Raw genomic sequence first — 576,716 nt, 5'->3', positions numbered from 1 at the left:
TCATGATGCTTCAAATGTCATCTGCTACTTCATTTGTATATATTGTCAACAGTAATGGTCCTGTGAAATATCCCAAAAAATTTACATATGTCTGGTTGTTTCTATACGTGCGGATGGATATGTGTGTGTGTGCGACTGTATACCTGTCCTTTTCTCCCCCTAAGCACTTTCCGCTCCCGGGATTGGAATGACTCCTTATCCTCTACCTTAAAACCCACATCCTTTCGTCTTTCCCTCTCCTTCCTGACGAAGCAACCGTTGGTTGCGAAAGCTTGAATTTTGTGTGTATGTTTGTGTGCCTATCAACCTGCCAGCACTTTCGTTTGGTAAGTCACATCATCTCATATATATATATATATATATATATATATATATATATATATATATATATGAAACATTCCACGTGGGAAAAATATATCTAAAAAGAAAGATGATGAGACTTACCAAACAAAAGCGCTGGCAGGTCGATAGACACACAAACAAACACAAACATACACACAAAATTCTAGCTTTCGCAACCAACGGTTGCCTCGTCAGGAAAGAGGGAAGGAGAGGGAAAGAAAAAAGGATTTGGGTTTTAAGGGAGAGGGTAAGGAGTCATTCCAATCCCGGGAGCGGAAAGACTTACCTTAGGGGGAAAAAAGGACAGGTATACACTCGCACACACACACATATCCATCCGCATATACACAGACACAAGCAGACATTTGTAAAGGCAAAGAGTTTGGGCAGAGATGTCAGTCGGGGCGGAAGTACAGAGGCAAAGATGAAAGACAGGTGAGGTATGAGCGGCGGCAAATTGAAATTAGAAATTAGCGGAGATTGAGGCCTGGCGGATAGCGAGAAGAGAGGATATGCTGAAGGGCAAGTTCCCATCTCCGGAGTTCTGACAGGTTGGTGTTGGTGGGAAGTATCCAGATAACCCGGACGGTGTAACACTGTGCCAAGATGTGCTGGCCGTGCACCAAGGCATGTTTAGCCACAGGGTGATCCTCATTACCAACAAACACTGTCTGCCTGTGTCCATTCATGCGAATGGACAGTTTGTTGCTGGTCATTCCCACATAGTTACAGGACTGGAATAGGTGGTGGTGGGAGGGTGCATGGGACAGGTTTTGCTTATATATATATATATATATATATATATATATATATATATATATATATATATATATATATATATATATATATATATATATATAAAAAATAGAGGGAAACATTCCACGTGGGAAAAATATAATTAAAAAGAAAGATGATGAGACTTACCAAACAAAAGCGCTGGCAGGTCGATAGACACACAAACAAACACAAACATACACACAAAAATCTAGCTTTCGCAACCAACGGTTGCCTCGTCAGGAAAGAGGGAAGGAGAAGGGAAGACAAAAGGATATGGGTTTTAAGGGAGAGGGTAAGGAGTCATTCCAATCCCGGGAGCGGAAAGACTGCCCAAACTCTTTGCCTTTACAAATGTCTGCTTGTGTCTGTGTATATGCGGATGGATATGTGTGTGTGTGCGCGCGAGTGTATACCTGTCCTTTTTTCCCCCTAAGGTAAGTCTTTCCGCTCCCGGGATTGGAATGACTCCTTACCCTCTCCCTTAAAACCCATATCCTTTTGTCTTCCCTTCTCCTTCCCTCTTTCCTGACGAGGGAACCGTTGGTTGCGAAAGCTAGATTTTTGTGTGTATGTTTGTGTTTGTTTGTGTGTCTATCGACCTGCCAGCGCTTTTGTTTGGTAAGTCTCATCATCTTTCTTTTTAATTATTTATATATATATATATATATATATATATATATATATATATATATATATATATATATATATATATACCTAAAAACAAAGATGATGTGACTTACCAAATGAAAGTGCTGGCAGGTCGACAGACACACAAACGAACACAAACATACACACAAAATTCAAGCTTTCGCAACAAACTGTTGCCTCATCAGGAAAGAGGGAAGGAGAGGGAAAGACGAAAGGATGTGGGTTTTAAGGGAAAGGTTAAGGAGTCATTCCAGTCCCGGGAGCGTCTTTAAATATGTCTGCTTGTGTCTGTATATGTGTGGATGGATATGTGTGTGTGTGCGAGTGTATACCCGTCCTTTTTTCCCCCTAAGGTAAGTCTTTCCGCTCCCGGGACTGGAATGACTCCTTACCCTCTCCCTTAAAACCCACATCCTTTCGTCTTTCCCTCTCCTTCCCTCTTTCCTGATGAGGCAACAGTTTGTTGCGAAAGCTTGAATTTTGTGTGTATGTTTGTGTTCGTATGTGTGTCTGTCGACCTGCCAGCACTTTCATTTGGTAAGTCACATCTACTTTGTTTTTAGATATATTTTTCCTTCGTGGAATGTTTCCTTCTATTATAACTATATATATATATATATATATATATATTTTTTTTTTTTTTTTTTTTAAGGAAAACCTGGAAAAATTGTAATGAAGAAATGCCCTCAGCTTGGCACAGCTTTTGCTGTAAACACAAAAATTCTGAACTCTGTCGAACATTTTTGGTCAACATCATCGAGAACATCTTTCCTCACTTTTCGATGTGCGAATAAAAAATACACATTAATCAATGTTCACGCTCCCACAAATGACAAGAATAATGCTAAAAATAGGGAAGAAACAGATGAATTCTGGGAAAACCTTAAGGATCATATATCAGAAATCCCAGAAAACAATGCAAAAATACTTCTAGGAGATTTTAACGCTCAGATTGGAAAGGAAAAGAAATTCCGCGATATTGTCGGTAACTTTCCCGCACACAAATGAACCAACAAAAATGGAGAAAGGTTAATTATGCTCTGTAAGCAGTTTAAACTCAAGCTAATGTCAACTCGTTTTAAACATCTTCCCAGAAAACAAAAAACCTGGGTATCTCCGATAAAGAGTATCGGAGAATTTCAAATAGATCACGTTGCCATCTCCTCCAAATGTGAAAAAGAAATATTGAACACATGTGTCCGAAAATCTCTAAACCTCGACTCCAACCACTATCTCACGAAAATAAAAACTAAACTGATCCCACAAAACAAACAGAAAAGCAGAAACGGTGAATATAAAAACAGAAATAAAATAAATTTTGATCTTACAACCCTGAGAAATTACAACCTTAAGCCCAACTCTAACCTCAAGGATTTTCAGAAAAAACTAAAGACATTCTCCCCTTCACAAAACCTCCAAGAATTTCAGAACAACTTGATTGAGGCAACAGAAACAACCTTTCCAAAAAAGAGCAAACCGAGGCACCCATGGTGGGACAGCAACTGTAATGAAGTTCTGCATGAAAGACTTAAAGCCTGGAAAAAGTGGAACTCACATAAAACTGAAAACAACTTTGATGAATTTAAGCAAGCCAGAAAGAATGCCTCGAAAACTATTCGCAACACCAAGAGACAATATGAAAAACAACAACTGGACTCAATCGAAGAGAATTTCAAGAAATGCAACACGGCAGCTTGGTACAAAACATTCAACCAGAAACTCCGAGGATACCAGTCCCCTTGCCTAAACCTTATGAGAAATAATAAGACTCTCGCCACCAACAATACTGAAAACTGTGAAATCCTGGCTGAATATTTTGAGACACTCCTAAACTGCCAAACACCCATCCAGACTCTCAGTTTTACGCAACCAGAAACATTACCAACACATTCAACACCTCCGACACGAGAGGAAATCACAAACATAATCAAAAATCTCAAAAACAGGAAAGCATGTGGAGAAGACACAATTACAGCAGAAATGCTCAAGCTTGGGGGAGAAACATCAGTAGAAGCACTACACAAAGAACTTGAACTAGTATGGGAAACCAAGAAAATCCCAAGTCACTGGAAAACTGCCCTAATTCACCCTTTGTTTAAAAAAGGTGACAAAAGGGATGTTAACAACTATCGTGGAATATCGCTTCTCCCAGTCCCATACAAAATTCTATCAAAAGCCCTGCTCAATCGTGTATCACCAATTATAGAGGGAAAACTTGGAAAATATCAAGCTGGCTTCAGACCAGGAAGATCCTGTGCTGAACAAATTTTTAACCTCAAAACAACAATGAACTATTTATCTACAAGGAGCAAGAAATATTTCATAACATTCATTGATTTCAAAAAAGCTTATGACTCAATCGATAGGGACACACTCATCAAAACACTTCGAGAATATGAAATAGATGAAACAACAATCACCATAATCAAAGAAACATTAACAAATACAACATCAAAAGTAAAATTCCAAGGAGAAATTTCACGGCATTTTGAGGTCAAAACCGGCGTCAGACAAGGAGATGCGCTGTCCCCGGTACTCTTCAACTGTGTTCTTGATAAAGTCATAGCAGAATGGAGAAAACTCACGCAAAAACATGGAGTTGAGAAAGTCCAAATTGGAGGGAAGTGTTACAAAGCCATTGAAACCAACTGTTTTGCCTTCGCTGACGATCTCGCCTGTTTAGCTTACACACAAAAAGACACAATAAAACAAATAGAATTACTTAAAGAAACTGCTGAAAAAGCAGGCTTGCAAATTTCATTTGAAAAGACAGAAATCATTACAAATATCAAAAATCCACCAAAGAAAATAACTACGAAATATGGGAAAATACAGGTATCTAAACATTTTAAATATCTTGGTGAACTAATTCAGCCTGTGGCAAAAGGCCATCCAGCCTGCAGGGCTAGAATACAAAAACTAGAGACAGCAACTCACTACTGCAGACAAATGTATTCAAAAAAATGTATATCCAAAAACATTAAACTCAGACACTACCAGACTGTCATTAGACCGCAGATACTATATGCATCAGAAACACTGGCAAATTTTACATATGCAGAACAGATAGAAAATCGTGAAAGAAGAATTGTGAGGACAATTCTTGGACACAGGAAAATAACAGATGATCAAGGCAAGCCTGTACACAGACTAAAAAGCAACAAAGAAGTGTATACGAAGTGCAGCAAAATTACAGACGAAATTAGAAAAAGAAGATGCTCCTTTTATGCTCACATCATGAGGATGAACCCGAATAGGCTTACAAAACAAATATTTTCGTACATCGCAAATCTAAAAAATAAAAATTTATGGTTTATCAACACAGAAAGAGATCTAAAAGAAATGGACATAGATCAGGAAACAATATTTAACAGAAACCTTTTTAGAAAAAAGCTGAATTCATTCACGGGTTTCGGTGTGAAAATTAAGAAGACTTGTGGAACTAAATGGTCTGAAGAGAGAAAAGCCGCCTTCAGCGCAAGAATGAAAGAAGTGTGGACTGAGAGAAAGAAGACTTCCCAGAAGCGCAAGAAATAACTGTTTTCACGGTCTATATATATATATATATATATATATATATATATATATATATATATATATATATAAACAAAGATGATGTGACTTACCAAATGAAAGTGCTGGCAGGTCGACAGACACACAAACGAACACAAACATACACACAAAATTCAAGCTTTCGCAACAAACTGTTGCCTCATCAGGAAAGAGGGAAGGAGAGGGAAAGACGAAAGGATGTGGGTTTTAAGGGAGAGGGTAAGCAGTCATTCCAGTCCCGGGAGCGGAAAGACTTACCTTGGGGGGAAAAAAGGACGGGTACACACTCGCACACACACACATATCCATCCACACACACACATATATATATATATATATATATATATATATATATATATATATATATATAACTCTTTGTCTTTAAATATGTCTGCTTGTGTCTGTATATGTGTGGATGGATATGTGTGTGTGAGTGCGCGAGTGTATACCCGTCCTTTTTTCCCCCTAAGGTAAGTCTTTCCGCTCCCGGGACTGGAATGACTCCTTACCCTCTCCCTTAAAACCCACATCCTTTCGTCTTTCCCTCTCCTTCCCTCTTTCCTGATGAGGCAACAGTTTGTTGCGAAAGCTTGAATTTTGTGTGTATGTTTGTGTTCGTTTGTGTGTCTGTCGACCTGCCAGCACTTTCATTTGGTAAGTCACATCATCTTTGTTTTTAAGTATATATATATATATATATATATATAAACAAAGATGATGTGACTTACCAAATGAAAGTGCTGGCAGGTCGACAGACACACAAACGAACACAAACATACACACAAAATTCAAGCTTTCGCAACAAACTGTTGCCTCATCAGGAAAGAGGGAAGGAGAGGGAAAGACGAAAGGATGTGGGTTTTACGGGAGAGGGTAAGGAGTCATTCCAGTCCCGGGAGCGGATAGACTTACCTTAGGGGGAAAAAAGGACGGGTATACACTCGCACACACACACATATCCATCCACACATATACAGACACAAGCAGACATATTTAAAGACAAAGAGTTTGGGTAGAGATGTCAGTCGAGGCAGAAGTGCAGAGGCAAAGATGTTGATGAATGACAGGTGAGGTATGAGTGGCGGAAATTTGAAATTAGCGGAGAAGGTAATCCCATTCCTGATGTCCAGGCAGAGCTTCAAGGAATCCTCAGAACCTTAGGCCCCCTACAAAACCTTTCACCTGACTCCATCAACCTCCTGACCACACCGACACCCCGCACCCCTACCTTCTACCTTCTTCCTAAAATTCACAAACCCAATCATCCCGGCCGCCCCATTGTAGCTGGTTACCAAGCCCCCACAGAACGTATCTCTGCCTACGTAGATCAACACCTTCAACCCATTACATGCAGTCTCCCATCCTTCATCAAAGACACCAACCACTTTCTCGAACGCCTGGAATCCTTACCCAGTCCGTTACCCCCAGAAACCACCCTTGTAACCATTGATGCCACTTCCTTATACACAAATATCCCGCACGTCCAGGGCCTCGCTGCGATGGAGCACTTCCTTTCACGCCGATCACCTGCCACCCTACCTAAAACATCTTTCCTCATTACCTTAGCCAGCTTCATCCTGACCCACAACTTCTTCACTTTTGAAAACCAGACATACCAACAATTAAAGGGAACAGCCATGGGTACCAGGATGGCCCCCTCGTACGCCAACCTATTCATGGGTCGCTTAGAGGAAGCCTTCTTGGTTACCCAGGCCTGCCAACCCAAAGTTTGGTACAGATTTATTGATGACATCTTCATGATCTGGACTCACAGTGAAGAACAACTCCAGAATTTCCTCTCCAACCTCAACTCCTTTGGTTCCATCAGATTCACTTGGTCCTACTCCAAATCCCATGCCACTTTCCTTGATGTTGACCTTCACCTGTCCAATGGCCAGCTTCACACGTCCGTCCACATCAAACCCACCAACAAGCAACAGTACCTCCATTACGACAGCTGCCACCCATTCCACATCAAACGGTCCCTTCCCTACAGCCTAGGTCTTCGTGGCAAACGAATCTGCTCCAGTCCGGAATCCCTGAAGCATTACACCAACAACCTGACAACAGCTTTCGCATCCCGCAACTACCCTCCCGACCTGGTACAGAAGCAAATAACCAGAGCCACTTCCTCATCCTCTCAAACCCAGAACCTCTCACAGAAGAACCACAAAAGTGCCCCACTTGTGACAGGATACTTTCCGGGACTGGATCAGACTCTGAATGTGGCTCTACAGCAGGGATACGACTTCCTCAAATCCTGCCCTGAAATGAGATCCATCCTTCATGAAATCCTCCCCACTCCACCAAGAGTGTCTTTCCGCCGTCCACCTAACCTTCGTAACCCCTTAGTTCATCCCTATGAAATCCCCAAACCACCTTCCCTACCCTCTGGCTCCTACCCTTGTAACCGCCCCTGGTGTAAAACCTGTCCCATGCACCCTCCCACCACCACCTACTCCAGTCCTGTAACCCGGAAGGTGTACACAATCAAAGGCAGAGCCACGTGTGAAAGCACCCACGTGATCTACCAACTGACCTGCCTACACTGTGATGCATTCTATGTGGGAATGACCAGCAACAAACTGTCCATTCGCATGAATGGACACAGGCAGACAGTGTTTGTTGGTAATGAGGATCACCCTGTGGCTAAACATGCCTTGGTGCACGACCAGCACATCTTGGCGCAGTGTTACACCGTCCGAGTTATCTGGATACTTCCTACTAACACCAACCTATCCGAACTCCGGAGATGGGAACTTGCTCTTCAATATATCCTCTCTTCCCGTTATCCACCAGGCCTCAATCTCCGCTAATTTCAAATTTCCGCCACTCATACCTCACCTGTCATTCATCAACATCTTTGCCTCTGCACTTCTGCCTCGACTGACATCTCTGCCCAAACTCTTTGTCTTTAAATATGTCTGCTTGTGTCTGTATATGTGTGGATGGATATGTGTGTGTGTGCGCGAGTGTATACCCGTCCTTTTTTCCCCCTAAGGTAAGTCTTTCCGCTCCCGGGACTGGAATGACTCCTTACCCTCTCCCTTAAAACCCACATCCTTTCGTCTTTCCCTCTCCTTCCCTCTTTCCTGATGAGGCAACAGTTTGTTGCAAAAGCTTGAATTTTGCGTGTATGTTTGTGTGTCTGTCGACCTGCCAGCACTTTCATTTGGTAAGTCACATCATCTTTGTTTTTAGGTATATATATATATATATATAGTTATAATAGAAGGAAACATTCCACGAAGGAAAAATATATATATACCTAAAAACAAAGATGATGTGACTTACCAAATGAAAGTGCTGGCAGGTCGACAGACACACAAACGAACACAAACATACACACAAAATTCAAGCTTTCGCAACAAACTGTTGCCTCATCAGGAAAGAGGGAAGGAGAGGGAAAGACGAAAGGATGTGGGTTTTAAGGGAGAGGGTAAGGAGTCATTCCAGTCCCGGGAGCGGAAAGACTTACCTTATGGGGAAAAAAGGACGGGTATACACTCGCACACACACACATATCCATCCACACATACAGACACAAGCAGACATATTTAAAGACAAAGAGTTTGGGCAGAGATGTCAGTCGAGGCAGAAGTGCAGAGGCAAAGATGTTGTTGAATGACAGGTGAGGTATGAGTGGCGGCAACTTGAAATTAACGGAGATTGAGGCCTGGTGGATAACGGGAAGAGAGGATATATTGAAGAGCAAGTTCCCATCTCCGGAGTTCGGATAGGTTGGTGTTAGTAGGAAGTATCCAGATAACCAACCTATCCGAACTCCGGAGATGGGAACTTGCTCTTCAATATATCCTCTCTTCCCGTTATCCACCAGGCCTCAATCTCCGCTAATTTCAAGTTGCCGCCACTCATACCTCACCTGTCATTCAACAACATCTTTGCCTCTGCACTTCTGCCTCGACTGACATCTCTGCCCAAACTCTTTGTCTTTAAATATGTCTGCTTGTGTCTGTATGTGTGGATGGATATGTGTGTGTGTGCGAGTGTATACCCGTCCTTTTTTCCCCATAAGGTAAGTCTTTCCGCTCCCGGGACTGGAATGACTCCTTACCCTCTCCCTTAAAACCCACATCCTTTCGTCTTTCCCTCTCCTTCCCTCTTTCCTGATGAGGCAACAGTTTGTTGCGAAAGCTTGAATTTTGTGTGTATGTTTGTGTTCGTTTGTGTGTCTGTCGACCTGCCAGCACTTTCATTTGGTAAGTCACATCATCTTTGTTTTTAGGTATATTTTTCCTTCATGGAATGTTTCCTTCTATTATAACTATATATATATAATCTCCAGTAACATTGTATTCAGTTGCTAGGAACTCTTCAATCCAGTCAAAAAACCCCACAACAGGCTACAGCAGTCCACTCACCCCACCACTACCACCCCACACCAAATCCAGGGTTATTGTACAGTTCGGCCCCCAGTGGACCCCCCTCAGGAACGTCTCGTTCCTGACAAGTGTAACCCCAATGTTTGCTTGGTAGAGCGATTATGGTGTACGCGTACATGGAGACAGGGTTTGCACAGCAATTGCCGACATAGTGTAACTGAGGCAGAATAAGGGGAACCAGCCCACATTCGCCGAGGCAGATAGAAAACCACCTTAAAAACCATCCACAGGTTGGCTGGCACACCAGACCACAACATTAATCCACTGTGCGGATTCGTACCAGGGACCAGCACGCCTTCCCGCTTGGGAAGCAGTGCATTAGAACGTACGGCTAACCAGGTAGGGAGATTTTTTTTCTCATCACTAGGAATGCTTTGCTCCTCCATGATCAACATTATCAAAGTGAACTTAGAATCAGTGTCATCCGATCAAGCCATCTTTTATCTGTGGAGCTAGTTGTTTAGTTGATTTTCTATGCTGAGGTAATTTATTTCAATACCTGTCAGTTTATTGTTCGTAAGACAATTATTAGGAAGAACCACAAGACAATCTTCCTCAGTGAAAGAATTTTGGAAAAATGAATTTAGTATGTTGGCTTTTTTCTGTCACTCGATTTCAATGGTCACAGTGACAGCACAGATGGCTTTAATCTGTTTACTGATTTTATTGCAAGACGTTGAAGTCTGTTAGATTTTTAGACAGACTTTCATTTACAGATTTGTTGAATGCTTCAAGCATGGTTCCCCGTAACACTAACTTTTGCAGTATTCAGTGTGTTTGATTGTTTACAGGGTTATTGCTATGTTTAAATCTGCAGTGAAGATCTCTTTGATTCCAGAGCAGACAGGTCTTTCCCAACATTCAGCACATTAGTTGGCACATATGTTTTTAAGGCTTGATGTAAATACTCTTGAATGTTATCCAGTAATAGTCAACATTTTCAATCTCAGAGGTGAATGGCATTAACTGCTGAAGTAATCTGAAATCTGTTTTTGTTGCATTTGTTAAGAAGAAATATCTCCCTACCTTCCTTTATTTCCCTAGTGATACCTATAGTCAGATATGCTGTAATAGTCTGCTCTATGTTAACTGAATTGAAAAGTTTGAACCTGTTGCTATGTAGTAGGCAATCTACGGAATTATCCTTGCAAGTTGTTTCTCTGGTTACCTGCCCAAGATAATTTTCAGACAAGGTATCTACATGTTTTTCACTTGATTTCTTGACTGTACTGCCCACCATAATTTCTTAAGTCTTCCAGTTTACAGCTGTAAGTTGAAATCTTCCCCTATTATTATGCCATGGCCAGGATATTTATACTCCACTTTTTCCAAGTTTCTGTTGAATTGTTCCACCATTAAATTTTGAACTCTGTATTAACCTCACTAAATATTATTGTGTTATTTAAGGCTATAAACATGGATCCACCACTGGCATGCAGCCTACCTTTGCCATATACAAGAAACACATAATTTAAGATTTCATTTCCATTAACATTTGGTTTCAACCAACATTTTGTTGCTAGTACTGTACTATGCAAGCATTGTATTACCAGTTATAAGTGAGTTAAGCTCTGAGACCTTCCATGGACATTTCTGCAGTTGAATTACAGTTTATTAACAGTTTGTTTCTTCGATCTGCCATGATGAATGCTACTGTGTAAATGAAGGGGGTTCCTTTTCTGAAACCAGACCATAACTTATCATGGCTGTAGAAAGGTTTTTCTATCCTAAAAGACCCACATATGCATGCCACACATATTCAGCTAACCTGGTAGTCAATTCCAGTGTGTAGATCCCACAACTGTTTGCTATTCATTTGCAGATGAATGTTGACTTGCCTGGTTGAACTTATCAGAAGGCACTGCTACACCTGGTTTCTATGCGATGATACAGGCACTACGGGCACCACAGCCTTCATCCACCATCTCTTGGTGCCATCACAACCCAGCCTATCTTCCTACAGCCCTTCAAATGTGGCCAATTCAACTTCTAACTCTTTATGGACAGTGGTCAGTTAAACCTCTGCATCTGTACACAACAAGGTCAGTCCCTATCCATTCTTAAACTAAGTTTGTCTATAAGACAGTGAATATAAGGCAGACCCAAACAGTTGCTACACATAGATCCAAGCAGTTGCTAGACACAATTGAAGTACTGCTGCTATGCTGCTTCCAGCTATCACCACTAAGTCAAATCATGTTAATGCTTGAAAAATATGTGACCACACACAAAAAGTTAAGAAAACTGCTCAACACAGGTAGATAAATGAACAACATTCACGTCTCCATACAAGTAAATATGAGAAAAATAAAACTACATGCTGTGCACAAACAGCTTTGATCACTGCTGCTGTTCTCAACTCAAGGGAATGTCTCTTTCCCTTAGGCCCAGCTTACAAAACACAAAAGTGGTATGGTGCAGAAGTGCCGCACCGAAGTGACACACTGTAGACACATTCGAGTGGTGCGTTGCTGTTTTCATTAATTTGAAGTTCAAAATGCAACAAAATTTTGAGTTTTACGTGACATTTAGTGAAAGGAAAAGAGATTATATACCGGTAATCACAATCATGCAGATATTACAAAAACAGTGAGCAACACAAACTATAGCAGAACATCACTGGAGAACTAAACAAAACACGTTAGCCAATAAATTTCATAATTAATAATTTGTACACGATAGGGCATAACTGAATCATTCACTCGAACAATGTTGCGAGTAACAAAATGCAATTTTTACAGGGTAACAAAAAGAACTATTATTCTTACCTATTTGGTATTTCTTGATGCAGACATTGTATATGAGGTGAAACACCATTCTGCATATTTTTGTAACAGGTATTACATAACTGCTTATGTTATCTTTGGAAAAAATAGCACATTGTATCTGTGGAGTTATAATGCTGTGCTGTTGAAACGCATTGGTTTTTCTGTGTTGCTTATCACAGAAAAATTATTACAAAATTGTGATGATGCAATGAAAAAGTAAATAAATGAACAGTAAATGAATAAAATGGAGTAGACAGGAAAAACTTTAACACAAAATAGGAATAGATGCCTACATATCAATTTCTATTAATAATCAAAACTAATAAAATAAAATAAGTACTTGACAAGGCTACTTCAGAAGGTAAAAACATGGAGAGTGATACACAAACCAATTAAAAGAAGAAACAATTATCAGTGTAATTGCAGAATACATACGGAACTTAAGCAATATCAGTAATATAAACAGAAATGAATAGCTCCAGGAAAATGGAGGTGTTTGAGGGAACATACAGTAAATGCAATCTTTGAGAGTGTGGTGGTACTGCATTTTAAAAGATAAAAAAGCTGAACAATACACAAGTACAAAAGGAGCAAAGAGGAAAAACATTAACATTATATTCAAAACTGTGGCTAAGTAATAGTTTGCATTCAATAAATGAAACAAGTAAAATATAAACAATATTTGATGAGACAACTACAAGAGGTATTAAACATGGACAGTAATACAAGTACCAGTTGAAAGAAAGCCTTAACAATTGAAACTATAGTCTATATGGAATACATAGACAACTTTAATAAAATAAAAGAATTTAATGAATACAGGAGAATACGAATGTGTAGGAACAGACAGTGTGAGAAGTAATGAACGACAGAGAGAATTATATGAAGTTTAGGAGAGGGGAAGTGTTGAGCTGTGCCTGGTCACTTAGGATTAGATCTGGACTGTGAGCTAGATGTTTTTTTAATTTCCAGTACTTCCAGAAGATTGAGTTTATGGCCTTTGTTTGCTAATTGGAGTACATGTGACCCTCCCTCAGCACATGCTCAGCAAAAGTGGAGTCAGAATTCTGCAACCTCCAGCTGCATTCATGTTCAGCCAGCCTAGTTGCTATGTCTCTGCCTGACTGACCAATGTAAAACTTGTCACAAACAGAACAGGTAATTTTGTATACCCCACTGTTGGTTAATAACTGGATCTTATCTTTGCTATTGAAAATACTCTAGGCTGTCATGTTCTTAACATAGTAGGAAAGCCTATACTTGCAGGCTTTCAGTGCTTTGGCTACAATCTCTGATACCTCTCCTAGATATGGTAGTGTACACCATTTCTTGCAGACAGTGGATGGAGAAGAATATGGGGCATGGAAGAAGAGTATAATTTTCCGTTTTTGCTTCCTATGCAAGATGTTTGTAAGATGGAGCAGTGTATGATGATACAACTGGATGAATAGGAACACCTTGTTTATGCAATTTAGGAAGCCCTTACATTATAGGAGGCACTGGGTTGATATTAGTTGACAGTTTTACTTAAAAACCAGAGAATATGCTTTTGCAGAATTGATTGCACATTTAACATCCTTTTTGAATAATATCTGAAGGACTCGGTGAAATGCTCGAGAAAAATGCTGTGGCTGCATTTTCAAAAGACACCATCTTATATCTTGTTTTACAAGCAATCTCTCAATGAAGAGTGGGAACATTTCCAAAGTGTTAACAACATGAAAGCACATCATTGCACCATAAATCTAAATTAAAATATCTGAAGTACAGAGAACTACAGACTCTACTTCCGTTCGTGCTACCTGAAACTTCCACACCATGAAGGTGCAAGAACATTGAAGCCAGTTAATCAAATTCATGAAGAATTTGATTGTTGTTCAGAAAATGAGCACAACAGGAGGTTAAAAAGAGAGTGAGTTGACTCATAATTGTGTCCAAATTGAATATTAAGTTAGTGCCTGCCATTAAAGTCTTCATATTATATCATTGTGATCCATGATTTTTAATTAGTAATAAAAAATTGCTGAGAAGATTCAGCATTGATTGTTCTGGATAAGGTACACAATAAAGCTTAAAAAGTTTGCAAATAATTATTTTTTCATTAAGTTGTTCATCAAATTTTCTGGAGTGTCTCAACATTGAACATCATTTGTTCAAAACTTGCATTTTGTTACTTATACCCCTCGACTTGTAAGGGTCGCAATTGAGAAGGAGACCATTCACAGAAAACCAGTCAATTACATTGTTAAGAATACTGTTTACCATTTCTTCTCTTGCTGTATGTATGCTTGGACTGATTACAATACTTGTCATCTGCAAAATGGGCTAATTCTGCTTGTTGTAAATTAGACAGAATATCATTTATGTATGTTAGCAACAGTGGCAGATCTAAGATTGAGCCTCAGGGAACTCCATGAATCATTTCTACCTAGTCAGAAGAATCTCCCCTAACTGCCTTGGTTAGATATGTTATCCATTTGTTAGCTATACTATCACTTCCACAAAACCTCACAGTCAAATGTGTTAGGTAGGTCACAGAAAACACCAACTGGTGCTATTTTGTTATTTGATGTTTGTAAAATTTGGTGAGTGAACATGTAAAATACACTCTCATAAGAGCAACTGTTCTTAAATCCAGACTGCAATTTGCTGGGTATATCATGTCGATCAGGTGGGATAATATCCCAGAATATATTGTCTTCCCAAAAATTTTGGAAAACGATGTCATTAGCAAAACAGACATATTTCCTACCACATTTTTTTGTACAGGGGTTTAACAACATGATAGTTCAGTCTTTTTGGGAAAATGCCTTGAGTTGGTGATGCATTACACACATTTGAAAAGATAGTGCTTTTTAGACGGGAACACAACTATCAACTTCAGATGAGCTTTTATTTCTTAGAGAATGTGTAATTTTCTTGATCTCGGAGGGAGAAGCTGTTGATACATAAATATAATTGAATTTTATGAGAGTTCGTTTTTCAACATACTGCTGTAACTTTTCTCTGGAACTGTTTGTCTCTACATATTCCACTATCTTTCAGAAATGATTATTAAATGCATCTGCTACCTGTGAGTCATCATTTAAAGCCCTTCCATTTAATTCAGCAGTGATGTTATCCTGCTATTTGGCCAGTTGCCCTGTCTCATTTTACTACATTCCATACAGCTTTAAGTCTGTTGTCAGACTTACTGATTTCTGACAATGTGCATGTTCCTTGAATTTTTAATAACTTTTCTTATTCATTTTGACAAGCTTTTGTACTGTGCAACTACTGCATGATTTTTGCTTGTTTTGCCAACAAATGTTTCCTTTTCACAAGATACTTTCATTTCCCTACTGATTCATGGTTTTTACACGGCTGTTTAATGTCCTTTCTGATAAGCTTATATGGAAAGCTATTTTCAAATAATGCCTTGATTTGTAAAGGAATAGATTAAATTTTATTTCAGCATTTGGTTCCCTATAAATTTCATCCCAGGCTATCTCTTGTAAGCTATTCTTGAAAACATTTGTTCCATGGTTATTAATTATTACAACTCATTTTCACTGTAATGCAATATCTTATTTATCCTAACTAACTGTGCATTATGATCAGAGAGAATATTTGTACTGGCTAAGTTATTTTCTTGCTTTGAGCTTCTTGAAAGAAAACATTAACTGGGATCCTAACGTCTTCATCCAAATGTGTCAAAAAGTGAATTACCGAGAATAAACTGTGTAATCCAAATACGGTTTCCAGATTATTTTTCCTGTCAGAATCTTTTAGAAAATCTACCCTTAAATCACCACAGAATATTAACTGCTTGTTACTGTCTGGCAGGTATCACTGTAAGGAATTCAATCAGCAGTTGTTACAGCACATCAGTTGTGTTCAAATGATCTGTAGTTTTCCTGTATTAAATAGATGATTAGCAGTTTTGTGATGTATGTTATGCAAAACCGTAAACTTGTTCTGTGCTTACATTTCCTTTAAATGTGTTATTACAATATCAATACAAGCACCATACACACTACCACTGCCTCCTCTGCAACAACCATAACTACGACTCTCTTTACCATTGAAGAAATAAATGGCAACAATCTGTACCTATATGTTTTGTGTATGTGATTGCAGTGCATGTGTGACAATCTATCGGATGAACCTGTGTTATGCACCAACAGCAGGATCAACCTAGCTACTACCATTTAAAAACCAAAGTTGTTTTGATCATGGTGCAGTCCAACAAGCACAGATCATACTGACATACTTCTCATTCACAACGATTAGAAAAATTTGTAATGATGCAGTCACTTCAATGACTAAAAAACACCACTTTCATGGAATAAATTTAGCGAAGTCTACTGGATCACAATTAGCAAAAGAAATTTTGCAGCTCACGTAACCCACGTCTACTGTTTGGTGATGTAACAGCAAATATAAGGTCCAATGGTAAATATACATATATTAATATATATTTCAGAAGTTAAACAAAAAATAATTTCTCAATATACATGCAGTCTTACAATTTCAAAAAGGGAATGGTATGTATAAATCAGCAGTACAATAATGTACAAGCTTGATAAAACACTCTCTCATCTGTCAGAATCAAACACAAAACCTTTCTTCTTGAGATCATCTTTGGCTTCTTGGATTTCCTGAAACCAAAGACAAAGTTATTTTAAAATATTTTAATATCTGATAAGCAAAAAGTAAGTGTTGTACTGGAGGCATCTTAATTCTACTTAACTAAATCTCAGCTCATTACATTAAAATCATATCCAATTCTACAATGTCTACTGGGGCAGCACAATCACCTTATCTGAGGATAAACATGCAAAAACTTTGTTAAAAATATTACAAAAATGATTTTGTGTGTGTGTGTGTGTGTGTGTGTGTGTGTGTGTGTGTGTGTGTGTGTGTGTGTGTGTGGTGGGGGGCAGAGGTGGAGTCATGCCATACACACCAGCGTTAGTCAATCTGCAGTAATGAGTAATGATGCACACTATGTAGGAGCATACTTACAGTTTCACTTTCTTTTCACAGTCATGACTTTTCATTTGATTCACCCTTACATACAGTAACATGAGATACAACTCACATTTATCATACGATGTGTTCACTATATGCCTTTACATACAGAAAAGGCCATTGCTAAACTAGTATAATGTATGGAAAGTTACAGAAAAACTGTCTGCTTTGGGAATGTCCAATACTCAATTGACGGGCATAGACTACAGCGTGACTCAAGGTACAAGAGTACCTGTCCCGCCATACCATATGGGCCATTTGGGTCTTCAAACCCAGAGAACATCTCCTCCCAATTCCAGATATGAGAAGTTACTCTACAACATATTCTCCCATCCTGTCCTCACCTGGTCTTAAACCCCAAACCAGCACCCCTTCCCCAGCCATTTCTTCCTCCAGATGTTTTGCAAAAAATTATTCATTTGCTTAATTCTTCTTCTTGTATATTTTTCCATCCCTTTGTCTCCAATTTTGTCTTTTATTTATTATTGCAACTGCATTATTTTTTCACTTGTCATTTTCTGTTTCTCCTCTTATCTGTCTCCCTCCTTATGGTACTAAATGATGCATATTACATTTTATTAGACTTGTACTGAGGAAATGTACTGAAACAAGAAATGACCACTGCTACTTTCACCTATATATCCAGTCATGCAGCTAAGGTGCCCACCACACTGCATGAAATATCAGAAATCAGAAGCAACATCAGCAAGGAACTATAGCTAACTCAGTGTAAGTTGATTCCTGACAGTTACAGTGGGGTGGACAAGGCAACTTTGTGGGTACACTTCAACCAGTAACTTAACATGATTTTGTAAAATTCTCTATGGCAAAGCCTCAGTGTTGTTACAGCTCAGTAGTGGGCTACTGTTTTTGCCTGCAGCTTCTTTGTGTTTTGCAGCTGAAAGCTGGCAAAAGCATTGCAAGCTGTTAGGAATCTTCTTACGCCATCTCAACTATAGAACAAATGTTAATATCACCACCTCGTCCCAAGCCACAATAAAGAATGCAGAGTTAAAAATAAACCAAGTGCTTAATTCTGTCTATTAAATTCATTTAAATTAATGAAGATAACTGTATGAAATGCATACTATTGTAATAACAATCCACTGCAGTATGCACCTTCAAGAAACTCAACTCTCTACAGTGGACATAAGTACTGATCTTTCCAGTCTTCCAGCCTAAAAAGGAAGCTACATGAACATCTTAGAGGAAATAGAAATCTACACACATCTGGCAAGAAATTCAGTTAACTTTTCAAGTGAGCAAACAGAAGTTAGAAATAAAAATTATGTTGAGAACTTTGACAAAATTCTTATACAGGACAGTATTCAGAACAAAACAAAAACCTGAATTTTACATATGATATAAATCAACATTCATAAAAGATGTATAGATTTAGTAACAAATTAACTGTTTGAGACATAAACTGTTATTGTATCAGCCATGCACAAATATGGAAAAACAAAAGTATTTCATAATTAAAAAATAACATATAAGATACTATACTGCAAGTAAAAATATTCATACAACCAAAATTGTACATTGATATGTAAATGCCGATAACATGTTGAAAGTATCTAGGTACTGCTTGAGACAGAGCTATTGCGCAAAAGCAGTACTCTCTCTCTCTCATGCCCCCCCCCCCCCCTCGCACCAGTTTACAGGCTGACTGGTCACTCGATTGTTTTCTTGTACAGTTGGTTTTTCTTTCATTCACTCTCCTAGTTCGAGAGGTTTCACTTAATGTAAGATAACTGGATGACACAAGTATCTGATAATTACATCAGTTATATGTATACTTCTTCAAAATACATGTATATATTTGCTTACATACAATTTTTTTTTTACTTTTTCGATTTTAATAACTGTTGCTACACTGTAAATATATGTTTAAATAAATAAACGATGACTTTTGTAATTTAAATTTATAAATAGCAGTCAAATAAAAACACGACAAATGAAAAAAATAAGTAAGCCATTTATTACTTCAAAAGTAATCACTGTAACTGTTAATACATTTATCCCACTGTGAGACAAGATGGTCATTCCTTTCACAGAAAAATGTCTGCAGTTGCCTACAGAACCATGATTGTACCTTGACGTGCCTCCTCATCTGAAGGAAATTGATGACCAAGAATGTCTTGCTTCACAGATCTGAAATATGGAAACACATGTAGAGAGATGGGGCCTGTGTGAAAGATATATAAGGGATTCCCAGCAATACTTCTCCAGTGTATGCAAAACAACAGGCACACCATGGTACCAAAATTAACTTACAGTGGTACGTGAACACTTTCCAGAGACTGAAGCATTCCATGAAGTCCAATCACCCAGGAATGTTGATGGATAGCATCATTCTGTTGTAGAGTAGTGCCTGCCTACATGTTCCCAAGTTTGTTTCAATTACACTGCAGAAGTTTCACTGGGAAGCCATTATATGAGGATCACTCCAAAAGAAATGCATACTATTTTTTTTAAATCCATCGTTTATTCTACATGTTTGAAAGTTTTACAGTGTGTAGATACGTTCTTTAGGAACAATATTTTCATTTCTCCACATAATTTCCATCCCTGTCAACTACCTTACGCCATCTTGGAACCAGCGCCTGTATACCCGCATGGTAAAATTCTGGACCAACCTGTTGGAGCCACTGTTTGGCACCGTGCACAAGGGAGTCATCATCTTCAAACCTTGTTCCAAGAAGAGAGTCTTTCAGTTTCCCAAAGAGATGAAAGTCACATGGAGCCAAGTCAGGACTGTAAGGCAGGTGTTTCAGTGTTGTCCATCCGAGTTTTGTGGTTGCTTCCATGGTTTGTTTGACTGACATGTGGCCGTGCATTGTCGTGCAACAGCAAAACATCCTACTTTTGCCGATGTGGTCAAACACGACTAAGTCGAGCTTGAAATTTCTTCAGTGTCATCACATATGCATCAGAATTTATGGTGGTTCCACTTGGCACAGTGTCCACAAGCAAGAGTCCTTCGGAATCGAAAAACACTGTAGCACAGCTTCCCCAGCAGAACGTGTGGTTTTGAATTTTTTTTTTTTTTTGTTTTGTGTGAATTTGCATTATGCCACTCCATTGATCGCCTCTTCGTCTCTGGTGAAAAATGATGGAGCCGTGTAAATTCATCTCCACCATTCTCAGTACGAGAAAGTTCGCTGCATACCGTTTTCCTTGTTTCTTTGTGAGCCACTGTCATCATCATGGGAACCCACCTGGCACAAACCTTTAACGTCAACACTTTCAGTATTCTGCAAACACTTCCTTCCCCTATCCCAATGTAGTGTGACAATTTTTTCACTGTGATGCGTCTGTCGGCAGTCACCAATTCGTTAACTCTCTGCACATTGTCTGGAGTGTGTGTAGTACGAGGCCTGCCGCTGCGAAGACAATCCTCAATATTGCCTTGCCCACTATCATCATGTAACCTGCTTGCCCACCGACTTGACTTTACTGCGATCGACAGCAGCATCTCCATACACCTTTTTCAACCTCTTGTGGATGTTTCCCGCTGTCTCATTTTCACAGCACAGGAATTCTATGACAGCATGTTGCTTCTGACAAACGTCAAGTGTAGCACCCATCTTGAAGACATGCTGTGACGGCGCCACTCACGGGAACAGGTTGAACCAAGTTTGAAAACAAGCGGGAATGTACACACTGTAAAACTTTCACACATGCAGAATGAAAACTGTATTTTTACAAAAATAGTGTGCATTTCTTTTGGAGTGACCCTCGTACATTCTCCATACAGTCTCAATCTCTCTCCATACGATTTTTGGAGCCTTAAAGAACGGTATTCATGGCCATCAACTTGCTTCAGATGAAGAGTTGCACTCCTGGATACAATCATGATTCCATAGGCTACTGCAAACATTTTTTCAAGAAGGCATTGACCTCTTGTCTCATAGGAGGATAAATGTATGAACAGTTATGATGATTCCTTTTTCAATTATGGTGATTCTTTTTGGAATACAGTTTACTTATTTTTTTCCATCTGCGATGTTTTCATTTGATTGCCCCTTATACTAAAGCTACCTCTCTTTTTCTGTCAGTTCTCACTCGTCACTGATAACTTACTTTCAGTAAATTCTATGATGAAAAGAACAGAAAGTGAATAGGATACATTTTTTAATTGTTTGGTTATTTAATCACTTGATTTTTAAGTATATACACCTGCTTGTCAGAAGTATTTTTTGCAAAAAGTGTCTGTCAATCTATGTTTAATTTTATTTGAATTTCTTTAATTGAAATAGTTTCAGAAAATGAGAAAGCCTTGTAGATACTGTGTATCACTTTGAATTTATCTTGAGGATTACTTTTTATTCAGTCATATGATTTTCGCAAGCCCCATGCAAATCAGTGTTTCAGGATTGTGATCCAGACCCAAATGTCACTACTAAGCAAATCCACTATTCATAAACATGGAAGAAAAATTGAACTAAAAGCTAGTTATTGGCACTAAATAAAAAACAAATATCAGAACAACAACAATAGTGTCAGCCTATTATAACAGAGAGCGGTCAAAAGTGATGATTTGATAACACCAAAAGAATTGATTGTTTCCATCCAGGACTAACTGCACTGGGAATCGGGTGAGTTCAGTTGTCACTTCTAGCATTCCAGTGTGCTGCAAACTTGGTTGCAGACTGTTCACGGTGTTGCCTAGATATAGGTTTAACTGTGAAAGTAAAGTACCAATGTGTGAATGTGAACAGTTTTTTTTTTCCTCTCATACTTGTGAAATACTATACTTGCTGCTTTACACAGGCTGAGAAATGTAAAAGGGTTTGTATGTGTGGGTGTGATTAGTAGATAGCCAGTGATATACTGCAAAAGTATTTACCCTTCCTACAAGTAAATGGCTGAGCAAAAGTTTAAGATCTAGATTAAAACGATTTTCAATTCATGGGGATCACCACACCTTTTCAGTACAACAGAAAGCACTTTTAGTGGAAGTTTTATGCTCAACTTTGTAATCCCAACATATAAGCTTCATTAGTGGTGCATTAATTGTGTCTAGAATTAGTTAAACCACAGCAATATACTGTTTTAAATTATGAAAAGAATTTTTCTACTCAGTACACAATGAAATGAACATGTCAAATGCTTATTTTAGCATTGGCATGCCCCCATGATGTCTCCAGTTTCCCCAGGGGTGGAGGGGGGTGCACTCCAAGGGTGTGACGCACTACCAATTGTGTATTGCTGCTCTAATTCAACCAATGAAAGCACTACAGACTGGTTTCACTTAAAAAGAAAGAGTGAACAATTCAGTCAATATGTAAAATCAAATGGACTGTGTTAGTTGTTTTCAACTGCTTGGTTCCATAGACTGGACTGAATCTAAGGAATGAATGAATAATAATCCATGCAACACACAAAACAACTCATTGAATTGATGGTTTTTCATTTAGTTGTTTCCAAAGACTATTTTATGGCAGACATTTTGCACATTTGTTCTAAACCGATTTACTTCCCCCTTCCCTGTGCATTATTATACGGATTCACCATCTCTTTCTGTTTCATTTGCCTGAGATCTCTTTCTGTTTCAGTTGCCTGAAACTGCAGTCGCGCGCACGCGCTGTGTGTGTGTGTGTGTGGGCGCGCGCACTCTCTCTCGTTCGTGAGTCTATTGTTGATGAAGGCCTTAATGGCCGAAAGCTTTAATTGTGAGAGTCTTTTTGTTGTGCCTATCTGCAACTCACCATCTCCTCTATATGGTGAGTAGAAACTTTCCTTCTTATAATACTGTTCTTAATTAGTACTCATTCGAGTACGAGACTTTCTGGCAACTCACCCATTTGGTCCACTGGCATACACCAGCAGTCATAATTGTATTTTGGTTACTATAGACTTACTGTCTAAACAATTCAGATTATTTTTACTGAGAAAATCCACAGCCAACAATCTAAAAGGAAAGTATGTAACACAGGCTGCCAAATACAGAGCATCATCTCTCAGAGTACTGTTCACTTCATCCCATCTCATGGAAGTGGATGGACACATTAGAAGAGATGAAAGTCAACATATTTACATCAGTAAATATCATCCCAACACTGGTTGTGACTTTTGTGTATATAAACACTCTACCACGAAACTAGACAGACAGAAGTGGTACTCTACAGAAGAGTTTGAATGATCTGACAGATCCACACTAAATGAGCTGTGCAAAGTTGCATCTAAGAAATTACCAGCAAACCTCACATGTGAATGCACTAATTGCTGAAACAGTTAGGGAATGGAACTTCCTGCTGTCAGAAGAAAGTCATGGGAAATGCTGGCTAAGGTAGCAAAAAGAGCAGAATGGATTATGTAAAAGTAAAACAGATTATTTACAATATAAGGCACTTTTTTGTGTCTCAAAGACTGAACAACCTAGTTGAGCACTATGTCCATAAGGTATATTACGCAGTGTAGCGACTGGAGCTCTGATGTAGCCTGTAGCTGATAACTGATTTTAATGGGATTTAATAGAATAAATTTGATGCTCAGTTTTCTTTTAATTCTATACATTTTATCCTTGCTTGACAGCCAATTTGCAATCTTGGTGTATTTCTTGGTCCTTTGCTGATGTTGCTTCTCGTATTTCTTGTGGTGTGGTGGAGGTGCCTAAAGCACGTCCACACTAGGCCAATGAATGACAGAGACTGGATTCAGCTGAACATTGGTCGGCAATGCATTTGCTTTTGGCTTCTCGTCCACAAGAAATTAAGGGCTTGGGGTCAACAGATTCGGACATGTGGAATCACAGTTAGCTCTTGTAACTTGCTGATGTTGCTCCTTCCTATTTTGTTATTAAGTAGTGCTTTAATTACAATTTCACCAGCCAGTATTATGAGGGAAGAAGAGGCTTCTAGCAGTTGTCGCATGTGCAGCATTTATGTTACTGCAAGAAGCAGATCGTGAGAAAAGAAGACGGAACAATGGTGGCAGACGACCTCTCTTTTATAATGTAGGAAGCAGTTGGTTGGGACAAAACTGTCTGCCTTAAAGCTTAATTGGAATAAGGGCTATTCCGTAATTTTTTCTTTAATTAAAGCTACTGATTTCAAATTGTTAGTGAATTGTGTTGGCTCTAAAATTTCCAAAGATAACATCTCTTTTAGGAGAGCTGTACCTGCAGCAGGAAGTTAATAGCCACTCCCAGATGATGATGATGATGATGTTTGGTTTGTGAGGCGCTCAACTGCGTGGTTATCAGCGCCCGTACAATTTCCCAACCTTTGCTCAGTCCAATTTCGCCACTTTCCTGGATGATGATGAAATGATGAGGACAACACAAACACCCAGTCATCTCGAGGCAGGTGAAAATCCCTGACCCCGCCGGGAATCGAACCCGGGACCCCTTGCTCGGGAAGCGAGAACGCTACCGCGAGGCCACGAGCGGCGGACTAGCCACTCCCAGTTTTGTTTGTTTCTGTTTGTTATTCACAATGGAAAGATGTCAATGAAGACACCATTTCCTCTTTTCACATCGTGAATATCACTTTCTAGTAGCTGACTGATTTTCCCTCTAAGTGTATAGTCTGTTCATTTTGTTTTTATAATCACAGCTTGTAGGAGTCCACAAACATTCCCATACACAATGTAACTATGTCAGCTTTAATGCTCTCTCCATATTCCACTCTAGACTCTGGTATTTTTAAACACTCAGGACAGCCATAAGTCATTGTCAGTATGTTTTATTGATTGGCTTCGCTCTTTAATTTAACAGTCAACTACTGTACTTTAAACTGCATATTAAAGAGTTTCTGATGATGTTCTTGTTAAATTAAACAGCTGAAAAACTTAAAAGCACCCATTCTGGAGACAACAAATCGCCACTGAACCAACAAACATTTGACCTCATGTCCACATTAGGTGAGGGGTCCCAACATCAAACAGCTGCCATCACTTTTATGTTACTGCGAGCAGACCAAACTGCAAAAAGGCCATCGCTCCTTTGGCTCCAATTTTCCACTTGTACACACCAATGTAAGCAACTCTTGGCCAACAAAGCAGTTGTCTCTTGTTCACTGGCCCATTGTGTACACACCTTAATGTGTGACACGGTAGCAGCAGGTGTTGCTTGAATCTATACCGTGTAAACTAGATTCACAGAACTTAAATATACATGCTTACCACCCACAACACACATCCTTTTTACACCTATTCTGCTGCTGCTCCTTTACTTCTTTCTTTATGCTTCTCTTTTGTTGTTGTTGTTGTTGTTGTTGTTGTTGGTGGTGGTGGTGGTGGTGGTAATGGTCATCTTCAGAATGAAAACTGGTTTGATGCAACTCTCTATGCTAGTCTGTCCTGTGCAGCTCTTTACTGGAACCCACATCCTCTTGAAGCTGCTTACCATAATCAAGCCTTTGTTTCACTTCACAAACTCTACACCCCCCCTTCCCCACACTTCTCTATATGACTCACAAACTAACTAACTATTCCTTGCAAGTCAATTCCATTAATTCAGTCATTACTTATCCAATCCACCCATCTAATTTGCAACATTCTACTGTAGCATCACATGTCAAAAGCCTCTATTCTCTTCTCATCTAAACCGTTTATGGCATATGTTTCACTTTCACACAAGGCTATAGTCTGGACAAATACCTTCAGAAAAAAATCAGTAACACATAAATGCATATTAGATGTTAACATGTTTCTCTTTTTTGATATGGTCAGACAATTTAACTTTTAATATGGTACAAGTTTAATCTTTTTTTTTCCACAGATCATTCATTTCTGGTTTTGGGTAACTCAAATTCATAGAAAAGTATTTTACCATCTGTAATTCTTTCGCTGCGTCCTCACAATTGTTGAAGTTGTAGACCCTCCACAATATTACAGCTATGGAGTAAAGCTGAAACATACATAAAAAGCTGTAACAGCATATGCTTTCAATTGCTAATGCAAATAAAGAAAATATATTATTTAACCCGTTAACTGCTCTGGATGTGTTAACACGCGCGTCTTTGTACATGTCCCTGTGTGCTCTGAACATATTTACGCGCACCACCGGTCCTCCTACCTGGTACTCTGAACGTGTCGACGCATAGACATGTTCAAGAGTACCAGGTAGAAGGACTGTTGGTGCACGTAAACACATTCAGATCACACAGGAACAGGTACAAAGGCACGAGCGTTAAAGCATCCAGAGCAGTTAAAGGGTTAACTTTGAAGTGTACATGAAATGTTGCAATTTCTTATATAATTATTCTGCACAGAATGTACTGTTCTAATAAAACTCACAGTAACTTAGTATCCAAAATCTTCAGAACAGTAATAAAACTGAATGGATTTTTAAAATCTTTGGAACAGTAAATTTGTCTCATAGTGTGACACAAACTGCTGATGATACTAATTTTCCCTTAGCTCAGTTCTGTCAAGTTTGAGAAGGAAACGATAATAGGATACATAGAGCAGGGATGATGAGTGTGATAAGGTTCTAATACACCTGTCATCAAAATCATTTATTAAATTGCCATTATTTGGGACATAACCTCCACATCTAGTTAAGAGATAACAAATCTAATTCTTTCCTGTTAAAGCTGTCTCCAAATTCCTAACTAATTCAGCAACTTGTTGTTGTACATCCCAAAGGCATTTCTCCAGCACATAATAAAAATTATAATTTGTTCTTCCAGTAACAATAAATTACGCCTCCTTCACAAGATTCCAAATGTGCAAATCCAGAGTGACTACTTCATTATCTTTCCAGCTTAAATTACAACCAATTTTATAAGCTTTGTAAATTTGAATGAACAAGTCAGTGTGGTAAAACTGAACTCCACTCACAACCAGTTTCATTAAACCGAAGTTACGATCAAAGTCTCACAGGAAAAACAGGGGACAATATGTGACTGTGACTCTGATGGAGGATGGCTATTGATGCATTATGGCTCGTGACCACATATTTGACAGTGTGGTCCTTCTTCAAAGGTGGCATATATTCTGCTGGTCATCAGCCGTTATGTGAAAAAAGTAAAAAAAGACAGCTCATGTAATCATGTAACAAACACATATCTTAACATGCAGTCCAACTTGTAAAATGGTTTACACATATATTGGGTCACAAATACAGGTAGCACGTGTCACCAACTGCAAGTAACGTGCGCTCTGATCAGTACTAATGAACAATGGTAAAATCGCCTTAAACGAAAACACATACAATCAGAGTTCCAGTTCAATGTTCACATCCAGAAAGCAAGGTATCAACTGATTCAAGTATACGGTGGCTTCAACAACAAGATACAGACTGGACACTTAGTAACAGGGCTGGCTATTTATTTCCTGCAAGTGCCGATAGCCATCCATGTGTTTTTGTGTGCCCCAAGAGTTACGGTCATCAATTTCCTGTCTGTGAGTCTCCAAATTGCTGGAGTGCCAGTGCATTATACATACATGGATTAGAATATTAGTAGTGAGTCTAAGATAAAGATGGTACAAACAATTATGTACATTCAGCAAGAAGTAAAGAAAATCAAGGGAAAATTTGGAAAAGGAATTCAAGTTCAGGAAGAGGAAACAAAAACTTTAATGTTTGTCAATGACATTGTAATTCTACCAGAGATGCTAAGGACTTGATGGTCGTGACAACGACGACGATGATGATGATGATGGCACTTAACACAATGGTTTTAAGGAGAATGTGAACTAAATGCATAGTGAGAATGATGTTTTCCCTTATAAGCTGTCTTGCTGGGACAATAAAAACATACTAGGGGTTTGAAAGGATATATGGCAATGACAATATAGACAATGGTTGCTTTTCAACATATTAAAATGGATAATAAACATCATGTGTAGAAGTGTGCATTTCTACATGAACATCCACGCCCTTGTCCTCACAGTGAGTGTAACATAGAATAAAACATCATAAATAGAGAATCCACTACTAAATGTTACTCCCTCATACATATGACTGGCTGACCACTAATAGAAACAGGGAAAATGTCAGTCATTGTGAGTAAAAGGAAATGGTTGACACCAGTTTCATGCATGGATGTTAGACGTTCTTTAACAAAAACTCAAGTCTCAATTTAAAAATATGAATTAGAAGAGAAATGGACATACAATCAAAATTGTACAAGTGATTCAGATAATCAAGACTGGCTTGATCACTGAATAAAATGGGGACCAGCCATTCTGAGATACATTAAAACATCCCATCCAGTGATTTGTCCAGAAGTCTGGCCTATGCACAAAACTAAAACCTTTTCCACACCTGTCTCACTTACTTAAAACAGTGGACAGATTGTTATCTATAAAAAGTAAGATGTCATACGATGACACTGATATGCCACAAACATCTCATATTTGTGGGCGGTTAAGGAATTGAAAGATCAGAAGAATAAAAGTGTCTCAAAACGGGTTTATACTGTGAATTTTTAGGGTGATCAATAGTGATGGCATTACCACCACTGTTGCAACAATGCGAGACAAATTTTATTAAAACGGGTAAAACGAAAAGTGTATAAAATACAAATTCACTTAAAATCACAAACATTCCCCCATTTTCACACAGATTCCCCTATCATTTGAAACCCAATCACGCATACTGTCAAAATTTCTGATAGAACTATAAAACAATGATTGAAATAAGTGCGACAGACTGATCACTTACCTAAATCTGGATGAGTCAGTCACAATTAAACACTTCTCCCTATTAATTTGGCTGACAAGATTCTGAAATGTCTTCCCACATTTGTCTTATACTCTATTAAAATAAAGGACAGATCAGCTTGTAAACTACTGTATGTCCTTTCATCTGAATATAAAATACATTCAATTAAAATAAGGTGTTCAAGATCTGAATGCCACAAGTACTGCAATTTATGGGTCCTCTCAATGAAGTAGGAAGCCACATATCACCCAGTATGTGCCCTATCCATAGTCAAGTGAGGTGGCCTTCATGTCTCTTATTGGCCTGAAGGAGGTAAGTTGAGGCCAGGTAAGTACAAACACTTTAAAGTGGTAGTTGGCTGTTAGTGTAATGAAGTAAGGACCTTGACTGCCATGAGGAGAGGAGCAATGCAGGGGATGAAACCCTATCTCCCCTTGTGAAGCTAGCAGCCTCCAATCATGACTTGACTTGACTTAATTCCTTTGGCCCCTATGGGGGCATAGGGCATCCAGGAGAACTCGTCATCCATCTCTGTCTTTGGCCATTTGCCTCAATTCTGCCCAGGTCTTGCCAACTCTTTTTGCTTCCCCTTCCGCTGTCCTCTTCCATGTGCCCCTTGGTCTTCCTCTCTTCCTTGTTCCCTGGAGATTCCATTCCAATGCTTTTTTCTCGATGGCTCCATCTGGTTTTCTCAAGGTGTGCCCCAACCAGCCCCACTTTCTCTCTCGTATCTGGTCTTCTATAGGTATCTGGTTTGTTATTTGCCAGAGCTCCTCATTACATATTTTTTCTGGCCACCAGATATTCATGATGCGTCGAAGACATTTATTTATGAAGCTCTGTAACTGGGTTGTTATCTTTTTATCCATTTTCCAGCTTTCACTGGCGTACAGAAGGACGGTCTCCACATTTGTATTAAAAATACGGATTTTTGTTTTGTATGTGATATTTCTATTTTTCCATATTGGATACAATTGTATGAAGGCAGCATTTGCCTTTTTAATGCGGTTTTTCACGTCATCTCCAGCTCCGCCTTCTTCCGCCACTATACTACCCAGATACAGGAATGAGTTGACAGTCTCCACTCGCTGCTCACCTATTAACAGGGGCATCTCCATGTTACCTGAATTTACTCTCATTTCCTTTGTTTTGCCTGTATTTATCTTGAGGCCAGCAGTCTCTGCTTCTTCTTTCAGCAAGCTTAATTTAGCTTGCATATCAGTCAGCCTTGGAGCTAATAAAACTATGTCGTCTGCAAAATCCAAATCCTCCAGACGTTCGTGGATCCCCCACTGGATTCCTCGTCTCCTGCCTGCTGTGACTCTTCTCATAACAGAGTCCAGAATGAGTAGAAAAAGTGTTAGTGACAAAATGATTTGGGCTTTTATGGAAGCATAACTGATAGGAATCATTGATCCCTCCTCCATCTAGCAAGTCATACCGAAAGTCTGAGATGTATCTGAAGTAGCCTTTTCACTCACTAAGAAATCCAACACACAAGACACAGCAAAGTGAGGTATCCGACACTTTCCATAACAGTGACCACAGACACTTGTTATAGTTCGCAGGGCCATAAATGATACAGTGCAAGCTTGATGTCTACTACCTTATGGAACCATAGTTCAGAATACCCTACCTAAAAATGCCATGTTGAACTGACCACACAATACCTCAACAGTGAGATATAACATGTTAGGGAATAATGCAATAAGCACCCAACTTAGGGTAGACACTTCATTGGCTGGCACATCTACTTATTCATTTCTCTAAATTCCCATGACCCCCGCTAACCATTATAATCATACTTCCTTCCGCAGCCTTTCAGGCAGAGAAGGGAGTCTTGGAACATTGTGTGTGTGTGTGTGTGTGTGTGTGTGTGTGTGTGTGTGTGTTTGGGTGGAGGGGGGACTATAGATTAAAGGGCAGTAAGGGAGCCCGAGCAGACGTGAAATTTCATGGCAGAAACACCTACCACCTTGTCAAGCACCATCAGGGTTCCAGAGGGCACTCTCAAGAAAAACTACTGAGTTTGACAGAAAGCTGCTGTGCCCCCCCCCCCCCCCTCCCCACTTAGACCTATTAGAAAGTACAGCTGTGTAGTTGTAGTGTGTATTTAAAATTAAACAAAAACACACACTCCTGGAGGTGCAGTTTACCCTGTACGTCAGTAAAATCACTCTGCACACCTTCAGTAGCCAAGGTGATAGCCTGCTCCAATCTGGGGTTACAGCTGCTATTTGTACTGCATCAAACTGCCAATAACTTGTGCTTTATATTATTCCCATACAGCTTCGTAACTTGTGGACAATTTGTGAAGATTGCTTTGGAGCAATGGCTCGATAAGCAGATGGCTGTTACAGTAAAGAACATGTACACCTGATAGCATGAGGAGCTTCCATCCAGATAGTAAGTGGTGTCTCCCCAGCCTCAGCATAAGTTTAATCTTATTGGCTCTTGTGGACTGTGTCAATAGTCTTGATCAGGGGCGGGCATGAATCCAGCACGTGTGCGGTGCACTTGCACGCGTGCAGTTAACAGGTGTTCTGCGTGCACGCAGCGGCAAGCTGGTCACCTGCTTACCTCCCCACCCCACCATACCTTCTGTCCACTCCTTCCTCTGTAATGCGTTTTGCTTTTCTAGCTTGCTTTATTGAATGATGGAATAAGGTTAGCAGGAGTGCTTGAAATAAATCATGGTTTGAAAGAGTACCTATTAACTACGATATGTTTTATTTAATTATCACAGGTGGAGTTTAGAATACGTTTAATATCTGGAACAAAATTTCTGCATACAGACAAACGCAAACAGTTACGTAAATTTTCATCACTTATGTTTGCTCTTAACCGAGCCTTATTAATTCAGCAAATGGTTTTCCAGCTCTCACTATATTAAGCGCAATTTTATAGCTTGCACGTACCGCTGGGCTATTATTGTTGTCGTCCTGAAAAACTGAAAACAGTGCTCCATAAAATGTTAAATCAGCTGGGAGACATGACGAGAGAAAGTTGCAGATCTCTCGTGACAACGGCAACTAGGGCAGATGGATCTAATATCGTCAGGTCGCTCTTGTTAAGCTCGGTCTGCAGCTCGTGGTCGTGCGGTAGCGTTCTCGCTTCCCACGCCCGGGTTCCCGGGTCCGATTCCCGGCGGGGTCAGGGATTTTCTCTGCCTCGTGATGACTGGGTGTTGTGTGCTGTCCTTAGGTTAGTTAGGTTTAAGTAGTTCTAAGTTCTGGGGGACTGATGACCATAGATGTTAAGTCCCATAGTGCTCAGAGCCATTTGAACCATTTTCTTATGCTCAGTCAATTTCTCCATCCACTCAGAATCCGACAATAAATTGTACTCGTCCTTGTGAAATTTATTATAATGGCCTTCAATACTAAACTTCCGCTGACCAGCGAGAATACTGCCACATATTAAACATTTCGAATTTTCACGTTTTTGCACAAAGAAAAAATGATTCTCCCATTACTTTTTAAAAGATAGCAAATCTCCACATCTGTGTTTCCTTGATTCACTCTGCATTTTCCGGTTCTTGAAATACAACGTTCACTATGTAGTGGTCGCTTCGCATCAACGTCCGCGGCTTGGTCTTGTACTACACTGCCGCAACCTGCCGGCTGTCGCCACTGCCCCATTCGACGATTGCACGCGAGCAGCACACGTGCAGCGCTGTGCGCTCACGAGCCGCGTGCAATGTTTGCCCGCACCTGGTCTTGACTTAAGAGTACTGGACAAAATATTGGTCACCTCTCACAGATTAAATGAGCTCACTGGTCACTCTGGAGCACTGTGCACTGTAGATGGTGTAGAACTGATAGCATGCGGTCATTTGATCCTGCAGCACTGACATATTGCATTGGAGTGGTGTGCATGCCAGTCAGTCAAATGGAATAAGTGCAGTTGGATGGATCCACGTGCAGAACGGCAGAAAAGAGCTACCAAGTTTCAACACATCCATGATCATACCACAGTTGTATGGTTTTTCAGTGTATCAATGTAAATTGTCCAGTGTGTCTATTACTTGCAACCATGGAACACAGCACAGGAATAGTGTTCATAGAAAGATGTTACCTGACAGGTACCAGAAACTAGTGTCATACCTTGTCACTGAATATTGGTTTCAAACTCGACAAACTATAGATCCATCTTAACCAGTTTATGAATGAAAATTGTGAAGGAAACTGCATGTAACAGACATTTGTAATAATGTAATCCCAAAAGGCCATTACTTACACTGGCACCCACAGCTGCACATCTTCAATGGGCCTGCAGTGTTTTGGTGCCAGAGTTTTACATACCATGACTAGAGCCCACTCATTCAGATTACAATGAACATGCAACAGGATGTTTCAAGAATCTCAGTAGCGAAGTGTTGCCCTTTCTTCTACATGTTCATGAAGTGTAGGCTGGACACTCCCGTCTTCCAAGATGACAACATCCACACTCACAGAGCTGCCCACATACACACAGAAACTCACTGGAACTACCTGGGCCAGCAGGTGAAATGTAGCATGCAGCAGCCTCTATAGCCACAACTACTTTGAATCAAGTATCACTTTATATTGGTACGTCAGGTGACTATTGAAGAGGTACTGAATCAAACTAGGGAGAACTTGACTAAATAAAGGCACTCATTGATAGAACACATACTGAGGGACACCAGAGTTTGAATACTGTAAGCAGTTTCACATGGATGTAAGATGCAGCAGTTAAGCATAGATGAAGGGACTTGCACAGGACAGACTAGTGTGTACAGCTTAAACAAACTAGTTTTTAGATTGACAAAATAAACAATGCCTGTGTGTGTCTTCAAGGAGCTGGATTGCAAGCACTATCTGCCAGATTCTTCCACTCATGCTGGTAGGACTTGGTGCCAAGCAGAATAAGACTCCCATTCCTGTCTCTGTATGCATACACAAGTGTATTTTTTGACAGCAGCTAACTGATCTACTGCACACCTGTACTATACACCTTACTGTTAAAATATGTGAGGAAGTCACAATAAATCAGAATGTTATTGTCAGTATGCTATCTCAATTGCCATAATGGCTCTAGGTTAAAATAATTCTGCTTGGAACATGAAATATTCATTTCCTAGTCACGTTGTCCAGCACCTGTGGTGCAGTGGTAACATTTTTGATGTCCTCGGTCTCAGGTTCAAAACCTGCCACAGCTTAAATTTTGAATAAAAATGAACAGCAATGGCCACTGAAGACTTTGGCATAAAAAGTCACCCTCATCCTGCCAACAACCTTGTCAAAGAGGACAGAGGAGCAGACAGAGGTTCCTTGGGGTGGGAAACTGCTCCTAAAAAGCGGCAGAATCAGCAAAGATCAACGGCACACGAATGCAGAAGGCATTGGAGACCACTGCATTAAAGACAAATAACATGTATTCATATGACATGTAGACTACAACTGAACAAGTGTCAAGATGATCTCTTCATTGGTGAAAGATTCTGGACTAGTCCCCCACTTGGATCTCCAGGGAGCGGGATCTGCCAAGGGGGAGGTGACCAAGAGAAAAAAGACTGAAAAATCAAAGAAAAGATAATCTTCTAGGAGTGGGGATAGGAAACTTAAGGAGTTTGAAAGTGGTCAGGAAACTAGAAAACCTAAAAAGGTAAATTTTAAAGCTCAGTCTACATATAGTGGGAGTCAGTGAAGTGAAATGGAAAGAAGACAAGGATTTCTGGTCACATGAGTATAGGGTAATATCAACAGGAGTAGAAAATGGTATAACAGGAGCAGGATTTGTTATGAATAGAAAGGCAGGGCAAAGAGTGAGCTACTCTGAACAATTCACTGATAAGGCTGCTATCATCAGAATTGACAGCAACCCAACACCAACAACATTTCAGGTATGCAAGGGAATGTAACAAGCAGAAGCAGAAGAAATGCAGGAAATACATGGTAATATTGGACAGGTAATCCAGCATGTTAAGGGAAATGAAAATCTAATAGTCACAGGGGATTGGAATAAGGTTGTAGTGGAAGGAGTAGAAGAAAGGGTTATGGGAGAATATGAGCTTGGTACCAGGAATAAGAGAGGAGAAAGACTAATTGAGTTCTGCCATAAATTTCAGCTTGTCACAGCAAATACTCTGTTCAAGAATCACATGAAGAGGAGGTATACTTGGAAAAGGCCAGAAGATACGGGAAGAACTCAGTTAGATTAAAATCATGGTCAGCTAGAGATTCAGAAATCAGATATTGGATTGTAAGGCGTGCCCAGGAGCAGACATAGATTAAGATCACAATTTAATAATGATGAAGAGTACGCTGAAGTTGAAGAAACTAGTCGGCAAGCGATATTGCACAAAGACATGGCATATAGAAGCATTACGGAATGAAAAGATATGCTTGAAGTTCTCCAAGGGTACCAATTGTGCAAGAGATATCTAAAAAGGGCAACTACAAAAGATGGAAAGAAAAACACAGCGTCTAGGAAGGTAGCTGTGAAGAAATCACGGATAACATAAGGAATAGTTCAGTTGATCAACAGAAGAAGTAGTACAAAAACGTTTACGGAAATTTAAGAATACAGTCATACAAGTCACTTAGGAATGAAATAAATAGGACGTGCAGGGAAGCTATGGCAAAATGGCTACATGAAATATGCGAGGAAATCAAAAAGAAATGATCATCGAAGGACTGACTTTAAAACATTCTGTGAAATTAAAAGCAAGCTCAGAAACATTAAGACTTCAATTGGAATTCCACTGTTAAATGCAGAGAACAGAGTGAATGTGTGGATCGAGAACAGCGAAGGGTATATGAGAAGGAGGAGGACTTGTCTGATGACGTGACAGAAAAAACAAACAATAGTCAACAGGAAAGAGATAGGGGATCCAGAATTTGAAACAGCTTTGGAAGACTTCAGATCACAGAATTTCTAAAATCATTGATTGGAGTAGCAACAAAATGACTATTCATGTTTGTGTGTACAATCTATGGTACTAGCAATATGGTATAGACTTTGGGAAAAAACATAATCCACACAATTCTGGAGATAGCAAAAACCGACATGTGTGACAATTATCGCACGATCAGCTTAACAGCTTATGCAACCAAGTTGCTGACAAGAATAGCATACTGGAGAGTGGAAAACAAAATTGAGGATCTGTTAGATAACCAATCAGTTTGGCTTTAGGAAAGGTAAAAGCAATAGGGGCAGTTCTGACATTACAGGTGACAATGGATGCAAGACAGAGGAAAAAATCAATACACATTTGTAGGACTTAGAAAAAGTGTTTGAAAATGTAAAATGTGGCAAGATGTCTGAAATTCTGAGAAAAATAGGGGTAAGCTATAGGGAAATAAGGGTGACACACAATATGTACAAGAACCATGAGAGAACAATACGAGCGGAAAACCAAGAACGAAGTGCTCGGATTAAAAGGGGTATAAGACAGGCATGTAGTCTCTCACCCTACTGTTCAATCTATACATCAAAGAAGCAATGTCAGAAATAAAAGAAGGTTCAAGAGTGGGATTAAAACTCAAGGTAAAAGGGTATCAATGATCAGATCGGCTGATGACGTTACTATCCTCAATGAATGTGGATTAGAATTAGAGAATGTGCTGAATAACTGTCTAATAAGTACAGAATATGAATTGAGAGTAAATCTAAGAAAGGTGAAAGTAATGAGAAGTAGCAGAAATAAGAACAGTGAGAAACTTTAAAACAAAACTGATGATCATGAAGTCGATGACGCTAAGAAATTCTGATACCTAGGTGAGAAAATAACCCTTGAAGGACTGAGCAAGGAGGACATAAAAAACAGACCAGCCACAACCAAAAAGGGCATTTCTGGTCAAGAAAAATCTACTAGTACCAAACTCAGGTCTTAATTTGAGGACAAAATTTCTGAGAATGTACATTTGGTAGTGTAGCATTGTATGGTAATGAAACTTGGACTGTGGGAAAACTGGAGTAGAAGAGAATCGAAGCATTTGAGATGTGGTGGTACAGAAGAATGTTGAAAATTAGATGCACTAATAAGGTAAGGAATAAGGAGGTTCTCTGCAGAACTGCAAAGAAAGGAATGTCCGGAAAACACCGACAAGAAGAAAGGACAGGATAATAAGACATGTGTTCAGACAATGGAGAATAACTTCCTTGGTACTGGAGGGAGCTTTGGAGGGTAAAAATTGAAGAGGAAGACAGAGATTGGAATACACCCAGCAAATAATTTAGGACATAAGTTGCAAGCGCTACTCTGAGACGAAAAGGTTGGCACAGGACAGAAATTCATGACATGTCGCATCAAACCCGTCATACGACTGATGGGATGGAAAGGCAAGGTGAGGGGGGGGGGGGGGGGGGGAGAAAGTAAGTCAGTCAGGTCCCTAAATCACAATAGGTGCACGAGGATATGTACCACATATTCATCAAGGATTACCTCCATCCAAACTCACTGAGACTTATCTACTAACACTGTATTAACAAAATAATTGAAAAATGTTGTAGTTCAATCAACTGGGATCTATATTCTTGATGTCCAATTTCTATTGCCAGTTTCAAAGAGATGGTTTGCAGTGCAAATTTACATAATCTATACTGTTGAACAAGTGCATGAAGACATGATGGTCTCAGTTGTACCCAAGACAAGACTGGGGGAGAAAGTAATACAAGAAGAATTTATTAACATCTTCAGATTTGCTTGCTCAGGTGTTTGAGGAATTGTTGGCTATTCATATCCTTAACAATGAAATTTTAATTACTACAAGATATAGGTTAACTAAAGCTATCGATACCAGATGCCAGCTGCCAGCTCTATCCCATGACGTAATGGTGGCATGGCATGTGACAACATGTACACACAGCTAGAGAACAGGACACTGAAAATATTTGTTTGGTGTGTATATTACTTTTTGGAATGTAAGTAGTAGTGACAGACTGATATGTAGTGTAGCCTGATGCCAAGATTAGTTTGAAAGGTTTGGTTGTTTAAAAGTTGGTGGAGCAGTATCAAATGCTTCAGTTAATCCAAAATATTCATGTTAATTGGAATTTCATGCAGTGAGAGATGTTACACTCATGTTCAAGAGATGCTAAGCCTGCAGGTTTTAAGATTTGTAATAATCTATCATCAGGAATGAACAACTTCTTATAGTTAGGACATCTGTTCTGGCTCATTATCTTAACTTACCATTTTTTATTCAAATTATTGGCTAGAAACGCAGACAGGTAAATTTAATTAGCCCTTAAACGTAAATTTTTGAACTTGCTTCATAGACAATACAAAAACACTGCAAAAAACCTATACATTCAATTGGCTAACGTAAGCAGAAAAGCAGTTGTTGAAGTTTGGGCTATTCAGTCACCACATACACTACAGAAGATATATTTATGCTGTAGTTACATAATGAGCTGGGTGTGCATTGTGACTGCACACTGTAATTGGCTACTAGAAAATTCAGCTACAGTGATGAGAGACATTGGTAACATTGAACTTCTGAAGCCATCAATGAATACAGTATGCCTACTCAGTGTCTTATGCAACTTCATTACACACATTTAACCTCCGTCTGTTATCTGACAATTTCAGAGAGGTTTTCAGTCTTCTGTTAAAGTTTCTGTGACTCTTTAGCATGCTTTTTCCTTTCAAGACAAGCAAGACAATTGTGTCCAAATCAAGTACTTAACTCATCTGTGTATGAGACTCATGGTAATTCCTATTACTGACGAACTAAGATGCAAAAACCAAAGATTTCCGTTACAGTTGATTCACACTACCACAGGCGTCTGCAACGATCGAAGAGGGGGGGGGGGGGGGGGGAGGGGGCGCACTATTACACTTATCTTTATCTCACAGTCCATTCTGTGCGGATGGACACTGTTCTTATCTGTCTTTAAAGTTTAACGCAGCATAAACACCGTGACAACTAAGAATTGGGGGGTAATGAGCGTAACTTACTGCGAAATTCTTGAAACTATTCAAAATTTAACAGTACATAAATAATTTCATAAAATGAGATGCAATAAGAAAAATTAAAACTACACCAAGATATTAACGAAGTTAGACGTTTGTGAAAATACTACATCATTTACCTGATTACTGTCCAGAACCACCTGCCTGTCCATGAACTACTTAGAACACATGAGATCAAGAAGTTGAAGTGTCAGATAATATTACAATCTATCACTGTATTACCTTCTTTAAGCATCAGTATTCATTTGTACTACTTTGACTTACAAATGCATTAGAAGATAAATTAAATGTGGTAGTTCACAAATCAGAATCTAAGTAAAGTCAACCACTGCTTCAGATACGACTCTATCACGTCACAAGCACTTAGCAGAACAATTCAGACTACTTCAAATGGCATCATTCAGAATAAGTAGAGGTAACCGAAAGTTGAAATTCCACACTTCAGCTTTGATCAGAAGTCAACGAAATCGACAACGCACTCAGACCAATGACATTTAGTTATAATTACTCTCAACATAATTTAAAGAAATTGCTCTTTACACTTACACCAAACAGTATCAAGACGATTAGTGGAAGTGGTTTGATGAGAAACATCCATTCGTCAAGTAATCTCGAGTGGACTTGACGAGTTACGAGGGCAATCCATATGCTCGCGAAAAGGCTCACGCCTAAAAGCCACTCCATAAGCTTAGTCATTTTAACGTCTGCAAGAAATAGTCTTGTTACACCCACACTACGATTTCGAGACCGGAATACACAATTATCAACTCGCTTTATAATTTATCGTTTTCCTTTTCAAACAATGATACATTACACTGAAATATAGCCAGAAAATCGTCACTGAAGTCAGCACAATGAAGCCCCAGCAGTAAGGAAATCGCTACACATGACAACGTCAACATACAACCCATAACATTCCACACACATTCCAATCAACACGTTGTCAACATAACACGTTAACCAACGATGTTTATAGTACTCAATATTCAATTCAGAGATACCACAGTCTATTATTTTCCTTTTTTATTGGCTTCTAGCATACAAACTTTTTAGGCATCACAAGTAAATGGACTAACACATATAACAAGGTAACATTTTTTCTTCGTCATACATACTGTTTAGGGCATACATTCATATGTTTTCAGATCAAAATTACTGTAATCAGATTACGAAACTCAGTTGACTGCTAAAATTTTATTTGTTAATTAAGTTCTTTAGTTAAGTTCAATTCATTTTAGATTTTTATGTCTTCTTTCGCTGTAAACTGGGATATGGCATCGTATGTACTCCTGGTTGTGTCTCCGAGAATTGGGATCGTTCAAAGTGGCTGGCAGTGACAAAGTCTTAAGAGGTCCTTTAAAAAGTTACCTCTGCCTTCCTCATAGCGTCTACACTGAAATAAGACGTGATTTACATCACCAATTGTTTCCTCTTCATATTGACAGAGGGGTGTCTCTGATACGCCGATTATATGTAAATGGGCAGGGACAGATCCATGATTGAGACGCATTCTCACAATGGACGTTGTAATTTTCCTTGAATGTTTAAAGTTCGCAAACCCCCTGTCTTGATATGAATGTCTGTATACCTGCATAGCATTTACCTCTCGTTTGTTGGCTTTCATTCCATACTTCCTGCTATGAGATAATCGCTTGTTGTTTTACTTTTAAGAGGTATTCTGTCTATGGGAGTTTAATGTACAAGGCAGTCACAACACTCCGTCTCGTTTTTGTTACCCACAGCTGTAGCAGCGCTCCAAGGGGCCAGCAAGCGACACTTCTGAAATACGATGTCCGAATACGATATCCGATGAGTGCGAATATGACATAGTTTTTATAGAAGGGAGTGTATGTAGTGCCACGAAAACCGACAATAACTAAAAAATTACGCCACTTTTGTGATTATTTATTTTGCTAAGGACGTTGGGAGATACGAAACGGTGCTTTACAGGATTCTCCTGTAACGTAAAAACATTTACTGAATTATGTCGTTTTCTCCCAATGACAAAAAATGATAGTAAACACCACAAGACACGACATTTTACAGAAACACATTGTATACCTATCCGACAAGTAGAGTTTGCTTCCCTACATTTTTAGCCAAATCGGTGAATGTGGAACGTGGGAAACCTATATGGAATGCAGTATCTGTAGTTTAAGAGAAAACCACACAGACATGATAATAAATCCCAACACAAGAGAAGCCAGTTCTGTAATTGTTGCTAAATCTGAGCCACAAATGGCAAGAGTCTTCAACACATTTACTTTTGAAGCAAAAGTAACTACATTTACAAAAATATTCGTGACTTATAAAGTTGAGTGAAGTGTAAAACAGGATGGATCATAGGACTCCATAAAAAATTTTTAGAGTGTCAAGAAAAGTGCTTTTGATAATAACAACAAACAACAACAAAATTATATGCTTCTCATGAATTAAATGTGTTTATATTCTCTTACTTTCAGAGGAATAAGCTGCAAATATAAACATATTCTAAAGTATTTCTGTGGAGATTCTATGCTATAGAAGTGTGGACCAAGAAGGTTGCGCATGAATGGCAAATAATGTTTTGAATACAATCGAAAAATTTGTATGTATTTATTGCGTCTATGGGATTTATTACAGCTCCTTAATAAAATACTTCTAGGTAAACTTGAAGCTACGAATAATAGAGGTTTTAAATAAATGGTTTAGGTCTCATCTACAGACAGAGTGCCAAGGATAGAATATCGAAAATTCCAACTGGCTCAAATTAAGTGGTGAAACGTCTTTCAGATCAAAAATATTTGAACACTGCAGTCCCTCAAGGGAGTGTGTTTGGCACAATACTTTTTCTCATTTACATTAATGACTTCCCCTGTAGGTCACACAAGGAGAAACTTCATTATTTGCTGATGACACTAAAATAATAATTATAGATAAGACACCAGAAATGATAGAAGTAAACGCTGGAAAGGGACTTATGGCAGTCCACAACTGGACAAATAACAATAAAGTAACTCTTAATGCAAAAAAAGGGTAATAGTATAAACTCCTACACAAATGAAAACCTAAAGTACATAATGAAACCATAAAGTGTGTAGCTGCTGCAAAAGTTAGTTATGTATCGTGATCAACAATAAAAATGAGATGAACATATCAGGGTACTAGGAAAAGGAATTAACACAGCATGCTATGCCTTATGAATATCAAAGACAGCGTGTAAGAGCTCATGCCTAAAGGCAATATTTTTTGCACATATACGTTCTATCATCACTTATGACATAATATCCTGGGGTGTAACGTTCAGAATGTGTAAAATATGTTCAAACTGCAGAAATGAGTCATCAAATAATGAGCATGAGTCACAAAAGGAATCACTGCATTAAGCTAATCAAAAAATGGGGTATTCTGACAGTGCTAAGCGAATACATGTTTCAAACTGCAGTTTTGATACAAAAACATTGGACATTTATGCAGAAAACATCTCCATACATGATCATCAAACCAAATACAGCGATTGCCTGTACCTAGACAGGATGAACAGAGCAAAGACACAAACCACTATGTCTTAAAAAAAGTCAAGATACATAATAAAATTGCCAAAAGAGATTAGAAACATAAAGCAAAAAAAGCATCTCTCTAAATTTAAGACATACCTTAAAGATGTAATTTATTTCACGCAATCTAAAACCAAGATGCATTACCAGAGGAGTTTTATGATCTATTTCTTTTACTAGAAGTATGTTCTTTCAGCCTTATGTAATTCAGTACCTAATAGAACGTTTTACGTATATCCTGTTTTTCCATTATCTTATGTACCTCTGCTATAAATGACACATAATGTATGTCTAATGACGATATTCATACAAAGGAATTTGTCTACAGATGAATGAAGAAATAAATAAATTAATGACTAGCATCAACAATTTCTACCACTAGTCTGCTTTTTTATACTTATTTATTGTCTTCATCCCTGTTATCTAAAATCTTAGTATCTTGCAGAGAAGCAAGTTAATTCACTGGCAGTTCTACTGTTTGTGAGGGGATTTATATGGGCAGCACAGAATGATAGACAAAACATTTAATATCCCATACTGCAACACAAAACTCATCACAACCAACTGTTAACACGATATCAATTGGAAAAATTCAGTATCCGAACATACTTTCATCACATGAAAATAATTACACAACATGTACCAAAAAGAAATCGGAATATGATAATAGAATTTAGTAACTGGCTATGATGAAGTCGATTAATAGCTAAAGCAAACTTCGCAATGAATGACCAGAAATCTCTTGGGTTTCCAGGTGCCTGAGTGCATCAAAATGATGTGACATTTCAATATGTGTTACTCCTGTTATCTTATGGTGAGATGTTGACACTACTTTTTTCACCTCAAGGAACAGAGCAGCTCATTATAGTTAAGTGCACAGGTGCTGACTTCATGGCGTCTGAGGGGGCCCAAGCCCCTCAAAAATTCGTGTGCCAGTGCCCCCCCCCCCCCCCAATAATTTAAGAAAATTATTAGTTATATTATGCTTCGTGAAATCACAAAATTATGTTGGAATTTTTATTTTCCTGGTTTGACGATAGTTACCTTTTAAAATACATTCAGTAATCAGCTAAAGCAAATAATTATTACCGTAGTAAGCAGGTTAACTGAAAACGAGTGGTGTGAATCATAATAGTGCTACGGTGCTGTGAGCACACTTAGCATTGTCCGGTTGAGCGAACCTTAGGGGTTACGTCTGGTGCTGGCGGGCTAGCACTGTGACCACAGCAACATCAAAGGGACTGGGGCAGAAGCGCCTGAAACCCTCCACCTCGTGTCACCTTGACACAGTGGCTATATAAAGCCCACTCTGCTGTCACAGTCATTCAGTGTGGATATTTTCGCTCAGTGCATGCTGCAGACATGTTCAGAGTTCTGACTTTAGTGTCTAGTGGACTATTTTATGAGACTATATTATATTCATTTACTTTAGTCTCTTAGTGTATTGTGAATTAAGTTTGCAATGGATAAATTTGTTACCAAAAAGGCGGGCTTGGAAGTTGATGATACTGCAAGTCAGCCCCCAACAATTATTGTGTCGTCAGTTGCTTCAAAGTCTTCAGGTGAGAGCCATTCACAGCCGAAACCTGGACAATCTAGTAACGGAAGATAGTTTCAAAAGTCATGATTGATCAAATATATATGGCTAGAAATGAAGCATCTACCAAAAAATTTTTTTGCAAAACCTTCAAAGAGGCAGATGCTAAAAATCTACTACAATTTTCTTCAAAAAAAGAAGATGAACTTACTTCTGTAGGGTTCTCTAACTGGAAAAAGGTTTTAGAAAAATTCTGTCTTCATGAAAATACACCCCTGGAAATTGAAATAAGAACACCGTGAATTCATTGTCCCAGGAAGGGGAAACTTTATTGACACATTCCTGGGGTCAGATATATCACATGATCACACTGACAGAACCACAGGCACATAGACACAGGCAACAGAGCATGCACAATGTCGGCACTAGTACAGTGTATATCCACCTTTCGCAGCAATGCAGGCTGCTATTCTCCCATGGAGGCGATCGTAGAGATGCTGGATGTAGTCCTGTGGAAGGGCTTGCCATGCCATTTCCACCTGGCGCCTCAGTTGGACCAGCGTTCGTGCTGGACGTGCAGACCGCGTGAGACGACGCTTCATCCAGTCCCAAACATGCCCAATGGGGGACAGATCCGGAGATCTTGCTGGCCAGGGTAGTTGACTTACACCTTCTAGAGCACGATGGATGGCACGGGATACATGCGGACGTGCATTGTCCTGTTGGAACAGCAAGTTCCCTTGCCGGTCTAGGAATGGTAGAACGATGGGTTCGATGACGGTTTGGATGTACCGTGCACTATTCAGTGTCCCCTCGACGATCACCAGTGGTGTACGGCCAGTGTAGGAGATCGCTCCCCACACCATGATGCCGGGTGTTGGCCCTGTGTGCCTCGGTCGTATGCAGTCCTGATTGTGGCGCTCACCTGCACGGCGCCAAACACGCATACGACCATCATTGGCATCAAGGCAGAAGCGACTCTCATCGCTGAAGACGACACGTCTCCATTCGTCCCTCCATTCACGCCTGTCGCGACACCACTGGAGGCGGGCTGCACGATGTTGGGGCGTGAGCGGAAGACGGCCTAACAGTGTGCGGGACCGTAGCCCAGCTTCATGGAGACGGTTGCGAATGGTCCTCGCCGATACCCCAGGAGCAACAGTGTCCCTAATTTGCTGGGAAGTGGCGGTGCGGTCCCCTACGGCACTGCGTAGGATCCTACGGTCTTGGCGTGCATCCGTGCGTCGCTGCGGTCCGGTCCCAGGTCGACGGGCACGTGCACCTTCCGCCGACCACTGGCGACAACATCGATGTACTGTGGAGACCTCACGCTCCACGTGTTGAGCAATTCGGCGGTACGTCCACCCGGCCTCCCGCATGCCCACTATATGCCCTCGCTCAAAGTCCGTCAACTGCACATACGGTTCACGTCCACGCTGTCGCGGCATGCTACCAGTGTTAAAGACTGCGATGGAGCTCCGTATGCCACGGCAAACTGTCTGACACTGACGGCGGCGGTGCACAAATGCTGCGCAGCTAGCGCCATTCGACGGCCAACACCGCGGTTCCTGGTGTGTCCGCTGTGCCGTGCGTGTGATAATTGCTTGTACAGCCCTCTCGCAGTGTCCGGAGCAAGTATGGTGGGTCTGACACACCGGTGTCAATGTGTTCTTTTTTCCATTTCCAGGAGTGTATGTTTACACAAAAAGAACGTGTTCTGAAACTAAATTCTATCACTAACCGAAATGTGGCCTCCCAATTGAATGAACAGTTATATAGTGATATGAAGAAAGGCCGTTTATCTCTTGAGAGAATTTTTACTACCATTTAATTTCTATGCCAACAAGGACTAGTAACTAGAGGGCACGAAGATGTAAACTCAAATTTTTTTCAGTTGTTGGAACTCAGAAAGAATGACATACCTGAGTTTAAAGATTGGTTAGAGCGTTTAGAGTATAAGTGGAGATCCCATGATATTCAAAACGAGATCGTTGATCTACTAGGAAAGTGTGTGTTGAGAAAGGTATTGGCTTCAATCAAAAAGACTGAACAGTTTTCTATTATGGTTGATGAAACAAGTGATTCTTTAATTCACGAACAAGTGTCATTTTGTATATGTACTGTTGGTGATTCCTTAATCATCAATGAAGACTTTATTGGCTTATATGGGACCTCCAGCACTGATTCACAAACTCTGTTTAGTATTTTAAAAGATGTTTTTGCTCGTATTGATTTGCAATGGATAACTTAAGAGGACAGTGCTATGATGGTGCCTCGAATATGAGAGGTACATTTGAAAGGCCTAAAAAGGTTAGTTTTAGATATACACCCAAAAGCACATTATGTGCACTTCACTGCTCACAGTTTAAACATGCCAGTTGTAGACAGTCTCCACCATCTTACATCTATTAGGGATATTATAGTTTTAGCCAAAGACTTAATAAACACCTTAAGGGAATCCAACAGAAGGATGGGTCTTTTCAGAAGCATACACTGTGAGAGCGCCAATGACCAAGCTGGTCTATGACACCATTGCCTGACTCGATGGACTATGCTAGCTTCTAGTATCTTGGGTATACTGAAAAACTTTGAAGAACTTCTAGAGTTCTTTGAAATATTTTCTACAGAGGACAAAACAGAGGCAGGTTACAAATGTCCAGACTATCATGAGTCAATGTAACAATTCAAGACATATTTCTTTTTACATCTTTATTGCCATACAATGAACCCAGTAGAGGGTGTCAGTGAAAATATTCAGTGCACTCATCTAAGTGTTGCTGATCTGGAAAAAATATATGCAGGATTGATTTGTATATTGAATGGAAGGCTTGATAGTTTTGAACACTTTTGGGAATTGTGTTTAAAAGAAAAACCTTCACAAGCTGATGATCCTTCACTTCCTTGGAATTGTAGTATACCAAAGAAGTATGAAAGCAACGAAGCCAGCTCACCGCACACTTTCAAAAACCCAAAGGAGTACTTTTAAGCTATTTACATTGAAGTTTGTGAAATGGTGCAATCTTGCATTATTGAGCGGTTTGTTTCAATTGGACTCACACAGGTCATTGCATTTGAACAAGAGCGCTTTATTTTAGTAAACAGAGGTGAAACAAATTTGGAAAAATCAACTGAGTTTTTCAAAAATGATCTAGAAATTGAGAAACTGCACTTACACTTGAATATATTAGCCAATATCGCTAATAAAAAAAGCTGGTCTTAAAAACATGCATGATGCAAGAAAGTACATTACACAAGAACCTACAGTTGGAGAAATGTTACGTGAAGTGCATTAAGCTTCTCCAAGTAGTTCCAATCATGACAGCAACAGCAGAACAGTCATTTAGCGTCCTTAGACATCTGAAGACATATCGGAAACAAACAATGGGACAGAAGTGATTGAACAACTTGGCTGTTCTTCATGCCCACCTTGATGTTTTGGATGAATTGGATATCTGACCAGTCATCAACGACTTCATATTCAGTAATCCAGTCAGACGGTCAACATTTGCACCTTTCTGAAGACACTCTAGCCCTAATAATGGCCTTTAGAGAAATATTAAAAATCTTTGTACAATAGATAATTAAATACATACATGATGTTAAATTTTCAGTTTCGAAAGATTATTACTAGTTTACTACTGTATTACTGTATTAGTTATTTTCAAATACTTAAATGTTTTTAGGGTGTAAGACCCAATTAAAACCTGCTATTTGCATATTTTTTGACCAAAAGTATAAGGCATACTGTATTAACTTTATTAACTGCGTTAAAGCATTAACTTTGAGATATTGTTTTTATTTAATGAACCCTGAGCCTTATTCAAAGTAAGCTTAAATTAATTATTTCACTTATTAATCAAAGTGCTATTTCTGTGTGATAGCAGTATTTCATATTTTATTCTTTTAATGATAGTTTAGGATTCATTTAAATATAATTTCAGTATTTTCAGAGCTATATACTCATTGATCTCTAAAATGCCTAAAAACTTTAAAACTCACAATTTTTCATCTAAAATTTAGAAAATTTCCCTGGGCAAGACCCACAGTATGGGTCCTCACAATATTTTTTTTAAGTCGGCACCCTTGTCGGGTGTCTTGGCTGTATCCACTACAGCAAGACGAGCTACCTGCTTACTTGGCCCCTGATTAGGTGGTAGTAGGAGAGTGGCAGCACTCAAGTCCTGGTGTGGGTGTTCACTTGTGTCTAGCTCCTGACATGCCACCACAGCTCCAAACATACAAAGCAAGCTGAGCTTAGGCAGAAAACACGAAATCACTGATTTTAGTGTTTCACAAACATGAAGTTTACTTGACCCTTATTCCTGACAGCTACACTGTGTTATCATTGAACGAATATGTTAACCTACTGCAATTAAATGTATTTGCAAAAGGAACTTCTTTTACTATACATTTATCACATACTCAGTCTCTGCTGATGACACAAACTGATTTCAAAACTGTACTATACATAGTAGCTTCTTTCTCCATATCGTTGGAACTCAAGCCACTTACTGCCTTTTTTAATTGTTTTAACTAAGCTTTTAGCACAAATACGAAGTTTTAAGAAACAGATAGAAACACAACACTGTACAACATAAAGCAAAGCGTAAATATAAGTTCTCCAATAGAAACAAATTGTCCTTCCTGAATCAGATTTCCCACTGTCTTGTGCACTTCGGCTTTTCTTTCACTTAATTTATTTTTTATTCATATATTATTTTCTCTATATGTTGTCACTGTACCATGAAAAATAGTTCTCCCTGGTTCTTCCAGCTACAAAAGCCAAATATTATAAAATGAGATAGATAGTCAGATAGTTCGATATGTGTTCCATAGGTCATTTGATTGATACTCTTAGCAAAATGATGTGGAACAAGTGCTTACAGGAAATTTCATACATAAAACTTTCTGGCAGATTAAAACTGTTTGCTGGACTGAGACTCGAACTCGGGACCTTTCCCTTTCATGGGCAAGTGCTCTACGAACTGAGCTACCCAAGCACAACTCACGGCCCGTCCTCACAGCTTTACTTCTGCCAATACCTCGTCTCTTACCTTCCAAACTTTACAGAAGCTCTCCTGCGTACCTTGCAGAACTAGCACTCCTGAAAGAAAGGAAATTGCGGAGACATGGCTTAGCCACAGCCTGGGGGATGTTCCCAGAATGAGATTTTCACTCTGCAGAGGAGTGTGCGCTGATATGAAACTTCCTGGCAGATTAAAACTGTATACCGGACCGAGACTCGAACTCGGGACCTTTCCCTTTCGCGGGCAAGTGCTCTACCATGTCTCTGCAATTTCCTTTCTTTCAGGAGTGCTAGATCTGCAAGGTTCACAGGAGAGCTTCTGTAAAGTTTGGAAGGTAGAAGACGAGGTACTGGCAGAAGTAAAGTCGTGAGGACAGGGCGTGAGTCGTGCTTGGGTAGCTTAGTTGGTAGAGCACTTGCCTGCGAAAGGGAAAGGTCCCGACTTCGAGTCTCGGTCTGGCACACAGTTTTAATCTGCCAGGAAGTTTCATATCAGCGCACACTCCTCTGCAGAGTGAAAATCTCATTCTGGAAACATCCCCCAGGCTGTGGCTAAGCCATGTCTCCGCAATATCCTTTCTTTCAGGAGTGCTAGTTCTGCAAGGTTCACAGGAGAGCTTCTGTAAAGTTTGGAAGGTAGGAGACGAGGTACTGGCAGAAGTAAAGCCTTGAGGACGGGGAGTCAGTCGTGCTTGGGTAGCTCAGTTGGTAGAGCACTTGCCCGCGAAAGGGGATGGTCCCGAGTTCGAGTCTCGGTCCGGCACACAGTTTAAATCTGCCAGGAAGTTTCATATCAGCGCACACTCCGCTGCAGAGTGAAAATCTCATTCTGGAACTTTCATACATGAGCTGGCTGGTGTGGCCGAGCGTTTCTAGGCGTTTCAGTCTGGAACCGTGCGACCACTATGGTTGCAGGTTCGAATCCAGCCTCTGGCACGGATGTGTGTGATGTCCTTAGGTTAGTTAGGTTTAAGTAGTTGTAAGTTCTAGGGGACTGAAGACCTCAAATGTTATGTCCCATAGTGCTCAGAGCCATTTGAACCATACATGCTTAACAACAACATTAACAAACACATTATTTACTACTGCTACTCATGCAACTCCACTTAAAAACTATTTTTTTCCAGGAACCAGCTTTTAAAAATAAATTCGTCCATGGAATAGAGGGAGTTGTCCAGGAGAAATGATTTTTCGTTAGGTTTGAAATTTCCTTTGCTACCTGTCAGATATTGGGTAAATGTTCATAAACTTTTCTTGTTGCATAATAGATTCTTTTCTTAGCCACTGACAGTTTCAGTAATCAATAATAAATTCGTTTTTCCTCTAGTGGTGTATATATTATGGACACCATTGTTCTTCTCAAATTGTGATATATTATTTAGTATTAATTCCATTTCTAAATATATGTACAGTGACAGTGAGTTTAAAATGTTTTACTTCTTGAAGAGATGCCTACATGACGACTACAGCTGAAGACCACCACATATTACTCTGACTGCTCGCTTTTGGGCAATCAGTATTTTCTAAGTGATGAGTTACTCCAGAAAATTATTCTATGAGATATGAGGATTGACTGAAAAGTAATGCCTCCACCTTTGTAATTCTTCAACAGTTGGCAACACTGGTATGCGGCAGGTACTGGTTTGTTCTGTAGCCTCTTCTCTACGGTGTCAGCTGGCGGGAAGCCTCAGCAGTGAACGGTTGTGTTGTTGCAGTGTAAAGTAAGGAACCTTGCGCAGACGGTCGGTCAATGCGGTTTAAGCAAAGTGCAGTCATTGAATTCTCGACAGCAGAACATGTCACCCCAAAGGAGATTCATCAGAGAATGAAAGCAGTTTATGGTGATTATGTTGATGTGAGTACTGGGCGAGTAAGTTTAAAGATGGTGAGGCGGGAACATCTGACCTGCATGACAAACAAGAAGTTGGACGTTCTGTGATAGCAACCACCGAGTTTCACAAGCAAAATGTTGACAGATTGTTCAAAACGATCGTCGTATCACTCAGAGAGAAATTGCAAGCATAATTGGCATTTCACAAGAACGTGTGCGTCACATCATTGCTTTGCTTGGCTATCTGAAGATCTGTGCACAATGGGTACCCCAGATGCTGACTCCTGAAATGAAAGCACACAGACTTGAAATTTGGCAGGAACTCCTCTCGCATTACGAGAATGAAGGTGAGGCCTTTCTCCATTCAATTGTGACAGGAGCCGAAACGTGGGTACACCGTTACAACCCGGAGACGAAACGTCAGTCTGTGGAATATCGGCACAAAGACTCGCCCCAGTAAAAGAAATTCAAGACGCAGCCCTCAGCTGGAAAAATCATGGCCACAGTTTTCTGTGACGCAGATGGTGTTATCCATGTTGATTTCCTTGATCGTGGAACAACAATAAATTCAGAGCATTGCATCACAATGCTGTGAACTCTGAAACGACAGCTAACAAGTGTCTGAAAGGAAAAGGGAAATGTTTTCCTGCAGCATGACAATGCCAAACGATACACTTCAAGTGCCACCACAGCAGAACTTCAGAGACTGGATCTCACCACCATACAGCATCCTCCATCAGTCCAGATTTAGCACCATATGACTTCTATCTGTTCCCGATAATGAAAGATGATCTGTGGGGACATCATTATGCTTCTGATGAAGACTTTGAGAGAACTGTGAGGCTGTGGTTGCTGAAAAGGAGTGTTGACTTCTTCCGTGATGGCTTCAGAAAACTTGTTCATCGTTGGCAGAAATGTATCCAATTGGATGGTGATTATGTGGAAAATTGAATACTGGTTACTAAAAATTACACTCTAAGGATTATTTCTGCATTTGATTTATTACAATATTCCCATCCAAACACAATTAACGAAGGTGGAGGCATTATTTTTCATTCAACTCTCGTATTATTGAGATGATATATGCAAAATTTGTCAGAATGTTCATTTGCTTGTTCCCAAGATTGGCAATTACGTGAAAAGCAAAAGTAGCTGAACTTAATTGTTTGAGAAACTCAGTAATATGATGCTTTCAGTTCGAATTATAATCAGCATGTATGCCAAAAATTTTGGGGCATTCTACCCTATTTACTGAGTTCTGTTCATGTGCTACATCAGTTGTTGGCATGACTCAAGAATTGCAAAAGAACAAGTCTAACAACATTCTGCACATATCGACCACTGATTAGTTTGCCCTCCAGAAACACCAAAGATGAAAAAGAGTTCTAGCTTGTTGCACCTCAGACCAGAAGACCTGAGGTGGAGCTAGTATGTCTTGGAGGAATGCGCTCTATGAGACAACACTCACCAGGTCTACATTGTATGTGCAAACAAGCATCACTTGTGTGCAGATAGAATCTGCTTTCATCACTGACTACCATGACACCGCATTCCATCTTCCAAGCGACCCTCTGATGGCACCAGTCGAGCTGTGCACGTTGCTGACGCATCGTGAGTGGAAGATGGGCTAGAGGTATACACACTCATAGTCTCACTACTAATAACCGTGTCCACAACAATCTGTATTGACATGCCGGGCTCATAAGCCTTCTTATCTGTATTGAGTAGCTGTACAGTCCGCCACTGCCGTGCATATGACCATCCTGGCGGGCGTTTGTGCTGCGAGGTCATCCAGAACATCATGTAAGGGGGCAGAATGTTCATGTGATCACTGACACCAGCATCATTGCACAAATGATTCAGCACATCCAACTTGTGTGGCAATTTTCCGAAAGCCCATCCTGCCATTTGGAAGACCATAATTTGATCCTTTTCAAGCTCGCTCAGTTGGCTGTAGAAAGCATGGTGTGTCTACGTGAGTAGTGGAAGAAAGCAGAAGCTAGTACAGACTGCGTTGTTGCCAAATTAATTCAAGATGGCAGCTGTCCCCCACCCTCTCACCCTGGGGGTAGATAAGGCAATGTCACATTGTTGGCATCACCACCCTCATACGTCCTCCTCCCTCACATCCCTTTTCCTCCCCATTTTCCCCCTCCCTCCCCTACCCCCTTCCCCTCACTACTTGCGAATCGGTGGGAAAAAGTCTCAGGCTGTGCTGAGCTGCTGGAGAGGAAGGATGTAAGGTAGTATCTTTATTTATTTACTTTTAGTAGTTTTGGAGACATTATTTTGCTGAAGTGTTTCCTAATTTTTGGGGGAAACAGAGCTGATAATTTGCCCTACAGCCTTGATGTTTCAAATTGGCAGGACGATAGAAAAACACACACCACTCATGAAAAAATAATGGGCTACACATAGAAAAAAGCTCTGGAAATTGTTCTAAAACGATAACTGAAATAAAATTATAAACTGGGCTACACATAAAAAAACTCCGAAAAAGAATGCTTTATAAACTGTCTGATCATAACACAAGACAAAACCATGTATCACGTTAAAACTGCTACTAATGCAGTACACACAACCACACCCACCACCCTTAAACATGATCATATTTTTAAATAAAAATCACTTGGGGAGCCTTGTCTTCCGGCTGCCAGCATATGTCCAGCTGTATTCGTGGCTCACTATCGTCTGACACCTGTGGGCCACCACTTTGTAATTGGATCTGGCGGCCGCTACCCAAACTAGTGCACAACCGGTAATTCTATTGGTCCGCTACGGACTGTAACGTGGCACCTGCTCGAGCCTTTTGTCCCATTATCTGCTCGTGTCCAGCTAGCACACCTCTCGCCACATTCTGTACTCTGTTACCTGCTCAGGGCCACTTTGTCATGGCTCGGGCGTGTGTTTGTGAACCCCATGCTGTGAGACATCCGTCACAGCTGCTGCCACAGAAGACCGCCGTATCCTCCCGCGCTTTGAAGTATACACCAAAAAACTGAAACACAGCAAAACGTTGAAGATGATACCGATCTACCGGCTCCTTCTAGGAAGGAATATGGCGTTGGCTTCTTTACAAAGGACCCAGAGCCACCCTGGGAAAGTACGCATTTACTTCCTGTGTGTGTGGGAACTAGCAGTTTTGTTTGAAACACGAAAACTTATCTCACTAGCAATCTACCTCAAAGCTTTCCAGATCATCCAACAGAAGTCGGTAGCACTCTGCTTGTCAAACACGATGGGAAATTATGTACATCTAGCATTCATTTGTAGACTTATCCTAACTTGTCCACTGTTTCTGCAATCCTATTGGCGTTGTGGAAATAGTGGGGTGAGCAGAGGTTATACAAACCCTCGTCCTGATGCACTCGCCCTCATTCTGCCTCTGTCTACAGTTCTGCTCGTTTGGAGTTCTCGCCATCTAGATGAAATGCTCATCTTCAACATCTTCAATCACTGGCAGTGCCAATGGCAAATGGTCGAGACTGGATAAAGATGAATTCCCATCTAAGTACATACTTTCATCTTCATTGAGGGTTTGCGTTCAGATTTAGAAACGGGTAGCTCTCATTAAAAAAACGACTGTTATTTCTTCGGATTTAGTATCATGTGTTAAACGGGTGTTATTTCATTTTAAGGTTTTTCCAGAAGAATTTCTTTGCATCCCTTCAACTAATGTCTTAGATTGGTCAGAGCTACTCTTCAGTTCTTCTTACTGCTGAAACTTCTATGCCTATACCCAACAGAAACTTCTATGGTCTCTCTTTCATCTAATTTAGTATCATCATGTTGGATCCTAGTAGCTCTCTCTCTCTCTCTCTTTCTCTCTGTCAGTCTGTGTGTATGTGTGTGTGTTTTGAAAATGATCTCATTAAAAACAACTATGTTATTTGCACCATGCAGCTGCGTGTTTTTGTGTTTATTATACTATATTCTCGTTTGGATTTAGCAGTACTGTGTTCTCCAAATATTTTTTTTCTTTTCGTTACAGCATACATTCATGAAGTGCAGGAGCATCTAATTCGTCAGCTGGAAGCTGAAAGAGAAGTAGTGGTTGTACAGCATCAGGACTCCTCCAGCTGTGCTTCCACTGGTGCATCAACCATGGCACAACATATTTTTTTCGTTTTTACATCTTTAGTGCATATACATTAGAAGAAGAATGGCTTTACATTTCTTTTTCGTTGTGACAGTTCGTGTTGTTCTTGTTACAGTCGCCATAGATCAATGGCTACATGAGGGTGGCGAGCCACTGGAGGAGTTAGAGGATTAGCAATGACTTTCTTATGGTTCAAACATGTGGATGTGAGATGATCCTGGCGGGGGGGGGGGGGGGAGGCGCTTGGAATAAGGTAACTGCTATACATAATCGATGTTCTTGCTTTCTTTGTAGTAGTAGTAGCATACATACATCCTTATTCTCTCTCTCTTCACAGCTACACCATCACAGTACATTGTGCAAAGGCAGGCGGTAACACCAACAACAAAACGTGGTCCCATAAGGCATGTCTCTCACTGCAGGATGAGGCCACCTCCACCTCCACTGCTCCTGTACCACTCTGGTGTCCATGGGTGATGCTAACTTCTCTGGCTGCCAGAGCACCACCACAGGCAACTGGATCTGGGGTAGCTACATCATGTAGCAGACTTGCATCGCTCCAGCCTAGCTGTTCCCACCAGCCTGATGCAGGTGAATCCGCACCCCTATCATCCCAAAGACCTTCATCACCCAATCGCAGCTGTTTTGACTGGGGTAACGAAGACTACCGACAGCAACCCATGACTAGTCACAGTGTTTCAACTGTTCGTAGCAGCTCCCTCTCCTTTCCTAATAGTGATGGGCATCGTGTCAGTAACGTCATGACACAGCTGAACTATGTGGTGATCATGGATGCTTTTGATGAGCATGTTTGTTTCTCCAGGATTGAGAACCTAGTAGAGGGGTACAGAGATCCAATAGGATTTCTAAACGCTTGCTTCCTCCTGCTGGTCAATCATTGGCCCTACTCCTCCATTATGCGCAATGCAGTGTTGCTCTGCAAAGTCACACATTGCTCAGAACAAAGCAGTACTGTAGAGAAGAGCAACATTATCTACATTTGGGAGAGGACTGATGGAGCAGTAACACAGAACATGTCAGTCTCCCATGTTGTTTAAAGATTTCACCCTGAGTGCAATACGGGGCAAGTTTTCAACGATGGGACTTAGAGGTTTCGGTAAGACACTCAGCTGAATAACACGCCTCGACATCCATACAGTATCCATGAGCCAGGCAATGGTGGGTCCAGCTATATCAAACTCCCTGATGATATAGTTAACAAGAAGGCATGTATTAATGTCAACAATGACGATCAGTATTGCTTTGCATGGTCACTCCTACTTGTAAGAGAAATTATAAGTTGCGTCTAGAGCCTTTATCTCGGTACAGTCGTAATATTGATGTTTCTGGTTTTTATAACTTTGATGGTCTTAACGTCTCTGTGAAACCACTGAAATTCCTAAATTTGAAGCACAGGGTCATGATATATCAGTTCATGTTTATACCCTGGACGTTTGCAAGTCAGATGATGGTAAAGTTTCGAACCATGTTGTCAAATCTGTCCATTTTTCTAAATTTACAGATCAGCACAAAATGCGTATGAATATGCTTCTCTTCTCAGATGGAAAAAAATAAAGAGAAAGGTAGTTATTATTACTGGTGGATCAGGGACATGTCACATCTTCTTTCGACCTAACTGAGTAAATATGCCACAAACAACACTTTTGCTTGAAATGTCTCAAAGCTTTTTCCTCAAACGAGCAAATCATCAAGCTGACTGCTCAACCCAGAAACTGGTACATGTTGTAATGCCCATTGAGAAAAACAAAATCTTAAAGTTTAAGAATGCTACCATCAGGAGCGTTGCCCTTCTGTAGTTTCTGCTGACTTTGAGTGCCTCCTCGCCCCTGTGACCCCATTGTTTAACACCATCGTAGAGAAATCCATACCATATGTGGTAGAGCACCAGCTGTGTTCAAATGAGTCAACTCTTAGCTGCCACAAATCATATTTGGGGGATAAACTTGTGATTTGACTGCATACTGTGCTGGACAAACTTTCACAGGGGGTTGATAAGCTTTACAGCACCAACATTCCCATGACAGAGTCAAAGGAGAATGATGGTTTGTACAAGAAGGCAGTTAACTGTCGTATTCATAGGCAACTGTTTAGACTGGAAAGTTGTAACTTCTCACAGGGTCCTTTGTCATATAATGGGGAAGTTCTACAAAGGCGCCCATAACACTTACAACCTGAAGTATAAATTTCCACTACACACCACAGTCTAAGAGGATATGATGCTCACTTTCTTGATGAGCACTTGGATGAATTTGCTATAGAGAGGTTCAGGTCAATGCCCTGCCTGAGGGCACAGAAATATATTTTATTATCCAACAAATGATATCAAGAATTACTCCCCGCTTCCTGGACTCATAACGTTTTATGCAGACACTACTCCAGAAACCTGTTGGAACTCTGCCTCAGGAGGATATGCACACTACTCAAGGTGCATATTCCGATGACATGAAGTTTCAGCTTGTGACAAGGAAGGGTTTTTTCCCATACAAGTATTTGGATTATATGAGGAAACTCAACGAAACCAGACTGCCCAACATAACTGCATTCGCAAGTAACCATACAGGTGATGCCATATTGGATGTAGAGTGTGAGTATGCTGCGAATGTCTGTCATTAGTTTAACATCCCAAATTTGGGAGTGTGTGCAAAACTTTACATGGACATAGATGTGTGCTTGCTTGCTGATGTTTTCGAAACGTTCCGGAGTTTATGCATGACCACCAATCCTCTAGGCCCTGGCTTCTACTACACAGCATCAGGGGAATAAGCAGAGATATGTGCTACATTATCGTAATCTCCAACGATGTTTGAGTTTAGGGATGGAGCTAATTGCAGTTAGGCACGCTGTCTCCTTCAAGCAATCCCCCCAGCTGAAAGAGTATATTGATTTGAACACGAAACAGATGGAATCCGCGAAAAATGATTTCGAGAAAGAGTTTTTTGAATTAATGAAGAATGCAGTTTTCGCCAAGACGATGGAGAATTTGAGAAAACATAGCGAAATTCCTATTAGAACGAAATGGGATGGGCGCTATGGTGTAAGAAAGTGTATCTCCAGGCCAAATTTCAAATAGGTCACAATCTTCAATAAGAAATTTGTTGCTGTGGGAGATGGCGAAGACTACAGTGGAGTTCATGAAACCTGTCTGTATGGGGATGTGCATACTAGATCTCTCCAAACTCCACATGTACTGATTCCACTGTAAGTTGGTGGAAATACATTTCACTAATCCAAAGTTACTTTATATGGATACAGATTATCTGTTGGGTGATGGGCTGCAATCCATATGAAGTAATGAGGTACCACCCCAATGCATTCGCCATGTCTTCGTACACAGCCGATATTCTTTGCAATATTTTTCCACAGAACAAGAAGGCTATTGGCTTATTAAAGACAAGGCGAATTGGTTGTGGATCGTGGAGTTTGTGGGTCTTAGATCCAAGATGTATGCATATCGCACATTGGAATATGACACCCAGAGGCAGGCAAAGGGTGTGCATCAAGTGGTGTCATGGGTCCTTGATGTCGAAGATACTTGCAGGGTCTACAACCGGTGCACATGGTGCAGCAAACTAGTATTCAATCTCAAGTGTACAATCTGAAGTGTACACTGCGCTGCAATTTAGAATCAGTTTGTTGGCTTTTTTCAATGAATGAGAGAGAATGAATGAGAGAGCGAGGGTAGCATAACTAATGCGGAAGTATTGAACAGGATTGGGGAGAAGAGAAGTTTGTGGCATAACTTGACTAGAAGAAGGGATCAGTTGGTAGGACATGTTCTGAGGCATCAAGGGATCATCAATTTAGTATTGGAGGGCAGTGTGGAGGGTAAAAATCGTAGAGGGAGACCAAGAGATGAATACACTAAGCAGATTCAGAAGGATGTAGGTTGCAGTAGGCACTGGGAGATGAAGAGGCTTGCACAGAATAGAGTAGCATGGCGAGCTGCATAAAACCAGTCTCAGGACTGAAGACCACAACAACAACAACGAGTCATTTGTGAAGACGGCATTTAAACTCGCCCCTACTCACACTGTTCACTAGATAAGAATGGTGTGTGTGTGTGTGTGTGTGTGTGTGTGTGTGTGTGTGAGAGAGAGAGAGAGAGAGAGAGAGAGAGAGAGAGAGAGAGGGTAGCATGTATGTGGAATAGTATTGCTCGTTTATTATAGTGCAAATAATTTTAGTGAAAATAATTATTTTACACACTGTGTGTGTCTTTTGTTGTGTATTACGTGTAATATAAATATATTTGAACACCATGTGTGGTTTGTTGTGCAATATGTGCATGTGTTAATATATATATCTACACACCATGTGTGCACTGTAAATAGCCTAGTTTTTAAATTTCACCTGCTGCCAACCGTCCACTCGGATTACTTTTTAAGGTAGATACTTTGCAGTCCACCTAAATTTGTAAATATTCTTGTCCAGTCCTACTATGTCTCTGGAAAAAAAAAATTGTAAAAACTCTCAACCAGTCTAGTGAAAATTGTGAATATTCTCAACCAGTGCTACTGAAACAATTGCGAATATTCTCAAGTGGTGGTACTGAAAAATTATGAGTCATATTTAATAAAGTATCTCTGCATTGTAGTCCTAGCTATTCATGGAGGTGTAGCTATTAGTATCGTATCTGTGCATTGAACTAAATTGTATCTCAGAATTAAGGTAGTCTCTGGTATTATATAGCTTGCGATCATCAAATGTGGTGGAAGCATTTGCTAAATTCCTCTTCTATTGTTCTGAAACTCAAGTTCGATGAATCTTGGTATATCTCAAGAACTACATTGTATCTCAAGAACCAAAACGTATCTCTGATAATTGAATAAACGAAAAATTCGTTACCATGTGTGTTTGTTGTTGTTATTTACAAAAACCTTTCCTGGATATGAATAAGACACAAATGACATTAGTTTTGAACATGAGTGCTGCTGTTGTGTTTAAGATGGAGAATGACAAAATGCATTAACAGTTGCAAATGACTATGCCTATTGTGCAGCATGTGGGAGCACGTGGCATGTGACCATATTAGTTTCCAGAGACATATAACACTTATATCTAAAAATAAGTCTCCTGTACTTGAGGACAGCCACATACATGCTATTTGGGCAAAGTTACATAGTGAAAAAAAATGAACTTCATGTGAGGTAAAACTTTTTTTATTTTTATCCAACTTAAAAAATAATTTTACATTTTTTGTTTTGTTTTTGCTAGCAGACAGAACATTATTTTCACAGAACGTCTTCTTGTTGAGTTGATGAAGAGCAGAACACCTGTAGAATTCTAGGTCTTGAACAGCTGCAAACTTGAAGATTCGGTGCATCCATGTGATCTTCTCCTCACATTTCACACAGATTATGGTACCCACGTAGTCAAATAACGAAGTGATGTCACCATATCCTTGTGAGGCATACCGGCATCACCCCACTGAATTCCTTGATAGAAACAGGTTAACCACTTTGCACTCCTCCATTTTTAGCATGCTTTACATCCTTTACATTCTATGCAACCGATTATATGGAAAACAGCTTCGATCCAACAGTTTTGTGTTGCAGGAAAAACAATCCATTTAAATAGTACTCTATTCCCTGGACGTCTTACAACCAGTTCTATGAGAAACACATCTGGTTCTGAGCTCTTCTGCATTTCCTCTGTGTACAACCATCCTGAAATATCAATACCTTTTAAGACGTAAGTTCTGGGACTTGTTCTCTGAACTTTGGAATCAGTGAATAATCAGTTTGGGATGTACGAGTCTTCAAAAATTGTATTGTGTTTTGAGACACATACCAAATCATTCACATTAACGCTTTACCTACCATCATACCTCAAAGTCAAATCTGTGATGTTTAATATCTTCTCTGTTAGTAACTATACATTTTATTTTAATGAAGTTTTATGGCTTTTTCTAATTTTTGAAGTTGGTCATATTTTAGGAAGAAATAATAAAAATTTACCTATGCATTTGTGGTAAAGTATTTGTGCACGTTTCCTCCCATATGGGCCCCACAGACCCACGCAGTTAGAAGCAATTTTTCAACGACAAGGTATCTGTCTGTGCAGGATCTTTTGCATCTTTTTCCATTGTTGGCTCGCACTGTTGTTTTTTCAGTGTTCAGCAGTCCGCCTTATGATGAGCACATGTTTATTTTGGTGCATTATTTCATAACAGTTGTCTACTTGACACTGAAAATGTTATGGAGAAGAGGGTTACCAGATGAGGACATAAGGGAATCGTTGAAGCAGTCTTCTGATTCTGAAAAGGCACCTAGTGAATGTGAATATGATGACAATGAGGTAGATACCGTTGAAAATTCAGAACTACACGAAGATGAGATCATGAAGAATATCCCAAATAAAGTTGGAGAAGAACAATTTAGCGCAAATTCTGCTGAATGTGACTTATTGTTTTCTCGTAATAGATATGAAGTATGAGCCACAGTTTCTCAAGCTGGAATTTCTGGTAGGCAGAGCAAAAAGGATCTACTGAAAGAAGACCAAGGACTTAAAAGTTATTCGCTTAGCTACTGTGATAATGAAGAATCTTATTTTATGTTGTTCTTTCATGTACCCCTCACTGAAAAAGTGTATATGTGGACCAACAAGGAAGGTCGCTCGAAACCTGGCAGAAAATGTAAAGAGATTCTGGATGTATGTAAAGTATGCTAGCAGCAAGACACAATCAATTCCTTCTCTCCACAATGGCAAAGGAAATACTATCGACGACAGCGCTGTCAAAGCAGAGTTATAAAACACAGCCTTCAAAAATTCCTTCGCCAAAGAAGATGAAGTAAACACTCCAAAATTCATGTGAGTAACTTTGAAGAAGATATCCTCGGAATAGTGAAGCAACTTGAATCACTTAATACAATCAAGTCTTCTGGTTCAGAGTATATACCAGTTAGCCTTCTTTCAAGGTATGCTGATACAATAGCTCCATATCTAACAATCATATACAACTGCCAATTTGACAACGCATCCGTACCCAAAGACTGGGAAACTGCACAAGTCACACCAGTATTCAAGAAAGGTAGTGCGAGTAATCCACTAAATTACAGGCCCACATCATTGATGTCGATATGCAGCAGGATTTTGGAGCATATATTGTGTTCGAACACTATTTATTGCCTCGAAGGAATGGTCGATTAACACACATTCAACACGGATTTAGAAAATACCGTTATTGTGAAACACAACTAGCTCTATACTCACACGAAGTGTTGAGTGCTGTTGACGAGGGATATCAAATGGATTACATACTTCTACGTTTCCAGAAGGCTTTTGTCACTGTACAACACAAGCGACTTGTAGTGTAATTGCGGGCTTATGGAATATCATCTCAGTTATATGAATGGCTTCGTGATTTCCTGTCAGATAGGACACAGATCGTAGTAATTGATGGAAAGTCATCGAGCAAAACAGATGTGATTTCTGGCGTTCCTCAAAGTAGTGTTGTAGGCCCTCTGCTATTTCTTATCTGTATAATGGGAATTGGATTCGTGATGAATAGGAAGGTAGTGTAGAGAGTGTGTTACTGTGAACAGTTCAGTGATAGTGTTGTTCTTATCAGAATCGAAAGCAGACCAACACCGACAACGATAGTTCAAGTATAAATGTCGACATAGCAAGCTGAAGATGAAGAGATAGAGGAAGTGTATGAGGATACTGAAAGGGTAATACAGTATGTAAAGGGATATGAAAATCTAACAGTCATGGAAGACTGGAATGCAGTTGTAGGGGAAGGAGTAGAAGAAAAGATTACAGGAGAATATGGGCTTGGGACAAGGATGAGAGAGGAGAAAGACTAATTGAGTTCTGTAACAAGTTTCAGCTAGTAATAGCGAATACTCTGTTCTAGAATCAGGTACATGGAAAAAGGCTGGGTGATACAGGAAGATTTCAGTTACATTACAACATGGTCCCGAAATCAGATACTGAATTGTAATGTATACCCAGGAGCAGATACAGACTCAGATCACAACATAGTGGTGAAGAAGAGTAGGCTGACGTTTAAGACATTGGTCACAATGAATCAATACGCAAAGAAGTGGGTACAGAAGTACTAAGGAATAATGAAATACAGTTGAAGTTCTCAAATGCTATAGATACAGCAACAAGGAATAGCTCAGTAAGCAGCACAGTTGAAGGGGAATGGAATCTCAAAAAAGGGCCATCACAGAAGTTGGGAAGGAAAACACAGGTACAAAGAAGATAACGACGAAGAAACCATGGGTAACAGAAGAAATGCTTCAATAGCTCGATGAAAGGAGGAAGTACAAAAATGTTCTGGGAAACTCAGGAATACAGAAATACAAGTCGCTGAGGAATGAAATAAATAGGAAGTGCAGGGAAGCTAAGACGAAATGGCTGCAGGAAAAAAATGAAGACATCGAAAAAGAAATGATCGTTGAAAAGACAGATTCAGCACACAGGAAAGTCAAAACAACCTTCGGTGACATTAAAAAAATAAGGATGATAACATAAAGAGTGCAACGGGAATTCCACCGTTAAATGGAAAGAGAGAAAGGATAGGTGAAAAGAATACATTGAAAGCCCCTATGATGGGGGAGATTTGTCTGATGTGACAGAAGAAGAAACACGAGTCGATTTAGAAGACATAGGAGATCCAGTATTAGAATCAGAATTTAAAAGAGCTTTGGAGGACTTTAGATCAAATAAGGCAGAAGGGATAGATAACATTCTATATGAATTCGTAAAATCGTTGGAGGAAGTGGTAACAAAACGACTATTCACGTTGGTATGTAGAATGTATGAGTCTGGTGGTATACCATCTGACTTTCAGAAAAGCATCATCCACACAATTCCGAAGACAGGGAGAGCTGACAAGTGCGAGAATTATCGCACAATCAGCTTAATAGCTCAAGCACCCAAGTTGCTTACAAGAGTAATACACAGGGTTATTACAAATGACTGAAGCGATTTCACAGCTCTACAATAACTTTATTATTTGAGATATTTTCACAATGCTTTGCACACACATACAAAAACTCAAAAAGTTTTTTTAGGCGTTCACAACTGTTCTATATGTGCCCCTTTAGTGATTCGGCAGACATCAAGCCAATAATCAAGTTCCTCCCACACTCGGAGCAGCATGTCCCCATCAATGAGTTCGAAAGCATCGTTGATGCTTTAAACTGCGCATATCATCGCCGAATGGAGTTAGCAGTTGGTAGATCTTTGTTGAACTTCGTCCTGAAGTGTCGTTGCACTGTTATGACTGACTGATGTGAGTGCATTTCAAGCACGACATATGCTTTCTCAGTTCCTGTCGCCATTTTGTCTCACTACGCTCTCGAGTGCTCTGAAGTGCGGCTTCAGCCGAACAAAACTTTATGAGTTTTTCTACGTATCTGTAGTGTGTCGTGACCATATGTCAATGAATGGAGCTACAGTGAATTTATGAAATCGCTTCAATCATTTGTAATAGCCCTGTACAGAAGAATGGAAAAGAAAATTGAGGATGCACTAGATGACCATCAGTTTGGCTTTAGGAAAGGTAAAGGCAAGAGAGAGGCAACTCTGACATTGCAGTTAATAATGGAAGCAAGACTAAAGAAAAATCAAGACATGTCCACAGAATTTGTCAACCTGGAAAAAGAGTTCCACAATGTAAAATGGTGCAAGGTGTTCGAAAGTCTGAAAAAGGTAGGGGTAAACTATAGAGAGAGACGGGTCATATACAAAATATACAACAGCCAAGAGGGACTAATAAAATTGGACGACCAAGAATGAAGTGCTCGTGTTAAAAAGGGTGTAAGACAAGGATGTAACCTTTCATCCCTAATGTTCAATCTGTACATCGAGGAAGCAATGATGGAAATAAAAGAAAGGTTCGGGAGTGGAATTAAAATTCAAGATGAAAGGGTATCAGTGAAATGATTCGATGATGACATTCCTGTCCTGGGTGAAAGTGAAGAAGAATTACATGATCTGCTGAACGAAATGAACAGTCTAATGAGTACATAGTATGGATTCAGAGTAAATCGAAGAAAGACGAAGGTAATGAGAAGTAGTGGAAATGAGAACGGTGAGAAACTTAACATCAAGATTCATGGTCATAAAGTAGGTGAAGTTAAGGAATTCTGCTACTTAGGCAGCAAAATAACCAATGATGGGCAGAACATGGAGGAAATCAAGAGCAGACTAGCAATGGCAAAAAGGGCATTTCTGGCCAAGAGAAATCTACTAATATAAAATTTTTGAGATGTGGTGCTACAGAAGAATGTTGAAAATTAGATGGACTGATAAGGTAAGGAATGAGGAGGTTCTGTGCAGAATCGCAGAAGAAAGGAATATGTGGAAAACACTGATAAGGAGTAGGGACAATGAGATAGGACATCTATTAAGACATAAGGGAATGACTTCCGTTGTACTAGAGGGAGCTATTGAGGGTAAAAACTGTACATGAAGGTAGAGATTGAAATACATCCAGCAAATAATTGAGGACGTAGGTTGTAAGTACTAATCTGGGATGAAGAGGTTAGCACAGGAGAGGAATTCTTCGTGGGTTGCATCAAATCAGTCAAAAGACATGTGATCAATAAATAAATAAATGTTGTAGTAGACAATCTGAACAGCCATCTTAGGCTGTTTACAGATGATGCTGTCGTTTATCGTCTAGCAAAGTCATCAGAAGGTCAAAACAAATTGTAATACGATTTAGAAAAGATATCTGTATTGTGTCGAAATTGGCAGTTGACCCTGAGTAATGAAAGTGTGAGGCCATCCACAGGTGAGTGCTAAAAGGAATTCGTTAAACTTCGATTAAGTGATAAATCAGTCTAACCTCAAGGCTGTAAATTCAGTTAAATACCTAACAATTACACTTATGAAAATCCTAAATTGGAAAGAACACATAGAAAATGTCGTGGGGAAGGGAAACCAATGACTGAGTTTTATTGGCAGAACATTCACAAAATGTAACAGATGTCCTACGCTTGTCCGTCCACTTTTGGAGTACTGTTACACAACCTGGGATCCTTACCAGCTAGATTTAATGGAGTACATCGAGAGAGTTAAGGGCACCACGTTTTGCATTATCGCGAAATAGGGCAGAGAGTGTCTCTGACATGATACGGGATTTGGGGTGTACGCCAAAATACAAAGCCGTTTTTCGTTGTTTTGGAGTCTTCTCATGAAATTTCAATCACCAACTTTCTCCTCCAAATGCGAAAATATTTCGTTCACGCTGACCTTTATAGGGAGAAACGATCATCGTAATAAAATAAGGGAAATAAAAGCTCGCACGGAAAGAAGATGATGTTTTTTTTTTCCACACACTGTTCTAGACTGGAACAATAGAGAATTAATGTGCAGATGGTTCGATGAACTCTCCGCCAGGCGCTTAAGTGTAATTTGCGGAGTATCCATGTAGATATAGACGTAAGAATTATGTCTCACAACCGCTTCCGTGCAACTCTGAGGGTGTTGTGCCTTGACAATGCAGTAGCCCAAAGTGAATATAGGTCAGATGACAAATCGGAATCAAGCAGAGAAGTTATGAGATGTGGGAAATTACCATTAGGGATGCCTGCATTCCAGATGGTGCATGACCGTGGATCAACAGTTGGTCACATTTCAAGGTCGCTGTCCATTCCAACAATACATCCCATCAAAACCTGGTAGATACAGAATAATATTCTGAGCAGTTTGTGACAGTGGAACAAGCTACTGCTGCAAGATTGCAGTGTATATGGGGAAAGAGAAACTAACCAGAGCTGTGCGACTTGGAAAGAACGTTGGGGAAACCCTGGTTAGTGAACTTAAAAAATCTGGATGTAATATCATCTATGATCATCTTTTCACACCTCTAGTTTTATCTCATTATTTGCTGTCAAAAGATTTGACACTAGTCGTTACTATCCGGAAAAAAAAACAGGTGAACTGCCTCCCATTTTTATTACATCTAAAGGACGTGCAATATACTCCACGTTATTTGGTTTCCAACCAGATGTGATGATAGCCTCTTACATTTCTAAGAAAAACAAAGTTGTTACCGCCTTAGATCTCTTCATTACCTGTCAATGGTGCCAACATCACAAGTAAAGAAGCCTGAAGTTATAATGACATACAATGTCACAAAGGGCGGCGTTGACACCATCGTGCAGAATATGTGATGCTACAGTGTGAAGAGAAAAACAAGGCACTGGGCATTGGTGGTTTCCTTCAACAAGATCGCTGTAAGAGTAATGAATATGTACATCATTTGGATGATGCTGGCTGGCTACCAATAAAAAATAGTGATGTCAGACTTTCATTAACCATTTGGAAAAGCAACTAGCAAAGGTAAATATGTCAATGAATCCATTAATAGTCATGGATCCAGGAAGTGCAGGGAAACCAACAGCTAAGAAACAGAGTAGATGTGCATATTGTATAGAAAAGAAAGATAGAAAAAGTCAGATTACATATTGTAAGTGCAGCAAACCTGTAGGCTCGGAACATTCTTCTATTGTCTTCAGACCCTGCGAGAATTTGCAATTAGAACAAAAGCCACCATTAAAAGTACAAAAATAGTGTTTTTTAAAGTGTAAACTCTAAGTAAATAGAATTTATACCTCAAAAGTCATTCACGACATAATTAGTCAAAACAGTGCCAATTTATGTCAATTTAAACAATACAGGCCTGAGAGAACCGACAGGTGGGCCACCCTGTACAGATTTTCTAGTAAGGAGAGGGTTAAAGATCTATTTATACCGACCCAGGATTTTAATAAGATAGTACAACGTTTCTATGAATCCATTATCATCAACATCGATAGGTCTCATTTTTATTGTATGACATTTGGTTCGATTTGACATGTGTGATTATGTAGGGGAGGATATCTATTCATTTATATGGATCACAGAGATTAAACTACATCAACATATTAGTTTTCACTGTTGTGTTCACACGGTACTCAACTTCAGGTGGGTATATCCCATACTATTCCATCACACACTTGAAATATCTATTATAAAACTCACCACCATGATCGGTTTGAAAGTTGTCTGGACATTGATTCATTACTGTCTGCAACAGTTACTCAAACACCCATTCAACAACCCTCCCTGTTATCGTTTTAACAGATAATGCCCAGTCAAATTTACAGTATGTATCAATGAACAGTAAAATATATTTGAATCCATTATTGGCCTGTGAATATTCCTGCACATTAAAAGGTCAGCCTAACATAAGTCATCCAAGCCTTTAATCGCTACATGTATATGAGGCTATGTTTGTGTGCTGGTTTGTGCACTTTTCGAACTACTGTCTTACATTTATTCGATTATACATCTCTCTCTGAACTCCAAAAACACTGAAACAACCTGATTGGAATAAACAGTATTATCAGTGGTAGCTAATGCCATGAGCAGTCATAGTCCTTCTTTTAGCTCATTGGGATCTGCATAAGGTATATACTGTGGGGGTCGATTACTCTTTTAACAGAATGTCATAACCGTCACCAGTGCTATATCAAGCTTCTAATTACAGTTTTATAACGGTTTTGTATTTTTCGTTTCCTGCTTTCCTTTGTACACTGGTCAACTGATGCATTTCACCACACATCTCAAGATATTTGGGTGAATAATTTACAGTTTTTGCTGGTTTTAGAAAAATTAGGTTCATTAGACCAGATGTTCTTTGAAATTCCCTTTCACATATCTGCAATGTTTTTTTCTTTTAAACTACACTCCTGGAAATTGAAATAAGAACACCGTGAATTCATTGTCCCAGGAAGGGGAAACTTTATTGACACATTCCTGGGGTCAGATACATCACATGATCACACTGACAGAACCACAGGCACATAGACACAGGCAACAGAGCATGCACAATGTCGGCACTAGTACAGTGTATATCCACCTTTCGCAGCAATGCAGGCTGCTATTCTCCCATGGAGACGATCGTAGAGATGCTGGATGTAGTCCTGTTGAACGGCTTGCCATGCCATTTCCACCTGGCGCCTCAGTTGGACCAGCGTTCGTGCTGGACGTGCAGACCGCGTGAGACGACGCTTCATCCAGTCCCAAACATGCTCAATGGGGGACAGATCCGGAGATCTTGCTGGCCAGGGTAGTTGACTTACACCTTCTAGAGCACGTTGGGTGGCACGAGATACATGCAGACGTGCATTGTCCTGTTGGAACAGCAAGTTCCCTTGCCGGTCTAGGAATGGTAGAACGATGGGTTCGATGACGGTTTGGATGTACCGTGCACTATTCAGTGTCCCCTCGACGATCACCAGTGGTGTACGGGCAGTGTAGGAGATCGCTCCCCACACCATGATGCCGGGTGTTGGCCCTGTGTGCCTCGGTCTTATGCAGTCCTGATTGTGGCGCTCACTTGCACGGCGCCAAACACGCATACGACCATCATTGGCACCAAGGCAGAAGCGACTCTCATCGCTGAAGACGACACGTCTCCATTCGTCCCTCCATTCACGCCTGTCGCGACACCACTGGAGGCGGGCTGCACGATGTTGGGGCGTGAGCGGAAGACGGCCTAACGGTGTGCGGGACCGTAGCCCAGCTTCATGGAGATGGTTGCGAATGGTCCTCGCCGATACCCCAGGAGCAACAGTGTCCCTAATTTGCTGGGAAGTGGCGGTGCGGTCCCCTACGGCACTGCGTAGGATCCTACAGTCTTGGCGTGCATCCGTGCGTCGCTGTGGTCCGGTCCCAGGTCGACGGGCACGTGCACCTTCCGTCGACCACTGGCGACAACATCGATGTACTGTGGAGACCTCACGCCCCATGTGTTGAGCAATTCGGCGGTACGTCCACCCGGCCTCCCGCATGTCCACTATACGCCCTCGCTCAAAGTCCGGCAACTGCACATACGGTTCACGTCCACGCTGTCGCGGCATGCTACCAGTGTTAAAGACTGCGATGGAGCTCCGTATGCCACGGCAAACTGTCTGACACTGACGGCGGCGGTGCACAAATGCTGCGCAGCTAGCGCCATTCGACGGCCAACACCGCGGTTCCTGGTGTGTCCGCTGTGCCGTGCGTGTGATCATTGCTTGTACAGCCCTCTCGCAGTGTCCGGAGCAAGTATGGTGGGTCTGACACGCCGGTGTCAATGTGTTCTTTTTTCCACTTCCAGGAGTGTACTTTTCTACGTCCACCATGTATCGTTTTACACCACTGACGCTGAATACTTTTATCTATCCTAACATCACTGTGGCGGTTAATGAAAGCACCAACCTCGTCATCATTGTGTAGTTTCACCAAAGTTTCCCAAGAAATCCAGTAACTGATTAAAGGTTTCTCTCAGTGTCTGCTCTTGATCCAAAAGTCCTTATCTTAGCAGCTTTCGAAAAGCCTTCCATCTTTCGATGTCCTTACACTTAGTCGACATCTTGTTATACACTGAGCAGACTCCTTCATAGACTGCAACTTACATATGCTCTTTCCAAATCCAGCAGCCTTTGCAGTTAAGTTACGTACATTCATTTCAGTTCCATCAACGAAGTCATATACTTTCTTTCTCAGAATGATCCGGGTGTATCTCTATTTTCTTAACCCTAGTTATTGATCATTCTGAGAAGGATCTTGGGATACATCTCTAGGTCCTTAACTTTACATTCTTCTAGCTCCTTGACTTTACATTCTAGAGATTAAAATTTTCCATCTGTGTATTGACGTGATCTCTGACTATGCACACGTATGTTCTTGGGCTGAGTGCCTGACACACATGCAAACTTGTCCATGATGTGATGTAAACTAATGTATTCAACACTTTTTCCACAGATATATGTAAAGAAACTCCTGGAATTTCATTTAGTTTTCTTGATTTATCAATAACGAGAAATCCATACAATATGTGGTTCCAGAAATCTTCACATGTCTTTACAAATTCAATGAATGGTGTATCACTCCCTACATACACTTGGTAAATGTTTAAATTCAAATTGGCTTTTTTGGAAGCTATAATAAGGTTTAAATTATCTTGCACCATCTGTTTCAGGACTTTGGAATATGTCTGACTCAAATAAAGTAAGTCTGCACCCACATGAGAACCAAAACAGAAATGTCGTAGAATTTCATCCTGATTTTCTACAGCAATATCGACAAATATGAGCACAATGTTTGACTTTACTTTATTTGATGGAGGGATGTGACTGCTTTGACTGAATGTTGTGTATGTTACACATTTTACATCTTGAAGTATCTTCTGCAAGAGCTGATACTTTGGTTGAAACAGCGTTTTTCTACATACTTATATATGCTCAAAGTGGACTTCATCTGGGGGTGTTAGCAATGTCAATGGAACACTGCTGGATGTACCTACAGTTATAGTGCACGTGTTGTCAAGAAGGAGTATCCAATTCTTCTTCTTCTGGTCTCCTTCAGCATGACCACCAATAAATCACTTATAATAAATTCTTTGTGGTCAGGATGTTTCACTTACCCTGCCATGATACCGACTACATCAGGTATTGGTGTGCAATGGGCTTTTATAGACAAACAAATATTGTATGTAGCCACTATAGCGCAATCAGTAACTAAAAATTCAGCTACAATTGCTACAGTATAATGTGAGTGGGTTATGAAGAAAAGAAAAAATATACAATAATATATTTTATTTTCTGTTCAGCAATCATACACAGGATGCAGTACATCATAATAAAAAAAATCCACTGGTTCATTCTTTATATTGACACCATTACGGTATTTAGAAAATAATGGTTTCTTCTATGCACAAAATTAAACACGTATTTCCCTCAGCCTGATGGGTGCAACATAAAACTCAGGTATTCTACCCTTGAATTTATCATGGGTGGCTTCTATGTCTGTCGAGGTCGACTTTGGCACTGCATTGATCCATGAATTGAAACACTGTTCCAAATCGTCCACATGCACACTATGCACATATAGATAGTTCACAGCATGACTGTATGCATCTTGAATACATGGCAACTAGATGTTCAGTCTTTCCAACACAATAGATGACAAGATACGTAATCCAAATAAGTTCATAACAGTGGAATGTTGTAGATTTAGGGACATGTCCCTGATTTCATCCAAAGCTTAGCATCATCATACATTGCTGTGATGGACAGTGTCAGACCAGTACAATAACTATCAGGAGGAGAACGAGATGGATAATAATCCAAAGTCTTCTGTTGACTGATGTAGCGTTCTGCACGATACAATTTGTCCCATTCCAACTCAGTAAACAGCACTTTTACACTGTTGGTAACATTTTAGATTTCCATCACAACTCACCTGTCACTATCTGCTGCTGCTTCTGCACCAGTATTTAAACTCTTTGAACCGCTAGGTGTCAAATTTTAAGTTTAAGTGAAAAGCCGTAGAGCACTGGGAGCAATTAACAGCTTCTCATCCGTAGTACGTACACTCTGTTCTTCCAGTAACACTGGAATGTTCTGGGATGGTGCATAACTTAGAGCCCAATACAGACCTGCACCATGCTACTTGAGACCCCAAGCGCTCTGATGCTGCTGAGACACATGCTGGGTGCCTTCATTACACAAATCGATGAGTGGCACCAACTTTAGTAACTCACTGTTCGCTTCAACATGTAGACCAGGTGGATCCCACGTATTGGAAGAGGTGGTAGCCACACGGTCTGAGGCGCCTTGTCACATTCCGTGCGACTCTCCGTGATGGGGGTTCGAGCCTCCCTCGGACATGGGTGTGTGTGTTGTCCATAGCATAAGTTAGTTTAAGTTAGATTAAGTAGTGTGTAAGCTTAGGGACCGACGATCTAAGCAGTTTGGTCCCATAAGATCTTAACACAAATTTACAATTTAATTGGAAGAGGTTGAGGCTGCCATTGGTTCCAACATGCTGAAGGTCACCGTCACTGCTGTGGGTCCTGACAAACTGGAGCTTGCCACCACTGTTGCAGCTTCCAATATCCTGGGAGCCGATGCCAAATGCCAAAGCTGCAGGTCCTGACATACCAGAGGCTGATGCTGCTACTGTTAGACCCAACACCCCAAAGTTCACGGAACACAGAAGAAGACACAATAAGCATCCACACACACACACACACACACACACACACACACAAACACAAAGATACAGCGTTGCAGAAAGACATTTAATTTGTACTGTTTCTCTGCTTCTTCAGCATGCCTAACGATGATGGTATCACTTGCTGTCAGTTCTTCGTTCTTATTCTTCTTCTTGTGCTGACTGACTGAATGCGACTGAGACTGATGGGGCTACTGCATCAGCCTTACATCCCTTCAGGTTCATGGGGAAGGTACAGGGGTTGCACCCCTATTGGCTTCCAGGGGGAGTGGAGGGGGGAGGAGGACAAAACACGCTATGTGGCACTTTTGTGAACTAACACAGTCGAGCTCCACACACCTAGGTGAGCAGTCACACCATCTTAGCCATTGGAATAGGATGAAGTTGTCTCCTGTAACGTGGAGTGACTAGCCATTTCAACATGAACAACATGAATAGTTCCAAAATGGGCAGTAGTCTCTATGAGTTGAAAAATATGTCTTCAGTCCATACCAATCCGTCCCGCTGCATCGTCATTATTTGCAAAAAACTATTCTCCTTATGCTTATCCGTTACCACTTCCTTCCGTCCCTCTTGTAGGAGGCTATGAACACAGCCATCTGCTGAATGCTTATAGGTACACCTATGAGCGTCCTCTCTGTCCGACATCAGAATCACTTCCATTGAACACATTGCCTAGATCCTACCTCTCCAGCAGTTCAGCACATACTGAGCTGTTTTCCTGCCAGTTCCCAAAGGGAGAAGGAGGAACACTGCATTCGTATTGAGGGGAGCAGGGACAAACCCTTTTCTAACACACTCTGTTGGCTGTGTTGTGAACTAGGTCAGTGGTCTTCAAACTTCAAAGTGAACCCTCACACATGCACAATCGGAAAAAGTGGGGGCGGACAGACAGTGGAAAGTGGGGGTGAGTGGAAGTGGCTGTAGGACAATCTAGTAGCAGATAGCTCCCTCAAAACCGAATAAAGTATGTAAATAAAGAAACTATTTTACATCCTTCCTCTCCACCAGCTCAGCACAGATTGAGCCTTTTTCATACCAATCCAGAAATGGAGGGGGGGGGGGGAGGGCAACAAGGGGATGGGAGTGTGAGTGGGCTAGGGGAAGTGAAGGAGTTGCAGGAGCAGGGGTGGCCATGTCAATAGCGTGACATTGCCACACCTAACCACCCAGGGTGAGGGGGTGGGAGACAGCCAACATCTTGAATAAATATGGCAATGATGCAGGCTGTCCTAAATTAAGTTTTGTTCCATTACTTCCATGGCATCGTTGCCCGCTTGCTTCACACATCTGCACCACGCAGAGCCTTCTGGCTGTGAACATTCCCTGTCAAAGGGTAGACACAGATGGCATTCTAGTTGTCATGCCACTACTCTGTTGGCAAACAACGTTGAAACATTTATCAGTACATCTCCTATCCTCTAAGTGACATATGCCTCCATCTCATCATAATCGATATCGTCTTTCCAGGTATCCTGACTTATAATGTCCTGAATGGTGGCATAAAAAGAATTGCCGAGTGAAGGTATCTGAAGTAAGTATGGTTCACGCTTTTTTTATGATTAAGTAACATGTTTCTTTCAGTCTGCTGCTTCTAGTTACTGATTCTCTACAAAAACTCGAGTTCAGTCTCTTCTGAAGTGATCAACACATCGTGTTTCAATTTAAAGTGATCAAAACAGTATTTATGGGAAACCACTGATAGATTGCACAGTAGGTATTTTATTTTATTACAACAATCATTGTCTGATGCAAATGTGTTTCTTTTGTTGACATTAATTTATAATCTTGGTTAAACTGTGTTTCTCATAAATGACACTAATTTTTGAACTCTTAATTGTTGAGTGATACACTTAACTTCCCTGGATTCGCTTCGATACGTTTTTTATTAGCTTCATGTTGTAAGATTTGAATTTTTTATCTTCAATCACCATGTTTGGGATACTACAATCATTGTTATTGTCGTGGTCTTCAGTCCTGAGACTGGTTTGATGCCCTCCACGCTGCCCTCCAATGCTAAATTTGTGATCCCGTGATGCCTCAGAACATGTCCTACTAACTGGTCCCTTCTTTTTGTCAAGTTGTGCCACAAACCCCTCTTCTCCCCAATTCTATTCAATACTTCATCATTAGTTATGTGATCTACCCATCTAATCTTCAGCATTCTTCCATAGCACCACATTTCGAAAGCTTCTATTCTCTTCTTGTCCAAACTATTTATCATCCATGTTTCACTTCCATACATGTCTACAATCCATACAAATACTTTCAGAAACGACTTCCTGACACTTAAATCTATACTCGATGTTAACAAATTTCTCTTATTCAGAAATGCTTTCCTTGCCATTGACAGTCTACATTTTATATCCTCTCTACTTCGACCATCATCAGTTATTTTGCTCCCTAATTAGCAAAACTCCTTTACTACTTTAAGTGTCTCATTTCCTAATCTAATTTTGTCAGTATCACCCGACTTAATTCGACTACATTCCATTATCCTCGTTTTGCTTTTGTTGATGTTCATCTTATATCCTCCCTTCAAGACACTGTCCATTCCGTTCAGCTGCTCTTCCAGGTCCTTTGCTGTCTGTGATAGAATTACAATGTCATCGGCGAACCTCAAAGTTTTTATTTCTTCTCCATGGATTTTAATAGCTGCTTCGAATTTTTCTTTTGTTTCCTTTACTGCTTGCTCAATATACAGATTGAATAACATTGGGGAGAGGCTACAAACCTGTCTCACTCCCTTCCCAACCACTGCTTCCCTTTCATGCTCCTCGACTCTTAAAACTACCGTCTGGTTTCTGTACTAATTGTAAATAGCCTTTTGCTCCTTCTATTTTGCACCTCCCACCTTCAGAATTTGAAAGAGAGTATTCCAGTCAACATTATCAAAAGCTTTCTCTAAGTCTACAAATGTTAGAAACGTAAGTTTGCCTTTCCTTGATCTTTCTTCTAAGATAAGTCGTAAGGTTAGTATTGCCTCAAGTGTTCCAATATTTCTATGGTATCCAAACTGATCTTCCCCAAGGTCGGCTTCTACCAGTTTTTGCATTCGTCTGTAAAGAATTCGCGTTAGTATTTTGCTGCTGTGACTTAAAACTGATAGTTCGGTAATTTTCACATCTGTCAACACCCGCTTTCTTTGGGATTGGAATTATTATATTATTCTTGAAGTCTGAGAGTATTTCACCTGTCTCATACACCTTGTTCACAAGATGGTAGAGTTTTGTCAGGACTGGCTCTCTCAAGGCTCTCAGTAGTTCCAATGGAATGTTGTCTACTCCCAGGGCCTTGTTTCGACTCGGGTCTTTCAGTGCTCTGTCAAACTCTTCAAGCAGTATCGTATCTCCCATTTCATCTTCATCCTCTTCGATTTCCATAATATTGTCCTCAAGTACATCGCCCTTGTATAGACCCTCCATATACTCCTTCCACCTTTCTGCTTTCCCTTCTTTGCTTAGAACTGGGTTTCCATCTGAGCTCTTGATATTCATACAAGTGGTTCTCTTTTCTCCAAAGGTCTCTTTAATTTTCCTGTAGGCAGAATCTACCTTACCCCTAGTGAGATAAGCCTCTACATCCTTACATTTGTCCTCTAGCCATCCCTGCTTCTACTGTTCTTCTTTCCCCCATTCCTGTCAATTGTTCCCTTATGCTCTCCCTGAAACTCTGTACAACCTCTGGTTCTTTAAGTTTATCCAGGTCCCATCTCCTTAAATTCCCACCTTTTTGCAGTTTCTTCAGTTTTAATCTACAGGTCATAACCAATAGATTGTGGTCAGAGTCCACATCTGCCCCTGGAAATGTCTTACAATTTAAAACCTGGTTCCTAAATCTCTGTCTTACCATTATATAATCTATCTGATACCTTCTAGTATCTCCAGGATTCTTCCATGTATACAACCTTCTTTCATGATTCTTGAACCAAGTGTTAGCTATGATTAAGTTATGCTCTGCGCAAAATTCTACCAGGTGGCTTCCTCTCTCATTTCTTAGCCCCAATCCATATTCACCTACTGTGTTTCCTTCTCTCCCTTTTCCTACTCCTGAATTCCAGTCACCCATGACTATTAAATTTTCATCTCCCTTCACTACCTGAATAATTTCTTTTATCTCATCATACATTTCATTAATTTCATTGTCATCTGCCGAGCTAGTTGGCATATAAACTTGTACTACTGTAGTAGGTGTGGGCTTCGAGTCTATCTTGGTCACAATAATGCATTCACTATGCTGTTCGTAGTAGCTTACCCGTACTCCTATTTTTTTATTCATTATTAAACCTACTCCTGCATTACCCCTATTTGACTTTGTATTTACAACCCTGTATTCACCTGACCAAAAGTCTTGTTCCTCCTGCCACCAAACTTCACTAATTCCCACTATATCTAACTTTAACCTATCCATTTCCCTTTTTATATTTTCTCACCTACCAACCCGATTAAGGGATCTGACATTCCCCGCTCCGATCCATAGAATGGCAGTTTCTTCTGATAATGACATCCTCTTGAGTAGTCCCCGCCTGGAGATCTGAATGGGGCACTATTTTACCTCCAGAATATTTTACCCAAGAGGACGCCATCATCATTTAAACATACAGTAAAGCTGCGTGCCCTCGGGAAAAATTACGGCTGTAGTTTCCCCTTGCTTTCAGCCATTTGCATACAAGCACAACCAGGCCGTTTTGGTTAGTGTTACAAGGCCATATCAGTCAATTATCCAGACTGTTGCCCCTGCAACTACTGAAAAGGCTGCTGCCCCTCTTCAGGAACCACACGTGTGTCTGATCTCTCAACAGATACCCCTCCATTGTGGTTGCACCTGTGGTATGGTCATCTGTGTCGCTGAGGCACGCAAGCCTCCTCACCAACGGCAAGGATCAAATAAGGAGAATAATCTTGGTCCACACCACAGTAATTTCATGGGGTTTTAACAAAAGCTACTCAGTTAAAATGTACACAATACAGATACCTTGCATTACAAGGCGTTAATACTAAACCACTGAACAGCATGTGTTTACGTCTGCTGTCTTGTAGAGCTGTAGCTGTCCCTCTGAGAGATCAGTTCCTTGTGGAGCAATAATTACATGTAGACACCAGGGACCAGAGCTCCAAGGCCTAATGGAAAGCACTGAAGTTCAAATAGTTATAGGTACAGGAAGCTGGGAAATAAGCTCAGTAGAATTTTTTTCTAACGATCTAACAGGGTTCAGAAAGGGTAGATTAAATACAATTGGTGGTAGAGTTTTTATTGCCATCAGTAGTAGTTTGTCTTGTATTGAAACTGAAGTATATAGTTCCTGCAAAATAGTATGGGTACAGGTTATACTTGACAATTGGACTAAACTATTAATTGGGTCGTTTTACCGACCCCTGACTCAGAAGATGTAGTTGCTGAACAGTTCAAAGAAAACTTGAGTCTCATTTCAAATAAGTACCCCACTCGTGCAATTATAATTGGTGGTGTCTTTAATCTACCCTCGATATGCTGGAAAAATTATACTTTAAAGCCGGCGGCAGGCATAAAACGTCATCCGAAATTGTACTGAATGCTTTCTCAGAAAATGATTTTGAACAATTAATTTGTCAGCCCACTCGAAGCGTAAAATGTTGCGAAAGCAATCTTGACCTCTTAGCAACAAATAATCCTGGACAAATAGGGAGTATCATGACGAATACAGGGATTAGCGACCCAGGGCAGTTGCTGATAGGCTGAATACCATAAGACCCACAACAATCAAAAAGAAACGCAAAGTACATCTATTTAAAAAAGCTGACAAAAATGCTCTTAACTCCTCTTTAAGAGACAGTCTCCACTCCTTCCGATTTGATGACGCAAGCGTAGAAAAGATGTGGAATGATTTCAGAGAGATAGTATCGATGGCAATTGAAAGATATATACCACTCCTTCCGATTTGATCACACAAGCGTAGAAAAGATGTGGAATGATTTCAGAGAGATAGTATCGATGGCAATTGAGAGATATATACCACATAGAATAATGTGATGGTACTGATCCCCCATGGTACACAAACGGGTCAGTTCACTGTTGCAGAAGCAATGGAAAAAGCATGCCAAATTTAAAAGAACCCAAAATTCCGAAGATTGGCGTAGTTTTGCAGAAGTTCGAAATATAGCATGTGCATCAATGCGAGATGCTTTTAATAATTTCCACAACGAAATTCTGTCTCGAAATCTGGCAGAAAACCCAAAGAGATTCTGGTCATACATAAAGCATACCAGTGGTGAGACACAGTCAATACCTTCACTGTGCGATAACAAAGGAGAAGTCACTGATGACAGTGCCACTAAAGCAAAGTTATTAAACACGGTTTTCCGAAACTCCTTCACCAAGGAATACGAAGTAAATATTCTCGAATTCCAATCTAGAACAACTGCCGAGATGAGAAACATAAAAGTAGGTATTTTCAGTGTAACAAAGCAGTTAAATCAGTTAAGGGGAGTATGTATGGCGGAAGTGATCAAAAAGTGACATTTTCGGATTATTATCTCTTATTAGTATTTGATCTCTCCTTAATAATTTGATGTATTATTTGTCGAAAAATTCCAATTGGAAGTGTAGTTTTTAGCATTTCAAAGTTAATAGTACGTGTGTAAAACTATCCGAACGTTCTGCACTGACTTGCCTAGGTATCTCTATCTCTTGAACTATTCAACCTAGAAGGCTGTGGTTTTCAGCTATTTTTTCCTTTAAATCATGTTAATGTTTGTGTTAAGAGGTTGGATGCACTGTGTAAACAGAAATGGCTGTATAGCACATGCATTTTGTTTATTTACTTTGTGGTTGTCGTGTTTCATAAGTTTTGAACCGAAAACATAGTGGTTTGGTGTGTTATTATACCTCTTTTCAAAATGACGAAAAGAAAGGGTTGTTTTAAGACGCGACTTTTCCATGGAAATCAGCATATCACAAAATCTGAATCCAGTGTTTATCCTGAAATTGATTTTTCACAGAACTGTGATAAGGAAGAGGAAACTTGGAAACCATGAGGATTTATTTATTGGCAAAGATAAAAATAGTTTAGGTTATGTTCTTTTAGATTTGAGTGTGTTAGGACAAGTTTTGCAAGATGCTGTGTCATGTAAGGTTTGTGGTGGGCAAATTAGCATCTCTGAGGCCTCATCTGCAAGGACTGGACTGGCTAACAAACTTGATATTCAGTGCGAAGTTTGCAGGCTCTCGAAATCCTTTTGGATTTCTGAAAAGTGCAAGAAAGACTTGTTTGAGAGCGATGGTAGATTCCTGTATGGAATGAGGTACATTGGGAAAGGATTGACTGCAGCTGAAGTATTATGTGCAACGCTGAACTTGCCAAACCCACCAACCAGATGAAGTAAGTACACAGAAGTAATTGGTGAATGTGTCAAATCTGTTGCTGTTGCTTCTATGAGAGCTGCTGCTAAAGAAGCAATAGAATTAAATAACACAACAGACTTATCTGTGGCAGTTGATGGCACATGGCAGAAGAGAGGTCATACATCAAAAAATTCAGTTGCAACTGTCACTAGTGTTGACACATGTAAAGTTTAAGACATTGAAGTGCTAATTAAATACTGTCATCAGTGTAAATCAGTCGATGAAGCAAGTGAAAGCCATAAAACAAATTGTGCTAAGAACTATGAGGGAACTAGTGTGGGTATGAAGGCTACTGCAGTTGTTTCTATGTTCAGACATTCATAACAGGAGAGAGGTGTGTGTTACACTGAGTACTCGGGGGATGGTGATTCAAAAGCATACAAATCAGTCGTGGAAAGCCAACCTTATGGTAATTAGCGGATTGTTAAGATTGAATGTGTGGGCCACGTTCAAAAACGGATGGGAACATGTCTCCCTAAATTGAAGCAGACAAAGGGAAAAGAGAAGTTATCAGATGGAAAGAGCCTAAATGGTAAATAAAGACTTACAGACAGAAACATTGATGAACTCCAGCATTATTATGGAATGGCAATGAGAAACAGTACACATGACCTACAAGGGATGAAACGAGCAGTGTGGACTACGTTCTTCCACAAATCTTCCACTGATAATACAACTATACATGTTCTTTGTCCACCTGGTGCTGATTCATGGTGCAAGTACCACAAAGCTCAGGCAGAGGGTAGCGAGGAACAATTTAGGCACAAAAATAGCATACCATCTGCAGTGATGGAAGCTATTAAACCAATATATAGAGAAGTAGCTCATCCTGACCTTTCAATATGTCTCCATGGTCGAACACAAAACCCGAATGAGTCTTTCAATAATGTAGGTTGGGCTTGCATACCAAAAAATGTCTTTGTAGGAAGGAAAACTCTATGTTTGGGTGTTTGTGAAACTGTGATAACATTTAATGATGGTATAAAGGGAAGAATTGGGGTACTGGAGGAACTTGGTATCACTCCAGGTGGCAACATACTGCAAGCTCTTCAGCGAATGGATCGACTTATGATCATGAAAGCCCAGCGTGCAGCAGAGGAAATGACTAAAGAAGCAAGAGGCAGGAAAAGAAGGAAGCTTCTAGGTTTGCAGGATGGTCAAGAACAGGATCCATATAAGCTGATTATGGGCCTGCCTGTTTCTAGAAGCTGGCATGCCTCCATGCATAAGTTAATATCAAATAAAATGTTTGAACTTGATTTGCCGGAAATGACATTTTTAAAGTCATTTGACCCATTGTCTCAGAAACTACTACAGATACATACCTCTAATTTTACACTATGTTACCACATAGTATACTGCAGCTACTGAACCTCCCAAAACATTTCTACCTCTAACGGTTTTTTACTTAGGAAGAAAAGTCGACTTTTAAAAGAAAATATTGAACAACATTTCTCAAAATTCATAACTAGCTACTTATTTCTCTGCACATTTTGATTCTGGTTCAGTAATCAGAAAAGGAGTGATTCTATACACCCCAAAAATTTCATATCTATATCCATCACAGGTTCTGAGATAATGGGTCATCAATATTGCAAATTTAACACTGTGGGTATAGGACATACATACTCCCCTTAATAAAGGCAAGGCCTCCGGTCCAGATTGTGTACCAGTCAGGTTCCTCTCAGAATATGCTGATAAAATAGCTCCATATTTAGCAATTATATAAAACCACTCGATCACAGAAAGTTTCGTACCTAAAGACTGGAAAGTTGCATAAGTCACACCAACACCCAAAAATGGAAATAGGAGTAATCCGTTGAATTATAGGCCCATATCACTAACGTCGATTTGCAGTAGGGTTTTGGAACATACGCTGTATTCTAACACTATGAAGTACCTCAAAGAAAACGATTTACTGACACATAGTCAGCACAGATTCAGAAAATATCATTCTTGCGGAACACAACTAGCTCTTTATACTCATGAGTGCTATCGACAGTGAATGTCAAACTGACTCCATATTTTTGGATTTTCAGAAGGCTTTCGACACCGTTCCTCACAAGCGTCTTCTAACCAAACTGTTTGCCTATGGAATATCGCCACAGTTGTGCGACTGGATTCGTGATTTACTGTCAGAAAGGTCACAGTTTGTAGTAATAGATGGAAAGTCATCGAGTAAAACAGAAGTAATATCCAGCATTCTCCAAGGAAGTGTTATAGGCCCTCTATTGTTCCTGATCTATATTAACGACGTAGGAGACAATCCGAGTCGCCCTCTTAGATGATTTCCAGATCATGCTGTCATTTACCGTCTTGTAAAGTCATCAGATGACCAAAATGAATTGCAAAATGATTTATATGAGATATCTGTGTGGTGTGAAAAGGCAGTTGACCCTGAATAAAGAAAACTGTGACGTTATTCACATGAGTATTAAAATAAATCCGCTAAATTTCGGTTAAGCGATAAGTCACACGAATCTGGAGGCTGTAAATTCAACTAAATATTTAGGGATTACAATTACAAATAACCTAAATTTGAACGATCACATAGATAATATTGTGGGAAGAGGAAACCAAAAACTGTGATTCACTGGTGCAACAGATCTACTAAAGAGACTGCTTACATTATACTTGTCTGCCCTGTTCTGAAGTATTGCTGTGAAGTGTGGGATCCATATCAGGAGCGACTGATGGACGATACTGAAAAAGTTTAAAGAAGGGTGGCTCGTTTTGTATTATCGCGAAATAGGGGAGATAGTGCCATAGACATGATACATAAACTGGAGTTGCAATCATTAAAGTAAAGCGCTTTTCGTTGCGACGGGATCTTCTCATGAAATTTCAATCATAGTTTTCTTCTCCGATTGCGAAAATATTCTGTTGGCACCCACCTACATAGAGAGAAATGATCATCACTATAAAATAAGAGAAATCAGGGACTGCACAGAAAAATTTAAGGGCTCGTTTTTCCCATGTGCCATTCGAGAGTGGAACGGTAGAGAGACAGCTTGAAGGTGGTTCATTAAACCCTCTGCCAGGCACTTAATTGTGAATAGCAGAGTAATCACATAGATGTAGATGGTCAATAAGTTTCCATCTCACGTTCCATACAGATGTCTCCTGGATGGAAGTGCTTAGAGTGTATTGTGGCCTAATAATTGAGGCTATACAGAGGCTTCGTTGGTAGCCACCATAATTTCGTAATGGATCTTCTTAATAATATTTGTAACGCAAACCGTGAGACAGTGAAACAATATGAAAAGTGTCGTCCAAATATTTCAGAACATCATTTATTTTTAGAAAAAAATATATATATACAAATACATAAAACAACATTAAAATGTAATATAGAGCCTTTTTACCTTCTCCATGTATGTTTTCCTTCTAAGTACTAAATATTGTCGAAAAGAACTGTTTTTTCTTATTCAGTATAGCAGACCATTTCACAGTTTAACGATGTATTCAACAAAACCATTTCATCAGTATTTGTCGTTATTTATATGAAGTGTAAGCTTTTTCTCTGTCCAGGTACTATAAAACCGAAATTATTTTTCTATTTCAGATAGTTGGCCTCTCTTGTGGAAAATAGTCATGAAAAAATATCCAAGTCATCATGCAACATTTGCAGTGTGTCACAAAAACATAATAAAATAAAAATTAAGGAGACTGCAAAGCATAAATTCCATTACTATATCAAGAATGAGCACCGGAAATTACGTTAAATTCCCATGTTAGCAGATGATGAAATCGCCCACCTCTCACCCACCCATGTCAATGACAAAAATTTCTTCCTGAGAAACTTTGACATTGCATTTACATTCTGTTGATGGCCTGTTTGAAGAGCTAGTTTTGGAATACATGGCGGAATAATTTGATGTTCCGTCATGTGGGAATCGACCTTTAAGGCACAGGATACTTTTATGCAGTAACGTTCACAGCATGACTTACGTTAGATGTAAATAAAACAGTAGCATTACCTACTGGACTTCATATCTTGCACTTACATCCAAGTTTCATACCATTCCGATAGGCCATGTATATTCTCAATGGGTGATTCTTAAGATAAGTGGATCATACACAGCACAAATCTACAAAATGGTTTAGCAATAATAAAATTCTGGAAGGTCTAAAATGAATTATCTGTAATGGCAAGAGTAATGATAACCATTCACTTCACAGTTGAGTCACTGAGCACTTGACAGACATCTAAACAAGACTGAAAATCTCGTTGAACTTAAAGACAGTGTGCATCTTCTGAGCTAATAAACAAAAAATACACATACTTATTCACAGTCAGATATATTTTATTTATTTGATGAATGGCTACACCAATAAAAATTAGTATTTACAATTATCTGAAATTATAAACTAACTTCCACACCATGACTGTAGTCTATTGAACCCTCCATCGTCATCAGGAAAACTGTTGTATCGTCAGGAACAGTTTTCAGAGAACAGTTTTGAAATAAATGGTGACAATCTGCTTTTCAGCGCCACAGTCACGACTTGGGGAAGTTACTGTTAGGTTGTGACAGATGACTACATTCTCTCACCACTGCAGCATGAAACTTGGGCGAAAGGCTGCATCACATAAAGTGGGGAGAGAGAAGCAAACAAGCTGGGAGGGGTAAAATGGGAGGATGATGGCTAGAGTAAGGAAACAGGATAGAAATGTGTCAGAGTGAGTGGTAGGGGGAGAGGATCCAAATGGAACAAGCTGCAAAGCAGCCATTGAAGTCAAGTACATTGTGTTCCACTGCATTCTGTCACTTGGTGGTGAAACCTGTTCTTGGTCAAAGTCTGGCAACAGCCATTCATTTGGGAGGACACAAGGTTGGTGGCCATGCCAACATAAAAACCTGTGCAGAAGTTATAGCAGAATTGGCATATGACTTGACTGCTTTCACAGAGAACCTTGTTGGTGTGTTTGTGGATATGACACAGGGTATCTGTTTGCAGGCTAGGTTTGGAACACAGTACCTGTCTGTGAACATGACAGTTAGGTGTTTAGCACACTGGAGTAGATTTCAACTTTAGCTATTTCAAGCTTGGGTGGCGAAACTATGCAAGAGAAATTTTTGAGTTGGAGGGATGGCAGTGACAAAGTAAAGGTTTTGTGGGTGGTTGGAGGGCTACTGTTGGCTTCCTCTGAAAAGGTTCAACCTATTTTTGTGATAAGGTGAAATATTTTATGGAAAGGTATTGCCTGCTCATTCAGGCAATGGTCTCTTTTCCTGGAAGTCTAGTGTTTTTGTTGTCATCTAGAGACCTACCTATTGTTTGTGTTCATGGTGTTACCTCAGTCCTTAACTAATAATGTGGTATCTGTCTTTTGAAGGAACAGACATCATGCATTCTAATAATTAATAACAAGAAATCTCAAATACATAAACCCTGTGGATATATTTAGCTTGTTATAAGGGGGTTATTTGTGTTGTTGCCCCAGATGATAATTAGACAAAATATTAGTCAGGATTTCTAAGCTGTGGGTCCTTGAGGTACGGCAATACGTGAGCACTGAGACGTAAGTTTAAACAGTTTTACTAACAATGGCTGATTATAAAACACGCATCACTGTGTCTGACATCCTAATTAAAGTCGTATCGAAAGGCTCCATGGTGAGCCAAGAAAAGAGATATATTCACGTCCAAGGCCACGTTAGTTAATACGGCGTGCTGTGGACGGCGGCCAGATGCTTACTCTCTGTGTCGCACTGCGGCCGGGTACATGAGTACTGACCAAGCAAATTGTCAGCATTCCTGATAAGTCCGCTGGCTAGCACGTGTTATGTACCGTACGGCTGAGTGCAACCTGTAGACCCTTACATCACTCTCCCCAGATAAAATGAGCAACCATAGATGGGTGAAAACGACCTCCTGGGCATTACGAATCTATTTCGCCATTTGTAGCATCAGATGGCATTGAAACATGTATTTCATTTGCAGACACAGTAACGTTTGGTACAGAGGAGTGTGCCTTCAGAATGACAGTTTCATACATAACAAATTCTGTTGACAAAAGACAAATTAATAAAATCAATATAAACACAATACTGATAATCAAGTATGCATTAATATTACTGGATGACTCGAAGAACTTAATTCTATTTGCTGCTTCAATGAAGTTTAACTCATTATTGGAAGAAATAAAATTTTCATGGATATCCTTAATTAAATTATTATGTTCAGAAAAACTTGATAAGGCATGCTTTCCATATGTTAATATGTATGAATCATTGTAATAAACAGATAACATTCTCGTTAATGGCAAATGTCCAGTTGCATGAAATATAGTTGGCAATACACTAGACATATCAAACAGTTCACATGATGAATCACAATGTGTGGCATTGAAGATTAATCCACTGAGCCACATTCCCAACTTAATGTCCACACACTACATTCGTAGTGCTCCTACCCACTACACTCATTACTCATGGCAGACCAAGGCCTGTAAGAGTTCGCCAGTGCATGTGCATCCAGCACAGAAGAAGAAGGTCAATGGCCGGTTCTTTTAGACACAACAGATACCATCTTCATATAGTTAAGGCTAACCGGCCATTGACCTTCTTCTTCTGTGCTGGATACACACACACTGCCCGAACTCTTTTGGAACTCGGTAAAATTCTCTGCCACGATTAATGAGTGTAGTGGGCAGGGGAACTATGAATGTAGTGTGTGGACATTAAGTTGGGAATGTGGGTCTCACAGGGAGCGTGCAAGGGATAAATCCCTGTAGTCACACTATCCTCTGTGCCCTCGGTGGCTAAGATTGATAGAGTGTCTGCCATGTAAGCAGGGTTCAAGTTCCAGTTGGGGCACACATTTTCAACTGATCCCATTGATATATATCAACGCCTGCCGACAGCTTAGGGAATTGATTTCATTATCATCTCATTTTAATAATTGTTCTGTGACTCGCTTGACTCTTCCATTTCCATCAGGGTGTGCTGGTGTAGTCCTTAACTTAATTATTTGCTTGAGCTTACAACTCAGTTTAAATAATTCACTCATAAAATTCGTTCCTTGATCACTAATTATACTTAATGGTGATCCACACTTAAGATTCCATTCTTTTACAAAAACTTTAGCTATAGTCTCAGCGCTCTGATCAGGTATTGGTATCATGAGAAGGTATCTAGAGAAATGATCTAATATTGTCAATAGGTATTTGTTTCCATCTTTAGTCTTAGGCAACGGTCCTACGACATCTAGTCCTACTCCTTCAAATGGTTCACTTGTCTCTGGCAGTTCTTGCAAAGGTGCTCTACTTTTTCCTACATTATTCCGTCTGTTACAGGAACCACATTGTGAAACAAACTCGAAACCGTCAGCTTTGCGGCTCGGTCACCAAAACATTTGAGCTATATTAATGTCTGTAGCTTTTTAGTGCAATATCCTGATAATAAATAATAGTGTTGTTCTCTCATGATTTGTTTTTTCAAGCTTTCTGGAATATAAAGGCAGTTTCCTTTACTAGTGATTTTGTACAATAATCTATCTATTTCGACAAAACGTTGATCATTTTCCCATAATTTGCATTGTGGATCTTCTTCTTGAGCTGTCTTTAACTCTTCTTCTTGACTTATTGTAACACAGACATTGACTCACTGTATCAGCTTTCACATGTTGTTTACCCGGTCTGTGAATAACCTTAACTTGGCTCTCCCTCAGTCTTAATGCCCATCTTGTTAATCTGGAACTCAGATCCTTTAAGCTCAATAACCATTTAAGTGCGGCATGATCTGTAATAACTGTAAATTCTCTTCCTGTTAAGAAACATCTGTTATGTGTTATACAAAAGCAAAGCACAAAGCTCCTTCTCAGTAGTAGTGTAATTAATTCTGTTATGTTTAATTGTCTGGAGGCAGATGAGATTGGATGTTCATGACCTTCAACTTCTTGAGACAAGATTGCACCTATGTCAAAATTGGATGCATCTGTTGAAAGAAGAAAAGGTTTACTGAAATCCAGATAGGCTAGCACTGGGGCTGTGGTTAGAGCAGTTTTAAGCTCTTTTATTGTCATTTTGCAATCTATTGACCAATTAATGTGACTCCTTTCTTCAGTAGCTGTGTCACTGGACGTGCTATGTTCGCTTAACTGGCTACAAATAGTCCATCGGATATTTGACAATCCCAAGAATGATTCTAGGTCTTTCAAATTCTGTGGTTCAGGAAAATTCTTTACATCTTCAATTAAATTTGGATCAGGTCGAACACCTTCACTGGTCATAACATGACCATTATAGTTAACTTTTTTTGAGCAAAATGACATTTATCTATTGATAAAGACAGGTTTGTGCTTTTGATATGCTTTAAAACATCTTGTAGTCTCTCAGTACACTGCTTCATGTTATCACTAAAAAATATTACATCATCCAGGAAAACAGGTTCTTGTGTTGGGGTGAGCCCTTGTAACGCTGAATCCATCAGGCGTTGAAATGTAGTTGGAGCATTATGAATTCCAAGTGGCATATGAAGATACTTGTATAATACTGTTACAAATGAAGTTTTTGTTTGATCCCCTGGATGCACTGTTAACTGGTGATAACTACTTGTTAAATCACATACTGACAAAATTCGACATCTGCCCAAGTAATCCAAGGTTTCCACTAAATTTGGTAAGGGATAAATATCGGGTGTGGTCATTGCATTCAAGAGTTGGTAATCAACACAAAAACGGAACTGTGGTTGTCCAGAAATTGACTTCTTCTTTACAATTACAACAGGTGAACACCACGGTGGGTCTGAAGGATCTTTGGTTTTATAATTCTGGCTTCTAATTGTTAACCATGTGTTCTACGAACTGTTTTTGACCAAATGGTATTTGGTAAGGTTTCTGTGTGATTGGGGCTGCATTCCCTGTGTGAATATGATGCTGAACTAAATGAGCGACAGGTGTATTTGCACGTTCTCGGAATAAATCTGCATACACCAACAAAACAGGCGCTAAAATCTTCTGTTCATCAGTTGTCAAATGTTATATCTTCTCTCAAATCTTGCGCTTTAGTTCATTATTAGCTTCGTCTCCTCATTACAATATTGCAGTACTGTTGCAAAACTCTGTGTTTAGAGCTGCAGCATTTGTTACCTCATCTGGAATCCGTATTACGTCAGTTTTACTTATGCTCAGCACTTCAGCAACTTTCGTTCCTCGTGGCAAAACAACATCCTCATTGCTCATATTCGTTATTGTAACCAAGACTTTTGCGACATTCTGTCTCACCATTGTAGCGACACTTACACTGCTAGCAATATAACAATGCATTGTATTCAGTAACTCACTTTTCTTGGATCGCTCAATTAATAACAAAGTTCGTTCCTTCAATCGGGGTGACAACTTCAACGTAGATTGTCTTTCCTCCTCCCTTGGGAATTTGCTGAGGCTGATCAATTTGAACATCGACTTGGACGGTTTAACTGATGCACCAGTTGGGCGGTCCATTCCCACGATGTCAGTATTGCTTAACCCACGCTTTTTTAATAGCGGTGGTTTCAATTTATCCCGTTTATCTATGCCACACCACATTAATGAGGTCTGTGCTCCTGTGTCAATAAGTAGTCTGATGTTTCTCCCATGATATACAGCACCTATCACGAAGTCATTTTCGGTCTGAATTTCACAGGAACTAACAAGAACCACTGCCTTTGGCAAGAGGCGGACTGAGTGGTGGCCTGTACGACCGCTTACTCGTTTAAAGATCTGGCAGGGTGTCTGTTGTTTGCATTACCTTTCTTCTTGTTGCGACAATCTCTCGAAACATGACCCTGCATTCCGCAATGATAACAGATTCGATTCTCTTTACAATCCTTACGCTTGTGACCCAGCTTATTGCATCTGTGGCATTGTAGTGTTGTGTTGAAAACTGTGCGTTCTTGTTTCTGCATCTCATTCGGTCGTCTTAGCGCTTCAACGAAACAAACAGCTGATTCTACTGCTTCCTGAAACGTTTTACATAGTGCCAATTAAACACCTTTGCTTACTTCCTCTCTATGCAGCCCATGAATGAATGTGTCCAAAGCTCTCTGGTCAGCTTCGAACGACTGAATGCGATTTTCGTTTTCTTCTACTAACTCGTACGATTGAGTGTTGATGTTTCGAATTCTGTCGGCAAACTGCTCGATAGATTCGTCTCGTCGCATTCGCAAACTGTAAAGCTGCTCTCTGTAAAATCTGTTTTTACGTTTAAATTGTTGAACAACAATCGTTCTAAACTCATTGTAATCTTCTATTTTCACACAATTAGGTTGCACGCTATTGAAATCTTGCGCTGCTCCCTGATTTCTTAATTTGGCAACCACTAGCCTATCGGAATCTGTTCATGATCCTAACAGGGCGGCACCTTCAAGTTTACGAAAAAACACCTTCACATCATCTTCGGGTTTCCAGCTACGCTTGTACTGATGGCAATAACGAAAAATTCTTTATTTTAGTTGAACGTGACCGCATGAACTATCATTTGACAAGTCTTTCGAAATGTTCTGCTCACTTCTTTCTGCTTTTAGCTGCTGAATCTCTTTTTGCAGTTCGTTAATAACAATTTGTAGATCGACAACATTAGTGTGACTGGATTGCGACATTTCATCTAATTTAACGCCAATGAGTCACTCAAATGTAAAATAAAAATCCATCACTGCCTTTCGTATTCTAGCCATACTATAGTAGACCAACCTGAATTCCAGCGTTGGATGTCCCTGCGTAGTTGAAGATGTTCATGCTGCTGCTGCTGCTCGAAGTTCACGTTGTGCTACAGCTCTTCAGGAATTTAGATTTCCCATAATTGTCCCACTTCTGACACCACTTGTATAAGGGGGTTATTTGTGTTGTTGCCCCAGACGATAATTAGACGAAATATTTGTCAGGATTGTAACCAGTGGGCCCTTGAGGTACAGCAATACGCGAGCACCGAGAAGTAAGTGTTTTATTAACAAAGGCTGATTATAAAACACTCATGCTACTCGCACTTATCATCACTGTGTCTGAAATCCTAATTAGGGTCGTATCTAAGGGGTCCATGGTGAGCTAAGAAAAGAGACATATTTGCACCCGAGGCCGCGCTAGTTAATACGGCACGCTGCGGACGGCGGCCAGACGCTTATTTCCTGCATCGCACTGCAGCGGAACGCACGTGTACTGACCAAGCAAATTGTCAGCATTCCATGTAAGTCAGCTGGCGAGCACGTGTTACATACCATACGGCTTGAACTCGTTTGCTGTCCAGAGTGCAAGTTCTCATCTTCATCTGAATGGTAATATTTACGTTTGTAAGTAGCCTATTTATATGTTTACATGTTGGCGGCGTGACTGACTGCATTAATATCTCTGATAGTTCTGTGTGCTCTCTGTAAGAAACTCAGTGTGGCTGGTCAGACTGAGAGAAATTAATACCGAGCAGTGAGGGCAGATGGAGATGAATAGCTAGCAGCGATGGAAGTTAGAAGGGAATAGCCAGCAGTGATGGAGGTTGGACGTTCATAGTTAGCAGTGATAGAGATTAGAGGTCTGAAGTGTTAGTGTGAGCAAACCGTCTGGACCTGTCCGTCATGCAGATTTAACATAATTAATGATTATATAATTTTTGGAACTGGATGTCACAGACGATTATATAGTTTTTTGAACTGGCTGTCACATAAGCTAAAATTTCCTAAATACATTGTTTGCTCTGCAACAAAATCTTTCCTTTGCTAACCATTTGCCTACAGTAGTTAGAATCTTTTATTTAGCTGGCTGTATTGGTGCTTGTTGTATCGCTGTAGTTCGTGTAATGAAGATTTTCTGCAAGTGAGTTATGATATGTATGGGTTATTGTTAGGATTTCTTCTAATTCAGGGCCATTCTTTTGTGTTAATTATTTGTGCAGCCAGATTGATCATCGTTGTATATTGTGGGTAATAAATGAATAAGTTTGAGTTATATTTGACAAGAATAATTCTGTAGGTGAGATATGAAAATATGAAATGATAAAGTCAAGCAAAGTGACAGTACATTCAATTTCACTTGGCAGTTTAAGCAGGTTCTCTTGCATTCAGTTTCACTCAGCAGTTTCAGAATTAAATTAAGAAGTTTCAACTTCTCAGTTATTTCAGTCCAAGTGAGTAAAATCATATTATAAAGTTTCACATTTATAATCGAAAAACAAACACTTTGAATTATAATTAATCGTTTATTTACGTTACATACTTAAACAAGAACATATTGATGCACTGACCAACTGAATATGTCTTTGCCTCTGTGAGCCATTGTTGTGCACTTCGGCATAGGCAAAATCAATGTAACATCGTCTTGTAATCACATGCACCTCTCTCTGCCATTCTTCAGCTGATGCTGCTGCTTTTGTTCTAGGTACTAATGATGTCATTCCCCTGGTGTCAGACAAGCCTTGCATCAGAATTACAACATGTCTAATGATTCAAATTAAATATTGTGCAAGTTTAAACTATGGTGATGGCTAATAACACATACAGTTCGGTGCATCAAAACGACATTGAGGATGCCTCGTAAATTGGCAGCTCTGACTGCACGCAAATGGAGTTTATGGTACTTTGATTGAACTGAGTTAACAGTGATGGAAATGTCTAAACAATACGAAGAAGGAAAATCATTATAAAAATGCGAAAATAAAGATCTAACAGAGTGCTATCATGATGTACAACAAACGATTCCAGTTGATTAGAGGATTATAGAACAGTGCTTCGAATTTGTCTAGGCAAGTGTTATGAAAGTTATTGGTACTGGTATGTTTTTATCGATGTTTTCGCTAATGAATAGTAATTAATGCTTCCTCATTTAAGTGAAACTGGCGGCCAGAAACGAGGTAATTTGATATCCTACTTCGCTTGAAATACATTAATTGCTTCAAAATGTTTTTCAAAAAAGTGATGAAATTAACATGTGCAGATTTCTCACATCTGGTTTTGCAGTATGATTTGATGTAAGCCATCACCCATCTGAGTTCCAACACACGTTAAAAGAGCTGGGAATGAGTTCTAAAAGAGAAATTAAATACGAAAACTGTAACCACATGAAGGAAGCTGATAAAGTAAATGCAAGCAAAAAGATGCGATATAAAATGGAATGGATAATGTCAAGCAATTTTGTCTGGTGGCAAAAATTGTGAGTCTGGTACAACATAACCAATTTTTGCAATGTAGAATTTAACATATGACAAAGAATCGAGATTTCGCTTGCAGTGATCAATTTGGAACAGATCGATTGGTCACAGTCAGTCTCGGATTTACGAAAGGCACACCACATTAAATGAAATTCTGTCACAATCTCGTGTACAAATTTTTATTTGCTGCTAGCTAATTAGCCCTTCCAGGAGGGCCAATTTCAGGATAGAGTAGCATGGAGAGCTGCATCAAACCAGTCCGCAGACTGAAGGCTACAACAAAACAAAAAGAAATTTCCACCATTTGACTGCTAATTGTTCATTTATTTTACAAAATTATGATTTTGGCTTTGTGGCCATTCTCAAGTGCTTGTTGAAATGATAAAATATGTGTGACCTGTCTGTGACATGTCATTGTCGAAAGAAGGCACAGCTTGGATCACTTGAGTGGTATCATTTTTAGCCACACCACAAAAGTTAAAAGTGGTTTAATTTTTTAATGCCATTTTCCTTCTCCATCTTTGACAGTTTTCATATTTATAGTTTTATATTACGAAAATATGCTGTTTACATTACACACCACATTCAGGACCCCTACAAAATGAGTTGTTTTAATCATGGTTTATTATGCTACAGTGGCAAGCCAGATTTCCACATGCTTGAATTACTTACCCACCACCACTCACTAACCAAACTTACATGTGAAAACACTATCTACATTGTCATGCCAACTTATGCATAAGTTACTTAAGTTAAAAGGTGTTTAACTTTCTTCCCCCACCATCACCTATGGACTTCAGCAACTACAAAAGGTGGAACTGCTCTCAGCCTGCTCTTGTTTGTTCGACAGTACAGATCTAGAATCGCATGTTTATAAATGTCAAAAATTCGTGTTATGTCTGAATAATGGGCTTAGTCTTCAGATTAGTAAATAAATACTTCCTAAACGGGCAAAATGGTTTTAAACAGTGCAATAGAAACATCATTCTAGCATTCGCAACTACTTAAAATCGTTTATCTGTAATAGAGTACTACTATCTACGAAATGGATTCAAAAATATGGTATTTGAGAGGATATACTTGATGAGGTTAAAATTACTGCTGAACAGTCAACATTGTAAATGTATTTTTTGTTTCAGTGTAATGATAATAATTTTTTGTTTTAATCATTGAGTGTAAATATTACAATGAAATGGAAATTTATGTGTGGCTTTAGAGATTTAAAACTACTCTTGCCAATATTCAAAGTTATATATAAATATAACAATGTCTGTGTTGGCACTGTCATTAAATAATAACTGTTCTGCACAGTAGTACAAAGCTTGCTTACAAAATCGTGATACCAGTAAAACAAACACGTGTTTACAGCATGCGTGACCTATCAGAACTTCGACTAACCCTGAAAAAAAAAAAAAGCTAATAGTTTGGCCAAAAATCTTACTTTCCAATGTACCTTCAGTGTATTCAAGGTAACATAGAAATGAAGAAACAATTCTCTTTGGAATGCATTACATATTATATAGTAATGGCACAAGATGCAAAACATTTCAAAGTAATATAATGTAAGCTGGCATCTCGCATAAATGTATTAGGCTTTTGCACAGAGTTGGAAATGGCTCAAAAAGATTTCAAAATATATTTTACTCATTCGAAAGTGATTATCAAGCAATATGTCCTCTCAGCAGATAAGACTCTTATTAGTGTATTGTATGTTCCCAAACGATACTATGAGGTGCCGATTTCTTTACCCAGCATTTGTAGCTCCGTTTTTTTCATAATATCGCTATAAGCACTTCAGATAAAATTCCTGTATGAATAATTTCACTTGTCACCATATTGAAAGTCGCATAAACAGCACTTCCAACTCTGTCGTGTTAAAGCCCTAACTTGCTTGTAAGGGCAGTGGTTCAGCTGATACACATATAAGAAATTTGTGGCTGCGGAAAGAGCTGCAGGTTTTGCATCTTTGTTAGGTGAAGGTTTGACATTGCGGTTGTGAGCACATAATGGTTCATTTATGTGGTGAAAGTATATGATTTTTTATTGTATGATGCATGGATAAAATTTGTGTATGAGTGAAGAAGTATTATTTAATTAGTTAAATGTGGTTTGTGATTCTGCAGCTGCTCGCTTTATTTTATAATTGGTGTAAACTAATGCAGTGATGGCATTACATTCATATAAAGATACTAATACTAGAAACTTCAGTGCTCTTTAAACACTTGCCCAGTGTATTTGAGAAAAGTAGTAACAACAAGGTTTCCAATAGCTGTGTTACATTAGATTGTGTGTAGCTTTTAATTAAGGAAGTCAACTGTATTGCAGTGTCTTTTAATGCACTTGCACGAAGTGTATCTCCAAAATTTGGTATAGGATAAACTTAATATTTCATTGTATTTAACTAATGTTGGTTGCAAGAGTGGAAGTATTTGTTTTTAAATGATTATGTAGGGAAATATAAATGGCATCCAACATATCACACAAAAAATTTGAAATTATACTGTTGACAATGTAGTATATGCCTAAATATTGGAAAGATGTAATTAATATATATCAGATATCAGAAGTATCATTTCTAGTTTTACTTGAGATACGGCTGCCTCTTAATGTGAGTATCGAATTTTTTAGTAGAGCTCGAAACACTACTTTTCCAGTACTCGAAATTAGCTTTCATCATCTGAAAGTGTTTCACGTACAAGTCTTCATTTACGACTGCTACATCTGTTACTTTGTTTGACACCACTGTGTCATTTGTGTGTAAATTCCAGTTCCAGATCCACTATTTGGGATTTCTCCTTTGCTTATTGGATTTTGGCCTCAGTTCTAATATCATAACCCAAATGACGATTCTAATGTTCATAACACGTACGAATAACCCATCTAACCCCATATTGTAAAAAGTGTCACCACAATTTTGACAGGAGCATGTGAAAACAGCAGCACGTGGCATCACTGCCACACCAGCCATCAAGCCACCTGCTGTGGCATCACTTTTGTTGCACATGAAAACCTGGCTTAACCTACAGTTCACGACACTTCATGCACCCATGATGTCATTTTGACTTTATGCATAGTGTTGAAGACGAAAAGAGCTGTCTGCTGACATTCGTGTTTGTTTGGTTCATAAGACATGGGGTGGACATGTTATTCAGAACAAAGACATTTAACCCAAGTATAGAGAACTGAAAGTAACACTTCTTCTTTACTGCTGGGTACATATCCTCAAAGTTACATTGTTTTCAAATGTATAGAGTTCTACATTCATGTGGGCTGGGCAGTGATTTAGAGAGAGAGAGATGAAAGTGCTTGGTGGAATTAATTCCGAAACTTAATGAATAAATTACATGAACTATTTTTATTATTCATAAACCATGAAAGTGTGGGCCGAGCAGTAGTAGGCGCTTCAGTCTGGAACTGCGTGATCGCTACAGTCGCAGGTTCCAATCTTGCCTAGGGCATGGATGTGTATGATGTCCTTAGGTTAGTTAGGTTTAAGTAGTTCTAAGTTCTAGGGGACTGATGACCTCCAATATTAAGTCCCATAGTGCTCAGAGCCATTTGAACCATTTTGAACCATTTTGAACCATGAAAGTGTGATGACTTTCAGATTCATAGCAAACAGCAAGCTGAAACCATCCAGCATTGAATATAATAATGTATGTATCCAGCAGTGTTTATTCATGTTCTCAGCAGTTTATATGTACAAACTGTGAAAACCAGTTTCTGGAGTTGGTCTATAATTACGAACAACAGGTAGCCATTCTAGCAGGCAAATTAAAGCAGCAACTCATTCCTCTTATTCCCTATGTTTCAAAACACCAACACAATGAGGGTCTCTCGAAAAGGGGTCCATACTGGTAAAATGCTAGTAAAAACTATTGTACTGGTACGTCATGAGACACTACACATATAACAGTGAAATATTTTAAGTGCGTTTTATTTTTGTTCTACCAGATGATTACAATGTTTTCATACTGTCTTGCATTTGCGTGTTTCATGCAAATTTGTAAGTTGTTTAGAAGAGCAATTCACTCTTGAGTGTGTGTGTGTGTGTGTGTGTGTATGTGTGTGTGTGTGTGTGTGTGTGAGAGAGAGAGAGAGAGAGAGAGAGGGAGAGAGAGAGATAGAGAGAAAGAGTGTTAAGACTGAAACCACTCTTATATGTACATAAGGTCGAATATTACAGAACATACTTCTGTTAAATGGAAAGTCCCAACACCTTTTAGAAATGGGAAGGCGAAAAAAAAAATCAGACGTGGCAGGATGCAAAAGAGCTACTCGATATTTTTTTAACCCCACACTTATAACAACTACACCACAATGAACTTACAATTCAGCCTTTATGTCGTAACTTAGATCTCATGAAGGCTTTATCCACCAATACATTTAATTATAACAGTTTGCACCAGAAACATGTTTTCATGAATCTTAAGTGTTCCATTGCCTTGCAACGGCATACTTTCATAATACGCAAGTTACGATATGAAAACTATCAACTATGGAATCCATTATGGTGTTTCCCAAGCACCCTACATCGAACACTAATGAAAGTCGATAGCAATTCCTGCCTTCAAATACACTGAAGAGCCAAGGAAACCAGTACATCTGCCTAAAGTCGTGTAGGGCTCCTGCGAGCATGCAGAAGTGCCGCAACATGTCGTGGCATGGACTCCACTAACGTCTGAAGTAATGCTGGAGGGAGCTGACACTATGAATCCTGCAGGACTGTCCTTAAGAGTATGAGAGGGTGCAGATTTCTTCTGAACAGCACACTGCAAGGCATCCCAGATATACTCAATAATGTTCATGTCAGGGGAGTTTGGTGCCCAGCGGAAGTGTTTAAAGTCAGAAGAGTGGTCCTGGAGCCACTCTGTAACAATTCTGGAGTGTCGCATTGTTCCGTAGAAATTTCCCACGTCTGTCGAAATGCACAATGGACAAGAATGGATGAAGGTGATCAGACAGGACGTGTCACCTGTCAGAGTCGTATCTAAAAGTATCAGGGGTCCCATATCACTTCAGCTGCACATGCCTACACAATTACAGTCTCAACCAGCTTGACAGTCCCCTGCTGACATGCAGGGTCCATGGATTTATGAGGTTGTCTCCATACCACTATACATTCATCTACTCAATAGAATTCGAAACGAGACTCGTCCGGCCAGGCAATATGTTTCCAGACAACGGTCTGGACTGGCGGGCCTAGGTGAAGTATAAGGATTAGTGTCGTGCGGTCATCAAGGGTACACGATTGGGCTTTTGGCTCCTTAAGCCCATATCGATGATGTTTCATTGAATGCTTCGCACGCTGACGCTTGTTGATCGCCCAGCATTGAAATCTGCAGCAATTTGCGGAAGGGTTGCAGTTCCATCACATTGAACGATTCTCTTCTGTCGTCGTTGGTCCCGTTCTTTCAGGATCTCTTTCTGATCGCAGCAATGTCAGAGATCTGATGATTTAGCGGAGTCCTGATATTCATGGTACGCTGGTGAAATGGTCGTACGCGAAAATCCCCACTTCATCTCTACCTCGGAGATGTTGTGTCCCATTGCTCGTGGGTCGACTTTAACACCACATTCAATCTGGCTTAAATCTAGATAACCTGCCATTGTAGGTGCAGTAACCGATCTAACAATTGCGCTAGACACTTGTTGTCATCTATAGGCGTTACCGACAGCAGCGCCGCATTCTGCTAGTTTGCATATCTCCGTATTTGAATATGCATGCCTGTAAGTGTTTCTTTGGCACTTCATTGTGTAACTTCATGTGACATCAAAATGTTATGACATGTGCACAAGGTCTAGTGAACTGTAGATTAGCATGAAGCCATCATCACGTGACGAGGCAGCTAATGTTGATGGGCACATGGATAGGATATCCAACATCTCAAGTCAAAGCGCCATTGGCACAGAGGATGAGCTGGTTAACTTGATTTTGCGCTTTCAGCACTCTCCAGTGGTATTTGTTGGATTTATTAGTTTGCAAACAATGCAATTTTTTCACGAAAATGGACACATGTAAAATTCCTGTGTTAACTCTATTAGTACGCAGATTTCATCCCTTGTCCATATGCTGGTCATGTTGTTCTGTCTCTGGTATAGATAAATAAAAACATTAGTACCCATGAACATGTAATAAGATGAAAAGGAAAGACACGTGTCATAAGTAAGGACATTGGCTCATAAAAGTTCACAAATTCGAACAAACTCACTCCTCACAGATGTCATACTTATATTCACATGACATCAAACGTTACAGAAGTTATTTCTATTGCTTTCATAATGAAGTCCCACAACCCTTAAGAAAGCGTGAAGATGACAAAAAATAATATTGGATACAGCAGGATACAAACCGTTCTAGGCACAAACCTTGTTATTCCATGATGTGCCACCCCTTCCAACTATACTACATTGAAGCTCTGCGATGTTCAGCCTTAAATTTCATTTTACAGTATTCTAAAGGCTTTAATCGTGAATATGTTATTAATTGAAATTTAATCATAACAAAAGTTTGACAAGAACGACACGTTTTTATGATTCTTCGGCGTGCCTTTGCCTTAAAACGGCTTAGTTTCATAACAGACAAGCTATAACGTGAAAATAACTAAATAAGAAAATTCTTGAGCCACCAATATGAGATTTCCCATCACTTTATCACTACAAATCGTATCTATAACGACGCGTTCTCGACAAATTAAATGTTCTTGGGCTTAGAAACAGCATGTATTCATTAAACCCACCGAGTATGGGCCCGTAACAAACATGAAAAATACAATATGATGTCTCGCTTGTTCTGCTTGTGACATCAGACTGTTCTTGCTTCTTATTTGTTCTACTTTGTAGGCATGGTGCCGAAATATCTTAGAACTTATTTTATGTTTCATATGATGAAATGTCTCCTCAGTGTGAAATAGCAATAAGTGAAGTCACAAAATTCACAGAGCATCACATCAACATTAGCTAATGTGTCCCATGTGACGACATCCTTAGGAATGAGACGACTGACAAGCAATACAAGTATGGTTTTCCCCAGTCAGTAAAATCTTAAGAAAACCATGAAATACTGTAAAAACGTGGAGTAACAATAGCAATCAGAAGATTAGCCATCGCGTTTGTGGCAAAAAAAAAAGACGAGCAACTTAAATGAGTATGGTACAATTGGTGTTTAGCTGAAGTCCAGGTCATTCTCTTATCGCAAACTTTATTTGACAGTGACATTCGTTGGTTTTGCCAACGCCAAATTCAGTCATATACTAGTTGTATCATGCCCGTACTCGTTTTAGCGACTTGTAAACAACAGGTGTCAAAGCTACTGCACCTTTCTGTGAACACATATTGCTAAGAAATATGGATATCCTTGACACCACAATTATATTTAAGATACCTTGATTTTACACACCAGTCATTCACACTCTTAGTCAAGGTCTGCAGCAGTTTGTGTTGGAGGAGCATACATTTCATAAATCTTCTGATTGCGGGCAAAACAGAATACTACAAATCACGTACTCTCCTATGGAGTTTCTGTGGCAAGTAGTCCCTGTATTCGCTCATGTAAGCGTTGTTTGACAATTCAAGTTTGTCTCCATTGTGTCTTAAAATATGCTCTTTACATGTGTATATCATATGAAATAATATATTTTATAAGCATTTGTAACGATTACAGATGAACTTCAAACATGAAGCTATATTATCATTAGACTACTAATTTTCCATTTAAACCACAAGCGTCTTACCAGCATCATGAAACACTAAGTGAAATTATTGTTTTTCTTTATGTGTAGTTAAATAAGGTGGGCTACCTTTTGTATGGAATTAGAACTGCTAATATGCTGATTCTTCTTGGTGTCAACATTGTTGATCAAATGATATGGTGCACAGTGGGCCTGACAATATGGTCATTGTTGTTTAATACTGTGCTTCATTTCAGTGATAAGTAATTTGTAGCTGTGAATATTATTTTTGCAAGAACTCTTATACTATTATGTATCACTGATCTGACACAAGTAGTAATTATTCACTCTAAGAAAACCCTTGGAACAGTGGCTGACAGAAGCAGTTGTTTCAGTATAAGTCAAAACACTGGGTACAACTTTAATATTCAGTTGTTTCCGGTCATTACCAGGTATAGGTTTTAATATTGAATGTAAAAAATATCTTCATTGAACGTCTCAATAAATTTAAAAGATTGCAAATCCAAGTACATACGAAATTGCTGCATGTTATGTCTGCTTTTATTTACAAGTACTTAGATGCACTGAACATAGCATAATCTGCTAGCTAACGTTCACTGAATAATTGCATTTCTATATCTCAGATTGATTTGCAAAACTGACTTTCATTATTTTAACAAAACATAACATATCACTTAACTGATAATTTTACAATTTTTCCCTTTTTGTCGTTTCTTTCTTTAAGGCGCCAAGGGTCTCCAACCTCCAGGGATCTGTTGCAATGCCCCAGCCTAGTTACTCCCTTATTCCAATACTTCAAGCGGTATGTGGCCCTCGTGGAGGGACTAATTAGCTAGCAGCAAATAAAAATTTGCACACAAGATTGTGACAGAATTTCATTTAATGTGGTGTGCCTTTCGTAAATCCGAGACTGACTGTGACCAATCGATCTGTTCCAAATCGATCACTGCAAGCGAAATCTCGATTCTTTGTCATATGTTAAATTCTACATAGCAAAAATTGGTTATGTTGTACAAGACTCACAATTTTTGCCGCCAGACAAAATTGCTTGACATTATCCACTCCATTTCATATCGCATCTTTTTGCTTGCATTTACTTTATCAGCTTCCTTCATGTGGTTACAGTTTTCGTATTTAATTTCACTTTTAGAACTCATTCCCAGCTCTTTTAACGTGTGTTGGAACTCAGATGGGTGATGGCTTACATCAAATCATACTGCAAAACCAGATGTGAGAAATCTGCACATGTTAATTTCGTCACTATTTTGAAAAAGCATTTTGAAGCAATTAATGTATTTCAAGCGAAGTAGGATATCAAATTACCTCGTTTCTGGCCGCCAGTTTCACTTAAATGAGGAAGCATTAATTACTATTCATTAGCGAAAACATCGATAAAAACATACCAGTACCAATAACTTTCATAACACTTGCCTAGACAAATTCGAAGCACTGTTCTTTAATCCTCTACTCAACTGGAATCGTTTGATGTACATCATGATAGCACTCGGTTAGATCTTTATTTTCGCATTTTTATAATGATTTTCCTTCTTCGTATTGTTTAGACCTTTCCATCACTGTTAACTCAGATGGGTGATGGCTTACATATTATTATCCTACAATAGTGTTCATGTGGTCACAATCACTAAGTAATGACTGTTCTGTACACTAGTACAAAGTTTGATTGCAAAGTTAGGTTCTGCACCCATAAAGAAGATGTTAGTTGCAGCACTTTAAACCTATGAGGTTCTTGGCTAAATCTAAAAAAAAAAAAATGGAGCAGAACTGTTGAGACAAAACCTTACTTGTTGATGTACCTCCAGTGTATTGTATACAGAATCCAAGTAATTAATATAAAAAATTATAAATAGTGCTCTTCAGAATGCAATACATGTATGGCAGTGATGATAGTGTCTCCAGTTGCCAGATCTCGCAAAGTTACTTGTAATTTAATATGAGCTACCATTGCATCTCGCACAGATTTTTGTATAGAGCGAGAAATGTGGTTCGAAAGGAATTAAAAATTGATTTTACATTCAAAAATGGTTTTCATCCTCAGTAGATATCTCCATTATTAGCATACTGGATGTCTACAAACTATTCCTGCAGGATACCCATTTTCATTACCAACATTTGTCGGTCTGTCTTTTTCCTTCATCAACATCAATATAAGCTCTTTGGATAAAAGCTGTGCACACATATTAACTACAATATAGGTAAGGAAGAAGCGAGCTTCATCAGAAGTTTACTGGTAAGGTTTGGGTAACACTAGCTTCTCCCAACGAATAACTTCACTTGTTACCATCTTGAAAGTCATGTAAGTAGCATTTGCATATTCAGCATGTGCAAATGCTAACTTGCATGTATGGTTAATAGCAGGGAGATGCATTCATTTCATGGCTGTGGACACCCAGCTTGAGAGGTTGTTGTGGTCAGCTCGAGAGAGGCGCATGTGATTACAAGACGATGTTACATTGATTTTGCCTATGCCGAAGTGCACAACAATGGCTCACAGAGGCAAAGACATATTCAGTTGGTCAGTGCATCAATATGTTCTTGTTTAAGTATGTAACGTAAATAAACGATTAATTATAATTCAAAGTGTTTGTTTTTCGATTATAAACGTGAAACTTTATAATATGATTTTACTTACTTGAACTGAAATAACTGAGAAGTTGAAACTTCTTAATTTAATTCTGAAACTGCTGAGTGAAACTGAATGCAAGAGAGTTCGAAACATCAACGCTCAATCGTACAGTTAGTAGAAGATGAAAATCAAAATCGCATTCAGTTGTTCGAAGCTGACCAGAGAACCTTGGACACATTCAATCACGAGCTGCACGGAGAGGAAGTAAGCAAAGCTGTTTGATAGGCACGATGTAAAATGTTTCAGGAAGCAGCAGAATCAGCTGCTGGTTTTGTTGAAGCGCTAAGACAACCGAATGAGATGCAGAAACAAGAACGCAGAGTTTTCAACGCAACAGTACAATGCTATAGATGCAATAAGCTGCGTCACAAGAGATTGTCGCAACAAGAAGAATGGTAATGCAAACAACAGACAACCTGCCAGACCTTCGCGTAAGGGGTTGTACAGCCGGCCGTGGTGGCAGAGCGGTTCTAGGTGCTCAGTCCGGAACCGCGCGACTGCTACGATCGCAGGTTCGAATCCTGCCTCGGGCATGGATGTGTGATGTCTTTAGGTTAGTTAGGTTTAAGTAGTTCTAAGTTCTAGGGGACTGATGACCACAGATGTTAAGTCCCATAGTGCTCAGAGCCATTGAACCATTTTTGGTGTCGTACAGGCCTCCACTCCGTCCACCTCTTGCCAGAGGCAGTGATTCTTGTTAGTTCCAGTGAAGATCAGACCGAAAATGACTTCGTGATAGGTGCTGTATATCGTGGGAGAAACATCAGACTACTTATTGACACAGGAGCACAGACCTCACTAATGTGGTGTGGCATAGATAAACGGGATAAATTGAAACCACCGCTATTAAAAAGGCGAGCGTTAAACAGAAGAAAACTACCTAACAATGGAGAAGATGACGTAGAATTAATTCTTGGCCAAGGCCAAGATGAAGGTAAATATAAAGATAAATACATAGCAAGGGTGCAAGTAGTTCCAAATAACGAAAGGCGTTACGACGGTGTACTTGGATTTGATTTCTTGTGCGCAAACGAGGCAGAGATATTTGTCATAGAAGGAAAGATCAGAGTACTTGCGTCTAGGGGACGCCAGGGAATTGGGTCTGCTGATTGGTTGAGGCTCATGACGTCATCAGGGAGACGGAACATATGTAGCAGTGCCGCCTGGTGACAAGAAGTATAATGACCGCTACCGCTATTGACATTAGCAACGTCGCTCACCTGTTGTTTAAAAATTACATGTAGATTGCCCACAGCTGTCATTTTGGAACGTCAAAGAAGTCCAGATTATTCAATGGAGCTTAACTTATGGGAATTAAATGTAAAAACCTGGTTCGAATGCGAATAATCGATAATGCGGTGACAGACTAACCCGGTTGCAGCTCTGGCAAATGCGGAAATGCGGACCAAATATATGTAAAAGTTACATACATATTCCTTGCATTTTCTGCAGTTTATGTATGATATTGTTCATGATATGTATCAAAATATTCTTTGAATGCTTATTCATTAACTATATTTTCTGATTTTACCTTGTTCTTTTAGGTTTTATTGCGAGAAGTGCTATAAATATGGTACCTTGAAATATAATGCAAACGTAAATATTACGCAATGCCATATGTCCGTTTGTCACCATAACAATTATCCCGCACCCGATCTTTACAAGTTCCACAACTAACGAAATTATCACCCTTCAACTAACCTAGGTCTCGGACAACATTAGAGAGAAGTCCATAGAATAGATTTCCAGGGGGGTGTCCCAATATTGTGCTCCTGGCAAAGTATGTGTTATGCTTCAATTTTGGTCGTTGTTATGTAAACAAGGAACTATATGTCATTGTTATGCTCGAACTGCATCTTCCTACACCGTGTCTAGTTTTTCAGAATCCGTGTTATGTTCATATGGCATTGTGATAAACAATGCTGAATGAGGAATTAGATTAATTTTCTTTCTGACGTGCATGCTTCCATGCATTGCTTAATTATACTAATTAATTTGAAATTGTGTGAAAATATTGTGTTATATTCATATATGCTGCCTCATGTGCAACATGTGGTCTGTTCTTGTATTAAAAAATAGCAAATAAATAAACTGATAATTACATAGCCAGTGTGTATATTGTTGTGATCATACAGTCTAATTTCAGCTGCATCCGTAATTACATAGACCCAACAGCTAGAAATATGGGCCAGATCCTCATCTGCTTAAAGGCTTTCTTGCATTTACTCACTAAACAGTTCTCGGAAACTGCTGATTTTCATTTTTTCATGCTTGAGATGATGATCAACACAGCAATTAGCAGTAGTTTGTATAGTTAATAGATTAATAGGTCTAGACAATACTCACATCTCCAAATCGTGAGACTGTTATAGATATAGGTCACTGGTAATCACAGTTTATCATTTACAGTGAAATGTGTAACAAAGTTTCAGAGTGATACCGTATGTTTTAATGTATTAGACATTCACTCATAGTTCTTTTCCGTATTCTCTATTACAAACATAGGGCCTAGTCTGCTAGCTACAATACGGTATGTGGTGATGGGTACCTTGTATGACATTTCTCTAAATTTTCTCAATAGTGTTCCATGTAAAGAATATGTTTGTCCAAGGTTTTTTCATTTGAGTTCATGAAGCATCTTCATAATACTTGCATGTTGATTGAGCCTACTAGTAACAAATCTAGAAGCCCACTGCTGAACTTCTTGGTTTCTTCCTTAAACTGACCTGGTGGGGATCCCAAAAATTCAAGTGGTACTCCAGAATGAATTGCATCAGTGTTCAATACAGGTGGGTTTCTCTCAACTTGTGGTCTGAGTGACACTCCCCTCATTCCCAGTCTTCCCAAATGTATTCATCTTCCCAGAGGAAGGAAGTATGAGTACAGAAAGCTAGAAATAGTTTTTTTACTCAACTGTTGTTTCCTCTAATAGTTCATACAAACCATTTTATAATTTTTAGAGAGCACCATCAGCTGTTCATGTAACTGAAAAGTTAAATATCTGTTTAATATGAACATTACTGTTATCCAGTACATGCATCCTTGAGTCCAAACATTATGATTAATTATAGGAGGGGAGGCTAATGACATACTCTTTTACTTTATATTTATTTTGGATAATTTACTTTAAATCATTCTCGATCAAAATTTGATTTTTTTTTTTTTTGTCATTGGTTTTGGCCACTTATGTGGTCATCTGCAGACCCATTGGCAGTGGCTGTTTGTGAAGCAGAACTCCATATGGCAGTAAATCACTGTTTCAGAAGTAATGACATTTATTTAATATCTGGGGTTTCCAGTTTTCTGTCTGATGCCTGCCAGCAACCTGTTAGACTACAGGGTGTTAAATAAAGGAACAGTCTTGGAGATCAGCACCATACATCACGGATAAAATTCTGATTTTGCGCCAGAATGTAAATTTCTATTCTGAATCCCAGGCAGAGAAACAGACTATGCAAGTATTATGGCATTTAATTTCACAAATAATCCTAAATTCACACTTCTTATGAACACTAAATAAAATTAGGGGTTAATATATTGACATGAGAGTGTAAAACTCAAGGACAATGAGGAGGCTTCTGTAAGATGTCAAACTATCACTTTTACACAATAATCTTACTCACGTGGATAAAAAGTTATCTCATAAGATTCCACATTAAATCTGAATAGAATCCCATGCTTTTGATTACTGCCTCCATCACTACTGTCAGGGGCCAAGTCTGACTGTCATAAAATTAATGAGGTTCACACTTATGCCCAGTGGACACAATGCAGTTGGCTAAATTACATCATGGAGGAAGCATATGCTAAAGCAACACCCTCTGCATTCATAGGTCACATTTTTGCAAGCTGTCCAGCATAGCTTGCAGTGCCATCAGTTGTAATAGGTGGTGAACATGTGAAGTTTTCCTCTGTAATTTTTCTTTCCGACATGCATGCTTACATGCATTGCTTAATTATACTAATTAATTTGAAATTGTGTGAAACAATTGTGTTATATTCATATATACTGCCTCATGCGCAACATGTGGTCTGTTCTTGTATTAGAAGATAGCAAATAAATAAACTGATAATTACATAGCCAGTGTGTATATTGTTGTGATCATATAGTCTAATTTCAGCTACTTCCGTAATTACAGAGTCCCAACATCTAGAAATATGGGCCAGATCCTCATCTGCTTAAAGGCTTTCTTGCATTTACTCACTAAACAGTTCTCGGAAACTGCTGATTTTCATTTTTCATGCTTGAGATGATGATCAACACAGCAATTAGCAGTAGTTTGTATAGGCTGTCCCACATAACTGATACCATACTCACAAGGAATATTATAAATCCTTGGTACACTGAGCCTGAGAGTATGTTTGTCAGGTCACAACCTTTCCTTAATTTTCCTTGGTGACAGAAAGACTCATCTGACTCCTTGCCTGTTTACACTCTAACTTACCCATTGCACCACAGATTGGAAGCCATGCTGTGTCTTTGTCCTCATGACTTGGCTGATGATTTCTTCAACAGAATTGACGTAATTTCATATACAGAATGTTTGTTTGGAGGGAGGGGGGATTGTGAAAGTGCAGTGGGAAGATGAGGTATGGTCAAGGGTATAAGTAAAATAAATAGGGACTAAATGGTGGTGGCAGGGGGGTGGTTTTGAGTCATAATAAATGCAAATCCAGAAGAGATTATGTCACAGCATTATGACAAGACTACGGACTACATGTCATAGGCACGATCACAATTTATACAGTAATGTTCTATCTGAATTAATAGCAAACTTACTTCCAACTGGGAATTTGCATAGATAGCCAATACATATATTACATGCCTAATACTGCAAAGAATTCAAACATTATAAACAATATCATGCTTTTCTGAATATGCAAACACACACAACAATTCAATAATAATCATGAGGATAAAAAACATTGTTTGTACTATATATATATCAAAACAAGTGTAGAAGGAAAAATGTCTTCAGCTGATTCCAAAATCACAGAACAGACTAGTATCACAAAGACTATCATACTACACCTAATGACTGCCAATATCAATCATTATAAGATGATATCCAAATTTACCTATTAGTGTTGACATTGAAAGCCATCAAAACATAGAGGGTATTTTCTGGAATGTAGTTCCACAATCAAACAAAGATATTCCTCTCTTCTGCTCTTATTTTGTACACCTCCATGCCCCAACCCTCCTTCCACTGACCCTTTAATCCGTGTTCTGCTTACTTCTTTCCTTGATCATGAATGCTCACTTTACCATGTGCAGTCCACTCCCCCCATCCCAATGATCTGTCTCAATGTTGACCCTTTGCCTCAAGTGATGCAAATGTATTACCGACTGCCCCTCACCCTATGGTCAGGGCAGACCCACCACATCAGATACACTAGAAGGTGCCTCAACAGCAGAGCCTATGGTGAAACAAATGATACCTGAGCTGTTCCAAACAATACACCAGTTTCTCTGCCACCATTACACCTGAATGCAGCAGCCTGAAGACAGCTGACCATAGTTAAAAGCACCTTCAGCCAATCATGAACTGCAGCCAGCTCCTATTGTGTCCAACACACACCCTATCCATCCTACCATTTCTAACTTAAGAATTAAAGTATGAAAACAAACAAAAAAAGCTAAATATGTGACTCACTACTGTTTGACAGAGGCAGATGGCTTCTCCCCACTCGAATAACATTATATTGAATATATTGTGTGTTCTTATCTAAGTGATGGAATAATTTAATAACCTGTTTATGCACTTTAAAGAAATTTCACCTTCAACTTATTATGCGTATGCGCAATACCTAATAGACTTTCAGTAAGCCTCTATTCCCTATTTTAAGTTTATTAATACCAGAGATTGCTGGTTCTCATTTACATAAGCTGAGATTAGTTTGGAACCCTCTCACCACATCCCCCTTGCCCTTCCCTTCCCTCCATTTCTTGCCCATACCACCCATCTTAATACTGTTCTTTTGTCCCAGTGTGATCTTTGCACTCTCAATTGTGATTATTAGTTTTCCTAAAGGAATAAAACTCATTTAGCATAATGTACTGTTTTTATGGTTTTTCAGTTGATTTTTGTTAATTATCTGTCAAAATATGACAAATGAACTCAGCACTTCTACAACCAAGTCAATTAGTGGTATGTTATAACAGCTAATTATGTGATGGCAGAATGCTGTGAGTTGAGAGCTTCGAAGTTATGATAGATAACACTTGGCATGATACTCTGAAGTAAAGTTTTTTTTCTCTGGTATGTTAACTTAAATTTGCCTATGAATCTAAGTAAGCTTAATGTGTCATACATACACTCCTGGAAATTGAAATAAGAACACCGTGAATTCATTGTCCCAGGAAGGGGAAACTTTATTGACACATTCCTGGGGTCAGATACATCACATGATCACACTGACAGAACCACAGGCACATAGACACAGGCAACAGAGCATGCACAATGTCGGCACTAGTACAGTGTATATCCACCTTTCGCAGCAATGCAGGCTGCTATTCTCCCATGGAGACGATCGTAGAGATGCTGGATGTAGTCCTGTGGAACGGCTTGCCATGCCATTTCCACCTGGCGCCTCAGTTGGACCAGCGTTCGTGCTGGACGTGCAGACCGTGTGAGACGACGCTTCATCCAGTCCCAAACATGCTCAGTGGTGGACAGATCCGGAGATCTTGCTGGCCAGGGTAGTTGACTTACACCTTCTAGAGCACGTTGGGTGGCACGAGATACATGCGGACGTGCATTGTCCTGTTGGAACAGCAAGTTCCCTTGCCGGTCTAGGAATGGTAGAACGATGGGTTCGATGACGGTTTGGATGTACCGTGCACTATTCAGTGTCCCCTCGACGATCACCAGTGGTGTACGGCCAGTGTAGGAGATCGCTCCCCACACCATGATGCCGTGTGTTGGCCCTGTGTGCCTCGGTCGTATGCAGTCCTGATTGTGGCGCTCACCTGCACGGCGCCAAACACGCATACGACCATCATTGGCACCAAGGCAGAAGCGACTCTCATCGCTGAAGACGACACGTCTCCATTCGTCCCTCCATTCACGCCTGTCGCGACACCACTGGAGGTGGGTTGCACGATGTTGGGGCGTGAGCGGAAGACGGCCTAACGGTGTGCGGGACCGTAGCCCAGCTTCATGGAGATGGTTGCGAATGGTCCTCGCCGATACCCCAGGAGCAACAGTGTCCCTAATTTGCTGGGAAGTGGCGGTGCGGTCCCCTACGGCACTGCGTAGGATCCTACGGTCTTGGCGTGCATCCGTGCGTCGCTGCGGTCCGGTCCCAGGTCGACGGGCACGTGCACCTTCCGCCGACCACTGGCGACAACATCGATGTACTGTGGAGACCTCACGCCCCACGTGTTGAGCAATTCGGCGGTACGTCCACCCGGCCTCCCGCATGCCCACTATACGCCCTCGCTCAAAGTCTGTCAACTGCACATACGGTTCACGTCCACGCTGTCGCGGCATGCTACCAGTGTTAAAGACTGCGATGGAGCTCCGTATGCCACGGCAAACTGGCTGACACTGACGGCGGCGGTGCACAAATGCTGCGCAGCTAGCGCCATTCGATGGCCAACACCGCGGTTCCTGGTGTGTCCGCTGTGCCGTGCGTGTGATCATTGCTTGTACAGCCCTCTCACAGTGTCCGGAGCAAGTATGGTGGGTCTGACACACCGGTGTCAATGTGTTCTTTTTTCCATTTCCAGGAGTGTATTTTGTGATGTTTCTGGACAGATATTCTGATGATGGGCAATGTCTGAAATGCATTACTAATTAGTCATCAAAAGTGGCTAAAACATATACTGTTTGCTTAACATTTTCTGGTGATTTACCCATAATTATTTAATCCTTGCACACTATTTCCCTTTGCATTTATTTTAAAAATAAAACTAACTTCCTATACAGATATAATGGTACATTGTACATGGAAATTCAATCTTTATTTTTTGTGTCATGGTCCTGCTAGTGTTTCGCTTGTATTTATATTATGTATTTTTAACTGAATTATTAGAATTTTTTTCTGTTTTCAGTGTGTTCACTTAAATTATGAATAATTTAAAAGTACATAAAACATTAAACCATATAACCTGCTGAAATACTAATTGTAAGAAACACTTCCAGAATTTCTGTAGAATGGGTTAACACCATTATTCCGATCACTTTACAGAAAACTATCGAAACAATCATTTTAACTCTTTCACTTCACAATTTATTACTGTATTTGGTGGGATGAATTTGTATAAGATACATTACTTCTTGAAAAGCTGCTGGCAACCAAAACTTTTTTTATTGAAAATGTATGTACAATATTATGCAAGTGTTTATTTAGGCAAATAGTAATATTTAAATAAACTGAAAGTAAGTTGTTTCTGTACGCTGCAAGATTTTGAAATATTTTCCAATTAATTCACAAAATTTAGTTCCTTTATGCAATTTTCAAGTGCATCTTTACTTCAATGATACTTACTCTTTACTTTCACTTGCCTCTTTTTTTTCCATCACCTCAGTTAACTACCTTCATTTCTTTCTTTTACAAATGTCTGCCAAGTCATCTGGCATAGCCTATCTAACTGATAACCAGTGTGGTGGGTTAATACGGATGCCAGGGAATTTTGTTTATGTTTAGATTGAATGCTTGTAATTGGAGTGCTTTAGGTGTGCATACTTTGCACTCTGAACTGTGAAACCAAGTGGTTGTGTTCAGAGTGGGTAAGTTTGGGGCCAGACTGACCCGACCATACTGCTTGTGGGATTTCTATAGCGAACTGTTTCCTGTTCCTATAGATTGAAACGATGTTATATTCTCGTAAAGAAATGAAAATAAGTGATCAACTCGATGAATGGCTACAGTCTATCCTTGACTAAGTACAGCTACACACACTGATTAACCAGAACCTTTTGACCATGTACCTAATAGCCGGTATGTCTATCTTCGGCACGGATAACAGTGACGATGCGTTTTTGCACGGAATCAACAAAGCCTTGGATAGGTCGCTGGAGGGAGTTGGCACCACATCTGTGCACACAAGTCCCCTAATTCTTGTAAATTTTGGGGAGTGAGCTCTGATGCCACATTCAAGTTCAGTCACATGCCAGTCTGTGTGATGGGCAAAATCAAGTGTGTCTGTACGATCACCCTGTGTGAACGAGTTCTTAAATGCAAAATTTAGGACTTCTGTCTTCCTTTTGCCTTCTTCTACAGAAAGTAACCAGCTACAACTCTGAGTTGGGCCTTTAACCGGATTATATAGCAGCCATGACAGTAATTCAGAGTTAGGTGAAGAAGAAGAAAATGAAAACGAGGTAAAAAATGAAGAGGTGTTGGAAGAGGTCATATTTTGATCTAGCACTTACCAGGCATTGGTCCTGCTTAGGTCTCCAAAATTCTTGTTCTGAATGCAGCATCTGGTCATTCCATGTAATGGGTAATATTTTTGGAGAAATTCTTAGAGCAATTAATGATTTTTTCTTCTTTTTGTGAATACATCAGAGGTGGGATATAGGACTGCAGCTGGCTTCAAATTCTTGTGAAAAACCTTGTACCAAACAGCTGTTTTACTTTTTATAAATCCTTTACTATATGCAACTAGTTTTGGCATCCCATTAATCTTAAGGCTATACATAAACCACCAGATAAATATATCACATAGTTGGTCTGCATTATGCAGGTGCCACCAGGTTTTTTTACTAGATTCCACGGACTTCTTCAGACTGACGTGGACACCTCAGTCATAAGACAACTAGTTATATTTCTGCAATTATATGCATGGTATCCATTCTTCACCATGCATACAATTGTATCTATACATAGCCTAGCTTGGCATTGGAGAACTTTCTTCAGTTCAGATGCACTCATACACTCAGAGCCATTTGCAGGAATATCTCATGGATACGGCGAGTGAGATGGACTGCTGTAGTGAGGGTACTACTGCAGTAGTAGTGACATATGCAATTTTGGGTCAGATGGGAGACTTGCTGAGGTAATCCACATAGTCGTGATGGGCACTGTGTCTTGGTAGTGAAGTAGTCAGTGCAACTGCCTTGACAGCAGGAGTGACGGGTTCAAATCCCGATCCAGTAAAAATTTTCTTGTGTCACCATTGATATAGGTCAACACAGCAAGAAAGCATTTAATAAAATTATCATAATACTTTTATGTCAGAGACATCCACATGGAACTGAAGGAGACATTCACAGAATCTAATAAAAAACTGCTGGGACCTGCACAATGCAGACCAACTACATAGACATGTTTATCTGGTGGTTTGCATACAGCCTTAAGATGGCTGCCATTGGGTCACCAAAACTACATGCATGTAATAATGGATTGATCGTAGAAAAACAGCTGTTTGATACAAGGTTTTCCACAAGAACAAATGAAAAAATTCTGAAAAACCAGACTATTTCTCCAACAGAAAATACCTGATTGGTGATATGTGTCATGCAATTTAAGGCATCTTGAGATTATTATCCAATTCAGCTTTCTTGAAGTAAAAATGTATTTACAATGATGCCTACACAAGTTTATCTTGTTGTCCATCTTTTCTATATCCTTTGCAAGCTTTATAAAAAAATTTGTATGAAAAGTTTACTGTACATGTTTACTTATCCTATAACTACAGCTAATTGCTGCATAACATAATGCTATTGTGATGGGTTTACTCATATGTTAATTCAACCAACGGGTTTGGTTCTTAAGGTTTCAAGAAAACATAACAATTCCATATATTATGCACATATCAGAACCATTTCAATGTAAACATTTAAATTATGGTGAGGAGTATGTGATTTTCAACATGCTTCAAAAGTTTGATTTTAATTGCTTTAACCAAAGAAAACTAGTTTGAACTTCTCGCACAGCCCACTTTTGTATATTATCCTTTAAATGTCACAAAGTTGCCAGCAGCCATGGCAGACGGCTCTGGCTGGTGTTGGCCTCATAGCACTTACCATGTTAAGTAATCACCAGACATTAACTGAATTTTGGGCAAAAACATTCCATTAAAGGAAAATTCCTCAGACAGACATTAGAATTTTGGCTGCACTTTTTAAACAAGACTTTTAGATGCGTATACTTCACGCTCAAGATCCCGAAAAGCTGTTAACACATCGACTGCAGTATTGTCACTAAAAGACACACACCTGATGCCATATGCCTGGTGACAAAACATTCATCACCAAGCATGTCATAACCGACATGTTAAATATAGAAAATTAGACCAAGAAAGTCAGCAAAATAGATTCTTGGGAACTGTTTTAATATAAATAATAATAATAACTGGAACTGAATAAACAATGTTCAGCTTGTCCAAGCAAATTTTGCTTTTTGACTTCATTCAGTTGTCAACTGGAAAACATTCGTACTGTAGGATTCTGGTGAATACTCATACTTTACCTGTGAAAAATAGCAAAACCATTTGAAATGACTATGTACATAGTCCAATTAATGTTACAGTTTAGTAGATATTTCAGTTACATTTTGTTAACTATATGCAATAGGGTAAATGAGTCAAAAGAAACACACAAACAGTGACATTTTCTTTATTAAGTACACTCGGATTTCCGCATCAACCCTGAGGTACCGAGTATGATGCGTTACTCGTTTTTTTACATGGCGAGTTTCCCCAGTAGGCCTATAAACCATGATACCCAAACATGCACACACAACTGTAGGACAGATAAATTTAATTCTTAGAGTATATGTGATCAAAGCCAACATGTACACTCAACACTTCACTGTCAGGTTGCACCAAAGCACTAGCAAACATCTGACTTTTCAGCCAGGGTTGGTTTACCAAAGACACTTTTTGGACTGAAGTTCTGTTTGTTAGATGTTCATTGAACTGGCATCTTCTCATTGCTGGCACAGTGTTGGTTGACCTCCTTTCTTGGAGCGAGAGTTAACAAGTGACAGCAATTTCTTCCCACAGCTTCAGAATTTGCTCACTATCTCCCGGTGTGTCTAAATTGTTCCTTTTGCTACGAGAAATCTGTTACACATGAAACTGGATTCCAATCTGGGTTCCATGCGTTGAGCGATACGAAAAAGAAACAGTTTATTTACAATTTATGGACAGTAAAAAGGTTTGTTAATTACCCATTGTGGATTACAATGATTGTGACTTAAATGTCTTCTAAGACTAGGCCGTTAATACAAATAATCCTTTCATGTGAACTGAAAGAAACTTTGCAGTACAACATTGCACCAGATTACTGAATGCACAAAGAACGAAATTCTATAGTTTTACCAGAAACGATCCTACTATTGAATAGTAAAAACTTATTATTATGCGGTGTTTCTTACCGTCCATTGACTGGAATACAATCTTTTCATCCGCAGTTCGAACCATGTGCTTTTTCCTCCACATGTGCTCTCAAACTAGCCGATGTATTGAAGGAATAGCTGCAGTCATCTTGTGGGCACGTAATCTTACCTTCTGTATTTGGCTCTACATCATGCAATTTCCTGATGTGCAGGTATAAAGTTTTTCGAAGCTGAAATGCATTATCGCACACAAAACACGTGTTGGAATCTGCCATTATAAACATAGGCCTAGAACACACAACAGTGAAGTACTATAACGAGTTAGCCACATAATGTATCGACAGACGAATGGCCTTGTTTAAAGAACAGCACGTTTCAGAAAGTAGCAACGATCTGGATTGGCTGGTGTGAGAGACGACGTCATGGCACGACGTGGCCAATCAGCAAAGCCAATTCTTTGGTGTCCCCTAGATGCAGGTGATCAGACTTGGCCATAGCAACTACAACCTAGGAAATCGTTCTTCAGATCATACTCAAAGGAGCAGCAATACTGACATCGTGGGAATGGACCACCCAAACGATGCATCAGTTCAAACCTTCCGAGTCGATGCTCAAATTGATCAGCCTCAGCAAATTCCCAAGGGAGTAGGAAAGACAATCTAGAATCTACGTTGTAGTTGTCACCCCGATGCAAGGAAGGAACTTTCTTATTACTTGAGCGATCCGAGAAATGTGAGGTACTGAATACAATGCATTGTTATATTGCTAGCAGTGTAGGTGTAAGTAAAAGTAACGTAATACAGATTCCAGATGAGGTAACAAATGCTGCAGCTATAAACACAGATTTTTGTAACAGTACTGCAATATTGTAATGAGGAGACGAAGTTAATAATGAACTAAAGCGCAAGATTTGGAAGCGGATAGAACATTTGACAACTGATGAACAGAAGATTTTAGCGCCTATTTTGTTGGTGTATGCAGATTTATTCCGAGAACGTGCAAATACACCTGTCACTCATTTAGTTCAGCATCATATTCACACAGGGAATGCAGCCCCAATCACACAGAAACCTTACCAAATACCATTTGGTCAAAGACAGTTGTTAGAACACATGGTTAACAATTAGAAGCCAGAATTATAAAACCAAAGATCCTTCAGACCCACCGTGGTGTTCACCTGTTGTAATTGTAAAGAAGAAATCAATTTCTGGAGAACCACATTTCCATTTTTGTGTTGATTACCAAACTTTGAATGGAATGACCACACCCGATATTTACCCCTTACCAAATTTAGTGGAAACCTTGGATTACGTGGGCAGATGTCAAATTTCTTCAGTATGTGATTTAATAAGTGGTTTTCACCAGTTAACAGTGCATCCAGATGATCCAGCAAAACTTTCATTTGTAACAGTAACAGGAGTATACAAGTATCTTCATATGGCATTTGAAATTTGTAATGCTCCAGCTACATTTAACGCCTGATGGATTCAGTTTTACAAGGGCTCACCCCAATACAAGCACCTGTTTACCCTGATGATGTAATAATTTTTGGTGAAAACATGAAGAGGCATACTGAGAGACTACAAGCGGTTTTAAAGCATATCAAAAGCAAAAACCTGTTTTTATCAATGGATAAATGTCATTTTGCTGAAAGTAAAGTTAACTATATTGGTCATGTTATAACCAATGAAGGTGTTTGACCTGATCCAAAATTAATTGAAGATGTAAAGAATTTTGCTGAACCACAGAATTTGAAAGCACTACAATCATTCTTGGGATTGTCAAATTTCGACAGACTATTTACAGCCTGTTAAGCGAACATAGCACGTCCAGTGACACAACTACTGAAGAAAGGAGCCACATTAATTGGTCAACAGAGTGCAAAATGGTAATGGAAGAACTTAAAACTGCTCTAACCACAGCCCCAGTGTTAGCCTATAAGGATTTCAGTAAACCTTTTCTTCTTTCAACAGATGCATCCAATTTTGCTATAGGTGCAATCTTGTCTCAAGAAGTTGATGGTCAAGAACATCCAATCTCATCTGCTTCCAGACAATTAAACAAAACAGAATTAATTACACTACTACTGAGAAGGAGCTTTGTGCTTTGCTTTTGGTATAACACATAACAGATGTTTCTTAACAGGAAGAGAATTTACATTACAGATCATGCCGCACTTAAATGATTATTGAGCTTAAAGGATCTGAGTTCCAGATTAACAAGATGGGCATTAAGACTGAGTGAGTACCAAGTTAAGATTATTCACCGACCGGGTAAACAACATGTGAAAGCTGATACAGTGAGTCAATGTCTGTGTTACAATAAGTCAAGATGAAGAGTTAAAGACAGCTCAAGAAAAAGATCCACAATGCAAATTATGGAAAAATGATCAACGTTTTGTCAAAATAGATAGATTATTGTACAAAATCACTAGTAAAGGAAACTGCCTATATATTCCAGAAAGCTTGAAAAAACAAATCATGAGAGAACAACACTATTATTTATTATCAGGATATTGCACTAAAAAGCTACAGACATTTATATAGCTCAAATGTTTTGGTGGCCGAGCCGCAAAGCTGATGGTTTCGAGTTTGTTTCACAATGTGGTTCCTGTAACAGACGGAATAATGTAGGAAAAAGTAGAGCACCTTTGCAAGAACTGCCAGAGACAAGTGAACCATTTGAAGGAGTAGGACTAGATGTCGTAGGACCGTTGCCTAAGACTAAAGATGGAAACAAATACCTATTGACAATATTAGATCATTTCTCTAGATACCTTCTCATGATACCAATACCTGATCAGAGCGCTGAGACTATAGCTAAAGTTTTTGTAAAAGAATGGAATCTTAAGTGTGGATCACCATTAAGTATAATTAGTGATCAAGGAACGAATTTTATGAGTGAATTACTTAAACTGAGTTGTAAGCTCATGCAAATAATTCAGTTAAGGACTACACCAACACACCCTGATGGAAATGGAAGAGTCAAGATAGTCCACAGAACAATTATTAAAATGAGATGATAATGAAATCAATTCCCTAAGCTGTCGACAGGCGTTGATATATACCAATGGGATCAGTTGAAAATGTGTGCCCCAACTGGAACTTGAACCCTGCTTACATGGCAGACACTCTATCAATCTTAGCCACCGAGGGCACAGAGGATAGTGTGACTACAGGGATTTATCCCTTGCACGCTCCCCGTGAGACCCACATTCCCAACTTAATGTCCACACACTACATTCATAGTTCCCCTGCCCACTACACTCATTAATCGTGGCAGAGAATCTTACTGAGTTCCAAAAGAGTTCGGGCAGTGTATGTGTATCCAGCACACTAACTATATGAAGATGGTATCTGTTGTGTCTAAAAGAACCGGCCATTGACCTTCTTCTTCTGTGCTGGATGCACGTGCACTGGCGAACTCTTACAGGCCTTGGTAAGATTGTCTGCCACGAGTAATGAGTGTAGTGAGTAGGAGCACTACGAATGTAGTGTGTGGACATTAAGTTGGGAATGTGGCTCAGTGGATTAATCTTCAATGCCACACATTGTGATTTATCATGTGAACTGTTTGATATGTCTAGTGTATTGCCAACTACATTTCATGCAACTGGACATTTGCCATTAACGAGAATGTTATCTGTTTATTACAATGATTCATACATATTAACATATGGAAAGCATTCCTTATCAAGTTTTTCTGAACATAATAATTTAATTAAGGATATCCGTGAAAATTTTATTTTTTCCAATAATGAGTTAAACTTCATTGAAGCAGCAAATAGAATTAAGTTCTTCGAGTCATCCAGTAATATTAATGCATACTTGATTATCAGTATTGTCTTTTGTCAACAGCATTTGTTATGTATGAAACTGTCATCCTGAAGGCACACTCCTCCGTACCAAATGTTACTGTGTCTGCAAATGAAATACATGTTGCAATGCCATCTGATGCTACAAATGGCGAAATAGATTCATAATGCCCAGGAGATCGTTTTCACCCATCTATGGTTGCTCATTTTCTCTGGGGAGAGTGATGTAAGGGTCTACACGTTGCACTCAGCCGTACAGTACATAACACGTGCTAGCCAGCGGACTTATCAGGAATGCTGACAATTTGCTTGGTCAGTACTCATGTACCCGGCCGCAGTGCGACACAGAGAGTAAGCATCTGGCCGCCGTCCACAGCACGCCGTATTAACTAACGTGGTCTTGGATGTGAATATATCTCTTTTCTTGGCTCACCATGGAGCCTTTCGATACGACTTTAATTAGGATGTCAGACACAGTGATGATAGGAGCGCATAGCATGCGCGTTTTATAATCAGCCTTTGTTAATAAAACTGTTTAAACTTACGTCTCAGTGTTCATGTATTGCCATACCTCAAGGACCCACAGCTTAGAAATCCTGACTAATATTTTGTCTAATTATCATCCGGGGCAACAACACAAATAACCCCCTTACAACAAGCTAAATATATCCGCAGGGCTTATGTATTTGAGATTTCTTGTTATTAATTATTAGAATGCATGATGTCTGTTCCTTTAAAAGACAGATACCACATTATTAGTTAAGGACTGAAGTAACACCATGAACACAAACAATAGGTAGGTCTCTAGATGACAACAAAAACACCAGACTTCCAGGAAAAGAGACCATTGCCTGAATGAGCAGGCAATATCTTTCCATAAAATATTGCACCTTATCACCAAAAAGGTTGAACCTATTCAGAGGAAGCCAATAGTAGCCCTCCAACCATCCACAACACCTTTACTTTGTCGCTGCCATCCCTTCAACTCAAAAATTTCTCTTGCATAGTTTCGCCACCCAAGCTTGAAATAGCTTGAAATCAACTCCAGTGTGCTAAACACCTTACTGTCATGTTCACAAACAGGTACTGTGTTCCAAACCTAGCCTGCAAACAGATACCCTGTGTCATATCCACAAACACACCAACAAGGTTCTCTGTGAAAGCAGTCAAGTCATATGCCAATTCTGCTATAACTTCTGCACAGGTTTTTATGTTGGCATGGCCACCAACCTTGTGTCCTCCCAAATGAATGGCTGTTGCCAGACTTTGACCAAGACCAGGTTTCACACCAAGTGACAGAATGCAGTGAAACACAATGTGCTTGACTTCAATGGCTGCTTCTCAGCTTGTGCCATTTGGATCCTCTCCTCTTACCACTCACTCTGACACATTTCTATCCTGTTTCTGTACTCTATACATCAGCCTGCCATTTTTCCCCCTCCCAGCTTCTTTGCTTCTCTCCCCCCACTTCATGTGATGCAGCCCTTCACCCAAGTTTCATGCTGCAGTGGTGAGAGAATGTAGTCATCTGTCACAACCTAACAGTAACTTCCCCAAGTTGTGACTGTGGTGCTGAAAAGCAGACTGTCACCATTTATTTCAAAACTGTTCTCTGAAAACTGTCCCTGACAATACAACAGTGTTCCTGATGACGATGGAGGTTTCAATAGACTACACAGACACGGTGTGGATATTAGCTTGTAATTTCAGATAATTGTAAATACTAATTTTATTGGTGTAGCAATTCATTAAATAAATAAAATATATCTGACTGTGAATAAGTATGTGTATTTTTTGTTTATTAGCTCAGAAGATGTGGTGACGTTGCTGTCAGGGTTCCTCTGAGCCATAATCTGTAGGTAGCAGTCATCCACTGCAGTAGTAGCCCTTGGGAGGCCTGAGTGAGGCATGTCATCGACAGTTCCTGTCTCTCTGTATCTCCTCCATGTCCATACAACATCACTTTGGTTCACTCCAAGATGCTGGACACTTCCATTGTTGAGTTTTCAGATGTTCCTTTCTGATTAGCACAGTTTTAAAAATGTCTCTGAAATTTCTGAGGTTCAGGTAATCTTCTGTCTCATTATGATCTATGAAAGCTAGCTTCTGCTTACACAAAAGACTTATGATATCAATTAGCATTTTCATGATCTTTGTTGTGTCTGATTTTCATCAGCTTGTGATGTTCATTAAGTAGTTCTGAAATACTAAACATCTGTTTGGACAGCTCTTTAAATGAAATAAAACTACTTAGATGATCCTTACAAGACGAATGCCACACTAAACCTCTAGACAGATTCTTCAGATTTTCAAAAACCTCACTGGATCATTCAGTTTTACTTGTGCTAAAGACAACCTGGTCAGCAGACTAATTTTCCTTTTGCAGTGCTAGAATATGACCACTTGTGCTGCTCATACCATGAATGGACTTTTGAATGTAAGTGTTTTCAACTTATCTTCCTGAAGTAGGTGTGAATCTGGGGTTGGACATCCTTTCTTCAAATTTCATGTCATTCAGTTCCTTGAAAACAAAAGCTCCTTCAAGGAAGTAATGATGTTGTCACTCGAAAGCATTACATGAGTGGTTGTACAAGGCTGAGCATCATCCTTATTCAGTAAACACAGAACAACTACTGTAAGAGAAATCTAAAAAGATGACACTACAGCAACAGGCCTCTCATTTCATAGAAGCACATGGCAACATGGCTAGGACAGCCTGTATCCCATCTTCTGTTTCTAGTAGTGGCATAATGGTTGCCATGGCAGCAGAGCATTTATAGGTGGTCTCCTTGCCATATGCTTCATGCCTCTGTCTGTTTTAGTTATTAAGCTTTCACAGTTTGACTTCCCTCTAGTGCTGGTGATTTAGAAGAAATAACACCAGCTAATGTCTTTCACACTCACTGACAAAAGTGGATAAAGCTTTATTGTGAAAATAATCATTGCTACTACTACTACTAATAATACTACGACTACTTCTACTAAAGAAAAGTTATTGCAGAAGCATACTTTCCTTCCACGCTTTATCCATGAATGGAGGAGGTGCAGACATTAATGTGTGGTTCAGTAGAAAGTATGATCTAACATGTACTTTACAATGCTTTACAAAGTATCTCATTGACATACGACAAGAATTCTGGTCAATAAGGAAATCCATTTCATTAGCACCTTCGAATTTTGTGTGAATATCAAAGCTTACAGACTTCTTTGAAATTATTTATTCATTTTTGTTTTATCTTGGACCTGACAGAATAACTATGTGAATTTCAGGATTCTGGGGGTTGCTCCAGTCATGGATTGAATCTGTCTGGTGGATTACCTATGAGGGCCAGTGTCCCAGTCAGTCTGGATGTAGTTTTCAGGTTATTTCCTACATCTGACTAGTGGCATAGCAAGCATGGGTTGCACCTAGGGTGGATATCAGGTGTGTCGCTTCATGAATAAAACCACTTAAAATCAGTAAAACTGGATGCTCTAGCTTAAAGGATATTCTGGGTAAATTACTGGCTCACGAAAATACTTCAAACTTAGATTTAAGTTTTGATCTGTAGGGAATAGTTTCAATCTCAGGATGGCGGCTGGTAATTCTACTGGTAAGGACTGACCAGTCAGTGACAAAGGCTGGATCAACCCAGTTACTCAGCAGGTTTTACCTTAATGGTCATGGAACATGTGCCGGCAGTTCTCCTGCCCTAAGTGGGTGAATCTCGACACTGGCAAGACTTAAAGACTTACAAAAGATGAACACTCTTAAATATGCTTATGATCTGTTATGATTTGAGAAAAAATGGTAGAGTGAATTCAAGCATAGCAAAGTAATCTTTGCAGTATGATGCATCTCATATCAATAACAATGGACATCAGAGAAAAAGTAATAACATTTCTACAAACATTTCAAGTATTACATATTAAACAGTGAGGTTGATAACTAGGAATTCAAGTGGGAAGAACTGGGATCAGCTCACCCTACTGGAAGGATTGGGGTCACCACATAATGGGATCTTTATTACATATCTTGCTTTTATTAAAGTTAAACGAGTTTTAAAAGCAATTGACAGTAAAACTGACTGAGCAGACTTGAGAAAAATAACTTAAAAACAGCTGCCATTAATTATGAGCCACCAGCCATTCACTATACACCAAAGTACATATTTTTAAAAACAATTAACTACATTTAGCAAAATTCACTGAGCAGTTTCTTTAACTAAATGACCTTTAAACAGCTTCCATTACTTATGAATCCACTCAGTAGACAGAAAAGGTACAGAATTTTAAAAACAATTAACAGTCACTGAATAGGCAGCTACAGTTACTCGAAGTTCACTGATCAGATTTTAAGCAAATGATTTATCAATTATGGACCCACTGTCATTCAGTACACACCAAAATGTTGCTGTTGTGGTCTTCTGTGCAAAGACTGGTTTCATAAAGCTCTCCATGCTACTCAATCCTGTGCAAGCCTCTTCATCTCTCAGTAGCTACTGCAACCTACATCCTTTTGAACCTGCTTGCTATATTTGTCTCTTGGTCTCCCTGTAAAATTTTTACCCTCCACACTTTCCTCCAATACTAAATTGGCGACCCCTTGATGGCTCAGAGTGTGTCCTATCAACCGATCCTTCTTCTAGTCAAGTTGTGCCACAAAATCCACTTCTCCCCAATTCTGTTCAGTGCCTCCTCATTAGTTACATGATTTACCCATCTAATCTTCAGCATTCTTATGTAGCACCACATTTCAAAAGCTTCTGTTCTCTTCTTGTCTAAACTGTTCATCATCCATGTTTCACATCCATACCTGGCTCTACTCAATACAATTACTTTCAGAAAAGACTTCCTGACACTTAAATCTATACTTGATGTTAATAAATTTCTCTTCTTCAGAAACGCTTTCCTTGCCATTGCTAGTCTACACTTTGTGTCCTCTCTACTTCGACCATCTTCAGTTATTTTGTTACCCAAATAGCAAAACTCATATACTAATTTAACTGTCTCATTTCCTAATCTAAATCCCTCAGAATTAACTGATTTAATTCAACTACATTCCACTATCCTCGTTTTGCTTCTGATGATGTTAATCTTATATCCTCCTTTCAAGACACTGTCCATTCCATTCAACTGTTCTTCCAAATCCTTTGCTGTCTCTTACAGAATTACAATGTCATCAGCAAATCTCAAAGTTTTTATTTCTTCTCCCTGGATTTTAAACCCTACGCCAAAGTTTTCTTTTGTTTCCTTTACTGCGTGTTTCATGTACAGGTTGAATAACATCAGTGATATGATGTCTCACTTCCTCCTCAACCATTGCTTCCATTTCATGCCCCTCTATTCTTATAGGTGCCGTCTCTTTTCTATCACAGTAATTTTCAGTATTTTTTCTTCTTCGTGGGTTATTATTATTTCTGTATTGTTGCTGTTGCCATCCAGGGATAATCTGGTATTATCTGTTGCATACATTGCCATCAATGTGAGAATCAGTTTCTTTTGATGAACTTTGGCTATTGTTAGTGTGGTGTCACCGCCAGACACCACACTTGCTAGGTGGTAGCTTTTAAATCGGCCGTGGTCCGCTAGTATACGACAGACCCGCCTGTCGCCACTGTCAGTAATTGCAGACCGAGCGCCGCCACACGGCAGGTCTAGAGAGACGTACTAGCACTCGCCCCAGTTGTACAGCCGACGTTGCTAGCCATGGTTCACTGACAACTACGCTCTCATTTGCCGAGACGATAGTTAGCATAGCCTTCATCTACATTTGCTATGACCTAGCAAGGCGCCGTATTCAATTGCTATAATACTTCTGTATCATCAAGAGCAATGTTCTACAAATGTGGATTAAAGTTAAGTATTCCAGAAGCTACGTACTTTTCTTTATAGCATTCATTACGTATCCTGTTTCAGACCTCACGCCAGCCTGCGTGAGCTTATAGCATGCATTTCGGCCTCCTCTAAAAACAGTGTTGGCAATTCTGCCGACACTTCATATTGGCGACGAGGATGGGATTTCCGGAAAGACAGAAGACGAACATTTAGACAATCTCCGAACATTATTTCAGGTCTTGCGACAAAATGGTCTTCGCTTGCGGAAGGATAAATGTGTGTTTTTTGCTCGTGATTTGTCATATCTACATCTACATCTACATCTATACTCCGCGAGCCACCTTACGGTGTGTGGCGGAGGGTACTTATTGTACCACTATCTGATCCCCCCTTCCCTGTTCCATTCACAAATTGTGCGTGGGAAGAACGACTGCTTGTAAGTCTCCGTATTTGCTCTAATTTCTCGGATCTTTTCGTTGTGATCATTACGCGAGATATATGTGGGCGGTAGTAATATGTTGCCCATCTCTTCCCGGAATGTGCTCTCTCGTAATTTAGATAATAAACCTCTCCGTATTGCGTAACGCCTTTCTTGAAGTGTCCGCCACTGGAGCTTGTTCAGCATCTCCGTAACGCTCTCGCGCTGACTAAATGTCCCCATGACGAATCGCGCTGCTTTTCGCTGGATCATGTCTATCTCTTCTATTAATCCAACCTGGTAAGGGTCCCATACTGATGAGCAATACTCAAGAATCGGACGAACAAGCGTTTTGTAAGCTACTTCTTTCATCGATGAGTCACATTTTCTTAGAATTCTTCCTATGAATCTCAACCTGGCGCCTGCTTTTCCCACTATTTGTTTTATGTGATCATTCCACTTCAGATCGCTCCGGATAGTAACTCCTAAGTATTTTACGGTTGTTACCGCTTCCAATGATTTACCACCTATGGCATAATCGTACTGGAATGGATTTCTGCCCCTATGTATGCGCATTATATTACATTTATCTACGTTTAGGGAAAGCTGCCAGCTGTCGCACCATGCATTAATCCTCTGCAGGTCTTCCTGGAGTACGTACGAGTCTTCTGATGTTGCTACTTTCTTGTAGACAACCGTGTCATCTGCAAATAGCCTCACGGAGCTACCGATGTTGTCAACTAAGTCATTTATGTATATTGTAAACAATAAAGGTCCTATCACGCTTCCTTGCGGTACTCCCGAAATTACCTCTACATCTGCAGATTTTGAACCGTTAAGAATGACATGTTGCGTTCTTTCTTCTAGGAAATCCTGAATCCAATCACAAACCTGGTCCGATATTCCGTAAGCTCGTATTTTTTTCATTAAACGTAAGTGCGGAACCGTATCAAATGCCTTCCTGAAGTCCAGGAATACGGCATCAATCTGCTCGCCAGTGTCTACGGCACTGTGAATTTCTTGGGCAAATAGGGCGAGCTGAGTTTCACATGATCTCTGTTTGCGGAATCCATGTTGGTTATGATGAAGGAGATTTGTATTATCTAAGAACGTCATAATACGAGAACACAAAACATGTTCCATTATTCTACAACAGATTGACGTAAGCGAAATAGGCCTATAATTATTCGCATCTGATTTATGACCCTTCTTGAAAATGGGAACGACCTGCGCTTTCTTCCAGTCGCTAGGTACTTTACGTTCTTCCAGCGATCTACGATAAATTGCTGATAGAAAGGGGGCAAGTTCTTTAGCATAATCACTGTAGAATCTTAAGGGTATCTCGTCTGGTCCGGATGCTTTTCCGCTACTAAGTGATAGCAGTTGTTTTTCAATTCCGATATCGTTTATTTCAATATTTTCCATTTTGGCGTCCGTGCGACGGCTGAAGTCAGGGACCGTGTTACGATTTTCCGCAGTGAAACAGTTTCGGAACACTGAATTCAGTATTTCTGCCTTTCTTCGGTCGTCCTCTGTTTCGGTGCCATCGTGGTCAACGAGTGACTGAATAGGGGATTTAGATCCGCTTACCGATTTTACATATGACCAAAACTTTTTAGGGTTCTTGTTTAGATTGTTTGCCAATGTTTTATGTTCGAATTCGTTGAATGCTTCTCTCATTGCTCTCTTTACGCTCTTTTTCGCTTCGTTCAGCTTTTCCTTATCAGCTATGATTCGACTACTCTTAAACCTATGATGAAGCTTTCTTTGTTTCCGTAGTACCTTTCGTACATGATTGTTATACCACGGTGGATCTTTCCCCTCGCTTTGGACCTTAGTCGGTACGAACTTATCTAAGGCGTACTGGACGATGTTTCTGAATTTTTTCCATTTTTGTTCCACATCCTCTTCCTCAGAAATGAACGTTTGATGGTGGTCACTCAGATATTCTGCGATTTGTGCCCTATCACTCTTGTTAAGCAAATATATTTTCCTTCCTTTCTTGGCATTTCTTATTACACTTGTAGTCATTGATGCAACCACTGACTTATGATCACTGATACCCTCTTCTACATTCACGGAGTCGAAAAGTTCCGGTCTATTTGTTGCTATGAGGTCTAAAACGTTAGCTTCACGAGTTGGTTCTCTAACTATCTGCTCGAAGTAATTCTCGGACAAGGCAGTCAGGATAATGTCACAAGAGTCTCTGTCCCTGGCTCCAGTTCTGATTGTGTGACTATCCCATTCTATACCTGGTAGATTGAAGTCTCCCCCTATTACAATAGTATGATCACGAAACTTCTTCACGACGTTCTGCAGGTTCTCTCTGAGGCGCTCAACTACTACGGTTGCTGATGCAGGTGGTCTATAGAAGCATCCGACTATCATATCTGACCCACCTTTGATACTTAGCTTAACCCAGATTATTTCACATTCACATTCGCTAATAACTTCACTGGATATTATTGAATTCTTTACTGCTATAAATACTCCTCCACCATTGGCGTTTATCCTATCCTTGCGGTATATATTCCATTCTGTGTCTAGGATTTCGTTACTGTTCACTTCCGGTTTTAACCAACTTTCCGTTCCTAATACTATATGCGCACTAATTCCTTCAATAAGAGATACTAATTCAGGAACCTTTCCCTGGATACTCCTGCAGTTTACCAATATTACGTTAACTTTTGCTGTTTTTGGTCTCTGAGGACGGACGTTCTTTATCAACGATGATAATGTCCTCTCTGGTAAGCCGTCAGGTATTTTATCGTTTCGCCCAAGGGGGGGTCCCTCTAACCTAAAAAACCCCCGTGTGCACGCCACACGTACTCTGCTACCCTAGTAGCTGCTTCCGGTGTGTAGTGCACGCCTGACCTGTCTAGGGGGGCCCTACAGTTCTCCACCCAATAACGGAGGTCGATGAATTTGCAACCATTATAGTCGCAGAGTCGTCTGAGCCTCTGGTTTAGACCCTCCACACGGCTCCAAACCAGAGGACCGCGATCGACTCTGGGCACTATGCTGCAGATATTAAGCTCAGCTTGCACTCCGCGTGCGATGCTGGTTGTCTTCACCAAATCAGCCAGCCGCCGGAAGGAACCAAGGATGGCCTCAGAACCCAAGCGGCAGGCGTCATTCGTTCCGACATGTGCTACTATCTGCAGCCGGTCACACCCAGTGCGTTCAATAGCTGCCGGAAGGGCCTCCTCCACATTACGGACGAGACCCCCCGGCAAGCACACCGAGTGCACACTGGCATTCTTCCCCGACCTACCCGCTATTTTCCTGAGGGGCTCCATAACCCGCCTAACGTTGGAGCTCCCTATAACTAATAGGCCCGCCCTCTGTGACTGTCGGGACCTTGCCGGAGAATCGGCCACTGGCCCAACAGGCGAGGCATCCTGTGGTGGCTCGGAAACGATGTCATCACCACTAGGAAGCACCCCGTACCTGTTGGAAAGGGGTAAGGCAGCTGCCACGCGGCCAGATCCCACCTTCGCCTTTCGGCCAGGCACGCGAGAGCCCACCACTGTCCGCCATTCACCCTGGAGTGATGGCTGACCGGTAAGATGCTCACTGCCGGAAGACGCAGCGACATCAGGGGTTCCATGTGATTCCAAGGCCACCGAAGTAGGCATAGGTCTCACCACAGTTGCCCCAACGCCACTACGAGCCGATGCCTGCGCCTCGAGCTCGATGAGCCTAACAGACAAAGCCTCCACCTGCCCCCGAAGAGTGGCCAATTCTCCTTGCGTCCGCTCACAACAACCACAGTCCCTACACATGACTATGTTTACCCTACCCTATACGGTGACAAATTCCCAAGATAATCTTCTGATGAGCTACTCTGATAATCAAGAAACACTCACTGAAATACGAGACGCGAAAACTACGCTAGGTTTTGCCAGAAAAACTATTTAAAGTACATGTACTCAATGCCCAAGGCATACATCCCAGTCCAGAGCACCTTCGTGCCATACAAGACTTGCCTTCGCCGCAGAATTTGAAGCAGCTGCAGAGTGTGCTGGGAAAAATTAATTATTACAACAAATATATCCCCCATGCCTCTTCCATTTCAGCTCCGCTTCATCGCTTATGCCGTAAAGGTGTTCCGTTCGTCTGGTCGCAGGAATGCGATCGCGCCTTTCGCCGGTTGAAATCAGCGTTGCTTTCTAATACTTGCCTTACGCCTTTCGATCCCCAGAAACCCCTTTTGTTAATGGTAGATGCGTCGGAATTCAGGATCGGAGCTGTGCTTGCGCACAAAGATGGTTCGCATGATCGCCCTATTGCCTTTGCGTCCAAATTGCTCTCGTCAGCGCAAAGAAATTATTCACAGATCGAGAAAGAAGCTTTGGTTCTCGTATTTGGTGTTACAAAGTTTCACAATTTCTTGTATGGTCGTCACTTTACCATCATTACAGACCACAAACCTTTGACATCGCTTTTTCATCCGACCAAGCCTGTACCTCCACGTACAGTGCAGAAATTCATTCGCTGGTCTATTTTCCTCTTGCAGTACCGCTACGATATCTTGTATCGGTCCACTGCTAAGCACGGAAACGCCGATGCGTTGTCCCGTTTGCCTGTTGCTGAGGATAGAACATTCGATTCTTCCGAACTTGCTTGCGTGTTCATTGATGCGGAAACCGATGACGTGGTTGAATCGTTTCCGATTGATTTTCGTCGTGTAGCTACGGCCACAGCTGCAGACCCTGTCCTTGCTACCGTTTTGTGTTTTGTTGCTACGCAATGGCCCTTGTCAAAGTCACGGATCGAGGATCCGTTGGTTCGCCGATTTTTTGCTCACAAGGAGAGAATTTTTGTACGACTTGGTGTTTTGCTGTTGCGTTCTGATAATGATCAGTCCAGGGTCGTGGTCCCACGTTCGTTACAGTCCTCTGTCTTAAAGCTTCTCCACCAAGGACATTGGGGTATAGTGAGAACGAAACAACTTGCTCGTCAGCACTGTACTTGGTTTGGAATCGATGCTGCGATTACGGATATATGCTCTTCTTGCATGGCATGTGCCGAACAACAATCCGCACCACTGCGGAAATTCTTTGCATGGCCGAAAGCCACTTCCGCTTGGCAACGCTTACACATCGATTTTGCTGGTCCATTCTGGAATGCTCGATGGTTGGTTGTTGTCGATTCCTTCAGTAATTTTCCTTTTGTTGTCAGGATGTCTTCCACGACGTCTTCTGCCACCATCCAAGCGTTATCTGCTATATTTTGTATTGAAGGTCTACCACAGACTATTGTTTCCGACAATGGCCCACAATTCATGTCCGCAGAATTTCAGTCATTCTGCAAGGCCAATTGTATTCAACATCTGACATCCGCGCCGTTTTCGCCTCAGTCCAATGGTGCCGCTGAACGTTTGGTCCGGACTTTCAAGTCACAGATGTTGAAGTTGAAAGAGTTGCATTTTTGGGAGGATGCGTTATTGCTCTTTCTGTCCTCGTATCGCTCTCAGCCCAGCGATGGTCGCTCGCCGGCTGAGTTGCTCCATGGTCGTCCTCATCGAACCTTGATGTCTTTGCTGCATCCGCCACATCAGGTTCCTGTGCAGCGACAGCCACCTGCTTTTGCTCCTGGCAACGTTGTATACTATCGCGGTTCACGGCGTTGGCTCGCAGGGCGCATTCTTCGCTGCCTCGGCCGCGCTATGTTTCTGGTTTTGGGGGCCTCTGGTGAGGTGCGTCGGCATCTCAATCAGCTGCGCCGCTGTCGTCGCCCGGGTTCTGCCGCTCCCCGTCTGCTTTCAGCGACGGTGCCGTCCGGTCAGCGCCCTGGGGACCCATCTACTGGCTCGCCTCATCCCCAGGTGTTAGCGACACTGCCTTCCATTTTGCCCCATGGCGACGCGCCGCTGCCGCCGCCACCTGTCCTCTTCCTGGCGCTGCCCGCAGTGGACGCGTCGCTGCAACCGCCGGGCATCTCCCTGGGTCACGCGCCGCCGATCGCTTCCCGTGACCAGATGTCCTCAGTCATGGAACTCTTGCCCGCTCTGTACCAGCTGTCGTCTTCGCCAGTCGGGTGCTCCGACTCGATGGAGGTCGACCCTTCGGCCCCTCCTGACTATCTACGGGCGCATACACCTCATGTTGGCATGCACCCTGGACTAGGTTTCCAGGCGTTTCCTAGCTCCCCTCGGACCGAATGGTCGGGTGCAGGTGGCACGGCCTCGCCTGTTGTTAGGCTCCCCACCTTGTCGCATTTGTCAACATGGGGTCCTCCCCACGGCGGGCGGAAGCCTTCTAATACAACCGTACACCGATTTGCGGGGGAGGAATGTGGTGTCACCGCCAGACACCACACTTGCTAGATGGTAGCTTTTAAATCGGCCGCGGTCCACTAGTATACGACAGACCCGCCTGTCGCCACTGTCAGTAATTGCAGACCGAGCGCCGCCACACGGCAGGTCTAGAGAGACGTACTAGCACTCGCCCCAGTTGTACAGCCGACGTTGCTAGCCATGGTTCACTGACAACTACGCTCTCATTTGCCGAGACGATAGTTAGCATAGCCTTCAGCTACATTTGCTATGACCTAGCAAGGCGCCGTATTCAATTGCTATAATACTTCTGTATCATCAAGAGCAATGTTCTACAAATGTGGATTAAAGTTAAGTATTCCAGAAGCTACGTACTTTTCTTTATAGCATTCATTACGTATCCTGTTTCAGACCTCACGCCAGCCTGCGTGAGCTTATAGCGTCCATTTTGGCCTCCTCTAAAAACAGTGTTGGCAATTCTGCCGACACTTCAGTTAGTTTATTGAATGTATTTGAAGATGGCTGCTGACATGCTCTGAAGTGCATCAGTTTTGGCCTGTTTTGTTTTTTTCTCCTGAAATCCACTTTTTCTTTTAGATGTACCAACTCCTCGAGGCATATTTATATTTTTAAGGCTTTAGTACATGTAGCTTAAAAAAGAATATTCTCAATTAATGGAAGGTTCTCACATATTCAAAATATATTTATCTGTAGGATTGTAGGTATACATTTCATAATAAACATATTTTTAACAAATAAATACACTACCCATGTTAACAAGTTACTGTTGCATTCTCCATAAGCATTAGTTGTTCATATGTTCTGTGAAAATGGCTTAAGTTACTTTGTGAAGCCCATGTGCTGAAAGGCAGAGACAAACAGATACTTCTTAATGCTTTCAAGTTCCCAGAAAAATGTTAGGCATCAATACTTCATCCTAATTTCAAGACTGTGGCCTCTCATCAGGGCTACCTGTATTCCAACAAAGTGTGACTGCTTCTTGGGAAATTTCACTTACTTAGCCCAGCAGAAAGTTGGCGCACCTAGATGATTATTTCCACAGAATGAAATGAAATTCTTCTTGCTACATGTGTTAGGAAGCATAAGACTACATACCATAAATAATATAGTAATATTACAACCAGTTTTGGTTGGCATAAGCCATCCATTTTTTAAAAAGTTATATGTTGTGATTTATGATGTGTGTGCCTGGGTAGCATACATCACATTCATAAACTATAACAGAAGTGGTACTGTTAGCATGCACAAGCTTAGCACAATGTGCTTAATTATCAAGTGATTATTACCACTTCTGTTATGATTTATGTGTGTGACTGCCCATGCACTGGCAAGTCATGTTTTTTTATGTAACCTTTGAAAATATATAGCTTATCCTAACTGAAAATGATGAAGAATAAATTCCTTTCCAAGTGCAACTGGTGGCTATATTTTTCACTCTCAAATGCGTCACAGTTCCTGAAGCAATGGCAGTCATGTATGTCTTACTAATATATTTTGTTACAAATTATTAAACTATGCAGTCAACTTATCTTGGTTTTAGTTTTTTACAAAATATCTTTCAGCCCTTTTGTAAGACACTGTCAAAATAACAGTGATTCACATGATATCAGCCACAGTTCACAACATGAAAGAAACAAGAAATGAAACAACCAACAAGCAAAATGATTTTGGGATGACCCAAACCAAGCCACAGAGCTTTGAAAATAAAAACAACATGCAGGGTGTCCATTACAGTCTGTCCAATCTATAGTGAGCTCAAATGCTGAAGTTTTACTCCATAGAATTTTCTGTACTTCACGATTTGTATCACAGCTGTCAATCTTAGTGATCTATTTCTCGATATGAAGCATAGTTACTAGAATGCATTCCAGTAATGGGAGTACGAAGTATTGTGTGTGAACTATGTGTGTTGTTGTTGCTGCCATATTGTAAAATGTGAGCATTTTTAAAATGCACTTCCACAATTGTTGTAGTTCCATGAGGTATTTCTACCATAGCAAATGATCTGATGAAAACTGAGTTGTCAGTATTGCACAAAACACTATCACCCACACTGCAGTCCTCATGTTGGAGTAGATGTAATCTTCCCCTTTCTGCACAAAATCCATTAAGGTAACTCACTATAGATAGACAGACTATAAGTTTGGTTCAGAATTCTACCTACTCGGTGTGCCCTAAACAGAATGTCAAGCTTAAGAAAGAAGAAACACTGCTTAGTTATCATATGGGTGGCACCTGTAGATACACTATTGCATCTGACTAGGTGAATACAGGGCCCATATCCACATCCTGCTTCATTTACATGATTTGCAAACATTTCGAAAACATTCTCATACTTTTTCATGAGGTAAAACTAGATGCAGACAGATGGTGTGCACAAATTCTAACCTTGGGGGAGGGTAGAGGTGTCAGGAAAGGCATCCAGCTAACCTCCAGCACTATCATTGCCAAGTCCAGAAATTCACAAGTCATCTCTGTGAAGATATGGGATTAAGGCCAGGGAACAGAAAGAAAGAAGATTTTGTTTTGCCTTGCAGTACAGTACTACATATTATTTCACTTCCTTTGACATTATCCAGTTCTTATGTATTTATTCTGAACACAAGGAGATTATCTTACTGGTTAAATAAAGGTTCTTGTAAGAAACAGTTTGGTTGTGTGTTTAATTAAAATGTACCTTGTGTACTGTGCAGTATTTGTTATGTACAATTATGCATGGTCAAATAGCTGTTTTATGTTTGGATGAATTGGGGAAAAATTTTAAATTGTATCTTGCTTTCTCAGGTATTTAAAACACCGTAAAATAGGTTCTTTTTTTAGTTTTTCTCATTTATTTCATGTTTGACTCAAGTGGGACAAGAGCAGCTGGGGTGGGAACATTTTGTTGAATTGGGAAGAGGATTGAGTGGGTGTAGGTGTACACAATGGGGGAGGGAGCCACTCTTTATGTACTTGCCCTTGAACCTCTATGGTTATACTTACATCCCATCCTTAGTGTCTTTGTTGCTTTGACCTAAGCCTGGAAGAGAGAATTTGGTGAGTGTTGTGATTTATGAGGCTTCATATGAACAGAGAATTTTATGGAACCATCTGAGGGGTTAAGGCCAAGATTCAGTTTTGTAGTGCAATAGGCACGGAAGAACCATGTGAAGTGGATAGTACAGAAAGTGGCATGCTGTACAAGGAAAGACCAGGTGAAGTCGATAGGAGAGAAGATATTGAGGCTGTGGAGGAATTAAGATAAAGTCTTGCACCTCCCTCATTACCCAGTATCAGCCTGGACTGGAACAGCTTAATCAAATTCTTTGGTAGGGCTCTGACTAACTTTCAACATGACTTTTTCCAAAGTAGAATTCCACTGCCCATCCAATGTAAGAATGATTCTAGACCATCCCTATGCTACATCTATTCCCAACCTCTTTCCGTATTGCTCTTAATACTGAGGAAGATGAAGGTGCAAGACTTGTGTGATGTACCAATACAGAACAAATTATTGCATGCATATACTACCCTGTCAGAGGCAGGGCCCCCTATGAAAGCAGTCATGTTCTATAGTAACTGTACCATAACTTCTGGAGGAAGTTTGGACTAAAGTGCCACATGGTTCGGTCCTAGGTCCGTTTCTGTTTGTCATTGCAGTTAACGATCTGCCTGATCATGTAGGAGCAGATTCCATAGTGTGTTGTGCTGATGACACAACACTGCTCAGTACCACCATGACATGAAAGAACAGCATCTAGCAACACAGGAACAATTATGACTAGCAATGAATTAGTTTTCTTCCAATGAACTCCTATGCAATCCTGATAAAACACAGGAACTACTTCTGCGTGTGGCTACAGCTATGGGAAGTGAATCAGCAATGTTGTTAGGCTTCCACATTGATTTGAAGTTAAACTGTGAGGGACATATTAGCCACGTCTGCAAGAGAATAACAAGAGTAAGCTATCTCGTGGAAATTTACAGATGCAGTCACTGGTGACTTTCTGAAGGTTGCATATTTTGGCCTATTTCAATTGCTTATATCCTGCAGCATACTGCTATGGGGATCTTCCAGCTGAGTCAGGAACACTGCTGTCCCCTCTTTATCAAGCTCCAGATATTAACTGTTGTTAATCTGTACAAATACTCAGTGTTGCTTTATGCAACGTGAATGAGTTCAACACTAGAGAGATGATACACCCTTACAATGCCAGAGGCAAATCTTGGTATACAGAGACACAGACTCAAAGACTGCAGACTCACACAAAATAACACAAATTAAATTTTTTTAATAAACTTCCTGCTACTTATATATTTTCAAAGTTAAGATGCATAATTGGTTACCCAAACACCCATTTTACAAGAGAGCCAAAGTATTTGAAATAAGCATGATTCACATTAGTACTTAAAGGATATTTCTAAAAGATATGAAATTAAATTGTAAAAACTTCACTGTAAGATTTATTCTTAATTGTATATTTAATGTTCAAACCTATTTCACTGTAAGTGGTCAGTGGTGAATAAACTGAATACTGCATACTGAATACTGCAAAGTCTTTTATGTAGGCATGACTGCCAACAAGCTGTCCACCTGAAAGGAAGGTTACCGCCAGGCTGTGGCCACAGGCAAAGTTCATCACCCAGGGACTGAACATGCTATTGAACACAATGAGCTCAAGTTCAATGTCTGATTCATAAATTTAAACCACTGATTTAATTTAAAAGGGATTTAACATGTAAATTTTTTGAAAGGTCAACATAATATTAAATTAGGGAGGGGGAGTTGTAGGAACCCCCTGTGGTCTCATAAAAGCTTTCAATTTGGTAAGCTACACATTGACTATCCACAAATTAGACACATATAGTATCTGTAGAGTAAAACCGGTCCTAGTATTGTCATCTCCCTGCAGAGAGGCTGTAATAAGAGCAACAATGCACTTGTCCTAGATGATAGTGATATCTTTTAAGATGAGAGTGCACTTAGCAGTTGGACACATATTGCATAGGGCTGGCTGAAAGAAGATGGTGCAAACTGTTAGCGTCTTGATTAGGTCTCTAGTTTCCTGAAATCTACGATACTGAACACGTCTAAGGTTTAATAGAATATGCACATCAATGAGTCATAACATTTGTCAGCATGTTGTGAGTACAACAGGTTATGAGAATAGCATCTGGGTCTCTCTCTCTCAACCTGGAATCTGAGTAACCTGCCTCTTCCTCCTAAACTTCCCAAACCTCTCTCTCTCTTTCCTGTCTGAGGAAGGAACTAATAGTTCCAGGAGAAAAGTGGACATTTCTGCTATTATGTGTATATCTTAATACTTAAAATTTTACACACTGTAGGTAAATGACCATCCTGTCTTCCTATAGTTTTACAATTTCCTCAAGAGAATTTTCATTGAGTTTTTGGCATGTTTTGTTCATGTGCTTCATTCCAAGCTTGTATTAAGTGTCAAATGGAAAGCCTCACAGCCAACATAATTAGTTCATCAGAGTGTTCTAGCGCTCAGCCTAGAGGTTGTAAGTGGATCAGATTTCTTCTCTATAGAGTTTGGCCTCCAAGAGGAGTGGATATAGCAGTACAGAAGAGCCCCAATAATTTGAACTTACAGAAGAGCCCCAATAATTTGAACTAATTGGGGCTGAGGCTACCGAGAAGTACAAAAAGCTCTGATAATACGGAAATATCACTAAATCAGTGGGCAAATCAAGAAAAAAATGTTTAACGAGCGTGATAATGATTAAAAAAAACAATATAGTACATACCTGTGTTGTATGTACATATTTCCAAGTTGAAAAAATATGTTACATTTTACAGAAGTTGTGCATAGTCCTTTGATTTCAAAAATAGCTTCATTTTTTAGCAGCACTGTCATGCCATCTTCAAAAAAGCATGGAGTCAGTTGGGGTAGCTTCCACTTGTCACTTTATGTAATGCAATGCCACATCTAGCACTGCCAAACCCTTGGTGTAAGTGTCACTGGTACAATCTCTTCAGACAATTCCTCAACATCACTGTCTGTAACAGTTTCATTAACCAATTCAGAAATTGCAAGATTAGTCACTTCAAACTGTGCATCACTGTTCACCCATTTTGATACATCACTTCCATTCAATTTGGCACATCCAACAAGCTTTTTCATCAGTTTGCCAATGGTAGGTCATCTTTGCCAGTACAATAGATATCTGTGTCATCCTTTAAAATCTGGTTCCATGACTCTTTTGGAGTCTCTGCCTTTATTTCCGACAATAAACCAACTATCCAGCACACTACAGATTTTATCATAGTGTTTTTTAGAAATTCTTTGATGGTTTCTTCACCTTTTGTTATTTGTAGAAACATATGTAGCAAACAACAATGATACCTTTTTTTCAAGCATTGTAAAACACCTTGGTCCGTAGGCTGTATTAAACTCATTACATTAGGGGTTAAGAACAATGCGCATATACTGTCACATTGTAATTCTTCCTCATCAGGGTGTGAACCAGCACTGTCAAGCATTGCTTTGGAAGACAAGTGCTATTTCTTTACATATCTTTTGGTCTGTGGAACAAAATATTCAAAAAACCACTTCTTAAAAATATTTTTGACCATCCAAGCAGATTTTTGGTGGAGAAATGTAACAGGCAGTGCAGAAGCAACGATATTTTTTAATGCTCTAGGCTTAGCAGACTTCCCTATTACCAGCAGCTTCAGTTTATGGTCTCCACTTACTTTCAATGAAGCAAGAACTGTTAAACTCTCTCTCCATTTTTTGTAGCCCAGGGCAGCCTTTTCTTCTTTTGCAGCTACAATTTTAGATGGAAGCATTTTATGATTTAGCTCTGTTTCATCACAGTTACACAGTTGATCAGGAGTAAGATTTGCTTCTTGTATAATTTTTCTTAATTTCTCACAAAATTGTTAACAATTTGAGAATCAGCAGAAAGTTTTTCACTGCAGATTTCATGCTGCATTATGTTGTATAGCTTCTTCCACCTATATGACCATGCTGAACTTGCAATAAAATTGTCCTCATCTTCCTTTAACTCATTTCTAAGGAATACAGCTTTTTCTTGCAGGTCGTGAAATTGTATTTCCTTTTTGTTTTTGTTGTGCAAACCAAACAAATAAAGAAAGAACAACCACACTCCTCAAAACCTATTGTATCCGTTTGGTAATGGAAATGCATTAGCAGTCTGAGGCCAAGATTATTTTTGTATATTATGTATGAAAACCCTAAGTGGGACAGTTTTAACGGTATTGTACACATAAAATTGAAAGAAAGTTCAAAATGTAACACATTTGAATATGTTTGAAACATACATGTGAACAACGTATTAAAATGGGTTTTTACTCTAGTTCTATGTAAAATTTTAATTTTTTTAAGACCAGCTCTAATTACACGGAACCTCAAAATACTGGGTCCTCGAAATACTATGACTCTACTGTATACAATTCCTGATCATTAAAGAGTGCACCATTGTCCTGGTTTGAATACCAAACTTATGTCAAGTATCTCACTGAGTAGGGACACATCTCATTGTTAATGTGAGCAGTATGTTGTATGGAAACAGGAATCTTGATTGTTCACTTGGAGTTAATAAAGGGGAGCAGGCTGTTTGTCAGCATCGGCTTTTGCCATTTTCATTACTTGCATTGCTTACACATGGATTACTACACACACACACACACACACACACACACACACACACACAAACACACACACACACACACAAAACACTACAGTGCACCAGAATTCATCATAATACATATACACATTTGACACAATAGTAACAAGTTGTAGGAAGGGAACAGCAAACAGTCTCCACTAGGACCTTGTCTATGACAGCAACCAATGATTCCTGCATTTACCTTAAGTTCAGAAACACATGATTGATTCCAGTTTGCAAATTATGAAAGGTGCTGATCATAGTGGAATAGCAAAAAAACAGTAAACATAATAATATCGATATGTAAAAACATGTAATAATTTCATACAAGAAACATTATTTATTAAACATAACAGTTACAAATATTTTGAGACAGAATTCAGTTTCACATGTTTCCATACAAATCTGATTTTATTCAGGGAAACAAAAGGTGAAAAAAAAGTCATGGTACCTCATAACTGACAGTGATTAATGTTTTTGGTAGTAGTGTATTTTTGCATCTTTAATAAAAGATATTTAGTGAAAAATAATAATTAATTATTGGGAGGTGACAAATTTGATGGTACATGGTGTTGTTGCAGTGACAGTTTTATAGCAGAACAATTTAGAGTGCTGTGTGCTATAGGAGAGAACACCTTCAATAAACATAATGTAACTGGACAGATAAAAAAAATCTGCTCACCAAGTGGCACCAGGATAACACACACTTATAAAGGTTAAGGAAATATACATCCTTTCAGAGCAAATGGCTCCTTCTTGTGGCAAAAACGCAGAAGACAAAGGAAGAGGTATGATAAAAAGGACTGGTGAGGTTTAGGAAATAGGGAGTGTTTGAGAAAGTCGCCCAGAACCCCGGGTCATCAGAGACTTACTGGATGGGATGAGAAGCATCCCATCCTGTATATCTCCCTTGATCTGGGTTCTGGGCAACTTATTCAAACTCTCCCTGTTTCCTAAATCTCACCAGTACTTTTCCTTCATCCCTCTTCTTTCACTCTCAACCCCTATGCCAGGAGAAAAAGACACTGGCTCCAAAGGCTTGCAGATTTTCTTAACCTTTATATGTGTGTGTTCTCCTGTCTCTCCCCCCCCCCCCCCCCTCCACACCCGGTGAGTTGATTTTTTATTTATTCAGTTACACTACATTTTCAATAACTGATTATTTTCATTGATATGTTCAATAAACAGTTGTTCTACCACTTATTCACAATTTGACAAAACAATACCTCTTATGAAATATTACAGCTGAAATCGTTGGAAGCCTTTATTGAACTAGCTATGACAATATGTAAAAGTGATAATGCAGTGGCTTCTGGCACTTTTGATAGCAATGATCAAGTATGATCTATTACCAGGAAACTGTTATGCTGTCACTTGCATACGTTTCTCAGTGACAAGTAAATTATTCAAAACAATATGTAGTTTTCAAACTTTTCATTTTACAATAGATAATGAATCGTGCAGTGCTGCAGTAAAATGTAGCCTATTCCTTGCATCCTCTCCATCGCACAATACCATTACATAAAAACATGTGAGTAATTCAGATTGTTTACCTCAGCTTTTTTGTCAGCTAAATTTATTGATTATAAATGGTCTTGTGATAATGGAAATTCCAGGATGAAAACAACAAACAAATAAACAAAAAATGAGGACAGACCTACGCACATAGATGATGTGCAGGCACATAGGTACACTTAATAGATCACATAATAGATTTCCCTTCTTTCTGTGAAAACAAACAAACACACACACACACACACACACACACACACACACAGATATACACACATGCGTATCATTCCTTTCAGGTTCCATACATAAAATCAAGATTATTGTAAATATAGCCTTGTCCCAAACTGGATATGACTGAGAAGTAGGAAAGATGGAGAAAAGATAGGAAGAAATAATATTTCATTCTTCTTATAATTTGGAGCTGTTGTTCCTTAACATCCACCTCACTCACAAACATCTTGAAGAAAATGAAATCTAATTTTAAACATGCTATTGTAATAGATGAGATACTAAACATCTGCAAACAAAATCATCTCTAAAACAAAAATATAGTTTCTTTTAAGATGGATTTTTTTAAAATCTGCAAACTAGTGTTAAAACTGGAAGGTGTCACAAGTGAAAGTTAGAAGAACTAGGGTTTCAGTCATTCAGAAACAGAGTGTAAAAGATTTTTGTCTAATCTTATCCTGCTGTCTTCTCACACTGTTGACTTCTCTATTATTACCAGTATCTCAACATTTTTAGTAGTTTGCAAAAACTTGCAGTGTAGAATACTCACTACAGAGGCAGTACATTGTGTGTCTATTCAAACAGCATGAAGAAAATATATCAAACACATATTCTTTAATTGTATATTGAGCAGATACAAAACTTACAGGCATTATTATTTTTAAACTGTCTGTGCTTGAGCACCTGTATTTATTGGAAACATTATGAACTGAATAATGTTCCACACCAAGTAAAATTTCTAAAGACAAAGAAAACACCACATGAAATTGCTGACCTGTTAATCTGCTTTACCATGAGCTATAGAAAATGTGTAGATACAGATATTCATTGAAGCACACTTTTTGCTCGTAAATGAAACTGCAGCACTACCAGTAGGTATGTGGTAAGCATTTTGGGATGTAAGCTGCAGTAGAGTAATACACATTTCCATTTTTCTGATCTACACAGAAAGATGTTGTAAAAAGTATCCACGTAACTTCAAAACACAAAAGCTATTCAAAGAAAATTGACATCACCTTATAACACTGCTCATTACATTTCGTAGCCATGGGACTCATTTATGGATTGAACATGATTATGTACAATATTTACTTGGTCTCAGATGGTACAATGTGGAATTGTGGGAACAGTGTATCACCCCAATCTTCTACCCAAAGAGACCAAGTGTTCAAGTCTTGACTTACCATAATTGCAATCATAGGTCAGATGTGCAACATGTTTTTAATTTGTTTAAATTCATTTACTCCAAGATAAAATCTGCAGAGTAGCTACTAGAAAATGGTGTAATACAGTTATCATGGAAGTCTGGAAGTTCAGTTTCTAACTGGAAGTTCAGCAATCTCATGTAATAACATAATATTATCATACATTATGGTGTATAAGGTAGGTATGTTTCTGAAGTGGATGATACCTGGAAAAAGGACACTGACTAACTAATTCAACTTCCAACTCCATGTAAAGAGTTCAGTGTGTTCATATTTGTAGCCCAAGCATACTTAAAAATTAATTTTGCATTTTTGTTGGGGGCCATTTTTTCACATTAGGCATTCAACTATTATTGTTCAACACATTGTGAATTGATGATTATGTTGGGTATATTGGGGCAGTCTCTGATTGTAACAAAATACTCAAACAGTGAGTGGATTCTTTCCCTTAACTGGATCAACTGTAAAGAGCAAATCCTCATTTGGAATCTGCAAAATGTTAAGAGAATGAGAAGTGAGAGCCTCTGGCACTACAATAGATCTCATTTATTTATTCATCCTTTGATGTTCCAACTATGATCCTCTCTTGCTGCTTGTTGCGCCATGCTCTTGAAAGAGAGTTGGTTTTTACCTGCGCAAAATAATGAGTGTTCGAATGCAACTTGAATGTAGATTTATTGGACACAACTTATTCATGAGTGAATGTTTCAAATTTCAGTTTTTGCTTGTATGCTGCTTTGAACGCCATGGAGAAACCCACAATTATGACACAGTGAAAAAAGAAATTTCTCATTTTAGTCTGCAGAAAAATTATATGAGGTGTGGCACAGGTCTCTTCACAGTAAAAAGTCTGAAGGTTGGTGTACTGTTTTGAAATCAGCAATTGCTAGATCTTACTTTTTTGAAGAAGTAGGAGCAGCCACAGTAATGGTGATGTGTGTGTTCTAGTTGTGTGTTACAATTTTTTTATGTTCATGCTTTTTAAGGCTGTGGCTCTAGGAAGATATAGCCACAGCCCACACACATCATAAGAGTTGTAAGACAGGTTGTTTGATAAAGGTTGTTCAGTAAATATTTTCCCAACATATAATGAGGTATTTTGGTAATCCTTCTTAATATCTGTCTTCACCAGATGATTTTTTTATATAACTTCTAAATGAAAAAGTCTATAAAATGCAATCTACAATATACAGTAGATGAGCTAGAAGTTGTCATTTTTATTGAAATTCTAGCTATATTGAAAGTAATGCTGAGGTACAGGATTTGGGTCTTTCCAAAGAGGCTCTGAGTTAACTCTCTGGTGTAATGGCCTAAAATTGAGACAATATGCGTATCTTTTGCCAATTATTCTGGTTTATTAATAAATTTTATCAATAAGAATCAACTGCAGTAATCAAAAATCATGCACTTATTTTTCCCTTCTTCATAGAAACTTGCCTTATTTTTTCAAGTAACAACAGTATATTTAAGCCTACATAGTACAACAGATAGCATGTCTGAAAGTTTGGTGCAATTGTTTTGCTTCATGGCAAGGCACAGTCTTGTATTTCTGCTCAAACACACAAAAAAATCTTGTCCTCTGTTGCTTGGCTGACTCTAAATGTAACAGTGCACTAACTGTTAACTTGTCTAACAAAAATTACTTTCCATTACTTACATTATTTGTAAATTATGAAGAATTGTAAAAATATGTGAAATAAAGCATATTCCTTTAGTTGTGAATCCTGTGGACCGGGGTTATAAAGTAAGACGTGTGAGGGGGTCTATGGCAAAAAGTGAAAAAAAGAACATTTATGGAATCATATAAAATAATTTTTGTGCCTTATCCTTTATTTTGTCATAATTTACTTTTGGTCCATATTTTATACCATATCTTGAACAACAGTTCCATACCAATTGTACCTTAAAAACCTAATATGCCTCTTTGTCTATGAAAGCAAGATCATCAACATTACTAAACATTTGAAGAGACCTGATAATAATGTACTAGCTACACTGAAACTAACTAATGTAAGTCAGAACAATATACAAGATTTATCTGTTTACATTTGGCAACTGCCTGCATTACTGCAGCATCTGAGGGTGTTTAAATTGTAAGGCCTTTCAAGTTTACCTATCAAATCTGATATGTGGGATGAAATTAATAAGTGTGCTTCAGTTATATACCATATTTATAAACATACCATCTTCTCACTTTACTCTGCAATATTCATGCTGTAAAAGTATTTCAGATGGGCCAACTGAGTTCATGTAAGAAATCCATGTCTCTGTATTTGGCTAGCATATGTCATTCCCATCAAGTGGTATTTAAATTACTTTAGTTCATATGTCCAACAAATGTAACATAATTTCAGCTGTAGCAACAGGGTCATGGAGAAATACAACCATGAAATTCTTTGCTCTTTGACTATGTATCCTGTACTAGGATCCTTGGGTTACGTTTTAGATGAAGTGCTTCCAGGAAGAGTAACAGGTGGCTGTGCACTGTCAGAAAACTTCTGCAGCTCCTCCTTTATGGCAGCAATGAGAGGTACAGCAGGATCAGAGGGTGCAAGCCGAGAATCACAGAGTACTAGAGCACAGTCCACCTCTGGAGCAGTTGGTAAACGTGGACGGTGGAAAGGACCAGCACTTAATGGCCTTGAACGACCTGCACTTGAGAGTGGAGAGTGTTCCACTGTTCCCCAAGCTCCACGTGGCCTGGCTGCTGCAGTTAGAGGTGTAGATGCTGTTGCAGGTCGTCGAAGCTCCGTGGTGTGTGGCCGCTGCGCAGATACACCCGGTGGCCCACCCACTGGCCTGATAAGATAGTCATACACTTAGTGCTACACAGAGTTTGCTAACTAAATAAAATACAATTTAAAGTAGTAATAATTCTATAGTATATCTGTTGTCAACGGGTGCATAATTCCCGTTATAGTCTGAGATTCCGTTAAAATATAATACTGATAAAAAACAGTAAGATAGACAGTTAAAATCAGTGAAGATATGCTTATAAATTCATGTCTGGCACAGCTTGCAATGCAACTGTTAATGTTCCTTTAAGAAGAGGGAAAAGGTTGTCCAGCTGAACTGAACATATGATCAATTACTGGGGCACTGCACACTGGTCGGTCATGATATCAGGTAGAAAATACCACTGGAGTTCCCCAAAGTCTAATTTATAACTATGAATTCAATAACACTATCCAAAATCATCTAATCGTGAGGACAGTAATCTTATTCATAATCTTATGTAATGAAACATTTGGCAAAATGCAACTGAAGTGCATCAAGTCTTAGAAAAATCAGTAGAGTACAGAATGTTAACCCAAAATGTTGTTATGGAGTTGTGAACTCTGAGCACATGTGTTCGTAATACATAACCCACTAAGCTGAAAATAATATTACAGATGGTGGCGCAGAAAAGAGGCCATATTTTGCTTTCTGAAAAGTGAGGATCCAGCATACAGCCTTTGCATCATATTTATGCACAAAACATCATCACAGCAATAGACTACCATTATGATTATGAGTTAGCACTGGCACATATTCTCACCTCCACATTATCTGAAATGGTTATTTAACAGCTTGAAGGTATAGTAGCAAATATCCTCTGACCTTTTATTCAGGCATATGATATGTGTGACTGGTTATTTATTCTTTTTTATGGATGACAGTGCTCTTTATGGAGTGCATTGCTACAATGTGAGGGTATAATTTGAATGTGAAGGCCTTTATGTGTGTCAGATTTGTTTATACTGAACACTTCTCTCATTCAAGTGAAAGATGAGCATCAATAGAAGTTACCTTAACTGAAATTTGTCAAATTGGGGGAGGGATGCTGAAGAGAAATTATTATAGGAGTAAAAAATAAAAATTACTAAATTTTTTATTTGTTTATATGAACTGTAGTCAACAAAACATTGCATCCAATTAAATGCTAAAAACATAAAAGACCATATTTCCACGCCCATTAACAGAATCTCAAGTGAGAAATGCTATTAATAAATTAAAAAATAAAATGTCTAGTGGCATCAACAGAATTCCAGACAAGGTAATCAAACATAGTTCCATCAGTTTAGATTCTCAGCTAGTTGTTGTTGTTGTTGTTGTTGTTGTGGTCTTCAGTCCAGAGACTGGTTTGATGCAGCTCTCCATGCTACTCTATCCTGTGCAAACTTCTTCATCTCCCAGTATCTACTGCTACCTACATCCTTCTGAATCTGCTTAGTGTATTCATCTCTTGGTCTCCCTCTACGATTTTTACCCTCCACGTTGCCCTCCAATACTAAATTGGTGATCCCTTGATGCCTCAGAACATGTCGTACCAACTGATCCCTTCTTCTAGTCAAGGTGTGCCACAAATTTCTCTTCTCCCTAATTCTATTCAATACCTGCTCATTAGTTATGTGATCTAGCCATCTAATATTCAGCATTCTTCTGTAGCACCACATTTTGAAAGCTTCTATCCTCTTTTTGTCTAAACTATTTATCGTCCACGTTTCACATCCATACATGACCACACTCCATACAAATACTTGCAGAAACTACATCCTGACACTTAAATCTATACTCATTGTTAACAAATTTATCTTCTTCAGAAACACTTTCCTTGCCATTGCCAGTCTACATTTTATATCCTCTCTACTTTGACCATCATCAGTTATTTTGCTCCCCAAACAGCAAAACTCATTTACTACTTTAAGCACCTCATTTCCTAATCTAATACCCTCAGCATCACCTGACTTAATTTGACTACATTCCATTATCCTCATTTTGCTTTTGTTGATGTTCATCTTATATCCTCCCTTCAAGACACTGTCCAGTCCATTCAGCTGCTCTTCCAGGTCCTTTGCTGTCTCTGACAGAATTACAATGTCATCAGCGAATCTCAAAGTTGTTATTTCTTCTCCATGGATTTTAATTTCTACTTCAAATTTTTCTTTGTTTCCTTTACTGCTTGCTCAGTATACAGATTGAATAACGTCAGAGACAGGCTACAACCCTGTCTCACTCCCTTCCCAACCACTGCTTCCCTTTCATGCTCCTCAACTCTATAACTGCCATCTTGTTTCTGTACAAATTATAAATAGCCTTTTGATCCCTGTATTTTACCCCTGCCACCTTCAGAATTTGAAAGAGAGTATCCCAGTCAACATTGTCAAAAGCTTTCTCTAAGTGTACAAATTCTAGAAACATAGGTTTGCCTTTCCTTAATCTATTTTCTAAGATAAGTCGTAGGGTCAGTATTGTCTCATGTGTTCCAACATTTCTATGGAATCCAAACTGATCTTCGCCGAAGTCGGCTTCTACCAGTTTTTCCATTCATCTGTAAAGAATTCATGTCAGTATTTTGCAGCCATGGCTTATTAAAATTTTCACATCTGTCAACATCTGCTTTCTTTGGGATTGGAATTATTATCTTCTTCTTGAAGTCTGAGGGTATTTCGCCTGTCTCATACATCTTGCTCACCAGACGGTAGAGTTTTGTCAGGGCTGGCTCTCCCAAAGCTATCAGTAGTTCTAATGGAATGTTGTCTACTCCCAGGGCCTTGTTTCAGCTTAGGTCAGCTAGCTAACATTATTAATACTTCTTTCAGGACAGAGGTGTTTCCATCAAAACTAAAGTTATCCATTATAAAGTCACTCTACGAAAAGAATAGTAGAGTTGACTTAAAAACAATTATAGACCAGAGTCACAATAGACAGGTTTTTCTAAAGTATTAGAAAGAGTAATGAATGAAGGGCTAGGCAATCTCCTGAATAAAAATAAAATACTCACCAGTGCTCAGAATGGGTTTAGGAAGAACAAATCAATGGCAACAGCAGTCTTGGATAGGAATGAACTAAGCTGTGGGATATTCTTGGATTTATCCAAAGCATTTAACCTAATCAGTCACAATTTACTGCTTATGAAATTACATTTTTATGGGGTTTAAGTAATGGCTTTCAAATGGTTTAAATCTAATAGTCAACAGAGAGTACAAATATGTTACATAGGCAAGGATCACCTTGCAGCTTACAAAATACTAGATATGGAGTGTGTGAGGGCTCTGTATTAGGCTCTCTGTTGTTCCTGGTATATATATAAATGATTTAACAAACCACCAGAGTGCTGCAGACACAGTGATGTTTGCCAACAACATGGGCATTTTCATGAAAGAATATATGGAGGATGACCTACAGCAGAATGTCTCTAAGACAACAGATAAGGCAGGAAAATGGTTTAGGGTTAATGCTTTGGCCATAATGATAAGGAAAAGACGATATGGATAAATTTCTGTAATATTAGAAATTAAGCTAGAAGCAGCATAAAAGCTGAGTTAGGTAACTATGTTATCGCGTAAGCTCCATCCACAAAATGTCTAGGCATGTGGGTGGATGATCACTTGAGATGGAAGAAGCATCTAGAATTTCTGAACAAAACACTAAGCAAATGCTGTCATGTGCTAAGAATCCTTTGCGACTGCTGCAGTGTTGAATCACTGTTGTGTGCTTATTATGCTTAAGTGAACAGCTTTCTTAGATATCGTGTGATCTTCTGGAGAAATACAAGTATGGCAAGACAAACTTTCAAACTTCAAAAAAAAGTGTTGTTAAAGTAATGAAAGAAGTTCAGTGTAGAGAGTCATGTAGGGAAATGATGACACTCCTGGCTGACACATAGAGACGCTTTCACAGAGACAACCACAAAAAAGCTCTTTACCAGAAAGTGTACATTATCAACCAACAATATGTTTTTTTGTACATTGCCTGATACAATAAACAAAATTAAAGAATTTCATAAATTCAGAGTAGATCTAAAACAATTTTTAATAATGCATAGCTTTTATGACACTGAAGAACAGCTGAATGTTAAAAAATAAAATTATTTACGTATAATGGTGTAAGAAGATTGTATTTTTATGTAAGGGTGCAAACAACTTAAAAATAAGAAATTTTATTGTAACTAGCCGTAGCTATGTATTACCTACATCCATACAACATATATTGTTAATCTGTGGATAAAGAAATTGAATTGAATTGAGAAAGGTGTCCCAGGAAGAATCGTCAGTATTCAGGGATATGACAGGAATGATCATTTGGAGCAAAAACATCTACTAAACAAGGGCCCTAAATATATATACCTTAAGAGATACAACCATTTCTTCATCTTTCATACTGTGAAACAAATGTCTTCTACTACAAGCTCTTTGCTTTCCATATTTTGGAAGGAGGTTGTGTGGACCAAAGTAAGAAAAAATTTTCTAGTAAACAAGGGTTCTGAAATGCATGCCTTAAGGGCTGTGAACACTTGTTTTGTAGACGAGATGTGTTTCACAGCAGCAAAGATGAACAAGTCCTCATAGCTCTTAAGGTGAGTATTTTAAAGCTCAAGTTTACCAGACATTTTTTCTTGTTTCGGTCCATACTACCACCTCTCAAAATATGTGAAGCAAAGAGCCTGCAGTAGAAGAGATCTGTTTCATAGTATCAAAGATGAAGAAGTGTCAGGCTCTTAGGATATTCATTTCAGAAACCATGTTTACTAGACATTTTTGCTTCAAATGATAATTTCTGTCATTAACTTGAATATTGACTGTTCCTCCTGTGACTCACTATATAAATAAAAAAATTGGTTTCTTAGTCAACCAGTATTTGGAATTTCAGCTTTAAAAATAGAAATTTATGGAAAGGTAATAGTTATAGCCCCAACAAAAGTCTTGCTACTTTTATAAGCTCTTTCACTTCTAAACTGAAATTTGTTATACTGATTTTAATTATTATTTCCTCAATGATAATTATTCAAGATTTTTTTGTTATTTTGTATAATCTAATTCCCCTCAGAAACCCACAACAATGTTGTGAGAACCAGCTTCACTGATACTGACAATATTTTTTAGATATATCCACATTTCAGAATCATAGTTTAATATAGTTTACAGCCTCAACTACTAGCTTCTAATATCAGTGCATGACATAAACAACAGAAAAAAGTCAAAACTACATAATCACTGACTAATATGAAATATGTTGTAAATAGTCTTCATGGTTTTGCTGCCAGATCCCATAGCGCAAATTCCACAATATTTCCTTGGAGCAACTGTCCGACATCTTCAGGTGGTTCAACCTTGCTGGTGGCTAGGTATGACTGAGAAGAAGACTATTTACAACACATCCACCAGGAAAGTTTGAAGAGTCACATGAAACATGTTGTTTTAGAATACTAATATCCATATAAGTAGATTAAATCCTCTTAAATCTTGTGTTGTAAGTGGCATCAGACTGTTATGCAAAGCTAGAAGAAAACCACACTTAAAATCAAAGAGTACTGCTGAAATTACATTACAAATTTGGTTATAAAATTTTAAGAAAAGTGTTCAGAAGTTTTTGTAACAGTGAGATAATCACTATCTGTGACATATCTTAAAATGTGACTGGCAAAACAAATGAAAGCAATTAGGAAACTGCATTAAATGTAAATAACAGCTGGCCTCTTATAGCCCTCAAAATTTCAGACAATTTTAATATTTTTTTTTTCTCTCAGTAGAAGATAACTTAAATTTGAACAGTTCCTTAGTGGGTAGTGTTCAGTTTTTAAGAAGATTGTCCCAGAATATACCTGATAAAGCTCTGTATATTAAATCTCCAACACAGTTATATTTCATCATAGTCACCATATTGTGGATGTATAGGACACTCCATCTTCAAGGTCATACAGGCACTAAACTGTTAATTTGTCACTGTGTCCAGTGTGAATCAGGAGCACTTGATTTGGAGAAAACTGCTGCTACCAGAGAAAAGTGACGTGAGGAACAATGTTTTTATGACAGAGGTCGTTGTCCACTATAGTAAACTGTAACAGTAAATAGACCAACTGCACTGCAGAAAATAATACACAATTCAGTACTGAAGAACTGATGAGGATCATGTCATCCAGTACTGTTGGTTCTAGAAACCACTGCCCCACATACAAAAAATCAGCTCTTGCTCAATCAGACCTCAACAAATCAGATTTATTGGTAAAACTGAAGTAGTAGACCAGATCCTTGAAAAAACTTCAAAAAATCATTGAAATTTGATTGTCACTACAGAGTGCCAACAAAAACTCTATTATCTAACATTCAGTAATTCAAACTGTTTTAGTAAATTTCATCATTCAACTCTTCTTGACCCATTCATAACATACTACAGTACATACATCAGCTGCAAAAATGACTTCAAATATGTATAAATATTTGAATCCTGTAGAAAAGAATCAGGTAACTGACCCCTCAGAATATGCAGTGAAGAAGGGATGTAGTGAAAACTTTCATGATTCCACCAACCATGCTGTTTGGCAATCCTGAAAAATCAGATTGCTGTGTAAATATCATACAGTGGGAGGCAGTTGACCTGGCAAGGTGAGATCTTGTATCCTGAAGAATGATTCATGTAATGTGTTCAGTAATAATGAAAAGTAACTTTCTGAATGACTTCTTGACCAACCAATGATTTCTGTAGACAAAAAAATGTCACAGGTTAAAACATAAAAACTAAAATCAATTCTGATAGCAAATAACCAGAGCTGATTCCACCCTTGGCCCTGGAACAGGTAAACTCACAACTGGGAATGTTATTCATGTACATCCTTAAAATGGTTGGGACACAAAATTTCTCAAAGAGTTACATTGTGATGTTCTAACTGTGGCAGTTTATTTCTTATTGACTTTATTTTTATGTGAAAGAATGAAAGAACATGGAAGAAATTCTGGCAAACCGAACTCAGATCATCTGTTGCAAAGCAGCTGCATAAGATGTTAACTGTTATTCTTATATTCAATAATTTTATGACTTTTGTTTTTCATTTCAAACTAGAGTCCATATTTTGTACTTTACATTGCTCTCTTTATATGAATTGTTTGGCCTCTTTTAGGACCTTTATAAATTTACCTGCTTTTCCCATGAGAGAAAAAATTATTTAAATTGTTGAGATTTCAAGATTATTAGCAACACAGAAATATTTTAAATGAAGTTGAATGAAGTCTTTTTCTGGAAAGATTGAGATGAGATCAAGTGTACCATTCATGCAAGAAGACAACAGTGCAGTATACTATGATAATGAATAAAAAAGTTATGTTGAAACAGTCTCATAACTTTTCTGTCACAACTCATATACATTTTGCTTTGTACTTACATATTTGCATGCATCCACTTTCTGTACCGTTTTGTCTCACAGGTTTTTGCAGACAAATGGGTAGCAATAGTGCTTTCTGTGATAAGCTAGTGTGATTTAGTAGGTGCATTAAGCTTTCAGTGAAACAAATTTGATTGCTATCCTCACCTGACAATTGCTGAATGGACTCTGTGCAACATAGGAGGGCTGCTGGTTCCATCTTCCAGTCCAGGACTTTCACTGCGACTTCCAAAGAGGCTAAAAGCATCATCCAACAGCTCATGGAAACGACGCCTCATATGACCTACATTTGAACCTGTTGTCTCTGGCTGTGTTATTTCTTCAGGAATTTCTTCTGTATCTGTATTTTCTTCTGTGCCCCCTGGAATGTGAATGTGAATCTAAGTGATTACCTTTCCAGAGTCTGTGGTGTTCCACGTAATCTGGGAAGCTATGATGCTCGAAACAAGATAAGTTTGACTTCAGTGGCATGTTAATTTCAAGCAAGCGTGACCTCCATTTCACCTTTAAAAACATGCACCCATCGCAAAACAAAGATAAATTAAGAATAAAATGTACACCCAGCAGAAAAACTGTGCAACTGCAGACAGCGTGTAATCAAAATTAATACAGCACAATGCTGTCTGTGAAGGCTGCAACATCTGTCAGAAATGAACTGACAATACCATATCACTGAAATTTACAGTGTCAATATGTGGCATTGGTGTCTTCAAATATGTGCATTTGGATCATCGTTCATGTGGCTATGCAACAGTGGGCTAAAAGTGCCTATGCTGGAGTAGAAATAAAGGTGAACTGACGAAAATTATGTTCAATAAGTTCTCTAATGTGGCATTTTCCATTAAAAGCATGTGAGCCATTCAGAACAACTGGCTGATTCAGTACAGGAGAAGTGATGAAATGCAGAAAACTGTATTATCTGACCACCAGAGTGAGTTTACCATTGTCATCGTACATTTGTGTCTGCAGGTTATTTGTGTAGGAAAATGGGAAGGTAAAGGCAAAGTAGAGGAAAGGGTGGGGAGTTGTAGGACATCCCATGTTATGAAGGAGAGGACACAGAATATGTAAAATAAACAATTGAATGTGTTGAGTGGATTATGAACTCCAATATTCCCAGAGTAACAATGGGTGAAATGTGAAAAAATCAATGAGAAGATGATACTGACTGCAGCATCTGTGTAAGGTGAATTAAACAAACAAACAATAGCAACAATAAAAAGACATAAATGTTGTTGCCAAAAATTGCAAAAATTCAGAGTGATTTCCACAGATGATATTCTCGTGAATCGCATATAATTCCACCAATGAATGTTTATGAAGCAAATTACATGTTCATGATATGATGAAACTTCAGTTCTGATTATATGACTTTGTCTCAGAATGGGGAAGGGAAGTGAACATGCTGATGTTAAGGAATTTTGTTGGAATTTGAGTGCACTAACTCAGGGTAACTATTGAAAACTAAGAGAGTAGCTGAACTTGGTTGTGAATCACATGTCTCCTAAATGCAAGTCTTAAATATTAGCCAACAATCTCCTCAAACAGCATACACCCAATTCACTACTAATCTGTCCTGAGGATGCACATTGTGGGAGTGTCTTTCATAGGTACAATTGTCAGATAATATTTGCATTAATGTACTAGGTAAAAATATGAAAGATAAGTAAGTAATGATGGAACTTGATAGTACAATGGTAAAGTTGCACATTTTGTTCAATCATCACTAGAGTTAGTCTGAATCAGGGAGACTAACAGGAAAAGTATTTCACAAGCTTTCCTCAAGAAACTAAAGATTTATGATCTTGACTTTGATGGGAATTCCAAGCACATAGTTACTTCTAATTCACATTCTTGGAAGAAACTACAGTACAACTAGTGGCACTTCCTTCTTTCAATTCACCAATGAAAAAGATATGGTTATGCAAATAATGTGTGATGATGCAAACATCTGAACATGTAATCAGAAGTGTGGACTATCTTTGTGCCATGTGGCAAGCTGCCTAAAAGCAGCTTTGGTTATGTTTAACAACATTGATTCAGTTTCTCTCCATTTTTTCTCCTGAGTTTTTACTCCTTTATTTTTGATACAGTAATAAAATGTATAGTACTTGCAGTGTATTTATTCAGTTATGGATCATAGTACCCACAAATGATGACTCCTACCATGGGAGATGATAAGCAAATCAAGAGTGAAATCACTTAGCCAATTACATGGATAGTTGTCGTGTGTGTTAGAAGACCTGCAGACTATTCTACAACCAATGTTAATTTCTGGACAAGTGCTGGGCACTTCATGTTTTAAGCAGCTCACTGACAGTTCAACACCATGCTGCTTTGCACCTCCCAGGTCGCTTAGCAAATTCATTGCACTGCTGCACCTACTGCGACAGCTCTTGGGGGTAAATATACACACATCAAGAACAGTGTGCTTCACCGAGGGTGCAAACCTATGAACATCTACATTCAATAAGTACTGCAAACTGAAACTACTGATGACAAGGTTCCTTCCATTTTTTGGTATCACCTGAGAGCACTGGTTTCCACAACTGAGGTTTCTGATTCAACATTCAAACAGATTTGGGTGAGCCATTTACATTTTGTGGTGAAAAGTGCACTGATTTCCATTACGTACTAACCTGCAGTTACTGACTGCAAATCAAATTGTCATGTTCTATTACAAAATGATGCAAGTGAGCCCTATATATGGACAACGTGACATCGTGGGTAAGGTTACGGCCACTACCGCAAAGGAGCAGCAGTTTCCACTTGCAAAACAAGTGAGTGCTACAATGCAGCTTCAGTGATATCCAGTGGCAATTCCGAGGAGCGTGAGCCATTCCCAGCAGCACTCAACCTACCAGACAATGTGGCATATGAGGTAATGTCAGCCAGTGCACAAAACTGTGTTCGTATCATCCACGCTTCAGACAACTGGAATGTAAATGCACACTGCCATGCAATTACTAAAATTGAGACAGTGACTGAAATTAAGCACAACTGATCGCTCCACTCAGCAGTGCCTACCCACCACTATAAATGACTCTGCCTCTGCTCATACTCCACCACATGGTAAAAACATAGTCCTTTGTACTGGCAACCTAACTGTCTCAAACATAGCTGACAGGCAGTCTATTCTTCACAGCGTTCCTACATCACATGGGCTGTGAGGACATGTGTAACAAGCTGTTTCATTAAACTGACACAGGCTCAGACATCAGTGTCCTCCCTGCAATATAAGGAAAACTGTTAATCCATAAAATCATGGCCCACAGCAGTGAACAATATGAGAATCCCTACATTTAGTCACCAAGATGCAGTTGCGAATTTGGGATTCTCATAGAATTTTTGAGGGACTTTCTGGACCTCTTATGTCACTGAACCCATACTCAGATGGATTATATTCGCTGTTATAACTGTGTCCATATGGAAGGCTACATTTCACTTGAACAATGAAATCATACATAGTCTTGCAATAACTCTACAACAAGCTTCCGTGTCGCCAATAACTGCACTCTCACCCAAAAGATCTTCAGTTGTTCAGTGGTAAGTGCAAAAACACCACTGTTAAAGGAACTCCATACCTTCTCTAATCTAATTTCAAAAGTTACAACAATGAAAGAATAGAAAATACACATCCTTGCAGACATTGAATTCTTACACGCTAGTGACACCAAACATGCTATGGCTCAAGGACACCTATGTGCTCAGAGATGGTGTCACTATTGGTAAAACACTTTATGCAACAAAATGCCAATCCACGCCACAATTCCAAGTACAACATAAAACAGCATGTCATATTCCCACTATGCCAAGGTTGTCAGATACTTACAAGGCCCATCAGTTAGCCCCTGGTAAGTATGCTGCTGTAAATAAAGAGTTTGAAGGATTTCTGGCTCTGGGGGTTATCAGATGTTCTGAAAGCCCTTGGGTGTCTCCTCTACATGAAGTTCAAAGCAAAGACAGTCCATTGTGTGTGTGTGTGTGTGTGTGTGTGTGTGTGTGTGTGTGTGTGTGGGGACTATCGCACCCTAAATACATGCACCATATGGGCTGCTATCCTGTTCCCCACTTACATGGTCTGAGCACTATGGGACTTCCATGGTCTTATGGTAGTTCTTGTGGGCACTCAAATATTTAATGTCAGTGACTTCCAGAAGGCTTATCATCAAATTCCATTAGCATCAGTCGATGTACAAATGGCAGAAATAATCACACCTTGTGGCCTTTTTGAATATGTGTGGATACCATTCGGCCTTAAGAATGCCATGCAAACAGCACAATATTTCACTCACTAGGTCCTCTGTGGCTGGAATTTCTACTTTGCCTACATTGGCAACATGTTGATATTTTCTGCATCTAGTTCTGAGTGCAAAATTCATCTATGGGCTATTTTTGAAAGACTTTCTGATTATGGGGTGAAATTGAAGAGCAACAAGTGTGAAGTGTGTGCTTCACAGACATACAGTGAACTCTTTGGGACATCAAGTAAGTATTGAAGGTATTAAGCCCTTACACTCTAAAGTTGACTTGCTTCAGTTGATTCCCCTTCCTGAAACATATCAGCAATTGTGGCATTTCCTAGGTGTCATTAATTTCTACAAGTGCCACCTCACATGAGCAGTCCAAGCACCACTCACAGCAGTGCTTTCAAGCATCACTTTATGAGGACAACACTCTCTTGCATGGACACCTGAAATGTCACCTGCTTTCCAAAAAGTCAAAATCTCCTTGCAAGAGCAAAACTTCTTGTTCACCCTCTGTCTTCAACATCACTGGCTGTGGTCATCAATGCTAGTCAGACTGCTATAGGGGTGGTGCCGCAACAGATGGTAAAAGGTTCAAGGCAGACCCTCGATTTTTTTCCTGTAAGTTGTCTGACACACAGACTAAATAGGGTGCCTACCACCATGACATGTTAGTGGTCTACAAAGTAATTAGACATTTCCAACCACAAGCTGAGCCATGCTACTTCACTGCCTTTTTCTTCTTTCTTCTTCTTTTAGTGTTCAAACCTGAGGCTGGTTTGCAGCAGAGCGCCATTCCTCTCTTCTGCCTGCCTTCCTCTTCATTTCCATGTATGTGTTATATCCAACGTCATTCATGATCTGTTGCATGTATGATATCCTTGGTCGCTCCCGCCAATTCCTTCCCTCAATAGCTCCTTCTGCTATTGTTCCAATGATGTTGTTGTGTCGTAGTGTGTACCCTACAAGTTTGTCTCTTCTTGTTTGGATGTGCCTCCACTGAGATCTAGTTTCCTGTACTCTTCTAAGCACCTCTTCATTTGTTACTTTGTCTCTCCAGCTGATCTTCATCATCCTTCTATAGCACACATCTCCAGGGCCTCTAGCCATCTTCTCTCTTCTCTTCCAATTGTCCAAGTTTCACGTCCGTATAGGGCCACACTCCAAATGAAACCTTTCATGATACGTTTCCTTATTTTCAGACTGATGTTGTTGCTGGTGAGTAAGTTCCTTCTCCAATTAAATGAAATTTTAGCCTTTTGTATTCTGGTCACAATTTCTTTCCGGCTTCTACCATCTCTTGTGATTTTGCTTCCAGGGTAAGTAAATCCCTCTATCACTTCCAGCTCCTCTCTTCCAATTCTCATTCTCAGAGGTTCATATTCTGCTCCTGTACTGCATGCCGTCACTTTAGTCTTTTTCTTGTTTATTCTCATTCCGTACTGATTGCATAGAATTTTTTCCTTTGTTCTGAGACTTCCTCTAGATCTTCTTTTGTTCTTTTGTCTCCGTGACTATAGCAATATCATCTGCATAATGTAGCATATCTATCTTCTGCCCATTAATTTTGATCCCCACCTCAGTAGTTTCTCAAACTTGGTCTATAGCTTCCTGGATGTAAGCATTGAATATAAGAGGAGAGAGAGAGCATCCTTGCCTTACCCCTTTTCTAATATTTGCTTCTTGTTCTTGGTGACAGTTCCTAATCACGGCCACTTCATAGAAACTGAGTATCACACGGATGTCTTTGTACTTTATTCCACTTTTCCTCAGCACTCTGAACATCTCTTGCCAAATAATGTTATCAAATGCCCTTTCCATGTCTACAAAGGCAATATAAGTTGGTTTATTTTTCTGTAATTGCTTTTCGATAATGAGTCTAACTGCCAGAATTGCCTCTCTTGTTCCCAGTCCCCTTCTGAAACCAAACTGATCTCCACTCAGGATATCCTCCACCTTCTCTTCAGTTCTCTTCATAACTGTTTTTATGAGAATTTTTGATGCATGTGATATTAGGCTTAGAGTTCGGTACTGTTCGCATTTTGTAGATGCTGCCTTCTTTGGTATAGGAACAATGATACATTTCTGAAGGTCTGTTGTATCTCTCCTTTGTTATAGATGGACCTAATAAGTTTAAGCAGCATCATTATCATGCTGTCACCAGCATTCTTTATTAATTCTGCAGGGATGTTATTGATACCCGTTGCTTTGTTGTCCCATAGTTCTTTTAGAGCTCTAAATTCTTCTTGCAGAATGTCATCTCCCTTGTCACCATTGTCTACTTGCTCCTCTCTTCCTATTACTTCCACCGTAAGAGGTGTTCCGGCATACAACTCCTCTATGTACTCTTTCCATCTCTTCACCATGTCTTCACCAAACAGCATTTCCCCTCTTTATTTTCTATTGTGCCAGAGAATGTTGTTTTATGTTTGTTAAAAAATTGATTTGCTGTTCTGTAGGCTAAATCAGTTCTTCCATTTTGCATATTTTCTTCCACTTCTCTGCACATTTCTTCAAGAAAATTTTCTTTTGTTTTCCTACCTTCTCTATTAACTAAATTCCTTAGTCTTCTGTATTCAGCCTTTCCTTGTTCATCAGTTATATTTTTGTATAATCTCCTGTTTTCTATAAGCTCAATAATATCTGCCGTAATCCATTTCCTCTTGTTTTTGGGTTCAGTTCTTCCAACTATCTTTTCTGCTGCTTTGTATATACCAGATTTAATTTGATCCCAGTCTTCATTTACTCCACCACGTTGGAAATTCCTAGCTAGGTTGTCTGTTTCATGAGTGTAGCACTTTGCCAGTCCCTCAGTTTTCAGTTTTTCTAGTTCCCATTTAAGTTTTACTGGCGTCTTCTTCAAATGTTCGAATCTCAGTGAACTTTTCATGAGGACCAGGTTATGATCACTGCCTATGTCTGCAGATGGATAGCTCCTGCAATCTTTTATCAGATTCCTAAAATGTGCTTTCACTAGAATGTAATCAATCTGTTGTCTCCTCAGGTCTCCAGGGGCCTTCCATGTGTATCTTATTCGTTTGTGATGTTGTAAAAATGTGTTTGCAACAACTAATTGGTTCCTCCAGCAGAACTTGACAACTCAATCTCCTCTTTCATTTCTTCTTCCTAGTCAATATTTGCCAACAAATCCTTCCTCCAGTTCTTCACCTACAATCACTTTCCAGTCCCCCATGGCAATCAGGTGTCTTTACAGACACAAAACCATTTCTTTGGCATTTAATAAACCTCTCTATTCCTTCACTCCTTGGCAGTTTTACCATCTGGAGCTCATTGTGCAATTCACTACTGATTTCCTTCACCTGTAAGGAGCTGATAATGTGGTTGCTGACTATTTCTCGAGAATCAATGTACTCTCACCAAGAGTGGATCTAATCCAGCTAGCTATGGCACAGGAAACTGTTGAGGATTTACACGAGTTCCTTACGAAACAAATGATGGGAATGAAGTGGAAACAATTACCTATGGGCAACTTCCATGCCTAGTGTGATGTTTCTCAGTGGCAACCACAACCTTTTGTAACTTTCTGTTGTAGAAACAGGTTTTTGACGCCATTCACAGCCTCGCACATTCTGGAGCCAACACAACTATTCAGATGATAACAGACAGATATGTTTGTCTGAGGGTATGACAAGGTTGTCATTTATGGGTTAAAACCTGTTTACCTTGTCAGTTGGCTGAAGTCAGATACCATGTCCACAACCCTCTCGATTCTTTTTGAGAACTGATATGCCGTTTTTCTCATGTCTCATAGACTTTGTAGGGCCACTACTCCTAGTGCAAGGGTTCAAATATATTTTCACCACTACTGAAAGGTCTATCCACTGGCTGAAGCTATGACAATTATGGCTATTTCAGCAGAGACAGAACCCACCCATCTTGTTCATAAAGACCTTGCTCACTCTAGCTATGTCTGGCTCCATACGTATGCCATTAAAGCACCCTTGCAACCACCTCACATTGCCTCCTTTTCAGTCTTAGAAAGCGATGCTCACACAATGATGCTCTTAATTAACGTCAAACCAAACAGGGTTCCGATCAAATGAGTAAAACCAACATACCTGCTTCAGTCAAATGACACTGCACAACAGCAGCTTCTCTGTTGACCAAGCCTAATATGGCCGGGAAGCCATATTTTAACTATATATGACGGTAGTATCTGTTCCCGAAAGAACAGTTACCGTGGATGACCATGCAGCTTTGCTAGAAATGAAATGATAATTAAATGGACACCCTAGCTGCAAACAGACATTGATGTACTTCATTGAGGACATGTTGAAAATGTGTGCCCCGACCGGGACTCGAACCTGGGATCTCCTGCTTACATGGCAGATGCTCTATCCATCTGAGCCACCGAAGACACAGAGGATAGTGCGTCTGCAGGGACTTATCCCTTGCACACTCCCCATGAGATCTACATTCCCAACATGTCCACATCATATTAGGCGCACTACGAATGTAGTGGTGTGGACATGTTGGGAACGTGGATCTCATGGGGAGTGTGCAAGGGATAAGTCCACACCACTACATTCGTAGTGCGCCTAATATGGTGTGGACATGTTGGGAATGTGGATCTCATGGGGAGTGTGCAAGGGATAAGTCCCTGGCCACCAAACGACCCAGATTTAATTCCAATCGAGAATCTGTGGGACCACTGTTCACACCATTGATATTCAACCATGAAACATAGTGCAGCTGGCCATGGCACTGGAGTTGACATCTCCCCACATCTCTGTTGATCCCTAGGCACTCTTCCTGCATGTCTCACAGCAGTCCTCGCTGCAAGAGGTGGTTTTTCAGGCTTTTGATAGGTGGTCACATTAATGTGACTGGACAGTGTAATATCTGACATTTACCAACAAAGTATTACAGGCCCTCTGCTGTTCCTGATCTACATAAATGATTTAGGAAACAATCTGAACAGCTCTCTCAGATCGTTTGCAGATCATTCTGTCATTTACCATCTTGTAAAGTCATCAGACTATCAAAAGCAATTGCAAAGTGGTTTTTATCCTACATATCTGTATGGTGCGAAAAGTGGAAATTGCCTCTAAATAATGAAAAGTGCAAAGTCACTCACGTACTATTAAAAGGAATCCATTAATTTTCTGTTACATGATAAATTACACAAATCTAAAGGCTGTAAATTCAGCTAAATGTTTAGGGATAACAATTATGAATAACTTAAACTGGAATGAGAATATAGATAATACTGTGGGTAAAGCAAACCAAAGACTGTAATTTATTGGCAGGACACATAAAAAATGCAACAGGTCTGCTGAAGAGGCTGCTTGCACTACACCTGTCTGTCCTCTAGGGGAGTAGTGTTGCATGATGTGGGATGCGCATCAGATAGGATAGAAGTTCAAAGAAGGGCAGTTATCTTGAAGTAAAGGAGAAAGAGTGCCACAGTTATGATACATTAATTGGGGTGGCAATTTTTTTGTAATGGCAGGTTCTCCTCATGAAGTTTAACTCACCAACTTTCTCCACAGAGTGTGAAAATATCTCCTTTGCACCCACCTACATAGAGAGAAATCATCATCATAATAAAATAACAGAAATCAGAGCTCACACATAAAAATTTAAATGATAATTTTTCCTGTGTGCTGTTTGAGAAAGGAATGGTAGAGAAATAGCTTGAAGGTGACTTGATGAACCTTCTGCCAGGCACTTAATTGCAAATTGCAGTGTAATCATGTAGATGGAGATAGAGATTAGAGTACCCACAAATGGAAACACATACATTCTGGAGTACATATGTCTTTGTACGATGGTTACACTGACCGTTCAGTAGTTATGACCATTGTTTGCACTATCAGTGAAAACTGTTAGGTCAGTAGTGAGCCAGTGCCAATGCAGTTGGTTAGGCATAAGCGAGGCAGAATGGGAGACCCATCTGACTTCTGTCTTGTACAGACTTACGTCAAGATTGAATCGACAAAGTAAGAGGAGAAAACTAGTTCACAGAAAGTGGGGCTGTCAAGTGATGAACAAGACTGACAAGGAATCATACAGCTGATATGGCAATCTGATCCCCACAAAAGCACATTTCTGGCCACCAGGTATTGCATAAGAGTGACATGAAATCAGTTGAGACGTTACACATGAATAAATGAAGACTGGAAGACATTAATACTAAGTGAACAGTCATCCTTCACTTTGTTTTCAATAAATTGTTAGACTGAGGTATAATGGATGCTTAAAAAAGCTTATACATCTAGCTGACTTCCTGACATAGTTAGATTTATGGATTTGTAAAAATGTGTGCATCATGATCACAGTTTTTTGTTGTTTTCGTAAGTCAAGAAAGACAAACTATAGCTACAGATTTGTAGGCATTTTACTGAGCAAGATGATGCAATGATCAGGAAATGTATTCAGGAGCTGTTGACTTTAGATGACCATTTGGACATGCTGATCTAAGTTTTCCAAAAACTAAACTAAACTCCGTCCAAACAGGCCAAAGGACCCAGTGGTACTGACCGGCTGCCATGTCACCCTCAGCCCACAGGCATCACTGGAAACAGATATGGTGGGGTGTGTGGCCAGCACACTGCTCTCCCTGGCGTATGTCAGTTTACAAGACTGGAGCCGTTACTTCTCGATTAAGTAGTTCTTCAGTTAGTCTCACAAGGGCTGAGTGTACCTCACTTGCCAACAGCGCTTAGCAGACCTGATGGTGACCCATCCAAGTGCTAGCCCAGCTCAACAGTGTGTAGGGAAGCAGCCTACTCACGCCGTATAAAATTCATATCAGTCTTTCCATTGTGTGCCAGCCGTGCGCTGTAACTAGCTCTGACGTCATAAGTGTTGTGCAATACTTTAAAAATCAAGTAAATAACCTGAAACGTTTCTAGCATGTCAGGAGTAATACTAAATCAATATGTGTTGAAAATCAGTTCAATAACTTTAACCATTTTCGAAATTTGGACGTTTTTCTGTAAAAATCATTGGCGCAACAGAAAGGAGCTAGAAACTTAAAAATTTATATTTAGATTCCATTTGCATAATAATTTAGTAGAAACAGTATTCTGGATCTCACAAATTAAAATTTTAGTTGAAATTCATGATTTTCTGGTTTTTGTCTTAGAAATTAAGGAAGCAAGATAGATTAAGTAGGCGAATAAATAAAGCTAGGATGTTTAAATTTAAGTAGAAGGGAGATCCGCTATAATCATAAAGATGTGAGAAGTTTCAACTGAATAACTATAAAACAATAGCGATAGCGTATCTCCAAAGGGCAAGTTCAGAGCTCGTCTACTGCGTGTAGTGTAATTAAATTAATTCTCTCGCCCAAAATATTTGACTTAGCCACGTCAGACTTTTATTATGATTACTTACCTGTGTGTTGATTGCACATTTAAATTTAGAGCTTCATCAGCCTTCAGCAAAGGAAGCAATGATTTATTCGATAACTTAAAGTGGTGCATTACTGGCCCAGCGGCTAGTAGGGAGAGCGGATTTGATCAGGCATTCCCTTAGCCGTCCGCACCGTGGCTTTATATGTGTAGAGAAACATATAGAAGCATGTGCCTGTGAGCTTAAATTAAATAAAGGCACATTTATAATTGTAACTGTATATAGGTCCCCATCAGGAAATTTTCATCTGTTTCTGAAAAATTTGGACTCCTTGTTGTGCTATCTGTCAGACAGGGGGAAGCAAATTATTATTTGTGGGGACTTCAATGTAGATTCTCTGAAAGAGGGTAATAGGAAAAATGACCTTGAAGTATTACTCGGTTCTTTCAATTTGACACCCGTTATTGATTTTCCTACTCGGGTGGTAAAGGATAGCAGCTCACTGATAGATAACTTCTTTATAGACCAAGATAAGTTTAACCAGATAAATGCTCAGCCTGTTGTGAATGGTCTCTCTGATCATGGTGCACAGCTAGTTACAGTATATGACATAGCTCCATTCAGCAATACTAAACAGTCCTCCAAAGTAGTACGTTCAGTCAACGATTTAACAATTGCAAATTTCAGGAAAAGCCTAGAGCAGTTAGACTGGGATGAGGTGTACCGTGAACCTAATGCCAATTTAAAATATAATTTATTTCATGACATTTTTGTAAATGCATTTGAAATCTCACCCACTTCTCCCTCTGAAATTAGGAAAATAATAAACTTGCTTAAAAGCAAAAACTCACATGGAATTGATGGCATTTCCAGCAAAATACTAAAAGCTTGTTCTCAACAGATAAGTAAGATTCTCAGCCACCTGTGTAATAGCTCCCAAGATCATCCTGCAGACTGAAATATGCTATTGTTATACCTTTGCATAAAAAGGGGGATAGATCTGATGTCAACAATTAGCGTCCAATCTCCCTTCTAACAGCTTTATCCAAAATTTTTGAGAAAGTAATGTATTCAAGAGTAGCTTCACATATCTGTGACAATGAAGTACTAACAAAATGTCAATTTGGTTTCCAGAAAGGTTTTTCAACAGAAAATGCCACATATGCTTTCACCAATCAAATTTTGAATGATCTGAATAACCGAACACCACCCATTGGGATTTTTTGTGATCTCTCAAAGGCTTTTGATTGTGTAAATCATGAAATTCTGCTAGACAAGCTCAAGTATTGTGGCACGAGTGGGACAGTGCACAAATGGTTTAATTCGTACCTAACTGGAAGAGTGCAGAAAGTTGAAATAAGTAGCTCTCATAATATGCAAAGATCAGCACATTCCTCAAACTGGGGAACTATCAAGAATGGGGTTCCACAAGGGTCAGTCTTGGGTCCTTTGTTGTTCTTAATATATATTAATGACTTGCCATTCTATATTCATGAAGAGGCAAAGTTAGTTCTCTTTGCTGATGATACAAGTATAGTAATCACACCTGACAAACAAGAATTAACTGATGAAATTGTCAATACTGTCTTTCAGAAAATTACTAAGTGGTTCCTTGTAAACGGACTCTCACTGAATTTTGATAAGACACAGTACATACAGTTCCGTACAGTGAATGGTATGACGCCATTAATAAATATAGACCTTAATCAGAAGCATATAGCTAAGGTAGAATATTCCAAATTTTTAGGTGTGTACATTGATGAGAGATTAAATTGGAAGAAACACATTGATGATCTGCTGAAACGTTTGAGTTCAGCTACTTATGCAATAAGGGTCATTGCAAATTTTGGTGATAAACATCTTAGTAAATTAGCTTACTACGCCTATTTTTACTCGTTGCTTTCATATGGCATCATATTTTGGGGTAATTCATCACTGACGAATAAAGTATTTATTGCACAAAAGCGTGTAATCAGAATAATAGCTGGAGTCCACCCAAGATCATCCTGCAGACATTTATTTAAGGATCTAGGGATATTCACAGTAGCTTCTCAGTATATATACTCTCTTATGAAATTTGTTATTAACAACCAAACCCAATTCAAAAGTAATAGCAGTGTGCATAACTACAATACTAGGAGAAAGGATGATCTTCACTATTCAAGATTAAATCTAACTTTGGCCCAGAAAGGGGTGAATTATACTGGCACTAAAGTCTTTGGTCACTTACCAAATAGTATCAAAAGTCTGACAGATAACCAACAAGTATTTAAGAAGAAATTAAAAGAATTTCTGAATGACAACTCCTTCTACTCCATAGAGGAATTTTTAGATATAAATTTAAAAAAAAAATATATTAAAAAAATAAAAAAAACACAAAAAAATGAAAAAGTTGTTATATTAACTTAAGTATGTTGTTAAATTAACTTAATTATGTCATGTATTGGAAAATTTGACTCGTTCCACATCATTACGAAATATCGTATTCATGATCCATGGAACTAGTATTAATCTAATCTAATCCAATAAGAGAAAAGGCCCCAGTTCTCTCCAGACACTGGTTAGCGCACCACCTGTGCTGGGAGTTGCGTCGCGTCGGTATCATTGCTATAAACAGCCTCGGATGCCGTAATAAGTTACTCGGGATACGCATAACCATGAAATCGTTTTCGAGTGAAGTGTTAATTCTGGGATGACTTAAGTGATCTATCTTCAGTTTGCGTATGTCGTATTTTCACGCGCCGCTGCAGGACAGACATTCTACCATTATTTAGCGTGGCGTTTGATGAACATTATCATCAAATTATGGTGAGCATTCACTTAAACATTTAATTTGAGCCGGCCGCGGTGGTCATGCGGTTCTAGGCGCTGCAGTCCGGAACTGCTACGCTCGCAGGTTCGAATCCTGCCTCGGGCATGGATGTGTGTGATGTCCTTAGGTTAGTTAGGTTTAAGTAGTTCTAAGTTCTAAGGGACTGATGACCTAAGATGTTAAGTCCCATAGTGCTCAGAGCCATTTGAACCATTTTTGAATTTAATTTGAACAGTTATAGTTGCATCAGCGCATTAGACTCTGAACTGCTCTGGTAGTTGGATTGTGTGGATTCTTTTTGGTCTGTGACTTTCAGAATATAGTGAACATTTTAGAGAGAATGGTTTTTACTTATGAATCCCAGACAATCTCCTACTTCCTCAGAGTTATAAGCTGTAGCTATAAATGTATTTCTCAGACAAAGTGGGCACTAGGAATTCTAATTACAGGCTTCACGTTTTGCTAATCACTTTCTGGTTGCCAATATTGTAGTTAGAGAGCCAGTGTTGAGAACGGCAAACAACAGCAATAAATAAATAAAATGAACATTTTAAAACAATCATTCCACCCGCCGCCCCACATATGTTGCTAATCAGCTGGGAAAAACAAAACATTTTATAATTCAATTATCCCACCCGCTGCCCCACGTATGTTGCTAATCAGCCGGGAAAAACAAAACATTAATAACAATTATTCCACCCGTTGCCTCACATGTGGTGCATTGGCCGGGAAAAACAAAACGTTTATATTAACAAATATCCCACCCGCCACCCCACAAGTGCTTAAATTTGGTGATCTGATGGGAACCGGTGTTACCACTCTTGCAAAGCCATTGGCTCTACGTTTTCCATGGTTTTTCTAAATAGCTTCCAATGAAAGCCAGAATAGTTCCTTGCATGAAAACATAGCAAAATTCTTGCCTCATCTTCATCAACATATGCTAGATCTTGGCCTACAGTGACATAAGGTAGTTGGTACATTAAACTCGAACCTACCCTCCTTTCTGATGAGAGATGGAGGAGTACCTCAGAATAGAAAAGTGCATAAAAGGGAATATGTAGCTCATGTTCTTTTGAAAGAAACCATCACACCATTTGGCATATGAAGTTTAGGGAAACCGCAGTAAACTTAAATCTCAAATAAAACAACTGAATGGTAACCACTCACCCACAGCAGACATGTACATGGAATATAGGAACAGTCACTGGAAACAATATTCACACTAGCTTTCGAGCTCTCGCATTTTATCTACTAAAAGTACACACATTCACACACACAACCATGCAGATACACAAACACACACTCCTGTACCAACACTGAGACTGATATAATTTATTTTGGTGTCTTCGTGTACTTTTGCTAGAAAAAGAGCAAGAGCTCAGAAGGTTGTGTGAGCGCTGTTTCTTGTTACGTGTTTCTCGGAACCACACGTCAGTCCATTGTCAATGAGTGGTTGCCTTTCCATTATTTTAAGTACTGTTTCAGCATGGAATTTCCGTTATTGTTGTAAAACGTAAATCTTGATGGCTGGATGAGAATTTGAACCCCAGTCCTCCTTATCCAATAAGCCACGTCATGCGGAGCATCCAGTGTTACCAAACAAAGACACTGCCTTCCATGATGACTATGCACCATGATATAAAAGTGTATTTTGATCAGAATATGGGATAATAAAATACTGACAAGTCTCTGATGAAATATTGAAAGTCTTGCGATTTCAGCAGGCTGCTTGTGATTGTACCCACTTATTTAATCAAGTCATGTCTCAGTGGACTCATTGAAACTGACTGAATCCTGTTCTAGATCTAGGCCTGCCTTACGAAATAAAAATTTGATGTGGTCATAGGAAACTGAACTCGCTTCCGCTGCACCCACTAGACACCGAAAGTCTACTTCAGTACTTTCGAGGTCTTGCACCCTATGTTGTCCACAATTAATAATATCGATTGTCTACGGTGTGTTTGATAAGTTTTAGTTGAGAGAAAGCCCAGCACAGCACTAGGACACATTACTGTACACCCTGGCATCATCAGCAAACAACCACAGATTGCTGCCCACCTTGCCCGCCAGATCATTTACGTATACAGAGAACAACAGCAGTCCTATCACACTTCCATGGGGAACTCCTGACGATACCCTCGTTTCTTACGAGCACTTGCCATCAAGTACGACATTTAACAGTCTGCATTGGGGTACCCATGTCACATGTTTTAGGAAATGTAGGGATATGGAATCTACCTGTTGCGCTTCATCCATACTTTGCAGTATATCATGTGTGAAACTGATAAGCTGAGTTTCACAAGAGTGATGCTTTCTAAAGCTGTGGTCATTTGTGGACAGAAGGTTATTCAGTCTCGAGGAAATTTTGATGAATTCGAACTCACAATACGTTCAAGGATTCAGCAGCAAATCGATGTTAAGGATATTGGTCCATGGTTTTGTGCGTCTTTTCTTTCACCCTTCTAATATACAGTCCACAGCTCATGGTCTTGCGGTAGCATTCTCGCTTCCCGCGCACGGGGTCACGTGTTCGATTCCCAGTGGAGTCAGGGATTTTCTCTGCCTTGAGATGACTGGGTGTTGTTGTGTCGCCTTCATCATCATCATTCATCCCTATTATGGTCGGAGGAAGGCAATGGCAAATGACCTCCACTAGGACCTTGCCTAGTACAGAGGTACGGTTCTCCCCCATCGTTCCCTACGCTCCTCGGAGTATGGGACCTCATAATCGTCATCATCTAATATACAGGATGTTACTTAAAATTGCAATCAAGACTGATTTTAAGTAACATTATAAAATCACTGATTGCTGTTATCTCATAAGACATTATGTCTGTTTTTGCATAATATACAGGATTCAGATGCGCTTTTTTATGGTAATTTTGCATTTTGCACTGGGCGAGAGATTCGCGATAAATGCAAATTAAGTGAAGGGCCAATGGTAGAATACTCTTTGTAAAACCAAAGTGGGTTTTCATCCAGACCTCGCGACTTTTCTTTTTTTTTTTTTTTTTAAGCCTCTCAGTTGTTTCTCTCCACCAGCGATGTCTAATGGCTATGTCGTCCATGCCCATACAGCAGTCTGTGCGATGGCTTATCGATTCTCCCTTGTCAACGATATCTTAAAGGTAAATTTAAAACTTCAGCTTCTCTTTTGATATCTTCTACTGCACACAAGACTGGTCAACGAGTGACTGGAAATAAGCCTTAGATCAGCTTAGCGATTTTCGTGCTTGGTTTACTTTGCAGTGCAATAGATTGTGTTTTGAAGTCTATAAAATACAAATACGGTTCAACATTGACAGCCACTGAAAAAAGCACAAATGGCTTCTTCGTTAGTCCTCTTGCAGTCTGCATAACACGCACGCACGTTTTTGGGTACCTGGAGCTGAGTAGAATGGGTGGGTTATGCAGTCTGCATAACACGGACGCACGTTTTTGGGTACCTGGAGCTGAGTAGAATGGGTGACATTTTAGGAATGTTGTCTCCTAACGTATCCAAGAGAGACGCTAACCGTCAACAGGTATCCGCCATATTGGTGAGGCGCGTACTCACCGTGCTGCTGCTGTTGCTGCTGCTGCAGCTGGCGGCAGTGCAGCTGCCAGACGAGCGGCCCCACGACGCCAGGGTCGCCACCGCCGGTGCTGCCGTGGCGGGCCAGGCGCCTAGCCGCCCCTGGGGCGACGCCGCCCATCGCATCGCAGTCCAGGTGGCGCACACTCACCGGCTCCAAGACGCGTGCCAGCGGCTCCGGGATGTTGGCACCCCTGTAGTGAATGTAAATCTCTTCAGCTTACATTGCAGCCTCGCTGCTGACATTGTGGTGCTCGCAAAGACATGTATTACTAGACTGGCAATACCGAATAAAGTAGAGGTAGGGGTGTAAATGCGGAAACCCAGTTTGTTTTTGCTGTATAAAAGAAATGTTTACTTCTCTTTCAGCTTCAAAAATTAGCCAAAGCTAATTCATAATGCTTTAGCAATGAATGTAATATTATGAAACAAAAACTAAATGCGTTAAAAATAAAAAACATTTTCCGATTGAACAACAACTCATTAATTTTTCAAGAAGTGCGGGTAATGTGGAAACGCCTTAAATTTGTGGGAAACTGACTACTTCAAATGAAAACTATTAAAAATTTTAGGAACTATTTTATTTTATATTAAATTTAAATTACACAAAAATATTTTTAAACGCTACTGTAATAGAAAAATGCTTCATAAGCGAAGTTCACTTTCAAAACTCGCATATGTTAATATCTCCTTCATTTCTGGCACACAAAGAGTGACTCACACACTACACACTTAATCCACAATACTCCACAAACGTCTTCGGAAAATGCCCCTCCACAAAAAATACAGATGGCATCTTCTTCAGTAGGTTTTTCTTCCCCAACTCGGAGACCCAAATGCGGCTCACCTGAAGAGACAGTTGGTGCATTGGGCTCTTCATCTGAATCCTCAGGTAACTTAAGGAGTGTTTACTGTACGTAGCTTCCAAAATATCAAGAAACTTGTCTACAGCCTCTTTGTTGAACCCGTTTGCTCTCGAGAATGGCATCCCCATGTTGTTGTTGTTGTTGTGGTCTTCAGTCCTGAGACTGGTTTGATGCAGCTCTCCATGCTACTCTATCCTGTGCAAGCATCTTCATCTCCCAGTACCCACTGCAACCTACATCCTTCTGAATCTGCCTGGTGTATTCATCTCTTGGTCTCCCTCTACGATTTTTACCCTCCACGCTGCCCTCTAATATTGGTGATCTAAATTGGTGATCCCTTGATGCCTCAGAACATGTCCTACCAACCGATCCCTTCTTCTAGTCAAGTTGTGCCACAAACTTCTCTTCTCCCCAATCCTATTCAATACTTCATCATTAGTTATGTGATCTGCCCATGTAATCTTCAGCATTCTTCTGTAGCACCACATTTCTAAAGCTTCTATTCTCTTCTTGTCTAAACTATTTATCGTCCATGTTTCACTTCCATACATGGCTACACTCCATACAAATACTTTCAGAAACGACTTCCTAATGCTTAAATCAATACTCAATATTAACAAATTTCTCTTCTTCAGAAACGCTTTCATTGCCATTGCCAGTCTACATTTTATATCCTCTCTACTTCGACCATCATCAGTTTTTTGCTCCCCAAATTTTAAACTCCTTTACTACTTTAAGTGTCTCATTTCCTAATCTAATACCCTCAACATCACCTGACTTAATTCGACTACATTCCATTATCCTCATTTTGCTTTTGTTGATGTTCATCTTACATCCTCCCTTCAAGACACCATCCATTCCGTTCAACTGCTCTTCCAAGTCCTTTGCTGTCTCTGACAGAATTACAATGTCATCGGCGAATCTCAAAGTTCTTATTTCTTCTCCATGGATTTTAATACCTACTCCGAATTTTTCTTTTGTTTCCTTCACTGCTTGTTCAATATACAGATTGAATAACATCGGGGAGAGGCTACAACCCTGTCTCACTCCCTTCCCAACCACTGCTTCCCTTTCATGCCCCTCAACTGTTATAACTGCCATTTGGTTTCTATACAAATTATAAATAGCCTTTCGCTCCCTATATTTTACCCCTGCCACCTTCAGAATTTGAAAGAGACTATTCCAGTCAACATTGTCAAAAGCTTTCTCTAAGTCTACAAATGCTAGAAACGTAGGTTTGCCTTTCCTTAATCTAGCTTCTAAGATAAGCGGTAGGGTCAGTATTGCCTCACGTGTTCCAATATTTTTACGGAATCCAAACTGATCTTCCCCGAGGTCGGCTTCTACTAGTTTTTCCATTCGCCTGTAAAGAATTCGCGTTAGTATTTTGCAGCCGTGACTTATTAAACTGATAGTTCGGTAATTCTCACATCTGTCAACACCTGCTTTCTTTGGGATTGGGATTATTATATTCCTCTTGAAGTCTGAGGGTATTTCGCCTGTCTCATACATCTTGCTCACCGGATGGTAGAGTTTTGCCAGGACTGGCTCTCCCAAGGCTGTCAATAGTTCTAATGTAATGTTGTCTACTTTCGGTGCCTTGTTTAGACTCAGGTCTTTCAGTGCTCTGTCAAACTCTTCATGCAGTATCATATCTCCCATTTCATCTTCATCTACATCCTCTTCCATTTCCATAATATTGTCTTCAAGTACATCGCCCTTGTATAGACCCTCTATATACTCCTTCCACCTTTCTGTTTTCCCTTCTTTGCTTAGAACTGGGTTTCCATCTGAGCTCTTGATATTAATACAAGTGGTTCTCTTTTCTCCAAAGGTCTCTTTAATTTTCCTGTAGGCAGTATTTATCTTACCCCTAGTGAGATAAGCCTCTACATCCTTATATTTATCCTCTAGCCATCGCTGCTTAGCCATTTTGCACTTCCTGTCGATCTCATTTTTGAGATTTGAGGTTTGTGGATTGTGAGTTTATTTCTGTGTCGTCTAAGAAAACGGCCAAACAAAGCTCTACCTGCAACATTTGAAGTAATAAGATGATTAATATTATTTCTTTCCGCTAGCTGATATACCAATGTCTTGACATCTAATCTGGTAAGGCCATAGAAGCGATTATCCATTTGAATAAGATACCGTACCAACTGTTTCTCAATAGCATCAGGTAGTACATGCTTACGTCCAAGTCTCAAAGAAACACATTCTTCAGGTGACATGTCACTATGCATAAACCTTTGAAGTGTCGTCTGAGGTACACTGAAAGCTTTTACTGCACTTCTTAACCCCATCTGCTTTTCCCTTAAGGCTATTATAGCCTTAATCATGTTTCCAGCATCCCACTTCTTCACAATAGCTCTTGGTTTTCGATCAGTTAGCTTTCGTGGCATCTAGAAACAGACGCAAACGTATTGGAAGTAATGTAATTGATGTTGGTATTGTGGAAACGTTTCCACAATACCGTCGTATGTATGCTTCCACATTACCTACATAATGGCCATTTTAAATTTCGGTAGATTACATTAAGCAACTATCCATTTAAGGTTGACAAGCGACTGCTAAAACCTTCTATGCACCTCCATTCATAAGCTATTAGACGTAAAGAAAAGATAACTACAAAGTATGTAGATAAATGTAATACCAAAACTTAACTCGATAAAGGTTTAGAAAATGCGCGAACATAAACTGCATCATTGTCGCGGCGTCTGTTGCTCAACTGACTGCTAACCCTGTACCGTGACAAAAAGGAACTATTGCAACAATTTCTGGCTACCCCGCTACAATGCAGCACTCTGCAGGCCACATACTAGACGTTTCCACATTACCCACACGTTTCCACATTTACACCCCTACCTCTATCATTGGTGTCACTGAAGCCAGCACAGTAGATTCGTAATATGGCGGCGAGCGCAAAGGACGTTTAAACAGCGGTTTGATTACTGATAAAACAGTCGTAATAAATGAGGATAAACTGATATAACTTCCTTACCTTTAGAATTTCGACATAATGGTAAATACATGCATCATGTTTGACAGTAATTTTTCGTACAGCAGACACAAGGAAAGGAAAAAGTTTCAATGCAAGAGTAACAAGAAACATCTTACGTGTTTTTACTTTTGTACTGTATGTAAGCATAAGTACTTACATTACAGTTTGTCTTATCTGAAAACCGACAGTGTTTAAATAGGTCACTTATATTTCAAGGGGTTTAATCAATGTAGTATTAGCAGACGTAGCTCAGTGATGTGCTTTTAATCAGATCAACTTCGGCTTTTCTTCGAATAGTATAGTCGTTATGAAAGTGCTCCTGTAAGTAGAAAGTACTGTTTGTGGTCTATGACAAGTATCTTTATTCATTTGAGTGTTCTTACGAAATTTACAGTCTGCTCTGAAAGTGTATACATGTAGCCTGATATATGTCTCATAACACGACTCACGATTCTACAATGTCGGTGTTAAACTCAACTAGTGTACAAATATTTGCTCAACTGCAGAATTTGTTTGGATCACTTCGTAAAGTTTACAAAGCCATTTCGTTTCAGGAAATCGTAGTAGTACCGTTCGCAAACTTCCTGACGCCGCCATCTTACCTCACCAAACGTCAGGCTTCAGTAAAAGATGAGTCTCTGCCAATCTAGTTACGCTTGTCTTTACTGCTCGTGGGGGTATACCCGCAGACGTACATTACTAGACAAGCAAAGATGGGCCTTTTATAGGGAGTCTGATGTTTGGTGAGGTAAGATGGCGGCATCAGGAAGCTTGTATATGGTACTACTACGATTTTCTGAAACTAAATGTCGTTGTAAGCTTTACGAGGTGGCCTAACAAGTTCTGCAGTTGAGCAGATGTTTGCACACTAGTTGAGTTTAACACAAACGTTGCAGAATCGTATTATGAGTGAAACATAAAGTTACATATATACACGTTTAAAGCAGATTGTAGTTTTCGTAAGAACACTCAAATGAAAAAATGCACCTGTTATCAATGACAAATAGCACGTTCTACTTATAGGAGAACTTTCATAACGAGCATAATATTCGAAGAAAAGCCGAAGTTGATCAAAAGTGGTTAAAAATTCATCATTAAGCTACGTCTGTAAATGTTAGATTTATTAAATCCATTAAAATATACATCAACCATTAAAACATTGTCAAAGTATTCGTAACAAAGTTTCCGAATTTACTGCCCTCCAGGGAAGTTCTCGGGCTGAAATTATTCTTGGAACCGAGAGCTGGCTGAAACTCGAAGTGGAAAGCTCTGAGATATTTAGCAAGTCTTGGAACTTATATCGGGAGGGCAGATTAGAGACCATAGTAGGGGGAGTGTTCACTGCGGCTGACAAAAGTATTGTCTCTATTGAGGTCAAAGTTGAGTGTGAAAGTGATGTTATCTGGTACCGTATAAAAGGTGTAGGTGAAACCAAGTTAATTGTTGGATGTTTTTACCGGCCACCTGATTCCTCCGTGACAGTATTTCAGTCATTCCCAGAAAGTCTACGGTCATTATTGCATCAATACCCAGATCACAGAATAGTAGTTGGAGGTGACTTTAACCTACCGAATATAGGGCGGATGTCTATGGATTCATTGCTGGGGGTACAGACAGACAGTCCTGCGAAATGCTTTTGAAAGCGTTTTCTGAAAACTGTCTTGAGCAGCTAGTTTTGCAGCCCACATGCAGTGGAAATATCTTAGACCTTGCAGCCACAAACAGGCCAGACCTTATCGACAACATCAGTATAGAAAGGAGGATTATCGATCTTGATGTTATAGCAACTATGGTTACGAAAGTTAGTAAATCGGTCAAGAAGCCTAGGAGAAAGTTTCTGAGCAGATAAGCAGTTGCTGGCATCACACTTAGACAGTGAATTGACATCACTTAGTTCAAGTAAGTTTGACGCAGAGGATTCATGGGCAAAGTTAAAGCAGATTGTAAATCTGGGTCTGGCCAGTAATGTGTCCAGTAAGTAGATTAAGGATGGAAAAGACCCACCATGGTTTAATAACAAAATTCGGAAAATGGTGATGAAGCAGAGGCTGATGCACTCTCGGTTCAAAAGAGAATGCACAAATGACGACATGCAAAGGTTAGTAGAGATTCGTGCGTGTGTAAAAAGTTCTATGCGCGAATTATACAAGTACGACAGTCATACCTTAGAGGAAAAGATATGGCACAGGACCCGAGAAAATCCCGGTTGTATTTAAAATTGTTAAGCGAGTCTATGGCTGCCATTCAGTTTGTTGTTCACCAGTCGGGTGTGGCAGTTCAAGATAACAAAACGAAGGCCGAAGTTTTAAATTTGGCGTTGAAGAAATCGCTCACGTGGGAGAATTGTATAAACCTACCATAGTTTGGTCATTGGACAGACTCCCATATGGGCAACATAGTAATCAGGTGTAGAGAAACAATTGAAAGATTTGAAAGCAAGTAAGCCACCCGGCCCAGATGGAATCCTAATTCGGTTTTACAAAGAGTACTCTACCATTGGCCCCTCACTTAGCTTGCATTTATTGCGAACCTCTCGCCCAGCACAAAGTCCGAAGTGAATGGAAAAATGTGCAGGTGAATCCTGTATGTAAGAAGGGTAAAAGAACGAACCCGCAAAATTACGGACCAATATCTCTAACTTTGGCTGCTACAGGATCCTTGAACATATTCTCATTTCGAATATAATAAATATTCTTGAGACCGAGAAGCATAAGTCCACGAATCAGCACAGTTTTAGAAAGCATTTCCCATCCGAGACTCGGCTTGCCCTTTTCTCACGTGACACGAGCTGCATTCAAGTTCTAAGGCCTCCGATTGTTTTTCTCTGGACTGGAAAGAGATAGAAACATGCACATTGTTTTAAAATGAGGCCGCGTTCATTGTCAATATGTCCCAGAGATGGCAGCACCGTACGGCAGATGGAATTTTACCGCCAGCGGCGAGAATGAGAACTGTTTTAAATACTTAAAATGGCGACGTTTTCCTTACTTGAACAGCGTGCAATCATTCGTTTTCTGAATTTGCGTGGTGTGAAACCAATTGAAATTCATCGAAGGTTGAAGGAGACATGTGGTGATGGAGTTATGGATGTGTCGAAAGTGCGTTCGTGGATGCAACAGTTTAATGAAGGCAGAACATCGTGTGACAACAAACCGAAACAACCTCGGGCTCGCACAAGCCGGTCTGACGACATGATCGAGAAAGTGGAGAGAATTGTTTTGGGGGATCGCCGAATGACTGTTGAACAGATCGCCTCCAGAGTTGGCATTTCTGTGGGTTCTGTGCACACAATCCTGCATGACGACCTGAAAATGCGAAAAGTGTCATCCAGGTGGGTGCCACGAATGCTGACGGACGACCACATGGCTGCCCGTGTGGCATGTTGCCAAGCAATGTTGACGTGCAACGACAGCATGAATGGGACTTTCCTTTCATCGATTGTGACAATGGATGAGACGTGGATGCCATTTTTCAATCCAGAAACAAAGCGCCAATCAGCTCAATGGAAGCACACAGATTCACCGCCACAAAAAAAATTTCGGGTAACCGCCAGTGCTGAAAAAATGATGGTGTCCATGTTCTGGGACAGCGAGGGCGTAATCCTTACCCATTGCGTTCCAATGGGCACTACAGTAACAGGTGCATCCTACGAAAATGTTTTGAATAACAAATTCCTTCCTGCACTGCAACAAAAACGTCCGGGAAGGGCTGCGCGTGTGCTGTTTCACCAAGACAACGCACTCTCACATCGAGCTAACGTTACGCAACAGTTTCTTCGTGATAACAACTTTGAAGTGATTCCTCATACTCCCTACTCACCTGACCTGGCTCCTAGTAACTTTTGGCTTTTTCCAACTGCGAAAGACACTCTCCGTGGCCGCACATTCACCAGCCGTGCTGCTATTGCCTCAGCGATTTTCCAGTGGTCAAAACAGACTCCTAAAGAAGCCTTCGCCACTGCCAGGGAATCATGGCGTCAGCGTTGTGAAAAATGTGTACGTCTGCAGGGCGATTACGTCGAGAAGTAACGCCAGTTCCATCGATTTCGGGTAAGTAGTTAATTAGAAAAAAAATCGGAGGCCTTAGAACTTGAATGCACCTCGTATATTGTGAACTATGGATGAAGGGCAACAGGCAGATTCCGTATTTCTATATTTCCGCAAAGCATTCAACACGGTGCCCCACTGCAGGCTGTAAACGCAGGTACGAGCATACGGACTGGGTTCACAGGCATGTGAGTGGCTCGAAGACTTTTTAAGTTATAGATCCAAGTATGCTTTCCTCGACGGTGAGTGTTCCTCAGAGACAAGGGTATCGTTAGGTGTCCCCCAGGGAAGTTTGATATGAACGCTATTGTTCTTTGTATACATAAATGATATGGCGGACAGGGGGGCAGCAATCTGTGGTTGTTTGCTGATGACGCTGGGCTGTACGGTAAGGTGTCGTCATTGAGTGACTGTGGGAGGAAACAAGATGACTTAGATACAGTTTCTAGTTGCTGTGATGAATGGAAGCTAAAGCTAAATGTAGAAAGCATTAGTATTGTTCAGCTTGACACAGTCACATCCTTTAAATATCTGGTCGAAGCGTTGCAAAGTTATATGAAATGAAACGAGCATGTGAGGACTACCGAACAAATCTACGGCCGCCAACATACATTGCACATAAGGACTACTAAGATAAGATACGAGAAATTAGGGCGCATTCGGAGGCATATAGTCTTATTTGCGAGTGGAACAGGAAAGGAAACGATCAGTACAGTACTTCAGTGCACACTTATAACTAATGTAGTGCCCTTGGAACTTTTCTAAAGTAATTAAATGTTCGATGCCATCTAGATTTTAGCCAGACTTGAGCTGACTTTATTACGTTGATACGTTATTTCTTATCTACGAAAGCTTATAAAGATTGCTAATTGTCAAACACAGTTTTTCCGTAAATATCTGTTTCTACTTGCATTTAGATATACAGAGATGGAAAAAACCGCAACACAAAAAAATTGGAAGAGAAGTAACACATCTAGAGTGAAGTAGAAACATACAGTGAGTAACATCTTTGCAATGAAATAGTAAAAACTGAACAGTACATAAATAACAATGGAGTTGACAGGAAAACCTTTAGCACAAAATAAGAATAGCATGCCTACATAACAGTTTCTATTGATAAACAAAACTATTGAAATAAGATAAAATTAGTACTAGGCAAGGCTGCATCAAGAGGTATGAAACATGGAGAGTGATACACAACCAATTAAAAAAAAAAAAAAGAAGAGACAGTTGTCAATGTAAATACAGAATACACGAGGAACTTAAGCCATATCAATACGATAAACAGAAATTAATAAATGCAGGAAAATTGAGGTGTTTGAGGGAACCTACAGTTTGAGAGTGTGGTGGTACTGCATTTTAACATTAACATTATAATCAAAGCAGTGGCTGTATACCAGTTTACATTAAATAAATGAGCAAAGTAAAGTCTCATCAAATACTGTTCATATTTTACTTTGCTCATTTATTTAATGTAAACTGGTATACAGCCACTGCTTTGATTATAATGTTAATCTTAAAATGCAGTACCACCACACTCTCAAACTGTAGGTTCCCTCAAACACCTCAATTTTCCTGCATTTACTAATTTCTGTTTATCGTATTGATATGGCTTAAGTTCCTCGTGTATTCTGTATTTACATTGACAACTGTCTCTTCTTTTTTTTTTTTTAATTGGTTGTGTATCACTCTCCATGTTTCATACCTCTTGATGCAGCCTTGCCTAGTACTAATTTTATCTTATTTCAATAGTTTTGTTTATCAATAGAAACTGTTATGTAGGCATGCTATTCTTATTTTGTGCTAAAGGTTTTCCTGTCAACTCCATTGTTATTTATGTACTGTTCAGTTTTTACTATTTAATTGCAAAGATTTTACTCACTGTATGTTTCTACTTCACTCTAGATGTGTTACTTCTCTTCCAATGTCGTCTGCTAACATTTAACTTCTTTGGTGATAATACTCAGTAAATGCCTAAAGATGGCCTTGTAAGCCGAAAACCGGTTAGCAATAAAAATAATATTGTAGAACAAAAGCAAACTGGTGATTTTTATTTATTATTATAATGTTGTTCTACCAAGAACCGACGGAAGATTCTGTTAATATGACAAAAAAATTATTAATGTACGGTAATGAAATTTCGGGAATACATTTGTCTAGGTAACCTATTTAAGTTGTTAACATTGCAAGATCACTGGTAATTGTAAGCGCGATATAAGCCATTGCAAATGTGAAACGCTGGTACTTTAATAACCGGAGTAACCGCCAAAATTTGAATGCAAGCATGCAAACGTGCATGCATTGAGTTGTACTGGTGCCGGATGTTCGTTTGTGATATGGAGTTCCATGCCAGTTGCACTTCGTCACTCAATACAGGAATGCTATTTGTGGACGGCGCTGGCGTTGTCGTCCGATGATGTCCCATAGGTGCTCGATTGGAGACAGATCCGGTGATCGAGCAGTCCAAGGCAATATGTCGACAGTCTCTAGATCGTGTTAGGTTACAATAGCAACATGTGGGCGAGCGTTGTTCAGTTGGAAAACACTTCCTAGAATGCTGTTCATGAATGGCAGCACAACAGGTCGAATCCCCAGACTGACGACAAATTTGCAGTCAGGGTGCGTGGGATTTACACGAGAGTGACAAGTGTAGCTCCGGTGATTCTAGCACGTTGACAGGTTAGCTGCCAGTCTTCTAACCAACACACAGCCGTCACCGGGACTGAGTTGGACCAAGCTTTCAGCATAAAACACAACAGACCTCCACCCAGCCCAGCAATGAGTTCTAGCTTGACTCCACTGAAGTCGCAAATGGTGGTGGTTTGCGGTCGTCATTGGAATGCATAATACAGAGCGCCTGGCTCGGAGCTATCTTTGAGGTAACCGATTTGTAACAATTCGTTGTGTAACTGTGATGCCAACAGCTGCTCAAATTGTGGTGTCACCGCCAGACACCACACTTGCTAGGTGGTAGCCTTTAAATCGGCCGCGGTCCGTTAGTATACGTCGGACCCGCATGTCGCCACTGTCAGTGATTGCAGACCGAGCGCCGCCACACGGCAGGTCTAGAGAGACTTCCTAGCACTCGCCCCAGTTGTACAGCCGACTTTGCTAGCGATGGTTCACTGACAAATTACGCTCTCAATTGCCGAGACGATAGTTAGCATAGCCTTCAGCTACGTCATTTGCTACGACCTAGCAAGGCGCCATTATCATTTGCTATTTATCTTGCGATGCATGTACCGTCAGACCGACGTTCACCAATTATGAATTTAAGTTAAGTATTCCAGCAGCAACGTACCTTATTGGCTATATTAATTACATTGTCCCGTTCCAGACCTCACGCCAGCCTGCGTGAGCTTAAACGCGTGCTTTTCGGCTACCAATCATAGTGGCTTGGCTGTCTTGCCAAGTCACAACACAAATTGCTGCTGCAGATGCAGTACGATGCACGTCACACGCCGAACACGATGGTCTTCCCTCCCGGTATTGCCACGTGACCGTCCGGAGCCGGGGTTCTTGCGATCGTACATTCTTGTGGCCATCACCGCCAGCAATCATGTACAATGGCTACATTCCTGCCAAGTCTTTCTGCATTTCGCAGAAGGTACATCAAGCTTCTGTATCCCTATTATACGATCTCGTCCAAAGACAGCTGTGTTGATAATGGCGTCTTTAAAGAGGACCACACCGTGGTTCAGGTCGAAAAAAATCGATTTTTGGTTTTCATCATATTTCGATAGAGTAAGGTTTTATGTAAGTACTCTGAAAAGGATTTTGCTGAAAAATTTCTTTTCAAGCATTTAAAGAGCATTTTCCTATCACGTGTGTTTATGTGCCACGACCACTTTTCTGTTACCCACTTTTCTGCATATATTCCAGAGCTTTATATCCCCTACATTGCACGTTAGGGATTTTTTTTTTAATTCCCGAGTGTGTTGTCTATCCATGGAATCGGTCGGTATTATTTTGTTTCTGCTGTTCGTAAACAACACGCTTTCAAACACGCGGTTAGTTTTGTTCAAGTGCGATTGCGAATAGTTGTTATAGAAAACTTGCAGGTATACTGTGAGCAGGCAATTAGGAGAAATAAAGAAAATTTGGAGGCAATGAAGAGAGATGTTTGGGCCATATTCTTCCGTAAGTTCTCTACTGATGATAAGCAATGTAATGGATTGTGTCCATCAGGAGAAAATTCGTGGTGCAAATACAATAGGGCCCAGGCAACTGGAGAATCTTATTCTCAACAGCATTCTCTTCCTGCTGCTGTTATTACAGCAATTAAACCTGTTTTCAGAGACTTGGCTCATCCTGACCTTCTAAGGAAATGTCTGCATGGGCAGACACAGAACCCAAATGAATGTTTCAACAGCATAATTTGGAACCGCCTTCCTAAAACTGTATTTGTAGGCACGCATACAATGAAACTAGGAGTTCATGATGCTGTTATTACATTCAATTATGGTAATATTGGAAAGTGTCGGGTACTGAAAAAGCTGGGAATTAATCCTGGTGAGAATATGATCACTGGGCTGCAACATTACGATAAAATGAGGATAGCCGATGCAGACAGGTCTGCATCTAATATGGCCAAGAGGACAAGACAAAGATCCAGGAAGGTGGAAAAGAAGCTGGAAGACCTGCTAGAGGCCAAAGAAGGGCCATCATATGCAGCAGGACAGTTTTAATTAACGGTAAGTAACAAATTCCAAAAGTTTTTTCTTTAAAATCAGTTTCCCGGAAACTAGAATTTTCAGTACATATGCCCCATTATATCAGAAACTATCGTAGATAAATGAATGAAATTTTCAGAGACTCTGCATAACAAAAAAGCTGCCTCAGGTACTACAGTCATTAATATTTCCCCATTAGGAAGTTCACAAAAAATATTTTCTGCAGAAAAAAGTTAATATTTTTTGTTAATAAATTTAAAAAAGTATTTCTTTAAACTATAAAATGGATAAAGTAGATTTTAGTACAGTTGCCAGATGCCAGGGTAGTTTCATCGACATCTTCGTGACACTCTCCCGTAACTCAACAAACCTGTGACCATTCGTGCTGCCATTCTCTGTATACGTTCAGTAGGCCCCATTCGGAATGGATCCAGTACACTTGGGCAATGTTCTAAACTAGGTCACAGGAATGTTTTGTAAGCAATCTCCTTTGCACGCTGTTGCAGTTTCCTAATATTCTACAAGCGAACGATGTTTCCGAAATCCAAACTACTTTACCTACAGCTGAGCCTATGTGATCATTCCATTTCATATCCACACATATTGTTTCACACAGGTATATATATGAGTAGACCAACTGCAGTTGTGACTCTTTGTTATTATAGTTATGGTTTACTACATTTTTTCGTTTTGTGAAGTGCACAATTTTACATTTAAAAACATCTAAAGCAAATTGCCAGTAACCGTACCATTTTGAAATCCTATTAACATGCGCCTGAATATTTGTGCAGCTTTTTCAGACACTGCTTCAGTGCTGATAACTGCATCTTTTGCGACAAGTCTGAGGTTACTACTAGTATTGTCACGATTAATATATACCACGAACAGACACGCTTCCCTGGGACACACGTGAAGTCACTTAGCACTTTCCATCCGAGATAACATGTTTTGTCCCTCCTACCAAGAAACCCTCAATCCTGTCACAACTTCAGCTTGATACATCACACGATCCAACTATCGGTAATAAGCATGTTTGTGCACTGAGTCAAATGCTTTTCAGAAGTCAAGAAATGCTACATTTTTCTCTCTGTCTTGATAGATGGTTTTCAGGATGTCAGTTTGAGAAAAGAACGATTTGGGTTTCATATGAACAACGCTTCCGAAATCCAAACTGCTTGGCATGGAGGACATCATTCTGTTCGAGATACCTCGTTGCTTTTGAGCTCAGAATATGTCAATATTTTACAAGAAATGTGTGTCAAGGATAATGGACGGTAATTTTATGGATCCCTTCTGCTACCCTTTCTACAGACAGGTGTGACCTTTCTTCGAGCCACTGGACCGGAGTAATGTGGTTGTGAGAAAGCTGGCACAGTCATCATTTGCATGTTGCATATGCATTTACATATTTGGCTCCTTTTCACCGGTTATTGCATATTTTAACTAAAAACCAGTGACGATGCATGTTTTCGCTCTATTTTTACAATATTTTAAAAATTTTGACGGGCTGTCTCAGCTCGACCTAGTTTTGATGTCTCAGAGGTTGACCGCGACCTAGAGCTGCGTGCAATCGCTAACCGAGAGGTCACTGCCTAGCGAAATCATTACAGAAGAGGAACAGGCAGGCAGAGTCAATGATTCTGCGGCCGCGCCCCCGGTTAAGCCCCTCCGCTGTCATACCTTATGCCAGTTAGGCAGCAGTAGCCGGCCGAGACAGACGCAGCAACAGGGAAGTGTCATTTACGAGTTCCTAACCAGGAGCGAATTTTATTGTATCATCTGTGTGGTTCAATAGTTTAGTTTCTTGAGTTTCTACCTGTAAATTTAATATATAATAGCCACAGTTGTCGTGTTTTCGTTTGCGTTGGAAAGGAAACCGATTTTGTGACATATTACAAGTTCACAATCAGGGGCAAATTATGTAGTTTCACCTGAGTGCTTTGGTAGTTAGGTTTTCGAATATCTGGGTATTACTAGACACAGTTCGTGCGTTTTCATCGGGGTCTACAGTAGAGTTGCGCAGCGCGTGCCGATAGTCCGTTTATCTGTATAGTTTAGTTTTCCACGGTCTTTGGTATGGACAGGGACTGCGATTGTTGTGTGCGGATGCGAGCCGAGTTGGTGACACTTCGCTCTCAGCTTCAGGCTGTGATGGCTTCGGTTACACAGTTTGAGGCTGCAGTGGATGTGTACCACTGTTGTGGGCCGGCCGTGGGGATCCATCGGACGTCCAGCACGCCCGAGTCTTCCGATCGGTCCTCACTAGAGATGGGGGATCCGCTCTTGAACTAATTCATAGAGTTGAATCTTTCAAAGGAGTGAACAATCAGTGATTCAGAAAAAAAGAACGGTAGCTCCAAACGTTTCCCACGGCAGAGAGAGAGAGAGAGAGAGAGAGAGAGAGAGAGAGAGAGAGAGACGGAGCATATCAGCAGCGCCTCTGCTGGTCAGAGCACAGTGCACGCCACACAACACAGCCAGCGCCGGCCTCTGCCCTGCTTCTACCTTGGCTGCCTGCATTGTGCAGTGCCCCATTGGATTTTGTGTTTCACATATGCCGTGCCGTCTCTGTGCGTCGTCTGCTGTGTGCACTGTGCAATGTCTGGCGCAGCTTAACTTCACATCGCACTCTGTCGGCGATCGTTTCAGTCGCACGTCCTGCCCTCTGGGCAGTTGATGCGAGCAACAGGACAGAGAGCCACCTAGCGGATAACATAGGAACTACTTGCAAAAACCTGCTCGCAAGGGAACGGACGATTTGTCTCGGAGCAGGTGAGTTCACCGCTCCCCCCCACCCTCGGAACTCGCCCGCTCAACGCTCACCCCACCGTCTCGACTCTAGCCAGAGCGTCGAGCAAAGCGACTCAGGTGTCACTCTGGTCTCTGCGGTCTCAGCTCACGCAGTAATACAGCTCGCGACTCGACCTGCTCGACTCAGCGCCTCTGCATCGGAGTTCGTCCCCACTGGATATTGTTCTTCGTAGTAATACCGCTATGTATATTACATTATTATGTTATGTATACATCAATTGTTTTTATTTTATTTTTATTTGTTTAAACTGATTAGATTAGGTTCCTGATGACTCCTCTTACTATAGGATTTTTATTATGGACACTCGAATTTACGCTTTAATTACGAGCGAACCGATAAACGTATCGCAAAATGTGATACACCAATATTTTCCTTGTTTTATTCTGCGTAAGGCTATATGCAGCACTTTCGTTTTACAGTCAAATTTATATTTTTTTTCTTATTCTGGTACGGATTTTGCGATTTTAGGCGTCTTCGAAAGGAAACGTTCACTTTAAAAATATATGGCTTGCGATGTATTTGTATGAGGTTAATGAAATTTTAATACATTATAGCCAAATATATTGTTAATGTAAATCTCAAGTTACATTTTCCGATCACACAAAAAACCACGATAGTGCAAAATAAATCAATAATCAAAAACTTTGTCATATCGTGGAAATTTCAATAAACAATACAAAATTCTTACTCATTATCTGTGTTACTTCAAAATAGGATCAAATAAGATCAAAATACAGGTATAGTACTGGAATAAACCAAGTTTAAAGGGCAATGTGCCTTCCATTTATTTTCTATTGTAAATGAGTGGTGAGTCATGAAAAAGAGCTAATTCATTTCAGGGAGTGAACAGTTCTGACCCAATCTCTGAAAAGAACAGTTTTGCCCATCTCTAGTCCTCACCAGTGGCCAACCCACTTATGCTCGCAATGAGGCTGACCCCTCACCTGTGGTCGAGTGGGAGGTCGCCACGGGGCGAAGCAGGCGGCGAAAGACTTCCCAGGCGGCTGCATGTAAGGCCTCTCCGGTTTGTCTGACAAACAGGTTCCAGGTGCTGTCTGTGGCTGACACTGTTGCTGAGCCAGATGCTGTCGCCTGTCCTGTTTCAGAGGAAACCACTCAGTGTGCAAGATCCGGGCAATCGCAGAAGGTGGGACTATTGGTAGTTGGGAGCTCCAAAATTAGGCGCGTTATGGAGCCCCTTAGGGACTTGGTTGACAAGGAGTGTAAGAAAACCAATGTGCACTCCGTGCGCATACCGGGTGGAGTCATTCCAGATGTGTAAAGGGTCCTCCCGGATGCCATGAGGAGCACAGGGTGCAGCCAACTGCAGGTGGTTGCTCACGTCGGTACGAAGGGTGTGTGTCGCTTTGGATCAGAAGAGATTCTCTCTGGTTTTGAGCGGCTAACACAAGTGGTGAAGGCTGCCAGTCTTGCTTACAAGATGAAATCAGGACCGATTGCGGACCTCTGGTACAGTACCGAGTTGAGGGTCCGAATGAGAGGCTCAGACGGTTCTGCCACCGTGTAGGCTGCTGATTCCTCGACTTGCGCCAAAGGGCGGTTGGGTTTCGGGTTCCACTGAATAGGTCAGGTGTCCACTATAGGCAGGAGGCGGCTACACAGGTAGCAGGGGCTGTGTGGCGTGGACTGGGCGGTTTTTTCAGGTTAGAGGTTCTCGGCAAAACACAAGAAGGGCTTCAATCACAAAGGGTGCAGGCTGAACACAGGAAGAACGTAGATACAGGAACCATTGGTATAACAGTTGTAAATTATCGTAATTGTGTTGGGAAAGTACCAGAGTTCCAAGTGCTACTAGAAAGCATCGATGCTCAAATCGTTATAGGCACTGAAAGCTGGCTAAAGCCGGATATAAGCTCAGCCGAAATTTTGCGAAGAACCTAACGGTGTTCCGAAAGGATAGGCTAAACACAGTTGGCGGTGGCGTGTTTGTTGCTGTCAGAAGTAGTTTATCTTGTCGCGAAATTGAAGTATATACTTCCTGTGAGTTAGTATGGGCAGAGGTCATTGTTGGCAACCGGAATAAAATAATAATTGGATTCTTTTACTGACCTCCCAATTCAGATGATACAGTTGCTGAAAGGTTCAAAGAAAACGTGAGTTTGATTTCAAACACGTACCCGACTCATACGATAAGTTGGTGGTGACTTTAATTTACCCTCGATATGTTGGCGAAAATACATGTTTAATTCCGGAGGCACGCATAAAATATCATCCGAAATTGTGCTAAACGCATTCTCAGAAAATCATTTCGAGCACTTAGTTCATGAGCCCACGCGAATAGTAAACGGTTGTGAAAACACACTTGACCTCTTAGCAGCAAATCGTCCTGAGTTAATAACGAGCATCAAAACCGATACAGGGATTAGTGAACACAGGGTTGTCGTAGCGAGATTGAATACTGTAATCCCCAAATCCTCGAAAAATACACCTATTCAAAAAAGCAGATAAAATTCACTTGACGCCTTCCTAAGAGACAATCTCCACTCATTCCAAATTAATAATATAAGTGTAGACCAGATGTGGCTTAAATTCAAAGAAATAGTATCGGGAGCAATTGAGAGATTTATACCAAATAAATTAACAAACGACGGAGCTGATCCTCCCTGGTACACAAAACGGGTTAGAACACTGTCGCAGAAACAACGAAACAAACATGCTAAATTTAAACAGACGCAAAATCCGCAAGATTGGCGAACTTTTACAGAAGATCGAAGTTTAGTGCGGACTTCAATGCGAGATGCCTATAACAGTTTCCACAACGAAACTTTGTCTCGAAACCTGGGAGAAAATCCAAAGAGATTCTGGTCGTATGTGAAGTATGTTAGCGGCAAGAAACAACAATCTCTGCGCGATAGCAATGGAGATACTATCGAAGACAGTGCTCCCAAAGTAGAGTTACTAAACACAGCCTTGCGAAATGCCTTCACAAAAGAAGACGAAGTAAATATTCCAGAATTCGAATCGAGAACAGCTGCCAACATGAGTAACGTAGAAGTAAATATCTTCGGAGTAGTGAAGCAACTTAAATCACTTAATAAAAGCAAATCTTCTGGTCCAGACTGTATACCAATTAGGTTCCTTTCGGAGTATGCTGATGCATTAGCTACATACTTAACAATCATATACAACCGTTCGCTCGAAGAAAGATCCGTACCCAAAGACTGGAAAGTTGCACAGGTCACACCAATTTCAAGAAAGGTAGTAGGAGTAATCCACTAAATTAAAGGCCCATAGCATCAACGTCGATTTGCGGCAAGATTTTGGAACAGATATTGTGTTCGAACATTATGAATTACCTCGAAGAAAACGGTCTATTGACACACAGTCAACATGGGTTTAGAAAACATCGTTCCTGTGAAACACAACTACCTCTTTATTCATATGAAGTGTTGAGTGCTATTGACAAGGGATTTCAGATCGATTCCGTATTTATGGATTTCCGGAAGGCTTTTGACCGCACAAGCAGCTCGTAGTGAAATTGCGTGCTTATGTAATATCGTCTCAGTTATGTGACTGGATTTGTGATTTCCTGTCAGAGAGGTCACAGTTCGTAGTAATTGACGGAAAGTCATCGAGTAAAACAGAAGTGATTTCCGGCGTTCCCCAAGGTAGTGTTATAGGCCCTTTGCTGTTCCTTATCTATATAAACGATTTTGGAGACAGTCTGAGCAGCCGTCTTCGGTTGTTTGCAGATCACGCTGTCGTTTATCGACTAATAAAGTCATCAGAAGATCAAAACAAACTGCAAAACGATTTAGAAAAGATATTTGAATGGTGCGAAAAGTGGCAGTTGACCCTAAGTAACGAAAAGTGTGAGGTCACTCACATGGGTGCTAAAAGGAACTCGTTAAACTTCGGTTACACGATAAATCAGTCTAATCTAAAAGCCGTAAATTCAACTAAATACCTAGGTATTACAATTACGAACAACTTAAATTGGAAGGAACACATAGAAAATGTTGTGGGGAAGGCTAACCAAAGACTGCGTTTTATTGGCAGGACAGTTAGAAAATTTAACAGACCTACTAAGGAGACTGCCTACACTACGCTTTTCCGTCCTCTTTTAGAATACTGCTGCGTGGTGTGGGATCCTTACCAGACAGGACTGACGGAGTACATCGAAAAAGTTGAAAGAAAGGCAGCACGTTTTGTATTTTATCGCGAAATATGGGAGAGAGTGTCACAGAACTGATACAGGATTTGGGCTGGACATTATTAAAAGAAAGGCGTTTTTCGTTGCGACGGAATCTTCTCACGAAATTCCAGTTACCAACTTTCTCTTCCGAATGCGAAAATATTTTGTTGACACCGACCTACATAGGGAGGAACCATCACAACGATAAAATAAGGGAAATCAGAGCTCGTACGGAAAGATATCGGTGTTTATTCTTTCCACGCGCTGTACGAGATTGGAATAATAGAGAATTGTGAAGGTGGTTCGATGAACCCTCTGCCAGGCTCTTGAATGTGATTTGCAGAGTATCGTTGTGGATGTAGAGGTATGCGTCGGCAATCACTTAAATTAAACGACGCAAGCTTTTAGTCGCACGTTCATTGTTTCAGTTTAGCTTTCTGTTTACTTGTACACAGCTAACGTGTTTACTACGTGTAGTGAGTTACGTGTTGTGCGCCATGCCGCCTGAAAAAAGAAACGTCGTTTCGTGGACAGCTGACCATCCTGGAAGATTTACATATGACGAAATTGCTTTATATTGTCGAGTTTGCGAGAAAAACGTTCCGTGCAAACAAAAAAAAAAGTTTCAAATAGACGTGCATGTCAAGACAAGTCTTCATATCGCATGAATGCAGAAGAAAGGACCACGAGAACAACTCATGACAACAACAAGTTGCAGAAGCGGGGATTTGTTCAAAGGTAACCAAAAAAGTCGGTTTAGCATGGATCTATATGAAGCATTCATTGCAAGCAATATTCCTCTTCACAAACTTACAAACCCTATTTTCAAACGCTTCTTGCGCAAATATTGCTTAAATCAAAATATACCAGATGAATCAACATTAAAAATTACATACCAACAATTTACGTAAATGTTATGGAAGAAATACGCAATGAACACAAGGATTGCCCGCATCTCGTGGTCGTGCGGTAGCGTTCTCGCTTCCCACGCCCGGGTTCCCGGGTTCGATTCCCGGCGGGGTCAGGGATTTTCTCTGCCTCGTGATGGCTGGGTGTTGTGTGCTGTCCTTAGGTTAGTTAGGTTTAAGTAGTTCTAAGTTCTAGGGGACTGATGACCATAGATGTTAAGTCCCATAGTGCTCAGAGCCATTTGAACCATTTTGAACTCAAGGATAGTATTATCTGGATTTCAGTTGACGAAACTACGGACACTTGTGGCCGTTACAATGCAAATTAATTGTTGGTGCTTTAAAAGCAGTCTTCTTCTTCCTATTTAGAGGCCTGTAAACAACTTGGAAACGTAAATCATTCTACGGTCGCCATATTTGTGAATGGGGGTATTGGAAAAATATTTCCAGAATTTTCTGCTGGTGAAAGGGTGTTTTTGTTTATTTCAGATGCTGCTCTCTACATGATCAAAGCAGGAAAAGCCCTCCGAGTATTTTATCCCAATTTAATTCACATGACGTGCTATGCTCTTGGAGTACATCGCCTAGCTGAAGAAGTACGTTCCACGTTTGTGAATGTAAATAAACTGATTTCATCCACAAAGAAAGTGTTTCTAAAGGCTCCTGCTCGAATCAAGACCTATAAAGAAAAACTACCAAATGTGCCTTTACCTCCCAAACCAGTGGTAACTCGTTGGGGTACGTGGGTAAGCTGTGTCGTTTTACAATGAACATTTCGAGGCAATTAGAGGGGTAGTAAACGACTTCGATGGTGCAGAGGCTTTGGCAGTTTGCCAATGCAAGGAATCTCTAATGATTCGGGTATTTAAAAAAAGCATTGCTGTGATTAGCCCTCATTGTTCCCATATACCTGCAAGTATTAAAAAACATTGAAAATCAAGGTTTGGCGTTGAATGAATATATTCAGTTAATGAATAAAATTATCCTAGTGAACTCCTCACTGCAGGAGATATTCCCAAGAAAACTTAAAGAAAACTCTGAAAACATTTTCAACAATAACCTAGGCTTTGAACCCTGGTGCCAGATTGATAGTTTATTAATGGGACGGGTAATCTTTTACCAGGAACAATGTGGTGTCGTCAGTCATACGACCACACCGCCGCCTGAGAGATCGATCCGCTGGTTGCGATTCTCTCGATAAACGGAACAGAAGAACGGCTGTGTTTGCCAAAGAGTACACAGCCAGTCGCAGTACGTATGCTCGCCGCGAGGCGCCGCTAGGCCACTTCATGTGCAGCAGGTGACTAGTGCAGTTGTGTCACTCTATAGTTCGTAGCCGCGCTCAGTGGTCAGCCAGCGCCGATGTTAGTCATCGTCTGCAGCTCAGTCATTGCTGCCATCAAGTCTTTGTAGCTCCGTTCCAAGTTAGTCTTCCAGTTCACCGGATTCGACATTCAAGATTACGAGAGATTAATTCGTTACTGCATGATTTGTGGCTTGTAAAATGGTTCAAAGGGCTCTGAGCACTATGGGACTTAACATGTATGGTCATCAGTCCCCTAGAACTTAGAACTACTTAAACCTAGCTAACGTAAGGACAGCACACAACACCCAGTCATCACGAGGCAGAGAAAATCCCTGACCCCGCCGGGAATCGAACCCGGGAACCCGGACGTGGGAAGCGAGAACGCTACCTCACGACCACTAGCTGCAGACCTGTGGCTTGTAAATTATGTCATTCTACAGACGCTTAGTCTAGTCGCGTCTGCTATAATTGTCAACCAACTGATCATGGACTACAGCAAAGTTAAGTAATAAATACTTTTTATTTTGTACTCCTGCGAATTAATTGTGTTTTCCTGTTGTAGCTACCGAGCAGTCTTGGCATAGTAGAACCCACGTTTCCACCTCCTTGGCTACCTCATATTTGCCGCCTCATGTTGATGGACTCGATTATGGTGGAAGATCGAGAGCCAGCAAACAATAAGTGCCAACATAGCGCCCAAATTCAAATACCGCCCAGTTACCTCAGTTGATGTAGAACAGTCCTTCTCTGCTTGTAAAAATGTTTTGAGTGATCAAAGACATAATCTTACTACCGAACATTTGGAACAGTACTTGGTCGTTTATGTTTACAATAGTAGAAAAATGTAAAATAAATAGTAAATGATGCATGCGATCTTCACACTGCTCTCCTGGCCGCTGTCAGTTTCTGTGACTAGTGCTACCATCACTTTATCAAGTAGCTCCTCAACTGGCCTCACAAGGGCTGAGCGCACCCCAGTTGCCAACAGCACTCAGCAGACTTGGACAGGAACCCATCAAAGTGCTAGCCAAGGCTGACAGCGCTTAACTTTAGTTACCTGATGGGAACCCGTGTTACCACTGGGGCAAGGCTGTAGGGCCCCCTCTACATAATGCTTTTTTTTTAAATATATTTCTGAACAAGGAGAAGTCCCCAGGGGTACGATCGACATTTTGAAACTATCTGCATAGTGATGTAGGTTAAGATCCAATGTATAACACTCTGCAGCCATTCGCCCTGGTGGGTCCTCGTTTGCGAATAATTAACGAAAAAAAGAAATTCGGAATTTTGTGAGGCTCAATAGCATTAAAAGAAGTTGTTTCATGTAATGAATAAGGTGCTATACCACCAGTAGATCCTGCAGAAAGTGTCATCACTTCTGTCTCGAAGCTGGTCGTAGGTTGTGTTCCAAAGATGAACAGCATAGAGACAGAAGTGATGACACTTTCTGCAGGACCTGACCATCATTTTGCAGTACAGTGCTCACTCACATAAATGCAAGCTGTTACTGATTTGTTTCACTGATAGGGCTGCTACCACCTACTACACTCCCCTGACTTAAGCCCTCGTAAGTTCAACTCGATTTCTAAACTGAGGGAAAAACACGGCATTCGCTTCAGAACTGCTACAAATTCGTCGGGCAATAGACCGCGCCGCTCGAACTGTCAATATTTCTGGCACTGCTAAGAATATCCTATGACTTCCACATCGCTGGCAACGGGTTATACTCAATGTTGGTGATTACTTTGAAGGTCAGTAAAACTTTGAAACACGTATCTATTTTATACGAGCTGTAAATAGATAGTTGTCACTGTTAAAGTTCCAATCCTTGTATTTGCAATTGTAAAAATATTTGGATGTTGTGTGAGCTAGTATGATTCCAGAGCCATTGCACATGCACCGTATAATACCCCTTGGCCCGTACTAGCGATTAGGAGACGTGAACCGATCAGCTGAACGGTTTATAGCGACTGCTACTCACGTCGACTGCTGTATCCGCACACGTTAGTTCCGCTCGCGCCATCCACAGCTACAGTTATGTCGCGAATTCAGTGACTGCACGACAACAAATGAGTGGCGTAAACCACCAAGTTTGAATCCACCGCTTGGAGCGCTGAATAACGTTGTTGCCTAATCCTTGGAGCTATAACTTTTGTTTTTATGTTTATTCTGTTCCTTGGTTACTGTTTTGTTGTTTACAAGTTACATATAGCAACTGTGCTTCTTCTTCTGTAATACCAAGTAATAAACTGTTCAAGTATATTCTCAGTGCGTGTCTGAATATTTGCCGGCCGCGATGGCTGTGCGGTTCTAGGCGCTTCAGTCCGGAACCGCGTGACTGCTACGGTCGCAGGTTCGAATCCTGCCTCGGGCATGGATGTGTGTGATGTGCTTAGGTTAGTTAGGTTTAAGTAGTCCTAAGTTCTAGGGGATTGATGATCTAAGATGTTAAGTCCCATAGTGCTCAGAGCCATTTGAACCATTTTGTCTGAATATTTATTAAGAACGGGTAGCTCTACACGACGAAAATATATCCGTCAGTGGTGACCCCAGCGTGATTCGCCCTGAGAAAACCGGTCCCGCGACAAAATTGATTACAGAATGGAATCGGCTGGAGTATCGAGACTGACTGTTCTCCTCCCACCGTTTTGGCCACATAATTCAGTTCTATGGTTCGCTCAGGTTGAGGCCAGCTTTAGCTATGTCAGAATTACAGCGGATGCGACTAAGTTTGCGTTAATGGTAAGTCAGCTCGAGCAACGCTACGCTTCCGAAGTTCAAGATATAATCACGGCACCACCGACCGAGAATGCATACGAAAGATTAAAGACTGAGTTTATTCGTAGAGTTGCAGCATCGCAGGAAGATCGTATCAGACAAGTGCTGACTCAGGAAGATACAGGCGACAGAAAACCGTCTCAGTATCTGTGTCACCTCCACAGCAAGGTGGACATCGGAACAGTGCTCGACAATCTTGAACGTACGCTATGGAGCAGCCGTCTGCCGCCGCAGGTAAAGGCGATCGTCGCATCGCAGACAGAGATGTCCCTGGGCGCTGTTGCGGAACTGGCCGACCGCATCCAAGATGCCATCGCTCCGGACCAACAGGTTAGTGCTGTGACAGTGTCTGGTAGTGTCGCGTCCGTGGCCTTTCCCGTTTCACGAGTAGATTACGATGCTCTGTCTGCCAATGTTAATCCACTGAGCGCACGCATTGGCACACTCTTGTTACAAGGAGGTCCTAGTCGCTATAGAGGACGTAGCTGCAAACGATGTAGGAGCCGTTCCTGACTCAGTCTGTCACATGCTGGTCCGACCACTTGTTGGTACCACAGAAGATTTGGTGAGCAGGCTAAAAAGTGCACTAGCCCCTACGCCTACCCAAATACAAACGGCGGTCGGACGTTGGCGCCACCGACTGCTCAACTACATACCGGCGCCTGTTCATTACTAACAGGGTACCAGGCCGGAAGTATTTAATAGACACGGGGTCCGACGTTAGTATCCTGCCTAGAGCGTCACAGTACTGTTGCAGGCCACCCACTGCATTTAAATAATTCAGCAATTGCGACGTACGGCACGTGGCGTGAAGAATTGAATTTGTTGCTCCGCCGTCAGTTCACATGGGACTTTACTGTAGCCGTCGTGGACGAAGCAATACTCGGTGCTGATTTATTAGCTCACTATCAGCTTCTGCCGGATGTAGCGAATTCCCGCCTAATAGACAATGTTACCGGACTTACAACCACTGGGTGCTATCGTGATGCCAGAACATACAACATCAAGGTTATACAGGTTGTAGACGAGGAGTATCGCTCGCTGCTGCATGAGCATCTTCTATCCACCAGCTCATTATCTTCTCAGTGCTTACTCTTATTAGTCACTGATGGTCGACTGTTTTCTTCAAAAAGAAGTACCTGCGACGGGCTAGTGGTCTCCACGACGAACAGTCAAGGGCGGCGGTCTCCCAGTTGTTAACATGTATTAAATGTGACATTTCTTCATGTCAGCGTTAATTACATCCTTAAACAATTTCCTCAGACCTCTCAAACAGCTTATCACTCTTGACTCAGAATAAAAAACAACTATTTGGGACTGCCACTGGGGATGCGGAATATATGCCTTACCCATCGTAACTAGCGTTTCAAAACTATAGATTCCAAGTAGGTCTACTCTAAGAAGGTAGGACTCTGGAGAAAGAAGATATGAACTATGTACATTCTTTGAAAGAGGGTGGCAGTCTTCTAAGGAAATATAAGAAAATTCTTTACTGTTGTATGCTAAGAAAGATGTAATTATACTGGAATTCGTAACTGTTATGTTACAACGATACTCTCTGTATGTAAAGGACATTCCGGTATAGGTAAAAATGAGGATAGTGTAATATGGAAGATGGTAGGATAATTTCTCCACCAGCTGGAGATGGAGATCTTGAAGAGGAACATAGAACTCCAGCATCTTGGTTGGGCAGCGTCATATACTAGTTTAGCCCCCACAGTGACGATGATTTTTCTGAATTCCACGGCTCCAGGCGCGCTACAGCAAGTTTTGCACGATACGGTCCACCACATAACATACGGACGAGCCGCCTGTGTCTTGCCGGCCGTGACGACTGGCTCCAGCACGTCTCGCCATTGTTAAAACAGAATTCGACACGATGTTACGAGAAGGTATCATCCGACACTCAAGTAGTCCATTATCATCTGCACTGCATTTAGTAGCCAAAAGGGGAGGAGCCTGGCGCCCGTGTGGCGATTACAGAGCGCTCAAATCACGGACCGTGCCTGATCTCTACCCAGTGCGACCAGTAAAAAGACTATAGCCACGCACTGCACGCAACTATTGTATTCAGTGTTATAGGCTGCGAAAAAGCCTATACCCAGACTCCCGTGACAACAGAGGACATTCCAAAGACCACTATTATTACGCCATTTGGGTTGTATGAAAGCAAGTTTATGACTTTCGGCCTGCGTAATGCTGCTCAAACCTGGCAGAGGTTCATCGATTCTGTCTTGCGCGGGCTGAACTTTTGTTTTGTCTGTCTAGACGATGTGTTAGTGAATTCATCGTCCAAGGAGCAACATCGCCAGCACCTGAGAGAAGTTTTTGAGTATTTCGAGAAGTACGGCGTGGTGTTAAACACAGCTAAATGTGTGTTTGGCCAACATCATGTCGATTTCCTGGGTCATCGAATATCTTCATCGGGCTCATTACCACTCACTGAGAAGGTTGAAGCCTTATTGCAATTACCCAAGCCATCTACAATAAAAGAGCAAGGCAGGTACTTAGGAATGCTCAATTTTTACCGCCGTCATTTACTACGCACTGCCGAACAACAGGTGCCGTTGAACGCAGCACTGGCTAGTCCCAAGGTTGAGAGCAGTTCTCCTGTGCATTGGACCGAAGAGATGAATGCGGCTTTCAAAGTAACCAAAAAGAGCCTAGCACAAGCAGCACTGCTGGCGCACCACAAGCTCGAAGCTCCACGGGCATTACTGGTGGATGCCAGTCAGTTAGCCATCGGTGGAGCCCTTCAACAATGGGTGGACGATGACTGGCAGCCCCTGGCTTATTTCTCGCACAAGCTGTCACCTGCACAGCAAAGATGGTGCATATATGATCGGGATCTTTTAGCCATATATCAAGCAATGAAGTACTTTCGACCACAGATAGTAGAGGCATGAGAGTTTGTGATGTACACCGACCACAAGCCTTCAACATATGCCTTCAAGAAAAACAGCAACACTTGCTCTCCACGGCAGTGCAGCCAACTGGATTTTATTAGCCAGTTTAGTACAGACATCCGCCATATATCAGGCATCACTAATGTGGTTGCGGACTGCTTCTCTAGAGTATCCAGTATCTCACAGCCTGTGGACATGATGGCGCTTGCCAGGGCGCAACAAGAAGATTCCGAGCTACACACCATATTGCATGACGACTCTGCAGCACTCAAGTTACAGCAAGTCGACATTCCTGGCAAGAACATGAAATTGTGCTGTGAAGTGTCACATGGCAGATCACGCCCTTTCGTTCCCGTTGCATTTCGCAGGCCAGTGTTCGAGTCCTTACATAATCTTCGCCACCCAGGAGTCCTGTCGACATTCAAGCTAGTGTCTCAAAGGTTCGTGTGGCCAGGAATAGAAAGAGACTGCCGCGAATGGACGAGAACTTGCCAGCGTTGCCAACTTTGCAAAATCACTCGCCACATTCATCCCCCAATAGGTAAGTTCCCGGACATTTATTCACGCTTCCCCTATGTTTATCTTGGTGTGGTAGGACCACTTCCTCCATCGTATGGCCAGCGGTACATATTCACAATGATTGACAAGTATATGCGATCGCCTGAAGCAGTACCTACTGACAACGTCTCCGCGGAAACACTAGCCACTGCTTTCACACCAACCTGGCTGGCGAGATTCGTCTGTCCGCTCCATCACCACCGACAGAGGCCGACTGTTCGAGTCAGTTTTGTTCACACAGTTGGCGAAGTTCTGTGGCTATGTCCATCACAAAACGACCAGTTATCATCAGGCCAGCAATGGCATGCTTGAACATTGGCATCGAATGCTGAAGGCTGCGCTAGTGTGCCATGGGACATCTTGGACATTTGCACTACCCATTGTCCTGCTGGGTCTACGAGTCACATACAAACCAGCTGTTTTGGTTTGAGGCGAGACTCTGCGCCTACCAGGGGAGTTTGTCGCCACAGGCCTACTGTCAGAAACGGACGACCAACCAGAGTTCCTTCGCAACTTACCGGAACATGTAAGCCAAATCAAACACATAAAGGCCTCCAGCCAACACCTTTCGTGCATAACAACCTCGAAAGCTGTTCGCAAGTTATGTTACGTACAGACTGCGTCAAGCCACCACTGCAGCCACCGTATACTGGAACCCCATCGTGTCCTGTGCAGAGACACACACACGATGGTCATCATAGTAAATGGCAAACAGGCTACCGTGCCTCTTAGCAGAGTGAAGCCGGTTTACATTTTCAAGGAGGCATCACCCACCTTATGGTCAAGAGCTCAACGCCTGACAGATGCAACACCTCGACTTCAAGCACCACCGCCACAACACGTCGATGCAGAGCCTGCACGCACTACCCGTTCCGGGCGACATGTCCAAATGGTTCTGAGCACTATGGGACTCAACATCTGAGGTCATCAGTCCCCTAGATCTTAGAACTACTTAAACCCAAGGTTACTAAATAATAAGGTTGGGCAGTAAGCGCTCTGCTCTGCCATTGGCTGGCCTAGTGACGTCAGCGTGGAAGCAAGCGCTCACAAGCAGACGACACGGCATGCGCGTTTACGTCAAGTTTTTGGCGGAAGATTTTGTTTATACCAGAAATGAGATGTCTAAACTGCTTTTCTGCTGCTAAAATATTACAGTTAAAACTGATGAGTTATATTCTTTCGCAGCTTATGCCTCACACATCGGTAAAATGTCAGATCACAACCACACTGACACACACTTGAAATTCGAAACCTCGGCTCAAATAAATCAGAAACTATTCATTTAATCGCATTGAAATGAATTTACTTAAGAGCTCGAAGTTGCACACACTTGTTTGTAAGAACAGCATTCCTTCTTTCTAAAGCCGCTATATTATTCATCAAAGTAACTTTATCTGTGTCTGAAAAAAAAACTGTCATCTGTACATGTGCTCTTATTATGATGTTTCTTATTTGGTGACAGCTTTTCCAGAGTTTCCAGAGATTTCTTATGTAGTTCTCGTTTCTTATGCCGTTTGGTTCTGTCTTCTGTTGCTGGTGACACATTGACAGTCGCACTACTGCACGGCAAATTGCGCGAAGGAACTGCATCTGGATTGAGCATTCTTTTTCGGGACAAATTAAGCAATTCAGACTGTAAATCCCTGTTTCTTCGAAATGGCGAGAACATATTCTTGCATGCGCAACATTTACACTGTCTTTCCTACACCATTTCGACAACCATAGTTTTTGTAATGTTTCATTACGCGGGAAACTGTGATACATTACGTCAGTTCCCTTTGTGCTCCAGTTGGAGGAAAAACAGCACGTTACATCACAGCCTGGCATTGTAAAAATTAATTTTCTCACTCACTTGTAGAGTCTCCAATAAGAATTTCACAGGATGAACCATAAACTATAGAGCTGGCGGACACAATGTTGATTCCGCTGACCACTATCGCTAACTATTTCAGTTCCGAATCAAATATCAATTACAGCAAAAACCGTTAACACTCCCGAATTCCGAATGTTTCCGCTGTTGACTGAGTACCTCAGAAGAAAGAACTCAATCAAAATACTCCTTCAAACACAAAGCAACACAAGAAAAACAATCACACACAATTCGAACTGTGTACTGTTTGGCACAGCTGCTTCCACCGTAGCGTCATGCGCACAACTGAGAAAACACGTTGCTTTCTGCGCCGCCCTGCTTAAACCTACCTAACCTAAGGACATCACACACATCCATGCCCGAGGCAGGATTCGAACCTGAGACCGCGCGGTTCCAGACTGAAGCGCCTGGAACCGCTCGGCCACACCGGCTGGCTGACATGTACGCTTCCCAGACAGGCTCAGTGGCGTCCACACATCTTAGTTACTTTCGCGCCATCCATAGATACAGTTGTATCACCAGTCCAGTGGCTGCCTGCTTAAACCTACCTAACCTAAGGACATCACACACATCCATGCCCGAGGCAGGATTTGAACCTGAGACCGCGCGGTTCCAGACTGAAGCGCCTGGAACCGCTCGGCCACACCGGCTGAGTTAATATATATTGCTAGGCGGCATGTTTCGCCTGCGCGAGCGAAATATTTATTCTATGACTTATCGTTGCTTCACGGCAAGCGTGGAAATATAAGAAAATTGATATGTGACCTGACTTTGTTGCGAGACAGGATAACGAGAGGACGTGTATGAAGTGTGTGCAATGAAACAGTCATTGTTAGACGCCGTATTGTATAACTGGTGTTTTTTGAGATTCACAAGTGTGTATCGTTAATGTGGAGTTTAGCAACAGCCGTAATACAGTCTAGTGCATTTCAAAGGTAATTTCGTGTATTTAATTTTGATCAAAATATTCTGTGATGAACTGTAATGTACGACAAGCTCGTATAGGGCTTCGAACATTTGGTGGCCGATGTTTGCTGTAGAACCTGCTTCAATAACACGATCAAAAGCAGAGAGAAAATTTTCTCTGCTAAAAAGCAATCTTTACACTTGCAATCATCGAATGGCAGTATCCCAGTTCGAGAATACCCTATAGATGTTTTTTTCTCTTACATTTCAAGAATTTTACAGGCGACCGTCTGAGAAGGCAGCTGCTTCTACACCACGAGAGTAACTTGTGTACGTGTACTAAATTACGCACGCTGTGGGAGTAGTCGACGCCGCTCTGAAAATTGATATTGCCCTTCACAGATATACAAACAGATACACTAAACACACTATTACGGTATAGTGATAATTTTTACTTTATGGACCGTCTGATTACAACTAAATGAAACACAATTTTCGTGGCGTACGCGTTTCGCCTTTATTTTCTGCAACGCATCTTCAGTGGCCTGGAATATGTACATGTATGTACATATATACATATATGTAAGTACGGTTCAAAATATTATTACATAATAGCAAAAAGAACCACCAGAACTGTTTATAACCTATAGGCACATTGACCAAAATGTAAACTACAATACTGGTCATTAAAATAACTACACCAAAAAGAAACGCAGATAATAAACGGGTATTCATTGGACAAATATATTATACTAGAACTGATATGTGATTACATTTACACGCAATTTGGGTGCATAGATCCTGAGAAATCAGTACCCAGAACATTCACCTCTGGCCGCAATAACGGCCTTGATACGCCTGGGCATTGAGTCAAACAGAGATTGGATGGCGTGTACAGATACAGCTGCCCATGTAGCTTCAACACGATACCACAGTTTATCAAGAGTAGTGACTGACGTATTGTGACGAGCCAGTTGCTCGGCCACCATTGACCGGACGTTTTCAATTGGTGAGAGATCTAGAGAATGTGCTGGCCAGGGCAGGAGTCGAACATTTTCTGTATCCAGAAAGGCCCGTACAGGACCTGCAACATGCGGTCGTGCATTATCCTGCTGAAATGTAGGGTTTCGCAGGGATCGAATGAAGGGTAGAGCCACGGGTCGTAACACATCTGAAATGTAACGTCCACTGTTCAAAGTGCCGTCAATGCGAACAAGTGGTGACCGAGACGTGTAACCAATGGCACCCTATACCATCACGCCAGGTAATACGCCAGTATGGCGATGACGAAGACACGCTTCCAATGTGCGTTCACCGCGATGTCGCCAAACACGGATGCGATGATCATGATGCTGTAAACAGAACCTGGATTCATCCGAAAAAATGACGTTTTACTATTCGTGCACCTAGGTTCGTCGTTGAGTACACCATCGCTTCCTGTCTGTGATGCAGCGTCAAGGGTAACCGCAGCCATGGTCTCCATGCTGCTGCAAACGTCGTTGAACTGTTCGTGCAGATAGTTGTTGTCTTGCAAACGTCCCCATCTGTTGACTCAGGGATCGAGACGGGCTGCACGATCTGTTACAGCCATGCGGTTAAGATGCCTGTCATCTCGACTGCTAGTGATACGATGCCGTTGGGATCCAGCACGGTGTTCCATATTACCCTCCTGAACCCACCGATTCCATATCCTGCTAACAGTCATTGGATCTCGACCAACGCGAGGAGCAATGTTGCGATACGATAAACCGCAATCGCAATAGGCTACAATCCGACCTTTATCAAAGTCGAAACGTGATGGTACGCCTTTCTCCTCCTTACAATAGGCATCACAACAACGTTTCAACAGGCAACGACGGTCACCTGCTGTTTGTCTATGAGAACTCGGTTGGAAACTTTCCTCTTGTCAGCACGTTGTAGGTATCGCCACCTGCGCCTTGTGTGAATGCTCTTTAAGCTAATCATTTGCATATCACAGCATCTTCTTCGTGTTGGTTAAATTTCGCGTCTGTAGCACGTCATCTTCGTGGTGTAGCAATATTAATGGCCAGTAGTGTAAACAGCAAAAATATGTACAAAAAAATGGTTCAAATGGGTCTGAGCACTATGGGACTTAACATCTGAGGTCATCAGTCCCCTAGAACTTAGAACTACTTAAACCTAACTAACCTAAGGACACCACACACATCCATGCCCGAGGCAGGATTCGAACCTGCGACTGTAGCGGTCGCGCGGTCCCAGACTGAAGCGCCTAGAACCGCTTGGCCACACCGGCCGTCGAAAATATGTACATATTCCAGGCCACTGAAGATGCCTTGCAGAAAATAAAGGCGAAACGCATATGGCACGAAAATTGTGTTTCATTCAGTTGTAGTCAAACGGCCCACAAAGTAAAAATGATCAATATTCGTAATCAGTTTAATATTACCAGCTTAAGAACATTAATTTCTTTTTTTGAGCCACAATATTATAAAAATGGCTAAAACGTGACAGGACCTACAAGTAGTCAAACACAGACACAGTCTAGTGTTTCATGACCAAAAACAAATTGATACACGATCATTCAGTTATATGTATTTATTGTATATATTGTGATTTGTTGCGATAAATGTGTATTTTATGTTATGTGTATGTAGGCTACTAATGTTGTGCTTGGTACAATTTCATGTACGACCGATGGAATCATTCTTTATGAACTACATCCGACATTAGACAGCCACGACAACGCAGGTCCATTACATATGAACTTCGTGCGGTTCTACTCTGCAGTAAAGGCAAGCACAAGAATGACATGCTAACTCATTGCACACATTAGCGTGGTCTTTGTTGATAACGACTGAGTTAGGAATATTTGTAGATTTAGTTATTATATGTTTTAGTATATGCAGAATGATTTGTGCTTTTTGTTGATGTGTTCAAAACAGTGTAGAGATATTCTGGGATATAGAATCTGATGTGTATTTTCGTGGGGTAAAACTGAATTGTATCCAGAGTAAAGTAATTACAAGAAAAGTGAACAACTGAATTCTTGTGGTTAAAACCAGATCACAGTTTAAAATGCAGAGGGAACAGGAAGCGAATGTGCAACCCAGTGGTGATGAACAAAACCCAGCCGCGCGACTGCTACGGTCGCAGGTTCGAATCCTGCCTCGGGCATGGATGTGTGTGATGTCCTTAGGTTCGTTAGGTTCAAGTAGTTCTAAGTTCTAGGGGACTGATGACCACAGATGTTAAGTCCCATAGTGCTCAGAGCCATTTGAACCATTTTTGAACAAAGCCCAGGGCAAACGGTAGATGCTAGCCAAGGAGAATCTGCGGCTGAGCTCTTAAATCAAATGAAACTTTTGATGAATACCGTAGCTAGTTTAGCTTCAGAACAGTCTCACATGTCTGCTATTCAGAAAAAACTTTTAGCTGAGCAAGCGAATATGTCTGCAACTCAAGCGAATATGTCAGCTGCGCAAGCGGCTATTTCTGCAAATGTAGAAACCGTAGCTATGGAAGAGGCAAATATAGTGGCTAAAGTAACAAATGTGACCACCGCTGTGAGCAATTTAGATACAGAACAGGCAGAGTTAGCCAAGAAAGTAAAGTGTATAACCAATAAAGTGAACGAACTGCCCACAAGGGAAGATTTTGTTAAAGTATTCGCTGATGTGATTACTTTGACAAATGAACAGGAAAGAAATAAATAGTATGAAGCAAACCCACGAACAATTTCCGATCGAAATAAAATGAGTAAACAGTGTTATTGAAACCGTGTGGGCCCGCATCTCGTGGTCGTGCGGTGGCGTTCTCACTTCCCACGCCCGGGTTCCCGGGTTCGATACCCGGAGGGTCAGGGATTTTCTCTGCCTCGTGATGGCTGGGTGTTGTGTGCTGTCCTTAGGTTAGTTAGATTGAAGTAGTTCTAAGTTCTAGGGGACTGATGACCATAGATGTTGAGTCCCATAGTGCTCAGAGCCATTTTTTGAAACCGTGTGGGGGAGACAACAAACGGTAGAAGTAGAGGTACAAAACCTGTCCTCAACAGTAAAAGAAATAGCGTCCGGATGTGAAGGGCGAATGGAACAAAAGTTCCAAGAAAACACCCAGCAGTTTAAGCAACAATAAGACGACTGGGTAGTGGATAAGAAACAGCAAGTGATATTGTCTGTTAATAAAGGTATCAAGGAAGCGATAGAGAATATAGTGAGTGAAGGCCTACCGCTACCTCGCCAAATAGATCAAGAATTGAAGGAAGTTCGCGAGCAGATAGGAACCGAGTTCCAAAGATGGAAAGGAGAAGTTACACAGGATTTGCAAACGTGCATTCAAAGGATAGAAGAACTGTGGGGGGCGGCTACTGAAGAAAGAAAGGAGTAGAAATCAGGGCTCTATGTATAATTATGGTGGTGATGAGCAGTATCCAGACACAAGCCCAAACGAACAGATGTAGAAAGTGTGTCACCTGTGAGTGATTATACCAGATCTATCTTGGAAGAGAAAATGTTAAAGCACAGGCAACTTCAAATATTTTTCCGGAAAAGAAGACATTAAGTCCTGTCGTATTTATCAGACGATTCAGAGGAGTGTTACCACGAGTTCGGTCTGACCGACAGAAAATCGAATATGTCTCAGGTTAGATCCAAGGCGATGGTAGTCTGTGGGTGAGTGACGTAATAGACAAGTGTCACACCTATGAAGAATTTGAGAAGGCATTCCTCAATGATATTGATCGAGAGGCATTCAGGAGAGATTGAAGGAGTACCTAACCCGGAACCCTTCTCTTACCGAAACTGGAACGTATAGAGATACTTCGAAAAATATTTGAATAAAGCAATATATTGGGATCAACCAGCAGATCACAGAAGTGTGATAACGATCATCAAAGCTCAGCTTCTGATGAAGACCAGGGAAAAACTGCTGCTTGTTTCGGAAGGTAATCTGGAAGAATTCATGTCTGCAGTAGATTCAATCGATTTGCTACAAGAGGAACAAAGAGGAAGAAATATTTACAATAAAACCTATCAAATGGAAAATAGGCAGACAGGTTATAACAGTAATAACGGAAGAATGAATGGGAGACAAATGGATAATTTTCATCGAACCAATATGAATAATGGTTACAACAACGGAGCAAACTGTACGGAACAGCAGAATAACGGAAGAAATTATGAACCGAACAGAAACAGACAGAGGCGATTTGAAAGGAGGTACAATCCTGTATATAATGACCGTACAAATCAAGGACAAAGTAATAAACCACATACGAGGCGAGGCCAAGGCCAACGAATAATCAAGCCTGGCGAGAACAATCATTGGCCATAGTCGTAGCAACCGACGATAACAACGGACCAGCTACACCGGGCAATTTAAACTGGATCCGACCGGATTACGCCCCAGAGGTTCGGTCGATAAAAGAGTAATGGGGGGAAGGAATCACCTGTAAACTGTTTTAGGTACAACGATGGAATGAGGATCATTGGGGAGTTAACGGAAGACGTAAATCCTGGGGAACAAGTTTCTAATAAAGTGGCAGTATAAGCGTTTCACAGATGTGAAAATTAGCGAACTATCAGTTTAATAATTCACGGCTGCAAAATACTAACGCCAATTCCTTACAGACTAATGGAAAAACTGGTAGAAGCCGACCTCGGGGAAGATCAGTTTGGATTCCGTAGAAATTTTGGATCACGTGAGGCTATACTGACCCTACGACTTATCTTAGAAGAAAGATTAAGGAAAGGCAAACCTACGTTTCTAGCATTTGTAGACTTAGAGAAAGTTTTTGACAATGTTGACTGGAATACGCTCTTTCAAATTCTGAAGGTGGCAGGGGTAAAATACAGGGAGCGAAAGGCTATTTACAATTTGTACAGAAACCAGATGGCAGTTATAAGAGTAGAGGGACATGAAAGGGAAGCAGAGGTAGGGAAGGGAGTGAGACAGGGTTGTAGTCTCTCCCCGATCTTATTCAATCTGTATATTGAGCAAGCAGTGAAGGAAACAAAAGAAAAATTCGGAGTAGGTATTAATATCCATGGAGAAGAAATAAAAACTTTGAGGTTCACCGATGACATTGTAATTCTGTCAGAGACAGCAAAGGACTTGGAAGAGCAGTTGAACGGAATGGACAGCGTCTTGAAAGGAGGGTATAAGGTGAACACCAACAAAAGCAAAACGAGGATAATGGAATGTAGTCGAATTAAGTCGGGTGATGCTGAGGGAATTAGATTAGGAAATGAGACACTTAAAGTAGTAAAGGAGTTTTGTTATTTGGGGAGCAAAATAACCGATGATGTACGAAGTAGAGAGGACATAAAATGTAGACTGGCAATGGCAAGGAAAGCGTTTCTGAAGAAGAGAAATTTGTTAACATCGAGTATTGATTTAAGTGTCAGGAAGCCGTTTCTGAAAGTATTTGTATGGAGTGTAGCCATGTATGGAAGTGAAACATGGACGATAAATAGTTTGGACAAGAAGAGAATAGAAGCTTTCGAAATGTGAAAGAATGCTGAAGATTAGATGGGTAGATCACATAACTAATGAGGAGGTATTGAACAGAATTGGGGAGAAGAGGAATTTGTGGCACAACTTGACTAGAAGAAGGGATCGGTTGGTAGGACATGACCTGAGGCATCAAGGGATCACCGATTTAGTACTGGAGGGCAGCGTGGAGGGTAAAAATCGTAGAGGAAGACCAAGAGATGAATACACTAAGCAGATTCAGAAGGATGTAGGCTGCAGTAGGTACTGGGAGATGAAGATGCTTGCACAGGATAGAGTAGTATGGAGAGCTGCATCAAACCAGTCTCAGGACTGAAGACCACAACAACAACAACATCAGCGTTTCTTTCCGAAATATTAGACACACCTATCAGAGTAATCTTGGATATCGGAGCTTCGATAAATGCGATCTCCGACAATTAAAGAGCTATCGCCGAAGATAGAGTTACCGACGTTGCCGACACGAAACTGTAAGATTATTGGAGCCGTAGGCACCCGCTTGGAACCAGTCCGGATACAAATGTTGCTAGATGTAAGTATTGAAAATACAGTGATAAGATGCGTGTTCCTAGTAACTCAAAAATTAATAGAAGATCGTATCATCGGATTAGAGACTATGAGATAGAAGAACTTAAAAATAGACTTCTCGTCCGGTAAAGTCAGTTTTTGTGATAATGGGGAAATGGCACTAGTTGATCTGATCATGAAAGAAAGGAGCATTGGAAATTACTGTCTTGGGCATGGTATTAAGCTCATTAGAAAAGAAAGGAGATGAAACGTACAGAAGAGGTAAAGGACAGCAAGATACTCGGGACAGCAGAACAAGTGGAAGAAAAGGCAAAGGAAGCTGATGGATTGGAAAACGAACAAAATGATTAATTGGTAGATCTTTTGGATAATATTTTCCGATTTTTGAAGAAAGGTCAGGAATAATAATATAGGTTTTTCGTGCCATTTGGAGGTGTTTCCTCATGTGACGTATTGTAATAAATCATATTCAATTCCTTGGAGATTAAAGAAATCAGTAAGTGAAGAAATAAACAGGAACACCTTTGGGATATGTTAGCGCGTCGAATTTACTCGATCCTAGCAGCCAAAATGACTATCATCTCTGGCTTTGGCACTTGAGGAAGAATGGGCTGCCATTCCAACACAAACATTCAGACACCTCATTGTAAGTTTCCACAGCGGAGTTGAAGCCATCATAAAGGCGAAGGATGGACAAGGTTAACGTCCACTAACAGGTGTCTGGTGACCTTTGATCAGAATGCGCATTTCTATCGTCAATAACTTTTGGTTCTCACCACGTAGATGTTGTTTTATCGGAGCTGATTCAATGCTGTCACCAAAACGAGGTTCGATACTTGAAAAATTGTTGCGACCTGAATAAAAAGATGGTTTCGCAGTTTGAACAGTAAAGGCATTACTAATCGTTACAGTGAGACAGCCTTAACATTTATATACACCTAACTAGAGCTGTAGTATTTTTCCACATGTTATTTCTGAACTTTAGCCGGTAACTATCATTTTCTTACAAGGGAATGGTCCTGTCTGACATATCGAAACCCATCCTGCAATTTCTTATGCAGGAGGAATACAACTAAAGAAATGCACTGTCAAAATTTTAGCTGCTATGACGTACTGGAAGTATTTTTTATAAATAGTTGAGGTTACTCGTTTTTGTTGCATGAAGATCGCTTATAGTAGGGGTTTTCTACAGCTCTTCCTGCTTAGTGCGCTGTCGGCCCTGATAAGAGAACATAGCACCACGTAGTGCGAATATCCAGAGTGACACGTGAGAGTCTGAAGCAACTAAACCATACAAAAAATATCACGTATCAATAATGTTATGAATAAGAGGCATTTCATATCGACAACCGTACTGTTCCAGACGTAATTGTTACATAGATGACTAGCAGAGAAAAATAAATCAATGCAGAGTTTCTTGGTTATTCCCAATAGTCGACATAATGCAGTGAAGTGCCATTTGAATGACGAAGAAAAACTTCTTCCTTACACAAGCCACACCTGACGAAATAAAAATTAGTGCTTTCAGGCACTTCACAGTAATTATGGTTTTATTTAGACAGAACTGCGGCGGAGTAAGAAATGGTGCTGGCTGTTGCTCTGCTTATTGTGCTGCCTACCGGGCATACTTAAAGCAATTCGCGAAACGTGCCGATGCAAACTGATAACGCACAAATGACTGAAATTTAAGAATACTGTTCTCATGATAAACCTCAAATAACACGGAGCTATCGTAAATTACATTGTTCGACAGTTCCCGTAAAAATACTTTCCACAGTAGAAAAAATTCTGTATCAACAGGTGGAATCTGAAATACATCAACAGTTTTTCCGCTATCCTTCTCAAAGACAGACATGTCGTTATGTCCAGGCTAAGAGTCCAACGAAAGCAATGAATTAATTTCTTCAACTAGTTAGAAACAGTTTTGAATAAAATGTTAAAAATTATTCTTTCCTATTTTTCCAGATTTTAATCCCCGCCATGAACCATGGACCTAGCCGTCGGTGAGGAGGCTTGCGTGCCTCAGTGATACAGACAGTCGTACCATAGGTGCAACCACAACGGACCCGTATGAGAGGCCAGACAAACGTATGGTTTTCAGTCGTTGTAGGGACAACAGTCTGGACGATTGACTTATCTGGCCTTGTAACATTAACCAAAATGGCCTTGCTGTGCTGGTACTGCGAATGGCTGAAAGCAAGGGTAAGGAGGGGGGGGGGGAGATTGCAGCTTTACTGTATGATTAAATGATGATGGCGTCCTCTTGGGTAAAATATTCCAAAGTTAAAATAGTCTCCCATTCGGATATCCTGGCGGGGACTACTCAGGAGGACGTCGTTATCAGGAGATACAAAACTGGCGTTCTACGGATCGGAGCGTGGAATGTCAGATCCCTTAATCGGGCAGGTAGGTTAGAAAATTTAAAAAAGGAAATTGATAGGTTAAAGTTAGATATAGTGGGAATTAGCGGAGTTTGGTGGCAGGAGGAACAATACATCTGGTCAGGTGAATAAAGAAAGGGTTATAGGTACAAAATCAAATAGGAGTAATGCAGAACAGGTTTAATAATGAATTAAAAAAATACGGGCGTGAGCAAGCATAGTGAACGTATTATTATAGCCAAGATAGACACGAAGCCCACTGCTACCACACTAGTACAAATTTATGTGCCAACTAGCTCCGCAGATGTCGAAGAGATTGAAGAAATGTACTGTGAGATAAAAGAAATCATTCAGATAGTGAGAGGAGACGAAAATTTAATAGTGATGGGTGACTGGAATTCGATAGTAGGAAAAGGAAGCTCCCTGCCGCCGTTGGATAAGCAGCTGCAGCAGCAAGTCGTATACTCCTAGCTCACTCATTTGTTACATAGTTTAATTCTTAATTTCTTTGCGTGTTTTTGGTACTTGCATTGTTTAATTCATAAATTTCGGGCGTATTATAGTATTTGAGAGTTGTAGCATCGCGTTTTAGTACCTGAATAGTGTAAATTCGCGTAGTCGTCTGTCAACTGTTTTTGTTTTGAACGGCCAGTGTCGGTTGGTCACAGTCAGTGTGCTCCCTGCCGCCGTTGGATAAGCAGCTGCAGCAGCAAGTCGTATACTCCTAGCTCACTCATTTGTTACATAGTTTAATTCTTAATTTCTTTGCGTGTTTTTGGTACTTGCATTGTTTAATTCATAAATTTCGGGCGTATTATAGTATTTGAGAGTTGTAGCATCACGTTTTAGTACTCGAATAGTGTTAAATCGCGTAGTCTCCTTCCGCCGCCGAGCAGTGTGTCAGCAGTGCACAAGTGGCAGCATTACTGCATTTACTAGGCAATCTTGTATTTTAATAACCGCTTCAATTTTGTGTCGTTTTGTTTGCGCTCTCTGTAGATTAGTTCAGACGTTCTTTGCACAGTTTTTAGCATGGATAGGGACTGCAACTGCTGTGTTCGGATGCAGGCTGAGTTGGCATCCCTTCGCTCCCAGCTTCAGGCAGTGTTGGCTTCGGTCACACAGCTTGAGGCTGTTGCCAATGGGCATCACTGTGGGGGTCCGGATGGGGGTTTGTCGGGGACGGCCAGCTCGTCCCACGCATCCCCCGATCGGACTACGACTGTGGTTGCCCGGGATACTGCCCGCATTGAGGCTGATCCCTCACCTGTGGTAGAGTGGGAGGTCGTCTCAAGGTGTGGCAGGGGGCGAAAGACATTCCGGAGGGCTGAACGGAAGGCCTCTCCAGTTTGTCTGACGAACCGGTTTCAGGCTCTGTCTCAGGCTGATACTGATCTTCAGCCTGACATGGCTGCTTGTCCTGTTCCAGAGGTTGCCCCTCAGTCTGCAAGATCCGGGCAGTCGCAGAGGGTGGGCTTACTGGTAGTTGGGAGCTCCAACGTCAGGCGCGTAATGGGGCCCCTTAGGGATATGGCAGCAAGGGAGGGGAAGAAAACCAAAGTGCACTCCGTGTGCATACCGGGGGGAGTCATTCCAGATGTGGAAAGGGTCCTTCCGGATGCCATGAAGGGTACAGGGTGCACCCATCTGCAGGTGGTCGCTCATGTCGGCACCAATGATGTGTGTCGCTATGGATCGGAGGAAATCCTCTCTGGCTTCCGGCGGCTATCTGATTTGGTGAAGACTGCCAGTCTCGCTAGCGGGATGAAAGCAGAGCTCACCATCTGCAGCATCGTCGACAGGACTGACTGCGGACCTTTGGTACAGAGCCGAGTGGAGGGGCTGAATCAGAGGTTGAGACGGTTCTGCGACCATGTGGGCTGCAGATTCCTCGACTTGCGCCATAGGGTGGTGGGGTTTCGGGTTCCGCTGGATAGGTCAGGAGTCCACTACACGCAACAAGTGGCTACACGGGTAGCAGGGGTTGTGTGGCGTGGGCTGGGCGGTTTTTTAGGTTAGATGGCCTCGGGCAAGTGCAGAAAGGGCAACAGCCTCAACGGGTGCGGGGCAAAGTCAGGACATGCGGGGACCAAGCAGCAATCGGTATTGTAATTGTAAACTGTCGAAGCTGCGTTGGTAAAGTACCGGAACTTCAAGCGCTGATAGAAAGCACCGAAGCTGAAATCGTTATAGGTACAGAAAGCTGGCTGAAGCCAGAGATAAATTCTGCCGAAATTTTTACAAAGGCACAGACGGTGTTTAGAAAGGATAGATTGCATGCAACCGGTGGCGGAGTGTTCGTCGCTGTTAGTAGTAGTTTATCCTGTAGTGAAGTAGAAGTGGATAGTTCCTGTGAATTATTATGGGTGGAGGTTACACTCAACAACCGAGCAAGGTTAATAATTGGCTCCTTTTACCGACCCCCCGACTCAGCAGCATTAGTGGCAGAACAACTGAGAGAAAATTTGGAATACATTTCACATAAATTTTCTCAGCATGTTATGGTCTTAGGTGGAGATTTCAATTTACCAGATATAGACTGGGACACTCAGATGTTTAGGACGGGTGGTAGGGACAGAGCATCGAGTGACATTATACTGAGTGCACTATCCGAAAATTACCTCGAGCAATTAAACAGAGAACCGACTCGTGGAGATAACATCTTGGACCTACTGATAACAAACAGACCCGAACTTTTCGACTCTGTAAGTGCAGAACAGGGAATCAGTGATCATAAGGCCGTTGCAGCATCCCTGAATATGGAAGTTAATAGGAATATAAAAAAAGGGAGGAAGGTTTATCTGTTTAGCAAGAGTAATAGAAGGCAGATTTCAGACTACCTAACAGATCAAAACGAAAATTTCTGTTCCGACACTGACAATGTTGAGTGTTTATGGAAAAAGTTCAAGGCAACCGTTAAATGCGTTTTAGACAGGTACGTGCCGAGCAAAACTGTGAGGGACGGGAAAAACCCACCGTGGTACAACAACAAACTTAGGAAACTACTGCGAAAGCAAAGAGAGCTTCACTCCAAGTTTAAACGCAGCCAAAACCTCTCAGACAAACAGAAGCTAAACGATGTCAAAGTTAGCGTAAGGAGGGCTATGCGTGAAGCGTTCAGTGAATTCGAAAGTAAAATACTAGGTACCGACTTGACAGAAAATCCTAGGAAGTTCTGGTCTTACGTTAAATCAGTAAGTGGCTCGAAACATCATGTCCAGACACTCTGGGACGATGATGGCATTGAAACAGAGGATGACAAGCGTAAAGCTGAAATACTAAACACCTTTTTCCAAAGCTGTTTCACAGAGGAAGACCGCACTGCAGTTCCTTCTCTAAATCCTCGCACCAACGAAAAAATGGCTGACATTGAAATAAGTGTCCAAGGAATAGAAAAGCAACTGGAATCACTCAACAGAGGAAAGTCCACTGGACCTGACGGGATACCAATTCGATTCTACACAGAGTACGCGAAAGAACTTGCCCCCCTTCTAACAGCCGTGTACCGCAAGTCTCTAGAGGAACAGAAGGTTCCAAATGATTGGAAAAGAGCACAGGTAGTCCCAGTCTTCAAGAAGGGTCGTCGAGCAGATGCGCAAAACTATAGACCTATCTCTCTGACGTCGATCTGTTGTAGAATATTAGAACATGTCTTTTGCTCGAGTATCATGTCGTTTTTGGAAACTCAGAATCTACTATGTAGGAATCAACATTGATTCCGGAAACAGCGATCGTGTGAAACCCAACTCGCATTATTTGTTCATGAAACCCAGAAAATATTAGATACAGGCTCCCAGGTAGATGCCATTTTCCTTGACTTCCGGAAGGCGTTCGATACAGTTCCGCACTGTCGTCTGATAAACAAAGTAAGAGCCTACGGAATATCAGACCAGCTGTGTGGCTGGATTGAAGAGTTTTTAGCAAACAGAACACAGCATGTTGTTCTCAATGGAGAGACATCTACAGACGTTAAAGTAACCTCTGGCGTGCCACAGGGGAGTGTTATGGGACCATTGCTTTTCACAATATATATAAATGACCTAGTAGATAGTGTCGGAAGTTCCATGCGGCTTTTCGCGGATGATGCTGTAGTATACAGAGAAGTTGCAGCATTAGAAAATTGTAGCGAAATGCAGGAAGATCTGCAGCGGATAGGCACTTGGTGCAGGGAGTGGCAACTGACCCTTAACATAGACAAATGTAATGTATTGCGAATACATAGAAAGAAGGATCCTTTATTGTATGATTATATGATAGCGGAACAAACCCTGGTAGCAGTTACTTCTGTAAAATATCTGGGAGTATGCGTGCGGAACGATTTGAAGTGGAATGATCATATAAAATTAACTGTTGGTAAGGCGGGTACCAGGTTGAGATTCATTGGGAGAGTCCTTAGAAAATGTAGTCCATCAACAAAGGAGGTGGCTTACAAAACACTCGTTCGACCTATACTTGAGTATTGCTCATCAGTGTGGGATCCGTACCAGATCGGGTTGACGGAGGAGATAGAGAAGATCCAAAGAAGAGCGGCGCGTTTCGTCACAGGGTTATTTGGTAACCGTGATAGCGTTACGGAGATGTTTAACAAACTCAAGTGGCAGACTCTGCAAGAGAGGCGCTCTGCATCGCGGTGTAGCTTGCTCGCCAGGTTTCGAGAGGGTGCGTTTCTGGATGAGGTATCGAATATATTGCTTCCCCCTACTTATACCTCCCGAGGAGATCACGAATGTAAAATTAGAGAGATTAGAGCGCGCACAGAGGCTTTCAGACAGTCGTTCTTCCCGCGAACCATACGCGACTGGAACAGGAAAGGGAGATAATGACAGTGGCACGTAAAGTGCCCTCCGCCACACACCGTTGGGTGGCTTGCGGAGTATAAATGTAGATGTAGATGTAGATGTAGAACGAAAAGTACAAGGGTGAATATGGAATGAGGATAAGGAATGAAAGAGAAAGCTGCCTAGTAGAATTTTGCACAGAGCATAACTTAATCATAGGTTTAACAATCATAAAAGAAGGTTGTATACGTGGAAGAGGCCTGGAGACACTGGAAGCTTTCAGATAGATTATATAATGGTAAGACAGAGATTTAGGAACCAGGTTTTAAAATGTGAGATATTTTCAAGGTCAAATGTAGACTCTGACCACAATTTATTGGTTATGAACTGTGGATTAAAACTGAAGGAACTGCAAAAAGGTAGGGATTTAAGGAGATGGGACCTTGATAAATTGAAAGAACCAGAGGTTGTAGAGAGTTTCAGAGAGAGCATTACGAAAGATTGACAAGAACGTGAGAAAGAAATATAATAGAAGAAGAATGGGTAGCTTTGAGAGACGAAATAGTGAAGGCAGCAGAGGATCAAATAGGTAAAAAGACTACGGCTAGTAGAAATCCTAGGGTAACAGAAGAGATATTGAATTTAATCGAGGAAAGGAGGAAATATAAAAATACAATGAGTGGAGCAGTCCAAAAGGAATACAAACGTCTCAAAAATGAGATCGACAGGAGGTGGAAAATGGCTAAGCAGGGATGGCTAGAGGAAAAATCTAAGGATATAGAGGTATGTATCACTGGGGGTAAGCTAGATACTGCATACAAGAAAATTAGAGAGAACTTTGGAGAAAAGAGAACCACTTGTACGAATATCACGAGCTCAGATGGAAAACCAGTCCCAAGCAGAGAAGGGAAAAAGGTGGAAGGAGTATATAAAGGGCCTATACAAGGGCGATGTACTGGAGGGCAATATTATGGAAATGGAAGAGGACGTAGATGAAGATGAAATGGGAGATAGGATACGGCGTGACGAGTTTGACAGAGCAATGAAGAGCTGAGTCGAAACAAGGCCCCGGGAGTAGACAACATTCCATCAGAACTACTGACAGCCTTGGGAGAGCCAGCCCTGACAAAACTCTACCATCTGGTGAGCAAGATGTATGAGACAGGCGAAATACCTTCAGACTTCAAGAAGAAGGTAATAATTCCAATCCCAAAGAAAGCAGGTGTTGACAGATGTGAAAATTACCGAACTATCAGTTTAATAAGCCACGGCTGAAAATACTAACATGAATTCTTTACAGATGAATGGAAAAACTGGTAGAAGCCGACCTCGGCGAAGATCAGTTTGGATTCCGTAGAAATGTTGGAATACGTGAGACAATACTGACCCTACGACTTATCTTAGAAAATAGATTACGAAAAGGCAAATCTACGTTTCTAGCATTTGTAGACTTAGAGAAAGCTTTTGACAATGTTGACTGGGATACTCTCTTTCAAATTCTGAAGGTGGCAGGGGTAAAATACAGGGGGCGAAAGGCTATTTACAATTTGTACAGAACTCAGATGGCAGTTATATGAGTCGAGAGGCATGTAAGGGAAGCAATGATTGGGAAGGGAGTGAGACAGGATTGTAGCCTGTCCCCGACGTTATTCAATCTGTATATTGAGCAAGCAGTAAAGGAAAAATTTGGAGTAGGAATTAAAATCCATGGAGAAGAAATAAAAGCTTTGAGGTTTCCGATGACACTGTAATTCTCTCAGAGGCAGAAAAGGATCTGGAAGAGCAGTTGAACGGAATGGACAGTGTCTTGAAAGGAGGATATAATATGAACATCAACAAAAATAAAACGAGGATGATGGAATGTAGTCGAACGAAATCAGTTGATGCTGAGGGAATTAGATTAGGTAATGAGACACTTAAAGTAGTAGATGAGTTTTGCTATTTGGGGAGCATAATAACTGATGATGGTCGAAGTAGAGAGGATATAAAATATAGACTGGCAATGGCAAAGAAAGAGTTTCTGAAGAAGAGAAATTTGTTAACATCGAGTATAGATTTAAGTGCCGGGAGGTCTTTTCTGAAAGTATTTATATGGACTGTAGCCATCTATGGAAGTGAAACATGGACGATAAATAGTTTAGACTAGAAGGGAATAGAAGCCTTCGAAATGTGGTGCTACAGAAGAATGCTGAAGATTAGATGGATTCAGCACGTAACTAATGAGGAGGTACTGAATAGAATAGGGGGGAAGAGGAATTTATGGCACAAGTTGATTAGAAGAAGGGATCGGTTGGTAGGACATGAGCTGAGGCGTCAAGGGATGACCAATTTAGTATTTGAGAGCGGCGTGGAGCGTATAAATCGTAGAGGGAGTCCAAGAGATGAATACACTAAGCATATTCAGAAGGATGTAGATTGCAGTAGGTATTTGGAGATGAAGAAACTTGCACAGGATATGGTAACATGGAGAGCTGCATCAAACCAGTCTCAGGACTGAAGACCACAACGACAACAACAATTGGTCGATTGTAAGATTTTTACCACTAAACAGTCTTTTTTTTATTTTTGGTCCTAATATGTCTTGAGGTCCCTGAAGAGCGATATAAAGCTGCGAAAACAGTATTCCTCTCATATTTCTCACTGGCATTGTTGTATAGGAATGTGTCATAGCATTAATCGACTGCACAACTGACTCCGTCTTTTTTCGCCGTGAAATGATGAAGTGCGGCTTGCTCGCAGCTACAAATTATATGCCCCTTTGGAAGTCAGATCTGGAAGCTGGAGAGATCTGGAGTGATTGAATAAGAGTCTCTGACAATTCTTTCCACCAACCTGTCGTCATCTACAGTTGTGTCCCCAGCTCAGAAGCCGGTCGTGGAATCTTCTTCGGCGGAGGGTGCTTTGCTGTAATTTCGAACCTGTGATTGTGCTTTTTGCGGGATGCCACTTGCTCAGGTTAGTCTCTTATGTACAAAGTGTTGTAACTGCGACCGGGACGGTCTCGGGGTTGAATGGCGGAAAGAGCGGCGGGACCCGCGGTGTGGCCCGCAAACTACAACACAACGGGAAAGGACGGACACGACTAACGAAGGACAGAACGAACAACAACGAGATCGAACAATCACGAACAATCACGTCCACAGAACAAGAAAGTAAGTAAACTGTATAACGCGAGGCGATGTGTCCACAGACGTACACGAGATTAGACTGACTGGCTGAACGTTTTTCTCTTTTTTTCCTTATTGATTTTCAATTCCCCCCGAAGGAGGCGGGCTGGTGCAGCCTAGTACGCTGCTACAGCCTACAGACTTTTTTTAAAAACGGAAGGAGAAAAGAAACAAGAAAAACAGGCGATAAAACGGTGACTTAAAGTGTAAAATGGCGGAAAAATGCGGAAAGTTAAAACAGAAAGCAAAAGGGGTTGGCAATGTTAATAAAAGACACAGGAATCAGACAAGTAACATAGTACACACACAATTAAAAAACATGGCGACAGTCTGGTTTCTGTTCGCAAGAGATAAAAAATCACACCCAGCGACAGTATGATGGCCGTTCGCAACACTTCCCAAAGACACAACACGGAACACTCACTGTAAAACACTGCACGAAAATGGCGGCACAAAGATGACACTCCCGAGCCAAAGGCACATTGGGGGGGGGGGGGGGGGGACCTGGAGGAGGGGGAAAAACAAGGAGGGAGGAGAGGAAAAACGAAAAGGGGGGGGGGGACTGGCTGAACGAGAGGCAGGTGCTTAAGTACTGTAGGGTTGGGGGCGCCGCTATTGGCCGCTGGAAGCACGTGTTCCACTGTGGCGCCCTCACACTAGAAGCGGGCCAGGAGGCGTGCGCCGCCACGGCTTACGGCGCGATGGTGCAGAGACCTCTAGTCTTCGACGTCCATAAGTCTGGCGGGGACTGAAATTCCGCGGCCCGCGGTACCAGACAGAGGGCAAGATCTGTAGTACTGTCAATGATGGTAGGCGACACTTCTCATTAATTTATCCTGTTTGGTTATTATTCAAATATTCACACATTTATACTGCCTTTTACAACACTCGTCATAGATTTCTTAATTGTATGGTAACTTTCCCATCCAACTTCCGATATATGATACACGGATTGGACTGTTCCCTTGTTAGACGTTGTACAGACCTTCACATTCTGCACACTCACCTGGGGAAAGCCTTAATGGACGGCATGGAGAGGAACGAGTTGGGGCTGACAGCGCTGGAGATCCGGACGAGCTGCGCCGGCAGGTCCTCCGGCACGTCTGCGGCCGCGTCCTCGCCCACTGGGTGAGCTCCATCGTCCGCCATGTCCTCCGCCTCCGGCTCCTCCACACTTGTTGCGGCGGGGCGTGGCCGCTTCTTCGCAGCTCCTTCTACCGCCTGCTGCTGCTGCTCCTGCAGTTGATGACAGTGAAAATACCGCGAATCTAGTATCCGTGTTACAAGGCGTGAGATGAATCCATGAGGTCTAGTGTGATTACTGTGGACGTGATGATGGTCACAAGCTCACGGGAAAAAATATTAGTCACCCCCTTACAAGCGCACACTGATAGATTTGAATAGACCTTTTTTTTTGGGGGGGGGGGTCAAGGGAGGAGAACTACACTCTAAGACGAGAAAAGATGACGCACCATGTACATATTACCGAATGAGACGGTGATTGGTAGGTGCGATGTATATGTACAGAAGAACAAATCTCACAATTTCAGAAAAGTTAAATGACTTGTTCAAGAGGAAGGGCTTTACAAATTGGGAAAGTTAATAAAACGTTGGTCCATCTCTGTCCCTTATGCAAGCAGTTTCTTTATACAGTTGATGGATATTCTCCTGAGGGATATCGTGCAACATTCTGTCCAGTTGGTGCGTTAGATAGTCAAAATCCCGAGATGGTAGGAGGAGTGATGGTGATGTTTGGTTTGTGGGGCGCTCAGTCCAAACTAGCCACTTTCATGAATGAAGATGAAATGTTGAGGACAACACAAACCTTCAGTCATCTCGAGGCAGGTAAAAATCCCTGACCCCACCGGGAATCGAACCCGGGACCCCGTGCTCGGGAAGCGAGAACGCGACCACGAGACCACAGGCTGCAGATGGATGACAGGAAGGACCTGCCCATCAAGCTCTAAACGTTCTCATCTGGGAAGAGATCCGGCTACATTGCTGGCCAAGCTAGGGTTTGGCAAGCGTAGAGACAAGCAGTAGAAATTCTCGCCGTGAGGGTGGAGTTTATCTTTCTGAATTGTAGCCCCAGGTGGGCCTACCATGAAGGTCAACAAAACGGGGCACAGAATATCGTCTACGCACTGTTGCGCTGTAAGAGTGCCGCGGATGACCACCAAAGGGGTCCTGCCATAAAAAGAAATGGCCTGGTTGTCTGGTCGTATGGTGTGGGCGACAGTCAGGCTGATATTCGACCACTGTCTGGTGTGTGTCGGGAGACCTCCCCGCTGGTATCAGGGTCAGTTGGAGGCGTGACTCGTCATTCAAGACCTTTCTACTCCAGTAAATGAGACGCGTGGCTGATACGTCTATAGAGATGCCCGGACAGCTGTGGGATACCAACCTGATTGTCGCCCATCAGCCAGGAGTGACGGTCTGCGGTGCTACTTCATTTCGTTACAGGACCTCTTCGGGTGTCAGCCGAGCGTTTCTAGTGCTTGTCTTCGTACTTGCTAAATCATACCTTGGCCAGCGAGGTCGCCGGATCTCTCCCCAATTGAGAACGTTTCGGCATTATGGACAGGGCCCACCAGCCAACTCGGGATTTTTGACTATCTAACACACCAGTTGGACAGAATATGGCAAAATATCCCTCAGGAGGGCATCTTACAACTCTGTCAATCAATGCCAAGCCGAATAATTGACGGCCAGAGATGGACGAACGCGTTGTTGATTTTCTCATTTCGTGAAAGCTCTTTCTCTTGAATAAATTACCCAGTTTTTCTGAAATTGTTGTCACTTGTTTATCTGTACATGTACATCACATCTACCGATTTCCGCCCCATTAGGATAATTCCTTCTTGGTGTGACCTTTTTTTGTCTTAAAGTGTAGTACCAGGAGAACATGTGATCATCCACGGTGGACATAGATCATGGTAGTGAAGCAGCATGTATGTGTTGGTCGGTTGTGTGGAATCAGCTCAGTACGATGGGTCGACGTGAGGACATGACACAAACGAGCTATTGTGTTTGGACGGGCTAAGGACCATATCATGATTTAAGTTGCTCGATTTGCTGTTGTCCAACGTTGAAGAGCAGACGGTCCAATGTGTCTACAATGGATGGTGCGTCACTCTCAGCCATGTAACGCTGCGTAAGAACGGTGGCCGTAAAAAGTTCCTAAACCCAGAGACCAGAGACAAATGTCAGACTCGACAGGGATTGGTGTAGCCAGTGAATGCAGATCCGTCTCAACCAGTTTCCGAGCAAACACTATGCAGGGAACTGATTGCCATGGACATCTGGATGCATGTAAAGGTGCACGTCTTCGCTAGCCCAACCAATACAGAAACTGAATAGTAGCTGACAGGAGGCGTGTACTGTGGTCCAGTGAATTGCAACTTTTGTTCTTTCAAACGGTGGAAGGCGTCGTGTGCACCATGGCCCTATAGGGCATGTAACGCGCGGTGTGTGGAGTGTCTAGTTTAGGAGGACTTGGGCATTCTCATTCATATTACCGTGAAAACCAACCTGGCTGTTTATTTCAATATTCTCGGTGATCAAATGTTACCATTTTGTCTAGAAATAATGACTGTCTGCCTCGGACACTCCCATCTTGCAAGATGACAATAGTCGTGTTCACAGGTCAACACGAGCACGATCCAAGTTTCACAAATACTCCGCGAGCTTACTCGTGTAGAAAATAGGCTGTCTGGGAGTATAAAGAACATGAGGTAAAACGTAAATAGCTATAGGAGATCGGAAAAATATCATGCATTCAGTTCCGAAGATAGAAAGAGCACATAAGAGCGAGAACTATCACACAATCAGCTTCACAGCTCATGCATGGAAGTTGCGACAAGAATAATGCACAGAACAACGGAAAAGAAAACTGAGAAACTGTTAGATGACGATCAGTTTGGATTTAGGAAAGGCAGAGGTACTAGAGAAGCAGTTCTGACGTTGCTCTGACAATGGAAGCAAGACTGAAGAAAAATCAAGACACAGTCATAGGATCTGTCGATCTAGAAAAAGCGCTGGAATATGTGAAATGGCGCAAGATGTTCGAATTTCTGAGAAAAATAAGAGTAAGCTATACGGAAAGACGTGTAATATACAATATGTACAAGAAGCAAGACGGAACAGTAAGGTCGGAAGACCAATAACAAAGTGCTCGGATTAAAAACAGTGTAAGACAGCGATGCTGTTTTCGTCCTTGCTGTTCAGTCTATGCATTGAAAAAGGAACGACAGAAGTAAAAGAAAGGCTCAAGAGTGGGATTATAATTCGGGGTGAAAGGATATCAGTGATACGATTCGCAGATGATATTGCTATCCCTCGGTGAAAGGGAAGAAAAATGGTTCAAATGGCTCTGAGCACTATGGAACTTAACATCTGTGGTCATCAGTCATCTAGAACTTAGAACTACTTAAACCTAACCAACCTAAGGACATCACACACATCCATGCCCGAAGCAGGATTCGAACCTGCGACCGGAGCGGTCACGCGGTTCCAGACTGAAGCGCCTAGACCGCACGGCCATACCGGCCGGCCAAAGGGAAGAAGATCTGTCCGATGAGTACAGCGTATGGAATGAGAATAAACCGACGAAAGACAAAAGTAAAGAGAAGTTGCAAAAATGAAAATACCGAGAAACTTAACATAAAAGTCGGTGATCACTAAGTGCATGAGGTTAAGCATGTTTGTTACTTGGAAGCAAAATAACAAAAATGTTCAAATGTATGTGAAATCCTATGGGACTTAACTACTAAGGTCATCAGTCCCTAAGCTTACACACTACTTAACCTAAATTATCCTAAGGACAAATACACACACTCATGCCCGAGGGAGGACTCGAACCTTCGCCGGGACCAGCCGCACAGTCCATGACTGCAGCGCCCAAGACCGCTCGGCTAATCCCGCGAGGCGCAAAATAACAATAACAGAAGAAGCAAATTTAACGTAAGCAGATTTAACGTAAGCAATGAGGTAATTCCTTACTAAAAGGAGTCTACAAACACAGGCTTTTATTTGACGGAAATATTTCTGAGAATGTACTTTTGGAGCATAGAATTGTATGGTAGTAATTCGTGAATTGTGGGAAAATGGGAAAAGAAGAGAGAATCGAAGTGGTTGAAATGTGGTGCTGAAGAATATTGAAAATTAGGTGAACTGATAAAGAAAGGAATGAGGAGCTTCTCCTCAGATTCGGTGATGAAAGAAAGAAATGGAAAACACTGACAAGAAGAAGGGACACGTATTAGACCTTAGGGAATAACTTCCATGACCTAGAGAGAACTGTTGATGTTACAAGCTGTTGAGGAAGACAGAGACTGGAATACATCCAACTGGAATACACCCTGCAACTGTATAAGGCAAATCTGAGGAAGTCTGTGAAGTATCTTCCTCGTCGAAATAGAGCCATTACCATGCTTTACTCGGTATTAGCTGGTGTCTTCTGGAGGTGACAGTTTTCTTTCTGACGTGGTTATGTTTTTATGTTCTCGGACTTTTCTCAGAGCAGATGTACGCTTTTTGACACGGTACAGTCGATTTCACAGACAAATAAGAGCCCAAGTTAATCAAAGTTGCGTAACTCTACTCTAAGTGACTAATAACTGGATTTAGATAATGTTCAGAAAAAGGTGTATTTTTAGTAGTGCAGCTTTGGTGTTTAATAATACAGAAATGACTACGTTTACAGAGCTGTACACGACTTTTTAGAATTCCATATTGGCCGCAGCCTCCACGTACTGTGAATACAGCCTCTAAACTTCGTGGCCGAGGATCAAACATGTCTTGGACATGTTAATACGGAATTTCCTTTGTATTGGAGTCCTTAAAACATTAGCAGTAGTTAGTGGAGAACCATGACGAATAAGTTACCGACCGACTATACTCCAAACACGTTCGACTGGCGACATGTAAAGTGAATATTCCGGCCTGGGAAACATTGATACTGTTCGTTCTTTAAAGACCTGCATATATATCGTCATGTGCGGCCGACGTTTGAAATACAATCTGAATTGTTGGCCAAAGAAGGCGCAGGGATTAGGACTATAATACATCTTGACATATAATCGTGGTTCCCTACTTTTCTAACACTATTACCACTGACCAAGACCGTGTATCACCCAATATCCACAAAAAAAGTAGGGTCTATCTAAGAAAAAAATGTTTGTTTTTGAAAACTAAAATTTTTGCCAAGATGAAACGTATACAAGATTTAGTTAACCGTCAAAATAAATGAAACGCTCTTATTTTTGTTGCAGTATCATTAAATAATACACCTTCTTTTCTAACACTCTATTTTATATTCTTTTTGGATTCCGCCGATGTACATCGTTAGATTCCAAGTTTGTCCAGTTTCATTCTGTTGGTTGCCGACTCCAATCACTCACCGACACAGAAGTGCCGATATTTTTATTCTGTGTACAACAGATTACTCAAGTTAGATCTCAGACTGAAAGCTCGATAAAGGAAATTGATATTATCATGCAGTTTGGCCGTGCCAATTATTATTCCGATACCTTTATGCGTGACACTGAAAAAAAAAAGTCTTCGGCAAAAGAGATCTTCAGTGTCATGCAGCCTCAGAAAGATCACTTTATGCTTCTGTCTCTTATCCAGGACCACATAGTGAGACTATTGCACGGACTTTTAGGAAAGTGAAATTGCAAATTAATTTTCGTACGTGAAAAAATTATGTGTTTAGAAGCGAAATTCTGTTTATGTCAAAGGTGACTGTACAACAAGTCAGGCGTCTTCAAAATTAATTGTGTTTCCTGTGATTCAATTTATGTGGGTCAGACTAGAATAAACTTTGTAAATGGATTTCGTGAGCACACGCGTAACAATAATTGTGCACTTCGTTGCCATTCATCAGAGGGGTGGGGGCCAGAGAACCTTATGTTACCCAGAAATAAGAGGCCCTTCGGATACTCCACGTTGAGCCGAAAGGGCGTGAACTGGAAAGATTAGAGAAATTAGAAATCTTTACACATCAACAGCGTAACCATCTTTAATTTTGAACGAAGAGCTGTCTCCTAGACGCAATTGGTTTTTTAAAATATTCAGTGAAATATGGGGCCTGTAATTCCAAGCATTCCCGCATATATTGTCCTGTTGTTTATATCTCTACGTGAGTGCATCCGTTTCCTATGCTTATCGCTTTTGTTGTATGTATTTCTTGAGGACTCGAGTAACCGACATCCTTGATACCTAACTGATAACGATTAATACTTATGTGTCGAATAGGCAGTTGTTACCATTTAGCCTAATAGTTACGGAAATTTTATTACGTCTTCTATTTCCCTTTGCGTCCCTATGGTCTATTATTATTACACTATGTATTTTATCTTTTAATGAGTTTTACTTGCACGATCTCCCTCACATAATCTTGGGAGTGTTTGACCCCATTGTCCTATCTTAGGATTGCTTTTGTTATTTATGTTTTACTGTACCTTTTTAAATTGTTTTCCTTCACTTGTTTTATTCCTTTAGTTTTGTGTGAAGATATGGATTTATTTAACTGTTCTGGAATTTTTATTCCGTTTATCTGTCAGTTTACAAATATGTCTTTTTGTCAATAGTATTTTTTATGTAACTGCAAATTTCCCACACCTTGTAAACTTTTGTAAATGTTTAATTTTTTATGCTTCATGTCTTATGAAAATAACAAATTTTTCTGCTTTTGTCGCTACTATCGTATTAATCACCGCTCTCTGGCTCAAATTGTCGTCTTGGTTATTGCGTTGTAGCTAGTCAGTCTGTCATGACAGCTTTGTTTGTTTCATATTGTCTTTGTATATCTGATCATCAAAATGATCATGGGGCTGCTTTATTCTGACGGTACTTTCAGTTTCCTACTATTGTACATTCTTTGTATAGTTACATTTTCTGGTACTTGCTACGTACGTCTGGTGTGCAGACAATCTGATGATGGGTCCTACCCGAAACGCGTCAAATAAAGTCACAGGTTTATCAGATAGTAAATGAAATGAAATTATCGTATGGCATTGTTGGCCGAGAGGCCCCATGCGGGGACGTTCGGCCGCCGTATTGCAAGTCCTTTTTAGTTGACGCCACTTCGGCGACTTGCGAGTCAATGATGATGAAGAACACGCAACACCCAGTCATCACAAGGCAGAGAAAATCCCCGACCCGCCGGGAATCGAACCCGGGACCCCCTGCGCGGGAAGCTAGAACGCTACCGCAAGACCACGAGCTGCTAGCTTCTTGCTTAGTGTCCAACACAGCAATTGTGCAGTACCACTATTGCATTCTACAATATGAGAGACGATTGCTACAGACATGTTATCACAAAATACGACCGAGAACCCCGGGCTGTACGAATACTTGATTAGGGCCGCTGATCTAGAGCATTTATGTAGACTTTGGAGTAACCAACAGGAAGTCTTCTAGTCTACCATCGTATGATCTTGTGGGGCGTTCATCTGTGATGTGTCTGATGGTCTGTGGTTCTGATCAGTCACAAAGTGGGGATGATTGCTTACCAAATTTGTGTAAAAAAATGTATGTTGGGTTCTAATCTTATTTAACATTGACTAAGTTCTGCATGGCTTGTCAACTCCATTTTGAGTCCATGCATTAGTAATGCTGAAGTCGTCTTACACAGCGACCACAGCGGTAAGACATACATTGGGGAGACTATACGGACAATCGAAGGACACAGAAGACATACCGATCTTAAGCAACCAACAAAATCTGCGGTTGCAGAAAAGTGCATGGCTACAGCGAACTTCATGAAGTATGGAGAAACGGAAGTGCTAAGCAGATCTTGTCTTTTTGGGACTGTGTACTGAAGGAATCTATTGAAATACGAGTGGCGGACGGGCTGATCAACAGAGACACTGGGTTTACACTCAGCATAGCTTGGGATCCAGCACTCACCCAACTAAAATCACAGCATGGGCTGAGAGCAACTTCCGTGCCCGGCGCAGGCCACAGGAGTACTGAGGAACCAGAGTTAGTGCCCAGCTTCCGTTGGCGCCGACCACCCCCGCCCCCCCCCCATCCTCCCCTCCTCACCCTCACCACCAATCCACCCGTCGTGGCGTGCGACCGGCAGTGGAGAAAGAGTTGGGGAGGGGGCGGCGATGAGGGAGGCGGGATGTAGTAAAGATACTCATCCACAGGCGTCACCTGAAGATGACGGCATGGTACGCTGTCGAAATATCGTGTTACGAAAACGACTGCACCCGGCTGGACACCCGACAAGAGTATAAACATTATACACTAGTTTGGACAAACATCTGTGGTCATCAGTCCCCTAGAACTTAGAACTACTTAAACCTACCTAAGGACATCACACACATCCATGCCCGAGGCAGGATTCGAACCTGCGACCGTAGCAGTCGCGCGGTTCCGGATTGCGCGCCTAGAACCGCTAGACCACCGCGGCCGGCTTTGAAGCTACTGCCCTGGCAAAGTCTGTAACTCTTAGGATTAGAGCAGCACGATGACGACGACGAAGACCCGGACTTGTTGGGTTCGACCGTGACTGGGAAGGAAAGAAGGGAGGGACATATATTCCACACTAACGAAGAACTCAGGCCGAAAGTCCGCAGAAATTTGGGGACTTCACGACAATGGAAGTGTCTTGTTATGACGAGCTACTGCCGATAATGCAGGAAGGAATTCGCTCAATTGACACAGTAATGTAGAAGGAAATATCAAACACTCGGAAGTAAGCATTAAAAGATTTATTTATTCATTTTGTGATCGGATTCTCCCGCTCACTGTTGCAGTTTTCTTCTTCCTGGCATGCTGAAATAAAGCAAAAGATGCAATCAAACTAAACTTTCGTCAATTAAGGTGCGCGAAAATCACACACCTAAAGTTTTATATAAATTTACTCGAAATAAACGATGCCGACGCAACTCATTATGATACAATGGGTCGTGAGTATCATGCAGACATCTTTCCTCTCTAGCCTACTCGATTAGGACGCTTGATGATTGTTTGGTCCGGTCGATTTCTGCATGTAGAACACGATACGGTCAGTGAAAAAAATGTGTTGTGCCGGACAAAGAAACACTTGAGACATTCCCGCCGGAATAGCAGTGGGTTCTAGCAAGCCTAGATTTACTTTTGGAGGAGGTCGAGTGGATACTACAACACACATAAGATATTAGATGATTTTATTAAAACCTGAACAAAATACACACATCAAAAAAAGTTTTGCATCACCCTGGTTCCTAGAACTCCTGAAGACAGACGTTGACTGTGGATATTGTATCACAGACACAGTCCCTTTGACTGTTCAGAGATGTCACTAAACCCACCCAAAGATGTAAATAACCATGCATGAGCAGCGCCTATTAGACGGAGGGGGTTTGACAGCTGATCGGTTTCAGTCATTCCACCAGGAAGGAGGTACACGGCTCGTGTTGTCTGTAGTTCAACCATGCCTAGACGGTCAATAACGCGGATCGCGTACGCATTGTTACTTTGTGCCAGGAAGGGCTCTCAACAAGGGAAATGTCCAGGCGTCTCGAAGTGAACCAAAGCGATGTTATTCGAACATGGAGGACATACAGAGAGAGAGGAACTGTCGATGCCATGTCTCGCTCAGGCTGCCAAAGGGGTGCTACTGCAGTGGATGAGCGCTACCTATGGATTATGGCTCGGAGGAACCCTGACAGCAACGCCACCATGTTGAATAATGCTTTTAGTGCAGACACAAGACGTCGTGTTGCGACTCAAACTGTGCGCAATAGGCTGCATGATGCGCAAATTCACTCCCGACGTCCACGGCGAAGTCCAACTTTGCAGCCATGACACCATGCAGCGCGGTAGAGATGGGCCCAACAACATGCCGAATGGACTGCTCAGGATTGGTACCACATTCTCTTCACCGATGAGTGTCGCGTATGCCTTCAACCAGACAATCGTCGGAGACGTGTTTGGAGGCAACCCAGCCAGGCTGAACTCCTTAGACTCACTGTCCAGCGAGTGCAGCAATGTGGTGGTTCCCTGCTTTTTTGGGTTGGCTTTATGTGGGGCCGATGTAGCCGCTGGTGGTCGTGGAAGGCGCTGTAACGTGAATGCCATCCTTCGACCGAAAGTGCAACCATATCGGCAGCATATTGGCGAGGCATTCGTGTTCATGGACGATAATTCGCGCCCCCATCGTGCTCTTCCTGTGAATGACTTTCTTCAGGATAATTTTTTTTTAATCGTATGGCTAGGCCCCCCGCCGGGCAGGCCGTTCGCCGCGCGCCGGTCTTTCAACTTCACGCCACTTCGGCGACCTGCAGTCGATGAGGATGATAATGAGGACAGCACAACACGCAGTTCCTGGGCGGAGAAAATTCCCCGACCCTGTCGAGAATCGAACCCGGGCCCAGAGGATTGACAATCCGTCACGCACACCATTCAGCTTACGGGGCGGACATCAGAATAATGACATCGCTTGACTAGAGTGTCCAGCATATTCTCCAGACATGAACCCTATCGAACATGCCTGGGGTAGATTTAAAAGGGCTGTTTATGGACGACGTGACCTACCAACCACTCTGTAGGATCTACGCCGAATCGCCGTTGGTGAGTGGGACAATCTGGACCAACAGTGCTTTGATGAACTTGTGGATAGTATGCCACGACAAATACAGGCATGCATCAACGCAAGATGACGTGCTACTGGGTATTAGAGGTACCGGGGTGTACAGCAATCTGGACCACCAACTCTGAAGGTCTCGCTGTGTGGTGGTACAACATGCAATGTGTGGTTTTCATGAGCAATAAAAAAGGGCGGAAATTATGTTTATGTTTATCTCTCTTCCAATTTTCTGTACAGGTTCCGGAACTCTCGGAACCGAGGTGACGCAAAACTTTTTTTTTATGTGTGTAAAGTACTTACAAACAATCAATGTCTACAGGATGACAAAATGTATTTCTTACTGTTGTTGAACTGTATAACTTGAGGCAATACAGAACGGTAATTTCATATCTCAGTGTACACTACAGTTGACTATGAACTTCGATACAGTGCTGACTTCTAACACAACTCGTGCTGCTGGATCTGAAGCTAAACGATGCTGTCGTCGTCAGCGATGGTTGCAGATTGGGCTGAGCAGCACTGCGCTCTGACGTAACTACTCTTGCGGCAGCGGCGGTGGCGTATGGAGCCTCCTGAGGGATTTGTTGCTGCATCAGACAGCGATTGTCCTTACTTGTGGTTCCGTCGTGTACTAATTTTGATGTGGGACCTTGTTCTTCGGACAACGCCACAGAATGCTCTTCACAAACAGCGCGTACAAAAGAAATTTTGCCCGCAAAAAATATTTCTTTTGTTTAAGTGTTGCATTTGTGAATATTTACTCTGAAAAAGTCCATAGCTCGTGGTCTCGCGGTAGCGTTCTCGCTTCCCAAGCACGGGGTCCCGGGTTCGATTTCCGGCGGGGTCAGGGATTTTCACCTAGCTCGAGATGACTGGGGGTTGTTGTGTCGTCTTCATCATCATCATCATTCATCCCCATTACGGTCGGAGGAAGGCAATGGCAAACCACCTCCACTAGGACCTTGCCTAGTACGGCGGTGCGGGTCTACCGCATCGTCCCCTACGCTCTGTTACGGAGTATGGGATTTCATCATCACGACACTTTGAAAAATGTTCAAAAGCTCCAGTATGAAAACCTGAAGTTAGCTGCTGGGTACAGATATCAAAAATAAAACCGATAACAAGCAGAAATCACAACTGGAGTACTCCCTACTTCAACTGAGCGCGTACTGCCGTCCAATGCGCATGCGCGAATTCACGGGAGTTCAGAACTGATTTCCGTGCGCAGATGATGTGTCTGCTAAGTCTCTTAGTTCTACACGAGCAACCGCTAGGCGTCAGTCACGCTAGACCCATTTCGTTTGTGGCGGATCGTCATGTTATAGCCCCTTGGGGCCCACGAGAGGTACAGGCCCCTCACAACGAACTTGTGACGTCATACTAGTCGCCTGGTCCGCCAAACTTCGTGAACGCTTGGCACCGTGCAGGGGTAGGCAAAATAATGTGAACAGTGGTAGTACTGGGATGGTTGTGTTTGACGGTCAACAACGGAGCTAAGACGTGTCGCGCTGGACTGTGCAGTAGGGACTAGGAATCAGTGCAGGTTGTTTACGAGTAGTACACACTTCATATTTACATTCAGAGACCGAGGTCGACGTGCAATGAAAGACCTAATAGAGTTCCAGAGAGGGCAGATTGTGGGGGGTCAATTAGCTGGGGCATCAGTAACCACGGCAGCCAATTTATTGAATGTTTCGAGAGCAACTGTTTCAACAGCGACGATAGCCTACACAAAACATGGAAAGACATCATTGTGTAAAATTAATAGTAGGCGTACATCAAAACTAAATGACGGAGATCGTCGTACGAATTGTCTCAAAACAACACAAAACTAAGGGGGCTAAAGTGACTGAAGAGCTCAACAGCCGTCTTCGAAATCCTATATCTATAGATACTGTCCGCCGAGAACTCCATAAAGCCAATAGTCATGGACGAGCTGCTGTACCAAAACCATTAGTGACGACAACCAACGCAAAGAAGCGTCAAACATGGTGTCAGGAACATAAATCCTGGACGGCTGATCAATTGAAACGCGTCATAAGGTCTGACGAGGCAACGTTTTCGTTATTTCCAACATCGGGCTCGGTTTACATCCGTAGAACGCCAAAAGAAGCCTACAATCCTGATTGACAGATTCCAACGGTTAAGCATGGAGGTAGAAGTGTGATGGTGTGGGCAGCCATATCATGATATTCTGCTGGTTCCATCGTTACTCTGAAAGGCCGTGTTACAACCAACGATTATGTGAACATTTTACTTGATCAGGTGCACCCCATGATTCAAATGTTGTTTCCCAACAATAATGCATATTTCAGGACGATAATGCGCTCACTCACATAGCCAGTACATTACAATCGTGGTATGAGGAGCATGCAACTGAACTACAGCCTCTTCCCTGGCCAGCACAGTCCCCGGACTTGAACATTATCGAACCCTTGTGGGCGGTATTGGAGGGCAGAATCCGGAGCAGATTTCCGCCTCCCTCGTCACTACAGGAATTATAAGACGTTCTGATCGATGAGTGGCATAACATCCCACTGGAAACTATACAATCATTATATGCCAGTATTCGAAGAAGAATCGCAACTGTTTTATCGGCAAATGAGGGTCCAATCCTTTATTAATGAACCGTTCTCAAGAAAGTACAAGCTTTCACATTATTTTGCCTATCCCCTGTATACGTCAATGAAAAGGTACACACTAAAGGTCTTTACTTTGTCATGTGCTATCGAGAGCTCGCATGTATTTAAACGTGCAGTTAAAAGAGTTGTTATGGTTAAACACGCCTAAAATACACTATTGGCCATTAAAATTGCTACACCAAGAAGATGACGTGCTACAGACGCGAAATTTAACTGACAGGAAGAAGATGATGTAATATGCAAATGATTAGCTTTTCAGAGCATTCACACAAGGTTGGCGCCGGTGGCGACACCTACAACGTGCTGACATGAGTAAAGTTTCCAACCGTTTTCTCATACACAAACAGCAGTTGACCTTCGTTGCCTGGTGAAACGTTGTTGTGATGCCTCGTGTAAGGAGGAGAAATGCGTACCATCACGTTTCCAACTTTGATAAAGGTCGGATTGTAGCCCATCGCGATTGCGGTTTATCGTACCGCGACATTGCTGCTCGCGTTGGTCGAGATCCAATGACTGTTAGCAGAATATAGAATCGGTGGGTTCAGGAGGGTAATACGGAACGCCGTGCTGGATCCGAACGGCCTCGAATCACTAGCAGTCGAGATGACAGGCATCTTATCCATATGGCTGTAACGGATCGTGCAGCCGCGTCTCGATCCCTGAGTCAACAGATGGGGACGTTTGCAAGACAACAACCATCTGCACGAACAATTCGACGACGTTTGCAGCAGCATGGACTATCAGCTCGGAGACCATGGCTGCTGTTACCCTTGACGCTGCATCACAGACAGGAGTGCCTGCGATGGTGTACTCAACGACGAACCTGGATGCACGAATAGTAAAACGTCATTTTTTCGGATGAATCCAGGTTCTGTTTACAGCATCACGATGGTCGCATCTGTGTTTGGCGACATCGCGGTGAGCGCACATTGGAAGCGTGTATTCGTCATCACCATACTGGCGTATCACCCGGCATGATGGTATGGGTTGCCATTGGTTACACGTCTCGGTCACCTCTTGTTCGCATTGACGGCCCTTTGAACAGTGGACGTTACATTTCAGATGTGTTACGACCCGTGGCTGTACCCTTCATTCGATCCCTGCGAAACCCTACATTTCAGCAGGATAATGCACGACCGCATGTTGCAGGTCCTGTACGGGCCTTTCTGGATACAGAAAATGTTCGACTCCTGCCCTGGCCAGCACATTCTCCAGATCTCTCACCAACTGAAAACGTCTGGATAATGGTGGTCGAGCAACTGGCTCGACACAATACGCCAGTCACTACTCTTGATAAACTGTGGTATCGTGTTGAAACTGCATGGGCAGCTGTACCTGTACACGCCATCCAAGCTGTGTTTGACTCAATGCTCAGGAGTATGAAGGCCGTTATTACGGCCAGAGGTGGTTGTTCTGGGTACTGATTTCTCAGGATCTATGCACCCAAATTGCGTGAAAATGTAATCACTTGTCAGTTCTAGTATAATATATTTGTCCAATGAATACCCGTTTATCATCTGTATTTCTTCTTGGTGTAGCAATTTTAATGGCCAGTAGTATAGTTACTCCCTCCCCGTTGGAGACGGCTGCAGGCACTCTGCAATATCACATGGTGTGAGGTGCGCCTGCCTTTCCTTGAGCGGTGCGTGGTGTCCTACCTGCGCCTGCCGCCGGCGGTGGTGCTGGTCGTGGTGGTGGCGGTGCTTGCGGTTGTGGTGCGCCGGCTGGGCGCGGCGCCGGACTAGCGAGGCCCTGGCAGAGGAGCAGGCGCCGCTGCTGGAGCCGCTGGAGCCACTGGCGGGCCGCCGCGGGGTCTGCGTCTGCTCCTCGCGGACGGAGGCGGCCACTGGGGGCGGAGGACCCGGGGGCGGCGCCACTCCGGGCAGGCGCGGCGAGGGGCGTCGGCGGCCGCTCTCCTCGGCGCGCTCCTCCGTGCGCTGTCAGCAGACCGTACGGCGGCGGTCGAATCAAAAACACGTGTCTACATCTACGCCTATGCGATTACTCTGCAATTCACAATGAAGTAGGGCAAGTCCGGATAAAATGACATACCATTTTGTTTTTAGGTCATTATTACTTCATAAAACATTTTATTAAATAAAATTTGTATCAAGACCGTGCCTCATTCACTTGTAGATTTCGCCATCTTGGTGCCATGTTTATAAATTAATATAAACCGTACGTTTTTGATATTCTTGTAAAAAGTGCATAATATGTCATTTTAGTCCGATGTCAGGGTAAAATGACATAGGAGTTCGAAAAAGTAAGAAATTCAGATAAACATTTGATATTTGATATATTTAATACATTTATATTTAACAAATAAAAGACTACTCCTAAAAAAATTCTTCAACATCATCAGTTAAGATTTCTCAGTTCACTTTTACAAAAAGTGAAGACTGAAAGTACAATTACAAATGTGAATCCATGAAGCAACAAAATTAGTTCCGTTTTGGGAAAAGTAATTCTACCCAATTCTACATATCTGAAGACATCATAGCGCCGGCCGAAGTGGCCGTGCGGTTAAAGGCGCTGCAGTCTGGAACCGCAAGACCGCTACGGTCGCAGGTTCGAATCCTGCCTAGGGCATGGATGTTTGTGATGTCCTTAGGTTAGTTAGGTTTAACTAGTTCTAAGTTCTAGGGGACTAATGACCTCAGCAGTTGAGTCCCATAGTGCTCAGAGCCATTTGAACCATTTGAAGACATCATAAATAAAATTTATTATTCTGTGGCCTACTCCTGCACATTCAGTGTGTGCCCACAAATTACACTGCTGATACGTTAACCAGTGTTCTCAGGGTTTTGAACGCGAGCATAGGTCAAAGCAGTGCAAACAGTGACTGTCTTCGGAAGCAGCACTGCTGTCGCCAAAAAGGTCTTCTTTGTACGATATTTCTTTGGTTCAAATGGCTCTGAGCACTATGGGACTTAACATCTGAGGTCATCAGTCCCCTAGAACTTGAAACTACCTAAACCTACCTAACCTAAGGACATCACACACATCCATGCCCGAGGCAGGATTCGAACCTGGGACCGTAGCAGCCGCGCGGTTCCAGACTGAAGCGCCTAGAACTGCTAGGCCACACCGGCCGCCTCGATATTTCTTTCCCCAAACTAAGTTACCTCTTTGCTTTTCTAGGCTATATGGAATGCGAGTTGCCTCACCTCCTTTATAGTCATACCAAGCATGTGCGACTGCAATAGTTTCAGGTGTCGTATCAGTTCACGCTCCAGTACAGTGTTGAACGTTTGCTGGAATCTACCCAATACTTTCTGAACATCGTTGAAAATTTTGTTCGTATTCCCAGTTCATCTTCTAAATGTAGCCTGGGGAACTCGAATGCTTCCGACCCCCGCAGCCACTCCATCCCACAGCTGGTAGCAGCATCCATAGCCTGCTGCATCTGCACCGCATCCCAAGACTGTCTTGACGGTTTCCTTACTTTATTGTCTGGCATCGGAAAAGGAAAAATTCATGTTCTTGTATCTGGCTTACGTAAATTCACTGCATTTGTGTATCATCGCACATTTATATGTTCATGTTTTGTGCTTCGTTTAATTTATTTTATTACAGAATGACCTACTGCTATTGAGGTTAAATTTAAACAGATACGTACAGTAAGTAGCTACATGAGAGACTGCTGATCGAGAAGTAAACAAAGAAAATGTCATAGCACTCTACATTACTTGTTAGTTAAAGCAACAAATAATAACAGCAAATAATTATTTGAATTCGCAAAGGGGATTAACTGAATAAAAGTATTTTAATTATCTAAGGAGTCAGTAATTGTATATGAATTTTTGCAAGTTATTTACTGATAAAGCCGTTTCTCGCTACTCAACTTCTGTAGCTCATGGCCTTCCTAATCCCCTTCTCGGAGGTTCCTGGAGCTCATATTTGTTTATTTCTTTCTCACAATTGCAGTCGTTATTTCAGTTGTTATTTCATTATAACATTGTACCCCATCTGGCCCGAATGCAAGCACTGATTCGGTTGGGAAGCGTGTCATAAAGCCATTGTATCCTCTCCTGAGGCAAGCAAGCCTACAGCTGTTGTAACTGGTCCGTTATATCCTGGTTACTAACACTGGGGCAGAGATGACGTCCAAGCTGGTTCCACACATGTCTTATTGGAGACACGTCTGGGGTCTTGCTAGCCACTGGAGTATCTCAACATCACCCAGACAGTTCATGTAAACACTTGAAAGTGTGGACAAGAAATGTCCTGTTGGAGAGTGGCACTTCGATAGTGTCGTGTGAGATGTAACGTGTGAGGATGCAGGATATCCGTGATGTACTGCTGTGCCGTCAAAATTCCCTCAATCTCCAACAGCCGTGACTTGAAGTCATATGCGATGGTTCCCCACGCTAGGAGTAACATCGCTGTGCCTCTCGAAAACATTGAAAATGGGACCTCTGACCAGGTCGCCTCCATAGTCGCCGACAATGGTCACTGCGGTTGTGCAGAAACCCAAGGTTCTTCGTCACGGAACTTCTCCAAATGCACCCTTCTTGTGTTGTGGTGTTATCGGCCGCCTGTGTATAGCAGAGTAATTCCCCAGTCCGACTGTTGTTAGTCTCTGACCATTGTTGCAGGATGACTCAGAATGTTGGTGGCAGTCCATTACTTGTTCTCTAGCGGCAGGCGCATATGTAAAGAGTTTACAGAGTTAATTGGTGAGCAAAACAGCGGTTCTCTCTTGTGATGGTCAGACTTGGTCGACCAGAACGTTGATGACCAGTATGCCTGCCCTTCCCCTGCAATCCAACATCGGGCCACTGTGACATCCGAATGCCCCACATACCTGGATAATGCACAATTCGACCATCCGGCCAGATGGAGACCCACAATGACGGCCCTTTCAAACTATTTCAGGTGGTGATAATGCTGTCTCACACCAGTACGTGGCAACTCCGAATCCTTCACAGTGACCATTCAAGCGCTGTTCGCTCCCTTGTATACACTACCAGGCCTGGTAAGGACACTAAACACACACTCTCCACCATGGTAGCTATTCTGCCGGACACAGAACACTGCAACTGTAATTGCACTGCGCAGCAGAATTAAAGGATCAGTTTTTCTAAACCCCGTAATTGTCTCTTTTTGCAACATCTGAATTTGAAATTTGGCTCAAAGGTGCCCTCAGATGTCCTCTGTAATGTTACAACAGCGTGGCGCCCTGTGACGTCACCCTCGGGCTCGACAACGCTTCAGAGAGCAATGCGCAGTGTAACTGCAGTACGTGCTCTGGTGTATGCAGTAGAACCCCTAGGGTTTCAGACAGGAGGGCGGAAAAGGTGTAAAATGCCTTTGCTTCTTCATATCACGTTCCAGTTTCGTTTAATGGTTTGAACGGTTCCTAGCAGTCCCACCTTGTACATCAGAGCAAAAATTGCGATCGCTCTACAATCCAAAGGGGTCAGAATGCAGTAACTGGTGTGAGACAGCATTATCAGCACCTTACGTAGTTTGAAAGGGCCGTCATTGTGGGTCTCCATCTGGCCGGATGGTCGTATTGTGCATTATCCAGGTTTATGGGGCATTCGGATGTCACAGTGGCCCGATGTTGGATTGCAGGGGAAGGGCAGGCATACTGGTCGTCAACGTTCTGGTCGACCATGTCTGTCGAGAAGGGATGAATGGCCCAGGATGTGTCAACAGTGTCAAAGGTTACCAAGAGTGTCGTCCTGTTGCTCATCGCACTGCGAAATGTCTTGTGCGAATCAACGTCACTAGGAAGTGGGTGGTTTCATTGACGCACTTTATCCCATCTCCTGTGGCATTTTCTTGTAGACTGTGAGCGGCAGTTTGTCCAAAATATTTTCCTCGGCCATTCATACGAACATCGCGTGATTTAAACGCAGGTCGTCGCGGTTGTGATGTCCATCGCAGAGGCGTGATGAGAAGGGGTGAAATGTGGCTAAGAGGGACTGTGACACATCCAAGGTGGTGTTAGGCGATAGCCGAATTCATCGCAAACTGAATTACACTGCGCAGCAGAATTAAAAACTCAAGCTACAGCAACCGATATTCTGGTTTTTAGTTCATCAATGTCGCGAGGTAAGGGAGGAATGTAAACACACTGTTTAACATATTCCCACAGGAAGAAATTATATGGTGTTAAGTCAGGGGACCTAGGAGGCCAAGTCTCGCGGTCCTGTACGCCCTATCTAACGTTGAGGCACGTTGGCATTGAGGAAACTGCACACGTTGTTGTGCCAGTGCGCTGGTGCTCCATCTTGCTGATGATGAAATTGTCAGAGTCAAGTTGTGGGAATAACCAGTTCCGTAATATTGCAAGATATGATTGTCCTGTTACGGTTTCTTCCTAAAAAAAAAACTAGGGTTCATAAACCTTGCTTTGCGAAACAGCATAAAAAATATTCACTTTTGGTGAATCACGTTCGTGTTCAATTGTTTCATGAGGATTTTCGAGCTCTCAGTTACGCATATTATGACGGTGAACCTTACCGCTAATATGGAAAGTTGCCTCATCGCTGAATATCAACCATGACATGACATAAAAGCGTCATCTTCCATGTCCTCTAGAATAGCATTGCTAAAGTCCACTCGCTTCACTTTCTCACTATCTCGAAGAGCTTGTACCAGTTGTAATCGGTACGGTTTGAGGGCTAAACGACGCCGTAACACATGCCACACTGTTATGCGCGGTAACGCAAGTCCTCGGCTGGCATGACGCGTGTACTTGCGGGGAGGCTCCGCTCAAGTGCTTGTCGGATTTGTTCCACTGTTTGTTCAGGAACACGTGGCTAGCCAGGACTTTTGCCTTTACAGAGTTTCCCTGTTTCTTCAAGCTGTTTGTACCACCGTCGAATGTTCTTTGGTAATGGTGGTTTATCACGAAATCGAATATAAAATGTCCGCTGAACTGGGATCACTGATTGAGTACGACTAAACTCAATAACACAATATGCCTTCTGTTGCGCGGACGCCATATTGTGCGAGACTGGCTGCACGCTCCAGGTCACCGCTCGTAGCGACATTTAGCGGATTTTTTCTGAAACTCTAGACCATGCCGATTATATCTAGCGCTGTTTCAGTTATCTAGTGACATTTGTCTCAAAATTATTACAAGTTAAAATCAGTTCATTATTTTTGGGACACCCTGTATACAACACAAAACATAAGTATATAACAGTCCTTAAACGAAACATCTGCACTTTCATTACAGTGTCTTCAACGTGTCCTATGATTGTACAGTGCAATAGATATAAGAGGTGTATACCGGTCGCCTCTCCATCAGTAAACCTACACGTACTGATATGTACCACTATTAATGTGCAACTAACACTGCCGGAAAAACAAACCCGAGACAGACAGAAGAAGTACTGAATGCATATTTCAAGGCGAGGAGTAAAGTGGGTATTATTGTTACCAACAGCAAGTACTGTGAATGGAGGCGGCAAATTTATCTCGAAAGAAGATAGAAAGCATACTGCCGACTGTTGTGCAGATAAATTGCCTGAAAAAAAAAAAAAAAACTGAAGCATCCATCGGTGGAAAGGAAACGAAATGAAACTTTGCAACTAGAAGGGGTATGTGATATTATTTCAGTGATTACAATATCGAATCAAATTTACAAAGAACTTGTCTGTATATAAACATCAAGCTGACAGTTCATGGAGACACGTGTGGTATGTGGACGAGCATTGATCTATTGAAAAATGGCTCCTTGTTAGTGTCACATAGGAGATAACACACGATGGATGCCTATGATATATTGTTGTGTGAACAGAGTTCCCTCAGTCACTACCAGCTGTGACCTGAAATCATACACAACGGCTCCCCACACCATGATGGCAAGAGTAACACTGCTGTGCCTCTCCAAAATATTTGAAGAATGGAACATCTCCCTTGGTCACCTCCACACTCGTCAACGATAGTCATCTGGGATAGTGCTTCTCGCGATTCCTCCTTGAACAGAATGCGACCCCATCCATCAGCAGTCCATGCTTCCCAGTCATGAAACCACTCCAGCTGCAGCCATTTGTGATGTGGTGTTAACAGCAGCCTACACATGGCTAGCAATTCCATAGTCTGGTTGCTGCTAGTCTCGAATCAATAATGTGGGATGAAACACAATATTGCACGGAGTCGATTATTTGTTCTCAGATGGCAGACGCAGATGTGAATGGGTGATGATATGCTTGGTGCACAATATGGCGATTCTCCATCGTGGTGGTCAGGTGTATTCGACTGGAACTTTGACAACTAGCATGTCTACTCTCAAGTTCCCACTGCTACACCTGAATGCCCCAGAAATCCAGATATTGCACGATTCGACCTCCCCCTTTCACTTTCCATCTGCACCTCCTCTACCTCCTTTACCACCTGCCCAGTACCCTCTACAAATTTCACCTACCGCTTGCATATGCCCCCCTCCCCTCTCTCTGTCCATTTCCTCCTCCCCCTAGCTCTGCACATCCTCTCCTCTGTTTGCCACAACCTCACCCCATCTGTGCTCATCGACACATGTAGCCCCTGCAATACAATTCAATAAAGCAAGGTGATAATGCTCCAACTAGACTATCTATCATACAGGGCTGGCTACATCAGAGGATACAAAATCATTTATGTGCCCCTTACAGACAAGCGATCATGCAAGATCGATAAAGCAGACTGATACTACTTCAACACAAAATGCACATCATTCAGGGCAGCCTACCTGTTAGCCTGAAATACCTTTTCTTGCCGCTGACATGTAGGCTGCAAAGCAGATTGATTTGGCAGGCAGATACTTTTCCCACCCAACATACTTGTTGTGAAGGTGGCCTATACGCCAGGGGTTGGGTGAAACACGTTTTCGCCCAAATCTTCGCTCCTATCGGAGCTGATAACATGTGAGGACTTTTGTTACTGTGCCAAATTTGGTTGAAATTGGTCCGAAGATTTGGGAGAGATTCCAGACACATATACGTACACTCTGCTTTTTTATGAGGGTTGACTGGAAAGTAATGCCTCCACCTTCCTAACTCTTCAACAGTTGGTACCATTGGTATGCGGCAGGTACTGGTTTGTTCCGTAGCCTCTTCTCTACAGCTCCAGTTGGCGGGAAGCCTTAGCATTGAATGGTTGTGCTGTTACAGTGTAAAGTAAGGAACCCTGCGCAGACGGTCGGTCAATGTGATTTAAGCAACGTGCAGTCATTGAATTTCTTGACAGCAGAAGGTGTCACCCCAAAGGAGATTCATCAGAGAAAGAAATCAGTTTACCGTGATTGTGTTAATGTGAGAACTGTGCGTCGTTGGGCGAGTAAGTTTAAAGATGTTGAGGCGGGAACATCTGACCTGCGTGACTAAGAGTTGAACGTCCAATGACAGCAGCCACCGAGTTTCACAAGCAAAATGTTGACAGACTGACTCAGGTCGATCGTCGTATCACTCTTTGAGATTACCTGCAAGCACAATCGGCATTTCACAAGAACGTGTGGGTCACATTATTACTTTGGTTGGCTCTAGGAATATCTGTGCACGATTGGTACCCCGGATGCTGACTCCTGAAATGAAAGTGCACAGACTTGAAATTTGCCAAGAACTCCTCTCGCGATACGCAAATGAAGATGGCGCCTTTCTCCATTCAGTTGTGACAGGAGATGAAACGCGAGTACACCATTACGATCCGGAGACGAAACGTCCAGTGCAACATCGATACAAAGACTCGCCCCAGAAAAAGAACTTCAAGACGCAGCCCTCAGCTGGAAAAATCATAGCCACAGTGTTCTGGGACGCAAATGTTATCCATGTTGATTTCCTTGTTTGTGGAACAACAATAAATTCAGAGCGTTACATCATAGCGCTGCAAACTCTGAAACGACGGCTATCAAGGGTCTGAAAGGAAAAGGGAAATGTTTTCCTGCAGCATGACAATGCCAAACCACACACTTCTCTTGCCACTACAGCAGAACTTCAGAGACTGAATCTCACCACCGTACGGCTTCCAGATTTAGCACCCTCTGACTTCCATGTGTTCCCGATAGTGAAAGACGATCTACGGGGACATCATTATGCTTCTGATGAAGACGTTGAGAGAACTGTGAGACTGTGGTTGCGGAAGTGCGAAATGGTGACTTCTTCCGTGATGGCTTCAGGAAACTTGTTCATAGTTGCCAGTAATGTATCCAATTGCCTGGTAATTATGTGGAAAAGAGAATATTGGTAATTAAAGATGACATTCTAAGGATTATTTCTGCATTTGACTTATTAAAATATTCCCATCCAAAGCCAATTAACGAAGGTGGAGGCATTATTTTTCATTCAACCCTCGTATACACAATAGACAGATAAATAAATGTGTATGTAGTGTATGTATGTACAAATTTATGTTCCACATCTTCTAAACCACTGGATCAATTTTAACCAAATGTGGTAAACATACAACGAATTGTTTCGAAAGAAGTCACGTGAATGGAGGAACGACCTAGCTCCCATAGTGGTGGGATGGCGGTGGGGGGTTAAAATGATTAGTAATGTTTGATATCTAGGTTGCCCTGCGTAACTGGTTTGTTGTGTGGGTTGCATCGTAACGTATGTGTGTAGATGGTCATGGCTGAGTATAGACAAGGTGGAGATGGACAGAGATAGCATGAGGAGGAGATGGATGGAGAGAGGAAGAAGGAGATGGAAGAAAAGAAGGCGGAGAAGGAGGTGGACAAAGGTAGGGATGCAGTATATATGTCGTACATGTACAGGGGCGAAGTCATGGATAAAGTCTGTGCAAGGCACTGTACAGCGCATGAAGGAAAGTGCTCTCTGTTCTATTTCACTCCGATATGATTTGAAGAAAGAAGAGCGTTCGCCGTACCTCCGTGTGATTACTTAATATAAGCAGATCCCAAAAATGTTAAAAAGCATTTATTGTGATCGAGCTATTGCTCTGAAATAAAAGAGAAAAGAATTATTATCCTTGTACTGTTAGTTATTGTTAGCCTAATTAAAATTTTCCTGAAGCATTCTACAGCACTTTATAGATCTTCCAGATCTTTCTCACAGCAAGTCTCTGAATAATGCTATACCGCTGTACCTACAACAACAACTGTAACGATAGTAAATTTGATCAGAACTCTCAAACTTGCATAAAAAGTAAATTAAACAAGGAATTTAAGTTTTTAAAACAGACGTTGTTAACAGAAATTTACTTTTAACCAGTTAATATTTATGTTTTTCGGCTTAAATAAGGAACACCATCCACTATCTTCTACTCGTTTTCTTCTTTTTTCATAACATACTGTCACATGGCGGTCTTACAAAAGCAGCTGCGCTAATTACCAGTTACGAATGAATGCCTTTGCTTTCCGTAGAGCTACGGAACGGCGATTATATGTTGTTCCCAGACTGACTTGATGCACGGCAACGTGCGCATACCTGGTTCAAAACGAGCACGTCTTCTTTTCAGCATTCGGCAAGCATGCATATTGTGCTCGCCGAATGCTGCATGTCTGTCGCAATTTTCAACCTTTAAATGGGCACGATGAATGTATCCGTCCATGGCCTGCTCGTTCACAGTGACTTTGAAGGTTATATCCGTGCGCCAATGGGAATGACGATTTTGAGGCCGGCAGGTGTTATAATGATAGTGACGCTCCGTCTATTAGTTGGTACCTCTTATCAGTCAAGATAATTTATTCTTGGTCAGTTGTAAGGTTTTTTATGTTTATATTGCTAAGAACAAAAATTATGGTAGTCTATCCTGTAGAGCAAATAAGTTCTCGAATTGTTTTGGAGCTGGCTCATTATTTGCTCAGAAAGGGTTATTTTACAGAACTCGCTAAATGGAACACTAATCCACATTTGCTTGACAAGCTAAAGAGTAAGAATACTGACGTCTCGGCACAACGCTGCATAACAGAAAGTATGTCCCTGACTTCATTAAAAAAAACCTGAAGGAGGACGAATATGTAAAGGCGTCCTGAAAGAAGCAGATGTTGATGAAGTGGAACGACAAGAGAGACATCGTAAGGTCAGCACGTTCCATGACGAGACATTTTAAGATAAAAGACTGGCGCTGCGCAAAAGCCAAGTGTCGTCGTGGATGCCGACAAGAATACGGAGACATGCATAGGAGCGATACTTACTTTCAAAGCCATCGAATGGGCAGAAGCAGACAGAAAAAGTGTTATCAGGAGATTTTTCGCCATTTCTTGGACGTTTCACGCCTCAGAGCAGAGGATATGTAGCCAAAGACGCATCTTGGAATTATTGATCAGTCTCTCCGTGCAGCTCCATGTCTTAAAACATTTCACGCAGAAAACATGTAACTATGCGAAAATAAAATTTCATTCTCTTTATTAATACATAATATTCGATCCTAAACTAATTCAGTTTTGGTTCTTAACTCCTCAATCTCTACCTTAGAATTCATCAAAGAGAAGCTTATATTGGTGGTAAATGCACTGTTCTAGGACTAAATACGGCTAAAATACTAAATTTAAAAAGTTGATGTGATTCGCAAAAATTTTAGGACATGTTGTCAGTAAATCTACTTGTGTTATAAAATAAGTAAAACATACGCAGTACTCAGAAAAGTCAGTAGTAAACACTTGAAAATTATGAAAGCAATGCCAGTGGAATGTCAAAATGTATGTCGTTGCGGAATGTAGACCCAGTCCTACGTGCCCTTGTATTGTTGAGATGGAAGAAACATTATTTACTCGATAGTGTAGGATATATTAGCATATAACAGCATATGCTAAACACTTTCTATTTCAGAATTTCTAAAAAATAAACAAATTATCCCTATTTCTCGAATACACTGTGATAAACAGCTTCTTTCAAGCAGATAGAACCACCGGCTTGGAACATGCAATAAAAAAGAGATGATGCACAGAAAGAGGATGGTGTAGATTGTACGCTGTTTCATCAAAAGTATCGAGAAAGCTATTATACTCTCTATACTCCGTCAGAACAGGTCTCGAAAGACCCAACGGTACCGATGACTGTCTGTCATCAGCCGATAAGCGTCACTGGATGAAACTATGGATGGGCGTGTGGTCAGCACCCGCTCTGCCGGCCGTTGCCAGTTTTCGTGATCAGAGCCGCTACTTCTCAGTCAAGTAGCTCCTCAATTGGCCTCACAAGAGCTGAGTGCAATCCACTTGCCAACAGCGCTTGGCAGACCCGGACGGTCACCAATCCAAATGCTAGCCAAGTCCGACAGCACTTAACTTCGGTGATCTGACAGTGACCGGTGTTACCACTGTGGCAAAGCCTCTGGCGAGACAGCTATATTGGACAATAATATCGGACGTGTTCACCCTTCGCCTTTATGATGACTTGCACTCTGCTGGGGACACTTTCAACGATATTTGTGAATTTCTGTGGAGGAATGGCAACCAATTCTTCCTCAAAACTCGAAACCAGAGAAGGTGGTAATGTTAAACGCCGGGATCTGGAGGGAAATAGAAGTTCTGACACGCCCCAAAGGTGTTCCAAGGAGTTCAAGTGGGGACTCCGGGTCAGCCAGTTCATTTCAGGAATGTAGTGTCCACAAACCATTGCCTCATAGATACTACATTATGACGGGGAGTATCGTCATGCTGGTACAGACAATTAACATATCCGAACTATTCCTCTACTGTAAACAGTACATAATGCAGTAAAGTGTGTTCATATCCTTCCGCATTAAGCGTTTTCTTGATGGCAGTAAGGGGTCCGCGGCCTGATCACGAAAAACGCCTCCATACCGTAACACCAACTCCTCCATGCATCATTGTTGGCACTACACTTGATGGCAGGTAACGTTATTCAAGAATTCGCCAAACCCAAACCCTTCCATCGGTATTCCACAACATGATTCATCACTCCAAATCATTTGTTTCGAATCATCCACTGTCCAGTGGCCTCGCTGTCTGCACCATCTTAACTGTCGCTTAGCATTGGATATAGAATGTAAACAAACGTCTGGAGCACAGCATTGTATGGTAGTGGAGAACAGAAGAGAATTGAAGCATTTAGATGTGATGATAATGTAAGGAATGAGGAGGGTCTGTGCACCATCGGGACAGGAAAGGAATATATGGAAAAAACCGATAAGAAGAAGGGACAGCTGTTAGGACATCAGGGAACAACTCCCATGGTTTTAGAGGGAGCTGCAGATGGTAAAAACTATAGAGCAAGGCAGAAATTGGAATACATCCACCAAATAATTGACGACGTAGGTTGCAAATGTTACTCTGAGATGAAGAAATTGACAGAGGAGGAGAATTAGTGGCACGCGCGTGGCATCAAACCAATCAGAAGATTGACGACTTTGTTTTTTTTGTTTTTTTTTTAAATTGCAGCCGGAGTACATCCAGTAGCATTTTGGAACTCGCGAGTGATTCCTTCCGTTCATTTCATGTGATTTTTTTACAACCACCCTCTGCAATGCTCGATAGTTCCTGTCTTGTCAGTAGATGAGGTCTGCCTGGTCGCGGTTTACCTGTGATTGTTCCTTCGCGATTCCACTTCACAGACATATCAGCAGCAGTTCACTTGAGCAGCTTTAGAAGGGCTGAAATGTTCCTGATGGACTTGTTACTCAGGTGAAATTCAATGACTAGTTCACGTTCGAAACCATTAACGTCTCCTGACCGATCCATTGTGCTGTCGCAGCTTCTTTGCTGACAGCACAGTACTTACAGCGTCCATTATGCTGGCCATTCTATCTCTGGTGACATCTAGCGGTCAATTCCGCATTACCCAGGCGTGTCCGTACGCTACTGATCAGTCAGTGTATGCTACAGGAGTTGAGAGGTCAGTTTATTTCCTAAGCTCGAAAAAGGTAATAAAAGTCAGATGTAACGTATACGCTACGTAAGGACAGAGGAGTATAAACGAAAATCAGCTAATAAGGAAACAGTTCCAAGTGTAAGTAGATGGCCTTCATGAAACTTAACTGGTGTGTAGAGGGAGCAAAATAATGCAATACGTATTTTATTGTTATGCCCAATTTAACTTCTAAGTGTTTTTTAGTTTACCATTTCACGTACATTTGCTTTGCTAACTGAAAATAATTAGTAACTCATGATTACGATACAAAATCATTACAATAATGCCAATCTGTAAAGAAATGGTTAAAACGTAATTTTTTGAACGAATTTGCTTCACATAATACACACGACGGAGATCATAAGCAAAAACAAAATTCTGAAGGATCGCAGGTGCTCCTGTAAGTATCCTGATTTGTATCAGACATATTTCAGCATGAGTTAGGATCGGGAATTCGAGAATCTCTTTTTAAAGCAAAAATGTCCTGATAATGGCATCGAAATTTATTAAACGAGCGTCTGGCGAGGTCAAAAGATATGTGAAAGACGTTTTCATGCCCGTGAGGGAGAAAAATCTGTGTTATTTTTAGATTCTTGGTGTGGTCGATATGAAAAAAATCGCTTAGAGCATCGTACCTGAGGACAAGTAACTTTTTCATTTGGTGATCTCAAAGAGCTCGACGGCACAGGTACAGCCACGGGACGTATACGGCTTTCGGTGTTGGAAGCATTTTTTGAGAACATTTTCAGTTATAGTTTTGTTGGATAATTGTGCCGTCAGGTTCTGCTTGAGAGGCAATTAATCAAGCTGTAACCACTAATACATAATCAATCCTTTTTTTCGCCAAGGTTTTCGAACGTACTGAAATATGTCTGATACAAATCAGGATATTCAGAGTATCACCTGTGACAAGTTGCAATCCTGGCCAATTTCGTTTTATATTTTGTTCTCTGTCGTGTATATTACGTGGAGAAATTTCGTTAATTTTATACGTATGATGTAAAAAAAAGTTATGTCTTAAGCATTATCATTATGGCAATTATTTTCTATCATCATAATGAGCTAAGTGTAATCTTCAATTGACAAAATACACGTCTGTCAAACGGTAAGCAAAAAAACTATGATTGTAAAACTAAAAAACAATTTAAAACATATAGCAAATATAAGTAAAATAACTAATTAGAATAGTAATGAATGTTTAGATATTTTAATTAGGTATGTTGAAAGTGCACCTGTGTACAGCTTAGTTTCCAAAAATGGTATTTCAGAAACCTGCTTTATTACGTATGGATCTATGTGACTTGAAAGTTTATTTCATATATGTTGCAACAAAAGTTTTCATATTTTCAAAATTAATTAATTGTGGTGGAGTATTTTACAAAATTTCAAGTTATTACGAAAGTTGATTGTATAGTTTATAAGAACGTTAATCACACATCATATTTTATACGAAAAACATTTGTATAAAGAAACAGTCTCATCCGCAATGTTATTTTTATTGCAAAGAAAATAGTTTTGCAACTGAGACTGTTTCTTCGTGCAATCATGAAAAACGTTTGCTGTACCGGTTCATGGAGTGGAATGACCTTAAAAAACAAATTTTATGTATCATCGTTTCGAGATATTGTCTGTAAACCTAACATGCCACCTTCTTTTCTGGGTGTGTTTTACCCTTTAAAAGTGAAATTGGGCACAAACGACACAACACATATCGCATTACTCTGCCCCCTCTACACACCCGCTAAATTTCATCACGGTAGTTTATTCACACTGAGGTGACAAACGTAGTAGGATACCTCCTAATATCGTGTCGGACATCGTTTTTCCCGGCGCAGTGCAGCAACTCGACGTGGCATGGACTCAACAAGTCGTTGAAAGCGCCCTGCAGAAATATTGAGCCATGCTGCCTCTATAGCCGTCCATAACTGGGAAACTGTTAACGGTGCAGAATTTCGTGCACGCAGTGACCTCTCGATTATGTTACACAAATTTTCGATGCGGTTCACGTCGGGCGATCTGGGTGGCCAAATCATTCGCTCGAAATGTCCAGAGAGTTCTTCAAACCAATCGCCAACAAGTATGGCCCGGTGACAAGGGGGATTGTCATCGGTAAAAATTCCATCGTTGTTGGGGAACTTCCTGTCCATGAATGGCTGTAAATGGTCTCCAAGTAGCGGAACATATCCATTTATAATCAATCATCGGTTCAGTTGGACCCGTTCCATTCCCAGTAAACGCAGCCCACAACGCCATGGAACCATTACCAGCTTCGTCCATTATAATTATCCGGGCTGTTATGCCGTGGTCGGTTGATGAATTCTGTGGTGATTCCCAACGTTTCGTCTCCGACTGCGCGAGACATCTTCAAGGGGGTCCGTAGCTTGATGGAAGGTCCAACACACACACTGGCTCGCTACTGACTGCCGCTAAATTCCGTGTCCGCGCGCCCCCGCGCCGCGGCGTGACGTCACGTGTTTTGAAAACGTCAGTGCAATTGGCCGCTGTCCGTCGCCGTCGATCGCCGTTGCCATCACCCAGTAGTGGACGAGTGGTACACATCTTCTTTAACACCGGCATCCATATACCGTTTAATTTGACGCCCTCCTCCTTTCGGTTGAAATTATTTGGGTGTTTAGCGATTTCGATTGCCTCCCTGTAGAGCCTTTCGTACTATCCGCTCGTGGCCGCTAGTACTTGCGTCTCCTCGAAACGAATATTGTGGTTCCCTGGCTGGAAAGCATGCTCCGCAACAGCTGATCGTTCCGTTTCTCCTCTTCTACAATTTCCCTTGTGCTCTTCCAAACGTTTAGAAACAGTTCTTTTTGTGGTACCCACATAAACATCACCACAGCTGCATGGGATCCTATATACTCCAGATTTTTCCAATGGTTTACGAGCGTCCTTGGCAGGCCTGAGGTATTCCTGTATCTTCCTGGTGGGCTTGTAAATTACGGTAATATTCCGCTTCGTCAAGATCCTCCCTATTCTTTCCGTTACATTTTTAACAAACGGCAGGAAAACCTTAGATTTTGCAGTAGCCTGTACGTCAGTATGATTTCTGCGTGGCTGCCTCAACGCACTTTTTATTTCGGCGGACGAATATCCGTTCTTCGTTAGTGCATTGTGGATATTACGAAAGGCTCTACAGGGAGGCAATCGAAATCGCTAAACACCCAAATAATTTCAACCGAAAGGAGGAGGGCGTCAAATTAAACGGTGTATGGATGCCGGTGTTAAAGAAGATGTGTACCACTCGTCCACTACTGGGTGATGGCAACGGCGATCGACGGCGACGGACAGCGGCCAATTGCACTGACGTTTTCAAAACACGTGACGTCACGCCGCGGCGCGGGGGCGCGCGGACACGGAATTTAGCGGCAGTCAGTAGCGAGCCAGTGTGTGTTTTGGACCTTCCATCAAGCTACGGACCCCCTTGAAGATGTCCCCCGCAGTCGGAGACGAAAAGCTGGGAATCACCACAGAATTCATCAACCGACCACGGCATAACAGCCCGGATAATTATAATGGACATGATATTTCCGGCCATGAAAGTTTACATTTTAGTATCATTACCAGCTTCACCGTACCTTGAGGACAACTTCGGTCGATGGCTTCGTGCGGCTTGAGCCACACTCGAACGCTACCAGCAGTTCTTAGCAACTGAAATCTGCACTCATCTGACCACACCACAGTTTTCCACTCGTCAAGAGTCCAAGTAACATGGTCACGAGCCCAAGGGAGGCGTTGCAGGCGATGCCGTGCTGTTAGCAAAGGTAGTCGCGTCGGTCGTCTGCTGCCATAGCCTATTAACGCAAAAACTTCGCCACACTGTTCTAACGGATACGTTCTTCGTACGGCCCACACTGATTTCTGCAGTAATTTCACGCGGTGCTTCTTGTCTATTAGCACTGACAACTCTACGCAAACGCCGCTGCTCTCGGTAGTTAAGTGAAGGCCGTCGGCCGCTGTGTTGTCCGTGGGGAGAGGTAATTCCTGAAATTCTCGGCACGCTCTTCGCACTGTGGATCTCGGAATATTGAATTCCTTAACGATTTCCGAAATGGAATGTCTCATGCGTCTAGCTGCACCTATCATTGCGCGTACAAAGTCTATCAATTATCGTCGTAGCCGCGCGGTCTAAGGCGCCTTGTCACGGTCCGTGCGGCCCCCTCCGTCTGAGGTTCGAGTCCTCCTTCGGGCATGGGTGTGTGTGTGTGTGTGTTGTCCATAGCGTAAGTTAGTTTAAGTTAGATTAAGTAGTGTGTAAGCTTAGGGACCGATGATATCAGCAGTTTGGTGCCATAAGGCCTTACCACAAATTACCAATTACCAAATTATGATTGTGCGGCTGTAATCACGCCGGAAGCCTTTTCACGTGTATCGCCCGAGGACAACTGACGGCTCCGCCTATGCACTGCCCGTTTGTATCTTGCGTACGCGATACTACTGCCATCTATATATGTGCATATCGGTACCCCATGACTTTTGTCACCTCAGTGTTGTTCAAATGGCTCTGAGCACTTTGGGACTTAACTTCTGAGGTCATCAGTCCCCTAGAACTTAGAACTACTTAAACCTAACTAACCTAAGGACATCACACACATCCATGCCCGAGGCAGGATTCGAACCTGCGACAGTAGCGGTCACGCGGTTCCAATCTGTAGCGCCTAGAACCGCTCGGCCACCCCGGCCGGCCACCTCAGTGTACACTTGGGGAAGATCCCTTTTGTGAAAGGTGTTAATAAGTGAACGAGGCACGTGGCGCGACAGGCGAAATCAGCCACTGAAAATACCAAGTTAAGAGGTAAAGGAACACTGACGTACCTATCGAGGTGCTGAGGAGGAGTAACCGGTGCGTTGGTGAGTGACCGATGCGTTGGTCGGAGCGGAAGAGTCGGCGGCACTCACCTGCGCGCCCTCCGAGTCCACGAAGGCCGTGTTGTCTGCGCCGCCGGCGGGCGCCTGCGCGTCGCTGACGACGCGTCGCTTGCCGCGCTTGCGCTTGCCCATGCCGAGCGCGAGCAGCACGGCGAACAGCAGCAGCAGGCACGCCGCCGCCGCCGCCGCCCCCGCCAGCAGCCACGTGTCGCCCACCAGCGGCTCCGCCGCCGGCTTCAGGAACGCTGCACACGCCGGTACATCCACGTACACTCACACACTTACACGTGCACGTACACCGCATCGATCACAGGTGTGGAGGGGGCAGGGGGTAGGAGGGGGTGCGGGGGTGGAGACGGCCCGCGACGTCGCCGACCCTATTTATCTCATCTATCGATGGCCTATCGCGACACTACCTCACGATGATGCAGTGATTTTCCGGCGGAAGGAGAAGGTCGTATTCTAGAGACGACAACCAGTTATTGGGTATCGCACGCAACAGTGAACACTATTTACCAGACCATCTGGTCTCACAGTAAAGAGCTTCATTTAGGAAAGGCGTAAAGGGCAATGGACAGAAAGAAACTGGATCGAAACACTTCTTCGCACGCTGCTGCAATGTTTACATTTTCGTTAAAGAAAACTCTGCCCACATCACAACTGACTACCAACAAAATGTTTCCTCAGAGAGTATCGTAGATCTAAAACGTAGGTGTGCATAACCTTAAATCGGGAAAAGCCAGAATGTTCATGTGGAATGAAATTACTGTATGGAGGCGTTCACAGGAAATCGGTTCAAGCTCAGTCAGATATTCGGAACAGTGAAATATTCCACATCAAAGCGTTCACTTACAGCTGCAGTTGTCGAAACAAGAAACGCCATATTTGAAAATACTGGATGTGGTGTCATCGCCAGACATCACACTTGCTAGGTGGTAGCCTTTAAATCGGTCGCGGTCCGTTAGTATACGTCGGACCCGCGTGTCCCCACTATCAGTGATTGCAGACCGAGCGCCGCCACACGGCAGGTCTAGTCTAGAGAGACTCCCTAGCACTCGCCCCAGTTGTACAGCCGACTTTGCTAGCGCTGGATCACTGAGCCTTAAGCTACGTCATTTGCTACGACCTAGCAAGGCGCCATATTCAGTTACTATGTCTTCTGAACCGATAATATTGTGACTTATATACCGTCAAGAGCGACGTTCATCATTAATGGATTAAAGTTAAGTATCAAACTAGCTACGTCCGCTTTCTGAATTCTAATTCCTTGTCATGCTCCAGATCTCACGTCAGTATAGTCCTTCCCTCCTCACGCCAGCCTGCGTGAGCTGAAACTCGTGAATTTCGGCCTCCTCTAGTAACACGGTGTTGGCTCTTCTGCCAACACTACACTGGATGTACATCACCAGGCGAAATCAACATACACTGATCAGTCAGGACGTTATAACCACCTACCTAACAGGCGACATGTGCACTTTTGGCACGCATAATAGTCGCGACGCGTCGTGGCAAGAAAGCAATGAGGCCGCTGGAGGGAGTTGGCACCACATCTGCCCCCACAAGTCATCTAATTCCGTAAATTCCGGGGAATCCCAGATGTGTTCGATCGGGTTCAGATCTGGTGAGATGAGAGAGGGGCGGGGGAGGAGCATCACATCAATCGGAACTCGCCACTGCGTTCTTCGAACCAGTCCATCACACTCCTGGCCTTGTGATATGGCGCATTATCTTGTTGAAAAATGCCACTGCAGTAGGGAAACATGACCGTCATGAAGGGGTGTACATGGTTTGCAACCGGGTGTACGATACTCCTCGGCCATCATGGTGTCATGCACGAGCTCTGCCGGGCCCACGGATGCCCGCGTGAATTATAAAATTATAAAGAATGTAGCAACCAGTCGCGGAAACATAATTTATTTATCTCGTTGCAAATCGATTTCGACTGATATCACTCATCATTGGCGCATTTTCCGAACCGGTACTTGCCATTAGTCGAAGTACTGTCCTTGTCTGGTTTCTATCATGAATGTTCCCCAGAGCATAGTGGAGCCACCGCCCGCTTGTCTCTGCCCCGCAGTACGGGTGTCAAGGAGCTGTTCCCCTGCAAGACGACGGATTCGCGACCTCCCATCGGCATGATAAAGGGGGTATTGGGATTCATCTGATTATGCAATGTTCTGCCACTGAGCCAACGTCCAGAGATGATGGTCACATATCCATTTCAGTCAAAGTTGCAGATGTCGTGGTGTTAGCATTTGCAAATGCATGAGCCGTCGGCTGCGGAGGCCCATCGTTAGGAGGGTTCGGTGCCTGTGTATTCAGATACACTTGTATTCTGACCGTCACAGTTTGCTGTGTGCTGGAACGCTTCAAACCAGTCTCAGGTGCAATTCTACGGACGCATGACATTGTATTTCGCTGAATAATTCCAGAAACTGTGGCGATATTTTCAGGCGTAACTGCGGTTTGCTTGCGGCCAACATGCCCCACTAGATCATCAGTTACGCTGCCTGTTCGTTGAAATTTTGCGAAGAGCGTACGAATGGTTTTCGCATCGGGTCCTTTTGGAGCATTAAATCGTGCTTGAAAACTTCGCCTTGTTGCCGTAGGACTCTCTTCTAACCTGTGGTACTCTAGCACCAGAAAAACGCGTTGTTCAATGGAGTACATGGTTTTAATCTCTTCCTTCGGTACGCTAACCTACTTTCACGATTCAATAGTGGAACTGATCGCTCTGGGCTTCGGATCACTATTTATACTAGGCATTACGTATGACGATTACAGCGCCATCTGTTAGCAGCTTTTGTAACTATTATTTCAAACTGCTGTATAAACTTCTTACAGCTTTCACAATAAACATACCGTTTACTGCATTCCTCTATCGATCTTTGTTTTCGAGATATTTAATTTTGAAAAAAGCGAGTCCTTTTCTGGATACCCTGTATTTATTTCTCAACATTGTCACCCTCCCAACGAGGGACCAGTTTGACCATACCGTCACTGTAGAAAGTTTGAGGCACAACCTCACCTCTGCTTGCGCGGCTTCATCGTTATCAAAGTGAAGCCCTCGAATGTGTTCTTGAAGTTTTGGAAACAGATAAAAAGCGGAGAAGATCAAGTCGGGACTGTATGGAGGATGCTACGTTCACGTTGAGTGTCAGCGCATTAGCTCGCATCAACATTTGCGGTTACGAAGAGGGCACACACGTAGATACATACAGAAGCCGAGAGTGTCGACTAAAAACACATCCAGAATGTCACAATTTTAAACATGCCTGACGGGAACAACAACAAATTTTCAATAAATAAGACATACATTCAACTCGTTGTATAAGTCTATTTAAAAGTCTTGACAAGTTTCAATCCACTACGGATATCATATTCACAAGGAAAGTCACCTATAACCTTTTAAACATATTTTTTATTGTTATTTCGTAACCCCCCCCCCAGCACTCCATATCGGCGGGAAGTGGGCTGTGAGAGGTACAGGCAACCCGCTCTTCAGGCAATGGATAACAAAATGCTAAAGTAGACGATTAAACAACAGATAACGCAGATTTATACACTGATTTTAAAACTTTTTAAAGGGAAATGGAAATTTTGAGATAAACAATGGATGCCTTTATTCACTGTTAGTTAAAACCAGTAATAATAAAAGGTAAAATGAAATACAACAAGCGAACATTTAAAACATGTTGCCGAAACAGAGATATGTAAAAGAAGCACTTTCCCGTCACTAGAAATTGAAAGGACCTGCCACAAGATAGGGCAGTTTTTGATGGGGAAAATGTTGGTCGGTGAAGAGGGTAGGAATGTGGTGCTGTAAGGATGGAAGGCTGATGCTTTGCAGCGATGGGGTAAGAGTGGCTGTTGGGTTAGGAGAGGGGGTGGAGTAAATGGGAAATTTGAGACACTAATAGTTGTTGGGAAGAAGGGGGTGGGGAAATAAATGTTAACAGGAAAGAAAAGGGTAAATATATGTGGAGATGGGAGGCAGAGGAAGCCCTGACGCGATGTGCTGGGTGGTGGGGTGGTCCTACAGCTGATATGAAGGGTAAGTGTTGCGATGGGCTTCATCATCTGGGAGGGGCAGATGGGGTTTCTTTGAGAGAGCATGTGGATGGTGTGTAAGTGGAGGGTCGGTGCACTGTGTTGGTAAAGATGCGACAATGTATGAAGATTGGAAAGTACAGAGAAAAGGATAGGATTATTGGAATCAAGTTTGCGGATGGTGTAGATTGTTCGGAGGTGTCCAATATGAGTGAGGAGAGGTGGGAACGTGGTGAGTTGGTAACGGATCCTTGTGGAGGAAGGTAAACGGATGCGGAAAGCGAGGTGGAGGGGATGGCGTTTGAGAGTCTGGAGGGACATATAGAACTTGGGACCGGCGGATATCCATGCAACATTTGCGTAGCAAAGAATGGGGCGGATTAGAGATTTGTACGTGTGAAGAACAATGAACGGGTGCAGTCCCCATGTTCAGACATTAAGTAGTTTTTGACTATTGTAGGCTTTCTGTTGGATGGTTAGTAGGTGGAGTTTCCACGGTACTTGCCAGTCGAAGGTTAGTCTAAGGTATTTTAGTGTGTTAGTTAACTGGGACGGTCAAAAACAGTGAGGTAAAAGTCATGGAGACCGAAGGTGCAGGTAGTGCGTTCTGTAATTATTGCCTGGGTTTTGGTGGGGTTAACCTTAAGGAGCCATTGGTTGCACCAGGAGGTAAAGTGAGTGATGTGGACTTGGAGGGATCGTTAGGATTTCTGGAGTGTATGATAGAGGGCGAGGAAAGTGGCGTTATCAGCATACTGAAAGAGGTGCATGGGAGCAGGTGTTTTCGTCATACCAGCAGTGTACAAGAACTGAAGGAGGGGAGAGAGAACGCCGCGTGGAGTGGCCGCGCGGTTGGAGGCGCCATGTTACTAATCGTGTGGCCCCTCACGCCGGAGGTTCGAGTCCTCCTTCGGGCATGGGTGTGAGTGTTGTCTTTAGCGTTACGTTAGTTTAAGCAGTGTGTAAGTCTAGGGAGCGATGACCTCCGCAGTTTGGTCCCTTAGGAATTCACACACATTTGAATTTGAAATTTGGAGAGAGAACAGAACCTTGCGGCACTCCTGCAGTGGATGGAAGGTACGGGAATTGGTGTTGTTGATATGGACACAGGATAGGCGATTGGAAAGGGTGGATGCAATAAGGCGGACATAGTTGATGGGACTCTGGAGCTCGAACAGAAGACCGGAATGCCATACGCGGTCGTATACTTTCTCTATGTCAAGGGAGACAAAGGTGGCGGATTTACGGTTGCTGAGCTGTTGGAATAGGAAATGGGTGAGGTTCAGGAGTTGATCATTAGCAAAGAAGAAGGAACAGAAGCCACGCTGGGCAATAGGAAGCAGATGATGCTGGTGCAGATGATGGTGGATGCGACGGGAGAGGAGGGATTCATAGACCTTAAACATACAACAAAATAAACGTGTAAAATACTTATCTTTAGACACTGAAATGGCGTAGATGGAATAAAACTGGTACTTACGTAAATTACATGACGTTAAAATTGTAAACAAACATGATGATCTAAGATCAAGTCACACAGCAGAGAATGTAGACTACATGGGAACAGTAAAAATTGTAACACAGGTACAACTTGTTAAAAGAGAAGATTTTGGATCGAACGTGTGGCAACTAACTGCGATGCCAAGTGAACGTGGTGTAGAGTGCGCCACTTACTGAGCGCTAATAGCGTGACAAACGCTCAACCGTATAAAATACGCATCTGTTACAGTAAGACACCAGTATGATGCACATTTAGATGTTTTAAACAGAGTGAACTGTGTGTAGTATAAAAGAAAGGCTGTATAAAATCATCATCATCATCATTTAAGACTGATTATGCCTTTCAGCGTTCAGTCTGGAGCATAGCCCCCCTTATACAATTCCTCCATGATCCCCTATTCAGTGCTAACATTGGTGCCTCTTCTGATGTTAAACCTATTACTTCAAAATCATTCTTAACCGAATCCAGGTACCTTCTCCTCGGTCTGCCCCGACTCCTCCTACCCTCTACTGCTGAATCCATGAGTCTCTTGGGTAACCTTGCTTCTCCCATGCGTGTAACATGACCCCACCATCTAAGCCTGTTCGCCCTGACTGCTACATCTATAGAGTTCATTCCCAGTTTTTCTTTGATTTCCTCATTGTGGACACCCTCCTGCCATTGTTCCCATCTACTAGTACCTGCAATCATCCTAGCTACCTTCATATCCGTAACCTCAACCTTGTTGATAAGGTAACCAGAATCCACCCAGCTTTCGCTCCCATACAACAAAGTTGGTCGAAAGATTGAACGGTGCACAGATAACTTAGTCTTGGTACTGACTTCCTTCTTGCAGAAGAGAGTAGATCGTAGCTGAGCGCTCACTGCATTAGCTTTGCTACACCTCGCTTCCAGTTCTTTCACTATGTTGCCATCCTGTGAGAATATGCATCCTAAGTACTTGAAACCGTCCACCTGTTCTACCTTTGTTCCTCCTATTTGGCACTCAATCCGTTTATATTTCTTTCCCACTGATATTACTTTCGTTTTGGAGATGCTAATCTTCATACCATAGTCCTTACATTTCTGATCTAGCTCTGAAATATTACTTTGCAAACTTTGAATCGAATCTGCCATCACAACTAAGTCATCCGCATATGCAAGACTGCTTATTTTGTGTTCACATATCTTAATCTCACCCAGCCAGTCTATTGTTTTCAACATATGATCCATAAATAATATGAACAACAGTGGAGACAGGTTGCAGCCTTGTCTTACCCCTGAAACTACTCTGAACCATGAACTCAATTTACCGTCAACTCTAACTGCTGCCTTACTATCCATGTAAAGACCTTTAATTGCTTGCAAAAGTTTGCCTCCTATTCCATAATCTTGTAGAACAGACAATAACTTCCTCCTAGGAACCCGGTCATATGCCTTTTCTAGATCTATAAAGCATAGATACAATTCCCTGTTCCACTCATAACACTTCTCCATTATTTGCCGTAAGCTAAAGATCTGGCCCTGACAACCTCTAAGAGGCCTAAACCCACACTGATTTTCATCCAGTTGGTCCTCAACTAATACTCGCACTTTCCTTTGAACAATAGCTGAGAAGATTTTACCCACAACGCTGATTAAAGAGATACCTCTGTAGTTGTTACAATCTTTTCTGTTTCCATGTTTAAAGATTGGTGTGATTACTGCTTTTGTCCAGTCTGATGGAACCTGTCCCGACTCCCAGGCCATTTCAATTATCCTGTGTAGCCATTTAAGACCTGACATTCCACTGTATTTGATGAGTTCCGACTTAATTTCATCCACCCCAGCCGCTTTATTGCACTGCAATCTATTGACCATTTTTTCCACTTCCTCAAATGTGATCCTATTTCCATCATCATTCCTATCCCATTCTACCTCGAAATCTGAAACATTACTGATCGCATTTTCACCTACATTGAGCAACTCTTCAAAATATTCCCTCCATCTGCCCAAGGCATCCACAGGATTCACCAGCAGTTTTCCTGACCTGTCCAAAATACTTGTCATTTCCTTCTTACCTCCCTTTCGAAGACTGCTAATTACACTCCAGAATGGTTTTCCAGCAGCTTGACCCATAGTCTCCAACCTGTTTCCAAAGTCTTCCCACGATTTCTTCTTGGATGCTGCAATTATCTGTTTGGCTTTGTTTCTTTCTTCAACATAACTTTCTCTGTCTACCTGGGTTCTGGTATGTAGCCATTTTTGATACGCCTTCTTTTTCCTTTTACAGGCTGCCTTGACTGTATCATTCCACCAAGCTGTTTGCTTCATCCTACTTTTACACACTACTGTTCCAAGACATTCTTTAGCCACTTCTAGTACTTTGTCCTTGTACCTTGTCCATTCCTTTTCCAATGACTGTAATTGACTACATTCAACTAACTGGTACCTTTCTGAGATCGCTGTTATGCACTTGTGCCTGATTTCCTTATCCTGAAGTTTCTCCACTCTTATCCTCCTACATATGGACCTGACCTCCTGCACTTTCGGCCTCACAATCCCAATTTCACTGCAGATTAAATAATGATCAGTGTCATCAAAGAATCCCCTGTATACACGTGTGTCCCTCACAGCCTTCCTGAATTCCTGATCTGTTATTATATAGTCAATGACAGATCTGGTTCCCCTGCCTTCCCAAGTATACCGGTGAATGTTCTTATGTTTAAAAAAGGAGTTTGTGATTACTAAACCCATACTAGCACAGAAATCCAAGAGTTTTTCCCGTTCCTGTTGGCCTCCATATCCTCTCCAAATTTACCCATAACCTTTTCATACCCTTCTGTTCGATTTCCAATCCTGGCGTTAAAATCACCCATGAGCAGAACACTGTCCTTGTCCTTTACTCTAACAACTACATCACTGAGTGCCTCATAAAAACTATCCATCTTATCTTGATCTGTCCCTTCACAATGCGAATATACTGACACAATCCTAATTTTCTTGCTAGACACTGTCAAATCTATCCACATCAGTCGTTCGTTTACATACCTTATTGCAACTACGCTGGGTTCCATTTCTTTCCTGATGTAAAGCCCTACACCCCATTGTGCTATTCCTGTTTTGACTCTTGACAGGTAGACCTTGTATTCTCCCACTTCCTCTTCTTCCTCACCCCTTACCCGAATGTCACTGACAGCTAAAACGTCCAGCCCCATCTTACTTGCAGCCTCTGCCAGCTCCACCTTCTTCCCAGAGTAGCCCCCATTGATATTAATAGCTCCCCATCTCATTACCATTTGTTTGCCAAGTCGTATCTTAGGAGTCCCTGGTTTGTCAGTTAGAGGTGGGACTCCGTCACCTCCAAAGGTCCGAGGCATTTTGCTCTGATTATTGCCAGCATCATATTTAAAGTGCCAGGGAAGCAGGTTGCTAGCCTTACTTGCCCCGAGTCCCATTGGGTTTTACCCCTAACGGCTGAGGGACTAACCGGTGGATTTGGTAGTCTTTGCCGTATGAACACAAAGGTGACCACGACTCAGAATATGTCCGAGATGCCCAGTCTTATTCCAAAGTAACTGGTATCCCGACTGTCGGGACCACTTTCTTGGCCACTCATACGTTGTCCGTGGTTCATGAACTAGGACATGACTACAGGAACCCACACCATGCACCACGGCTGTATAAAAGACACAAAAAATAATATTTATAAAAATGACTACGACAACAGGTAGCATAAACTGAAAGAGTTGTTAATTACAAATATCTGTTGAGAATAAAGGACATATTATAGTAGTAGTTTATCAAGTTGTTACAATATGCTAGAAAGGGGGAATATGCTTCACATAAAATATGCGAACAGAATTGGTACTGAAACCTAGTCCAGATTTTTACAATACACTTATACAATCGGTTGACTGTATATCATATTTACTGAAATCATTCAGAACATACAATTGTCATTTGAAAATGTACGGTAAGATAATAATCGGCCTCACTATTCATAGAGGAAAGAAGTACCCTACTTCAGAATGCATATATGTATCTTAACAACAGAATCAGGCGCCATACATCCGCGCACAAAGTAGCTGCTACTCGACTTGAATATACCACCTGTCCAAAAGGTTCCGACATTGATTCTATTCCTGGTGTATAACCAACGTTAACGCAGTAACTAGGGTGGCGTCTTCAACTGACAACAGTAAACAAGAGATGTGCATTCTACTAGTCAGGTGTGAGGAGGCAGTGTTTAGTAGTGGACGTGCCGTCGTGGTGCCTCACGTCATAAATCGCACTGTCGTAAGTCGCAATATCCCTAAATCAAGTGTTCAAGACATTCTCCAGAATGCAAAGAGCAAAAATACACACGAAGAATAAACGCTTTGACGACATAACCGACGTTCAAGCCAGTGTGACGCATGAGTTGAACAATATCCGAAAGAGAGCTTCTCTGAAAGGTTCACATCGTTGTACAAATTTTCTGAGAGTTGCACTCTAGTGCGCAGAAGCTATGTAGAACACCTGATCAGTAAAACCACCACCTTTAATATTTTCTGCTTTTTATTAACCCAGCCTCGAAACTTTTTGGACTGACGATGCATGTTTTTCCAGCAATTTCCGCTGGCTCTGCGAAAAAAAAATTCTTATTGGTCTGACTTTACTGTACTGCCAATGAAATACTTTCCTTCCGAGCCCCGACAGCGTCCCGTGACAGGAGGTACGTGGAACAGTAGGCGGAAGCTTCCTGGACTTGCAGCATCGCGCATATTGTCTCATTTCCTGCAACCACGTCATCTCTGTTACGGAGACATTACCACTCACATACTGTTGTCACACAGGTAAATGAAAAATTATTTCTGGCACCTGCTTTAAAGAGTATGTCTCGCTATAGCAAAACGTTGTTGGCAAAAATCTTTGCACAAAATAATTTTTCAGGTTCAGCCATTTTTATTTACCAAAATTTATTGTGCACGGCGCGTTATGGCATTATGCTGTTTTCATTAGCTGTTTCACAGTCTGTATTCTTAGTGTACGTGCTGTCTTAGCAAATGGCAGGTTTTATCTTAATAGTTACGAATATCCGAAATGTAAACAATAGTACGTGTAAGTGTGAAATGACGGAGTTGTTTCTTCTTGTGCTGTATGTACCGGACAAGGATTTATTCAGCAACAACGTAAGTAGAGATATAACTGATGTTATCTAAATATGCAACACTCTTAATGGTGCACACAAAAGTACAATGTGTCCGTGATTAAAGTTCCAGTTTCAGAACGCTATAGAAAGAGAACCACTGCTCATAATGACGTAAAATTTGAACAGAATGTTTTTGACGAAGGGGTAAACGTCATAAAAAAAAACAATTTTACCTTTAGATGTCGCTGTAAGCGTTCGAACGTAAATGGGGCGGCTACAAATGACAGATGAATAGCAATGTGAACGCTATAGTTTGACTTGCACATTATACCATCCGTACTGTTCAATGTGCATGGCTGCACAAGTTCAGTAGGCACGATTGTAGCACTGTTAGTGAGGTAAGCCCATCCATCACGGCATGGTCGTACCGCATCTAATGCGCCATCTTGCATAAAAATGATCTTACACACTCACGCTGTTGAAGGGTTGGAACGACAGCCGGCCGCGGTGGTCTAGCGGTTCTGGCGCTGCAGTCCGGAACCGCAGGACTGCTACGGTCGCAGGTTCGAATCCTGCCTCGGGCATGGGTGTGTGTGATGTCCTTAGGTTAGTTAGGTTTAAGTAGTTCTAAGTTCTAGGGGACTTATGACCTAAGATGTTGAGTCCCATAGTGCTCAGAGCCATTTGAACCATTTTATTTGGTTCCACGACAAACGACGGCGTCAACCCGCACCAGAAAGTCAAAAAATGGTTCAAATGGCTCTGAACACTATGGGACTTAACATCTGAGGTCATCAATTCCCTAGACTTAGAGCTACCTAAACCTAACTAACCTAAGGACATCACACTCATCCATGCCCGAGGAAGGATTCGAACCTGCAACCGTAGCAGCAGCGCGGTTCCGGACTTAAGCGCCTAGAATCGCTCGTCCACAGCAGCCGGCACAAAGTCAGAATGTAGTGGTACCGGTTGATGAGAGTGCAGATTATCCGTTGCCCATATTCTGTAATTCTGTGTATTGACATGTCCTTGGAGATGGAAATGGGCTTCGTCTGTCCACAGAATGTTCTATGGTCATTCATTGTCTACTTCCAAGCGAGCAAAAAATTCCAGAGCGAACATTTGTCTTGCTGGCACGCCAGCAATAAGCAACTTCTGAACATGGGTGGTTTTGTATGGATAGCAATGCAAGATGTTTCGTAGGATTTTATACACCGCGCTCGTAGGCAGAATGCAGTGGTACCGGTTGATGAGCGTGCAGATTATCCGTTGCTCATATTCTGTAATTCTATATATTGGCATGTCCTTGGAGATGGAAATGGGCTTCGTCTGTCCACAGAATGTTCTATGGTCATTCATTGTCTACTTCCAAGCGAGCAAAAAATTCCAGAGCGAACATTTGTCTTGCTGGCACGTCAGCAATAAGCAACTTCTGAACATGGGTGGTTTTGTATGGATAGCAATGAAAGATGTTTCGTAGGATTTTATACACCGTGCTCGTAGGCATGTCTGACGTTCGGGTAATTCCCCGTGCACTGCAAGCTTGCACACCACCGCTCTAACCGCCCTGAAATGCTGTGGCTACGTCTTCGACAGACGTCGGATCAACTGTTTTCGTCTCTCTGCTACGTAGCACTTCAAAAGAATCCGTCTTTTCGAATTTTGTAACCATTTTCTCGAGACCCTTAGCAGACATCGGACCAATTCCTTTTTTCTTACTCTTGAGTGTCCGGAACTTCTGCGGAGTTACTGACACAGTGTCACCGTAATTGTAAAAGAGCTTTCCCAGTAGCGTGCGATCCTTCATGGAGCTAGTCATGTTGGGCGTTTTGGACGCAAACTGAGGAAGCGCCGTTTGCCGTGCGTCTGTTGCTGTGCATATTCTGTCACTTACAGCTTTATCTGTTGGGCAAATTTTCTTTAATCTCTTTTCTTCGATGATGTTTCTCCCTACGTGAAAAATATGCTGTTCAAATTTGACGTCATTCCAAGCAGTGGTTCTCTTTCTACAGTGTTCTGAATTAATAACATTTAATTGCGGACGCCCTGTAAATAAATCTTTCTGGACAGCGACAAATTTCTGTATATTGCCTAATTAGCACAATAAGCAAACAGATATCATCACACTTTTAAAAAATCTATAATTAAAAATTTGTGCAAGTGTAACTGTATGGCACCTGATGACGCCAGTGTGCTGCCGAAACGCGTAGTGCAAATAAATATTGCCAAATTAAAGTGTCTGAAGATGTAAAATCGTTTGATAAATTTTGTGATACATTCCTAGACCTTAAAAATTACATGCAACGTGGATTAATTTAAGTTTAAAATCTTTTTTGTGATATGTCATAACCAGGCAAAAAATGATAATTTCAGTATGTTCACAGCTCAAAAGAATTAGTGGAACATGACTCTGGGCGTCTGCCATACTCCACTGCGCAATAACTAAAGAATGGGTATGTTACCAAATTATACCTTTATCTTTCACACATTAAGTACCCAGCAAAACATAATTAAATCGTCGAACGTTGACATAAAGAGGGCTGAAAGGTCCGACAGGTGTCGAAAACACTTCCAGAGCTTCAATAACGTGTGTCTCTGTGAGCGTTTACCATTGACTCACGCGTACTTAGCACACTCCGTATAATTCCATGGAGGTCACCCTGTGGTATCCGTTCCCATTATTCAATGAGAACCCATGAGAGTTGGTGGAGAGTCTATGGTGGAACAGGAACGACTACGAACACGTCTATCGAGCGTGTCCCACATACGGACGATGGGGCTTATGTCGGGACCTACCGCCGGCCATTCCATTACTTCAAGAAGTTCAAATGGTTCAAATGGCTCTGAGCACTATGGGACTCAACTGCTGAGGTCATTAGTCCCCTAGAACTTAGAACTAGTTAAACCTAACTAACCTAAGGACATCACAAACATCCATGCCCGAGGCAGGATTCGAACCTGCGACCGTAGCGGTCTTGCGGTTCTAGACTGCAGCGCCTTTAACCGCACGGCCACTTCGGCCGGCACTTCAAGAAGCAGGCTTCGCAAGAGATCTCTGCTGACGCTCCAGCAAGATCTCTTCAGTGTACTGCTTGGCGGTAAGGCAACCATGACAACGACAAGATATTTATGACTGTCAACACGGATACCTCCCCACAATGCCAAGGAACCGTGGAAATTTATCCATTTCCTGTGGCGGCTACCGCTCACCACGGGCCTCCGCACACGAACGAGGCCATCACCTTGCCTCAGCGGATACCTGGATTCGTTGAGAATAACATGTTACGCCAGTGTCGAAGTTGCTAGCTGATAAGGGAGCTGCAGAACTGAAGGCGAGCTGAAAGATTCTGTCGTGTCAAGCGGGGTACTCCAACAGGACGTCTGGGTCATAGGGCTGCTTCTCGTAATTTGTTCATTGCAGTCTACAGTGCGTTTAAAATTAGTTGCGACTTTTGACAGTTCAGTACGGAGGGAGTGGAGGGAAGCGTAGTTGCCAGCGTGTGTTGAATGCGTCAGCAGGCTGCAGTAACGCCAGGTCTGCTCGGCGAGTAACCCATTAGCCGCGCAATCTGGCCGAACTGCGGTCTCTCTCTCTCTCTCTCTCTCTCTCTCTCTCTCTCTCTCTCTATATATATATATATATATATATATATATACTGTACAGTAATAAACTCTGACTCTCGTACATCTTATAGCTTCATTCGTCAGCTTCATTACCTGCCATTTCGTTAGTGGACACAGTTATTGTGATATTTCGGTATTAGCTAAACTACTGCGGGGAATTCTTAAAGTATGCAGTGAAAAACAAGTGTCGCTATGGATTTGCGTTTGGTGTATGTTAGGTCATACGTTGCAGCATATTAAATTTAGATTACATATTAAATTGTTCTTTAAACCTCGAAGGACATCGCTATCTCCAATGTCGAGAAAATGGAATGTGTGTAAAGGGCTCAGTCACGAACGCACTCCCCTGTGAAAAAGCTAGAATGAAATATTCATGAATCCCTCGTATCTCGTAACGGTCTGAGATATCGAAACAAGATTTAGGCAAATCATAGCACGCAAAGAGAACGGTATTTTTCCATATGATTGACATGCGAAACTTCCATATCTACTACGTATTTTTTAAACAAAATAACGTAATTTTTAAGGAACATCAATAGACTGTGAAACGCGAATTGCTGTGGGTTTTGCAACAATATAAGTAAAGAAGATGCACATTTATTTTTATAATGAGAATGGGCTTCCCCGCCCTCAGTTAATAGTTTAATAACACGCTGTATTAGGATTCTGCAACAATTCCAGCTGCATTAAAATGTTAGTGAGATGTCTACCTGTAAACACTACTGTATTTAAGCAAAATAGGTAAATGTTAACACAGCTGCGAGACAAGTAACGTATTATTCAAAACTTCACAATCTTTCATGAATCTATCTTCTCGACTACATTCTCGGTATGGCTGACAACTTGAGACCAGGCCTGTGATGTAATATTTGCAATTACTTCTTTTGTCAGCATTTCAGCCTCGCTGAGCGTAAATTTCTTGTTTTTTTTTGGCTGTTTACTTTTCACCTATGAAGCATATTCTAGTCGGATTTAAGTGAGCATGATGCGGAAGAAGCCTGCCTAAACTATACTCTTTAGCGTTAGCCATTTCGACGATCTGATAGCGTGGAGTTTAGAGTTTGTACAGTACTACAAGTTCCATTAACTTCGCGTTACACAAGCTAGGTTCAACTTTATCCAATCAAACATTTCTTTGTACCCAGAGAAAACTAACCGCTTTCCTCTGCTGCATTCTTGCAGCTTTATGCATCACAGCCGAGTGATATGGCGCATTGTCCATTACTATTGACGAATTCTAAGGAATATTTTGCAACGGAACGTTATCTTCACAGCCGGTAAACGTACTCTTGGGCGCCCACTTATAATGCGAATCTCGTGTTCGGACATGCTGCGCTGTTGTTATTAATGCAGCGCCAAAACGAATACCTGACGACTATAGAACACTTCAAGGCCAGAAAAAATCATTTCACAACGTGAGCTAATGAACGTAGGTGCCTCTAATGTGTGACACCACGTGGTACTGTTTACCCACGGAGTGGCAACAGGCGCACTTTAACAACCGAACTGCTGGCGGCGTGGTAGGTAAAGCCGGTTCACTATTGGTGTTACTTGGGCAACGGCGTCAGTTCACCTCCGGTGAGCCAAACGTCGAAAGTCGCAACTAATTTTAAACGCACAATAATCGGACATAGCGATTTGTGTAGCCTTCTGAGATAGTCTTGCAGTGTTCTGGTGGTATGTGTGTGACACTGCAACGCAGAGATGGCCGGTCCCAGAAAGCACAGTGATGAGCTCACGGAGTTGGGGCGGAATGACTTGTTATCCTACAGTCTGGTAGGAGGCCGTAACGATACAGATCATGGATAATTATTTCTTCGTCAGGGTGTTCACTTCCTCAAACGCACATGAAGAACAAACTTTACGAAACACTAATCACCCGGACTCCTGGCAATAGATGCAATAGATTCCGATGAGTGCTAGTGTGGCTTTGGTAGGCGAATTTAAAGCTGCGGTGTTAATACGAAGGTCAAAAACGTAAATAACGGAAGGCTTGCAGTTTCCTGACGAATTATTTGTACGTTAGAGGGGAGTCATAAATAAATTTGGTGAATTCGTTTCGAAGTGAATTTGTAATCCAATTGACTGTCCATAACGAGCAACGTAACATACGAGGGTTATTCGGAAATTAAGGAACGATCGGTCGCGAAATGGAAACCACAGTGAAAATCCGACGAAGTTTTGCACACGTGTGTTCGGCAGTGTCTCTAGTATGCCCATCGATTGCGTTAGTCGTTCTTTTCAGTTCTGAGCACACAGGGAGCACATAAAGATACCTAGAACAATAGTGTCTTCCCGCCAAGTACGAGGGCCTGGTGAAAAATTTCGCCTGAAGCTATACAGCCAACATTACATAACTGTCGTGCGTTTTCTCTTTCAAGACAAATCTCAGCTGCATTCTGCAGAGGCAATGAAGATGCTCCTGCATCGTTTTCAATTGGAAATGTTTGATTTCCAACAATACAGCCCGTAATTGTCTCCCTCTGAGTTTCATCTCTGCACACATGAACCGCTGGCTATGAAGACAACATTATGGCGCAGACAACGAGCTGTCGGCCAGCGTAGAGAATTGGCGGAAAGCGCTGGCGGCTGCCTTCTATAACGAGGGTATTGGAAAGTTGATACAACGTTACGACAAACGTCTAAGTCAGATCGGCAAATATGGAGATAAGTAGTTGAAAGTCATAGCTAACTGTTGCAAATAAAACAATTTTGTTTTTCACTATTGTTTCCATTTCGCGACCTATCGTTCTTTACCTTTCGACGAGCCCTCGTACGTCGGTCGATAGGAAAAAACTGGTAGCAGGAAGAGGGAGAGTAACAACTATAAAGTCACGACAGTAGTGATGCTCAGATGAACGGAAAGTGGAATCAATACAGTAGAGCAATTACAGCAGTCATACAGTTAAACAGTGAATATGAAGTGAAATCGAAGTTGAGATCTTTAGCCGTGACGTATGACCTGAAACAGGATTCAGGTTATCCAACTAGTCAATACAGGAAATATTGATGCCAATGGGAATTACATACACCGTTAAGGTAGAAGTTGTAACAGTAGTAGATGTTGTGTTACTTCTATCCCGATCGCTAGTTGGGTATTAATCATCACCAGACTGATCGTTACTAATCGCTACGATTTTCCTCATGATCGTGAACTTAGTACTACTTATTATGTCCGTAGCTTACGAGGTAGCTTAACACATTAGACATATATGAAATAAATAAAATATTCACGCATTTATTTACAATATGTACAAGTTCAAAGATTGCTTGCGCATCACTCTGAATGCTATGAGTCCTTCAGCAGTGCTGTGATAGGTCATCTTGTGAATTGTCCTTCATACAAACTGGTTCACTAGCTAGCGGTTATAAAATACAATCACTTGCTATCTGTTAAGATTAGTAGCATCGTACTGTAACGATGTATTCTGACTGCAATTTCCCGAGATCTGGCAACGGTGGTCAGTGTGCGGCGTCTTAAAAAGGACTTGCCGAGGCAACGGTTTGCAGACAGTGATGCGAGGACGACGTCCTCTAGTGGCGTCCGCGGTGCCATACATAGGAGCCGGGGAGTGCTGGAGAGACCGGGGCTTGAGGAGTCGAAAAAAAAATGGCTCTGAGCACTATGGGACTTAACATCTGAGGTCATCAGTCCCCTAGACTTAGAGCTACTTAAATCTAACTAACCTAAGGACATCACACACATCCGCGCCCACAGCAGGATTCGAACCTGTGACCGTAGCAGCCGGCCGTTGTGGCCGAGCAGTTCTAGGCGCTACAGTCTCGAACCGCGCGACCGCTACGGTCGCAGGTTCGAATCCTGCCTCGGGCATGGATGTGTGTGGTGTCCTTAGGTTAGTTAGGTTTAAGTAGTTCTAAGTTTTAGGGGACTGATGACCTCAGAAGTTAAGTCCCATAGTGCTCAAAGCCATTTGAACCATTTGTGACCGTAGCATCAGCGCGGTTCCGGACTGAAGCGCCTAGAACCGCTCGATCACAAAGGCCGGCTTGCGGTGTCGCGCTGGCGTACTGTTTTAATGTTTTCAATGGCGACGGTATCTGTGTGTATGCAGTGACAGCATTTATTACAACCCAATGTCCTTCAGACATGCAGGTATGTCTGAAGGAACAGACACTATCTTTAACGATTTGCATCTGTGGAAATCATGATATGGATTCACAGACTGTGAATTTGTATTAGCATCAGCTACTTGCGACAAATGAAAATTTGTGCCGGAGAGGGACTTGGACTCTAATTTCCCGCTTGACACGAGCGGTCGCCTTAACAACTACGGTTTGTCTGAACACGCCCCCAGTGCTGGTCGAAACCACCATATGTCACACAGTCTCAATCCAAATGCTTGTACATTCGTGAAACTATGTATAGGAAGATAAATATTTTTTTATATCGTCTTTTTAGTCACACTTGCACGCGTGTCTGAGGGAGACTGTGTTGTAATGAATGCACTTACTGCACAGCCACAGACACTGTCACTATTAATAGTAAAATCACGCCTGACGCCGGTAAAATGACAATACAAAAAATAAAATTTCTCTTCCTATGAGCCGGCCGCTGTGGCCGAGCGGTTATAGGTGCTTCAGTCCGAGACCACGCTGCTGCTACGGTCGCCAAGTTCGAATCCTGCCTCGGGCATGGATGTGTGTGATGTCCTTAGGTTAGTGAGGTAAGTAGTTCTAAGTCTAGGGGACTGATGACCATAGTGATTAGAGCCATTTGAACCATCTTCCTATGCTTACTTTCAAGAATGTGGAAGCATTTGGATTGTTATGTAAAATGAAGGAGGAGAGGGCAGAAAGGAAAGGAATTACTTATATCAGATGTATCAAGACTTTGTGCAGCATCAGCGGCGACGAATAGAAGTGTGAGTCAGACCGGGATTCAGGTCCGGTGTCTCGTGCTTAGTAGGCAGCTGTGTTAACCATTGCACCATCCGGACACTGCAAGGGCTACCTTGGCGCACCTCTCGGCCTTCCCACATTCCCACCTAGACCCACATATCTGCAGCTCCTGTCCACGTCCCCCATGCTCGCAACTATGAAATTCCCGCAGGAAGTAGGATGTAATTGCGCATTCGCACTGAATGTGCTGAATCCATTGCCCATCGAGGCAAATGAGTTATATGATTAGTTATATGTGGGTCGGCCGAGAGGCGTGCGGAGATTGTCCGCGCAGTTGCGATAAACACTGTGTCCGGGTGGCACACTGCTTAACGCAACTGCCTAGTAAGCACAGAAGATCCTGGGCCCGAATCCCGGTCTGACAAACATTTTCACTCGTCGCCGCTGCTGCCATACAAAGTCCTACAGCTGATAACAATCCTTTCCCTCTCCTTTCCTTCCTCCCCTCTCCTCATCCAACTTACATAATACACTGAAGAGCCAAAGAAACTGGTAAACCTGCCTAATATCTTGTAGGGCCGCCACGAGCACGCTGTAGTGCCACAACACGACGTGGCATGCACTCGACTAATGTCTGAAGTAGTGCTGAAGGTTGACACCATGACTCCTGCAGGGCTGTCCATAAATCCGTAAGAGTACGGGCGGGTAGAGAGCACTTTTGAACAACAAGTTGCAAGGAATCCCAGATATGCTCAATAATGTTCATGTCTGGGGAGTTTGGTGGCCAGCGGAAGTGTTTAATTTCAGAAGAGTGTTCCTGAAGCCACTCTGTAGCAATTCTCGACGTGTGGGATGTCGCACTGTCCTGCTGGAATTGCCCAAGTGCGTCGGAATGCAGAATGGACATGAGTGATTGCAGGTGATCAGACGTACGTGTCACCTGTCAGAGTCGTATCTAGATGTATCAGGGATCCTATATCACTCCTACACGACCCACACCATTACTGAACCTCCACCAGCTTGAACAAATCTCTGCTGACATGCAGGGTACATGGGTTCATGAGGTTGTCTCCATACCCACACATGTTCATCCACTCGATACAATTTGAAACGAGACTCGTCCGATCAGTCAATATGTTTTCAGTCATCAATAGCCCAATGTCAGTGTTGACGGACCCAGGGGAGGCGTAAAGCGCATTCGTCAAGGGTACATAGAGGGCTTTCGCCTCCGAAAGCCCATTGCGATGATGTTTCGGTGAATGGTTCGCACGCTGACACTTTTTGATGGCCCAGCATTGAAATCTGCAGCAATTTGCGGAAGTGTTGCACTTCTGTCACGTTGAAGGTTCTCTTCAGTCTTCGTTGGTCCCGTTCTTGCAGGATCTTTTTCCGACCGCAGCGATGTCGCAGGGTTTATGTTTTACCGGTTTCCCGATATTCTCGGTACACGCGTGAAATGGTTGTACGGGAATATCCCCAAGTCATCGATACCTCGGAGATGCTGTGTTCCATCGCTCGTACGCCGATTGTAACACCACGTACAGACTGTAGCAGCAGTAACATATCTAACAACTGCGCCAGACGCTTGTATTACATAGGCGTTGTCGACTGCAGCGCCGTATTCTGCCTGTTTGCAGAACTTGTAAGTAGGCTGTTTATGTTTTCTTATTGGTAACGTTACGTAGCGCTCTGTATGAAAATTACTGGCTGAGCTGTGTGCAGTCTGTGGCTAGTTTGCATTGTTGTCTGCCATTGTAGTGTTGGGCAGCTGGATGTGAACAGCGAGTAGCGTTGCGCAGTTGGAGGTGAGCCGCCAGCAGTGGTGGATGTGGGGAGAGAAATGGCGGAGTTTTGAAATTTGTAAAAATGGGTGTCATGAACTGCAGAACTTAGCTTTCGGAGGACGATACCTACGACACTTTCACAGAGATTATCTTACAACAAGACGCACAGTTTAGCGCTACAGTACACGTATTTGAGTGATTAATTTTGTACTTCAAACATTTATTTTTAAAGATATTTGAAGTACAATGATACAAAGGTTTTCTGTGATACATTTCATTCCATTGCTGTAATCTGTAACACCTGAGGGTATAATTACATTAATCCTCAGGGGGGTACACGCTTACTTTGTGTACCATGTGCGTGGCAAGCACAAGGAGCCCTAGCTAATATGGTATTTGCTTACACAACTTTACACATCGGTACCATATTTCTCCAACACAGAATCACACAGCTATCTGATTATTTAACAGAGAAACAAAAAAATTTTTATGTCAGTGACACATGTTTACGTAATTACACTGTTGTATAACTTCACACCTACGAAATTGTATTTTGTTTGTACTTTGTGAACTGTTTATATTTTTTCGGACCCATTGTGATATTACGAGAGCTTTGAATGATATATTTGGTATGGGATCATGATTTTTAAAGTACGTTTGAGGCAGATGACACTTTTGACATGAGCAGAGAATTTTTTTTAATTATTGGAGGAAGCTACGACGATTTTGAGAGTTGACTGAGGTGTTATGATGTTATTATTACGACGACGATGTGTATTATGCTGTTGACGTATGTTTATGATCAATAAGCTGATGCTATATGAGTTATTTGATTATGCTATGTATTTATTTTGATGAAATATTGAAGAAGTGTCGATGAATATGTATATGTGTAATAAGGTAAGGAATAATGAGTAGTGTTTAGGGACTCTGGTTTGTGAAAAAGGTTGTTGGAAACCAAGAATCGTACTTTAAGAATTATGAAATGTATGTAAATGCGTGAATGTATTACAATGCCGACGAAAATTTTTTGGACACTGTTATATCAATAGGATTTTGTTCCTACAGCTTTGTAACGCAAATTCTTGACCTGTGAAATATTTTTATATGAGGCTGTCACTGTATTGCAAACTGGTGTCGTAAATTTTTCGTTAAGAAAGCCAAGTGACCTTGACGTAATGCGTCTTGAGCGGCCAGCTGTGCGTCGCCTGGAAAAAAGCCATTAGTGTGTGACTTTCAGAGGCACAGGTAGAAAAAAAAGGGAGGCCATTATCCTCGCTATTGACATTCCTTTGTAGAAAGCATCGTAAATACGACACCCTCAAACTTGAAAACATGATAACACTGTGGAGCTCTTAATTTATGATATTTATTGCAATGCCTAATGAAATGACGAGAAATATTTTTATGTCTATACACCTGATTATGACTACTGTCTTTCTAGTTGAGAGAAATGCCATATGGCTTGCTTTATGTATTTATTTACTCATTTTGTTTAATATCTAGTTTCTAGCTGCCCTGCAGCATTGGTGAAAATAAAATTTTATAGATGTACTAATATAAATATTTTATGCCTACAGACCCAGTAAAGAATAACTTTGATGTACTTAAAAAAAACGAAGGAGCACAAAAACACATTGCCCTTCACAGGAATTGCATACAGAATTTTCTTTTCAACTACTTGGTAATTTTTTTTGTAGAATAACTTCTTGTGGTGCACCACTTTAATTACATAGACATTAAGATGTGAATATACATTTCCCTTATCTGCATTGTTGTCTTTAGTGTAATACTTTTTGTGCTTGAGCTTTGTCATGTTTAGATATAAGTTATTACATTTGCTGCGGCTGTTTGCCAGGCAAAGTGCTACTAAATTTCACTTTGTATTACTCTGTTAAGCTAGTTTTACTACTGATTTATTTTTCTTGTTTGCTGCACAGTGCTTTATATTAGTTGTAATATTGCAATTGCTTTGCCTATTTAAATTTTTTGTCATTGATGTTTGTGTTAATTGTTTTGTGCTGCTGCATTGCCTCGTCCCTTAGTTTAGCATCTGAGCTCAGTAGATTTAAGTTAGCTTAAGAGGGAGTAGGCTATAAGAGAATGAGTTGCGATGAATTTGAAGAAATGCACTGAGAGGTTATGCGAGAAAAATACAGAAAGCATGCTTGGATAGGATTTTTTTGGTGGAAGCAAAGGTTGAAATAAGACGAAAGATCTATGGAATGAAGTTTTGGGATGGACTGCAGTACCAAATGTTACACTGAAAACGAACCCTGTCCTTTCCTTTTGTGTTATCCCACTATGTGCTTGTGTACCCTTGTGTATTTGTTTTCTTCCTGTCTCTGTGTAGTTTCATAGAATTTTTTCTTCTTCTAATACTAAGCTACATTCACTATGATGTGGAATATTGTTATCCTCAAATATAATTTGCATTAATAATACGTTATTTACTTTGTAAAGATGTTTAGACATTATTTATTCTGTTTTGTTTTAATGCTCATGTGTAAAGTTGATGTTTCAAAAGTTATTCTGATCTTTTATGTATTTACTTATGTCATAATTCCTGTAACATTGATGTATATGTTTATTTCTATTCTGTTGTAAAGCCTGTACTACAAATGTTATCTGTATTGTTATGTTCTTTAATGGTGTATTTTGTACCTTTGTAATTGTATTCTTATGTTATAAAATTGTAATTGACACCAGTTCATCATATTATTAACTTGTAAGTTCCATTTCACTGCACACGTTTCTGTTGGTCATACTATATGGACAATATGTGAGATGTAGGGACTGTTAGTGTTTGCACGTGTGTTAATAATTCAGCAAGGGACTGGATAACAGCATTGCTGGTTCTAAGGACAACTCCAAAAACTTTGTGAGTGCACCTCTGGTGGCCCACCAATACCACAATCTCTACAAGGACTACAGTGGGTCTGCACCTCTGGTGGCCCACCAATACCACAATCTCTACAAGGACTACAGTGGGTCTGCACCTCTGGTGGCCCACCAATACCATACTCTCTACCAGGACTACAGTGGGTCTACTCTGTGATGACCTACCTACCAATATTCTTCAAAACGTTGAATGACTCTGCTGTTGGTTTCCTCTGTTGTGGCCCATTACCTGTCTGCATGTCAAGAGTCAGCACTGTCTTTCCGTTGTAAGGACAACACTACTTCTTCAAGATGGCATGGAAATCCACTACTTCCATGTGCATTCTCTTTTACTACTCAGACTTTGAGAAAAAAAACACTGTAATTTTACTGTGATGAATGATCAGGACTGTCTTTATGGGACTGTGAGAAAATTTTAGCTTTTGACCAACATTGTATCAATAAGTGTGTGCATTTGATTTCTTTGTTATTGTAATTATGATTATGAAAAATTTTAACAAATATGTATTGCCCAGTGCCCAAAACAATTTGTAAAATTTTTGTGGGGAGCATGGGGGCTATGTAAGTAGGCTGTTTATGTTTTCTTATTGGTAACGTTACGTAGCGCTCTGTATGAAAATCACTGGCTGTGCTGTGTACAGTCTGTGGCTAGTTTGCATTGTTGTCTGCCATTGTAGTGTTGGGCAGCTGAATGTGAACAGCGCGTAGCGTTGTAGCGTTGCGCAGTTGGAGGTGAGCCGCCAGCAGTGGTGGGTGTGGGGAGAGAAATGGCGTTTTGAAATTTGTAAAAATGGATGCCATGAACTGCTGTATATATTATGACTTTTGATGACTATTAAGGTAAATACATTGTTTGTTCTTTATCAAAATCTTTCATTTGCTAACTATGCCTATCAGTAGTTAGTGCCTTCTGTAGTTTGAATCTTTTATTTAGCTGGCAGTAGTGGCGCTCGCTGTATTGCAGTAGTTCGAGTAACCAAGATTTTTGTGAGGTAAGTGATTTGTGAAACGTATAGGTTAATGTTAGTCAGGGCCATTCGTTTGTAGGGATTTTTGAAAGTCAGATTGCGTTGCGCTAAAAAATATTGTGTGTCAGTTTAAGCACAGTCTTGTATAAATTTTTCTACGAGTAACCAAGATTTTTGTGAGGTAAGTGATTTGTGAAACGTATAGGTTAATGTTAGTCAGGGCCATTCGTTTGTAGGGATTTTTGAAAGTCAGATTGCGTTGCGCTAAAAAATATTGTGTGTCAGTTTAAGCACAGTCTTGTATAAATTTTTCTAAGGGGACGTTTCAAACTCTGTATTTGAACACGCATGCCTATACCAGTTTCCTTGGCGTTTCAGTATGTTTTACAGCTGCGAATTTTGCATGGTGTCTGTTCTTTCGGACACCACATCTGGATTGTGATTGCATGACATATAGAGGTCTGGACCAGCACTGGATGCATGCTCGGAAAGCTGAAGTGCTAATGAATTTAGCGACGTCAGGAGCAATGGTAATAGGCAGGGGCCTCCAAGAAGGGAATGTGTCCGCTTTCCGATCACAAGACACGCTTAAATGTTTGAAGACTGTCTTCATAAGCGACATCAGGCGGACTGCCGTGATTGGTTTACCCGCCTTCTTCAAGGGATATGCGCTAGCGTCAGAGTCAACTTGCTCCTGACATTAAACATGGCTAAAAGAGATGCTTATATCAATGTTCACCTGGCATCCAGAATACCGCATTTCGTCACAATTTTACCAGTGTCGAAGACGATGGGGCTTAGGTTGATGGTGGTCTTTGGCTACTTCGTCAGCGGGGGTCTGATACACACCAGCGACATCGGCCTGCGTCTGTCAACGTCCAAGTCACTGGGATGGCCCTCTAAGTCAACACGGTGATAAAGTTGTGAAGCCGACATCGACACAGCTTTTCGGGCACCCTCATGGAAAGAGCTGGCTGCCCGCTCCCGACAACTGCCCATTGCAGTGGGGCATATTTCCTCATCGCTTTCCCTGGTCAATACTTTTTCGTTGAGTGAAGTTACATCCACGCCCATCTCCCGTACCCCAGGACCCCTACAGCATGTGATGTTTACTTCCTGACGATGAGAGGACATAACAGGAATATGGTGGAACGCCGTCAACTTACTGTACAGGGTGTATACGTGGACAAGGAAAAAAATTACCGGATTTCCCGGTTAAAAATACACTTTCTCCCGGGTGACAGTATATTTTCCCTTATCAATCCTTTGAATAGTTATGGTTTTATACACGGGCGTACAATTTTCCGGCACTTTACAAAACGAAACTCAGGGAAAAAGTCACGTTTTGGAAGTATCTTTGATGTGCAGCTACATGTACGCTGCGTATTTTCGTGTTATGAAGGCATACAGTGGAATTCCACTAAACATTGCACGTTACTCTCCGAATTATTGAAATCGGAGATTTCGATGCGCTTTTGTAAGCAGTTCGTAGCTCATATCACGTGATCTCGCCAGCCGATGACAGCGGATATTCAGAGCAAAGGACACGTGATATAGTCAGCCAACAGCAACATCACTGTTAAGTAGTATGAACACACAAACCGGGAAAGTTAATAGTTTAAATTAATATACACAGTGTTGCTACAAGAAAAGCAAAGCTTTCACATATAATATTGGTCTCAAGCTGCAAGAGAAGTTAAGCTTTGACTGTTGATCTCATTTGCGCGTGTTACACTTTAAGATATATCACACAAATGTGCCAGTAAAATTTTTAATAATGACATAAAGGTCTGATCTTCAGGGTTCGAAATTCTTCTAAATGGCTCGTCATCAAAAAGTTGATTTTTAAATTAGAGTCAAACGCTCTGTGATTTAATAAATTCATGGTACATTCTTGCACATAGTTCAACTTACGTAAAAGGATATTTACTTTGAAAGTAACGCTTTTCAAACCACTATTCGCAATATCTTACCGCGATCTGTTAGAAATAGATTCGTTTCAGCAGTTGCCAGAGAGCGCAGATAACAGGCGACACCGCGCTTGGGTTGCTATCATGACGTAGGAAGCCCGTATGTACTACGTACGCGTAAAACATTGAAAGATCATGCATTATGTCATAAAAGAAACAAGACATCAGAGGATACTACAAGAGAATCGGAATTTCGTGAACCATATTAAAATGTGCACATTTAAAGTGCCTACTTAAAGGGCACATTCGTATGTCGGGATTCCCAATGAAGTAGACCTCGACCTGATATTAAGGTTTTCAGTGTGGTTTTCGGGACGTAAATTTTCTTAGAGCACCAGTACTGTGTTACATCATCTTGGTTTCTTTATTATGGCATAATGGCATACGTGCTAAAAGATGAAAACGTGCACTTGAAATGCAGCGAACAGTTGAAACTAGGCAGTACTGTGGAATCAAACATTTCGTTTCAAATACACTGACTACCTCTGCGGAAAAGGTTAACAAAAGTCAAATTTCTTTAGCAAACAGACAAAAATAACTTCATTGTTCCGCAAGGCGATTAATGCTTGACTGTCAGAAAGGTGGAAATAAAATAAAATCTGAAACTAATGACATATTTCAGTCTTCCGCAATTATGTCAATGTGTTTTAATTCACTTGATAGCTCCCGGCCGCAGATATCCGTTTTGTTTTCGTTTGACGTAAGAGTAAACGAAGGGGAAACAGCAAAATCACTAAATGTAAACACGGATCACGTGGAGACTATCCACTGTAACTCAGACTGATCTGCGCATCAGCCCCGGATCTACGACATTTGCGAACCGGGTCAATACTAAAAAAAATCGAATTTTCAAAATATGTTCATCTTGTAGCGCACATCTTTCTCAAAAGTCTGAAATATAAAACATATGTATTCGAGGAAATGTAAGACATATTACTTGGTCTTAGGTATGCCAAAGCGCAGTGCCACGCCTCTTGATAAAGCATTTTTCTACCGCACGTCCAAACTATATTTAGGAGAGTGGAAATTGAAATGTCCTGTGGTGCCTCTTCTGCTCCCAGTCGGCCGGTTTCACAGCCTGCCCCTCTTGAAAAAAATCTCGCAATTAATAGCGGATGTAATCGAGAGAACAAGAACTCTTCAGAAAATCTGAACTCTTTATTGCCTATTAGTTAATAACTTGCTGTTTTGTGTGACATAAAATTAAATATAGGATATATAAAACCAATACTGACAAGAGATAAGCAGAAATTACACATTTCTTCAAACCTTAGCTCCTAGCATTCTTTGCTACAGCTTTACATGGCGTGCTTTCCTTTCTGCGAAAGAGGCTATTACCTCATCAAAGTTCGTCAAACGTTTTGCTACATGAAAAATCGAAATGTCGTTGTCTAATACTGAAAAAGCTGTTAATACAAATAATACCCAAGAATGGTGTGGTTTCTCGCTCTGATTACGTCTATTTTGTCACTGTCTGCTAGATAAAACAAAATAGGCCTTTCTACTATGGCAGCAATTTTGTAACACACCAAATAAACGAGACTGTTTTGGTACAAATGGCCATTTTTAAAACACGACAGATTATAATCCAATAAGTACCAATATCAAATGCCCATTAGGCCTACTACAAGCAAAAAGCTTTATGTTAGGAAATAGTTTCACATTTCATTCATACGCACCAGCTTCTCAAGCATGAGATCGAAAAGTAGTATTACGAAATTTTTATATAAATTTGGAATCGTCTTATTCTTCCATAATTTGATCGATGTCCCCGTTTCTTCTCCTTCCTCGTTCTAACAAACAATCTTGTCATCACCAATTCTGTAGCTATTGCTGCCACTGTCAAAATTTGTTCGCTGATTAGCTTCACTAACCCTACCAGAATCACAGGTTTAGTTACCCCGCGAATTTTTTTCCGGTTTGGCGTTATTACGTGTTCAAACAACACGTTTTCCGCGTTACTTCCAGAATAGAACTTACGCGGCTGCTAGCCGGGGACTGTACTTCTGGTCCTTACTAGTGTAGGGATCTGTCCAAAAATTTTCTGTCAAAAATCCCTTTTCTTGGTTGCACCTAGAAGATAATACGTAATCTTTCTCACCTGTTATTCCTATCAGTCGTTTATTCTCATTCTGGTAGTCTGAATCTATGGATTTCGTATGTAATTATAGCAATGCTGATCATTCGCAAACCCAATCAACCACATAATCAGACAGCGATTGGCACTCATCCGTTCGGCTTTACTCCCTCAACTCGTATAGCTCCGTCACCTTTTGTCTGCGGTAAGTTTATTTCTAGATGCCACGAGGATTCTCCTGATAGAGACATCACGTACACTATGCATGCATTCAAGAGTCAACTATGATTCATTCAGAAATCAACTTAAAATGTGTTCAAAAATGTTCAAAAACCAACAGGGAAGCGTTTCAAAATCATATGAATAATCGATAGACAAACGTGCGCTGGGTGCTAGGTGCTTTGTGAAACAAGTTTTTTTTTCCTCAAGAATATGAATTTGGCGCCCCCTTTTCCCGGTAGCATCTAGCTGCTTGCTGCGACTACTTGCACAGCCAACAGCCACATTCCTATTGCCAGAAGCGGGAGAATCTACTGCTCAAACGTGACTCAACTGTGAATGCGCATGAGCCCGCGCGTAACTGCTAAAACAAATCGAATGTAAGCACTTGCGACTTCACGCTCATTGGAGGCAATTTGTTGTTATGGAGCACTGCATAGTCTTCCTAAAGCCTTTGACACATTTTCAATTGGCAGACGCTTGCATGAGCACTGTGTGTCGTTGTTGTACACGACGCATTTCCTTTGCATTTTAAGTTATTTTCGATTTTTTCTCTCGTTTATGTTTTATTGTTGAAGTATTATTGTGCAGTAGCGGTATACAGTAATATCCTTTCTTAGAGTATCGGTTCTTACCAGTCAAAATTACAAAAATTTAACTGAAAACTAAAACAATGAAAAATTCCCGGAATTCTAAAAATATCCCGGGGTTTTCTCGGTTTTCTCCTGGATGAAAAAATTGCCGGGTTTTTCCCGGATCTCCCGGTTGTCCCGGGTCGTATACACCATGCTATAGCTTGGCCCGTGGTGTGGCTTTCAATAACCAGCCCTTTCTCGGCTCGGACGTCCGGATGACATATGTGGTGGCCAACCAAGAACATGATGTTGCTGTGGTCTTCAGTCCAAAGACTGGTTTGATGCAGCTCTCCAAGCTACTCTATCCTGTACCAGCCTCTACATGTCCGAGTAACTACTGCAACCTGCAACATTCTGAATCTGCTTACTGTATTCATCTCTTGGTCTCCCTCTACGATTCCCCCCCCCCCCCCTCAGCCTCTGAATGTGTCCTACCAACCGATCCCTTCTTCTGGTCAGGTTGTCCCACAAATTTCTCTTTTCACCAATTCTATTCAATACCTCCTCATTAGCTACGTGGTGTATCCATCTAACTTTCAGCATTCTTCCGTAGCACCACATCTCAAAAGCTTCTAGTCTCTTTTTGTCTAAAATGCTTATCATCCACGTTTCACTTCCATACATGGCTACGCTCTATACAAATACTTTCAGAAAGGACTTCCTGTCACTTAATTCTGTATTCGATGTAAACAAATTTCTCTTCTTCACGAACGCTTTTCTTGCCATTATCAGTCTGCATTTTATATCCTTCCTATTTCGACCGTCATCAGTTATTTTGTTTCCCAAATGGCAAAACTCATCTACTACTGTAAGTGTCTCATTTCCTAATCTAATTCCCTCAGAAACACTTGGTTTAATTCGATTGCATTCCATTATCCTCAAAAAGTCTACAAATGCTACAAACGTAGGTTTATTTTTCCTTAATCTACATAAATCGTAGGGTAGTATTGCCTTGCGTGTACATATATGTCTCCGGAATCCAAACTGATCTTCCCAGAGGTCGACTCCTACCAGTTTTTTCGTTCTTCTGTAAAGGATTCGTGTAAGTATTTTGCAAAAAAATGACTTGTGAAAATGATAGTTCGGTAATTTTCACATCTGTCAGCACCTACGTTCTTTGTAATTGGGATTACTATATTCTTCTTGAAGTCTGTTGGTATTTCAACCTGTCTCATGCATCTTGATCGCCACGTGGAAGAGTTTGCTATGGCTGGCTGACCCAGGGCCTTGTTTCCATTTAGGACTTTGTCACATTCTTCAGGCAGTATCATATTTCCCATCTGATCTTCATCTATATTTTCTTCCATTTCCATAATATTGCCTTCAAGTACATCTCCCTTGTATAGACCCTCTATATTCTCCTTCCATCTTTCTGCTTTCCTTCTTTGCTTACGACTGGTGTTCCATCTGCGCTCTTGATATACATACGGGTGATTCTCTTTTCTCCAAAGGTCTCTTTAATTTTCCTGTAGGCAGTATCTATCTTACCCCTAGTGATATATGCTTCTACATCCTTACGTTTGTCCTCTAGCCATTTCTGCTTAGCCATTTTGCACTTCCTGTCGCATGCCTCCTTTATTGCATTTTTATATTTTCTACTTTCATCGATTAAATTCAATATCTGTTGTGCTACCCAAGGATTTCTACTAGCCTTCGTCTTTTTACCTACTTGGTCCTCTGCTGCCTTCAATAGTTCATCTCTCAAAGCTACCCATTCTTCTTCTACTGTATTCCTTTCGCCTGTTCTTGTCAGTCGTTCCCTAATACTTCCTCTGAAACTTTCTGGTTCTTTCAGTTTATCCAGGTCCCATCTCCTTAAATTCCCATCTTTTTGCATTTCTTCAATTTTAATCTGCAGTTCATTACCAATAAATTGTGACCAGAGTCAACATCTGCTCCTGAAACTCTCGTATGGTCCCGGCGGAGATTCGAGTCCTTCCTCGGGCATGGGTGTGTGTGTTTGTCCTTAGGATAATTTAGGTTAAGTAGTGTGTAAGCTTAGGCACTGATGACCTTAGCAGTTAAGCCCCATAAGATTGCACACACACATAAACTCTCGTAGAATTTCATACTTTTTACCGCCTACTTTTTCCTCTTCTGTCAATAACTGTATTGACTTAAGTGTGGCACTGAATGATTTTTAGCTGAATTTCGTTATGAATCTTCACTCATTGCTAAATTTGCACACTTTCATGGTAGGTCAGCAACAGTAATCCAGTATGACTGGTCTGAACGTTGACACGGACCGTTTCGCGTCCGAATGCGCATGTTATTTTGCTAATTCGTAACGATCTGGGGTACTTTGTATTACTAAAACAGTTACGTTATCTCGATAAGCTGAAATTCATACTAATTAGCGTTTCTTCTTTCATTTATATCATATATTTACGTGTTGTGTTTAACACACTAATCAGCATTAATATAGTCTTACACATGATTGCAAACAGTCTGACATAATTCGGATAGTTTTTCAATTTCACGCCTGTGTATAGTATGTTGGTAGCACTTCGTCTCCTTGCCTGTTATGCTGTGTAGCAGAATTCGAACCTCTGCGGATCAGCATAACGAAAAAACGAGGGGTCTCGCTCGTTTTGTCCACGACTGTACATGGATGCAAAATAAGGAAAGCAATGCTCTGCAAAAGGAAACACCGAAACATCCGCTACCCTGTCGCTGTGGAAGATGAGATTAACTGTACAGGTCAGCACCTTCGGATAGCTGTAGGAAACGCTCTACAAGACCGCAAACTTCCAGTTTCAATTATGCTACGATGCCTTCCATATAGTTGTCAGTAAGAAACATCGCATCTGTGTTTTATTTCTACCAACCTGCGTGTTCTGGGAGCTGCATAGTTTACAGAATGCAGTGTTCAGCTTTCTGTGAGAGCCAAAGGATCTAGATGTGTTAATGTTGGCTTAGCAGCAGCTGACGCAGACTTCGAAGTCATGACAGAAAAAAAAACAAAGTGTATGGCAGTGTACACTGATTGGATGTGTTAACACTGAAAAAACAATGAATTAAACTCCAGAATGAGATTTTTACTCTGTAGTGGAGTGTGCGCTGATATGAAACTTCCTGGCAGATTAAAACTGTGTGCCGGACCGAGACTCGAACTCGGGACCTTTTCCTTTCGCGGGGAAGTGCTCTCCTTTCTTTCAGGAGTGCTAGGTCTGCAAGGTTCGCAGGAGAGCTTCTGTAAAGTTTGGAAGGTAGGTGACGAGGTACTGGCAGAAGTAAAGCTGTGAGGACTGTGAGGACGGGGCGTGAGTTGTGCTTGCGTAGCTCAGTTGGTAGAGCACTTGCTCGCGAAAGTTAAAGGTCCCGAGTTCGAGTCTCGGTCCGGCACACAGTTTTAATCTGCCAGCAAGTTTCAATGTATTAAACTGTTTGTGAAGGAAGAATATAGGAACCCTCTCGTGGGATTGATAGTCTGTTGTATATGGTCTTTCTCCAATACAGACGACTAAACTTCATGCAGACCTGTGCAGAGGCTTCGAAAGCAGCTCCATTGGAGTGATGAACATTTATGTAATATGCTCGACGACAACAAGCAGACAGTAATTGTTTTTCGATATACCACAAGAGACGGATGCAGTAAATTACATGGAGCGCTATAACTGGTTAAAGTTTGGATGGAGATAATTCTTTCAAAAATACACCGATTTTGATCATTAAACTAACAGGAATTGGGTGCATCTAATCTCGTGGAATCATGACTGTTTTTATTAAAACTGTCACGATTGCATGTTTAAAAAATGTGTGTTACCGCACATTCTGTGTTATTTCATACTTGATAACATCTAATTATAAAGTAGACACCATATGCATTATAGCTCGTTGTAGAACCTAGAGATGATAGTGTTTCTTTTTTCCCGACATGTGAGCAGATTTCGTGAGACAGACTGTGATGATCAAATTGCTTACAAAACTAGAGAGAATCTGCTTCTGTATGATAGAACCTTTACAGATGAGTCGGTAGAGGTGACTCATGCATCAAAAATATAAAATGTAAGCATGCAGACAGCAACTGCTTTCAGTGTAACGGAAGAGAGAGACATATGGTAAAATCTTACAGGAGGTTCTATTGCAAGACAGGCTCTCACGATTTGTTTCATAAACACGAGTATGATACAGCATCACACTGGTAAAACGAGACCTGCCATAGTGTACAAAACAGCTACGTCCTCTTGAATTATAGTTTGTTGTTGCTGAACGTGAAATGATTGTGATTTCTTTCTGAAATGTGAGCAAATGGCGTGAAAGATTGTATTCGCTAGTGTTATTTCACGTGTCTGAAATGTTTGTAATACAAGCTTGCATGACAGTTTATTTACAGACACTGGTCTGAACACGAGAGATGCTCTCAGGTCGTGTAATTTGTCCTTCAAGCTGAAAGAAACTGCTTAATATGGATGTTTTTTCTTTGGATTTTAAATTCTCGCTTTTTCTTTACTCTGATTACAGTTTCCAAAAAAACAACAAGGACATTCTGTGGTGATCGGTAATTTTCGCAGCAAAATAGTGGAAGATATTTTTTTCCTGATTTTACAGAGGATGGAAATGTCCCTGCTGATCATTTGTGATCGGTGATTGCACACTTCGTTGGACATCACAAAATAATGAGAAGCGAATTGTATCCTGCAACCGAACGTAAAAGCTATACTGATTTTGCTCATAAAACTAAAAGAAAATGAACTGTGCCTATTTTCGTGGAAAGAGGACATTTATTATCGTCGCGATTGTGTTCTCCTTTTTAACAGATGCTAGATTACAAGAGATGCATTGACGTTAAATACAATTATCCTCCATCGCAGAACGGAATGCTGCTGGGGCATGGGGGGTCAGTCTGCTGAGGGTGGTCGCCGGACACAGCCGCTATCCGACCAGTGGTGGGGCAGTGCTGCTACATCTACCTTTTGTGTTGGCGACCTCGGAGATGAGATCAGTGACCACAGACAGGTGGCAGTGGGTCGCAGAAAAGCAGCGAAGCACTCAGCGAAGCAGCTAGTCGTTTGAAAAAGCGATCTGGAGCGTTCTCCGAAATATTGTTGTTGTTCGAGAGGAGTTAAGTCTTTCTGAAAATTAATTTTAATAGATTGCAAGAAAGAGTTGCGTTGACCTTAAATAAAAGCGTTCTCCGTTGCAGAACGACAGGCCTATTGGAGGTGTTGGCGAGGGTGTGCCTAGTCCGTATGATATCGCCGATGCAGTTGTACTTCCCTGACCAGGAAGGGCGGCTTGTGGGGGTGAGGCAGGTCGTTGTATTTTAGACAACTAGTTGCACTTGTGGCGGCTATCCATTTATTTCCTACTGTTTAGTTGATTATACATGCTTTTGTGTTGGCAAATGACAATTGCTTCAAAGCGGTCAGCATGTGTGGGTTATGGCGGACAGCCGGGTGCGGCAGCGATCGCAAAGGGATGGTTGGTGGCCACAGAAAAACCACTTGCCGGGAGCAGTTGACCGTATGAGAAAACCTATGTTCCCCATAGTTGGAGGGAGGGAGGAGGGGGAGGGATGAGGGGAGGTAAGAGAGGCCTCTAATTTTCGGCAGCTTGTGATCAAACATCGAGGACAACGCACGCACAACTATCGCACTCTTTACAATCTTTTATGATGACAATTTTCCCCCGTACATGTGTTGCATTATGACCCCTTCATCATGAATGCTGTTTTTTTTTTTTTTCAGGACAATCTCGATGCGTAATTAGAACAGTGATGCTTTTTCCATCAGTTGGGGTAGCGTGTATTGGCCTCGATTACTTGGGCTGCAGGGTGATTGTTGAGCAGGTATCTGTAGGAAACTCTGACGTCAAAAGGTGACAGATACAGTCCTCAGCTGTATGCTTACATGTGATACACTTGCATCTCGTCGGTTGAACATATTTCCCTCGAAAAAGAATGAAGATTCTACCTTACACCCCAGTCTTTTTCCCGCCAGTTTGTAGGTGAAGGATACAGTTAGAGTGTGGCTGTCACTAGTTTGAGTGATATTAAGAAATTTTTTCCCAGAAGGATAACACCAGTTGTATGGCATCATCAATTTTTGAGCTGCATTCCGATTTAGGCAGTCCTTTCGTAGCATTATGTGTATAGTTGTGTAATTAGGGCGGTATGTATGATCAATTACGTAATTAGGACCGATATTTATGTCAGTTTCCCAACAGAAAAAAGCACACTAACCTGACCTTCCTCTCCTGTTTCTGGACAGTTTCTATATGTTGGATGGAGCACTTGGGATTTCTATCCAGAAGGACCAGAGTTATAGTCCCAGAAATGGCACCGCCATTTTTAATTTCACGCCAATTTCAAGCGCCTCTGGTGGTGTAATTCCATTAGGGGGTGCACTTGGGCTTTCCTTCCAGGAGTACCACGGTTCGAGTTCCAGAAAGGGCACTCCTATTTTTAATTTCACACCATTTCCCGGGTGGGATGGGATGTGAGTACAACCCTGTAACAAAGAAATTCGCGCTAAAATTCGAAATTCCGGCCAAAATTCGGAATTGCCATGAAAATTTGAAATTTCCAGCAAAATTCGAAATTCCCACCATTAGGGTAGATTGGAGAATGTTTGGGTGTAGGACGCGGCTGGGACCCACGTGCAGGCTGACGAGAACACATGATGTCATCTGGGTGTGGGGGTGGGCATGGTTGTGGGGTAATTAATTGATCAATGTAATTAATTTGCATATCAATTTTTGCCCCCATTTCCCTACTACTATAACAATCTTCTGCCAAGACGATGTAGAGTGCTTTTTGGGACTGTCATGGTATGATGTTAACAGATTATGTTCTCAATGAGCGAAGTGTCATGTACATCTGTCACCGGAGACTGTCTAGACAGCATCACAGGGAGCTGTCCGAGATGGCCTTTTTGCTCCACGACAACGCCCCTGCACATTCTGCACAGAAAACAGTGAAATATGCTGCTTATTTGGTCTATCAGATTTTGCCTAACACCCCAGATTCTTCAGACATGAATCTGAGTGGCATCTTCCTCTTTCCTCGGATAAAAAAATCATTGCATGGCAGGCAGTTGCTGAATGACGTAGACGTGATTTTCGAGATGGATCGTTCCTCAAACAGCCAGTGCCTTCAAACAAGTCATCCATTGTTGGGAGAAATATGTAGCGTCTGGTTTCATGGTCAAGGATTTTTTGTTTTTTCGAGTTGGTGATTAAAACCGCTCATCATATGCCTGAAAGGAATTCAAAAGAACACCGTGATATGTGGGCAAACTTACAGGAAATGCCTCCTTCGAAGCAAAAGAAACTGCACAACGCACGTTAGGGAACCCTACAGGCATTATGCGAGCTCCTGAAATATTTACGGATTGTTATTTGTGTATTCTGAGATTTTGCTACCAACAAAATGGAAAAAAAAATTGAGAATCTTTTCGGTGATGATCAGTTGTGCTTTACGAAAGGTAGAGGCATTGGAGAGGGTATTGCGCTTGGTAATGGAAGCAAGATTTAAGAAAACTGAAGACATGTTCATAGGAAGCGTTCGGCAATTTAAAATGGTCCAAGATTTTCAAAATTCTGAGGAAAGTAGACGTACGCTATAGGGATATACAGGTAATATGCAATAGGTATAAGAAGGAACAATGGGCACGGAAGACCAAGAACGAAACACTTAGAATGAAAAGGGTGTAAGGCAAGGATGCAGTCTTTCTCCCCTACTGTTTAACATTTACATCTAAGAAGCAAGAAGAGAAGTAAATAATAGGTTCAGTAAAGGGGTTAAAACTCAGGCTGAAGGAATATTAATGATAAACTTCGCCGATGACATTACTACCATCAGTGAAACCGAGAAAGAATTACAGGAGATACTGACTGAACGAACAGTCTACTGGGCACAGAAAGAGTATTGAGAGTAAACTGAAGAGAGATGAATGTAACGAGGAGTGGCAGAAATGAGAACAGTGTGAAAATTACCATCAAAATTGGGGACAACGGAGTAGACGAAGTGAAGAAAATCTACTACAGTACGTTGGAAGCAAAAGAATGCATGATGAACGAAGAATGGAGGACTTAAAAGGAAGAATCGCACCGGCAAAGAGGGTATTCCTGGCCAAAAGCAGTAAACTATTATTAGACATTGGCTGAACAGAGGTGCAAGCAGTTTGTGAGAATGTGCAGCTGGAGCAAAGCATTACATGGAAGTTATCGTAGACTATGGGAAAACCGGAAACGAAGAGAATAGAGTCGTTTGAAATGTGTGCTATAGCAGCGTGTCGAAAATTTGGTGGGGTAATGACTCTGAGGATGTACTCCGTAGAATCGGAAAGGAATGAAATACGTGGAAAATAGTGGTAAGAAAACGCGACAGGGTGATAGGAAATGCGTCATGAGGTAATAACTTCCACGGTACAAGAGGCAGCTCTAGAGTTGTGAAATCTGTAGGGAATGACAAAGATCTGAATAAACTACTGGCCACTAAAATTGCTACACCACGAAGATGACGTGCTACAGACGCGAAATTTAACCGACAGGAAAAAGATGCTGTGATATGCAAATGATTAGCTTTTCAGAACATTCAAATGGTTCAAATGGCTCTGAGCACTATGGGACATAACATCTGTGGTCATCAGACCCCTAGAACTTAGAACTACTTAAACCTAACTAACCTAAGAACATCACACACATCCATGCCCGAGGCAGGATTCGAACCTGCGACCGTAGCAGTCGCGCGGTTCCGGACTGAGCCCCTAGAACCGCTAGACCATCGCGGCCGGCTCAGAACATTCACACAAGGTTGGCGCCTGTGGCGACACCTACAACGTACTGACACGAGGAAAGTTTCCAATCGATTTCTCATATACAAACAGCAGTTGACCGCCGTTGCCTGGTGAAACGTTGTTGTGATGCCTCGTGTAAGGAGGAGAAATGGGTACCATCACGTTTCCAACTTTGATAAAGGTCGGATTGTAGCCTATCGCGATTGCGGTTTATCGTATCGCGACATTGCTGCTCGCGTTGGTCGAGATCCAATGACTGTCAGCAGAATATGGAATCGGTGGCTTCAGGAGGGTAATACGAAACGCCGTGCTGGATCCCAACGGCCTCGTATCACTAGCAGTCGAGATGACAGGCATCTTATCCGCATGGCTGTATCGGATCATGCAGCCACGTCTCGATCCCTGAGTCAACAGATGGGGACGTTTGCAAGACAACAACCATCTGCAGGAACAGTTCGACGACGTTTGCAGCTGCATGGACTATCAGCTCGAAGACCACGGCTGCGGTTACCCTTGACGCTGCATCACAGACAGGAGCGCCTGTGATGGTGTGCTCAACGACGAAGCTAGGTGCACCAATGGCAAAACGTCATTTTTCGTATAAATCCAGGTTCTGTTTACAGTATCATGAAGGTCGCATCCGTGTTTGGTACCATCGCGGTGAACGCACATTGGAAGCGTGTATTCATCATCGCTATACTGGCGTATTACCCGGCGTGATGGTATGGGGTGCCATTGGCTACACGCCTCGGTCACCTCTTGTTCGCATTGACGGCACTCTGAATAGTGGACGTTACATTTCAGATGTGTTACGACCCGTGGCTCTACCCTTCATTCGATCCCTGCGAAACCCTACATTTCAGCAGGATAGTGCACGATCGCATGTTGCAGGTCCTGTACGGGTCTTTCTGGATACAGAAAATGTTCGTCTGCTGCCCTGGCCAGCACAGTCTCCAGATCTCTCACCAATTGAAAACGTCTGGTCAATGGTGGCCGAGCAACTGGCTCGTCACAATAGCCAGTCGCTACTCTTGATGAACTGTGGTATCGTGTTGAAGCTGCACGGGCAGCTGTACCTGTACACGACATCCAAGCTCCGTTTGAATCCATGCCCAGGCGTATCAATGCCGTTATTACGACCAGAGGTGGTTGTTCTGGGTACTGATTTCTCAGGATCTATGCACCCAAATTGCGTGAAAATGTAATCACATGTGAGTTCTAGTATAATAGATTCGTCCAATGAATACCCGTTTATCATCTGCATTTCTTTTTGGTGTAGCAACTTTAATGGCCAGTAGTGTAGTTCCAATTGAGGACTTGGGGTGTAAATGCTACAGGAGAGCAAGTCGTCACGGGCAAACCAGTCAGAGGACTGGTGACCCTAAAGAAAAATGAGAAGTAACAGTGCTAGTTGCTTTCTAGTCAGTGAGTCAGGAGACGTGATAATTGGTGAAGCGTACAGCATTTTCCTCGTAGCGTCGTGAGAAGCGTGGGCGGCGCGGTGTGTGAGTGCAGAAGCCAGGCTGCGGACAGTAGCGGCGGCAGCGGCGGGTGGTGGAGGCGCGGACTCACGCTCTGCCTTGGTGAGCACGGGCATGCCCAGCTCGGCGGACACCTCGGCGTCGGAGAGCAGCCGCATGTCGTAGGCGGCGGCGACGGCGGGCACGGGCCGGCCGCCCACGCTGACGGCGTACACGAGGCGCAGCGGCGCGTCCTCGCCGGCCAGCGGCGCCGCCTCCAGCAGCCGCACCGACACCGGCCCGGCCGGCGCCCGCCGCAGCCGACCCGCCGGCGCCGCCGCCGTCGCGTTCACCAGGCCCAGGTGGCGCTCCTGCTGCCTGCGCACAGCCACACGCCACTTACCTGCCGAACCCTTTCGCATGTTACGTATTCTGTGAATCTACGACAGCAGAGGTACGAAGTGGAAAAATACACTAAATGAAAAAGTGAAATTACAATGAAATGAACACCCTTAGCTGCTTACAGGCGTTGACATACGTCAACGGGGACAGATGAAAATGTGTGCCCCAATCGGGACTCGAACCCGGGACCTCCTTCTTACATGGCAGACGCTCTATCCATCTTTTTTTTTCACTGATGTTCGTCGCATCTGCTCGGGGCGGACGTCGTAAAATACCCTTTTAAGTTCGTTGTCGATCGATTAACTCAGTTTTTTTATTACAGAGGGCAGCTAACCCTCTGACCGAACACGCTGAGCTACCGTGCCGGCTAATCCATCTGAGCCACCGTGGACACAGAGGATAGCGCGACTGCAGGGACTGTCTCGGGCACGCGAAACCCACATTCTCAACGTATGAGCGGTGGCTCAGATGGATAGAGCGTCTGCCATGTAAGCAGGAGATTCCGGGTTCGAGTCCCGGTCGGGGCACACATGTTTATCTGTGCCCGTTGACGTATGTCAACGCCTGTAAGCAGCTAAGGGTGTTCATTTCATTGTAATTTCATTCTAACGAGCTGCATGGTCACCAATGGTATCTGTTCTTTCGGACATGTCCGAAAGACCAAATACCATCTTGGAATATATATGAATGAAAAAGAGCGCAACACCAAAAAATGTAGAGTAGTGAAATTTCGGCACTAGCGCCCCAGGGGCACAGTTTGGACGAGCCTGCTCTAGCGGGAAAGGGGGAAAAGTAGGATGTTCGCGTCAGTTTAGGAAGTGGCTGTGTGGCCTCTCGTGAAGAGTCGGGGGCATCAAAAAACCGCTTCTCTGCCGGTGCTAGAGGGACAGCACGCAGACCGCGGCATCAGCGTAAGCGGCGGCTCCGTGGTATGGGGCGTAGATGAAGGTGTAGAAGTTTTCCGACGACTAGTTTTTCTACGATTCGGAGCTACGGAGTATCTGTCCCAAAAAAAGTTCGGTAAATAGTGATTATTAAAGAGTTCACTGGGCCGTAGTAAAACGAGCTTTGAAAAGCGCACCGCAGCCCGTAGCGTGTAGCAGTCGCCCTCTGTTTTCTGGCGGTGGCACCGTTGTCGCAATTGAAGGCTTCGGTGTCTCCCTCTAGCGGGAAAGGGGAAAAGTGGGCTTTTCGCGTGGGTTTAAGAAGTGACTGTATGGGCTCTCGTGGAGAGTTGGCAGTGGGGGCATCAAGAAGCGACTTCTCTCCCAGTGCTAGAGGGACATCAGCGTAAGCGTCGTGAGCAGCGGCTCCGTGGTATGGGGCGTTAACTGCTCGTCGCGAAAGGAATCTTCCTGAGCGTGGGTCCGCAAGGGGCCTAATCTCCAGTTCGGCCGTATGCTGTCGACCGGCGAGGAGGTTCTGAAAATCGGCGCGCCTTCCTGCGTCCGTTGAAACGGCTGGCAGCGGGCGGCTCGCCAGAGCATTTGGAGGTGGTGCGTTGGTTCAGTCCTGGGACTCGTAACGCACCAGAAGTTGAGTACTGATTGTTAACAGATTATATGAAGTTTAATTGAATTCAATTTACTTATCCTTGTTAATTATACCAGCCGTATTTTTTGGGGGGTTTCCCGCCATTCATTCTTGTCTGCCCACCCGCGGGAAGGTGGTAATATTAGAAAGGGTGGTCCGTTTGTCCCCTTTTGAGGACGAAAGTGGGGGGGGGGGGGGGAATCAGAGTAAATCTGTGGTTCGGATTGCTTCTTTCCCCTCCCAGCTTACCTACGGGTTTATTCGACTGTTAGCCTCTGCCATGTCTGTGAAAGTCTAAGGCACCAATAACTGTACTGTTTAAAATGCAAGGCACTAAGACCTGATCCATTCTCTCGCCTGCCATAACTAATATTACTAGACTCACGTGCAAAAGGTACTCTAAGAAAGAAGAAAAATTCCTTTTGCCTCGTGGTGAGAACTAGTCAATTGCATAACGAATTCCTGCTCATCTGGAAGCTGTAACTTACGTAAATTTGTGTTTATGTATATTTGGCTATAATCAAGCAAGGTTAATGTACGCCATAGTGGATTTTTTATATTGTTTCTAGTCGGCAGAAACTGTTGTGTGTTTTTCAATTCAATACCTTTTAAGGCTTTTACTCAACGTGCTGATGTGTTTTGTACAGGTAGAGTGTGTTTTCTTGCCATGCAAAAGTTTGCCATTTCTTTACGGGTAGAAATTGTTGCATTGAAAGAAGAACGTTGTAAAAGTTCGCAAGTCCTACCTGGCGAGCATGTGTGTTTGTCGTAAGTTAACTGTCAGAAATTTGTAAAATTTATTTTTTTATATATATTTTGGAAAAGTTAATGTTACTAACTGTGAATGTCCCCCCGTGTGCATGACTCATGCGTTTTGGTTTTTCTAGTTTGAGAACTTTTGTAAACAGGATTGTCTTTATATGTTGCAGACAAGTTAGATTGTGCGCCATTTAATGAATGGAGTGAAATTGACCTGTAATTTAGCTGAGCTTGAAATATTATACAGCGTCGCGTTGTATACGTTAAATTGCTCGCCTGTACTTGCCTTTTACTGGCGTGAAATTTTTTATAATAATTTAATAATTTAAAAGACCTTTCCTATCGTAAATTGTGACTTATTTGTTAAATGATTGTTGTTTTTTTTTAAATATCGTAAGGTCTTGCACTAAACTTGAATAAAGAGTGTTACTCAAAGTTGTGTGTAATTGCACCAGTTATTCCTTGGCACCTACTTCCACTTCACATTTTGTGTACTGATTGAGATTAATAACCTTTGGTCAACCAGTAGTAATTTTACGGTTCTGATACTTATAAACATATACAATGCATTTTGTTTTTCGATGAACGGGAAACACAAAATTTTTTTCATACCTTTTCGTAGATGTTGAATATGCCCTCTTGAGATGCACAGCATACACTATGTGATCAGAAGTATCCGGACACCCCCAAAAAATACGTTTTTCATATTATGTGCATTGTGCTGCCACCTACTGCCACGTACTCCCTATCAGCGACCTCAGTAGTCATTAGACTTCGTGAGAGAGCAGAACGGAGCACTCCGCTGAACTCACGGACTTCGAGCGTTGTCAGGTGATTGGGTGTCACTTGTGTAAAACGTCTGTAAGCGAGATTCCTACGCTCCTAAGCATCCCTATGTTCACTGATTCCGATGTGACAGTGATGTGGAAACGTGAAGGGAGACGTACAGAACAAAAGCGTACAGGCCGACCTCGTCTGTTGACTGACAGAGACCGCCGACAGTTGAAGAGGGTCGTAACGGGTAATGGATAGACATTTATCCAGACTATGACGCAGGAATTCAAAACTGCATCAGGATCCACTGCACGTACTATGACAGTTAGGCGGGAGGTGAGAAAACGTGGATTTTTCATGGTCGAGCGGCTGCTCATAAGCCACACATCGGTAAATGCCAAACGCCGCCTCGCCTGTTTTAAGGAGTGTGAACGACTGAACAGTGGAATACGTTGTGTAGAGTGACGAATCACGGTACACAATGTGGCGATCCGATGGCACGGTGTGGGTATGGCGAATGCCTGGTGAACGTCATCTGCCAGCGTGTGTAGTGCCAACAGTAAAATTCGGAGGCGATGATGTTATGGTGTGGTCGTGTGTTTCATGGAGGGGGCTTGCACCCCTCGTTGTTTTGCGTGGCGCTATCACAGCACAGGCCTACATTGATGTCTTAAGCACCTTCTTGCTTCCCACTGTTGAAGAGCAATTCGGTGATGGCGATTGCATCTTTCAACACGATCGAGCATCTGTTTCTAATGCAAGGCTTGTGGCGGAGTGGTTACACGACAATAACATCCCTGTAATGGACTGGCCTGCACAGAATGCTGACCTGAATCGTATAGAACACCTTTGAGATGTTTTGGAACGCCGTCTTCGTGCCAGGCCTCACCGACTGACATCCATACCTCTCCTCAGTGCAGCAGTCCGTGAAGAATGTCCGGCTACTTAGTTGGGTGCCTCCCATGCACTGGGGCCGAGTTCGATTCCCGGCCGGATTGGAGATTTTCACCACTCGGGGACTGGGTATTTTGTTGTCCTCATCATCATTTCATCCTCATCATCGACCGCAAGTCGCCCAGAATGCAGCCGACTGAAATAAGACTTGCACTTGGTAGCCGAACACGAATGGAACCTCCCGGCCGACAATACCATACGATCACTTCATTTCATCTCCGTGAGGAATGGGCTGCCATTCCCCAAGAAAGCTTCCAGCACCTGATTGAACGTATACCTGCGAGAGTGGAAGCTGTCGACAAGACCAAGGGTGGGCCAACACCATACTGAATTCCAGCATTACGGATGGAGGGTGCCACTAACTTCTAAGTCATTTTCAGCCAGGTATCCAGATGCTTTCGATCATATTGTGCATGTCAGTCTGGTATTCAAATTGTTCCCACACTGCAGCGAGCATGGTATTCAAATTGTTGCAACACTGAAACGAGCATGTCCTGAGTTACAGCTTCCACAGCTGCTGTTACGCGATTTCTCGGTCCATTCATTGTTGGTAACGGAGGCACGTAAACAGAGTCTTTCATAAACCCCCACAAGAAATAATCAATACAGTCAGGTCCAGTGACCTTGGAGACCAGTAATGTAATGCTGAATAATTTGGTCCAGTGCGACCGATCCATCGTTCAGTAATCCTTTGATTTAAAAATTCCCGCACCTCCAGATGCCAGTTTGGAGGTGCCCCATCCGTTTGGTAAATGAAGTATTTCGAATCAGTTTCCAAATGTGGGAGAAGAAAGTTCTCAAGCATATAGAGATATTCGCTTCCTGTAACACTGTTCTCGGCAAAGAAAAATGGCCAGTACGTCTTTTCCCATGAAGCTGCACAAAACACATTAAATTTTGGAGAGTCCCTACCACGATGTACAACTTCATGTGGTTGTTCCGTACCCCATATTCTCACATTATGACGGTTGATCTGTCCATTGAAATGGAATGTCGCCTAGTCACTAAACACTAAGTGTGGAAGAAAACTGTCATATTCGATCTTGCCAAGAACGAAATTACAGAACACACGTTGTTGTTTGCCACCTTCACGAAGGGCTTGCAGTAGCTGAATTTTGTATGGTTTCATGTCTAAACGTCGACGCAACTCACGCCGACGGACGTCGGGAACATGTTGAGCTGTCGAGCTGCACGGCGAATGGATTTCTGCGGACTCCTTGTGAAAGTACGGCGGATGCATTCGACGTCTGTGTCAGGCACTCGGGGACGGACCGGCGATTTTGCTTTACACAAACAACCTGTTTCTCGTAATTGTTCAGCCATCATCTAATGCTCTGTGCTGTACGAGGATCCACACCGTACCTAGTACGAAAGCCACGTTGAACAGTTATTATACTGACCCACACTGCGCAAAACGTAGAACACAAAACGCTTTCTGTTGTCCCGACACCATTATTACTTAAACGGAAGTGGGCGCACACTGCTACTACCCAGCGGGAATCTTGTAAAACCCGAGAGTTTCCTCTTTCCAACAGTACGTTGTTCACGCACATATTTCAAATAACATAATAGTTATGACTTTTTAAGAATCGGATGATTCTTTTTGATACACCCTGTATTTGTCTAGGTAACATATTTAAGTGATTAGCAAGGCAAGATCAGAGGTTAGTGTAAACGCGAAATAATCCACTAGAAACGTGAAAAGCTAGTACATTAATAACCGACGATGCCAGATGAGAAAAAGCAGTTTGGTTAGATGCAATGAATTAGAAGTTACCTGATACCCACTGAAGATGCCTGGGAAAAAGGCGAATCGCGTCTGGGTGCATAAATAAAAATAAAAATTTCGATGTGCAGCATGCAAAAAAGGCATTTTCTTTGAAACAACTGCAATTTATATACAGCTGCTGCGAAAATGGCCACTACAAGAAACGTGTTAAGGATGTGTCTACTTGTTTATAACAAATTACATCATTCTAGCTCCGTTCGGTAATAATCTACCGGTAAACTCCAGAGCCCGGTGCTTGATAAAGCTACCAGCGTGTCGCCTGTCGAACGCGAAACAGACAGAAGACATTGTCAGAATAAAAACGTTCTAACCGACGTAACCGCCAGAATGTTGAATGCAAGCACGCAAACGTGCTTGCATTGTGTAGTACAGGTGCAAGCTGTCAGCTTGTGGAATGGAGCTCCATGCCTGTTGCATTGGGTAGTTCAGTGCAGGGGTGGTCAATGCTGGCAGTGGATGACACTGGAGTTGTCGTCCGATGACGTTCCATATGTGTTCGACTGGAGACAGATCTGGTGATCGAGTAGGCCAAGGCAACATGTCGACATTCTGTAGAGGATGTACTCTTACGACGGCGGTACTTGGGCGAGTGTTATCCTGTTGGAAAACACCCCCAAGAATGCTGACCCAAGAATGGCACCAAACTGACGTACAAATCTGCAGTCAGGGAACGTGGAATAACCAGGAGAGTGCTTCTGCTGTCTAACGAATCGCGCCCCAGACCATAACTCCAGGTGTAGGTCCAGTGTGTCTAGCATGCACACAGGTTGGTTGCAGGCCCTTCACTGGTCTGCTTCTAGTCAACACATGGGCATCAGTGGCACCGAAGCAGAACCAGCCTTTCCCATAAAAAACAACAGACCTCCACCCTGCCCTCCAGTGAGCTCTCGCTTGACACCACAGTAGTCGCAAATTTCGGTGGTTTGGGGTCAGTGGAATTCACGCTACAGGGCGTCTGGCTCGAGGTTGTCCTTAACGTAACCGATATACCAGTTTGTTGGTCACTGTGGTGCCAAAAGCTGCTGCAGATGCACTACGATGCGCAAGAGGCATAAACCCAACACGATGGTCTTCCCTCTCGGTAGTGCCAAGTGGCCGCCCAGAGTCCGGTCTTCTTGCGACCGTATATTCCCGTGACCAACGCTGCAGCAATCATGCACAGTGACTACATTCCTGCCAACCCTTTCTGCAGTTTTAGAGAAGGAACATACAGCTAATCGTAACACTATTACACGCCCCCATTCAAACTCAGCGGGGTATTGATAATGCTGTCTTTGTCACTTTAAAGGCGTTCTTGACTAACATCAAGTCGGCACGTCCAATTTCAAAGGCAACTAACGCTCACCAACATCATAGCGTGTATTCAAAGCAAACCTAATTTGCATTCTCAGTGTGGCGCTACTAGCGCCGTTCTTATGGGACTGGCGAAAAACAAAAATGAATACAAAACATCTTTCAGATGTGGAAACACGCCTACCAACTTTCGTTTATGTCACACAACTCATTTTTTTTTTCATAAGTGTAATCAGAAATTTATTTGTAACTATCGGCACGCTCCGGCTTTAAACAGGTAGCCAAATGGTTCAAATGGCTCTGAGCACTATGGGACTTAACATCTGAGGTCATCAGTCCTCTGACTGTGCGGCTGGTCCCGGCGGAAGTTCGAGTCCTCCCTTGGGCTTGGGTGTATGTGTTTGTCCTTAGGATAATTTAGGTTAAGTAGTGTGTAAGCTTAGGGATTGATGACCTTAGCAGTTAAATCCCATAAGATTTTACACACATTTGAACTTTCCTTTTTTCCTCAGTCCCATAGAACTTAGAACTACTTAAACCTAACTAAGGACATCACACACATCCATGCCCGAGGCAGGATTCGAACCTGCGACCGTAGCGGTCGCGTGGTTCCCGACTGAAGCGCCTAGAACCGCTCGGCCACAGCGGCCGGCAAACAGGTAGCCCTGAGATTCTATGGCCAGTCGACATGTGACCTGTGGGGGTGATTTTGAGTACAGACTACAACGTAGAGTTAGGGTCAAAAGTCAGAGGAAAATATTAGGTAAGCGTATTTTATCACTTTCATATAACCTAAACGCTTAAGCAGCCTTGCTAGGAAAGTTCTCAGAAATGAATGTTATCTGACAGTTTTAATGGCGATCGGAATGAATGTCGTGGCAATGATGAGAGCAGCGAGCTACCAAATTGCCCGGGTTGCGCCACAAGTTACATTACCGTTGAATCGTGCTGGCAGATCAAAATTGCATGTCGGACCGAGAGTCTAACTCAGGACCTTTGCCTTTCTCAGGCGAGCGCTCTACCGACTGAGCTACCCAAGCACATCTCACGACGACCAGTCCTCACAGCTTCACATCCGCCAGTCCTCATCTTACACTTCCCAAACTTTAGAGAAGTTCTCCTGAGAAACTTGGAAGGGTAGCACTCTTGCACACGGAGTAGCACTCTTGCACACTGTTTTGATCTGCCCAGGAAGTTTCATATCAGCACACACTCCATTGCAGAGGGGAAAAATTGCATTCGGGGTAAGTTACCATCCCCTTTCTCCTGCAGTGCTCATTCCTATTAAACTAGGGCCGGCCACACCGTCCCATGCCCTCACGTGCCGATGTGCGAGCTCCGGGCGGGCCGAAGCTCGGTCTGTCTCGGCTTTGTTCAGTCCTTCTCGGAAGTACCTCAAGCAGTGTGGCAGTGTGGCATATTCCGATCGACACAATTTCGTTCAGTTCGGCAGAATCGTAATCTCAGCACCACTTTCCCCTCGCTGTTCGCTGTATGAAAGACATTAACAGGTCCAGTGGCTGTTTGCATAAAAAGAGGCAGTCTCCAAAAGCCTTTACAATTGAATTGGGAATGACAAAAGAGAGGGACGAGAATTCTCATTATGTATTACGGAGTCACCTAATCGACGATTACTACAGATTTCATCTGTTCATTCTCTCAGCGACCGGACCGGCACCGAAACGGAAGATAACGGAGGGAAGGCCGAAATACTGAATTCTGTCTTCCGAAGTTGTTTCACCGCGGAAGATCGTAACAATGTCCCTCCTTTCAATCGTCTATGGGGCCTATAGCACTACCTTGGGGAACGCCAGAAATCACTTCTGTTTTACTCGATGACTTTCCGTCAATTACTACGAACTGTGACCTCTCTGGCAGGAAATCACAAATCCAGTCAGATAACTGAGACGATATTCCATAAGCACGCAATTTCACTAAGAGCCGCTTGTGTGGTACAGTGTCAAAAGCCTTCCGGAAATCCAGAAATACGGAATCGATCTGAAATCCCTTGTCAATAGCACTCAACACTTCATGTGAATAAAGAGCTAGTTATGTTTCACAGGAACGATGTTTTCTAAACCCATGTTGACTGTGTGTCAATAGACCGTTTTCTTCGAGGTAATTCATAATGTTCGAACACAATATATGTTCTAAAATGCTGCTGCATATCGACGTTAACGATATGGGCCTGTAATTTACTGGATTACTCCTCCTACGTGAGAACTTTTAACACTGTAGCGCGTCAGCAATCGTGAATAATTTAATGATTATAAAGAACCCGCTTCGATTGCAAATAGAAACCGGATGTTGACCTACGTTTCGGCACGGATAACCACACCTTCTTCGGAACACACATATATAGTTTCAGCCTATCCACGTTCTATAGTTCTATAAAATCGTTCTCGAGCTAGGACATTATACATACTTACACATTAACTTCCTGCGCCTTTGACCCGGTCATCGGATCATTCTCGTAACATATTTTATGCCAATCACATGGAAGAAGACGATTTCTCAATTTGCGCATACGCGTTCCTTTCCGACAATCTCACAGCATTGCTGTCGACGCCAACTCAGTTTACCTTAGAGCCCGCGGCCCACCGAACGTAGCCGGCACGGTAGCTCAGCGTGTTCGGTCAGAGAGCCGGTTGGCCTCTGTAATAAAAAACCGCAACGAAAAAAAAAAGAAGTTGGCTGAAGTGAGGAAGCACGCTTCTGATGTTAGAGCTTTTTTTTAGGTTAGAGAATCCCCTCCTTAGGCCCGACAAGACGCCTCCTGAGACGCGGCAAGGTAGGAGTAGGCAAAATGCAACAGGGAATAACAATATTAATGTGCTAATAGTAAACTGCAGGAGCGTCTATAGAAAGGTCCCAGAACTGCTCTCATTAATAAACGATCACAATGCCCATATAGTACTAGGGACAGAAAGTTGGCTGAAACCAGACGTAAACAGTAATGAAATCCTAAACTCAGATTGGAATGTATACCGCAGAGACAGGCTGAACAGTGAAGGAGGAGGCGTGTTTATAGCGATAAGAAGTGCAATAGTATCGAAGGAAATTGACGGAGATCCGAAATGTGAAATGATTTGGGCGAAGGTCGTGGTTAAAGCAGGCTCAGACATGGTAATTGGATGTCTCTATAGGCCCCCTGGCTCAGCAGCTGTTGTGGCTGAGCACCTGAGGGATAATTTGGAAAATATTTCGAGTAGATTTCCCCACCATGTTATAGTTCTGGGTGGAGATTTTAATTCGCCGGATATAGACTGGGAGACACAAACGTTCATAACGGGTGGCAGGGACAAAGAATCCAGTGAAATTTTTTTAAGTGCTTTATCTGAAAACTACCTTGAGCAGTTAAACAGAGAACCGACTCGTGGCGATAACATATTAGACCTTCTGGTGACAAACAGACCCGAACTATTTGAAAAAGTTAACGCAGAACAGGGAATCAGCGATCATAAAGCGGTTACGGCATCGATGATTTCAGCCGTAAATAGGAATATTAAAAAGGGTAGGAAGATTTTTCTGTTTAGAAAAAGTGACAAAAAGCAGATTTCAGAGTACCTGTTGGCTCAACACAAAAGTTTTGTCTCAAGTACATATAGTGTTGAGGATCAGTGGACAAAGTTCAAAACCGTCGTACATTATGCGTTAGATGAGTATGTGCCAAGCAAGATCGTAAGAGATGGAAAAGAGCCACCGTGGTACAACAACCGAGTTAGAAAACTGCTGCGGAAGCAAAGGGGACTTCACAGCAAACATAAACATAGCCAAAGCCTTGCAGACAAACAAAAATTACGCGAAGCGAAATGTAGTGTGAGGAGGGCTATGCGAGAGGCGTTCAATGATTTCGAAAGTAAAGTTCTAAGTACTGACTTGGCAGAAAATCCTAAGAAATTTTGGTCTTATGTCAAAGCGGTAGGTGGAGCAAAACAAAATGTCCAGACACTCTGTGACCAAAATGGTACTGAAACAGAGGATGACAGACTAAAGGCCGAAATACTAAATGTCTTTTTCCAAAGTTGTTTCACAGAGAAAGATTGCACTGTAGTTCCTTCTCTAGATTGTCGCACAAATGACAAAATGGTAGACATCGAAATAGAAGACAGAGGGATAGAGAAACAATTAAAATCGCTCAAAAGAGGAAAGGCCTCTGGACCTGATGGGATACCAGTTCAATTTTACACAGAGTACGCGAAGGAACTTGCCCCCCTTCTTGCAGCGGTGTACCGTAGGTCTCTAGAAGAGCGTAGCGTTCCAAAGGATTGGAAAAGAGCACAGGTCATCCCCGTTTTCAAGAAGGGACGTCGAACAGATGTGCAGAACTATAGACCTATATCTCTAACGGCGATCAGTTGTAGAATTTTGGAACACGTATTGTGTTCGAGCATAATGACTTTCCTGGAGACTAGAAATCTACTCTGTAGGAATCAGCATGGGTTTCGAAAAAGACGGTCATGTGAAACCCAGCTCGCGCTATTCGTCCACGAGACTCACAGGGCCATAGACACGGGTTCACAGGTAGATGCCGTGTTTCTTGACTTCCGCAAGGCGTTCGATACAGTTCCCCACAGTCGTTCAATGAACAAAGTAAGAGCATATGGACTATCAGACCAATTGTGTGATTGGATTGAAGAGTTCCTAGATAACAGGACGCAGCATGTTATTCTCAATGGAGAGAAGTCTTCCGAAGTAAGAGTGATTTCAGGTGTGCCGCAGGGGAGTGTCATAGGACCGTTGCTATTCACAATATACATAAATGACCTGGTGGATGGCATCGGAAGTTCACTGAGGCTTTTTGCAGATGATGCTGTGGTGTATCGAGAGGTTGTAACAATGGAAAATTGTACTGAAATGCAGGAGGATCTGCAGCGAATTGACGCATGGTGCAGGGAATGGCAATTGAATCTCAATGTAGACAAGTGTAATGTGCTGCGAATACAAAGAAAGATAGATCTTTTATCATTTAGCTACAAAATAGCAGGTCAGCAACTGGAAGCAGTTAATACCATAAATTATCTGGGAGTACGCATTAGGAGTGATTTAAAATGGAATGATCATATAAAGTTGATTGTCGGTAAAGCAGATGCCAGACTGAGATTCATTGGAAGAATCCTAAGGAAATGCAATCCGAAAACAAAGGAAGTAGGTTACAGTACGCTTGTTCGCCCACTGCTTGAATACTGCTCAGCAGTGTGGGATCCGTACCAGATAGGGTTGATACAAGACATAGAGAAGATCCAACGGAGAGCAGCGCGCTTCGTTACAGGATCATTTAGTAATCGCGAAAGCGTTACGGTGATGATAGATAAACTCCAGTGGAAGACTCTGCAGGAGAGACGCTCAGTAGCTCGGTATGGGCTTTTGTCAAAGTTTCGAGAACATACCTTCACCGAAGAGTCAAGCAGTATATTGCTCCCTCCTACGTATATCTCGCGAAGAGACCATGAGGATAAAATCAGAGAGATTAGAGCCCACACAGAGGCATACCGACAGTCCTTCTTTCCACGAACAATACGAGACTGGAATAGAAGGGAGAACCGATAGAGGTACTGAAGGTACCCTCCGCCACACACCGTCAGGTGGCTTGCGTAGTATGGATGTAGATGTAGATGTAGAGCTAAGTACTGCGAGTCTTTTGCCCTTTTGGGCGTTCTGCGTCAATGTTGGACCATGCCTCTTTAGGCAGTTCGTAGTTTTAGTGCGTTGCGAAGAAGGCGTGGTTATCCACGCCGAAATCTAGGTCAACATCCGGTTTCTATTTGCAGTCGAGGCGGATTCTTTATAATCATTGCCCCTACTACCTTTCTTGAATATTGGTGTGACCTGTGCAACTTTCCAGTCTTTGGGTACGGATCTTTCGTCGAGCGAACGGTTGTATATGATTGTTAAGTACGGAGCTAATGCATCAGTATATCCGAAAGAAACCTAATTTGTATACAGTCTAGACCAGAAGACTTGCTTTTATTAAGTGATTTAAGTTGCTTCACTACTCCGAGGATATTTACTTCTACACAGTGTGCATGTCGCTCAGAAGATTTGTCAGCACTGGAAGTTGCCTGCCAAATGGGCGTTATTAAAATATGATACCACTATCGTGAGACACAAAATATTGAAAGTTATTCTCGCAGTGGTCGCCCGTGGTCAACACCAGTACCTGATAACCACTGCCTGCAAGTTAAGGGTTGTAGAGAGCCCTAGGAGCCTGCAGCAGAACAGTGTGCTCTACTTTTGGATGTAACTGTGTGGGCTGTGTCTTTCCAGAAAGTATGCAACCGTCTCCTCGCGTTCTAATTGGTTCTGGGCGTCAGTTACGAATGACAATATAGATACCCCAGCACCGTGATGCTTGAAGAAGGCAGGCAAGGGAACCGCGAGAATGGAACCTGGACGAATGGCGTCAGGCTTCTCTTCATTGACGAGTGTCGGATTTATCTTATGCTTGATGACCATAGTAGTAGAGTGATGGGCAGCCAGGTACCAACTGATTTCTCAAGCACGCAAGCCATGGGTTAAGCGCAGTGGTTAGCCATATTTTGAGGTATTATCGTGTGCAGATGTCGGACGCCTCTCGCAGCTCTCGAGGGTTGTTTTCGAGCTATGCAGTACTAGGACACGATACTTTAACAAATTGTCCATCCATACAACTTGGCGAGAGGTTCGTCATTATTCAGGTGTTCTATGGAGCGCATGCAACAGCATCCACTACATAATACGTTCCAAAACGCCGCGCATAAAAACGGGATTTTTCCGAGGGTAGCCCTTGGGCTAGGGACCATTTGTGTACCCGACGGAAGGATCGTCTTAGTGTTACTGTCCTACAGTACAAGGTCAAAGTTGGAATATTACGCATTTCCTGGATCTTTTTGCATTATATGTGGTCTGTGGTGCGCCTTAAGGGGCTTATGGTTCAAATGGCTCTGAGCACTATGGGACTTAACTTCTGAGGTCATCAGTCCCCTAGAACTTAGAACTACTTAAACCTAACTAACCTAAGGACATCACACACATCCATGCCCGAGGCAGGATTCGAACTTGCGACCGTAGCAGTCTCGCGGTTCCAGACTGAAGCGCCTAGAACCTCTCGGCCACCCCGGCCGGCTAAGGGGCTTATGTAGGCACCATTCAATTTATGGACGGTTCCTGAGAAAACCAGAAAAACATTGTTTCTGAGTACCAAAACCGAGCCGCGAATTCCAAGACAGATATGCACAGCAAATAATTTTTACTGGGTTCCTAAGACCCCGATCTCGAATAATCTTGAAAAGTTTCTTGATATCGTTATCCGTTTCAGAGATACAGAGACTCAAAGCTCCTCTGCTTATACACGTAAAAATACGCACGTAAAATCCGTCCTGAGGCGAAAACATAGTTTATAAAGAGACGTAGCACGAAGAAATATGCGGTAAAGGGTCTCCCTTATTATCAGAAGGATTCTGGGAACACCACGTTGTTATAGTACTGAAACACATGCGACGTTTTTGTGCACATAACATCTGGTCCGAGGTGTAGAATTATATAGTTTTGGGTTATTTCAATTTCACATCAGTAAACAATCAAAATTTTACTGACCCGTCAACTTCTTTTCATATGAAAGACTTGCCTTGCTGTAGCAGGGAAAGGATGGGACCCAGCAGAAAAATGCCCCTATCGAAGCGCAAAAAAGGCGAATATGTTCCTGTTTCTTAAAAGACTCTGACTGAAACGTGAGTTACCAGCTACCTCATTCTACCTTCCTCAGCATGCTTAAAATCAACCAAAACTTTTGAAATGCGCACATATTCACTGAGAGGAGAGAGAGTTACAATGGGAAAGAGACGAAAAAGCAGTAAATATTTGAAGATAGCAGACAATGGTTATAGTACAGAAAGTGTGAAGAGGACAATGGCAGTGAGGGGGGAAGAGAGGAATACAGTGGCAGTCTAACACAGTTGACATCGACACAACAGTGCTAGAAAGAGAATGAAGGAGACAGTGCCAGTGAGAGAGGAACAAAGAGAAGGAGAACGTGGAAGTGGGTGAGAGCCAGCGGTAATGATAGACAGACTCTTTGACACTGACAACGAGGAAGACAGAGATAGTCGCAGTGACAAGAGACAGCAGTAATGGGAAAGAACGAATAAGACTATAGTGGCAGGAGAGAGCAAGGATACAGCGTCAGGGAGAGGAGACAGTAGTAGTAGGACAGAATGAAGGAGACTCGGCTGTGAGGCCGGACACATAGTTGTTAGAGGGGCACAAAGAGATAACGACAATGGGTTCGGCTGAGAGAGTGAGTGAGAACTGGCACGTGGGAGCGGACAGGTATGAGCAACTTACAGCGATAGGCAGATGGGTGTGAGCGAGTTAGAGTTAGGGGAACTGGTGGGAGAGACATCTGAGTTGTGTGTTTCTATGTCCACCTGCCTAAATTTTTGGGAATATCTTTAAAGGAGCTGAGGAAGATACAACGGGGCACTGGTACTCCACTTTTCAATTGGAGTTTTATAGTAACCAGCAGCTTATTCGCCTTTTTTTGCTCTGATAGGAACATATTTTTACTGGGTGTTTTACATGCAAGAGTTTGTCTCCTGTGCACATCGTTTTCAATCCTGGCTGCAGAATTATAACACCCATTTTGATGCAACTTCCTGCTTAGCTTTTCCACCTCTGGTGAATAATATGGAAAAGGATGTGGCAGACAACAATGCAATGAAGAACAAGGATTAACTTCATTATTACGATAAAATGTGGACCGATGAATGATTGGACGAAATGAGAAAAACCAGATCACAATAAATACCAATGCTCGCAGATAAAGAAAAACCAAAAAGCAACAAGAAGTGACAGTGTTAACAGCAAACTGATAAAATACTATTCGGTAGGATTTAAAACAGGGTTCCTTAGATTTCTATATCTCTGGTGCATAAGGAAGGCAATACCAAAATAGTAGAAGATAATACTCATGAAACAAATATTCAAGAATGGCGAGAGTTCAAATCCCGAAAATTATAGAGAGATAGAGTATAAAATATATGCTAGAATAACAATTGAAACACTGAAGGCCAGACTGGAGTGCATTCAACCGAAGGAACAAAATGGATTCAGAAAACAAACATGTTATACAGAGACTACATTTCTACTTCAACGAATTGTAGAACAACACAATGACTATAAGAAACACACATCCTTTTCATAGATTAAACGAGGGTTGACCAGAAAGTAATGCACCGCATTTTTTTCTCAGCCGAAAACAATGCTAACAATGCTACAATGCTGCGAAACGTTACATATGCATTACTTGAAGTCTCCTGAGTGAGCGCGCCAAGTTTCCGTCACTTCCGACAGATAGCGTAGCTGCAGAACGGTTTCAAAATGGCGTCTGTAAGTGATGTACGTTACAAGCAACGTGCGGTCATTGAATTTCTCACTGCAGAGAAAGAAACTGTGGGGAATATTCACAAACGCTTGTGCAAAGTCTGTTGTCGACAGAAGTACAGTTAGCTGCTGGGCACGGAGGGTGAGATCATCAGAAGGCAACTCGGCGGAGCTCCACGATTTGCAGCGGTCGAGAAGACCATCCGCAGCTGTCAGACCTGACATGTTGCAGCGAGCTGACCTTGTCATTCGCGAGGACAGGCGCATTATGTCTCGGCACTTGGCGCTCCATCTGTCAGTCAGCAAAGGAAATTTACACAGTGAAGCACTGGCTCCGCGGCAAGGACTGGTACCGACACGGTATACACGCCCTTGTTTCGTACTGGAGGAAAGCCTTAGAATGGGATGGAGATTACGTGGAAAAATAGCGTGTGTGGATAAAACACCGTTCTTTTATGTGTGTAATTCTCACTGTGTTCAATAAAGAATTGTTGAAGAAAAAAATGCGGTGCATTACTTTCTGGGTAACCATAGTAAGATATTTGACAATAAACTAATGAGACTGATTTTCTTTGCAAGATGTAGCAACCCTGCAGCCTTGCCTAGGCACAAAGGCTCTGAGCACAATGGGACTTAACAGCTATGGTCATCAGTCCCCTAGAACTTAGAACTACTTAAACCTAACTAACCTAAGGACAGCACACAACACCCAGCCATCACGAGGCAGAGAAAATCCCTGACCCCGCCGGGAATCGAACCCGGGAACCCGGGCGTGGGAAGCGAGAACGCTACCGCACGACCACGAGATGCGGGCGCCTAGGCATAATATCTTTGACCTTGGTCTATAAGCTGCTTCTAGTCCAAGCGGCACATCGATGCAACTGCTCAGTCATGAGTTGTGCTGTAATAAGTTTACACATGTTTGTGTCTCTCATCACGGAAATTAAACTGCATAACATTGCGCATTGGTATGTCATTTCTTTTAGCGTTAAATTGGGTGAAAACGCGATGACAACTTACGGTAAGCTTCAGAAGGCTTTTGGAGAGGAGGTTATGTCAAGAACTCAAGTTTTTTGTTGGCATAAAATGTTTAGTGAAGGCAGAACGAATGTTGAAGATGAAGACGACAGTGGACGAACATCAACCTCACGGATGGATGCCAACTTGGCCAGGGTATGTGAACTCGTACGATCTGATCGAAGATTATCTGTGAAAATGATTGCAGAGGAAAGACTTTGTAAAAGAGTTCTTTGTGTCCGTGCCAACATTGCTGATAATTGGATTCTGCATCACGATAATGCGCCATCCTATACTGCTCTGTCAGTACAGCAATTTTTAGCCTCAAAACAAATTTCAGTACTACCACAGCCACCTTATTACCAGATATCGCTCCGTGCGACTTTTTTCTATTTCCAAGAGTCAAAATGGCGGTCAAGAGACGCCATTTTCAAACAACACAAGATGTGCAAAAAGTTGTGACGAGGTTCTTGGAGGATATTACAGAAGATGAGTTCCAGAAATGTTACTATCAATGGCAGAAGCACTGGAAAAAGTGTGTGGAATCAGAAGGGAACTACTTTGAAGGAGACAACACTAAACTTGACTAAAGCGGTAAGCAACGTTTGTTTTCACATCAGTCTCAGTACTTTATTGTCGCACCTCGTATAATGGCCTTCAGTAAAGTAAATAGACAATTATTATGGAGGATTTTAAGTAGAAAAGGCTTGTCAGTAAATTTTATACAGGTAATCCAGAACATACCTGATAATACAAGAATCAATGGAATTGGGGATTACGAGAAAAAAACAGAGAATAGTAACTTATGAGTTCGGTAGTGTTGCAGCCTTCCCCCATTGCTTTTTAAACTACAGAATTAAACATACGATTTTAACCAACAATATTACATAATGACGATGCTATTTGCAGATGATCAAGTTTTAATCTTGAATAGTGAAGGCGGACTACGCAGAGCTGTCCATGGACTACACAAAATATCAATATGAATACAAAAAACTAAAGCGAGAAATGCGCACGCCCTATCTTGAGGCGCGCGCGTGCGATACCAGTAACAGCCGCTTTGTGATCAAGTCCCGTTGCTGGGTAAATGGTAGACGCGCTTCCGCAAAGAGGCAGCGATGTGGCGCAGAACGACGATACATGGGCGTGCGCAGCATACGTTAGGAAAAACTGCTTATTGTAGGGACAATGTGCTGTTCGGGGTTCGCTATTGCTGCAGTCATACTTACCTTCCCAGTGGGCTTATCATGGGGGCACAAGCGGCGGCCTGGTCTGAGGACTGCTGGTGCTGAGACTCCTATCTGAATTCGAGCCAATATCAGTCAGCCATTTGACGGGTGGAACCTGGCCTGGAATTTCTTCTCATCTAAAACCTTTTGGAATCTTTATGGCGAGCACCCAGCTCCATCATTGGGCAGCTACAGGGTGTTTCAAAAATGACCGGTATATTTGAAACGGCAATAAAAACTAAACGAGCAGCGATAGAAATACACCGTTTGTTGCAATATGTTTGGGACAACAGTACATTTTCAGGCGGACAAACTTTCGAAATTACAGTAGTTACAATTTTCAACAACAGATGGCGCTGCAAGTGATGTGAAAGATATAGAAGACAACGCAGTCTGTGGGTGCGCCATTCTGTACGTCGTCTTTCTGCTGTAAGCGTGTGCTGTTCACAACATGCAAGTGTGCTGTGGACAACATGGTTTATTCCTTAGAACAGAGGATTTTTCTGGTGTTGGAATTCCACCGCCTAGAACACAGTGTTGTTGCAACAAGACGAAGTTTTCAACGGAGGTTTAATGTAACCAAAGGACCGAAAAGCGATACAATAAAGGATCTGTTTGAAAAATTTCAACGGACTGGGAACGTGACGGATGAACGTGCTGGAAAGGTAGGGCGACCGCGTACGGCAACCACAGAGGGCAACGCGCAGCTAGTGCAGCAGGTGATCCAACAGTGGCCTCGGGTTTCGGTTCGCCGTGTTGCAGCTGCGGTCCAAATGACGCCAACGTCCACGTATCGTCTCATGCGCCAGAGTTTACACCTCTATCCATACAAAATTCAAACGCGGCAACCCCTCAGCGCCGCTACCATTGCTGCACGAGAGACATTCGCTAACGATATAGTGCACAGGATTGATGACGGCGATATGCATGTGGGCAGCATTTGGTTTACTGACGAAGCTTATTTTTACCTGGACAGCTTCGTCAATAAACAGAACTGGCGCATATGGGGAACCGAAAAGCCCCATGTTGCAGTCCCATCGTCCCTGCATCCTCAAAAAGTACTGGTCTGGGCCGCCATTTCTTCCAAAGGAATCATTGGCCCATTTTTCAGATCCGAAACGATTACTGCATCACGCTATCTGGACATTCTTCGTGAATTTGTGGCGGTACAAACTGCCTTAGACGACACTGCGAACACCTCGTGGTTTATGCAAGATGGTGCCCGGCCACATCGCACAGCCGACGTCTTTAATTTCCTGAATGAATATTTCGATGATCGTGTGATTGCTTTGGGCTATCCGAAACATACAGGAGGCGGCGTGGATTGGCCTCCCTATTCGCCAGACATGAACCCCTGTGACTTCCTTCTGTGGGGACACTTGAAAGACCAGGTGTACCGCCAGAATCCAGAAACAATTGAACAGCTGAAGCAGTACATCTCATCTGCATGTGAAGCCATTCCGTCAGACACGTTGTCAAAGGTTTCGGGTAATTTCATTCAGAGACTACGCCATATTATTGCTACGCATGGTGGATATGTGGAAAATATCGTACTATAGAGTTTCCCAGACCGCAGCGCCATCTGTTGTTGATAATTGTAACTACTGTAATTTCGAAAGTTTGTCTGCCTGAAAATATACTGTTGTCCCAAGCATATTGCAACAAACGGTGTATTTCTATCGCTGCTCGTTTAGTTTTTATTGCCGTTTCAAATATACCGGTCATTTTTGAAACACCCTATATTTGAACTTGTTAAACAGGTGTCCCGATCCGCTGTCATCCTGGACATGTGGCACCTTGCAAGAGTGTTTTCTGTGGCGTGCATACAGGCAGTATCTCGTCTCTGGAAAAGCGGGCTTCAACCGTGAAACGTAGGTACGCATGTAAGTGAGGATCGACTTGAAGACGCTGCAAGAACCATTGGCTGAAAACGACATGAGGTCTGAAGGCAGCAGGAGTCAAAGCATCCACTTTCTGTGGATCGTAAGAGTGTAGCCGCAATTCCCGCACCATTCGCCAAGCAGCATTCGGAAAAATTAATTTAACGTGCAACTGATCCATTATTTATTGGAGGCGTGCTATTCACTTGAGCAAGCACTGCATTTTCTAAGTCGGGGGACCATGTAGTTTGTCGTCCTCCTCTGTCGTTGTTCTGTGATACCACTTACTCTGCCCTGTCTCACTTAATTGTTGGAACACTCTTGGGAACAATGTGTGATCTACTCTACAGACTTTCCGCTTCTCTTCTGCTTTCATTTGCCTGCTCATATACGAAAATCCTATCTACAGGTTCCGTCATTGGGTACAACTACTTCTGGTTAGGGTCGATCGGCGTCAGTACATCTACTTGTAAACACAGACACTGTACGCCAGGACTGCTGATGTCAGTATATAGTACACCATCAATCTCTACATCTAAGTGCTTACTGGTTTTCCCTACCGTGCAATCTTAGCAACAACATTACTGGTACATACAAGACCAGGCACGTTAAGTGGGACCGATGACCTCAGCAGTTTGGTCCCTTAGGAATTCACAGACACATTAACGTGACCACCGCCTACGTTCGGTATCAGCGTGCAACAACCACTCACAGACGGCAGATGGCAGCATTAGCTGTGAAGAGTGTACAAAGTTTGTCGGGGGGACGCGGAAAATAGTGCAGTCGTTGTTGTAATACAGAAACGGAATGGTGTATCTGACGAGCAAGAGAGCACGATCACTGGCTTTCGGTCAAATGGGCAAGCATACCCGAAACGGCCAAGTTTCTAAACTGTTCGCGTGCTGCCATGGATAATGTATCCCGTGCATGGCAAAATGGCGCTGAGGCAAATGTGTCGCACCACGACAGCTGCGCATATGTGTATGGTCGAATAGACCTGCAACTGTTGAGTAACTGAACGCCCAGATGAATCAAGTGGCTACCAACTGTGTCTCACCTACGACCGTTCTGCGAACTTTGCTATATACGGGCCTCTGCAGCAGGCATCTGGCTCGTGCATCTGTTCTGTCTGTTGTTCATTGGCGACGAAGGCTGGAATATCGCAACTGAAATTCCAGTGAGGGGCGACAGGTGACCTTTCCAGGTGAATCACGTTTCATGCTCCATCGGACAGATGGCTGTTGGCGTGTACGGAGTGAGACGTCTGAAAGCAAACTGTCGTCGGCCGGAGGAAGGATCGTTAGGGTCTGGGGAATGTTTCGAGGTATTCCATGGTCGATCTCGTCATTGTGGAAAGCTCAACAGTATTCATCTATCCTTGGGGACCACACCGTCAGGGGCATCAGAACGATTTTCGCTTCGCCTAGATCGTTTCCGGACCAGGGCTCCTTACTTCAAATTGATACGTTTACCCTTCCCATCATCCCATATTCCGCAAGGTAAAAGATTCATCGGAAAACAATGCATGACTCAAGAAGAAGAAAAGAAGGTTAGTCATTCACGATAATAATACTCCAGCTCACAGAGCCCAGGTCGTGAACACCTGCATACGGGAGGCAAGAATCGACTGAATGGGAGGAAGACTGCAGATACAGTGGGGCCAGAGGACTGTAGAGAAGTGAAGTCACCTGTCGAAGGCGATGCGGTAGAGGCGAGCGAGGCGCGCCTCCAGCTCCCGCAAAGTGGGCGGCGGCCGGCCCGGGGGCTGCTTGACCACGGTGAGCAGCCAGTAGCGCTGCTCCGCCGTCCAGCCGGGGTCGGGCTTCGTGGGCGCCGGCGGCGGAGGCGGCGGGGGCGGCGGCGCAGAGCTGGAGGGGCCGCCCGGCGCCAGCGTCGGGGTAGGGCGGATGCTCGTCGCTGGCTGATCACATCACAAGCGTTTCAACACTTTCTTCATTCCACCTCATCAGGGCGTTCATGCCCTCTCTTTACATCACAGTAAGGTTTTACAGAAATCGTACCTTTTACGTCTTAGTTACTAAAGAAATGACAATAACAATTGTTTCCATACACATAATAAAAATGAATGTATATATTCGCGTATATTATTGTGTGTATGTTCCACATTTCCTCCTAAACAATGAACAGATTTCAACCGCTCTTGGTATACGTGTCGTTTGTTGACTGGAAAGAATCGCTGTTGGCGTAAGAACCATCTACTTATCAAAGAGCCGTGGGTGAGGGTGAAAAAGCAGTGTAGCCGACTACTCTGTCTCAGTAACTGCCGATGAGCCCGCCCGGCTAGCCGCACTGTCTAACGCGGTGCTTCCCGAGTGGGAAGGCATGCCAGTCCCCGGCACGAATCCGCCTGGCGGATTAGTGTCGAGGGCCAGTGTGCCGGCCAGCCTGTGGATGGTTTTTAATGCGGTTTTCCATCTGCCTCGGGGAATGCGGGCTAGTTCCTCATATTCTGCCTCAGTTACATTTTGTCGGCGATTGCTGCACTGTCTCCACGTATGCATACACCATAATTACTCTCCCATGCAGACTTTGGGGTTACCCTTGTCTGGTATGAGACATTCACGGGGGGGGGGGGGGGGGGTCCACTAGGGGCCGAACGGCACAATAACTCTGGTTTCGGTGTGGGGCGGCGGTGGTGTGAGTGGACTGCTGTGCCTGTTATGAGGGCTGCTGCGGGGACGAAGCCTCTCCATCGTTTCTAGGTCCCCGTTCAACACACACTACACAACTACCACATAAAGCATGACCTTTTAATTTATTACATCTTTACTATTAACTGTATTCATGACGCATGAATGTACCAACAGAAGAATATGATTGTACGACATATAACTCAGTAGATACCATATCATGAATATTGAAATGCGTGAAAATGAAGCAGCAGCGAGTAATGCCATACAGATATAGGTGAAATGTGTGTCCAAATACGTGTGAAATATGGTAAGTGTATGTTAAATATAGTTGACATGTGCATATGCGGGCAAAGCCATGGACAAAAAGTTCATCCTAAATCTCTGGAACAGTTTCAACCAAATTCGATACACATATTAGTTACATGACTAAGAACCACCAGCCTTTCATTGAGGTGAGGGTAGGAGGAGATGGGCAGACAGAGAAGGGGAAGGAGAAGATAGAGAGAGGAGATGAGGGAATGGACAGAGAGGAGGAGATGGAGAGAGACAGAGAAAGAGAGAGAGAGAGATGTATGACGAGGAGATGGGCAGAGAATGAAAAGAGAACGAGAGGCATAGAGAGAGGAGGCAGGAGGAGATGAACATCGAGATTGGGAGAACATGGACAGTGTGAGGACGGGAAGGAGGAGGAGATGGACGTAGAGAGGAGTGAGGAGGAAGTACAAGGGAGGGAGGAGCAACAGATGGACAATGAGGAAGGACCAGACGGACGGAGGGGGAGGAGCAGATGGACAGAGATGGGGGGGGGCGGGGGGTGAGGAGTAGATAAAGAGGGAGAAGGAGGAGGTGGACTATAGAAGATCAGAATTAATACATACCCACGCAAAACCGGGTATTCAGCGAAAAATGAATAAAAATAAAATGGTGTTAATAGAATTAGAGTGATATGAATGTAACTAATTGCAATCTCTATAACAGGTAATACTGCTGCTGCTAATCAAAATACAGGCTGTTTAACTACTATACAGAGTGACGAACGAAGGAGTCCCTGAGTTCAAAATTAAGTATCTCCAAAACTGAATTCGATGTACGAGTTCAACGAAAGATACTTTTATTGCGAAAGCTGTAAAAATTTTATACAAAGCTATACAGAAGTTCCGGGATAGTTCGAAAAGCTGCTAACAGATGGCGCTGTTCGCTGTGCAGCTCATACAGCATCAGCGTGCATAATTAAACTCGTCCTCTGCAAGCAGTCTTTGCAGTCATATCACAACCTTTTCGAAATGTCCACCACCGGCAGTACGGAGGTGGCGCAAAAGATCAGTCAAATTTGCCATGACATCCTGTAGTGTCTCAACGGAAACGGATTCAAATACCATACAGCTCGCCCATACAAGTTCGTGCAGCGTGGTGTCCCACGAAAGTAGTCACAAGGAGTCACATCAGGTGAATGTGGTGGCAACCCTGCGTCAGTAAATTTGCAGTAATTCACCGCATTAACTCTATTCCCAAAGTATTCATCAAGAAAGGGAAACCCCTGTTCGGTGTGATGTGGTCTGGCCCCATCTTCCACGAAACACTCGGTGACTGGTCGATTCTCCAATGATAGCTATGTGGCGACGAATTGTTCTAAAATTGCAACGTAACGTTCACTAATGATCGTTTCGCGCATGAAAAAAGAACCAATAATCCCTCTGTTGCATACCACTGCCCAAACAGTAACTGTTGGATAATACAGTGGTTTGGCTGCAACCAAATGGAGATTATCGGAACCCCAAAATCGCCAGTGTTGTTTATTCACGACTCCTTTCAGGTGCAAGGATGCTTCATCTCTGAACGAGATGCAGCCAACATCAAATCTTTCATTATCAATCATTGTGACAATCTGGTTCACAAAGTCAGCCCTCTGTCGCACAGCTTCTCAGGTATGGCCTAGTGGTTTTGAATTTTTAATGAAGACAGGTGTAGGCTCTGGTTCAGTTTTTTATGCGCGATATAACGCTTAAAATCAATCTCTGCTGCAATACTTCGGATGGATTTCCTTGGATTTTGCTGAATCCCATTCACGGTGGCGACTTATTCGGGAGTAACTACCGTCTGCATGGGGCCGATATTTCCCGCTAGAATCTTTGGAATTTGGCGAGGCTTGCGCATGGTTTTTGCATCCGATACTTTTGAAACATTAATACGTGTTTCAAAACTGTGCCTTGTTGCCGTAGGACTGAGTTCTAGCCTGTGGTATTCGAGTACCATAAATACATATTGTTCAACGAAATGCATGATTTCAACCTCTTCCTTCGGTACGCTAGCCTCCTTTCACGTTTCAACGGAAACACTGATCGCTCTGAGCTGCGGCGCATTATTTACAGTCACAACGTACTGCTATTTCTGCGTCATCTAGTAGCATAATTTCGAACTATTTCCAAACTTCAGTATAACCTGTGCAAAAAATTCTTACAGTTTTCGCAATAAACGTACCGTTTGTGTCCTCGTCTATCGATCTTAGTTTTCGAGATATTTAATTTTGAAATCAGCGACCCCCTAGAGGACAACAAAACAAGCAAATAGTCCTAACAACCATCGGTCTGTTGTAGAATTTGGAACATGTCTTATGCTCGCGTATTATGACATTTTGACATTTCTGGAGATAGAAAATATCCTCTGTACCACTGCAGGAACAACATGGGTTCTAAAACAACGATCGTGTGAAACACAGCTCGCTCTTTACGTGTATGAGATCCAGAATCTAGTACTTACGTGTTCCTTGACTTCCGGAAGCCTTTCGACAGAGTTCCGCATTGCCATCTAATGAACAAAATACGTGCGTACGGAATATCAGACCAACTGAGAGATTGGACTGAAGAGTTTCTAGCGAACAGAACACAGGCCGTCATTCTGAATGGAGAGAAGTCTACAGACGTGAAGTAACTTCAGGCCCGCCCCAAGGTAGTGTTATAGGACAATTAGTTTTGACGCCGGCCGGAGTGGCCGTGCTGTTCTAGGCGCTACAGTCTGGAACCGGGCGACCGCTGCGGTCGCCCGTTCGAATCCTGCCTCGGGCATGGATGTGTGTGATGTCCTTAGGTTAGTTAGGTTTAATTAGTTCTAAGTTCTAGGCGACTGATGACCTCAGAAGTTAAGTCGCATAGTGCTCAGAGCCATTTGAACCATTTTTGAATTAGTTTTGACAGTATTCATAAATGACGTAGTAGATAACGTCGGAAGTCCCAAGAGGCATTTCGCAGATGATGCTGTTGTATGCAGAGAAATCGCAGCGCTAGAAAACAGCAGCGAAAGGTAGGAAGTGATGCAGAGGGTCAACTCTTGGTGCAGCGAGTGGCAATTGACCCTTAACATAAACAAATGTAACGTATTCCGTATATATAGACAGAAAGAACCTTTACTCTATAATTACACGATTGCAGAACAGTCACTGCAAGCAGTTACTTCCATAAAACATTTACATGTATGCGTACGAAGCAATTGGAAACGGAAAGACCACGTAAAATTATTTGCGGGTAAGGCAGATGCCAGACAGATTCACTGAAAGAAAGGAAATGTAGTCCATCAACAAAGAAAGTATCTTAAAAAACACTCACTTGTTCGACCAATACTTGAATATTGCTCGTCAGTGTGGTATCCGTATCAGACAGGACTGATAGAGCAAGTGGAGAAAATCCAAAGAATAGCATCATGTTGCGTTACAGTTTAGTTTTGTAAGCGCGAAAGCGTCAATGCCGGCGGTGTGGCCGAGCGGTTCTAGGCGCTTCAGTCTGGAACCGCGCGATCGTTACGGTCGCAGGTTCGAATCCTGCCTCGGGCATGAATGTGTGTGATGTCATTAGGTTAGTTAGGTTTAAGTAGTTCCAAGTTCTAGGGGACTTATGACCTCAGATGTAAAGTGCCATAGTGCTCAGAGCCATTTGAACGATTTGAAAGCGTCACTGAGATGCTCAGCTAACTCCAGTGGCAGACGCTGCCAAGAGAATCGTTGTACATCACGTTATGGTTCACGGTTCAAAATACGAGAGGCGTGTTCCTACAACAGTCGACCAATGTATTGCTTCTGTCTATGTATATTTAGCGAAAATAACATGAAGATAAAATCTGACACATTGTGGACCACACGGAGGCTTGTCAGTAACCGTTTTTCCCGCGATCCGTACACATCTGTAATAGGAAAAAGGCGGAGTGACAATGACGCAATAAGTACCCGCTGCCATACGCCATAGGTGGCTTGCAGTGTATAGGTGTAGATCCAGAAACTAGTGATTTCCCGAATACAACTCATTATGACTGAGTTCATGAACACCTTATAATAGAGGCCCTGAAGATCCAAACTGCAGATACACACTTCACGACAAAATAATTGGTCAAGTGAATAACCGCAACTGAGGACACTATTTACAGAATAAAGATTTGCTTCAGTTGCCAGTAATTTCTTGATTTATTCCAAGACCGCTTTCGAAGCATGAAGCTTCATCTTCAGGTGCCACCAAATAATAACGGGAACGTAAATGTGTAGTGGTCGGGCCAATCAGTCATGGGGGTTCACATCCACGTCAAACTAACGCCTGGGAGCGTAGGACCAGCAACCACAGCACCCGCCCGGACAGCACGACATGCCGACCCCGACCGCCACAGGTTTACGTACCCATGTCACCTGAAAGTGAAGCTTTATGCTCCGATATTGCTCGTGGAATAAATTTAAGAATTACTGGCAACTGAAGCGGATTTTTATTCTATAAATACACTTCAGAACAATTACATTACAACAGTTGCTCCACAGGTAGGTTTCAGCACATTTCCTCATTGGTGCCTGTAGATGTTAAAAATACCAAGCGTGTTCCAAATCCTTGACAACCACCCACCATGCGTTCCCAGAATTCATCAACTCTGTCAATAGGGCTGAAATATACCAAAGTTTTTACATATCCACATACAAAAAAATCGAATGGTATAAACTCAGGGAAGCTGGGAGGCGATGGTATTGTCGATGCGTGACTGATACATTTCTTACTGAAAATTTGTGGTACATATTCCGAAACAGCAAAGTGAAAATGTTCTGATGCATCATCATGTAAGTACCACATATGCATTCTTTCACCATAAAGAACGCCATCAAATGCTTTGTAACTTTGGCACAACTGCACTTGTGCATTCGTCATATTAGGGGAAACCTTTGGTTTCCAGACCTATTCGTATTAAGATTATTTGCTTGTTTGATTGTCCTCTACTCGCCCCTTTCGTTTGTACCCATAGAAGGCAAAGACCATATATATATATATATAAACCCCTCAATCGATTACAAGAAAATGTGGCATGGGAACAGCAGGTCTCACAAGTAGCAGAAGTATGGGGCTTATGACCTCCTAATGTTCTTGGAGCCGCTATGTAGTAGTTCTAGACGTGTGGGGTGTCGCATTGTCCTGCTGGAGCTGCCCAAGTCCGTCAGAATGCACAATGAACATGCATGGATGCAGGTGATCAGACTGGATGCATACGTACGTGTCACCTGTCAGAGTCGTATATAGACGCCTCAGGGGTCTCATATCATTCCAACTACACACGTCTCACACCATTACAGAGCCTCCCCTAGTTCGAACAGTCACCTGGTGACATGCAGGGTCCATGGATTCATGTGGTTGTCTCCATACTTGTACACGTCCATCCGCTCGATACAGTTTGAAACGAGACTTGTCCGACTAGGTAACATGGTTCCAGTCATCAACAGTCCAACGTCGGTGTTGACGGCCCTAGGTGAGGCGTAAAGCTTTGTGTCGTGCAGTCGTCAAGAGTACACGAGTGGGGTTCCGGCTCCGAAAGCCCGTAAAGATGATGTTTTATTGAATGGCTTGCACTCTGGCACTTGTTGATGGCCCAGCACTGAAATCTGCAGCAATGAGCGGAAGGGTTGCACTTCTGTCACGTTGAAGGATTCTCCTCAGTCGTCGTTGGTCCCGTTCTTGCGGTATCTTTTTCCGGTCGTATGGGAAAACCCCCACTTCATCGCTACCTCGAAGATGCTGTGTCCCATAGCTCGGGCGCCGACTGTAACCCACGTTCAAACTCACTTACGTCTTTATAACCTGCCATTGCAGCAGCAGTAATCGCTCTAACAATTGCCCCAGACACTTGTTATCCTATATAGGCGCTGCCGACCGCAGCGTCGCATTCTGCCTGTTTACATGTCTCTGCATTTGAATACGCCTTCCTATACCAGCTTCTTTGTCGATTCAGTGTATAAAATTGATTTGGTTTGTGAAGTTTTTCAGAATTGCGACAACATACCGAAAATTTCATTTCTCAGTAGAAATGAACACCACCTTACTGGCGCCCACATGTAAGAGCATTCCTTAACAGGGAGCTACCTCAATGATAGTTTGGGCATAGGAGGTGTATGGATATCGTACTGCAGAGTTGCCATCCAAGGTCACCAAATATCATGGTATATAACAACAGCCCCTCATATTGTTGTTGTTGTTGTGGTCTTCAGTCCTGAGACTGGTTTGATGCAGCTCTCCATGCTACTCTATCCTGTGCAAGCTTCTTCATCTCCCAGTATCTACTGCAACCTACATCCTTCTGAATCTGCTTAGTGTATTCATCTCTTGGTCTCCCCCTACGATTTTTACCCTCCACACTGCCCTCCAATGCTAAATTTGTGATCCCTTGATGCCTCAAAACATGTCCTACCAACCGATCCCTTCTTCTAGTCAAGTTGTGCCACAAACTTCTCTTCTCCCCAATCCTATTCAATACCTCCTCATTAGTTACGTGATCTACCCACCTTATCTTCAGCATTCTTCTGTAGCACCACAATTCGAAAGCTTCTATTCTCTTCTTGTCCAAACTAGTTATCGTCCATGTTTCACTTCCATACATGGCTACACTCCATACAAATACTTTCAGAAATGACTTCCTGACACTTAAATCTATACTCGATGTTAACAAATTCCTCTTCTTGAGAAACGCTTTCTTTGCCATTGCCAGTCTACATTTTATATCCTCTCTACTTCGACCATCATCCGTTATTTTACTCCCTAAATAGCAAAACTCCTTTACTACTTTAAGTGTCTCATTTCCTAATCTAATTCCCTCAGCATCACCCGACTTAATTTGACTACATTCCATTATCCTCGTTTTGCTTTTGTTGATGTTCATCTTATATCCTCCTTTCAAGACACTGTCCATTCCGTTCAACTGCTCTTCCAAGTCCTTTGCTGTATCCGACAGAATTACAATGTCATCGGCGAACCTCAAAGTTTTTACTTCTTCTCCATGAATTTTAATACCTACTCCAAATTTTTCTTTTGTTTCCTTTACTGCTTGCTCAATATACAGATTGAATAACATCGGGGAGAGGCTACAACCCTGTCTTACTCCTTTCCCAACCACTGCTTCCCTTTCATGCCCCTCGACTCTTATAACTGCCATCTGGTTTCTGTACAAACTGTAAATAGCCTTTCGCTCCCTGTATTTTACCCCTGCCACCTTCAGAATTTGAAAGAGAGTATTCCAGTTAACATTGTCAAAAGCTTTCTCTAAGTCTACAAATGCTAGAAACGTAGGTTTGCCTTTTCTTAATCTTTCTTCTAAGATAAGTCGTAAGGTCAGTATTGCCTCACATGTTCCAACATTTCTACGGAATCCAAACTGATCTTCCCCGAGGTCGGCTTCTACCAGTTTTTCCATTCGTCTGTAAAGAATTCGCGTTAGTATTTTGCAGCTGTGACTTATTAAACTGATAGTTCGGTAATTTTCACATCTGTCAACACCTGCTTTCTTTGGGATTGGAATTATTATATTCTTCTTGAAGTCTGAGGGTATTTCGCCTGTCTCATACATCGTGCTCACCAGATGGTAGAGTTTTGTCATGACTGGCTCTCCCGAGGCCATCAGTAGTTCTAATGGAATGTTGTCTACTCCCGGGGCCTTGTTTACACTCAGGTCTTTCAGTGCTCTGTCAAACTCTTCACGCAGTATCTTATCTCCCATTTCGTCTTCATCTACATCCTCTTCCATTTCCATAATATTGTCCTCAAGTACATCGCCCTTGTATAAACCCTCTATATACTCCTTCCACCTTTCTGCCTTCCCTTCTTTGCTTAGAACTGGGTTGCCATCTGAGCTCTTGATATTCATACAAGTGGTTCTCTTCTCTCCAAAGGTCTCTTTAATTTTCCTGTAGGCAGTATCTATCTTACCCCTAGTGAAACAAGCCTCTACATCCTTACATTTGTCCTCTAGCCATCCCTGCTTAGCCATTTTGCACTTCCTGTCGATATCATTTTTGAGACGTCTGTATTCCTTTTTGCCTGCTTCATTTACTGCATTTTTGTATTTTCTCCTTTCATCAATTAAATTCAATATTTCTTCTGTTACCCAAGGATTTCTATTAGCCCTCGTCTTTTTACCTACTTGATCCTCTGCTGCCTTCACTACTTCATCCCTCAGAGCTACCCATTCTTCTTCTACTGTATTTCTTTCCCCCATTCCTGTCAATTGTTCCCTTATGCTCTCCCTGAAACTCTCTACAACCTCTGGTTCTTTCAGTTTATCCAGGTCCCATCTCCTTAAATTCCCACCTTTTTGCAGTTTCTTCAGTTTCAATCTGCAGTTCATAACCTATAGATTGTGGTCAGAATCCACATCTGCCCCAGGAAATGTCTTACAATTTAAAACCTGGTTCCTAAATCTCTGTCTTACCATTATATAATCTATCTGATACCTACTAGTATCTCCAGGATTCTTCCAGGTATACAACCTTCTTTTATTATTATATAACAGTAATGAATGCAGTAACTCTAGATATGCTTGTAAAAGTATGGGCTGTTTTTGTCTATTGTTCGAATGTCTGCATGCATCCATGGAGGGCACATTGAACATCTGTCAAAGGTAAGTGAAAACTGTCGTCTTGAATGTACTTGTAAAAAGTATACCAGTGTTTCATATGCCTTCATCAAAAGATGTAGCACTGTAAAGATTCTTTTGAAATTAAATACCATTTAGTCCCAAATATATATGCATAATGCTGCTGGGGCAAGTTAAGTGAATGATGAAGTAAACTAAGAGACGCACAATAATAAATAATTGCTGTGTCTGAGTACGATGCTGCGCAGCAATTGTCGTTGTCAAGTGTCAGATTATCATGCATAATTTCTGGCTGGAGATATTCGCCGGCACACTTACCGGGCTAACTACTGGCGAGCTGGTAACGACGACGACCACGAGCGTGGGCGTGCTGGTGGGGAAGACGGTGGTGAGCACGGTGGTGGTGCGGAACACGGTGGTGGTGGCGGGTGCGTGGGCGGCGGAGGCGCCAGGCCCCTGTGGGGGCAGCGCGCCGTCGCCGGACCCCGTCCACAGGAAGTCCTCCAGCCGGTAGGCGCGCCGCATCGGCCACTCGCCCTCCTCGCCCTCTGTGAACGAGACCGCTCTGCTCTCACGTCTGCTCCCCTACTCAAGTGGCACACTTTACGACGACGAAGTTGAATTTCTGACATTAGCAGAAATCTGACACTGAAGTAAATTCAATGGTGACACGTGAAAATTTGTGTCAGACTGGTACTCGAGCTCGAATTTCCCACTTTACACGAGCGGTCACCATAACAACTTCGGCTATCTGAGCACACTTCACGTGCAATCCAATTCCCCAACATGTCACACACTACACAACGTAAAATCTGTGGTTTTCATGAGCAATAAAAAGGGCAGAAATGATGTTTATACTGATCTGTGTTCCAATTTTCTGTACAGATTCCGGAACTCTCGCAACCGAGGTGATGCAAAACTTTTTTTGATGTGTGTATATCAAATACAGAGAGGTGACAAAAGTCATGGGATAGCGATATGAACATATACAGATAGCGGTAGTATCGCGTAAACAAGGTATAAAAGGGTAGCGCATTGGCTTGGCTGTCATTTACACTTAGATGATTCATGAGAAAAGGTTTCCGAACTGATTATCGCCGCACGAAAACAAATGGTTCAAATGGCTCTGAGCACTATGGGACTTAACGTCGGAGGTCATTAGTCCCCTAGAACTTAGAACTACTTAAACCTAACTAACCTAAGGACATCACACACATCCATGCCCGAGGCGGGATTCGAACCTGCGACCGTAGAGGTCGTGCGGTTCCAGACTGTAGCGCCTAGAACCTCTCTGCCACTCCGGCCGGCCGCACGAAGAAAATTAACAAACTTTCAACGCGGAATGCTCGTTGGAGCTAGATGCATGGGGCATTCCGTTTCGGAAATCGTTAGGATCCACAGTGTTAGGAGTGTGCCGAAAATGCCAAATTTCAGGCATTACCTCTCTCCACGGACAATGCAGTGGCCGACGGCCTTCACTTAACGACCGAGAGTAGCGGCGTTTGCGTAGAGTTGTCAGTCCTAACGGCCAAGTAACACTGCGTGAAATTACTGCAGAAATCAATGTGGGGCTGAACGACTAGCGTATCTTTTTCGATAGTGCGTAGAAATATGGAGTTAATGGGCTGTGGCAGCATGCGCCCGATGCGATTGCCTTTGTTCAACAGCACGACATCGTCTGCAGCGCCTCTCATGCGCTCGTGACCATATCGGTTGGACCCTAGACACTTGGAAAATCGTGGCTTCTTTAGACGAGTCCCGGTAGTTGGTAAAAGCTGGTGGTAGGGTTCGAGTGTGGCGCAGACTCAAGACGTCATGGACCCAAGTTGTCAACGTGGCACTTTGCAAGCTGGTGATGGTTCCATAATGGTGTGGGCAACTATTTTCTAACTACCTTTAAAACTGTAAGTAGGCTGTTTAGGTTTTTATGTTGGTAACGCCACGTAGTGCTCTGTATGAAAATCGCTGACTGCGCTGTGTGCAGTCTGTGGCTGGTTGGACGCACTGTTGGAATATTCGCCTGTGTAGTGCTGGGCAGTTGGATATGAACAGCCCGTAGCGTTGGGCAGTTGGAGGTGAGCCGCCAGCAGTGGTGGATGTGGGGAGAGAGATGACAGAGTTTTGAGAGGTTACTATGAGCGGACGATCTGGACGTGTGTCCGTCTGAAAAAGGAAATTTGTTCAATTCGATGTTATAAAATTACATATATATTATGACTTTTGAACGCTATTAAGGTAAATACATTGTTTGTTCTCTATCAAAATCTTTCATTTGCTAACTACGCCTGTCAGTAGTTAATGCTTTCAGTAGTTAGAAACTTTTATTTAGCTGGCAGTATTGGCGGTCGCTGTATAATGTATTAATGTAAGAAGAATAGATGCTGAATGATGAATGCATGCAGCTTGCCGCTAACTTTGTGTAATGTCTTGTCTGTATAGACGTGTATCTGTTGCCTTTAAGATCCCTTCACTTTCACACATAAATCTATACAGTAAAGTAAGGGCCTCCCGTTTTGTCTTTAGGCTGATCCGTGATAAGACAGGCGAAAAGTTAGACTAATGGAGGATTATGAGTATTTTCTCTAATTTCATTCGCTCTCTCTCTCTCTTTTCCAAGCGTCAGTTAAGTTAGCTCGTCGTAGTTCACATGAAACAGAGATCAAAATTATTTTAGCAACGTCCAAAAACGTGTCCTGTCACGGATTGGCCATTATAATGTATTAATGTAAGAAGAATAGATGCTAAATGATGAATGCATGCAGCTTGCCGCTAACTTTGTGTAATGTCTTGTCTGTATAGACGTGTATCTGTTGCCTTTAAGATCCCTTCACTTTCACACATAAATCTATACAGTAAAGTAAGGGCCTCCCGTTTTGTCTTTAGGCTGATCCGTGATATGACAGGCAAAAAGTTAGACTAATGGAGGATTATTAGTATTTTCTCTAATTTCATTCGCTCTCTCTCTCTGTCTCCTTTATCTATGTACAGTTTTAAATATAATATTTCATTACGTGAAATCAGCCCAATGGAATCTCTGGTGGAGCCCTTCGTCTTAGTATTCAGCGGCTGGCTTGCTGTAAGAGATCTTTACATTTATTATTATTGTTAAGCGCTGCATTCAGTTGGGAAAATCAATCGTTTGAACAATTCGTTCCTTTTACGAAAGATTTCGAATTCCAGATGTGTACGAAGCCTTTTTGGACGATTTAACAAAGACTCGGTGATTGCAGGCTCTCTTCGACACAGCTGAAACTTCCTCACTAATTACAGGGCCAACGCGATCGTCAATGATTCAGACAAAGAACTCATTCGTTCATTCACTCCAGAATAAAAGGGGTCACAAACCTTATTTATGAAGGAAATTGTATATTCCATCCATCTCCATTACATGTCCAGATCTCTGTTGGTTCCAAGTCTTAATTATTTTCGTTACAGTTTCTTTCTCTTCAAACAACCCGCTAGTGGCACAAATGTTAATAGCTCGCTTTAGCGAGAAGAAAAGCAAATATGTCTCTTTTAGAAACCCGTCAATCTTTCAACAGATACTTCCGAAGCTGTCCTAGTTACCCGTCTAACAACCTTGGAGAATACATACATGTATCTCTGTTATTCCAAAGAATAAACGTACTCGAAAATACTTTGGCGTCGACGAGCTGTCGGCGCATATATTACTAGAAAATCAGCTCAGATACTTTTCCAAAGTGAATGAATGTGGATGGTTTGATTGACAATGATTAATTGGTGCGTGGTAGAGGGTAATTTTCCGTGGGGAGATTACAGCTGTATTGCAGTAATTCGAGTCACGAAGATTTTTGGGAGGTAAGTGATTCATGAAAGGTATAGGTTATTGTTAGACAAGGCCATTCTTTTGTAGGGATTATTGAAAGTCAGATTGCGTTGCGCTAAAATATTGTGTGTCAGTTTAGTGATAATCAGAATAAGTAAAGAGAACACTGTCTGAGTACGTTGAGTTTTACTCAGCTGTTTAAAAACCAAATAACGTAAGAGTTTTTCCAGCACTGTCATTCTTTACGTACAAAGGGAAGTTTCAAAACTTGCAAATTCTCTTTCATGCAATAATATTTCGACTAAGCTAATAGTATCATGGTGAATCTTACTACCTATAATTTACGACATTCTCAGAACAGTAACTAAATATCGAAAACATTTCATGCTACAAATTATACCAAACTGTTGCAGTTTATTCTAAAATGTAGAAACAAACCCTGTTTTCCCCAAAGCCGTCATTTATGTAATTAAGTAAAATCCCACTTCATATTAAAAATGTCTGTTCCCTAACAATACTCAATTTTAATTGCTAATTCTGGAAGTCGTTTGAATACGCTGTTGACCCCACCAAACCAATTACTACAGTAAAATTCCTTTTACATCTAGTTTCACAATTAATGTCGCATTTTTCGGAAAAGGGTCATGCAATTCTAATTTCGCAGTTAAAGATTTTATTGAAAGTGCTATATAATCTAAGCACTCTGATAATATAACAATAACGCATGTAATTATTTTTCTGTAATTGACTGATGGTTTAGGACAACTACATCTCAAAGCCTAAGCCTTAATCTACTTTTAATAGTAATTTTCTTCAATATTGATACTGTTATAAAGTAGACTTCAAGAAATTTGAGGAAACTCATTAGATAAAGACGAATTACTAAGGAGTACGATATTTTAAAAATTTGCATCTACTATCGGCAACAACTGTAAGTATAATAGGTGGTCTTCCATTCCGTACTTCACCGTCACCATATTAATAAGCTATAATGCGTTTTCTTATCGTTTTATTACTCATAGTGTTTTCTCCATAAACTTCACTAATCTGCCGATGAATTCCGATTGCCTTCACGTGTTTTGCCAAAGGAAACAGTGCTGGTACAACTCGCCTTACCACTGCGTCCTCTAACAAATGGAACCCAAAGAATTTGATGTACAGTGTCTCCTTGGAAGTATCTAACTCGATCATACGAGAGCGTGCTGGAAAGTAAAGTCTCCGAATTTTTATCTGAAAAATCTTAAGGCTTTTTAAATAAAACGAACCATATTAGCATTCTAAATCTCTATTCTTTATGTCTGCCGCTAGAGGGCTCCGCATCGTAGTATGCAAAATGGCGGTGTGTCATGAAAACAATGTCTGCGCGTGAGAAATAGCGTGGTGTAATCGAGTTTCGGATTCGAAGAGTTTGTACACATATGGAGGACCCTCTCCTTCGGCACGATAATGTCACCACAGACAAGCGCTGCGACATCTGCAACAATCCGACGCCTTGGGGTCACTATTATTGATTATCCTCTATACAGGGTGTTACAAAACGGTACGGCCAAACTTTCAGGAAACGTTCCTCACACACAAATAAATAAAAGATGTTATGTGGACATGTGTCCGGAAACGCTTAATTTCCATGTTAGAGGTCATTTTAGTTTCGTCAGTACGTACTGTACTTTTTCGATTCACCGCCAGTTGGCCCAATTGAAGGAAGGTAATGTTGACTTCGGTGCTTGTGTTGACATGCGACTCATTGCTCTACAGTACTAGCATCAAGCACATCAGTACGTAGCATCAACGGGTTAGTGTTCATCGCGAACGTGGTTTTGCAGTCAGTGCAATGTTTACAAATGCGGAGTTGGCAGATGCCCATTTGATGTATGGATGAGCACTGGGCAATAGCCGTGGCGCGGTACGTTTGTATCGAGACAGATTTCCATAACGAAGGTGTCCCGACAGGAAGACGTTCGAAGCAATTGATCGGCGTCTTACGGAGCACGGAACATTCCAGCCTATGACTCGCGACTGGGGAAGACCTAGAACGACGAGGACACCTGCAATGGACGAGGCAATTCTTCGTGCAGTTGACGATAACCCTAATGTCAGCGTCAGAGAAGTTGCTGCTGTACAAGGTAACGTTGACCACGTCACTGTATGGAGAGTGCTACGGGAGAACCAGTTGTTTCCGTACCATTTACAGCGTGTGCAGGCACTATCAGCAGCTGATTGGCCTCCACGGGTACACTTCTGCGAATGGTTCATCCAACAATGTGTCAATCCTCATTTCAGTGCAAATGTTCTCTTTACGGATGAGGCTTCATTCCAACGTGATCACATTGTAAATTTTCACAATCAACATGTGTGGGCTGACGAGAATCCGCACGCAATTGTGCAATCACGTCATCAACACAGATTTTCTGTGAACGTTTGGGCAGGCATTGTTGGTGATGTCTTGATTGGACCCCATGTTCTTCCACCTACGCTCAATGGAGCACGTTATCATGATTTCATACGGGATACTCTACCTGTGCTGCTAGAACATGTGCCTTTACAAGTACGACACAACATTTGGTTCATGCACGATGGAGCTCCTGCACATTTCAGTCGAAGTGTTCGGACGCTTCTCAACAACAGATTCGGTGACCGATGGATTGGTAGAGGCGGACCAATTCCATGGCCTCCACGCTCTCCTGACCTCAACCCTCTTGACTTTCAATTATGGGGGCATTTGAAATCTCTTGTCTACGCAACCCCGGTACCAAATGTAGAGACTCTTCGTGCTCGTATTGTGGACGGCTGTGATACAATACGCCATTCTCCAGGGCTGCATCAGCGCATCAGGGATTCCATGCGACGGAGGGTGGATGCATGTATCCTCGCTAACGGAGGACATTTTGAACATTTCCTGTAACAAAGTGTTTGAAGTCACGCTGGTACGTTCTGTTGCTGTGTATTTCCATTCCATGATTAATGTGATTTGAAGAGAAGTAATAAAATGAGCTCTAACATGGAAAGTAAGTGTTTCCGGACACATGTCCACATAACATATTTTCTTTCTTTGTGTGTGAGGAATGTTTCCTGAAAGTTTGGCCGTACCTTTTTGTAACACCCTGTACAGTATCGGCCCCAACCGATTTTCAGCCCTTTCCAAAACTTAGAACACCTTCGCGGACTTCACTTTGATATTGATGAAGCAGTGCTAGCACAGGTGATGTGGCCCTGTCAAGAAAGTCAAACATTCTACAGTGACGGTACCGAGGAACTGGTCTGTCGGGAAAAAGTGTTCGTCGCCAGGGTGACTATATTGAGAAATAAATATATAGACATGAAGAATAAAGATATTGGCTGTTGACAACCTTTGTTTTATGTAGAAGGTAATAAAAGTTTTCACATCAAATCTTCGGACGTATTAATTTTCATTGCGCCATCGTACTTATAGGCGTAAATCAAGCAGTTAATATCGATTATCAAAGCTTGTCATGGGTATGTGCCCAAATTTGCCTCATTAATTCTACATTTAAGATTTATATACAAACAGTAAAACGATTATTAAGCTCCAAAGTCAGGAAGTAATGATGCACTATCAATATGTGGCATCAGGTTTCACATGTGATAAAACATCAGTTAAAAATAAAAGTTACAAAATGATATTCAGGTGGCCACTATAGGGTTGAGACGAGCGACAGAGAGAAATACTGCCAATGAGGAACAATGGTGGAGCTCTATGACGTGATACCTAGCCTACATGCTCTAGCATCTCGCCGTGTTATGCAGACGGCGGCCGATGGTTGTCTTTTGATCGCATGCATAACGCGGACCACTTACGGCTCGCTAATGGGAAACGTCATACCCGATTTTCACAGGCTCTAACTACAACTATTAAGTGCGTGAGGACTACAGCAATACCTTCGTCAATATGGCACCTTGCACGATTTCTTCTGTAATGGACGCTGACTGCTGAGGCGTAACACGTCATTTTTCGGAAAATGATGGGTTACGCTTTCGGTCTTTCTAAGCGATGAAAGATGATCGTGACATTTAACTAACGTTTTTATTAGTGGTTAAGCTTCGGACTCCATATTGTGGGATAAATGTTTTTTTTTTTATTATGTGCGGGTAATACTAGTTACAAGGATGCAGCATATCTGTAAGACGGGACGATAGGTTTTAGCGTGTCCATCTGTTGTGGGCAGCTTGTTCTTAGACGACGTGGCTTGGAGCTGTGTTACGATCAGGGAAGAACGGCGCTCACAGTTAGAATAGCGACATAGAAACAAGCACAAAAGAAGTTGTCATTCTGTCTCAGGTACTTGGTCGTTTTTCGTGTCAAAATATATTCTTGCTGTGCAAGACATTTGTATCCAAACATTTGGTATACGACTGTAATATACTTATCTAATGATAATTACTTGAAAGTATTAAGAAGAATAAACAGATTGATATTGAAGGAAGAAATGTTGTTGGTCAGTATGTAAAATCGAGAAGGATTCCATCTTTCTTTCGGCCTCTAACACTGAAAAGAAGTCTGCTAGCACGAACATAAGCAATTTTATCCAGATTTCTACTAGTTTGTCCAGATAGTAGTGAATTTTATGAAATACACGACTGCGGAGGACATTCTGCACAATGAGACGGAGTAAACCCAAAAATACATACATTACACTCCATTTTAGCTCAGTTTCGCAACAGGGCTGAGTAAAATAGCTAGCACCTGCGACAGGACTGAGTAAACAAATTTAAACTCCACCATCAGAATCATTAGAGTTGACTGCTCCAGGACACTGGCAAAAGTGAGGCTGAGTGACCCTACTGGATCAGGCCCACCAAGAAATCAACGGACTCTCATGGGAGGCAATATCTTCCATTGTCACACCATACGGGTCTTCCTACAGAAGCTATGTGTCCTAAAAAGGAGTTCTGAGGGAACTCTCCAGTGACTTTTCAACTACGTGTCTTATCCTCGACCGCGGTGGCCGAGCGGTTCTAGGCGCTTCAGTCCGGAACCGCGTGACTGCTACGGTCGCAGGTTCGAATCCTGCCTCGAGCATAGATGTGTGTGATGTCCTTAGGTTAGTTAGGTTTAAGTAGTTCTAAGTTCTAGGGGACTGATGACCTCAGATGTTAAGTCCCATAGCGCTCAGAGCCATTTGAACCATTTGTCTCATCCTAACCACCAACTAAATCCCCCAAAGGTGTCGCTGCGCTCCTGGGGTCCTTCTTCAAACCAAGGAGCCCCTGTAATGGTCATCGCCATCTTGCTGACCACCTATAATGTAAGAGTTTTTATTTTAATTTATAGCTTAATTCCCCAACGGAATAAATGCAGTACCACCAAACCAACCACTGCGCTTGTTCCATATTAGGCAATAATTTTAATCAACTGAGATATTTTAAATAAGCGCAAACAACCATAAATATGGACTAATGCTTGTGCTATGGCGTCTGTTAGCAGACAATAAATGAAATGATCGTAGCATAGCGACGACCATATTTAAAAACAATATTTACGTAAACAACAACTTTCATAGAATCCGGAGCGTTATATCTACACCTACATCTATATTCTGCTAACCACTGTGAAGTGCATGGTAAATGTTCTACAGAAACTACAATACCTCCGTGAAGCGTTACAGGACCTGTAATGTTTTCTATCCATATAAACGATTTATCAGTTAGGGTCAGCAGTATTATCAGCTGTGTCTACAGTCAAGTATCAAAATGGCTCTGAGCACTATGGGACTCAACATCCATGGTCATCAGCCCCCTACAACTTAGAACTACTTAAACCTAACTAACCTAAGGACATCACACAACACCCAGTCATCACAAGGCAGAGAAAATCCCTGACCCCGCCGGGAATCGAACCCGGGAACCCGGGCGCGGGAAGCGAGTCAAGTATCACTTTTAAAAAAATCTATGTGAGAAACAATGACTACGCAAAGTCAGTAATAGTGTAGGCTAATGAAAGACAGATTTTTTGGGAGAGGTTTGTGACAGGGTACTACATTAGTAAAAGAAAACACATAAAAAACTTTACTGCAACATCCTGTAGCACACTGTTCTGGCGTTTCGAGTCTCTATCAAGTAAGAATGACACATGACACAGAACACATTCAAAAACGCCTTACTAGGCCCATTAATACACTGAAGCGACAAAGAAGCTGGTACAGGCATACGTATTCAAATACAGAGATATGCAAACAGGCAGAATACGGCACTGCGGTCGGCAACGCCTATATAGGACAACAAGTCTGGCGCAGTTGTTAGAGTGGTTACTGCAGCTACAACGCAAAATTATCAAGACTTAAGAGAGCTTCAGCGTGGTCTTATAGTCGGCGCACGAGTGATGGGACATAGCATCTCTCAGATAGCGATGAAGTGGAGATTTTCCCGCGCGACCATTTCACGAGTGTGCTGTGAACATCAGGAATCCGGTAAGACATCAAATCCTCGACATCGCTGCGGTCGGAAAAACATCCTGCAATAACGGGACCAACGGCGACTGAAGAGAATTGTTCAACGTGACAGAAATGCAACCCTTCCACAAACTGCTGCAGATTTCAATGCTGGGCCATCAACAAGCGTCAGCGTGCCAACCATTCAACGAAACATCATCAAATGGGCTTTCAGAGCCTCGCCTGGGCCCGCCAACACCGACATTGAACTGCTGATGACTGAAACCATGTTACGAGTCTCGTTTCAAATTGTATCGAACGGATGAACGTGCACGGGTATGGAGACAACCTCATGAATCCATGGACCGTGTATATCAGCAGGGGACTGTTCAGACTAGTGGAAGCTCTGTAATAGTGGGGGGTGTGTGCAGTTGGAGAGATATGGGACCCCTGAGGCGTCTAGATACGACTCTGACAGGTGGTACGTACGTAAGCATCCTGTCTGATCACCTGCATCCATTCATGTCCGTTGTGCATTCCGGCGGATTTGGAAAATTCCAGCGGACAATGCGACACCCCACACGTCCAGAATTGCTGCACTGTACTCCGGGAACACTCTTCTGAGTTTAAACGCTATGGCTGGCCACCAAGCTCCCCAGACATGAACATTATTGAGCATGTCTGGGATGCCTTGCAAGGTGCTGTTCAGAAGAGATCTCCACCCCCTCTTACTCTTACGGATTTGTGGACGGCCCTACAGGATTCATAGTACAATTCCCTCCACCACTACTTCAGACATTAATCGAGTCCATGTCACATTGTGTTGCGGCACTTGTGCGTGCTCGCGGGGGTCCTATATGATATTAGGCAGGTGTACCAGTTTCTTTGGCTACTCACTGTACATTCATTTTTGTCATATTAGTGACAGAGGAGCACAACGAGGACATTACTTCTATGTTTTTTTCTCTCGCCTTCTGTCTATCGGCCTATCTATCTTTTATCTCTTCTATACACATATGAAGTCACCCGCTTCGGTTTCTGTGTTCGGGATAATTTCAGGAACTTTTTGGTGACTTTTATATCGTTTTCACTAATAGAATATTTCACGAGGAAGGGTTGCGTGTACAATTTATAAATGTTTTGTCTAAATTAGTTGAATTATGATGAAGTAGAGTCCCCCTCAAGTGCGAAAACAATGCCAATGGTATCTATCGATGAATGTCAGGATTCCTTTGAATCATTGATACTTAATCTGTTAGCACCGTGCCATGGCAGTTGAAAAAAAAAACAGTATAACCTCGCTGTTGCATGCCAGAAGGAACTTCGATCCGGTGTTACAGGGCAGCGGGTGCTTCGTACCAAAGTTATGTAGCGAAGTATGCTTTGTACTGATGTTGCGTAGTAGAGTGAGCTTCTTAACAATGTAGCATGGCAGAAAGTGCTTCGTACTGATGTTGCTTGGTAAAGGTACTTCACACCAATGTAGCGTGGCGAAGCATGGTTTGTACTGAAATTTCTTGCCATTAGGAACTTCTTCTCGATGTTGCGTGGCTCAGTGGGCTCGATGTCGCATGGTTGACTGCGCTTCATACCGATGTTGCATGCCACATGGTACTTCGTACCATTTGTAGGGTGGCAAAGGACGTTACCAATTCTTTGTGGTACATGGTGCTTTGAACCAAGTTTGTATGGCGGAATGTTCTTTACAGCGACGTTGCGTGCCGGATAGTACTTCGTACCAACGTTACACAGCAGAGGATGTTTGGTAACAATACTTCGTGGTACAGTTGCTTTGTACCACGGTTGTATGGCGGATGGTGCTTCATACCGACGTGGCGTGTCAAATGTTGCATGACAGAGTGTGCTTTCTACCAGCATTACGTGGTAGAGGGCACTTCGTACCAATGTTGTGTGTCAGAAGGCGCTTCATATTGATTTTGCGAATTTTAACCATAATTCTATGCAGTGGTCCATAAATAATTACAGCTATGCCAGAGAAGTCGTCCTCCCATAGATACTTGTTTAACAACAAATATTACTGCAGTCCAACGATCACATAAATTGTTTAATGTCTAAATCGCTTTCGACTGATATAAAATTTTCCGCACCCTCGGCAAAAATAGTATAAACTTGTGCTCAGTTTCATGTACACATTCAGAGTTATTGCATTCATGAATTAAATAACTAAGTCACTAATCGGCAGCATAAATTAAAAGTGCTTCCAAAGACACTCTCTGTATAAACACAAACATATATGAATGTCTGAAGAACATTGTATTGTGAAGATGTAGACTTTGTGTTAACAGAGCCATTGTAACAATCAGTGATGCACGATACTGCAGTGCTTGTTTCTTGTGTGTATCTACGATGTATCCATGCCATGTCGGGCTAAAATGACGATATAATATTTGCCTCGCTGTGCAGAAATCACGAACTGTGCGAGCATAAGGATAGGAAAGTTTGGATCGGTCCAGAGGGCCTGCTCTGACAGCCGAAGTGGTTAAGCCAACAGCTCGCCATAAGAGGTAAATCTGGGTTCGAGTCCCAGTCTAGCACATATTTTCATGTGTCGCAAACAGCTGAAGTGAATGCATATTCGCAGGGACACGAAACTATTTCGCGATCAGTAGAAACGCTACAGGTTCCCGACGTCCTCTTTGCTAGCAATCCCGGTACAACAGGGCGAGTGTGATCGCAGGACGGGAGTCTGCGCAGTGACTGGTTATACCAACAGTGAATCCACAACTGACGACGTTTTGACGTGACTTACAGCAAGAAAACAGCCTCCAGAAGCTTGTCTGCGTTTCACAGTGGGCTACCAATTACCAGCGAGCAGCGTAGCCCACGAATGGTCTGTTATGCATCCCCTCCCTTTCTCGTAAAGCTGATCAGTGGTGTTTTATGGACAATAAAATCGTATAAACTTCGTCAGTGGGCTTACGTCACCATTAGGAACGCAGTATATCGGAGTGCCCCACAGCTAAACTCAAGTAACGTTTTCAGTACTTTACATGATGACGCGACAGTACACCCAGGAAGCTGCAGAAGCGTACGTATTTATATCATTTGTGTAATTGCGTAGTCCACCTCCTAGCTGAGGTATCAGAGTAGATGGCTGCGAGCGGGTTCGATTCCCACTATTAGCAACGATTTATCCTTGGTAGGAAGACTGGCACAGGCTGCTTAGCTTCATGATGTCAATTTAGAAGCTACTTGACCGAGTAATAGCGGCTCCACGGTCTGGAAAGTGTGCAAAAGGACCGGGAGAGCGGTGTGCTGACCACGTGCCTCTCGTATAAACTAACATGAATAACGCATGTCACTTACCATGTTTTACATGCAATTACTCTATTTCTTACCAACAGGCTAATAACTACGAATAAAACATACACTGAAAGGGAACTATGATAAATTTGATGGCTCTGGTGTATACAGGATTGACTACAGTAACTGTGACAAATATTATATCGGTCTAACATGCCGCTCTTTTAAATTAAGGTTTAAAGAATACTCACAGCCACGAAACAAAACGGCTTTGGGACAGCATTTATGTGATACTGGTTATTCCATAGGGAGCGTTGAGAATTGTATGCGTATTCTTCACCGAATGGAAAAAGGCCGTGCTCTTACTTTTTTAGAAGAGCTGGAAATTTACAAAGCAAGAAATAGAGAACCAACCAAACCGCTCAACTAGCAAAACGACTTTGTGCCCAATGCCTACTTTGCTTTATTTGACGATGTATTACTCTAATCACTCCTTTTTTTTTTTTTTTTCCTTTATTGAATTTCAATTCCCCCCGAAGGGGGGCGGGCTGGCAGCAGCTTAGGACGCCGCTCTGCAGCCTACAGATTTTCTGACAACGAGCAGGAGAAATAATAATAAAAAACAGGCGATAAAATCGGGGACTTAGTGAGTAACAAGGTGAAAAGAAAATGGGGAAATTAAAACAAACAACAGAGGGATGATGAAGCGAATAAAAATACATACGGAGCAGACAGGGGAAACAATAGACAATTAAAAAAAAAAAAACAAAAAAAAACACGGCGACAGTCTGGATTCTGTTCGCAAAGTATATAAAATGCACACCCAGCGACAGCATGGTTTCTGTTCGCAACACAACACTGAATAGTCACTAGAACACAGCACGAAAAAGTCGGCAAAGGTGACACCACAGTCGAGAGCAGGTGGGGGGAAACTGGACAGGAGATGGGAAAACAAAAAGGGGGGGAAAGGAGAGTAAAAGCGAAGGGGGGGGGGGAACCGGGAAAGGAGCTGATGGAGGATGAGGACCCATAAGAGGGGTGGGGGGCAGACGCGACAGGGAGGGGGGTAGGCAGAGGGGGGGAATACAAAAGGACTGGGGGGGAGAAGGGAGGTAGGGAGAGGTGTAGTGGGGAGGAAACAGGACGGAAGGGGGGGGGGGAAGAGGGAGCCCAGGGAAAGGACAGAGGAAAGGAGGGGGAGGGAGGATCAGAGTTGATCTAATCACTGCACGCCTCTTACATGTAGTGTGTTGATAGGTTCACCTAATATTGAGTGCATCACACATTTACTTAGTTTTTATACGTTTTACGCATGACTCTAGTATGTCCTTGTTCCTTCTCTATTCATTTCATAGACTGCGTTAATCAGATAATGTGGGTCATCCACTGTTACGGAATTTTATCATTCTTTTCTTGCAACGGAGTGCCGCAGGGTACGAGGGGCCCTCTGGCGGTCACGTTCCTCCAACCACTTCCCGCCTGTGCGGAATTCTGGCGTTAGCGCTAACAGAGGGCGCTGATTATGTGCAGCACTATGTTTTCTTTCATTTGTGGCTCCTTTAGCGATTTGTTTTATGGTTGTTCAATATTATCCGGTGCACTATCAACGGTGCTTAATATTTATGTCATTATCTACAATATTGGCACTAGAGCACATGTCAACCACTGTTTCTTACTTCTCCCTCTTTTTAACAATTTTACTTTTGTCGTGTTCTTCTTTTTATTGCTTTTTATTGTTGTAATGCCTTTTATACGTTATAAGCTTATTACAGACTTCAACTATTGTATTCCCCCTCTATTTTCGCTGTTTCAATTAATTATTGAAAACTAGTGTATGCCGCCATTAGCGACATCTGGTGGCTACTGTATGGCAGCTTCTTTTAAACAGTAGTACTGTTTATTTATATGTATTTGACGATGCTGGTGTTGATTCCGCATTTATCATTTGACGATGCCACTATGGCTGCAGTACATTAGCACTTTGTTTTTATGAAACAGGTATGCCTCTTCATAGACAACGGCCATACCGCAGTGGATACATCGGTTCCCATGAGATCACCGAGGTTAAGCGCTGTCGGGCGTGGCCGATACTTCGATGGGTGACAATCCAGTCGCCATGCGCGGATGCCATATTTGGGGGTGCACTCAGCTTCGTGATGCCAATTGAGGAGCTACTCGACCGAAAGGTAGCGGCTCTGGTCAAAGAAAACCATCATAACGACCGGGAGAACGGTGTGCTGACCCCACGCCCCTCCTATCCGCATCCACAACTTCGGATGACCCGGCGGTCGGATGGTCCCGATGGGCCACTTGTGGCCTGAAGACGGAGTGCTTTATGCCTCTTCATATTTAAAGCGCACAAATGTAAATTTTGTCATTACTACTTTTCACTATGGTCTATTGTTCTTAAGCTGTATACAGTTTGCGAGTGTATTTTTTTCCTATTTTTGCTGCAGATCTGATGATGGTCATTAAAGACCGAAACCGGTAATCTGTTAACAAAAAGTTTGTGACCATGACGTAAATTAAAGGAAACTTCTTACCAACTGTTCCCTACCAATGTTGAAGTGGGAGGTCTTCAATTAACGTAGTTGACACGAACGTGATTTGAGACTCACCTTTTGTTGAGTTAAAATGTTGCAAAGAAAAGTGAGCGCGCTTTTAATTGCTTCCCCTTAATTCAACATTCACAAGGAGAAAACAAATTATGTCTGCCTCTCCTCTTTTCAACTATTTCAAGAAATAGAAAATAAGACGGTGGCAAAGATAAAATTGCCAAAGTGAGCACCTAATCCATATAAATAAATATGTTAATGTTCGTTTGTTCAAAATCGTATACCTCCGAAAGTTCTTTACCGATAGCTTTGAAATTTTGACGCAACGTTACATTGGAATACGAGCGTGTTTCTTTAAAATTTTGACACGACGTTACATTACAATACGCGCGTGTTTTTATATATCTACCGGAGCGCCATGGTATATATATATATATATATATATATATATATATATATATATATATATATATATATAAAAACATATAAAAACTGCCGCGCACTTCGTGTTAAAATTTCAAATGTGTGTATGTGAAATCTTATGGGACTTAACTGCCAAGGTCATCAGTCCCTAAGCTTAAACACTACTTAACCTAAATTATCCTAAGGACAAACACACACACCCATGCCCGAGGGAGGACTCGAAGCTCCGCCGGGACCAGCCGCACAGTTCATGACTGCAGCGCCTGAGACCGCTCGGCTAATCCCGCGCGGCATTAAAATATCGAAGCAGTCGGTAAAGAACTTCGTCAGATTACGATTTTGTACAAACGAACATTTCCATCTTTCTTATTTTAAAACGAGTAAATAAAAATATAAATATTTTTGTGCTCAGAACCTTATATCTTCATAAGTTCTTCGCCGATTACTATGAAATTATGACAAAATTGCATTCGAAAACGTGCGTTTTTATATACCTATTTTTAATATGTGTTATATATAAATAAATACGTAATATATAAAGGGGAAACGTTATTACCAAAAATTTCAAAAAGTTCTTGACCGACTTGTTTTAAATTTTTCACAATACTCCAACGAGCGTTCGGGGTAACACAGGCCATATATTTGTAATATACCGGGTGATCATAAAGTCAGTATACATTTGAAAACTGAATAAATCACGGAATAATGTAGATAGAGAGGTACAAATTGACACACATGCTTGGAATGACATGGGGTTTTATTAGAACAAAAAAAATACAAAAGTTCAAAAAATGTCCGACAGATGGCGCTTCATCTGATCAGAATAGCAATAATTAGCATAACAAAGTAAGACAAAGCAAAGATGATGTTCTTTACAGGAAATGCTCAATATGTCCACCATCATTCCTCAACAATAGCTGTAGTCGAGGAATAATGTTGTGAACCGCACTGTAAAGCATGTCCGGAGTTATGGTGAGGCATTGGCGTCGGATGTTGTCTTCCAGCATCCCAAGAGATGTCGGTCGATCACGATACACTTACGACTTCAGGTAACCCCAAAGCCAATAATCGCACGGACTGAGGTCTGGGGACCTGGGAGGCCAAGCATGACGAAAGTGGCGGCTGAGCACACGATCATCACCAAACGACGCGCGCAAGAGATCTTTCACGCGTCTAGCAGTATGGGGTGGAGCGCCATCCTGCATAAACATAGTACGTTCCAGCAGGTGTTTATCAGCCAGGCTGGGGATTATGCGATTCTGTAACATATCGGCGTACCTCTCACCCGTCACGGTAGCAGTTACAAAACCAGAATCACGCATTTCCTCGAAGAAAAAAGGCCCGATAACGGTAGATGTGGTAAATCCAACCCATACCGTGACTTTCTCGTCGTGCAATGGAGTTTCCACGACAGTTCTAGGATTTTCGGTAGCCCAAATTCTGCAGTTGTGGGCGTTGACAGACCCTCGGAACGTGAAATGAGCTTCGTCGGTCCACAACACGTTACTCAACTAATCGTCATCTTCCGCCATCTTTTGAAACACCCACACCGCAAATGCCCTCCGCTTCACTAAATCGCCAAGTAACAGTTCATGATGCCGATGGATTTTGTACGGATAGCATCGCAGGGTACGCTTAAGTGCCAACCAAACAGTAGTGTATGGAATGCCGGTGCGACGTGGGACTGCACGAGCGCTGACTTCCCCGTGCATACCGGTAGACGAACCCGCTACAGTCTCCATTTCTTCCTGAACTGTCTCAGCAGCATTACGCCTTGTGTTCGGTCGGCCACTACGGGGTATATCGTCTAAACAACTCGTGGCTTCGAACTTCGAAATCATTCTCACCACAGCTGCATTTGTCAACGGACCTTTACCCGTTCGTATCCCCTACCTATGGCGATGGGATCGTTCAAAATGGTTCAAATGGCTCTGAGCACTATGGGACTTAACTTCTGAGGTCGTAAGTCCCCTAGAACTTAGAACTACTTAAACCTAACTAACCTAAGGACATCACACACTCCCATGCCTGACGCAGGATTCGAACCTGCGACCGTAGCGGTCGCGCGGTTCCAGACTGTAGCGCCTAGAAACGCTCGGCTACCTCGGCCGGCGATAGGATCGTAACGCTGAACTAGTACATTCCCCATTCTGATAATACAGCTTCACTAAAAGCGCCTTTTCAGGTAACCTCAACATTCTGCGACTGCTGGCGCATCTGATTCTCTCTCTTTTTTCTGTATTGTTATTTCAACACCTTACATTAATAAGGTGGGCCGCTCTTCGGCCACAGACAGTACCAATAGAAACAAGGAAGACAGAGAAGCACAAAACATAACGGTGGACAAAAACGATAGACACAAGAGCAAAAAACACGAAGCCGTTCACAGGTATAGAAAAATAAAAAACTGTCAGCACTGTACACGAACACTGATGATGGAGATGACACACGTGAACGATGGAGCGTGGACGGCGAAAAACACTGAAGCACTAACACGACGACACACACACACAGAAGCGATGGCAATGATCTCCAGTGCGCGAATGTTCATGTGACGTGTGCGAGTCCGGGGACCTGCCAAAAGGGGAAAGGTGGGGGAGGAGGAAGAGGGGAGAGTGTAGATGCCAGTGGCAGAGGAGATGGGGGGAGGAAAGAAGGTATGGGGGGTAGGGGAAGCTCAGGGGGAGGAGAGGGGAGGAAGGGAGGAGGGAGAGAAGGAAGAGAGGGTGCCCTAAGGAAAAAACACAGGATGTGGAAGAGGAGGATCAAAGTTGATAGGAGGGGTAGATGGAGGGGATGGAGGGCATCATCAGGGAGGGGGAGCTGGTGAAAGCCACCTTGGGAGAGGGTATGGAGAGTGGAGAGATGGAGAGCAGGTGGGACGTGGGAATACAGGTGCAGCAGTGGACAGGGGTGGGAGAGGATGGGAGAGGGGGATCAAGTTTATGGGAGGTGTAAAGGATCTGTACCCGTTCAAGGAAAAGGAGGAGGTGCGGGAACGGAATAAGGTCATACAAGATCCGCGTGGGGAAGGGGAGACGGATGCAATAGGCGAGGCAGAGAGCATGGCGTTCTAGGATTTGAAGGGATTTGTAAAAGGTAGGAGGGGCGGAGATTCAGGCAGGGTGGGCATAGCAGAGGATAGGGCGGATGAGGGATTTATAGGTGTGGAGGACGGTGGAGCGGTCTAGACCCCATCTGCGGCCAGACAGGAGCTTGAGGAGACGGAGTCGGGAGAATGCCTTGGCTTGGATTGTCCGGAGATGGGGGGTCCAGGAGAGGTGACGGTCAAGGGTGACGGCAAGGTACTTAAGGGTGGGGGTGAGGGCGATAGGATGGCCATAAATGGTGACATAGAAATCGAGGAGACGGAAGGAAGGAGTGGTACTGCCTACAATGATCGCCTGGGTCTTAGAAGGATTGACCTTGAGCAACCACTGGTTGCACCAAGCGGTGAACCGGTCAAGATGGGATTGGAGAAGGAGTTGAGAGCATTGCAGGTTGGGGGCGAGGACAAAGAATGCGGTGTCATCGGCGTACTGGAGAAGGTGGACAGGAGGTGAAGGCGGCGGCATGTCCGCCGTACACAGAAGGTAGAGAAGAGGACAGAACCTTGGGGCACACCGGCAAAGGGGTAGAAGGTGTAGGAATCCGTGTTGTGGATGGTGACGTTGGGAAAGAAAGGAGCCGATCAGATGGACGTAGTTGATAGGAAGGGCGAAGGTTTGGAGCTTGAAGAGGAAACCGGAATGTCATACTCGGTCGTAAGCACGCTCAAGGTCGAGGGAGAGGAAGATGGCGGATCGACGGGAGTTGAGCTGTTCGGAGAGGAGATGAGTGAGGTGAAGGAGAAGGTCATCAACAGAGAAAGATTGGCGAAAGCCACACTGAGTAGTGGAAAGGAGGCGGTGCTGGTGGAGATGCAGGTGGACGCATCGGGGGAGGATGGCTTCCAGGACCTTGCTGAAGACCGAGGTGAGGCTGATGGGATGGTAGGAGGAGACAGCAGATGGCGGTTTGTCAGGTTTAAGGAACATCAAGGTACGGGAAGTTTTCCACAGGTCGGGGTAGTAGCTGGTGGACAGGACCACATTATATAGCCTGGTCAGGGTGGAGAGGAAGAAGGCATTAGCTTCATGAAGGTGGCGATAGGTGACACGATCGTGACCGGGAGCGGTGTTGCGTTTCGTGCGGAGTGTAGTGATTATATCCTGAGTAGTGATGGGGGCATTGAGTTTGTTGTGTGCAATGTTGTCCAAGTACTGGAAGCCAGGGACGAGAAGAGGGACAGAGGTGTCAGTTCGATCGTGGACATCCGGGAAGAGGGAGTAATCGAACTGGGGATCGTCAAGGAGGGTAAAGATATCGGAGAGGTAGGAGGCAAAGTGATTGGCCTTACTAAGGTTGCCAGGGGAGGGTTGGTTATCGTGAAGGAGAGGGTAGTAGGGGGGGGGGATTCTCTCTCTCATTACAGTTTCTTTAATACACGATTGTCATACACAGTCACTGACGTTTTGCTGTTCAGCGCCATCTGTCGGACATTTTGTGAACTTTGTTTTTTTTTTGTTCTAATAAAACCCTATGTCATTCCAAGCATGTGTGTCAATTTTTACCTCTCTATCTACATTATTCCGTGGTTTATTAAGTTTTCAAATTTATACTGACTTTTTGATCACCCGGTATATGATACAGTAATGTATATAAAATACGTAATAATGAAACGTTCTTACGACACAGGGTAGTTCTATTTACGACTTATCGGCTTGTGATTAGAACACTACTGCAGAAATTGAATATACACTAACAACAAACAAGGCTCAAGATCAGAGAGTGTAGGGAAGATGATGTGGACAGAGGGGTGGGAGGAAACGAAGATAGAACGCGGAAAGGGGAGATGGGCAGAGAGAGGGATAGGATGGAGAGAGAGGGGTGTAGGAGAAGATGTACATACAAAGGGGGAAGGAGGTGCTGGACAGAGAGAGAGGGGCAGCTGGAGATGGAGAGAGATGAGGGAGGAGAAGATGGACAGAAAGAGGGGGAGGAGGTGATGGAGAGGAAAGGGGGAGAGGGAGGGGCAGGAGGAGATGGAGAGAGGTGGGGGAGGAGAAAATGGACAAAGAGAAGGGGAAGGAAGTGTTTGATGAGAAACAGGGAAGGAGGAAGAGAAAGACAAAGGGAGGGGCGAAGGAGATGGACGTAGACGTGAGGGAGAAGGAGATTAGAACGTATATCCGATTGCCACACATATTAGAAGCTTATGCTGTCCCTTCTCTTTGTTTTCCATTTAATCAGACTCAGCCACAGCAACGCGTGGCTGAAAACAGCTAGGTGATAACGAAGATTAGTTGGCGAGAAAAATAAAGATGTAAACGTTACATAAACCATCACACTAAACTGAAAGTGTTATGTAGCACCCAGGGGTGGGGGGAGGGGTGTTTGTGTGACGTATCACACGATACGTCCGTAGAAAGAGGACGTGAAGCTAGTGGCTGATCGGATGCTGTTCGAGACGAAAAAGCCATGTCCTGGAATCGGAGTTTCATTCCCTCTCTTCTCTCTCGGCATCATCAAAAATGATAAACACGAAATTACACTTCGTACGTAATCATCAGATTCACCCAAACTAAACAGTAACACTTTGAGGATATTTGACACGCAAACTTCCACAATGGCCGCGCTAGAAGGGCTTTCATCAGGCACATATGAGCAGCGGAAATTCACGAAATATTGCGACTTGGCTGTAATGGCAGCCCGGGAGTATTTCATGATAACAAAATGCCTAATAAATCGAACATCGCTGCTTACAAGTCTCCGTTTTTATGATATCTTAGAATCCCGCTGCTACCAGTAATTAAGAAATACTGGAACATCGTTTGCTTGTCTTGCAAACCACAAATTAATCACCGCGGACGGAAATTAACGCAGCCAGACGGGAAAGCACTGAGGGAGCGGTTACGTTTGCGTGTCGAAATGGGCTGCGGATAACAACACGCAATGTCGGAAAATTAAGGCAGACTTTCAGCTACGAGTAACTTACGACCATTTGTTAGGGAGTAATCTCGGTGAGAGCCTCATGTCTCCGTTGCGTGGATTCCTGGGGGTTGCCAACGGGGGAGCCACAATGCCACGTGGTCCCCTCTGTCCCACGCAGCGACATCTCGGCCAGTACATCCTTGCTATTGATTGTACCTACGACCCCTCCCTCCGAAGGCACGACATCTCTCCTGGAAGTTTTCGTCGAGTTACTTAGACGACTCGTATCGTAAATGTTGACAAAACCCTGTGACTACCTTGGGTATGGATTGTTTATTAAGAACACTACTAACTGTACCATTAACAGCAACCGCTAATCAATATAGTGGAATATTTGAACCAACATGACCAATACGACGTGGGACAAACTTTAAAATGTCATAGGCGATCAGCTTATCACGCAGTGGGTACATACTGATAATATAAGGTGCAGTCAAATGAAAACCGAAAACCCCCCACAACGGAACCATGAAATGGTTCCAATCAAAAGTAATCACCACACGCGTTACCCCACTGGGAGAAGAGACGATCAATCTCTGTTTCGTAGAACGCGGTCGGCCGCTGACCTACCCACAACCGCACCTACTCTCGCACTTCCTGCGGAACCGCGCTGCTGCTACGGTCGCAGGTTCGAATCCTGCATCGGGCATGGATGTGTGTGATGTCATTAGGTTAGTTAGGTTTAAGTAGTTCTAAGTCTAGGGGACTGATGACCTCAGATGTTAAGTCTCATAGTGCTTAGAGCCATCTGAACCATTTTTTGAACATGGAAACGAACTATTTCCGGTCATAGGTTCCTATGCAAATCTTACGGGCTTTGCCTCCGCCTATTGATAAGTGCGAAATTGCTAGGTTCATAGGCATGGCGAACTGTTTTACGTGTTTTGTCCCAAATGTTGCTCAGCTGGCGGCACCCTTGAACGAATTGGGCCGGAAGGGCTTGCGTTTTGAATGGGGACCCGCCCAGGAGGCTCCGTTCAAGCACATTAAGGCAGCCATATCCAGTCCTCCGGTCCTCGGAGTACCAGACTTTAATAAAAGGTTTGATGTCCAAACGGACGCATCTAATGCTGGTATTTCAGCTGTTCTCCTCCAGGAGTTCGAAGGGCAGAGGCAGCCATTAGCTTACGCGTCTCGTCGGTGAACTAGTGCCGAACTTAGTACTCCGTCTACGAGTGCGAGGCGTTGGCCGTTTTGTTCGCATTGGAGAAGTACCGCGTCTACCTTGAACATCGGGTTTTTCGGCTAGAAACCGACAATCTGGCTTTGAGCTGGTTCTTGGCTAGGTCGCGTAATACTGGCCGTATTGCCAGGTGGGCATTACGCATCTCGGCATTTCAATTTGAAGTTAAACACGTGAGAGGCTCTGAAAATATCCTTGCGGATGTCCTCAGCCGGATGTTCGCCGAATCTACTCCTAGTGAGGGAACCCGGGAGATAGAGGGAGACAGTCTTTATTGTGTTGGGTGAAATTCCCCTCTTGTTCGATGATGTCGCTTAGCATCAGGATCAGGACCCTATTTGGGGCTCGATTAAGCAACGCCTGTTGGCAGGAGAGCTGTCGGATGAGTATGTTGTTAAGAGTGGTATTCCCTGTAAGAGGGTGGGGGATGCTAAGGAGTGCAATATCTGTTTGCTAGTAGGTTTGGTGCGCCCGGTCGTTCATTCTACAGCGACACCTTCAGAGGTGGTGGTCCAGCTTGCTGTACACGCCGGTACCTGTAATACCCAGTAGCATGTCTGCTTGCATTGATGCATGCCTGTATTCGTCGTGACATACTATCCACAAGTTCATCAAGGCACTGTTGGTCCAGATTGTCCCACACCTCAATGGCGATTCGGCTTAGACCTCTCAGAGTGGTTGGTGGGTCACGTCGTTCATAAACAGCCCTTTTCAAACTATCTCTGGCGTATTCGATAGGGTTCATGTCTGGAGAACTGCTGGCCACTATAGTCGAGCGATGTCGTTAGCCTGAAGGAAGTCATTCACAAGATGTGCACGATGGGGGCGCGAATTGTCGTCAATGAAGACGAATGTCTCGCCAATATGCTGCCGATGTGGTTGCACTATCGGTCGGACGATGGCATTCACGTATCGTACAGCTTCCATGGCCACCAGCGGCGTACGTCGGGTCCACATAATGCCACCCAAAAACAGCAAGGAACCTCAACCTTGCTGCACTCGCTGGACAGTGTGTCTAAGGCCTTCAGCCTGACCGGGTTGCCTCCAAACAGTTCTACGACGATTGTCTGGTTGAAGGCATATGCGACAATCATCGGTGAAGAGAACGTGATGCCAATCCTGTGCGGTCCATTCGGCATGTTGTTGGGCCCATCTGTACCGCGCTGCATGGTGTCGTGCTGCAAAGATGGACCTCGCCATGGACGTCGGGAGTGAAGCTGCGCATCATACAGCCTATTGCGCATAGTTTGAGTCGTAACACGACGTCCTGTGGCTGCACGAAAAGCATTATTCAACATGGTGGCGTTGCTGTCAGGGCTCCTCCGATGCATAATCCGCAGGTAGAGGTCGTCCACTGCAGCAGTAGCCCTTGGGCGGCCTGAACGAGGCATGTCATCGACAGTTCCTGTCTCTCGGTATATCGTTCATGTCCGAACAACATCGCTTTGGTTCACTCCGAGACGCCTGGACACCTCCTCTCTTGAGAGCCCTTCCTGGCCAAAGTAACAATGTGGACGCGATCGAACCGCTGTATTGCCCTTCTAGGCATGGTTGAACTACAGACAGAACGAGATGTGTACCTCCTTCCTGGTGTTGGGCGGGTTTAGTAACATCTCTGAACAGTCAAAGGGACTATGTGTGTGATACAACATCCACAGTCAACGTCTATCTTCAGGAATTCAGGGAACCGGGGTGATGCAAAAATTTTTGGTGTATGTATACTGCCTGTATCAAGAAAGCCGAAATATGTAAGTATAAAATAAATAAGCAAATAGGTAGGCCTAAGCCTAAAGCATCTAGGACACAGAATATTTTAGTTATATCAACAGCAAAATCTCATTTCTTATTCCTTGCTCCCGAGAACACACGACATTTCTTCGACAATATGTGAATGAAAATAGTTACTGAATGCTTCGCGAATGAAACTGTTAGTGTAGACAAAAAGCTACGTATGTAGTACACAGCTAAATCTGTCGCTGGATCGGCGTCTACCTCCTGTTTTAAAATGGAAATAGTTCTTAATACAATACTAACTTAAAATGCGATTTTAAGTGACTTCATAACCCACACACGAAAGATAAACACGAGCCACAAATCCGTCTAGCGCGACGGCCGTAACGTCGAATGTTGCGTGTCGTAGTTCGTCGCGGCAAAACTTCAAAATATTTCACTTATTTACTCTGATTATATTGTTCACTGTAGACTTATCAAAAAATGCCCAGTGGTTTTCTTAATCTCCGTACCTATGAGCTGTAACTAAAATAAAACCAATTGACTATCAAACGATGATGTCCGGCTATAAGTTGTTGAAAAATCAATTTTTTGCCTAATATTTTCATAAAAATGGAATGTGAAAGACTGCAAAGCGCGAATCCCAAAACAGTGGATTTTAATTTCTTACGCGAAAAGTTTTAATGAGAAACTGTCTACAGAGACCGATGTAGCTTCATCTCTACTCAAAACAAGTTTTTTAGGAACATCGTATAACTTTAAATTAATGGAAACAGCAGCGCGCTACTTGAACGTCTCTGTGAGGCATCCTTTCGATGTGCTACTCGTGGCGACAAACGGACGGCGCGGACCATAAGCGACCCGTCCCCGCGTTCTCTCTGTGAATTGCTTCATCTGAGCAACATGAAGGTGGCGCGAAAGAGTACCACGTCCCCTACATAGGCTTTTTACAAGAGAAACTCGCCATCGCATCCCCTCAGATTTAGAGGTAAAATGGCCCGGTGGATAGCTCATCAAAAACTGAACACAGATCAAGCATGATAACAGGAGAAAGATGTCCTAAAGTGTGAGAAAAAGAGGCAAAACCGAAACAGTTAGCGATCCAAGCCCAAGATGTGCAACATCGAGGGTACTGTATGAACCACGGCGTCGTGGTTGTGTTGTCACGGTGTGGAACTACAAAACGAGAGATCCGTTTTCAAACCTCCCTCGTGTCCAATTTTTTTCCCAAAATTATGAACTTTCCGTCCGGTCATTGACGTGGCTGTTCTCCTTAGTTGTCATACTAGACATTGTTATAGAGTAAGAGTCAAGTAAATGTGATTAATAGTGAGAGCAGGTGAGATGCCACATAGAACTCTCACAGAAATAAACAAGCAAATAAAAAGGTGTGATTTATGTTACAATGAAGGAATACAAGAATCAAAACTTCCAAAACGGAACGCAAGAACATGTGGTTGTTATGCAGAACAAAGAGGAGTTACCTATGTTTGGTGGTACCTTCATTACATCTCGCTGTTGTAAACGAACGTTACAGCAAGACACAGACACAAATTTGAATACAGCGAACAGACAAGTCAATGACCGGAAGAACAGTTCATAATTTTGTGAACAAAAATTACATATGAGGCACGAGCGAGACTTGAACACGGATCGCCTCCTTCGCAGTCCGCCACCATGAACGGATAATCACGAAGCCGTACTGTTCGAAATTGCTCGATGTTGCACATCTTGAGCTCGGACCATTCACTGTTGCCATTTTGCTTCTTTTTTCACAATTCAGTGCACCTTCTTCCTGTTTTCATGCTTGATCTGCGTTCCGTTTTTTATGGGCTATCCACTGGGCCATCTTACACTAGATCTCAGGGGGTTGCGATGTGGCGTTTCCCTTGGGCGTAGCGTTTGGTTGACAATAACGTCTTCCAATTGCCGCCCTGATGTATTCATGTGCGAAGAAGGTCTATTCAAACTGCGCACAAAGATCTCCCTTACAATCAAGTAAGCCGTCATGGTGAAATCCACTAACATCTGAATTAATTGCAAATGCAACCAGCAGAAATTACAGACAGTACCTCTACTTTGGGGAGTCATTACTGACTGTTTGGTATCTCTTGTTCACCCTCGTTACGTACACAAAATCATGAATGAAATCACAGTCAAAATTAATGAATATCATCATCGCTACCCTCAAAGGCTTGTTAATCTGTAATTAACGTAATACTGAGGTGACTGTAGTACTTTGCTTCCTCCGTAGAGTGTCTATATAACTGCTGCAGTCTACAGCCATTCGAATTTACTTTCTGGGTTCAAGCCTCGCTCGACCTCTGCAGGTGTCACCTGACGCATTTCCCGGAATTACCAAATTAACCCATTCTCGGTGTACAGAAATGAGCCTTACGCCCTATCCGTTCCTTTAGTGAAGTTGCATTATAAAGTTCTTTTCTTGTCGGTTTGATTCAGTACCTCTAAAAATGATACAAAACTACTGGCCATTAAAATAGCTACACCACGAAGGACGTGCTACAGACGCGAAATTTAACCGACAGGAAGAAGATGCCATGATATGCAAATGATTAGCTTTTCAGAGCATTCACACAAAGTTGGCGCCAGTGGCTACACCTACAGCGTGCTGACATGAGGACAGTTTCCAACCGATTTCTCATACACAAACAGCAGTTGACCGGCGTTGCCTGCTGAAACGTTGTTGTAATGCCTCGTGTAAGGAGGTGAAATGTGTACCATCACGTTTCCGAATTTGATAAAGGTCGGATTGTAGCCAATCGCGATTGCGGTTTATCGTATCGCGACATTGTTGTTCGCGTTGGTCGGGATCCAATGAGTGTTAGCAGAATATGGAATCGTTGGGTTCAGGAGGGTAATAGGCAACGCCGTGCTGGATCCCAACGGCCTCGTATCACTAGCACTCGAGATGACAGGCATCTTATCCACATGGCTGTAACGGATCGTGCAGCCACGTCTCGAGCCCTGAGTCAACAGATGGGGACGTTTGCAAGACAACAACCATCTGCACGAACAGTTCGACGACGTTTGCAGCAGCATGGACAATCAACTCGGAGACCATGGCTGCGGTTACCCTTGACGCTGTATCACAGACAGGAGCGCCTGTGATGGTGCACTGAACGACGAACCTGGGTGCACGAATGGCAAAACGTCATTTTTTTTTGGATGAATCCAGGTTCTGTTTACAGCATCATGATGGTCGCATCTGTGTTTGGCGACATCGCCGTGAACGCACATTGGAAGCGTGTATTCGTCATCACCAGACTGGCGTATCACCCGGCGTGATGGTATGGGGAGCCATTGGTTACACGTCTCGGTCACCTCTTGTTCGCATTGACGGCACTTTGAACAGTGGACGTTACATTTCAGATGTGTTACGACCCGTGGCTGTACCCTTCATTCGATGCCTGCGAAACCCTACATTTCAGCAAGATAATGCACGACTGCATATTGCAGGTCCTGTATGGACCTTTCTGGATACAGAAAATGTTCGACTGCGGCCCTGGCCAGCACATTCTCCAGATCTCTCACCAATTGAAAACGTCTGGTCAATGGTGGCCGAGCAACTGGCTCGTCACAATACGCCAGTCACTACTCTTGATGAACTGTGGTATCGTGTTGAAGCTGCATGGGCAGCTGTACCTGTACACGCCATCCAAGCTCTGTTTGACTCAATGCCCAGGCGTATCAAGACCGTTATTACGGCCAGAGGTGGTTGTTCTGGGTAATGATTTCTCAGGATCTATGCACCCAAATTGCGTGAAAATGTAATCACATGTCAATTCTAGTATAATATATTTGTCCAATGAATACCCGTTTATCATCTGCATTTCTTCTTGGTGTAGCAATTTTAATGTCCAGTAGTGTAATACTATTCATATTGTTTTTGGCATTCTTTTGTACTAAGTACTGCACAGCCACCAGATACGCAATCGCCTTCTGCGAGAAGTGAGTCAAACGAAAAATTAAAATACTTTTTTTTTATTCAATGAAAGTGTAACACAAGTGTATCATTTTTGACATAGCCTCCCTGTTGTTCAACATACTTCCTTCAGCGCACAGAAAGCGCACCGATTCCTGTGAAAAATAAAAAACATCATCTTTTGTCACATGTGCACTGCCAGTTGCACTACTCGGCCGGAACGAAATTCCTTTCCTCGCATCTCCTCTTTCAGTGGTCGAAACACGCGGTAATCACTCGGCGCGAGGTGTGGAGAGCATAGGGAATGTGGCAGAGCATTAATCTTTCAGTACTGGAGTGAGCAGCTGTGGCACACATCTTGCAGACACTTTGACAAACTTAACCACTTTGTGAATGATGTGATGCGCTGAGCCATGACTAGTGTTCAGATTTGCGGCTCTTTCATTCACCATCACACGGCGATTTTCCATCACTCCGGCTTCAGCTGTTGCAGTAGACGATGGTGTCACAACACCTGGGCGCTAAACGTCTGTCACAGAAATCACGCCATTTCCCAACTTCCTACTCCACTCATTCACTTACTGGAGCGACATACATGCATCACCATTCTGGACCTTCATTCGTCGATGGATTTCACTAGGTTTCGTACCTACACTCCTCAGAAAACTTATGATACAACGCTGTTCTTCTTTGGTGGGCGTCACAAACGGGACAGTCACTTTGAACTAGTATTGTTACTGCGTTTCGGTTGTCTGTAGTATGCTACCGCTTGTAGAGCCTTTCTTATATAATTGGTAACAGTTCACCCAACTTACAGAAGAAAGGTGCGAATAATAGATTTTAATTACACTTTTAAGGTGTACGTATGAATCCTCCTCGTACATGAAACACAAACGGAAACTTTGCTAGTTTGTTTGAGATAATTTTCAACAGATTTTACTTTGTAAACAATTTTTTGGTCAGTTGCTTTGTTTTCACCAGAGATATTGTTCTTTTAGACTTTTCGTTAGTCGACGGAATTTCGTGTAACAATAAACAAAATGTAACGACGCATCAACGAACACACGCTCAACAACTACCTGTGCCGATAACACGATGAGAAAAATGCGAGCGATCCAGATTCGTTAACGAGGGCGATGATGATCCTTGTTTCTGAGCCACTGAGCAATAGAGTCAGTGTAACGGAATTAAACTGATTTCTAAAGCACTGCCGAAGACTAAGAGAACAGGAATAAACGATGAATGAAATCACTTTATTTCAAAATGGGCTCCTGTCGAACCTGGGAAGCACTGCGGATTCGTCTATTACATCATAGACCTGGGAGTTATGGAGGAACTGTTTGATTGATCGAGCGCCACAGTCCGATAGCTATACTGCAGCAGCCAATTAAAACTGTTGGTGAACACCCCTCTGTGTGTGAGGCTGGCTTAAAAGTCGGAACAGCACGCAGCCACGCCCAGTGGGGAGCCGATGAACTACCCCTGAACACGCACTTGCCACTGCGTAACGCACTCCACGAGCATTAAACGACCGGCCACGGGATGGAATCCAGGGGATTAGCATTGAAGCAGACGCCGGGCGCTTTTGGATTCTTTCGTGTTTTGTGTATCTGAAAATACACAGGAGAACCAAAACGTTATTACCACTGCCCAAGCCGAGACTGACTGCCTCTTGGTGACGTTGCGGACGACGCCCACGAGAAAGACGGGCCACGGTTCGCACATCACAGCACGCGACACTGCAGGTCTTACCAATGCCAGCAGTCGAGCAGCCATCTCCAGAATTAAGCGAGTAACCATTTCTGACGAGTTCAATAACTCTTAATTGCGCGTTTACATGCATGCAAGCTCTCGATAGCAAAGTTACGACTTTTAGTCGGTATCTTTTCATTGACATATCGATTTTCCGTGGGCCCTGCACGGAGCCGAGCGTTTGTGGACAAGGCGACTAGTGTGATGTCACAAGTTCGTTGCGGGTCCTGTACTTCTCGTAGGTCACTGTCGAGTGCATGTGATGCAATAGTATGGAGGTTTCTTAAAAGACATCATAGTCGCCGTTGACTGTGTAAAATATTTATTATCATGATTGCAATTTCGGCCTTACGGCCATTTTCAAGTAACACTGCAAAAGTTACATTCTGTCAGAATATAAAACTATCTGACATGATATATTATATTTATATTCTGAAAGAATGTAACTTTTGCAGTGTTACTTGAAAATGGCCATAAGGCCGAAATTGCAATCGTGATAATAAATATTTTATACAGTCAACGGCGACTATGATGTCTTTTAAGAAATATTATATGACTGTGAATCCCAACCTTGAGAAGTTAATCAAGTATAGAGGTTGTTTAACAATTCAAGTTGTACGCTTCCAGAGGTTGGAGAGGGGACCTGGTTGATCAAGTTTTACACAGGACCCATGTCCGGAAAGATACATTTCCATGTTACACGAAAACAAAAGATATTCAATCGCGCGCTGGATGTTTTCTCCGCAGTTCGCCTGTTATGGTAGGCTACTCACATTTATGAATGGTACGATGTCACGTCATATCCTTTGTTTCCATTTGCTTTGTTTTCATGCTTCCTGGTAATGCGTCAGTTGAAATTACGGAGTCTAGTACGGCAGTAAAAGGATGCCTGAGTACATATTCGCAGAGGTCGCCGATATGTTGTTAGTTTATGGTGAAGCTCGTAGTAATAGGAGAGGAGTTCAACGACTGTACCACGAGTTTTTCCATATCGTGTGACTGCATCTCATTCCACGTTTGCAAAGTAGAACAACGGCTGCGGGAAAGTTGGAAATTCACAACCCATAGAGCAAACTGTGATGCTACAAGAAGGCGACGCATTGCTGAATTGGAAGAGGAAGTGCTTCATCAAGCTGAAGAGCACCCATCGAAGAGTGCTCGAGCCGTTGCACGTGACTTGCATGTGTCTCACTCTGACGTGTTCTGCAAGAACAGCGACTCTACCGATGTCACCCTCGGAAGGTACACGTCATGCCCCCGGCGAATTTTGTGCCACATGCAAATCTCTGTACTTGGTTCTTACACCACTGTGTGGATTTTCCTCAGCTCCCAAAGCGAATTTTGTTCACCGACAAAGCGCATTTCAACAGGAAAGGTGTTTTGAACTCTCTAAATAGCCGCAATGGGATCATGAAAACCTAAAACTCACGTGCACACGAAGATTTCAGCACACCTTCGGCGTCAATATCTGGGAAAAGATATCTGCGATGGTCGTATGATTGCACCGTACATCCTTCCTCCCCACCTAACTGTGCCACGTACTTGATATACCTGCAACAAGTACTGGTGGAATTTTTGGCAGATCTGCCACTGGACACGAATTGTGGTTCCAGCATGCGCGGCAGTACATTTTGCAGTTCGCGTCCCTAATCATCTGAGCGTGGTCTACAGGGACGGATGGATCGGTCGAGGTGGACCACCAAGTTCCTCAGATTTAACTCCAATAGACTTTTCCTCGTGGGGCCACATGAAGAGTCTTGTTTACAAGGCCTATGTCCAGTCGGAGGAAGATCTGGTTGCGTGGATTACAGCTGCGTTAGAAGTGCTTAACCATGCACTATGCCTGCTGGAAAGAGTTTACGTGAACTTACTGCGCAGATTTACTGTGTGCACCGACCTTGTTGGTCGTCATATCGGACAGCTGTTATAATACCACAGTAAATAGGAGTGAAATCTGTACATCATATTTTCCTTGTGACATAGAAACGAACTATTTCCGGTCATGGGTTCCTACGCAAATCTTGGTGTATTAAGTCCCCTCTACAACCTCTGAAAGTATGTATCATGAACTGCGAAACATTCTGTATAAACTCGACATTACACGACACACTTATCTTATACAAGCATGCACCAGCATCCCAAGTGTACATGGCGGAAACTATAAAGTTTTTCGTTACCCCTATTACACGATACACGTAATGTCTGAACCAGCGCCCAAAGGGTACATTTTCGGAAATGCAGACCTTTTTATGTCCATAAGCCATCTACTCATATTGAAACTTCTGAGAGATCTAGGTTCGTGTTTAGTAAACAGTTGCTGTTATCTCGTGCAGCTAGAATCAAATTACATTACTATTACACAGAATTATGCACTGAAGTATTCGTTTTGTGTCATGCTCCTAGAAGCAAATTGTTATCTATGCTTATGTTTCACAGCAATACAGACCTGGCGGATGCAACTGTCTATGCAGCATTTCCCGTGGCAGTGTGCGCCTCCTTAGTCGTTAGGAGACTGGCAGAACGACGACGTAATGCCAGGAGTAGGAATTGGGTCGTCTTTGACCGGGAAGATGGTCCTTGTTAATGAAGGAGCAGAGGCTCAAAGATCCATAGAAATTTAGGGATGTTGACGTGTCTTGTTTTGACAAGCTGCTATCGGTCGTACATGACGGTATTCGTGCAAGCGACACGATAATGAAAGTTCAAATGGTTCAAATGGCTCTGAGCACTATGAGCCTTAACTTCTGAGGTCATCAGTCCCCTAGAACTTAGAACCACTTAAACCTAACTAACCTAAGGACATCACACATCCATACCCGAGGCAGTATTCGTACCTGCGACCGTAGCGGTCGCGCGGTTCCAGACTGTAGCGCCCAGAACCGCTCGGCCACTACGGCCGGCGATAATGAAGGAAGTTATGTCACAAAAGTACAATCGGAAAGATGCAAAACGCCTTTTACAGTCCTCACTGGTCGCGGACAGCACAACTACTCGGAGTCTCATAGCTATTCGCACAACACTGTCCTTCCTGGCCCTCTGAAATAATACACAAGATGCAATAAAATCAAACACGTTCGGTACTTTCACCATTTAAGGTAACACGAGGGGTGTTCAGTAAGTAATGTAAGATATTTCTTTCTAAAAAAGAGGTTGGTTTTATTCAGTATTCCAATACACCATATTATTTCCCACTCTTTTGGTCACCAATCTCCCCCTTTTTTTCACATAATGCGACGGCCATACGCCACGGAACTGAGATTGGCTGTATGCCAGCATGGTAACATACTACAGGTCAACGTAGAAGCCAACGTGTTGCTGCATCAATAACCTTCCCATCCTCAACGTACTGCTTCCCATGGGGTCCATCCTTCATTGGGTCAAACAAATGAAAGTCAAAAGGTGCGAGGTCTGGGCTGTGGGGCGGATGAGGAAGAACAGTCCAGAAAAGTTTTGTGAACGCCTCTCGGATGCGCAGACTTGTATGAGGTCTTGCAATGTCACAGAGAAGGAGAAGTTCGTTTGCATTTTTTATGGTGACCAACATTGATCTAAAACAAATGAACTCAGAATCAGACATTTCTAGGCATTCCTTATTATGTTACAGCTTGTCTAGAGGATCACATGGACACCTTTCCTTGCTGTATGTCTCAATAAGCATGCTTATAGTTTCTTTGTTTCATTCCATTTCTATAACAAGAAGCAGTCGTTAGATACACAGTTGGTCTCAACTAAAATACAAAGCAGAGAATTTTCGTTTGTTTTATTGCTATATTTATAGAAAATTACTCAGTGAAAATGTTTCTAGTCTGCTGACCATAAGTGAAAGCAAATACAAGCATAAAGCCCACGCGAAATGCTGCGTACTGGTTCTGCGCGCATATAGTTCTTCTATGCGGATGCATGGATCGATGACAGAACACAAGAGTTCCTATTTCACGTAAATTGAAGGTAGAGGGGGAAAGGGAAGGGACTAGTTACGTCAGCTGCATCGGAAGTGATGCAGAATTAGTGACGACAAACGAAAATGTGTCCCACACTGGGATTCGAACCCTGAGTCTCCTGCTTACTAGGCAGTTGTGTGAACCACTGTACCACCCAGACACACTGTTCAACACACCTGTGTGGGCTACATAGTTTCAGTTTCTCCCGGCGAATAACCCGTCCGCTAAAATCGCAGCTTCACCCGTTCTGCTGGTAGGTGGCAGTCCGTCTACACATGACTTGTACATGTTAGGTGCATTGTGTAATACTGGCTTACGCAGAGCAGAGATGCATGGGGAATCATTTCCAGTGACGGTACGGGTCGTAAACTGGGATACTCAGTGACATATGTGACTTCGATAAAGAGCAGATTTCTATGGCCAGTTCCATGGAACAAGCATCTCGGAAAGGATGAAACTGGTCTGCTGTTAGTGTGCCACTTTCACAAGCAGCTATGGACAGTGATTGAAGCTCGGTGAAACCATGAGTAGGAATGCTCACTCTGAAAAGCAGGACAGGAAGCTCTGATATAGACATGAGTGTTTCGGAGAACGCACCATTTAGCATACACTGTTGCACACAGGGCCACGCAGCAGACGATCCGTGTGTGTTCCCATGGTGACCAACGAAACTGACAAGTACTATTGCAGTGGACAGGGTGTAAGGTGTAAAACAAGTAACACACATTACACTGAATTCCTGAAACAATTCCGGTTAACCCGATATGTCACACGACATAGTTACGTGTAATTGAATGAATTTTATTAATGTGCAGATGTAATAAATAAGCCAGCATTTCATGACTGTAAACCAATAACACAAACACTAGTAATTGCATGCAAGTGATTTCCTTGACCCGAGCTTAGAGGCGCAGTTTTGAGGGAAAGGAGAATTTTACGGCGGCACGCCATCCCGCGTAGCTAAAAAACTCACCAAGGGGTACCTAGCGGACACAATGAGGCGTTGCAGATACTGCGTAGGCCGCCGGCAAAAGCAGCCCTTGTCCCTGCTTTTAATGACGACCCTCCGGAAATCGTTTCTACAGGAACACAGTGGGAGATCCCAGATAAAATATCCAGAGAAACTCAAAACATTGGTGACTCATTTTAACCACCTGCATTAAAACTCGCATGAAATAAAATATCTCAGTATTACATGGCAGAAGTTCAGCTCTGCCCTACGAAAGAAACGATGCCTGTGATATGCTACAAAAACTCTAGAGGGTGGAGTTATAACAAGTATGAACGCCCCGACTGGCCAGACAGAAAACGCGTGGTCACCAGCGTTAAAATAGGCAAATTGCAGGCAGAGTAATTGGCTCTTCTCTTGCAGAAAATCGTCGATTGTTTGAGCAAGTCGACTTGCGCTGCACTGAGACGATTGCGAGAGTCACTACGTGAACACTTGTTCACAGGCTCCTCATTAGGAGTTAAACTGCCAAGTCTCCTAGTATGGAGAATCGCACCGAGCGCTGACAGTTAACGCTTGCGAATGATTTGAGGGCAACGACGTATGCGCTATTCCATCCAAATTGCGTGTACCATGCCAATTAACTTAGCTAGGGAATAACTAGGGGTCTCAGTTTCACCGAAGTCGTAGGAAATGTATCAGACTGCTGTTTAACAGCCGAGAGAGATTTAGAATAGATTCTCTTCTTCACAGCTCGCGCCGACAGACGCCAGTCTCGCCGCCGACGCAAGGTAAACACACACGCGCTCGCAACTCGCCATCAAGTGATATTCAATTGACACTCAGAACTGCAGTCGTCCCCGTCTGTGGCCAAACATTCACTTTTGTCGGGCCTAACTGAAGCAGAAACGCGATATGTCCGATCTAACGAAAGGGATTGATCAGCCACTGTAGAGTTATGAATTGTTTTAATTGTGGACTTATTTTTGATTGCTCTTAATCGACCCCCATTTATTTTAGGGTATTTCCATTGTGCATTTTAGCGTAATTTCTATCTTTGGCCCCAATTGTATTTAATTTGTTTGTATTTTTGTCGACCCTCAGGCATGGTCACCAACCATCTTTCCATTAAAGAACCTTATAATAGTTAGGAATTTCGCTTCACAGTTGTGAAAAACCAGTATCAATATTTCACGATACCGTATGGAATTATGCTAACGTTGCTACGTCATGAAGTCATACTTAGAGTAAAAATAAACCTTAATAACGAAAATCTAAGATCTTCGTTTTTTGCTAACATACACCTGAACCTGTACACTAATTTCTGTTAACGATAACATTTCCTTTACAGGGAGTGCAGTGGAACTGACATTTAGATCATGGTCTGATTACATCACTGTCTGTACTGCTGCAATCTTCTGAACTCTGCATGTGTGAGATGGTATCTTCCTACCTTCCAGACCATAAGTTCAACACTAAATTCCTAAAACACTCACAGACCGTCCTTGCACAACTGTGGTAGGAAGACAGATCAGAACCAGTCTCACACGTGTTAGAAGGGGATCATCAGGATTGGACTGTGGACCAATGGAAACATGTTACGTGGTTAAATGAATCACGTTTTTATTACAGCAGGTCGATGGTCGTGTCCAGATACACCGTCATGTAGGAAATGGCTGTTCTAAAGGAAAAAAAAAAAAACCACCGCCTCCAGGGTTTAGGCCTGTGGAACAATAGTATACTACAGGGCTGACATGGTATTTACATCTACATTCACATCTACATCTCTACATCTACATTACTACTCTGCAATTCACGCTTAAGAGCCTGACAGAGGGTTCTCCGAACCACTTTCACACTATATTTAAACCGTTCCACTCTCTGACGGCGCGTGGGAAAACTGAACAGTTAAATCTTTCTGTACGAGCTCTGATTTTTCTTTCATTTTATTGTGATGATCACTTCTCCCTATGTACTTTGGCAACAATAAAATGGCAACAATAAAATATTTTCACATTCACAGGAGAAGGCAGGTGACCGAAATGTCGTGAAAAGAACTCGCCGCAACGAAAAACGCCTTTTTTTTTTTTAACGATACCCACCTCAGCTCGCTTATCATATGTGTGACGCCCTCTCTCATATTTTGCTATAATACGAAATAAGCTGCCCTTCTTTGAACTTTATCGATGTCGTCCATCAATCCTATCAGGTAAAGATCCCATACCGCACAGCAGTACTCTGGCAGAGGACGATCAAGCGTAGTGTAGGCAGACTCTTTAATACACCTGTTGCATCTTAAGTGTGGGGTCCTGCCCACTCGTCCCGTATAGGGCGCCTAAAGGATGCTGCTGCGTTCTTGGAATGCTAATGTGCGGCCGAGGCTGCCAGGAGCGGCGCTTATATTCTCTTCTTCTAGAGGCCGCTCCTGTCTGTTGCGGTACTAGACAGTGGGCTATTGCCTGACGTCGTCTCCCAGCCTTCTCTACTCTTGTGTTCATCTTCGTGCCGGTGCTTGTCGATACGCCGTAACATTTAAAGTGTTCTGCCAATAAAAATCAATCTTCCGTTTGCGTTCCCAACAACATTCTATATGTGATTATTATAATTTAAGTTATTCATAATTGTAACTCCTAGGTATTTAGTCGAATTGACAGCCTTTCATTTGCCGTACTCATGTGGATGACCTCGGACATTTACTTATTAAGAGACTATTGCCACCTTCCGCGCCTGTGCCACCATCTATGTCCACTCCACTGCTCCTCTTCCTTATGACTTCATCTCCCACACTGACCGCACCATCTCCACCTACGTGATTCCTGCCGACCTCAACATCCATAGGCGCTCCACTGCCGCCCTTCGGCGGTGCCACCAGTTCCTCTCCACGATCCAAGGTGACCTTGTTCCCCTTCCCCAGCACCCCCATCCCGAAAGTGACACCACCCCTGATGTGTTGTCATTGCCTCCGCCAATCTCCTTGGGCATATCACCATCGACATCCTTGACCCCACAGGTAGCAACCACCTCCCCATCCTTCTCACTATAGCGTCTGCTCACCGCCCCCCTCTGGCTCCCCACCCTGCACCCCCTCCCAAGGTCGTCCATGACTACCATCGTGCCAACTGGGATGCCTACTGGAAATCCATCACCACCCACGTCGAAAGTCACCCTCTTGCCTATCACCATCCTGACGACATCATCCACGCCTCGTCCTTCCTTCAGAAGGTAATTACTGATGCTGTGGATGCCCATGTTCCTACTAATACCATCCACCCCCACCGTCCCACTCTCCCTCCGCAGGCTGTCCTCCTCCTCCGCGAATCCCGCCGCCTCTATCGCGCCTTCCTGCACACTCATGGCAGGGATACACTCCAAGGCCACTGGCAAATACAGCAACACGTACGGAACCTTATTACAGCAAAGAAATGCTGGGACTGGTGCTAGACCCGTACACGACTCAACATCACCCTCCAAGTACTGGTCCGCCTTCCATCACCTTAATGGTTCCCATTCCGCTCCCCACTACCCCCTTCTCCATAACGACCACACCCTTCCTGACAACCTCAGTAAGGCCAACCACTTCCTGACAACCTCAGTAAGGCCAACCACTTCGCTTTCCACCTTTCTGAGGTCTTCTCCATCCCATATGATCCCCACTTTGATTATTCTCTTTTCCCCACTGTCATGGAATGTGCTGATACCTCAGTCGCTCCACTTGCTACTATTTTCCAGTACTTGGGGCAACATCAACACTCCAATCATAGCACAACACCTTTCACTTATCCTCTGGTCCAAACGCAACACAGCCCCTGGTCATGACTGTGTCACCTACTGCCACCTTACAGAAAGCCCCTTCTCCTTCCTGACTGTCCTTGCCCATCTTTATAATGTTATCCTCTCTACTGGCTTCTACCCTGACCTGTGGAAACTTCCCACATGCTCTTATTCCTCAAACCCAACAAACCCCCTTCCGTCGCCTCTTCCTATTGTCCCATCTGCCTCACCTCCATCTACAGCAAGGTCTTTGAATCGATCGTCTCCTGTCATATCTATGAGCACCTTAATCAACACCGCCTCCTCCTCCTTACCCAGTGTGGCTTCTGACCCTCCTTCTTCACTGAAGACCAACTCCTCAACCTCGTTCACCTTCTCTTCCTCCCGCTTAACTCCCATCGCTCCATCATTTTTATTTCCCTCAACTTCCAAAATGCCTCTTTAAACTCCAAATCTATGCCGTGCCTATCAATTTTGTCCATCTGGTTGCTTCCTTCCTCTCGCGCTGTCCTTCCTATGTCACCCTCCACAACACCAACTCCCGCATCTTTTATCCCACTGCTGGCTCTGTCCTCTCCCCTCTATTTTGTATATGGCTGATATGCCCAAGCCAACCCCACTTGTCCACCTTCTCCAGTATGCTGATGACACTGCCTTCCTGGCTCTCTATCCTACTCTTCAATGGTCCTAACACACCCTCCAAATCCACCTTAACCAGTTCACCACTTTGTGTAACCAGTGGTTCCTTCGTCTCAACGCCTCCAAAACCCAGGCAATCATCATAGGCTGCACCACCTGCTCCTTCCGTCTCCATGATTTCTACCTCACCCTCCATGGTCATCCCATCCAGCTCACCCCTGCCCTGAGATACCTTGGCCTCACCCTCGACCTGGCCTCACCCTCGACCTGGACCCCTCACCTCCTGACCATCCAGCAGAAAGCCCATTCCCACCTCCACCTCCTAAAACTCCTGTCTGGCAGGACATGGGGATTGCATCCTTCCACCATCCTCCACACCTACAAATCCCTCATCTGTCCTATCCTCTGTTATGCCAGTGTTGCCTGGATCTCTGCACCCACCCACTTTTACAAGGCCCTCCAAATCCTCGAACGCCATACACTCTGCCTTGCCTTCCATATTCGCCTTCCTTCCCCCATATGGTTCCTGTATGACCTCATCTCCTTCCCTCACCTCCTCCTTTTCCTCCAACATCTCTGCATCCTTTACACTGTCTGCAGGCTTGATCCCTCGCACCTCCTGGTTCCCTCCATAATCTCCACCCCTGCCCATTACCGCACCTCTATCGCTGCATCCCTCCCTCTCTCCACCTCCACACCCTCCATCTCCTTCATCAGGGCAATTTCCAGCACCTCCCCACCTGGATGATGAACTTCGCCGTGACATATACCCTTCCTTCCAACTGTAACCTGGCCTTGTCCTCCCCCCTCCCCAGGGCCCTCCTTCCTCCTCTCCCCTCCTTCTCCAAGAGCAGATTTTCTTTCTTCCCCCCCTGAGTCCCTGCACCCCTTCCTCGGCTGTTTTCCTCTCCCGTTCCTTCCCTTCCCTTCCGACCCCTCCTTCAGAGTGCCTCCCACCTCATCCCCGTTTCTCTCCGCTCCTCATCGCCTCCTTTCCCCTTCTCCCCATTTCCCTTGTCCCCCATCCCTTCCTTGCAGATCCTCCCAGATTTTTATTCGTTATCAGTGTGCTACTTAGTGTTGTGTTTCAGTGCCGTTATGCTGTGTCATCTAGTGATGTGGGTTTTAATTGTGTGCTCGACCTGTTTATCGTCCATGACAGTTCCTTGCTACGCCGTCCGTCATGTGGCTGTTTTACTCGTTCTACGAACTTTTATGCTCCGGCCGTAATTTGCCTGGTGCCTTTTAATGTAGTGTGTGGTTTTTTTGTGTGTACATGCTTTTTTAGATTTTTATCTCTGATTTACAATCACCGCTTTGTATGTCTTCTTTGCTTCTGTTCCGCCTTTTTTGTTTCTATATTCCGCCATGTTATCTCCTTTATATTGTTTTTAAATGTCTTCCTGTCTATTAATGTCTCTTGGCTGAAGAGACAATAAAACAAAAAAAAAAACAATTTTCCGCCCCATTCAGATATTGTCTACAACTCACATCGCCATCGGTTTTGACCTTCTGATGATTTCACTATACGGCAAATGACAACACCATCTGCAAAAATTCTAAGAGGGCTGCTCAGATTGTCTCCTAAATCGTTTTTATAAATTAGGAAGAGCAGAGAGCCTGTAAAACTTCGATGGGGAAATCCGGATATCGATTCTGGTTTACCCGATAATTTTCCGTCCATTACTACGTACTGTAAACTTCCTGACAGGAAATCAGGAATCCAGTCGATCAACTAAAGTGTTCAAACGTAGCACCAGAGTCGTCGACGAGGTGCTACATCCGTAAAACGACATGATCACCAGTTGCTCGCAGCAGTTCCGGTGTAATCTGAGCAACGTGTTCCTGTATAATGGTCTTCAGATCAGGTAGAGGTCGAACGTATCCCTCGTAAATGCATTCCTTTAGATATCCACAGAACCAAAAGTCACATGGATTCAGATCAGGTAATCTTGCAGGCAATGCATCTAGAAAATCTCTGGGAATAACACGATCGTGGAAGGTTGTATTAAATAAATATTTCACTGGCCGAGCGACACTAAGTGTTGCCTATTTTGCATGAAAACAGTGGTTCTCACACAGTTGTGCTCTCGCAAAGCAGGAATCACGTGCTGTACAAGGAGGTCTGGATAACATTTAGACGTCACGGTACACCTGACTGACCCTCTGGGTGTATTCTCTTCAAAGAAGAATGGGCAAAGAATCCAGGTGCTTGTGAATCCATAACACACAGTCACCTATGACGAGTGCTATAGTTCTTCTTGCGTAACACACGGTTTAACAGCATACCAAAATCGGCATTTCTGTGTATTCGCTGTACCCTATAAGAGGAAATTCAGAACGTTGCTGCGGTTCATGAGGTTTCAGTTGCTGCGGGTCTAGGTCTTCTACAGGAACCAGTGTGAAATCGACCGCAAAATTATCCACACTGTTGATCCGGGGTTGGATAATTCTCTCGACATTGCACGAGCAATAGAACTACCCGGCGCACGTGCCGCATGATCAGTTACAGCAACAGCAACCTCGTCAATAACTTCCAGCGGGATAGAACGCCTCAATGACTTCGAGTCTGTCCTCAGTCCTTGTAGTCGGCAATGCTCTCGATGCAGCACTGTAATTGCTACCGTTTGCATAAAACAGTTTCACTAACAGAGCACGGTCTCTCTTCTCGATAGCCATATTCTTCACTCACATTATGACTGGTCAAATAGTGTGGATGTCATTTTCTTGTCTCAAACAAAGAACAATGAGGCTACAGTTACTACTTATATTAACGAGACAGACGTGTGAAACATACATGTGGAAAGAAAAAAACACGCAGAGTACGGTGCAGTGCAGTGTTGGGCGAGGCGTCACTGCATGAAGCCACAGCCAGGCCGATTGTGTGGGCGGCCACCGTGGGAAACTGTCGACAATGGCAGCGCGGCTGCAGCGCGGTCCCGCTACCAGCTACTGTAGCCGATCGCCTCCCACCGGTACATCGACAGCGTCCCCGTTACGCCATCGCGTCTCCTTCGCGGAAAGGTTTCATAACCAGCATATTTTCCGTAATAACTGTGTTTTATGACACACCGCATATTTCTCGATACGTTATGTGAGCAATTTCGAGTTAAAACGTTTATGTAAACATGTGTCCAGTATCTAATGGATGTTGAGTTATAGTTGCCTAAGTGTTACTCATAAACTAAGTTTCATAAAACTATTTTTCTGCAGTTTTTTTACATTTAGATTATCTGGTAGAGTTTTTACGAAGCGTGAATTGTACATAAGGCGAATGACCAATTAGTCCTGTGTGCGTATAATTTTTCTGTAAAGTCTTTCGTCCTTTAAAACTATATCTCCATTGCCAAAAAAATTCAGTACCCTTAAGGACAAGCTCATTTTATTGACAAGTGAGGCCACAAGCGGTTTATGGTTGTAGGAGTATGTGATAACACATTCAGAACAAATGAAACACACGTGTTACAGTACAGGGCACTTAAACAGTCGCATCAGTACGCAGTATATCATCTTTGGCGGGACCGCAGGCGTGTTTTATCGAATGCAAACGATCGTAAAGGTGGCGAATGGCTTATGGCGATAGATTGCCCCAAGCGTCTTGCGCCTTTTATTGCATAGCGGCACTATTTCTCGTAGGACCTGGAGAACAAATAAGTTCTCCCTTCCTCATGTCCCATACGTGTTGACCATAAACCTAGTGATGCACAGAAAAAAGAGCACGTTGTGTTATAACAGCCATATATGGACGTGCATTGTCCTGCTCAAAAAAGCATATCACCTTCCTTACTAAGAAATGGTGGTAGAACGGGGATAATTGTCTGAGCAATGTGTCCGCAGCTCGTGGTATCGCGGTCGCGTTCTCGCTTCCCGAGCACGGGCTCCCGGGTTCCATTTCCGGTGGGGTCAGGATTTTCTCCTGCCTCGAGATGACTGGGTGTTTGTGTTGTCCTCATCATTCCATCATCATTCATGAAAATAGCGACTGGACTGAGCAGAGGTTGGGAATTTGTAAAGGCGCAGATAACCGCACAGTTCAGCGCCCCACAAACCAAACAACATCATCATTGTTGTATCCACGGACCCAACCAACCAACCAACTCGCGCACGCGCGCCCTGACCGTGACCTCGCTGGCCACAGTTCCTGTCGCGGCTGTCGGCGTCTCAGGGCGTTACCGCCGACGGAAGAGGTCGCGCCATGGCTGAGCTCGGGTCCGCAGCGCCCTCTGCCTTTTGCATATGAGGAGGAGCGCTGGCCCCGAGACGGACAGTCTATTGTCGATTGTCTATTGCTAGCCTTTCGTGGAGTTTATAGCGGAGCCATTGCAGTGTGATATTTGCTATTGTATTCGACTAGGCCCAGTACACGGATTACTCTTGGATATTACTTGGACTTGTATTGCTGGTGCACGTTTCGTCAGAAATAAAGATAAGTTAGCTCTTCATTCTAGCTGGCGCAATTCTTGTCATTAATTATTTTTCGGCCAACAGACATAGCTACATCCTGGTCACTACCCACGCTTTATACAATTTGTGGTGGCTGCCCCAAAAGTACAGCCGAGGACCTTGGATAGGGAGTCATCACAAAAATCATCATCATCATCATCATCTGAGCAATGTAGCGGGCAACGTCTTGGAAGTCTCTTCGGGTTTGCTGCCGAATACTAAAGTAAACTTGATTCAATATTTCGGCGATCCAACTGTTCGTCATCTTCAGGATGCTTCTGCTGCTGAGTCCCACTGAGAACTGGTTACCCCGTGCCCACCAAGAAGCCTGGGATGGGACCTGGCTGTCGCGGGCGAATGCTCGCTGGAACGGACAGCTCGCAAGGTCTACGCCGTACACTTGTACGTCCCTCATTTGCATGTACATAGAACCTACTCTCATCAAATGGCTCTGAGCACTATGCGACTTAACTTCTGAGGTCATCAGTCGCCTGGAACTTAGAACTAATTAAACCTAACTAACCTAAGGACATCACACACATCCATGCCCGAGGCAGGATTCGAACCTGCGACCGTAGCGGTCACGCGATTCCAGACTGAAGCGCCTAGAACCGCACGGCCACAGCGGCCGGCCTACTCTCATCACCGAAGAAAACAGGGCGCCATTCCACTCTCCAGTCAACTCTTTTACGACACGAGCCTAGTCATGCTTGGAGGTATCGTGGTGTCAGCGGTAGCCTGACCACAGCCACACGTGATCTGTATCCTGCTGCAAGCAGACTTTTCCCAATGACCACAGATGACACAGCGTATGCAACACGTGCCCGGGTTCCTTTCCTGGATGATGTTCAGCCCGCCACCGCTGCTCGCACAATGCTTCGATTTTGATGTGCGTCTGCGTGGACGTCCAGAACCTGGTCTACAGGTGTAGGAATGTTCTACAGATCACTGCTGAAAGCGGCGACGCGTCACGGACACACTGTACCTAACATGTGCAGCAGACCATCGATACATCCATCCAGCTTCGTGCAGATCCACAACGCGATGTGACCCCATTCAAATCACTGAAGCTGTTCGACATGAGTACTTATTTGTTGATGGGGCATGGTTGCACCCTAGAATGACTGTCACACATTTCACCTTTAAACTTACCACAGTTGCTGCCTGCAGAGTCAAAACAGATAGTGCACTGACATGCCTCCTGAGCCCCATCTGATCGCCGATGCCAATGACAAGTGAATCACTAGCACCACAACTGCTCACTTCAAATGGCTCTGAGCACTATGGGACTTAACATCTGAGGTCGTCAGTCCCCTAGAACTTAGAACTACTTAAACCTAGCTAAGCTAAGGACATCAAACACATCCATGCCCGAGGCAGGATTCGAACCTGCGACCGTAGAAGTCGCGCGGTTCCAGTCTGAAGCGCCTAGAACCGCTCGGCCACCCGCCGCCGGCAACTGCTCAGTATGCGCATATTATACCACTGAACATAGTTCTTAAGGGTGCTGCATTTTTTCTAGCAGTGTGTATTTTGTGGGCAACGCTCTCTTATTTGAAAGATTGCGGTTTATTGGTAGAATCCTGAAGCGATGCAGTCCTTCAACTAAGGAAATAGCTTACAATAGGTTAGTTCGTCCAGTCTGAGGTTATTGTTCGTCTGTATGGGACCCTTACCAGTTGGGTCTGATTCAAGAGACTATGAAGGTCCAAAGAAGAGCGGCAAGATTCGTGACTGGTGCATTTAGTCATCACAAGAGCGTTACATATCTCATAGAAAGTTTGAAGTGGGACACACTTGCAGATAGACGGCGAGCTAAACGGAAGGGGCTGCTCACTAAATTCCGAAATCCGATCTTCACCGAGGATGTAGAGCATATATTATTACCACCAACTTTCAATGATCACCGTTCAAAGATAAGAGAAATTAGAGCTCGTACTGAGGCGTTCAGACAGTCGTTTTTCCCTCACGAAATCTGTGAGTAGAACAGAGTGGGGGGGGGGGGATATGATTTTGGCGCGAATTGTGCCCTCCGCCAAGCACCGCTTGGTGGCTAGCGGATTATATATGTAGATCGTCTGAATGGTCTAATCAAAGATCATTAGAAATGGAGCAGAAGCTCCGTTTCGGGGAAAGATATAGAACGAACGCGGCCGCGAGCTTTCAAAAGCATCAATCTTTCATTTGCGTTGTGCGATTTAGAAAAAGCGAGGATATCTCGTTGGCTGGATGATTTGAGGTACTCTGGTGGACAGGGAGATTTCATTTTCCTAGATTTCGCCACTATACTACATCGTCAAATACTAAGGTTTTATGATATGTATATGATATGGATATTCACACATACGCAACTGCCTCGAGGAATATTTGACTAACTGAAATGCGTACGTTGTACTGGACAGAGAATGTTCCACAGAAACGAAAGTAATATCGATTGTGCCTCAAGGAAGCGTAACAGGAGACCTAATGTTTTCAGCATATATAAACAATATATCAGATAGGATTAGCAGCATAAGACTGTTCGCTGTCGATTCATGTGTGTGCAGGAAATCAGCGTCGTCGGACGATCGTAAAGATTTGCAGAAGGTCTTGGACAACATTCACACTTCGTGTAATGAATTGCAGCTCTCCTTAAACGTAGAAGAATGTAAGATAACGCACCTACAATGAGAAAGAGCACTACTGCATCTGATAACAAGATTAGGGTGAACGTCTTGAGCAAGTATAAGTACGAAGAGCGTTCATGCAAAATATTTTTTTTTCTGATAGCAGGTTGGTTTTATTCAGGATTCCAGTACACCATATTGTTCTTCAATCTTTTGGCTAAAACTCCTATTTTTCAACATTATCTTCGCTCAATGCGACGGCCTCGCACCACCTTAACTGGGATGGCTCGAATGCCCGCATGGTAGCACTGTACTGGTCGACATCATGTTGCACCAATAACCTCTCCATCATCCGTGTAATGTTTCCCGCGGAATGCATCATTCATTGGGCAGAACATATGGAAGTCGGAAGGTGGGAAATCTGGTCTATAGGGTGGATGAAGAACTTTTGGATGAAGCTTTGTGAGCTCCTCTCGGGTGCGCAGGCATGTGTGAGGCCTTGCGTTGTCATGGTGGTCCGTCGAGCACCTCGAAAGAGAGTCCTCACGTTACAATATTGCAGGAGTCACAGTTGTGTGCGGCGGGCCGGCACGCGGGAGATAGGACGGGTCTGCGCGACCTTCTTAGGGTGGTGACAGACGCCTGGCACAACGACTCAGCGTGCTTTTGTTCACTGCCAGGCCACCGTAGACATTCTGCAAGCGCTTACGAATATTTACTATGCTCTGATTTTCCTTCAAAAGTAACTCAGTTACAGACCTCTGCTTGGAACACACTTCTGTTACAGACACCTGTTTGAAGACTACGTATAGCGCCGCAACCTATCGGAACGTCATGAAACTACAGGGGCTGAAGCGGTCATATTCCACAATGACTCATCAAAAATTCCTCATTTTTGCCATGGAAATTGGCCGAGAAAAAATATACTACTGGCCCTTAAAATTGCTACATCACGAAGATGAAGTGCTACAGACGCGAAATTTAACCGTCAGGAAGAAGATGCTGTGATATGCAAATGATTAGCTTCTCAGAGTATTCACACAAGGTTCACGCCGGTGGCGACATCTACAACGTGCTGACAGTGAGGAAAGTTTCCAACCAATTTCTCATACACAAACAGCAGTTGACCGGCGTTGCCTGCTGAAACGTTGTTGTGGTACCTCGTGTAAGGAGGAGAAATGCGTACCATCACGTTTCCGACTTTGATAAACGTCGGATTGTAGCCTATCGCGATTGCGGTTTATCGTATCGCGACATTGCTACTCGCGTTGGTCGAGATCCAATGACTGTTAGCAGGATATGGAATCGGTGGGTTCAGGAAAGTATTACGGAAAGCCGTGCTGGATCGCAACGGCCTCGTATCACTAGCAGTTGACATGACAGGCATCTTATCCGCATGGCTGTTATTGATCGTGCAGCCACGTCTCGATTCCTGGGTCAACAGATGGAGACGTTTGCCAGACAACAATCATCTGCACGAACAGTTCGACGACGTTTGCAGCAGCATGGACTATCAGCTCGGAGACCATGGCTGCGGTTACCCTTGACGCTGCATCACAGACAGGAGCGCCTGCGAGGGTTTACTCAATGACGAACCCGGGTGCACGAATGGCAAAACGTCATTTTTTTTGGATGAATCCAGGTTCTGTTTACAGCATCATGTTGGTCGCATCTGTGTTTGGCGACATCGCGGTGAACGCACATTGGAAGGGTGTATTCGTCATCGCCATACTGGCGTATCACCCGGGGTGATGGTATGGGGTGCCATTGGTTACACGTCTCGGTCACCTCTTGTTCGGCATTGACGGCACTTTGAACAGTGGACGTTACGCTTCAGATGTGTTACAACCCGTGGCTCTATCCTTCATTCGATCCCTACGAAACCCTACATTTCAACAGGATAATGCACGACCGCATGTTGCAGGTCCTGTACGGGCCTTTCTGGATAAAGAAAATGCTCGACTGCTGCCCTGGCCAGCACATTCTCCAGATCTCTCACCAATTGAAAACGTCTGGTCAATGGTGGCCGAGCAACTGGCTCGTCGCAATACGCCAGTCACTACTCTTGATGAACTGTGGCATCGTGTTGAAGCTGCATGGGCAGCTGTACTTGTACACGCCATCCAAGCTCTGTTTGACTCAATGCCCGGGCGTATCAAGGCCGTTATTACGGCCAGAAGTGGTTGTACTGGGTACTGATTTCTCAGGATCTATGCACCCAAATTGCGTGAAACTGTAATCACATATCACTTCTAGTATAATATATTTGTCCAATGAATACCAGTTTATCATCTGCATTTCTTCTTGGTGTAGCAAATTTAATGGCCAGTAGTGTAAGTTGTTTTACTTACCAAACGCCCCTCGTACTTAGGGGCAATACTAAGGAGCGACATGAAACGGGACCATCAGGTGAAATTAGTGTTAGGGAAGGCGTCTAGAAAACTATGATTTCTTAGAAGGGTTCTCGGAAACTGTGGCGCATCTGTAAAGGAACTCGGTAGTGCGATAAAATGTAGAATATTGTTCTAATGTTTGGTGTCCTTATCAAGAAAACATCAGATATTGAATGAATTCGGCGATGCGCTGTAGAAGGTCGGTTTATTTCATGCGAAAGTGAAACAAAAATGCTTGGAGAACTTGGAACATTGTGAATAACACTCCTGTTTAATGCGTAAGTTTCCACTAGATGCTGCAAGATGACATACCGGTACAAATCGCGCCAGGGAGTATTGTGTTGTCAGAAGGGAAGCGGTGGCAACAGAATGTGTTCAAATGGCTCTGAGCACTATGGGACTTAACTGCTAAGGTCATCAGTCCCCTAGACGTAGAGCTACTTAAACCTAACTAACCTAAGGACATCACACACATCCATGCCCGAGGCAGGATTCGAACCTACGACAGTGCGGTCGCTCGGCTCCAGACTGTAGCGCCTAGAACCTCCCGGCCACTCAACAGAATGCGTCGGTCATGGGAGTTCAGAGCACTAGTCGCGGGATATAACCTGAGTTACAAATCCATAAGGGATACTTCAACCCTTCTAAAGCTGGTGGGTGATCTGATTGTGTAATGGAACACAAAGGAGCTAAGGTTTGTTTTTTGGCGAATGCATGGAGAACCTTACCTGCCGTCACGCATAGTGCCAACAGTGCAGTACGGTGGAGATCGTACACGCATCAAAAAAAGTTTTGCATCACTCCGGTTCCAAGAACCCCTGAAGATAGACGTTGACCTTGGATATTGTACCACAGACATATGGAGGAGATACAGAGAGACAGGAACTCTGGACGAAATGCCTCGGTCAGGCCGCCCAAGGGCTACGACTGCAGTGGATGACCGCTACCTGTGGATTATGGCTAGGAGGAACCCTGACAACGAGGCCACCATGTTGAATAATGCTTTTCCTTCAGCCACAGAACGTCGTGTTACGACTCAAACTGTGCACAATAGGCTGCATGATGCGCAACTTCACTCCCGACGTCCATGGCGAGGTCCATCTTTGCAACCATGACACCATGCAGTGCAGTACAGTTGGGCTCAACAACATACCGAATGGACCACTCAGGATTGGCATCAGGTTCTCTTCACCGAAGAGTGTCGCATATGTCTTCAACCAGACAATCGTCGGAGACGTGTTTGGAGGGAACCCGGTCAGGCTGAACGTCTTAGACACACTGTCCAGCGAGTGTAGCAAGCTGGAGGTTCCCTGCTGTGTTGGGCTGGCATTATGTGGGGCCGACGTACGCCGCTGGTAGTCACGGAATGCGCCGTAATGGCTGTACGATACGTGAATGCCTTCGTCCGACCGATAGTGCACCCATATTGGCAGTATACTGGGGAGGCATTCGTCTTCATGGACGACAATTCGCGCCCCCATAGTGCACTCTTGTGAATGACTTCCTTCAGGATAAGGACATCGCTCGACTAGGGTGGCCAGCATGTTCTCCAGACATGAACACTACCGAGCATGTCTGGGATTGACTGAAAAGGGCAGTTCATGGACGATGTGACCCACCAATCACTCTAAGGGGTCTACGCCGAATCGCCGTTGAGGAGTGGAACAATCATGACCAACAGTGCATTGATGAACTTGTAGATAGCATGCCACGACAAATACAGGCCTGCATCAATGCATGAGGACGTGCTACTAGGTATTAGAGGTACCGGTGTGTACAGCTATCTGGACCACCACCTCTGAGTACAGCAATCTGGACCACCACCTCTGGAGGTCTCACTGTATGGTGCTACAACATGCAATCTGTGGTTTTCATTAACAATAAAAAGGGCGGAAATGGTGTTTATGTTGATCTCTATTCCAGTTTTCTGTACAAGTTCTGAAACTCTCGGAACCGAGGTGATGCAAAACATTTTTTGATGCCTGTATTACGTTAGAAGGTCTTTTTCGTTTTTAGGATTTGGCCCCCTTATTTCGCTTAAAACAATGCTAAATGCAGATGGATAGGAACATATTTCGTAACAATGTTTACTGCTTACAGCAGAGGAACAGTTCAAAGACGATGATTGTTTCTGTTAGCACGATCTTGCAGCCTTCAATAAAGCAGCAATGGACTGACCCGTTCAGAGTTCCGATCTGAACCCTGTGCAACACTTTTGGGGCGATTTAGAATGTGGACTTCACTCCAAATGCCAACGTCCAACATGACTACCTTCTCTGGTTTCGAGTCTTGAGGAAGAATCGGCTGCCATTGCTCTGTAGACATTCAGAAACCTCATTCAAAGTTTCCCCAGCAGAGTTTAAGTCGGGTCGTAAAGGCCGAAGGGTGGACACATATCATAGTAATGTTCACCAAGATTTATTCAGATACTTTTAATCACATAATGTAGTTCTCACGATACCGTACTGGATGAATTTACAGGGCCTGTATTCGAATATGATTGTGCGAACATTATGCTAACACCAACGTAAACCATTTATCAAATGTATCTGGACACCTGTTAGTGGACATTAATAAGGAATGTGTTCACCGTTCGCCTTTAGGACAGCTTGTATTTCTGCTGGGGACACTTTCAATGCTGTGTCTGACTGACTCTAGAGAAATGGCAACGCATTCCTCCTCAAGAATTGAAACTGGAGAAGGTAAGGATGTTGCAAGCTGGCATGTGAACCGTAGTCAACGTTCTATCTCACCTCAGAGACGTTGGATTGGGTTCAGGTTGGCACTCTTGGCAGACCTCTCGATTACAGGAATGCTCTTTCCTACAAACCATTGTCTCACAGGTGCCGCTTTAGGACATGGCGCATTGTCATGCCGATACAGTCGCCGGCTCCACCTCAGCATGTAGCGTTTTCTTAAGTGCAAAAAGGGGACCACAAGTTAATAGCGAAAAACACTCCCAGACCTCCTCTGTACTTTGCTGTTGGCACTACATCGTATGACAGGTAAGAATCGTCAGGCATTCGCCAAACCCAGACCGTTCCATTGGACTACCACAGGTTACTCACTCCCAGTAATACATTACCCTGTGGCAGTACTCTTTACACAACTTCAAGCGCCACTTAATAGTGAGTACAGGTATGTGTTGGCTTTTAAGGAGATGCTCGACATGAGCGCTCAATTTTTTTTAAGTCCCCCCTGCCCATCTGTTGTGCTAACTGGGCTGCTGGTAGCACTCGGTTCCTCTCCGTCAGTACATGAGGAGGTCTTATCTTGGTTTAGGTATGGTGTTCCTCCGCGTTTCCATTTCACAATCACATTATCAGCAGTCGACCTGGAGAGTTTTAAACTAAAAGCTAAACTCCTTCTGAACAGGCCATCAAGGCCCGACAGTACTGACCTGCCGCCGTGTCATCCTCAGCCCAATAGGCGTCACTGAATGCGGATACGGAGGGGCATGTAGTCAGCACACCACTCTCCCGGCCGTGTATCAGTTTCTGAGACCAGAGCCGCTACTTCTAAATAAAGTAGCTCCTCAGTTTGCCTTACAAGGGCTGCGTGCACTAGAGATGGGGGATCCGCTCTTGAACTAATTCATAGAGTTGAATCTTTCAAAGGAGTGAACAATCAGTGATTCAGAAAAAGAGAACGGTAGCTCCAAACGTTTCCCACGGCAGAGAGAGAGAGAGAGAGAGAGAGAGAGAGAGAGAGACGGAGCATATCAGCAGCACCTCTGCTGGTCAGAGCACAGTGCACGCCACACAACACAGCCAGCGCCGGCCTCTGCCCTGCTTCTACCTTGGCTGCCTGCATTGTGCAGTGCCCCATTGGATTTTGTGTTTCACATATGCCGTGCCGTCTCTGTGCGTCGTCTGCCGCGCGCAGTGTCTGACGCAGCTTAACTTCGCATCGCACTCTGTCGGCGATCGTTTCAGTCGCACGTCCTGCCCTCTGGGCAGTTGATGCGAGCAACAGGACAGAGAGCCACCTAGCGGATAACATAGGAACTACTTGCAACAATCTGCTCGCAAGGGAACGGACGATTTGTCTCGGAGCGGGTGAGTTCACCGCTCCCCCCACCCTCGGAACTCGCCCGCTCAACGCTCACCCCACCGTCTCGACTCTAGCCAGAGCGTTGAGCAAAGCGACTCAGGTGTCACTCTGGTCTCTGCGGTCTCAGCTCACGCAGTAATACAGCTCGCGGCTCGACCTGCTCGACTCAGTGCCTCTGCATCGGAGTTCGTCCCTACTGGATATTGTTCTTCGTAGTAATACCGCTATGTATATTACATTATTATGTTATGTATACATCAATTGTTTTTATTTTATTTTTATTTGTTTAAACTGATTAGATTAGGTTCCTGATGACTCCTCTTACTATAGGATTTTTATTATGGACACTCGAATTTACGCTTTAATTACGAGCGAACCGATAAACGTATCGCAAAATGTGATACACCAATATTTTCCTTGTTTTATTCTGCGTAAGGCTATATGCAGCACTTTCGTTTTACAGTCAAATTTATATTTTTTTTCTTATTCTGGTACGGATTTTGCGATTTTAGGAGTCTTCGGAAGGAAACGTTCACTTTAAAAATATATGGCTTGCGATGTATTTGTATGAGGTTAATGAAATTTTAATACATTATAGCCAAATATATTGTTAATGTAAATCTCAAGTTACAACATTTTCCGATCACCCAAAAAACCACAATAGTGCAAAATAAATCAATAATCAAAAACTTTGTCATATCGTGGAAATTTCAATAAACAATACAAAATTCTTACTCATTATCTGTGTTACTTCAAAATAGGATCAAATAAGATCAAAATACAGGTATAGTACTGGAATAAACCAAGTTTAAAGGGCAATGTGCCTTCCATTTATTTTCTATTGTAAATGAGTGGTGAGTCATGAAAAAGAGCTAATTCATTTCAGGGAGTGAACAGTTCTGATCCAATCTCTGAAAAGAACAGTTTTGCCCATCTCTAGTGTGCACCCCGCTTGCCAACAATGCTCGACAGACCGGATGGTCATCGATCCAAGTGCTAGCCCAACCCGAGAGCGCTTAACTCCGGTGATCTGACGGGAACCGGTGTTAACACTGCGGCAAGGCCATTAGCCTAGGGAGCTTTAGAAGGGTTAAAATGTCCCCAATAGGTTCGATACTTATGTGCTATCCTTTGGCTAGTCCACATTCGAAGTCACTGTACTCACCTGACCTACCCATTCTGCCGTTACTGCTGGTCTAATGAAAACACAGTACTCCCCGCCTCCATTTATACTGGCGTGTCCGCCTCTCGTGACCTCTAGTTGTCAATTCAGCTTCACTCAGGGTATACAGGTACCTTCAGTCTGGTACTGTATGGTAGAGGCGGATAGGTCTTATGTTTATGTTGCTTACGGAGAAGGTCGTATTCCTCAGAATAATACTCCGATGACCCCATTTCAAGTGAAGCCACTGTGGCTTTCGCAGGATTTGGTAGTTGGCCAATAACATAAGAGGAAATTGCTGGGCACGCGCTGCTAATTTCCGTGCATCGGTGCACGTCAGACCTCTGGCGCTGTACCGGCGAAAGTGGGGCGGAGGTGGAGGCGGCGTCGGCGTCCCCGTGTCAGGCGGAGACTCGCGGCGCCTAGCGGCCATCGATCTAGGCATCCACCCCACCCCTCCACCCCCGCCCCTGCCCCTCTTACCTGTTCGGAACAGTCGCGCACGCCGCCCGCTTGGAAGTCGCATGGGTCAGCAGACCACATCACCGCGTATAGGTTCTATAATACACACAGTCCAATCACATTAATGAACCCATTTATCAAAAGCCAGAACAACCACCTTTTGCAGTGCGGACCACTGCCAGACGTGCAGGAAGTAAGTAAATGACGTTCTGGAAGGTGCTTATAGAATGTGGAGCTATACTGACTCGAATGCTGTGACCAGCTGTGGTGGGTTTCCCGGATGAGCATCCACTGCACAAACAGCCTGATCGAGGTGGTCCCACAGATTCTCGATTCGGTTTTAATGCGGGGAGTTTGGTCGCCATGGGCGTGCGGAAATCTAAAAAAAATGGTTCAAATGGCTCTGAGCACTATGGGACTCAACTGCTGAGGTCATAAGTCCCCTAGAACTCAGAACTACTTAAACCTAACCAACCTAAGGACAACACACACATATCCATGCCCGAGGCAGGATTCGAACCTGCGACCGTAGCGGTCACGCGGTTCCAGACTGTAGCGCCTAGAACCGCACGGCCACTCCGGCCAGCGGGAAATCTCATCCTCATGCTCTTCGAACCACGCACGTATACTGTGAGCTGTGTGACACCTTGCATTGTCCTGCTGGTAGATGCCATCTTGCCGAGGAGAATAAAAACTGCATGTAGGGGTGGGCATGGTCCCCAATAATAGACGTTGGCCCGTTGTGGCTTCCAGAATGACCCAGGGAATGACACGAAAATATTTCCCAGATCGTAATGCTCCCTTCTCCGGGCTGGACGCTTTGATTTCAGAAGTTTCATGCGTCATCTGAGCAGTCAGTTGGTCAACGATTGCGCGTCTGTTCGCCCGCACACACTGCACAGCCGTCATTCACCCTGTCATCTATGGGCGTGGTGCACGACAGTTACCTCTGCTCCGGTTTTGGATAAAGGCGTTTTGCCATGTACGGTATACTTTAACCAAGGCGCCAAGCGAATTGTTTGCAAACTTAGCCGACTCGGAAATGATTCCACCTTGTCCGGAAAGTCAAGGATTATGCCCTTATGGATGTCAGATAGATCGCTGTTTCCGCATTACGACAACGAGTGCACTGTTTCCAATGCCCCCCTCCCCCCCTCCTCCCCGCTCCATTCTGGCACGCTTTACAAACGCTCCATAACTAGTGCTGCCACCTACCGTCTGTGAGTGGTTACTGCACGCTGACGTCGCACGTGGGCGGTAATCGCATTAATGTGAATGGATCATACACACAGAGTTAAATTTTAAGTTGGCAAATCAGGATAACTCGAAAAATAAGCTTCACACGTAAAAATGTGCAGAAACCAAAGCTGATTATTTTCGAGGGGGACATCTGCTGGTGCTAAAATTAGCCCGCCACCACAGCCCCTTGGGGTGTTGACCCAATGCGAATCTGCGAAAAAATTAATATTTGGGTCAACATTTATAAAACTCTAATTCCTATCTCTCAAACTCCACCCTATGGGCAGAGAGGGAGAGTTTTAGTTTTAGCGAATCAAAATTTACGAAGTAAATACGAATTTTTTATTCATCTGTAACCATTTTCCACTCAAAAATGAGAACATGGATTTTCTTGAATTACAGAGCCAAATACCAAGAATCAAAACAAATGTTTAACACAAAATGTACGTAGTTTTTTATGTAGAATCTGAATCTGCAATAAAAATGGTGGTTCCCATTTGAAATTTTAAAGTTGCCTCCCGCCCCACCCCCAAGGGGCTGGGGTGGCGGGCTCATTTTAGCACCAGCAGATGTCCCCCTCGAAAATAATCAACTTTGGATTCTACACATTTTTTCGTGTGATGCTTATTTTTCGAGTTAGTCTGGTTTGTCAACTTAAAATGTACACACTGTATACTGGATGGCAGCGATAAGGACTGCATTTACTCACAGGCAGTCTAGGACCCGCACCTTAAAAAGGGGCTCACAACAAAACTTTTTTATTACAGAATTTGGCCAATTGTAGATCGCTTAGGACTTAGACAAAGGTACAATCTTTTTCCTTTTATCCACCCAGAACTTTTTCATGCTTTGGCTGATGGTCTGCCTCTGTTCATTTGACATCACCGTCCTAGGTAGTGAATTTCGTTGTTGGACAGGTAATTCTGCTGTATTGATCAGTAGCCTGAAATTTTTCATACTGTGTATGGTGTTTTCTGCGATGCTTAGTTTTCTCAAGTCCTTTCTTGTCTCTTCCAACCATCCTGTGGCGGTTTTTTAAAGTTCGAAATGAAGTTAAGAACTGTCTTCGTTAATCTGTTGTCATTCATTCTGTACACGCGATCGTAAAATTTTGATCTCCACTTTCTTATTGTGTCTGTGATTGTTTCCATGTTTCTATACAGATCTTCATTTCCCTCTTCGTCCAATTGTTACCTTTGTTCTTTTGTGGTCCTAAAATTGTTCGGACTATTTTCCTTTTTTTCCCAGTTCTTCTTGTTCACCTCTTTTATTCTGTGTTAAGGCTTTCGGATCCGTAAAGTGCTTACTGTTTAATTACTATTGCGTAGTGTTTAATTTTTGCCTGGAATGATACTGATCTTTTATTATATCGGTTTTGAGTTTGTATACTAATTCTGTTTTCTTCGATCTTCCTTATTTGTCGTGTTATCAAACCCTTTTGATTGTATCCATTCTCCCAAATATTCAAACTTATCAACTCTTTTGAAGTTTCCGTGTTGCGTTTGTATATATTTTTCTTTGTGGTGTTTATGTTCAATGCACTCCGTTTTCTCGTATGATATTAGTAATCCGGTTTTAGCCTCAGTTTTGTGACGTGTTTTGTATCGTTATCTTTGCAATTGTTTTGTCCTTAAAATTACTGTAATATCGTCAGCAAAAGCGATACATTGCACCTCAAATCTTCCTCTTCGTTGTCCTAGATGGATTCTTTGGATGGTTTTCTTTTGTAGTTCTTTACCCCACTCTCTCATGACCTGTCTAAGGCCAGGTTGAAGGGAATCGGCGAAAGCGCATCGCCCAGCCAAACACCTGTGTTAATTCTGAAGGTTCTGAAACTTCTCCTAGAAATTTATTTTTGAAGTTGTGTCTGTGAGTGTTTGTTCTACTAATTGTCTGGTGGTTTTGTCGATACCTGCTTCTTCCAGTGTTAGGAATACTGTCTGTCTGTCTTTCTTGAAATCAATGAATCTAACGACTGTGTTAGTGTTCCGCAATGTTCTGATCCTGAGGATAGTTTTCAGGTTAAAAATTTGCTCTGGGCGCGATATATTTTTCTATGATCCCTGTTTGGTACTCGCCAGTTGTGTGTTCTGCTTGATCTTCTATCTTGTTCAGTAGGGTTTGGACATAATTGTGTGGGTGACTGGAAGTAGAGATATACCTTGGTAACTGTTGGTGTCTGTCCTGTCACCCTTCTTATCTAGCAGATGAATTATGGCTTGTTTCCAGTCGTCCGGTATTCTTTTCTTCTCCCAGGAATCTTTAATAGCCTCATAATTGGTTTCAGCTGCCTGTTTCCCTCCCAGGTTCCACATCTCAGCTAATACGCCGTCTTCACCTGGCGCTCTGTTGTTTTTCAGCTGGAAAATGTATTGTTCAGTTTGATGCAGTGATGGTGACTCTGAAGTATCTGATTGTTGTCTTGGTCGTTGGTAATCAGTTTGCCTATTGAATCTTTCAAATGTTGACTCATCGGCTTGTAGCCTGTTATTTCTTCTTTGAAAACTTTGTAGAAGTCCCTATTATTGTCCTATCGGAAACTTGTATCTATTTACTCTAATCGCTTTCTCTGTTCGAATAATTTTGGGTGCCTGCTTTCTGATCTCAGTGAATGTGTTCCAGTTTCTTTCCTTTTTGCAGGAGTTCCATTTTTTCCAGACAAATGGTCTATGTTCTATAGCTTCGTCTCATAACTTATTCCACCATCAATGTTGCCTTCTTCTTGGTTGTTATAGTTCTTTCGCAGTTTCTATCATTGCTTCTCTCGTTTCATCCCATTTTATCAAATTCTTTGCGTGAAGCTTTTCTTCAATTCTATGGACTTTTTTAGTTCTAGGGTTTGGTCTTTTCGGTTGAAATTTGTCTAATTTCTGTTAAAAAGTGGTCCGAGTCTATGCCTAGTTCTCTTCTGACTCTTACGTTTATGATTTCTCTATGGTTTTGTTTAGTTGCTGCCACAATGTGTATTAGGAGAAGACTAGGTCTCTTTTGTAGTTGGTAATTCCTGAATAAGGTTGACATTAGTTTTAAGTCAAATTGTCTGCATTAGTTTTAAGTCAAATTGTCTGCAGAAGTTGATGAGCCCTTCTTCATTCTTCGTGGTAAATTTGTGGTTAATTCCTCAGGGGCAAACTGCTGAGGTCATCGGTCCTTAGGCTTGCACACTACTTAATCTAACTTAAACTAACTTACGCTAAGGACAACAGACGCACCCATGCCCGAGGGAGGACTCGAACCTCCGGCGGGGGGCGGGGGGTGGGCAGGGGGGGGGGGGGGCGGAAGCCGCGCGAACGTTGGCAAGACCCCAAGGCCCCTCAGACCGTACGGCTCTCCATTCTTATTGGTGCGTTTGTGTACAGGAAAATTTCCTACATTCCTACATGTTGATGTTCAATGCGCCTAGCAGGTGCTTGTTCTTAGGCCGTATCGGAGAAGCTCTAGGAAGCTCCGACTCTTCCTTACAAAGTGTTCTAGGTTCTCCAGAATCCGACAGACTAGTTGCATCATTGTTTACAGCGAAGGAGGATTGTTTGCCTACTGGAGTACTTTTCCGTTCAGTGTTTACCATATGTCTTCGTTGAAAGTAAATTAGGAAGGGGTGTTAGCCCCTTCGTGGAATGTTACATCTGTGATCGAAGAGCCAAATGGGTCTTAACAAGCCGCCCAATATGGGAACAGACGCCTTTCGTAGCCGACCACTTTGGTAACAGACGCTACTGATTTTTGCACCAGCCATCAACATGAAGAGAGACGCTGGCCACGTAGCCACTTATAGCAAGTAAGACGCGACTTGGATTTTTATTTTGCTTGGTCGGTTGGCCATTCCACTAGATCCGCCATACTGAGGTCCTTCCTCTTCCCCTTTACACCGCTGAGGTATCACTGTCAGGAAAAGATGACTCGTCCCACTTCTTTACCCTTGAGATTAATATCTCCATTCGCCTTAGAAGCCGTTGATCTTCTTCATCTCAACTCCCACGTTGCTGAATAATTGGCTTCCTCTCTCCTCTTACCATGCGACCACCTGTCAGAAATTGACTGCCCCGCATTGGTCGTCTAGATCATTGAGAACTGAGCCCTCCACCACGTCATGCCTTAATCTTTGAGGGGGGGCGGGGGAGCAATATAACTGTTAAGAAATAATAATAACAATTCCGTGTGATACAACTGCACGCCAATATCCGTGGTCTGACTACCATTCTACCCTGCGACCTCATGCGCTTTACCATTGTGCCACACGGCCTGACAACTTTTAAATGAAATAGTTCTTTTTTATACCTATAACAGTAAAAGACCTAGATGAAATTATTTCGTGTGGTCTAAGTCAGCTGAATTTATCAGTGGACGGTAGATGTGAATTAAGTCAACAAAATGGCTCTGAGCACTATGCGACTTAACTTCTGAGGTCATCAGTCGCCTAGAACTTAGAACCAATTAAAACGAACTAACCTAAGGACAGCATACACATCCATGCCCGAGGCAGGATTCGAACCTGTGACCGTAGTGGTCGCTCGATTCCAGACTGTAGCGCCTAGAACCGCACGGCCACTCCGGCCGGCAATTAAGTTAACATTTAACTCAAACCTAGCGCTCCTTTCGCGTCGAATTTCCACAGGAACAAGGTAAAACGCGTCGTACTTCAGCTGTCAAAATCGCCAATACTTGCAAAAGAATAATACAAGGAATTTTGGCAGTCTGAAATGAGTTACCTTTTTCGGAAAGCCAATATCTCCCATACTTCGTTTCATCCAAACCTGTACGCACGGAACGTCAGAGATCGGTTTCGTAATAGAGCAGTATGTATAAGAAGGAACTGTCACTTGTGGTCATAAACGGAGGTGGAAAAAGGTCATCTTCAGATTTGAAATAGATTGAAAACAAGATTAGATTTGAAATAGATTGAAAACAAGATTCGAAGTTCTGTGTTACAACACAGGCTTAATGTTTCGGCTTTGTTCCGTATTTAAAGCGAAGTTTTCTGACAACTAAATTATGAAGATACTGCAAGTTGTAGTGTACGTCGTTAGAATGATGTAAAGGAGCAAACAATTTAGCAATCAAGATTTTAAAATTGCATTTTAACGCTGATTCTTTGGGAAAGTATTGTATTTGATCAAACAATGTAGTCTTTGGATTATATATAGATAATGTTATTCAATCTATACATTCAGAAAGCTGTGAACGAAACCAAGAAGAAATGGTGTTATGGCACACCTTGATTAGAAGATAGTATCGCCTGATAGGGCATACCCGATGTATTGTGGAATAATGTATTTGGTTATGAGACGTAGGTAGGGTAAAAGCTGTAGAGGTCTGGCAACAGTGAATGCCATAAAGTGGATGCTGGTTGAAATAGATATGCAGATATGAAGAGACTTGATACCACACGTTAGTATGGAGAGCTGCATTTTATCTATTTATTTATTTATTGAGTCATCAGTCCTGAAAGTGATTTGATGCAGCCTGTCACAAATACCTCTCTTACGCTAACCTCTTCACCTCAGAGGAGCACGTACACCCTATGTCTTTAATTATTTGTTGGGTTTATCCTAATGTGTGTCTAACCCTACATTTTTCACCGGCTACAGCAGGGTTTCCATCGACCACTAGGCTCAACTTGTGGCGCTGGCCCGACCCATTTTTCAGTCTTCCTTCGGTCTAGCCTTCACGCTCAACAATGTGGGGAGTCACCAGCAAAGACAAATGGTTAGGGTCCACGTTAAACAGCAGATTCCGTTTCCCCGGCTGGATAACTGGGGTAGATTAGGGACACGCAAGTCGCCCAGATCACGTCCAATTGAAAGATCTGCACTGGGCCATTCAGCCACGTACAGTTATTATTACCCCCGTATGAGATCTAATTTCTCTGATTATCTCGTTAGAGTCATTTCGTGAGACAAGTGGACGTAACATGTTGCTCCACTTCTTTTACAGCGCATGCTCTCGGAATTTCGACAGTAAACCACTTCGTGATGCACACTGCCTCTCTTGTACCCTCTGCACTGGAGTCTGTCGAGTATCCTCGTACACAGACTACAGGATACCTTGGCGAAACGTGCCGCTCTTCGTTCGATCTGCTAGTTACGGTCCCAGACTAACGAATAATACCCAAGAATCTGTTTAGCAAATGTTTTGTAAACCACTTCTTTCTGGATGAGTTACATTTGCTTAAGATTGTTCCAATGAATCTCAGTATCTTATCTGCTTTTCCTGCTACTTATTTAATGGTGTCATTCCACTGTATTTCGTTCCGGAAGGATCCTCAAGGTGTTTTACGGCTGTTACTGTTTACACTGAGTGTCGCCAATAGTAGCAGATTTCTCCGGCTATTAGATGAGACACGTCACATTTATTTAAATACAATAAGTTTTAAATTAACACACGACCATTTGACTGTATTGTTGTTTATTTAATTACGACGCAGGTTTCGGCCTTTTATGCCATTTTCAAGTGAATGAGTTTATGTCATTAACATACACTGCAGGACATCAAGCTCAAAATTGGCCATAATTTAAGAAAAATATTCCCTCTCCATGAAATGCCTGATGATGATTTTTACATCTGGCATTTGGTGGAGGCCGAACGTTTTTCTTAATTTATGGCCAATTTTCAGCTTGATGTCCTGCAGTATATGTTAATGACATGAACTCAGTCACTTGAAAATGACATAAAAGGCCGAAACCCGGGCTGAAATTAAATAAACAATAATACATTCAAATCGCGGTGTGATCATTTAAAAACATTTATTTAAGTTAAAGTCAGCTGCCAGTCCCTTCACCAAACACTGGTCCTCTGCAGATCTTCGTGAATTTCACTACAGTCTTGTAGTGTTGCTGCCTTTCTATTAGTAACAGAGGAATAAGGTCATAAGCAGAATACGACGAAGGAAAGTGGCCTTTGGCTTTCCAAAGGTACTATCCCGGTACTCACATTAAGCGTTTTAGAGAAATCTAAAAAAAAAAAACTAAACTTTTGAGTGGTCGGACTAGGATTTGAATGCGACTTCAGTGCCCTAAACTCGCTCGGTTTCAATGTAAAGTGTTAGGCGCGGGTGAGGCCTTGGTGAACTGCTGGAATAGCCCAGACCAGCGAATTTCTGGCGTTTATAGTCAGTCGTAAGAAGACGTTGTCAGCTTGACATTTTCGTATTGATAAAATTTGCTAAAACAGTCTTGATCGCATAAATATTTTATTTTTACTGGTGACCGGTTTCAAAATGTTGTACTTAGATCTTTTTCAGACCTTGAACTCCAGTGACAGTAGCGGGCTGGCTGAACAGACAGCTCTAGAGAGATGTAATCGACTGCATCTCTCTAGAGCAGCCAGCTCAGCCAGACCAGCTCGTTGTCACCGTAATGGAGTACAAGGTCTGAAGATGATCTAAATACAAGATGTCGAAACCGGCCACCAGTTTAAATAAAATATGTATGCGATCAAGAGTGTTTTAATAAATTTTGTTGATATACGTGAGATCGCTGTTTTTCTAAAACAATGTTCCAGAAAATATTTCCGTATTGATTATTCAACTGCTGTACAGTTCGTGAATTATGTCAAGAACCAGTCTGCAATTTCAGTGTTTGTCTCAACGATCAGACTCTCGTTCGCATCCACAGAAGTCTCCATATTACATCGATTTCACTTTAATTACGGGATTCCTAGCACATCACCCAAATTCCAACCATTTCAAGGCACCATGCCTCCGGGTGTCCATGATCTTTCAGCACCAGTTAGGTCTTTCTTTTCTCGATCGCGCTTTATCACCTACCATCTACTGACTGACTACTGAATTATTATTATAAGCCAAAGGAGTAAGTAAACGATATATTTTGGAGCATCCCGTCGCCAATCCGTCTTATTTACAGATAGGCTACACGTTCATAATTATCAGTTAGTCTACACAATTCAAAGGATAAATAGCATTGAGGTAAATCTGAGAGCTGCCCTTATTAGCTGCAACTTACGCACGTAATGAACAAATAAGAATATAGCCCGGTAGTCTATTTGCAACTCGCAATGTTCTCTTTGAAAGTTAAAATCATTTCAGATTTGAAATAACATAAGAAGAAACGGAAGGTGCAATAAATACCTAGTCACTGAAGTATGTGAATCTGTCATCTCGAACCAGCTTCCAGGAATAAAACAATCATAGTGCTAATCAAAATATCCACGGGTATGCTGCCGGTCTATAGTGTCCAACGGGCACAATATTTCGGCGATCAAACATGTCGCCATCATCAGGTGAACTGACGGACTGAGCTCCTGTGAACGTGCCGGCACGGAGATCCGTACGCTATGGCTGCTCAGAGGGAACTGGGTTCGGTCGCGGCGGCGGCCGATTTAAATACCCTCCGCCCGCGGCGCGCTCCCTCCGCCGTCCGCGCCCAGCGCCACGGTCGCGCGGTGGAACAGATTGCGACGGCGTCTGAGATGACGTCGGTGTGGTGGCTCTGTCCGCCGTGGTCGTCACAACTATACGTCTGCTCGATTTACTCTTGATTAACCCGATCGCTGGTTCCCAAGCCTTGCTAAGATTATAGCCACAGTCCCGGTTTATGAGGTCGTCATTGGTGCGAATTTCGATGGCCTCTCTAACAACGCTGTCCCAGTATCTCGACGTCTGTACCAGAATCCTCGTGCGGTCATACTCCATGGCGTGATTTTCCGACAAACAATGTTCAGCGACCGCCGACTTGCTCGGATACATCAGTCGAGTGTGCCTCTGGTGTTCACGGCATCGATCCTCGACGGTACGCATCGTCTGACCAATATACGACTTGCCACATTGACACGGAATCTGGTACACGCCGGCCTTCCTCAAACCGAGGTCATCTTTGGCGCTCCCCACCAGTGCACGAGTTTTATTTGGAGGACAAAACACAGTTCCGACCCGGTGTTTCTTCAGAATGCGGGCGATTTTCCCCGAGAGTGCGCCTGTGTATGGGGAAAATCGCCCGCATTCTGAAGAAACACCGGGTCGGAACTGTGTTTTGTCCTCCAAATAAAACTCGTGCACTGGTGGGGAGCGCCAAAGATGACCTCGGTTTGAGGAAGGCCGGCGTGTACCAGATTCCGTGTCAATGTGGCAAGTCGTATATTGGTCAGACGATGCGTACCGTCGAGGATCGATGCCGTGAACACCAGAGGCACACTCGACTGATGTATCCGAGCAAGTCGGCGGTCGCTGAACATTGTTTGTCGGAAAATCACGCCATGGAGTATGACCGCACGAGGATTCTGGTACAGACGTCGAGATACTGGGACAGCGTTGTTAGAGAGGCCATCGAAATTCGCACCAATGACGACCTCATAAACCGGGACTGTGGCTATAATCTTAGCAAGGCTTGGGAACCAGCGATCGGGTTAATCAAGAGTAAATCGAGCAGACGTATAGTTGTGACGACCACGGCGGACAGAGCCATCACACCGACGTCATCTCAGACGCCGTCGCAATCTGTTCCACCGCGCGACCGTGGCGCTGGGCGCGGACGGCGGAGGGAGCGCGCCGCGGGCGGAGGGTATTTAAATCGGCCGCCGCCGCGACCAAACCCAGTTCCCTCTGAGCAGCCATAGCGTACGGATCTCCGTGCCGGCACGTTCACAGGAGCTCAGTCCGTCAGTTCACCTGATGATGGCGACATGTTTGATCGCCGAAATATTGTGCCCGTTGGACACTATAGACCGGCAGCATACCCGTGGATATTTTGATTATCAAATACGCCGGGAGAAACTCAAGAATCAAATCATAGTGCTGCAAACTCCACATACAGATGCTCTCAAATTAAGGAAGACGCTCTTCAAAGAAAGATAAAATACTTTACAGTTACACTTAATGTTGGGAACCCACACAAACACCCCACGTCCTGCCACCGATCGATCAGATACCTCTAATACAGAATTGCTTTAAACGCTAATTAATGGAAGCCTAAAGCCTTTCGCGGACGAACAAAAACTACTTCCTGGGATACAAGTCGGATGTAGGAAGAACTATGCTTAGTTCGATTCCGTCTTACGCACACAAAGCCATGTCAAAGGAACAATTTGACAAATTTTACGACAGTACTATGCTTTGGAATAAAGAGAGACTTTTGTAGGGTATGAAATTCCGGCTTGCACTTAATCAAACTCGACATCCCCATTCAACTCATACCTCACTACAAAGCTATACATGTGGAGGTCTAGAGAAGAAGCTACTAGCAATATCTCCGTCACCTTCTTTCCAGAAGCAGGCGTGCCGCAGGCTGCAATAATTCCCCGCAGCTGTATAACCTTTTTACGGCTGGTATCCCTCAACCAACACGCCGAAACGGAGACCTTGGCCTATATGCAGATGGCACGATTCGTTGATGCCACTCCAACACAATAAAGAAAATCAATTGTCTGGTCGCAAAATATGTGTCAACAAATGACAAAACGGCTGCCCTCTAACACGTTAAGTCAAATGCTCCCAAGGCTCAGCTTGTGGTTTTCGAATACGGTCACTCTGCTCAGAAAAAAAACTCTCGCATATTTCACTCACACAAACGTAATCAAGCCGATATCTGCAAACGCATTTCCGTGCTGGGCGATTTGCCAATTTAAAACCAACAATTTCACAAGTAATATACCTCTATATGGAATGTCAAACAAAAAACTACACTACTGGCCACTAAAATTGCTACACCACGAAGATGACGTGCTACAGACAGGAAGAAGATGCTGTGATATGCAAATGATTAGCTTTTCAGAGCATTCACACAAGGTTGGCGCCGGTGGCAACACCTACAACGTGCTGAGATGAAAAAAAGTTTCCGACCGATTTCTCATGCACAAACAGCAGTTGACCGGCGTTGCCTGCAGAAACGTTGTTGTGATGCCTCGTGTAAGGAGGAGAAATGCGTACCATCACGTTTCCGACTTTGATAATGGTCGGATTCTAGCCTATCGCGATTGCGGTTTATCGTATAGCGACATTGCTGCTAGCGTTGGTCGAGATCCAATGACTGTTAGCAGAATATAGAATCGGTGGGTTCAGGAGGGTAATACGGAATGCCGTGCTGGATCCCAACGGCCTCGTATCATTAGCAGTCGAGATGACAGGCATCTTATCCGCATGGCTGTACGGATCGTGCAACCACGTCTCGATCCCTGAATCAACAGATGGGGACGTTTGCAAGACAACAACCATCTGCACGAACAGTTCGACGACGTTTGCAGCAGCATGGACTATCAGCTCGGAGACCATGGCTGCGGTTACCCTTGACGCTGCATCACAGACAGGAGCGCCTGTGATGGTGTACTCAACGACGAACCTGGGTACACAAATGGCTAAATGTCATTTTTCGGATGAATCCGAGTTCTGTTTATAGCATCATGATGGTCGCATCCGTGTTTGGCGACATCGCGGTGAACGCACATTGGAAGCATGTATTCGTCATCGCCATACTGGCATATCATCCGGCGTGATGGTATGGGGTGCCACTGGTTACACGTTTCGGTCATCTCTTGTTCGCACTGACGCCACTTTGAACAGTGGACGTTACATTTCAGATGTTTACGACCCGTGGCTCTACCCTTCATTCGATCCCTGCGAAACCCTACATTTCAGCAAGATAATGCACGACCGCATGTTGCAGGTCCTGTACGGGCCTTTCCAGATACAGAAAATGTTCGACTGCTGCCCTGGCCAGCACATTCTCCAGATATGTCACCAACTGAAAACGTCTGTTCACTGGTGGCCGAGCAACTGGCTCGTCACAAGACGCCAGTCACTACTCTTGATGAACTGTGGTATCGTGTTGAAGCTGCATGGGCAGCTGTACTTGTACACGCCATCCAAGCTCTGTTTGATTCAATGCCCGGGCGTATCAAGGCCGTTATTACGGCCAGAGGTGGTTGTTCTAGGTAATGATTTCTCAGGATCTATGCACCCAAATTGCGTGAAAATGTAATCACATGTCAGTTCTAGTATAATATATTTGTCCAATGAATACCCGTTTATCATCTGCATTTCTTCCTGGTGTAGCAATTTTAATGGCCAGTAGTCTATTACAAGAAAGATTAATTAATGTAACTGTGTGTTGTCTGTTCTGTGAGGCATTACTGTTGGACAAGTCTTACAGTAGCGACAATACTCGGTTACATTAATAAAAACGAGCTTGACGGCTCTGCGACATATGTTTCGGTATGGGTGCACAATATCGTTCTAACCCCTAAGGGTATCAAGAATTTGCTAGTAGGAGGTGCAATGGACAAGGTACGTTGCAATGCTGAGGCCGGTAAGTTGAGAATGTGGGTCGGATGGGAGGTGTGTCCGGCGTTTAAGGCAACCGTGCTAGATGATGATGACGATGATGTTTGGTTTGTGGGACGCTCAACTGTGCGGTTATCAGCGCCCGTACAAATTCCCAACCTTTGCTCACTCCAGTCACTTTCATGAATGATGATGAAATTGTGAGGACAACACAAACACCCAGTCATATCAACCGTTCTAGAGAAGCAGAGCATCCGAAGTTCGAGTCCCGGTCCGGCCCAAATTTTCGGCATTCGACATTGCTACACCGCAGTTCCCTGTGCAGCTGGGAGTCGTGATTTCCCACCTACCACTTTCCCTTTCTTGTCCCTTCTTCTATTTCAGAAAAATAAAGTTTAATAGCGAATAGTGCAAAAATACATTGCCTGATGCACCCAAGAGAGGAGGAAGAAACGAAAGGAAACTTTAAGGTTTGAGAGGGTATTTAACGTTAACGGCCTTGCCGCAGTGGTAACACCGATTCCCGTCAGATCACCAAGGTTAAGCGCTGTCGGGCTTGGCTAGCACTTGGATGAGTCATCGTCCGGGTCTGCCGAACGCTGTTCACAATCGGAGTGCACTCAGCCCTTGTCAGGCCAATTCAGGAGCTAATTGATTGAGAAACAGCGACACCTACTTGATTGAGTAGCAGCGAAAACTGCCATCGGCCGGGAGAACAGTGTGCTGACCACATGCCCCACCTTACCCTCATCCGGTGACGCCTAAGGGCTGAGGAAGAGGCGGCGGCCGGTCCTCAAGGCCTGTTCGGGCAGTGCCTGCTTGTGTATGTAACGTTATTCGGTGATTACAAAATCGAGTCAAATTTACAAAGAACTCGGCTGTATGAGTCCCCACAAGTCAGTACAACGTGACACCCCCTGTGACAGATACATGCGCTGATTCGGTTGGGTGGGGTATCATAAAGGCATTGTATCCTTTCATGAGGCAAGCTGGCCAACAATTGTTGTGACTGGTCCTTTATATCCTGGGTAATGGCACAGGCACAGAGTTGTCCGAGCTGGTCCCACACATGTTCTGTTGTCGTCAGATCTGGGCATCTCGCTTCTTGTCACATGAGTATACCAAAACATAACGAAGGCAATCATAGAGATACGTGCCATGTGTAGACGAACATAATTCTGTTGATTAATGACACCACGGTACTGATGCTTGAGAGGTAATGTATGAGGATATATGATGTCCACGACATATCGTTGTGCCGTTACAGTTCCCTCAAACAGTATGAGCCATGACCTGAAATCATGCCCCACGGCTTCCCATACCATGACGACGGGAGTAACATCACTGTACCTCTCTAAAACATCGCTAGAATGGGACCTCTCTCCAAGTCACCGAAATACTCGCCGGGTTAGTGCAGAACATTGATTCAGCGTTGAACACAATACAGCGCCATTCATCAGTGACCCATGCTTCCCGGCTGTTGAACCACTCCAAATGCAGCCATTTGCGTTTTGGTGTTAAAGGCAGCCTACACATGGGATGGTAATTCCCTAGTCCGGGTACTGCTAATCTTCCACCATTGGTGCAGAATGACACAGAATATTGCTTGTTTTCACATGGAAGGCGAGGAAGTGAAGAGATCAAGATATGTTCTGTGCACAACACAGCAATCCTCCTTTGTGGAGGTCAGACATGGTCGATCAGAGCTTGGACGACGAGTTTGCCTGCCCTCAATCTCCCGTGCAGTGCAACATCGGGCCACTGTCACATTCGAATACCCCACAAACTTGGATATTGCACGACTGGAGCAACCGGCAAATGGAGACCGACAGTATGGCCCCTTTCAAACTCCGTCAGGTGCTGATAAACGCTATCTCCGACGAGTAAGCAGAATCCCCATGTCCTTCAGTCATCACTCAATATCTGATTATGTTCACGTACCTTATAAACCCTACTGGCTTGGTAACAACACTAAACGTGAACAACATTATTGCACTCTGGTACCAAGTCTACCTGTCACAGAGAATTGCAACTCCGAACATTTACGTGCCCGCCGATGGTGAGTCCGTGTACAAAGCTACTAACGTCCGGCCACGATTTGTAGGTTGCTAACCACCCAACTTCTTAACAAAAAGGTAAGAACATTAATTAACACAATCCAGAACTATCTAAACAAGTGTCAAGTTACTCAACCGTAAAAAATAAACACTTCAGGGCCACCACTGAAATGAATCGATCACTTACAACAGGAACTGTAGAAATGAAGGACGCGAAGGAATCTAGACTTCTTGCATTGCTAAGGAACTATTCGTTCAAATGTGTGTGAAATCCTATGGGACTCAATTGCTAAGGTCATCAATCCCTAAGCTTACATACTATCTAACCTAAATTATCCTACGGACAAACACACTCACACCCATGCCCGAGGGAGAACTCGAACCTCCGCCGGGACCAGCCGTAAACTATTGGTGAAAGTAATAGTGACTGGCTGTCATTCATCCGTCAACAGTGTCCTTGCACTGAGAGAACTTTTAGTAAATCGATCAACTTAAAATCAGGGGGCGATTAATGCCCCACGGAGAAATGTTGAGTTCGAGATCTGACATAAAAGTAAAGAGACTGAAGATACAACTGCGATCATTTAGGAGTTGGGTTGGCCGGACTGCTCTGCCTAAGTATGTCGAACTCCTCTGAGGGGGATGGGAGTTTATAGTTGGAACAGGCAGGCTTTGAAAAGGAGAAATATCGGTGGTTATAGGGGGAGGACGAGCCCACGAAGACGGAAGGAACCTGAGCCTGTGGGAAAAGCGCGAAGCGCCTAGTCTGTGTTTCGCTTACTGTGCGGGTCGAATGTGTCTCAGTCCGTGCCCGAGCACTCTGCATAACGTCGGCGCGACTTAGCCGTTGGTTTATCTTTCTACCATTCTATGGTGAAACCTGTGCAGCTAAGTGCATTTGTTTTCACTTTACCGTCCTTTATCTATAAAATAATTATTTTCAGCGTAATTACGAACAACGATGGAGGCCACCGTCGAAAGCTCGAGATTGTAGCCCAAAATAGCGCGCAGAACACCCTAGAGATTGTAGCCCAAAATAGCGCGCAGAACACCGAGAATGTTTTACATATCGGTGCCGTCGCGAAAGACTTCGTTCTCACAAGCTGCAGTAACAACAAGCGAATTTGGTAAGTACTGTTAAAGGTCGCCGGACCTCAATGGAAAAGGGTGCAGCGATTGACTGAATAGAGTCAGCATTAACACTTTAAACATTGATTTTTGAAATTACAGTCAAACCAAGCTAGATCACTGATAATCCAACATTAATGTTCAATACAGTTACCCATTATAGCGTAAACACTTCCAATGAAATTATTTCCTCAAGGAAAATTTAACACCTTAAAAACTGAATCTTTTGTGCAAATATTTTAGTTATTGTTCACCGTAGAAATTTCAGTTACCTTAATCTTCCACATTTACTGATGAGGGAGAAGAAACATAGCGAAATCATCTACGTAACCTTTTAACTTATGAGAATGTACAAGTGAGTGCACCTATTTTGTTTAGGACTTACAGAAGACTTGATGGTAACTAAATGATCTTAACGTTCACTCACATTAGCCTTGATTCAATTAGAAATGGAACAGCGCTTCCCAGCTTCCCTTTTAGTAAGGTCTGTCTGTGTCACGTCCGTCTCTCCACCACACACCTTGTCCATCGACGTGCCCCGTTCGCCTACCTCAGTTCATATCAATACGAGAGAATGTTAGCTCTTATATCTGAAACAGTTTAGTATCAGACGCCAGAAATAACAATTTTAGAAGGCAAATAGCTTCAGCTACAGCCACTTACCACTGTATCGGCCTTTGTATCAGCGTAATCAGCCGCGCGGAGTGGCCGCATGGTTTAAGGCGCCATATCATGGTTTGCGCGTCCCCTACCACCGGAGGTTCGAGTCCTCTCTCGGGCATAGGTGTCTGTGTTGTTCTAGCATAATTTAGTTTAAGTAGTGTGTAAGTCTAGGGACCGATGACCTCAGCACGTTGGTCCCTTAGGAGTTCACACACATTTGAACATTGAACATCAGCGTAATTAACAAACAACCAGGCACAAATGAACATCAACTAATTCTGTAATTAGTGACAACTCTCACCTCATGATTTTCTTTAGCACAACAAACTGTGTGGTCTCTAAGTCAAATGCTGCACAATCCACAAAAGACAAGACTTTAAGCACAATGACGAGCAATCTGATACTGGTGCACCATAAGTTAATGTTCAACCAGGAGGAAGAGGCTATAATATTGGCCAATGACGGTACCTTTCACAGAATTTCCACTAACCAGCAGCTGCCTTAATATTTCTCTTGTTGGGGAACTGAACACGTACGGTGCCCAGCCGTGATAGCTCGGGGATCGGCAGGTGGCCGACGCCACGCCCAGCGTGTTCTGTCACAAAACAGGAGTGGATGTAAGACGAAATTATTTCCTGTTGAAGGTCAATTTGTAATAAGTTTAAATTAAAATGTGTTTTGAGACTTGTCTATAAAAAGCCGGCAGTTACGAAATACTGTCGCAGACGGTGTCAATGTCTGCGCTGGTGGCGCCGCCGCTTCCGTGGGAAAGTAAACCCTGCAAGGAATGTATCTGCTGCTTCCCTGCATCGAGTGCTCGTTTCCATGCACCTCTCAGATAGTATCCGCTATCACGGTTAAAGTTCTTATCGCTCATTCTTATTTAAATAGTCTCCTTAATAATAGAATTCCAATGTGTGGAGGCACGGGACAAAATTTTTGTTTCATCAAACAGTATTTTATGTTTGTTTCTGAGGCTGTGCTTCGCAGTTGCCGATTTCTGTAGTTCTGATTTTTAATATGCCGTTGGTGCTCTCCATAACGGTCGGAAACCGTACGAATAGTCTGACCTATATAATTGCTTCCAAATTCTCAGGAGACATTATAAATTCCAGGGACCCTGAGGCCGAGACTGTCCTTAACAGGGCGCGTCATCTCCTTAATTTTCTTAGGAAGATGAAACATCGGTGTGATACCCCGTCTACCCAGGACTGTTCCTATGCTTCTGTGGCCACACAATAAATGTATCGTCAACACAACGATAAAATAAGGATGGACGGAGAGGAGCCGAATTTAATGCACGTTCCTCAAAATCACCTATAAGAAAGTTAGCCAATGATAGAGACAACGGAGAACCCATCTCCATGCCGTCTGTCATTTCATAAAATTTACTACTATACAAGAAGTAGGTGGTCGTCATCACATGCCGGAACAACTTTACAGTTTCAGGAAGAAAAAGATGCGCCAGCATTTTCAAAGTGTCCTCCACAGGAACTTTTGTGAACAGCAATACCACATCCAAGCTGATTAAAATGTCATTTGGACCAATTCTAATCTGTCTGATTTTCTCAATGAACATCTGGGAGTTTTTGATGTGACGCATACCGATTTATGTCTTAATGCACAGAGTTTCCGTCATCCTGTTCAGAAGACAGCCGTTTTGAACACGTTGGTATATAGAGAAAAGACTGTTTCTGACGCCAACCACTTGAGGTGTACGTGTTCCGAAAGAATGGCTATGGTGCACGCGATATAAAGGCAAGAGTTCTCCAAGAAAAGAAAACGTGAAAATGCTGCACACTCACAGGATGAACCAACGATTGCGGTTCTTCCTTTTTGTGGCACTATATCTAGTAAAATAGGAAGAGTCCTGGGTAGACTGGGTATAAGACCTGTTTTTCGTCCTTCTGATAAAATTAAGGAGATGATGCGCCCTGGTAAGGACAGTGTCGACCTTAGGGTCCCTGCAATTTTTAATATCCCCTGCGAGTGTGGAAGCAGTTATATAGGTCAGACTATTCGTACAGTTTCCGACCATTGTGCAGAGCACCAATGGCATATTAAAAATAGAGAACTACATAGAGAAAGCGGCAATTGCGGAGCACAGCCTCAGTTACAAACATAAAATACTGTTCGATGAAAAAAAAATTTGTCCCTTGCCTCCACATACTGAGATTCTGTTATTAAGGATGCTGTTGAAATAAGACTGAGCAATAAGAATTTTAACCGTGATAGCGGATATTATCTGAGACGTGCATAGAAACAAGCGCTCGGTGCAGAGAAGCAGCAGAGACATTCCTTGCATGGTTTACTTTCCCACGGAAACGGTGGCGTCACCAGTGCAGACACTGACACCGTCTGCAACAGAAGTACGTAACTGCCGACCAATCAGAAGCCGTCTACGCGCTATATAAAGCCAACACAGCAGCAGTGAAGGCAGTCAGTTGCTCCTGGCGATGACGATGGAGGCTATCGTCGAAAGCTCGAGATTTTATCCCGAATTGACGCGGCAAGAAAACCGAGAAAGTTTTACATACAAGCTACTTATTAGGAAATAATGTAAAGCAGAGACAGGTAGAAACAACACGTGAATAGAATATTATATGAAAGACGACCTAAGAAAATTCTGATCTAAACTCTACGAGGACGGGGAGACATATAGTGACAAAGGAAATGGCGAACATAAGCTTTTGAGTTACAGCAACTACCCATCACACCTAGAGAAAGACAATCAAAATCTAATGTTGCGAAACAAAACTTGTAAAAGAAAAAAGAGAGAGAGAGAGGGGTGAAAAGGACAGATGAGATAAATGTTGTGCAGCGAATGAGAGCAGGAGTTTCTCTCATAGCATTTTTAAAATTTATACGGGGCGATCAAAAATTTTTCATTCGAAGACCGCACAGACCAGAATCGGTATGCCAATCAGGCAATATCGTCGTGAGCACTGAGGTAATCATCCCACCGACCCACGAGGTTGAAGACACCCGTTTGGTAAAACACGGTGTTCTGCTTTGTGGAGAAGTCCATAACTGTTTGCTGCACATCCTCGTCCGACAGAAATCGTCGACCCGCCAACGCCTTTTTTAAGGAACTACGGCGGCATAATCGTATGGGAGAGATTAGGACGGATGCTGGAGTGTCTCCCTCTTGAGCTGTAACTTCTGTGTTACATCTACGATATGGGGACGTGTGTGTCAAATACAATGGGCGGGGAGTTTCCATTAATGTTATCGTAACTGCAGGGAGAAGTGGTGCCCTTGCGTCGGTGAGGGGCGCAGCTGCGATGATTGAGCAGATAGCAGCATGTTGGGGAGCTGCGTAATTACGCAAGAGCGTTTTGCAATCGGGCTTTGATCAGTACGAGCCATCGCTGTTTAAAGCGTGGCGGAGTGGGTTACCAAACGCTTTTCCCCTCTCTTCCGTAGGAGCCTATCTCATATTTTTGTATTAACGTCACACTTGTGGTGCAAAACGTACTCGACTAATATTCCGAACATTCAATTACAGCTATGCTTTCACAGTAACAGCACTCAATTCCATTTATTCAGCTTCTATACTGGGTTGCCGTCACCCTTCGATTAGGGGCACAGTGGAGGTCGCGGCTTTGAGACCCGCTTCAAATATGAGTATGGATTTTAAATGATCCTTTGCTGTGTATGTCTGGTAAATACTTTATAATTTAGTTCCAAATATAAGTTGCTTCGAATTTCAATTGTGCTGACGTATCGATACTCCACAAAGAAACTCGTTGAGTAATTGTACTTGAGCTTAAGTTGATGATGTCCAGTTAAAGGGATTCAAAGAATAAATTTAAAAAAACAGCGTTTTTATCTATTTTTAGTCATCATTCTTCTAACTGGTTTTATGCAAGCCGCCACGAATTTCTCTCTTGTACCACTTAAGCCCTAAGTCAATAATTTTTGTTGGATGTATTCCAATCTCTATCTTTCCTACAGCTTTTAGCTTCTATATCTCCCTCTAAGTACAATGAAGTTGTACCCTGATGTCTTAAGTGGTGTATCACTCTTTATTCTTCTAGTCAGTATTTTTCATACGTTCCTTTCTTCGCCTATGGTGCAAAGAACTTCTGACTTTACGGCAGACGGGATCAAATCGACAGATGTATTAGGTTGATGCATACATTGGTAGCGTTTTTGTTTTGCGTGTTGGTATTCTGGTTGCTATGGGTTTATTTACCGATTGTCATTTTTTATTTGTGGTTCCTTGTTGGTATTTCAGTTTACATATGGTTATTTTGTCATTTGGAGGTAGTGAGTGGACCTGTGGACTCTAGAAAATAGAGCCCCAAGTGGAGAAATCGGAACATCTCCGACATCTTCTTCTGTTTGAGTTCAATAGAGGAGTGACAGCAACTGAGGAAGCCAGAAACATTTGCGCCAAATATGGGGATAATACCATTGGACACAGCACGACAAGAAATGAGTTTTCTTGTTTTAAGGAGAATCGTTTTGACATTAGTGACTCTCTATGTCCAGGAAGACCTTCGGGGCTTGATGAAGATCGTTTAAACGCATTAATCCGCAATGATCCACACCAGTGTACTCAAGAACTGTCAGATGTGATGAACTGTGATCGTTCCACCACCGTGCTTCATGGCAGGCAAGGGAGAAGATTAAAAAATCGGGTTTATGGGTACCACATGCACTAAGCCAAAATCACAAAAATCAGCGGGTGGTCATGTGTGTATGTCTGCTTGCTCGTCACAATTGGCTCGTAGACAACACCGACCGTTCCTATTCTGTATCGTTACTGGTGACGAGAAACTGTGTCTTTATGTTAACATAAGGCAAAGAAAGGAATGGCTGAGCTCAAACAAAGCAGCAACTCCCAGTACAAAGACCTGTAAGAATCCACATAGGATAATGTTAGGCATTTAGGGAACACAGATGGTGTGATGTACAACGAATTGCTTCACGGAGAGTAACCATCATTGCTGACATTTATCGTCAACAACTGCAGATGCAATCGAAGAATAACGACCGGGAAGACTGCGTGAAGTGATGCTACTCCACGATGATGCCCGCCCGCATTCTGCCAGACTGACAAAAACGCTATACAGGAGTTCCGTTGGGAAGTAATTCCGCACCCGCCTTACTCACCAGATTTTGCGCCCTCAGAATTTCACCTTTTCCGCTCTCTATCAAACAACTATCAAACGCATTGCTTTCCGGGTGAAATGTGCTTCGAGCATGTCTCGACGAGTTCTGCGCCTCAAACTCATGTGATTTCAACAGTCGCGGAATGGAGAAGTTACCCCAGCGTATATTGAAGGAGCTTATGTTATTGAGGACTAAGGTCTCTGTTATGTGTATCTGTTGTGTTTATTAAAATAACTGAAAAACGGTACGAACTTACCACGAACCCAATATAAATAATGTCTGGAGTATTCCATGCGATTATTGTAGGGCTATAGGGGTATTACTGTTATATCCATAAATGATCTTGTCTATATCGTAGTAAGCATTATGAGCCTTTTTGCAGACGATGCTGTCGTCTATATGACGGTTGCAACACCAGAATATTGTAGCGAAAAGTAGGAAGATCCGCAGAGGATTGATGATTGGTGGAGGAACTGGTAGTAGATTCCGAATGTAAATAAATATAACATAGAAATTGGAAATGAAGTCCCATGCTTCTTGACAGAGCGTAGGGAAACGTTGTGGGAGACCCGTACCGCCGTACTATGCAAGGTCCTAAGGGAGATGGTTTGCCTTTGCCTTCCTCCGACCGTAATGGGAATGAAGGGTGATGATGAAGACTACACAACACCCAGTCATCTCGGAGCATGTGAAAATCCCCAACCCCGGCGCGGATCGAACCTGGGATCCTATGGTCGGGAAGCGAGTACGCTACCGCGAGACCACGAGTTGCGGATCGAATATAACATACAGCAGTCAAAATAAATTCTGCATATTGCTTTATTCTCAATAATCGACATAAGAGGAAACAAGCAAAACTAATTTAGTTCTGTCAGGCACAGTCATAAGAAAAGAAAACAAAGAATGTAAATACATTTCCACTTGATTTAAAAAAATTACGGAAGATTCTACTGCAAATACTACAGGTTCTTTTCACCGTCATATTGCATAATACATTGTTTATGAAGCAAATGACCAACCTTGTAATTGTAGAGTGCGGTTAGGCATTCTCCTTACCACATTGTTCAGATGAGCTTGTAGGATATTGTTTTGTTCCTCCACAGCGTCCTCTATGATGCCCAGAAGGTCTCTGGTGGAACAGAACTTTTACAACCGCACGTTTTAGCATGGCCCATGCATTCTCAATATACACTCCTGGAAATTGAAATAAGAACACCGTGAATTCATTGTCCCAGGAAGGGGAAACTTTATTGACACATTCCTGGGGTCAGATACATCACATGATCACACAGACAGAACCACAGGCACATAGACACAGGCAACAGAGCATGCACAATGTCGGCACTAGTACAGTGTATATCCACCTTTCGCAGCAATGCAGGCTGCTATTCTCCCATGGAGACGATCGTAGAGATGCTGGATGTAGTCCTGTGGAACGGCTTGCCATGCCATTTCCACCTGGCGCCTCAGTTGGACCAGCGTTCGTGTTGGACGTGCAGACCGCGTGAGACGACGCTTCATCCAGTCCCAAACATGCTCAATGGGGGACAGATCCGGAGATCTTGCTGGCCAGGGTAGTTGACTTACACCTTCTAGAGCACGTTGGGTGGCACGGGATACATGCGGACGTGCATTGTCCTGTTGGAACAGCAAGTTCCCTTGCCGGTCTAGGAATGGTAGAACGATGGGTTCGATGACGGTTTGGATGTACCGTGCACTATTCAGTGTCCCCTCGACGATCACCAGTGGTGTACGGCCAGTGTAGGAGATCGCTCCCCACACCATGATGCCGGGTGTTGGCCCTGTGTGCCTCGGTCGTATGCAGTGCTGATTGTGGCGCTCACCTGCACGGCGCCAAACACGCATACGACCATCATTGGCACCAAGGCAGAAGCGACTCTCATCGCTGAAGACGACACGTCTCCGTCCCTCCATTCACGCCTGTCGCGACACCACTGGAGGCGGGCTGCACGATGTTGGGGAGTGAGCGGAAGACGGCCTAACGGTGTGCGGGACCGTAGCCCAGCTTCGCCGATACCCCAGGAGCAACAGTGTCCCTAATTTGCTGGGAAGTGGCGGTGCGGTCCCCTACGGCACTGCGTAGGATCCTACGGTCTTGGCGTGCATCCGTGCGTCGCTGCGGTCCGGTCCCAGGTCGACGGGCACGTGCACCTTCCGCCGACCACTGGCGACAACATCGATGTACTGTGGAGACCTCACGCCCCACGTGTTGAGCAATTCGGCGGTACGTCCACCCGGCCTCCCGCTATACGCCCTCGCTCAAAGTCCGTCAACTGCACATACGGTTCACGTCCACGCTGTCGCGGCATGCTACCAGTGTTAAAGACTGCGATGGAGCTCCGTATGCCACGGCAAACTGGCTGACACTGACGGCGGCGGTGCACAAATGCTGCGCAGCTAGCGCCATTCGACGGCCAACACCGCGGTTCCTGGTGTGTCCGCTGTGCCGTGCGTGTGATCATTGCTTGTACAGCCCTCTCGCAGTGTCCGGAGCAAGTATGGTGGGTCTGACACACCGGTGTCAATGTGTTCTTTTTTCCATTTCCAGGAGTGTATTTTAGATCTGGAGAATATGGAGACCATTCCACCCGTTTGGTTCTGTGCTTCACCAGCAAGGTGATCACAAAACTGTGGTCCACAGCTCGTGGTCGTGCGGTAGCGTTCTCGCTTCCCACGCCCGGGTTCCCGGGTTAGATTCCCGGCGGGGTCAGGGATTTTCTCTGCCTCGTGATGACTGGGTGTTGTGTGATGTCCTTAGGTTAGTTAGGTTTAAGTAGTTCTAAGTTCTAGGGGACTGATGACCATGGATGTTAAGCCCCATAGTGTTCAGAGCCATTTGAACCATTTGAACAAAACTGTGACGATGAGGGAGTGCATTGACACCCTTTCAGCGGAGCCACAATGCGTGCGAGTATGTCGTCCCGATACTTCACGCCAGTCATCCTCACAACTATTGGCACTTGGTATGTCCTGCGGCTACACGATTCCTCCCCAAAACATGACGGAATCGCCTTGATAAGAGTGACCCTCTACGATGCAGTTAGGGTGTAAAGGTTGTCCTCGTTGCCTTCACACACGAAGATAAGTATTGTCATGGTGGAGAATAATATGGGTCTCATCAGAAAAGAGCACTGTGTCCCTCTGCTGCCTAGTCCACAAAGAGTGGTTTTGTGCCCATGTGACACGAGCCCCTCCCCAAACCGGTTTACAGGTGGAAGCTTGAGAGATCTTCCTGCTCATGGAGGCTGTTTCGTATCGTTTGTGTTGACACCTGCTCTGCTGTAGCTGTTTGGAATTGCTGCCGTCCTGTAGACGTATAGCATTGTGTTGAGGGTTACTGCTTGCTGTTGCACGCAGGAACCGGTCCGACACACCAGTTTGGTTTTCTTCTGTGACTACCCTCAACTGATCCTGTAGTTAGAAACTTGTTCCAGATTCTAGAGGCATCACTTTGATTCACCGGGACATTCCCTGCGACGTTCATGTGTCTCATTCTCTGGTTCTTGAGAGTGACTATATGGAGCCTCGGAACATACTTTATTGCTGTTCGAACCATCCTGAAGCAACACAACTTTCGGAAAGTTTAAGGTGTCAGGCAAATCCAACACCTTCCATGAAAACCCTGACATGATAAGCAAATCCAGTAGTATGTCACATAGCTCCGAATAAATCGTGACATTAAATTAACAAAAGTAATACGAGTAACGAGTGAGCAAATGGAATACCACAGACTAACACAAGAATGCCTAAATGCATGTCATACCTCCCAACCGTCAGACAGACGCAGTTCCGAGGGAAGAAACGATAACAGAAGCCAAGAGCAGAACCGTGTTAAGCGAGAAAGTCCTACGATAAGGGTCGGACGGACACCCACGTCGCCAGCTAACTACTAGGACCACACCACCCGCAAGTTTTTAGTGTGAGACTTTTTCGCGTCTCTGTTACGTTATGACCACCCCCCAGCCCATGTTAAAAGCTAGAGCCCTCCAGAAGAACAGTATAGATCTTACGATAACGCTAAAAGGACCGCACCAGCTGCAAGTTTTAGCGTGAGACTTTTTCGCGTCTCTGTTACGTTGCAAACTTTAAAAAACATTGCCCCACCACTAAAAGTACAGGGTGATTCAAAAAGAATACCACAACTTTAGGAATTTAAAACACTGCAACGACAAAAGGCAGAGCTACGCACTATCTGTCGGCGAATTAAGGGAGCTATAAAGTTTCATTTAGTTGTACATTTGTTCGCTTGAGGCGCTGTTGACTAGGCGTCAGCGCCAGTTGATGCTAAGATGGCGAAGGTGCTACTGTAACTGGACTACAGTATCTGGAGATGTTAGAGAATTAGCTGTTCCCTCAGCTCGAACAAGAAGCGCAACAATTCATATTTCAGCAGGATGGAGCGCCACCACATTGGCACTTATCTGTCCGTAACTACCTGAATGTCAACTACCTGAGGCGATGGATCGGCCGCCAGGCAGCCCGTGACAGAGCACTTCATCACTGGCCTCCAAGAAGCCCTGATCTTACCCCCTGCGATTTTTTCTTATGGGGGTATGTTAAGGATATGGTGTTTTGGCCACCTCTCCCAGCCACCATTGATGATTTGAAACGAGAAATAACAGCAGCTATCCAAACTGTTACGCCTGATATGCTACAGAGAGTGTGGAACGAGTTGGAGTATCGGGTTGATATTGCTCGAGTGTCTGGAGGGGGCCATATTGAACATCTCTGAACTTGTTTTTGAGTGAAAAAAAACCTTTTTAAATACTCTTTGTAATGATGTATAACAGAAGGTTATATTATGTTTCTTTCATTAAATACACATTTTTAAAGTTGTGGTATTCTTTTTGAATCACCCTGTATAACGTTTCTCATTGGATAGACAGAATTTTTGTAAGCGGAGCTTAAGGTTAACATTGAGACCCTGATTAGTCAGATGCAAACACAGCCAGATAGTTTTTTTTTAAACCAACTTCGGTAAATTGTAGTAAGGAGAAGTTAGGAGAGAGTTGCTTCGGAGACGGCGAGCTGGACGGAGCTGCGCCGGCCGCCGCCCCCTGACGAACACCGAAAAGGTAATGAACGCACGCGATGCCGCATTTTTTAAGTGCATAAGGCTTCACTCAGAACTGCAGAAGTCTCATCTGTTACATCCCCTTTACGTAATACTAGTGTCGATCGTCAATTAAAGCTCATGGTGTTCACATTTGCCACTTGAAGTAAAAATCTGAAACTCGATGATTTTTCTGTTATATAGTTATTGAGAAGCTACACGAGCCACTGTAATTTACGACAAATTAGATAAGTAATTAAAGATAGTTGAGGTTCACTGTAGACCATTTTGACAGTTTTCTCTTTTGTGAAACTTAATTTAAATCTAGATTATAGATGTGATATGGCATAGGTCATCCTTCGATCCATTGTAGAACTTGGATACCCATTCAGGGAATATTCGTTCACATTTTTGTTGAACGCAGTTGGTTTTTACCATCCTGTATTAAAACATTTCCTTTTGTCAATAGCGCAATTTATAAACGATGTTTTGTGAGTAGAATAAAATTTCCAATGGTACACTTAACTGCTTTTTCGACGTTATTTTTCCAGCTAACTAAAAATAGGAAAGCCTTGAACCCCTTCCACTAAATTTAGTTAGTATTAAGATTCCTTTACAGGGAGTGCAGTGGAGCTGACGCTGAAATCATTAAGTATTTGGTTATATCATCGTTAGTCTCACTGAACTCTTCTTAATTCTACATGTCATGTGTGGTCTGACGTCTCCTTACCAGCAACAGGTCCCAGGTTCAAACTAGTCAATTCCCTAAAAAACACGCTCAGAGCGTCGTTGCGCGAAAGTGGTAGGAAGACACGATATAGAACAAACAGACACCACGCATAATGTTTAGAAATGTAACGTAAGTACTGCAGTGTATTCAGGTGACGCGGTTGCTGTAGACTTGACATATCGCTCCCTCACGGTAATGACATACGACTGCTTCCTCTATACTTACATCATATACCAATGTATTGAAATCACAACATTCAATATTAAAGGTTCTTCGATACGCAACATGTATTTTGACCACTGTATTGAGTGTAAATAGGCGAAGAGACCTATTATTGTTCGATTACGCTACTGGTGGGAGACCAATGGAAACAGCAACAACTGTAAAGTTTCTAGCAGTAACCTCAAAAAAAGTGGCTTATAAAAAATTTGTTAGACGGATTGTTGAGAACTGTTCTTGGGACTCTTTTCAAGTAGTATTAACGGAAGAGATAGAGAAAATTCGACGATGGGCTGCCCGTTTCGTCACGGGATCGTTACGGAAATGCTCAGCTAACTCAAGTGGAAGGCGCTACAGCCTTTTCGCACCCTCTGGCTACAACTGTGTACAGTAACGTTTACTGTGTCTTGGCTACAGCAGAAGTATTTATTCCCAGTGGAAGCCTGAGGTACACATTTGTGAATGTTCAACATCTCATCACGTGCAAGTGCCAACTGCTCGGCATCACTATGCCAAGCAACTCAATGCAGCAATTGTTTTTTGCATGATAATTATTGAATATTTTATTCCATAAAATTAAACATTTTTTTCGAACTGGTACATATTTTTGTGTAAATCTTGCATATAAAATTATTAATAAGTCACCTATGAGTATTACCACATAAAGAAAAATTTTGCTTCCTCTAGAAAAAATATAGGCCCGAAAGGTTTAACAGAGGCGTTGTGTATCACGGAGTAGGTTACTGTTTAAATCCCGAGGACAATATATTATTTCCTGCTACAGCTGTTTCGAGAAATGAGTGCAGCGAAAAAATTAGAGAAATTAAAGTTTATGAAGAAGTTAATCGATAGCTGTTCTTTCCACGCACCAATATCAAGTGGAACAGCGAAGGGGCAAAACATTAGTGGTACACGAGGTACCCTTCGCCAGACACCGTAAAGTGGCTTGCGGAATATAGATGTAGATGCCATCATTATGTGTATTTTGAGTGGTATATGGAGACGCGACTTAATGTTTGTCATCACTTCATTTTTGTATAAATGGTAAAAATAGAACAGAGCTGTGCATGTTGTGGTACAATTTGTGCCTTTAGTTTGGATAACTGCCTATCACAGTTGCTGCTTCTTTACTTAATCGCACTTATAGTTTTTTCACAGGGAGCCTGTTCTGCTGGAAAGAAAGATGTAAATATCAGAAAACGTTATTCATTTATTACGCAATGTGTTCGCTAGTGATTCTTTGACAGTTTAGCAGTTCGTTGTTGTTCATTTAGTATTATCCAATAAGTGTAGCATTCCGCTAAGGATGCGAACAGTTTTGCCAACGTTATATTCTAGCCTTTCATACTTCTTCTTCCTTCCTTTCAAAGTATTAAAATTAAGAGAAACCGAAGCATCAGAAAACAAATGAACTTGTACACCTAAACTACTGATATATTCTGGAATTATAAACTTCTTTCAAGTTTTTGCAAGTTTTACACAATTATTATAATGAGTTCTGCTGCAGATGTCATGAGATACTCATTAAGAACGCAACAAATGATGCTGAAACTGCAGTATGTCAAACAAATCATTCGAAAAATCACACATACGCTTCTTAATCAAACGGTTGTAAACATCAATGCGCTCAGTGTACTTCTAATCACTTTCTGAGGATGGCAAAACAATCCTCATGACGTTTTGCGTAGTTTCGTGACCGATGGAACTTGGACCTGGCAACAAGCTCCTGAACCCCAGCAACAATTAACATTCAGGAAAAATTTTTGTAGCTTGATGGCCACAGATGATTTTGGATTATCATTGTGCCATCCTGAGAGACGACTGGGGCAATGTCACAACCGTAAATGGGTCGCTTCATTACGAGAATGTTTAAATCACAAAGCAGACTGAAAAGCGACAACTTTCGCCACACAGGACGGGGCTCGTTCGTTAGGACAACCTTCCAGTCGACATAAATGCACTCACGATGGTGAAAAGGCTTCTTTAGGTTTTTCTTTTCTTTTCAGATTCTTCATCGACCTTATTTTAACTTCAGGCTTCTGTTTCATTAGCGAGAGACGAAATAATTACCTACGTGTCGAAATATTCTGTTCATCGGCAAGACCCAGAAGGCAGGAGATACCGGCGTCCAGGTACACACCGTTATCCTTGAACCAGGAAGGCGTTAGACTAAGTTCCGCACTGTCACCCAATGAATAAAATATGAGCGTACGAACCATCAGATGAGCTTTCTTATTGGACTGAAGAGTCTCCAGAACACAGAACACAGTATATCATTCTTAACGGAAAGAGAAATCTTCAGGCGTAAAAGTAACTTCTGGGATATCTTAAAGGAGTGTTATAGGACCATTGCCTTTCACTATATATATAAACGACCTAGCGGATAACGGAACTTCCTTGAGGTTTTTCGCGGATGATGCTGTTATATACAGAGAAGTCGCAACACTAGAGAACTGTAGCGAAATGCAGGAAAAGCTGCAGAGGATCGGCGTCTGGTGAAGGAATTAGTGGTTGGCCCTCAGCTTAAATTTATTGTTTTGTGGAGACATGTACTGGCAGAAAGACGCATTACTATATGATTACACGATAACAATCACCGGAAACATTCACACCCATTAAGTATCCGAGAGACCGCCCCCGGTAGCTGAGTGGTCAGCGCGACAGAATGTCAATCCTAAGGGCCCGGGTTCAATTCCCTGCTGGGTCGGAGTTTTCTGCGCTCAGGGACTGGGCGTTGTGTTGCCCTAATCATCATCATCTCATCCGCATCGACGCGCAAGTCGTCGAAGTTGCTTCAAATCGAAAGACTTGCGCCCGGCGAACGGTCTACCCGATGGGAGGCCCTAGTCACATGATATTTACATTTTTAGTATCCGAGAGCATGTGTAAGGGGCAATTTTAAGTGGAATGACCACACAGACGTAATCGTAGGTAAGGCAGGTGCCAGACAGATTCACTGAAAAGATCCAAAGGAAATGTAGTCCATCCACAAAGGAGCTCACAGAACGCTGATTTGAACAACACTTGAATATTGCTCGCCAGTCAAGGATCCGTACCAGGTAGTATTGACAGAGGATACAGAGAAGAGCAAACAAGACAGGCGTGTTTCATCACAAGTTGTTCATTCATTAAGCGTGAAAGTCTCACTGAGATGTTCATCCAACTCTAGCGGCAGACGTTACACTAGAGTCATTGTTTATCATGGTAGGAATGCTGTGAAAATCCCGATAGCGTACAGCCCTAGAAGAACCACCCGATATATTGCTTCCTCCTAAGTACATCTGGCGAGATGATCATGACGCTAAAATTAGAGACTGAATCTTACACGGAGATTTACCAATAATAGTTCTTCAGGCGGACCATTCGCGACTGCAACAGGAAGTGGCAGTGGTAAACAAAGCAGCCGCTGCAACGCACTGTAAGTGGCTTGCAGAATATAAATGTAGATGAAGGCGTCGAGTCTGAAAAAATTAAATTCATGGTGGCTTAATACGCATAGTTGTAAAAACGCCTTTCAAATTATTCCACTTTTTTTAACACATTTATCAATCTATATTTACATGTAATTACAGACAGCGTCCTTATCTTTTTCGACGACAAAATTTCAAGATGTGGACACAAAAGTGTTTCTAGACAACTTTGTATTCAGCGCGTGTTTTGCTAATTTCTATTTGCAATATAAATAAATAGAGTTGCCTCGAAGCAGGAACACGCATATATTGCTGCTGCACGGGATGGGTTAGCACCGAGCAGTCGTTGCGTGGGCAGCTGATGGCTTCCGTCACGCGAGCCACGCTGTCTGTGTCTTGAGTCTGATTGCGTCAGTATTGCTTCCATTCTGCTTTCAAAGCCTCCACACACGTTCCCATTTATGCGAAATTCTTCAAAAGTTTTTGAGTATAACGTGCACTCACGGAATAGTCGTAGAAGAATTTTATTTCAGTCATAGACGGTGGCTGATGGTACAAGGCCTCAATAATGTAACCCACTTGCTCCGACGTTGCTCCATAGTATAACTTCGATCAGTCATTCAGCCATGACTGTGAAACTGTCATCCCCTTGGTGTGTCCTTCACTACAGTATAACGCTTTGTCAGACGCTTTGTCAGCACCAAGTTCATGTTTATCAGGCAACAGCGTTCGCATCCAAATTCAACTGCAGCAACAATGATCACAGTTTTGGTGCTGTTTCTTACTGAGGCCTACAACTGCTAGATTCCATACGCCTAACGAATTTATACAAAAAAGAAAAGGAACAAAAACCTTTTTCGGTTTAGTGTTGGTTACTGTTGCTGTAAAACGACAAGTTATCATAAAATCTGTGCTCATGTACTAGTGCAAAGTTATTTACCAGATTTGAATATAGTGAGCATTGCAGTCCATTTTGGCGTAGAAAACCTTTCAGAATATTTCATATTAACATGGAACAAAATCACAAAGACTTTTTGTCCTGATCTTTCGAGTAAATCATGCGGGACCATGATTATCCTTGTTTTCAATCGAGCAATAAAATATGTGCAACAATATTTTCGTGTAATTCAATATTCGTGAGAAACAAGTTTCCTAGACGTAGAACATTATAGAAATATATATTTTCATAATATATATACCTACCGCATTTGATTTAACTCGTCTTATGCCTAAGGAAAGAGTACTATGTTGAACAGCAGGTACTACCTACCCCGCCTCTAATTTGCTGACCTCCCACTTCACGGCCCTCAAAGGCAAGTAAAAAAAACCAAAGGTGTTATAGAGGAGCATCACTCAACTTAAATCAGTTCTCCTAACGGACTGCAGTCATATGGAACAATGTGAGCGATACGGTGTGTGTTATCAGTGCTTACTGAATATCGTTTGTCAGATTGCCCTAAGAGTCTGAAATCTAAAATTCTAATATGAAATGTATAATCTGATTACTGATGAGTAATATTACATAGGTTTTAGGATTAAAAAATAAGAATCTCTAAGTACCAAGTGAATAGACACTGCAGTAAAAGGTATATATAATGGTTCAAATGGCTCTGAGCACCATGGGACTTTACTTCTGAAGTCATCAGTCCCCTAGAACTTAGAACTACTTAAAATTAACTAACCTAAGGACATCACACACACCGATGCCCGAGGCAAGATTCGAACCTGCGACCGTAGCGGTCGCGCGGTTCCAGACTGTAGCGCCCAGAACCGCTCGTCCACCACGGCTGGCATATATATATATATATATATATATATATATATATATATATATATATATATATGTGTGTGTGTGTGTGTGTGTGTGTGTGTGTGTGTGTGAGAGAGAGAGAGAGAGAGAGAGAGAGAGAGAGAGAGAGAAGAATGGGGCGCTCTGTGGAACTCACGGACTTCGAACTTGGTCAGGTGATTGGGTGTCACTTGTATCATACGTCTGTAGGCGAGATTTCCACATTTCTAAACATCCCTAGGTCCACTGCTTCCGATGTGATAGGGAAGTGGAAACGTGAAGGGACACATACAGCACAAAAGCGTACAGGTTGACCTCGTCTGTTGACTGATAGCGACCGCCGACAGTTGAAGAGGGTCGTAATGTGTAATAGGCAGACATCTATCCAGACCATCACACAGGAATTCCAAATTGCATCAGGATCCACTGCAAGTACTATGACAGGCGGGAGGTGAAAAAACTTGGATTTCATGGTCGACCAGCTACTCATAAGCCACACATCACGCCGGTAAATGCCAAACGACGCCTCGCTTGATGTAAGGAGCGTAAACATTGGACGATTGAACGATGGAAAAACGTTGTGTAGAGTGAAGAATCACGGTACACAATGATGCGATCCGATGGCAGGTTGTAGGTATGGTGAATGCCCGGTGAACGTCATCTGCCAGTGTGTGTAGTGCCAACAGTAAAATTCGGAGGAGGTGGTGTTACGGTATGGTCGTGTTTTTCATGGAGGGGGCTTGCACCCCTTGTTGTTTTGAGTAATACATCACAGCACAGGCCTACACCGATGTTTGAAGCACCTTTTTGCTTCCCGGTTCTGTTGAAGAGCAATTCGGGGATGGCGATTGCATCTTGCAACGCATTCGAGCACCTGTTCATCAAATGGGTCAAATGGCTCTAAGCACTATGTGACTTAACATATGAGGTGATCAGTCCCCTAGAACTTAGATCTACTTAAACCTAACTAACCTAAGGACATCACACACATCCATGCCCGAGGCAGGATTCGAACCTGCGACCGTAGCAGCAGCGCGGTTCCGGACTGAAACACCTAGAACCGCTCGGTCACAGCGGCCGGCGAGCAGTCTTAAAAAATAATTATGGTCGTCATGTTGATTCAAATGAGTGATTTCAAACAACTGTAAGTAACTGAAAATATCTTCGTTAACTCTAAAATAATTTGTGTTCTGCCAGCACCGAAAAAATTAAAATCCTGTAATAACGTGTGAAATAAAGAATATTTGACACGAATAAAGCAAGAATATTTCGCATTTGAGATCAGAATCCTCCGGTATCCTCTCAACAGTGTGTTTCACACCTTTTGGGTCAAAGTGAAACAGGTGATTTTGGATCCATAGCCGCTTGTATTGAGATAGGGAACCCGCGGTCGGAAATTCATTTATATTGTGTTACAGACATACACAGCTTACACAGCATAACAACGACGTACCTCGTGGTAACAGTTCAAAATGACGACCACTAGTCTCAGTGCATGCATGCCGTGAACGGTCCTATCTCTCGTAAGTTGGTATCCTTGGAGATGCACGTCTTCCAGTTAGAATAATGCCTGTTGGGAACATGCGTTCTCTGTACAGTCGTGCTGCTTTTCGGGTACGTCGTCCTGTCACCGTACATGAAATGCGGGTTTGCCAATTCTCTAAACGAGTAACGTTCCATCTTTGACTAGGCGTCAAGCTGCCTGATGCAATGGACGACTGACATCAGGGATAGTGGTGTGTGTGCGGCACAGGTTAATGCGCCGGTGTGAAGCATGCAGTCGTCACATGAAACACGTGCTACGTGCTGAGTTGTGTACTGAATGTGTTGGATGGTCAAGTGTTCAAGTGCACAACAGACACTCGGCAACTCTGCGAGAGTGCAGCAGAACTGTGTGCGTCGTTGAAATATATGCACGACACTGGCGGTCATCACTTTGAGCAATGACTGACTATGGGCTACGTTGTTATGCGGTGTACGCTGTGTACGTCCGTAACACAATAAATATGCATTTCCGACTATTGGTTCCCTATCTCAGCTTAACTCGGAAGGTTTGAGACAACCTGAATAAAGAACCTCCTTAGATTAAAACCACTCCACTCCATGAATACCGAAGTGGCACTGGTGCAGTAACCATAATAACGTTGCTTCTGTCTTCGTTGCTTTGTGTTTTTACTAAAAAAATTAGCTGTTTCTTTATCCTTGTTAGCGCCCAGTCATTTGCCATAGATGTATTAACCATTATATGGCCGTATTTTGCATTCGTGAGTTTCTTCTGCTCACTGAATTTGCCGATTTGTCTAAGTTAGGTACGCCTTGCACGCTACATTAGCTTTCTTTCTCCTACTGTTATTACCTTTTTTCGTGTTGCTATTAGGTGTCGTAATGAAGCATTGACAGTGACAGTCTGGCTGTCACTTCCCAGTTCTTCGAGACTCTTAAACACGTTAGACGCCTCGGTTACGAGTAGGAAGAATTTTATCGGTGATGCAATGAAGAACTGATTGTGGCTATCTGCCTGTTACCTCCTAGTTCCGTGGGACACTTAATTACTTTCGACGTCTCGATTACGAGTAGTAAGAATTTTTATTGGTAAAGTCAGTTCTGGTGCAATATTTTATGAGTTGAAATTTATACCGCTCACCACCCCCTGAAACACAAATGTGGCCCTGTGCTCCATAATTTAACCAGTGTATGTCTTACTCTTGTCATTTTTAATTTGGTTGGTTGGTTTGGGGGGGGGGGGGGTCTGGCGTAGTTGTTAGATCTGCTGCAATGGTAGTTTATCAAGATTTAAATGAATTTGAACGTGGTGTTATAGTAGGCGCACAAGCGATGGGACACAGCATCTCAGAGGTTGCGATGAAGTGGGGATTTTCCCATACGACAATTTCACGAGGGTAGCGTGAATATCAGGAATACGGTAAAACATCAAATCTCCGATATCGCTGCGGCCGGAAAAAGATCCTGCAAGAACGGGACCAACGACGACTGAAGAGAATCGTTCAACGTGACAGAAGTGCAACCCTTCTGCAAATTTCTGCTGATTTCAATGCTGGGCCATCAACAAGTGTCAGCGTAGGAACCATTCAAAGAAACATCATCGATATGGGCTTTCGGAGCCGAACGCCCATTCGTGTAGCCTTGATGACTGCACGACACAAAGCTCTACACATCGCCTGGGCCCGTCGCCACCGACATTGGACTGTTGATGACCGGAAACATGTTGCCTGGTCGGACGAGTCTCGTTTCAAATTGTATCGAGCGGATGGACGTGTACGGGTATGGAGACAACCTCGTGAACCTATGGACTCTGCATGTCATCAGGGGACTGTTCAAGTTCGAGGAGGCTCTATAATGGTGTGGGGCGTGTGCAGTTGGATGCGTCTAGATACGACTCTGACAGGTGGCACATACGTAACCATCCAGTCTGAGCACCTGTATCCATTCATGTCTATTGCGCAATCCTACGGACAATGCGACATCCCACACATTCAGAATTGCTACAGAGCGGCTCCAGGAACACTCTTCGCAGTTTAAACACTTCCGCTGCCCACCAAACTCCCCAGACTTGAATATAATTGACCATATCTCGGATGCGTTGCGACGTGCTGTTCAGAAGAGATCTCCACCCCCTCGTACGCTTACGGATTTATGGACAGCCGTGCAGGATACATGCTGTGAATTCTCTCCAGCACTACCTCAGACATTTGTGGAGTCCATTCCATGTCGTGTTGCGGCACTTCTTCGTGCTCGCAGGGGCCCTACACGATATTAGGCAGATGTACCTGCTCCTTTGGCTCTTCAGTGTATGTATTTTGTAACGTTCTTTATAAAAATAAGCCTTTGAAGATTACGTTGAATGAATGTCTGAAATGTGGAATGGATACAGATCCCGAATTCTCGTGTTACGTGTTGCAAGTGCAAGTGGTGTGTTTTCTCTGTGTTATTGTTACCAAAACTTAGCACAAATTGATTGGGCAATGCAACTCGCAATACCAATAAAGGAATACAGTCACTGCGAAATACATTCAGATCCTTAAGTACTGAATCGGAAGGTCCTATTCAAAACCAATAACTTTGGTCCTTGAGCACATAACAAATAAATTAAATTGTCTTACCTCTAGAGCAGCAACGGTGGAACGCGATATAGTCGGGTCTCTCACAAAAAAATATAAATATGCTAGCTACAGGCTCAGCGATGTGCAGTGCAGTGCTGTAATGCTTTGAAATGCACATGAAATTGTTTTGGCTGATAGATGAAAACATTTATGAAAATTCAACTTCTTTGAAAAATATGTGACCTGGACAGGGAGGCGGTACTTATTGTGGTGAATTACTAACACTGATTTTTTTGTCAAAATTATATTGCAAGTTATGTTTACCTTTTCAAAAACATCTGACAATTGACGTTACATTACTCACAACTGATACACGAACAATGAGATTTAAACAGCAAGTATTATCTAACTTCACTAATCCAGCATAAATGCAAATCACCAAATTAAATATAGCTCTGTTAACAAATTTTAGAAACATTACAAAGTGAAATGTCTAACTAGCCTTTATATCAAAACGGTTTACGTACATTCTGGGGTTACTCAACAATTACAAACTATCAGCCAAACCATTTATACTAACGCGGTGGAAAAAACAGAAATCATAATTTTACCTTATTTGCATGAAGACTTCTGCTTCCACGTTCAACAATAATGACATACCTACATTAATCTAACTCTTGGTAGCTTCATCCAGCACACCATAAAACTGCCTACTCCATCGTCTTTCCCTCACAGATAGCTACCTACAACTGTGCGCCAAGCGCTCTCTTACTCCAACAAGGCAGTATCTTTGGCCCTGCGGTCGAGCATAGTCAGCGATCGCATTATCGAGCTTATCAGAGACATTCATCGTTTATAGTATACTAGTTTCATTTTAATTTATTAATAATCTTATCTCATTCTAGTGCCACATACAAGTGTGTCCCAGTATACTCCTTTCAATATTTTGCACGTACGTATATATCTCCCTGAAGATAACAGAATAAATGGTCTCAGTTCATGTTACACTTTAAGAAACAGATATTTAAAAGAAACGAAATGGAATATATTATCGTCGTCGTCGTCGCTGCCGCATTATAGACGAGTATAAATTGCTCTGCCTGAGCGCAGGGTAAATATCCAAGTGTTGTTCCTGCTTATCATTTGGTGTTGCACTACTGTGGCCTGTCGTGATGGATTGACTACTGGTGGCGCGAGAAGGAGTTTCTCCTCAGGCATTTGCGTCCCATCATATGGACATGCTTACTGCGGGTGAACAGCGTTGTGTCGTCGGCGTAAAATGCCATCTCCATTCGTGCCACCCGCGGTGCAATGGCGGTGTATCAGGGAATACAGCAGCGGGCCGATGACAGACCCCTGAGGTTCTCCTGCATGCAAAGGATGGCGCACGAAATGTATCACCATTTGTTTTTTAACAACACTTTACTATTAAGACAAACTCAAAGGAACATATACTACTATGAAAAACACTCAGTGGAGAATTTTTCTAACTCAGCACACGCTCAATATGTCCAGCATTTGGATTCCTAACTTCCGTCACACGAACAGTGGTCTAGCGATAACCCTACAGTACATGTCTTCCGTGATTTCACTGCAAACTTGAATAATAAGGCGTCTGAAATCCATTAAATCGTGCGGGCGTTTCAGGAAAATTGTTTCTTCAGGTGCTGCCAAATAAAAGAAGTACATGGGATGAGATCCGGGCTACTGGGAGGAGGGTGAGGGTGGTAAAATTTGACTGAAATAACTCGCACGTCGAAACGTTCGCCTGAAAATCCGACACAATGTTTGCGGTATGTGTGCTTAGTCTATCTTTCATGAACCACTGCTCGTTGAAAGGCAACGCAGTAGCAAGAATCTGTGGAACGAAGTTACTGAAAAGCACGGTCACATAACGAGCGGTGTTCACAATTTCTTCAAAGAAAAAAAGTTCCCATAAGTCCGTGACTGGAAATTGCGACCCAAACAGTAAAGATGTCGTACATGCAGCACTTGAGGATTTTCAGTAGCGCAAAAACGTACATTTCGTTTGTTAACCACGCCGTCAAAATGAAAACGCTCCTTGCCTGAAAAACAAACGTTGTTGAGAGTTTGCTTCCCTAACTCCGGCCGGCGGGCAAACAGTAGTCTCTGACGCTTGTGTCCTGTAGAGTGCTTCTGAGCAGAGATCAACTTTTACGGATACATCCGGCGGGTCACTTTTGATAATCCGTTGAACGGGGCCTCCGGATATGCTCAGTAGCACTGGTGCCCTTCTGCACGATTTGCCGTGGCTTCCCTGTAGAGCAACTAGTACCGCTCCAGTTTTGAAACAGACTCAGGCTTCGGCGACGTCGCTTCGCTTCCAACACTGATCCTTCCCGTACAAACTGATCATACAGTCTGTGAATGGTTCTCTTGCAAGAAGCCCACCGTGTCCTAAACTGCTGTCGAAACCGCCTCTGAGTTGCAACAGGATTTTTCGTTACGAGAAGAAGTAACACAACTGCCAATCGCTGCTGTTTATTTAATCGTCTATTGCCGGTCATGTTGTACACACTTGTCTCCTAGTGACGATACCGTGAATTACTACAAGTTACTTCGTAGCTTATTTGTTTCTCCAAACCCTATTGCTATTGCTGCTGAGATGCGACTCACAAATTATGTATGAAACAAATGATGGCACATTTCGTGCCCCACCCTGTATCAGCCTCTCAGTGGATGTCTGACGTTCCACCCTCACTGAAGCGTCCTGCTGGCAAGGCAGGACCGTAGAAGGACCCCTTGTGAAGGTGCACGAAGAGTCCGGTATGCAGCCATCAAGCCAGACGAAGTGAAAGGTCCTGGACACGTCCAGAAGTACCGCCCCAAGGCCTCGTCTCCAGCACCGTCATTCTCCGCTCCATCAGTCTCAGCAGCTGGTGGCGTGGGCGCTCCAGAAAGCAAAATGATCAACTGGAATTATATGTTCCTGATTGACGTCCTGCAGCGGCCGCTCGGCATATAACCGCTCGAACACCCTCGAGAGGACCGGGAACAACCTGATGAGCTGCCTGCCGTGGCTCGTTGTTGGTTTTCGGGATGGTCAGCACTTCCGCATGTTTCCATAGGGAAGGGTAGGCCACAGAACGAAGAATTTTTGGCCAAAGGCCGATGATCCCAGGTGGCAAGTTCTTCAGCAGGTCGTTCTTTATCACATCTCTGCCTTCCACCCTCCTGATGTTGAGAGTCCGAAGATGTTCTTAAGTACAACTCTCTACGGAAATTATTTAACATCTTTAATCATTTTACAAATGATTACAAATACTGTCTGACTTTAATCCCATCTTTCAATTTCACGGCTTTTATTTGGTTACACCGCCTCATATCTGGAATCGGTAGGGATGAATAATCCGTCCAAGTGTCACTACAAAACATCGTCATCAGCTTCGCTTGTTTTCTCAGGATACACTCCTGGAAATGGAAAAAAGAACACATTGACACCGGTGTGTCAGACCCACCATACTTGCTCCGGACACTGCGAGAGGGCTGTACAAGCAATGATCACACGCACGGCACAGCGGACACACCAGGAACCGCGGTGTTGGCCGTCGAATGGCGCTAGCTGCGCAGCATTTGTGCACCGCCGCCGTCAGTGTCAGCCAGTTTGCCGTGGCATACGGAGCTCCATCGCAGTCTTTAACACTGGTAGCATGCCGCGACAGCGTGGACGTGAACCGTATGTGCAGTTGACGGACTGTGAGCGAGGGCGTATAGTGGGCATGCGGGAGGCCGGGTGGACGTACCGCCGAATTGCTCAACATGTGGGGGGTGAGGTCTCCACAGTACATCGATGTTGTCGCCAGTGGTCGGCGGAAGGTGCACGTGCCCGTCGACCTGGGACCGGACCGCAGCGACGCACGGATGCACGCCAAGACCGTAGGATCCTACGCAGTGCTGTAGGGGACCGCACCGCCACTTCCCAGCAAATTAGGGACACTGTTGCTCCTGGGGTATCGGCGAGGACCATTCGCAACCGTCTCCATGAAGCTGGGCTACGGTCCCGCACACCGTTAGGCCGTCTTCCGCTCACGCCCCAACATCGTGCAGCCCGCCTCCAGTGGTGTCGCGACAGGCGTGAATGGAGGGACGAATGGAGACGTGTCGTATTCAGCGATGAGAGTCGCTTCTGCCTTGGTGCCAATGATGGTCGTATGCGTGTTTGGCGCCGTGCAGGTGAGCGCCACAATCAGGACTGCATACGACCGAGGCACACAGGGCCAACACCCGGCATCATGGTGTGGGGAGCGATCTCCTACACTGGCCGTACACCACTGGTGATCGTCGAGGGGACACTGAATAGTGCACGGTACATCCAAACCGTCATCGAACCCATCGTTCTACCATTCCTAGACCGGCAAGGGAACTTGCTGTTCCAACAGGACAATGCACGTCCGCATGTATCCCGTGCCACCCAACGTGCTCTAGAAGGTGTAAGTCAACTACCCTGGCCAGCAAGATCTCCGGATCTGTCCCCCATTGAGCATGTTTGGGACTGGATGAAGCGTCGTCTCACGCGGTCTGCACGTCCAGCACGAACGCTGTTCCAACTGAGGCGCCAGGTGGAAATGGCATGGCAAGCCGTTCCACAGGACTACATCCAGCATCTCTACGATCGTCTCCATGGGAGAATAGCAGCCTGCATTGCTGCGAAAGGTGGATATACACTGTACTAGTGCCGACATTGTGCATGCTCTGTTGCCTGTGTCTATGTGCCTGTGGTTCTGTCAGTGTGATCATGTGATGTATCTGACCCCAGGAATGTGTCAATAAAGTTTCCCCTTCCTGGGACAATGAATTCACGGTGTTCTTATTTCAATTTCCAGGAGTATATATATATATATATATATATATATATATATATATATATATATATATATGTGTGTGTGTGTGTGTGTGTGTGTGTGTGTGTGTGTGTGTGTGTGTGTGTGTGTGAGAGAGAGAGAGAGAGAGAGAGAGAGAGAAAGAGAGAGAGAGAAGAATGGGGCGCTCTGTGGAACTCACGGACTTCGAACTTGGTCAGGTGATTGGGTGTCACTTGTGTCATACGTCTGTAGGCGAGATTTCCACATTTCTAAACATCCCTAGGTCCACTGCTTCCGATGTGATAGGGAAGTGGAAACGTGAAGGGACACATACAGCACAAAAGCGTACAGGTTGACCTCGTCTGTTGACTGATAGCGACCGCCGACAGTTGAAGAGGGTCGTAATGTGTAATAGGCAGACATCTGTCCAGACCATCACACAGGAATTCCAAATTGCATCAGGATCCACTGCAAGTACTATGGCAGGCGGGAGGTGAAAAAACTTGGATTTCATGGTCGACCAGCTACTCATAAGCCACACATCACGCCGGTAAATGCCAAACGACGCCTCGCTTGATGTAAGGAGCGTAAACATTGGTCGATTGAACGATGAAAAAACGTTGTGTAGAGTGACGAATCACGGTACACAATGATGCGATCCGATGGCAGGTTGTAGGTATGGTGAATGCCCGGTGAACGTCATCTGCCAGTGTGTGTAGTGCCAACAGTAAAATTCGGGGGAAATGAGCGCCGACCGCAATGGCCGAGCGGTTCTACGCTCTTCAGTCCGCAACCGCGCTGCTGCTACGGTCGCAGGTTCGAATCATGCCTGGGGCATGGATGTGTGTGATATCCTTAGGTTAGTTAGGTTTAAGTAGTTCTAAGTTCTAGGGTACTGATGACCTCAGAAGTTAAGTCCCATAGTGCTCAGAGCCATTTGAACCATTTTTTGTTAAGTCCCATAATGCTTAAAGCCATTTGAACCATTTTTTAGAAAATGAGCAGAAAATATAATTATATTAATATTTATACTTATCTGACTTTCCACTTATATCTGCTCCCAAAAAATTATTATTCTCTGTAATGTACATGTTTTTGATGACCGTCAGCATTCAAATGAAATTCAGTATGTAGCCATAAAGAAAGAAGCATGCCAAGAAAACAAATGAAACGATAAATACTATCTTCCAAAATGAAATACAGCTATACAGTACATTATTTCATGAGCCTATATTTTCACCAACACACATAACTACATGATCATCCCTCCATGGCAAACAGAAGAATCTGAAGTTTTTAGACTTTGGGATTCCACGTTTATACGACAGACGTTTAGGTGATCACTTCAGTTGGTACTTCAGTGCATCCTTCCCTTTGATTAAGACATACTCTCTGTCATGAAATTAATCGTTACAGCTTCCCCCACACGTCCAAAGAGGAACACGAAGTCCGAATTGGCGCGTAATTCTTAGAGCGTAAACAAGGAAACACGAGGAAAAATCAGACAGTAACGTTGCCATATTGTTCAACAACGTACCTCATTCCAGCTAGATGGAGAGAACCTCATGAACAACTGATTTACAAACAATTGGTGCCTGGAGATAGAGCTGTCTCCACAGTAAATGGAATTGTTGGACGTGCCATGTGACAGGCAGATCGGAATTGCGATGCCGACTAACGTAAATCGAGAACAGCATGTAGAAGACGCCTACTATCAGCACATATACTCGATGTGCTGCCTTATCGTGGATGCCCCTATGCACAGGACACACATTTGATCTTTGCACCTGTAACCGAGCAAATCTTCTGACGACACTACGCACTTCGGCGGGCAATAATGTGTTGGTGTCAGGGCTCCCACTCAGTTAGTACGGAGTACTACGACGATAAACGAGCTTTGATGCAACAAATCACCAAATCACTAGCCGATTCCCTCGGGTATGGATGTGTGTGATGTCCTTAGGTTAGTTAGTTTTAAGTAGTTATAAGTTCTAGGCGACTGATGACCTCAGAAGTTAAGTCGCATAGTGCTCAGAGCCATTTGAACCAGCCGATTCAATGCCGGATAGTAATAAACGAGGGACAGAAATATCATCACCTCTCCCATATGGAGCACAGACGCTATTGCCATACAAATGTACCCTTGTTCAGTGCACGTTGCGCATCACAGAGATTATCGAGGCGTTACAGTAATGGAAAAATATGACCTGGAATTGTGGGTCGTCGGTACATGTCGCTGGCAATTATGAGCACGGCGGAAATCACATGAGACGATCCATTCAGGTTGCCAACCGAGCACCCTTCAGACAGGTGGTTGAGGTATTCTCATCTTCGTGGAACCCATGATACCATGAATATTATCTCTATTGAGGTCGAAATTGAGTGTGACAATGAAATTAGCACGTCTAGATGAAATCAAGCTAATTGTTGGAGGGGTTTACCGGCCACCCGATGCCGCTGTTCTAGAGTCATTCAAAGAAAGTCTACGATCAGTAGCGCGTAAATACCCAGATCATGTGACACTAGTTGGAGGCGAGTTTAACCTACCTGGTATAGATAGGGACGTCTATGGATTCGTTGCAGGCGATACAGGCAGACAGTCTTGCGAAGTACTTTTGAACATGTTTTCCGGAAACTGTCTTCACCAGCTAGTTTGGCAGCCCACACGCAATGGAAATACGAGGGTTGTTTGACAAGTCTGATAAAAAAGCAAGGAAAAAATGACTTTTTCGTAAACAACTCACCTTATTTCTTGACACAGTTTCCTTCTGGGATATACAAATGGTGTAGCGATCCTCAAGCTTTTTCATCCAAAATAGATTCCATCAAACTCGGCAAAATATTTGTTGACTGCGACTATCCCTTCTCATTTAAAACTTCTTCCCAGCAAGCCAAAGTTTCAAGTTACGAAACAGGAAAAAGTCATATAATTACGTAGGCTTTCGGGACCAGAGTCAGTCGACATAAAAGTTCTCTGGGTATGGTTCCGCTTCATAATGTATAAAACAACTTCTTCTGGGTCTGCTGAACCACAAGAAGGCCGCTGCAACCGTGGCCGAAACGTTGGTTTTTCCCCAGCAGCAGTAGTTTTATACATTATGACGCGGCACCATACCCAGAGAACTTTTATGTCAAGGAAAAAGTCACTTGAGGCTGTGTCTGCTGAACAGGGTGGACGAGGAACCAATTCAAAGCCCAATTCATGCTTTATATCGCTGATGTCTGGGGTGGTGCATTATCCTGGTGAAAGACCACATTTTTGAGTGTCAACCTTGGCCTTATTTCAGTCGATGCAGGTTTCAAACGATCAAGCAATGAAACATAATACGGTCAACTTATGCTTCTGCCTTTTTCCAGGTAATCTATGAGGGTTATTCCTTGGAAATCCCAAGAAACATTGACCATCACCTTACCGCCTGACAAAACGGTCTTTGCGTTATTCGGTGCACTTTCATTAGCCTTTGTCCATTATTTTGACTCTCGTGTGTAATGATGAATCCAGATTTCATCAACAGTCACAAATCGGTGCAAAACGTCTTGCGGATTGCGATTAAACATTCCCAGACACTACGTAGAAATCTAAGAATTTTTAGCATATTGCAGCCACGTCAGCAACTGTGAAGAATCAGCCTCAGTTGCGCAAATTTTCTGGTCTCTGCCAGGTTTCGGCTAAATTAATCTAGCCTTCTTCAGAAGCATAAAACTACTATAACATGCCTGAGTAAGGCGTAGTCAACATTAAAATAAAAACCTATGATACTATGGTACCATGTCGAATGAAAACTACTTAACTGAAGTCCAGCCCCGGCATCTCTACACCACGCAGTCGGTTGGCAGCGGCAAGTACGTTGGCATACACTATGTCTTCATAGCCAATTTTCCGTGAAAGATATTATGTGCTCACTCAGTTGAGATGCCTACAGTATCAGAAATCTCACGAATTTTTATTCGGCAGTCTTGCATTACCATATCACGGATTTTGTCAATGGTTTCCCTTGCGATTACATCGGTTGGACGTCCGGAGCACTGCGCCTTCAGTGCTTGTCCAACCACCTTTAAACTTATTAATCCAAAAGTAAATGGTCTTCAGCGATGGTGCAGAATCCGCATGAACTTCATCGAGTTCTATTTTCATATGGGCGGCAATCCAACCCTTCAAACGAAAATGTTTCATAACAACATGAAATTCGGTTTTCTCCATTTTCAGTCGCATTCGACACATTGACCAGTTCAGACGGCTATCAACAATGAACAACTGAACATTGTTGAGACTATTTATACGACCCTTGGAATAATCGACCTTACCAACCATGAAGGCGCAACAAATGTTTCACTTGCCAGACTTACGGAAACCACCTTAGACGTGGTAGCTACAAACAGGCCGGAACTTATCGGCGGCCTCACTATAGGGATAGGGACTAGTGATCATGTCATCATAAAGACTATGGTGACGGAAGTCAATAAATCAGTCGACAAGGCTAAGGGAGTTCTTTTGCCAGAAAGAGCAGGTAAGCAGTTGTTATCATCTCATTTAGACAATGATTTGACATAATTTATTTCCGATACGATGGAAGTAGAGGAATTATGAGGAAAGTTTAAACAGACTGTAAATCGTGATATGGAGAATCATGTGCCTAGTAAGTAGATTAAGGACGGAAAAGTCTCACCGTGATTTACCAATGATATTCGGATAATGCTGAGTAAATAAAGGCTGCTGCACTCTCGGTTCAAAAGAGAATGAGCAGATGACGACAGGCAAAGGTTAATATAGATTCGTGTGTTTGTGAAAAGATCTATGCGCGAAGCATACAACAACTACCACCACCACACCTCAGCAAAAGATCTGGTCAAAATCACGAGAAAATTCTGGTCCTTCGTAAAATCCTTAAGCCAGTCTAAGGCTCCCAACCACTCACACGTTCACCGGTATGGTGTGGTAGCAGGATATAGCAAAACGGAAGCCGAAGTTTTAAATTTCGCGTTTAAGAAATCGTTCACGCACGAGAATCGTATAAACATACCGTCATTTGACCATCGCACAGAATCCCGTATGGCACAGAAAAACAACCGGAAAAGTAGAAAACAAGTAAGTCGTTCGTTTTTACTAAGAGCACTTTACGCCATTGGCGACTTACTTAGATTGCATTTATCGCAAATCTCTCGTTCAGCACAAAGACCCAAGCGACTGGAGAAAAGCGCAGACTCCTGAATAAGAAGGGTAAACGCATGGACCTGCAAAATTACAGACGAATATCTTCAACATCGGTCTCCTGCAGGATTCTTGTTCATTCTCTGAGTTAGAATACAACAAGTTTCCCTGAGACAGAAAAACATTTATCCACGAATCAGCACGGTTTTAGAAAGTATGGCCTGTGCGAAACTCAGCTTGCCCTTTTCTCACATGATGTACAGCGAGCTAGGAATGAGGGGCAACGGGCAGATTCCATACTTCTACACTACTGGCCATTAAAATTGCTACACCACGAAGATGACGTGCTACAGACACGAAATTTAACCGACAGGAAGAAGATGGTGTGATATACAAATGATTAGCTTTTCAGAGTATTCACACAAGGTTGGCGCCGGTGGCGACACCTACAACGTGCTGACATGAGGAAAGTTTCCAACCGATTTGTCACACACAAACAGCAGTTGACCGGCGTTGCCTGGTGAAACGCTGTTGTGATGTCTCGCGTAAGGAGAAGAAATGCGTACCATCACTTTTTCGACTTTGATAAAGGTCGGATTGTAGACTATCGCGATTGTAGTTTATCGTATCGCGACATTGCTGCTAGCGTTGGTCGAGATCCAATGACTGTTAGCAGAATATGGAATCGGTGGGTTAAGGAGGGTAATACGGAACGCCGTAATGGATCCCAACGGCCTCGTATCAGTAGCAGTCGAGATGACAGGCATCTTATCCGCATAGTTGTAACGGATCGTGCAGCCACGCCTCGATCCATGAATCAACAGATGGGGACGTTTGCATGACAAAAACCATCTGCACGAACATTTCGACGTCGTATGCAGCATCAGCATGGACTATCAGCTCGGAGACCATGGCTGTGGTCACCCTTGACGCTGCATCACAGACAGGAGCGCCTGCGATGGTGTACTCAACGACGAACCTGGATGCACGAATGGCAAAACGTCATTTTTTCGCATGAATCCAGGTTCTGTTTACAGCATCATGATGGTCGCATCCGTGTTTGGCGACATAGCTGTGAACGCACATTGGAAGCGTATATTCGTCATCGCCATACTGGCATATCACCCGGCATCATGGTATGGGGTGCCATTGGTTACACGTCTTGGTTACCTCTTGTTCGCATTGACGGCACTTTGAACAGTGGACGTTACATTTCAGATGTGTTACGACCCGCGGCTCTACCCTTCATTCGATCCCTGCGAAACCCTACATTTCAGCAGGATAATGCACGACCGAATGTTGCGGGTCCTGTAAGGACCTTTCTGGATACAGAAAATGTTCGACTGCTGCCCTGGCCAGCACATTCTCCAGATCTCTCACCAACTGAAAACGTCTGGTCAATGGTGGCCGAGCAACTGGCTCGTCACAAGACGCCAGTCACTACTCTTGATGAATTGTGGTATCGTGTTGAAGCTGCATGGGCAGCTGTACCTGTAAACGCCATCCAAGCTCTGTTTGGCTTAATGCCCAGGCGTATCAAGGCCGTTATTAGGGCCAGAGGTGGTTGTTCTGGGTACTGATTTCTCAGGATCTATGCACACAAATTGCGTGAAAATGTAATCACATGTCAGTTCTAGTATAGTATATTTGTCCAATGAATACCCGTTTATCATCTGCATTTCTTCTTGGTGTAACAATTTTAATGTCAAGTAGTGTAGATTTACAAAAAGCATTCGACACCATGCCCCACTGCAGACTGTTAACGAAGTTATGAGCCAGTGGAATAAAAAAAATGGTTCCAATGGCTCTGAGCACTATGGGACTTAACATCTATGGTCATCAGTCCCCTAGAACTTAGAACTACTTAAACCTAACTAACCTAAGGACAGCACACAACACCCAGCCATCACGAGGCAGAGAAAATGTGGAATAAGTTCCCATATATGTGAGTGGCTCGAAGGCTTCTTAAGTAATAAAACCCAGTGTTTATTCCTAGTTTTCTTTAGAGACAAAGGTGTCGTCGCGAGTGTCCCAGGGAAATGTGATAGGACATACATGATACGGAGGACAGGGTAAGCAGCACTCTGCGGTTCTTTGCTGACAATGCTGTGGTGTACGGGAAGGTGTCGAACTTGGGTGACTGTAGGGGGATACGCTACGACTTAGATAAAATTTCTAGTTGGTGTGATGAATGGCTGCTAACTCTAAATGTAGAAAAATGTAAGTTGAAAGGTCTCTGTTGGATTCCTTTCATGTTAATTTTTAAATCTGTTGTCATTTACGGCATACATTCCACTTCTAAATTTACTGTGGTGTTTCTGACTACCTGGGAGGAGACTGAGCAGTGAAACGTGTTACTTTTACACATAAACAAGAATGATCTGTCACGCTACTACACTTTAAAACACAGTTTATATGTAATTCATGTCACACAGTCTCATACGGAACCTACATCCGCTTTCTTTTATATACTGTATATGATAAGATACTGTCATCCCCCTTCCCTTCTGTGTGAAAGAATGAATGAGCAAATGTATTACTAGTTGCATGCTTGATGGTAGCAGACAAGCCTGTCTGCTAGAGAACAGTAGGACCAACGTCGGAACAGGTAGCTACGCTTTCTAGAAGCAAAGAGGTTTCTATTCTTAGTATGGTCCTGTCCGTCCCTTGTCATGTTGGTATAGGAAGCTGCCTCTCTGGTCACTTCCGTTTGTATCTGTTAGCACGCTCGGTAGGAGCCCAGGTCAGTCTGTCCGCGGCGAGCGTCTGAAGTGGTAAAATCTCCGGCTAAGCGCATGTCTGCTAAGTCCGTAGGACAATGGATTTCTTAAGTTCAGCCTAACTGAAAATTTAACCACCTTTATTTCAGGTTTAGCTCTAAAATATCTAATGTTATCTTAAATTGCAACGCAGTGTGATTCGAGTGTACAGTTCAGAATATCTTCCAGTAGTTGCTTTGTCACTACTTTGTGAGTAAAGTGGAACCACGTGTTGATCAGTAACTCTAACTAAGATCATCAATCTTAAATGCAAATGTGCGTGAGCTTATAACGTCTCGTATTTTTCAATATAGCAACTTTTCTTTATGTTCAACCCACGTGGGGTGTACTTTGTGAGACCAGTACCACGTGCTTATACAATTGTTTGACCCATCAGGTTAATAGTAAGACGTTAGTAACCAGTTCGAGGTTTCTCTTTTGTAAATTGCTTTTCGATCTAATTTATTTTAATTATCAAAATTATTGTGGAGTTACACTCTTTGTGTAAACCAAGTTGACCACGTGAAGCATGTGGTGTAATCATCAAAGTAGCCCTCAGCTATTCTTTTCGGGAAGATTTCACAGAGAGTTAGTATGAATTTAGTATACCAGTGTGTGGTAATTTCATGACGGACAGGATTGCGCTACGAACGTAGCTTCTTTGGGTGAAAATTGAATCGGTTGGTAGTGGTTAATTTCCTCTTGCATATGTTCCAACGTTCTTCGTGCGTTATTTTATGAATGCAGTGTTGTATGCAGTCTCCCAATCTTGGCTCCATATTTGATGTGTTCTGTAAGATTACAAACTCACATTTTCACAATCCTAAATAAGGCACCAGTTTAGTTATGAATCAAGTTTAATATGCTGAAATTTCAATGATCAATGTTAAAATAAATATCCAAATATAAACTGATTTATTTCTTTTTATTTAAATTCTCTTTTTTATATATGTATCACCAGTTGTCGTATGACTGTTAAAAGATTATAATTAATGTTAGTCTGGTTGGGAATTTGGTAAGCTAGACTGGATACCTGGTGAAACAGTTGCTCAGTAATGCAAGGTTAACTTCCACAGACAGCTCACAGCTTTTAACCCGCTTTTTTTGTCTATCAGCACCGCTTTCAGAAGAAATTAAAGCAACAACATTACAAAGTTAATGCGAATGAGTAGGAAGACCAAATCTGTACAGTATTACTAGTGTCCTGCTGACACAGTCAAGCCGTTTAAATATCTGGGCGTACCGTTGCAAAGCAGTATGTAATGGAACGAGCATGGTAGGAATGGTAGACTTCGGCTACTTGGGAGAATTTTAGGAAAGGTTGGTTCATATGTAATGGAGCCCGCATATAGGACGTTAGTGTGACCTATTCTTGAGTACTGCTTGAGTTTTTGGGGTCCGCATCAGATCCTATTGAAGGAAGACATCGAAGCAATTCAGAGACGGGCTGCTAGATTTGTTACCGGTAGGTTCGAACAACAAGCAAGTACTATGGAGGTTCTTCGAGAACTCAAATTGGAAATCAATGGAGCGAAGGCGATGTTCTTTTCGATGGACACTTTTGAAAAAAATTAGAGAGGCTGACTGCAGAATGAATCTACTGTCGCCAACTTACACTTCGCGTAGGATCAACAAGATACGATAAGAGATGTGAGAGCTCGTACAGAGGCGCATAGAAGGTCGTTTTTCCCTCCCTCTATTAGCGAGTGGAACAGGAAACGAAATCACTAGTACAGGGGACTCTCCGTCACGCACCGTACCGTTGCTTGCTGGGTATATACCGGGTGATCAAAAAATCAGTATAAATTTGAAAACTGAATAAATCAGGGAATTGTGTAGATAGAGAGGTACAAATTGACACACATGCCTGGAATGACATGGGGTTTTATTAGAACCAAAAATATCTTGGAACCAGCGCCTGTATACCCGCACGGTAAAATTCTGGACCAACCTGTTGGAGCCACTGTTTGGCAGCCTGCACAAGGGAGTCATCATCTTCAAACCTTCTTCCACGAAGAGAGCCTTTCAGTTTCCCAAAGAGATGATAGTCACATGGAGCCAGGTCAGGACTGTTAGGCGGGTGTTTCAGTGTTGTCCATCCGAATTTTGTGATGGCTTCCATGGTTTTTTGACTGACATGTGGCCGTGCATTGTCGTGCAAGAGCAAAACATCCTGCTTTTGCCGATGTGGTCGAACACGACTCAGTCGAATTTGAAGTTTCTTCAGTCTCGTCACATATGCATCAGAATTTATGGTGGTTCCACTTGGCATGATGTTCACAAGCAAGAGTCCTTCGGAATCGAAAAACACCGTAGCCATAACTTTTACAGCAGAAAGTGTGGTTTTGAATTTTTTTTCTTGGGTGAATTTGCATGATGCGACTTCATTGATTGCCTCTTCGTCGCTGGCGAAAAATGATGGAGCAATGTTTCATCACCTGTCACAATTCTTCCTAGAAATTCGTCTCCACCATTCTCGTACTGTTCCAAAGGTTCGCTGCATACCGTTTTTCTTGTTTCTTTGTGAGCCACTGTCCACATCATGGGAACCCACCTGGCACAAACCTTTTTTAACGCCAACACTTTCAGTATTCTGCAAACACTTCCTTCCCCTATCCCAACGTAGCGTGACAATTCGTTCACTGTGATGCGTCTGTCAGCAGTCACGAATTCGTTAATTCTCTGCACATTGTCTGGAGTGTGTGCAGCACGAGGCTTGCCACTGCGAGGACAATCCTCAATATTGCCGTGCCCGCTTTCATCACGTAACCTGCTTGCCCACCGACTAACTGTACTGAGATCAACAGCAGCATCTCCATACACCTCTTTCAACCTCTGGATGTTTCCCACTGTCTCGTTTTCACAGCACAGGATTTCTATGACAGCACGTTGCTTCTGACGAACGTCAAGTGTAGCAGCCATCTTGAAGACATGCTGTGACGGCGCCACTCACGGGAACAGGTTGAACGAAGTTTGAAAACAAGCGGGAAGGATGAATCTACACACTGTAAAACTTACACACATGCAGAATGAAAACTGTATTTTTACAAAAATAGTGTGCATTTCTTTTGGAGTGACCCTCGTAGATGCAGATGTAGATAAGTCTGCCGTCATCTCTCACCAGCTGTAGCAACTTATTAGCCAACCAAGCGCATCCATTCGTTTGTCTTATAGCACGCTGCAAGCAATGTTTCGCCCTATCGCTCTGGAACTCTATCATAGAATTATTCAAAAAACACTTAACGGGCAGTAGCGGCCTGTCTCTCGAAATTACCTGGCGCCGATATTATTGAACATCTGCCGGTTGCCAGCGAACGACAACTGCCTCCTTGGAATAGGGTTGCCATCCATCCCGATGTACCGGAACAGTTACCGTTATGGACCTTCTTGTACCGACATCCCGACAAGAGCCGATTTTGTCCTGACTTTACAAAATACTATTACGAGCTTGGTTCAGGTACTGAAGTAACGTTACCTTTTAGCGCAACAAGTAAATGTAACCTCAGTTAGTTTTATTTATTTCAACAAGATTATACCAATTGCTATAATTATGCGAGTATTCGTTTCCTAATCCCACACACAATGCCACGGTAGAAAGAATATTTTCTCTGATGTCGGCCCAGTGGACTGATGAAAGAAAACGACTGCTACCAGGGACTGTGGCATCTATCTTACAGTGCCAGATTAACTGCAAGCTGACTTACATGGAGTTTTATAAACACGTAAAAGGGAAAAAAGACTTGCTGAAAGAGGTGAAATCTTCCGAAAAATATGGTGTACCAACTACTTCTGGCGGAACAAATTACATCTGATTGTGTTCTCGATAAAACGTAATTATATTAAATAAATTTTTTACTTCATTTCTACACCCCCATCTCAGAATGTCCCGACGAGGTCCCAGCTAGAGATGGCAACCCTACTATGAAGTCAACTTCAACCAATATCTGAGTTGTGGAAACTGTTCAAAAATGTTGAAATGTGTGTGAAATCTTAAGGGACTCAACTGCTAAGGTCATCAGTCCCTAAGTTTACACACTACTTAACCTAAATTATCCTAAGGACAAATACACACACCCATGCCCGAGAGAAGACTCGAACCTCCGCCGGGATCAGCCGCACAGTCCATGAATGGAGGCGACTGAGACCGCGCGGCTACACCCGCGCGGCTGGAAACTGCTGAAAGGCTGAATTAGGATGGTTTCTAAACGCCTTGGCTGTCTAACGGAGTCCAAAACTTCACGTGGTGCTATCGCCATCATGGAGAAATGCGGTACTACATGCTACGAGAGATATTTATCTCATTCAGCTACTCATAATAATCTGTTTGAGATGGTGGTACAATCGGGGTATTGCTTTGTTTTTCTTGTGCATAAGAATAACTACGAGGGCTATTCGGGAAGTGAGTTCCGTTAATTTATTAAAAAAAAGTCAGTACTGATAGCCATCTTAATGTTAGTGTGATATTAGGAGAAAAAAAACGATAAAGGCTAAGAAAAATATTTTCAGAGACAATGTAAACGTAATTCATGTTCAAAACCATGAAATGGATAAGAAAATAAGAATACTATCATGAAATCCACGAACATTTAATCATGTATGTAACGGCCCATTGTTGTAATCAACGAAGTGGACTGTGACAAATAAATAAATAAAAATAAAAAAGTAAATTATGATATTTTTACTATATACAACTTAAAGCTACAACTGGTAGTTATTTTTCTACATAACAGGGAGCTTATCGAGGAATAAAAAGTCTAGAAGTTTCCAATGCCATCGTTGTAGAATTCTGCCGTCTTTGAACTAAAACGTGTTTCGACGCTCTCCTTTACCTTTTAATTGCTCGTCGTTTACAACGCCCTGTGATTCTAGCCGTTTCGTCATCTTCACAAATAGGTATAAATCATTGGGTGACATACATATCACGGCTGAACGTAGGATGATCATACAATTCACAGATGGAACTGTCAAGCACTGGGTGAGTGCATGCGGTGGTATGTGGCATAGCGCTATCGTGCACAAAATCGATGCCAAAGTTAAAAATCGCACGCCTTTTGTTGTGCATGGCTCCGTTTAGCATGTTTAAGGTTTCGAAGTAAATTTCGGAGTTTGTTAAAGTACCTCCTGCGATGAAACCAACAAGGAGTACTCTCTTTGTGCCCCAAGAAAACAGATGTCGTTAGTATTCACGCAGATGTCTGGCGGCACTTTGGGACTAACGGGATGAGCTAACGTGCGTGTGTGGCGCCACTCGATTGATTTTCTGTCTCCACGTTGACGAATGCAATCCTTGTTTTATCCAATGTCACACTGCAATCGACCAATTCATCTGTTTCCGATTCGTAACGTACAAGAAACTTTAATGCGGCTCCCGTCCACTTCCGTTATTGGACGTTAGTCAGAAGGTTTGTGCACAAAATTTGTGATAACCAACCTTACCAGTCACAAGTTCATAAAACACAGTCAGTGATATCTGAGGGAAACTAATTGATAATCCTGTAATCGTGAACCGACGAACAAGGTTGGAACTTTTTATAGATAGTTAGAAGTCGCCATTAGTCTTCCAAAATATTAAAAATACTACAAACCACGGTCTTGTCCTCTTCCCTGCCCCCATTTCCACGAAGTATGGTATGGGCGCCCTTGTTCTGCCATTAACCTTTACAACAAGTTCATTTGTCACAACAAATGGTCGTCAGTTTCTTTCTTCATGATGGACGTACGTGCCACCTTTCAGAGACAAGCGGTGCCATTTTCTTACGTCACTATCACTTACAATGTTCTCTCCGTACATCGCAAAACGTTCATTGTAACTTTCTAAAACTTTCATGTTTTCTGCGCACAGAAATCGGCTTAAAGTACGTAACTTACTGGCGGTAGGATTTCCGATGATATCGGCCATTTTGATGTACAGTTACGGCTCCAACAACAGTTCAATATATTTTCCAAGTTACTGCCACACTCAGCGACATGCCATTCTGAATTCACTCCGCCCCCCCCCCCCCCAACCCCAGCCACCAAAATATGCTGATTTGAAGTACGCTGTTTTTCATAGCAGAACTTTAAGATTACCCGACGATTTACGTTATTTTCCAACGCAGAATTGTGATTGAACGCTTACTTCTATATCACGAGAGCGTTTAGAGCTTAGTAGTGAAGAGGGATACTGAGATGGGGCAGAAGGGCAGATGGGTGGTATGATAATGTGGACTGGCGATTTCATATATATGTGTGTGTGTGTGTGTGTGTGTAAAGAGCAAAGTTGTGTGACAACAGTCGATTGAAAGCTTATCAAAGACGTCTGAGTACACAAGACTTACATAATTGCCAAAGAACACAGAAATGCATAATAATAGACATAAAAGTAGGCTAAGTGCTAAATCATAATCCTCTTCTTGTAAATACAATAAATATTATTGCAACTTAAAACTTTCATAAAACGCTGTCTTCAATCAAAATATTTAATGTGGATCAACTGAATAATTTTTTTAGTTGCGGGCCATTAAAGATGCAAAAAACGTGTTTGGTTAAAAGATGATAACAAAAATTCAGTTGTAAGATATGGTAATACTTAAACACCAATGGAGCTGGTAATGGGACGCAGTTGTTGCAAATATTAACAATACAATCACGGGTATGTCCAGTGTTAGTAATAATGTTCCATAATTTTAATAACTGTGTATTTTTAAAAAACCATGTAAATATTTCATCCATTTCAGAGTTGCCTGTAATGCTTTACATTTTCGTGTAACGCTTGGTTGAAAAGCAGGAACATATCACGACAGCAACATCGCTCTTTATGTGCTTTTGGATTAGCTGTGAATCCAAAATGTCATGTTTTTAATTCATATCGCTAAGATTTTTGGAATACACCACATATTTATTACAATGAGATGACAAAAGGCGTCTAGAGCTCAACCGATATGGTCACGAGCCCAGAAGATGTCGTAGTGATAGCAAAGGCTCTCGTGTCAGTCGTCTGCTCCCATAGCCATTTAACGCCAAATTTCACCGCACTTTCCTAACGTATACATTGGTCGTAGATCGCACATTGATTTCTGCGGTTATTTCATGCAGTGTTGCTCGTCTGCTAACACTGACAACGCTACGCAAACGCTGATGCTCTCGGTGGTTAAGTGAAGGCCGTCGGCCACTGCGTTGTCCATGGTGAGAGGTAATGACTGTAATTTGGTATTCTCGTCACACTCTTGACACTGTGGATCGCGGAATACTAAATTCTCTAACGATTTCCGAAATGGGATGTCCCATACTTCTAGCTCCAACTATCATTTTGCGTTCAAAGTTTGTTCATTCCCGTCGTGCGGCGATAATCACGTCGGAAACCGTTCCACGTGAATCACCTGAGTACAAACGACAGCTCAGCCAATGTGGTAGCCTTTTACACCTTGTGTACGCGATACTACTGCCATCTGTGTATACTACTCGCCATTAAACTTGCTACACCAAGAAGAAATGCAGATGATAAACGGGTATTCATTGGACAAATATATTATACTAGAACTGACATGTGATTACATTTTCACGCAATTTGGATGCATAGATCCTGAGAAATTAGTACCCAGAACAACCACCTCTGACCGTAATAACGACTTTGATACGCACGCATGGGCATTGAGTCAAACAGAGCTTGGATGGCGTGTACAGGTACAGCTGCCCATGCAGCTTCAACACGATACCACAGTTCATCAAGAGTAGTGACTGGCGTCTTGTGACGAGCCAGTTGCTGGGCCACCGTCGACCAGACGATTTCAATTGGTGAGAGATCTGGAGAATGTGCTGGACAGGGCAGCAGTCGAACATTTTCTGTATCCAGAAAGGCCCATACACGACCTGCAACATGCGGTCGTGCGTTATCCTGCTGGAATGTAGGGTTTCGCAGGAATCGAATGAAGGATAGAGCGACGGGTCGTAACATATGTGAAATGTAACGTCCACTGTTCAAAGTGCCGTCAATGCGAACAAGAAGTGACCGAGACGTGTAACCAATGGCACCCCATACCATAACGCCGGGTGATACGCCAGTATGGCGATGACGAATACACGCTTCCAATGTGCGTTCACCTCGATGTCGCCAAACACGGATGCGACCATCATGATGCTGTAAACAGAACCTGGATTCATCCGAAAAAATGACGTTTTGCCATTCGTGCACCCAGGTTCGTCGTTGAGTACACCATCGCAGGCGCTCCTGTCTGTGATCCAGCGTCTAGGATAACCGCAGCCATGGTCTCCGAGCTGATAGTCCATGCTGCTGCAAACGTCGTCGAACTGTTCGTCAGATGGTTGATGTCTTGCAAACGTCCCCATCTGTTGACTCAGGGATCGAGACGTCGCTTCACGATCCGTTACAGACATCCGGATAAGATGCCTGTCATCTCGCCTGCTAGTGATACGAGGCCGTTGGGATCCAGCACGGCGTTCCGTATTATCCTCTGAACCCACCGATTCCATATTCTGCTAACAGTCATTGAATCTCGAGCAACGCGAGCAGCAATGTTGCGATACGATAAACCACAATCGCGATAGGCTACAATCCTACCTTTATCAAAGTCGGAAACGTGATGGTACGCATTTCTCCTCCTTACACGACGCATCACAACAACGTTTCACCAGGCAACGCCGGTTAACTGCTGTTTGTGTATGAGAAATCGGTTGGAAACTTTCCTCGTGTCAGCACGTTGTAGGTGTCGCCACCGATTCCAACCTTGTGTGAATGCTCTGAAAAGCTAATCATTTACATATCACAGCATCTTCTTCGTGTCGGTTAAATTTCGCGTCTGAAGCACGTCATCTTCGTGGTGTAGCTATTTTAATGGCCAGTAGTGTATGTGTGTATCACTATCGCACGACTTTTTCCATCCCAGCGTACTTTATCATTTATTTCGTGTATGTGCATGTGCCGTGTATTCATTATCAAGGTGAGTTGAACACTGAGTACTATTTTTTACAACGCAATTTTGCAGAGGTACAAATGCGCTCTCGCTCAAAGCTGAATATCAAGGGTCTTCGAATAGAAAACAGTGCCGCATGAGTAAGACGCGTAGTCCAAATTGAGAAATAGGTACAGCATCCGTTGCCCAGCAAAGCACACCTACCATACATTCATTTTCATACTCAATACACCAACAAAGTAAAGTTAGAATGGACTGTCTGCAATCGTAATACTGCTTTGCCTTGAACGCCCCATAAATTATCAGAACGCTCTAACGATTTATTCTTAGAACGTTAGTGACCGGGAGTCCGGCCATTAACCCTTCGTGTGACACTGGTAAATATTTTTTTTTTTATTTATGAATTTGGCCAGCTATGGACCGCATACAACTTAAGACTTATGGTGTTTCTTTTTCTTCCGTTCTTCATTTTCTCGCCAACTGCTCGACTCTGCTCATCTGTCCAAACTCTCTTGGGTCGAAGTTTTGGCTCATCTTCTTCATAGTTTACGGTTTCTATCAGTAGCATGAAGTGATTCCTGTCACGTTTTATTTCTTCTGTAATACCTATTTTGTTGGCGCCTTTCTTTACTGCTTCTATCCATCCTACAGTTTTTTTCAGCTTACTAACGTAATTAAAAATTTTCTTTGTAATCCGTGTTTCTTCCATTCTTTTTAAATGTCCATAATATTTAGCCGTCTCTTCCTCATTGTATCTGTGATTTCTGTATTTTTGTATAAGTCTTCATTTCTCCTTTTATCCACCTATTTTCCTTGTTCCCCTCAGGACCTAGAGTCTTTCTTTGTATTTTTCTCTCTCTTTTTCCTAGTTCTCTTAATTCGCCTTTCTTATTTAATGTTAGGCACTCTGATCCATACGTTGCTTGTGTCCTAATAACTGAATTATAATGTCTAATCTTCGCTTGTATGGATATTGATTTCTTATTGTAGTAGTTTTGTGTTAATTTATATGCAAATTCTTTTTTTATTCTTTCTTTATTTGTTGTGTTATCCAGTCCATTGACTTGGATCCACTCCCCCACGTATTTGAATCTATCAGCTCTTTTAATTTTTCCATACTTTGTTTTCACAAACTTTTCTTTATTATGTTTGTGTTCTATATACTCGGTTTTTTCATAGGATATTTTTAGCCCCGTCTTTTCAGCAATCTCGTGTAACAGATCAAGCATAACAGTTGCGTCTGTTTGGCTCTCAGTTATCAATGCCATATCATGCGCAAAGGCTAAACATTTCACTTCAAATTTGTTCTTTCCTTGGCCCATGCTTATACCCTTTGTGCCTCTGTTTTTTAATGTGCTTTCCCATGTTTTTACTATATTATCTAAAACCAAGTTAAAGAGAATTGGGGACAGTCCATCTCCTTGTCGAACGCCTGTTTTGATTTTGAATGGTTCAGAAATTTCGCCTTGAAACTTAATTCTTGATGTTGTATCTGTGAGCGTTTGTTCAACAAGTCTTCTGGTGTTTTCATCTATCCCTGATTCATAAAGTATCTGGAATAGTGTTTGTCTGTCAACTGAGTCGTATGCCTTCTTGAAGTCTACGAAAGTACGAAAGTAACCATATATATATATATATATATATATATATATATATATATATATATATATATATATCAATGGTCTTTTTAATTTTTCCTGATGGGCTTTGAGGCACTTGTCTTTAGAGCTGGTGTTTGTGTTCGGGCACCATCAGTCACCTGTGTATTTACTCTGCTGATTCAACGACGATAATATCAATTCAGACTAACGTTTCCTACATTATAAAGTATAAAATCAATACGAGAGTAGTTTGTAAGCATATTTACAGCTAGTTTTCTTTCGCGCCGTACATGTAATCAAATAAATTGTCGTGGATTCAGTCCCTAGTTACGAATGGCGTTCAATAAGTAATGCAACTCGTTCTTTTCCTCGCACAGTTACGGTTGAAAACTGAAAAATTGGTTGTGAGATATCGTGGGATATTCCCACATCAGCCTTACAGTTTCAGGAAATTTCTAAAAGGGGCGGTGTTACACGTAGCCTTTAAAGTGGCGTCTGTAACGGAGGTGCGTTCCATTCAGAGAGTTTTCATTAACTTTCTTTTGGCGGAAAACCAGAGCATCGCAGATATTCTCTGTCTACAGAAACATGTGCAGCAAACAAAAGCACGTTGAGTCGTTGGGCAACGCGTCTGTCATAATCGCAACAAAGTCCCGCAAACCTATCAGATTTCCTGCGTGCCTGCCGAAAATTTTGGACATCACGTGTTCGTCACCACAAAAATGCAAACGAACTTCTACTTCTCCATGACATCTACATCTACATCTACATTTATACTCCGCAAGCCACCCAACGGTGTGTGGCGAAGGGCACTTTACGTGCCACTGTCATTACCTCCCTTTCCTGTTCCAGTCGCGTATGGTTCGCGGGAAGAACGACTGTCTGAAAGCCTCCGTGTGCGCTCGAATCTCTCTAATTTTACATTCGTGATCTCCTCGGGAGGTATAAGTAGGGGGAAGCAATATATTCGATACCTCATCCAGAAACGCACCCTCTCGAAACTTGGCGAGCAAGCTACACCGCTCCCGGGTTTGATTCCCGGCGGGGTCAGGGATTTTCTCTGCCTCGTGATGACTGGGTGTTGTGTGCTGTCCTTAGGTTAGTTAGGTTTAAGTAGTTTTAAGTTCTAGGGGACTGATGACCATAGATGTTAAGTCCCATAGTGCTCAGAGCCATTTGAACCATTTGAAGCTACACCGCGATGCAGAGCGCCTCTCTTGCAGAGTCTGCCACTTGAGTTTGCTAAACATCTCCGTAACGCTATCACGGTTACCAAATAACCCTGTGACGAAACGCGCCGCTCTTCTTTGGATCTTCTCTATCTCCTCCGTCAACCCGATCTGGTACGGATCCCACACTGATGAGCAATACTCAAGTATAGGTCGAACGAGTGTTTTGTAAGCCACCTCCTTTGTTGATGGACTACATTTTCTAAGGACTCTCCCAATGAATCTCAACCTGGCACCCGCCTTACCAACAATGACGACACAAAAACTTCATTGGACTGTTCGTCATCATCCGTCCTACAACTCGTATGTCGCACCGTCCGACATCCATTTGTTTGGCCCAATGAAGGATGCACCCCGCGGGAAAGCAAAACGCGGACGATGGGGAGATTACTGACGCAGAAAGACGTTGGCTCCGACTTCGACCGGTAGAGTGGTACCATGCAAGAATACAGGCCCTTCCAGTAAGGTGGTGTAAGCCTGTTGCACTGAGCGGAGACTGTGTTGAAAAATAGGGTTTTGTACCGCAAAAAGTGGGAAACAACGTGGAGTATTGGAATTTTGAATAAAACCAACCTGATTTCAGAAAAAAATGTGTTGCATTACTTATTGAACGCCCCTCGTCTATCCAGTTATAAAAGTTGTATGCTGTGAAACGCTTCTTCTAATCAAGAACGAACATTGCTGATAATATTGTCTTACAAATGATCTCGAAAATGTTAGTAGCTGAGATAATGTAAATTATATCTGCGGACAGTGGACGATTTCTGAAAATATGCAACATGACGATAACATTTTATGCACACACTAGAATGTAATAAGCATGTTATTTACCCGTTTGTATGTTTTTGTAGTAAGAAGGAACATACTGACATTCGTGAATATTTCTTTTGGCTCTGTAACAATGACTTCCCGGAGGTGACACATGGCAGATGAAGTTCTGGATCATCGTGTAATGAGATGTTGGGAAGAGGTTACAAAACAGCAAGTAGAAAATTCAGAATTACGAGGAGACTGCTGCAGATGGTGCTGCTACTATTTTTACAGATTCAAACACTAGTACAGTTACTGATTGTAGTCTGGGTAATACAGGGTGAAGTGGATCAATGGGTGAAATGTCCATTGCTAATGCTACAGGTGGCGTAGATGTTCGCTTGTGCTTGAAGAATCACTTCATGTTAAGTCGTGAAACATTTTAATACTGAAGGTAGGGATGGGAAAAACCGACCGGTTTAAAAGGGATACTGGTATTTTAGTTCTGAATAACGCGTATTTTTCGGTGTTTGTTTGTTCCCGGTTGCAACAGGTGTTTCATTTTTCATAAATAATCGAGAGGAAAACCAAAATATCAATTAGCCATCCCACCAGTACTAAAATTTTTCGTTTTTAAATAAACCTTTTTTAAAGAACAAGTGATTTTTATTTGTCATATTTGCATTGGTTTTAAATACTGCCTTATTATGGAAAATAGGGAAAGCGATCGTATTTTACTAACAATGCCGACACAAACGAGCAACAAACACATGGTATAAGAATTAGGACGACACTGCCGAGCAATAATGTACCTGTTACCATGTGGAGAGGCCTACTACATGGTGCGCGCGAACACGCAGTGTGCAAGACGTGCACCATCTAGTCTGTACGGTAGTTTCTCACTGTCGTCGTCGGATATCAGTTATGTTACAGAATGGCACCGTCTCCAGTCTGTAAGTTTTTACGAAGTACGGTATGAATGAAGTGCAGTGAAACATTTGCTCTAAATACGAGGGTGGTTTCAAAAGTTCTCGGAACGGAATAGAAAAAAAGTACTTATATCTTTGAAACTTTTTTTTAATTTTCAATGTAGTCTCCTCGTAGATTAATGCACTTAGTCCAACGATGTTTCAGTGCCTTGATCCCATCTCGAAAATGAGTTTCCTCCAGGCCTGCAAAATAGTTGTAAACTCCGGCTATCAACAGTCCAATGTCGGTGTTGACGGGCCAAGGCGATACGTAGAGCTATGTATCGTGCAGTCACGAAGTGTACACAGGTGGGCCTTCGGCTCCGAAAGCCCATTTCGACGATGTTTCGTTGAAATGGTTCGCACGCTGACACTTGTTGATGGCCCAGCATTGAAATCTGCAGCAATCTGCGGAGGGGTTGCACTTCTGTCGGGCTGAACGATTCTCCTCAGTGGTCGTTGGTCCCGTTCCTACAGGATCTTTTTCCGGCTGCAGCGATGTCGGAGATCTGATGTTTTATCGAATTCCTGATATTCACGGTGCACTCGTGAAATGGTTGCACGGGAAAATGGTTCAAATGGTTCTGAGCACTATGGGACTTAACATCTGTGGTCATCAGTCCCCTAGAACTCAGAACTACTTAAACCTAACTAATCTAAGGACATCACACACATCCATGCCCGACGCAGGATTCGAACCTGCAACCGTAGCAGTCGCGCGGTTCCGGACTGAGCGCCTAGAACCGCTAGACCACCGCGGCCGGCTTGCACGGGAAAATCCACACTTCATTGCTACCTCGGAGATGCTGTGCCCCATTTCTCGTGCGCCGACTGTAACACCACGTTCAGACTCACTTCAGTCTTGATAACCTGCCATTGCACCTGCAGTAACCGATGTAACAACTGCGCAGACACTTGTTATCTTACATAGGCAGGCGTTGCCTACCGCAGCGCCGTATTCTATCTGTGTGCATATCTCTGTATTTGAATACGCATGCCTATACCAGTTTCTTTGGCGCTTCAGTGTATTTCCGTCAACATTGTAACCGGGGCTGAATTGAAGCGATTCGAATGACGTAAATACATTAAATTGTCTTTTCTCCTCCTTGCATAGATAGCATCATTAGCTACTGTATCAGTAATTTGTTAATACAGTTGAACCTCTTTTACCTCGACTAGGTGGGACCGTACGTCAGCGAGATAACCGAAAATTAAGATAATCAACAAACTCACAAAACGAATAGAATGACATCAGTTAAATGCCATAAACACAGAAGTTGAAGTAATTTCTACGTAAGCAAATAAATTATACATTGTTTTCATATAAATTTTAAAGAGTTATTGCAAAAACACAGGCAGTTTTATACATGAAATAATCAGTAAGTTCATTTTAGCCGGATTCCTACGTCGTTTACGTGCAACACGATCACGCTGGTGTGTCACGAGAATTAGTTTAGCCAAAGCTGTTTCCACCTGGCATTCCAAACAAAGCACTGTTTTGCCTAACAGTTTTGTTGCCTCTGTATGTGACATAATGTCTTCATATTGAGCCGTCCGCCCCAGTAGCTGAGTGGTCAGCGTGACGGATTGCCGTCCTCCGGGCCCGGGTTCGATTCCCGGCTGGGTCGGAGATTTTCTCCGCTCAGGGACTGGGTGTTGTGTTGTGTTCATCATCATTTCATCCCCATCCGGCGTGCAGGTCGCCCAATGTGGCGCCGAATGTAATAAGACCTGCGCCAAGGCGGCCGGACCTGCCCCGCGAGGGGCCTCCCGGCCAATGACGCCAAACGCTCATTTCATTTCATTTCATATTGAGCCGCCAAGTTCGTCAGCTTATCCATCATCAGTATCTTCATTGTCTGAAGATGAAGAAACGGCGATAATTTCGTCATCAGTATCATCGTTTTGAAGCAAAAGTCTTCAGTTTCCTTCCAGTTATTCTTACAATCTGACAAAAGTCCCAATAAGAAATACAGTAACACTATTTCAAAAATATTCCTTTATCAGTTCTACACAGTTCAGCCAAATTTTTGCACACAGATACTGCCACCTTCGTTTTCTTTGATGTAATTTTATACTTGCAAAAAATAAGTACAGCAAAGTACCGTACAACTCAGCAAGCCTTTTTTCCCTTTCACGTATTCATAAAACACCATGCAAATCAGTTTGTAGCTAAATTGGTACTGTAAGACTGATTCCACAGTCCTTGGCAGCAGTCGGTTTCTTTCATCAGTCCACTACACCGACATCAGCGAAAATACTCTTTCCGCAGTGGCAGTCTGTACGGGAACAGAAAATTCGCATAATTTGATTTTCGATTTTCTTAAGAAAGTAAATCCATCTTTCTTCCACGAAGTGTCTAGACCTCCATTCTTCCGAGTTACCCCTAGTTTCTGAAAAGCTCTTCAAACACATTCATTCCTGAAAACAATTGTCGCCTGAAACCTGCACGTCATTTTTAGTCAGGTATATAAAGTGTTTTGAATCATCACCCAGTCTGAGGTTTCAGATAGCGTCATCCAATCAAATACTTGATGTTTATTAAAGGAAATAGCCATTTCTCTAAGTAATCCAGTGCTATAGTGTACTCGTGAAAAGCCATTGTCTCTTTCTCAAATTTCGAAATCAAATTAATTATTTCTTGGTTAGGATTCTGATTCTTAAATTTGTTCAAATTGATCTTGGTTTGCATGCCAATAAAATCAGCCATCATCCTTTCATTCACACATCTTTCAGTGTCGATTAATATATTTTTTGTTTCAGTTGTCGAGAAATTATTATTCTCCATGCTTTTTATATTTATTTCGAACGGAGCCACGTTTACCTGCAGAAACATGAAGTTGATTTCGCTGACCGGACTACTGAAAAAATCTGAAATTAATTTGGGTGGCCTGTCTTCGGTGACAAAAAATTGTTGTAATGGACCCCAAAGTTTGAGAATTCTCTCAACTGCGGCCATTAACAACAGCCTTCTTATTTTTGAGTGAGATAGAAGAGTCTGATGATTGACATCAACGTGTAAGCAGAACTCTTTAGCTTTTCTATCCTGACAATGTACTCGTATATTGAAAAATAATTAAATATTTTCATGACGATTATTTCAATGTCGACAGTTAAGATCCCAGCAGCGCTTCATATAGTATTGTGGAGAATATGGCCAGGTCATCCAGTTCCTTCTACATTTTTTCCTTGTTCTTCTTTCATTTGGTGAAACACATTTCGCTGGCCGCGTCGATGAACCCTTCCGAAATTGGTATTGGTACTGTCTCCACAAAAAGCGATTAATTTATCTAATAGAATTTGCAGTTATCTTGAAGTGTCTAGACAAAACTTTGCAATTGTCTCCGATATTTCGTTATTCAGCGAATCATACTTCAACAGCCTTTGCTGGATTCCGTCAGTTTCAGTAAAGTATCGGACAACTAAAGGAAACATATTTTCAGGCTTGTGGTTCGATGCGTTGGTGCCTATGCCGTAAAATGTGCTTCTTGCAATTGTTTTATGCATTCGGACACGGAGTATGGTGCGATAATATTTTTAACAATCCCTGTGGCTTTGGTCCTGGTTGTAGATTGCTTTGCGACCTCTTTGGAGTCAGCATGCATAGCGGCATTCAGTTTTACGTAACAATCAACAGAACTGAAGGACTGGTGGTGCTTGACAACTTTATAAGCTGTTATTAGTTCTGCAGCAACAACGAGCAGTTCTTCGTGGGCATCTTCTTCAATCATGAAGGTAGAAATAGGCTTTGATGTCGATGCTACAGTGAATCTAGTTGTATGATTCTTCGTAGAAATGTAATGCCTCACATCTGCCTCATCTCCATGAGTTACTGAGATAAAACAGCTACAAATTTCACCCAATGCTTCCTGATTCCTGATCCGTAAGTGCTGCCTTGGCAGAAGAGCACTCTTTTGGGTAATCATCCGAAAAGTGACACTTTCTCTCTCCATCCTTAGGCATTTTCATAAGCTATGGTAAGATAAGTTTTTTGTCATGTTATTAATGTTAAACAGTTATTTCAGCTTGATGCACCTATGACTTCTGGAAATCGAAAATGGAAAGGTGCAGCTCCAATCTTAAACAGTCGACATTAACACTTTAGTCATCTAAGTACACGTCACCATACTCACCATACGTTTTACACCATATATACGCTTAATAAACACCTCCAACATTACTAACTTGCACCCGTTGTTTGTATTACTTTTATAAAGACTCATCTTACCAAACCGCTATTCAAAAGGGAACTGCCTGATTCTTCCGCGTGGCGCTGCTTAAATAGTTACACCCCCGTACTACTGCAAAAGTCTGGTATTTTCTCTAATGATGGCACCAGATCTAGAAGATGCAGGATACACCACATGAAACGCCATCTGTGTGACGATCTCGTCAACATAAACTTATTAACAAAATAAAACTAACTGAGGCTGCATTTACATGTTGTGCTTACAGGTGACGTTACTGCAGTACTCGAACTAAGCTCGAAACAGAATTTTGCAAAATCGGGACAAATTTGGGTCTTGTCGGGAAGCTGGGACAAGAAGGTCCATAACGGTGTCGGTCCCGATATATCAGGGCAGATGGCAACTCTACATACTGTGCCCGCATTCATTTACGGCGGTTGGCTGAATTTAAATTTATGTGATTGTCGTTATTACTTCCACAGTATCAAAAACTGTGCAGTTATTGTATTTAAAACAACGATCCGGATGAACCGAAGATCAAGAGGTTCCACTGTACAGATACTGTGTATGCAAAACTAGCGAAATGAGAATTTTATTCCGATAGAAGTTTCGTTTAATTCAGATAAAGAGTCACCAGTGCCTGGGTTTTCTCATCCGTTCCTTCTTAACAATATGAACTTGATGTTACTTGCACATTTCACCAGAATTGTCCTCTTTCTCGCTTGAAATGCACGTAAAAAGTAGAAACTTGGATGCCATAGACTGCGAGCAATGAAATGTTAAAACATGACAGGGGTAACAATGAAATCTACTGTTGTTGTTGTTGTTGTGGTCTTCAGTCGTAAGACTGGTTTGATGCAGCTCTCCATGCTACTCTATCCTGTGCAAGCTTCTTCATCTCCCAGTACCTACTGCGGCCTACATCCTTCTGAATCTGCTTAGTGTATTCATCTCTTGGTCTCCCCCTACGATTTTTACCCTCCACGCTGCCCTCCAATACTAAATTGGTGATCCCCTGATGCTGCAGCTAAGGCAATATTTTTCGAATGGCCAGTTACACAGAGCGTGTGGAACCGTGAAAAGACTCTCTCTCTCTCTCTCTCTCTCTCTCTGTCTCAAAAATGTTCAAATGAGTGTGAATTTTTAAGGGACCAAACTGCTGAGGTCATCGGTCCCTATACTTTCACACTACCTAAACTAACTTACGCTAAGAACAACACACACACCCATGCCCGAGGGAAGTCTCGAACCTCCGACGGAAGTGGCCGCGCAGCATCATGACGCCTCCCTGTCTCCAGTCCCTGCCTCATCCCTCGCAGGGTATTTTTCTCAGCTGCATACTTTACTGTGACGTATTAATGCAGGCAACCTGTTCCAGTAATTCAGAAGTACAACAGCCATGACAATCCCTCTGCAGTTTTCGTGGCTTCTTTACCACATAATCGGGAGATGGCTCTGGATAGATTCTTGTCCGCTGTATTTAGCGGCAGCTGTTTTCCTCGAATCGGGATTCTCACCATGCGTTTGTGACAGCGTGGCACGTGTGAAGTCATGTGGCTGTACGACTTCGGAGATGGTGCATAACCTCTTTCGTACGCTGATGATCTGGCCACGGTCATCTACATCCATATACTGCAAACCAGTGTGAAGTGCATGGCAGGAGGAACTTCCCATTGTACCAGTTATTAAGGCTTCTTCCCATTCCATTCATGCATGGAGCGCGAGAAGAAGGATTATTTACGCTCCTCTGTGCACGCTGTAATTAATCTAATCTTGTCCTCACAATCTCTATGGGCGTGATACTTAGGGGCTTTAGGTTATTTCTAGATTCTTCAATTAAAGCTGACACTCGAAACTTTCTAGGTAGGCTTTCTCGGGACAGAATGCCTCTACCCCAAAAGTGTGTGCCCTTTCAGTTTCTTCAGCATCTCTGTGACACTTACCTATGGATCAGACAAACATGTGACCATTCTTACTGTCCTTCTCTGTGCACGTTGAGTATCTCACGTATTTAGTCCTATTTGGTACGGGTACCACACATTTGAGCAATATTCCAGGATGGGTCCCATGAATGAACTGTTAACAGTCTCCATTGTAGACTGATTGCATTTTCCTAGTGTTTATAAATAAACCGAAGTCTGCCACCAGCTTTACCTACTACGACTGAGCCTATGTAATCGTTCCATTTCGCTAAAAAGTATTACTTCCAAGTTTTTGTATGAGTTGACCGATGCCACCTATAACTCACTGACATTGTAGTCACAGGACATAGGTCATAGGAACATTTACCAGGTGTAGAAGTATGAAACTGGAATTTGGTTGCAATAATTACACATCTGTTGTTTGAAACTGATAAGCAATATTTTATTCAAAATGATCTTCATTGCCATTTATAAATTTCTCCCATCTCTCCGGCAGGCTATGAATGCCACGCAAAAAAAGTTCTTCTTTCGAAGCGAACCAGTCAGCGAGCGATTATAGCACATTGTTCAGCGAGAGCGTATCCCAGTGATGCAAATACACTCCTGGCCATTACAATTGCTACACCAAGAAGAAATGCTGATGATAAACGGGTATTCATTGGACAAATACATTATACTAGAACTGACATGTGATTGCATTTTCACGCAATTTGGGTGCATAGATCCTGAGAAATCAGTACCCAGAACAACCACCTCTGGCCGTAATAACGGCCTTGATACGCCTGGGCATTAAGCCAAACAGAGCTTGGATGGCGTGTACAGGTACAGCTGCCCATGAAGCTTCAGCACGGTACCACAGTTCATCAAGAGTAGTGACTGGCGCCTTGTGACGAGCCAGTTGCTCGGTCACCATTGACCAGACGTTTTCAATTGGTGAGAGATCTGGAGAATGTTCTGGTCAGGGCAGCAGTCGAACATTTTATGTATCCAGAAAGGCCCATACACGACCTGCAACATGCGGTCATGCATTATCCTGCTGAAATGTAGGGTTTCGCAGGGATCGAATGAAGGGTAGAGCCACGGGTCGTAACACATCTGAAATGTAACGTCCACTGTTCAAAGTTCAGTCATTGCGAACAAGAGGTGACCGAGACGTGTAACCAATGGCACCCCACACCATCACGCCGGGTGATACGCCAGTATGGCTATGATGAATACACGCTTCCAATGTGCGTTCACCGCGATGTCACCAAACACGGATGCGACCATCGTGATGCTGTAAACAGAACCTGGCTTCATCCGAAAAAATGACGTTTTGCCATTCGTGCAGCCAGGTTCGTCATTGAGTACACCATCGCAGGCGCTCCTGTCTGTGATGCAGCGTCAAGGGTAACCGCAGCCTTGGTCTCCGAGGTGATAGTCCATGCTGCTGCAAACGTCGCCGAACTGTTCGTGCAGATGGTTGTTGTCTTGCAAACGTCCTCATCTGTTGACTCAAGGCCGCGCGGGATTAGCCGAGCGGTCTAGGGCGCTGCCGTCATGGACTGCGGCTGGTCCCGGCGGAGGTTCGAGTCCTCCCTCGGGCATGGGTGTGTGTGTTTGTCCTTAGGATAATTTAGGTTAAGTAGTGTGTAAGCTTAGGGACTGATGACCTTAGCAGTTAAGTCCCATTGGATTTCACACACATTTGAACATTTGTTGACTCAGGGATCTAGACGTGACTGCACGATCCGTTACAGCCATGCGGATGCCTGCATCTCGACTGCTAGTGATACGAGGCCGCTGGGATCCAGCATGGCGTTCCGTATTATCCTCCTGAACCCACCGATTCCATATTCTGCTAACAGTCATTGGATCTCGACCAACGCGAGCAGCAATGTCGCGATACGATAAACCGCAATCGCGATAGGCTACAATCCGGAATCGTGATGATACGCATTTCTCTTCCTTACACGAGGCGTCACAACAACGTTTCACCAGGCAACGCCGGTCAACTGTTATTTGTGTATGAGAAATCGGTTGGAAACTTTCCTAATGTCAGCACGTTGTAGGTGTCGCCACTGGCGCCAACCTTGTGTTAATGCTCTGAAAAGCTAATCATTTGCCTATCACAGCATCTTCTTCCTGTCGCTTAAATTTCTCATCTGTAGCACGTCATCTTCGTGATGTAGTAATTTTAATGGCCAGTAGTGTGGATGATAACCGGACGGAGCCAAGTCTGCAGAATGAGCCGCATGTCATAGTATTTCCCAACTGAACGCCTTGATCGTTTCCCTGACCCGTTTTGCTGTGTGTGATGGGGCGCTTTTTTTTTGTCATCATTCTACTGACTGGTTTGATGCGGCCCGCCACGAATTCCTCTCCTGTGCTAACCTCTTCATCTCAGTGTAGCACTTGCAACCTACGTCCTCAATTATTTGCTTGACGTATTCCAATCTCTGTCTTCCTCTACAGTTTTTGCCCTCTACAGCTCCCTCTAGTACCGTGGAAGTCATTCCCTCATGTCTTAGCAGATATCCTATCATCCTGTCCCTTCTCCTTATCGGTGTTTTCCACATATTCCTTTCCTCTCCGATTCTGCGTAGAACCTCCTCATTCCTTACCTTATCAGTCCACCTAATTTTCAACATTCATCTGTAGCACCACATCTCAAATGCTTCGATTCTCTTCTGTTCCGGTTTTCCCACAGTCCATGTTTCACTACCATACAATGCTGTACTCCAGACGTACATCCTCAGAAATTTCTTCCTCAAATTAAGGCCGGTATTTGATATTAGTAGACTTCTCTTGGCCAGAAATGCCTTTTTTGCCATAGCGAGTCTGCTTTTGATGTCCTCCTTGCTCCGTCCGTCATTGGTTATTTTACTGCCTAGATAGCAGAATTCCTTAACTTCATTGACTTCGTGACGATCAATCCTGATGTTAAGTTTCTCGCTGTTCTCATTTCTACTACTTCTCATTACCTTCGTCTTTCTCCGATTTACTCTCAAACCATACTGTGTACTCATTAGACTGTTCATTCCGTTCAGCAGATCATTTAATTCTTCTTCACTTTCACTCAGGATAGCAATGTCATCAGCGAATCGTATCATTGATATCCTTTCACCTTGTATTTTAATTCCACTCCTGAACCTTTCTTTTATTTCCACCATTGCTTCCTCGATGTACAGATTGAAGAGTAGGGGCGGAAGGCTACAGCCTTGTCTTACACCCTTCTTAATACGAGCACTTCGTTCTTGATCGTCCACTCTTATTATTCCCTCTTGGTTGTTGTACATATTGTATATGACCCGTCTCTCCCTATAGCTTACCCCTACTTTTTTCAGAATCTCGAACAGCTTGCACCATTTTATATTGTCGAACGCCTTTTCCAGGTCCACAAATCCTATGAAAGTGTCTTGATTTTTCTTTAGCCTTGCTTCCATTATTAGCCGTAACGTCAGAATTGCCTCTCTCGTCCCTTTACTTTTCCTAAAGCCAAACTGATCGTCACCTAGCGCATTCTCAATTTTCTTTTCCATTCTTCTGTATATTATTCTTGTAAGCAGCTTCGATGCATGAGCTGTTAAGCTGATTGTGCGATAATTCTCGCACTTGTCAGCTATTGCCGTCTTCGGAATTGTGTGGATGATGCTTTTCCGAAAGTCAGATGGTATATCGCCAGACTCATATAGTCTACACACCAACGTGAATAGTCGTTTTCTTGCCGCTTCCCCCAATGATTTTAGAAATTCTGATGGAATGTTATCTATCCCTTCTGCCTTATTTGACCGTAAGTCCTCAGAAGCTCTTTTAAATTCCGATTCTAATACTGGATCCCCTATCTCTTCTAAATCGACTCCTGTTTCTTCTTCTATCACATCACACTAATCTTCACCCTCATAGAGGCTTTCAATGTATTCTTTCCATCTATCTGCTCTCTCCTCTGCATTTAACAGTGGAATTCCCGTTGCACTCTTAATGTTACCACCGTTGCTTTTAATGTCACCAAAGGTTGTTTTGACTTTCCTGTATGCTGAGTCTGTCATCCCGACAATCATATCTTTTTCGATGTCTTCACATTTTTCCTGCAGCCATTTCGTCTTAGCTTCCCTGCACCTCCTATTTATTTCATTCCTCAGCGACTTGTATTTCTGTATTCCTGATTTTCCCGGAACATGTTTGTACTTCCTCCTTTCATCAATCAACTGAAGTGTTTCTTCTGTTACCCATGGTTTCTTCGCAGCTACCTTCTTTGTGCCTATGTTTTCCTTCCCAACTTCTGTGATGGCCCTTTTTAGAGATGTCCATTCCTCTTCAACTGTACTGCCTACTGCGATATTCCTTATTGCTGTATCTATAGCGTTAGAGAACTTCAAACGTATCTCGTCATTCCTTAGTACTTCCGTATCCCACTTCTTTGCGTATTGATTCTTCCTGACTAATGTCTTGAACTTCAGCCTACTCTTCATCACTACTATATTGTGATCTCAGTCTATATCTGCTCCTGGGTACGCCTTACAATCCAGTATCTGATTTCGGAATCTCTGTCTGACCATGATGTAATCTAACTGAAATCTTCCCGTATCTCCCGGCCTTTTCCGAGTATACCTCCTCCTCTTGTGATTCTTGAACAGGGTATTCGCTATTACTAGCTGAAACTTGTTACAGAACTCAATTAGTCTTTCTGCTCTTTCATTCTTTGTCCCAAGCCCATATTCTCCTGTAACCTTTTCTTCTACTCCTTCCCCTACAACTGCATTCCAGTCGCCCATGACTATTAGATTTTCGTCCCCCTTTACATACTGCATTACCCTTTCAATATCCTCATACACTTTCTCTATCTGTTCATCTTCAGCTTGCGCTATCATGGAGCAATATGACCTTGTGTTGCCTTTTTCCATATTCCGGTCGTTTTTCACGTACTGCTCGATTTAAATCGATCATCTGCTGTCTGTAGCGATCAGTGTGAACGATTTCACCAGGTATTAGCGGCTGAAAATAGATGACGCCATTCTGATCCAGCCAAACGCAAGGCATTATCTTCTTTCCGAAGCGAGTTGGTCTTGCAGTGGTTGTCGATGGTTTGCCTGGATTCACCCACGATTTACGACGATTAAGATTCTCAACATATACCCATTTTCCATCACCTGTCACTATTCAATGGAGTAACGACTTTCTTTTGTATCTGTCGAGCAGCATTTCACAAGTGGTCTTTCGATTTGCTTGCTGTCTTTTATTCAATTCCTGCGGAAACCATTTTCCCACTTGCTGCACCTTTCCCATAGCTTTCAACCAAAGAGAGACGGCTTTTGCGGCACATTCAATTGCTCCGCTAGTTCCTGTTGAGTTTGATTATCACCTTCATCCAACAATGTCTCCAATTCGTTGTCTTCGTACTTTTCTGGTGGTTTCCCGCGCTCTTCGTCTATCACGTCAAAATCACCACTTTTGAATTTTTTGAATCACTCGAAACACCATGTTTTCCTAATAACATGTTCGCCGAAAGCTTCGACAATTATTCGATGCGATTCTGCAGCAATTTTCTTCAAATGATAACAGAAAACCAATGCATCAGCAATTCGTATTTCGTAGGCACAAAACTCGACATGTTTACGGGTTTGAAACAGATACCGATGTATGGAACTTTGGTTACTGTGTGTTGATATTCGTCGTCAGCCGTTACAGGACGCAGATGACGCTGCAGACACGGTCTCACGGGCTCTACCTTGACGGCTAGTACCATCTATAGCGAAATTCCGGTTTCATACTTCAACAGCTGGTAAAACGAGTTGCGGATCTTCCCACCACTTTGAAATCTTATTAAGATCTGAGGGACCATTTGGGAATCTTTTTTCAGTCACTATTTAATTACAGGTAGCTGCATCATCTGAGAAAAGTCTGATGTTACCATTAACTTTGTTTGCAAAGTCGTTGAAACACAACACGAATGGCAAGGGTCTCGACACAGCTGTTATGGCGTATCTTGTCTATTCCGGTCTAGACTGCCATACCGACGATCGGTACTAGGTCTCACGACACCCTAACCCAGCGAGACGTCGAACTATTCACCCGCCTTGGCGACAGGAGTACTCTCCAGTACATGCAGTTACTCATGAGTGTGCTGCACGCGTTTGTAAATGGAACTGTAACAGACTCACTCCTTTGCTTACGCACGGCAGACACATTAGAAACTGTAGTATGTGATACTACATTTCTGTGCGGCTGGCCCCAGCGGAGATTCGAGTCCTCCCTCGGGCATGGGTGTGTGTGTTTATCCTTAGGATAATTAAGGTTAAGTAGTGTGTAAGCTTAGGGACTGATGATCTTAGCAGTTAAGTCCCATAAGATTTCACACACATTTGAACATACTACGTTTATTTATTAGGGAATTAAGTTTTAAAGTAAAATAAATAAAACCTTGCCTCCCGATTTTCTATGAGACCCCCATATGAGAGTGAGACAGAAGTTACTCATCTTCATTCTCTCTGCAAGGAGTACTTGAAAAAAGAAATCCACTAAGACTACAGGGCGCACGTAACTGAGAACCTGTATCAACAAAGAAGAATACTTGCCGTATAATTACCCCTTTCCAAAGCTTTTGATTGTGTCAGTCATAGAATTCTTATAAAGAAACTGGCCTGCTACGGCATAAAAGAAACAGCTGCGGATATTATAAAAACCTTAGTGGAAAACCGGGAACAATGTATCGAAATAAAACATAAATCTGGGAATAAAGGGCAGAAAAATACGGAGTAGCTCAGAGTTCAGTTCTAGGACCTCTACTTTTTATCCTGTGTACAAATGATATGCTCTCTGTAGTAGATTAAAAAGTGATTATGTGTGCTGATCAAACAATTTTACTACTATGTAGGGTGTCTCGGTGAAGGATTTGGAAAACAGAGCCGATGAAAAAATGCAAATGGCAGAAGGGTATTTTAGAGAAAATAATCTATTGATTAACAGGAAGAAAACAATTTGTACGAAATTTGAAACAGACAAAAGTAATAGCCCACAGTATTTTATTCTGAGCAGTCGGAATACAAACATATAAGACATGGACTGTTACAGGTTTCTGGAAATAAAAGTGGACTAATTTATGACATGTTAAAATATCATTGATAAGATCTGCTCGAAAACAAGTACAAATATACTGTTAATCAAGAAAAGTCCTGAACGGTGGGTACAAAAACCTTTCTAAAAAGATATTATAGACTTATCTTCTGACACATATTGCACTGTATATCAGTATGGGGAGGTACAGGAGATGTACACATTCAGAGGATTTACAACTTCAGAAGAAAGCTATCAGATATACAACGAAACTAACATCACAGGAAACCTACAAAAATAGATTTAAACGTTTTAAAATATTAACTGTACCAACTTTGTACATGTATGAACCAATAGTTTAAAGGATTTGAAATATTAACAGTACTAAGTTTTTACATATATTAAACAATACTTCTTTTAATGGTAGGTTGTACAACACCTCTAAAAACAGATTTTCATGACTACAAGAACCAGATAAAATCAGATACCTCCAGCAAAAAGCTGAATATGACGGATGGGGACCCTATAAGTGCAGGAAATTTATTTTGTAACAGACAACCACTTAGCACTGCGTAAAGCAACTGAGCACGTTCAAGAGAAGGCTAAAGGAACATCTCATCTGTGGATGTTGGTATAAGACGAAGCAGTATGTGGAGGTAAATTCCCAGAACAAAGGTGAATTTCAAACTGGAAATTGAGTAAAACACTTCCTTTTTCAAGTGGAAACAAACTTCCGAAAGAAAAAAGAAGGAAGACCAAACGTAGCAGTGAAAATACAGAGGAGAACACATAGACTAATTTTAAGTGGAAAACTGTGTACTCGATTTTGTGTGTCAGTGCAAATGTGATTTTAAAAATTTTTCAGTGCGTATAAACGTCTAATATTATCTGCAGCTGGCTTACATATATGACTCAAAATAAATTAGTTTCAGTTTGCACAAATGTATTAGTATTTTCTGCAGTATAGCATAAATATATAACTTTGTCGACTTTCCTTATGTATGCAAAATTGTTGCGTCAATTAATTGCAGGCCAATAGTATTTATCGTTACTATATATTATTTTGAACTGATTTCTCTTTTTTTTTTTTGTTTGTTGTATCCACAAAATCTGGTTAACATTATTATCTATTATTATTATTATTGTTCAAAAAATTTTGTTTTTATGTATCATTGATAAATGTGTAAGATATTTTATTAATATAAAAATGAAAGATGACTTATCTAATGTCATAGTAATATGTAATCAGTGGACTAAAATAAAGTAAACTAAACGAAATTTTGGACCACGTTAATCTTAATGCAACGCCTTTCAAACCATAATTATTGGTGGTCACCGTGATGGCTGTGATCGCTAAGTAGGCTCCTTGGTTTGAAGGGCACCAGGAACGCAGGCATACGTTTCTCAGATGTAGCTGGCGATATGGAACAGATGGCAACCTAACAGAGCTGAAAAGTTCCTCAGAACTCGCTTGTAAGACAGGAACAGCTTTTTTTAGAAAAGGCCGTTTAGGGTAGCAACAGAAAACAGTCCCGACCACCGCAATCTGTTGTTTTCTTTCTGGTACCGAGCTTTTTAATAGGACGCGTCAGGGTCACTCATGCTCGCTTTTGTCGGTGTCCTGCAGCAGTCTGGATGTAGTCAGCATCCATTACAGAGGCGCCCTAGCTCTCAGGCCTCACTCACTTGTATGAGTAGTGAGACCCTTTGAAAATTGGGTACAACGTTCAATGTTAGCGAAACGTAAATTCTCTACGTGGTTCACGCGATGGGAAGACGATAGCTGGCTGCCGCCTGTATAACACGGTAAGATTTTACGGCTATAGGTAACACGCCATCATGCTCCGCTGTTGTTTCTCATTGCTAAAATTTCGCTCTCTCGTTCTTCTCAACTCCATAGTAGCTTCCTTGAAATCATTTTGCTACCCTTATTTTTGACCCATGCTTGGTCATATGTGAAATCTGCTACTGAGTACTGATACACTCTTTCCTCCCGATTTCAGTGCTTAGTATTCGTTTTCCTATTCGTTGATATATATTTAATTCAGAATATACACACATCAAAAAAAGTTTGGCATTACCCCGGTTCCCAGACCTCCTGGAGACAGACGTTGACTGTGGACATTGTATCACAGACACAGTCCCTTTGACTGTTCAGAAATGTCACTAAACCCGCCCAAAGATGTAAAGAACCATACGTGAGAATCGCCTATTAGACGGAGTGGGTCCGACAGCCGATCAGCTCCAGTCCTTCCACCAGGAAGGATGTACACGGTTCTTGTTGTCTGCAGTTCAACCATGCCTAGACGGTCAATACCGCGGTTCGATCGCGTCCGCATTGTTGCTTTATGCCAGGAAGGACTCTCCACAATAGAAGTGTCCAGGCGTCTCGGAGTGAACCAAAGCAATGTTTTTCGGACATGCAGGAGATACAGATAGACAGGAACTGTCGATGACATGCCTCGCTCAGGCCGCCCAAGAGCTACTACTGCAGTGGATGACTGCTACCTACAGATTATGGCTTGGAGGAACCCTGACAGCAACGCCACCATGTTGAATAACGCTTTTTGTGCAGCCACAGGACGTCGTGTTACGACTCAAACTGTGCGCAGTAGGCTGCATGATGCGCAACCTCCCGACGTTGATGGCGAGGTCCATCTTTGAAGCCACGACACCATGCAGCACGGTACTGATGGGCTCAACAATTAGCCGAGCGGTCTTAGGCGCTGCAGTCATGGACAGTGCGGCTGGTCCTGGCGGAGGTTCGAGTCCTCCCTCGGGCATGGGTGTGTGTGTTTGTCCTTAGGATAATTTAGGTTAAGTAGTGTGTAAGCTTAGGGACTGATGGCCTTGGCAGTTAAGTCCCGTAAGATTTCACTCGCATTTTTTTGGGCTCAACAACATGCCGAATGGACCGCTGAGGATTGGCATCACGTTCTCTTCACCGATGAGTGTCGCATATGCCTTCAACCACACAATCGTCGGAGACAGGTTTGGAGGGAATCTGGTCAGGCTGAACGCCTGAGACACACTGTCCAGTGAGTGCAGCAAGGTGGAGGTTTCCTGCTGTTTTGGGGTGCCATTATGTGGCGCCGACGTACGCCGCTGGTGCTCACGGAAGGCGCCGTAACGGCTGTACGATACGTGAATGCCATCCTCCGACCGATAGTGCAACCATATCGGCAGCATACTGGCGAGAAATTCGTCTTCATGGACGACAATTCGCGCCTCCATCTTGCACATCTTGTGAATGACTTCCGTCAGGATAACGACATCACTTGACTTGAGTGACCAGCATGTTCCACAGACATGAACCCTATAGAACATGCCTGGGATAGATTGAAAAGGGCTGCTATGGACGAGGTGACCCACCAACCACTCTGAGGGATCTACAGCGAATCGCTGTTGAGGAGTGGGACAATCGGGACCAACAGTGCCTTGATGAACTTGTGGATAGCATGCCACGACGAATACAGGCATGCATCAATGCAAGATGGCATGCTACTGGTTATTAGAGGTACCGGTGTGCACAGCAATCTGGACCACCACGTCTGAAGGTCTCGCTGTATGGTGGTACAACATGCAATGTGTGGTTTTCATGAGAAATAAAAAGGGCGGAAATGATGTTTATGTTGGGCTCTATTCCAAATATCTGTACAGGTTCCGGAATTCTCGTAACCGAGTTGATGTAAAACCTTTTTTGATGTGTGTATTTCAGTTAATGAGACAAATTTTGGCTCTTCCTGTTTTTATGATTGCAATACGCCCCTTCCCCTTTCACCTACCCTGATAAGCTTTTATTAATCTATGTTCAAACTGACTGATTACTTCACGCCTGTAAGCAGGATCGATTACGGACCTTCCAAGGTTAGGACTTCTGTAACCTGAGCTCAACTGTCCACCATGTTTCCCCATAGTATAGGATATTCATACTTGTTTACATATGAGTCACGATTTGAGTGGAGATTCCTAATTAAATGTACTGAATTCGTAATAAATATGGGTGGCTGCTCAGCTATGAACTGCACTTATCATTGCAAACATGGTTGTCGCGTGTTTGCCGTAGAGGCAAGTGGGAACCAAGACCTGGCGTTCGATTGTCTATTGTAAGTATATATTCATAAAAGTAGTGATAAACATGTACCCAATTTATACAGTTGAGGTTCTTCTCCCAGCTGTAAACTATACTGAAGCAGTTCGGCGTAAAATTTCTCAATTCCTGAGATATCTTGAAGGTATGCATGAGACAGGCTTGTGAGCCTTTATGGTACAGTAGGCATGTTCATTTTGTATCCATATGTTCAGGAAACCCTGTAATTTGCTTATGCTATACCTAGAAAGACGATAGTCTGCAAAACTAATTTCTGGTCTTCTCTTAACTTCTCCACTGAGTTGCACTAGCCTATCATGAAGTGCACAAAATTAATACTGATTAAATGACAGATGAAACTATTGATAAAAATTCGTTTCACTGTAACATGAAACTATATTTTTCTCCCCCCTCTTCAATAAGAATGCCACATTTCTTAAAGTACCTTCTGACGAGTAAAAAAAAAAAAAAACACAAATTTTGTAAGTGCCTATATACAGACAAAACCTAGTAAATAGGTACACTTTGTTACAGTGTAGCACACATACCCGAAGAGACTGGTACCGAGTTCTTAACTCATTACGTTTAGTTCCTACAAACCACCACAAAAATTTCTAAGCCTATATTTCTACAGACGTCTAATATTACATTTGAATTTTTCTGTATTACGAAGAGAGCATTCTAAATATCTCTACACACATTAATTATTGTTAGATACACTTCATACAAGGAATATCAAATATTTTATAAGAGCCGACAAGTGCGAAAATTATTGCATAATTAGCTTAATAGCTCATGCATTCAAGTTGCTTACAAGAGTACCATACACAAGAAAATTGAGGCTCTGTTACATGATGATCAGTTTGGCTTCAGGAAAGCTAAAGGCACCGGAGATGCAGTTCTGACGTTGCGGTTGATAATGGAAGCAAGACTGAAGAAAAATCAAGACACGTTCATTGGATTTGTCAATCTGGGAAAAGCGTTCGACAACGTCAAATGGTGCAAGATGTTCGAAATCCTTAGAAAAATAGGATTAAAGTACAGGGGAAAACAGGTAATATACAATATGTATAAGAAACAAGAGGAAACAATAAGAGTGGGACACCAAAAACGAAGTGCTCGGATTAAAAAGAGTGTAAGAGAGGGATGTAGACTTTCTCCCTAACTGTTCAACCTATACGCCGAAGAAGCAATGCCGGAAATTAAGGAAAGATTCAACAGTGGGATTAAAATTCAAGGTTAAAGGATTTCAGTGATAACATTTGCTGTTGACATTGCTATTCTTAGTGAAAGTGAAAAAGAATTACAGTTGTGCTGAACGGAATGAAAAGTCTAATGAGTACAGAATGGGGACTGAGAGTAAATCGAAGAAAGACGAAAGTCATGAGAAGTAGCAGAAATGAGAACAGTGAGAAACTTAACACCAAAATGGGCGATCAAAAAGTATATGAAGTTAAGGAATTCTGCAAAATAACCAATGACAGACGGAGCAAGGACGATTAAAAAGAAGACTAGCACTGGCAAGAAGGACATTCCAGGCAGAGTGAAGTCTTCCAGTATCAAACATAGGTCTTAATTTCAGGCAGATATTTATGAGAATGTACGTTTGGAGCACAGCACGGTGTAGTAATGAGATATGAATTGTGGGAACGCCGGAACCGAAGAGAGTAGAAGCATTTGGGATGGATTGTGGGAACGCCGGAACCGAAGAGAGTAGAAGCATTTGGGATGGATTGTGGGAACGCCGGAACCGAAGAGAGTAGAAGCATTTGGGATGGATTGTGGGAACGCCGGAACCGAAGAGAGTAGAAGCATTTGGGATGTTGTGCTACAGAAGAATGTTGAAAATTACGTGGACATCTGATAAGGTAAGTAATGAAGAAGTTCTCTGAAGAGTCGGCGACGAAAGGACTGTATGGAAAACGCTGACAAGAAGAAGGGAGTGGTTAATAGGACATATGTTAAGACATCAGAGAATAACTTCCACAGTACTAGAGGGAGCAGCAGAGGTTAAAATCTGTAGAGGAAGACAGAATTGGAATACATCCAGCAAATAAATGAGGCCGTAGGTTGTAAGTGCTGCTCTGAGATGAAAAGGCTGGCACAGGAGAGTAATTCGTGGCGGGCCGCATCAAACCAGTCAGAAGACTAAAGATTAAAAAAATTAAAAAATGTAAAAAGTTGCGTGAATAGGTTAACCACCCATAAAGAAAACATTGTCGAACCCTCAGCGTTGTGGAAGACAGGACGGACAATCCTGCCTATAATACAGAAACGCTGCCCAGGTCACAAGGTATGGGATCAATTTCGGTTCCACTTGTTAGCGGAAGTGGTGGGCAGGCGACGTGTACCACCACAAGTGCAGTTAATATGTAAGTAACAAGCTTCCATTAAAGCGTGACTCTAAACCGGCTCGTGTGCGTCTGTGCAGTTCCAAGATAACTACGCAGTTTACGCGAGGCGCTTAAAGCACGCAGCCTTGTAGATGAACCAACATCATATCCACCTGATAGCCTCAGACATCGCGTGCTCGTGAAGAGGGGCGCTCGGCCACGCGACACGGCGTGGAGCAGGTGCTTGCGCCTGGCAAACAGCGGCTCTGTGCAGATTAGTGCCCCGTTAGCGATCCAGCTGTAGTGTGCTGGTGCTGTGACGTGACGTAGGCAGCAGCGGTCGCTGTAATTGGCTCTGGCCGCCGTACGCACGCTCCGCTGCGCACCGCTTCCGGGCCTCCACAGCGCCCGCACGGCACGCACTTCGCGTGCTAGCGAGCAGTCGCGCCACAGCCGTCCCGGCACTGTTGGCGACCGTGGTTTGATGCTGTGATGCGGCCCGCCCCGAATTCCTCTCCTCTGCCAATTTTTTCATCTCAGGAGTAGCACTTTCAACGTACGTTCTTAGCTACTTGCTCGATGTATTCCAGTCTCTGCCCTCTCTTCAGATCTTACCCTCTGCAGCTGCCTCTAGTATCGTGGAATTTATTCCCTGATGTCTTAACAGAAGTCACATCTTGGGTTGGGGTTGTTTGGGGGAAGGAACCAAACATCGAGATCATCCGTCTCATCGGGGTAGGGAAGGACGGGGAAGGAAGTAAGCCGTGTCCTTTCAAAGGAACCATTCCGGCATTTGCTTGGAGCGATTTAGGGAAATCACGGAAAACCTAAATCAGGATGGCCGGACGCGGGATATGTCACATCTTCTTGTTTCTCATATACGGTAGCGGAAATCAGTATGAAGTCATGAATATTTTCAGGAAAACACTGGCTCTTGGAATAGTTGTCCACAGTGTATATGCAACAGTATGAGATCCAGAATACTGGAAAACGCAGTCAAATGGTATGGCATTTGATATCAAGTACAGTATACAGGGTGAGTCACCTAACGTTACCGCTGGATATATTTCGTAAACCACATCAAATACTGACGAACCGATTCCACAGACCGAACGCGAGGAGAGGGGCTAGTGTAACTGTTTAATACAAACCATACAAAAATGCACGGAAGTATGTTTTTTAACACAAACCTCCGTTTTTTAAATGGAGCCACGTTAGTTTTGTTAGCACATCTGAACATATAAACAAATCAGTGCCGTTTGTTGCATTGTAAAATGTTAATTACATTCGGAGATATTGTAACCTAAAGTTGACGCTTGAGTACCACTCCTCCGCCGTTCGATCGTGTGTATCGGAGAGCACTGCATTATACATCGCGTTTCTACAGAATGATCTGCCAACGTTGCTCGAAAATGTCCCACTGGAAACGCGTCGACGTATGTGGTACCAGAATGATGGTGCACCTGCACATTCCGCAATTAACACTAGGTTGACCCTTGACAGGATGTTCGACGGGCGTTTCATAGGACGTGGAGGACGCATAAATTGGCCAGCCCGTTCTCCTGATCTTACACCTCTGGACTTCTTTCTGTGGGGTACGTTAAAGGAGAATGTGTACCGTCATGTGCCTACAACCCCAGAGGATATGAAACAACGTATTGAGGCAGCCTGCGGCGACATTACACCAGATGTACTGCGGCGTGTACGACATTCATTACGCCAGAGATTGCAATTGTGTGAAGCAAATGATGGCCACCACATTGAACATCTATTGGCCTGACATGTCGGGACACACTCTATTCCACTCCGTAATTGAAAACGGAAACCACGTGTGTACGTGTACCTCACCCCTCATGGTAATGCACATGTGCGTCAGTGAACAATAAAAAGGTATTAGCATGTGGACGTAATGTGCTGATCCAGTCTCTTCTGTACCTAAGGTCCATCACCATTCCCTTTGGATCCTTACGTAATTCGGTGCTCTCCGATACACGCGATCGAACAGCGGAGGAATAGTACTCAAGCGTCAACTTTAGGTTACAATATCTCCGGATGTAATTAACATTTTACAATGCAACAAACGGCACTGATTACGTGTTTGTTTATATGTTCAGATGTGCTAACAAAACTAACGGGGTTCCATTTAAAAAACGTAGGTTTGTGTTAAAAAACATACTACCGTGCATTTTTTTATGGTTTGTATTAAACAATTACACTAGCCCCTCTCCTCGCGTTCGGTCTGTGGAATCGGTTCGTCAGTATTTGTTGTGGTTTACGAAATATATCCAGCGGTAGCGTTAGGTGACTCACCCTGTATAACAAGACATCAACGATTAAGGTGGCAGAGGGTATAAAGGCAGTCGGCTTGCGCGGTGACAGTGCGTGTTGTGACCATAAGGCCATTCTTACAGTATTATATATTTTGTGAAAGCTGATATGTCAAATATTTATGTCAAATAAATTTGGTAGTTAAATACGGAACTTTTGTCAAATCTCGCCTTTCGTCAAAGAAATATGGTCAAATCCCGGGTCTCACCGTAGTTTTGATCATAAAAGTTGTTCTTATTTTGTTCGCTGCATTGTAAAATGTAATCGCTTGAAGTGCTGGCATCGTACAACTGTTTGACGTCTGTAGTGTGTTTGTAAATAGGACTGAGAAGTTTGTATGGTGTGTTCCTTCGACCCTTTTCAATAACCTTACTTCGACTGGGGCTGGGGAGTGAGCAAGGCCACAGTGAATGCTATTAATCGAGTGCTGACAGGCCGATGGGATATGCTGCAGACGACTTCAAATCCACGATCTCAGCTACAGCCATCCACCTCTACTTCTAGAAACATCAAGGCACCTTTTCAGCAAACCAGAATATATGAGGAGGGCACACTCTAAAATAAAAAAATTCTTGGCTCTCAATTCTACTTGTCTAATTTTGAATTCTGGATGCCACGAGTGTCAACGTGCTTATCTGTTTCGTACTTTTTAGTAATTTTGTGGTTGTTGGAACACTAATTCTGTTAATTAAATTATTCAAAATTAAAATAGTACTTATCGCCTATATATTGTACTAAACATTTACTTGCAGATATTTCTTCTTCGGTGCTTTATAAATCGCTTCAAGGAATTCTTTTTTTGGTTAATGTGCACTGGTATTCGACTGCTGTATTGTGAGCTAGAGTGGCTCTCTCCCCTGTAGTAAGAAATCGCAGTGTTAAGGTGAGCCTGTCCTCTGCACATATACACTACTGGCCATTAAAATTGTTACACCACGAAGATGACGTGCTACAGGCGTGAAATTTAACAGACAGGAAGAAGATGCTGTGATATGCAAATGATTAGCTTTTCAGAGCATCCATACAAGGCAGGTGCCATTGACGACACCTACAACGTGCTGACATAAGTAAAGTTTCGAACTGATTTCTCATACACAAACAGCAGTTGACCGGCGTTGCCTGGTGATACGTTGCTGTGATGCCTCGTGTAAGGAGGAGAAATGCGTACCATCACGTTTCCGACTTTGCTAAAGATCGGATTATAGCCTATCGCGATTGCGGTTAATCGTATACATTGCTGCTCGCGTTGGTCGAGATCCAATGACTGTTAGCAGAATATGGAATCGGTGGGTTCAGGAGGTTAATACGGAACGCCGTGCTGGATCCCAACGGCCTCGTATCACTAGCAGGCGAGATGACAGGCATCTTATCCGCATGGCTGTAACGGATCGTGCAGCCACGTCTCGATCCCCGAGTCGACAGATGGGGACGTTTGCAAGACAACAACCATCTGCACGAACAGTTCGACGACGTTTGCAGCAGCATGGATTATCAGCTCGGAGACCATGGCTGCGGTTACCCTTGACGCTGCATCACAGACAGGAGCGCCTGCGATGGTGTACTCAACGACGAATCTGGGTGCACGAATGGCAAAACATAATTTTTTTCGGATAATCCAGGTTCTGTTTACAGCATCATGATGGTCGCATCCGTGTTTGGCGACATCGCGATGAACGCACATTGGAAGCGTATATTCGTCATCGCCATACTGGCCATGCTCACCCGGCGTGATGGTATGGGGTGCCATTGGTTACACGTCTCGGTCACCTCTTGTTCGCATTGACGGCACTTTGAACAGTGCACGTTACATTTCAGATGTGTTACGACCCGTCGCTCTACCCTTCATTCGATCCCTGCGAAATCCTACATTTCAGCAGGATAATGCACGACCGAATGTTGCAGGTCCTGTAAGGACCTTTCTGGATACAGAAAATGTTCGACTGCTGCCCTGGCCAGCACATTCTCCAGATCTCTCACCAACTGAAAACGTCTGGTCAATGGTGGCCGAGCAACTGGCTCGTCACAATACGCCAGTCACTACTCTTGATGAACTGTGGTAACGTGTTGAAGCTGCATGGGCAGCTGTACCTGCACACGCCATCCAAGCTCTGTTTGAGTCATTGCCCAGGCGTATCAAGGCCGTTATTACGGCCAGAGGTGGTTGTTCTGGGTACTGATTTCTCAGGATCTATGCGCCCAAATTGCGTGAAAATGTAATCACATGTCAGTCATCATCATCACCATCATTTAAGACTGATTATGCCTTTCAGCGTTCAGTCTGGAGCATAGCCCCCCTAATACAGTTCCTCCATGATCCCCTATTCAGTGCTAACACTGGTGCCTCTTCTGATGTTAAACCTATTACTTCATGCTGGCAACAATTAGAGCAAAATGCCTCGGACATGTCAGTTCTAATATAATATATTTGTCCAATGAATACCCGTTTATCATCTGCATTTCTTCTTGGGGTGGCAGTTTTAATGGCCAGCAGTGTAGCTTTTCTCGAATGAGTACTCTGCTTTGTAGTAGGCTCTAGTAACTAAATTTGCTGGATGCTTTTATTATCTCGACGTAAAACTGACGGCTTCACCCAAGTATGTTCACCTCTTTTTCCGCCGCTTCTCTTACAAACGCTCACACAATGCAACTGTGATACAAGCAGCTGCAGCTCATAATGACAAATTATTGCCTGCCATCTTGATCTTTGATGGAAAATACGGTGACAGTGTAATACCCCTTTTTAACGACTCATCAAAGATCATTGTCAAAGAAATTTGACGAATATCTGATCATATTTCTTTGTCAAAGAAATACAGTATGGTGGTGTAATACCGGCCTACGCCATGATTGTGACAATGCGACGGGGAAAACAATTATCATGTGATGAAAAAACAAAAATCGGTGCATAGAAAGAAATGGGTCTCTCTAATCATCAAATTGCCAAGTAGTTGAACCGTTCAAGTACATTGATATACACCCTCGTTAGATTGGGCGCACGTGAGGACAGAAGGGAAAATATGGGCAATGCAGAAAATTATCTGCTGCACCGAAATTGTTATTTTCGTGCAAAGCGAGTGTCACAAGTCGTTATACTTTTCAACTTGTTGCTGATTTACAGTGGCCAGTAACTATCAGATGTGCCGGCCGGTGTGGCCGAGCGGTTCTAGGCGCTTCAGTCTGGAACCGCGTGACCGCAACAGTCGCAGGTTCGAATCCTGCCTCGGGCATGGATGTGTGTGATGTCCTTAGGTTAGTTAGGTTTAAGTACTTCTAAGTTCTAGGGGGATGATGACCTCAGATGTTAAGTCCCATATTGCTCAGAGCCATTTGAACCATTTTTAACTACCTGATGTGTACAACATTTTTTGTCAAATGACAAATATTCTAGAAACGACTGCAGAAACCTGCTATAACACCCAAACATAAACAGGCTATATTGGAGTTTGATAAAAACGTATGTCATGGACATGAGAATGGGGTAAAGTGATCTTCACTGATGAGAAGTTTAATTTAGATGATTCGCGTGGATTTCAGTACGAATGGCATCAATGAACACAGCAGCAGGTAAGAATGAGTAAAAATTTCGATGGTGGAAGTGTTGTAATTTTGGCATCGTTCTGCAGTAAAGGTAAATCACGCATTGCTTGGGCCGTGTATGAGCTGAAATGAGATACGAGAAGAGTTGGTGACAATTTCACTGCAAGAACTACGAACCCTAACAAAATCAGTGCCGAAGACAATTTTTTAGGTAATTAGGAAGAACGGAGGCTGGACAGCGAGTGCCTTTATACCAGTTTCCATCCAGGAAATGCAAACGCCTTATTTTGTTACTTGCGTAACTCCGTCATAATTGTTTATGTCTTATATGTATCTACCACTTCCATTATAAATTCGATTATGTATGCTTCAGATACCATACATTACTTTGGTAGGAGCTTTGCCTTTATACTGATTTCCTCCACTTTATTCTTTTCCTCGCCGACTGTGCGGAGAACCTCCTCATTCCTTGCCTCATCAATCGACCTAGTTTTCAAAATTCTTCTGTAGCACCACATCTGAAATGCTTCGATTCTATCCTGTTCCGTTTTCCCCACAGTCCATGTGTCACTACCATACAATGCTGTGCTCCAAATGTACATTTTCCGAAATTTCTTCCTCAAATAACGTCAATGTTTGATACTAGTAGACTCCCCTTAGACATAAATCCCGTTTTTGCCAGTGCTAGCCTGTTTTTATGCCCTCCTTGCTCCGTCTGTCATGCGTTATTTTGCTGCCTAGCTGAAATCCTAGGCTTCGTCTACTTCGTGATTCCTAATTCCAATGTTAAGTTTTTCGCTGTTCTCGTTTCTGATACTTCTCACCACTTTAGTCTTTCTTCGGTTTACTCTCAGACCATATTCTGTACCCACTAGATTGCTCATTCCACTCAACAGATCCTGTAATTCGTCTTAGCTTTCACTGAAGATAGCAGTGTCATATGCGAATCTTATTATCACCCTGCGTTTTAATCCCACACTTTAATCTTTCTTTTATTTCCTTCATTCCTTCTTCGATGTATAGATAAAACAGTAGGGGTGAAAATTACATCGTCGTCTTACACCCTTTTTAATGCAAGCACTTCGTTCTTCGTGTCGCACTCTTACTATTCCAAATGTTCAAATATGTGTGAATTCCTTAGGCACCAAACTGCAGAGGTCATCGGTCCCTAGTCTTATACACTATTTAAACTAGCTTAAACTAACTTGTGCTAAGAACAAGACACACGCCAATGCCCGAGGGAGGGGCCGCGCAATCCTGACATGACGCCTTAAAGCGCGCGACCACTCCGCGTATCCTTACTGTTCCCTCTTTGTTCTTATACATTTTATATATTACTCGTCTTTCCCTATAGCTTACCCCTACTTTTCTCAGAATTTCAAACATCTTGCACTATTTTACACTGTCGGACGCTTTTTCACGTCGGCATATCCTATGAACGTGCTTTCATTTTTCTTCAGTCTTGCTTCCATTATCAATCGCAACGTCAAAACTGCGTCGATGGTGTCTTTACCTTTACTAAAGCCATTCTGATCGTCATCTAACAGATCCACAATTTTCTTTTCCATTCCTTTGCGTGTTATTCATGTCAGCACACATTGTACGCATCAGCTGTTAAGATGACTGTGCCTTAACTCTCGCACTTGTCGTCTCTTGCTATCTTCGGAATTGTGTGGACGATGCTTGATGGTATATCGACCGTTTCATATATTCTACACATTAAAGTGATCAGTCGTTTAGTTGCCACTTCCCCAATTACTTTTGGAAATTCCGATGAAATGCTATCCATCTCTTCTGCCTTATTTGCTCTTAAGTCGCCCAAAATTATTTTACATTCTGACTCTAATACTGAATCTCGTATCTCTTCCCTGTCGACTCCTGTTTCTGCTTCAGCCAAGTCCTTCCTCTCACAGAATCATTCAATGCACTCTTTACACCTATCCGCTCGCTCCTCTGCGCTTAACAGTGGAATTCCCATTGTACTGTTCATGTTACCGCCCTTGCTTTTAATTTCACCGAAGGTTGTTTTTACTCTCCTATATCCTGCGTCAGTTCGTCCAACAATCATATCTTTTTCGATTTGTTCGATTTTGCCTTAGCTTCTCTGCACTTCCTGTTTATTCCATACCTAAGTGGCTTGTACCTCCGTATTCCTTGAACATTTTTGTACTTCCGTCTTTCGTCGATCAACTGAAGTATCTCTTCTGTTATTCACGGTAGTCTCGCAGTTACATTTCTTGTACCTATATTTTTCTTTCCAGCTTCTGTGACTGCCCTTTTCAGATAAGCCGTTTCTTCTTTAACTGAACTGCCTACCGAGCTATTCATTATTGCAATATATGAGGCCTCAGAGAACCTCAAGGGTATCTCTTCACTCCTTAGTATTTCCGTATCCCACTTAGTTGCACGTTGTTTCTGCCTCAAATGGCTCTGAGCACTACGGGATTTAACAAATGGTACAAATGGCTCTGAGCACTATGGGACTTAACATCTTAGGTCATTAGTCCCCTAGAAATTAGAACTACTTAAACCTAACTAACCTAAGGACATCACACACATCCATGCCCGAGGCAGGATTCGAACCTGCGACCGTAGCAGTCCCGCCATTCCGGACTGCAGCGCCTAGAACCGCACGGCCACCGCGGCCGGCACAGGACTTAACATCTCAGGTCATTAGTCCCCAACAACTTAGAACTACTTAAACATAACTAACCTAAGGACAGCACACACATCCACGCCCGAGGCAGGATTCGAACCTGCGACCATAGCGGTCACGCGGATCCAGACTGAAGCGCCTAGAACCGCTCGACCACACCGGCCGGCATTTCTGCCTCACTAGTCTCTTAAACTTGTTGTACAATTAAGGCGTATCCCAGCCTTTGAAGTCCAAAATCCGGCAGCACCTATCAAGTAATGCGGTCTTTCATCTGCCACTAGCGCCTCCAGTCTTATGGCGGTCACCGTCATTTCAGCATACAACGGACCGACTCAGTTCTTTACGCACACTACGACCAACTACGACTAACTAACTCTGTCCGAACAGGCCCTGAATACCCAACGGTACTGACCGACTGCCGTGTCATCCTCAGACCACTGGCGGCACTGGATGCGGATATGGAGGGGCTTGTGGTCAGCACACCGCTCTCTCGTCTGTTGTTAGTTTTCGTGACCGGAGCCTCTACTTCCCCATCAAGTAGCTCCTTAATTGGCCTCACAAGAGCTGAGTGCACCCCGCTGGGTGTTTCTAGGTTTACCATTACAAATGGAGTCTCCAATTATCTGATATGTCCATTCCCATGTCCCGACCAGTTCGTTATTGGTGAGTGTCTTAAATAAGGTTTATAAATTAAAATTTTTTAATACTTTTGGTCTTTCGTGTACATTCAGTCTGCACATGGATGCACACGCAGGCGCAATAGCTTAATTAATCCCTACGGACAGTCAGTGTCGTAACTGAGCTACTGTAAGCACTTTGGAACTCACGAATGATTCTTTCTGCTGGTTTTATGCGATTTTTTACAAACACCCTCTGCAGAGACCGACGCTCCCTGTCCGTCAGTACAATGAGATCTGCCAGGTCTTGGTTTAACTGTGATTGTTTCTTCGTGTTCCCACTTAACAATCACATCACCAACAGCCGAAAATCGAAAATGTCCCAGATTGATTTGTTTTATTCAGGTGACGTCTAATAAACAGTATATGTTCAAAGTCACTGTGTTCTCCCGGCACATATTCTATTGTTATTGATTTTCTACTGACGAGACTATATTCTAGGTCTCCTTTTATACTGTAGGGTCCATAGCTCGTGACAACTCCGCGTTACATGGGAGAGACCGGAAACTTTTGATCAGATAATTTATCAGCTGGAATCCAAATCCTGTCTCCGACAGCGAGTTATAATTAAAGCAATCGATTATAGATTATCGAAGCAAAGTCGATCACATCTTGCAACAGACTTTAACATAACCCGATATTCCTTAATTTCTATTTTTATTATACTCAAGACACGTTTTCACCAACAACTTAACATTTGTAACTGCTTGATGATTACACAGATTCCACACAATCTTTCTGAAGTTGTTTCTTCAGATTCCTGTAAGGGACACATATTTCGAATTTTCATACCATGTAAATTCATGAGCCCATATTTAGCTACCTTGAATTGAGGATCTAGTCGTATAACAACTATAGCCCACGATAAGATAGTTTTCATGGAGGACCTACTCTTTTGGCGACGTATAAAATTGTCACTTATTGACAGAGGCATCTGCTATGCGACATAAAAATTCAATTAAACGATGTTTTCAGAAGCAAAGGTCATTCAATTAACGCTCGAGGGCAAAGGATAATATTTCACACATACAGCTGGTTCCCAAACGTATCAGGTGAATTAATATAAATAAAATTCAATTCAAAATTAATAAAATTCAATTCCACATAACTTTCGAAATATGGATCTCTCGCACAATGTAAGACATTTTGGAATCAGCTCAGCAAATGCTTTAAGATGAGACGCTTTACACATCATTTGACAGTCATTCCAAAGATCGTTAAAATTACGTTTGTTTTATGGTAAGGTGGCAGAACGAGTGTTGGAAGGAATAACTGATTCAAATATTACTGCTGCCACATTTGCATTTTTTATGTTAAAAGTGTTATAAATTAAAACAGTGTTCACCACCAGGTAGCTTAATTACTCTATGAAGTACATATTTATACTTCTGTTTTGTGATCTCACATCCGTTAATCTCGTGGGAAGATACATGTCTATACACATTTGCCACAGGTAATTCTAACTGCACTGATGTTGAGGTAGGTCGTTAAAACCTCCAGTGCTTTATTTTTGTGAAGGCATGCGAAAACTGAGTTGGAAACAATGGAAAAACATGAGCAATGGTAACCAAGTAATTTGTCCCGCACATAGCTGACGGCTGTTATTGTGAACTATGTTTACTAATAAACCACGTACTTTGAAGAAATGTTTTTATTTTTTACTTGATACTTGGAACAGCACCATTAGCACAAGTGAACTCCGGAGCCCATCTCACAGAATGGACTGCACTCAGTTTAATTCTTTATTTCTATCAACGATATCCATTGTATGGATCTGCGGCGTAATTTTATTTTATTTTATTTCTTGTTGGTGTGGGGGGGGGGGGGCGGGGGAAGAGGGAGGGACTCAGAATCTGTTTATAGGCTTCATGAGATAGTTAACGCCATAACACGAATTTTCAAATCGGCGCATAGTTCAGGAAAAGGCGAAAGGTTCATTACAGAAAGAATGACCTAGTCTGTGATTAAGCCATTTCTCTGCACATTCAGTCTTGCAGAAGTGCTTGAATTTTTCAGCTGGTAATGGCATTGCCCACAGATGGCAATGTTCTGGCTTCGAGTTCCAGCCGGCACACAGTTTTAATCTGGTCAGAAGTTTCTACACGTTACATCATTAGGATGCAGTATTTTCAATGTGTAGATTTACGATTCACACCTTCTTCACAGCAGAAGCTGCTCTGTTAGTGAAACTGCATTCTTTGAGAAGGCAGGGTTAAAATGTTTAAAAGAATTTATGTTTGTCAGACAATGCATCTCCTCAGTTATTACTTAAATCAGAAGTAATAAATCAGAGCGCGTTGGCATACAGTAAAACGTAGATACCATTAATGGCCGAAGAGCAATTTGTGCGAGATGGTGCTAACTTTATACTAGCGTTTAATGTGTTATGATGCAGCCATTACCGTACTGATTATTAAAACATAGCGGGTGACAAGCTCATTGGTTTCCTCGTTTTGTCGCAACGTTTCAATGAGTTTCGTACCCACCGTTCTGCTGATCCTACGAAATGATTCTATCAACTTTGTATAAGTCCCCGCCGGGAATCGAACCCGGGAACCCGGGCGTGGGAAGCGAGAACGCTACCGCACGACCACGAGATGCGGGCAGAGCTTCTTTCGTATGGGTCTAAGTACTAAGCTAAATGCAGGGTTCACATTGCGTAGGCTCTAATTCAGGTAACAGATCATAATAACATATACAGGTAACAGGCAACAAATACAGTTCTCTTTGATTATTGAAAAATTGCGGTTAAACAAATATGGCACTAACGTCACAAAAACAGACCAAGTTATGATGCAGGATCTCTTCGTGGAAATGAGTGGGCAAGTACATTTTTTAAGTTGCGTTTCCTTAAACGAGCTTAGAGGTGATAATAATGAGAAAGTGCATAGTTTCGTTTATATAACTGGTCGCGGTAACACACACACACACACACACACACACACATATATATATATATATATAACCCGCGAACCAACGATGTGTGACGGAGGGTACTTTCTGTATCACTGTTACTTCTCCCTTTCCTGTTCGTATCAAATCGTCAGCAGGAAGTGTGATTATTGTTAGTCTCCGTATGAGCTCGATCCTCTCTAATTTTTTCTTCGTGTCACCAAACGTGTTCTTCATTTGGTTTCCTAAAACCGAAAACGAGAGCGATTCAAAAACTGGACATGGGACAGTAGTAAGGTTCGAACCCGAGCCAGAGGCTGGGTAGTCTCGTGTGCTATCGTCTATACTATAGCAACAACTGACACAAATTGTAGCCACCTGAATCTGCATGTGCAACAGCCTGACTAGCTAACTTCAGTGCTAATTAACTCGAAAACAGCGCAACATATCTTACGTTTTCTTAACAATTATTTCTCTGCACATCCTACCCTGTGGCATCCTGACACGCTTTTCTAACTGTTTCTGACCACCCTGTATATACGTGAAAAGCAATGATCCTGTAACAGTGTTCCATTTAATAAGAAGTCTTCAGTCCAATTAAACAGGTGATCTGATATTCCGTACGCTTGTATTTTATTCATAAGGCTGGGGTAGGGAATTGTAACGAACCACTATTGGAAATCATGGTACACAACAACCTGGGCACCGGTAGCCTCTTCTTTCTGGATCTCGTGGATGAACAGAGCGAGCAGAGTCTTGTGCGATGAGTGATCACGGAAGCCATGTCGATTCGTACAGAGGAGATTTTTGGACTTCCAGAAATGTAATCATAAGCGAACGTAAAGCGTGTTCCGGACCGGACAACAGACCGACGTCAGTGATATAGACATATAGTTTTGAGCGTCTGTTCAATGACCCTTCTTTTAAAACGGGAATGAAAAAAATGGTACAAATGGCTCTGAGCACTACGGGACTTAACATCTGAGATCATCAGTCCCCTAGAACTTAGAACTACTTAAACCTAACTAACCTAAGGACATCACACACATCCATGCCCGAGGCAGGATTCGAACCTGCGACCGTAGCAGTCGCGTGGTTCCGGACTGAAGCGCCTAGAACCGCTCAGCCACCACGGCCGGCAAACGGGAATTAGCTGTGCTTTTTTCGAATCATAAAAACGGTTCGCTCCTCCAGCGCGAACAAGTTGCGGAGTCTCTAACGCCTATCCTGCGAAGGTAATTCGGTTAATTTTTAATTGTAGGTAGGAAGCCCATCCTTTTGGTGGTACTGTCAACCGCATGCCCAATCCGTAAGCTACGATCTCCTGTGGAAAACGAGATACAAATTGTAGTGATGGTGGCTTCTCTGTAGTCGTGTTTTCCCCCAGTTTTCCTATCCTGCCGTATACGCCCAGACTAAACTCATGAGTGTAGTCGGCTCCACTGAAGGTGACAGGTGAGCGCTCGATCCGTTTGAGGCCCTAGTGCTATTACATCGTAAGAAACTAAACTAAAACTAAACTCCTCCCGAACAGGCCATGAAGGCCCAACGGTACCAACAGGCCGCCGTGTCATCCTCAGACCATAGGCGTCACAGGATGCGGATATGGAGGGGCATGTGGTCAACTCACCGCTCTCATGGCCGTATGTCAATTTCTGAAACCGGAGCCGCTACTTCTCAGTCAAGCAGCTCCTCAGTTTGCCTCACAAGGGCTGATTGCACCCCGCTTGCCAACAGCTCTCGACAGAGCGCATGGTCACCCATCCAAGTGCTAGCCCAGCCCGACAGCGCTTAACTTCGGTGGTCGGACGGGAACCGGTGGTACAACTGCGGCAAGGCCGTTGGCTGACATCGCAGGAAAGTTAACCTTATTTCCATATCGCTGTATGTCAACTACTTTGTGCATTATGTTCAAAAGACGAAGACGAATCTTTCAACGACTACCAAAGGAGAACATTGTCGAAAGATCTCTCACAAAAACTAAAGAAATTTTGGGTGCATGTAAAGGCTGTTAGTGGCACCAAAGCTAGCGTCCAGATACTCGTGGTCGGGAAAGGAACTGACACGGAAAGTAGCAAAGCGAAGAGCAGAAATGCTTGACTCTGTTTTCAATAGTATCTTTACAAAGGATAATCTAGAAGGATTGCCGCAATTTTTAATTGTCGCACCACTGAAAAGACGAGATAAATAAATATTAGCGTTAATGGTGTTGAGAAACAGTTGAAAACATTTAAATTGAACAAAGCTTTAGGGCTCGATAAAATGATTATGAGGTGCAGACTTTGTGGCCCACTTAACCCCTGTTTTAACGATAGTATACCGTATATCCCCCGAACAAAAAAAAACCATGCACAGTGTTTAGAAGAAAGCACGCCTACCTACAATAAGGGTAGCAGAAGTGATCTACAAAACCACCGCCCAATATCCCTGACATCCAGCTGTTGTACGTTCTTAGAAAATATTCTGAACTCGAATATAATGAGGTATCTCGAACACAATGACCTGCATGCCACCCAGCCTGTATTTCGGAAACAACCTAACTCGCTCTAGTATCACATGGCTTTCTGAAAGTCGTTGATTAAGGCAGTCAGGTAGATGCAGTATTTCTTGATTTCCGAAAAGCATTTGGCTCAGTACCGCGCCTAACCTTATTATCGAAAGTACGATAGTACTAAACAAAATTTGTGACTGGACTGAGGATTTCGTGGTAGGAGAATGCAGCAACTTGTCTTGGATGGTGAGACATCGACAGATGTGGTCGTCGAATATGGTACACCCCAGGAAAGTGTATTGGGTCCCTTTCCTGTACATGGTGCTCATATTAACAATCGTGCAGTCAATATTAATTAATACTAACCTCAGACGTTTCGCAAGTGATGCGTATGTCTACAGCGCTCAAAAAAATGGTTCAAATGGCTCTGAGCACTATGGGACTCAACTTCTAAGGTCATCAGTCCCCTTGAACTTAGAACTACTTAAACCTACCTAACCTAAGGACATCACACACATCCATGCCCGATGCAGGATTCGAACCTGCGACTGTCAAAAGCCTTAATAATAACCTTTAGCAGCTCAAACAGCTGCGAGATGTGCAGGACGACAGTCACTGACGTTCTGGGAGGCACCGACAGGCCCGTGCCTCTCTATTGAGGATCTATGAGAGAACAGGTTGATCGAAGAGGTCCCACAGATTCTCGATTGGTTTTAAATCCTGGGAGTTTGGTGGCCACGTACCTGCACTGCGAGCTGTGCGACACGTTGCGTTGTCCTGCTGGTAGATGCCATCGTGCCGAGGTAAAACAAACTGCATGTGAGGGTGTACATGGTCCCCAAGGACATGTGCATACTTATGTCGATCCGTTGTGCCTTCCAGAATGACAATATCGCCCTGGGAATGCCACGGATACATTTCTCTGACCACTGCCCTCCCTATTCCGGCCTCGATACTTCTGATGATTGTTGCATAGTGTTTTCTTTCTGTCAGATGTAGCATAATACGTGATTCATCCGGAAAGGTCACCCGTCACCACTCAGTGGACATCCAGCTCCGGTACTGTCGCGGAAATTCCAGTCTTCGGCGAGGAACAACTGTCAGCATGGAGCGGGCGCCAGCTGCCGAGGCCCATACAGAGCAACGTTCGCTGACGGTCGATGATGAGACGCTGTTGGTAGCACTTTGGCTCATCTGGGCGGTCAGATGCTCGACAGTGCCGTGTCTATTCACCCATACGCATCTCTCTCGCCGTCGTTCACCCCTTGTCGTCTATGGCCCGTACTGCACCAATGTTGCCTCGGCGCCGGTTTTGAATAGCGTCATTTTGCCATGAACGGTATACTTTAACCACAACGGCACGCCGAGTTTACAAACTTAGCCGTTTCGGAAATGCTTCCACCCTAGTCGCGAAAGCCAATGATTATGCCCTTTTGGACATCAGATGAATCGCTCTGTTTCCGTCTTACAACGACCGCACTGTTTTCCGCATCTCCCAAACACGCTTTATATACCCTCCATCGCTAATGCTACCACCGGCCATTGACATCAAACATAGGCGGTGTCACATTAATGTGACTGGACGGTGCATAACGAATTACTGTCTGAAACAGCTTCAGAAATATCCAATTAGATCTTGATAAGATGGCAATCTGCTGCTAGGATTGGCTGTTTGCCTTAAAAGCACAGAAATGTAAAATTGTGTCCTCCACGTAGCGAAAAAAACGTAGTATCCTATGAGTACAGTAACAATGATTGTCAATTACAGTGAAGCAACTTATACAAATACCTGGGTATAACAATTTGTAGGGATGTGAAATGGTATGATCACGTTGGCTCACTCTTAAGGCTGGTGGCAGACTTCGGTTAATTGGCAGGATACTGGAAAAATGTCGTCAGTCTACAAAGGAGGCTGTTCACAAATAGGTTGGCGCCCAAGGGTCATACCAAACAGCTACATATCGCTCTCGTAAAGACCGTGAAGACAGATGAAATTACAGCATTACACAGGCTCTAAAGCAGACTTTTTCTCACGTTCCATATGCTACTGGAATGCGAAGAAACCCTAGAATGTTCTACCATACTAAGTACACTCTTCCATGCACTTCATAATGGTTTGCATAGTACGTATTTAATGACAGACGCAGATGTAGACGCCGTGAACACTGACATGTTGTGAGGTAGGGAGTACGGCTGTTTTGCTTGGACACCAGAACAAGAGAAGAAGCCATCAGATGTATTCGCAGTTGCGAATATGAACCACCTCCAGATGTATAATGAAATGACGACAATGAAAATTTGTGTCGGGCCTGACTGGAACCCGAATTTCCCGCTTTACGTGAGCGGTTGGCTTAACTGCTTCGGCTATCCGACCGCGACCCAAGGATAGAATCAAAATTCCATTTGTCGTCGTCCACGTGTCATACCTGTACTCGCACATTCCAGTAATGTTATTCCCGTACAGTGGTGATATTTGATTTGTAGGTCGCATGCATGTATGTCCGAAGGCACAGGGCATCTCAGTTCTTCACAACACAGGCACTGCAATTTCGTATTTATCGGCCAATAACGGGTCTGAGACTTACAAATAAATCACTCGCCCATACGTGAATAGCATTAATGACGACGACATACGGAAGTTTTGGTCTGGCCGTGAGTCATGGCCGGATAGCCGAAGTGGTGAAGCCTACCTCTCGCATAAAGTGGGAATCCAGGTTCTAGTCCTGTTCTGGCACAAATTTACGTTTTTACCGTTCAATTACATAGCTGGAGGTGGTTAATATTCGAAATTGCATGTGTCTCACAGCAGCTGTAGTCCCCATAGTATCAGAAGAAATATTGCATCGTACTTCTTCACAACATAGGCACTGCACTTTCGTATTCGTAAATAAGAAGCTGTCCACATATATTCATGAGCTATTTTCCACCCATCAGTGAATAATTTCATCGCATCTGGGCGCTGTGCACGCTTAGTTATTGTAAATACGAGGGCCGGCCGCGGTGGCCGTGCGGTTCTGGCGCTGCAGTCCGGAACCGCGGGACTGCTACGGTCGGAGGTTCGAATCCTGCCTCGGGCATGGTGTGTGTGATGTCCTTAGGTTAGTTACGTTTAAGTAGTTCTAAGTTCTAGGGGACTTATGACCTAAGATGTTGAGTCCCATAGTGCTCAGAGCAATTTGAACCATTTGTAAATACGAGGGATATTCGGAAAGTAAGTTCCGATCGTCCGCGAAATGTAAACCACTGTTAAAATGGAAAATGTTTTATTTATAACAGTTAGCTACAACTTCCAACTACTTATCTACTTAGTCGCCGCTCCGACTTAGACGTTTTTCGTAACGTTGTACCAACTTTCCAATACTCTCGTCATAGAAGGCTGCCGCCAGTGCTTCATGCTGATTTTCTGCACTGGTCCACAACTCGTTGTCTGTGCCAAAATGTTGTCTCCATAGCCAGCGGTTCATGTGAGCAGAGATGTAACTCAGAGGGAGCCAACTACGGGCTGTGTTGTGATCAAACGCTTCCGATCGGAAACGCTGTAGGAGCATCTTCATTGCCCCTACAGAATGCGGCTCAGAATTGTCTTGAATAAGGAAACGCATGACAGTTATGTTATGTGGGCTGCATAGCTTCAGGAGAAATTTCTCACCAGGCCCACGTAATTGGCGGGAGATGCTATTTTCTAGGCGTCTTTATGTGCTCGCTGTGCGCTCAGAACTGAAAAAGAGCGACGTTACGCGATCGACAGGCGTACTAGAGGCACTGCCCAACACATCTGTACAAAGCTTCATAAGATTTTCACTGTGACTTCCATTTAGCGACCGATCGAAACTTACCTTCCGAATAGCCATTGTATTTGGTTAATTTCTACATTTCACTTTTGGGGAGCACATGGACGTCGCAAAACGTTAGTAGCTGAGAAAAAGTAATTTTGAACTGTTGGTTCGTCCAGTGATCTGGATAATAAGGATGCATCCCTGGTACTTACTCAGCTCTGAACTTTTTGTTTCAGGAGAGAATGGCAGAAAGCTACCGTAAATCAGTTAATTTGTGAAGTATGCAGGCTCCAGAGTTTGTATTCTCTCCAACACACACTCATCCCTCATAAACTGGCGCCAAGCAAGAAAATGTATTTCCGCTGCTTTCAATGCAGATACATTCAGTCACTGATTGCGATGTGATACCAACATCATAAAGCCGAAAAGAGCAGCAGTGATGTTTGGAGAATATGGCATTCATTCGGCATAAAGAAAACCTTTTCATGGTAATGTGTTACATGAACAAGTTCTTTGTCGCGGTGAACCACTCGCGATTTCTCTTGCTACATATCGGATCACATTCTGCGACATGATCGACCCATAACGATTCGTTACTCACATAGTGCGCAGCATTGGCTGTTTCATGTTCGAGAAGTCATTATGGTGGACGATTTGACGGAAGAAAAATAAATAAATAAAAACCTGTCAGCATTTATCATAAATCGTGCTTGGACAGCTCAGTCGACGGGGCAACAGCCCGCGAAAGGCAAAAACCCTAGGTACGAGTCCCGCCTGGCATACAGTTTTATTCTGTCAGTAAATTTCATACCATTGCACATACCGCTGCAGAGTGAAAATTCTTTCTGGATACACAGATTTACTTTACTTCTGGTATCAATATTTATGATTCTGTTTGTCTACTCCCTTTGACTTTTTTTGTAACGTTATCTCCGAACTCTTGATATGCTATTTTGCTTCTTACATATTACTCGTGAGTCATAACAGTGTTGGTACAGCAACATACTTAACAAAGCTTTAATTGTGTATGTCTGAGAGTTTCATTTTTCTGATATCCACATCTTCATCTATACTCCACAAGACACGTTATGGTGCATGGTGGACACTTCTGGTACCACTATCTCATCCCCCCCCTCCACTCCGCTTTTCCTGTTTCATACATTGGCCGGCCGCTGTGGCCGAGCGGCTCTAGGCGCTTCAGTCCGGAACCGCGTTGATGCTACGGTCGCAGATTCGAATCCTGCCTCAGACATGGATGTGTGTGATGTCCTTAGGTTAGTTATGTTTAAGTAGTTCTAAATCTAGGGGACTTATGACCTCAGATGTTAAATCCCATAGTGCTTTAGAGCTATTGTTCCATACATTAAGGCCTCCGCGTGCGATGAATGACTATCGGAAAAACTCAGTATGATCGCTGATTTTTTCGCCTTGATCATTTCTCATGAAATGTGTGGAGGAACTAATATGTTGTTCGACTCTTCCCGGTATGTAATCTCTCGGAATTTCAATAGTAAATCTCTCGGTGATGCACAACGCCTTTCTGATAGCGTCTCCACAACGCACTCGCGCTAGGCAAAGGATATCGCTACGAAACGCGCTACTCTTTCTCGGATCTCCTCTTACTTTTTTACTAATCCTCTTGGTAAGGCCCCTGACTTAACGAACAATATTCAAGAATCGTTCGAATAAGTGATTTGCAATCCACTTCGTTCGTGCATGTATCACATTTCCTTAAGACTCTCCCAATGCATCTGAGCCCGGCATCTGCTTTTCCTGCCTTGTTTCATGTAGTTATTCTACTTTAGGTCGCTCCAGATTGCTACAGCCAGGTATTTTACTGTTGTTACTGTTCCCAGTTATTTTCATCAATAACGCAATCGAACTTCCGTGGATTTCTTTGTCTGTTTACGTGCAATACATTACACCCATTTACTTTCAGGTTAGCTTGCCATACCAGTTCCTGCGCCAATCATCGATTCTCTGCAGGTCTGATTGTTCCGCAAATATTGCTGCTTTTATCCCAGTCACACTTTATGTCTAGAGCTGTAAAACTGCTGTAGTCAGTAAGCATACACTACGGTAGTTTCCCTAGTAGTCTTGGTCATACACATGTTACGTGTAAGTTTGGTATCTTGCATATCTATTGGGGTTACCTCATAACGATCGTTTTCTTTACCATCAGTGTGTTACCAGATTCCCCTAAAAACCGGAACAGGTGAAACGTCTAAAAACTGAATGAGAATATATATAAGGCCAGTAACCTACGGAACATTTTTGTTCTTTATAGTTATCCTGTCTGTTTCTTAAAAGTATACAGCATTTATAGCAAAACTGAAACTGTTTTTTTTATTCGAAAACTGTTGATTTGTAACGTGAACCAAAGGGATGTTGTGGTAAAAATAGTTAAAATAATATAGATTTATCATACTGCGCTAGAAAACGCAATTTCCTCAACAAAAAGGTAAAATAAGAAAAACCGCAAAACAAAAAAAAATATCAAATATCGCTTTAATACTTCGTGAACTTATATAAAAAATGTTTCTGTTATTCATAAGCAACTTTCGCTTTTATCAATAATAACAGGAAACTGTTACGTATGTTCATGATGAAGAATGTTCTGTTGAGTGCAAAATAACAATAATCATTTATACACGTATTTTTAACGTTTGAGCACGTAAACTTCACTTGCATCAAAAGTAATTGCTTTGGTTACTTAAAAGCGCAGAAGTTACGTGATCAACTAATTTTCATTACTTATAAAATGCAGTTTTCTATTTTGCCAGGCTATAGAATACACAATGAACTAACACTGAATAATGTACAGTTCTAATTATGTGGAAATCAAACAACCAAACAAAGAGAAGTCATCGGCTCCCAGTTGCTTTCTTACCCATTCATTTATGTTTCTTTCCTTACCAGTGCTACCAAAGCTACCGAGAAACCTACCACGTACTACATCATTTATGTATTGTACCAAAACTACCGAATCGTAGTTTTGACAGAACGCAACACTAATTATATCACAGCCAAAATACAGTATATTACGTATCCGACATTAAGAATATAGCCGGCCGTGGTGGCCGAGCGGTTCTAGGCGCTTCAGTCCGAAATCGTGCGACTGCTACGGTCGCAGGTTTGAATCCTGCCTCGAGCATGGATGTGTGTAATGTCCTTAGGTTAGTTAGGTTTAAGTAGTTCCAAGTTCTAGGGGGCTGATGACCACAGACGTTAAGTAACATAGTGCTCAGAGCCACTTGAATCATTTTGATTAAGAATGTAAACACTACACTACACTCCTCACATATTCATTACAGTTTTAAGTGCAACTTGCTCATGTGTCAGCGCATACGAAGTGTTTGACGTTTGTTAACCGTATCGGAATATTCAGTTGTTCTTGTATCTGCGTGTACAAAATATTTGACAATGACACTGGAATCAGAACACTCTGATGATCTGCTAATGCAGAAAGCCGAAACTGGTCGTATTGTCAATGGGATAATAATGTGCGATGAAGTTGGACAGTTACGAATAAAATACCAAATATGATCACTGACTTGTACACAGACTTTGACAGTAGATCTTTGTGACAAATAACAAACACAGTTTTTAATTTCTGTCTGAAAAAAAATTCCACAGCAACAAATAATTGCATTCACTGATTTATGGCTGGCTGACGTGAACATCCATGTATTCCAGAATGTACATCCTCATCCAGATGAGACTTATCCATGGGATGGTAAAGCGCTGGTCGATATGACCCTTTTTTAAACGATAGGATCATTATTTCCATCTTCTGCTTTTTCTCCTCCAAGAAGAGAGCGAAATCTTCCAAACTCATTTACTCTTCATTCTCAAAGAGAACAATGTGCCAATAACGCTTTCTCCACTTGACAATTTCGTTTAGCACGCGAATAAAACTGACTGACGTGCTGTATTCCTTTGTGGCTTCGCTACGAACAGGATATCATAATGATGTATCTAGATTACTATAAGTAACTGATTTGAAAAATGTCTTTACTACAAGTTATTACGCTGACGAAAGAAAAATATGAACTAATGCATTAATCTAATAAATTTTCTACTTATTTTTGTCGGTATGCGTTCAGTCGTACAATCTCACCACTGACAAAATTTATCTAAAAGAACATTGCGAAATAAAATATTAATTAGTAATACCATTAGTAACAATGGAATTTTGTTTTGCGATTGTGGTTCTTGACCGTGGAAAAGCGAATGGGTGGCGGAAAAGCAATCGTTATGCGGTTTAAATAGCGTGCGAATAAAAAAATTTACAGAAACCCGAAGCGATTTTTCACTCTAATTGTTTAACTGACGCTCCACAGCTCGTTTACATCGTATAACGGGTTTTCCCATCTTCAACGTTGACCAATGAGAACCTTTTCGTCTTTCGTCTTATCAGCTACAAACGGACGTGTTACAGGACTGCCAATTTCTGTGTCACATGGTCGTCTGCACCAGCCAACAAACGCGTAATTATCTAACGCTTCGAAATCTCGGTCAGTCAGAGAACTGCGAAAACAAAACTGATATGCACATGGCATTGTTTACAACGCCGTTGTCCAGGGCAACGCTGGATCTAAGGTCCTATTGACTGATTACAGTGACAAAAAACACGATGAATGACCAACACGCGAAACCGCGACCGGAAGCCACAGCTGAGCGCGACTCACCTTTCCGGTCGGGTATGGCGAGTACCGAAGGCACACGGTAGCAGTAAGTGGCGAGCAGCGCCAACAGCGACACAGCTACCACCGCCATGTTTCGCTGCGCACGGCTTCCAAAGGTACACTGACGACTGCCGCCCACGAATCCCCGCCAGCGACTCCGCCAACCAGCATACGATCTGACATCTAGCGTCGCTCAGTCGAAATAGAACATCGACTCGTTTCGTAATACGGAGTGATTCGCTTAAAACAAACAGGCGCGAATCCAGGGATAGATTCATGTGGGACGAAGAGAGGGGAGGGGGACGGGTGGGGGGTTTGTCGCCGCTTGTTACTGTCTCTTTCCCCCTCACCCTCCCACAAATAAAACTTACTGTTGCGCTCGTTTTCAACGTACAACAGAGACCTGCGATTCTAATAATAACACTAATAATGCGAGATGCCGGGGCTAGCAGTGTATTTAACACTAAATTCTTCTCGAATCTTCATATGCAAATGATGCTCTAAGCCCCCCCTTTTCTAACTCCGACTTTTGCTGTTGTACATGGATTAAGAAGAAACGCGAACTGACTGTAATCGACCATGCAAGTGGAGTAGAAAAGAGTTTGGCACCTGCAATAATTTAATTGGTTAGAAATTAAGGAAAGTTTCATTAACATAGTGAGAAATGAAAGGGTTGCTCAACCGATTAACAGAATGAAAGTTCTGTTCAAAATAACAATTTGATTTATTGTGACTAAACTCAAAATAATAAACAAAACACACGAAACATTTATAATACATCAAATTGGATACTCAAATAAACACTGTGAAGGTGAAGTTGTCCATAAACTAGATTGTGACATTTATGACCAAGTGGTATGTGGAGCCAATTCCTTGCAACTCAAATCTTAAGAGAAATACCCAGCCAACCCAACATTAATTGCTGCTGTCCGCCGCTCGTGGTCTCGCGGTAGCGTTCTCGCTTCCCGAGCACGGGGTCCCGGGTTCGATTCCCGGCAGGGTCAGGGATTTTCACCTGCCTTGAGATGACTGGGTGTTTGTGTTGTCCTCATCATTTCATCATCATCCAGGAAAGTGGCGAAATTGGACTGAGCAAAGATTGGGTAATTGTACGGGCGCTGATAACCACGCAGTTGAGCGCCCCACAAACCAAACATCATTAATTGCTGCTACAGTAGTGAGAACTCAGACAATGAACACCCAAGACAGAACAAAGTTAGAAAAACTCTGCTGAGCTCTGATTATCACCTAGCAAAATTCCCTGATTTGCCGGTGCTGCGGACGTACATTACCAAGCTGTCTTCTTAACTGCAAGGACACGATCTGGCATACCAGAGGCGATGGCTGGTTGCTTCAACGTCCCATCGTGGTGATGATAATGTCATGAATATAGCCCGAAACAAATTCTCCTGGTTTGGTTGTTCCAGACTAAAGACTTCCTAGCAACACAAATACGCCACTGAGGGAGACGAAGAAGGCTCACTACACAATCATGGATGGTACAGTGAGTGATTGTAACAAGAGAAGTCACACAGTAACTCCGGCACAGTCAACTTTAGCCAAAACTGCTCAAGACGGACAACATAGGACGCTTGTACGCAGAACGGTCAATTGCCAACTGTACTCGGAAAGTTACGTTGAAGTCGAAACTTCAGCAACCTCGTCAAACAGTTACAATTAAATGAAAGTATACTAGACAGCCTACAGAAGGCAGGCTGTCCAGAGCAGCGAGAGCTCAGTCTTGTAACCTACTCCAACCAAAAGGCGAAAGCCGACTCTCTCAAGAACACCCGTACAAGCTGAACACAGAACATTCCTGCCCCCAGGACACTGACCGTGGTTAAACGTTCCGATCAGCAACTGGAAAAGCGGCGGAAAATTCCACTCTATTGCCGACGCACTACTATTCCACCAATGGAGATACTTGGCACCAATTTCTGCACCGATTTTGCTACGTCACAGAGCTATCCCCTGAGCAAGCCAATCACAGTTATGATTTTGCAGAAAACGCGGAAATTTTCCCGCCAAGACTGCATGGGAACACAAGTCATTCCCACGCCTCGCTGGTAGCCCGCCAGAAAGTGTTTTCACTAAGTTTCTGCGAAGTAACGGAATCTCTAGCCCAGCCGTTCCGTCAGGCCCCTGTGGGCGTGTCGTCGCCGCTCTTATGACAATGTCGGCGTCTGGAAAGCATCCACTCGGCTCCCTCACACCCGTAGGCTTAACCCTTTCAAGATCAGAAGAACCCACCTGTCACCAGGCCACCCAGGTGACGAGAGACGCTGTGTGGGAAGTCCACGTGTGAAGGAATAGCGACTTTTCACTGCATGCAATTAGAGAGGAAAATCGAATTAATCAGAGTAAGAAAGAAATATGAGAGGGGGCTCATGCCACCTCTCAATAAAATAAATTAAATGTTTAAATATAATAATTATATCAATGATCTGTTTACATCAGTAGTTCGCACATTGCTTTAGCAAAAGAGACTGTAATTCAGTAACACACAGGGTGTCCCAGGAGAAATGGTCAATATTCAGGGATATGACAGGAACACTCATTTGTAGCAAAAACCGTCATATGGACATATGCCCCATTCCGAATGGTTGCACGTTTAATGAGCATTTGTCTTTGAGCTAGTAGCGCACACGTACGACTCTTACCTTAATCGCTAGATTACTCGTGGCTGTACAATTAACTGGCCACCAAGATCAACAGACCTTACGCTATTACATACAAGGGGTTGAATGAAGTTTGAGGTGTGCGAAGGCAAGGTCAACACGTGAGATGAAGGCTTGAATCATGGCCGTTGCTGCCCTCATAATGGAATGTGCTGAGACATCCAGACTAGCAGCACAATACGTTCTCCCAAGAGTGTACAAATGCGTTGCAGTTGCGGTGGGATATTCGAAAATTTATTGTGAACTGTACAACAGTTGTAAAATAACGTGCACGAAACGCTTATGGTTAGAGGAAAAAGTGTTAAAATTACGTATGTTTCATTTGGTATTTTGTTAAACGCATGTTGTAATGTTTACTAAGTGTTGTTCGTGTGTGCACGTGTGAAACTGACAATGTAGTGAATAATGCAAAAAAATAAATAACAGTGTAGATGAAATACGTTCTGTTTTGGAAATCATTCGAAATAATGGATAAGTCCATATAATTTTTTTTTTCTTCACATCATCGTTCCTATCGTATCCCTGAATATGGGCCACTCCTCCTGGGACACCCCGTATACCACGTAAAAAGCATTCTTTCGAAAATTTGAAGAGAATACGTGTAATTCAATTGATTTAAGAACTATAATAGCAATAAACTTTCACCAGACTGAGGGAGTCATAATTTACACAACGTAAAATGGAAAGGGTATTGACCAGTATTTCACCAAGCACTATGATTGTGAACACTGGTCTACAGACGATCATGTAAATAAGGAGGACTGTACTTCTTTCAGTCGTTACTACCCATATTTCCGAAGATGGTCTCTCTGTTTTATTTTCTTTTTTTCTTGGTGACGGGCTTTCCCTTTCTGTCTTTTTTGTTGACGGAGCGCAACTCTCTGATCGAAAGTATCCGGACACCTTTAATGGAAATTATAACGAGATGTGTCTACATTTCACTTTTATAACGGCTTGAACTCTGCTTGGGACACTTTCAATGAGGTGTCTGAATATCTGTGGAAGAATGGGAGCCCATTCTTACCTACACTATGTGGTCAAAAGTATACGGACACCGTCAAAAACATACGTTTTTCATATTAGGCGCATCGAGCTACCACCTACTGCCAGGTACTCCATATCAGCGACCTCAGTAGTCATTAGACATCGTGAGAAAGCAGAATGGGGCGCTCCGCGGGCCGCCCGCTGTGATCGAGCGGTTCTAGGCGCTTCTGTCCGGAACCACGCAGCTGCTACAGTCACAGGTTCGAATCCTGCCTCGGGCATGGATGTGTGTGATGTCCTTAGGTTAGTTACGTTTCAGTAGTTCAAAGTCTAGGGGACTGATGACCTCAGATGTTAAGTCCCATAGTGCTTAGAGCCATTTGAACCAATTGAGCGCTCCGCGGAACTCACGGACTTCGAAGGTGGACAGGTGACTGGGTGTCACTTTTGTCGTATGTCTGTACATGAGATTTCCAGGCTCAGAAACATCCCTAGGTCCACTGTTTCCGATGTGATAGTGAAGTGGAAACGTGAACGGACACCACAGCACAAAAGCTACAGGCCGACCTCGTCTGTTGACTGACCGAGACGACCAACAGTTCAAGGGGGGCGTAATGTGTAATCCAGACCATCACACAGAAATTCCAAACTGCATCAGGATCCACTGCAAGTACTATCACAGTTAGGCGGGAGGCGAGGAAACTTGGATTTCATGGTCATAAGCCGCACATCACACCGGTAAATGCCAAACGACGCCTCGCTTGGTGTAAGGAGCGTAAACATTGGATGATTGAACAGTGGAAAAACGTTGTGTGGAGTGACGAATCACGGTACACAATGTGGCTATCCGTTGGCAGGGTGTGGGTATGGTAAATGCCTGGTGAACGTCATCTGCCAGCGTTTGTAGTGCCAACAGTAAAATTGGGAGACGGTGGTGTTATTGTGTGGTCGTGTTTTTCATGGAGTGGGCTTGCACCCCTTGTCGTTTTGCGTGGCACTATCACAGCACAGGCCTACATTGAAGTTTTAATCACCTTCTTTCTTCACGCTGTTGAAGAGCAGTTTGGGGTTGGCGATTGCATCTTTCAACACGATAGAGCACCTGTTCATAATGCACGGCTTGTGGCATAGTGGTTACACGACAGTAACATCCCTGTAATGGACTGGCCTGCACAGAGTCCTGACCTGAATCCTATAGAATACATTTGAGATGTTTTGGAACGCCGACTTCGTGCCAAGCCTCACTGACCGAATCGATACCTCTCCTAAGTCAGCACTCCGTGAATAATGGGCTGCCATTCCCCAAGAAACCTTCCAGCACCTTTTTGAACGTATGCCTGAGACAGTGGAAGCTGTCATCGAGGCTAAGGGTGGGGAAACACCATATTGTATTCCACCATTACCGATGGAGGGCGCCACAAACTTGTAAGTCATTTTCAGCCAGGTGTCCGGATACTTTTGATAACACAGTGTGTGTGCCGAAACAGGGAATGTAGTGATGCTGGACGCTGGGGTCGCGGGCGAAGTTGACATAATAAGTCAAATGCTGCCTTACGACAGGTTGCACTGACATTCTGATGCAGTTATCGTCTCTGAACTGTTCAATCGTCGTCTCCGAAGTGTTTCTGTACTTTACGCAGTACACAGTGCTTTTAAACGCGTTCATATCCTTCCGCGTTTAGCGTTACCTTAAGGGGATCACACCGTAACCACGAAAAGCACCCCCACATTATAACATTACTTCCTCCGTAGTTTACCGTTGACCCTACAATAACGGCAGCTGAAGTTCTCCAGGCTCTACCAAATCCGAATCGTCCCATCGGACTTCCAGGGGGTACAGCGTGAATAATCATTGCAGGTCACTCGTTTGCAGTCATCCACTGTCCAATGACGTCGCTCTTTACCCCCACATCAAACGACGCTTAGCACAGGCTACAGGTATGTGACTCATGAGTAACTGCTCGATCATTGTACCCCGTTCTTTCTAACTCCCTACACACAGTCATTATGCTAGCTTGGCTGCTGGTAGCATTTTGGAACCCACGAGTGATTCTTTCTGCTGATTTAATGTGATTTTTTACATCCACCTTCTGCAATAATCCCTGTTCAGCCCCTGGTCTGTGCTTGTAGCTTGGCATTTCTTCTTCACAATCACATCACCCAGAGTCGATCTGGAGAGGTTTAGAAAGGATGAAATGTCCCAGAGGGAGTTGTTTTACTCTGGTGACAAAATCACTAGCCCACGCTCGACTTCACTAAGCTCTCCTGACCGATCCATTCTGTTGTTACCACTTCTCTACTGACAATACTCACCACTTCCATTTATACTGTACTGGCGGTTCCACGTCTCGCGGTATCTCAGTTCCTCATTACATCGGTGTGTTCGGATACTTTCGACCAGATAGTGTACGTTTATCCTGTGACTGTCCACTGTACCAGGCTGGAATATTATAGATCAAGCTGAAAGCCCATCCACAGGTGTAGACCCCCACCCGAACAAGTGCAAAGTATCTTATGTTAGGTGTGTAAATTCTACAACTCCTTGTCATTTTCGAGCTGAGTTGTCATGCTACTTTATTTCCCGAAAGTAAGCTGAGAAATTTGGAGACTGATGCATGTAAAGATTGAAACACTTCCAATCCATTAAATGTTGTTTGCTAGGGGTGGGGGAGTGGGGTCCTGACCTCCATGAACACCCCTCTTCTGAATCCGTACCTGAACGCAAGACCATACCATAAATAAATAAAACTAGCCAAATACCTTCACATTAGGAAAGGCAGTTGTCACTGACACAACCGGTTTCAAATTATGTCGGTTTTTCAACGCCTGTTCAACCGAACTTTCAATAAGCGCTGAAAATAACCGGTTTCTGAAATAAACGATTTTCTGTTCTTCATTCCTATTTTTCCTTGTAACAAACGTAGAAATCGAACAAAAATTGAAAAAAATTGACTCCCTTAGTTTCAAGGTACATAAAATGAAAATGTTAAATTTAACAGACACATGAAAGAAAATGTAGTCTATCCATCGTTCGCTGTGTAAGTTTATCGAAAAGTCATAAGAGACTACTAAAACAAATCAGCAGTGCTCTAATATTGGTCTTAATTTTTTGAAAATCTGCTCAAAAATCATGTTGTAATTGAGTATCAAACCATTATTTGTACATTACGAATAGTCAGTGATAAAGGGTGAAAACTGAGGTCGAAGTACGCCGCATTGCATAGGTGTGTTGGGATACCTTCGGTCAGATAATGTACTTTTATCCTGTGATTATCCACTATACCAGGCTGGAATATTCAAGATAAAAACTCATCCACTAGGGTAGACCCCCACCTGGGCACCTGCAAAGTGTGCTATGTTAATCTTGTTAGTTCTACAACTCCTTGCCATTTTCGAGCCTAGTTGTCATGCTACTTTATTCCCCAAAAGTAAGTTGAGAAATTTGTAAACTGATGTATGATAAGGGAGGAGTTGTCACATTCGTCAGAAATTTTAATTTCAAGAATATTGATATTAATTAATTTTGCTCAGAGTAGCACCTAGAAGCTTGTGCAATGAAAGCAGTATCTCGTAAAAAGTCCTTTATAATAGTAAGATATACAGAGCACGTCCAGAAAACTTTAACTTCTTCATAAAAAATCTGGAAGGTCTGCTGTCCCATCTCGCTGTAAAAAAAACAAGAAATCGTGGTTGCTGATTTAATTTAGATTTATTGAAAACTACTGCCAGTAAAAAATTATTGCAATCAGTAACACGGTCGTTCAATTTAATTTCTACTGTGAACTTTGCAACTAGGGTATGTAAATGTCCTTTGGCTGCTATTGATAATATCTTTGTAGACAAATCTAGGGAAAAAAGCCATATCACAAAACCAATCATAAATGGGATACCTGATGATGACATGCAACATCTTATGTTAAATGTTGAAACTTGTCAGGATATAAAATTTATTAAATCTGAGTCCAGGAGAGTAATAAATCAGTAAAAAATTGAGAATTTAGAACACTAATCAAAGATATGAAATTTGTACATATTTACAGTACTTCTGGCTCAAACAGAAAATACAAGGCATTCATTAAAGTTACTTCCTCATTTAAAAACAGTTTTTCCCTAAAGGTAACTCAAATCAAAAAGAAATCTCAGAATAAACCATAGATTACATAAGGAATAAAAGTATCATGTGGGACAAAAAGAAAATGTGACTGCCATCTGGAAACAGCACTAACATTAGCATTGTAATGCAGTAACAGTTAACTGCATAATATTGAAGCAAGTAATCCAGAAACCTAAGCAGCTTTGTTATGAATAAAAATAATAACATTAGGCAAAAAAAACTATATGAGATATAGTAAAGACAGACAGGTGTGCCAGAGACTAAGAAGAACAGATAGTTCTAAAAACAAACAAGACATTGCTAAGAACTGCATGTAGTGTTGTAAACCTCCTAAACAAGTACTTTGTTTCTGTTACTCACAGTTTGCTGTCGTCAGGTCCAGTAAATAGTGCAACGGAATATCTAAGACCAGTCTCTACAAATAATTTCAGTAAAATGGAAATGACACTCATTTCTCCCAAAGATGTAGCAACCATCATAAAATGAAAGTATTCTAGTGGTTATGATGATATAGAACAAAGTTAATGAAAGTGTTCATGTGAGTTAAATTTTATCTTAAGTCATTTGTGTAATCAACCTCTTATCAGCAGAACATTTTCAGATTAGCTAAAATAAGCTGAAGTTAAAACTCATTACAAGAAGAAGGTTAAAGAGATGCTGTCTAACTATCGACCAATTCCACTTTTGCTGGAATTTTCTAAAGGTTGAAAAGGTTGTGCTCAGGCATCTACTTAAACATCTGATTGCAAATAATATATTGTCCAATGTACAGTTTGGTTCTTAAGGGTTCCAATATAGAGAGGGCTGTTTACACACACAGTGAGAATGTACTTAATTCATTAGTCAACGAATTAGAGGCTACTGGCATCTTCTGTGACCTGTCAAAAACCTTTGACTATGTGAAACACAGCATTCTGTTAAGTAGATTAGAGTATTATGGTGTCACTGGCAGTGCTACAAAATGATTCGAGTCATACCTAACTAACAGGTAATAAAAGGTGTCATTGAGAAATACCTGTGGAGTAAGCCATTAGCCATCATCTGATAGGGAATTAATTCCTCAAGGTTCCATCTTGGGTCCTTTGCTTTTTCTTGTGTGCGTTAATGAACTCTCGCCTATTACATATCCATATGCTAAGTTTATTTTGTTTGCAATAAATAGCATACCAAGTACAGATTTAGAAAGGCTGTTAATCAAATTTTCACTAACATTAATAAATGGTTTAAAACTTTTTCACTGTCCTTAAACTCTGAAAAGATGCACTATGTGCAGTGCAGAATTTGTAAGAAAAGTACTTCCAGCATGTTATAGCATATGAAGAAATGCAGATAGAAGATGTTGAAAGTGTTAAATTTCTGGGATTACAACTCAGTAAGAAATTCAGTTGGGAAGGGCATACCACAGAATTGCTGAAGCGCCTAAACAAGTCTGTATTTGCAATGCAAGTGATGTGAGATGTAGGATATACAAGTATATAAACAACTTGCATACTTTGCTTACTTTTATTCTATTGTGTCACATGAGATCGTATTTTGGGGTAACTCGTCAAACCGAGCAAAAGTTTTTAAGTAAAAAAGCTTGTAATAAGACTCATTTGTGGTGTAAAGTTATGAACATCGTGTAGAAACCTGTTCAAGGAATTGGGTATTCTAACCACTATTTCTCAGTATATTTATTGCTTAATGAAATTTGTTGCACATAATATGTCTTTATTTCCAACCGATAGCTCAGTACATAGTATCAATAGTATGAAAAGAACAACCTACATTAAGACGTAGAATCACCTACCTTGGTCCAAAAAGGGGTCCATTATTCGGGAACACACATTTATTTTCAATAAATATCCAGCAACAATTAAAAACCTGGTTTCAGATAAAGCACAGCTTACACAGAGTTTGAAAGACTTTTTGGTAGGCAACTCCTCCCACTCTGTAGATGAATATCTTAATTGGGGCCACTGAATCAGCTGAAGTAAAAATGTATGTTAGATTTCAGTTTTGGCAGCACTTGGTCAGAACAGTCAATATTAGGTATTTTGTGCGTGATAAATTCATTAAAAGCGCATAACTATATTTCATTTTGACACTGTATTAATTCTGTAAAAATTAGCAGTTCCAGTTTACTGTAATGTATTCACATATCTTGACTATCTCCTGACAAACGATCAGGGAAGTGAGTATTATATTCAAATGTTCTACTTTTTTACATTATACTTTCTGTTATGTTCCACACCCACGAGAATCATCTCATTTTTATGTCTATCAAACACAAACTGAATCTAATCTAATTTATTCTAAAAATATCGTTACATGTCGAACATATTTTATAGTACAGACTACTCATTTCCAGGACACGAGACAATACCGTTAAAATTCGTCAAGCGTTCCATTCCGAAAAAATTTCATATGCCCCAATAGATAAAGAACATTATAGTACTAACGTCCAAAAAGTACGGACTTCTTTGCATTTTATCGTATTGTAGCAAACAGTTTCGATACGCTGAAGTGTGAGTGAAATAATTGCGGTGTCCATGTTTTCAGAAGACGTGAGACGGTATAATGTGAAGTTGGTTAGACAGACAAAAAAAAAAAAAAAAAAAAAAAAAAAAAAAAAGAATCCGCGGGTCTAGGATTATTAAGAAAACGAAACAGAAAACTATTATTGATACATAGTTCGTGGTGACAAAATGTCATGGGATAGCGATGCGCACATATGTACTCGTAGATGGCGGTAGTATCGCGTACACAAGGTTAAAACGACAGTGCATTGACGAAGCTGTAATTTTTACTCAGGCGATTCATGTGGAAAGATTTCCGACGTGATTATGGGAATTAACAGACCTTGAACAATGAATTTTTATTGTAGCTAGACACATGGGGCATTCCGTTTTGGAAACTCGTTAGGGAATTCAATGTTCCGAGATCCACTTTGACGAGGATACCAAATTTCAGGAGTTAGCTCTCACCACAGACAACACCGTTTACAGCAGTGGTGTTTGTGTAGAATTGTCAGTGCTAACAGACAGGCAACACTTAGTGAAATAACCGCAGAAATCAATGTGGGACCAATGACGAACATATCCGTTATGATAGTGCAGCGAAATTTAGCTGACATGAGTACCTTTGCCAACAGCACAACATCGCCTCCTGGGCTTATGACCATATCGGTTAGATCCTAGACGACTGGAAAACCGTGGTATGATGAGATGAGTCCCAATTTCAGTTGGTAAGGTCTGATCGTAGGGTTCGAGTGTGATGCAGTGTCCACGCAGCCATAGACACAAGTTGTCAACAAGGCACTGTGCAGCACCTTGGCAATTACGGAAGGCTACAGAAGCAGCACGGTTCAATACTTCTGCAAGGGACTTACAACGACTTGTTGAGTCCATACCTGTATTACATCGGGCACAAGGAGGTCCGACGCGGTATTAGGAGGTGTTCCAAGATTTTTGGCACCTCAGTGTATAACATCTCATCAGTTAAGCTGGCACAGAAACGAACAACACAATCATTCGGAGAATTCGTTACACGTTTCTATATTACAAGACATGACTCAGAGACACTGACAATAATTAATATAATGACATCGAGGGAGGATTGCCAGATTAGGTGCGTAAACCCATTATAAGTTTGAAGAAAAGTAAGGCGTAGCCGATGATGGTAAATCAGTAGAAATGGTTAAAGCTGAAGGAAAATAATATAAGTGGAATGTGTAAAATTGTTTAGGCAATGACTGTGGGGGAAAACAACTGCCTACAATTGGAACAGAGATGTAACGGTTGTGTTTCACAATAAGATAGCAAGTCATAAAAAGCTATAGATTTGTCAGAAACAAAATATTCGCTAATGTTATAAGCAATCACAAAGGAAACAAAATTGGATTTCAGTCAAGGAATAGGACAAGTGGTTTAAGAAGCGAATATAGCACACCTGATCAGTTTCATGTCGTGAATTAAATTATATTTGTAGAACAGTGAATTCAGAGATTTCAGTAAAGCTTCCTATTCAGTTTCAAAAGTGTCCATACAGAAATCCTTGACAAAAAAAGATAATTATTCAGTCTATGTTAATCATCATCATCATCATCACCGTATCAGCGATGAGGTCCTTCGAACTGTTCTGGCTTCACTCCATCTCTGCCTCGGTCTTCATGGCTCTCTTCAGCATGTCTGAACGACAGTGCCATTTTCGGAATCCTGCTATTGTCCGTTCTTTCTGAATGTTCTTCCCATTTGATTCCCATTTGCGTTTTATGCCGTGTCTTAAATGTTTTTAAATGTCATCTTGAATAATAACAGCTTGGCTGATTTTGTAAATAATTTATTTAACGACCTGATTCGTAGCCTAGAAGCCACTTCATCAGCTTAAATATAGTGAATCATGACATTAAAGTTGCAACATGGACGGGACCGAACGTTATTTTTAAGAGCAGCCAAGCGGTTTTTATTCAGGATATGTATTACGTTGGTGCGTAAGTTCGTAGTGTTTCCGTTTTGCATGTTGGTATTCCGCTTGCATGGGTTTAATTATCGATTATCATATTTGTTTGTAGTTCACCGGTGCTGTTTGAGTTTGCAATTGTCATTTTGTTATTTAGGGATAGTGAGTGTACATGTCGACACTAGAAAATGGAGTGCCAAGGGAGGAAGCAGAACATTTCAGACACATCCTCCTGTTTCAGTTCAGTAGTGGGGTTACAGCAGCGGAAGCAGCCAGAAACATTTAGGCCGTGTCTGGGGATAACACCACTGGACAGAGCACGTTAAGAAAATGATTTTCTCGTTTTAAAGCCGATCTTTTTGACATTAATGACTGTCATCTTTGTGGTGTGATGAAGATCGTTTAAACGCATCAGTTCAAAATGATCCACCTCAGTGTATCTGAGATCTGAAAATGTGGTGAACTGTGATCATTCCACCGTCGTGCCACATCTGCAATGGGAAACGTTCAGAAATCGAGTGTATAGGTATCGCATGCTCTAAGCCAAAATCACGAAAATCATAGGGTGGTCATAAAAGCAACTCTGCTTGCTCGTCATCAGTTGACTAGTGAACAAGACCGGCTATTCCTATACTGTATCCTTACTGGTTGAGCCCAAACAAAGGAGCAACTGTGCGTACAAGAACCTGCGGATATCCACGAAGGACTATGTTCTGCATCTACTGGAACAGAGGAGGTGTGGTGTACTACGAATTGTACGAATTGCTTCCCCGAGATGTAACAATCATTGCTGACATTCGCTGTCAACAAATGAGAAGTCTTGCAGTTGCAGTCCAAGAACAACGACCGGGAAGACTACGTGAACTTATGTTACTACATCATAACGTCCGCCCGCATTTTGCTAGGCTGACGAAAAACTCTATACAGGAGCTGTGTTAGGGAAGTCATTCCGCACACCCTTACACACCTGATCTTGGGCCGCCAAGTTTTCATCTTTTCCGCTCTCCATAGTACAACCTTCAAGGAATTTCCTTTCCTGATTAAAAAGCTCTCCGAACGTCGCTCTACTAGTTCTTCGCCTCAAATACATGTGATTTTACAGGCACGGAATTGAAAAGTTATCCCAGAGTTGTCAGACTGCTGTAAATAGTCAAGGAGAATATATATTCATCAAAAAATGTTTTGCGTCGCCTCAGTTCCGAGAGCACTATGGGACTTAACATCTGAGGCCATATCAGTCCCCTAGACTTTGAACTACTTAAACCTAACTAACCTAAGGACATCACACAGATCCATGCCCGAGGCAGGATTCGAGCCTGCGACCGTAGCAACTGCGTGGTTCCGACTGGAGCGCCTAGAACCGCTCGGCCACAGCGGCAGTCATGTCCCGAAACTGTGCAGAAAATTGGAATAGAGATCAACATAAACATCATTTCCGCCCTTTTTATTGCTCATGAAAAACACACATTGCATGTTGTACCACTATACACCGAGACCTTCAGAGGTGGTGGTCGAGATTTCTGTACACACCGGTAACTCTAATACCCAGTAGCACGTCCTCTTGCATTGTGCATGGCTGCATTCGTTGTGGCATACTATCCACAAGTTCATCAAGGCACTGTTGGTCCAGATTGTCCCAATCCTCAACGGCGATTCGGGGTGGATCCCTCAGAGTTGTTGGTGAGTCGAGTCGTCCATAAACAGCCCTTTTCAATCTATCCCAGGAATGTTCGATAGCGTTCATTCTGGCCACCCTAGTCGAGGGGTGTCGTTATCCTGAAGGAAGTCATTCGCAGGATTTGCACGATTGGGGCACGAATTGTCGCTCATGAAGACGAATGTCTCGCCAATATGCTGAAGATATGGTTGCACTATCGGTCGGAGGATGGCATTCACGTATCGTACAGCCGTTACGGTACCTTCCATAACAACCAGCAGCGTACGTCGGCCCCACATAACGTCACCCCAAAACATCAGGGAACCTGCACCTTGCTGCACTAGCTGGACAGTGTGTTAGGTGTTCAGCCTGACCAGGTTCCCTCCAAACATGTCTCCGACGATTGTCTGGTTGAAGGCATATGCGACACTCATCGGTGAAGAGAACGTGAAGCCAATCCTGAGCGCTGCATTCGGCACGTTGATGGGCCCATCTGTAGCGCGCTGCATGGTGTCGTGGATTTTAAGATGGACCTCGCTATGGACATCGGGAGTGAAGTTGCGCATCATGCAGCGTATTGCGCACAGTATGAGTCGTAAAACGACGTCCTGTGGCTGCACGAAAAGCATCATTCAACATGGTGGCGTCGTTGGGAGGGTTCCTCCGAGCCATAATCCCTAGGTAGCGGTCACCCACTGCATTAGTTGCCCTTGGGCAGCCTGCTCGAGGCATGTCATCAACAGTTCCTGTCTCTCTGTATCACCTCCACGTCCAAACAACATCGCTTTGGGTCACTCCCTTGTTGAGAGCCATTCCTGGCCAAACTAATAATGCAGACGCGATCTAACCGCGGTATTGCCCGTCTAGGCATGGTTAATTACAGACGACACGAGCGGTGTACCTCCTTCCTGGTGGAATGACTGGAACTGATTGGCTGTCGGACCCCCTCCGTCTAATAGGCGCTGCTCATGCATGGTTGTTTACGTATTTGGGCGGGCTTAGTGACATCTTTGAACAGTCAAAGGGACTATGTCTGTGATACAGTATCCACAGGCAACATTTGTCTTGAGGAGTTCTGGGAACTGGGGTGGTGTAAAACTTTTTTTAATGTGTGTATCATGGATGACTAAAGTCTGTGTTATGTGTATCTGATGTGTTCATTAAACTTATGCAAAAATGCTACGAACGTATGCATCTACCGATACTTACAGCTGCCGGTGACCCTCATACAAGATAGTGTGTATTTGTAAATGATTCTGTATTTCCTCGTGTCTTATTTTTCAAGGCGTGTGTGTTACAGTAGTGCCCTACGGAATTTATTTTCTCTGACCTGAATGTGACTATGGTCCTTCAGCCCAAATCGCTGTGATTCACTGCCATACAGAGTGAACGGCACTGCCACCATCTTGTACAGCTTTAGCTCTGTTTCGGTCCGCGCCGTTTTCAGTGTCCTTCGAATAGTTCCCCACATTGCCTGATATCTTTATGTTACAGAATCATGTAGTTGAAAGAGAAATCAACAGCAGATCTCTGTCAGCAACTATTAAACAGATCTTGATAGAAAATGAAACAAAGAAAGATCTTCATGAAGAATGGCAGGTGATAAAAAACTGCGCGAACAGAGCAGCGGATGAAGTCTTCGGCAAGCAAACCACCTGGAAACGAAAGAAAAGTTTCAGAATTTGAAATGACGGAACGGAAAAGGAGGCCTTGGATAAGCAATCAATGTAAAAACAGAACAAACTAGACAACAATATACTCTATAGTTGCTAGAACTATTGTAAAATCTCTAAGAAGAAGAGCAAAAAGAGACAGCTTGGAAAATTCGTGTGTAATGTGGAATACGATGTACATGGGAGACAAGACTTTATCTATAAATTCTTAAAGAATTTAGTATACTGAAAAATTTATACATCAAGCCTAAAGCTTTGATTGGACTTCATTAGTTAAGTGGATGATAAAACAGAATAGAATGATGAGTAGAGCATGGAAACTCCACATCAGTAGAAATATTTTCGGCAGTCCTAAAGTAGATATTTAGATCCTTGAATTCCTATGGGTGTTATTCAGATCTTTGAACTGGAAGAGATCATTTATAGTGTTCTGAGATCATTTGTAACGTTCATCTCTTCAACAACAAACGGAAGAACTTTCCAGAGACAATTTAAAAGAGAGTCTAAGACTCAGTTAAGATAACACAGAATTAATGTATAATCAATATAGTAGATAGATAGCATAAATTGACAAGAATTCATAGAGTCAATTGTCTTTTTTATTTACAGTACTTATAGACAACTAGACTAATGAAAACAACATTCAGTGAAATTAAAAGCTATGGTATCAGCATTAAGAGGGCAGAAGAAATTCCGCAATTAAAAGTGAGGAGAGGATAGATAGATGGAAAGATACATTGATGGCCTCTACTGAGGGAAAGAAATTGTTGGTTTGGAAGAAATGGGGGATCCAGTATTACAGTCAGAGTTTGACAGAGTTTTGGAAGACTTGCAGTCAAATAAGGCAGAAGGCATGGATAATCATAGGAAGGGGGGAGCGGCAACAAATCGAGTATTCAAGTTGGTGTGTAGAATCTATGAGATTAAAGTCATATCAACAGACTTTTGGAAAATGTCATCCACGTAACCCCAAAGATAAAAATGGCAGATAACTGCAACAACTGACGGACAATAAACTTGACACCTCTTGTATCCAAGATGCTGACAAGAATAGTATACAGAAGACTGAGAAAGAAAATTGTGGATTTGTTAGACGACGCTCAGTGTGCCTTCAGGAAAGGCGAAGACACCAAATCGACCGTTCTGTCCCTGCACTTTATAATGGAAGAAATACTTAAGACAAACCACGGCACATCATTACGATTTGTCGACCTAGAATAGGCATCCACAGTGTAAAATGGTGCTTCAATTTGACCCCAAAATTCATATAGACAAGTGCCATGTGTGGACAATCACTGTACTGTTGAGAAATGGCACCACGATACCGTCACATGAGAGGTAACACATGAGTAGGGTGACCAGATGCAATTGTATAAAAAGGAGGACAAACAGCTTCAAAAAGGACAAAGGAAGAAAAAAGAGGACACATCGAATGGGTCAACTGCAGATGAGGCGCTACGGTCGCAGGTTCGAATCCTGCCTCGGGCATGGATGTGTGTGATGTCCTTAGTCAGCCATGATACACACATCAAAAGAAGTTTTTCACCACCCCAGTTCCCAGAACTGCTCAAGACAAACGTTGCCTATGGATACTGTATCACATAGTCCCTTTGACTGTTCAAAGATGTCACTAAGCCCGCCCAAATACGTAAACAACCATGCATGAGCAGCAGACGGAGGGGGTCCGACAGACGATCAGTTCCAGTCATTCCACCAGGAAGGAGGTACACCGCTCGTGTCGTCTGTAGTTAACCATGCCTAGACGGGCAATACCGCGGTTAGATCGCGTCTGCGTTATTAGTTTGGCCAGGAAGGGCTCTCAACAATGGAGTGACCCAAAGCGATGTTGTTTGGACGTGGAGGTGATACAGAGAGACAGGAACTGTTGATGACATGCCTCGCGCAGGCCGCCCAAGGGCAACTACTACAGTGGATCACCGCTACCTAGGGATTATGGCTCTGAGGAACCCTCCCAACGACGCCACCATGTTGAATAATGCTTTTCGTGCAGCCACAGGACGTCGTTTTACGACTCAAACTGTGCGCAATACGCTGCATGATGCGCAACTTCACTCCCGATGTACTTAGCGAGGTCCATCTTAAAATCCACGACACCATGCAGCGCGCTACAGATGGGCCCATCAACATGTCGAATGAAGCGCTCAGGATTGGCTTCACGTTCTCTTCACCGATGAGTGTCGCATATGCCTTCAACCAGACAATCGTCGGAGACATGTTTGGAGGAAACCTGGTCAGGCTGAACACCTAACACACTGTCCAGCTAGTGCAGCAAGGTGCAGGTTCCCTGATATCTTGGGGTGGCGTTATGTGGGGCCGACGTACGCCGCTGGTTGTTATGGAAGGCACCGTAACGGCTGTACGATACGTGAATGCCATCCTCCGACCGATAGTGCAACCATATCTTCAGCATATTGGCGAGGCATTCGTCTTCATGAGCGACAATTCGCGCCCCCATCGTGCACATCCTGCGAATGACTTCCTTCAGGATAACGACACCCCTCGACTAGGGTGGCCAGAATGAACACTATCCAACATTCCTGGGATAGATTAAAAATGGTTGTTTATGGACGACTCGACGCACCAACAACTCTGAGGGATCCACCCCGAATCGCCGTTGAGGATTGGGACAATCTGGACCAACAGTGCCTTGATGAACTTGTGGATAGTATGCCACAACGAATGCAGCCATGCACAATGCAAGAGGACGTGCTACTGGGTATTAGAGGTACCGGTGTGTACAGCAATCTCGACCACCACCTCTGAAGTTCTCGGTGTATAGTGGTAAAACATGCAATGTGTGTTTTTCATGAGCAATAAAAAGGGCAGAAATGATGTTTATGTTGATCTCTATTCCAATTTTCTGCACAGTTTCGGGAAATGACTGCCGCTGTGGCCGAGCGGTTCTAGGCGCTCCAGTCGGAACCACGCTGTTGCTACGGTCGCAGGCTCGAATCCTGCCTCGGGCATGGATCTGTGTGATGTCCTTAGGTTAGTTAGGTGTAAGTAGTTCTAAGTCTAGGGGACTGATATGGCCTCAGATGTTAAGTCCCATAGTGCTCTCGGAACTGAGGCGACGCAAAACATTTTTTGATGAATGTATATTCTCCTTGACTATTTACAGCAGTCTGACAACTCTGGGATAACTTTTCAATTCCGTGCCTGTAAAATCACATGTATTTGAGGCGAAGAACTAGTAGAGCAACGTGCGGAGAGCATTTTCATCAGGAAAGGAAGTTCCTTGAAGGTTGTACTATGGAGAGCGGAAAAGATGAAAACTTGGCGGCCCAAGATCAGGTGAGTAAGGGGGTGCGGAATGACTTCCCAACACAACTCCTGTATAGTGTTCTTCGTCAGCCTAGCAAAATGCGATCGGACGTTATGATGTAGTAACATAAGTTCGCGTAGTCTTCCCGGTCGTTGTTCTTGGACTGCACCACATTTTCAGATCTCAGATACACTGAGGTGGATCATTTTGAACTGATGCGTTTAAACGATCTTCATCACACCACAAAGATGACAGTCATTAATGTCAAAAAGATCGGCTTTAAAACGAGAAAATCATTTTCTTAACGTGCTCTGTCCAGTGGTGTTATCCCCAGACACGGCCTAAATGTTTCTGGCTGCTTCCGCTGCTGTAACCCCACTACTGAACTGAAACAGGATGATGTGTCTGAAATGTTCTGCTTCCTCCCTTGGCAATCCATTTTCTAGTGTCGACATGTACACTCACTATCCCTAAATAACATAATGACAATTGTAAACTCAAACAGCACCGGTGAACAACAAACAAATATGATAATCGATAATTAAACCCATGCAAGCGGAATACCAACATGCAAAACAGAAACACTACGAACTTACGCACCAACGTAATACATATCCTGAATAATAACCGCTTGGCTGCTCTTAAAAATAACGTTCGGTCCCGTCCATGTTGCAACTTTAATGTCATGATTCACCATATTTAAGCTGATGAAGTGGCTTCTAGGCTACGAATCAGGTCGTTAAATAAATTATTTACAAAATCAGCCAAGCTGTTATTATTCAAGATGACATTTAAAAACATTTAAGACACGGCATAAAACGCAAATAGGAATCAAATGGGAAGAACATTCAGAAAGAACGGACAATAGCAGTATTCCGAAAATGGCACTGTCGTTCAGACATGCTGAAGAGAGCCATGAAGACCGAGACAGAGATGGAGTGAAGCCAGAACAGTTCGAAGGACCTCATCGTTGATAGGGTGATGATGATGATGATTAACATAGACTGAAGAATTATCTGTTTTTGTCAAGGATTTCTGTATGGACACTGTTGAAACTGAATAGAAAGCTTTATTGAAATCTCTGAATTCATGAAGAATGGTAAATTGCTTTTAATTCACTGTTCTACAAATATAATTTAATTCACGACATGAAACTGATCAGGTGTGCTATATTCGCTTCTTGAACCACTTGTCCTATTCCTTGATTGGAATCCAATTTTGTTTCCTCTGTGATTGCCCATAACATTAGCGAATATTTTGTTTCTGACAAGTCTATAGCTTTTTATGACTTGCTATCTTATTGTGAAACACAACCGTTACATCACTGTTCCAATTGTAGGCGGTTGTTTTCCTCCACAGTCATTGCCTAAACAATTTTACACATTCCACTTATATTATATTCCTTCAGCTTTAACCAATTCCACTGATTTACCATCATCGGCAACGCCTTACTTTTCTTCATACTTCTAATGGATTTACGCACCTCATCTGGCAATCCTCCCTCAGTGTCATTATACTCATTATTCTCAGTGTCTCTGAGTCATCTCTTGTAATATAGAAACATATAACGAATTCTCCGAATGATTGTGTTGTTAGTTTCTGTGCCAGCTTAACTGATGAGATGTTATACACTGAGGTGCCAAAAGTCTTGGGACACGTCCTAATACCGTGTCGGATCTCCTTTTGCCCGATGTAATATAGGTATGGACTCAACAAGTCGTTGTGAGTCCCCTGCAGAAATATTGAACCGTGCTGCCTCTATAGCCTTCCGTAATTGCCAAGGTGCTGCTAGTGCAGGATTCTGTACACGATCTGACTTCTCAATTATGTGCCAAAAATGTCCAAAGCGAGTTATGTTGGCCAATGTGGATGACCAAATCATTCGCTCGAATTGTCAACAATGTTCTTCAAACCAATCGTGGACAATTGAGGCCAAGTAACATGGGGTGTTGTCATCAGAACATGAATTCCATAAATAGCTGCGAAAGGTCTCCAAGTAAGCGAAGATAACCATTTAGTCGTACTGTCAAATGATCGGTTTATTTTGAGCAGAGGATCCAGTCCATTCCGTGTAAACACAGCCCACATCATTATGGAGCCGCCACCAGCTTGCACAGTGCCTTGTTGACAACTTGTGTCTATGGCTTCGTGGACTCTGCACCCCACTCGAAGCCTACGATCAGCCCATACCAACGGAATTTGGGACTCATCTCATCAGGCCACGGTTTTCACATTATAGCGTCTCACGTCTTCTGAAAACATGGACACCGCAATTATTTTATTCACACTTCAGCGTATCGAAACTGTTTGCTACAATACGATAAAATGCAAAGAAGTCCGTACTTTTTGGACGTTAATACTATAATGTTCTTTATCTATTGGAGCATATGAAATTTTTTCGGAATGGAACGCTTGACGAATTTTAACGGTATTGTCGTGTCCTGGAAATGAGTAGTCTGTACTATAAAGCATGTTTGACATGTAACGATATTTTTAGATTAAATTAGATTAGATTCAGTTTGTGTTTGATAGACAAAAAAATGAGATGATTCTCGTGTGTGTTGAACATAACACAAAATATGAGATAATAAAGGAAAACATTTGAATATAATACTCACTTCCCTGATCGTTTGTCAGGAGATAGTCAAGATATGTGAATACATTACAGTAAACTGGAACTGCTAATATTTACAGAATTAATACAGTGTCAGAATGAAATATAGTTATGCGCTTTTAATGAATTTATCACACACAAAATACCTAGTATAGACTGTTCTGACCAAGTGCTGCCAAAACTGAAATCTAACATACATTTTTACTTCAGCTGATTTAGCGGCCCCAATTAAGATATTCATCTACAGAGGGGGGAGGAGTCGCCTACCAAAAAGTCTTTCAAACTCTGTGTAAGCTGTGCTTTATCCGAAACCAGGTTTTTAATTGTTGCTGGAAATTTATTGAAAATAAATGTGTGTTCCCGAATAATGGACCCCTTTTTGGACCAAGTTAGGTGATTCTACGTCTTAATGTAGGTTGTTCTTATTCATACTATTGATACTATGTACTGAGCTATCGGTTAGAAATAAAGACATATTATGTGCAACTAATTTCATTAAGCAATAAATATACTGAGAAATAGTGGTTAGAATATCCAATTCCTTGAACAGGCTTCTACACGATGTTCATAACTTTACACCACAAATGAGTCTTATTAATAGCTTTTTTGCTTAAAAACTTTTGCTCGGTTTGACGAGTTACCCCAAAATACGATCTCATGTGACACAATAGAATAAAAGTAAGCAAAGTATGCAAGTTGTTTATATATTTGTATATCCTACATCTCATATCACTTGCATTGCAAATACAGACTTGTTTAGGCGCTTCAGCAATTCTGTGGTATGCCCTTCCCAACTGAATTTCTTACTGAGTTGTAATCCCAGAAATTTAACACTTTCAACCTCTTCTATCTGCATTTCTTCATATGCTATAACATGCTGGAAGTACTTTTCTTACAAGTTCTGCACTGCATATAGTGCATCTTTTCAGAGTTTAAGGACAATGAATTAATTTTAAAACATTTATTAATGTTAGTGAAAATTTGATTAACAGCCTTTCTAAATCTGTACTTGATTTGCTACTGATTGCAAACAAAACAAACTTAGCATATGGAAATGTAATAGGCGAGAGGTCATTAACGTACACAAGAAAAAACAAAGGACGCAAGATGGAACCTTGAGGAACACCACATGTAATTAATTCCCTATCAGATGAAGGTATTTCTCAATGACACCTTTTATTACCTGTTAGTTAGGTATGACTCGAATCATTTTGTAGCACTGCCAGTGACACCATAATACTCTAATCAACTAAACAGAATGCTGTGATTCACATAGTCAAAGGTTATTGACAGGTCACAGAAAATGCCAGTAGCCTCTAATTCGTTGACTAATGAATTAAGTACATTCTCACTGTGTGTGTAAACAGTCCTCTCTATATTGGAACCCTTAAGAACCAAACTGTACCTTGGACAATATATTATTTGCAATCAGATGTTTAAGAAGATGCCTGAACACAACCTTTTCAACCTTTAGAAAATGCCAGCAAAAGTGGAATTGGTCGATAGTTTGACAGCATCTCTTTAACCCTCTTCTTGTAAAGAGTTTTAACTTCAGCATATTTTAGCTAATCTGAAAATGTTCTGCTGATAAGAGGTTGATTACACAAATGACTTAAGATAAATTTTAACTCACATGAATACTTTCATTAACTTTGCTATATAGCATCATAACCACTAGAATGCTTTGATTTTATGATGGTTGCTACATATTTGGGAGAAGTGAGTATCATTTCCATTTTACTGAAGTTATTTGTAGAGACTGGTCATAGATATTCTGTTGCACTATTTACTGGACCTGATAATAGTAAGCTGTTAGTAACAGAAACATAGTACTTGTTTATGAGGTTTACAACACTACATACATTTGTTAGCAATGTCTTGTGTGTTTTTAGAGCTATCTGTTCTTCTTACTTTCTGGCACACCTGTCTGTCTTTACTATATCTCATACAGCTTTTTTTGTTATCTAATGTTATTATTTTTTTCATACCAAAGCTGCTTAAGTTTCTGGATTACTTCCTTCAATATTACGCAGTAATCTGTGTACTGCATTACAATGCTAGCATCAATCTGTTTCTAGATAGTAGTCACAGTTTCTTTTTGTTCCATATGATACTTTTATTCCTTATGTCATCTATGTTTTATTCTGAGATTTCTGTTTGAATTGAGTTACCTTTAGGGGAAAACAGTTTTCAAATGAGGAAGTAACTTTATCAACGAATGTCTTGTATTTTCAAATTGAGCCAGAAGTATTGTAAACATCTACCCAGTTCATATCATTGACCAGTCTTCTAAAATTCTCAATTTTTGACTGATTTATTACTCTCCTGTATTCAGATTTAATGAATTTTATATGCTGACAAGTTTGAACAGTTAACATAAGATGTTGCATGTCACTATCAGGTATCCCATTTACGACTGGTTTTGTGATATGGCTTTTTTCCCCTAGATTTGTCTACAAAGATATTATCAATAGCAGCAGAGGAGCATTTACATGCCCTAGTTGCAAAGTTCGCAGCAGAAATTAAATTGAAAGACAATGTTACTGATTGAAATAATTGTTTACTGAGAGAATTTTTGAATAAATCCAAATTAAAATCATCAGCAACCAATATTTCTTGTTTTTTAACAGCGAGATGGGACAGCAGAACTTCCAGATTTTTTATGAAGAAGTTAAAGTTTTCTGGATATGCTCTGTATATCTTACTATTATAAAGGAGCTTTTACGAGATACTGCTTTCATTGCACAAGCTTCTATGTGCTACTCTGAGCAAAATTAATTAATTTCAATATCCTTGAAATTAAAATATCTGACGAATGTGACAACTCCTCCCTCAACATACATCAGTTTACAAATTTCTCAGCTTACTTTCAGGGAATAAAGTAACATGAAAACTAGGCTCGAAAATGGCAAGGAGTTGAAGAACTAACAAGATTAAAATAGCACACTTTCCAGGTGCCCAGGTGTTGGTTTACCCCAGTGGATGAGTTTTTATCTTGAATATTCCAACCTGGTATAGTGGACAATCACAGGATAGAAGTACACTATCTGGCCGAACGTATCTCAACACACCTATGCAATGCGGCGTTCTTCGACCTCAGATTTCACCCTTTATCACTGACTATTTGCAATGTACAAATAGTGCTTTGATACTCAACATGATTTTTGAGCAGATTTTCAAAAAATTAAGATCAATATTAGAGAACTGCTGATTTGTTTTAGTAGTCTCTTATGACTTTTCGAAAAAAAATAGACAGCGAACGATGGATAGACTAAATTTTTTTTCATGTGTCTGTTTAATTTTGCATTTTCATTTTATGTACCTTGAAACTGAGGGAGTCAATTTTTTTCAATCTTTGTTCGATTTCTACGTTTGTTACACGGAAAAATAAGACTGGGGAACAGAAAATCGTTTATTTCAGAAACCGGTTATTTTCAGCGCTTTTTGAAAGTCCGGTTAAACAGGCGTTGAAAAACCGATATAATTTGAAACCGGTTGTGTCAGTGATAACTGGATTCCCGAATTTGAAGGGATTTGGCTACTTTTATTTATTTATGGTATGTTCTCGCTTTCAGGTGCGGATTCAGAAGAAGTGTGTTCATGGAGGTCAGAAGCACCCCCCCCCCCTCAAACAACATTTAACGGAATGGAAGTGTTTCAGTCTTTACATACATTAGTTTCCAAATTTCTCAGCTTACTTTCGGGAAATTAAGTAGCATGAGAACTCGGTTCGAAAATGGCAAGGAGTTGTAGAATTTACACACCTAACATAAGATACTTTGCACTTGTTCGGGTGGGGGTCTACACCTATGGATGGGCTTTCAGCTTGATCTATAATATTCCAGCCTGGTACAGTGGACAGTCACAGGATAAACGTACACTATCTGGTCGAAAGTATCAGAACACACCGATGTAATGAGGAACTGAGATACCGCGAGACGTGGAACCGCCAGTACAGTATAAATGGAAGTGGTGAGTATTGTCAGTAGAGAAGTGGTAACAACAGAATGGATCGGTCAGGAGAGCTTAGTGAAGTCGAGCGTGGGCTAATGATTTTGTCACCAGAGTAAAACAACTCCATCTGGGACATTTCATCCTTTCTAAACCTCTCCAGATCGACTCTGGTTGATGTGATTGTGAAGTAGAAATGCCAAGCTACAACCACAGACCAGGGGCTGAACAGGGATTATTGCAGAAGGTGGATGTAAAAAATCACATTAAATTAGCAGAAAGAATCACTCGTGGGTTCCAAAATGCTACCAGCAGCCAAGCTAGCATAATGACTGTGTGTAGGGAGTTAGAAAGAATGGGGTACAATGATCGAGCAGTTACTCATGAGTCACATACCTGTAGCCTGTGCTAAGCGTCGTTTGATGTGGGGGTAAAGAGCGACGCCATTGGACAGTGGATGACTGCAAACGAGTGACTTGCGCTGATTATTCACGCTGTACCCCCTGGAAGTCCGACGGGACGATTCGGATTTGGTAGAGCCTGGAGAACTTCAGCTGCCGTTATTGTAGGGTCAACGGTAAACTACGGAGGAAGTAGTGTTATAATGTGGGGGTGCTTTTCGTGGTTACGGTGTGATCCCCTTAAGGTAACGCTAAACGCGGAAGGATATGAACGCGTTTAAAAGCACTGTGTACTGCGTAAAGTACAGAAACACTTCGGAGACGACGATTGAACAGTTCAGAGACGATAACTGCATCAGAATGTCAGTGCAACCTGTCGTAAGGCAGCATTTGACTTATTATGTCAACTTCGCCCGCGACCCCAGCGTCCAGCATCACTACATTCCCTGTTTCGGCACACACACTGTGTGATCAAAAGAGTCCGGACACCTGGCTGAAAATGACTTAAAGTTTGTGGCGCCCTCCATCGGTAATGGTGGAATACAATATGGTGTTGCCCCACCCTTAGCCTTGATGACAGCTTCCACTCTCGCAGGCATGCGTTCAAACAGGTGTTGGAAGGTTTCTTGGTGAAAGGCAGCCCATTATTCACGGAGTGCTGCACGAGGAGAGGTATTGATGTCGGTCAGTGAGGCCTGGCACGAAGTCGGCGTTCCAAAACATCCCAAAGGTGTTCTATAGGATTCAAGTCAGGACTCTGTGCAGGCCAGTCCATTACAGGGATGTTACTGTCGTGTAACCACTATGCCACAGGCCGTGCATTATGAACAGGTGCTCTATCGTGTTGAAAAATGCAATCGCCAACCCCAAACTGCTCTTCAACAGCGTGAAGAAAGAAGGTGATTAAAACTTCAATGTAGGCCTGTGCTGTGATAGTGCCACGCAAAACGACAAGGGGTGCAAGCCCACTCCATGAAAAACACGACCACACAATAACACCACCGTCTCCCAATTTTACTGTTGGCACTACAAACGCTGGCAGATGACGTTCACCAGGTATTTACCATACCCACACCCTGCCAACGGATAGCCACATTGTGTACCGTGATTCGTCACTCCACACAACGTTTTTCCACTCTTCAGTCAACCAATGTTTACGCTTCTTACACCAAGCTAGGCGTCGTTTGGCATTTACCGGCGTGATGTGCGGCTTATGACCATGAAATCCAAGTTTCCTCACCTCCCGCCAGTCACAGTACTTGCAGTGGATCCTGATGCAGTTTGGAATTTCTGTGTGATGGTCTGGAGAGATCACAAAATATCCCAATGGGTGGTGTTCGGTTATTCATTACATTTAATATTTGACCAGTGAAAGCATATATAGCATCTTCTGTTGAAAAGCCTTTCTGAAAACCAAATTGACATTTTGTCAGTATTTCACTTTTACAAATATGTGATGCTGCGTTTGAATATATTACTTTTTCAAGAATTTTGGATAAAGCTGTCAGAAGTGAGATTGGGTGGTAGTTGTCAGCATCAGATCTATCCCCTTTTTTATGCAATGGTTTAACAATAGCATATTTCAGTCTATCTGGAAAAATTCCCTGTTTCAGTGAGCTACTACATATGTGGCTGAGAATCCTAATTATTTGTTGGGAACAAGCTTTTAGTACTCTGTTGGAAATGCCATCAATTCAATGTGAGCTTTTACTTTTGAGTAAATTTATTATTTTCCCAATTTCAGTAGGAGAGGTGGGTTGACTTTCAATTTTATCATATTGCATAGGTACTGCCTCTTTCATATACTGCCTTGCATTTTCTAATGAATACCTGGAACCTATTTTCTCTACAACACTTAAAAAATTTAAAAATGTTTTCTACTTCTGACTTCTTGTTAACAAACTTTTCATTGTATTCTATAGAAATACAGTCTTCCTGTGCTCTCGGTTGCCCAGTTTCCCTTTTCACAATATTCCAAATTGTTTTAATTTTATTATCAGATGTGCTAATCTCAGACATAATGCACATACTTCTGGACTTTTTAATAACTTTTCTAAATACAGTGCAGTAGTTTTTATAATGTTTCATTGTTTTGGGATCATTACTCCTTCTAGCTATAAGATACATTTCCCTTTTCTGTTTACAAAATATTTTAATCCCTTTAGTAAGCCATGACTTTTTACATGGTTTTTTACGATTATATTTCACTGTTTTGTTGGGGAAACTGTTTTCAAATATGTTCACAAAGGTAACACGAAATAGGTTAAATTCTATATTAGCATCATGTTCTCTGTACACCTCATCCCAGTCTAGCTGTTGCAAGCTTTCCTAAAATTTTGAAGTGTTAAATCGTTAATGGAACATACGATTTTGGAGGACAGTTTTGCATTACTTTATGGAGCTATATCATATACCGTATCTAGCAGTGCATTGTGATAAGACAGACCATTCTTAACAGGAAAAGTTTTTATTTTATTAAATTTATTGTGGTCTATGAAAACGTTATCTATCAGTGTGCTGCTTTCCCGTATCATCTGAGTAGGAAAATCAATACTGATGTCAAATTGAAAGAACCAAGTGATACTGCAAGGTCAAGCTTTCTATCTGACACTTTCGGAAAATCTATGTTGAAATACCCACAAACAATAATTTGCTTTCCTTTGTCTGACAGGTAGCACAACAAAGATTCCAAGTTTTTTAAAATAGTTGAAAATTTCCCAGCAGGGACCTATATACGGCTACAATTATAAAAGTGCCTTTATTTAGTTTAAGCTTACATGCAAATGCTTATCTGTGTTCCTCTATGGAAAATTTTTTAGTTTCCAAATTTTTCACACTATAACTGATTTTAACTTATATGGTAACTCCTCCTCTCACCATAGTGTCTCTACTTACATGTGCTGAAAGCTTATATCCACCTACATTTACAATTTCCATACCTGTGACTATATGATGTTCAGACAGGCATAGTACATCTATTCCACCCTCAGTTTCTAAATCTTCTATACAAACAAGGAGCTCTTCTACTTTGTTTCTTAATCCCCCTTAATCCCCTGATATTCTGATGCAATGTATTAACACTGTTTTTTTACTGTGCTTTTGTGTGAATCTTGTTTTTCACTGTACTGTTATGAGAATCTTGTGATATTTTCACATCACTAGTACCTGCCTGTCTGAACTTTTCATTAACCTTAATTTCAATCAATGTAGGATGATTGGATACTGATCTTAGCCTAAAAAAGTACTCCCATGACTTTCAGTGCCCCCCCCCCCTTTAAAGATTATGCTGTCATCCCAGCCAGTTTACCCTTCCCTTTCCTACTGAAATGCAGGCCATGTCTTTGAAGTCCCACCTACCAATACCATCAACAGGAACCAAACCTATGCTTGACAAAGTAGCCGCCCGAAGCAGCCGATATAGCTCCATATTGACCCTACTGACAGAGCTGTTCAATTGGGACCGGTCATACTGTGTGAAAGCAGGAACTAAGCCAACATTTGCATGGTTTGAGAGGAGGAGGAGGAGGAGGAGGAGGAGGAGGAGAGGAGGAGATTTAGTGTTTAACGTCCCATCGACAACGAGGTCATTAGAGACGGAGTATGGTTCGATGCAGATGCTATTTTTAACAGGTCACACTCAGTATTGTAGCCCTGATCCCTATCAATACTGTTCCACCCACTATCATAACATGATCCTGCTTTGCAAAACCTTTGCGCAATGATCCTACATCCTTTATCACTTGGCTGAGACATGCACTTGGCTTGAAAATACTTGTGACCTGGTACCTTTCATCTAATTTTTCCTGCAGAATCTGGCCCACACCTCTTCATGCCTACTACCTAATGACAGAACTTTCCTCCTACTTTCTCCTTTTTCTCCAACAGTCGCTTTCCTAGTGAAAGTCTATTGAGTGCTGACTACACTAATATCTGCTTGAGCCTCTTGCTTAGCTGACTGAGGTAGCAAGACAAATCTGTTGTTTGTGCCAATGATGAAACTGTCTGATAATGTTCTCTTTCTGTGGCCCCTGTTCCTTGCTACCACTTCCCACTTGTCTTCACCCTCCTCCCCCCTTAACCTCATCAGTTCCTCCCCAGTTCAGCCTGAAGGACTCTAATCTTCCCTTCCTGTTCCGCTATTTTCGTATCCCTTGAACATAAATTGCAATACCATGGAAGAGACCCATTAATTTTACAGAAGTTTGCAAAGGAAGTGTGACCTTGTAGAGTAAATTATAAACGTGCTTGTGATTTCACATCGACACTTTTCCCTGAAACAGCTTTTCTAACTTCCTTCCATCTGAAGCAGGGAAAGTTTCATCTGATTTACATTTATTTAATGCTGCATCACTAATTAATTAAACTGGAGAGCATGAATCTAAAACTGCGTTTGAAGTAAGTTTTCTAATTTGTACGCCGTTGACTGTATGATATATTTGTTTTTGAAGTTCCTCTTCTTCTTGTAACAACGTGCTCATGATGCCTTCTAAACAAATGTATGTTTAGCAATGTCGGTGGGATTGGTACTGCATCGTGTTGTCTGTGTGTGTGAATCTTCTGTAGTCTTCTCCTGTATTTATTGTAGTCCGTCACCGTCGCGTAGCTGTGAAATAAGTTGCGAAACTTCAGCTATGTGTACAGGTCGTCTTGGTTCTGCATTATTAGAATTAAATTTCATAGGTGTAAACGACTGTGCGATTCATTCAGAACAAAATTTTGCTGTTGTCTTTAATTTTCATTTCTCCTTTTCCCATATCTCTCATTTCCTCGGAAATCATGGTTTTCCTGTCTGTTGTCATGACAGTTATGATTCTATGGTTGCTGCCTATGCATATGCCAATTGTTGTTCCTTTGTACGTTATTGTTTCCGAAGTAACTATGTCGCTGTGGAGGATTGTTCACGCTGCCTCTTGAATTTTGCTGGTTGTTATGATAAATATTCGGGTTTTGTTGCTGATAGTACTATGGTGGTCAGTTGAAAATGTTATGTCACTGACAGCGTTTTTGGCACAGGCTTTTATACATATATTTTGCCTCTGTTGTCATTGAAAAAAATGGAAACGATCGTATGGCATTGTTGGCCGGGATAATCTCAATTGTCCTCTATCCCGATTGTCATTGGAACTGTGGTTGTTCTGATAGAAGTTCATGTTTTTGTACCTACATTCGTACTATCGAATATCAAACAATTGTACTCGTAAAACGTCATGGAATACATTGATTCTTTTTTATATCCTCTCAGCAAAGAAACACCTAAGGATCTTGGAAGTTCAGAAATACAAAGCTGGATTAAAGCAGATTGACTGCGGTTCTGTCAAATGTTGGTTCTGTTGTACCATGTGCTCGAAGAACTGTGTTAACATTTCAGACAAGGGTAGTGTATTTTCTAAATTTGGCGAATTGATGAATTTGTCTTTGTGTCTGCATAGCTGGTTCAACTTTCAAATGACTACAAATAAATTGTATGTCACTGACCAATCTTGTAGTAAGGAAAAGCTAAACTGTTGGATCCAATTTAAGGGCTGCACATCAGTGATGCCATTGTGAAAAACATTAAACTTTCAAACCGAAAAAAAAGTTTGTAGTCAAATCCTTCGTGTCTTGTTAAATTATTAAAGTTGTGTTGGTTGGAATTTATGTACGAATAGTGGCGTTTCTTTTCAATGTCTCTTTCAAGTCTAAGTTGGCCAAAATATTATTCTTTCACGAAGTATTTTCTCGTACGTGACAGCCTTCACTAGTCGCGTATATCTTTTTCTTGTGACAAATGCTTCTCAATGTCAGTTAGAGGTGTGCATAACTTATTGATTTCTTGTTCGTTGTGTTTGCTTACCGTCACCTGTCCTTCTTTAAAACGTTTCAAAGACTGATATTCTTCGGTGTCTTTAAACTGTATTGGTCGTGTGTCAGCGAGTGCATTTTCCTGCGAAGAATTCGTGCTAACTCTCGTAATTACCACGCGTCTTGATACAATGCGTTCACAAAAAAACATTGCTATCATTCTTGGTTCATGATTTTTGATTATGGTTTTAAATAAATTGAAATTTAGTTGTCACTTGTGATATGGTCAATGACTCTGGATTAAATGAAATCAAAAGCAGTCTCATATAATTTGACTTTAAACTTCAATAACAGTTTAGCTTTCTCTGAAATCACGTAACTATAATCCAAGAATTACAAAACAAAGCTTCATATGTATGATCTTTCCTTAAACAAAATTCCAATTCTTAAATCCACTTTTTTCACAATGATCGATAAATCCTAACAAAAAAGAAAGCAAAACGATTCCTGATCTGGATGTATGACAAACCAAGAATGCTGCATTATCAAATTGCTACAACAAATAAAACAAACTTACGTCATTAACCATAATCCAATCTTTACAAAGAATATAATTGTACCAATGCAAAAATCAATTCTTTTTCACTCCACTATAAATCCTCCATTAATCCATAATACAATTCACGAAAATCTTCATTGTTTGCTGCTTACTGTTACAAAACGAAAACTTGACTGTCCACATCTAACACCAAAGATCAATCGTCTGTCTTCTCTCCTCTTCTCGCGATCAACTGACAGATCTGGCGCGCATCTTCGCAGAGCAAAGATCACCTCTAACTCATTTCTATTTAGCACATAGACATACGTTACTAGACTGGCAATACGATGGAGGTAAACAAGAAGGGAGGTGGCACTTCGTACTTAAGCTGTAGGTTGTTTTAAAGTCAGAGTGGGCGCCATTTTAAGTAGCCGAAGCATTAGCAGGCTACTGTTTATGAGTGCTTCTTGTTCATTGTTTCTGTATTGCGCGCGCAATAACTGTTTTAAATACGAAACATTGTTGAGCTTACATTAATAACATAGTGTCAGGAAGTCAATTTCGAACGTTTTTCTGTTCTTGAATGCGTGAACCTAATGTTATGGACCAGTTATGATGGCAGACATCTGTTTAAAGCTTGTGTCGTAATACCTGCATGGACAATACTGTGTACAGTATTACTGGTGTCACTGAAGGCAACAGTTTAGAATCTTAGTATGGCGACGAGAATAGAGGCTATTTATTTACTGATAAAACAGTCGTAAGGAATGGGTATAAACTAACATTACTACGTTACCTTTAGAGTTTCGACATAATGGACCGCCTGGGGGGTCGCAAGTCTTTGCTGAGAGAGACGCGGTCGCAGGAGAAAGCGGTTGTAGCATGACTGGTAACGCATATTTCATGCCGATCATCTGCTATTATACAAATATCACAAAGAAGGAACAAAGCTTTGTGAAAGCACCTTGAAAATTCGCTCAGGTTCAGATCTGGTACTTATTTATAATAATAATGAATACGAATATAATAGAAAAACCTGTTGAAGAGTTCAAATACGCTAACACTTGCAGCCGTGAGGAGCAACACGATGTCTGTCGATCTCTTCCCACTTCTGCGGAATAGAACTAGGACGGTGAGAGTTATTAAGTCTTGTACATATAGCATTTACCTCTGAGAGGTTTGCAGGGAGAGGGAAAGGACCACATCAACTTCCGGGCTGGAACGGTGGTGCAGTGGCAGCGTCTTGTGTATTACTAACACGTGTCAATCATCTGCTGCGATAAAAATATCACATGGCACGAGAACAATTTATGTAAGAGCATTTAAAAGACGCTCACGTTCAAATGTGATACAAAATAGCTGCAACAACACGCACACAGCTCCCGTGCAAGATTTGGCACCACGGTTGCTAGAATGCATTTCAGTAACAAGCTACAAACCAAACAATAGATCGCTAGGATTGGCAGCAGTGATACAAGTGACGAAGTACAGCAATTTCTACCGAGCGGATCTAGAATGCCAGAGCTCAACTCAGACTTTAATTAATTCACACGCTGCATGTTGTCGTTGTTTCTATTTTCCTAGTTCTGTGGCTTCATCAGAATTCCCACACAATCGTCGTTGCTGGTCACCTTATTAATTTCTCATATCCTTCGTGTAGTTAACTGTGGTGCCGTGAAGTGAATCATTGTTTTTATGACAGTGGTTTATAAGAGAGTTGAAAAATATCTTACAAAAACTAGTGCTATCATTTGCAAAAATATATACTACATATTCTCGCAATTAATTTTAAAAAATGTTGCCCTCTTTTGAAACTGAATGACAATAAATGAAATACTCATCCTGCTACATGTCTCAAAACTAGGGGTTCTGTAATACAAAAACATAGGCCTATAGAAAATAGTATTTATTTTTTCTTAGAATTATTTAATTCCTTGTTTAACATTAATTCTGAATTGAGCATAATGTAGATTGTTTCATAATAAATACACCGTGTTAACGATAAATAAATGCAAAACTGGGAAAATGAAGAAGGTCCAATAAGTAACTGCGAGAAATTCGAAAAAAGATCTTCTTGATTACAAATTGTCTATACAGTGGGATCTCGTTTAACGAGGATAATTCACTCCTGGTCTTACTGCATTGGGAAACACTCGTTATGCAAAACATAGTTTTCTGTTTGAATTCGCATAAAAAAGAACAATGCATTCCATTCCTAAAAAATTCTAAAACAATTTATAAAATGTACATGCGTTTTTAGAAGAAGTCGTCTAAAGACATTTGTTTTTACCTTCTCTTCAAAATGAGTCATAAACACAGCTAGCTGAATGAAATATCTGCCTACATATTGGTTAATGCACAGCTGTATTGAATTTGTGTTGGTTAATGACGACATATCTAAAATGGAATTCATATAGAGCTATTTCAAGGACATGAAGTAACATGAGTCTTGCTTGCAACAACGTCACAGAGAAATTGGCAACATCGTCGAGGAGACGATACAATAATTGCAACGCGAGGAGTGTTGCTATCAATAAATCTGAACAGTGCGTTGTCGGTGGCGTTGTCTTTGTCGGAGCGTCTAATGTACTTCGTTCGTCGTAATAATAATAATAATAATAACACTGATGTAAAATATTACGCTTTTTCTTCCTCCGCGTTTTCTGTCATTTCTTTCCCGCGAAGCATAAGCCATACCGTCAAGAGTAATGTCTATAACAATATTGGTCGATCCAGCGATTGTCCGCAGCTCGTGGTCGTGCGGTAGCGTTCTCGCTTCCCACGCCCAGGTTCCCGGGTTCGATTCCCGGCGGGATCAGGGATTTTCTCTGCTTCATGATGACTGGGTGTTGTGTGATGTCCTTAGGTTAGTTAGGTTTAAGTAGTTCTAAGTTCTAGGGGACTGATGACCATAGATGTTAAGTCCCATAGTGCTCAGAGCCATTTGATGCAGCGATTATACGCAAATGCACAGCGCTTTATCGCCACAAGTGGTTTTTGATGCCACATGACTAATGTCTCTCATTTGTATTGTTAAAAGGCATACTTTACAATTTTTAAGATTTTATTGTTTTGAACAGTTTCTATTCATAGGGCGACACCAGCGATATCTGCCACAGGTGCCACTTAACCAGATGAAAGTAAGCAAGGGTTATAGGGACTAGACTACAATTGAAACACAACAGTTTTAATTAGAAGGTGGTGGTGGTTGTTGGGATGTTTAGCTGTGACTGTTTATTTATTAATAATTTGTCAAATCGTGGTTCTACTTTTGAAACAAAAAAACACCAAATCATTTTCTAGTTGAAGTTTATTTCTCTTCTTAGTTTTTATGTTCACCATTGAAGAGGACGCTAATTCACAAAGGTAGTCTGTGGCGTATGGTACTAATAATTTCAAAGCTTCCTTTGCCAACTGTGGATACTCTTCTTTTCTCTTCATCCAGAAGACGTAAATCGTTTGCGAATTAAATTCATACTCAGCATCTGGTCATCTGCTAAATCTATAAGTGCTTCTTTCGTCATCATGCTCAGTTTATCCAGTTGTACTGACATATCTAAAAAAAAGGATTTAGTAGCCATCTGTGACCGTTGTCAGCGTCAGAGTTCAGCTCCAGAAAGAAACTTAACAGTTTCTCTTCCAAATTATGCAACTTCTGTATCATGCAAGGAAGGTGGGAATGTAATACCACCGACTGGTCCATTGCAATTTCTTCGTCAATCGTCTGAATACAAGGGAAAGACTCATTTAACATCATCTTTTGTAAAAACGTTGACCACAAACTAAGTTTTGCGATGAATCCTTTGATTTTATCCTTAGCTGTTACAGTGTTTTCTGCTTTCTCTTGGAGGCTCTTGTTTAAAATATTTAAGTAGTTAAAAAGATCCGCGAGAAATGCTAATTTTATTAGCCAAATAGAGTCACAAAAGTAATTCGCATATCCAGATTTAGAATCTTGTATGAACATTAACAGTTTACGCTTTAGTTCCAGAATTCGTGTCAATACCTTTCCTTTGGAAAGCCACATGACCACTGTGGGATAAAGGAGATTCTCATGGAGCGAACCCGTGTCTTGACAAATGATCTTAAACAGTCGAGTTTGCAACGCTTTACCTTTAATCGAGTTTACAACTTTGATCACCTCTTTAAGCACATCACTTAAATCAGAAGTTACAGTCGTGACTGCCGGAGATTGTTGATGAAGGAAGCAGTGTGTCCACGAAAAATTTGGCATTATTTATTTTAACTTCTCGACGAGCCCACATTTTCTGCCAGTCACAGCTTTACCACCATCACTACAAATGGCGACACATTTTGTCCAATCAGTCTCGTAGTTGCGAGTGCTTTCTAAAATTATGCCATGCAAACACTGGCCAGTATAGTTCGCAGGGAGTGCTTTGCAAAATAAAATGTCTTTCATGATACTTTCATCTGCTTCAAAGCACACAAATACTATAAATTGAGCACAATCTGAAACATCAATAGATTCATCAAACTGCAAAGCAAAATGTGGGCTCTTCTTTAATTTTTCGAGTAACTGTTCTCGAATGTCACCAGCCATACCGCTTACTCTGCGTTCAGTGATATTATCAGAAAGTGGTTTGCTTTTTAGCTTGTTTGCTTCTTGCTTATCTAAAATAAATTCAACCATATCCTGGGCTGCTGGTAAAATAAGTCTCTGCATTTTCACGCGGCTTCCCTGATTTAGCGAGTCGGAATGCGACTCGATAGCCAGCTAGTAACGCTTTCTCGTTGACACTTGATACGTAAAATAAGATAAAAAATATTGTTAAATGAGAAATGTGAATCAAAATGAGAAATATTAATACTATTTCAAATCAACAAATAACATTACTACTTTATTACCTGAATCATACTAGTTTGCTGCTGGGTAAGCGTTTTCGAAGAAACCCAACGCTTTGTCAGCTTCCTTGGTATGCTTTGTTGAGAGGTGGTGCACAGCTTTGATGGTTTCATACTCTCACGTGATAAAGCTTCGCCGCAAATTACACATTGAGGGTTATTGTTCATGACAGTAAAACTATACTTTCAGATAACTGTCATAAAGTCTTTTCTTGTCGATTTTGATTCGCTTCCACCATTGCAACTTGCGCCAGACATGGACGGCTGCCCAGATCTTTTGAGAAACGTGTCCATTTTATGCTCGAACAGAGCGAAGCGCGAAGACAATAATCACGTCCGTACTTGCTGGCGTACTCGGACAACTGATTGTAGTGACCGAAAACGCGCGACTACGTCCCCGCTGACCCCTTCTTCACCCCACGCCTGTACCGCAGCAAAGAATACGATTCTGTCTCTGCCCGCAGAGCACTGCGACCTCTTTCAACATTGCACTTGATTTCTCGATCAGTATAGTATGAATAGAAAGAAAACTAAATACGTTGTCTTTGAAATCGCTGACAAACTTTTGTTATGGTTGTGGGGTCGCCAGAATATTTTTACTTGGAAAGGGGTCGCATGTTCAAGAAGGCTGAAAAACACTGGCCTAGCAGATGGAAGATACAAAGAAAGGAACATACCGTAATGCAGCCATAACTAGAAACATCATACATACTTTTGTTTTTGTACCATATGTAAGCCTAAACAATTACATCACAGTTTGTCTTATCAGCATTGTTTACGTATATTTTTTGGGATTTAATCAGTTTAGTATTAACAGATGTAGCTTGAAGATGTACTTTTAACCAGTTTCCATCAACTTTGTTTTTTCTTCAAATACTATTTTCGTTACGAAAGTGCTCCCAGACGTAGAACGTGATACTCGAGTTAATAACAAGTGGCTTTATTTATTTGAGTGTTCTTGCGAAAACTTCAGTCTGCTTTAAACGTGTGTATAGGTAACTTGATGTTTTTCTCACAACACGATTCTACAATGTAAGCGTTAAACTCAACAGCAGAACTTGTGTAGATCATCACGTAATTCTTACAGCGTCTTTTGTTTCAGAAGTTGTAGTTGTAGTACTATACGTAAACTCCCTGATGCCGCCACCTTACCTCTCCAAGCATCAGGCTTCAAAAGGTGCGTCTTTGCCAGTGTAACAACGTGTGTCTGTGGTTTAGTGCAGCTTCTCTGCCGAGGCTGCGTGCGGCATGTCTAAGCAATTCAAACCTTACAAGCGCGATTCCAATCATCCAAAACAAGAAAAATTCCTACGAAAATTTACACACATATCTTTCAAAGGTAACCAATTTTGATGCTATGTTTCTCGCTGTTCTTATTTCTGCTACTCCTCATTACTTTCGTCCTTCTTCGGTTTACTTTCAATCCATTTTCCGTAATCATTAGACTATTTATTCCATTCACTTTATCTTGTAATAATACCTCGTTCTGATTGACGGTAGCGACATTATCAGCAAATCTTATCATTATACTGTTACACTCTGAATTTTAATCTCACTTCTGAACCTCTCTTCTATTTGCATCATTGCTCCTACGATGTACGTATACAGGGTGTTACAAAAAGGTACGGCCAAACTTTCAGGAAACATTCCTCACACACAAAGAAAGAAAATATGTTATGTGGACATGTGTCCAGAAACGCTTACTTTCCATGTTAGAGCTCATTTTATTACTTCTCTTCAAATCACATTAATCATGGAATGGAAACACACAGCAACAGAACGTACCAGCGTACTAGCGTGACTTCAAACACTTTGTTACAGGAAATATTCAAAAGGTCCTCCGTGCATCCACCCTCCGTCGCATGGAATCCCTGATGCACTGATGCAGCCCTGGAGAATGGCGTATTGTATTACAGCCGTCCACAATACGAGCACGAAGTCTCTACATTTGGTACTGGGGTTGCGTAGACAAGAGCTTTCAAATGCCCCCATAAATGAAAGTCAAGAGGGTTGAGGTCAGGAGAGCGTGGAGGCCATGGAATTGGTCCGCCTCTACCAATCCATCGGTCACCGAATCTGTTGTTGAGAAGCGTATGAACACTTCGACTGAAATGTGCAGGAGCTCCATCGTGCATGAACCACATGTTGTGTCGTATCTGTAAAGGCACATGTTCTAGCAGCATAGGTAGAGTATCCCGTATGAAATCATGATAACGTGCTCCACTAAAATGAGCTCTAATATGGAAATTAAGCGTTTCCGGACACATGTCCACATAACATCTTTTCTTTATTTGTGTGTGAGGAATGGTTCCTGAAAGTTTGGCCGTACCTTTTTGTAACACCCTGTATAACTGTAGGGGAGAAAGAATACGTCCCAGTCTTACACCCTTTTTAATCCGAGTATTCCCATTCGTATTGTTTCTTCTTGGCTCTTACACGTATTATATACCGCCTGACAATAAGTATGACACATCCAAAAGACAAAGTCTGATGTCGACCTAACTTCGTACACGTACATACCATCGGAGAGTATTTGTAATAAACACTTAGAGTGCAATTCTCTAACAGGTAGAACGGCCGCCAGGGTGCACCAGCGTTATTTGTATTTGGTGTTTCTAACAAGGGGCATAGACAGCCCAGACGCGGGAAATCACTGTGATGGACACGGAGATGCCACGAACACTTGTGAAACAGCTTTATCTGCATATGACATGGTTTGAAAGGGACTTCATTGTGGGTCTTCATTTGGCTGGCTGGTCGAATCGTGCAATACCTAGATTTGTGGGTCATTCGGATGTGACATTGGCCAAAATGTTGGACAGCATAGGAACGTGGAGCATACTGTCAAGGTTCAGGTCGATCACGTCTGACTACCTCAGGAAGGGAGAAATGATCATCACTATAAAATAAAAGAAATCAGGGCTCGCACAGAAAAATTTCGGTGCTCGTTTTTCCCGCGCGCCGCTTGAGGGTGAAACGGTAGAGAGACAGCTTGAAGGTAGTTTCTTTCTGGAGCTGAACTCTGACGCTGACAACGGTCACAGATGGCTACTAAATCCTTTTTTTTAGATATGTCAGTACAACTGGATAAACTGAGCATGATGACGAAAGAAGCACTTATAGATTTAGCAGATGACCAGATGCTGAGTATGAATTTAATTCGCAAACGATTTACGTCTTCTGGATGAAGAGAAAAGAAGAGTATCCACAGTTGGCAAAGGAAGCTTTGAAATTATTAGTACCATACGCCACAGACTACCTTTGTGAATTAGCGTCCTCTTCAATGGTGAACATAAAAACTAAGAAGAGAAATAAACTTCAACTAGAAAATGATTTGGTGTTTTTTTGTTTCAAAAGTAGAACCACGATTTGACAAATTATTAATAAATAAACAGTCACAGCCTTCTCATTAAAACTGTTGTGTTTCAATTGTAGTCTAGTCCCTATAACCCTTGCTTACTTTCATCTGGTTAAGTGGCACCCGTGGCAGATATCGCTGGTGTCGCCCTATGAATAAAAACTGTTCAAAACAATAAAATCTTAAAAAGTGTCAAGTATGCCTTTTAACAATACAAATGAGAGACATTAGTCATGTGGCATCAAAAACCACTTGTGGCGATAAAGCGCTGTGCATTTGCGTATAATCGCTGCATCAAATGGCTCTGAGCACTATGGGACTTAACATCTATGGTCATCAGTCCCCTAAAACTTAGAACTACTTAAACCTAACTAACCTAAGGACATCACACAACACCCAGTCATCATGAGGCAGAGAAAATCCCTGATCCCGCCGGGAATCGAACCCGGGAACCTGGGCGTGGGAAGCGAGAACGCTACCGCACGACCACGAGCTGCGGACAATCGCTGGATCGACCAATATTGTTATAGACATTACTCTTGACGGTATGGCTTATGCTTCGCGGGAAAGAAATGACAGAAAACGCGGAGGAAGAAAAAGCGTAATATTTTACATCAGTGTTATTATTATTATTATTATTACGACGAACGAAGTACATTAGACGCTCCGACAAAGACAACGCCACCGACAACGCACTGTTCAGATTTATTGATAGCAACACTCCTCGCGTTGCAATTATTGTATCGTCTCCTCGACGATGTTGCCAATTTCTCTGTGACGTTGTTGCAAGCAAGACTCATGTTACTTCATGTCCTTGAAATAGCTCTATATGAATTCCATTTTAGATATGTCGTCATTAACCAACACAAATTCAATACAGCTGTGCATTAACCAATATGTAGGCAGATATTTCATTCAGCTAGCTGTGTTTATGACTTATTTTGAAGAGAAGGTAAAAACAAATGTCTTTAGACGACTTCTTCTAAAAACGGATGTACATTTTGTAAATTGTTTTAGAATTTTTTAGGAATGGAATGCATTGTTCTTTTTTATGCGAATTCAAACAGAAAACTATGTTTCGCATAACGAGTGTTTCACAATGCAGTAAGACCAGGAGTGAATTATCCTCGTTAAACGAGATCCCACTGTATAGTCAGTTTGTAATCAAGAAGATCTTTTTTCGAATTTCTCACAGTTACTTATTGGACCTTCTTCATTTTCCCAGTTTTGCATTTATTTATCGTTAACACGGTGTATTTATTATGAAACAATCTACATTATGCTCAATTCAGAATTAATGTTAAACAAGGAATTAAATAATTCTAAGAAAAAATAAATACTATTTTCCATAGGCCTATGTTTTTGTATTACAGAACCCCTAGTTTTGAGACATGTAGCAGGATGAGTATTTCATTTATTGTCATTCAGTTTCAAAAGAGGGCAACATTTTTTAAAATTAATTGCGAGAATATGTAGTATATATTTTTGCAAATGATAGCACTAGTTTTTGTAAGATATTTTTCAACTCTCTTATAAACCACTGTCATAAAAACAATGATTGACTTCACGGCACCACAGTTAACTACACGAAGGATATGAGAAATTAATAAGGTGACCAGCAACGACGATTGTTTGGGAATTCTGATGAAGCCACAGAACTAGGAAAATAGAAACAACGACAACATGCAGCGTGTGAATTAATTAATGTCTGAGTTGAGCTCTGGCATTCTAGATCCGCTCGGTAGAAATTGCTGTACTTCGTCACTTGTATCACTGCTGCCAATCCTAGCGATCTATTGTTTGGATTGTAGCTTGTTACTGAAATGCATTCTAGCAACCGTGGTGCCAAATCTTGCACGGGAGCTGTGTGCGTGTTGTTGCAGCTATTTTGTATCACATTTGAACGTGAGCGTCTTTTAAATGCGCTTACATAAATTGTTCTCGTGCCATGTGATATTTTTATCGCAGCAGATGATTGACACGTGTTAGTAATACACAAGACGCTGCCACTGCACCACCGTTCCAGCCCGGAAGTTGATGTGGTCCTTTCCCTCTCCCTGCAAACCTCTCAGAGGTAAATGCTATATGTACAAGACTTAGTAACTCTCACCGTCCTAGTTCTATTCCGCAGAAGTGGGAAGAGATCGACAGACATCGTGTTGCTCCTCACGGCTGCAAGTGTTAGCGTATTTGAACTCTTCAACAGGTTTTTCTATTATATTCGTATTCATTATTATTATAAATAAGTACCAGATCTGAACCTGAGCGAATTTTCAAGGTGCTTTCACAAAGCTTTGTTCCTTCTTTGTGATATTTGTATAATACCAGATGATCGGCATGAAATATGCGTTACCAGTCATGCTACAACCGCTTTCTCCTGCGACCGCGTCTCTCTCAGCAAGGACTTGCGACCCCCCAGGCGGTCCATTATGTCGAAACTCTAAAGGTAACGTAGTAATATTAGTTTATACCCATTCCTTACGACTGTTTTATCAGTAAATAAATAGCCTCTATTCTCGTCGCCATACTAAGATTCTAAACTGTTGCCTTCAGTGACACCAGTAATACTGTACACAGTATTGTCCATGCAGGTATTACGACACAAGCTTTAAACAGATGTCTGCCATCATAACTGGTCCATAACATTAGGTTCACGCATTCAAGAACAGAAAAACGTTCGAAATTGACTTCCTGACACTATGTTATTAATGTAAGCTCAACAATTTTTCGTATTTAAAACAGTTATTGCGCGCGCAATACAGAAACAATGAACAAGAAGCACTCGTAAACAGTAGCCTGCTAATGCTTCGGCTACTTAAAATGGTGCCCACTCTGACTTTAAAACAACCTACAGCTTAAGTACGAAGTGCCACCTCCCTTCTTGTTTACCTCCATCGTATTGCCAGTCTAGTAACGTATGTCTATGTGCTAAATAGAAATGAGTTAGAGGTGATCTTTGCTCTGCGAAGATGCGCGCCAGATCTGTCAGTTGATCGCGAGAAGAGGAGAGAAGACAGACGATTGATCTTTGGTGTTAGATGTGGACAGTCAAGTTTTCGTTTTGTAACAGTAAGCAGCAAACAATGAAGATTTTCGTGAATTGTATTATGGATTAATGGAGGATTTATAGCGGAGTGAAAAAGAATTGATTTTTGCATTGGTACAATTATATTCTTTGTAAAGATTGGATTATGGTTAATGACGTAAGTTTGTTTTATTTGTTGTAGCAATTTGATAATGCAGCATTCTTGGTTTGTCATACATCCAGATCAGGAATCGTTTTGCTTTCTTTTTTGTTAGGATTTATCGATCATTGTGAAAAAAGTGGATTTAAGAATTGGAATTTTGTTTAAGGCAAGATCATACATATGAAGCTTTGTTTTGTAATTCTTGGATTATAGTTACGTGATTTCAGAGAAAGCTAAACTGTTATTGAAGTTTAAAGTCAAATTATATGAGACTGCTTTTGAGTTCATTTAATCCAGAGTCATTGACCATATCACAAGTGACAACTAAATTTCAATTTATTTAAAACCATCATCAAAAATCATGAACCAAGAATGATAGCAATGTTTTTTTGTGAACGCATTGTATCAGTTACGTGGTAATTACGAGAGCAGTTTGCACGGCATAATCCAGTGCAACCAAGTAGCGTAGAAAATAGATCAGATTCTTGCTTTAATTAAATTTCACAATAACCAACTTTATTTTCAAAGTAAGTTCATAGGCAGATTTTATAACAATAAGTTTCAGACAGGGCATGCTCTAAGAACTGTCACAGTTGAATTTTGACACCAACAGTTGGCATTATGTAAGCTATGAGCTTTAAAGTCTTGTATGCGCACAGTTCAAAAGACGAAGTCCAAAGTTAAGCATCTGACATACAATTTAACATTAAAAACACAACATTACAGATCCATTTCACTAAAATAAATGTAAACTAGGCGACTTTGCTTCTATGTTCAGGCGCCGGTGAATTTTATGAGGGTTTTTTTTTTCAAGTAGTCAGACTGCACTGATCACGATCGCTTTTTGCTTGTATTTTTGTTTTCTGATGCGGTATTTACTAATCATTTGTGTTTTCTTACAGCTCATTGGGATACTTTCTTTAAATTTATTTGTTTTGAATATTTTTTCTTTGCTGTTATAATTACCATGCCGCGCAAATCAGTAAATAGCAAGTCGCGTAGCGATCATTCTCACACAGCCAATAAGCAAAATTGAGACAACAATACCTTAATTTATGACGAGTCACTTACAAATGCTTCAGAGATTAATTCTCACACAACAGCGCTTGAGGTAGATGCTTCCCTCCCAGACAGTCAGATTACGATGAGTATGTGGTAGGGATTAATTCTCACACAACAGCGCTTGAGGTAGATGCTTCCCTCCCAGACAGTCAGATTACGATGACTATGGGGTAGGGACAATACACAAAATTCGGAAATTTTGCGAGCTTAAATATTTATTTTGATGATGAAACGCGAGACTGGAGATTAAAACTTTCAGACTGCGCGCAGTCTGACGATGTCACCACACAAACAACGCAAAATCTTTTCGGAGAACGCAGCAGTGAACGAAAACACAGACAAAAAAACAGTTCATCACACAACAGTTAGCACGAATTCTAAGAATATCAGTCATTGGAACGTTTTGAAGGACTGGTGACGGTAAGCAAACACAACGAACAAGAAATCAATGGGTTACGCACACTTCTAACTGACATTGAGAAGCATTTGTCACAAGAAAAAGATATACGCGACTAGTGAAGGCTGTCACGTACGAGAAAAAGATTTCGTGAAAGAACAATATTTTGGCCAACTTAGACTTGAAAGAGACATTTAAAAGAAACGCCACTATTCGTACATAAATTCCAACCAACACAACTTTAATAATTTAACAAGACACGAAGGATTTGACTAAAAACTTTTTTTCGGTTTGAAAGTTTAATATTTTTCGCAACGGCATCACTGATGTGCAACCCTTAGATTGGATCCAACAGTTTAGCTTTTCCTTACTACAGGATTGGTCAGTGACATACAATTTATTAGTAGTCATTTGAAAGTTGAACCAAGACCACCTACAATAAATCAGACCTTAAGGCAGATATCGATAGTTGACAATATGGCGGCAATCGTGGGGGAAACAAACCAGCGTGCTTGTGTTTCCATAACGCGTGTGTGTAACATTGTATACGTGACGTTCAGGAGAAGCGAAAGCATTTATTACTAGCTGTTATTTATGCTATATGCTGTGAATGTCGTCAAAAGTGCTACGCTAGTATTTATTTTCTATATTCAGTAGTAAGTTCGGCATAATTTCAAGTGTAAACTGTTCTTGCGATGGGTCGTAGTTGTTGTGTACCAGGATGTAAATCCAATTACGGCAAAACATACGATACCTCAACATTTAAGTTTCCCAAGGAAACAGCATTGAGGAACAAATGGATGAAACTAATTCATAGAGATAATTTTGAAGTGAACGATAAAGCTGTGGTGTGCATTAAGCATTTTGAACCTAAGTTTGTGGTTAGGGAAGACATTTTTCCTGTGGAAAATAGTGAACCAATACGTGTGCCACGAAAAATACCAAAACTAACAAATGATGCAATCCCAACTATCTTTCCTAATCAACCTTCATATCACACAGTACCAGTTCCTAAGCAAAGGAATAATCCTGAAGATCGTGTTCAACAGCTACTGGAACGTGATGAATGTAGTTTCAGTAAGTGGTGCCAAAATGACAATATACCTGACTTTCAGCATTTTAAAAGTGAAGTGCAGAAAAGGAATGTTTGTCCATTTACAATTTTAGTAAAGGATGACTACATATCTTTCATTAAATTAAAGGATGATTCAGTCAGTGATGTGCCATTAGTTTCAGTGTGCTTCAAAATATCAAGTTCCTTGGAAGTAAAAGTGTTTCACAAAAATGTGTGTTTGCCTACGGAAACCTTGAAATGGATACTACAGTCTGGGGAGGAAGAGAACTTGAAATGTGACAAGTGGACGAAATTTGATAATCTGGTGAGTCACCTAAATGGTTTCACAGATAACTCTACTGGCACCACTGACAAGATTGTAATTTTAGTCAACGTTCTCAAACAAGCACTAAAAGCTGGTAGTGATTTTGACGCTGAAATAGCACCTAAAATAGAATTAGTTTTGGAGCAATTACAACTCGCAATAACAAAGCAAAGCAGATATTCTCCTGAGCTTTTGATATGGGCAGCAACCATTTGCTTTTCATTTCCTGGTGCCTACCATCACTTGAGAAAAACAAATGTATTAACATTACCTCATCCTGTCTATTTAAGGCATTTTCTATGCAAAATGGGTCCAAATAAACCTTGTATTGGTCCATCACAGGTTGCTTTTTTGAGGGAAAAAAATAAATTACTTCAGGGAAGTGACAAGGTAATTTCAGTGATGCTAGATGAAGTTTATGTTAATTCAAAATTCTCTTATAAGGCAGGAAAGATACTTGGTGTTGCTGAGAATACTTCAGATACTACAAGAGCAGGTACAATGCAGGTTTTCATGGCATCATCTTTACATTCTCATTATAAAGAAGTGATAGCTCTCTTTCCTGTAAAAAATGTTAATTCTGATACTCTACTGAAAATGACAATTGATGTATTGAAGTTAATGCATGAGCTGCAGTATGATGTTATATGCCTGGTAACAGATAACCATAGCACTAATAGAAAAATGTATCAGCTTATGTGTGGTGGCACTTTACAGCCGTGTATTACAAATCCAGTCGCTCCATCCAAATTTCTCTTTCTTCTGTTTGACAATGTGCACTTGCTTAAGTGTATCAGAAATAACTGGTTGAATGCAAAAAATGAATCCTTCATAATGCCAAATATTGAGGATACATTTGCTTTCATCAATACCTTTCTACACAGCGATGAAGGGAATGCTGCATGTGAATATACTGTCAGTGAAGCAAAGTTTTCAGATTTGAGGAACCTGTTTCATTCTGAGAAAAATAAACTGTTGAAACTTGCCCCAAAGCTAGTGAGAAAAGCAGTATATCCAACTTCTATTGAGAGACAGAATGTTACCCTTGCTCTCAGTGTTTTTGATTCCAAAAATGTGGCAGCACTAGAAATTTTGAAAAGTCAGGGGATTGAGATTTCTGATGGCACTATTCAGTTTTTGAAATTAATCATTAAATGGTGGACAGTTTCTAATGTACAGCATCCCATGAAAGGCAAATACACATCAGATGATAATTCTAGCCCAATCACTGGACCTACTGACTCCAAACTTGTGTTTCTTGAAAATTTGAAAACATTTCTTGATATCTGGCATGCATTGCCTACTCATGGAAAATTAACCAATGAAACATATACTGCTTTCTCTCACACACTTGCAGCAACAGTTCAGTTATGCAGATACATTTTTAACACTTATAACTGGTCCTATATTCTTACAGCAAAATTACAAACTGATGCTTTGGAAGCAAGATTTGGAGCTTACAGAAGGCTAAGTGGCTGCTCATATAATGTTTCAGTTGAGCAAATCTTGGAATCTGAGAGGAAACTGAAAGTAATAAGTCTACTAAAGCTCAGATCAACTAAACATGGTGAATTTACATTAAATGATTTTGCAGCAAAAGTAAATTACAGCATAAAAAACCAAAAGTATGAAAATTTGGATAAATTAGAACCTGCTCTAGAGGAACTAGCAAACATTCCCATGATGGATGAAGACTTGAAAGTCTTGGTCTGTATTGCTAGCTACACCAGCAAAACAGTGCTTGAGAAGCTGCAAAAAAGTGGAAAATGTTCAGGCTGTGAAGAAATGTTGCAGACACAGGATGAAATTTTGTTGCAGTGTGAAACCAAAGAACTCCTTTCCTATTTCAACCAATTGAATCGTGGGGGATTGAAGTGTCCTTCTTCTATAATGATTCCCTTGTGTTGTAACATATATAAACTTTTTCAAGTTCTGATTAGCAGCACATATGAACCAGAATTCCTAAAACTTGAAAATCAGAGAGATGCAGTACTTGCCTTAGGAACTGAATTGTGTGAAAATGCCGTTAGTAACCTCAGTGATGTGTGCAAATGTGGCATTCCTTTAAAGACAATAATCAAGAAAAGTATTAAAGTGCTTTCAAATATTTTTATTAATAATTACACAAAACTGTTGAATGAAAAGTGTGTTTCAAAGGAAATTGCTCGAACACTAGTCAAACAAAAAAGAGGAACTCATGAAGACATTGCAGCAAAAATAACAAAACGCAAAGTGGCCAAGCTGAGCAGCAAATAAATCCAACAGGTACTCAAAATCAAACACTTCTAACGTATTACGTAATGACAGTGACTAGAATTAACTGCATATTGTTTAATACAATTTTGTGCTTTAGTTACACGCTTCATTTATTATTGCTATGTAGCTTCTATTGTGCAAATTATTATTAGGGTCCAAATATGCCATTTACATGTGTTTTGTAGTAGTTTTTTGGATTTGATTTTCAGTTGCATCTCATAATTTTACTTCGTCATAGTTCTTATTACGTGATTTGTGGCTTTAGTGACAACTTTATATTTAAGTTTAAAGATAGAAAAATACATAACAATACATTTCTTACGCAATTTAGAATCTACTTTCCATTTATGAAGTCTGTAAATTATTCGTATTACGGTAGCGCTGAAATACTTGGCCTAAGACGGGCGCCATCTTGGTTTCTGTGTTGTGGTCTGATGTATTGTAGGTGGTCTTGGTTGAACCAGCTATGCGGATACAAAGACAAATTCATCATTTCGCCGAATTTAGAAAATACACTACCTGTGTCTGAAACGTTAACACAGTTCTTCGAGCACATGGTACAACAGAACCAACATTTGACAGAAGCGCAGTCAATCTGCTTTAATCCAGCTTTGTATTACTGAACTTCCAAGATCCTTAGGTGTTTCTTTGCTGAGAGGATATCAGAAAGAATCAATGCATTCCATGATGTTTTACGAGTACAATTGTTTGAGATTCGATAGTACGAATGTAGGTACAAAAACATGAACTTCTATCAGAACAACCGCAGTCACAATGACAATCGGGATAGAGGACAATTGAGATTATCCCGGCCAACAATGCCATACGATCGTTTCCATTTTTTTCAATGACAACAGAGGGAAAATATATGGATATAAAAGCCTGTGCCAAAAACACTGTCAGTGACATAACATTTTCAATTGACCACCATAGTACTATCAGCTACAAAACCCGAATATTTATCATAGCAACCAGCAAAATTCAAGAGGCAGCGTGAACAATCCTCCACAGCGACATAGTTACTTCGGAAACAATAACGTACAAAGGAACAACAATTGGCATATGCATAGGCAGCAACCATAGAATCGTAACTGTCATGACAACAGACAGGAAAACCATGATTTCCGAGGAAATGAGAGATATGGGAAAAGGAGAAATGAAAATTACAGACAACAGCAAAATTTTGATCTGAATGAATCGCACAGTCGTTTACACCCACGAAATTTAATTCTAATAATGCAGAACCAAGACGACCTGAAGTTTTGCAACCTATTTCACAGCTACGCGACGGTGACGGACTACAATAAATACAGGAGAAGACTACAGAAGATTCACACACACAGACAACACGATGCAGTACCAATCCCACCGACATTACTAAACATACATTTGTTTAGATGTCATCATGGACACGTTGTTACAAGAAGAAGAGGAACTTCAAAAATAAATTAATCATACAGTCAACAGCGTACAAATTAAGAAAACTTACTTCAAACGCAGTTTTAGATTCATGCTCTCCAGTTTAATTAATTAGTGATGCAGCATTAAATAAATGTAAATCAGATGAAACTTTCCCTGCTTCAGATGGAAGGAAGTTAGAAAAGCTGTTTCAGGGAAAAGTGTCGATGTGAAATCACAAACACGTTTATAATTTACTCTACAAGGTCACACTTCCTTTGCAAACTTCTGTAAAATTAATGGGTCTCTTCCATGGTATTGCAATTTATGTCCAAGGGATACGAAAATAACGGAACAGGAAGGGAAGATTAGAGTCCTTCAGGCTGAACTGGGGAGGAACTGATGAGGTTAAAGGGGGAGGAGGGTGAAGACAAGTGGGAAGTGGTAGCAAGGAACGGGGGCCACAGAAAGAGAACAGTATCAGACAGTTTCATCATTGGCACAGACAACAGATTTGTCTTGCTACCTCAGTCAGCTAAGCAAGAGGCTCAAGTAGATATAAGTGTAGTCAGCACTCAATAGACTTTCACTAGGAAACCGACTGTTGCAGAAAAAGGAGAAAGTAGGAGGAAAGTTCTGTCATTAGGTAGTAGGCATGAAGAGGTGTGGGCCAGATTTTGCAGGAAAAATTAGATTAAAGATACCAGGTCACAAGTATTTTCAAGCCAAGTGCATGTCTTAGCCAAGTGATAAAGGATGTAGGACCATTGCGCAAAGGTTTTGCAAAGCAGGATCATGTTATGATAGTGGGTGGAACAGGAAACAGTATTGACAGGGATCAGGGCTACAATACTGAGTGTGGCCTGTTAAAAATAGCATCTGCATCGAACCATACAAATGTTGGCTTAGTTCCTGCTTTCACACAGTATGACTGGCCCCAATTGAACAGCTCTGTCAGGAGGGTCAATATGGAGCTATATCAGCTGCTTCAGGCGGCTACTTTGTCAAGCATAGGTTTGGTTCCTGTTGATGGTATTGATAGGTGGGACTTCAAAGACATGGCCTGTATTTCAGTAGGAAAGGGAAGGGCAAACTGGCTGGGATGATAGCAAAATCTTTAAAAGGGGGGAGGGGGCTCTGAAAGTCATGGGAGTACTTTTTTAGGCTAAGATCAGTATCCAATCATCCTACATTGATTGAAATTAAGCTTAATGTAAAGTTCAGACGGGCAGGTACTAGTGAAAATATCACAAGATTCTCATAACAGTACAGTGAAAAACAAGATTCACATAAAAGCACAGTAAAAAAACAGTGTTAATACATTGCATCAGAATATCAGGGGATTAAGGGGGATTAAGAAACAAAGTAGATGAGCTCCTTGTTTGTATAGAAGATTTAGAAACCGAGGGTGGAACAGATGTACTATGCCTGTCTGAACATCATATAGTCACAGGTATGGAAATGGTAAATGTAGGTGGATATAAGCTTTCAGTACATGTAAGTAGAGACACTATGGTGAGAGGAGGAGTTGCCATATAAGTTAAAATCAGTTATAGTGTGAAAAATTTGGAAACTAAAAAATTTTCCATAGAGGATCACAGATAAGCATTTGCATGTAAGCTTAAACTAAATAAAGGCACTTTTATAATTGTAGCCATATATAGGTCCCCATTGGGAAATTATCAACTATTTTTGAAAAACTTGGATACTTTGTTGTGCTACCTGTCAGACAAAGGAAAGCAAATTATTGTTTGTGGGTATTTCAACGTAGATTTTCCGAAAGTGTCAGATAGAAAGCTTGACCTTGCAGTATCACTTGGTTCTTTCAATTTGACATCAGTTATTGATTTTCCTACTCAGATGATATGGGAAAGCAGCACACTGATAGATAACGTTTTCATAGACCATGATAAATTCAATAAAATAAAAACTTTTCCTGTTAAGAATGGTCTGTCTTATCACAATGCACTGCTAGATACGGTATATGATATAGCTCCATACAGTAATGCAAAACAGTCCTCCAAAATTGTATGTTCCATTAACGATTTAACGCTTCAAAATTTTAGGAAAGCTTGCAACAGCTAGACTGGGATGAGGTGTACAGAGAACATGATGCTAATATAGAATTTAACCTATTTCGTGTTACCTTTGTCAGTATATTTGAAAACAGCTTCCCTAACAAAACAGTGAAATATAATTGAAAAAAATCATATAAAAAGTCATGGCTTACTAAAGTGATTAAAATATTTTGTAAACAGAAAAGGGAAATGTATCTTATAGCTAGGAGGAGTAATGATCCCAAAACAATGAAACATTATAAAAACTACTGCACTGTATTAAGAAAAGTTATTAAAAAGTCCAGAAGTATGTGCATTATGTCTGAGATTAGCACATCTGATAATAAAATTAAAACAATTTGGAATATTATGAAAAGGGAAACTGGGCAACCGAGAGCACAGGAAGACTGTATTTCTATAGAATACAATGAAAAGTTTGTTAACGAGAAGTGAGAAGTAGAAAACATTTTTAAATTTTTTAAGTGTTGTAGAGAAAATAGGTTCCAGCTATTCATTAGAAAATGCAAGGCAGTATATGAAAGAGGCAGTACCTATGCAATATGATAAAATTGAAAGTCAACCCACCTCTCCTACTGAAATTGGGAAAATAATAAATTTACTCAAAAGTAAAAGCTCACATTGAATTGATGGCATTTCCAACAGAGTACTAAAAGCTTGTTCCCAACAAATAATTAGGAGTCTCAGCCACATATGAAGTAGCTCACTGAAACAGGGAATTTTTCCAGATAGACTGAAATATGCTATTGTTAAACCATTGCATAAAAAAGGGGATAGATCTGATGCTGACAACTACCACCCAATCTCACTTCTGACAGTTTTATCCAAAATTGTTGAAAAAGTAATATATTCAAACATAGCATCACATATTTGTAAAAGTGAAGTACTAACAAAATGTCAATTTGGTTTTCAGAAAGGCTTTTCAACAGAAGATGCTATATATGCTTTCACTGGTCAAATATTAAATCCAATGAATAACCGAACATCACCCACTGGGATATTTTGTGATCTCTCAAAGGCTTTTTATTGTGTGAATCATGAAATTCTTCTAGATAAGCTTACGTATTGTGGTATGAATGGGACAGTGAACAAATGGTTTAATTACTACTTAACTGGAAGAATGCAGAAGGTTGAAATTAACAGTACAGATAGTCTACATAAACCAGCAGAGTCCTCTAACTGGAGAGTTATCAAGAATGGTGTCCCACAGGGTTAAGTCTTGGGTCCCTTATTGTTCTTAATATATATTAATGACTTGCCACTCTATATTCATGAAGTTAGTTCCTTTTGCTGATGATACAAGTATAGTAATTACACCAAAGAAGCAAGAATCAGCCGAGGAAATTGCAAATAATGTCTTTCAGAAAATTAGTAAGTGGTTCTCTGCAAACGGACTCTCACTAAAATTTGAGAAAACACAGTTTATACAACTCTGTACAGTAAGTGGCATAAAACCATCGACAAATATGGACTATGAACGGAAGTCTGTTGCTAAGGTAGAATACTCAAAATTTCTGTGTGTGAGTGCACTGATGAGAAATTGAATTGGAAGAAACACATAGATGAGCTGCTGAAACGGTTAGGTTCAGCTACTTATGCTATTAGGGTTATTGCAAATTTTGGTGATATACATATCAGTAAATTAGCGTGCTATGCCTATTTTCAGTCACTGCTTTCATATGGCTTCATATTTCGGGGCAATTCGTCATTAAGAGAGAAAGTATTCATTGCACAAAAGCGTGTAATCAAAATAATAGCTGGAGCCTACCCAAGATCACCTTGCAGACATTTATTTAAGGAACACGGGATATTCACAGTACCTTCGCAATATATATATTCACTTACGAAATTTGTCATTAATAACCCATCCTAGTTCAAAGATAATGGTGAAGTGCATAGCTACAACAGTAGAAGATGATATGCACTATTCTGAATTAAATCTCACTTTGGCACACAAAGGGGTGAATTATGCTGCCACAAAAATCTTTGGTCATTTGCCAAATAGTATTAAAAGTCTGTCAGATACCCTACCAACATTTAAAAGCAAATTTAAGAATTTCTGAATGACAACTCCTTGTACTCAATAGATGATTTCTTAGATATGAAGCAGTAACTGAAAACAAAAATTAATTATTTTGTGTAAAGAAAACTTATGTTAAAGTGACACAGTGCACATCATCATGAAACGTCATATTCATGATCTATGGAACAAGGATTAATGTATGTATGTATGTCGCTCCACTACTAACAACAGAGATTATGCTTGGTATGGATTTCTTAAACAAGCAAAAAGTGGTGATAGATTTTGAAAATTCAAATGATACGCAGATTACATTGCATTTCAATGGAGAAACAGGAGATTAACACCCTAAAGTTTTTCAAGTCAACCAAAAACGTGCATTGGTATACGTCATTCTTCATTGATGCCAAATTTTCTATTATTAATAAAAGAAAGAATCAAATTTAGATATTCCTCAAACAATACAAGCAAAAAGTGACGGGTGTGAAGCTGCAACAGGCAGGAATAGGAAACAAATACGGGTGGTTCTACATACTCATTCTCATGTTTTTGGCAACGTTCCCGTAACAATGCGCTGATTTGTTTACGAATTTCATGTGAAACCCCACTATAGCTTTATTTGTAGATATTAACATTCCATTCATTTATAGAGACAAAGTAAACCAGGAAACTGAATACATCCTCCAACAAGGCATAATTGTAACAGCAGCTAGCCTCATAACAGTCCATTACATGTTGTTCCAAAAAGGACGGTTCTCTGAGACTTCGTTTCGATTCGAGATTAATTATTGACATCTTAGTAACAGAAACAGGCAGACCGCTAACATTAAATGAGTCACTACAAAAATTTCGTCGAGTCACCTTGTTTTCCATACTCGATTTAAGATCAGGATTCCGGCAGATCGAATTACACCTCATTTGTCGCAAATGAACAGCCTTTTTATGCTTCGGAATTTGTTATCAATTTTGCAAACTACCTTTTGGTCTTAATGTTTCATTTGCAGCTTTCATCAGAGGTTTGAACATGAGTAGTGATTCTGTCCTTTAAATGTGTTGAGAGAATGGAGTTTAGGCCGTCTTAGTTTTTTTCGCTGTTTCATTCGCTTCAAAGCTCTGGACACACTAAGATTATGTCAGTTAAGTGGTGGAAATTCAGATTGGTTTTGAAACCAACAAGCACAACAAGTGGAATCTGATAAATTAAAACAAAGCTCGACTAAATCCACCTTTATTTTCGCACCCGGACCTTTCGCGTGATTTTTACATTGCGACTGACAGGTCCAAGAAGGACGTTGTCTTTCACATGTCTAAAGAAATGAAGGAAAACGGTGGTATTGTTTCCAACAGTACTGCATTTGGCATCCATGTTCTCTCCACATCTCGACGAAATTTTTCAGCCACAGAATTTGAGACATTAGCTGTCGTTTGCGCTTTTACAAAATTTCGATATTTTTTATTTGGGAAACATACAAAAGTATACTCAGTCTACCGTGCATTGCAGTTACTTATTTACAAGAATTCCATATCATTATTGTACACATTCCTGGAAATCTGTATATTATTGCTGACGCCTTTTTACTATCTCTTGATGGCTCACAAAATGATACATCCACTGAATTCTGTAAGTCTAATTTCAGTCTTGTATAAATACAACAGGTTGCTTGCGGAAATTATGGTTCTTCCGCTTTAAAGGACATTGCGAAAGAACAAGATAAACCTCCAATATGGAAGAATATCGCACAGTTGCAAGACACAAATAAGTCGACATTTAGGTATTTTTATTTGGTTAGGAACAACATCCTCTTCAAACGTTTGAAACCTGACAGCAGTACCTGGTGTGTCTGCATGCGACATGGTTTGGTCAACGAGTTACTTTGGTACATTCATCTTATTTATGAGCACCGTGATGTGGGCAAATGTTTTTACATACTTCGTCAGACCTCTTACTTTCTCAACCTGGAAAAATGCATTCGACGCGTTCTAGGCACATGTAACCTCTATCAAAAAGCTAAAACAACCACCACTTCACATTTTACTTTGCTATTTCCTATCATTCCAATTAAATGACGTCATTCAGCAGCTGTGAACCTGTATGGACCTGTTCCAACGAGCAGACAAGGTTTCTCGTACATTTTTGTGGCAGTAGAAGAACTCACATCAAAGAGTGTCTCTTTTACACCACTTTGTAAAGCAACTGCGAGAACTGGTTCTGCAGCATTTACCAAGAATTGTGTAAAAGAAGCTGGACTTGTCGACAATGTTATCTCTGACAATGAACCTCAATTTCGACCAGCTATTTGGATACGCATATTGAAATATTACATCACTTTTCATTTCCCGGTACCATGCTTCTTACAACCTGTCTGAAAGGATCATGAAAGCAAGAGGAAAATTATGCGGCTTGTACTGTTATAAAAAGCATGCAGAATGGGATAGGTACATGCGGTTCGTTCAGGGTACCATAAATTCTTTACTTAATGATTACACATTACTCTCTCCACATGTGGTACTAAAAAATAAACAACTGCCTAATAAAATCAGAGAAACTGTACCTTTTCCAAAGTCACGGTGCTTCAGACAGCATGAATTCATTGAGGTAGCTCTTAAAAACATAAAAAATGCAGCAGAGAAAAGAAAATGGCTACAGAAGAGGAGATGCGACAATAAAGAATTCAAAGTAGGTCAAAACATTTTCATTCATCCTCACCAGTTGTCATGCTAATCAAAGAACTAGTTTCAAAAATTCTTCTTAACCTACAATGGACCATTCCGTATTCACCGAATAGCCCATTCGAATCCGACTGAAGTCGAAACATTGAGCACAAAAGATCCTGTGATCTACACCACATTTTCAATGTAAAACATTTCGTATAGTAATTCTTTGGGTATTTTTTTAGTCAGTAGGCATTTCTTAGCCTTGTCATGTTGTGATACACGTTATTTTCCCATTGACGGGTTTATGCATTTTTGTTGATATAATACGCTTTACTTTAAAGATATAAGTTACAAAGTCACCAGTAGCGAAACTTTCTAGCGGAATGTGTCACACAAAGATTCTGGCAAAACAACACTGCAAAAAAGAAGCAGCAACTTTTAGTCGAGTAGAAATGAATGATGGCACAAAACCATGAGTGTTGGATGGTAACGTCGGGAACTGCGTAAGATAATGGAATTTTTCTTATAGGCCGAGTCATGCAAAAGTTGGACGGTATTTGGCAAATGTTGTATATTACGTAATTGTGGAACAGGTGGAGACCTTTGGCTGGATTTAACATCTTTTGTTACCAGTACTAATTGTAGGGATTTAGGGACTGGTAGAGATTACGAGATGATTTGCTTGTAGTGAATTCTTTGAGTTGTTGTTTAGTAATTATTGTCTAGGATAGGAGGTTTCTTATCAATGGAAGAAAGATGTGTTGGGAAACTTGCTGCTTTATTTGATACACTATGATGACGACTTTTTGGCTTGTAAGCATTTTACTGTGTGGGTAGTGATATTAATATGAGATGACACTTCTGTTCATGTGCTTGATTTGATGGCTGTTTGGTTTTGCTTGTCCTAAAGACTTTTCTTTCTCGCTTAACAGGTTAATGACTTTTTTACCTTTTCAGCTCATCTTAACAGATTTAAATGTGTGTGTTAACCATTTAGTACAACTAATCTTTACCTTATTTATGCATAGGTGTAAGGTATTTTTATGTATCATTTCACCTTTCTTGTTTTGGGGTATGCTAAGCATTTTTTTAGATGATAATGATTAGTTAGTATGTGCACAAAGAAAGCATCTGTAGCCACACTTTCAATTTAATTGTGTTTTGTAACGGACTGACGACTGATGCCTTAATGTAATTAATTTCTTTCGACAGGTACAACCATAATTTTGTGCACAAACCTTCATTCCCTTCCCTCGTCCACTTTCTTTCTGAATAGTTGCTCGAGATAGAAATTTTTGCAGAAAATAGTATTATGTTTTATGGTTACTGTACACTGTAAGACTCCCTTGAGGAAGCTTTTACTTTTGTAACTGTATTATGATGGATACTTGGTCCGCTAATGCTATGATTTTAGTTTTCAATTCCTATTTTTATATGCATACTATGTTGTAGTCATGTTTTCTTACCAGAATTCTGTGTAGCACTGATGTCAAGAATTTCATTTATGTGTTACTACGCCACCTTTATGGTAATTTGTCATCTTTAGCTATGTATTGTGGACTGGTCTTAAATGCCATCACCAAACTCATTCTCTTATGAAAACTTACTTTAGGTACTTGTTTGCGTAACCTTTTGGTAAAAGACACACATTTTAATTTGTAACAATGTTTGTCTATTATGTATACGCTGAGTCAAAACATTCATAGAAATATTTAAGCGCACTCTTTTGCACTGCGAGACACTTATGCACCGGCTGCACTTTTTTTAAGACAGCTGTATGTTAGTCACTCCAGTTCGGTTTACGCAATTATTTCAGACTTTTGTGAACTAATGCTATGTTTCCGTCCTACTATGGAACTTTACAGTACTGTTGTGAGAGACATTGGCTCTGAGTTGCCAATGGAATATTTGTGGATCAATAGTGCATCCTCTGAGTCTGGTCTTAGCCCCCTCACAAATAAACCGGTACAGTGATGTAGTCATACAGTTTTTATGCATTGAGTCTTCGACAAAACAAGTTTACTTCAAGACACACTTCGAACAGTTTTCTTGAGTGGTATACTGGGTACACTCAATGTAAAGACAATTTTCACTGAATACATATATAATTCATCAACGATGGCAACATAGTTATTGCAATGGTGGAAAAAAGTGTGATATTTCAGTGACGTTGTATCTTCAGATTTTTGACGCAACGAATTTCTTAAAAGTGAACTCACGTACTAAGTGCAGAGTAAAACAATCAACTCGTTACCGTGAATGATATTACCACATTTGTTTTCATACTGATGCTTTGAGCATTTATGGGCTCCTTACGTATTTTGTGTTCTAAATTCGTTAGCGGATTTTGTAGTCTAATCTTTTTAATTGCGTGTCTCATCCTGCATGGGCCAAGAGGTAGTGAAAGGTATGTGTGTAAATTTTCGAAGGGATTTTTCTTGATGGTGTTGAGACAGCAACCAGCCACAAATTTATTTTAAGTTCCTTTATTCAATAGGTACCGTTACCGGTCTCGAATCATTACGATTGATCGTCAGACGGCTTTCATTACAACATGTGCTGCGTGTTTTACTGATTAGTTATCCTAAAATATAAATAATACATCACTATAAGCACGTCACAAAGATGGTTGAGTTACAGATTTGCATTGGGAAGTGACTCACTTGAGCATTAAACGATGCAGGAAGCCTACGCTGAAGAGTGCTTAAGCCGTACTCAGTGTTCGAATGATTCACACGATTTGAAAATGACTGGACGGAAGTTAAAGATAAATTGGTTCAAATGGCTCTGAGCACTATGGGACTCAACATCTGAGGTCATCAGTCCCTAGAACTACTTAAACCTCTTAAACCTAACTAGCCTAAGGACATCACACACATCCATGACCGTAGCAGTTAAAGATAACCCTCGCGCAGGATGCCCTTCGGCGTCTACCGACAACGCTCATGTCAGGAATGTCAACGAATCTGTGCTTGCCAATCGAAGACTGTCTGTCCGAGAGGGTGCAGAGGAGCGTAACATTTCACTTGGATCTGTCATGAAATCCTGACACAGTATCTTGGAATGCATCGTGTTGCCTCCAAGTTCGTTCCACGACTCATGACCCAAGATCAAAAAGACCTTCGCCACGTAATCTGTGAAGAGCTTTTGGATCGTGCAAATGAGAACCAGGTGTTCCTTAAAAGAATCATAACTGGTGTTGAGACGTGGTTCTATGGCTATGATGTTGAGACCAAGGTTCAGTCTTCACAATGTGTCGGGAAAGGTTCTCCAAGACCAAAACAAGCTCGTCAGATCAGGTCAAATGTGAAAGCCATGCTGGCAGTTTTCTTTGACTTTGAAGGATTAGTCCATATGAATTCGAGCCACAGTGACAAACTGTTAATCGATGGTACTATCGGGACTCACTGCGACGCCTGCGAGAAAATGTGGGAAGGAAACGGCCTGAAATGTGGCGAGACAATTCATGGCTCTTGCATCACGATAACTCACCCGCACATTCATCCCTGTTGGTGAGTGACGCACAAGAAAACGATATCGCTGTGCTGCCTCAACCTTCGTACTCTCGAGACCTGGGCGTTGCGGATTTTTTTTTAATTTCCAAAGTTGAAAACCCCGTTGAAAAGACGAAGATTTGCAACGATAGACCAGATAAAATAAATTTCGCAGAGGGCGCTTCGCGCGATCGAGCAAGGCGCGTACAAAAGCGCTTCCGGAAGGGGAAACGGTGTCAGCAGCGGTGTATCAATTGTGGAGGAGAGCATTTCGAAGGAGACCATGTTGTTGTTGTTGTTGTGGTCTTCAGTACTGAGACTGGTTTGATGCAGCTCTCAATGCTACTCTATCCTGTGCAAGCTTCTTCATCTCACAGTACCTACTGCACCCTACATCCTTCTGAATCTGCTTAGTGTATTCATCTCTTGGTCTCCCTCTACGATTTTTACCCTCCACGCTGCCCTCCAGTACTAAATTGGTGATCCCTTGATGCCTCAGAACATGTCCTACCAACCAATCCCTTCTTCTGGTCAAGTTGTGCCACAAACTCCTCTTCTCCCCAATTCTATTCAATACCTCCTCATTAGTTATGTGATCTACCCATCTAATCTTCAGCATTCTTTTGTAGCACCACGTTCTATTCTCTTCCTGTCCAAACTATTTACCGTCCACGTTTCACTTCCATACATGGCTACACTCCATACAAATACTTTCAGAAACGACTTCCTGACACTTAAATCTATACTCGATGTTAACAAATTTCTCTTCTTCAGAAACGCTTTCCTTGCCATTTCCAGTCTACATTTTATATCCTCTCTACTTCGACCATCATCAGTTATTTTGCTCCCCAAATAGCAAAACTCCTTTACCTCTTTAAGTGTCTCATTTCCTAATCTAATTCCCTCAGCATCACCCGACTTAATTCGACTACATTCCATGATCCTCGTTTTGCTTTTGTTAATGTTCATCTTACACCTTCCTTTCAAGACACTGTCCATTCCGTTCAACTGCTCTTCCGAGTCCTTTGCTGTCTCTGACAGAATTCCACTGTCATTGGCGAACCTCAAAGTTTTTATTTCTTCTCTATGGATTTTAATACCTACTCCGAACTTTTCTTTTGTTTCCTTTACTGCTTGCTCAATATAGAGATTGAATAACATCGGGGAGAGGCTACAACCCTGTCTCACTCCCTTCCCAACCACTGCTTCCCTTTCATGTCCCTCTACTCTTATAACTGCCATCTGCTTTCTGTACAAATCGTGAATAGCCTTTAGCTCCCTGTATTTTACCCCTGCCATGACCACGTACAATAACTAAAAGGTAAGTGTGGAAAAACTGTGCGGAGCAAGTTCCGGAATTTTTTGAACTGACCTCGTACGGGCCACTGTAGTGGAGTGTTATGTATTGAACGACCGTCATAATTTTTTCCGGCTACGTGCTTCTGCTTGTGGCGGCTACGTAGCGGCCTGTCGGAACCGCCAAGTGCCACCTGGGCCTCGGCCGGCGGAAGCTAGCGCCATTTGGCCGCCATTGTGCGCCAGGTGACAGTGGACGGCCGTAGCGCGCGTCAAAGCCGGGCGCGGCGGGGCGTCGCCCGCCATTATAAGCTGTGGACCCGCCTGCGACTGCGACGTGCTCTGAGTACTCTACCCTGCTCTCGCTGGCCAGTCTGCGGTTGAAGCTGTCAAGCGAGACTCGTCCCTATTCTAGGATGTGTGTCGTCTTACATTTTTTCTATGACTACATAAACTGACGGTAAAGGGAAGTATTCACGATCATGCCTAGTTTTTTGGTTTAGGGGGTTAAGGAACTAAATAGATACGTCATCAGTCCTTCGATCAAGAGATAGTGTGTCTGGGATTAGTGCCGTCAGTCAGAAATTTGAATGATTTGTGGCAGTATGTAGGAGTGGTGAAATCGAGGCACTGAAAGCAATATTGATGTCACAGATGAGAATTTAAAGGGGACTAGAAGCAAATTCACACAGGCCATGACGGCACCGTCACGTCAGGGTGTATTCACACCGTCCATCACGCCAACTCAGTTCAAGTCACGTGATCGTAACTTGCATGGCTGACCCTCAACGGTTATTTTCGCGGGAACTGTGATCTTCGCAAGATGATTTTCAACTGAAGCACACATACGCATTGCGGTAGCATATATTACGCGTGTGTGGATGCCGGAGTCCGCATGTATACGTAAATGACATTTATAGGTCTAAAATGGTTTGCAGCCTGCAGGGATATTCAAATGGTTCGAACGGCTCTGAGAACAATGGGACTTAACTTCTAAGGTCATCAGTCCCCTAGAACTTAGCACTACTTAAATCTAACTAACCTAAGGACATCACACACATCCATGCTCGAGGCAGGAATCGAACCTGCGACCGTAGCGGTCGCCCGGTTCCAGACTGTAGCGCCTAGAACCGCTGGGCCAGCCCGGCCGGCCTGCAGGGATAGCTTAAATATTGCATCTCAATGTATACAAGTGTAATGTGCTGCGAATACATAGAAAGAAAGATCCTTTATCACCTTTATCATTTAGCTACAATATAGCAGGTCAGCAACTGGAAGCAGTTAATTCCATAAATTATCTTGGAGTAGGCATTAGGAGTGATTTAAAATGGAATGATCATATAAAGTTGATCGTCGGTAAAGCAGATGCCAGACTGAGATTCATTGGAAGAATCCAAAGGAAATACAATCCGAAAACAAAGGAAGTAAGTTACAGTACACTTGTTCGCCCACTGCTTGAATATTGCTTACCAGTGTGGGATCCGTACAGATAGGGTTGATAGAAGACATAGAGAAGATCCAACGGAGAGCAGCGCGCTTCGTTAAAAAAAAAAAAAAAAAAAAAAAAAAAGGAGGTTCAAATGGCTCTGAGCACTATGGGACTTAACTTCTGAGGTCATCAGTCCCCTAGAACTTAGAACTACTTAAATCTAACTAACCTAAGGACATCACACACGTCCATGCCCGAGGCAGGATTCGAACCTGCGGCCGTAGAGGTCGCGCGGTTCCAGACTGTAGCGCCTAGAACCGCTCCGCCACTCCGGCCGGCGCTTCGTTACAGGATCATTTAGTAATCGCGAAAGCGTTACGGAGATGATAGATAAACTCTAGTGGAAGACTCTGCAGGAGAGACGCTCAGTAGCTCGGTACGGGCTTTTGTTGAAGTTTCGAGAACATACCTTCACCGAGGAATCAAACAGTATATTGCTCCCTCCTACATATATCTCGTGAAGAGACCATGAGGATAAAATCAGAGAGATTAGAGCCCACACAGAAGCATACCGACAATCTTTCTTTCCACGAACAATGCGAGACTAGAATAGAAGGGAGAACCGATAGAGATACTCAGAGTACCCTCCGCCACACACCGTCAGGTGGCTTGCGGAGTATGGATGTAGATGTAGATGTAGATATTAGAGAAGGAAGACAGAAGTGCAAAACTACGAAAAAAAGAGTGTGGGTCCGAAAACTATCATTACATGGTACACATGGGGAATTTCACACATTGTACGTGGAGCTCGAGGAAGAACAATCAGGGTTTTATAAGTATTTTAGAAAGCGGAAGCACTAGTTTCTTTCATTTGTTACGTCAAATTGAACCCAGAATTATTAAAAGGAACACAGTTTACGAGATGCCACCACATCCTATCAAAAATTGACTTGTTTAAAGTTAAGGTCAGTTGCCAGTCTAGTGTAAATTTTTGTGGAATAGTCATATCTCCCTCAATGCTCTCCCTTCCAAGATTTATTGATTATCTTTACATCTTATATTTGGCTTTTAATAGTTGAAGTGCCTTATTTGTACCTAGTTAGTTACTGAAACCACTTCAACATTGACCACTGATGCTTACAAAACTGTTTCACCCACAATCCAAATATATACATATCAGTACGTAAGCCTGCCATAAACACATATTTAGACAAGCAACACTAATATATTACTTGATGTGCCCGAATACTTCACAAATGTAGCATTTTGCCACTGTTGCAGTGTCTGAAGGTTTCAATTCATTACTTCATGTAACTTCTAAAATGGCACTTACTTATCAATGTGATTCTACCCACAGTACGTTTTCCATTTCAAGTTCCAGCCGTACTGCAATCCATTTCATTGTAAATGTTAAATGCGGTACCAGTATGTATAGAAATCCGATCTGTAAATGTAGTAGATGGCAAGTAATTTAATGTGCTCCTGTCGTCCAGTTCAGACTGCTACCTCATTCCTTCAATAAAACTTTCGCCATTTATCATAATATTATAAATTTTAACAACGCAACGGAACAATTTATTCCAAACAACTAAAGTAACGAACAACAAACAGCTGATATAAACCACGAAAACCATGACGAAACGAAATATGGAGATGTGTGCATGACCGTCTATCAGGAGCAAATGAGCTTGGGGGTCACGTGATCAACAATGGACAGATGACGTCAGCTGTCAGAACTTTTTTCCCGAAAAACTTGACGGCGCTGTGACGTAACAGGACTGCCAGTGTGAATGCCGCCATTTGAAACGCATTGCAGAATGTTCTGACAGGACGCGACATGGCATGAAGTGATACGACGTGAGGTCAGTGTGAATTGGCGTTAAATGTATATTGGTTTGGAAGGTACGTAGGTCACTGAACAGCTGATGGTTGCCCCAGAGCTCATCTGTGGCGACAGACACCTTACCCGCACCTGACCCCACCCACCCCACCAATTTGCTATAGGGCTAAGATAGTACCTAACAGAATAAATAACGCCTTCTTTTAGAGATACTGGTAACAGCAAAAGTGAGAAGGCTAAAAATGTAACGAACATAAGAAGGACCAACGATAGTAAAATAAAGTGAGAGAAATAATTAGGTCAGTATGTGGGTGGACACAGTCGAGTGTCCCCTAGGGCTCAGCATGTGATGGAGGCCGACTCTCCCACAATCGTCCCAGCCCCGATCCGTCATAGTCAGTGTTCAAGATGGAAAGCAGAGCCCCCTCTCTTGGCGGGAACATAGAAACCTGTTGAACAGTACTTTCGTCAGCAGCTCGTATCAGGGATAAGTGAAAAAAGTCTGGCCTTCATCAGGATGCTACTCCTAAAGAGTAAAATTGGATGTGGCAGAAAACGGGGCGAACAGCAAATAAAAGCAATTAAAGCAGAGTAAAAGAAGGCTAACCAAGGGGACTGGCAGGAGAGGGAGTGGTGTGTCTCAGGCCAGCATGTGGTGGGAGATACCCCAATCCCAGCTATCCTCCCCACACCCCAAAAGCAGTTTAAAATGTTATATGTAAATACTTTAGGATTAAAGGAAACCACTCGCCAAAAAACCGAAGCACTGGGTTGTCGATAAGCACTCACAAAAGAAAGGAAGCGTACTAGCTTTTGAGGTTATCGTTTAACGAGCTAGAGTAAAATACACACACGCACACACATGCATACGCATGCCTATGCCCCCACATAGTGCTGACTACACTCTAGCTCCTCAAAAGACGGCTTCGAAAGCTAGCAAGTTTATCGACATCTCAATGCTCTTGCTTTTCGGTGAGTAGTCCCTTTATGCCTAAAGTATTTACATTCTTCAAGAAGTTTCATAATACATTTAAAACTTTGTACATTACAATTAAAACTACTTTCTCGGATGAAACGAAGAACCACTTCCACTGTCCATATTTTACACAATGAAGTATTTGTCTGGCATTTATCAAACTTCGTGGACCTGTTTATCAAATAACAGACATTAAATGATTTAACTTTCATTCCATTTGGAACTGATGTCCACCCTCAACATCAGTGAGAGATGTCACCCCCATGAGCACGAACACACTTTCCTCTTCACTGTAGCGTGGAGACAAACAACTTCTGAATATCATCTTGAGGAATTTCTTGTCACACTTGAAACGTCTACTGTCACTTTGTACGTTTACTAATCTGCCAGTTGTGTCCCTCGGTAGATTTCTTCTTTTCATAGTTAATTCGTCAGATTAGATTAGATTAGATTAGATTAATACTTGTTCCATAGATCATGAATACGACGCTTCGTAATGATGTGGAACGTGTCAGGTTAATAAAATATGTCTGTACAAGATATTACAATACACAAAATATTGCATGACACTAATGTTTAAGTTGTTGTTTTTTTTCTCTTAATTTATATCTAAAAATTCAGCCAATGAGTAGGAGTTGTCATCTAGAAATTCTTTTAATTTATTTTTAAATGTTAGTTGGCTATCTGTCAGGCTTTTGATTCTGTTTGGTAGGTGACCAAAGACTTTTGTGGCAGCATAATTTACCCCTTTCTGTGCCAAAGTCAGATTTAACCCTGTATTGTGAAGGTCATCCTCCTGGTGTTATAACTATGCACATTGCTATTACTTTTGAACTGGGTTGGATTATTAACAACAAATTTCATAAGTGAATATATATACTGTGAGCTTACTGTGAGGATCCCTAGATCCTTAAATAGATGTCTGCAGGATGACCGTGGGTGGCTCCAGCAATTATTCTGATTAAACGTTTTAGAGCAATGAATACTTTTCTACTCAACGATGAATTACCCCAGAATATGATGCCATACGAAAGCAGTGAATGAAAGTAGGCATAGTAAGCTAATTTACTGAGATTCTTATCACCAAAATTTGCAATAACCCTAATAGCATGTTGCTGTTGTTGTTGTGGTCTTCAGTCCTGAGACTGGTTTGATGCAGCTCTCCATGCTACTCTATCCTGTGCAAGCTTCTTCATCTCCCAGTACCTACTGCAACCTACATCCTTCTGAATCTGCTTAGTGTATTCATCTCTTCGTCTCCCCCTATGATTTTTACCCTCCACGCTGCCCTCCAATACTAAATTGGTGATCCCTTGATGCCTCAGAACATGTCCTACCAACCTATCCCTTCTTCTGCTCAAGTTGTGCCACAAACTTCTCATCTCCCCAATCCTATTCAATACTTCCTCATTAGTTATGTGATCTACCCATCTAATCTTCAGCATTCTTCTGTAGCACCACATTTCAAAAGTTTCTATTCTCTTCTTGTCCAAACTATTTACCGTCCATGTTTCACTTCCATACATGGCTACACTCCATACAAATACTTTCAGAAATGACTTCCTGACACTTAAATCTATACTCGATGTTAACAAATTTCTCTTCTTCAGAAACGATTTCCTTGCCATTGCCAGTCTACATTTTATATCCTCTCTACTTCGACCATCATCAGTTATTTTGCTCCCCAAATAGCAAAACTCCTTTACTACTTTAAGTGTCTCATTTCCTAATCTAATACCCTCAGCATCACCCGACTTAATTCGATTACATTCCATTATCCTCGTTTTGCTTTTGTTGATGTTCATCTTATATCCTCCTTTCAAGATGCTATCCATTCCATTCAACTGCTCTTCCAAGTCCTTTGCTGTCTCTGACAGAATTACAATGTCATCGGCAAACCTCCAAGTTTTTATTTCTTCTCCATGGATTTTAATACCTACTCCAAATTTTTTTTTTGTTTCCTTTACTGCTTGCTCAATATACAGATTGAATAACATCGGGGAGAGGCTACAACCCTGTCTTACTCCCTTCCCAACCACTGCTTCCCTTTCATGTCCCTCGACTCTTATAACTGCCATCTGGTTTCTGTACAAATTGTAAATAGCCTTTCGCTCCCTGTATTTTACCCCTGCCACCTTTAGAATTTGAAAGAGAGTATTCCAGTCAACATTGTAAAAAGCTTTCTCTAAGTCTATAAATGCTAGAAACGTAGGTTTGCCTTTCCTTAATCTTTCTTCTAAGATAAGTCATAAGGTCAGTATTGCCTCACGTGTTCCAGTATTTCTACGGAATCCAAACTGATCTTCCCCAAGGTCGGCTTCTACTAGTTTTTCCATTCGTCTGTAAAGAATTCGTGTTAGTACTTTGCAGCTGTGGCTTATTAAACTGATTGTTCGGTAATTTTCACATCTGTCAACACCTGCTTTCTTTGGGATTGGAATTATTATATTCTTCTTGAAGTCTGAAGGTATTTCGCCTGTTTCATACATCTTGCTCACCAGATGGTAGAGTTTTGTCAGGACTGGCTCTCCCAAGGCCGTCAGTAGTTCCAATGGAATGTTGTCTACTCCGGGGGCCTTGTTTCGACTCAGGTCTTTCAGTGCTCTGTCAAACTCTTCACGCAGTATCGTATCTCCCATTTCATCTTCATCTACATCCTCTTCCATTTCCATAATATTGTCCTTAAGTACATCGCCCTTGTATAGACCCTCTATATACTCCTTCCAGCTTTCTGCTTTCCCTTCTTTGCTTATAACTGGGTTTCCATTTGAGCTCTTGATGTTCATACAAGTGGTTCTCTTATCTCCAAAGGTCTCTTTAATTTTCCTGTAGGCAGTATCTATCTTACCCCTAGTGAGATAAGCCTCTACATCCTTACATTTGTCCTCTAGCCATCCCTGCTTAGCCATTTTGCACTTCCTGTCGATCTCATTTTTGAGACGTTTGTATTCCTTTTTGCCTGCTTCATTTACTGCATTTTTATATTTCTCCTTTCATCAATTAAATTCAATATTTCGTCTGTTACCCAAGGATTTCTACTAGCCCTCTTTTTTTACCTACTTGATCCTCTGCTGCCTTCACTACTTCATCCCTCAAAGCTACCCATACTTCTTCTACTGTATTTCTTTCCCCCATTCCTGTCAATTGTTCCCTTATGCTCTCCCTGAAACTCTGTACAACCTCTGGTTCTTTCAGTTCATCCAGGTCCCATCTCCTTAAATTCCCACCTCCCTATTCCCTAATAGCATACGTAGCTGAATTCAGACGTTTCAGCAGACCATCAATGTGTTGCTTCCAGTTTAACCTCTCATCAATGGACACACCTAAAAATTTTGAAAATTCTACATTAGCTACAGACTTCTGTTCAAAGTCTATATTTATTACTGGAGTTGTGCCATTTACTGTGCGGAACTTTATATACTGAGTTTTATCAAAATTTAAAGAGAGTCCGTTTGCTAAGAACCACTTAATAATTTTGTGAAAAACATCATTTACAATTACATCACTTAGTTCTTGGTTTTTTAATGTTATTACTATACTTGAATCATCAGCAAAAAGAACTAACTTTGCATATTCATCAGTGTGGAATGGTAAGTCGTTAATGTATATCAAGAACAGTAAAGGACCTAAGACCGAACCCTGTGGGACCCCGTACTTGATAGCCCCCCATTTTGAGGAATCAGCTATTGTTTTAACATTACATGAACCACTTATTTCAACTTTCTGCATTCTTCCAGTTAAGTATGAATTAAACCATTTGTGCACTGCCCCCCTCAAACCATAATGATTTAGCTTATCTAAAAGAATTCCATGATTTACACAATCAAAGGCCTTTGAGAGATCACAAAAAATACCAATGGGTGATGTCCTGTTATTCAGAGCATTTAATATTTGATCAGTGAAAGCGTATATAGCATTTTCTGTTGAAAAGCCTTTCTGAAAACTAAATGAAAGGATTTCAAAGTGAGCTTTAAAATAATTGCACGTAATATTGTGGGGATCGGGATTCGACCGTCGATCAATTGAAAAGTGTCGGCTCTTGGTGTGACTCACGTTTCAGCGACACTACGTCGATGGTCGTCTCCATAATCGCCGTCATCGAGGTGAACGGCGGCTCGACCGTGCATCGCGCCATGGACGCAAGTTGGCGGGAGACATCCTCCGGCGCTTGCATAGGACCTGTGGTAGTGATCGAGAACACGCTGACAGCTGCGGACCACCTGCGTCCCTTCATGCTTGATGTCTTCCCCGACGGCGGTATCATCTTTCAGCAGTATAATTGTCCATGCCTCGGAGCCAGCCTACGTGCATGGCGCGATGCACGGTCGAGCCACTGTTAACCAGTGGTTTGAGGAGCATTGTAGTGAACTCACCTTGATGTCTCGGCAGCCAAATTCGCCTGATGTAAATCGAACGGAATCCATTTGGGTTGCTATCGGGCGTCATCACCGTGTACGCAAATCAGAGGCCCGCTATTTACGCGAATTACATGACCTGTGCATAAATCAAATACCACGTACCTTCACAAACCTACGAACAAACTGTCGGATCCCTCATATGCAGAATTAGTGAAGAATTTAGTTCCAAAGACGGACAAACAAGCTAAGGTGGTCATAACGTTTGGCACTTCAGGGTAGATATTTCCGAACTGGGTCTGGTTCCCACGATGTTATTCCACAAGTGTATAGGAAAAGAACCAATGTGCCGAACACGATTAAACCACTCCACATTAAGCAAATCACTCACCTAAGTGCAGGTAATGTGTTACGTGAACGAAAAAGAAAATTGGAAATGGAGAACGTTGAAATCAAGAAACGAACACTGGAGTGTGCGATGAAGATAACAGCCATAAAGGAAGAATATTAACTGCAATTGGAAAAAGAAGTAGCTATTGGACATGTGCAACCAAAGTTTACATGTGGCTTTAAACACAGTGTATGGTGAAATCTTAGTATGGCTGGGGAATATAAAATATCTGTATTTACAATAAACAGCACTGGAAAGTGGTCATGTGTTGGAGTGCTGGCCGAAATCAGTGGAATTGAGAAGGTTTACTACATTAAAGGATACACGATTTTTTTTAATAAATTTTCATTCTTATTTGGACTGTCTTAAAAAATGGTTATATTATATCTAAATGTGGCTTGCTGAATGTTGTACACCTAGCAACAGGATAGTCACGTGCGGCGTTTAAAACCAATGAAATATCTGCACTTAATGGACACTCAGTTGCAAAAGTTGTGACCTTTAAGTTCTATTCCGAAATTCCTCAAGATGTGTAGGAGAAGAGCAGTTGGCATACACACAGCAATATGTGGAATGATTTAACAATAGTGTCACGGAGGAAATAAAAAGTAAAATTAAAATCCCCAAGTGCTCTCATCTAGAAGAACTGCAAGAAGAAACAGAGCTAATAGTTAAAACCGTGAAGAAGATAGTTTACAGGTGCAAAAATAGATATGTATTGAGTTCGAGATCATAACTTCTTTGTACCTGTCAAATCACTGCTTTTAGTAAGACATATCTTATTCAGATGTAGTTTTTGCTTACAGATTTGTGAGTGACCACTTATTTCTATTCAAGAACTGATCCACAGTATAGGGGGAATCGTTATGGAGAAAGAACTTTAAGCTACATATGAAAACACTTCTGCTTTCGTTGATATACCCTCTAAGACAAAAAATACGAATGAGACGAAAATCGGTAGATGTGACGTACACGTACAGAAAAACAAATGATTGCAGATGCAGAAAAAGTAGATGATTTATTCAAGAGAAAGAGCTTCACAAACCGAGTAAGCCACCTCTGGCCCATACGCAAGCAGTTATTCGGCTTGGCACTCATTGACAGAGTTATTGGATTGTCTCCTGAGAGATATCGCCCCAACTTCTGTCCAACTGGAGCGTTAAATTGTCAAAACCTCAACTTGCTTGGAGGACCTGCCCACAAAACTCCATTCTCAATTTGGTAGAGATCCGGCGACCTTGATGGCCAAGGTAAGCACGAAGACAAGCAGTAGAAACTCTTGCCATGAGCGAGGGGGCATTATCTTGCTGAAATGTCAACTCAGGATGGCTTGTCATGAAGGGCAACAAGACGGGGCATAGAATATTGTCGACATACCGCTGTGGCGTAAGGGTACTTCGGGTGACCACCAAAGGGACCCTGCTATGATACGAAATGGCACCCATGACCATTACTCCTGGTTGGGGGGCCGTTTGGCTGGCGGCAGTCAGGTTGGAAACCCAATACCGTCTGGGGCGTCCCCAGATAAATTGTCACTGGTCATCGGAGCTAAATTCGTAGCGAGACTCATCAGAGAAGACAAGTCTACTCCAGTGAATGAGATTCCAGGCCTCATGTGCCCAACACCACTGCAAACGGGCTTGTTGATTTACAGAGGTCAATGGTAGTCGGCACAAGATGCGCTGTGAGCACAGCCTCTTTTCTGTGAGCTGCCTAATAATAGTCCTTGGAGTCACTGGAGCAGCAGTTGCATGTAGAATTGATAATGATGATGAATCCGGGGCCCGAGTGCTCGCTCGAGTTCTGTCGTCTCTCTAGGTCGACCGCTTCCTTCTCGACGCTGTATTCGGCCATGGTTCACTCATAGGCTGATTACTTCAGTCGGCTTCTTTGAGCTCAATTACACGCCCTCTTACAAACGCAGAAAACTCCCAGCTGAGTACACGGAATGAAATTCGTCCTGGCACCGACTTGTCTCCTGTTGAATATCCTTGCCAGGCGCAGGGTGAAATTGCGTTGCAGCGTCACACATTCATCTATCGGCTGCCAAAGTTTACATTTTTGCGTTTCTCATCGATACCCGTATTGAAATCGGTTTTTATCAATTTGTGTAACTCCTTCGTCATGCGTCGCTTTTTTGTCTTGGAATGTATTTTATTCCATGGACAGATAATGAAAGGGTTTTATAGCTTTATATTTCACTCTTTTGTGTAGAAAAAACCGTGCATCTATTAAGAGTTCATAAGGCAAAATGGATCGCTGTATGGCTGAATGGACCGCAACGTATATATAAGTGTGTGTGTTCCTTCCATCTGAGTTTTCTAGTGTTGTTAGCTGGAGGTAAGTGCACACTGTTGTTTGACGTACCTGAATATACAGTATATAATACGATAATTCAGTTACAACAAAAACAATGAATTTCAAATTATAATATAACAAAATAGAAAACATTTGTAATGCTTTCTATAATATCAGTTGCGATAAAATATAAAATAATAATACAATGGCTATACAAACGTAGCTGCTATAGACAAAACAACATCAGTTTGCTCTTGTCCAGTAGTTGCAACATCGCTGTCTGAAGAGTCACTGATTTCACTGATGGGAGGGATATATTCCTCATCATCAATAGCGCTTGCAGCGTCATTTCTCGTAATTCATAGGCTTCACAGACTTCACGAGGAGCTTTTCCTTTGGATGCACCATCTGACATTGACATCAAATATTTTAAAATTTCTTCATCAGACAAACCGCGTCTTTGAACCGCCATTCCGAAACAACTGAAATGTGGACAACACAAACTGCGCCACTTGAGCAACAGAGCTTCGTTGCTCATCGACAATGGGTGTGCGGAAGACAATAATCAAATTAGGGTGGTAAACAACAATAGCTTTGGACATGTCCGAAAGCTATTTTTCACATTTCGGTACCCGTCAAAATGACGGATTTCGGTCCTTGTAGTAGGAGTTGTTTGGGACACTTTCCAGAATGGTCCTACTGGGTAAATTCTTTGCAGACGTCTACCTAACAAATATTTATGAAACGTCATAGAAAATGGGAGCAGTAGAAGAACCCATTTAGGGGAAATAAGTCTACAGAAATAGAATACCCGTCGAAATGGCGGGTGCGGGCCTTCTATTGTTAGCGCTCCCTTCTTCTCTTTTACTGTCTCTGTTCACAGTGCCAGACACGTAGACCTCCAAAGTCTGTAAGGTGGCAGCATAATTTTGCCCCTTAACATACTATTTTAAATATAGGGACGCTGAAGATATCTTGAGCTTGAAAGGGAGCAACGACGAATGCATAATGCTTGTAAGTAGGCGGGAGCAGCAGTTTCAAATGTGGCGCCAGCTCCTCGTGCCACCTGACATCATTCGGTCCGGCGACAGGCCAGAGCTGCTATGAGCTGCCCATCTCACCTTCTGCACACGCATCGTTTTGGCCCTATCTAATTGGTGCCAGTGGCCAGAGCTGCTATGAGCTGCGCAACTCACCATCTGCACACGTTTCGTTTTGGCCCTATCTGATTGGTGCCAGTGGCCATAATTGTAGGCATATAAGCAGGAAATAGTGCCAGTCCTCCGGTTAGTAGTTTTACTCCTGATGACGAAGGTGGAGCTAGCCATCGTAAGCTCGAGAATGTTATTCAAATTAACATGGTATGTAAACTGAGAAGATTGTATTCATTATTAAGAGTATTGGCAGTGACTGCAGTTGTATACATTTGTTCATAATCATAACTGCTATACAGCAGTTGTTGCATACTATAAAGCTTAGCTGAATCAAAAAACTTATGAACATCCAAAATGCATACTCACGAGCTGCCACTGGTTGGTAGAATAGAGGGCTGTGTAGTGATGGAATGGGAACAGTGAAGGGGCAAGAAGGGTAAGGATAATAACTAACCAGGAGGATTATGGAAATGTAGGATATATCGCAGGGAGAGTTCCTACTGGCGCAATTCAGAAAAGGTGGTTTTGGTGGGAAGGATAGCACAGGCTGTAAAGCAGTAATTGAAATGGAGGACATTGTTTTGGGTGGGATGCTCAGCGACAGGGTGGTCCAGTTGTTTCTTGACCACAGTTTGTCAGTGGCCATTTATGGGGACAGACAGCTTGGTGGTTGTCATTCACATGTAGAACGCAGCACATCAGTTGCAGCTTAGCTTGTAGATCACATTACTGGTTTCACAGGTAGCCCTGCTTTTGATGAGATAGGTGATGTTGGTGACTGGACTGGAGTATGTGGTGGTGGGGGATGTATGGTACAGATCTTACATCTAGATCTATTACAGAGTTATGAGCCAAGAAGCATGGGGTTGGGAGTAGGCACTGTGTAAGTATGGATGAGAATATTGTGTAGGTTCTGTAGGTGGTGGAATACCACTGTGGGAGGGGCGAGAAAGATAATGGGTAAAACATTTCTCATTTCAGGGCAGGAGGAGAGGAAGTCGAAAACCTGGTAGAGAATATAATTCAGTTGCTCCAGTCTTGGATGGTATGAGTGACAAGGGAGATGCTCCTCTGTGGCCGGACAGTGGGACTTTGGGAGGTGGTGGGTGACTGGAAAGATTGGAAAGATAAGTCACGGGAGATCTGTCCATATCAAACCTACCAACCACCAGCAATACCTCCACTTTAACAGATGTCACCCATTCCATACCAAGAAGCCCTTCTATACAGCCTAGCTAACCATGGCCGTCACATCTGCAGGGTCTCACTGAGGCCTTTACGACCATAGTTACCCTCCCAACCTTGTACAAAAATCTCCCATGCCTTATTTTCCAGTCAGCCACCACCTCCCAAAGTTATGCCATTTGGCCACAGAGGAGCATCCTCCTCATGACTCAGTACCACCCATGATGGGAACAATTGAATTACGTTCTCTGCCAGGGTTTCAACTACCTCTTGCCATGTCCTGAAATGGGAAATATCCTACCTAATATCCATCCCACCCCTCCCACATTGGTATTCCGCTGCCCACCAACCTATACAATATCCTTGTCCATCCCTAGACAACCCCTGCTCCCACCCTCTTGCCTCATGGTTCATATCCCTATAATAGGCCTACATTTAAGATCTGTCCCGTACATTCTCCCACCACCACCTACTCCAGTCTGGTCACAGACATCACCTATATTGTCAAAGGTGAAACCAGTTATGTGATCTACAAGCTAAGCTAAGCTAAGCTGGAACCATATGCTGCATTCTATATGGGCATGACAACCCACTAACTAGCTGTCTGTCCACATAAATGGCCACCAGCAAACTGTGGTGGAGAAATAACTGGACCACCCTGTTGCTGAGCAAGCCACCCAACACTACATTCTTCATTTCAATGAGTGCTTTATAGCCTGTGCCATCTGGATCCTTCCCATGAACACCACCTTTTCAGAATTACGCAAGTGAGCACAGTCCCTGCAATATATCCTACTTTCCCATAACCCTTCTGGCCTCAAACTTTGTTACTCATTGGGGCCATATGAATAAAACTGAAGCACAAGCTTGGAGCCAAAGGTAGAAGTAAGAGCATTCACTTGGAAGCAAAAGGTAGAAGCAGAAGCATTAGCTTCTGATTGTAAGAATAACCTTTTGCTTCAGGCTTCATCACTGTTTCCTTTGCCGCGTGACTGTGTTTCGCATCATTTATTTTCAGCGAGTACTGTCACTCATTGACTGAAGATGTCTTCGTCTGATTCAGATGAAAGCACGGTATGTGCAGAAAGTACAATGTTGGTTTTAGTCACGGCTTTAGAAAATCATCCTGAGTTATTAGAGAATTCACAACTTCCAGAAGCAAAAAGAAAGAAAAAAGAAGGAATCCTAAATGTTATACATTCATTTGAAACTAATATCGGCATTAAAATTGACAGGAAATAATTGCTAAAGAAAGTTAGTAACATGAAAACAAGACTAAAAAGGAAAACGGAGAAGAACAGAATGGGAAATAAACCGATTGTTTTAAATGTTTGTGAGAAAAAGTTTTACAGCTTGCTGAAGGAGATGGGAATCCTACGATGAACCAGTTACCAGGTAAGATAAATTATAAGCTCGTGTGATGTTAATATTTATTTTTTTTTTTTTTTCAAATCGTCGACCTTCAGGCGCAGTGACACTAGGGGTTGCACCGTCCTTATCTACACTATCGCCAGGGGAGCACTCGAAGTCATCTAGTAAGATTCAGTTCCAGTTTTTGTAGGTCAAACAAAATTAATTACTGCTACTTATAAAGATACCAGCGGAAATTTGTTTTTTTGCGAGAGTAGCGAAATGTTCTTATTACTGTATCGTAAGTACTACTACTACTATTACTATTATTAGTGGTGCTAGCAGTAATATGATATGTAAGAGCCTTGTTTGCTATTCAATTTCATTAAATACCATGGCTAGAGTTAACTTGGGCTGCCAACATTTCGTGACCCTTTGCGGAGGAAAGCTTCCGCTGTTATCTTTGTAAGGTAAATGTTCATAAAAATGCAAACACGCATTAAGTTCTACCATATTATACATCTCTGGCATACATATGAGTTTCTAGGAACAGATGTTACAACTAATTTTTGCCCACCATCCTCTTTGTATAGAGCAAGTCCATATGCCAGGCCACCACCCATGAAGAAAGGAGAATTGCCAGAAACAGAAAAGACGAAGATGCTCAGTACCACAGAATTACATAGGCTGGTGCTGTTGGAGCACCTGACGCTCACTCGACCGCAAATGGAAAAAAAAAGCTATGTTAATGAACTTACTTAATATAAAAATGAATAATGTAAACAATTCGAAACAGTAGGAAAATGAAAACAGTTTTAAAGTATATACCATTCTGTAGACAGTGTTATTCCTTTTGTTGTAGACGATCAGTAGTTTTACATCTTTTCATAAATAAAAAATTAAAAATGCTGCATTTTGTATTAGAGCTGCAATTTCTTGTCTTCTTTGACGTCCTCCCCAAAGAATATCCGCTTCAGTTACAGGCTCCTTCTCATTATCACCATCTTCATGTAAATCCTATAACATGCCTTCAAAATCTTTATCTTGAGATGTTTCGCAACATTATGCAGTATAAAGCATCTAGATATTATTGTTGGAACATTTGGTAAGGCAACCCTACACATATACTGCAAAACAGGAAACTGCCTCTTCAGCTGACCAAAGCAATGCTCTATCACAACTCTTTCTTTTTTAAAGAGGTTATTGAATGACTTGTGACTGTCCTCAGGTGGATTACAAAAGGGGGTTATCAGCCAGAGCTCTAGGCCATACCCTTCATCACCCAAAAGAACAGTGTTCTTACATTCACTCAGCACTTTCCAGACACTTGAATTTCTACATATTCGCTTGCCATGTACTGACCTGGGCCAGCTAGCCTCAACACTAGTGAACTGTTTCTTCACATTGCATGTAACCTGCACATTAGCAAAACTCTTTCTGTTGATATATTCGTCGCCAATTTGCACAGGTTTTGGAATTCGCACGTGTACAGTCAGTTAAACCAATAGCACTCGGAAATTTACATTTTTGTAGCCACTCATTTTTAGCCACAGTAATATCATGTGTTGATGATGGAAACTTGATCCACAAATCAGCTTTTTCCATTATCTTTTTAGAAACACTACTCACTGTTTTATTCACTGTTGTTTGATGAATACCCATTTCTTCTGCTGTTCCAGACTGAAATCCTGGATCAGCTACATACCGAAGGAAAATCTTCATCTTCTGTTCCGACGATAGTGCTCCACCTCTTCTTTCCCCGGTCAGAAAATGCTTTGCAATCCACTTAACATTTTCTTCGTTGAAATGATACAGAGTTTTATAATGCTCTCCAGATGGGCATCGACGTGGTCTGTAGCATTTTTCGTGGCGTAAAGGTGCTGCTATTTGAGCCATATCTGCACTCTGCAAACGTGAGCCTGCTACTGACCAGCCTTCAAGTTTTACAAGCAATTTCTTCCAGAATGAAGTCAGAGCTTCTCTTTATTCTTATAGTTCATCTAATACCGAAGCAAGAGCTCAAGGGGAAAGCAAGAGCTTTCATTATTCTTTTTGTTCCCACAAGCAAAAGCTCTTGCTTCACATTTTATTCACAAATTCCAAGCTTTAGCTTCGAAATTCAAAGGAAAAGCATTTGCTTCACTTTATTCTTATGGCCATTGTCTTTACCCATCTAGCTCCTTCACTGTTCCCATTCCAGCACTACGTAGCCCTCTATTCCACCAACCAGTGGTGGCTTGCGAGTACACATTTTCAATATGCACAAATCTTTTGATTCATGAAACATTAACTGCTGTATGATTATGAACAAATGAGTAGGGAATTTGTGGTAAGGTCTTATGGGACCAAACTGCTGAGGTCATCGGTCCCTAAGCTTACGCACTATTTAATCTAACTTAAACTAACTAACGTTCAAGACAACACACACACCCATGCCCGAGGGAGGACTCGAACCTCCAACGGGAGGAGCCACACAGACCATGACAAGGCACCTAGACTGTGCAGCTACCTCGTATGGCAACAAATGTATACAACTGCAGTCACTGTCAATACGGGGTGTTTCAAAAAGGAATTTACAACTTTGAAAATTCATATAAATTAATTCATAGTACCTACAGAGGTGATTGTAGTGTCAATTTGTAGGGAAATACATCAACTTTTGTCTCATGTAGTTTGCTAGTGTCGAGTTGCTCTCTAAGGAGTGCTAGCAGCAGTTACGTTAAAGATGGCTGCCTTCACTGGCCTCGAGTGTGCTAGCTGTGTGTTTTGGTTTGAAGAATCAAAATAGGCGACAACAGTAGAATTTGGGGGAATGAAAATCCACATCATACATTGCATCATGTTTGTGATAGCCCTAAACTGAACTTTTTTGCGCATTGACTGTCTGACATCTGGGATTTTCTCAGTAACCGCTTTCCAGGTCAATGGATTGACCATGATGCACCAATTGCATGGCCCCCATGTTCCCCAGACCTGACACCACTCGATCTTTTTTTATGGGAATTCATCAAGGATTTTCTGTTTATACCTCCTGTGCTGGTTTCTCTACCTGAACTTACAGCAAGAATTTACGGCGCCACTGAACAAGTTACACCTGCAATGCTACAGTGCATTTGGGAAGATATTGACTTCTGATGGGATGCGTGTAGAATAACCAACTGAAACCACATACATCTTTAGCTTAAGGGAAAAAAAACTTTATTTGTTTCCCAACAAAATAACACTAAACACAGCTCTATATCTTCTTTCAGTAAATTTATATTAATTTTTAAAGTTATAAGTCCTTTTTGAAACACCCTATAATATTAATAATAGTAATAATAACATAACAATGATGTCCGATCTAATTTTATTATATAGTGAGTGAATTGACATATCTGAGGAGGGTGCTACCATCTAATGCCAACTGCCAAAAGAACAAAGATCACCGTGTGCAGCAGTATGCTACCACCTAGTTGCACAGACTTAAACTTGTAGTTGAGTGGTAAGGGGTAGCTGTGCACATCATGACTCGTGCACATTGTTAATCAAATCCGTATGTATTTGACCCATAAGGCAATTACGTCTTGCCAGCTATTCAAGTGCAAAAGCTCCTTAATGCGTGCACAACTGAAGATGTGCTCGCGACCCTGGTGCCAAGTTTCATGGAGTGTAGCAGAGCAGTAGTGCGGCAGATTTAAGGGCCATATATTTCAGATTACCTCATCTACATTACATTTAACAACATTCAAAGAAATATAATCAATAAATCTGCAAGGTGTCAAAAGTTAGGGTATTCAAGTGCTCCTTACTCTGACATAGCAGCTGCCATTGCCACCAACGCACCCAGTCAGTTTACCCATGTCCTTTTCCACTACTCCTCTTTCTCTCCCCTGCCCTCCATCTAACTTCCCAGCTGTGCCTAGCTGCCTACCATCTTTGCACCTCATCCCTGCACACTCACAGTAGCAGCACTTTACCTTCTCCCAACCCTACCCCGCTAACCCTCCTCTTCCCCACCTCAGCCTCCTCCTTAGCCCATTTTGTTGCCTCCCCCATCATGCGCTGCTCTTCATAGTCTGGCTTCAGCTGCCAGAGTCTGTGGTCATAAGTGTGTGACTTGCATTCATGTGTGTGTGTGTTTTTTCTTTCTTTCAGCAAAGGCTTTGTTGGCCGAAAGCTCATTTTGTGACAGTCTTTTTGTTGGGCCTACCTGCAACCCAGTATCTCAGCTATATTGTGAGTAGCAACTATTCTTTTCATAATATTGTTACATTCCATCCTGGATTTTCCACTGTGTATTCTAATTACTACATAGTTTGCTCTCAACTGATTTTTCAGATATTTTTTTTTATTTTATAACAGTTTATTATAAGTAAAGACAATGGCCTTGCTGCAGTGGTAAAATCGCTTACCATCAGATCACCGAAATTAAGTGCTGTCGGGCTGGGCCATTTTTTTTTTTTTTTTTTTTTAATACAAATTTTGAAGCTTGGGTGCAAGAGCTGATATGGGTGCAGAGATAAACTGGAATGGCTGTGATATTTTTGACTATTCTGATGCTGATTTTGTGGTAGTTAACAATCACTATGAAATAGAGGGTGATACCAGTGAAGAAAATACTTTACTGGAAGAAAAGCCTGGTGTGATCTATACCACAGATAATTCCTCGCAGCAAACACACTACTACACCAATGTTCTGAGTGTATTTTGTTTAAAAAATCTCAGAATAATTTTTGACAGGTGGAATGCCTGGATTAAGGGCCAAGATTTGATCTTTGGGGCAAAGGCCTATTAAAACTCAAATATTTGTAGGGTTTATGTGATGACAAAATGTTAGAGGCATAAAGTTATAGAACGGAAAAGAGAAAGGGTTATATAAAGTGTTCTGGGTCCAAGAAAAGGAAAACAGAATACAAATGCACCGAATGAGGTCAACCAATGTATTCGGAGTATCGTAGAAAGATATGCTTCAATTAGTCAAAAGTGTTGTGTGATTTAATTTTTTCAGTTCATTTGATCATTAACTTCACTTACATTTTCTGTTATTTTTTCATTTCATGACTGCTGTAACAATGTTAGCAAACACCTGAAGACTGATACTAAAAGATGCAAATACTCCTGTTATTTTGTGTTCATTTTAGATCATGTAATCAACCAAGACTTTATATGTGCTGAATAGTGTCAAATTTACTTGTAGTGCTAATCAGCTATTTACTTAATTTTTGGCAACTAATGTAGAGTTAAGTGATAAAAAACATTACGTGATCTGATAGAGCCCATGATTCTAGTTATGCACATTTGAGAGATGTTTTGAGTTATGTGTTAACTTGTTATTGAATCAGATGTCAAAGGGTCTATCCAAATTAAGTGGTCAAATAAAAATTAAGTTGGTTGCTTGACCATTTTTAAATATTTTACTTTTTTTATATGTGAGTAACCTATAATTGAGAAGTTCAAAACAGTTTTTTAAAAAAAAATTACCTTTCACCTTTACTGAATAGCAGCCATTTTCATTTGTAAGCACGCAACGATGTTTCAGTTTAGCGACATTAGCAAAAATATGAATATCTCTACACTGCGTTAAGTTACAACATTGCAATTGACATTGTTTATTGTTGTTTATTGAGCACCCATTTTATCATGTACAATGATATGGGATTTGTCATATGTTACATACATGATTGTTTTAGAAAAGTGTCCTCTACAACATTGTCTGTTACACAAAATACCCTAAATGCAACAATAACCAGTCAAAATGACCTCCAAAGTTTGGTATTCAAATTTTCAAAAATCCACTTTTTAGGCCCAAAAATAACAAGGAGTGATTTAAGAGAGTCTATTTTTTCCTATAATCAGATATCATACACTACTAGCCTCATATAGAGCAAGAACACTTACAAATGTTTCCTTAATTTTATATGAATTTTTGAAATTTGAAAATTTTCATTTTTTGTAAAATTTGGGTCTAGTTACCTCAGGTGGAACTGAATATAAAAATATGATTTTTGCACAGTTTGTACACCTATGTGATAGCAACGTACAGTAAAAATTTCAACATTGATATCTGACTGTGAACAAAGACATGAATATTTGAAAATGAGGAGATAATTCACTTTATTCTACAATGATCTTATGGCTGTTGCCTATTCATGTGTGACAGTGCGATATTGGCAGGATATAAGCAATTATTATTGAATTAAGGTACTGAATTATATACAAAAAGTGGTAACATCACTGAAATTAACATTTATATTATTTTGACATACTTGAAATAAACATTTTCAATTAACATCCTTTGAGATGCAACTGTTCCTAAACCTGGTGGTGAATTTTAAGAACATTTATTTCTTCAGACAGCTTCTGTGATATAGAATAAGACCTCCCAGTTGCTGTGGTAAGTTCAAGCACTGAAAATTTCCTTAAAACATTTTTCATTGGTATCCAAACTTCGTCACTAGTAGATTTCTAGAATGATGTTCTTGGGCCAGCAGGGTGGTAAAAATGCACAAAACATCATTGTTTTACAGACTTATTCTTTCAAACCTCTGCAAGCCACCACTGTCCATCATACACACATGCCACTATGTCATTCAATGTTAAAGACAGATATGTAATTTTACTGACACAATGATCCTCATAAATTTTGGTTTCTGATATTAAATAGCATGAACTAAGTTTTCTGCGATGCCAAGGAATTTGTGGAAATGCCTTGTTCCTTTTATTGCTATACAGTTTTCAAATCTGGTTTGAAGTGTTGTTTTCATATGCAGAACCACTTCTTCTATATTGATCAGAAAATAGGTAATGCCTTTAATATTGTCCTTGCAAAATACATACATGTCCTGCACTGTGAGAATTTGGTCTGTGGTTGGTCTTTGTAGGCTGGCTTTGCTTACTTCACATTTTGTTGTACCTCCTACTCCATCGCATGCATTTTTACCATGGCAAGATGCAAAAAACTGCCATTCAGCCTCCAACCCAAAGTCTACTTTGTGGTTGCACAGATTTGAAATATTCTTTTTGTTCTTATACTGACTACCACTTCCATCTGAAGTGTTGTTTTCATATGCAGAACCACTTCTTCTATATTGATCAGAAAATAGGTAATGCCTTTAATATTGTCCTTGCAAAATACATACATGTCCTGTACTGTGAGAATTTGGTCTGTGGTTGGTCTTTGTAGGCTGGCTTTGCTTACTTCACATTTTGTTTTACCTCCTACTCCATCGCATGCATTTTTACCATGGCAAGATGCAAAAAACTGCCATTCAGCCTCCAACCCAAAGTCTACTTTGTGGTTGCACAGATTTGAAATATTCTTTTTGTTCTTATACTGACTACCACTTCCATCTGAAAAGTATATCAGCTTCTCAACCTTGGGAAAATTTTCTTTTATGTAATTTATTACATACTTTCGAAACACATGTACAGCCAAAGTATTGTTCTCCAAGCAGTTGCTTAGAATGCAAATTGAAGAACTGCAAACTTCATCTTTCTCATTTTTAAAGTAGAGAATAAATGGATGCACTGTTGCCTAGTCATTGACCCAGTGGTACCATTGTATTGCAGCCTGAATCAAAAATGTAAAATTTTCTGCAAAATCATCTAGCCTATGCATTCATTTTCATGAAGTTGTGCATTTTTGTCCTTCAAAAACTTACTCTGGATTTTAGAAACATAGCACTGACTATTGAATTTTTCTAAGTTATCAATTTAACCGCTGTTATCATTTCTGCCCTGTCAGTTGTGACCCACTGTTTGAAGGCAATACTTTCTGGCATTTCCTCTTCATATTCGTGAAACAGTTCAATAACGATTTCCTTAACAGGGCATTTATTACACAAACTCATCATGCAGTCATAACTGTTAGTGTAAGAGACCATTAAATCTAGTAACTCTTCGTAGTTAAGATCACTGAGTTTTGCACCCGCAATCATCAGTTTGACATTTTGATGAAATAAACAAACACATACGGAGTGTTTACCTGAGGATCCAGCCAAAATACACCACTTAGGGCAGAGGTCACAAAATTTTGACCTTCCAATTTTGCATTCAGGACGAGAATTTTTGAAAATTACATAAAGGTCATTTACATTCGACAGCACTAGTTATTTCTGCTTTGTTACTTTAACTCCATTTATAACAACTCTTTTGCTATCTTTGAAACCTGGCCACATTCTACTGTTTCCATCATCTTCAAAAAAGTGCTGGATCTTTTTAATTGTTTCTTACTTATACCTACTCCTTTCTTCTTTCCTAAAACTGGAAGAATGCCTTGCTCTTTCACTAATTTTTGGGTTAATTTAACCTTTTTTTAAGATGTCACTGAACATTTAACTTTAATTTCTCTATTAAGTTCAAATATTCAGTGTCAGACGATGCTGGTGGTAGGTTTTCTTCTTCTTTAGAAATAATGTTGGTATCTATATTATTGAAGCATGTTTCCAAGTCTTTTCTAATTTTGCCTGAAATTTGTTGTACCTTATTTTCAATAGCTGCTTTTCTTTTTCTGCTACTTAATTTTATTACTTTCGAAGCAGGAGATATATCTAACTTAGAACAAGCAAAATTCAATATGCTAACAGCTTCCTTATTAGGAATATAAATGGCATTGACAAGGTTACATTATTCTGCTTCTGGATTCACAACAAATATTTTGAATAACAATTTGGGCACAAGGAATCTCCAGGAATCACATTATGTTTCACTTGGGAAGCTGTTTCACTCTCACATAACAAGAACAAATGTTCAAGTTTTATTTCCCTCAAACCTTTAGTAATAGGCTTTTTATGAACTTTAAGTGGATCACAGCACTTTCTTCCAAAAATGTGGTTGTACTTCAGAATATATTTCTTCTCATGATACTCACACACTGATGTTACAGAAGAACTTATTTGAAATTTAAACAAAGTTTGTCTAACTTCATCAAAGTCATTGACATTTTTCAAGTTTTTTGAAACTGAATCAGATACTGTTTTGTGACACACTTCACTTGCTATCTGTCAAACAGAGCACTGTTCATCCATGTTCTTGCATTCCAGTTAATCTCTCAAAATTAATTACAAATTACACACAGGACAAAGCAAATAACACATTATACACTCTCGATGAAGTATGTACATCCACTCTAACAGAGGTTTCAGAACAGACTGACTACAACAATGCCACATCCAGCAATAATGTACTTCTACAATGCCACACTCAGCAATAATGTACTTCTTTATTGACAATAAACCTAAACATAAATGGGCATTTTTATTGCCATAGAACAAAAGCAAAAGCTCCTATTGCTTGATATTGCATTATTAAAAATAAATAAACTAAATGAATATTGGATGATAGTGTTAACTAAATATACGCCATAATTAAATTTTATTACAATGAAACAATAAACCATTTAAATAGGCAACAGCCATAAGATCTGTTGTAGAGTAATATGAATTATTTCCTCATTTTCAAAAATTTTTATCTTTGTTCACAGTCAGCTATCAGTGTTGAAATTTTTACAGTACGTTGCTATGATATAGGTGTACAAACTGTGCAAAAATCATATTTCTATATTCAGTCCCACTGGAAATAACTAACCCCCAACTTAACCAAAAAATGAAAATTTTCAAATTTCAAAAGTTCATAAAAAATTAAGGAAACATTTGTAAGTGTTCTTGCTCTATATAAGGCTAGTAGTGTATGATATCTAACTATAGGAAAAAAATATACTCTCTTAAATCAGTCCTTGTTTGTTATTTTTGGGCCTAAAATGTGAATTTTTGAAAATTTGGAGGTCATTTTGACTGGTTATTGTTGAATTTAGGGTATTTTGTGTAACAGACAATGTTATAGAGGACACTTTTCTAAAAACAATCATGTCAATTGCAATGTTGTAACTTAACCCAGTGCAGAGATATTCAAATTTTCACTAATGTCTCCAGACTGAAAAATCCTCGTGCACCTACAAATAAAAATGGCTACCATCCAGTAAATGTGCAAGATAAATTATTTTAAAAACCTGTTTTGAACTTCTCAAATATAGGGGAATCACATTTTAAAAAATTAAAATATTTAAAAATGTTCATGCAACCATCACTGGACCACTTCATACGGATTGACCCCAAAGTAACTTTACACACAGTATCTAATATAGTGTGTGATTATTAATGTCTACTTTTGATGCTAGATTGTGGATTTTGGTTGTTTGGAACAGCATAATATGAGTCTTTTTTTCAGTTATCCATTCACTATGAGATAAAGGCTTGAACTTTACACTGTGAACCAGTTTTAGTAACTTTCAGCTATAATCTGAGTAGTTTCTGGTGAGGAAGAGTTTCGAACCTTGATTTGTTTGTCTGCATTATGAGCCAAAATTACGTTAAGGACAAGAGGGGACCCCAGACATGTTAAATTCCCCTGTTCTGAGGTGAGTTTCATCCCTGTGATGCAGTGTGTTAATGTGGTGCTCTGCCTTATGCATCCATCCTTGCTAGAGGCATGTCATTACTGTCCTGTTTTAATCTACTATGTAGAATTTTGTTATCCACATAATAAAGTACTTCAGCAAAGCCACAGAACACACGAATATGATAATTTGTCTTGTTTAGTTTTGCAAGTACAGTACAGTAGAGTGTCGATTATCCGAAGTAATTGGGGGACATGCGTGTTCGGAAAACTGGTTTGTTCACATAATCGAACCGTACATGTTTATTTGCCAAAAATAAGTACTGTACAGTAAATTTATTCATAAAAACAGGCATCTCTTTTAGTATTACAAAGTAACATACAAAGGCAACTTCAGTATAAATATATAGTATGTGGCACAGTTTATTAAACAAAAATATATACATATTACATACGCATTTTGCATGAACAATACACACAGTATACAAAATTAACGTTTAAAAAAATCCTTTATTTTGGTCTGTCTAAGCAAGCCTACACGCTTATGAGCAGCTAAGTCACGTACTTTTTTCATTACAGATATCTGAAACTGTTCACTTTCATCTTGGGCTTCAAACCATCGCAAGGCAGTATCTAAACAAGTGAACGCCTCAGAACCTGTTGGTATACTTTCATCTTCACTTTCTGGAGCACTGATTGATGAGATGCTGGCGGCGTGATCTTTATCAGTGATGACGTTTACAATCTCGCTGTCCTGCATGATTTGGTGTCCTGGATCTGCATTATCGATATTCATCCATTCATGAACGTCTTCTTCATCACATTCGTGGCAATCTATTGCTTGGTTTGGGAGTGAGGGGGATGATGGATGGTAGGGGGGGAGAGTAACAGGTGCGAGCGAGTACACAGTTCGATTAAGCAGGCGTTCGGTTGACCGATGTTCGGATAATCAACGCTCTATTGAACTTTGTTTGGGAGGTCTGGTATGGATTTATCCGTGGAGATTTCTATACAAAATTCTAACAAGAGGCAGTTAACAAGTTCAGCTCAGAAAAATGTGTCAGTATTCTATCACAGATCACACATTCTCAATAGTTTCTGAAAAGATGACATGGAGTGGATGTGGGCCTGTAATTCAAGACAGTTTCCATATCTCCAGTTTTGGAGGAGGGTGTTATAACAGCATATTTAAGTGTGTCAAGAAAAGTGATGTGAACCACTGACCAATTACACATCGTTTAAGAGCAACATAAGATTTTATTACTCTGTTAGAAACTAGATCACAGACAGCAGAATTACTACTACCACTACTACTACTGACTGGTTTGATGCAGCCCGCCTTGAATTCCTCCGTGTAAACCTCTTCATCTCAGAGTAGCAATCACAACCTACATCATCAGTTATTTGCTGGATGTATTCCAATCTCTGTCTTGCTCTACAGTTTTTACCCTCTACAGCTCCCTCTGGTACCATGGAATTTATTCCCTGATGTCTTAACAGATGCCCTGTCATCCTGTCCCTTCTTCTTGTCAGTGTTTTCCATATATTGCTTTCCTCTCCAATTCTTCGCAGAAGCTCCTCATTCCTTACCTTAACAGTCCACTTAATTTTCAACATTCGTCTGTAGCACCACATCTCAAATGCCTCAATTCTCTTCTGTTCCAGTTTTCCCACAGTCCATGTTTCACTACTGCACAACACTGTGCCCCAAACATGCATTCTCAGAAATTTCTTCCTAAAACTAAGGCCTGTGTTTGATACTAGTAGACTTCTCTTGGCCAGGAATGCTCTTTTTGCCAATGCTACTCTGTTTTTGATGTCCTGCTTGCTCCGTCTGTCATTGGTTATTTTGCTGCCCAGATAACAGAAATCCTTAACTTCATCTACTTCATGACCAGCAATCTTGATGTTACATTTCTTGCTGTTCTCGTTTCTGCCACTTCACATTACTTTCGTCTGTCTTCAATTTACTCTCAATCCATATTCTGTACTATTAGACTGTTCACTCCTTTCAGGAAATCATGTAATTCTTCTTCACTTTCATGAGGATAGCGATGTCATCACCAAATCATATCATTGATATCCTTTCAGCTTGAATTTAATTCCTCTCCTAAACCTTTCTTTTATTTCCCTCGTCACTTCTT

General features: G+C 42.1%; 2 protein-coding genes and 1 pseudogene across 3 annotated transcripts; all 3 read right to left on the bottom strand.

Moving 5' to 3' along the window:
* Positions 1-16,925: 16,925 nt before the first annotated feature.
* Positions 16,926-40,162, bottom strand: LOC126095052 (dolichol-phosphate mannosyltransferase subunit 3). Of its 2 annotated transcripts, XM_049909732.1 has the most exons (4): positions 39,881-40,162; positions 39,613-39,770; positions 26,283-26,360; positions 16,926-17,130 (listed from the first exon to the last, which is right to left on the bottom strand). In XM_049909732.1, the coding sequence occupies exons 1-4, from the start codon at positions 39,975-39,977 to the stop codon at positions 17,068-17,070; spliced, it is 396 nt and encodes a 131-aa protein (XP_049765689.1). In that variant the 5' UTR covers positions 39,978-40,162; the 3' UTR covers positions 16,926-17,067. The 2 variants fall into 2 exon arrangements, with proteins under 2 accessions (XP_049765689.1, XP_049765690.1); XM_049909733.1 differs by having other exon boundaries at positions 39,613-40,150.
* A 101,193-nt stretch (positions 40,163-141,355) lies between these two features.
* LOC126095508 (uncharacterized) lies at positions 141,356-487,753 on the bottom strand. Its single transcript, XM_049910294.1, has 11 exons — positions 487,666-487,753; positions 325,988-326,217; positions 315,830-315,963; positions 293,264-293,529; positions 261,961-262,139; positions 253,300-253,392; positions 235,282-235,560; positions 220,404-220,633; positions 171,254-171,465; positions 153,466-153,679; positions 141,356-145,979 (listed from the first exon to the last, which is right to left on the bottom strand). The coding sequence occupies exons 1-11, from the start codon at positions 487,751-487,753 to the stop codon at positions 145,616-145,618; spliced, it is 2,289 nt and encodes a 762-aa protein (XP_049766251.1). The 3' UTR covers positions 141,356-145,615.
* Positions 478,436-478,553, bottom strand: LOC126095978 (5S ribosomal RNA; annotated as a pseudogene).
* Positions 487,754-576,716: the final 88,963 nt, after the last annotated feature.

Source organism: Schistocerca cancellata, chromosome 8 (assembly GCF_023864275.1).
Source record: "Schistocerca cancellata isolate TAMUIC-IGC-003103 chromosome 8, iqSchCanc2.1, whole genome shotgun sequence".
NCBI lineage: Eukaryota > Metazoa > Arthropoda > Insecta > Orthoptera > Acrididae > Schistocerca > Schistocerca cancellata.
Note: the sequence above shows the minus strand (reverse complement) of the source record. Positions and strands in the feature narration are given on the sequence as shown.

What these genes read in the sequence shown, in the direction of transcription:
- LOC126095052 (XM_049909732.1), bottom strand. Translation starts at nt 39,977, where the DNA reads ATGGGTTGTATGTTGACGTTGTCATGTGTAGCGATTTCCTTACTGCTG. An exon ending in TCGTCTTGATACTGTTTGGT is followed by an intron (nt 26,361 to 39,612) that starts GTAAGTGTAAAG and finishes TGTATGTTTCAG; the next exon opens with CTTTACTCCATAGCTGTAAT. An exon ending in CAGCGAAAGAATTACAGATG is followed by an intron (nt 17,131 to 26,282) that starts GTAAAATACTTT and finishes CTTTGGTTTCAG; the next exon opens with GAAATCCAAGAAGCCAAAGA.
- LOC126095508 (XM_049910294.1), bottom strand. Translation starts at nt 487,753, where the DNA reads ATGGCGGTGGTAGCTGTGTCGCTGTTGGCGCTGCTCGCCACTTACTGC. An exon ending in CGCCATACCCGACCGGAAAG is followed by an intron (nt 326,218 to 487,665) that starts GTGAGTCGCGCT and finishes TCTCGTTCACAG; the next exon opens with AGGGCGAGGAGGGCGAGTGG. An exon ending in ACCGCCGGCGGCAGGCGCAG is followed by an intron (nt 220,634 to 235,281) that starts GTAGGACACCAC and finishes CATCAACTGCAG; the next exon opens with GAGCAGCAGCAGCAGGCGGT.